The sequence below is a fragment of the Mustela erminea genome, chromosome 15, assembly GCF_009829155.1.
Source record: "Mustela erminea isolate mMusErm1 chromosome 15, mMusErm1.Pri, whole genome shotgun sequence".
Lineage (NCBI taxonomy): Eukaryota > Metazoa > Chordata > Mammalia > Carnivora > Mustelidae > Mustela > Mustela erminea.
Genome location: NC_045628.1, coordinates 36,741,390 through 37,318,105, shown reverse-complemented (window position 1 = coordinate 37,318,105; position 576,716 = coordinate 36,741,390). Strand labels below are relative to the sequence as shown.

At 35.0% G+C, this 576,716-nt stretch overlaps 1 protein-coding gene, 1 non-coding gene and 2 pseudogenes across 2 annotated transcripts; 1 reads left to right on the top strand and 3 right to left on the bottom strand.

The window, feature by feature from the left end:
- The first annotated feature begins 50,341 nt into the window (after positions 1-50,341).
- Positions 50,342-105,444, top strand: LOC116574064 (annotated as a pseudogene).
- A 10,316-nt stretch (positions 105,445-115,760) lies between these two features.
- Positions 115,761-117,996, bottom strand: LOC116574063 (annotated as a pseudogene).
- A 27,709-nt stretch (positions 117,997-145,705) lies between these two features.
- On the bottom strand, positions 145,706-542,381 carry KLHL1 (kelch like family member 1). The gene is given in 11 exon segments (XM_032315139.1): positions 145,706-146,567; positions 152,561-152,732; positions 172,576-172,788; positions 191,783-191,945; positions 234,701-234,925; positions 268,455-268,641; positions 307,062-307,274; positions 367,660-367,856; positions 393,580-393,716; positions 407,945-408,127; positions 541,103-542,381. Coding segments are annotated over 11 exon segments (2,250 nt in total). The 5' UTR covers positions 541,603-542,381; the 3' UTR covers positions 145,706-146,507.
- LOC116574620 lies at positions 346,706-346,808 on the bottom strand. The gene has a single exon (XR_004279399.1). It is a non-coding gene; the product is annotated as a U6 spliceosomal RNA (small nuclear RNA).
- Positions 542,382-576,716: the final 34,335 nt, after the last annotated feature.

The following is a 576,716-nucleotide window of genomic DNA, read 5'->3' as shown; positions in this document are numbered from 1 at the left end:
GCCATCTGCAAAAACATGGACGGAAACAGAGGGTATTGTTAAGTGAAATAAACCAGTCAGAAAGAGATAAAAACCATAAGATTTCACTCATATGTGGAATTTAAGAAACAAAACAGATGAACAAAGGGAAGGGGAAATAAAATAAGGTGAGAATAGAGAGTGAGGCAAACCATAAGAGATGCTGAACTCTAGGAAACAAACTGAAGGTTGCTATAGGGGAGGTGGAAGAGTAGAAGGGGTAATTAGGTGATGGGCTTTAAGGAGGGCATTTGATATAATAAGCACTGGGTGCTATATGCAGCTGTTGAATCACTAAATTCTACCCCTGAAACAAACAATACAGTATCTGGTTAACTAAATTGAATTTAAATAAAGAAATTTTAAAAAGAAACACAAATCTTAAGAAAATAAAAATAAAAATATCTGATGTAAAACAGTACAAAATTATGAGATTTTTTCTCTCAGCTGTAATGAAATTCCTCAGTGTACATTTCTAGGAAAAAGTGAATGGATAAATCTGCACTTCCTGTCAATATTTAAGATGTAACACTTAAAAAATCTTTTTAATGTAAAATCCAAATGAAGTCAATTTTCTATCTCGTGCTATTTTCCCAAAGAAATGTGAATTATATGGCTATCCATCTGGTTGTTCCTTCCCTCAAGATATCTGCAAAGTAAAAAATAAAACACTTTTGTCTTTCCAGAAATATGGCCTTGAAAGGGCTTTTGGTTATTTAAATTTTTAGACTCTTTGATTCCTCTAAATTCCTTCCTGGAAAATATTTTTCCACATTAATCTGCCCAGGAAAATCACCTTCTAGTTTGTGTCTCTATTCAAGTTATATTATATTTTGAAAGTCATCCCTGAAACAATACCTTCAAACATAAATTGTTCCTATCACCTTTTCTACCTTTAGTATATCCTTATACAGATTATACCATAGCATGTATAAAAGATTTTATTGCATCTCTTTATTTCTTCTTCTTATTATTATTATTTATTTATTATTTCTTTTATTTATCCCTTTATTTCTCATTAAGTTTCTTCAAAAGGAGTATCTATATCTCTAATAATTTATGCAGACTTCAAACATGTGGGAGACCTACAAGTCATTAAATAATATTTAGAGTTTGAGTCAAAGTACACACTGAAAGTAAACCAGACTGATCCCAATCTAGATTGGGCAAATCATCAGTGCACATAAATAGTTGATGGAATAAGAATAATACATCCCATATTTCCCAGGACAAAATGAACAATATTATACATGTAATCACTTTTACACTTTTATCCATGATTACATAATAAACCAGGGCATACCATAAGTAACCTGTAATTTGTGGAATATTGTTATCAACCTTCTCCATAGAACTGCCAATAATTATATAGCTAGATAGATGCAAATATACATACACACACACATATATTTATAGATACATGCACACACATATAATTACACATTAAATACACACATTAAAAATATATATCTATATTGGGGTGTATATAAATATTATATACTCATAAACAGAAATTATGGGAATCATTATATATGTGTATTACATACTCTATATTATAGAAGTGGTATACATGTGAGTCTTACGAGTATTTATATATTTTTGTGTGCATGTGTATTTGTATATAATTTTGTTATGAACCTCCTCACATTATACATGGAGTATGCACATTTAAGTTTATAAGATAATGACAAACAATTTTTCAAATGGTTCTACCAATTTATACTATCAATAATAAAATAAAAGACCGACTTTTGTTCCATACCTTTACTTTAAAAAAATTTATTTATTTATTTATTTATTTATTTATTTATTTATGAAAGAGCAAGTAAGCAAGCACTCCCAAGCGGAAGAAGTGTCAGGCTGAGGGAGAAGCAGCTGAGAAAGGAGCCCAATGGAGGACTTAATGGAGACCCTGGGATCATGACCTTAGCCAAAGGCAGACACTTAACTGACCGAGCCACCCAGGCACCCTTGTTCCACACTGTAAGAACCCTACCCAAAGAAGAGTGTAATCCTCTGTAAAACTGATTGGGAAACTGATCATCCAGTTCGATGGGTCCAATGGTCTAGGGTGATAGTGATGGAAGTATTTAAAAAGATCATTTTAGTCTCAGGTACAAGATGCCTTCTCCTATAATAATATAACATATAACACAACCCGAAACAATACAACATATCACGTACATTTTTATCTCTATCTCATTCTATATCTGCTTCTTAATTGTTTCAAAATGTAGATTATAGGAATATATACAAAATCATTACCTCTACACTCTAACACATGAGGTCTTGGCAAGGAAACTTTGAGAAACTGGCAAGAGGATTCATATTTTGGGACCAAAATAACTCCATGATGAGAACCAGCCTCTTGATGCAGCTGCCACAGCAGGTGTATGCAGGCAGGTGAATGTTTATCACAGGTGCAGGTTTGAGCAATACAAGCTGCATGGGTTGGGTGAACAGATTGTGCAGACCTCTGTGTCCAACAAACCTCAGCACTTGGCCACAGCTGGTTCTGCAGATATGGGAGTTAAACAAGGCAGCATTTTGATGATCAAAGAAAGAGTCTTTTATTTTTTTTTAAGATTTTATTTATTTATTTGACAGAGAGAGATCACAAGCAGGCAGAGAGGCAGGCAGAGAGAGAGAGGAGGAAGCAGGCTCCCTGCTGAGCAGAGAGCCCGATGTGGGGCTCGATCCCAGGACCCTGAGATTATGACCCGAACCGAAGGCAGCGGCTTAACCCACTGAGCCACCCAGGCGCCCCAGAGAAAGAGTCTTTAATGCAATACAAGGCTACCCTTGAAAATGACAGTTTCAAATTATGAGAATAAGTATTGGTGGGTTGAGCAATTTTTATTTATTTCGTTTTCTTTTTCAGCCAAGGCTGCAGTCTTGGGTTAAGACCACAAATGTGTTAAAGGTGGTACAGGTTACAAAAGATTCTTAGGTCACATTTTGGTGCCAGACATTGGTAAACAACACAAAATCACTTCCTTCAAATTCTACTTCTTTTCCTTGTATTTTAAATGTTTTTCTATGGGACAATTAATTATGTAATATATGGACCACAGAAATATACACGTATTATACATGTAAGTTATGGCACATGATAATTAAAAAAACACCTTTAAAGTCACTGCACACTTAAGAAAGAAACATTGCCAAATAAAAAAATTTTATGTGTACACTGTCTCAACCTCATCCCTTTGCCTAAATCTTGCATGTCATTTCTTTCTTTCAATATATCACAGTATGTGTGGATATGTAGATGCATATCTGATTAATAATCATTTTCCTTGTTTAACAGATTTATAAAATATCACACTGGAAATACCACTTTGTGACCTGTTTTACTAAGTTTTATCTGTAAAATTAACCCATGTTATCCTTACAAAGCTAATTAATTACTTTCAACTTTTATAATGTTCCATTTTGTGAATATGCACAATTTATTGATGCATTATTTTATTGATGGACATTATTTCTAGATTTTTTCTATTATGAATAATTTGGTTTATGACCATTCTTGAATATTTTTCTTCAAGTCCATGTTTAAGACTTTATGTGGGTATTATACCTAGAAATCAAGTTGCTTGATTAATACAGTTATTGGTGAGTACTGCATAATGTATACAATTGTTGAGTCACTATGCTGTGCAACTAAAACCAATACAACATTGTATGTCAACTATAATCCAATGATAATAATAGAAAATAATCCTTTTTGGTAGGGTCTTTGCCTGGTTGGGGATCAAGGTAATGCTGGCTTCATAGAAAGAGTCAGGAAGTTTTCCTTCTGCTTCAATTTTTTGAAACAGGTCAGGAGAATAGGTGTTTTTTCTTCTTTGAAAGTTTGGTAGAATTCCCCAGGGAATCCATCAGGTCCTGGGCTCTTGTTTTTTGGGAGGTTTTTGATCACCGCTTCAATCTTGTTACTAGATATTGGTCTATTCAGATTGTCAATATCTTCCTGATTCAATTTTGGGAGTTTATAGTTTTCCAGGAATACATCCATTTCATCTAGGTTGCTTAGCTTATTGGCTTATAACTATTGATAATAACTTCTGATGATTGTTTCTACTTCCTTGGTGTTCATTGTGATCTCTCCCATTTCATTCATAATTTTATGTATTTGAGCTTTCTCTCTTTTCTTTTGGATTAGTGTCACCAATGGTTTATCGATCTTATTGATTCTTTCAAAAAACCAGCTTCTAGTTTCATTGATACGTTCTACTGTATCTCTGGTTTCTACCTCATCGATCTCAGCTCTAATCTTCATTATCCCTTCTTATGTGTGGAGCTGGTTTGATTTGTTGTTAATTCTCCAGTTCTTTAAGGTGTAGAGACAGCTGCTGTGTTCTGGATTTTTCATTTTTTTTGAGGGAGGCTTGGATGGCTATGTATTTCCCACTTAGGACCGAATATGCTGTATCCCATAGGTTTGGGATCAAAGTATCTTCATTGTCATTGGATTCCATGAATTGTTTCAGTTCTTCCTTGATCTCCTGGTTGATCCAAGCATTCTTAAGCAAGGTGGTCTTTAGCTTCCAGGTGTTTAAGTTCCTTCTGAACTTTTCCATGTGATTGAGCTCCAGTTTCAAAACACTGTGATCTGAAAATGTGCAGGGAATAATCTCAGTCTTTTGGTATCAGTTGAGTCCTGATTTGTGACCCAGTATGTCTTCTATTCTTGAGAAGGTTCCATGTGCACTTGAGAAGAATGAGTATTCTGTTGTTTTAGGGTGGAATGTTCTGTATATATCTATGAGGTCCATCTGGTCCAATGTGTCATTCAATGCTCTTGTTTCTTTATTGATTTTCTGCTTCGAAGATCTGTCTGTTTCTGAGAGAGGCATGTTCAGATCTCCAACGATTAGTGTATTCGTATCAATATGACTCTTTATCTTGATTAACAGTTTTCTTATGTAATTGGCTGCTCCCATATTGGGGGCATAGATATTTACAATTGTTAGATCATCTTGGTGGATAGTCCCTTTAAGAATGATGTAGTGTCCTGCTGTAACTCTGACTACAGTCTTTAGTTTAAAATCTAATTTGTCTGATATGAGAATCGCTCCCCCAGCCTTTTTTGAGGCCCACTGGCATGAAAGATGCTTCTCCATCCCTTCACTTTCAGTCTGGGTGTATCTTTAGGTTCAAAAGATTATCCACCATGACCAGGTGGGATTCATCCCTGGGCTACAAGGATGGTTCAACATTCGCAAATCAATCAATGTGATAGAACAAATTAATAAGAGAAGAGAGAAGAACCACATGGTCCTCTCAATTGATGCAGAAAAAGCATTTGACAAAATCCACCTTCTGTTCTGATTAAAATGCTTCAAAGTATAGGGATAGAGGGAACATTCCTGAACTTCATCAAATCTATCTATGAAAGACCCACAGCAAATATCATCCTCAATGGGAAAAAGCTTGCGTCCTTCCCATTGAGATCAGGAACACGACAAGGATGCCCACTCTCACCACTCTTGTTCAACATAATATTAGAAGTCCTAGCAACAGCAATCAGACAACAAAGAGAAATACAAGGTATCCAAATTGGTAATGAAGAAGTCAAACTCTCTCTCTTTGCAGATGACATGATTCTTTATATAGAAAACCCAAAAGACTCCACCCCCAAACTACTAGAACTCATACAACAATTCAGCAACGTGGCAGGATACAAAGTCAATGTACAGAAATTAGTGGCTTTCTTGTACACTAACAATGAAAATACAGAAAGGGAAATTAGAGAATCAATTCCATTTACTATAGCACAAGAACCATAAGATACCTGGGAATAAACCTAACCAAAGAGGTAAAGGATCTGTACTCGAGTAACTATAGAACACTCATGAAAGAAATTGCAGAAGACACAAAAAGATGGAAGACCATTCCATGCTCTTGCATCAGAAGAATAAACATTGTTAAAATGTCCCTACTGCCTAGAGCAATCTATACTTTTAATGCTATTCTGCTCAAAATTCCACCGGTATTCTTCAAAGAGCTGGAGCAAATAATCCTCAAATTTGTATGGAATCAGAAGAGACCCCGAATCGCTAAGGAAATGTTGAAAAACAAAAATAAAACTGGGGGCATCATGTTACCTGATTTCAAGCTTCACTACAAAGCTGTGGTCACCAAGACAGCATGGTACCGGCATAAAAACAGACACATAGACCAGTGGAACAGAGAAGAGAGCCCAGATATGGACCCTCAACTCTATGGTCAATTAATCTTCGACAAAACAGGAAAAAACATACAGTGGAAAAAAGACAGTCTCTTCAATAAATGGTGCTGGGAAAACGGGGCAGCTATATGTAGAAGAATGAAACTCGACGATTCCCTTACAACGTACACAAAGATAAATTCAAAATGGATAAAAGACCTCAATGTGAGACAGGAATCCATCAGAATCCTAGAGGAGAACATAGGCAGTACTCTCTTCAATATTAGCCACAGCAACTTCTTTCAAGATATGTCTCCAAAGGTAAAGGAAACAAAAGTGAAAATGAACTTTTGGGACTTCATCAAAATCAAAAGCTTCTGCACAGCCAAGGAAACAGTCAAGAAAACAAAGAGGCAACCCACGGAATGGGAGAAGATATTTGCAAATGACAGTACAGACAAAAGGTTGATATCCCGGATCTATAAAGAACTCCTCAAACTCAACACACACAAAACAGACAATTATATCAAAAAATGGGCAGAAGATATGGACAGACACTTCTCCAATAAAGACATACAAATGGCTATCAGACACATGAAAAAATGTTCATCATCACTAGCCGTCAGGGAAATTCAAATTAAAACTACATTGGGATATCACCTTACACCAATTAGAATGGCCAAAATTAGCAAGACAGGAAACAACATGTGTTGGAGGGGATATGGAGAAAGGGGAACCCTCTTACACTGTTGGCGGGAATGCAGGTTGGTGCAGCCTCTTTGGAGAACAGTGTGGAGATTCCTCAAGAAATTAAAAATAGAGCTTCCCTATGACCCTGCAATTGCACTACTGGGTATTTACCCCAAAGATACAGATGTAGTGAAAAGAAGGGCCATCTGTACCTCAATGTTTATAGCAGCAATTGCCACGGTCGCCAAACTGTGGAAAGAACCAAGATGAACTTCAATGGACCAATGGATAAGGAAGATGTGGTCCATATACACTATGGAGTATTATGCCTCCATCAGAAAGGACGAATACCCAACTTTTGCAGCAACATGGATGGGACCGGAAGAGATTATGCTGAGTGAAATAAGTTAAGCAGAGAGAATCAATTATCATAGGGTTTCACTTATTTGTGGAGCATAACAAATAGCATGGAGGACATGGGGAGTTAGAGAGGAGAAGGGAGTTGGGGGAAATTGGAAGGGGAGGTGAACCATGAGAGACTATGGATTCTGAAAAACAATCTGAGGGTTTTGAAGGGGCGGGGGGTGGGAGGTCGGGGTACCAGGTGGTGGGTATTATAGAGGGCATGGATTGCATGGAGCACTGGGTGTGGTGCAAAAATAATGAATACTGTTATGCTGAACATAAAAAGTAAATAAATAAAAATAATAGAAAATAATCCTTAAAATTAAAAAAAAAATATGTTTGATTGAAGGGTGTGTGTGTGTTGGTATTTATAAGATAATGCCAAATTATTTTCCAAAGTGTTTGCAACAAATTACCCTCCACCAACATGTAAATTTTTTTGTTCCATAATCTCACTAATTTATATTATTAAGCTTTTCAACTATCACTACTCTCATTAGATGCAAAATCTAACATCATTGTTGTCTTAATTTGCATTGTATTGATTACTAAGGAAATTGAGAATTTTTTTAATACTTTAAGTCTAGAACTGAGTTTCCTTGTGTATGAAATGCTTATATTCTTTTCCCTTATTTTTATATTGGACCTTGTTAAATTTTGTTTGATTTTGTTTATCTAGTTGACTTTACTGTCATCAAAGACTATAAGAATTTTTTAAAGTGTAGTATTAATCTGTAAATTTTTCAATTTTATTTTGTTCTTTTACCAAGCAAAATGTTTTCATTTAATACAATCTAATTTTCAGTCTATTTTAATATTATAGTGATATTTTCTTTAATTATTTATTTTTAACGTTGTCATTATTTTTTGTCCTTAATCTGTCAAGAACTGATTTTTGTGAATGTGAATGGTAGTTATGGTAAGTAGCCAGATTGTTTTTTATTCACCATTTTCCACATGTATTGATCTTACATTTCCCTTACTTAGTGATTTTCAAAATAACTTCTGCTATATATCAAGTTCCACTAATTATGTGCTGCTTTGAAGCTCCTTGCTCTGGCTCATCAGATTCAATTTGTATTCTTGTTTGGCTTGTCTGTATATTGTTTTTTGCTAATTTATAAAGTCCTGTAAGTCACTAACTTTGTAACAAATATTGATAGCCAAAAATAAAAGTACTCTATTACTTCTTGTAAGGAATATATATCGAGATGATCTTTTTTTTTCTTTTTCTTTTTTAAATTTTTTTTAAAGACTTTTTTTTAAGATTTTATTTATTTATTCAACAGAGAGGGAGACCACAAGTAGGCAGAGAGGCAGGCAGTGGGCGGTGGGAAGCAGGCTCCCTGAGGTGCAAAGAGCCTGATGTGGGGCTGGATCCCAGGACCTTGAGATCATGACCTGAGCCGAAGGCAGAGGCTTAACCCACTGAGCCATGCAGGCACCCATGTATTGAGATTTTATTGAAGCATTTTGTTTTCTATGTAGCATAAGTTTATCAAGTTACTTGCAAAATCCCTTTGAAATTATGGTTGGAATGATATTGAAGTAATATTTAAAATATTTAATACTTAATATTTAGTAATATTTAAAATTTTGTTTCTAAAATAAACATGGAATTTTCTCAATTTTTTTAAAGTTTTGATAAATCACATATATATTTGCTGTCACTGGAAATAGTGTTTTATATTGATTAACTTTTCTCTGGCCACTGGATCACAAAAGTAAAACTGATTTTGGTTCATTGATACCTTATCTAACAATTTTTACAAAATCTCTTATTAACCATAATAAAGTATCTATAGATTATTTTGTTTTCTATGTAACAAATTTTATACAATGAGGATAATGACAGAGTTATAGGCTCAATATTTGTGTCTCCCTAAAATACATATGTTGAAGCCCCAACCAAGTCTAGCTATATTTGATGATGAAGCCTGAAAAAAAAAAATAAGATTAAAAGAGATCATAAAAGTCAGACCCAGATCTTAGGATTAGTGTGTTTATAAGAAGAGATACCAGAAGCCAATTTCAATCTCTCTCTCTCTCTTTCACCCTCCCTCCCTCCTTATCCCCACCTCTAGTATGTGCACATGCCAAGAAAGTTCATGTGAGGACAAAGCAAAAAAGTAGTCATTAGCAAACCAGGAAGAGATCCTCTCCAGAAACTGACACTACCAGACTTAATTTGGGACTTTTAGCATTCAGAACTATGAGAAAATGAATTTCTTTGTTTAAGCCCCTCAATATACTGTATTTTATTATGACTGTCCTAAAACACCAATGTAGTAGATTTATTCCTTTCTTTTACTTATTTAATCATTAATTGTCTTGTCTTTAGTCAGGGCACAACAGTATAATCTCACAACTGGCCATTACTTTCTTGTTAAGAGTGCTTTTAGAAAATCCTCACCAAAAAGAAAAAAAAAAAAAAATCCTTACCATTCTATAGACCAGATCCTAGGGGATAAAAATATCTTAGTCATCTAGTCTACTAATGTTGGAAAGATTTCTCTGTGTTCCATTAAATCAACCTTGTATATTGTGTGAAAATATATTTTGATTAATGTTACTGTTTTTATATGCTTTATCTGTCAATATTAAAGAGAGGTATACTGGAATATTTTAATGCCGTGGTATAGTAGTCATATTCTGTAATTTTATCAATTATTGCTTTATATAGTGTGAGGTTATTTTATCAGGTACATACAACTTTGTTTTCTTTCTTTCTTTCTTTCCTTCTTTCTGCCTTTTTCTTTCTTTCTTTGCAATTTCCTGATGAGCATCATAAGGACAGGAACAAGATAAAAATAATAAGATATTTCCCTTCCCACTCTCTCAGAGCATTTACTTTAGAGACTTTTAATTGAGCATTTACTTTAGAGACTTTTAATTCTAAGTACTTTTTCCTCTCTTTCAAATGTTTGTACATCTCTTTGAAGAAAAGATAGACCTTTTGTCATATGTAGGATCCAGAAATGTCTTTTGGAAACATCACTTTTTAAATGTAAACATAAAAGGAAACAGAACTCCTTTTTCTTATTTTCTGTTGGAGATCTGGAGCCTAATTCCAAGGGATGCTTTCCCCCAAACTGCAAAACTACTCCCTGTCATAGAGATACAACAGTAGTTTTTCCTTGGAAAAAAGGCAAGTAGTAAACACTGATGGTTGCCCAATTATCAGGTAAAGGTAAGATGAACTATGTGTGACAGAAAGTACTGTCAAGTCCTCTTACTTAGTGTTTATCTTGAGAACATGTCTATAATGGGTTGCGTTGATGTGGCTATATAAAGGGGTGAAATTTTTTTCTATCTGTGCAATATCTTTTTTGGATTACCTATAATGCGTAACATTGTGGTTTAATGCTTATCTGATAATAAGTGTTTTATTTCTGTACTGACTTTGTGGAGAGGATTTCTGGATTAGAAGAACATTTTGTTTTTAATTATATTTTCCTCAAAGTTTAAACCTGTAATATCATATAGTGACCCATTTCATAAATATTAATTCTTATTTTTTGAGCATTACTTTGTTTCATATTTCTATAGCTATGCTAGCTTCCTTTAAGTTACTGGCTTACCACTATGGCTTTTTTAAAAGATTTTATTTATTTATTTGTCAGCGAAAGAGAGCACGCAAGTAGAGGGAGCAGCAAATAGAGGGAGAAGCAAGCTCCCCACTGAGCAAGAAGCCCAATGCAGGACTCAAACCCAGGAACAGAGGATCATGACTTGAGCTGAAGGCATATGCTTAACCAACTGAGAGCCACCCAGGCATCTCTTATTGCTATGGCTTTTTTCCACTCCTGTTTTCAACTTACTCATGCGAATCTGGTTTTGCAGCTGGATTTTTAATCCAATCTGAAAAATCTTTATTTGGACTGGTGAGCTTAATCTATTCATATTTGCTTTCATTGCTGAGGTTTTAATTTTTTAATATTTAGTTTTGTTCTATTTTTTTCATTTTTATGCTTTATTTTAATCATTTTCTCTTTTTAGTAGATATTTTATTTTCTCTTCTTATAGCTTTCCTAATTCCTTCTTCTAGTTTCTCCTTTCAATGTTTACCTTTGAAATTCTACTATTTTGACTTTGGAATCTAGTGTTAATTAACTTTACTCTTTACTAATGTAAATATGTTAGAGAATTTTACTGCCAATCAACCTCTTGTTGATTTACATGCTAATTTTGTCTTGTGCTTTGGTCTGAAGATTTCTATTCCTTCAAATTATATATTATTATTAATTATATATTACTATCATCATATTTTTTATTTTTTTAATACAGATAATTCTTACTTTTCCCTCTTTTTTTCCTAATGTTTATGATCATCCTTCCTTCTAGTATTTCAGGTCTTTCTTCTGTGATATTTTCATCACTTTCTAAAGTGAACTTATGTTATTGATGAAACTTCAACCTTTGTTTTTGTGAAAATGGCTTCACATTCCCATTGTTCTCAAAAGATCCATATATGGTAGAAAAGTGACCAAGTAAAAATAAGATTAAAATATTAAAATATTCAACTGAACTCATCTGAAGAGAGCAGGAGGAAGTTAAAGAGCACCAAGAGGATAAAGATCTTTACCCATCATGGTCACTGATGAACCCCAATTTCCTAAAGGGTATTTGAACACACTATGTGCTCAGTAATTATTCAATGATATAATGCATTGTCATACAGAATTAGAAACTTTGAGTCATATTCCTTCACAAAAGAAAAAGAATGACTATAAGGAAACACAGGTACTATCATTAAAATAGCAAAGTTATACAAGAAAGAAAAATTCCAAAGCTGGGAAGGAATGTCTGGGAGAAAATTAAACAAAGTTATTGGTCTTCTTTAGGATTTGTGATAATCACTTCTGTAAACATAAATAATTACTTCAATACAGAAATCAGTGGCGATTATCTAATGAAAATAAATGTGGAGGTATGAGAGAAATTTTTATTTAAAAGCATTTATTAAGTTGAAGAAATTCCAGATCAATAAGCTCTCACAGCAGCCAATACCATACATAACTAAAATGTCTCAAGAACATGTTAGATATGAGACTGGCCTTAAACAGAATGCAAGTTTTCTTAGAGAATAGCTTGAGATAGATGCATGGTGCTTGATTTCCAAAAGAGAAAGGAAGTTTTCACAAGATGAGGCTCATAATCAATTCAAAACTTGGTGTCAAGGAAGGTTAAGGGTTAGTGTTAATTACATGGTTTTAAATATATTGGTTGAAGAAGGAAACAGCTTCAAGTCACGATGACTTAGGCCTATCAAAGTAAGTTTCTTAAGATAGGAAGTAGACATGGATATCTAAAATACCACTTTCAACACTTGGTGGTGGATAGCACCCTCTCTCCTCCTGACACTACAGTCATTTAACTGATGGAAGATCACACTACAATGTTAAGGTCTGAAAGAATCCTGTCCATTGTGATGATTAATTTTATGGGTCAACATGGTCCACAGAGCCCAGATAATATAGTCTAATTTTATTCTAGATGCTTCTGTGAGGGTGTTTTAGATAAGGTTAACAATAAGTCAGTGGAATAAGGTTTTAACGACTCAGCTATGGTTCCAGCTAGATGGCAATACCTTGCAGGACTGAGGCAAGATTCTCTAAGAGGTTATATCAGTGTCCAATATATGATGTTTTCTCAGATAGCCAGGATTTACAGATACAGGAATGAAAGGGTGGAGAAGGAAGTTGCATCACTCATTTTATGCCTACTGACCCAGTGGCAAATGTTTGCTCCCTGTCCCTGCAACCTTATACTCTGCTGACCTAGAGATGTAGTTCCAAAAGAAGGAGCACTTCTATGAGGAGACACAACAATGATTCCACTGAACTAGAAGTTAAAGCCCCACTTTTAACTTTTCGTGACTCTGAATCAAAAAGCAAAAAAGGAGTGATGCTATTGGCTGGAGTGAATGATCCTAATGACCAAAGATACTACTCCTCTACAACAGAAATAAAAACAAGAAGCATGTCTGAAATATAGGAGATACCCTGGAGCATCTCTTAGTATTACCATGCCCTGTGATAAGGTCAGTGGAAAACTATAGCAGTTCAATCCAAGCAAGTATACTAATAACCCAGACCCTTAAGGAATGAAGGTTTGGGTCATCTCAATAGGTAAAGAACCATGACCAGAAGAGGTGCTTGCTGAAGGCAATGGTCATGGAAGAAGATAATAATAAATACCAGCTATGATCACATGACCAATTGTAGAACTAAGGACTGTAACTGTTACATTTCTTTTTTACTTTGTTATATGTTTGTGTGATATTTATATATATGTGTGCGTGTGTGTGTTAGATATACATGTGTTGCGTGTGTGTGTGTGTGTTAGATATGTATGTGTTGCATATATATCTATCTTTGTTTTCTTCCCTCTCCTATGCTCATATCATGTAATCTTATAACATAAGATATATGGACTTTACATCATAGTATTTAAATTATGGGCTATCAAAAAGAGTAAACATCACTCAAGAACTTTTCATTCCCTTCTCGGCAAAGAATGTGTTTTTTTTTTCTTGTATGCAGGATAGCTGTATCATGTTTGGGGAAGTATGACATTGGTATTGTCTTTATTTGGAGAATAAATATGATTTAAAGAGAGGCATTTGGGTGGCAAGTGAACAGAGGATGCTAGGCTGTGGTGCCCAAATATATGTTGAAACATTATTCTGTAGAATCTCAGATGATGATTAACATTTAATGTGATAGAATTTGAGTGAAACAGATTGATCTGCATAATGCGAGGAAATGTCATGTAATCAGTTGGAATTCTGAGTATAACAAAAGACTGACCTCTCCTGAGAAAGATGTAATTCTGCCAGCAGATGGCCATTGGACTTGAACTGCAACATCAGCTCTTCTCCATGTCTTCAGCCTGACTGCCTCAGGTTTCAAACTACAGCATCAGCTCGGCCCTGGTCTCCTGCCTTCCAGTCCACCCTGAAGATATGGGACTTGCCAGCCTTCATAATTGCATGACTCAATTTTTTAAAACAGATCTATTTACTCACATACATATGCATACACACACGCACGCACGTGCAGAGAACACTAATCCATCTGTGGTAGCAGAGCACAGTCCAGTTTGCTTATACTGAATAAATCTCAAACTCCAGCACAAAATATTTTATGACTGTCAACTTTTTTTGTCATTGTTTTGCAAACACATTATTATTAACGATTGGGGGGCATTTATAAACCAGCAGGTCTTATGTCTGAGTGAAGAGACTGAGTTTAGAAAGAGAAAGAGAGGGAGACAATAAGAAAGAGAAAGAGAAAGAATCAGAACCAGAAAGACAGTGTTTAAAAAAAGTAAGCATACAAGCATACAAGAATGTGATACTAATAGCTTATAGCCTGGATCAGAGTACAAATTCAATAAATGTAGCCTCTATTATCATAACCATTATCAACTGCAATTGTTACTGAATACAGAAAAGAATCATACTGAAAGGAGAAAATTAGACACCCTGTGGCTATGTTGATTAAAAAATGCTCAACCCTGAGAAAGCTGAATTAAAGTTGCACCTTTCTTTCTTGCTTTATAATTCATCATAATGAATGTAGAAAAAAAAAGCTATTCTTTTAAAGTTTGATTTGATTATGCCTCCACTGATTATTATCCCAATACAGAAATAGACCAAAATTGAAATTCTTTCCACTTTGCATGCTATAAGCATGCACAGAAATTTGAAAATTAAAATCTATAAAATTAAAATGCTATAATTTTGATTTTAAACTTATTTTACTTCACAGGTATTCAAACTTGAGCAACCTTAAAAAATAACTAAGGGCCACTAATACCATATTATATTGTCTCAAAATTCTTTTATTTGTTTTCTTTCATCTATTGGTTTAAATTAAACTGAAGTATGCAAACAACAGTAACTCCAACAGTCCACCAGTTACTGTATATTTCTCAAAGCCAAGAAACTCTAGATAACGAGTTGTTCTCTTCACCAGCCTGGATTTGGCACAAAGATGACATCAGACATATAGAAAATCAAATCTACATTTCAGATGTTAATCCTACCTTATTAGAATTTACACTGACTATAAATCAATTAATCAATGTCAGACTTGTAGAACAGATATCTTAAAACATATGACCCAAATAATATGCCATCTCCAAGAGATTACAAAGATTTGAACAGGTTAAAAGTGAAAGGACAGGAAAAAAAATATCATGAAAACAGTAAACTAAAGAGAGTGGGACTGCTCAACTGTAGCTAATGCTGCTGTGCAGAAATGTGGAATGACAATAACCAAAACGACTAATTCGGAAAGAAAAATCAGAAATGTGTATTTTTATCTCATGTCTTTTAAAATCAAAATGTTGGCTCGCTTTTTTTACATTACGTAAGCCAAATAAAGTAACTGTAAGGCAAGGTATGACCCTTGGCTATTAATTTATGACCAACTTACGACTTTCAAAATCAAGTAACTTTTTATAATCCCCTGACCAAATGTAATGGAGAAACATTTAGGACACCAAACTCTCATAAAGTTACAGAGACAGAGGAAGGATGTGAAGCTTGCAGATGAGAAACAAGTAATTTAATTTCTCTATTATGTGAAGCTTGCAGACGTGAAATAAGTAATTTAATTTCTCTCTCCTGCTATTCTGCCATAGAGACTTAAAACTTAAAATTTTACTTCTTTATTTGTCACAACGTTTTTTAAGAAGCAACCTTTCATTGCTCCCTTAATAAAATGAGGAATTCACAATCTATTCACATTCTATCCATTAATGCATTCAGGATTTTTAGTTCCAGATTAGTACTATGACTTATATAAACCATACAGATCTTTTATACAATGTTGGGCCCCAAGAGGCTAAGATGGCGCCGGGTGGCCTTCTCTTCCGGATCGGGAACCCACATGGCCGACCACAAAGGCGCCAATGTGGCGGTTTCGGTTTCCCATCAGTTTCGTTTCCCGCGAGTCTCCACCCCCTGCAGGGCGTGTCTCTCCCAATTCCCGCCGACACGGCACATCCCCATTGGCCCCCACTTTGCTGACCTCACTTCCCTTCCCTCACCCCATATAAGCCGCTGCCCTGCTCAATAAAGCGAGATCCTGCTTCGACAGACCTCCCGAGCCCGGTGTCTTCTGTGGGTGCGTTCTGGGTTCGCGACACTCGCCATCCCGCTCAGCCCCAAGGAGAGGCCTCTGGCTGGCCCGGGCGCCTCCTCCCCTCGGCGGGGAGCCCAACAATACAACTTCACTTGAAAACTGCATTTCCAGGTCAGTGTCTAGCGTAAAATCAGAGTATGGATGGTTCTTAGCAATACATATAACCCACTTTTTAGTGGCACTTTCTAGACTGCAGTATGAACACGCCCTAAGAAATGTTCAGACCCTGGAAGGCATTCATCTAATGCAGGTTCTGAAGCAAAGGATTGGATCATTCTGCTGCCAGGTTCTCTGGGTATGGAAGTGCCTGAAGATAATTTTACTGTATTGTTTACTAGCACAGTATAAAAAAATAATAAATCACCAGCATTTTTTGGTCACTATAAACATACTGACCTCACTTCCTGTATGCTTCTTGACAAATAACTACTATACATAACATTACGGAATTGGCACTGTCCATTTCCCTCTATCCCCAGTCCATTTCCTTCTATTGTACCCTATGAATAGATGCAGAAAAATAAGACCTCAGTGGCAGGTGAAGAAAAATGGCTGTTTTAGGTCATACTCAGCAAAAGATTGAAGCTGCATTCGAAGGAGCCAATATTATAGGGAAAAAACAATGAATAACATATTCTTTCTATCTTCTTTATTGTCATTAATTCTTTTTCTCCCCACATGGCAGATTCCATAGGTTGTAAATGAATTTCTCAATCATCACAAGGCCTGCCATTTGTAATTTTTTTTTCTAAAATAACACCATCTTATGATTTATCTCAATGTTTATTTACTCTTTTTGTTTTTGTCTAACTCAATGGGTATTTCATTAAGAATTTTAGTGATATGCATTACTATTGCAACTACAAAGAATTTACATGAATTTTAATGCAGAGAAATCAGTAAATATAGAATAAGAAAAGTCAACCATAGGTTTGAGATGATAAAAATATAGTGACATTTCAGAAGAAATTATGACAGATACTGTAGTTGGCGAACTCAACAGAAAATGGTTTTTTTACCCTGCCTCCAAAAGAGAGGCTAGAAATCTTTTTTAAAATCCCTACAGTTTTTTTAAACCTCTTTGAGCCAAAAAGCGTTCATGTGACTCTCTTCTGAACTGTGAAATGAAGAGGAGGTCAACTGGTACTACTTTGATAGCTTTTCCTTCTTCCTTTTCTAGAATGCTGGTGGTAACTGGGAATAGAGTAGCACTGCCAAGGAAAATGTACCAAGAGATAGAAGGAGACCATTTCCTGTCATTAATTGAGGCAGAATTTTAGCTTATAGTTCTACCAGTAGATTTATTAATTTATTTATTTTTACACGAGATAAATCCTTTTTGCTTAAGCTACTGTAATCAAGTCTCTCTTGTGAAACACAAACTGTCACCGATACACAGTAAAAAAAATCCAGATCTTTAAGGACAGAATGATTATATATATGAAGGAAATGAAGTCTGTTTTCACTAAGTTCTAAGCCATACCCAATATTATTTTGAAAATGTCTACTAGACATATTACTATCATTTAGAAACTCACATATTATTCTAAAATAATATTCTAGTAATATTTCTGCATTTAACCCTTATTGCCTGTTATAGTGAGTTCTACTCACCCAAACTGCTAATAATCACTTACAACAATAAACAAAACTTGTCGGTTCTGGCTCTCAGTCCACTCACTGACATGTGTTCAATTTTTGGTGAGCAAATCATCTGTTCTGACAATTTTCACTAAAGCAGTGGCACCTCTCACTAAGTATACCCTTGCACGTTTGTAGACAAACACTCAGCTTTGAAAAGATTTGAGTAAACTTCTTTTAACCAGAAGTTTAAAAAGCTTTTACATTTTTGAATTGAGAAAACACCAAAAACTTTAAACTTACCCTGAAAAATGAATCTCTGGATAGGAAGAGGCTTCTAGTCCACATGACCTTGACCATAGATCCTGAATGTCTCATTGGAGATCTCTTATTCTGTGCCAACACTACTCCAACAATACAGAGAGAATCAGGCATTGATAAAAAACTTTCCCTTTCTTCTTCCTTGAAGAGTTGAAAAGAAGAGGAAATTTTACAAATTGACTTTACTAAAATTATTCTTTACTAAAATTATTTTACTAAAACTATTCTCTACTAAAGAATAATAATAATACTCATTACCAAGTGACTAATGTAAAGCATTCAAAATGCAGGTTTTTAAAAAACAGCTTGTGCACCACAGCTAACATATATTTCACTTAAGAGATCAAGTTAAAAAATTACAAATGTCTTAGCCTAGATCCTTCACTTCTTACCTCCCATCCTATCTTTAATACCTGTCACTCATAAAGAACTTAAACACTTAAAGTCTACCAAGAGAAACAGCCTTTATTACAATCTACCTAGGACATATTTATTCAATTCTAGTTCCTAGTCATAAGACATATGTTGTTTTTGGTGGAAAGATTGCATTATTTCAACATTTGGCAAGACAATTAGACCTATTAAAAAAAAAAAACTTAAACATTTTTCATTACAGAATGCAATTATAATACCATAGATTAATGAAACAAACATAATTTAGTAAATCAGAAATAAAACATTCAAACAAGTTATAATATCACTTGAGCCCAGAAGGGTAAGAACACTGCTTAGAAAGTCTTTGGACTTCCACCATTTTGCATAAGACTCATTCATTCATTCATCTTTTTAGCACAACACTGTCTTATTATATGAGCCAAAATGTGCAAACAGTAGGCCTTATGTTTCAAGGAAATAAAAATGGGAAAATAATTAACAAATTTTACATTGTAGGAATTCCCAATCTATCAAAAGGAGTAAAAATATAAACAAATAAGTAAATAAATCCAAGTAATATAGTAGGTTAGATGGATTTTTAAGGTAACCATAAGATATAGTAATAGCACTTTATAACATCTTCTGTCAGGATGGTAAAGGGGATCAGTATGTTGCATATAAAATTTGATATTGGATTTGTGTCTTAAAAATTGAATAAAAATGCACTGTGTCAGAATAAGAAGAGCATTTCAAGCAGAAAAACAACAAAACAATGCTCCTTCCACCCCCAACACTCTGCCACAGGTAAAAGGACCATCAGTACTAGATGAAGGGTGATTGTACCATTTTTAAATTAATGTTTTGACTTGAAAAGTCATCCTAATCTGAATGAAGCAAAATCCAATTTTTGGACAAGAATTAATTTCTATGAGACTAACATTCCATCTTTTAGATGTGTATTAACACCTATTTTTGAACATTTTTGAACATATTTTGAACATATTTTGGACAATTTTTGGCATTGCAATGGTTAAAGAATATCAAAGGAAGAGAATAATCTATAAGTTCTTGCAAGAGGTGGTAATTTCTTAAATAGAAAGAGGATACCAGTGTTGCATGATAATTTTCTCCAAGGGTAATCTCCATGGACACCTCAAATTTTATTTGTTCTGTATTCCCAGTGTTTAGGACAGAAAAGGGATCACATGATAGTTGCCCAATAATATGTGATGAATGAAAAAATGAATAAACAAGCAAGTAAATTTTCAGTCTTAGTCCTGGTAATTCATCTACAGATGTTATACCATAGTTCTTCTTCTATTTCAAATAGATTTTTAGAAATGCATTTGGAGCATAACTGAAAACTTACTAAATTTTATTAAGGTCATACTTGATACAAAGCAATATATCAGAGTAAACAGGGATCTAACTAATAAGGAGAAAGCTATGCAAATAACTCCAGAGGAGCTCCACTTATAACTGAGGAGTGGAATATGTACAAAACACAACTTAATAACTACTAGTGAAAATTCAGTATGTTTGAAACTAATACATTTGAGCAAAATAGGTAAATGTGAGAGATATGAAAGCTAGTGGCTGTATTACAGTAGTATTGAGCTATAACAAAATTTTTCCAAAGAATAAGATCTTCATTGAAAATTCAAAAGAAATCAATTTAAAGGAGAATTTTTGACTCTATGATGATGTAGGATAGTTCGTATCTTTGAAATATTTTTCTCTTGAACTGGAATCATTTGTGATGCAAAGATAAAATTGCAGAAGACTATACAAAGCTTTTTTAAAAATATCTTACTTATTCTTTTCCCCTTCTATACTATACTATACTATAACATTTTCGTAGCAGTTACTAAACAAGTGAAGATTAGACGGATGGATGGATGGATGGATATATAAATAGATGTATGAAAAGATTATTAATGCTTGCAATGTACATACTCTGTACACAAACTTCACAAATTCAGCTCTTCATTACCACTGTGAGAAATGATGAGCCACACATATATGCACAAATAATTCATTAGTTAAAAAATAGAGTCCATCATATAAAGAAATATATACAGGAAAAGATGGAGAATAAGAAAAAGTAAAAAAAAATTCTAAAAATACTTATAAATATTAAATAAAATAAAGCAATATTCTGAGTATTTATACAAAATGCTTAAAGAACAGAATTCAAGAAGGGAGTGAAAAAATAAGCCAAAGCTCATGTGAGAAAAGATTAACATGGCTGATTTGGTGTCTCAGTCCTGGCGTGACTCTACAGTCATTTGGAACCAAGACTGACTCTAGTTCAAACCCAAAATATGATTATCTTATGTACATATTCTTATATTACTTATGTTTCATATATCCAGAAAAACGGGGCATGCTGAACCATATATTCAGGACATATGAGGATGATTTTTATGTAAACATTAAGATTACCGACACACCTGCTTTCACCGTCAGGATCTTGAGCTTCTATTATCACAGCTGGTTGTGTAATAGAACATATCTGTATTACCAGTTATTCACAAAAACATTTGTACCCTGAGATTCAAATGGACTTCTTGTGCTGAGGCATTTTGCACTGTAGTTTGCTACAAGATAGAAGGATGCATCCAATGAGACTTGGTAGGATAATGACTTGGAAGCCTTTACCTGACCCTTGTAGATTCCCAGTGCATGCTTGTTTCATACTGATCTTGCGCTGTATCTTATGTAATAAATTTTAGTTACTACTGTAATATGCTACTGAGTTCTTTGAGTCATTTTAGTAAATCAATTAATTTGAAAGTCGTTTTGAGACACTAGAAACAACAAGTGATGTTGTGGCTAATAAGGAATGCATATGGTATAGCTGCTGACACAGATGTTGGGTCTTTAAAATTAGGGTTTGGAGTAGAATGCCATGCAGGAACAAAAGATGGATCCACATAAGTATTTGAAAAGAAAGCTCCTTTCAGGTTGCGAAAGATAACACAGACCTTCTAAAATATGAGCAATTCAAAATTACAAAATACGTAAGGAAGCAATCAACCATAATTTAGAATAATCAGATACAATAAAAGTGATTGAAACTCCAAGGTCTTAAGCTAAAAATATTATAATCTAAAAGAAAATGTTAAAAAATGGTGTATCTAAAATGATAAAAGCTTAAAGGATTAAAAATATAAAAAGAATGAGATAATATGAAAAAGTACAAGTAGATGTGAAATAGAACCAAGATTGTATTTCTATTACAGAAAAATGCAGACCTTTAGATGTAAAACTCCTTGGGCCAGTTAACTTAAAAATACATGCAGGGAAGGAGAGAGTTAACAAATTAGGAGACAAAACTGAGAATCTTATAAAATACAACCTGAAGAACTGAAAAAAATGGATAATAATTAAGAGAACTTAAATAATCTGAAAGATAAATGCATCAATATATGTACAAAAAAGTTTTAAGAATTAATAATAAAGAAGATGAAACAAAAGGAATATTGAAAATAATATTTTGATAAGAAATTTATAGAATTGGCAAAAGATATTAAATCAGAATGAAAGTCTAAATAAAATATATATTTTTTAAAATAATCAGGATGTAAAGCAAGTAGCAACACTACTGTCTTTGAGATCAAGACACATCCATATCTAGGGAAAGGTGAAAGGTCTGAGATTTTATTATACTTGAAAGATAAATTAGTTTTCAATTTCTTGAACAGTGGCAGAAGACACAGGACTCCTAGGTCGAAAACAAAGACCTTTACTGCTCACAGCAATAGCAATAGTGGAGTATCAGCATTTGTGTAAGTTGCCCAAGCCTCTTCACACAGGATGACAAGCAGTAGGCTTGGTTGCACCTGCTTGCGCAGCACTACATTACAGGAAAAGAACACTATGCGGTTGAAATCAAGAGATAAGGAAGTCAAAACCAAGGAGCTACAGAGACCAGAACTGCCCAAATGCAACCGCCTCCTGACATGCGTAAAACTGGAAAAGGGCACTTGAATAATACTGTAGTAAATTTTTTAAAGTAATCTCTATGCCTAACATGGGACTCAAACTCAACCCTAGATCAAGAGTCACAAGATCTACTGACTAAGCCAGCCAGGTATCCCAAATAATATAGTAGCAACTTTAATATTTTTTTCATCTTGTTCATTAGTAGAAAAAACAGATGAATAGGTAGATGATCTTGACCTGGATACATAAAAAATAAATCAATTTCTAGATATATTGTATTGAAACTACAAAATATCATAGAGAAAGAGAAAATCTTAGAATCTCCCGGAAATAAAAGATCAATTTCACAAAATGAATCAACAAGTTGGCTCAAAGTGGATATAGTTGTAGGAATAGAAGCCAACTATAAATGAAATAATATCTTCACTATGATAATATAAAATAAATATATTAACTTCTAATTATTCTTCACGATCAATAATTAAATATTGATAATTTAATAAAAAATTTAAAATCTTTTATGAAAGAAATATTTTAAAATGTTCTTCCTGGGTACCTGGAATCTGGGGTACCTGGGTAGCTCAGTTGGTTAAGCGACAGAGTCTTGATTTTGGTCTAGGTCATAACATCCACATCATGAGACTGGGCCCCACATCAGGATCCATGTTCAGTGCAGAATCTGCTTCTCTCTTTCCATCTGCTGCTCCCCCACCCTGCTCACACTCTCTCTCACTCTCAAACAAATAAATAAATAAATAATAAAATGTGCTTCCAAAAGAAACTCAATTAAAAGTACAGATGAGGGAGGAGTCAAGATGGCGGAGAAGTAGCAGGCTGAGACTACTTCAGCTAGCCGGAGATCAGCTAGATAGCTTATCTAAAGATTGCAAACACCTGAAAATCCATCGGCAGATCGAAGAGAAGAAGAAGAGCAATTCTGGAAACAGAAAAACAACCACTTTCTGAAAGGTAGGACCAGCGGAGAAGTGAATCCAAAGCGACGGGAAGATAGACCCCGGGGGGAGGGGCCGGCTCCCGGCAAGCGGAGGAGCAACCGCGCACAAAATCAGGACTTTTAAAAGTCTGTTCCGCTGAGGGACATCGCTCCAGAGGCTAAACCGAGGCGAAGCCCATGCGGGGTCAGCCTGGCCTCAGGTCCCGCAGGGTCACAGAAGGATCGGGGGTGTCTGAGTGTCGCAGAGCTTGCGGGTATTGGAAAGGGAAAGCCGGCTACAGAGACAGAGCCGACAGTAAGCTCACAGCTCGGTGTGACCTTGAACCGGTCGCAGGCTCGGTGAGCTCGGAGCCCGGCCAGAGGTCAGGCAGACGGGAGTGACTGGGCGCTGTTCTCTGAGGGCGCACTGAGGAGTGGGGCCCTGGGCTCTCGGCTCCTCCAGGCCGGAGACCAGGAGGCCGCCATTTGTATTCCCCGTCCTCCGGAACTCTATGGAAAGCGCTCAGGGAACAAAAGCTCCTGAAAGCAAACCCAAGCGATTACTCACCCTGGCCCCTGATAAGGGCGGTGCAATTCTGCCTGGGGCAAAGACACTTGAGAATCACTAAAACAGGACCCTCCCCCAGAAGATCAAAAGAAATCCAGCCGAGACCAAGTTCACCTACCAAGGAGTGCGGTTTCAATACCAAGGAGAGCAGCAGAATTCCAGAGGAGGAGAAAGCAAAGCACGGACCTCATGGCTTTTTCCCTGTGATTTTTTTTAGTCTTACAGTTAATTTAAATTTTTTTCTTTTTCATTTTTTGTTTTTTTTCTCGCCTTCTGCTTAAATTTATTTTTTAACTTTTACCTTTTTCTTTTTTAACGTTTTTTAACTAGTTTATCTAATATATATATTTTTTCTCTTTTATATTTTTCTTATTTGTTTTCTTTTTTTTTAATTCTTTTCTTTTCTTTTTTTTTTCTTTTTTCTTTTTTTTTTTCTTTCTTCCTTTTTGAACCTCTTTTTATCCCCTTTCTCCCCCCTCACGATTTGGGATCTCTTCTAATTTGGTTAAAGCATATTTTCCTGGGGTTGTTGCCACCCTTTTAGTATTTTACTTGCTCCTTCATATACTCTTATCTGGACAAAATGACAAGACGGAAAAAATTCAACACAAAAAAAAAGAACAAGAGGCAGTACCGAAGGCTAGGGACCTAATCAATACAGACATTGGTAATATGTCAGATCTAGAGTTCAGAATGACAATTCTCAAGGTTCTAGCCGGGCTCGAAAAAGGCATGGAAGATATTAGAGAAACCCTCTCGAGAGATATAAAAGCCCTTTCTGGAGAAATAAAATAACTAAAATCTAACCAAGTTGAAATCAAAAAAGCTATTAATGAGGTGCAATCAAAAATGGAGGCTCTCACTGCTAGGATAAATGAGGCAGAAGAAAGAATTAGTGATATAGAAGACCAAATGACAGAGAATAAAGAAGCTGAGCAAAAGAGGGACAAACAGCTACTGGACCACAAGGGGAGAATTCGAGAGATAAGTGACACCATAAGACAAAACAACATTAGAATAATTGGGATTCCAGAAGAAGAAGAAAGAGAGAGGGGAGCAGAAGGTATACTGGAGAGAATTATTGGGGGAGAATTTCCCCAATATGGCAAAGGGAACGAGCATCAAAATTCAGGAGGTTCAGAGAACGCCCCTCAAAATCAATAAGAATAGGCCCACACCCCGTCACCTAATAGTAAAATTTACAAGTCTCACTGACAAAGAGAAAATCCTGAAAGCAGCCCGGGAAAAGAAGTCTGTAACATACAATGGTAAAAATATTAGATTGGCAGCTGACTTATCCACAGAGACCTGGCAGGCCAGAAAGAGCTGGCATGATATTTTCAGAGCACTAAACGAGAAAAACATGCAGCCAAGAATACTATATCCAGCTAGGCTATCATTGAAAATAGAAGGAGAGATTAAAAGCTTCCAGGACAAACAAAAACTGAAAGAATTTGCAAACACCAAACCAGCTCTACAGGAAATATTGAAAGGGGTCCTCTAAGCAAAGAGAGAGCCTACAAGTGGTAGATCAGAAAGGAACAGAGACCATATACAGTAACAGCCACCTTACAGGCAATACAATGGCACTAAATTCATATCTCTCAATAGTTACCCTGAATGTTAATGGGCTAAATGCCCCTGTCAAAAGACACAGGGTATCAGAAGGGATAAAAAAACAAAACCCATCTATATGTTGCCTCCAAGAAACTCATTTTAAGCCCGAAGACACCTCCAGATTTAAAGTGAGGGGGTGGAAAAGAATTTACCATGCTAATGGACATCAGAAGAAAGCAGGAGTGGCAATCCTTATATCAGATCAATTAGATTTTAAGCCAAAGACTATAATAAGAGATGAGGAAGGACACTATATCATACTCAAAGGGTCTGTCCAACAAGAAGATCTAACAATTTTAAATATGTATGCCCCCAACGTGGGAGCAGCCAACTATATAAACCAATTAATAACAAAATCAAAGGAACACATCAACAATAATACAATAATAGTAGGGGACTTTAGCACTCACCTCACTGAAATGGACAGGTCATCCAAGCAAAAGATCAGCAAGGAAATAAAGGCCTTAAACGACACACTGGACCAGATGGACATCACAGATATATTCAGAACATTTCAACCCAAAGCAACAGAATACACATTCTTCTCTAGTGCACATGGAACATTCTCCAGAATAGATCACATCCTCGATCCTAAATCAGGACTCAACCGGTATCAAAAGATTGGGATCATTCCCTGCATATTTTCAGACCACAATGCTCTAACGCTAGAACTCAACCACAAAAGGAAGTTTGGAAAGAACCCAAATACATGGAGACTAAACAGCATCCTTGTAAAGAATGAATGGGTCAACTGGGAAATTAAAGAAGAATTGAAAAAAATCATGGAAATAAATGATAATGAAAATACAACGGTTCATAATCTGTGGGACACAACAAAGGCAGTCCTGAGAGGAAAATATATAGCGGTACAAACCTTTCTCAAGAAACAAGAAAGGTCTCAGGTACACAACCTAACCCTACACCTAAAGGAGCTGGAGAAAGAACAAGAAAGAAACCCTAAGCCCAGCAGGAGAAGAGAAATCATAAAGATCAGAGCAGAAATCAATGAAATAAAACCAAAAAAACAATAGAACAAATCAACGAAACTAGGAGCTGGTTCTTTGAAAGAATTAATAAAATTGATAAACCCCTGGCCCGACTTATCAAAAAGAAAAGAGAAAGGACCCAAATAAATAAAATCATGAATGAAAGAGGAGAGATCACAACTAACACCAAAGAAATACAAACTATTATAAGAACATACTATGAGCAACTCTACGACAATAAATTTGACAATCTGGAAGAAATGGATGCATTCCTAGAAACATATAAACTACCACAACTGAACCAGGAAGAAATAGAAAGCCTGAACAGACCCATAACCAGTAAGGAGATTGAAACAGTCATTAAAAATCTCCAAACAAACAAAAGCCCAGGGCCAGACGGCTTCCCGGGGGAATTCTACCAAACACTTAAAGAAGAACTAATTCCTATTCTTCTGAAACTGTTCCAAAAAATAGAAATGGAAGAAAAACTTCCAAACTCATTTTATGAGGCCAGCATCACCTTGATCCCTAAACCAGACAAGGATCCCATAAAAAAGAGAGCTATAGACCAATATCCTTGATGAACACAGATGCAAAAATACTCAACAAAATACTAGCCAATAGGATTCAACAGTACATTAAAAGGATTATTCACCACGACCAAGTGGGATTTATTCCAGGGCTACAAGGTTGGTTCAACATCCACAAATCAGTCAATGTGATACAACACATCAATAAAAGAAAGAACAAGAACCATATGATACTCTCAATAGATGCTGAAAAAGCATTTGACAAAGTACAGCATCCCTTCCTGATCAAAACTCTTCAAAGTGTAGGGATAGAGGGCGCATACCTCAATATCATCAAAGCCATCTATGAAAAACCCACCGCAAATATCATTCTCAATGGAGAAAAACTGAAAGCTTTTCCGCTAAGGTCAGGAACACGGCAGGGATGTCCATTATCACCACTGATATTCAACATAGTACTAGAGGTCCTAGCCTCAGCAATCAGACAACAAAAGGAAATTAAAGGCATCCAAATTGGCAAAGAAGAAGTCAAATTATCACTCTTCGCAGATGATATGATACTATATGTGGAAAACCCAAAAGACTCCACTCCAAAACTGCTAGAACTTATACAGGAATTCAGTAAAGTGTCAGGATATAAAATCAATGCACAGAAATCAGTTGCATTTCTCTACACCAACAGCAAGACAGAAGAAAGAGAAATTAAGGAGTCCATCCCATTTACAATTGCACCCAAAACCATAAGATACCTAGGAATAAACCTAACCAAAGAGGCACAGAATCTATACTCAGAAAACTATAAAGTACTCATGAAAGAAATTAAGGAAGACACAAAGAAATGGAAAAATGTTCCATGCTCCCGGATTGGAAGAATAAATATTGTGAAAATGTCTATGCTACCTAAAGCAATCTACACATTTAATGCAATTCCTATCAAAGTACCATCCATCTTTTTCAAAGAAATGGAACAAATAATTCTAAAATTTATATGGAACCAGAAAAGACCTCGAATAGCCAAAGGGATATTGAAAAAGAAAGCCAACGTTGGTGGCATCACAATTCCGGACTTCAAGCTCTATTACAAAGCTGTCATCATCAAGACAGCATGGTACTGGCACAAAAACAGACACATAGATCAATGGAACAGAATAGAGAGCCCAGTCAACTACAGTCAACTAATCTTCGACAAAGCAGGAAAGAATGTCCAATGGAAAAAAGACAGCCTCTTCAATAAATGGTGCTGGGAAAATTGGACAGCCACATGCAGAAAAATGAAATTGGACCATTTCCTTATACCACACACAAAAATAGACTCAAAATGGACGAAGGACCTCAATGTGAGAAAGGAATCCATCAAAATCCTTGAGGAGAACACAGGCAGCAACCTCTTCGACCTCAGCCGCAGCAACATCTTCCTAGGAACAACGCCAAAGGCAAGGGAAGCAAGGGCAAAAATGAACTATTGGGATTTCATCAAGATCAAAAGCTTTTGCACAGCAAAGGAAACAGTTAACAAAATCAAAAGACAACTGACAGAATGGGAGAAGATATGTGCAAACGACATATCAGATAAAGGACTAATGTCCAGAATCTATAAAGAACTTAGCAAACTCAACACCCAAAGAACAAATAATCCAATCAAGAAATGGGCAGAGGACATGAACAGACATTTCTGCAAAGAAGACATCCAGATGGCCAACAGACACATGAAAAAGAGCTCCATATCACTCGGCATCAGGGAAATACAAATCAAAACCACAATGAGATATCACTTCACACCAGTCAGAATGGCTAAAATCAACAAGTCAGGAAATGACAGATGCTGGCGAGGATGCGGAGAAACGGGAACCCTCCTACACTGTTGGTGGGAATGCAAGCTGGTGCAGCCACTCTGGAAAACAGTATGGAGGTTCCTCAAAGTGTTGAAAATAGAACTGCCCTATGACCCAGCAATTGCACTACTGGGTATTTACCCTAAAGATACAAACGTAGTGATCCAAAGGGGCACGTGCACCCGAATGTTTATAGCAGCAATGTCCACAATAGCCAAACTATGGAAAGAACCTAGATGTCCATCAACAGATGAATGGATCAAGAAGAGGTGGTATATATACACAATGGAATACTATGCAGCCATCAAAAGAAATGAAATCTTGCCATTTGCGACAACATGGATGGAACTAGAGCGTATCATGCTTAGCGAAATAAGTCAAGCGGAGAAAGACAACTATCATATGATCTCCCTGATATGAGGAAGTGGTGATGCAACATGGGGGCTTAAGTGGGTAGGAGAAGAATCAATGAAACAAGATGGGATTGGGAGGGAGACAAACCATAAGTGACTCTTAATCTCTCAAAACAAACTGAGGGTTGCTGGGGGGAGGGGGTTTGGGAGAAGGGGGTGGGATTATGGACATTGGGGAGGGTATGTGCTTTGATGAGTGCTGTGAAGTGTGTAAACCTGGTGATTCACAGACCTGTACCCCTAGGGATAAAAATATATGTTTATAAAAAATAAAAAATTTAAAAAAAAAAAAGAATTTTGTAAAGAAAAAAAAAAAGTACAGATGAGGCTGCAAGGAATAAGGACATCACATGGTTTTTCACTGGAAACATGTTACTTGTTTTAAAATGTTGTAATTTTTTTAAAAATTCTGAAATAGATTAACTTGATATTGTGGTGCAAAAATAATGAATACTGTTACACTGAAAAAAATAAAATTAAAAATTTAAAATAAAAAAATTAAAAAATTAAAAATGTATTATATCTTGAATCCATATAATTTAGTAATTGATAATGTGAGCTAAATGTTAGTCTTATACACAGAAAAAAATGGAATTTTACTCTGTTCATACCATGAAGCTCTCTACTTTCCAAAAGTCTTAAAGAGAATTATTGATTTATACCATCAGCTCTGTCAGTCACATAAAAAATTTTAGCATTTTTCCTCACTTTTAAGGGAAAAAACATTTATTTATTTATTTATTTATTTATTTGTTATTTATTTACAGAATAGATTGCAAAAATAGTTCCTTTTAAATATCTCTTAGACTCTATTTGGCCTAATGGTAGAAAAGGAAAAGAGAGTAATATAAAATACACACTCCTTTTTTATTGCAGGTGAAAATGTTCTATCAAACATTCAAATACCTATCCTTCTCTAACTTTTTCAAGAACTTGGAGAGAAAGGAAAGCTTCCAAGCTCCTTTTACAAGGCCAATATTGCCCTAGCATTAAAACCAGACAAGATCACCACAAAAAAAGAAAATTACAAGCCAATATCCCTGATGAGCATAGATGCAAAAGTCCTCAACAAAATATTAGCAAACTGAATTAAACAACACATTATAAGGATTATACACCATGATCAAGTGGGATTTATTCCAGGGATGCAAGGATGGTTCAACAATTCAAATCAATCAAAGTGATACACCACATTAACCAAATAAAAGATAAAAATCATATGATCATCTCCATAGATGCAGAAAAAAATAATCTGCCAAAGTTCAACATCTATTTATGATAAAATTTCTCAATAAAGTGCGTATAGAGAGAATGTATCTCAACATAATAAAGGCATTATATGACAAACCCAGAGCTAATATCATATTCAACAGTGTAAAGCTGAAAGCCTTTCCTCTAAGATCGGGAATAAAACAAAGATGACCATTACCTTTACTTTTACTCAATATAGTATTGAAAGTCCTAACAATAGCAATTAGGCAATAAAAGGAAACAAAAGCATAGAAATTAAAAATAAAGTAGAACTGTCAATATTTGCAGATGACAGAATACTTTATATAAAATGTCCTAAAGATTCTACCATAACACCATTATAACTGACAAATGAATTCAATAAAGGCACAGGATATAAAATTGATATCCAAAAATCTGCTGCATTTCAGTATACTAATAAGGAACTACCAAAAAGAGAAATCAAGGAAATAATCCCTCTATAATCACATCAAAAAGAATAAAATACTTAAAATAAATTTACCCAAGGAAGTGAAGACCTGTACATTAAAAACTATAAGACACTGATGAAAGAAATTGAAAAAGACACAAATAAATGGAAAATAAATATATGGGAAGACATCGCATGCTCACGGATTGGAAAGATTCATATTGTAAAATGTTCATACTGCCAAAATCAATCTATAGATTCAGTGCAAGCCCTATCAAAATTCCAATTACATTTTTCACTGACTATAGCAAATTATTCTAAAATTTATATGGAGACACAAAAGATTCCAAATAGCCAAAACAATCTTGAGAGAGAAGAATAAAGTCAGAGGCATCATACTCTCTGATTTCAAACTCTACTATAAACCTATAATAATCAAAACAGCATGATATCAGCATAATAACATATATCTTGATCAATTTAACAGAATAGAGAGCCTATAAATAAACCTACACATCTATGGTCAAGTAAATTACAACACAGGAGGCAAGAATATATAATAGGGAATAGATAGTCTCTTCAATGGATGTTGCCAGAAAAACTAGGCAGTTCTATGGAAAAGAATAAAAGTAGATTACCATCTTACACGATATACAAAAATCAACTCAAAATGGATTAAAGACTTGAATGAAAGAGCTAAAACCATAAAAATCCTAGAAGAGGGGCTCCTGGATGGATCAGTCAGTAAAGCACGTGACTCTTGATCTCAGGGTAATAAGTGTGAACTCCACATTGGGCCTAGAATTTACTTAAAAAAAAAAAAAATCCCAGAAGAAAAAATGGGTGGTCAGTTCCTTGACAGTAGTTTTAGCATTGTTATTCTGAATCTCACTCCAAAGGCAAGGGTAACAAAAGTGAAAATCAATAACTGGGACTACATCAAACCAAACACTCTGCAGACTGAGCAAAACACTCAAAAACACAAAAAGGCAACCTACTGAATGGGAGAGAAGATATCTGTATATCCAATAAGGGGTTAATATCCAAAACATAAAAAGAATTCACACAACTCAGTAATTAAAAAAAAAAAAATGATCCAATGAAAAATGAGCAGAGGATCTGAATGGACATTTTTGAAAAAAAGACACACACGAATGGCCAATAAGCACATGAAAAGATAATAATCATGAAGGAAATGCAAATCAAAACAACAATGAGATACAATCTTACACCTGTCAGAATGGCTATTATCAAAAATACAAGAAGTAACAAGTGTTGGCAAAGATGTGGAAAGAAAGGAGTCATTGTGCACTGATGTTGGGAATGTAAATTGGTGCAGCCACTATGACAAATAGTATGGTTGTTCCTAAAAAAAAAAAAAAGAAAGAAAGAAAGAAAGGAAAAAGGGCTACCATATGATCCAGGAATTCCAGTACTGGGTGTCTATCCAAATAAAATGAAAACACTAATTTGAAAAGATATATGAATGCCTATGTTCATTGTTACATTATTTATATTAGCCAAGCTTTGGAAACAATCTAATTGCCCATCAATAGATATATGCATAAAAAGGCTGTGTTATACTCACAAAGACATAAAAAAAGAATAAAATCTTGCTATTTGCAACAACATGGATGGACCTTAAGGAGATTATGCTAAGTGAAATAAGTCTGACAGAGAAAAATAAATACTGCATGATTTCACTCATTTGTGGAATCTAAAACACAAAACAAACCAAACAAAATCCAGACTTATAGATACAGAGAACAAATTAGTGATTGCCAGCATGGGGGGGGGGGGGGATGGAGGGGGGGATGGTTCAAGAGGATTAAGAAAAACAAACTTCTAGTTATAAAATAAATAAGTCATGGGGATGTAGTGTACAGCATGGGGAATATAGTCAATAACATTGTACTAACTTTGTAAGGCAACAGATGGTAACTAGACTCATGGTGATCATTTTGCAGTGTACACAGATGTGAAGTCACTATGTTGTACCTGAAACTACAATGGTATTATATGTCAATTATATCTTAATTTAAAACTAAATAAGTCAGTAAAAATAGAGGTGCTCTCCTCAAGTACTTTACATCCTGGTGGAGGAGACAAAGACAAAACATCACTGATTTCTACATAATGTATAATATATGTAAGAAGGCAGATATTCAGAGTGCTGAAAGAGCAGAAGATGAACATTTAAACCACCTAGATAATCTTAGAAAGCATTAAGAGCAGAAATGAGCCGAGACTGGAAGAAAAGGAACTATAAATGTTAAAGAAAAATGTGGAGCCGGCACTTCTGTCAAAAGAAACTATGAATAAAAGAATAGAACTATGAAATGATATATTATGTGAAGCACTTTGTATGAAGTTTGTGGTGTAAAAGAGCAAGAAATGAAGCAGGATCTATAAAAAGAGGCCAATTCATGGAAGGGCTTATGTATCATGCTTAAGGATTTAGATTTAATCTTTTAGGTGACAGGGAGCAATTGAAAAATTTAAGCAGGGAAGTGAATGACATGGACAAATTTTGATTTTAAAATAGATTCCATATTAAAGAGACTTATGTGAGTAAGCTAGCTCAGTCATTTATTAATGAGAGCTATTGAGAAGTGTGCTTAAATCTCTGAATTTCAGATTTCTCCTTGCTGATAGACTTAAATGAGATATATAATAAATCAAAAGATATATGAAATCAACAAATGCACATAATTGCAAGCTGCAGTCAGAATTCAGAAGTGTGAAAATGGCAGCTGCACATTCCACAAATGAGGAGATGTGCTACTCTAAGTGTCACAACAAATAATCAAGAGAATGTTCTCAGATTGAAATTTGACTGTAGGATGATAAAGCTAAAATAAGAATACTCAATGAAGAATTCCTTGTAGCAATGGTGGAAGACAAAGTCAGGAATACCATGCTTAGAGAAGAGAGAGAGAGAGAGAGAAATTAAACATGATAATAAGGATAATACAGCGATCACAGTTTGGGATATAAAGAAAAAACAGGTAAGATTCTTGTAAGTTCTAGGGCAAATATCTCAGCATTAAATAAATAAAAATACAAACACTTCTTTAATGAGGACTGTGGAGCTAAGGTCTTAGGAAATTAATCACTAATTGTAAAAATGGCAGAGATCCCTAAGGAGGGCTTTTTGTTTGTTTGTTTTTAAAGATTTTATTTATTTATTTGACGGAGAGAGCAAGAGAGCACAAGCAGGCAGAGCAGCAGAGGGAGAGGGAGAAGCAGGCTCCCCACTGAGCAGGGAACTCAATGGGGAACTCAATCCCAGAATCCTGGGATCATGACCTGAGCCACTCAGGCACCCCAACGAGGGTTTAAGAACAGAACAAGAACTGGAGAAGAAGCTGAAGAGAAAAAGAAACTTCCTTCTGCATGCCATAATTTGTTAATTCACTCATACCACACATATTTATAATATTCCAAACTGACACTACAATGGATTGTAATCACACATCATTTTTCTTCTGAAGTGCAAAATTAACTGAAGAAAAATCATTTAATAAGAACATAAAAACTGAGTTATATATGCAATGAAGATAAAAATAACAGATTTAATAACAGCAAAAAAAAATCCCTGGAATTAAAGAATTCCCTCAGAATGTGATATATTATTTGAAATATGATGAATACATAGGAAATATATAAATGCAAGTAGAGAGGCATTTTATAAAGAGGTTATTGCATGGGCTTAATCTTGTATTAGGAGAAACAAGATGAGTTGTCCAGCAGGGGATATGGATAGAACAGAAAAGGTAATTTAAAGAAATATAAAAATATTTAATCACCATCCTAAAAATGTAGTTGATAGAATGATTTGGACTATGAATTTGGAAAAAAATCTCCCAGCATGAGTTGCAAAAAGGAAAAGACAAAGGTCAAAAAGAAAGAAAAGACAAGAAGGAATCAAACCAGAATTTAAAATATATGACTAAGATAGACTAAAACAGGGAGGGGAAAAAAAAAAGGAAAAATAATTAATCAAGAGTGTCTCTTAACTGAAAGAAGACAGAGGTCTTTAATTTCAAATGGCACACAGGAGGTCAAGCAAGATGAACATAAACAATTCATTACTGAAAACTATTCTAGAAGTTCAAGTAGGAAAAAAATAGATGTGAAAGGATTTGAGATTTTGAAAGCAGGTTCTCTACACTGTAACAATAATTAAATTTCAATCAGACATCTCTCTGGATTTCCAGACCAAGTATAAATGTTTTTAAAATTCAGAAAGAACATAATTTTGACTAAAAGATGTTACCAAACTCTTAAGTCAGAAGATAAAATAAACGTATTCTCTAAAACATAAAGATCAGAGAATTGAATGTCCATGTAGCCATTCTAAGGTTTTTAATATCAGTTTTTAATATCAGTTAAAAGAAAAGTCAGTCTACCATGACTGAAAACTAAGTAAATACTTTATTTCACATAACTGCAAAGTCTAGATATTTCTAGATAAAATGGAGGATAAAGATAATACATCAGAAAAAAAATCATTGGAGAAAAAAATTAATTGGAAACAAAGTGGTCATTGTTCCATACTTCATATCCTGTTTGCAAGAACAGTATAAACTTTTTGCCCTGATAGTGGGAAGATTCCAAGATATTTTTCTAGAAAAAATTTCTAGGTGCATTACTCATACCCAATCTCTCCCCTGCTCAACCCCCACCCCCAACCCTGCCTCTTGGTTTCCGCCTTTAAAGGAGTCCCTTATTTAGTGCTATCCATGACCACATCTGAGAGGCAATTGGCAAGAATGCCTATTCTGGGTGCTGATTTTCTTCATCATCTCACTTCCTGCAGGGTTGATGTGAATGTATCTACATTTGTGTGTGAGTAGAGCAAGTGTGTGAATAGAAGATTGATTGCTAAGTAGAAGCTCAAACACCATCTCTTAATCCCAGACACTGGGAAAGCAACTCTCTTAAAGTCAGATATTGTGTTCAGCCATGTTTCCTGATTCTAGAGCTGGAACCTGGAGTTATCTGTTTCCTAGCAACAATTCTCAGTTATATGTTCACTTCCCTAGCCCTTAATTTAATGACCTCCACTGAGGCATCTGCTTTGGACAATTTGAGACAATGGTTCAGGATGGGGAGGCACAGTTAATCTGCACTTCTCCCTGCTATCTGCGCTTATACCATAAAAATAATTGTCTCCTGTGTCTGCCTGGTAGTATATAACAGGAGATTCATGGAAAGGGCCTGTGGGAATCAGGCTTCTCACATAACTCAATCTTATCGCCAATTTTGGTTCTGACTTCCTTAACTCTGCTAACACTAACAAGCTTTTTGTGAGTCAGTTTTTAACTCAGATCTATATCTTTATTACAGGATATTACCAAATCTATAAGAAGGGGAAAAATTAACAAACCACTCTGACATCCTGAATATCCCCTACCAAATCTCATAATGTACAATCAGGTTAAATACATGGCTTTCCTGCAAAATGTAATAAGCTTTTTGTCTTATGTGTTTGATAACTAGTAATAAGAACTGCAACTTCCCTTACTTGGGATTATTGTGATTCCCACTGCCTCTCACACTACTTCTTACTAGGCAATTTCAAGTTTGGAATATGATAAATTTCAGCAACAGTTTATGGTAAGTACTAACAGCTAATAACTGGTCTGAAATATGACAGTGGTAACTTTTTTACCCACCAAACTACGTATTTCTTAGACACATTGTTTGTAGTTGTTTTAATTTATTGTGCCTAACTACCATTTACTTCATGGTTGTTTCCTCTTTAATCACAAATTTAACTCAGCCTCCAATTATAGTTTTAGTAAAAGATGTTTTACTTTCTAATACAAATTTGTTATGAATATACAACAATGAACACTTTAGCTTTTCACTTCCATTTGCATTTTAACTTTGTCTAAGATAAAGGGCTGCAAAGACAATTTCCAGAGCAGGAAAATGAGAGAGAGATTGAGAGAGAAAAAAACACATATTTTGTTCCAGATATTTTTGTCCCAGGATAGCCAAAAATAAATCCATTGTTGGAGGAGATTATGCTGAGTAAAATAAGTCAAGCAGAGAGAGTCAATTATCATATGGTTTCACTTACTTGTGGAGCATAAGGAATAACATGGAGGACATGGGGAGATGGAAAGGAGAAGTGAGTGGGGGGAAATTGGAGGGAGAGATGAAGCATGAGGTCTCTGAGAAACAAACTGAGGGTTTTGGAGGGAAGGAGGGGAGGGGGGTTGGATAAGCCTGGTGGTGGGAATTATGGAGGGCATGTATTACATGGAGCACTGGATGTGGTACACAAACAATGACTTTGGAACAATGAAAAAATAAAATTAAATTTAAATTTTTTTTTTTTTAAATCCATTGATCAAAACACCCAGAAAATAAACTCTGTAGTCTCTTAATGAAACTCTTAATTTAAGTGCAAGAGACTGACATGATAATAGTGTCACTCTGTATTAAGACCCTGCTGAGTTCAGTTCCTTTTCCAAACTTTATGTCCAAATACTGCAGGGACTGCCTCCTCAGCACCTGCTGGTCCTGCCTCAACTGAAGAGTGAAGACACCTAACTGAAGTCCTCTAAGCTAAAATAGAACGGTATAAATTACTGAGAACACTGTCAACATTTCACTTTCCTAAACCAAGAGATAACTTAGTCTACAAATACAATGCCTATCACTGGAACAAAAAGTATCTTTTTTTTTTTTTTTAAGATGCTTCTGATGCTATTCAGTCCTATGTTAAGATCTCCAGATACTGCAGAAGGGTACATTCTTGTAATGGTTTCTAGATTAACTCTTGTAAACGTGCTTTCAAATGCTGCAGCTGACATTGAGGTCATTCAAGTTAGGTCTGTCAGAGACTCAAACTTGCCCATTTCCTTTAACCATGCTTTTCTCATTTTTTTTTTTTTTTAAGATTTTATTTATCAGAGAGAGAGGGCAAGAGAGCAAGCACAGGCAGACAGAATGGCAGGCAGAGGCAGAGGGAGAAGCAGGCTCCCTGCGGAGCAAAAAGCCCGATGCGGGACTCGATCCCAGGACGCTGGGATCATGACCTGAGCCGAAGGAAGCTGCTTAACCAACTGAGCCACCCAGGCGTCCCGCTTTTCTAATTTTTATATCAGTTTAAAATGACTGGTGTGATTATGGGTTTAAAGTGAGCACATATTCAAGTACTGCTTAATCTCTCTCCTTTATCTGTACCAAAGTTATTTTTATTTTAAAAATTTCAGAACATTTATAATAGAAGAAATTGCAAAATGTTTACAAATGAATAAAGAATGACAATTAAATATCAATACTATACCAGGGAAGCTAAGTTAAAATATAAAACCTAAATAATGGGGTGTCTGGGTTGGTTAAGCAGCTACTTTGGCTCAGGTCATGATCCTGGGTCCTGAGATCAAGCCCTGCATTAGGCTTCCTGCTCAGCGGGAAGTTGTCTTCTCCCTCTGCCTCCCCATGCATCCCTCAACTCATGCGCTCAAGCTCTGCCTCTTACTCACTTTCTCTCTCTCAAATAAACAAAATCTTAGAAAAATAAACCTAAAAACTAACAAAATAGAAAATGTATCAACCTTATGCTTAATATTCAATATATTAAAAACCATTTAAACTTGGCTTAAATTATTATGAATTCTGAATTATAGACAATCCCCTAGTAACTCATTAGTTACTGATTGACAGCACATATTCTTGGACCACCATAATTACTCAGTAATTATTTATTGAAATGAATTGACCCTGTAACCAAACCTACTTTCTCTATTTGCTAGTTATAAGATATGAATAAAATTTCTCCAGATCTTTTACTAGACCCCTGTTTGTAACAATATAATCTGAGTTTTGGCTATAAAATATAATTACTAAAAATGTGTACCAATTTCAAATCTGACCCATTTAAATCTTCCCATACTGTCATTCTTTCCCTTTCCATGGTGATTTTGAAGCCAAGTGTTGAGGATGTTGGAGCAAAACAGGAGAAGGACCCTGGGTCCCTGAATCTACATTTGGAGGAGAATAGGCTTCCAATCAGGACCATCTGCTTTAGACAGCTACATGAGTGAGTCATGTTGTTTTCATCATTTTAAGTCACTAACTATTTTAGATATTTACAGCATATATTGTCACCTTACCTAAGTCAGATCTTATAGAAAGAAAGAAAGAAAGAAAGAAAGAAAGAAAGAAAGAAAGAAAACGAAACGAAACCTTGTTCCTTTTTAAGAGAAGGAATTGGTGATATCACCCTTTAGAGACAAAAAACACTTCACTGTCAGCCCTTAGAAACATATGGCACTCTGTGAGTGTTGAAAGCTCCTATAGTTCTTTATATTCATTTTTACAAAATCCCTATCCTAAATACCCAAAAGGGTTCTGGGGTTCCTGGGTGGCTCAGTCAGTTAAGCGTTTGCCTTCAGCTCAGGTCATGACCCCAAGGTCCTAGAATCAAGCCCCAAGTCAGGCTCGCTGCTCAGTGGAGGGCCTGTTTCTCTCTCCCTCTGCTAATCCACCTGCTTGTACTCTTTCCCTCTCTTTCCCTGTGTCAAATAAGTGTATAAAACCTTTAAAAAAAAAAAATCCCTAAAAGGGTTCTTTTGGGTCTGAGGTATATATTAGTTTCCTATGGCTACTATAACAGTACCAGAAACTGGGTAGCTTAAAACAAGACATTATTCTCTCATAGATCTGAAGGCTAGAGATCCAGATAGCAGTCTCAGCTCCCCCTTAAATCTCAAGAATCCTTCCTGCCTCTTCTAGCTTCTGGTGGCTGATGGCAATCCTTGGTTTTCTGTGATTCTATGTCCAAACTTCCTCTTCTTATAAGGACAATAGTCGTATTGGACTCAGGGCTTACCCTAATTCATCGCAATCTCATCTAACTTGATCACGTTTGCAAAAACCTTATTTCCAAAGAAGGTTACTTTCTAAGGTTCCTAAGGGACATGAATTCTGAAGCATAGTGTGGGAGGGAATAAGAAATAGATTAGAGGGAGAGAGAGGTCCATTGTAGCATAAGTATGTGCATAACAGTCAGATTAATTTCCCTACATATATAGCATCATCAAAGCTATTTCCTAAAATCTGCAAATCTAAATGAAGGGTATACATTGAGACAGAGAGAGCACCAAGAGTGGCCAGAACTGCAGCTGACAATGACTTTATCACATTACACTTTTTGAAAAATTTTTCAGGGTCAAGATTGTAGTTCTCAACAAATTCATTCTGAGTCTGACTTTTAAATTATTATTCATATCAGATTGGATTTTTTGAACCTAATCTTGTATTTATTAACTCACAATATACTACCATTCCATAAGTTTATACTTTCATAAAATTATGTAATAACATCATTTATAAGTTCAAAATAAAAAGTAAATGACCAAAAATACACAATGCCATGAAAAATTTCATTTCAAGATGACTAAGCATAAAATTTAGAGTTGCTTATTAAACTTGAAAATGAGAGATCAAAATACATGCACATGTCACTTTCTCATTTTCCTAACATCCTCTTTCTTCTGTTCAATGAATAAATATGTACATCCTCCCTTTCGTCAATCTAATTCCAATAATTGACATGTTTTTGAGTGAACTAAAATTTAAAAAAAAAATGAAATCTGCCTGTGTCAAAAAAAAAGATACTATAAAGAAAGGATATTATAAATTTATTCTATAAATACTATGTCAATATACACTATGCCCCACATGTTGGGCTAGGCACCTGGCATATAATATAATAAATTGTCCAGTATCTCCAGATATTTAAAGGCTTTCTGTCTTCTTCCATGACTTGCCACACCCTATATACAGATGGGCCTTTGATTATACCTAAAACTTTCAACAAATAGAGCATGTCAGCTTTCCCAAGATACACATTTAAACCAGAATTTTACCCTAACATGCAAAGTGAAAGTCTTGAGCTTGCTTCATTTTCTACTTCAATTTTATGATACTTCATTAGCTTTTTCAGATAGTTATAATAGTAAATTGGATATAATTGGGTGTTTTGAAACCTAGGCCAGCATTAAAATGAAGACTAAATTATTCTGATTCTTTCTTCCTAAAAATATGTAAGTTAAACTCTCAAATTTGAGAGGGATCTTAATTCTATTTCTGATTTGTACAGATGGGTTTGCATGAATTATTGTCTGTAACAATTTTTCTTAACTTAAGTCAGAAACCAATCACAATTTAAAAAGGGATTATCAATTAAAACTAAATCCAGACTCAGGTAAGGAGAAAAGGCTATTGCAATAAGGGGGAAGCAGACTACGACAGTAGAGAAAAGTACTCTGAACTTTAAACATCTATAAATCTCTCAAAGGTCAGGCAGAAATGAATTTTATTTATAGAAATGAGTAAACAAGGCTAGAAAGAACTCTTGTGTGAATGTGGGGTAAACAGGTAGTGTGTTCAGGAATGTTTTTCTGAGAGGTGAGCTGATTCTCAGGAGGGACTCATAAAAGAGGGACCAAAGTTCAGTGGCCAAGCAAAAACTTACTAAATCTGGGTCAAATCAGATAGCATAGCTTAACTATTCATTTATGAGCCGAAGAATAGGAGTTTGGAGGGTCTATGTCTAGCCTTGTCAATACATAAGCAAGAAGGCTATCCATGAATATTTTATCTAAGTTACATGCTGGTAATTATTTGCAGTAGGGCATTTCCTAGAACACAAAGTGGGGAGGGGAAGAGGAAGGGTGTTTACAGAAGCACAAGGCTCAGGTAATATTCAACATTCTCAGAGGTAGTTAGGCCATATACTCTTAACCCTTATTCATCGGATGCATGAACTAAGTCATATATTTCAGAAAGTATACCGCATTCCATGTAACTAATGCAGAAGCAATTATTAAATAACATACGATTAAAAAATGGAAAACTTTATTAGTTTACTTTTACTTCTACATGTTGCAAACACAGAAACACAAGCATCTTGTCCATAAAATCAGCATGTAAATCGGGCAGTTAGGCATAATGCCTTCTTTAAGAAATAATACTCTTAATAGGAAATCTATTAAGTAAAAAGTCTTTCTTCTACCTTAAATTTTAGATTCTTTGTCAGTTGGTTAGAAATAATTTTATATGCTCTGTGATTAAAACTACTTCCCAAAAAGGGCATGAATTATAGCACATAAATGAGTTGCAATTTAATAGTTCTATTTAATCTTTTGAATCTCATATTACTTTTTCCATGAACATGATTTGCTGAAAAGGAGTCACTTACATCTTATGGGAAGGTTATATTTAATACACATTAACAAGTATTTAATATGTACTTTTTCTGCATGTTAAGAGGAAGAAATGTTATATTTTTTCTACAGTCTTAATATGACTCATATAACAGCTATCTTAATGAGAAGTTCATTAGAAATTGCACAAATTTTAATATATAACTTAACCATTGAAAAAAGAGATGGCAATTAAAGCTAAAGAAGAATTAACTCAGATTAAACTGGGGGCCAAGGAAGTACACAAAAGTAAGTGGAAGAGTGGTGATTTAGCTACTTACTACTCTGCCTTAGGAAAAATTCATGAAATGGGTATTTCATGATTATGATGTTTTTTTCCTATATACTCAGAGTTGTAAAAAGTATATGAGAAGCTATTTTCCTTACATACAAGATTAACTAGACCAAACATAAAAAAGATGCTTACTTCCTTATACTCTTGTATGTATAATAAAAGCTCACTGGAGATTTAATAGTAGTAAGAGTGAGAGAGGTGTTTTGCCAAATAAGGTTTGAGAAAGCTTGTGGGAATAAATCTACCTGTGTCATGGCTAAAAGAAAAGCCTCTACAAATTCTTCACCCTCTGGACATCTGGACCAACCAATGAAGAACTGTTGCAGTAACTATTTTCCCAGATGCACAGTATGTGGGAAGGAAAAAAAGTATTATAAATACAAGAGTCAACACTTTAAATAAAGATCACAAATAAAACAGCTGGAGCGGGGAGTAAAAAGAATAATTAGAACTGCATTGTCCATCTGGAAAAAGCCTACTATCCTTCTGGTCATAACTCAAGGCTCTCTGAAGTCTTCCTTAATGTCCCTAGCACTCCTTGTTTCTCCCTTGCACGTGCGTTTAATTTATATAGTGTTTACTAGTTCTCCTTTATCTAAGAGATGAAAAAGAATGGATGTAATGAAATAAGTAACTAAAAGGAAGATATGTAGAATATATTTTTTGAACATGGCAAATAAAATTAAATCTTGCCATATCATCCTGCTCTTATATTATTTAATAAATGGAGCTAATATTTGATCTATGTTTCTAGCATAAATCCTTATTTTTTGGCATAACTATGATAACATTCTAACCCAGTAATCTATATATTATTTTACATGGTATACACACCTGAAACTTAAGGCAATTGCTGCTATTCCTTTTTCCTTTGTGGTGTGCAGAAATGGTTAAATATTACCCTTCTGAAAAAAAAAAAAAAAAACTTTAAAAACTGAGCATTTCATGCGAAAGGGAAAAAAAAATTGAAAGCTCATATATCCTGAGCCAAAAGTAAACTACACCAGGTTTTGTGAGATCTCTGTGCCATATCTTGGCATATGCCCTTTCAGGCCAACAACATAAGAAATTAAGAAGCTTAATAATTTCAACCAGCTCACAAATAAAAGAGTCACTTCAGCAACTGCTTATATTTTCTACATTCCTTTTGGAGTGCCTGACTTAATTTAATATAGGGGATTCCTGATCAAGGTCAACCTGTAATAATAACCTCAGCTTTGAAAAGCCTGATATGGTTTACTGAACATACATACGATCTTGAATCTGGGTAGATTTCTAAACACGAAGTTGTGAATAAAAATTTTCATTAAATAATTATATAAAACAATTACTACCAGTAAAATGGGAAAAGAAGATTAAAACCCTAAATTTTAGGATCAAGTAAAAACAGAAATCAGGAACCACACATTCTCCTTGGGATCCCTGTGAAACAACTTTAGGCACATCTGTAATTGCAGTTTCTAGTTCATTTTGAGAAAAAAAATATTATTTTAACGATCTTGACCTTGGGATGACATGTTACTTGGTTGCTTTTCAGAAATCTGCAGCAAAACAATAGAGCTTGACTGTTCATTGGTGTTTTATTTACCCATTTTTACTTTACTTGATTTTTTAGATTTATTTATTTTAAATGAGAGTGTGTGTGTGTGTGTGAGTGAGTGTGGGGAGGGGCAAAGGGAGAGGGAGAGAGAGAATCTCAAGCAGATTCCCCACTGAGCACAGAGCCTGACAACGTGAGGCTCAATCCCAGCACCCATGAGCTCGTGACCTGAGTAGAAATCACGAGCCGGACACTAACCCGACTGAACCACCCAGGTGCTCCTATCCATATATACTTTAAGTACAGAAAACAAATGTGCAGAGTGTGTATTTATACATACTAAAAGTACATATGACATAGGAGTGAAATAATGGTATTTTACTAACAGAGTTTTAAATTGTAAGAAAGGTAAACATTTAGACAAAGATTTTCTTCAGTTTTGGAGCACTGATTATGCTTTTAAAACTTATTTTTTGTATTATCTGACCATCATTTGAAAGTATAAAGATATGCTAAAGAGCAATGAAACTTTCTATTAAGAATTCAAATGTTGCAGCACTTGGGTGGCTCAGTTGATTAAGCATCCGACTCTTGGTTTGGGTTAAGATCACGATCTCAAGGTCATGGGAGCACAGGCTCCAACCTCGAGAGGAAACAACTTGCCCCTCTCCCTCTGCTCCTCACCCACTTTCACTCTCTCTTGGGTATGCACACTCTCTCTCCCTCTAAAATAAATAAATAAACCTTTTTAAAAAAAATTCAAATGTTTTATTTGTGTTACAAAATCAAGTACCACTTTGAAAATGCAAGATGTTTTCCTGTAAAAATGCTTATGTCTATACATAACTAGAAAAAAAATACTGCCAAGAAAGTTTGTGTTTTTATATTTTTGGTATAAATTTAGATCTATCTGTAGCAACTGTATGTATTCTGCAATATAGACATGAGTTTGTATTTGAATAATCATTGCCTTAAAACACTTTACAGATTAAAATTTCTGTAACTTTTGTTACAACATTAGTCTGTGAAGTTGAAAGAGTTTCCCAGAAGACCAGATGTGTATTTAGGGTTTTATATCCACATAATTTGTATAAAATTTGGCTTAAAATATGTTTTTTTCATCTCCTTCTGAGGGAAAAAGCTTAAACATAATGTCCTCCACAAAAACATAATCTACTAAAACACTGTGGAGTTGCTTTGGAATTTCAATAATCTTTTGGAGCAACCAGACTTATTTAGCAATCTCTAACAGGAAGTTGCTTTCATTAATTATTTTAATTTGTCATATCCCATTCTTTGAATAGAAAGGTGGAAATGGATAATCAGTAGGAAGGAAAGAATAATTAGGGTGGTAGAATATTCCCACCTCAAAACCTGACGTTTAAGAAATAAACCTTTGCTGGGTAGAAAAAGATTTATCAGACAGGTCATAAAAAAGCACTGAAATAAAAAATTTAAACATTGAACTTTGTCAAAATTAAAATTTTCAGTTAATTAAAGAATACCATTAATAAATAAAGGGACAGGGGTGCCTGGGTGGCTCAGGAGGTTGAGTGTCCAACTCTTGGTTTCAGCTCAGGTCATGATATCAGGGTCAAGAGATCAAGCCCTGTGTCTGGCTCTGTGCACAGCCAGGAGTGTGCTTGAGATTCTGACTCTCCCTCTCCCTCTGCTCCTCTCCCTGCTTGATCATGTACATATTCTCTCTCTCTCTCTCTAAAATAAACAAATAAATCCTAAAAAAAAAAAAAAAAGAAAAAAGAAAGAAAGAGAGAAAGAAAGAAAAGAAGAGAAAAAGAAAAGAAAATGAAGAGACAAGACACAGTAAGGGGGGAAAAAAACCCAAAAATCTATTTGCCTTATATATATCTGAATATATATTCACCATAGATAAAAAGACTCTTAAAGTCTTTTATCTTAAAGATCAACTATGAAAATGAAAGCAAAAAATACAATAAATATGGGCAAAAATTTGGACTGAAGCTTCATAAAATCAATGAATGACTAATAAACACATGAAAAAGCTCTCAACATCTTTGAGCATCATAATAATGCAAACTGAAATTACAATGAGCTAGGATGCGGAAAGTTAAAAAGTGTACCAGAATGTTGGTAAAGCTGTTGAGCAACTAGAACTCTCACACACTGCTGGTAAGAATATTCTCCAATTATTTTGGAAAATTGTTTTTCATTTCTTAACAGTGTAACAAAATAACATACTGTTACTACATAAAAACATGGTGTGTATACTGTTTGTGTGTGTGTGTATGTGTGTGTGTGTGTGCATGTGTACACCTTATGGGCCAGAAAAGTCACTCTTAGACTATGTATCCAAGAACATTGAAAATACAGTTCTCAAAATCATTCATATGAGGATTTTTAGACCACACTAATTCATAATAGCCAAAAACTTGAAACACCCTTAACATTCCTTAACAAAGAAATGGATAACAACCTATATATTCAAACAATGCATTACTACTCAGCTATTAAAAATATAAACTATTGGTACTAAAAACAACATCGATAAAGCTTTAAAAAAATATTAACCTAAGGGGGGGTACCTGGGTGGCTCAGTTGGTTAAGTGTCAGACTCTTAATTTCAGCTCAGGTCATGATCTCAGGGTAGTGACATTCAGCCTCGCATCAGGCTCCATGTTCAATGGTGGGTCGGAGACTGCCTCAGATTCTTTCCCTGTCCTTCTGCCCCTCCCCCTGCTATGTCTTTCTCTCTCTCTCTCAAATAAATAAATCTTAAAAAAAAATGATACATATATGATGTTTTCATTTAACTTACCTAAGTTACCCATTTATTATTATAAAAGTAACAAGTAACCATAGTGAAACATTTTTTTGAAGTAAATAGTATACAGTGAAGTAAATTAACCTCTCTTCTGCCCACAAAGCTAATTCCATTCTTCTCTTTATCACTGATTACTAATGCAGAATAGAAAATACTAACGATTTTATTTTTACTAGAAAACTGAAGTATGTCACAATTGAATTTCTGAGTACTTGCATGCCTGTATTTTTTTTTTTCTATTCCTACATTTAAGTCTGGATTTAAAATTATTTCCCATGTGCATTAGAAGGAACAGATTCATTGTTCTCTAAAATATACATTATTGCTGGTTAGAAGGATGATAACAATTTGCCCCTTGCTTAGTAAAAGTAACCATATCACTTTCCCTCTTTGGGAGGAATACTTTCTCCTTTTAATTGAAAATTAAAACTGCCGCAAAAGTGATTAGCTTTGTTTCTTATTTATTTTGTACTTCCTGGATCCTTTCATTCTGAAGATTCCAGGTGCTCAGCTCCGGGGAAATTTAGGCTACTCGTTCCTTATTTACCTACTCCATTGTTTCTGGCACTTCCATGAGATGAAGCTGGAAATTCAGTAAGTATTCTCTTTGAGTTTTATATTTTCTTTTATATATATCCTTTAATAATAAAAATAGCTATAAAAGAATTTATACTTATTAAGTATTTACTAAATGCCAAGCACCTTAAATTCCTTTGATGAATTATTTCATTTAATCCAGCTAGCCATCTTTTAAGGTAAATATTATATTTAATCCCATTTCAGCAGATCAGAATCCAGAATATACTTAAGGTCAAGCTAGTTATCTAAGGTCACACAATTCAAAAAATTATAGTGACTGAAAGATGAAATAAATGGATTGTATGTCTAATTACTACTCTTCTTTCCTCTTCATATAAATGTACATATTCCCCAAACTTTATTTTCTAATTACCAAATTTAGTCATTACCCCATCTATTCTTAAGCAGCATTTCAATTAAAATACATTGCTCTATTTTTCTTTATTGATACATAATTTATATAAAGTAAAATGTAAAGCTCTTTAGTGCATGATTTGATAAGATATGATAAATGTGTATACCCAGGGGCGCCTGGGTGGCTCAGTGGGTTAAAGCCTCTGCCTTCGGCTCAGGTCATGATCCCAGGGTCCTGGGATCGAGCCCCGCATCGGGCTCCCTGCTCAGCGGGGAGCCTGCTTCCTCCTCTCTCTCTCTCTGCCTGCCTCTCTGCCTACTTGTGACCTCTGCCTGTCAAATAAATAAATAAATAATCTTAAAAAAAAAAATGTGTATACCCATGTAGCCAACAGCCCCTTCAAAATACAGAACATTTCTCTCACCCCAAAGATTTCTGTCATGCGTTTCCAGTCAACACCACCATCACCACCACAACCCCTCACCCACCAAAGGCAACAATTGTTCTAATTTCTCTCACCATAGATCACTTTTGTCTGGTCTTAATCTTTATATAAATAGTCATATGCTGCACACTCTTTCTCTGTCTGGCTTCCTTCAATCAGCTCTACTTCTGTGAGATTATTTCCCTTGGCTTCATGTATCAACAATTCATTTCTTTTTATTATTATGTAGTATTCACTTGTACAAATAGAAAATTTGTTTTATGCTCTTGTTGTGAGAACTCTGTTTTTGCCTATTATGAATAACGTTGCTAGGAAATTCTTAAACAATTCCTTTGTAGATCTATCCCTTCCTTTCTCTTTGGTGAATACCTTGGAGTAGAATTTCTGGGTCATATTGTAGGTAAAATTTTTACAATCTAAGAAATTGCCAAATTTCCAATTTCTTCTCCCCCACCCCTTTTTTTAAACAAGTGTAATATTTTCTAGTATCTGTCAAAAGATCCTTTACATGTGACCAGTAGCTCAGAGCCAGAGAAAACTACAGTCTTGGATAACAAAGCTAACTTCAGTATTATCCTGGTGAATGTTTAGCAACTGTTTTCTGGGACTAGGTGGTCTAAATAATCCCATCCTAGCCAATTTCAAGCTACCAACACAACATCAACCAACTCCCAAAATTCCTAAAAATTTCCCAATCAGTTCTCCCAATAGAAGTTAACTTCAGTCCCCACTTGTACCTATCAAGTTATCATAGGCAACAGGAAAAATAAAGGTAGACGACTCACTATGTAGCCTCACCCCTTCCCATATCTGTCTGTGGGTATGGAATAGATAAATAATAATGCTTATTTAGTGCTAACTACTATGGCAAGTAACAGGCTAAATGCTTCAGACCCACTACCTCTGTAAGTCATTTAACGCCTACAACAAAGCTAAGGACACTTTTTATTGATGAAGAAACCGAGGCATGGTTAAGGGAAATGCTTTCCTTAAGTCCTACACCTAATAACTCATAGAGCCATAGAGCTAGCATTTCAACCCAGGCATCCTAGCTGACCTTTGTTTTAATACAGCGTTGCCATTCTTCTAGAGACAACACAGGATTTTGTGTTGTCATTGAACTGCTTGTTCACTAAAACCCTGATTAACTGATACTTGATAGATACCTGATCATGTAAATTGTTGAATTACATTTTATACGGGCTTTACAAATCCGCCTAATATTTCCTTAGTGAAAAAAATTCAAGACATTGCAATTCTAGACAAGGACAAATCTGAAATCTAGAATCAAGCAATCATGGGGAAAGAATGGCTTTATATTGCATCCAGAACCAATTCAAGTTAAATTACCGTTATCTTAAGCCAGTTCTAAAAATGTTCTGGAAAACTGGGTAAAAGATGTATTTGCTTATTCATAAGATTCTACATATATAACAAATTGTTTCTGCTTTGAATTATATACGTGTGTGTATATATATACTTTTATATATCTATAAAACAACTTCACTATAGAATAAAAACTATGTCTCAAGTTCACCAAAGTTCAGCCCGTGGAAAAACCGGAAATGTCAGCGGTCCTCAGCAAAAACTGACCCCTGAACGTCCAAGGCCCCAGCAAGACTGACTTAAGCACGCTAGATAAAGCGGCAGGGGAGCCGTTAGTCTTGTCAAAAGCCTGTCTGCCCCCAAGGTACCCGTAGTTAGGAGAGAGCCTTCTGACCTGACTTGCTTTGAGCCAGGCGTCTTAGAAGTTTCCAGGCGGTCTGGGGCAGGCAAGGCTTCAAGAGGGACCGGAAGAAAGGATTTTAAAAGACGACTTAGGGCCTACGGTGGCCAAAGAGGGACACGCAGAGACGACTGCGGCGAGGCGAAGCGACTCACGCAGCCGATAGGCGGGCGTCAGAAGGTGTGGCTGCCGAGACGGTCCCTGGCCTCAGCAGACAGGCCGCGAAGGACCGCGGCTCCGGAGCTTATGCAGGTCGTTCCGGCTTGCAAGCCCATGATGTGCAGCTTCCCGGAGGAGAAGGACCTCAAAGCCGTCTATAAAAGATAGGCCAGCCTCTACTGCTGCGCCGTGGAGCGCGTGGACCATGAACTCGTCCCGCCGGAGCCGATGCGCCGAGGTGTGAAGCTGCTGGACTCCTACTTCCGCAGCGCATGCGAGATGGACTTCGGCTTTAACCTTGAGAAGGCCTGCTTCCTCCGGCATGAGATTTCCATGGGGGGATGAAATCCAGGACAGCTTCAGAGAGCGTGTGCTGAAGGCCATGAGGCAGGCTGACCTGCTGCAGGTGGAGGAGGAGCGCTCTTGCTGGAGATGGCTGGTGTCGCCGCCGCCCCGGCCTTTGGAGACCTGGGGAGCTGGAGGAGAGGCGGGATGTGAGTGGCTGCTTCTTTTTTTTTTTTTTTTTAATAAACATATATTTTTATCCCCAGGGGTACAGGTCTGTGAATCGCCAGGTTTACACACTTCACAGCACTCACCAAAGCACATACCCTCCCCAATGTCCATAACCCCACCCCCCTTCTCCCAAACCCCCTCCCCCCAGCAACCCTCAGTTTGTTTTGTGAGATTAAGAGTCACTTATGGTTTGTCTCCCTCCCAATCCCATCTTGTTTCATTGATTTTTCTCCTACCCACTTAAGCCCCCATGTTGCATCTCTTACATGTTTCTCCGAGGACCCGGCTGCCCCTGATCCGCTGCCTTACCTTCTCTTGCAGTGAGCTTTGGGCTCGTGACCCTCAAACATAACCTCCCAACACTGCCTGCTTCTGTTTCCCCTTTTCCCACTCAAGATTTTAAGAGCAAGGAGGCAAGAAATTATGGCCCAAACAGCTGCTGTTTGGTTTTCATTTCCTGCCTTTGCAGAACCAGTGTCATTCCAGACTTCATCCTCTCCTTGAAAGCTGTAAATATAGAAGTATGTGAGGTTGAAGGAAAAGGTCTGGAGGCTTTCTCCCTGCCCCAGATCTTGTCTCCACCTCTCCATCACCCAGTAGCTCGGGCATCATCTTACTGTGTAGTAAGAAGGAATTCCCTTTGCCGCGTCTGCCTCTCCCACTTACTTTTTGGCCACAGTGGGGCCTCTGTGTAGTGCCAGAGGCAGAACAATATGGTTACAATTTTTCTAAGCTTGCTCCTTTGTGGGGTTTTGGGGAGACTGGGCCCTGTCCCTCTTTCACTGCACGTTCTGGGTGAGGCAGGAGCTTTGGGGATGGAGTGGGAGAGTCTAACTTTGTTTCCTTCCCTCTGAAATAAAAGGAAAAAGTTCTTTGGGGAGGGGGGATAAAAAGTTATTCTGTAAAGAGTATCAGTGGGAGTGCCATCATGATTTCTCTGAATTCTTCTTAATAATCTAGATCTCCTAAAGCTGAAATCTGAGATTCTTTGTTTATCATTATACAGATGAAAGTGAATTTGAACTATGCAAAACTGTGCCTCTGTATTAAGTATTGCTTCACCATTTTACCCTCACTTTTCTACCTTCTTATACTTTCAGTAGCAGTCTCCAAATATTTTCTGAAATCTGAGCCTTGCATTTCTTACATGCAAAAACAGTACTTTCCTTTTTTTAATTTTTTTTAAGATTTTATTTATTTGACAGAGATCTCAAGTAGGCAGAGAAGCAGGCAGAGAGAGAGAAAGAAGCAAGCTCCCTGCTGAGCAGAGAGCCCGATGCGGGGCTTGATCCCAAGACCCTGGGATCATGACCTGAGCCAAAGACAGAGGCTTTAACCCACTGAGCCCCCCAAGTGCCCCTACTTTTCTTATTTTAAAGTCTAACTCCTGTCACAATATCAGCACATTGTAAGAAGTACAATATTAATTTTTTTTTATATTGGAGGAGACTTTCTTCCTCTCATTTAGAAGAAATGTGCCCTTCCTATCCAAAACTGGATTTACTGTATATCTAGTCTTTTTATTTGCTTTAATTTTTACTTTGTTAGGAGTATAATGTGGTTGTGGATGAATAAAATATGCAGTTTGATTGATTAGGATTTTAATCCTGGCTCTTCCACTTCTCATCTAACTTTAAACAAATTATTTAAATGCTTTTAACTTCACATTTCTCTATATAAAATGGGATATTGATACCCATTTCATAAGCTTGCTTTTGTGTTGTAACGTATACTTAAAATGATCAACACAATGCCAGGAACACAATATAAGTAACATAAGTTACATAACTAACATAAATTACACAAGTAACATGATTTATTAATTTTTACTTCCCAGTTCATTTTCCAAAATAAATTATTAAAATTATAGCTCATAATAAGTTATATCCTCAGTGTTCTCATAACGATAGTGCAGATATTTGCTTAGCTCTTATTTTATTTATGTAGTATGGCCTCTGAGTTCAGGACATAAATTGACTAATCAAAAAACTACTTTAAGCTAGAACATAGTGAACATTCAATGCCATATAGCCAGTTTTATATTCCTCATTTTTCCTCAATTTAAACTTCTTCTTAACTATAGTTACATTTTTGCAACCATGCCCCAACCTCATAATCTCCCATTTCCACCTCTAGCTTTTTTATTCTTCTGAACCCCCTTGATATTTTTCAAGCAGTGTCTCTCTACTCCATATACACATTCTTACTTCTATCCAGGGCTTTATGGTTATTTTTGAAGTAGTGCAATAAATGTCTACCTGGCATACCTGCTCCTAACTCACTGTCTCCTAATACATTATCCACACTAATGGCAAGTAATTTTTTTAAAAGATTTTATTTATTTATTTGACACAGAGAGATCACAGGTAGGCAGAGAGGCAGGCGGAGAGAGAGAGAATGGAGGAAACAGGCTCCCCGCCAAGCAGAGAGCCCGATGCGGGGCTCGATCCCAGGACCCCAAGATCATGACCTGAGCAAAAGGCAGAGGCTTTAACCCACTGAGCCACCCAGGTGCCCCGCAAATAATGTTTTTAAATTAACCAACCAAAAGTAAAATTTCTGTGCTGAATTTTTTTTTCTAATTTCTTTTATGAAACTCCAGATCTCTCCACATGAAGCAGAAACTCTTTTCCAATCTAAAATCTGTCTTTCTCTGTTGACCATGCTGTACTCCAGTGAGGGACTCTGGGTACCATGTTCTCCCAGTCTCCCTGCATTCATGTGTGCCCGTACAGTGCGCGGGACCCTGCTTCTCTGTTTCTCTCTTGCTGATGTCTACTAGGACTCCATAACTCAGCCCAGATGTTACTTCTCTAATGCTTCTCCCACAATGATCCTGATCTTCTGTGTGCCTTCACCTCTTGTGACAGTGGTATGTGTTGATCTGCTTACAATTTCTGCCCCCTAGATAGACTATAACTCCAAACTAGCATGTTGTCTGGTGCATACTAACACCAAAACTAATCCCTTGCCTTCTCTTCCTACCACTACAATCATGACTACTGATAGAATTTATCCATAAAATATGCTGAGAGGTTACTATGTGCCAGACATTGCTCTAATGTCTTTTTCTGCATGTATACCTCACTGCAAAGGCTATTTCAGGTAGTATAAATGTCCCCATTTGACATATCAGGAAAGGGAAACATGGAGACAAAAACAGTTGAAGTCATCTGCTCATGGTCACACAGCTAATAAATACATAGCAGACCTGAAAGTCAAGTTGGGGCAGTCTGGTTTCAGAGCTTCAGAACTCAGCCTCTTAACCACTATAAATTACAGCTCATAACTGCACCATTAACTTCTCTGGATAAATGCTTTTCTAAATTGTAAATGTAGTTGAAATAATCTAGATCTTTGAGACCACATTTTAGTTATATGAAGTATTATATTGTTTTAAGTTAAATTAGTTCCATAATAAATTAGATACAGGTTAAAAAAATGTCAAATAGAAGTTTGAACAATGGCAGAGTGAATGCTTTTGATGAAGACAACTGAAGTGTGTGGTTTTCATTTCCAAATACTAGCCCTAATACTTTAGAAAAGTAAATTAGTGATAAGAAAATGTACTACATTATAAGGGTAAAATAGGAAATTAATAGTGCTTATCTGAGGAGGATTGGGTGGGAAAAGCCTCACAGAGGAGCTCATAGTTAGCCTGTAAAGAAGCTACAAAAGAGAGAAGGCAAAGAACCCAATTCAAGTGGACTAAAGCCCATGAATAGAAAAATGGAGCCATGAAAACAGGAAAGACACTTGGTATGTTGAAAACACTAAAGGTTTCAAAAGGAGTGATGGATAGTCCTAGGAAAGTAGAAGAAGACAGTTTTGGGGGTAAATGATGAAGAGTATTTCTAAGGACTCTCCTAAGGAGGCTGCCCTATATTTTGCCAGGAAACAAAAGCCAAAGGGTTTTCACGCAGTTTTTCTTTTTTTCTTTTTCTTTTAAATAACTAGTTTACTATAAAAGCACAGATATTGCTAAAACGAAAATAAATGAATCTGAAATAACCATTTTTAACACCTTAGCATATAAGTATAGTAGGAGTCCAAAATCTCCAAAATCAGAGTCCAAAATCTCTAGTATGTTAAGAAACGTAACTTTATTTTCCAATAAGCCAAAATGACTTCTCTTATTATGCTCCATTCCACCAGAATGACAGGAATTTAATTACAGTCATTTGGATTTTAAACTCTTCTTGGAATCTCTCTCAAATTTTAGAAGATAATTAAGGGGAGGGGCAATTTGATCGTCTACCACTACTTTATAAAGACCTTCTCAGTCTCCAGTCAAGCCTGGAACTCTTGTACCATATCCTTTTATCTTCCTGAATTTCTACCTTTGGTCCTTACTAAGATTATAATTTAAAATGTAATTATGTAAATGTGCAGTATCTTCACTATCCCTATGGAATATAACCTCCCTGAAGTCTGGAGCAGAATCTGTCTGTCCATCACTCTGCTCTTGTACTTAGTGCCAGTCATGGAGAGTTTTAATTGTTGCATACATTTTAAAAGAATTAATAAATGAATTAAATAAAACCCCAGTGGTCAAACCTTAAGCAAATTCCAGATCAGTGGAAGATTATTTCAGGACAGAAATACATAATTACCATCTACTGACTTTGCATTTCAAAAACATTTGTTTGACCCATTTATTTGGTGAAATTTTATTGAAAAGATAGCTTTTCTTAGAAACTGTGTCTTATGCATAAATGACCAAGGCGAAAAATAACCTGAAGAAAAGTTATTGTCAGTCTCATTTGTATAACTGTACAAATAAATGAAGACAATCCAAGTGAGATGAAACAGAAGCTATTAATTCAGAGTTTGATGTAGCAAAGGACTCAGCCACTGTAACTTGGCAATGAGAAACTTCTTAGTAGAAAAAGAGATGACATCAGGTATGTTCTTATCAGATGTTGACAAGGGGAAGCTAGATGCAGGCTAATGAGAAGTTAGGCATCTGATGTGATTGGAGTGAGGAGCATAGTTGGCTTTCTTTGATTAGTCCTGAATTGGAATCATAGGGCAAAGATGGGGAAGCTGGCAGTCACTGACCAAGTTCTGACCATTTGGGGCTATTTGCTTGCAAGGTTGTGATTTACTTCGCGACTGGTTACTCTAGAGGTTGTGGGTCAGAGTTCTATTTTCATTTTACTGCCTGGCCCTTGTGCATTTGTATATTCAGTCTCTCATCGCTTATATTTTTAAGGCAGGGTTAGCTGATAATGGCATTCTAGTCACACTTCGTATTTTTTATATTTAGTCATGCACACATTTCTTTTTTTTTTTTTTTTAAGAGTTGATTTTTTTAGAAAGAGAGAACGTGCACACAGGCATGGCATGGCAGGAGGGGCAGAGGGGCAAGGAGAAGGAGAGAATCTCAAGTCAACTCCCTGCTCAGTGAAGCCTGGTCCAGGGCTCAATTTCAGAACCCTGAGATAATGACCTGAGCCAAAACCAAGTCCAGCCCTTACCTGACTGAACCACCCAGGTGCCCTGGAGTCATCAACCCATTTCAAAAACATTTATTAAGCACCTGTTGGGTGCCTGGGTGGCTCAGTTGGTTGAGCGACTGCCTTCAGCTCAGGTCATGATCCCAGAATCCTGGGATTAAGCCCCGAATCAGCCTCCCAGCTCCACTGGGGGTCTGCTTCTCCCTCTGACCTTCTCCTCTCTCGTGCTCTCTCTTACTGTCTCTCTCTCTCTCAAATAAATAAATAAAATCTTAAAAAAAAAAGCACCTATTTACTTTCAGTATCATTGCTAGAGAGAGAGGATATGGTGGTGAGCAATTCAGGCACCATAATACCATGCTTGCTTTCAGAGTCCTTACTAATCTGTGACACTGGTTCACACCAGCTTTGAAAGCATACTAGCTATTGTATTTAAAAATTTATGTTTAGTGCAAAACTGTTGCATCAACTAAGTTGGTTTCCATTGCAGGTAATTGAAAAATTCTTGTCAATAATGAAGATAATCGATAAGCTTATGTAACTGTAACAGTCCTGAATCATTGAAGGTTTCAAGCACGTTTTGACCAGGGCTGTGCTCCTGCTTTCCTGTACTTTTTTTGTTTTGTTTTGTTTTGTTTTGTTTTACTCTCCTACATCTGTCATTTTCACATTCAAGCTGTCCTCAATCATATGGGTTAATGGTTAATAGTTTCCTACCTCACATCTGTTCTATATACCATACAGAAAAAAATGAAATTTCTATTGTAACCAACTACACAAGAAAAGCCCATTAATTGGGTCCTAATTCTGTATTAGTTTTCTATTGCTGCTGCAACAAAATAACACACATGTTGCGGTTTAAAATAACACACATTTAGTCTCTTACAGTTCCAGAAGTTTGAAATCAGTTTCTTGGGGCTACTGTCAAGGTGTCTGCTAGACTGGCTCCTTCTAGAAGCTCAGAGAATACAATCTATCCCTTTGCCATATTCAATGTTTACTGGTGTCTTCCGGTGTTTGTTGTTTGTGTTCCATGATTTATGGTCCCTTTCTCTGTCTCCAATATGTACCACTCCAAATCTCTACTTCCATTATCACATAACCTTCTCCTTGCTTTCTGACTCCTTCTGAATCCTTCCAGTAAAAACCTATGTGATTACACTTAGGACCCAAGGGAAAAATTCAGGATCATCTCTATATCTCACATCCTTAATTTAATTACAAATACCAAATCCCTTTTGCTATATAGGGTAATGGTCACAGATTTGAGAGCTTGGGCCATGGACATCTATGGAATGTTATGATTCAGCCTACCACAGATTTCCAACTTTGCTTTGTGCTGAGATAGGCAAGGTGTAAATCAAATCACTAAGGCAAGGGGGCTGAGGTGATAAGAGCAAACTGGAAGGCTGGGAGCAGAGTCAACTCACCTTAGTTGTGTGGCTGCTCACAGTGGACAGTGTGGATACATGCTGGGAAGGCAACAAACACTTGTCCATTTCTGCCATTCTCTGTAAAACTAATAACAAAAGGAACATCCCTGAGTATGCATGGGTACCTAGGGTAGACCTCCAATGTAGAAAATTAAGGGGAAGCTGGGCACAGAACAAAATAAGAACAGAACGACCTCTAGGAAATACTCTATTTTATTTTCAAGGAAGAAATGTGTGATTTATGGTTGAATAACAGAACCAAGGAATTAAAAGTAGTAATGACCCAAGAACAGCAAAGCAACTGGAGGAGATAACAGGAGATAGGTAGGTTTAGAAATATTTTCATGAATAAGTGTGTGGGAAAGGGAATAATGTAAATGTTGGAAGAGAAGAGAAAACTTAATTAGCTATATGGTGTTGATATGTCAGTATTTACTGCTCAGAGAATCTTCGGCCAATCAATGTCCTGAACTAGAAGACCAAGATAAAATACTTCATCAAAGAGATGGGTTTTTAACATTTTTACCACATTTAACTCTGGCAGTCAGTGCTTCTTAGTAACAGCTGTGATACTTGATTTTTCAAAGACAAACCATGTTTTAAAAGTCTAAAATCTTCAAAGATATTATGAGAATTTCACTTTGATGTAAATTATAGTTTTGCCTCTCCCCACCTCTTAGAAAATGTAAGGGGCATGAAGGAAGAGTTTTGAAAGGCAACGAGAAATCAGTAAAACTGTGTGAATAGGAATAACACATTTTTAACTGCTGTGAAAACATATATGGAGAGGTTTACTTAAAAGAATGCTATAAATTCTTAATTTAAAGTAATTATTTCAAGCTAATTCAAAATAAGCTTTTTTACTTGTAGAAAAAAAACAAATTATATTTTTTCAGAAAATTTAATGTCAAAATAAAGTTGCTTTAATTTTCATTTAGACTCAGTACGAAGTGTTATCCTATAAACTAATGTACCCAATTCTCAAAAAACTACTAATTTTTCAAATTCATAAAGTAATTGTTTCCTCCTAAAAGTCCTTCATTGGTAGAAGGTTTTACCTTTATAAAAAGTTATTTTCTCAATCAAATTATAGTAAATTCCAGAGATCATCCCCTATGGAATCATTATTTTTTGTTTGGCATTTTAAGATGTCACTGTAGGGGCACCAGGGTGGCTCAGTGGCTTAAGCCTCTGCCTTCGACTTGGGTCATGGTTTCAGGGTCCTGGGATCAAGCCCCACATTGGGCTCTCTGCTTAGTGGGGAGCCTGCTTCCCCCTCTCTCTCTGCCTGCCTCTCTACCTACTTGTGATCTCTCTTTCTCTCTCTGTCAAATAAATAAATAAAATCTTTTAAAAAAATTAGAAATTAAAAAAAAAAAAATACAATGTCACTGTCATGTCCGAAACCAAACTCTGTACATCAGGAAGATGAGTTCATTGCAAGAGTTCTTACCTGCAAAACAGGAAACTCAAGGTTAATGGAGCAATGATTTCCAGGTTGCTCACAGACTGAAGTTTTTTTCTTTTTTTCTTTCTTTTCTTTTTTTTCAGCTGATTGGTTGCCTTGTGGCCTTCTTCCTTATTTGGATTAGGGTTGCTGAGTCAGGGGAACTGGGGAGCCCAAAGATGGTATAAACAAATGTGGCAGTTGGGGACTGGTTGACATCCTCTGCTGATTTCTGAGAACTATAAATTCCTGCAACTTCAGTAAGGTTGAGTTTCATTTTTCTTTAATGTACCTGCTTTGGCCAACTCCATTTTGTCCTTGACATAAGTGACCCCATTTTCATTCTGGTTCTATAGTCAAAAAGGATGAGAAGCATTTGTACAGGTCATTGTTTCTTAAAAAGGAGGTATTTAGAAACTAAGTCCCATGATGTATTCCAATAAAGTAGATTTCTATGAAATTTCAAGTGTACCATAATACTGTGATGTGTAACAAGAAATAAGTATATGGTCTCTGGCACAGAAACCCTAAAACTCTTGAAATTTTCTGTGATGAGAGCAATGTTGTGTTAACGAGGTCATTTTTGGAAACACTTTTTAAAGATGAGGGCCCTGTTGCATGTGGAGCCAAGGCTTCCTCCAGATTTCTATAGAGGGAAAAAGGGCAAGAGATAGAGTTCAACCACCAATGGCCCAAGATTTCATCCATCATACCTATATAATGGAACTTACATAAAAACCCAAAAAGGTGGGGTTTGGAAATTCTCCTGATTGACTAACAGGTGGATATTTGAGGAGGACTCAAGAGGGCATGGAAGCCTCACACCCTTTCCCCATACCTTGCCCTATGTCTCTCTTCCATCTGGCTGGCCCTGAATTATATAATTGGTCACCAATAAGGTCGGCAGCATAGGGAAAGGGCAAACCAGAAAACCAGGGAGGATAGTATACAAGAACGGTTTCATTTTGTGGATTGATATCATCAAGTTCTTGAGGAGCCTTCACTGAAAAAGGTTGAGTATAACTAATGTAGGAGCTGTATCTTTGGTTTTGAATGCTCCAGAATGAAAGAGCATGTTTGGGTTGACAACAGGGCCTACAGCTCACTATGGAACAATCAAAGATGGCTATATGCCAGCCTCACAAACTGGATAAGAGCCATTGTATGGTCTGTTTACCTTGAGAAGGGAGGCTGTCCATCTCCCCTGTAAATGCCATGCAGCATTCCCCAGATGTGGTAGCTGTTACGCTTCATATGCAGGCTACATGGGACTGGCTTTATAATGATAGGGATATTTACCCAATGAATATGCCAGTTACCTAGTCATAATAAATGCTGTGATTAAAGGGCCTTTCTTATGTGGGCACCCCGTATAACCAAGAGACTTGAATTTTCTCTCAGCTTCTCCTCCTGAGTATTATAGATACAATTAAATAAATTAGGTTTATTAACAAGAGAATGGGAAGAGACCTAGGTAAGAGTCAAAGGGCTCTTCCCAATTAGATAGAAATCTGTAAAAGATTATTTTAAGAAATAAGGTGGGTAAAGCAAATGTTGGCAGGAGCGAAACAAAGAAGAAACAGGAGGGGAGGAGTTACAGGTCTCATCCCAGCCGGGAGGAAATCTGTAGATGGTTATTAAGAAATGGGATGAGTAGGGGCGCCTGGGTGGCTCAGTTGGTTGGACGACTGCCTTCGGCTCAGGGTCATGATCCTGGAGTCCTGGGATCTAGTCCCACATCGGGCTCCCAGCTCCATGGGGAGTCTGCTTCTCCCTCTGACCTTCTCCTCGCTCATGCTCTCTCTCACTGTCTCTTTCTCAAATAAATAAATAAAATCTTAAAAAAAAAAAAAAGAAACAAATGGGATGAGTAAAATGGACATTGGAGTAAAACAAAGGTTACAATACAACACTGTCAAGGCTTTAGGGTGCCAAAGAGATCGCTTGTTGATCCTCCAACACGAAATAGCCCTAAAAACATCTATTCTCTTTACCCCAACTTGGAAAAATTTAAAAAGTTGTAATGTAGCTATTACTATGCAAAATTTGACCAGAGCACCTGGGTGGCTCAGTCAGTTAAGCATCTGCTTTGGGCTCAGGTCATGATCCCAGGGTCCTGAGATGGAGCCCTGAGTTGTCAGGGTTCCCTGCTCAACAGGGAGGCTACTTCTCTCTCTTCCTCTGCTGTTCCCCTCCGCATTCTTTTGCTCTCTCATTCTTACTCTCAAATCAATATATAGATAAATCTTTAAAAAAAAAAAAAAAAAGAGAGAGAGAAAAGAAAATAAAATTGACCAGCAATCACTTAGGACAATGATTAGGCTAATAAAGATAAAAAATTGACAAAAGGAAGAGGGTCTCTCTGCTTTACTCTTTGTTGGGGACCCAAAGCTTATTGCACAAGAGTAGGTAAATTGGGCAGGGGTAGAGAAGAGAAGTTACCAGGATTCCTGGTTTTTTCCATGAAATGTACCAACCCATTGGCAAAACCCTGATTTAGGCTACAACTGGATTGAGAGAATATAAAAATGTAATGGTTGATAAGATTGCGAAAATTGGAATGTTTGAATAAGCTTTATGTAAATAAGTTGTGTTGTCTTTACCTGAATGTTTTTTGAGAATGAATAATATGTCTTGCTGGGGAATACCTCCCCTGTCCAGTATTGTAAAACAAAAATCTGTGGATGAAGACTTAATAGAAGCTACAGTTAGGAAACAGAAGAGTTGATGTAAGAGTAAGAGTTGATGGAATTAAGATAGAAATATGTAGAATTGGTGTGTTTGAACAGGTTTTATTGGAAAGGGTTTTATGTGAAGTCTCTTTTACTTGATACATTGTAGAAATAGACATTGTATCTCACTGGGGAATGCTTCCCCTACCTAGTGCTGTAAAATAGAAAGCGTGTAAGTCTGCCCTTCAGGCAATGTTAATTGGACATATAAATGGGATCCAGTATGACTGCCTGAACCCACACAGTGTGGAAGACAAGCTGGAGTGCTGGTAGGTACAAATTCTCTGTGTGGTAGCCCTAAGTGGGACACAGATTGGGGCTTATGAGCATCGCCTAGAAACACTACTGGGGTTTTGGACTACAAGAATTTCCATTTGAGGGGCATTTACTACATTGTGATTGGATGTTATTCACTAAAGTTACCTCTAGGAAGCAGACAAAGTGATCTTAAAATCTGAAGTAGCTATAAATGTCTGGGTGATGCCCTAGACAAACACTTTAATGTAGTTGTCAGTGCCCCCAAAATTCCACAATAAAATTTAAATGGTTTGTACAGGATCATGGCATCTGGGCAATGCAAGGAAGAGGTACGTACAAGCAGGGAGTCTCTTTTCCTCTCAGACTGACTCTGGAAGTGCATGAGAGGCTCTTGGATTCTATTAACATAGTGTCCTATAAAGAGCTCTCAGCGGACCCACAAAGAAATGGCAGTTCCAAGGTGAATGGACTATACTCTTATGGAAGGCTACCACTCTGAGGGAAGAAGGTAAAAATAAATCAGCTGAGTGGTCTGAATTGCATGCTGCTTTCCTAACAGCGATGGAAGAATTGAACAGTTGTAGAATCTCCAAGGTATGGGTTTTTACTGACTCCCAGGCAGTGCTTGTGGCCTGGTCGTATGATTTCAGGAGGGCAATGGAAGCGTGGCCTATTAAAAGATGTCCTTATGGGACACACACAGCCTTATGAAAATCACTGGGAATTTGAGTAGCGTATTAAAGTGGACATGGTGATGCCCTTAGAGGAATCTTCTTTCCATTTCAGAAGATGATTGGAATTAAGCAAATATCCCTGAGTGCCCACTTAAGGTGGCCACCAGGGTCCATGAAATGAGTGAACTCAGTGATACAGTGGCAGTGCAGAGATGGGCTTGATCTAAACATAGCCCTCTTGTACCCTCTGAGGCAAAAAGAAAAAAAAAAAAAAAGTCCAATAAAAACTGTTTTGTCTGCCAAGAGAGGGAGACGCAGATGGCTATGTGGTAGATCCCCTGGTGGAAAAAGACCTTGATCGTAGCTGGCAAGTGAGACTGATGCCGGTAGCACTGTGAACTACAGATGGGTCCCGATAGGAATAGACACTGACTGTGCATTGGGCTACACCTACTCAGTGTGGGTGCAAATGCTGAGTATTATGAAAGAACCAGAACAAAAGATATTGCACCAGTTTGGACAGTGGACCATCATATCTGCAGACCAGGGAACACATTTTATAACCCATAACGGCCAACAATGGACGGAGAGAGAGCATCCTCACAGTAAGAGTTTTAACAGAGAATCGGTATGGCCAATTAAAAGAAGGTTGGCTAGGGTTGCCTGGCTCAGTGGGTTAAGCCACTGCCTTCAGCTCAAGATCTCAGGGTCCTGGGATGGAGTCCTGAATCAGGCTGTCTGCTCAGCAGGGAGCCTCCTTCCCCCACAGTCCCCTCCTCCCACCCCCTGTCTCTGCCTGCCTCTCTGCCTACTTGTGAGTTCTCTCTCTATCAAATAAATAAAATCTTTAAAAAAAAAAAAAAAAAACAGTAAGATTGGCTAGAACAGGGAGATAAAACCATGAAGGGCGGTCTTACGTACCTTCCCGTGCGTGTGCTCACATTCAGCGTGAACATAAGTGGGGCCAAAGGATTGTCCCCACTAGATAGATTTCTCTGTTTTTCTGGTGGGTCTTAGGAAGAGAGGGTAAGCAAGGAAGCTGGTGTTCTTTCTTTCCTGTGTCAACACATCTTCCCCCTGCCCCCCACTAGATGGAGTGGAGAAGAGCTGGATAACTACAGTTTTCACTCTTCTTTTTAGTGTTTCACTGTCTGTACTCCATGGTTGCTTTCCTCTTCATTAGCTTGTTGGGCAATAAACCTAGCTCAGTAGATTAGGGGAAGAACATGGATCACAGAAGTAATATTCTTTTCTCCAAATTTAGTATAGCATTTAGGTAACTACCTTCTGAGCTGGAAGGAGAGAATAAAAATTAATAATTGTTGTCTTCTACTACACTTCCTCTAGAATCTGTGTCACATAAAAGCCAAAGCCAGCACATTTAAAATAAGAGAGGCAGATACTATGGGTATTTTTGCTACTCTAATTTAGTTTCTAAACCAAATAACACTTTCTTAGGACATCTAAGCATTAGTGTTCTGTGAGAGTATCATTACTGGAGAAAAAAAAAAAAAAGCCATATAAAGAAAATGAAATAAAGCAACTCAATTAGGTTTTGGAATGGCTTTTAAACTCTATAGCAAGCATAGATCAGACCCATAAAGAGTGGGGAACACATAAATAAAAATGCATACAGAAAATAGGAAGACTTGAGTTCTCAGCAGCTTAGCCAATATATTTTGCTCCAAATGGACTTCTGCTTTGTGCATAGTAGGCAAAGGATCTCTTTAAAATATTATGGAGGTGTTTCACTTTTTTAAAAAATTAAGTGAATGTTGACCTAAGGATTTTTATTCTGGTTTTCCAGATGAATAGCTTCTTAACTCTTGCACCATATAACTGTAAAATCATGGTCTTCAGTGTTTTATAAAGCTGCTTTCAGATTTTTACTGTATATTCTATATATTCATTGAAACTTCAGCATTGCTAGGTATAATTTTAGCTATTTAGATAAATATTTACCCAAAAAAAGAAAAAAAATCTAAATACTAGAAAATTAGAATATGGGACCAAGGGGTATGGTTAACTATTCATGATAAAAATCCCTGAAGAAAGTATGATCAATTCCTACTTATATGAAAAAAGATAATAAATTTATACATCTAAAACCAGGATTTCTTTTTATATTAGAAAATTGGAGAATTCTGAGAAACTTCTCAGAGAATAAAATTTACAAGTCCCAAAGGCAAAGTCCAGAAATATTTCTTGAAGGTAAATCTCCAGCTAAGAAATCTTAACATTGGTAAATTGTTTCTAGACAGAGAAGATGGAATTGCATACCTGATCATTGAAGTAATCTGTTCAGATTCCTAACTTTCCACATCTTCATATCCATATCAAAAAGAGGAACTGGTCTAAAATCAACGTATTAATTGCAGCATCACACATAAATCTGAATATATTAGCACATACATAAGTGTGTGTATATACATACACACACATATAATCACAGCTATCCAGCTCACTCAGGCTTTATACTTTATGCTTGATTGCTTTTTTAAATTATTTTTAAATTATTCTTGTTAACGTATATTATTTACCCCAGGGGTACAGGTCTGTGAATTATTAGGCTTACACACTTCACAGCACTCACCATAGCACATGCCCTCCCCAATGTCCATAACCCAACCATCCTATCCCTACCCTCCCCCTCCCAGCAATCTCTCTGGTAGGAGGAATTTGAGAGGCAGGGCGGAGGGTCATGGGAGGTAGGGAAGGAAAAAATGAAACAAGATGGGTTTGAGAGGGAGACAAACTGTAAGAGATGCTTGATTGTTTTTTTAACTGATCTCTGTTGCATGATTTCTATATGCTATGGATTGAATTGTGTCTCCCCAAAAGATATGTGGAAGTCTTCATCCCTGATACCTGTGCATGTGACTTTATTTGGAGAAGTGATCTTTGTAGATGTAATTAAGATGCAAATTAAGATGAGGTCATATTAGAGTGTGTGTGCCTTTAATCTAATATGACCCCTAACCTCATAGGAGAGAAGAGACATGCAGGGAGAGTGCCATGTGGAGATCGAAGCAGGCAGTACAGTAATGAGTCTATAAGCCAAAGAATGACAAGGGTTTCCAGCTGTCACCAGAAGCTAGAGAAAAGGCAGGGAACAGCTTCTGCATCAGACTCCTCAGAAAAAAACAACCTTGCTGATCTCTTGATTTCAGACTTCTGTCTTCTAGAACTGTCAGACAATAAATTTCTGTTGTTTTAAACCACCAATTTTGTGGCACTTATTACAGCAGCCCCAGAAATAGTATGTGGCCCAAGACATGTGAAAATTCTAGAGAAATCCATGGCTACTGTTAATTCTAAAACAATTTAAAGGATGAGTTTATATATTATTTGATTCAGAGTTTAGGTATTACATTTTTAATATAATCTCAAAATGATTAAGGATTTTTCCTTTTTAACCAGTGGGAGGAATGTATTTTAAAATTTTTTTCCTCAAAAATAAAAACAAAACAAAAAAAAACACTTTTTTCCTCATGATGAGAATGTGAAGTAAATGATCCTAATAACCTTTAGAGCCAATAGGAGCTGTAATCCATAAGGGATTGACCAGAGATTTTTGAGGTCAGTAAAGTATGAGTCTGAGTCCCATGCTTCTCTTTTCCTTAACTCTGCTCACTTAGGCAATTTTTTTTTTTTTTGAGTTTCTAGTCCCTCATCTGACTCCTCACATTGTTGACAAGATAAGTTATATCAGGTTAGTAAGATTCCTATAAAAGTGTCACGATGTTATGATTTTTCTCTCCTTTTTTTTTTTTTTTTTTTTTTTTTTTTTTTGCGAAGAAAGGAAAGTAAGCAACTTTATCCTTAAGATGGTGGGGGAAAATCACAATTTATATTAATTGATTGGTATAATCACTCAGGGAAGAAATGATTCTTTATGCTCAGCAACACATTGTCTAACAACATAGATTCTTGCTCACACAGGAGATAGCCTTTAAATATTAGTGACCTCTCTGGTCCTTAGAGCTAATGTTTCATAAGCCTGTGCCCTTCTAAAGGAATGCCAATTATAGTAGAAATCACATTGTGTGGTGTTACTGCTTTACCTCACCTCACAGCCTTTACAGGGACACTAAGGTGGAAAGAGATCACTAAAACTCAATTCCCCTATCTTTGTAGCAATATTTCTAACCTTTGTCACAGAAATGGTTTGATTTTTTAATGCTCGTGTCTGCAATATTAAAACAGTTGAAAGTTTCCAGAACCGTTAAGTCTAACCAACCCTTCTTCACATCCTCCATAGCAAATCATATTACTTGAGTATCAAGGAACCACAGTGGGGAAAAAAAGAACAAAGATTGTTTTTACTTTTATAGCCTTTGCTTTCAAAATTCAATGGTAAATCAACAGTGAACATTTGGTTTGCCTGAGGCAAACATGAAATCAGCCTGCCTGTTTGGAGCGTATATTGTCTTTTGTTCTTATCTGATAACTCTTCAAAATAAGCACAAACTCTCCCGGTCTTGAAGACCCTCAGCACCAGTGTTAGTCCCCACTGAATTTATTCATTTCATCAAAATGATATGAAATTCGGCTGTCCAGTTTTGTATTCGTGAGGAATATAGGTAATATAGTTCAAAATAAAGCCACAAAGAAGAATTCATTTCAGCACAAAAATAATTTCCCCTATAGTTAATTCTGTTTTTATTCAGACAGAGAGACTTGCCTCCACAAGGCCATTTCTCTCCCTAGGAAGAAGAAATGTTTGGGAAGAAAACCATCTGACTCACAGATATATTTAAGCACACTAGCAAGAAAACTCTTTTTCAGGGTGATTTTCTTGCCAACAAACTCTTCCTGTCCTCCCAGTCAGACAGACCTATGTTCAATGCCAGGTTCAAGCCTTACCAGTGACAAAGGAATCTGTCAGGAAGGTGGAAGGCATCAGTGCTGATTTGAAAACACAGTAAGACAGTGGAAACAAGGGAAAGAGAACAGGGCATGGAGAAATTCAAATTGATAGGCCCAATTTAGCAGAGAGCTACATCATGAAGCACTACTTTGGTTTGTTAAAGAGATGCATAAGTCTTAGCTTAAAGCTATTTCCTAGTCTACTTCCTTCATTTTTCCTATACGTAAGACGTTTCTGAAGATTATTCATTTCTTGAGACATTGAATCTAATGTGGGCAAAAAAGGATTTGTAAGGGATAAAAACATACAAATGAAATTCAAAGTAGTCCCAAAGCAGCTAATGAAATGGCTTTGTCACTTTTAAATCAGGGCAAATAAATTTAAATGGTTGAAAAACAGAATATGAGTCAAGTTGTGAGGAGCCCAACCAGCCGCATGGAAAGGCTCATGTGCCACAAAACTGTTGCCAGGGCTCTAGCTCACCAACACCAGCCTTTTAACCATGTTTATTGAGCCATCTTTGGAAGCGGATCTTCCAGCCCCAGTCCAGACATTCTAGCTGATGCCACATAGAACAGAGACAAAATTCCTCATAAAGCTCTGATCAAATTACAGATATGTAAGCAAAAGGAATGGTTCTTCTCATGACAAACCAATAATTTGTGGAGTGGGTTGTTACACAATAACAATTAAAAAACAGTTTGTTAGGAGGTAGCCTAACTGGCTCTACTAGTCCTGTCATTAACTCCAACACCTCTCTGACCTGTTTATAAAGAAAAAGACTGGGGAAAACATAAAATAGAGAGAGCGCTCAACGTTGTAAATAAGTGACCCCAGTTCTCTGGATGTCAAGTAAAAGTGGGGGAAAGGTAGGAGGATAGACTTCCTTCCCTTTTCTGTTTCACTACTCAGCTCCTCTCCAGGTATTTACTGGAATTTGCTCTTAAATTACTTCCATGTAAATTAGTTGTCTTGAGAGAACCCTAACAAAGAGAACCTCAGTGATGCAGATCACCCTGGTTGCTTAGATATGTCTTAGTTATCAGTCCTTCTGCTTGTAAAGTAATGGATGTAGTGTCTTCTGAACTCTTTGGTGTCATCATATGTAACTAGTTTATTAAACAAGACAAATACACTGGGTGAGTTTGGACTTTGTTTCCTTTTTTATTTCTTCATTTAAAAAAAAAAATATATATACATATATATATATATATGTATACATATATATATATATATATATCCCCACTGAATAATATAGACTCTTGAGTCTCTAATGATTAGTAAATTCCTTAGTGTTAAGATTATATGACTCCTTCTATACACTTTCCATTATTGAGTTCCTTATAGCCTTGTAATTAAACTTCCAATTAATATTCAGTTCAAGTCTTACATCTTTCCTAGATGGTTGTTTCAGTCCCAGGAATTTGGAGTGAGAAGGAGGCAGGACTTAGTCTTTCATTCTGTCTTTTCTCTACAATGGAGATGAGTGTGTTGGAGCTATGCGTTTTCTGGTATTCTCTTCTCTCTCCTTCTGGGTCTTCCTCCTCTGATGTTGTGGGCTAGGAAGGAAAAAAGGCCATGACAGGAATCTTCTTAAAAACTAACCACATATCAATGGTAGAACAGCCCAGGTAGAGGTCTTACTTGGCCTGGTCCTTTAGTTGCTCATGACTATCTCTGAAATGGTATTCTGAAGAGACAGGGATCAATGTTTAGCCTCCTTTTCCACTTAAATTTTTAGAATACTACCTTTTTTTTTTTCCTGAAGAATCTGAAAGCTGTGGGAACATGGGAGAACATTTTTCTCATTCTTCTTTTCCTGGAAACACCATTCTATGAGTCCCTATTCATTGTGTTTGCAAACTTCTCTACTAAGCCTTCTGCTTTCAGAAATATTCAAAGATGTGGGCACAAATTTCTATATCTACATATGCTGCCAAACTCTAGTAAATAATGGCAAAATTATAGTTAGTTTTTCCTCCTCATATCCTATTTACAATATTATAAGACCATAATTTTTTATCTTAGAAAATGTGCAAATAAAAAATGGGAAATGAAAAAAAAATGAGAAATGTACTTCTTCTATGCTGAGTCAATTTTACTCTGCCCTTTCATAGTTCTTCAAAATTTTGGCAGGTCTACTTTCTTGAAACAAACAAAAAAAAAACTCCACAAAAAATAAGACTGTTACTGAGATGCCCCCAATATTTACTGCTTCATTGGTCCAATGGCAACAATATCTGTCATGCCATTTCTAGATTTCCCCTCACCCACATCCACAACCAACAGTTTTATTGTTCTCAGTTATTTGCATGGTGGGATTTGATCCCCCAAATGACCCTTTCCATGTCAGACCATAACTGTTATAAAATGCTCATTTACTTCTGACACTAGGCATGGGAACACCAATCGCATGGGTTTCAGACATTGTTTTCTTTTGCCATTTGGTCTTCTGGGATAAGGATTTCAAAGTGATTAGGTAGTAACCACAGTTTTAGTTTACTGTGTCCCCTGGGAGAAAAGTGCCTTTAGGGACCAGGGAGTTTAGTCAAGCAGAATCTGTATTTATGGAGAAAAGGAAGCAGAAATTCTACATGTGACTCATTGGTGATGATGATAAAAGGTTCCTTCTACTTCTAACCCTTAGATCTCAAACCCATATATTCCACATAATAGAATAAGTCAGCATATCCTGGCTATTGGGCCCTTGTATGTTTTTTTTTCATCTTGAAGAATACTATAAGGATGCCATTGATGGGGCATTAACTATGTCCATCAGGGTAGCTCTTTTCCTGATGATACAGAATAGGATGCTAAGATCTACTTTATATACTGTGAGATGGATTTAGAGCACTTAACATCTAAAATTTGAAATCTCCACTCCAACTAGGGGTCCTTAGTATGAATGACAGCTCAAAGTATATTCACCAATCCTTGAAATAATTGAGTATTCCTCTTTCTTCACTATACAGTTACTCTGGCGAATGACTATAGGTCTCTTTGAGATATATAGGAATAATTACTAGTATGTATTCATGCTGTAGCTTTAAATACTTATTTCTCAAAGAGCCCTGGCCTCAGCTTCTGTCAGAGAAACTTCTGTTTGAGGAATGTTGCAGGTCTGGAAATTAGATTCAGGTTTATAATTTGCATTGTAACAGTTGCCATCAGCCTTCTGGTCCCTCTTTTTTTTTTTTTTTTCCTTAGGTTTTATTTATTTAAGTAATCTCTACACCACACATAGGACTTGAACTCCCAATGTCCCAAGATCAGAAGTCACATGCTCTTCTGACTGAGCCAGCCAGACACCATCTATAAATTTATAAATAAATTTCTTCATTACAAAAGTTAAGAAATCACTGGCTGCTCATGGGCCTTTACCTTAAGAACACCATAGTCTGGGGACGCCTGGGCGGCTCAGTTGGTTAAGCAGCTGCCTTCGGCTCAGGTCATGATTCCAGCGCCCTGGGATCGAGTCCCACATCAGGCTCCTTGCTCGGCGGGGAGCCTGCTTCTCCCTCTGCCTCTACCTGCCATTCTGTCTGCCTGTGCTCGCTCTCTCCCCCTCTCTCTCTCTGATAAATAAATAAAATCTTAAAAAAAAAAAAAAAAAGAACACCATAGTCTGTCAGCCCTCCACAGATTCCTGGGAGTCACAAGTGTCATTTCAGCCTTTCTACCATTACCACAATTTCAGCTACTTGTCTCTGATGGTTAAGTGCTGAAACTTGACCTTCATTCTTTTGGAATTCTGTCTTCACTGACATTATATTATCCAGTTGAATAGCAGCCTTTCTACCATTAATCCCTAGCCTGCAAAGAATAGCTACCACTGGCTTCTCAACAATGCTGGTGCTGCCTCATTGCTTTAGGGAAGTTATCCTTAGAGATAATCCTTGGAAAGCAGAGCCAGCTTTTGGATTCTTTAATTTTATATAATCAATTTACTCTAGCTTGCTATGCTCTCAGCCTTCTGACCAAAAGGCAATTCTGGCATTTCTACCTAATTTCCGTTAATTACTTAGCTTTTTTTTTTTTTTTTATTTTTAAAGAACTCATCCATCAACATATTAAGGCTAGCTCTACATATCTTTGACAGATATAAATTATGAAATCATAGGAACCCTATTATTAATAAACTCAACTTTATTCATCCTTATGTTCAGCCCTCATTGATCTAGCACCATCCCAGTCATGATCTCTGGGTTTTAATAGCTAGGTTCTCCTACTTTTTTGATGAATAATCCCTTATCTCCTATAGCAGAAACAGTACTTCCTGCATTAATCCATAGCAAAACTTGGTCAGATGTATTAATCTAGAAACAATGAGATAAAATGGAGGAAGGTATTGTCATAACAGAAATCTATTTCGTGTGAGATCTTTGCATGGTTGTTAGGCAGGGTGTGAGAGCTCCCCCAAAAGTTATCCTTGAAACAAAGATTTAAGTGCAAGTTGTTTCCTTGAAACACTGTATGTGGGAAAAACAAATGAGATGGTATACCAGTTGACCAGTGTTCTTCCAAAATTCATGTCTACCTGGAACATGACCTTTGGAATTGGAGCCTTGCATATGTAATTAAGTGAGGTCATACTAGGTTAGGGCAGGGCCCCATATACAATAACTGGTGTCTTGTAAGGGAAAGGAAAGGGTGATTTGGAGGTAGAGACACAGAGAAGAGACAGAGAAGAAAGTCAGGTGATGATGGAAGCAAAGGTTCAAGTGATACAACTGTAAGACAAAGAACACTAGGGATTTTTGGCAACCACCAAGAATGAGGAAGAAGCAAAGAAAAATTCTTCCTCACAAAAGCATGGTTTTGTTTATGCATTGATTTTGGTTTTCCAGCCTAAGAAAATAAATTTCTGTTGTTTTAAGTCACTTAGTTTATTTGTTTTTTTTATAGCAGCTCTAGGAAATAATACAGGCTGGGAGAGGAAGGAAATCAAGAGAGGTTATGTTATCAAATTCCAAGCTGCTGTAACTTATTCCCACCTGGGAATTCTGAGCATCCATATAGAATACATTCCTCAGTTATTCCTTTTGAAAATGCTGGAATTGGGGTAATTCTCTAAGAATTCCCATTGGTTAAATGCTATTTTCCAGAGAGTTCTTCTGTTCCCCAACACTTCTGATGCATTAAGCACTCAGGCTCTGGTCAGTCCTTAAGCACAAGGACACAAAGACCAGCAGTTGGAACTAGAGCTTCTGTGCTTGGAAATGTTAAGGACCTATGGGAAATAAATCACTGACAATGTCTGCTAGATATATTCAAATAAGTACATGTTGTTCATTCACATTCAAATTATATGTATGACCATCCACCTATAGATCTTTCTCCAAATTTCCTAGAACTCCTGGGCTCAGCTGGTCTGTACTGAGTAATCTATTAGGCCAGCCCTTTGGCTACAGTTCCTTTTGTTATGATTCCTCTAGAAAACTAGGGTTCCACAATTCAGAAGAACCTTGCTCACCACTGTGCTGATTTTCTTACAGGCCTCCGTGGTCTTTCAATAAAACATAAGCCCAGACCTCCTGGGTTACTTCCAGACAGTCTTCTCCAGACAGATGGTGGCTATTTACTTTATACTTCTGTGAATTACCATATTGGCAAAGTGTTTTCTCTATGCCAGTGATTGTCTCAGTGACGTGTTCCAGAGCAGCCACATGTTGTACCAGAGCCACCCCTTTCTAACTTCCCTTTGGCCCTGGCACTAAACCTGGATTACCTGCCCAGGCTTCCTGTTTCCTCATTATCATTTCCATGATGGAGTCCCAAAATCTCTCAGTTGGGATAAGCCTTTTTCATCCCGCTTAATAACATTAAAAAGAGAAAGGATGTCTATTCCTTTACTCTTAGGAGATCCCTTGGCTTTGCACAAATTTGTCTATCCCTCCACAGTGACCTTCTACAGTTTCTTACCAAGGGGCTATTGGGAGGAATGATATTAATGACATAAATTTGGTTCTTATATAAACTCGAAATGTACTCATGATTCTTAAAAGCCAACTTGCTAATGAATGCTATTAATCACAAGAGGAATAAGAAGGCATGAGGAAATGAGTACGTTGCTTTCTTATTCACCAAAGCTATTAGAAAAACCAAGTGACATTTTTCCTATCAATAAAATACCAATTTTACAGGAAGTGGAATATTTTAAAAAATAATTATTTGTCCAGATGTTTCATATAAATGATTAATTTGCTAAAATATTTCTTTACACCAACATTGTGCTGAGTGTTGGGTGGCTAAAGACAAACAAATATAGCTCCTGTCATTAAAGAGCGTACAGTATGGAAGGGAAGACAGAAATACAGTTAGACAGCCAAGTAATAATAAAAGGTATAGCAAGTGCCATTAAGAAAGAAAGAAATTACAGTGGTTAAGACTAGAGAGTTAGAGAATCCAAACTACCTCTGGAGGAACAGTTCAGGGAGGAACTGTCAAAAGTTAAATTTATTCAGAGCCCTAATAGAATCTTTGGATAAAACAGCAGGAACGAGAGAGTTCTAGGAAGAAGGAAAATGCTGTACAAAGACTGTTACATGGCGGGGAGCTTGGGATAATATTGACTCTGAAAGCAGCCGGTGTGTCTCAAGCATTGTGCTAGAGATCAGGGTAGAGTGCTCTACAGGGTCCAGAAGATGCAGGGCCTTACAGGTAATAGTGAGAAATGTCAGTTTTTCCCAACTATATTAAGTTTTAAGCAGATTGATAACATGACATAATTTATGGAGGATTTAGGATTTATTTAGGAAAAACTCTCTGCTTTGGGCATAATCCCCTAAAGAAAGTATATAAGAAAGCAGAGGGCAGAGTTAGGAGTCCATGGCAGTTATCTAAGAGAGAAGCCAAACTTTTTAAATTAGGAAGTATCATTCATTGTTCCTGCTTATTTCTCTTCTGAATTCAACTTGATTTTTGCCTCAGTATACACAGCTTGATGCATTATGGCTGTGCAAGGCCAATGCAGTGATAGTAAGCCACATTTCACACTGATTAAGAAAGATGAGTAATTTTCTTCACTTCTGAATTCTGTACTGGAAGTTTGCTCTGTACTGGAAGTTTGCTCCAACATTGCAGGAAATGTGATTCAATGATTATTAGAACTGCAATTAGAACCACTGGCTTGGTGCTAAATGAACCTATACTTAAATTCTTAATCTAAAACCTTAGGTATTTTGTAAGATACAGGGAATGTATATAATACATGGCGATTTCTTTTTACAGGGCTCAGATTGATGTGAATAAATATAAATTAAATGTTAAAGGCTGTCATCAGAAGGGAAATTTTCCACTGAAACAAATACATCAAAGAACAAGAAGGCACTTAAATTTCTTGGCTTTTATTTTTTTTGTTTAGCCATGACTGACTGTAATTTTATTGTACCCTGGTAACTTTAAAAAATTTTTATTTTCAAAGTCATAAATTCATTTGATGAATAACTCTGTAATGACTTCATTTTGAGTTCATGGTAAACAGTTCAATATACAATGAATATCTTAACTCTTGATGTGCAAGTTTTGCCACTGGAAATATTCATTCCAAGGGAAATTAGCATAAGGTTTTGTAAATTTCACTTAATGAATCATATACTGATTTAACAAAGCTCTTTAGAACAACTGGCTTTCCTCTTTCAAAGCTGCAGAACACATTAGTTAAAACAACTTCAGTACCACATCATCTTGATCATAATTTGATAATGCCATACTTAAAGCTATATTGTCTATACATAGATATAATTTAAAGTATGTATCAGTGTATATAATTTGAATATGTAGTAGATAAAATGTGAAGGTTTATTTGGCTGTAAATGTACCTAACAATACACTTTTCTAGAATTCTCATCTTACATTCTCTCTTCTTTTCTGATAAAAATATGGAAGAATTTATTGATTTGTAAAGGATACCCTATTAGACTTTACTCCCAGAAACGAGAACTCAAAGATTTGAAAGTATTAAAACATTGGTCCAAGATATATTCATATGGGAGGTGAGAGAAAGTTGTGGGGGGACATACATATCGTTAGATAATACACACAAAGTTGTTTGTCCAACTGAAGCGTTAGAAGGAAGAGCAGTAAATTACAGGGAAATGTTGGATCCAGTAACAGAATGATATAGTGAGGTACAGATAAATCAGTCTGGCAGTTCTGAAACTATTTTTAGAAACATTAAATGCTCCATGAATCTTAATTTTCTAGACAGGCTGATACACAATGTAGACCCTTAAACTCAATCAAATAACCCTGACCTAAATGTGGAAGCATTTTCTTAGGCTCCCTATGTGGAATGTGTCTTTTCTCTTATGAAAACAGCCATTGAAGCAGACGTTAATAGTACCTAGAATCTAAGGTAACCTATAGCAAATGCCTGGGTCCTCTTCTCTGTTTATTGGGTTAGATTACTGGAAAATGCAATATAAAATAATAACTTCCCATTCTGAAAGTAGTCTAGATATTGTTAAAATCATTATGTTCCAGGTTGAAAAAAAGATACTTGAAATGAGTGTAGCTATCCATTTTGGATGACATCTAACACCTGGTCTTGCACCTGTTACTGGACTGGAACCTCTATGTGTTTGGAGAGTGAAGGGTGATCCTTGGTGAACCTGAACAGTAGACCCTGGCTTTAGGTGTTTGCACCTTTTTGCTGTCAGTTCATCTGAATCCCTTCGTTATAGATTTTGAGTTAACCAATATGTAATCCGTGTGGATAAATAGGAATGAAGAAACTGCTAGAGAGTCTTCTCGTGCTGGGCTGAAGAGTAGCCTTGTGTCAAAGGAAAAAAAAATCAATAGGACAGTAAAGTGATCAGTCTTTTTAAAAAATCTGTAATGAGCTTTATTTTCTGCCTCAATGAAGATAGTAAGGAATATATTCCCCAAAATAAGGAATGAGAAAGGGGACATCTCTGATAATTCTACAGAGAGTAAAAGACTACTAAGAAAATGTTATAAACAACTTAATGAACATACATTCAAAACAGATGAAATGGATAAATTTCTTGAAAGACATAAGCTAATAAAGCTCACTCAAAAAAGGAATATCTCTATGGTTATTAAACAAATTGAATTTGCACTTGAATATATTCTATCAAAAAATTTTAGACCAAGGTGGCTTCACTGCCAGACATTTCAGAAAGAAAGAATACCAATTTTATATAAACACTTCCAGATAATTTAATATAAAGGCATATTTCCAAAAACATTGTGTGAGGCTAGCAATGTTCTGGCAGAAAACCAGAAAAAAGGCAAGACAAAAATAATTTTATGAACACTGATGCAAAAATTCTCAACAGTTTTAGTAAAATCCAAAAATGTATCATGGCTAAATAGGGTTTATCTTAGAAATGAAAGGGGTTTACAATTTAAAAATTAAGCAATGTAATTCACTATATTAATGAGAATAAAAACGAAAAATGATATGATTATTTCAATAGATGCAGAAAAGGAATTTTACAAAATCTAACCTTTACTGACTACAAAGCTTTCAGCAAACTAGGCACAGAAAGGAACATAAACTGATAAAGGGCACCTAGGACAAGCCTATGGTTACAATCATACTTCCTGTTGAAAGTTGAATAACTTTCCCCTAAGGATTTTTTGTTGTTGTTGTTGTTTTGTTTTTTAAGATTTTATGTAATTATTTGAGAGAGAGAATGAGAGAAAGAATTAATAGTGGAGAGAGGCTGAGGGAGAAGCAGACTCCCCACTAAGCAGGAAGCCCTACTAAGGGCTGGATCCCAGGACCCTGCTTAGCCAGCAGAGCTGCCCAGGCTCCGCTCCCCTAAAGTTTAAAGGAGGTGAGAATATCTCCTCTCACTTTTTATTTTCTGAATTTCATTAGAGGGCACATGTCTTCTTACAATTATGTTGAGTTATAATTAAGACATAATTACACATATTTAAATAGGATATTTTTATAATTTTTCACATATACAACTTGGAATAATCACCTAATCAAGAAAATAAGGAAGTCTGTCACCCACAGAAGATTTTTTGTGTTCCTTTGTTACCCAAACCATCTGTGTGCAAACATGAAAGTACTTTCTATCATCATAGATTATGTCTTCTTGATGAATTGACCCCTTTATCATTGTAAAATGATTGCTTCAACCTGGTAATATTCTTTTCTCTGGAATACACTTTGTCTGATATTAATATGTCCACTCCAGCCATTTTCTCCTAATTAGTGTTAGCACAATAGTATATATTTTTCTTCCTTTTACTTTTAACTTGTTTGTAGTTTATTGTTGTTGCTTTTTTTTTAAGTTGGTTTCTTATTAGTAGCATTGAGCTGAGTTTCACTTTTTTTTTTTTTTTTTTTAAATTCAGTGTGATGATCTCTCACATTTAATTGGGATATTTAGAGCCCAATTTTATTTGGTTATTGGTACGGTTGGTTTAAATATACCATTTTGCTGTTATTTTGCTACTTGTCTTATGTGTTCTTTGTTCGCCTTTTCCTCTTATGCAGTCTTGTTTTAGATAGCTAAGAGAAAGTACATTTGATCACTTGGATGGCTCAGTCTGTTAAGCTGCTGCCTTCAGCTCAGGCCATGATCCCAGGATCTTGGGATCATTGAGCCCCTCTCCCTGCTCAGCAGGGAGCCTGCTTCTCCTTCTCCTCCTCACTTATGCTCTCTCTTACTATCTCTGTCTCTCTCAATTAAATAAATAAAATCTTCAAAAAATTATGTTTGCTCACATATTCACCCTTTTCAGTTCTTTCTACTCTGTTGTGTAGATACAGATTTCCATTTGACCTTATTCTCCTTCTGCATGAAAAAATTCACTTTTATAATAGTACAGGTCTATTGGTGATGAATATTTTGGCTTTTACACATCTATCTTCATTTCATTTTTGTTCTTCGAAGATATTTTTACTATATATAGATTTTTTTGGTTGGCAGTTTTTTTTTTATTTTGTATTTTAAAGTTGTTGCACCAATGCTTGACTTGCATTATATGGTTTCTGATGAGAAGTGATCATTCTTATATTTGTTTTTCTGTATATAAAATTTTTTTTCCTGTGACTTCATTAAAAATATATATTTAACACTGGTTATAGGAAATTAGATTATAGCTCAGTATAGTTTTTCTTCATGCTTTTTGTGCTTGGGGTTCATTGAGCTTCCTGGTTCTAAAGCTTTATGTTTTTCATCAAATTTGGAGAATGTTCAGCCATTATTTCTTCAAATATCTTTTTTGTTTCCTACTTTGATTCAGGGATTAAATTATATGTCTATGTGGCTGGCTAAAGTTATCCCCTATCTCATTTATGATCAGAATTTGTTTTTAGTCTTTTTTTTTTTTAACCTGTTTGTGTTTCATGTGGTGAGGATTTTGTTTCTGTTTGTTTGCTTTAATATTTTTGTTTATTTTAGAGAAAAGGAGTGCATAAGCTGGGGAGGGGCAGAGGGAGAAGGGAAGCAAACTCCCCGCTGAGTGTGGACCCTGATGTGATATAGGGCTCAGCCCCACAACCCCGAGATTATGACCTAAGCAGAAACCAAGAGTCAGACACCTAATTGATTGAGCCATCCAAGTGCCCCTCATATGGTTAGTTTCTATTGCTGTATTTTAAGTCAAAGATTTCCTTTAATAGAGTCTAATATATTGTTAATTCCTTTTTTTTTTAATCTTGACACAATTCATTTCACCTCCATAAGTTTGATTTGGGTCTTTTTAATTAATATTAATAACAATACTTGAATGTTCTCATGCTTTCTGGGGTGCCTGGGTGGCTCAGTTGGTTGAGTGTCTGCGTTTGGTTCGGATTCATGATCCCAGATTCCTGGGATCAAGCCCCATGTCAGGCCCCCTGCTCAGCAGAGAGTTTGCTTCTCCCTCTTCATCTGCCTCTTCCCCAGCTTATTCTCTGTCTCACTCTCTCAAATAAATAAGTGAAATCTTTAAAAATATATTTTATTTTCCTCCCCCTTTTTGAACATACCAAATATAGTTATAAAGTTCCCCCATTTTTGCACGACACATTCTAAAGATCTGCTATACAACATAGTATCTTCAGTTAGTAATATGGTATTGTACATTTAAAACATATTAAGAGAGATCTCAATTAGGTATTCTTACAAAGCTGAAAAAAGAGAGAGGAAGGAAGGAAGGAAATGGAAGGAAGGGAAGGAAGTCACAAAAGAAGACTAAGAAATTTTTGGAGGTGATGAATATGTTTAGTTACTTTGATTATAGTCATGGTGTCATGGGTGTATGCATCTGTCCAAACTTATCAAAATATATACATTAAACATATACAGTTTTTTGTATACCCAAAAATTTTAAAAATAAAAATTGAAAAAAAAAATCCTTGGGTGCCTGGGTGGCTCAGTTGGTTAGATGACTGCCTTTGACTCAGGTCATGATCCTGGAGTTCTGGGATTGAGTCCCACATCAGACTCCCTGCTTAGCAGGGAGTCTGCTTCTCCCTCTGAATTTCCCCCTTCTCATCCTCTTCTGTCATTCTCTCTCTCTCTCAAATAAATAAAATCTTTAAAAAGTATATCCTTGACCTTTGTTGTGTGAGACATCTTCATTATTTGGAAGGAGTTTTGCCTTTTACACTTCATTAGGCAGGGCATTACTTTCCAGCAATTTTGACCCACTATCAAATATTGTCCTTCTAAATACTCTACCCAATAACCGCTAAGATCCATATTTTACTGTTCTGTATTTTGGATGGTGGGAACAAAAATAATACTTAACCCTGTGTGGGCTCCAGGAACTGTTCAACTTGATCCTTTTCACGTATTCTTTCACAAGCTTCTGGCCATTTTCTCATGCATATTCTCTGATGCTTCTTAATGTTAAGACACAGGTCTGTGTGCAAATTTCTGAATTTTTTTTCTCTCTATAGAACTCCCTTTTCTCTGGAGCTCTTCTCTGTGAGTTATGGCTATTATGGTAGTCACTTGACTTTGGGCTCCATTCACTTTTTCTTTTCCTGTGCTGCAGACTGGAATCTCTCATTCTTCAGGAATCATTGTCCACTGCTGCCTTTTGTCTAAAACCACTGTTTCATATATTCTCTAGGTCTTTATTTGCTTAAGTAAAGAGGGTAACCCCTTCTTTGTTACTTCTTCATGGCTGAAAGCACAAGTTAGTACATATTTTTATATTTAGGGAAAATATAAACTCATTATCTTTCTGATATGAATGAAAATCCTTGGCTTAGTGTTTTCTTTCGGAAATATATGTCTTGGAGATGACAGTTCCAAGATTGCAATCCAGTGACTGCTATCCATTTCTTCTGATATATAGGGATGATTAACTTCAATACAAGGATTCACAATGTATTTTTAGGAAATGAAGAGTTCAGACCATCATTAAGAATACCATAATTTTTATGTATTCTATATAGGTATAGTGTGGATGAATGTGGTAAATATACTTGTCAACAGAATTCCTGAAATATTTGAAAAGCTCTTCTGTTTATTTTAAGTGACTAAGATTGGGAAAGAGAATATGTCAATATGTAGATAAATCTATTCAATGATTTTCTACTAATACTATTATAATGTTATGCATTTTTTTTAAAAGCATAAAAAATAGAGGAAGTTAACATGCATGAAAAAGTGCTTATGGGGGTGCCTGTGTGGCTAAGGCATTAAATATCTGCCTTTGGCTCAGGTCACAATCCCAGAGTCCTGGGATTGAGCCCAGCATCAGGTTCCCTGCTGAGCAGGAAGCGTTTTTCTCCCTCTCCCACTCCCCCTGTTTGTGTTCCCTCTCTCACTGTGTCTCTGTCAAATAAATAAATAAAATCTTTAAGAAAAAGAAAAGGCACTGATGAACCATAATGCCTTCATATCAATGACAGATAATGAAGTGAGGGGGAAAAAGGATATAATAAATGTTGAAATCAGCAAATTCATTATACATTTGATCTACATTCTGTGATCATGATCACTGAAAGCTGTGTACTTACTCCGTTGAATTTACTTTAGCTTGCAAGGGTCAGTGGAGTTGCAGTATTTGCTAATTTTAGCAGAAGAGAGCTCTGGAAAAAAGTCGACCAAGAAGTTAAAGAAAATATAAATAGAGGGAAGAATGTGGTTGTTTGATTCCAAGACTCTGATGGAAGTTATTTCTCATAGTTGTCTGAAATAGAATGAACACTTTCCCTTTTTACAAGTTGTTACAGTTCTTTGAAGTACAATTAACCCAGAACCAAAAAGTTAGAAATCATTTTAAATAACTTTTTTTAAGATTTATTTATTTATTTTAGAGACAGAGATCGGGGGTGGGGGCAGAGGGAGAGGGAGAGAATCAAGCAGACACCCTGCTAAGCACTGGACCTAATGGGGTTGTATCTCAGGACCCTAAGATCATGACTTGAGCCAAAGTCAAGAGTTAGAAACTCAACTCACTGAGCCACCCAGGTGCCCCTTAAGTAACTTTTATTACACATCTGTGGCTCTAGTATCTCTATATTTTAGAGTCAAAGAGACCCTGAACTATAATGGTTTTTACAATATAAAATTTAATGTCTCTCTCTCATTAGAATTTGGAATCACTGTTTCATTTTTGCACCTCAGAGACCCGGATGTCATTTAGATAATTACTTCACAGTCCCCTGTAATGTTGGGTTTTTTTTAATGGTTCAATCCATACCTGGATTCCGATCATTGGGAAGAAGGATGATTGCTTCCAGGAAACATGCCTTCTGTCTTAAGTTCTGATCTGTAATTAACATACTTCTGTCCAGTGATCAGAACTTAACCGGTGATGAGAAAGCTTAAAAATATCTAGTAAAAGGGGCACCTGGGTGGCTCAGTGGGTTAAAGCCTCTGCCTTCAGCTCGGGTCATGATCCCAAGGTCCTGGGATCGAGCCCCACATCTGGCTCTCTGCTCAGCGGGGAGCCTGCTTCCCCCTCTTTCTCTGCCTGCTTCTCTGCCTACTTGTGATCTCTCTCTCTCTCTCTCTCTGTCAAATAAATAAATAAAATATTAAAAAAAAAATCTAGTAAAATAGCATAGTCCCAGCCAAAATTTTATTATAATGGAGGGAAAGAAGGAATTTAGTTATATGATTAGAAGTTTCTACCACAATTCTCTATGTCATTAACTTCCAAATTCATATTTCTAGTTGTGAACTCACTTTTTACTGATCATCTTATTTATACTGTTTACTTATAATCTCCACGTTTGTTTTATAAATAAAAAATGATGATGCTCATTTAATTTGAATCCTTCAATACTCACTGACTTTCCTGTCTTTACTGATGAAAGCTTCAGCTCCACTTTCACCTTCCCCTTCTGTTGCTCAGAAGCCATTCTCTACCTAACTAACCATGTTCCAATAAGATCTAGTTGAGGAAACAGAAACCACCACACACTAGGTCTTTTAAAGAGTTACTTTTTAAAAATTTGTTTTCTTATGTGTATTTTGAAAGTAACCACAGATGTCTGTGAAATTTAGGCCAGATCATATCAGTCCTCTACAGAAACCTGAACTGTCTCCCAATTTTAGACAAAGAAAAGCCAGAGTCCTGATATACCCTAAAGGTACCTTCAGGACCAACTCTCTATAATCACTGTACATTTATTATTTATTTTCTTCACCTCACTTCACTCTGCTGTACCCACACTTATATTTTTCCTTATCCTTTGCTATTTCTCTAACACTCCTATTCCTGTCACCTGACAGTTTGGGCATTGGCTGTCTGCATCACAGAGAATGCTCCTAACCTAGACAAATGAGCATCTCTTTCATACTTCACCTTTCTGATAATATCTAAATTGATCTGATATTTTAAAGTCTAATTTGATTCCATATTATACTCTATAACATAAAATAAAATTTAATGACTTACCATATTTGTCTATTTCAGTTGATTGCCCATCACTAAAATGTAAGCTGCATGTAGGCAAGAAACTTCATTTTTCACTAATTTATCCTAGTACCAAGAACGATGTCACATGCTAATTCTCGGTAAATATTTATTGCAGTGAAAAATAAGTGAATTTCCTGTATAGAAGTTTCCGTATGTATTTTTAAATCAAAGAATTATTTCTGTTTGTCTTTCTAATGCAATCCTTAGATCCAAGACAAGCTTTAGTTTCTAAATCTGAATTTGAGTGAAAAACAAGCATCCACATCAGCTTCATTAATAATAGAATTTGTCCTCAAAGATTCTCAGAACAGTTTGCCTTTTCATATTATTTTGTCAACAAGAAATAGCAATTATGGAAATTTTAATATCCAAAGTTTTTTAATGAACCTTTATGGTGTACATTCCTTTTCTAGAAAGGAGAAGTTTTTCTTTTAAAAACATCTATCACTGTGGAAGCAAAATCAATTTTCATTGATAACTATGCAAGTAGGAGTCCATTTCAGTTTGTATGTCAATTTTTAATCATAACATTCTACTGACAGAACTTAAATCACTTAAAAACATTAATTTTCCTAACCTAAATAGAAATATCTCTAAAGATATTCATTCATCCATCTAACCTTCAGCAAACATCTGTTGAGCTAGTTTAATGCTATATTAGGTATTGGCCTAACCTATGAAGACATATCACTTTTAAAAAATGGGTCTTATATATTGGCTGATTGAATATAATAAATAAGAATTAATAAAATTTAAAAATTAATAAAATTTAAAATAATAAAATTAAAAAGGGGTCCTCTTGGGAAAAGAATTGAATAATGGCATTACTGAAGAATAATATTCTACAGGAACTCAAGATGACTAGGTATGAATGGTATGAAAGGGTGAAGTTCCTTTCTGCAACTGTAAAAATATGATGCTCTTCACCAAACAGAGATATCAAGGGTAGAGCAGGTTTCAGAGAAATGATGAAGTTTAGTTTTGGGGTGTTAACCTTGTGTTTCCTCTGAGGCATATGGGTAGATGATTTGTAATGGGAAAAATAGGCTCAGAGTTCAGGCAAGTGTTCTGTGGTAGAATCATGATGTTGAAGTTATTATCATACTAGGAGAAAATTAAATGATATAGGCAAGAATATGTAGAAAGAGAATAGCCACTGAGTCTGAAGAACACTTCAGTTTAAATTACAGACAGAAGCAAAAGACAGTAAAGGAGAGCAATCTTGCATGGTCAGAGAGTAGGAGTAGAATGAGGAAGTGCCTACACTTCCTCAAGTTCGCTAAAGATAAGTGCTATGGATCTCCTGGGTAGCACAGTCAGGTAAGCTTCAGACTCTTGGTTTAAGCTTTCAGGTCATCATCTCGGGGTCCTGAGATAGAGTCCCACATCAGGCTCCACACTGAGCACAGAGTTGCTTAAGATTCTCTCCACCTATTCTTCTGCCCCTTCCCACTGCTCTCTCTCCCTCAAATGAATAAATAAGCCTTTAAAAGAAAAAAAAAAAATCTCTTTCTCCTCCTTCTTCCACTCCCCACCACTCTATCTTTGTCTCTCTCTCAAATAAATAAATGTGTTTATCCATCTATGTAATATGATGATTGAAAAAAAAAGAAAGGATTCAATATATTATTACTGCATTTTTTTCTACTTCATGTGGCAGTATATTAAGTATCTTTTAATAACATTGAACTTTTTCAAATTTTGTCAAAAGTGGTATTTATCTGGATTTTGGATTATTCCTTGGGATATATTTTAATAAACAAAATAACACAGTCAAAAGGTATGAACAGTTTTAAGATTGTTGATATATATTTTCAAGGAGAATTCCAAAAAGTTTTCAGGTTATAGCTTCACTGTCTTTTAATGCAGAAAGGCATTATAAACATTGACTACTATCTTTTTGTTTCTTTTTAATTTAGCTAATTTGGAGCCTAAGCCAATTCTTTTTATTCCTGCTGTTGTAGTTTAATTTCTTGGACTTATTAACATGGTAGAACTTTATTTTTTATGTTACTATCTATAAGCATATTTCATCTCCTTTGGTTTGGGGAATATTCCTACCATGAAAAAGATTAAAGAATATAACATAGCTTTCATATTAAGAAAATATTCAGCTACATTTTTAGTTGAATAAATTCTTAGTTTCTCTATAGTAAACATTGATGTGGAAAAACACAAAATCTCTTACATAAATGTTATAAAATTTAAAAGTAAAAACAGAAATCCCTGACACATTTTAATATTTGTACAATTTTTAACATTATGCATTTACATTATATGAGAATACAATTAATACATTTCTTTATAGCTAAATATACATAACATATATGTACATATATGTCTATATATACATGTATGTGTGTGTGTATATATATACACACACACAGTTGTTTTGAGCAATTCAGTAAGCATTATGTGTAATAAGGCAATGATATCTCCTTGTTTATCACCTTTCTAAATGTAAATTACTAATGTAAATAGTACAATGCAAAATGTTACCAGAAAATCCAGTTGAAATTAAATCTTAATCATTTGATTAATTAATTGATTTTTGAATTAATTAATTGATTGATTTAATTGATTAATTAAACTTAATCATTTGATTTAATAATGTTCAATGGCTTTACGTTTGCCTCTTCTCCATGCTGCATCATGGTCATGTTTTCTGAATATACGATGGATGTATCATTGTTTCTATGTGTGCCAGACACCAGTGATTTCACCATAGTATACTGAACCTAATTCACTTACAGTGTGTATTCCATTCCATTAATTTTGGTGTTTTTATAAGGATTTTTTCCCATGTCAATATTATTTATGTAGTAATTCTTCTTTGAGTTGGAATATTCAACAAATAGTCACAACTATTACTTCACATATTTTCTGATACATTACCTAGCTACACCCAAAAATCAAGTCAAAGTAAATCACATTTTTAATTATATTACCAGGTTTTTTTAATAAAAATACATTGTTTTCTTTCCTTTTTACTTTTTTCTTTCTTTTTGGTATTGTTTTTGCTGTTGTTTTCATTTCCTGCCTTGCCATTTCAGATTCTACTCTAGGAAGGGTTCACTCAGTGAATCTAAATTCAAGCAATAAAAAAATGTACTCTCTACTTACTTCTATTTATTTGTCTGCCTTTGCATTCTCACACCTGATTTCCCAGAAGAAGCAAACTTAAGCAAAGCTAATTATGTACATGTCTTGAAAAAAATTTAAAAAGCCAGGCTGAAACTTCCAGTAATATGAAGTATATATGTATGAATGTAGGCATGTACAGATATATGTGTGCATGTGTGTCAACAGATAAATTAAGCAATAGATAGATTTTGCTTTTTACTATAAATTTACTTTTTGCAGTTCTGCTCATTCTCCTGATCCGTGTTTTGACTGTAATTTCTTTGTCATGGTTTACCATAAGTGTAGCTAAAATAGTTATACTAAAATCATAATTCAATTTTCAACAATGTAATCTAACTATAAGACCAACATCTTTGACCATTTATCTAGTAATTTGTGTCTTTAGTCACTCACAGAATGGGAAAGTACAAAAAGTAGTAGCATATATACTTCATAAGGGATGGTACCTTTTCTGTTTTTCTCACCACTGTATTTTCATGTGCATTTGTAATACCAAGCACAATAAGTATTTATTCAGTAAGCACCATGAATTATTATTCTCTGAATTGATGAATTATAATAAGAAATTTAACACCAAGAAAAAGAGAAAAAATAAAGAATGACAAAGTGTCCCATATTTCTGGGTCCTTACCTTCTTTCCTCTCCATCCTTTTAGTCTCGTCTCTGGCACCAAATTTCCAGCATGGCGATAGAAATGCTATATTATAAGCATTATGTTGAGCAGTATTAAATTTATTTTAGTAAAAAAATCATTTCTCATAACAGTTAACCTTTTAATTTCAAAATGATCTTCTTGGTTACCTCATCCTAATGTATGTAGTGTATCATTCATATTGTAGACATATTGTATCCCTTAAGGACCCTTTTACACTATCATAGGCAACATCCTTTTCCTGCAAAAACTCTGACCTGCTCTGCAATTCATCCCCAAACCTCATAGGAAACAATGTCTAACTCAAGCTGAAATACTTCAACTGCCCCCCCCAAAAAAACCTGTAGAGTTCCTTTTTTCCAGCATAGATTCTTTAACTAGGAAAATTCCTGGTAGGTATTTATTTATTTATGACATTTTCATTGTTAGTTTAGAGCACTTATAAAAGTAGAGCAGCTGTAGGATCTATATTATATCAATAATTGATAGTGCTATATGGACTCTGTGAAAGATTTTTGTCTGCAGATAGAAGCACCTGGGGAAAAGCAGCGCTGGATCAAAGTAAGGTCATTCGGATCTCTAACAAAGTAGCTAATAAAAGGGAGATGAGAGACTGGGGAAAGACTGATCTTGACTAGGCAGGTTTAAAAACCGAGAGTACTTCCATTCCAGTCAGAGATTGTTAATTTCTAAGTGATACCTTTAGAATATAGCTCTGAATATAACTCTGATTTTATCAGAAGTTTATTCTAGCTAAAAAAACATTTTCAGGACTATTTATTTCTGCATTTCAAAAATAAATTACCGTTGCATAATATGTTATGATATACATATGCCACAGTTTATCCAATTTCAAATTCTCTCAGTTTTTTGGGCATTGCCTTCCTTCTAGTTTGTTTTTTGATGTTATGCCTAATGCTGCAGTGAACAATTCTGCAGCACTTAGCACTACCGACTTAGCCATCCAGGTGTCCTAATTCTGTACATATCTACTAATGAACATGAGCAAGGTTTCTTTTCTTCCCCCCTACATAAGAATAAATTTGCTGGGACATAGGTTATATATATATTCAATTTTACAAGATCGTGTGTATAAGAACTATAGGGAGTAACATGGATGACTAGAGAAATACAATATTATGTGAAAAAAGAAAATTGTAAAATAACACGTAAAATCTTTTAGTTACAAAGCTTTACAAAAAAAACACAAAATAGCAGTATATTATTTTTAATACATATATGAGTTTAAAGTATTTAAAAATGCTTACAAAGAGGGTTCCCCTTTCTCCACACCCTCTCCCACACTTGTTGTTTCCTGTCCTGCTAATTTTGGCCATTCTAACCGGTGTATGGTGGTATCTCAATGTGGTTTTGATTTGAATTTCCCTGATGGCTATTGCAGAAAGTCTGTTCATGTCTTTTGCCCATTTTTTGACATGATTATCTGTTTTTTGGGTGCCGAGTTTGAGGAGTTCTTTATAGATCTTAGATATCAGCCCTTTGTCTGTAGTGTCATTTGCGAATATCTTCTCTCATTCCCTGGGTTGCCTCCATGTTTTGTTGACTGTTTCCTTTGCTGCCAGAAGTTTTTATCTTGATGAAGTCCCAAAAGTTCATTTTCACTTTTGTTTCCTTTCACTGTTGGTGGGAATGCAAGTTGGTGCAGCTAGTTTGGAAAACTGTGGTGATTCCTCAAAAAAATTAAAAATAGAGCTACCCTATGGTCCTGCAATTGCACTACTGGGTATTTTCCCCAAAGATACAGATCATAGTGAAAAAAAGGGCCATATGTACCCCAATTCCCATAGCAGCAATGGGCACATTTGCCAAACTGTGGAAAGAACTGTGAAAGAGCCCTTCAGCAGATGAATGGATAAAAAAAAATATGGTCCATATATACAATGGAATATTATGCCTCCATCAGAAAGGATGAATACCCAACTTGTATCAACATGGACAGGACTGGAGGAGATTATGTTGAGTGAAATAGGTCAAGCATAGAAAGTCAATTATCATATGGTTTCACATAAGTGGAACATAAGGAATAACATGGAGGATATTAGGAGAAGGAAAGGAAAAGTAAATTGGGGTAAATCAGAGGGGAAGACAAACCATAAGAGACTGTGGAGTCTGAGAAACAAACAGGGTTTTGAAGGGGGGTGGTGGGAGGTTGGGTGAGCTTGGTGGTGGGTATTAAGGAGGACACATATTGCCTGGACCACTGGGTGTGGTACATAAAAATGAATCTTGGAACACTGAAAAAAAAATAAAATTAAGATGTTAAAAAAAAAAGACGTGCTAAATAAATAAATAAATATGCTTATGAGGTATAAAAATAAAACTTCCATTAGTGGTGACATAGGGAGAGGCAGGGAAGAAATGGAGAGGTTATGCAGTAAAGATATAGGCAAGCTTCTATGGGTTGGTTAGGTGGTTGATCAGGAGTATTTCTTTCATTTTGCTTTATATCAAACATGTTATATTTACAAATACATGTATTACTTAAAAATTAAATAGATTTTTATGATTCTTCAATGATTTTTTTCTGAAATAATTTTATTTCACTATTAGTATATTGAGGACACCTATAAATGGTCCATCAGAGAAACTGATGTGTAGATGGATGTATAGAATAATGTTAACAGTAATATTTATGAAATGGCAAATTAATAAAACATGAAGAGCTGTAATGACCACAGGAGTTATTTATTTGATAATGATATGCAGAAAGTATTTTGTTGTCATTTCTTTTTTGGACAATGAAAGATCTGTTTTGATTATGGAAAGAAACAACCCATAAAGCCCTGTTACCATGTTGCTTTTGTGACTCCAGAGGAAGTAGAAGAGAATGCTCAAAAAGGAAAGATCTGTAAAGTTCTCCTCTCCAGGGAGATCTGGTGTGACAAACACAGATCCACCAGTGCTACTACAAGATAAGTCATAAGAATCTAGTTAGATATCAGTTTACTAGATGGGGTGGCCAGCAACTAGGGATAGGAATGCTGGACAAGGAGTTCAAATGCAATCTTTTTTTTTTTTTTTTAAGATTTTATTTATTTATTTGACAGAGAGATTACAAGTAGGCAGAGAGGCAGGCGTGGGGAGTGGTGGCGGGAAGCAGGCTCCCCACTGAGCAGAGAGCCCAATGCAGGGCTCGATCCCAGGACCCTGAGATCATGACCTGAGGTGAAGGCAGAGGCTTAACCCACTGAGACACCCCAGTGCCCCTCAAATGCAGTCTTTAAGGGAGCATCTTAAGAGTGTTTACTTTTTGTTATAGTGATTTATAAACACTAAAAAGTTTATGTGATGTAATGCCTGAATAATAATCTTTATTGTACTCAGATTTCACTGTATAAAACCAATGTTTATTGTCTCATTAAGTTTTGAATACTTCATGTACTAAATAAATCTTTGAGAGCTCCTTCTACCCTTGAGCTATAAATGAAATAATTAACTACATATTAATCGGGATCCCACATTTTCTGTTTTGTACATTAAGTATTCAGCAAGTGAATTCTTTTGTAATTCTTTTATATTATAAAAATTTTAAAAAAGGAAAGCCAAAACTTCACTAAGAGTCTTGGAGGTCTACAAATCTCCTCCTGCATTTACGCACAGATACAAACACACACATACAGACACATGCACAAGCAGCTCTGCCACTCAGAAGAATATAGTAATGGTAGGTTAGCTTATAGAAAAGATGAAAACTTAGTCTTCAGGCCTGGAAATTGCCGTATATCCTATTAAGATTTTTTTTTTCTCAGCATTTTTATTGTTCTGCTCTGATGGAAAAAAATGAGAATTACTGCCGAAGAGCAAAATTTACTGAGTTTTTATGATCCTCACTGTGTTGCCTGTTGTTTTAATATCTATAAAATTTCAGTATCTATCCACACAAATGTAAAAGTAGAAAAAGAACTAAGATCCTGTATATCTTAGTTCTTAGATGGGAGAGAATTGTTAGTTTTAAACAAACTCTATATTAAGAGCTCTATTAAGATATATAATAGAAACACAAATGCTTGAAGACTTCAGATACTATTGCCAAAACTATTTCATTACCTTTCGTTTCCTATGAATTGGACAAAGACTATGATAACTGAGCCTAGACAAGTTGTACTTTTTCTTCTATGTAACGTTAGAGTATGTTAAAATTAAAAAATAATTATCCTATTTTTTAAAGATTTATTTATTTATTTGAGAGAGAGAGAACCCATGCACCAGTGAGGAGGGGGAGGGACAGAGGGCTAGAAAGTATCCTCTAGTGGACCCCACTGCGTGTTGGGGAGCCTGACGTAGGGCTCACTCATGGGACATTGAGATCATGCCCTGAGCCTAAATCAATAGTCCACCCAGGTGCCCCAATTATATCCTATTTATATAGCATTTGACTTGTTCTTTTTTCCACTGGGTTAGGCACAATTTAATTCCAAATCTTAACCTCCTAAATCAGATCTTAGTGTAAACCTGAGTTTAAAACAGTTGCTTCGTTACCAATGAATGTGTGATACCTACATGCTGCAGTGGAGGAAAAGAATGTGGAAAACACCCTATTAGATGAATTTATGTATTTGTTTCATATACTGTACAAGCTTCTCCAAATATTTTATTAGATTTTTCATTTTCATAGATTTCATTTTCATAACACCAAAAGGTGTTAGCATAATGCATCCTTATTCTTTTCCAGAATTTTGAAGATGAAAATAGTGAACATTTGAATTAAAGCAAACTTTCACATTGAGGGATACATAGAACTTATTTTATGGGATTGTTTAAAGTCAAGAACAGCACAAGACACTAACAGTCTGCACATTATTTCAGAGTAATGGAATGTAATAATGTATAATGTTGTCCTCAATTTTCTTTTCTTCAGAACAGAACACAAATTTCATAGAAATTAGAGGAAATTTTTCCACTCTCTGCCCACATTTTCTCCCAGAGCATACCCTAGGGGACATCAAAGCAACTGTTATATTCACTCTGAGTTTCAGCCAGCTGAGGCTTGACAGGAATAATCTACTTGAAGTAATTTTATCTGCTAACATTTTATACTTATCACTGTCAAGTAGTTATTATCATTGGCATCTGGCAGAATTTCAGAGTCTATCATGTTGTCTAACACCTGCCAAGGTTTATGCATAAGACTCAGAAGTTTATTAAGAACTACTCAAATTAATTACTATTTCATTAATGATTTTACAATACTCATATATACTCATGCTCTAACAGCCACATATTTTTACACTTAAATTATTTCTCCATGAAATTTTTAAAAATCTAAACACCATTGTTGAATGGTTAACATATTTATTAGTCTAAAATCTATGTAACCAATTCAGGTTTCTGGTCTTCTTATATTTACTCTACTTCCAAAAGGGATAGAGGTGGTAAAAAGTCATTAAAAATGACACACAATACAAATTTAATTCATACATGTTGATATCTAAATATTTTATCAGTACCCTTTGTGGTATAAAATGTATTTTTAAGAAGTCAGGGTTGCTGGGTGGCCCAGTTGGTTAAGTATCTGACTCTATCTCTGCTCAGGTCTTCATCTCAGGGTCATAAGTTCAAGCCTAATGTTGGGCCCCACACTGGGCAGAGAGCCTACTTAAAACAAACAAAACAAATGAAGAGTGTAGCTAAAATATAATTTGTATTAGGTACCATTTATTTTTAACATTGTATCTCATATAACCATTAGTTTTATGTTTCCAGCTTTTCATTCTCCACTGAAACTGGAAATTCACCCTTCATTTCATCTCCCTCTCCATATGAAAAGTCAACATACACAGAGCAGAGTTTTTTTAGGATTGATGAAATATATATCTTCCTTAACTTTGGTGACTGTAGGGATTATTACAAGATTGTGGAAGCCTTGGATTTTGCCCTGGAAGCTAAAAGTATCCCTGTATGCTGCTGTTAGCCCTACTGATTATTATCTTTAACAATCAGGAATGTTTGCTTGCTTGATCGTAATTTTTACAATTTAAAATTTTTCCTTCAAAAAAAAATTTTTTTTGGGGCGCCTGAGTGGCTCAGTGGGTTAAGCCACTGCCTTCAGCTCAGGTCATGATCTTAGGGTCCTGGGATTGAGGCTGGCATCAGGCTCTCTGCTCAGCAGGGAGCCTGCTTCCCACCCACCCCCACCCCTGCCTGTCTCTCTACTTGTGATCTCGCTCTCTGTCAAATAAATAAATCTTAAAATTTTTTTAAAATTCATAACAATGAACAGAACATAGGTTATTTGGGATATTTTATGGCTCCATATAAATTTGAGGGTTATTTTCTCTATTTCTGTGGGAAAATGCTGTTGGGACTCTGATAGAGAGAGATGGCTTTAGGTAATCTGGACATTTTAACTATATTAGTTCTTCTAATCCATCAACATAGTATACCTTTCCATTTGTTTGTGTCTTCTTTATTTCTTTTACCAACGTCTTGTAGTTTCAATGTATAGACCTATCTTTTTTTTTTTTTTTAAGATTTTATTTATTTGACAGACAGAAATCTCAAGTAGGCAGAGAGGCAGGCAGAGAGAGAGGGAGAAGCCAGCTCCCTGCTGAGCAGAGAGCCTGAGGTGGGACTCCTCCCAGGCTCTGAGGTCATCACCTGAGCTGAAGGCAGAGGCTTAACCTTACACTGAGCCACCCAGGCGTCCCTCATTGTATAGATCTTTCATTTCCTTGTTTAAACTTATTCCTAAGTATTTTATTGTTTTTGATGCTACTAGGAAATAGTTTTCTTCATTTCTTTTTCAGGTATTCATTGTTAGTGTTTAGAAATGCAACTGATTCTGTTGATTTTTAAATCCTGCAGGTTTACTGAATTCCCTGATTATTTCTAACAGTTTTATGGTTGAATCATTATGGTTTTCTATATATATAAGATAATGTTATCTGCAAATAATAACAATTTTGCCTCTCATTTTCTAATGTGATGCCTTCTGTTTCTTTGTATTGCCTAATTCCTCTAGTTAAGACCTTAAGTACTATGTTGAATAAGAGTGGTGAGAATGGGCACCTTTGTCTTTGTCTTGTTCCTTATTTTAGAGGAAAAGCTTTAAGCATTTTCACTGTTCATATGATATTAGCTGTGAGTTTGTCTATAAGACCCCAAATAGCAAAATAATCACATGAAAAAAGAACAAAGCTGGGGGTATCACTCTTCCTGGTTTCAAACTGAACTACAAAACTGTAGTAATTAAGATAGTATTGTACTGGCATAAATATAGGCTCATACACCAATGGAACAGACTAGCAAGGTCAGAAATAACTCCCTGAATATACAGCTAATATTTGGTAAGGAGAATAGATAGTCTCTTCAACAAATAGTGTTGGGAAAACTGGATAACCACATGCAGAAATACGAAATTGACCACTATCTTATACCATTCAGAAAAGTTAACTCAAAATGAGTTACATTCTTTTTTTTTTTAAGATTTTATTTATTTATTTATTTATTTGGCAGACGGAGATCCCAAGTAGGCAGAGAGGCAGGCAGAGAGATAGAGGGGGAAAGCAGGCTCCCTGCTGACAACAGAGCCCAATGTGGGGCTTGATTGCAGGACCCTGGGATCATGCCCTGAGCTGAAGGCAGAGCCTTTAAGCCACTGAGCCACCCAGGTGCCCCAATGAGTTACATTCTTAAACCTAAGATCTGATACCATAAAACTCCTAGAAGTAACAGAAAAGAAACTCATTGACATTGATCTTGGTAATATATTTTTTTTTGGGGGGGAGGGACTATGACACCAAAAGCAGAGGCAACAAAAACAAAAAGTAACAAATAGGACTGTATCAAACTAAAAAACTTCTGCACAATGAAAGAAACCATCAACAAAATGAAAAGGCAACCTACAGAATGGGAGAAAATATTTACAACCATACCTCAGATAAAATATGTAAAGAGCTCATGCAACTTAATTAACAGAGAAACAACCCAATTAACAAATGGGCAGAGGATCCAAATAGATGTTTTTCCAAAGAAGACATCCTGGCCAACAAGTACATGAAAAGATGTACTTGATCTTCAGGGAAATGCAAATTAAAGTTACAGTGAGTTATCACTTCACATCTGTTAAATGATTATCAGAAAAAGGTAAGAGACAATAATTATTGGTGAGAATGTGGACAAAGGGAACACTTGTGCACTCTCATTGAGGATGTAAATTGGTTCCACCAATAGGGAAAACAGCATGGAAGTTCCTCCAAAAATTAAAAATAGTACTACCATGTGATCCAGCAATCCCACTTCTGGGTACATATCCAAAGGAAATGAAAGCAGCATATAAAAAAAAAAATTTGCCACCCATGTTTATTGTAGCATTATTTCCATTAGCCAAGATATGGAAACAACCCAAGTATATCATTGGATGAGTCGATAAAGAAGATGTAGTGTTTATACAATGGGGTATTATTCATCTATGGGAAAGAAGGAAATCCTGCAATTTGCAACAAGATGAGGGACCTTGAGAGCATTAAGCTAAGTGAGACGTCTACAGAGAAAGACAAGTACTATATCTTATCACTTAATATGTGGAATCTAAAAAAGCTGAACTCATAGGAAAGGAGAATGGTAATTACCAAGGCTGGGGATGGGGAAATTCAGGAGGTGCTTAAGGCTACAAACTTGCAACTAGAAGATAAAAAAAGTTCTGGAAATACACAGCATAGTGATTATAATCAACAATAATACATTATTTACTTCAAAGTCGCTAAGAGACTTGATCTTAATTGTTCCCACAACATAAAAGAAATGATAATTGTGTGACTCAATAGGGGTATTAGCTAATGTTATATTGGTGGTAATCATATTGTAATATATGTAACAAAACACACATTGTACACCTTGACATTACACAATATTACCTGTCAATTGTATCTTAATAATAATAAAACAAAAAAAAGAATGAAGAGAGTAAGAGTAACTTGAAAAGAAATTATTTGAACTCAAATAACTCATTAGATTCAGCTACTGGACTACAAGGGTTAACAGTGCAAACATTTAAAACCTTTGCATATCATAATGCTTTGATACTCCTTGATACATTAATTCTCTATACATTCATACATTTAAGAGATTTTAGTAAAATCACAGAATAAAGGGAAAACACAATCAAGACATCACCTTTCACATTTTCTGGACTTTTTAAACTAGTTGTCTAAATCAACTCTGTAAATGCTTTATGGAAACAACAAATTTAAATAATACAACATACATAAACCAAACTCACCTATATTATATAAGCTAAAAAAAAATAATAATAACATGGAGATAAAGCCAACAGTACATCTTTGTTTTGGATCACAGGAAAATGGAAAATACACATAGCTGTGCTTTAAAAATAAATCACATGAGCTTAACTTTAACATACACATACTTCTGTATAAGGTCAAAACAAATGTGATTATTTTGTAAGTTTTCATTTGGATTTCCCATACTTTAAAGCCATATTCACAATAAAACTACCTCCCTCTCTCCTCCTCTGTCTTTTGTTCTTTCTCTTTCCAAGGGGCATTAATCTGTCTACAACCAGAGATATATATATATATGTATCAGATATAATGGTTAAAATAGGATAACCATTAAATTACCATGTATATAGATACATAGCATTTTTCATATATAATGTATATTTCATATATATTTGAGTAATTTTTTTTTTAAGATTTTATTTATTTATCTGACAGAGAGAGATCACAAGTAGGCAGAGAGACAGGCAGAGAGAGAGGAGGAAGCAGGCTCCCTGCTGAGCAGAGAGCCCGATGCGGGGCTCGATCCCAGGACCCTGGGATCATGACCTGAGCCGAAGGCAGAGGCTTTAACCCACTGAGCCACCCAGGCGCCCCTATATTTGAGTAATTTGATGGTTTTGCAATTAAAGACCTGAGTGTCTGAAAGAAAAATACGTAAATAATATAGAAAGGCTTGAAGATATGGTCAGTGCTGCTGACATTTTTCTACAAATTATGTCTTCAAATTTTCATCTAATTTCTGAAACTGTTAATAACTAGGTTTCTAGTATGCATCTCCATTTATTTGAGAGTTGTCATAGTATTACTGGGTGTGTGTATATATATATATATGTATGTATATATATATATACACATATATATATGTATATGTGTGTATATATATATATATACACAAACACACACCCAGTAATACTATGACATGTATGTATATATATATATATATACACACACACACCCAGTAATACTATGACAACTCTCAAATAAATGGATATATATACATGTATATATATGTATATATATATATACATACATACATATACATATATATGTATATACATATATATGTATGTGTGGGTGTGTATATATACATATATATGTATATGTGTGTGTGTATATATATATACACACACACACCCAGTAATACTATGACAACTCTCAAATAAATGGAGATATATATATATATATATAATATATATATAATAGATGTTATATAGATGTTATATAACATCTATTCAGCAAGTGGCAGAAAAGAAATTTGAAACATCTGTTGCTGAGGTCTGAATGTTTATGTCCTCCAAAAGATTGTTGAAATCCTAAATCCCAATGTTGATGGTGAGGCCCTTGGGAAGTGATTTAATCATGAGGGTGGCTGCTTCATGAATGGGATTAGTGCTCTTATAAAAAAGATGTCAGGAGCCCCTTCGCCCCTTCCACCGTATGAGAATAAAATGAGAAGCCTCTGACCCAAAAGAGGGCTCTCACCTGTCTTGTTGGCACCCTTATGTTGAACTTCCAACCTCCAGAGGTGTGAGCAATACACATCTGCTGTTTATAAGCTGCCCAGGCTGGTATTTTGTTTTAGCAGTCCTAATAGAGTAAGACACCTTTGCTAAATCCAAACCTAAAGTTGCAAATACATGTCAGATAATTCTAACTTTGAATAGAAACACTTTTAAAAGAATATGTTCTTTATTTTGCATAAAAATACTGAAAGAATTAACAGTAATATGAAAGTGAAAATTCCAGAATTACTAAAGAAAAAGAAATGCTTGATGAATTTTAATTTGTTTTTGATATACTATAAAATTTTATGTAACTAATAAGGCTTTCTTGATTATACTAATGACATACCTTGCAATGCTTAAAATATTATGTTGAGGATAGAACCACCTTTAAAAAGACAATTATATTTTATATTTTTTTACTAACTTGTGAAAATTATCGCTGTATCTACTAGGATGAAGAAAATTTATTCATATATTCATTGCAAATAATTATTGGACATTTGAGATTAAGGTCAAAAGTATGTGTTCATATCATTTTATTTTCAAATGTTCCAAAGAGCACCCAGAATTTCAAAATGCTATGTTATGTATATATAAACCATTACATACATTACATTATTCTAAACTCTGAAAATTTTAATTTGTATACCTCATTCGTGAAGAGATAATATTGTTCGAAGGAGTCAGTATTTTCACAGTCATCAGAAACATTTTGAATGCTTTTATGAATTTGCCACTGTACTAGATTATACAAGACCACATTCAACAAGGTACATGTAGTCCCTGCCCTCCAGTTTCTTACTTTCCAACAATAGGCTAGTCAGACAAATACAGTATAGCGACTAGAAAATCAATTTATGTACTCTTACAACAATATAGCTCAGTCAAAACTCAGAAAATCAAGTGATACTGAAAAAAATAACAAAATACTTGAGCTCTAAATTATATATATATATTTTTAAAGATTCATTTATTTGAGAGAGAGAGAGAGAGAGAGAGAGAGGCTGTACACATGCATCCAAGCGGAGAGTGGGGCAAAGGAAGAGAATTTTCAAGCAGACTCTGTGCTGAGTGCAGAGCCAGACATGGGGCTCAGTCTCACGACCCATGAGATTATGACCTGAGCTAGAACCAAGTGTTGGTCTTCAACTGACTGAGTCACTCACACACGCATACTCTAGATAATATTTTGTCACTGCTTATTCATAGACAAATACTGATTTTGTCCCTACAGTATTTAAGACACAATTCTGGACTCTTGGGATATGCCAGTGAAGGACTCTGTCATAGGTTCCTTCCATGTGGAGTTTCCTTCTCTTCTCTAGTTAGGGAGAAGGAATAAAATAATAAACACATTAAATTTATAACTCATCAAACATTTTGAAACATAATAAATGCTATGAAACTAGAGTAAGAAAAGTATTTTAAGAGTACGATGGAGTGTAGCCAAGGGATGGGGCCAAAAAGATAATGATATTTGACTTTTACTATGAGTTTGAAAAGAGTGACATGTTTTCAGTTGTATTCTGAGAAAATGATAGAAAATAAGCCATTAGGGGACAAATGTGGAAGCCACATTTCCACTTAGGAAGCTGTTACTATAATCAGCTATAGAAATGGTTATGGCTTATTCCAGAATGCATTGGAATATTAAAAGACTTCTGGATTTATTCTGAAAGAGTTACCAAGGGGATTCCCAGATGTATTGAATGATAGCAGAGGGGAAAAAAGGAGAATTCAAAGAAAGCACTAAGTTTTTTGGCCTGAACCATTAGAGGGATGGGATGTCATCAACTGAAGTATGACAGGCTGAGTTTGCATTAGGTATTGGAAGAGAAGTTTGGGAGTTCGGTTATTGACCTATCAAGTTTTAAGACATCGATTAGCCATCTAATGAGAGGCACTGTGGAGAAAAGTTGATAATAACAGTGTAGAGGATTGAAGAAAAATATGAGTTGAAGATAAAAAAAGGGAAAGCTTTAAAATATACAGATCATATCTAAAGACAGAGACTAGTTTTATTTATCTGGACAATGAGCATGGATAGAAAAGATATCCTGGGCAGTATAATATCAATATGTGAAAAAGAAAAGAAGGAGCCCTCAAAAGATACTGCTTGGTGATGTTGATTTATATGTCAGAGATAGGTCCTCAACCACAATATAATGTTAAAACAGAATATGTATTATTTCATTCAATCCTGTCAAAACCTCTATTAATGAATTGTATAATTATCCCCATTTTTAAGTATAGAAATTTGTTGAAGAACACATAGTGATTCATTTACTATCTGGTATTACTGAGTTATTAACTATTACACAGTTTTATAGTTTGTATTGCTCTTGGACTGATTTCTTCTTTGAGAAGGGGGGGTGGGAGAGAGAGAGAGAGGAGTTTCTTTGCAAATTATACACTAATCAGGCATTTGTATGGATTTTTTCCATGAATAAATACACATATTTGTTGATTAAATAAACATCTCATTTGGGAATTTAAAAGGATAGCCAATAACTATTTGAATTAAATCTCAGAACTTCTAATCAGCATTTAGATCCCATTATGTGCTATTACTTATCTAGAATTCATTTTCATTATGTTTTCATTTGCAAATTCTTTATTAAATAATAGCTTCTGACTCCTGTCTTAGTGTTTTCTACATTCTCTTCTTATCTAGACCCCTTCTTGTTCTTGATGTTAAGTAATTTCCAGTACTCATCCTAAAGTATCAATTACATTAATTGTTTATTTCTATTCCTTGAGCTGTTTTGTACATGGTTGGTAGTGTATTAAAATAGATTCTAAGACAGACTAAGAAAGTAAACACATAGATAATCAAAAACTAGGAAAGTAGCAGTATATAACTGAGCCTATCAGTAAAAGGTAAAATAATGTGCATTTACCCTAAATAATAAAATAATTAGATAAAAATGAAATATTCAAAGAAAATTCTGCTGAAAAAATGAGTAAATAGAAGGTACAGAATGTAACATGTGTCTTCTGAAAAAAAGCAGCAATTAGTATTTGTGATCATGTGTATCTGTAAGTTTAACTCTTGACAATGCAGATTTGGTTGAAGTTTTATCTTCTCATGCAAAGAATGCAACATTACATATTTAATGCTCAATTTTATTTATTAATGACAATTGTGATCCAACATAGCAGTGTTTTGTGTATCATATATGTTATTAAAAGTGAATATATGACCCATATTTGCCACCAGTAATTTATTATCTAATTGAGATAACATAAGCATTTTCTGCACTCCAAGAATATAGTGAATCAAAAAATGTTAGTGCCTTTGCCCCTTCAATTGCATCATGTGTAATATGTGTTTTTGAGTTTATGAGGGGAGCACCTTGATGTTTTCCAATCTCACTCACTCAGTGCAGTAAGCAAAGGTAAACTGAAACCTCTTCTTTTTTAGCTATCTGTTAAAATGACTTATTATAAAGAAGCACTGAACAACTTTGCCTGGAAAGACTAATTCTACTTGTGAAGTATGAGACCTCCAAATGACCTAGGTGCTATATATATATATATATATATATATATATATATATATATATATATTTTATTTTTTTTTTCCCCCAGAAGATTATAAAACCAAAGAATCCTCTCCTGCTACTATCTGGTCTCAGAAAGTTGGTTCTATGTTTGTTTGCCCAACTGTGATAGTTTCATCCAAATTTTGGAATCCTGAGGGGCAACCCAATAGCATTCTTTCTAGACTGCCAATTAGGACAAACTGACATATTGACAGTGTTTTGCAGCCTCTATCTCCTCCTAAAATTTCCACCTATACCCCCTGGAATCTCAGCGCAAGCTAATCATGCCTTGTCCTTCATCAAAACAATTTAGGTTTAATAACAATGAATCTTATTATCTCTCTTCTCATGTGCTATCTGAATTGAGCTCACAATTATTTCAACTTTAATCTGTATTATATATTAATGACTTCAATATCCATATAGATGATCATACACAACTTTTCTCTTGAGATTTTGATCTTGATAATAACCACAAGCTCTTTATTTATACTTCTGTTTAGCTAGCCATTGCAAGAGGACCAAAGACCTTATATTCTCCAGAAATGGAATTCTAAAATATTATATTTTAAATGCTAAACTTGACTTATAATGACCATCCTTCATCTTTGTAATTCAAAGTGGCTTTTTGACATTATTGAGATCTATTTTATATCCACAATTATTTTTTTCTCTTTCTATCATGTCTTTCATAGCATTCTTTCTTCCCCAATTTGGCTTATTGAGCATAATTTTTTGGGGAAAAAAAAAGGATTACCACATAAAGACAGTATTCATGATAACCATTGTACTGTAAGTATATAAAAAATCTCAAATACATGCTAAAGAAAATTTAAATAAATAAATAATACTTAAAAGCAAGTTAAGTGAGTGTTGACGAGATGAGAAATGGGGATAAGAAATGAGTTTTTAAGACTATCAAAAAATATAACAACAACATTAAAATCTGCTTTCCAGGAAGTAATATGCAAGGCAGCATTGCAACAAGAGATAAATTGTGGAGTAAAAATAAATCATAAAGATCTAGGGATGAATTAGGTGTAAAGACTCTCAAAATGGAGAGCCAGATAGGCTAGTACACTCTAATTTTGTAATCCAAGTTCTTTTAGTTCTTGACTAATTAGCTCAGATATTTTTACTATGAATATTTGCTACTGGAAAAAGAGCAAATTCATGGTAGTTCTGGTTAAGTCCATGCTCAGTGAGCATTGTTGTATTTAGTAGAGTTTATTCTGGTCCAGAGTCATTGTTAACCAATCGTAGCACAATTGCTCACCCTTAAAATTAAGAAATTAATATGTGATTAATAAAGAATGTAATGATCATATTTATCATTAATTACCATATAAAATTTAAGCATTCAAAGGTAATACAGCCAATAACATTTTATGTTCATTTTCCTAAACCAGATTAGCATTCAGCAAACAAAAATTGGCATTGCTTTCAAGGCTAGGCATATACTGAAAAATATAATTCATTGTTTCATCTCAAAAAGATCACAGTTTATTTGTTTAGAAAACATTAAAGTGGGGCACCTGAGTGGCTCAGTCATTAGGTGTCTGCCTTTAGCTCAGGTCATGATCCTGAGGTCCTGGAATGCAGCCCTGCAGTTGGGCTCCCACTCCCTCTGCTTATGGTCCCTGTCTTGCTGTCTAGCTCTCTCTGTCAGATAAATTAAAAAAAAAAAAAAAATCTTAAAAAGGAAAAAGAAAGCATTAAAGTAATTTCAAGTAAGGTTTATTTGCATTCCTACACTGAAACCGAGAGGTAACCCAAAGAAACTTCCTTTAACACCAATTATAACACTTTATTAAAGCTTTAGAAATCCAGTAGTATAGGTCAGTTGTAAAGAACTGAGGGGAGGGAGGGAGGGAGGGAGACACGGAGACAGAGAGATATCAAAAGAGCAAAAGAAAGAATCCTAAAACATAATCATTAAAAAATCAGTTTCAGTACATTTTCCCTTGTTTTAGTAAAAGTTTCCTGAATTTCTTTGAGTAAAGCCTAAATGGATTTGATGAAATAAGTCCATTTAGTGGGGTGAATGTGTCACATGAACATAAAAATAATCATCATATTCTATCCCTTTGACCACAATAATTGATCAAGGATGAGCACATGACAGTCTGAACATGAGCCATCCATAAGCTTTTGTTCCTAACACTGGGGAAAAGTGTTAGGAACTTAAGTGTTAAAAACTGAAGCAATGTACATGACTCAACACAACACAAGACGGTGTCCAATGTCAATTAGTGAACAATGGAATGAAAATTTAAAAAAAAAAAAGAAAGAAAAAAAAGAAAAGAAAGAACATTAAAAAACAATTGAAAACATTTTTTTTTAAATTATGAAGCTAAATTTTGTAGGGTAAGTGGATAAGAGAAGAAAGACATAAAACACGAGGAACCTTGAAAATAGTACTGCATATTTTAAGAACTGCCAAAAAGTGATATTCATCTCTTATTATTTTTGCACATAAGTTACTAAGTAAATGATTGCATGGTAATGACTGTTAGCTGCCTCCATTGTCAATTATCTTTTTTCTTTCACAATAATAAAATTTTTTATTCAAAAAATTTCTTTTGTTCAAAAGAAAGACTACATTTCCCAGTGGCCTAGCAGCAAAGTTCTGGTCAATCTGATGAGGTGGAGTATTATGTGGGAACTTGTGGCAAACTGCTTGTCAAAGACAAATTATACGGAAGAAAATTAAACAGGCAAGGGAGATGTTATTCAAGACTGTTGCAATAAGGAAGAGAGAATGAACTCAACTCCACCACAACAAAAGGCAGGAGGGTTTTTAAACAATGGAGAAAGTAGTAGAAAGTAGTAGAGAACCAGACTTCCTTGGGGTCAGTTGACCTTTGGGATGTGTTGAGCACATTGAGTCATTCCTGAGTTTGCAAGTGTTTTTTCTCTGTGTTTAGATCATCTGTGTTTCCTAACTGGTGTTCATCAAAGTAAGGCTCCAGAAGTCCCATAGAAACTGAGAAATAGGAGCGCTATCTTTCTTGATCACATTTGAAAAGGATGGCTCCAGGTCCCTGAGAAAGACATTTCTAGATTGTAAAACTGGCTAGAGGCTGGGAGATTTACATACATTTCAAAGGAGCAGAGGAAGAATCTGCAATTAGAAGTTTCTAAAGTAATTGTTCTAACAAAAAAGAGATTAGGGATTTACAGTCAGGAAAACATCTGTTTAAATTTTAATCAAGCTGAAATTAACATTAAGGCAGTCTTGATTATTCTTTAACAAAACCAAAAATATATATGACCTTTGTCCTCTTTTAATTTCTTCTTCTATCCTGATGTCTGGAATGTAGATTATTCTTTGGACTAAGATGATAGGGGCTGCACTTTAGGGGTGCAGAGTAATGAAGAGATTCTGGGTCTGTGAGGAGTTTGTGAGGCAGAGTGCCCTATCAGCTCTGGACTGCACACTTCTAAATATTTTGTGTTTTAAACCATTGGGGGATTTTGTTCTCTGTTGCTCTCAACTGAACATAACATTGCTTATTGCTTGTTTGTTGAACTGTAGTTAATCCAAATGAGTTCCAGAATAGCTTCTCCAGCCTTCACCAACTGTATGTGTTCATGAAGGTCAGAGAACCAAGAACCCGAGTTGGGGTCTTGGGCCCAGCAATAACCGTAGAAGGAAGAGAAATAAGTTTGGACCCCAAAGTCAAAGGCACAAGCAAGGCTTTGTTGGAGCTATATCTGGAACTGAAGGGAGACGTAGCGTTAACAGAGTAGTTCGTTGGACCTCTGCAACACAGGGGAAGGCCCTGCTTATATAAAGTTCCTGCTCAAGTTCCCAAGCTGGCCCAATATGCTAATAAGGAAAGAAAAAAAAAATGTCTCCTCCTAATTGGTTGGACAAGCCACCTCCTGCCTGGTCAGAAGGTCCTCCTCCTGAATGAGTAATATTGGTAGGCAACTCAGGGAACTCACTAGTGCCTTGGAGCCGTGGTCATCAGGTTTGTGGAATTTGTTTTAAGCCTGGCTTGTATATATTGGGCTGAATCCTGGGTTTGCTCTGTCAGAGAATCAGCATAACAATAACAGCCAACAGAAAGTGCCCCAACTGCATGTTTTTCTTTTTCTTTTTCTTTCTTTTTTTTTTTTTTTTTAAGATTTTATTTATTTATTTGTCAGAGAGAGGCACAGCAAAAGAGGGAACACAAGCAGGAGGAGTGGGCGAGGGAGAAGCAGTCTTTTTGCTGAGCAGAGAGCCCAATGTGGAACTGGATTCCAGAGCCCTGGGATCATGACCTGAGCCACCTAGGCCTCCCAGCCCAAGTGCATGTTTTTCACTTGGGCTTGTTCCCATTGTCCCTAACTGTCAATAAGAGCTCCTTTTACCTCAATGTAAACATTTGTTTACTGTCTAGTGATGTCGGGGACCGCCTCCGGCCAGGAAAGTCCCTGCCATTACAAGACGGCACTTGGCTCACTGCCAGCAAAATACGCTGCAAGTAAACAACAAACTTTCTGGTGAAGCCCGCCTAAAGGAGGACATAGTCATTGGCTGTTTCAAATTTAATCAGCATAGTAACAAGACTCTCATTGGCTCTCCCTATTGCTTGGCCCCTTATTGGTCACCCTGCTATATATAAGCTAAGGAAGTTGACGAAATAAAAGGCGGATGAAGCATTAAATAAAGGGAATGAGGCATTAACACCGAACCAGGCTTCTTGTCGTCCTTGCGGGTCGAGAGCGACAGTCTTATTTATTATGTTTTATATGCAAGTGTTTCACTTTCTTGGCTTAATTCAAAGGTAGTCTCATTTTGTACATCCCTTAGAGGATAACACGGTAACTACCACATAATTTACCCTCAAGTAATACTTATTTGAAGAATTATATCTTAATAATATCTGTATTTAAAAATTATACAAAATTTCCATTGTATGGTTTTTGTGTGAATTTGGGAATATATCAGAGAACATGGAGATTTGTGAATATGTAATTGCCTTTGCAACATATTATTCTAAAAAGTGAAACCAACATATAGACTCTAGTCTGGGAGAATGGAGGACAGTATCTGTTGCTAATTATTTTGATTACTAAGTGATTTATAATAATATAAAAGTAAAAAGCAAAAAATATAAGAGAATTTTTCATACTTTAGAAATCTCTGAAATTTTTAGCTAAACTGTTTTGGCCCCCTTTCTTCAAATAAAACTTTAAGTAAATTCAGAATGCAGAGAACCCCAAGTTTAAAAATAATTGCCTTTCAAGCTCAAGCAAATAGAAAATTTTCTCATTTTTATTATAGGTATTTTACTGAGACCTTTAAAACGAAAATAAATAATGTCAAAGCTCAGTGAAGAAATGTGGTGCATAATAAATATTAAACAACAAGATAATAATGATAATGATTTTTTCATTGAGGACAGCTTTTAAATTTTTGATTCATACAGACTATTAACTTGAAACCTTAATAGAGTATTGATTACATAGAAGAGCTCTAAATAACAATAAAGAGATCCTTACAAATGAAAAAATCACAAGACAGTTTCTAATTAAAGTTGTAATTTATTATTATAAAATAAATGTTATAGCTATAATTTATGATCAGTATACCTGAATAACTAACTCTGATTGTGATCAATAAGTATTGACTAATAGAACTGAGTTGTTTGCAATTTTTTCCAGGCATGCAAATCAGGACACATTTGCAAACACCAGAAGTGTCTCTCTTTAAGCAGTGCATTCTGTTAGCAAAAGTAAAGTAAATATACAATAAAAAGACCAATTTAATCATTGGTTTTATTTTATATGGAATCAAATTAAATTAAATTTAAACTGTGATGTACATTTGCATATCCAAGAGTCAATTTGTGTATTCAAATAAGTTTTCGAGGAGTAGATTGGAGAAAATGTGTTTGAAAAGCGATGTCTCAAGATAGGATGCACATTTTAAACACAGTGTTGGTTGGGAATGAAAAAAACATCCATTTCCTATTGCTAGATAATGATCAAAGTTAACGATCAACTTTATGTTCAATCCTAGTATGGAATTTACTCCTAGTATGGAATTTTTTCAATTATAAGTGAGAGTGAAGACTGTTCTAATTATATACGTATCTCTGATTTTATCCACAAATATTTATTGAGCAATCCCTATGTGCTGAGCACTGCTGTGCTGTGTTTTGGATCCTGTGTTTATCAAAGAAAGAGCTCAGACCTGAATTAAAACTGGGAGAATAGTGGAGCCAGTGCCGTCTTTGGCCTCTCACAGATGAGATAGTAAAAATCAGGGCCACTGTGTGAACTTCATCTGTTATTTAACTTTGATATGTCTCTGTGTCCTCTTCTGCAACATGAGGATAATAGTAATTAATTTTCCAAGTTGTTGTAAGGGCTAAGTGAGATGATATGCAAAGTGCTGGAATATGTGAGAACTCAACAAATGGCAACTAATGATAATTGAATAATAATTGAGTAATAATTATAAGCCATTGTGAGCCTTGATAAATATATTATTGTGGTTGAGATTTCAAGTGACCGAAATATATCAAGACCCACTTTGGATGGTTCTTTTCTCATTTTAGTATAGAACATGAATGGTGCCTGGGTGGCTCAAATGGTTAAGCATCTGACCCTTGACCTCAGTCTAGGTTTTGATATGAGGGTTATGAGTTCAAGCCCTGCATTGGGCTTCACATCTACAGTGGAGCTTAATTTTTTTTTTTTTTTGTAAATATAGAAAATGAGCCACATCCAGCAGTTATTTAAAAAAAATGTATCTGTTATATTTCATGTGGGTTCATATTTTCGGATCAGATTCCGTTTGACAGCATAAAGGCACTGACACTGATAATCCAATGTAGACAGCCTCATATAAAGGCAGTCATCATATTTGATGGGCACCCTTGTTGCTTCCAGAGTGTATCACTGTATGAGCGTGGCTCTCCCATTAATCTGAATGATACTACAGAATAATGGTTTCACTTTTAATAATTTTTTTTTCAACAATGCCAACTACTGGAATTCTTAGGAGAAGAAGAGCTGTGTGGTAGTCTGTGGCTATACTACAGAGAATATCACTTTGCATTAAACTGTATTCTTTTAGGAAATAGTCTGAATCTTGCTACCTGTGCCTTAAAATTTTAGAACTTTCCGAGCATCACTTCTTTTAATTTACCATGATAGCCCCCAATATGAAATTGTATGATTTTCTAGTTCACTATTCAACTTGTCTGACTTCTCAAGTGATATTTATGATTATTGGCTTTTTATCTTCTAATTTTATCAATTGTATATGTTGAATGGCTCATTCCTTGAATAAGTATTCTCAGAGTGGCATCAAATAAAGTCTCAAGTTCTCTGCTAACAAAATATCCAGAACCACATTGCTCTACATCAGACAAGTGTTACCTATTATCCTATTAAATTCTGAAACAATATGTATATATTTTGTCAGCATTTTTCACAGACTACTACAGAGAACGTTATACCCATAAGATGTTCAATTAGAATGCAAAACCACTGAAGGTAGGAAGTTTTATCTGTTTTATTCCTTGCTATTTCCTAGTGCCTGGAACAGTGTCTGGGAGATCTGAAAAACAGTTTTGCTGAATGAATGATAAAAAAGGAAAATTACTGAGGAACTACTGAATACTCTATCCTATCTTAGAGATTTATCGTACATATTAGGATATTAAGGACAGCAGAATATCTTTATCAAATAAGACTGTTAATCTAGGGGTGCCTACGTGGCTCAGTCAGTTAAGTGGCTGACTCTTCATTTCAACTCTGGTCATGATCTCACGGTTCTGGGATTGAGCAACATTGGGCTCTGAGCTCAGTGAGGAGTCTGCTTAAGATTCTTTCCCCCTCTGCCTCTGTGACTCCCGTTGCTCACGTTTTTTCCTCTTGCTTTCTCTCTCAAATAAATAAATCTTAAAAAAAAAAAAAACTGTTAGTCTAAATGTTTATACTCAATATCCTACAGAAACCTTTCAACACCTGTAAAAATCAGTTGAAATACATGCTCCTGTGAATATATTTTGGAAAGCTAAATTATTCGCACAATTCAGTTTACATAAGTTCATCAAATTGGCTAAAGGATACTTTTAAAATATTATTAATATTGTTTTTTTTTCCTCATGTAGAATGTCAAATTTCAATCTTAATATAGACACATTCAATAGTGATATTTTCTCATCCTGACAAATCCACATTTTAGGTGGGTGAAATGATTTGCATCTCCCTCACTATTTTCCTGTCATCCTTACTTTTTAAACTGACAAGCTAGCCTGATTTTCTTCCTTTCTATACCAAATTAGTTACCCAGAATTAATTGCCTGTTTCCTTTTCAAGAAATGCTGTTTCTGTTTCTACAAAGAGATCAACGTTCATTTAAAATTCAGTTTGTTAAAGACTTCTCCTCTGCTTGGTATCTCAGAAGAGCTAGTAACAGGCACATGACTCTTTCTTCTGAAACACCATTTAAAGAGCAGGTCCTGCCCCTAGGTCCCATGCTGTTCTTTTTTCTGATTCCAGGGAACCTCACTGGAAATGTTACACACAAATTGACATTGACTGGCTACTCTGTTAGGCTTTATAATGGACTGACAAAGAGAAGCACGCTTTCTAATTCAACTGTTTCCATCTAGGAAAAACAGGCGACTCATTGATCCTATAGAGACAAAACATCAAGTACTCAGAAAATCCAATTCACTTAAAAAATTAGGCTGTATTTTTTTTTTTTTTTTGTCAGTCAAATCTTTATTTTAGTCTGAGAGAAGACCTAATACTGTCAACAACTTTGCAGGCACTTTAGTGAAAATATTTTGTACATTGACAAATTAAATAATGCTTCATTTTTCCTACTTTTTTTTCCACTTGATTTTTTTATTTAAAATTGTAATGAAATAATAAGCTAGAAGTACATATTTTACTTCAACCATTCACACAAAAGATTTCAAAGTCAATGAAGTTTACTTTTTAAAAAAAAAATATTTTAATCAATAATTTTCTTCTATGTCAAAAGTCCAAGTTCATTGGTTATGTGGGTTGCTGTATAAGTAGGATAATTATAAAACTTAAGTCTTGGATATAAACAGATTTAGCTGCTTACTAACTATATGATCTTGGTTAACATATTTACTTTTTAAGCTTTGTTTTGCTTACCAAAATGGGAATATTAAAATCTTTACTGGCCAAACAAATAGATGACGCTAATTTAACTTGAGTCTTTTTTTTTTTTTTAAATAAGATCTTATGATAAAACATCTATTCTATGGTTCATGTTCTATAAATTTTGGAATAAAATGGGTTTTTAAATTATAAATTATTACTAGCACAATTGATATAATAAATAACACCAACCAATTTATTTGTCTTTAGCGTTATATCATAATCCTTCATGAATCACTTAAGCATTATTTCTTTTTTTTAAAGGAGTAAAGTTTGGGGGCACATGGGTAGCTCAGTCAGTTAAGTATCAGGCTCTTGATTTGGCTAATGTTATGATCTTCCAGTTGTGGGATCCAGCTCTGTACTGGGCTCAGTGTTGGGTATGGGGCCTGCTTGGGATTCTCTCTCTCTCTCTCAGAGAGAGAGGAATTCTCTCCCTGCTCCCCACCCCTTCTCATGCTCTCTCTCTTTCTCTTTCTCCCTGAAGAAAAATAAATGAGTAAGGTTTTGATATTGGGAGACTTGATTATTTTGAGGAAAGATCAATATGAATTATATATCATACATAAGAGAAAAATATCTATATGTTGAAAGACACATTTAGTCTTATTGGACACTTACCACATCATAAGTGTTATTTCTACAAAATACGATGGGTGAAATACTAGCAAGAAAAGCAAGTTATACCAATATTTTCTATCACACAACACGTTATAATGTACATCTTCACTAATTGTACATCCATTTCTGCATCTTAGTATAGAAGCCAATGTATAGTCATGTCATTAAGGTAATTCACTGAAAAAGTTTTGGTTTTAACTCTCTTACCTCAATATCATCCTCATTTGAAAATTTAGGTAACTAAATTTCTTTTTACAATATCTACATATTGAACACACAATGTCAAAATGGTAGATGTAGGTAATTTTTCAGAATGAGAAATATATATATATATAGATATATCAACATTTAACTTTTAGAAACCTTGTTTTTGTGCTGTGTATTTTTAATTTAATGTCTTTCAGTTACTACAGTGTCACTGGTGACTAAACTACTGACAAAGTTGGATAACTTTTTGAAATATATTAAAATATTGGGTAATTATAATGATTAGAAGTTATAATTTCAGAAGAGTCTAATATTTTCACACATCTTGCTTCATATCTTTCATGAATTGTTTTTATGCTATAATTCATCCAAGGACAGTTATATATGTATATATATATACATAAACATATAGTTGTCAAGACTTTGAGACCTTTGGGAAATACATCTCTCTATGCAGTACACTAACAAAATGTTTGATATTTGCCTAGTGTGTCACTCAAAAGGGAGAGAATGCTACTGCTTTGTTCATCCATAGGAAAACTTCTAATTTTCCTTTGATAAAAGCTGAAAAGACTCAGCTAGGGATATTTTCTTTTCTCTGAAAATAATAATAATATTTTAATGTTAATTTTTATGTTTTAACATTAAAACATAAAACATTAAAGTTAAATTAAAATTCTCATAAAGCAGGGGCGCCTGGGTGGTTCAGTGGGTTAAAACCTCTGCCTTTGGCTCAGGTCATGGACCCAAGGTCCTGGGATCGAGTCCCACATCAGGCTCTCTGCTCAGCAGGGAGCCTGTTTCCTCCTCTCTCTCTCTGCCTGCCTCTCTGCCTACTTGTGATCTCTATCTGTCAAATAAATAAAATCTTTAAAAAAAATTATCATAAAACATCAAAATTTTAATGTTTAATTTTAATAAGAATAAAAAATTTTCCTTCTAAAAATAATACCGATATTTCTATGAATACTTTAAATTATATAATTATATTTTATAAGGTAAATATTTTTCTATTAAATATCTTTAATTACAAAGAGATATATAGTTACTTAGTTATATAATCAAAATGTATTTTTTCATTCAGTCAACCAGCATGAATGTGTGTATATATATATACAAGTTTATATACTCAAGTTATATATATGATAGTATTCCACACATAGGTCTGTATCTCTCTCTCTCTCTCTCTCTCTCTCTCTATATATATATATATATATATTTATATATAAATATATGACTATGTATTTATATATACATATATATCTATACACACATTTATATATAGGATTATATATATGTTTATATAAGTTTATACATATATATGTATACATACATACATATAGGTTTATCAAACATGAATTGTCCTGAGTATAAATATACAAAAATTATTGGGGAAATTATTTTTAGTAATTGTTTTCATTAATTATTATAATATAAACACATATGCATGTGTATGTTGGAGATAGATATATATGGATATATATTGACTATTTTTTTCTCTTCTATGTTATACTGGTAAAACAAATGGAGATTTATTTAAGTATCAAAATTATGCTATTTTATACAAACATAGAGTATATACTATATGTATTATTCAGTAGTTGAAACTTCATTTTGATATTTAAGCATCTGGGGAAAATCTATGGACATCTAGTAAAGAAGTGGGGCACCTGGGTGGCTCAGTCATTAAGCATCTGCCTTCAGCTCAGGTCATGATCCCAGAGTCCTGGGATTGAGCCCCACATCAGGCTTCCTGATTGGTGGGGAACCCGCTTCTCCCTTTCCCACTCCCCCTGCTTGTGTTCCCTCTCTCACTGTGTCTCTATCAAATAAATAAATAAAATCTTTAAAAAAGAAATACAATTAGTAATGAAATGATTGACCATGCAGACTCATTTAACTACCAACCACTATGATTTCTCTGTTTCAGTATATTGAATCTAGAATTTTCAAATCGTTTAATTTTCAGCTTAGAAAATATTTAACACTCTCTGCGGCCATTCAGGTGAGGTGTTATGCACTGTGCTGACATGAGGTTAATCTGGAGAGGACAAAGTTGGGATGAAAGCATTAATTTTACCTATGACTACACAACAGCATCCACCCCCAATTCAGACTACAAATTTGAACCTCTTCAAATCTAAGTGGTCAGAAAGCATCTTCAAAATTGTTTTTTAATTTAATTGCAATGTATCTTCAACTTCATGTTAATGACTCAACAATTATATCATACCAGTGTATTTTTGTATAGTGATGACTAATGTTCTTTGTCAAAACTTTGACTAAAACTTTGTTCTAATTTAACAATGAAGTTAGGAATTCAATAGCACAGCAATAATTGTTTGTTAAGAGCAATTCAAGAAAAAGGTCTTCATTGATTATAGAATGAACATGCACACACAAACACACACGGAGTTTTCTAACACTGTATAACAGGTTGTCAAAAATTTAGGGGCTTACAACAACACCCGCATACTATCTTACACTTTTTTTCTGAGTCAGGAGTTTGCGCAAATTAGCTGGATCCTCTTCTCAGATCTCACAAGGCTGAAATTAATGTATTGGGTGGGACTGAGATTGGCATCTGGGATTAGAGTCTTCCAAACTCATTTAGGTGATTAGAAGAATTCAGTTCCTTGTGTTTGTCTGACTGCAGCCCCCCCCCCCCCCCCCCCCCCCCGCTTTCCTGTTGGCTGCCAAATCTGGGCGGTTCCTAGCTCCCAGGTGGCACTCTCAGATCCTTGATATGTGCCTTCATCCATTGCTCTTACCTTAAGACTTCCCTAAATTCCGAAGGACAAGACCCTTTAAAGGGCATACTTGATTAATACAGGCCTACTTATGTAATCTCCCTTTTGATTAAGTCATATGATTAGTAAACTAATCAGAGGAGTCTTATCATATTCACAAACTATTCCTTTCCTCAAAAGGAGAGTAGTCTATAGAGCCCCACAGTAGAATTTAGGCTTCTTAAGGCTATCTCAGAATTCTGCCTATCATAATATATATGTGATATCATAAGTCATGAAATACTTACATAAGAAGTCTGCACTTAGTGTTTTACTTCACCATGGGCTGTACTTTGCTTGAATTCATACGCAAGATACATTTATATTGGCAGGTCTTTTTCTGTTTTGATAAACTTCAGCCATAGCTATCTTTTGAAAACGTATATTAAATTACCATACTCTTTCCCCCCTACAAACACCTCCATGGCTTTTTATTTATTATAGTAAATAAAGCCAGTTATCCCTAAACAAATGCAAAGTTCATATTATATACCACCACCTTCTTATACCAGGATCCCACCTGCCCTTATCCCTCTGCTCTGGGCTGTGAACAGGCTATGCTTCCTCCATGGGACATCACACATGCCATTCTTTCTCCTTGGAGTATCCTTCCTTCCTTCCTTGGTCCTCTAGGTAAATTACAATCATTCTTCATTAAGCAGCATCAGTGCCTCAGGGAAGCTTCTCTGATCTCTGTAACTGTCAAATTCTATTGGTGGCTCTTTTCATAGTTGCAGTTTTCTGTCTACTTGTGTGATTATACATTGTTTTTAGCTGGATTGTGACTGTGTTTATTTTATCATTAGAGATTAATAATACTTTAAATGAATGATAAAATAAATGAATGAACAGGTACCTGGGTAGGTCATTCAGTTAAGTATCCAACTCTTGGTGTTAGCTCAGGTCTTGATCTTGGAGTCATGCGCTCAAGCCCTGTACTGGGCTCTATGCTGGGCAAGGAGCCTACTTAAAATAAATAGGTCGGTAGGTAGATAGATAAATTAAAAAATATAAAAAATTAAGAAATCTTAGAGCCTCAAAAAATGTTCCTGGAAAGTTTTTAAGTTTATAATTTTCCCCTATAGTCAATATTATATTTATCAGAGATTATAGATTGGTTAGTTTTTGGAAAGTCAATTGAAAAGGTCAGAATTAAAATACTTTGCTCCATAAATACTATGTCATAAGATCTGTGTAGGTTTTATCTAAAAGAAGGACATGAAAATTTGAAAGCAGGGACAGGGAAAAGGGAGTGGAAGGCCAAGGATATATTAATGAGAACAAACTCTGTACAGCTAACTTCATTCATGACAAGTGGGTAGAAAGAACAAACCAGCCTTCTTCATTTTGCTCCTCAATGTTTGCTCTTGTATGAAGAGGTATGCATCACCTACTTCCTAAGGTAGTGTTTAATGGAGAACAAGAATACCTAGTAGCCCCTTAAGATCTTATTATATTTATCCCAGTAGTGAGAGAGATAGCACTACATTTTGAACTTTCAGGGGATTCTGTTCCTATAAGAGATACCTCAGTTGTCCTCTTTCCTCCTTCAGTCTGTGCTCTGAGAGGTGACAGAATGGGTGATGTTGGTGGAGAGGAGGGATTCAAACCAGCAAGTGTCTGCTGCTCTGCAAGAGCTTTTCATCATGAGCAGCCATACTCTGCTGATTCGTTGTTGTAATCCATTCCTCCATGCTACTTGGTGTTAGAGATCATGTTGCTACAAAAGTAGCCTTCATGTCACTTGCATGACTTACCTCTTGTTTGTTTCATTCCTGAAGTCCATCCCATTGCTCTTCTCTTGGCCTAGTGTTATTTTTCCAATGTGCCTTGATAGGTGAATTCCGCATTGTTGACACAGCAATTCGGGCCATGATGTCATTTCTTTGTATTGATGCCTCATTTGTTCTAAGCTGTTGCCCATCTCCCAGTACTGGGGACTCTTCTAAGAAGCTGGAGGTTCTGGGCCTCCTGAGTGTTTGAATAAGAACTACAGAGAGGCTTCAAGGGGTTAACGTAAGGACACTGGGCTTCATTCTCCAGATCTCCTCCCATGGAAGAGACCATCCACCACTGAGTATGAAGACATAACTTTCCTTGTTTGAATTCTGATTGTCTGCACCATTAGGTAAGGTCTTCTTTTCTCAATTTTGTTCCTTCTCAATCATTTCCATAATGAAGGAATTTGTAAAGCAGGATGAGTTTGAACAGTCCTCCTTAATACATCCTACAGGGGAGAGAATTCTGAGTTGATTTTCTGTATTTATGGTGCTATTTGAGCTGCCAGGCCCAAATATCTGTGCTGGAAAATTATTGGCCAGATTCACACTATCTGGGGAGGTTGGTACTCGAGATAGTCTAACAGACAAGTTTTCCTCTGGGAACTCAACCACTTCTTCCACTCTGAACATCAGTGGCACAGAGACATTAGCATTTACAGCAGGGCCTCTGATTTATCTATAAATATCCTACTCATGGATTCCCTTTCTGATGCCTGACTTTTTTTTGTTGCTGTTTATCAAAGGACAGTTCTTCATGGCATGTGTGAGTGATAGAAGGTGCTCACCCGTTATGACCATGCACTGCTAAACTCTTGCCTGGGTAGCAGTATTTTCTTCTCTAAGAAGAAGAATTTCTGCTGTAAGTGCATCAGTGATCTCTCGATGATCACCTAACAGTTGTTCCAGTTGCTGCCTTATCTCTACTTTATGCAGCTGGAGCTCACATTCTTTATGGTACCAAACCAGACAATAGAGGGAGCTCACCAGTGAGAGAGTGAAACCTGTAAGGCTGACTACTCTGTAGTCCCTCGACCTGACATTCTGTCCACCACTCACATCCTTCCATGTAGTGTTCCAGTTCACGTAGCACGTGTTTGAGGGCATCCAGCCTGGATTTATTGCTACTTGGTAAGTCTTTGGAGGTTGTACTAGCTGCTAAAGTGATTATCTTCTGCTTGATAAAAGCACGCAAGTCCAGTTTTCCTTTCACTTTAAGTGTAAATACACTTTTATTAAGTGTATTAAGTGAAAAACACTTGTCCCACAATATAGCTGGAGTCTAGAGTCTCAGTACATTCTTCAGATTGAAGCTTGGTGTGGATTCTCCTGGCAGTATTGGTAGTATTGAGAGCCAGCTTTTTATTTCCTTGATGGAGGGGGCAGATGATGGAGTTCCTGGAGGGGTGGTTATTTGTGACTGTGTCACAATTTTCTACTGATTTTCTGCTGAGTCCACAATTTATTAATTAACTCAGAATTATCTTCCTTTAGTTGGCAGAGAAACTTGTCTGCATTCCTATTTGACTGAAAGTTTATACTTACCAATTCATTCTCACTTTCTTCTAACCGGCTGGTAATAGTTCTTCTTCTTTATCTTCCACTTCATTAAGAGCCTGAGGCTCCAAGACAGTTTCATTAAGAATAGTCTCAGTGACGGGGTCTTGATTTACCACACGGAAACCTTGAGAAGAATTAGGAGCCATTGTTGTGTTCAGAAACCCTGAGCCTATGAGAATCTTACTTGATTCTAGTATAAACATAATGCCGGACAATAGTTCTTCCTGGATTTCTCTGGGTTGTTTTTTACTTTTTCTTTTGTCTTTTATATTTCAGGTCTTCTTAGGAAAGGAATTACAGAACATTTCACTCCTAGACACATTTCAGGATAGTAGAAATTGCCCTCATCTTCCTGAAGATTTGCTTACATTCTAGAGTCATAATAAACTTAGGCACACCATCCCGTGACGGACATCAGATTTGATTTCAGTGTAACAAACCAAGAGAGATTCCCCTCCTCAGATCACAACACCCTTTGACATTTTAGATTAAAATAAAGTATTTCTCTCCCATAGGGCTAAAGGGATGATATACCTGCTGTCCAATACTTCGTGTTATAATTTTGGAGCACCTCTCCTATAATATGAATCCACTGCATACCCAAATAATACCTGATTCTCACTGTGGACTATTGGCTGATCATTTGTGTTCCCCCCAAAATTCATTTGTTGAAATTCTAACATCAATGTGATTGTATTAGGAGGTGGAGCCTTTGGGGTGATTGGGTCATGAGGGTGGAACTTTCATTAATGGGATTAGTGTTCTATAAAGACACCTCAGAGAGCTCCCTCCCCACTTCGATCATGTAAAAACACAGCAAGAAGATAGATGTCTGTGAACCAGGAAGTGGGCACTCACCAGACAACAAATCTGCTGGTACCTTGATCTTAGACTTATCAGCCTCCAAACTGTGACACTGTGTGTTCCATTGAGGATTGGGGCTCAAAGGACTGGCACCAAGATTCCACCCAGGCTGGTGTTTTTGGTGTGAGTAGTGCATGGCCTGTGTCTCTGCAGTCTGGTACTTCTGTCAGGATATACATGAAATTCCATAGACTAACTTGTTTACTTGCAAGTCTGGTAAAGTCTTAGACCCTTTACACTTTCTGACATAACATATATTACATAAAATATTCTACACAAACAAATGTTAAGTACCTGTTTCTCAAAAAAAAAAAATAATAACATCGGTCTCAATAATATGCTTAGTATTTAGATTTTTTTTTTTTCCCTCAAGATCTTGGTGTCTGTGGTTTTTGGTTTATGATACTGTTCAAAAAACAACCAAGCATCAATTGCTATTTTAAAAAATCAACAAACTGTAAATTAAGAGTATGAACAGCAGTAAGGACAAGATGGCAGAGAACTAGGAGACCCTGTTTCAACCAGTCCCCTAAAGTAAACTAATTTTCTACCAGAACACTCTGCACACCCATGAAATCAGGATGTAGGATTATACACTTCTGGGTCTCTATGAGGGCAGAAGACACCAGTGGAAAGGTAAAGCAGAGTGGGAAAAATCAGACTGATATCAGAGGATAAACAGAAAGAGGTGGGGCCCACCAGAACTGGGCCATTGGAAAATAATACCCCAATATGAAAGTGCCCTGTGATTGGGGACCAGCATTAACTTGGATTCTGGTTAAAAGCACTCAAAAAAAGCAAATATCTTAAGGGGCAAATGGTGAAATTGGGTGGTCACAGGCATGGTCTTAAGCCCATGGACCCAGGACAGCCATCACCGGTGACCACCCGGGCCAGAGAGAGTGTGGCAAAGCCTGCAGGCGGTGGTCTCTGAGCCGCTGGCTTTCTGCTGCTTGTACCAGCACTAGGCTAGGTTCTCTAGAACCACAGCCTTTTGCACTTTGCATGCACTGTGTGACTGGGATCTGAATCATGCTCACCACCTTCCCCTGAAAGAGCTCCATCTGGATGCTAGCTGATGGTCTCAAGCCCAGGCTTGAAAATCTCAGTGGGCTATCTCTGGCTGGGATCTCTCAACACCAGGCAACAACCTGCAAAACCCTGAGGTCTGGACCCCAGACAGCAGTCCTGGCCAAGGCAGTCACTGGAAGTGGGCTCCCTGGACCAATATCGCTCATGGTTTTACTGGCATGGGAGTGCAGAGACAAGCGGGCACTTTGGACAAACCCTGGGATGGTGGCTGGGGATGTGCACTGCCTGTGGGAGTATTCATGACTCAGTGGAGTTTGCAAAGGGGGAATCTATGTGCTCTGGACCACCCAGAGGGGAGTAGACTGAGGCTTCTCTCTGAGATGGAAGTCTGGGTGCAGTTTGCTTTCCACTAAACCTCTGAAAAGCTGCAAAAAGAAACCAAAGAACAAAAACCTCCAGAGAACAAAAGCCTGAAAACTGGTTTCCACAGAACCCAGCCCCTTGATAGGGGGCAGGAGAACTCAACCCAAGCAAGACTGACTGAAAGTAATGCAGCAAGCCCTCCCCCAGAAAGCCAGCCAAAGTAACAAGAGGAAATCCACCACAGGGTCCCCATAAAACTGTAAAACCCCAATATCAGGGGGAAACCAGATATTAAGCTCCTGGTATTTACCTAAAACCTTATAAATACAACTTATATTTTTAATTCATTCTCACTATTCTTGTTTTTTTTTTTTAATTTTTTTAACCTACTTACCATTACAATGACAGGTTCCATACAACATATTCCATAATAACCCTTTAACTTGAACTTTTTAAATACATATACCTGTGCTTTTCTTTTGCTTTTCTATTTTTTTAATATACATATAGATATAAGCTTCAAGGTAATCCTCTTTCCCTAATCAGTACTACCCCTATATAGAAAGCAGTTTTAATTTCCTTTTATCTCTGGAGAGTTGAGTCCTTTAACAAAGATATCAAGATACACCCAGGAAGAATCAAAATAACCTTCCTCATCCACATCAAGGTTTTATAACCATCCTCCCATCCATTTCTTCTGTCAGTGTTTCTGTGTATTTGTTTTTGTTCTGGTATTATATAAATCTTATCCTTGGGGTTCATTTTGCCTTGGTTATTTTTTTTTTTAAATTTTTTCCTCATCATTTACTTACATTGGTCTTATTGTTTGTCCGTTTTTGTTTGTATAAAACTTACCTTTGGGGACCATTCTGGCTGGATCTTCTCTTTTTCTCTCTCTCTCTTTCTTTCTCTCTCTCTCTCTTTTTTTCTTTTCTTTTTTTTCCTTTCTTTTTGGTGATGATTTCTGATTGTTCAAAAGAGTTCCAGGGTGCACCTTGCCTGAATCATGGTTGATAAATTCAGCTACACATCCCTCAACTACCTCTCACCAAAATGACTAGGAGGAGGAACATCCAACAGAGAAAAAATCCAGGGACTGTGCCCTTTCCATCAGAACTATTGGATATAGACATAAACTGTATGTCAGAAAGGGAATTCAGAGTAACAATTATCCAGGCAATGACTAGGTTGGAGAAAACCTTAGGTGACAACATGGAATTGATTAGGGCAGAAGTGAAAGCCACCCAGGAAGAAGTATAAAATGCTATCAATGAGATCCAATCTAATCTAAATACTCTAAAAGCTAGGGTAATTGAGCAGAAGATAGAATTAGTGATCTAGAGGACAAACTGTTAGAGAAAAAGGATTAGGAAGAGTTATGGAAGAAATAGCTTGGAAACCATGAAAATAGAACTAAGGAAATAAATGACACCATGAAACATTCCAACATGAGAATTATCAGGATCCCTGAGGGGGAAGATAAAGAAAGAATTCTTTCTGAAATTCTCAATGAAAATTTTCCCAGTCTGGGGAATGGAACCAATGTTCGTGACCTAGAGGCAGAAAAAACACCCTGCAAGATCGAATCTAGAAAGACCTCAAGACACTTGATTGTGGCACTGATGAATCATAATTTTAGATAGGAGCTCCTGAGGGCAACTAGGGGGAAGACATTCCCTATGTACAGAGAAAGGCCAATCAGAATAACATCAGACCTGTCCACAGAAGCCAGAAAGAGCTGGCAAGACATGTTCAAGGCACTAAATGAAAAGAACATGCAGCCAAGAATACTTTATCCAGCAAGGCTGACATTTAAGGTGAGATAAAGAGCTTCCAAGACTGGCAAGGTTTAAAAAAGTATGTGACCACCAAACCAGCACTACAAGAAATATTAAGGGGGGATTCTATAAAAGAAGAAAGAACCCAAGAGTGACATAGATCAGAAATATACAGAAACAATATATAGAAACAAGGAATTCACGGGCAACATTTTGTCAATAAAAACATATCTTTCAATAATTACTCTTAATGTAAACGGCCTAAACAGTCCCATAAAATAACACAGGGTTGCAGATTGGATAAAACAACAGGACCTGTCCATATGCTGTCTACAAGAGACGCATTTGGAACCTAAAGATTCATCCAGACTGAAAGTGAAGGGATGGAGAAGCATCTTTCATGCCCGTGGGCCTCAAAAGAAAGCTGGGGTAGCCATTTTCCTCTCAGATGAATTAGATTTTAAACTAAAGACTGTAGGCAGAGATAAAAAAAAAAAGTACACTACATTATTCTTAAAGGATCTACCCACCAAGATCAAACAATTGTAAATATTTATGCCCCCAATACAGGAGCAGCCAACGCATAAGACAACTGTTAATGAAGATAAAGAGTCATATTGATATGAATACATTTATAGTAGGGGATCTTAACAAACCACTCTCAGTAATAGATCACCCAAGCAGAAAATCAATAAAGAAACAAGAGCATTGAATGACACATTGGACCAGATGGACTTCATAGAAATTTACAGAACATTCTACCCTGAAACAACAGAATACTCATTCTTCTCAAGCACACATGGAACTTTCTTCAGAATAGACCACATACTTGGTCACAAATCAGGGCTCAACCAATACCAAAAGACTGAGATTATTCCCTGCATATTCTCAGACCAAAATGCTTTGAAACTGGAACTCAGCCACAAGAAAAAGTATGGAAGGAATTCAAGCACTTGAAGCTAAAGACCACCCTGCTTAAGAATGTTTGGATCAACCATGAAATCAAAGAACTTAAACAATTCATGGAAACCAATGAGAAGGAAGACACATTGGCATAAAACCTATGGGATATGGTAAAGGTGGTCTTAAGGTGGAAATACATAGCCATCCAAGCCTCACTCAAAACAATTAAAAAATCCAGAATACATCAGTTCTCTTTAGACCTTAAAGAACCGGAGAATCAACAACAAATTAAGCCAGCTCCACACACAAGGAGGGAAATAAGATTAGAGCAGAGATCAATGAGATAGGAACTAGGGATACAGTAGAACACATCAACAAAACTAGAAGCTAGATTTTGAAAGAATCAATAAGATTGATAAACAGGCCAAACTATCCCAAAAGTCATAAATTAATATTATTATCAATAATCAATAAAATTATTAATTAGTAAATTCATAATTTTAAATAAAGCAATAAAGTTATAAAATTAATAAAATTATTAATAAATTAATAAAATTATGAATGAAAGGGAGAGATCACGACTAACACTAAGGAAATAGAAACAATCATCAGAAATCATTACCAACAGTTATATGCCAATAAGTTAAGCAAACTAGATGAAATGGATGCCTTCCTGGAAACCTATAAACTTCCAAAACTGAATTAGGAAGAAATTGACAATCTTAATAGACCAATATCTAGTAACGAGATTGAAGCAGTGATCAAAAACCTCCCAAAAAACAAGAACCCAGGAACTGATGGATTCCCTGGAGAATTCTTTAAACATTCAAAGAAGAAATAATACCTATTGTCCTGAAGCTGTTTCAAAAAATAAAGTAAAACTTCCAAACTCTTTTGATGAAACCAGCATTACCCTGATCCCCACACCAGGTAAAGACTCCCCCAGAAAGGAGAATTTCAGACCAATATCCCTGATGAATATGGATGCCAAGATTCTCAACAAGATCCTAGCTAATAGGATCTAACAGTACATTAAAATGATTATCCACCATTACCAGGTAGGAATTATCCATGGGAAGCAAGGGTGGTTCAACATTCACAAATCAATGTGACAGAACAAATCAGAAAGAGAAGAGAGAAAAAATACACGGACCTCTCAAATGATGCAGAAAAAGCATTTGACAAGAAACAGCATCCATTCCTGATTAAAACCCTTCAAAGTATAAGGATAGAGGGAACATTCCTCAACTTCATAAAATCTATGAAAAACCCACAGCGACTATCAGCCTCAATGGGGAAAAGCTGACTTTTGGGGAATGGGGAATGAACTTTTGGGACTTCATCAAGATCAAAAGGTTCTGCACAGCAAAAGAAACAGTCAACAAAACAAAAAAACCTTCCCTTTGAGATCAGGAAAACGACAAGGATGTCCATTCTCACCACTGTTGTTCAACATAGTACTAGAAGTCCTAGCAACAGCAATCAGACTATAAAAAGATATAAAAGGTATTCAAATTGGCAAAGAAGAAATCAAACTCTCTCTCTTCACAGATGATATCATACTTTATATAGGAAACCAAAAAAACTCCACCCCAAACTACTAGAACTACTAGAACTCCACCCCAAACTACTAGAACTCAGCAATTCAGTAATGTGGCAGGTTACAAAATCAATGTATAGAAATCAGTTGCTTTCTTATACACTAACAATGAAAATATAGAAAGGGAAATTAGAGAATTGATTCCATTTACTATAGCACCAAGAACCATAAGATAACTGGGAATAAACCTAATCAAAGAGGTAAAGGATCTGTACTCTAGAGGAACTACAGAATACTCATGAAAGAAATTGAAGAAGACACAAAAAGATGGAAGAACATTCCATGTTCATGGATTGGAAGAGTAAACATTGTTAAAATGCCTACACTGCCTAGAGCAATTTACTTTAAATCAAAATTACACTGGCATTTTTCAAAGTGCTCGAATAAACAATCCTAAAATTTGTATGGAACCAGAAGAGACCCCAAATTGCTAAGGAAATGTTGAAAAAAAAAAAACTGGGGGCATCACATTGCCTGATTTCAGGCTTTACTACAAAGCTGTGATCACCAAGACAGCATGGTACTGGCACAAAAACAGACACATACACCACGGGAACAGAGTAGAGAGCCCAGATATGAACCTTCAACTCTATGGTCAAATAATCTTTGACAAAGCAGGAAAAAAATACCCAGTGGAAAAAAGTCTCTTCAATTAATGGTGCGGAAAATTGGACAGCTATGTGTAGAAGAATGAAACTCGACCATTCTCTTACACCATGCACAAAGATAAACTCAAAGTGGATAAAAGACCTCAGCGTGAGGCAGGAATCTATCAAAATCCTAGCAGAGAACATAGGCAGTAACCTCTTCAACATTGGCCACAGCAACTTCTTTAAAGACATATCTCCAAAGACGAAACTGAAGTGAAAATGAACTTTTGGGACTTCATCAAGATCAAAAGCTTCTGCACAGCAAAAAAAAAAAAAGTCAACAAAACAAAAAGGGAACCCACAGAATGGGAGAAGATATTCGCAAATGACGCTACAGAAAAAAAGGGCCGATATCCAAGATCTATAAAAAACTTCTCAAACTCAACACTCAAAAAACAGATAATCATGTCAAAAAATGGGCAGGAAACATGAACAGACACTTCTCCAAGTAAGACATACAAATGGCTAACAGACACATGAAAAAATATACATCATCACTAGCCAACAGGGAGATTAAAATCAAAACCACATTGAGATACCACCTTACACCAGTTAGAATGGCCAAAATCAACAAGACAGTAAGCAACAAGTGCTGGAGAAGATGTGGAGGAAGGGGAATCCTCTTACACTGTTGGTGGGAATGCAAGTTGGTGGAGCCACTTTGGAAAACAGTGTGGAGATTCCTTAAGAAATTAAAAATAGATCTTCCCTATGATCCGGCAATTGCACTACTGTGTATTTACCCCACAGATCGAGAGGTAGTGAAAAGAAGGGTCATTTGTACTCCATTGTTCATAGCAGCAACGGCCACAGTTGCCAAACTGTGGAAAGAGGCAAGATGCCCTTCCTCAGATGAATGGATAACGAAGACATGGTCCACATATGCAATGAAATATTATGCCTTCATCAGAAAGGATGAATACCCAACTTTTGTATCAACATGTATGGGACTGGAGGAGATTATGCTGAGTGAATTAAGATAAGCAGAGAGAGTCAATTATCATATGGTTTCACTTACTTATGAAGCATAAGGAATACCATGGAGAACATTAGGAGAAGCAAAGGAAAAGTGAATTGCGGGAAATTGGAGGGGGAGATGAAGTATGAGAAACTGGACTCTGAGAAACAAACTGAGGGTTTTGGAGGGGATGGAGGTGGGCAGATAGGTGAGCCTGGTGGTGGGTATTAAGGAGGACACATATTGCATGGAGCACTGGGTGTGGTGCATCAACAATGAATTTTGGAACACTGAAAAGAAATTTAAATTAAATTTTTTAAAAAGCATAAACATATATATGTTTATGTATATTCTCTTTCATGTATATCAAAGAGCATAAGCATGTATATATACAATGACTTTGCCACATATTTGGGAAGCCCATAGTTGTCTCCAGTAGGTGGAGCATTCCTAACCACATCTGGTTAGGCATTGCCCCATTGGAAATGATTTTTGCTCAATAAGTCATAAAATGTTTAATATACCTCAGTGTATCTTTTAACCATACAAAACCATTCATCATATCCCTCAGTTAATAAAAAAGGTATTTTTGTTGTGGGTTTGATTGTCTCCATCATCTGTATATCAGTTCTAACTTTTTCTCATTTTGAATATATAACTTCCTCAGTAGGCAGGGGAACAGGTTTGCCATTCTAAGCAATAAATATTTCATTAAGGAGTGTCAAGATCTTTTTGAACAGGTAGAGGAAAACCTTATAAAACTCTACTTCCAAAACTGTTATTAATCTTCCACAAAGGGGCAGATGTCTGAGCATAAGAAGAATATCAAAATAATGATGCCTATTTAAGAAGTATTATTCTGTGTTTATAAAGCCAACAGGATATTATCACTTGAGACATTCAAGCAGAAATAGTACAACTATCATCATTTAAGATGATAGACCAGATAACTTCTAAGGTTTCTTTCTACTCCAAGAATGTACTTTGTAATTGTGAGAGATAATAATACTTTCTGTTGAATCCATTCTGAAATTGTGCACAACACTGATTTCAAAGTATGGTTCTCTTTCAGTTCTCCCAATCTCAATGAATGATACTGATATCCACTACGTTTCACTAGCTTAAAAAGCCAGGCATCACTCTTTTTACCTGCCCCCTGCAAATAGAATCCATCACTAAACCCTTTGATGGATGCTCCAATTTATTCACATGTATTTCCTCTTCATCATCACTAACCTCATGCAAGATATAATCATCTCTTACCTAAAATATTGAATTACATCTGTCTAAACTACAAACAGAACTCAAACCTTAAGATCACAATGTAACAAAATGCATATTTAAAGCACGTATGCTACTCTTAGGAAAATAAACATGATATAAATTCCCATTTCTTTTAGTACATACATACCTACCCATCTTATGCCCAATCCTCATAATGTAATCTAAATAATACCCTCTAATATATCCTAATCCAAGCCATCTATCTTTCTTTCTTTCTTTCTTTCTTTCTTTCTTTCTTTCTTTCTTTCTTTCTTTTTCTTTTTGTTCTTGTTCTGGGAACTGGGGAAAATAAGAAGTTTTGGGAGGGAAGCAAAAATTTTTATGTGACTTGTTACCAAAAGTCCAAAAGAAATCTAATCTTCATATATCTTAAAATTAACATGAGTCTTTTGTTCTCAGTGGCTCACTTACATTAGCAAATTACATTGATAACAACTTCAGGCAATTTCATAAATTTTATTAGGAAAAAAGTCTTCCAGATGTGTTTAAGCACTATCCTTTTCTTGAAAGGATATCCTTTTCTTGAAAGTTCATCCTGAAATACCAAAAGTGACCATGAAATTTGCCATGCCAGTACTTAATCCATCCCAGAAGTAATATGGGTTTGTCAGGTTAAAATGATAATAGTATATATCCTCCTTTGGTCTCCTTAGTAAATGACACTGTTGAGGATATGACCGTCCAGTGATGTCAAAGTCACTGAGGCTGTGAAATGAACTTTATCACTCATATCTAAGAGAAAGGGTCATTGAACTGTATTAAAATTAAATATGCATTTTATTTCCTGGAATAGACAGCATATGAGCAGAAACTGAGCTCCAGTAATTCCAATTTTGGGGAAAAAGTAGTTCTGTTCTATTTCAGAAAGTTTTGGAAGGCAAATAAACTTTAAATAGAATTTTTCTTAAAGTAATGAATCAAATGTGTTATTGCTGGGAACTCTGTTAAACACTAAATTGTACCTATGCGGTAAGCTTGAAGTAGATTTAGAGCTTGCAGTTTCTTTCCCATCCTGGATTTCTTTTAAGTTAGTCAAACTTTCCAGGATAAAGACTTCATCTCAAACACTTTATGTAGTTAAGTGTGTCCCTATAACTAAATCTTGGCTGATAAGTTAAAGACAGAGTGCTATCTGTATGTCAGGTACTTAGAATTCCAATAGCTCGCACAAGAGCTTTCTCATTAACTGTCTTTTCTTGGCTCCTGCTGCTTTTATTCAGATGTGGTGACAAAGTGATAAAGCCCCATATTCTCCAAATGGAAAACCAATAGAGCCCAAGTACATTGACAGTAGAATAGAAGAAGCTGGGTATCTGGGGACTCCATGATACAGAGCTACCATACCTGGTTTGCATACCTTCAGACTTTAAATAAAATAGAAATATCATCTCTGGTTTGTGACACTTTGATTTTGGTGCTTTCACTAAAATCTAATCCCAAAAGATACAGTGACTTTTCATGGGACTAAAGATGTTCAGGTCAATAACACATGCTACAAATTATTTGTTACAAGTCTTTAACAAGTTGAGTACAGATATAGAAAATAAACATTTAGAAAGTTCTAGAACAATTAGTATTGATGTGATGTTTTTTAATTGTATTTTACAAAAGTATTCTTCTGGATTAGACAAGAAAAAAATTAATAGGGATCTTTATCACAGTTAATTAGAGACTGCTTAGGCAATATTTATTATGTTTATATGTGTAAGCATATCTGTGTAATTATTATTTCCATCATGAATGAATATCTAATGGAGGACAGACTTTATCTGAAGAGCTGAAACTTGTTCAACAGGGGTGAAGTCATTCTGTGTCTGCTCTGTTTCTATTGGCTCTGAATAATAATCAGGAACCCACTCTAGCTACTCCTAGAATTGTATTTCCTGTGCCAAACATGTTCCAAAACCTAGCTAGAAGAGTTTCAAGTATCTGTGTGAATCCTGAGACTCTAATAGAAATAGTCAGAGTGTTTTGTGCTTTGGTCCTGGGATTGTCAAAGTTCATGATGTGAGTTTATAATTATAGGTCCAATTGTGAAGAAATATCTACCACTGAACAAGTTATATTTGACCAAGAAAAAGGTCAATAGAAATGGCAGTTCTTGAATAACCCAAAGGGACAGAGTTCAAGGTAAAATACTTTTCTGAAAGAAGTGATATGTAATAGCTGAAGGACAGAGAGAGGAGGGTGGGGGAAGTTAGGGACAGGAGGGAGGGAGAGAAAAGCAGGAATGAAAACTGTCATATTTTCTCTAGCTTCTATAGATGTATGGTGCTCGTTCTATTTCACACAAAAGTAGGGAAATGGTTGATATATTAAATTATTGTATCATACCATAGCAAAAAAGGAAATTAAATATAATAATCACCATTCATCTATAAAAAGTAATATCCCCCCTCCAAGCAGCCTTTAAAAATAAAAGAAAAGAAAAGCAGGTGAGGCATGGTTTACAGACAACAGAATGTTCTTATTCCTTGTCTCTGTGATTTTCCAGGCAACATGCAATTCATTTCAATTTTATTCATTTATTTATTATTCAGTTTTGGTTTTTTCTTATTTTCTATTGAAGATTGATTTATAAAGTCTATCAGATATACAACTTAATAGGTACTCCAGCCTCTGGTTTTAGTGCAACTATGAACAATATAGACCAAAATAAAAAAAAAAAAAAAGAGAGAGAAAGAGAGAGAAAGACAGCTTTATTATTACCTACTGCCACTTAAAGATAAACCATGGCTCAGTTATTAGGGAGAACTGGATGTCTTTTCCAATCAGATACGGAGAGAATGTAATTCTTGAGGGTAAATAAAATTTAAGTAAGAGGTATAAAAATAATTAAATTACAATTCTCAAGATAAGTAAAACAGTGATGTTTCTTAAATAAACAAAAACAGTAGTGAAATTTTGTCCTTGAAAGAGATGATAGATAGATAGATTTTAAGGATTTTATTTATTTATTTATTTGAGAGAGAGAAAGAGTAGAAGGTAGGGGCAGAGGGAGAAGGAGAAGCATACTCCCTGCCCAGCAAAGAATCCAATATCGATGAAATCCCATGACCCCAAAATCATGACTGAGCCGAAGGCAGTCACTTAACCAACCAAACCATCCAGAAACCATGTACTTGAGATATTTTTAAAAGGAGCAAAGAGAAATAAAATTTTATTAAAAATTAAATAAATAATTTAACTATAATTATTAAATATACCTAATACAGGTAATGACTAATCTTTATTACAGACTTACTTTCTTTCAGGTATTGTATTAAATGATATTAAAGAATTATAACCCCATTTCACAGACAGAAGTTTACTCCATTTTTATATGGCTCTCAAGTGGGGGTGCCTGGGTGGCTCAGTTGGTTAAGTGGCTGCCTTTGGCTCAACTCATGATCCCAGGGTCCTGGGATCAAGGCCCACATCAGGCTCCCTGCTCAGTGGGGAGCCTGCTCCTCCTTGCTTGTGTTCTCTCTCTCTCTAAGGTAAATAAATAAAATTGAAGGAAAAAATTTTATATGGCTCTCAAGTGAGTAAGCTTATGTCAGAATAGGGGAAAAAAAGGAAGGAAAATAAAGCAAAACTATATAGTAAATAGTAAATAATAAAATAATAATAAACCAACAACAATAGTAAGAAAAAATATTTTAAAGAACCAGAAATGAAAATGTAGAGAAGGAAGAGCTTTCCCTTGATCCTATAGGGTCCCTGGCTGGATCTGAAAATTAAACTGGTGAAGACAGAGAAAGAGGAGAAAAAGTAGACAAATTTATTTAATATGCAAGTTTTACATGACATGGGAGTCTTCCTAAGGAAATGAAAATCCGAAGAAACACTTCGACATATGTACTTTTATGCTAGGTTTCATGAAGAGTAAACAGCTGTGATGGAAAATGATAGGTTGAGGAGTATAATGAGTGTGATAGATTGAAGAGTATGAGACTGAACTTGGCAAGTACAGTCTGTTTATTGAGATTCTTCATCATGGTCTTCGTCTTCAAAGATAAGGATATTCCTTTCTTCTGGGTATGGGGAAGGCACCTCTCACTTGAGGGTTTTATGACTTGGTTCAGAAGGACAAGGGGCTGGGAGAGAAGGTCAGAGGGATCTTCCTTCCATCTGCCATTTTCTCAAATTCCTTCAGCTTAAAATATTCAATGTGGGAGGGTGCCATATTTTGGGGTAATGCATATTGTACCCCTTCAGAAGTTATATTTATGCTAGTGTTAGGTAAATATTGAATACTGGGAGATGTAACATTGGGATTTTTTTTTTTTTTAAACAAATACAGCTATGAAGTTGGCAGGCATAAACACTTCAGCCACACAGGCAATTACTACACCTTTTTAAAATAACGTTAGGAATCTGAGAGGGTTATCGGAGTTTCCTAATAAACATTATACAACTAATTTGTATTTTAACAAACTGAACTTATTAGTGACAGTCTGCTCCACTGTAAATACCAACATGGCAATTGTAACAGATCTTAAGCTTCCTATCACTTTTGAAGAGCACCCTAAGATACATTAGGATGACATCAGAAATAAAAAAGAATTTAGAAGACCTATGGTATGCAAAAAGAGAATATGTGGGAAAATAAAACAATATCTAGTCTGTCAACATTATAGCTGTTTCTTTTTCTTTTTTTAAGATTTTATTTATTTATTTGACAGAGAGAGAGATCACAAGTAGGCAGAGAGGCAGGGGAAAGCAGGCTCCCCACTGAGCAGGAAACCCAATGCCAGGCTCGATCCCAGGACCCTGAGATCATGACCTGAGCCAAAGACAGAGGCTTACCCCACTGTGCCATCCAGGTGCCCCATTATAGGTGTTTCTAAAAGACTGCTATTGAAGTTTAAAGTACAAGAGCCCATTTAATTTGGAGCAGTCATCTTGACTTTTTCATCTTTTTTTCCCTCTACTATATTAAAATAAGATATTTGAATAGAGGAAATCTTATTGTGAGTTCGGTATAGGAAGGAAGACTGTAAAGAATGAATTTAATTTGCTTGTTAATTCAGAATTAACAAGAAACTGTTAGAAATGGGCATTCAGTGATCAAATCTATGTGTTTAAATTTTGTGAATTAACTAAAGTATTTTAAAGACAATGCCCATCTTTGCAAAAAAAAAAAAAAAATCTATCAGACCTGTGGACTATACCTTATAGATCATATATAAGGTTTGATGCTTATGATCCTGTGTTCACCTACTGGTATACTAAGAGTTCTGGTTTTCTGCTACTGACTATAAAGGGATCACATCCCTGCCTCTGGACACTTAATTTACCTATTCCAGTTCACCTTTAATCCACTCTACTCAGGAGGCTTAGGATTATCTCCAAATTGTCCAACATTGAATATTAATACCGAATAAATAAGGGACTGACAATGTTGAATTTATCTGAATCCTGTCTTCCTGGAAAGCTTGTTGAGAAACCCTCCCCTCCCCTCCCATGTCCTGAGAAATGGCTAACTGCAAAGGTATGACTTTTCCGCATATTCCAAGAATTAAACACCTCCAGCCTTCAAGTAAGACTCACTGTCATCCTTCTTCATAACACCCTTGTTTCCATGACAATGAACCTTACTTTTTTACCTCCCTAGTCTTTTAAAATGTCTACATTAAAGAACATCCCTTCTATTACAACAGCCTGAATAAAATCATCAATGTAATTTGGTCTTTCATGAGACTAGTTTGATTGATAAAGTGAATAGAAAGTGGTAAACGGACATTAGGAAGAGTTTGAGTATGAGAGGAATAGATAATTTTTGTATATTTTATAAGTGTATTTTAATTTTTAACAATTTTATTTTTTCTCTTTAAATTAGAAAGTTTTCCCTTTTTTCCCTGACCCTGCTTCTAACAGGATTACTTTCATGACATATGAAATTACTCGATGAGCTAGTTATTTATTTTATATTTTTTAAAAGGCTTTTGGGGGTGCCTGGATGGCTCTGTGGGTTAAAGCTTCTACCTTCAGCTCAGGTCATGATCCCAGAGTCCGGGACTGGGCTCTCTGCTCAGCAGGGAGCCTGCTTCCCCCTCTCTCTCTTTCTGCCTGCCACTGCCTTCTTGATCTTGTCTCTGTCAAATGAATAAATAAAATCTTTAAAAAAAGGGGGGGGGGTTGGTTGCTTTTTTCTTTCTTTCTTTCTGATTCAGAGCTAGTGTTAATATTAACCTGGGTTTTGTTAATAAGTGTACATTTCTTAGAGAAAAGAACTTTATGAAAAATGTATTCATATAATTGCTTCTATTAAAATGGTTGTCAAGTAGTAAGCAGTCTTTTGATTTTCTCTGTAAACACTTACCATGCATAATTCAAGGGACCTTTTTCTTTTTCTTATTTAGAGAGGGAGAGAGAGATGGAGTGGCCATCAGGAGAGAAAGAATATTAAGCAGGCTCCATGCGTAGCATTGAGCCCAATAGGGAACTTGATCTCCCAATCCTGAGATCATGACCTGAGCCGAAATCCAGAAGTGGACGCTTCACAGACTAAGCCAGAAAAGGCCTCATGAGAGTGCTTAGCTCAATGCCTAAGTGGTTTAAATAATTTTCACAATCCTGTCAATATATCTACAGTGAGGAAGGTCAGCAACAAAGAAGTTAGGTAATTTGCCCTACTCACGTAACTAGAAAAAGACAGAGTCTAGACACAGACCATGTGATCCAAACCCATATAACCTCTTAACTAAGAATACTTCCAAAATGTTTAAGGAAACGTTTTGTATATTATCGAGTTTACTACAAATATAAGACAAAAAAGTATGTCTCTGAATTAAACTAGTAAAATGGAAGTTCCTTCAGTAATTTCTACAATTCGGATTCTTACCCATAATTTATAGTTCCAAAGAAAGAAAAGTCAAATGATAAATACATATAATGATTCTTTTTCTTAAATCATTTCTTCATGATTTCTTTTTCTTACACAGAGAAAAAGGCACCCTAAAATTTTCCAAATTAAAGCTACTTAGCATTGTGAACCTAGGAATTCAAGGAGATTAATCAGTTTGCATTTCCTAAGGATTCATCAGAAAACAGTGTGAGATTGATCTCTGAGCCTCTGAAGAAAAGACCAGCAGAAATACCCTCCTCCTACCTAGATTTAGCAGTGTTAGGTATGCGGGGGGACAAGTAGGAAGTGGTTAGGGAGAGAACAGAATTGCTTTCTACCTCGCACTTCAGGACTACTTCAGATCCCTCCTCCTGAATTTTCTATCCTTACAAATAAGAGTTTCTTAAGTAAATCTTTCTTCATCTCCCTGAGCAATATGATATTCCCTAATCAACTTCTTTTACATCTGGTACTTAAATCTATCATAGTACTTATTCAGAGTATTATTTGCTTATAAGTGCCCTTTTTTCTCACAGTGCTGGATATAAGGAACCATTTGTTGTTTGAAATTATGCCACCAATGCCATTTTGGATTCCTGGCATTGTAGAAGGTTTTTAGTGAATATTTGACAGATAAATAGATGGCATTATGAACATATTACTTTTAACTTACCTTCACCCTATAAATTAGAAAATCATTTATTCATTTTAACCTACATCTGTAATTTCCATATCCTTTTATACTTCAAGTTAATTGAAGAATTGAGATTTTTCTGAAAATTCTTAATTATTTTGATTGGTGTTCTGTTTAAATTAATAGTAGCATATATGGATAATAGCTTTAGTTCAGGGATGCCTGGGTGGCTTAGTGGGTTAAGTCTCTGCCTTCGGCTCAGGTCATGGTCTCCTGGTCCTGGGATCCAGCCCTGCTTGGGGCTCTCTGCTCAATGGGGAGCCTGCTTCCTCTTCTCCCTCTTTCTGCTTCTCTGCCTACTTGTGATCTCTCTCTCTCTCTTTCAAATAAATAAATCTTTAAAAAAATAGCTTTAGTCCAAAAAGTTTTTCAACCACTACAATAATGTATTTTATGACCATAGATCTGATTAATTCTGATTGTGAATGTAGATCTAGGGATATGATACATTTTTTAAAGAAATGTACTTCTATACCCTAAACCATTAGATAAGTAACAAATGCATGGAATATTAAACTAGGCATTAAAACATAAACATTTTGTTGACTGGTTAATCTGCTTCTCTGTTCCTACTTTTCCAGAGAGTAAGTAGATGCTCTTGATTTCTTAGGATTTAGAAAAGTTAATGTAGCGTATTATATGTTAAAATGAGCCACCTTTTTGACTCTGAAGACACCTTTACTTTCTTTTACTACACTCTTTGGTATTACTTTGCTAGTTCAGTTCAGTAGTTAAGCTTTTAGTCTCCATGGTTACTTTCGCAAATGTAATTTGGTGAGAAGATCAGAGTAAAAATCAATCAAGACACTGTTTGGACATGCAATTTAGCTATTCCTCCTAATGTGTACACTTGATGGCCAGTTTTCTACAGTCCTTTAGGAATTCTCTTAATTTTTTAATTGACATCAAACCAGCTTTAATGTAATTCCCCTTTTCAAACATCTGAATTAAAAATAAAGTCCCTGTAAGCATCTTCTATACCAGTTAAAATCTAAACATGCCATTTGTATCAGCCAATTATTATACATCATTTATATCTGGAAATAAAAGTGAGGAAAAGGAACAGGTTTTGGACATTTGAGGAAATATAAACATTTAAATATGCATTATTTTTAAAAGGACTTCAATATTTTGTGTTTGGGCATGAAGGATAAAGGATATGACAATTGTGAATGTCCATGCAGTCATATCTTAAGTTTCTGAATTATTACTAAGAGAAATAGACTTATTTAACTTTATGTTTAAATATCTTAACTAACAAAGGTGATTGGTTCAAAGATGGGGAAAATGTAGTAGAATAGAAATACATTTATGCTACACAAAAATATTGTCATTGTATGTTATTATCTATATAGAATAAGGACATTGTCCTTTTTTTACTTTAAGTGATCTAGAATCCATAAGTTAGGTAATTTGAGCCCATGTGAGCAAATACTTATTTTCTCCTAAGCATTATTAATAAAATGAATTTTTAAAGCTGTACTATGGAATTCTATTCTTAGTTCTATGATGGATAGAGTATAATTCTGAAGAAAATATTATTTTGAATATTGAGGGTATGACAAATTAATAATACATATGAAAGTATTTTATAAACGTGAACAATATTTTTGTTTTTGAGTGAGTGTGCTTTGTATTCGGAAAATACTATTAGAGGTTGTTTTCTTCATAGAATAAATATCAACTTTTAAAAATAATTATGTCAACAAACAATATTTTCCTTAAGTTTCTAAATTGAACTTTCAAAGCCTTGTAATTTAGTTATAAATCTACAAAATAGTAGCAATCCTTTTTAAGGGGGCCCTTGATTAATATGTGCTCATATAAATTTAAACATATTAAATTCCCTTTAATGATTAGCCCTATCTTTAGCTTATTTAAATTTCCTCCGACACTTTCATCTACACTCATAAATATAATAATGCTTGTGTTTTAAGTTTGTGAAGTATTTATCCTTAGAAAACTTTAAAAACATTGGTCATTTCTCATAAATGTATTACAGTAATAAATTCAATGATTTAATTTTTAAAATCCAAATGCTGTTTATAAACTTTGTCACATTTTCTTTTACCCTTCCACATAAAATTTAAAATCTAAAATCATTATTACTTCCTAAATCTTAATATTACTTACGAGGATGTTAAGTCAATTATGATGACTTTCTAACACATCAAAATCTATAAAAAACTATTAAATCAGTCAAACAAGGAGTCAGTCCATTAGACTGAGGTGGCCTAAATCAAAATATAAGCCTGTAAGTGGTTCTAGTTTATGAAATCAGAGTGCTAAGAACAACCACTCTCAAAGAGCCAACAAAGCTTTACGCTTTAGCCAATCAAGTAATTTCCTTCAGTTCTGTGCCTTTATGTAAGTCTTTCCCTTGACTCCTTTAGGTGGAATGCTTTTAACCACTTCTGGTTTGGCTCTGCCACGGTGGAATCTATTTTTGTTCAGTTAACTCTTAAAATGTTTAACATGCCTCAGTTTACCTTTTAACAGTACAAACCTTTAAATTTTACCTCTCGGTTTAATGCAAAAGGAACTGCGGCTGTGGGTTTGATTTTCTCCATCACCCATGTAAGAATCCCAAGTCCTGTTTTGAAAGTACATGTTCCTCAGTAGGCAGAAGAATAGGTCCACCCCTCTAAGCAAGCTGGGGCTTAGTTCCCAAGCAAACCAAAATTACCATCTCAAGAGAACTGAGGTCAGTAAGAATCAGTCTGATTGATTCTAAGCCAGAAATTTGGCTACAGAAAACCACGGCCTATTCTTTCCAGTATCGGTAAGACTGAAACAGATTATAAAATAATGGGTATAATACAAACATGTGATCTACTTTCTCTTGTATCTTCCTTTGTAAAAATTACACCTTCTCATAATTGGAACTCTCTGCTTAGCATATAGCCCATTTCACAGAGCTCACTACTGTTTCTCTGCTGGATTTGGGGAGTAATCCAATAAGTAGCACCCTTCCTCATCTAGTTTCTGAACCGGTTAAAAAATTAGACAAAGGGAAAGTAGATGAGAGCTAAAACATTACTGTTATTCCTGATAAAATTTATACTGGAGTTATGTGGATTAAATATGAGAGCTGAGCAGGATTGCTGACTCCCTACTCGACACCTTCATTGAGAAAACCAGAGAAGGATATAGAGTTTGCAGAGAAATTACTTACATTGCTATTTCTCAACCTTTCACAAGTCACATTAGATACTTTGTTAAAAAGTAGAATCCCATTTAGCAGCTCTGGACAGATCCCAAATTTAGCATTTCTAACAAGCTCTAGGTAATAGTAAAGTTGCTTCTTCAGGGACTATTAACTGATTAGTAAGGACCTAGACCAGGTGTCAGCAAACTTTTCCTGTAAAGGTGCAGAGACTAAATACTTTGTGGTTATATGGTCTCTCTTGCAACTAACTCTGCTGGGATAGTTAGAAAGAAGCCACTGTAAACAGTAGAGGAGGCACAGATGGGTTTCAATAACACTTAATTTATAGACACTGGAATTTGCGTTTTACATAATTTTCATGTGTCATGAAATATTATTCTCCTGATATATATTTTCTATCATTGGCCTGTGGCCCCTAGTTTACAGACCCCAACATAGATCACTGCCTCACCCTAACCTCAGGAGAAAAACAGAAAAAGGGCAAATCTGAAGTTAGACAGAAAAACAACTGGAGGAAAAATACACTAATATCTATTTTAAGGACAAATAACAAATGAAAATGGAGAGGTTTAATTTTCTCTGTTTAAAATGAGGGAAGAGATTTTTCCTTCCCTTCTCTTTCTCAAGAACATTTACTCTAGAAAACTTGTAATTCTGAGTATTCGCTCCTTTCTTTGAATTATATGTAAATAGTTTTAAAAACTAGGTCTTTGTCAAGTTTGTGACAACAGAACCCTTTCCTCAAGGACCTGATACAATCAGCAGGCAGGGATGCAGGAGCACGTGGCTGGGGACCAGGATCATCCAGCCAGTCACTGCTGACAGAATCCAAAGGCAGACAAAAGAGTGGTGGTGAAACAAGAAGGGAAGTTATTTCATTGAGGCCAGCACCAGGAAGACAGAGGACCAGTGTCTCCAAGACTGTCTCCAAAATGCTGAAAATACTTCCAGGTTTATATAAGGAAACTGTGAGGCAAAAGTGGGTGGAAACGTGCAGGTAGGCAGTGAAAGTCAAATTGCCTTTGTCTCGGAGTCAGTCACAGGCAGGGTCTTGCTGGCTTACGGCCAGCTTCTTTGAGAGGATAATCTCAGATCCCATCAGGGGATCCTTTGCCCTCAGTGTCTTAGTCTGAACCAAGAGACAAGCTGGAAAGAGGAGCCCAACTAGAAAGTTTGAGATCAAAATGGAGGCAGCTAAGCCCTCCTTCACTGAGGGCCATCTCTTTGAAATATAATCATCAAGGAAGAGAGCAGCTGTATCTCTACTTCCGAAAGGAAGATTGGAGCCTCACTTTGGTGGGGTCCTTGCTCCAAGTTGCAAAATAACTTGCTGTTGTAAAGTTTGAGAAGTATGCCCCCCTCCCCACCCCAGAGCTAATTAACACAGATGCTCATCCCAATCACCCAGTAAAGTTAGGATGAACCATGTATGAAAAATGGTTCTATCCAGTCTTCTTGCTTGTGAACTCTTTATCTTGAAAATATGTGGTAACTGAGACAAGGGAAGCAAAAGCAAAAATAAACTATTGGGACCTCATCAAAATAAAAAGCTTCTGCACAGCAAAGGAAATAATCAACAAAACTAAAAGGCAGTCTACAGAATGGGGGAAGATTATTTACAAATGGCATATGCAATAAAGGATTGGTATCCAAAATATATAAAGAACTTCTAAAACTCAACACCCAAAAAATAATTAGTCTGATTAAAAATGGACAGAACACATGAACAGATATTTCTCTAAAGACCTACAGATGGTTAACAGACACAGAAAAAGATGCCTGACATCACTCATCATCAAGGAAATACAAGTGAAAACTACAATGAGAGATCACCTCACACCTGTCAGAATGGCTGAAATCAACAACACAAGAAACAACAGGTGTTGGTGGAGATGTGGAGAAAAAGGAACACTCCTGCACTGTCTGTGGGAATAAAAATTGGTGTAGCCACTCTGACAAAGAATACAGAAATTCCTCAGAAATTTAAAAATAGAACTGCCTGGGGCATCTGGGTTGCTCAGTGGGTTAAAGCCTCTGCTTTCAGCTCAGGTCATGATCCTAGGGTCATGGGATGGAGTCCCACATTGGGCTCTCTGCTCAGCAGGGAGCCTGCTTCTCCTCTCTCTCTGCCTGCCTCTCTGCCTACTTGTGATCTCTGTCTGTCAAATAAATAAATAAATAATCTTTAAAAATAAAATAAAGATAGAACTGCCTTATGACTCAGCAATTGCACTACTCGGTATTTACCCAAAGAATACAAAAACACTAATTCAATTTTTTTTTTTTTTTAAGATTTTATTTATTTTTCAGAGACAGAGGGAGAGAGCGCGAGCGAGCACAGGCAGAGAGAGAGGCAGGCAGAGGCAGAGGGAGAAGCAGGCTCTAAAAACACTAATTCAAAGGGATGCATGCACCACTATGTTTATAGCAGCATTATTTACAATAACCAAGTTACAGAAGTAGACCAGTGTCCATTGATTGATGAATGAATAAAAAGATTGGTATGTACACATACACACACACACATACACACACACACACATAATGGAATACTACAGACATAAAATATAATGAAATCTTGTCATTTGCAATTACAAGGATGGAGCTAGAGAGTATAATGCTAAGCAAAATAAGTCAGATAGAGAAAGACAAGTATCATATGATTTCACTCATATGTAGAATTTAAGAAACAAAACAACCAAGAAAAGGTGGGGGGAGGAGAGAGAGAAAGAGAAAGAACAAGAAACAGTCTCTAAATTGTAGAAAACAAACTGTTGGTTACCAGAGGGGGAGGGAGTAGACCAGTACAGGAAGTGGGTGAGGGAATGTGTTAAATAGGGGGTGGGGTAATTAAGGGAGTACAGTTGTTTGATGGACACCAGGTGACATGGAAGTGTTGATCACTATAGTGTACACCTAGAACAAGTATAACATTGTATGTTAACTAACTGGAATAAAAAAAAATACTGTGGATGGATTAAAAAGCAATCACCTAAATATAAAAGTAAATGATTATAAGAAAAAAAGGAAAATATGTGGTAATGGATTGTGTTTGTTTGGCTACATATCAGAGTGTAGTATCTCTCTGTCTGTATAGTTGTAGGTTGCCTGGGATGGACCTCACATCCTGGTTTTGATGAAGTTCTAGAATATAGGTGAGGTTCGGTGGGGTAAGGTCCAGAGCCAATGACCAAGAAAGAATTCTTGAGACATCTTTGGTGCAAAATGGTGGTATATTAAAGCACTGCAACAGGACCAATGGGCAGGAAGAGCTGCTGCTCCCAGGGTTGTGAGGGGTGGCAGGTTATGTACCATGGGGGTTGGGGAAGTAAGGAAAAGGGAGGTTTCAGTAGAACTTTCATATGCTAATGAGGACCTATAAGACACCTGATACCAGAGGCCTTGCCATTGCCAAGGTCTTTTTGCCCTCTAGCAAGGTATTAACATTAAGATGGGTGGGAGATTCCTAAAGAATGTCACCTATGTCCCACACAAGAGTGGGAGTGGGGGGAGGTTGCAAGGTGTCAGCCTTTTGCTTTGTCATCAGCCAGCCATCTGTTCCCTCATCATTTTCATGATAATTCAGCAAGAAAAGAAGTTGTTTTTTTTTTTTTCCCCTCCTACTACCTTTGTGGGGAGGTTTTAGAATATTTTTGCTTGTTTAATTTATTTTTTGAACACTGTCATCTACCTACCATATCATTTAGAGGGGATACAGGTGGGATAAAAGACCAGGAATGTCTTGGGGGGAAAAAAGTATTTTTTCATGAAGTACGGAAGAAGCATTCTTTTAACATCATCCTTAACAATTCAGGCATCACATCCACAAAATAAAGTTAGATGCCCCTCACATGTTTCCCATAGTGTTCTGGAAGAGATTTTTTCAACATGTGACATGACCATGCATTTATTAGTTTGTCTTCTTTCATGTCTGAGCTACATGAGTGCAAGTAATGTCCACTGAGCACAGTACCTGCTGCATGTAGATTTTGATACTTGGTCATGGAAATAATAAGCGAATAAAATAAGCGATTTCATTTTCACATTGTGTTTTTCAGGTATTCTGAATACATAAATATTTTGGTGTGTTGTAGCTTGTGTTACTCTTCATTTATTTCCAAGGATAAGAAATTTAAATGTCAGTAAAGTTTCAATTACTAAAAGCCACAAATTGATCTAAAAGCAATGAATTAAAATTGTTCCAATTATATTCATGTATATAATATATAAATGCTTATGAGTTTCTGAATTCAAATCTGTATATATTAAGTATCTAATTACTGTGACTATCAAATTATAGAAACCTAGAACAAAAACAATACATAAGATTTATACAGTGACAAAACATTAATTTTCCATGAGATAACCATAGTCCATAAGATGATACAATTCTAGGGGTGCCTGGGTGGCTCAGTGGGTTAAGCCTCTGCCTTCAGCCCAGGTCATGATCTCAGGGTCCTGGGATGGAGCCCCACATCGGGTTCTCTCCTCACTGGGGAGCCTTTTCCCCCTCTCTCTCTGCCTGCCTCTCCGCCTACTTGTGATCTCTCTCTCTGTCAAATAGATAAATAAAATCTTAAAAAAAAAAAAAAAGATGATAAAATTCCAGGCCTTTTCAAATTATCTAGTAGGGTAGTAGTGGGATATTTATAGGAAGAAGTCCTGTTAAACCTTTAAAGGAAACAAATTAGTATATTTGCCTATAGGGGAGGAGAAATACTTTTTCCTTTACCCTTCTAGCCTTCTTGGCTCTGAGCTGAGACTCCCCTGGAATAAAAGAGATTAATGGGAGCAAAACAAACAGAAGTTTACTAACCTGTACACCTCCTGTGTACACAGAAGATACCCAAGAAAACCGACTAACTCTCCAAAGTGGCCTAAAGCACCACCTTAAATACCCTCCCCAGCAAAAGATAAAAGGAAATGTTGGGGGTGGGAGCCAGTTTGGGGAAGCTATCAAGAAAAGCATAGCAAACAAGGATAAGATTGTTAAACAGATTTAGGTTGTTGATGTCTTAAGAGTTTCTAGAGCTTTAGTCATCCTCCTTTTCCCGTTACAGTGATGGAAACATTTTTACAAGTGGAGATTTTCCATGTAAATGTAGAAGTCCCTTAGGAAAAGTTTTCTTACACTGTTTAAAGAGCTTTTCCCCTGTCTGCTGTTTCTTAAAAATTAACCAGCTCAAGATAATACTTGTGCCAAAGAGGGGTATTTTGGAGTGGCAAATTCTGTTCCCCTTCATGCCTAAAAGATTAATTTTAATTCTCATTTCCTTACTTATACTTAATTTTCATCTCTTTTGAAATACTAAAAACACTGTGTACAGGTTTAAGGAGTGACATGGATATGGTTAAAAGAATTCCCCAAAGCTGCAAAATCTTAAATTTTTAATAGAAACATTTTAATCTTCTAGATTAAGTCTGGATATAAGACCATAGATATTTAAATATTGTATTTTAGCCTATGTTTAAATGTTAATTTTTTTAGAACCACTATCACAGGTTTTAGCTGTTTGGTTGCAATTTTTTATTTTATACATAGACTGGCTGGTTTCTTCAAACCATACATAATATAATTAATAATTTAAATTCCTTATACTCTTTGGGTAGCCAATATTTTTGCACTAATGCTTCTATTCTTATTCAGTCTCTTGTTTCAGTATCCAGGAGAAGCTTACAAATATCACCTTTTATATTTTATTTTAACTGATTGATTGTGTTTTATTGACTTTTAATGTGCAACGTAAAATAAATCAGTACTGCAGTGTTTGGAGATTTGGATGTAATTGTATACTTTATAAATAATTTTGAACTGTATTTTATATTCCTATTCTTATTAATAGTCATCATTAAAATTGAAAGTATTTGCAGAATATTCTAAGACTTCAAAGTGGTATATATAAATATAAGTTGTCCTCATAGTGCTATTTATAAATAATATGTTATACTCCAAGGATATCAATGTAAGAAAAATACTGAACAGTATCTTGGAAAAATTAGCCTCCTTGATGCTATTTTCTCTACTTTCTTTATTTAAATATTCCTTATTAATTAAAGAGCCAAATAGTGAATTCTGTTTTTAGCAGAAATTTTGACAGAACCAAGTTTCAGGAAGCCTGGATTGGGGTCATGGCAGGTATATAGCAAGTGCTGGGACTTATTTAACGTGTGACCTTGGAAGACAGTTTCCTTTTCAGCAAATTGGCACAATGGTATCCATTCCCCCATCTCATATATGCTTAGAGTTCATTGTCCAGGGTGCTCTTCAGTGTCATCATTTGGACAATTGATGTATATACTCACTCTATGCAATATAAGTAGTAGTATAGGCTAATATGATCTACAGATAGAGTTGGCTGCATGCAGCAAATTCATTTCAGGTAAATTCCTTCGCAGAAAAGAGAATTGTAAAACAATCAATACATTTATTAGCAAATTTTAAATATGACCGCCACAAAACTTTACTGATTAAAAAATAGATGTACCTACATTATCTTCTCTGTTCTTTCGAGTTGCAAGATTAAGTTTTCTATTCCAGTTAGCTAATATTATATGTATGTTCTATGCATTGTGGGCAGAAGAAATTAAATATACTTAATACTGCTAAGCTGTACACTTAAAAATGGTTAAGATGGTGGTAAATTTTATGTTATACATTTTTACCTGTAATTTTTTAAATTCATTGGTACTTCTTCCTATCTTATACTTCTAGTGACATAATTTTTCTGACATAAAATGTGATTAACAAATTTGATCACATGTATATATTGGGAAAATTTAGATTTCCTAATATTTCCTTGATACAAACTATCAATATTTTCCTTGGTTATTAGATTTCAATCATTTTTCTCCACCCAACTAGTAAAAATCAGTTCCATGGTTTACATTGACTCAAAGAGGAATTTTCTTGTCTTTTCTAGCTCTTGCACAATTATAAGCACTCATTATGGGATGTGTGTTTTGTAAGCATTATTGCTAACTGCCTCAAATGAGTGACTACAGAAGAAAGCAATAATTAAAGAGTGAAATAAGTCAAGCAGAGAGAGTCAATTATCATATGGTTTCACTTATTTGTGGAGCATAACAAATAGCATGGAGGACATGGGGACTTAGAGTGGAGAAGGGAGTTGGGGGAAATTGGAAGGGGAGGTGAACCATGAGAGACTATGGACTCTGAAAAACAATCTGAGGGTTTTGAAGGGATGGGGGGTGGGAGGTTGGGGTACCAGGTGGTGGGTATTATAGAGGGCACAGATTGCATGGAGCACGGGGTGTGGTGCAAAAATAATGAATACTGTTATGCTGGAAATAAAAAAAAAAAAAAAAAAAAAAGACTGCATTCAGTGCCAGTGTAATATTTGGGAGGAAATACACATTTTGAGGGAGATATATCTCCTTGAATTTTTAGGAACAGTCAAACAATAAGAATGACCTATCTGCAGTACACCTCAGTACTCAGATTTGAATTAAAATTTATTGAAGAATGATACAGTGATAAAAGCAAATGTTCTATCATTTATTAATTATATTTAAAATTTACATGAATCTACTAAGGACATTATGTAATGTTTTCACTTTATGCTTTAAACAATTACAAACATTTGGCATAAAATAATGTGCATAACAATGTAACAAGTTTGAAGAGTGGGAAATGAGAATCTGAAGTCTGCCTTCCTTCTAATGATGATCATTAACACTCCCAATGAACGGATCATAGATTTCTCTTTCAAAATTCTAACATTATTTTTTTTAATGAACAAAATTCTAAGGGATTTTAACATGCAGTGGATATATATAACATTCAGAATAACTAGCTTCCATGCTTACACTGAACTCAACATAAGGCAAAAGCCCATAATTGTACTGATTCTTTGGCTCAGTGTGTTCAAAAAGCAAAGCAATGTGGTAAGCCTAATGAAAACAATCTTTAGTGTTTGCCAGCTTCAGACTGCTAATATGGTTGCAATAAAATTCAACCATCCTCTCTGATGAAATGTGCAGCTTTGATTAGCAGAGCAGTTTGTTTTCTGAATGCAAGAGACAGGCATGAATCTGTTTCTCTAATTGCCCTCATAGTTGAGAAAATGAGGAAGAAACGTGTTTGTTTTAATAAAACATCATTCTGCCTCCTAAAATGACCACATCTGATTAGGAAATAGTAAACCAATCAGATTCTGTCAGATAAAATATCATGTCTTCGACCTCTTTGATATTGCCACAAACTATAAAACAATTGAAGGAGTTGTAGTCATGAAATTATCCATGTCACAAATGGATCTCTCCTTTTAATTGCTCAAGAAAAACAAGCCTTTGGTAACTTTAGTTATTGTATGCTACAATACAAAACAAATTACCAATAACCATTCCTGAACTAACTAATAGACGGCCAGACGTTTTTCCCATAGCAGTTTGATGTTTATTTCGATTCCTATAATTCTCTTTGATCTTCTACCTCTTTTGACATCAGTAGGTAAATCTACAGAAATCCTTGTTCTTGAAGAATTTTCACCTCAGGAAGTTCTCATTCTTGCCTTCTGATATAAAAATAACCACTCCAGCAAATAAAATCTCTCCAAATAAAAATAAGTCAAGGTTGCTTGATGACTACCACACAGGCACCTGCTCTCCCAATATTCAAAGAAGCCATCTGTTGAAAAAGATGAAACACAATTTAAGACAAATTTTACTGTCATAGGAAAGCATACAGTCGTAATATATTTAAAACATTCATATGTGTGAAAATCATAAGTATATGTGCTTATATTTTCCCAATTTAGTCACAAGTAGTAAAATAAAAATGGAAGCATTGAAAATGGATTTTACAAAAGAGCAATAATTTGCATATTGAAACTGTTAAAACTTGCATTCATTTTTGGAATTTTTAATACATGTAGTAAAGTATTTAATGACTTTTAGTGACACAAAGGTGCTATAGAAAAGTTTCCAGCAAAGATTTATTTCTGGGCTTACATGGGCACATTTGTGATGATATTTCATCGTGGTATCTTGGAGTATATTTTGGATGAAACAGCTATTACACTTATTGAAATCATCTTGAATTTATTTCCCCAGATATTATACTGAAATGTGTTATTCATTCATTCTAAACAGAGCCATACAATGAAGTAACTTCAATATTTGTCATAAATAGACCATAATTGACAATTGCTGTAGTTCTTATTTAAAAAATTCCTCCGTATGATAATCTCTAAGATGAGAATTGATATTTTTTAGTAATTCGTGAATGTGAAATTGGCTAGAAATATATTAAAACAGTAATTTTTACAGTTTGTAACGAAAATTTATTCCATGAGGATAAGCCAAGATTTTAATAATTTGAGCATTCTGATGTGAATGATTTTTATAACAGTTTTCTAAGAATAATTTATGCACCTAAAATATCAGAGCAGGGTAGAAATTACAGGATATTATTCCAAGCTGTAAAGAAAGTGAATAAAATGTAAGAAATAAAACAGCCAAGAGCAAAATAACCTCAGATCACATACATTATCTTTTTGATTAAGAAAGGATATGGTCTCACTCTCTAAATATGAAAATTACCATATCATCTACAGTTCTTCTAAACATACTTACTGCTAACTGACATCCTTTTGCAGGGTAAAAAAAAAAAAAAAAACAGAAACTTCCCATATAATCTATTTTTACTCATTTGTGTTAAGAATAATTTTTATGGAGCACCGCATCACCTTTCTAATCCCATCATGTATTGTTATCTTTGTAGGACAGCTATGTGAACAGAATGTCAGGAGACAATATATAAATCAATGAGCCCAAACTGAAGTTTATGTGACTCCAAAATGTATACATTTTTCATCATCTCTCTTTTCATTTCCAATAATTTTTAAGTATTGTTTCACATCAGAGTCACTTAAAGATCTACAAAATATATGCGCTCAATGCCCACCACTATAGAAATGGGAGGAATATCAGGTAGTTGTATTTTTTAAAACATTCCCAAATACCCTCTGATGTTCATTCAATACTGAGAAATCCTATACACAGTTTCCAGACAAAGTATAGAATGAATAGCTTTACTTTATTTCTACATCTACATCTGTATCTCTAAATACGCATGTGTGTGTTTGTAAAAATGAATCTCTGTCCTTTTCCCCAAAAATGTGCTATTCTTCCTGTGTTTCTGGTGTCAGGTAATGACACACTCTCTATTCAGTTGCTCAAGACAGAAACCTGGATACATCCATGACCTTTAGTTTTGCCTCATTAACCTCACATTTGAATACTCATCAAGTCCTACAGTCTCTCTCCATCCAACATGATTATACCCATTCCAGTGGTCTTCAGCCTGGTTCACATTACAATTCTACCTTGAGTGTGAAGGGTTGCAGAGTATGCCACCCCATGATATGCAAATTTGGCATATTGATTATTTTGAATTCAATGTACTTCATAGATGTCTGGTACAGGAGGGACTCTCTGCCCCTTGGCCCCACTGAAAGCAGGAGATAAATCTGCAGTGTGAAAGGTAACTTCCCTGTACCCAGAGGGTAGAAGTCATCGTTATCACCAGAGATAGAGATTGAGGGCCAAAAAGCTGTATAAATAAAGCTTGTTACTACGTCAGCAATTCACTACCACAAGCTCAAATCCTTGGTTTGACAGTTTGTCACAAATTTATCATTTTGTCTAAAAGTTATAAAGCTTCCTGCTTTGCCCGCTTTTTGACTCTCCTATTTTTATGGGCTTCCCATACATACAAAACTACAGTTTTCTTCCGTTAATGTGTCTTATATCAGTTTAATTATTAGGCCAACCAAATAACCTAGAAGGGAGAAGGGAAACGTTTTCCAGCTCCACTGTGGATTGGTTAAAATATCCTCCTAACGGATTTCTCTGACTCTAATCTTGCTTGTTCCTAATGATTTTTCACATCCCATCAAGTACAATCATTTTAAAATGCAATTCTGATTATTTACTTTCCCTCCTTAAAAGCTTCACTAACTTCCACTCAGCCTTATAGTAAAGTCAAGATTCCATCACATGGCTTCAGGCCGTGCATCCCATAGACACTGTTGATGTCTCCAAACTCCTTTCTCACCTCTTTATTTTTTGCATGCTACGTGTTCTTCCTGCAGTTCTTTACAAATTCTGTTTCTTAAACCACTCCCCATATTTTCACCTGGTTAACAATTGCCCACCTGTCAGGCCTCATTCTACTTGTCATTCCTTGAGCAAATATTTCTCTACCCAACACAAAGTGCTAAGTATTTCCCTTACCACAGAAGTTATCACGTTATTTTGAGCATTTAATATATTCTACATAATCACATTTTAAATATTTAAGAAAGCTTTTCCTCTTCTTCCCCTTGTTCTAACTTAATCTTATTTAATACATATTTTTAAAAAATCTGCCATGCTGTCCCTCCAAAGTTATACCTTCAGCCTTAGAATGACACCCTAAAAATGTTGGCTACAGAACCAATTGGAAAAAAATAAAACAAACAAAACGGAGAATATAGATATTGCACCAGGCTCCCCTAGAACTTATTCTCAGTATTTTCTACAGTAGCCCCTCCTTGAAGGAGGACATGTTCCAAGACTCCTAGGGGATCCCTGAAACCATGGATCGTACCAAACCCATTATATACTGTTTTTCCCTATACATACATACATACCCTATGGTAAAGTTTAATTTACAAACCAAGTACCATAGGAGATTAACAATGATAGTTAATAATAACATAGAATATTTATAACAATATATTGTAATGAAAGTTTTGGGAATGCATTCTATCTTTCTCCAAATATCTTACTCTGCTGTACTAACCCTTTTTCTTGTGTGATGTGACATGAGAAATGCTCCCATAATGAGATGAAATGAGATGAATGATGTCAGCATTGGGACACAGCATTAGGCTACTACTGACCTCCTGACAGCACATCAGAAGGAGGGATACCTGCCTCCAGACTGTAGTAGACCACTGTCAACTGAAACCATGGAAAGCAAAACTGCCGATAAGAGGATATGACCGTATATACCTATTACGTGCAAATAAGCATAACCCATGCACAGCAGCGCAAACTGAGTTGCAAGAGTAATTCTCAGCTTCATTTAAGAAATATTCACATTTTTTTCTTACTCCATGCCAACAACGAGGCTAGTCTATGGGGAGATGATAGTAAATCACACACCACTGCAAGTGGATGCAGCCTGATAGGACTGTGACAATGGACTAAGAAAACACATGAAAGGGTGGTTTTACCCAGACCAGGGGGAATGGAATAAAGATCTTTTCTTATGTATTGAAGCAGACATATTTTTTTTTCCAAATAAAATAGAAAAAATAAACCCAGTGTTAAATGTCAAAGGCAAATTTATTTATAAAAATACATACACACTCATGGACACATGTATGCATGTGTTCTCAGTAAAACTGTCTAAGACATGAATCTGGCAATTGCTCCCAGATCTGGGAAGTCTTGCAGATATACATTCTTGGATATTTAATATAGTTTATTTATTCTAATGCTCGGTCATTTGGGGATGCCAGTGATAAATAGGATAACCTTTTGGTTTTGTCCGTTTATGGGGTAAATGGAGGGAAAGTGACAGGCATTATCTAGCTATATGGGATTTTTATTCCTAGGGACCTAGAATCCTGAAAATCTTCAAAGGCATTTTGTGTGGGTCTGCTGATGGACGCTACAAAATATAAATAATGAAAATATATGGATGTAAAATCATAAAATAATTTAAGAGCTTTAAAATTAATGTTTATAGTACTTAGACAAAGTTGTTATAAAACATTTTAAATACCACCTGATTATTTGAAAGATATTATATGATCCAAAAAAGGACAATAAAGTAAAATGAGGGAAAATGTTCAGGAAGTTTTTACCTATTATTACTACATACATTATTTTGATTTCAATTTTAGAAGAGTGATAAGCATAATGACTCATTATTATACATAATGAAGACCATATTCTGTCATTGATATGCCCATAAACTTCCTTTATTTAATGTTCATTTGTAAAAGTGATACATTTTAAATATATATCATTGAAATGGCACTTTTCATTAACAAATCAAGGATCATTAATCCATGCCATATTTCTCTGTCTATACTCAGGACCCAGAAAGATAAGAGGTTAAACATATCTTCTAAAATTTCAGTGTAATGATTACAATCTTCTTTTATATTTGCTGCTGCTCTTTGGATGATGAACGCATCTTCTCTTACAGTTAAAGTAAAACATAGAAAATCACATGATTTAGTTCTCCAAATGCTTTTCCTTATCTTGTTCATTCTTCCTTCATTTTTCCTTTTAGCCAAATTCATCTATTTACATTGAAACCAGAGAGATTTTTTTCTTAGAGAAAGGTAAGATTCATAAGGCAGGCACTTTTGTCTGGACATTAGGAATTTAGTTTTGTACTTCAAAGTCAGCCTATCTCAATATTGTGGTTGAACATACATCATCAAGCTACACAATCAAGGAACTACTGTGTCTTTAAAAGTCAATATATTTCAAAAGAAATATACTTCAATCAGTGTCCAAGTTCTAAAGATTAAACTTCAGTCAATTTCTGGGGACCAGCCTCCACCCCAATAGCAAATAGAACCGTTCATCCACTGAGGAATATTATGAGATGAGGTTCCTAATCTGCTTTAACTAAATAAGGCTTTGGAATCTCAGTGCACCCACTAATGGAAATGATTTGTTTGCTGGAATGGTATCTTGCTTTTAGGTTTCTGATAAAGGGGAGGAGTAATAGAAATATTGAGACACTTGGAAAAGAAAGGAGGAAAATAGGGAGAAATTGAATGTAGGGACACAAGTCTGAGAATATATCCCTTCCCTCCATTACAAGCAAGGTCACAGTAGCTACACAGAATAAGCTGTTTTCCATTATAATTAAGTTGTACTGCACTTAGTTTCCCCCAGCACCCATACATGCAACACAAATCTTCTAGTTGTGTGACCAGAACGGGAGCTGCCTAATTCTAAGCATGATCTCGAGTCTCTAACGACAGTATACTATATATCAAGAGATAACACCCCGCTTAAATATGTTACTCCATCTTCCCAGCCAAAGTGATTGGGAGTAAGCTCTTTCTACATGACAGATCATTTAGAGCTTTTTGCTGTTTTGTTTTTGCTTTCTGTTTATGGCTGTGAGGATTACTACTTGGAGATTCCAGCAGCTCCACTCCATGGAAAATTCTCTCTGTGATAGATGAAAAGGGAACCTGATAGGACCTAAAGATTGTCAAGCAAATATAGGAGGCAGAAAGTTGATTTCTGTAGCTTTCCATTTTATTCCAGTTATCTCTAAGACCAGATATTCTAAAGTTAGGTTTTTGTGAATCAATATCTTTGTTTTCTGTTTGTTTCAGCTAATTAAAATTCAGTTCCTGTCTGTTATTACTTGTAATAAAGTGGAAATCTCATCGAGACAGGAATGTCACCTTTTAATATGAATTTTATTAAAGTAGAGAATACATAAAAGTATACATAAATGTGGGTTAGTGAACTTTTTACAAAATGAACATGAAAATGAGCTAAATCAATCACTTTGGGTTCAAGGAAATTTAGAAGGAAGTAAATGAAGTAAGTTTTTGTACTTGAAGTAAATTATGCTGGCAACAGTCTTACCTGTGTCCACTCATTTGTTTGTGGATCATAGGATTCCATGGTGTTGAGGTATGTCTGCCCATCATAGCCACCAACAGCATATAATCTGTCACCAAGGAGACAGACTCCAACAGCATCTCTGGGCATACTCAAAGGAGCCACCATGGTCCATGTGTCTGTTTTGGGATCATATCTAAAAATGTAAGGATAATAGGACATAGCACATTCTAATCACATTCAGTTTTTACTATATGAATAGTTCTTTTTCAAAAGCACACCATGAGAAACAAAACTACCTTTTTTCTAGAAGCTCAGTCATTTGAGCACATGTTTAAGAGTTAATATCCACAATGTTGGGCGCCTGGGTGGCTCAGTGGGTTAAGCCGCTGCCTTCGGCTCAGGTCATGATCTCAGGGTCCTGGGATCGAGTCCCACATCGGGCTCTCTGCTCAGTAGGGAGCCTGCTTCCCTTCCTCTCTCCCTCTGCCTGCCTCTCTGTCTACTTGTGATCTCTGTCTGTCAAATAAATAAATAAATCTTAAAAAAAAAAAATATCCACAATGTCTGGCTTTCTAAATTTTAAGGTATTTTAAACATATACCTAGACTCTTAGGTGGATGCCCAGATACTTAATAAGAATAAACATCATGATTTCTTTCCACAAGGAAGGCTGATCTGTAAATATCTCTTTTCCACTGTAGGATGAGTTTCTGTAAAGCAAATATAAGCTAAGTGCTATGATAATGAAACACAAGTAATGGTTAAAAATCTGAGAGGATTATGGAATTCTCCACAATTGAAGTCCCCTTTAAGTCAGGTCTAAAGGTGTAGCTAAATTTGCTAGAAAGAAAAGGAGACCTTCATGCAAAAAAACCCTGATGTGTTAATAAGAATGCATGGCCAGTTTTGAGGGAAGCAGGCGTGCAGGATGGCTAAATTCAGGGATCAGAGAAGGAGCAGAGTGCCTGAAAGGGTGGTTTCTGATCAGCTTATGGTTCATGTGATAGGTAGGAAGGTGTTTTGTGTTCTAATAGAAAAACTTGGGAAAAATAATTACGATGTGAACAGAACTGTGCTTTAGTGGCATTATTTGGGATTCACTGTAAGGGAGAGATTGGTGTATCAAGAGATTGAAGCAGGGAGCCAAAATTATTATTACTGAACTTAAACCAAAAATAATTTAATTTCCAGAAAGTCTGACTACCATGCCTTACATATGGGTATTTTGTATTTTGAGTGGCAAAAAACAGAAAAGTACTTTCGTGAATGTACTTTATTTCAGCTAAGAATGAATGATTAAACCAATTCTTTGCCTTTAACCTGCACCTTCAAGGTCAGATACAGAAATGAAAAAGCTAGTAAGAGCCCCGCAGAGTAAATATAAAAAAAGACTGAGTGAAAGTTGTTTTTTTTTTTTAACAGACACAATAAATATATTTTTAGTTTGTTTTTCTACTCCAATCTTGTGTTTCACCAATTGAAACTTTCAAACCACAGACTCCTAAAACAAACAAACAAACACGAACAAGCAGAAAACAAAAACAAAAAGCCACCACATGTTTATTGAAAATAAAGAAGGTTGTTACAAAAGAAATGGCCAGGGAGGACCCCAAGGATCAGAAATTTATATTTCTCTATAGTCACATTATCCAAGGTGTTACATGCATTTACACAGAGCCGTGGGAGAGGTTGTGACAGCCAAGATAATCTATGTGAAATGAGAAATTGGTTGAATGCCTGTAAAATGGCTACCACGAACCATATGCTGTCTAGCAATTAAAAATGTAATTTTACATGCTATAGTTAATAAATGGAAAACATCTCGAACACAGGCACGTATAGAAACACACAAACACAGTCTATGCCATTAAAACTTTTATTTAAACTTACCATGAAGAAAAGACAACTTACCATGAACATTTTGAAATATAAAAGATTTTTTAAAATAAGGACAAAAGAAAGAAGAGGAGGAGGTAGAAGAGGCATCAGAAGAGGAGGAGAAGGAAAGAAGACACCTCAAGGAATCAAACAGGAGAATCCAGAGAGTGTAATGTTTTATAGGATAACTGACTGAATTCTCCAACAAGTCAATAGTGAAACAAGCAAGCAAAACCCCCAGTAATAATGAATAGATAATTAGCAAGAAGTCATTATTCTAAACGGATTGTGATTAAACAGAACAAAAAAATAAGTGGATCTTATTTGGATCCCAATTCAAATAGACCAACCTTTAAAGGATGTTTGAAAATTTTAATATACCCTGAGAATTACTGAAGTTCTTATTAGTTCTGATTATTGTTAGGTTAATAAAAGAAAAAAAAAAGTCCTGATCATTTTTGGTTGGTTGTTTCTGGGAGGAAATCAGAAATATTTTAAGGTAAAATGATACATTTCAGAACTTCTTTGAAATACTTCAAAAAAGAGAGAGAGAGGGAGAGAGAGAGAGAGAAGGGAAATGGGTAAACCATGAATGACACACTGGTGATCCTAGTTGAAGCTGGGTAATGAGTACAAGGAAGTTTATTCTATTGTTTACTTTTTTGTTTGTCAGAAAAGATCTGTGGTAAAAATAACTTTAACAGTAAGAATGTATCGTGCACTTTAATTTCAGGGCAAAGTAAACGTTCTTTACACTTCATTCATTCTTCAGTGAAATCCAGGCTGGCTTTTGTCACAATAACTTCACTTACATAGCTTTTTCTGAAGTCATATTTTATCCTGCATTTAATTGCTATCCGGTTCTATAGAGTTTTTTCAGCTATTGTCTGCAAAGCCAACTTTATCACTTTGCAGAAAGGTGGGGAACTGAGAAAATAGCCAACACTAGTGCAGGAAGCAATAATAAATGAATTTCTGAAGACTTAGGAAATTTCAGGTGAAACTCAAATATAGAACAATTCTCAAATACTCATATTCCGGGGGAAAATAAGAAAACACTAGTATGTTCTATATTTAGGTGCACATTTAGAGATCATATCTTACATTTAGAAATAGATATCTCTTTTTTATACATATTTTACGAAATTCCTGAAGAGAACTTTAAAAATTTAATGCATTCTGGAAAATCCAGATCTTTGAATTAGATGTGACTGTCTTCAAATCTAAGTAATATGTGTTTTCCTTATAATAACAAACTTTTAATTCATATCTGGAAATGGTGAAAATTTAAATTTAAATTTAAATGTGTATGTTGCAACCCAAAATATGAAACCAAAACAAAAACAATCTACCTCATCCCCACCCATACACACACTCTCTCCTAGATACTGAAGAAATAATTACAGAAATACAAAGTTAGCTACTAGTGGTTTTCCTTGTTTTCACATTAATGACTCTAAATTGATTTTTCTATATTCAGAACGCAATGGATTCACCTCTCAGTCTGGAGATATACAAAGTTGTTACTGACATAAATGAAATTAACAGCTTTTTTTTTTTTAACCTAAGGAGAAGATCCACAGATGTATAACCCTTTCCCAAACAATTAACAGTGAACTCTGTCATTGTCAGTTAAAATTTTTGATAAAACTTGGTCTTAAATATTATTTTTTTCTCTGGTTCTTTCTTTATTTAAAAGAACAAGGCACTGGGGGCAGTGGGGGAAGTAGAGTAGCTGTCTTTTTGTATTTAGACTGTCTGCTTCTCTGATGTCTCAACTTGGCCTTCCTGGGCAGAGGGTGAGCTGTGTATCAGAGACTCTATTAAGGTTTATAGCCCTTAGGCAAGAGAACCACCAATATGTAGTTGGCTAAAATTGGCTGTAAAATGGAAACTTGCTGAAGGCATATGAGAGTCACAGAATAAAACTTAGTGTCTCATTGAAAATCCCTATTGAAGTACCATTTTTGTGGTATCATTAATTTTTTACGCCTTTTTTTCCCATTATGTAAGGATAAATACTGATCTTAAAATATTTGAAGGGAAGCAGTTTTTAAGTATGCAGGCATTACTTTGGGAACAAATAGAATTCATACTCATTTTCCTAAATTTGTACCAGCAATATTCAGCCAGAAAGCAAATTGAACAACATAGAAGTGATTTGTAGCCAGGTTTGTTTGCTTGTAAAATAAAATAAAGAAAACAAAACAAAACAAAAAAACAGAGAAATAAGATGAGATCCATGCTGTGTAAATGGATAAACAGCTCTGAAAGAGTGGCTTTTAGAGTTCTAGTAAATAAATTATACAATCTGTGTTTGAATTTTCATAAATTACTTGAATTAAGCAAATAAGAATAACAGTAATGCTGGTCAGAAATAAATTTTGTTTTTCCTGTAAAGAAAACCAATATCTATGTATCGGGTCTCCTGAGATTATCAAAAGAGATATGCCTTGACTTCAAGACTGCTTACGTGATGGGAATGGAAAATAAATTAATTCTAACAAAATGAATTTTGAAAAACTTCAGAATAACTGTAAAACTATTCCTATAAACATCATTGTTCAGATATTTTCATATATGCATATCTAATGGGTATTTAGGAATAGAATTTCTGGGTCAAAGAGAATGCATATTTTGAAATGCAGTAAATACTACCTATTGGTATTACAGAATTTGGGCCAGTTTGCACTCCTGCCATGAGTGTAGTAAGAGTTTCAGTTGCTTTATATCTTCTCCAACATTTGGTATTAACTATTCTCATTTTAGTCTTTCTAGTAAGTCCTGGTATGACATTGTGATTTTAATTTTCATTTCTCGGATGCCTAATAACATCAGGCATTTTCCCCAATAGTCATCGTTTCAAGAGTTCTTGTTCAAATCTTATGCAAGATGTATTAGATTTATGTATTAGAAACAAAGCTTCTGTTGGTTATATACTTTGCAAATATTTTTCCCACTCTCTGGCATAAATTTTTACTCTTCATGCTATCTTTTGGGAAAGATTATTTATTTATTTTTATTTTTAAATTTTTTTGGGTAATTTTATTTTATTTTTTTCAGTGTTCCAAGAGTCATTGTTTATGCACCACACCCAGTGCTCTATGCAATATATGCTCTCCTTAATACCCACCACCAGGCTCCCCCAACCCCCTCCAAAAAAAAAACCCTCAGTTTGTTTCTCAGACTCCACAGTCTCTCATGGTTTGTCTCCCCCTCCAGTTTCCCCCAACTCATTTCTCCTCTCCATCTCCCAACATCCTCCGTTATTCCTTATCCTCCACAAGTAAGTGAAACCATATGATAATTGACTCTCTCTGCTTGACTTATTTCACTTAGCATAATCTCCTCCAGTCCTGTCCATGTTGATACAAAAGTTGGGTATTCATCCTTTCTGATGGAGGCATAATACTCCATAGTGTATATGGGCCACATCTTCCTTATCCATTTGTCCGTTGAAGGGCATCTTGGTTCTTTCCACAGTTTGGGGACCGTGGCCATTGCTGCTATAAACATTGGGATACAGATGGCCCTTCTTTTCACTACATCTGTATCTTTGGGGTAAATACCAAGTAGTGCAATTGCAGGATCATAGGGAAGCTCTATTTTTAATTTCTTAAGGAATCTCCACACTGTTTTCCAAAGTGACTCCACCAACTTACATTCCCACCAACAGTGTAAGAGGGTTCCCTTTTTCCACATCCTCTCCAACACTTGTTGTTTATGTCTTGTTAATTTTAGCCATTCTAACTGGTGTAAAATGGTATCTCAATGTGGTTTTGATTTGAATCTCCCTGATAGCTAATGATGATGAACATTTTTTCATGTGTCTATTAGTCATTTGTATATCTTCTTTGGAGAAGTGTCTGTTCATATCTTCTGCCTATTTTTTGACATGATTATCTGTTTTGTGTATGTTGAGTTTGAGGGGTTCTTTATAGATCTTGGGTATCAGCCCTTTGTCTGTAGTGTCATTTGCAAATATCTTCTTCTATTCCATGGGTTGTCTGTTTTGTTGAATGTTTCCTTTGCTGTGCAAAAGCTTTTGATCTTGATGAAGTCCAAAAGTTCAATTTAGCTTTTGTTTCCTTTGCCTTTGGAGACATATCTTGAAAGAAGTTGCTGTGGCTGATGTCAAATAGGTTACTGCCTCTTTTCTTCTCTAGGATTTTGATAGATTCCTGCCTCACATTGAGGTCTTTTATCCATTTTGAGTTTATATTTGTGTATGGTGTAAGAGAATGGTCACGTTTCATCCTTTACACATAGCTGTCCAATTTCCCCAGCACCATTAATTAAAGAGACTGTCTTTTTTCCTGCTTTGTCAAAGATTATTTGACCATAGAGTTGCAGGTCCATATCTGGGCTTTCTACTCTGTTCCACTGGTGTATGTGTCTGTTTTTGTGCCAGTACCATGCTGTCTCAGTGATCACAGCTTTGTAGTAAAGCTTGAAATCAGGCAATGTGATGCCCCCAGTTTTGTTTTTCTTTTTCAACATTTCCTTAGCAACTTGGGGTCTCTTCTGGTTCCATACAATTTTTAGGATTGTTTGTTCTGGCTCTTTGAAAAATGCTGTTATAATATTTATTTATTTTTATATTATTTTATTTTATTTATCTTTTTATTTTTTTTAAAGGCCATCTCCCCTGAACTTCTGTTTTTGTTTTTGTTTTGTTGTTGTTGTTGTTTTTAAGATTTTATTTATTCCTTTGACAGAGGGAGAGAGATCACAAGTAGGCAGAGAGGCACGCAGAGATAGAGGCAGAAGCAGACTCCCTGCTGAGCAGAAAGCCCGATGTGGGGCTTGATCCCAGGACCCTGGAATCATGACCTGAGCCAAAGGCAGAGGCTTTAACCCACTGAGCTACCCGGGCACCCTGGAATATTTATTTATTTTTAAAGTACTCTCTACATACAACATGGGGCTCGAACTCACAACCTTGAGACAAGAGTTGCATGCTCTGCCAACTGAGCCAGCCAGGCCCCCCTGAGGAAAGGCATTTTAATAGTAATATTTCTCTATCTGAATGATTCTTTCCAGATCCAGTTTAAGTAATCTTTCACATTCTTATAATTGTGAAGATAGCCCCCTCTTATATTCTAAAAGCTTTGTTTCATATTTACCTCTAAGATCCATCTTGAATTGATTTTTGGTGTGATAAGAGAGAAGAGCTAAAACTAATTTTTTTCCATATGAAATACACTTTTTTGCCTTTACCATAAATCAGGATTCCTTCTATGTGTGATCCTATTTCTGAACACCAATCTATTTTGTCTACTTGTTTATACTTGGCCAATGCCACAGTGCCTTAAAGTAACTTTACAATTGTTTGTAATATCTACTACTTCTTCAAAGTTTTCTTGGGATTTGAGGCCCTTTTCATTTTTATTTAAATTACAGGATCAACTTTTCAACTTTACATCCACAGTCCCCACTGGACAGAATTTTTTTTTTTTCAAAGATTTTATTAAGAGTGAGAGAGATAATGAGAGCGAGCATGAGAAGGGAGAAGATCGAAGGAAGAGGCAGACTCCCTGTGGAGCTAGGGGCCTGATGCCGGACTTGATCCTGGGACTGCAGGGTCATGACCTGAGCAGAAGGCAATTGCTTAACCAACTGAGCCACCCAGGTGTCCACTGGACAAGAATTTACAATTCAGTAGGGATTGCAGTGAACCCATAAATCACTTTAGAGTACAATTCATATTTTTATAATGTTTAGTCTTCTCTTCCATGAACATGGCATTCCCATTGATTTACTTAAGACTTTTTAAAGCTTTTCTCAAAGTTTTATTTTCTATTTAGAGGTAGTACATATATTTTGTGAGATTGATTGCCAGGTATTTTTTTTTCCTTTTTAATGACAACTTTTATACATTTTGTTATTATTGCTTGCATGTAGAAATATAATTAATTTCATATATTGACTGACTATATATAGCAACCTCATTAATTCACTTTTTAAATCAAATAGTTTCTAATTACACTGTGGTTAGATTATCATTGGATATTTATTATGTAACCTTGAATACTGACAGTTTTATTTATTCCTTTCTAATTATGAGTTTTCTTTCCCTTTATTGCTTTATCACTGGTTAGGTATTCTTTTAAAATGTTGAGTAAAAGTGGCATTAGCAGTCACTTTTTTCTCTAGTGAAAATCTCAAAACAACAGGTTTCAATATTTGGCTATCTTTCTATTAATTTCTCTTCCAAGTTTGGTGAGAGTTTTTTATTATGGTGGGTGTTAGATTTTATCATCTTTGCATTTATTTAGATGTTTATTTATTTTATGACTATATTGAATTACACTGATTAATTGTTCTATCCTAAACCAAACTTGTATTTCTGAAATAAACACAAAGTGGTTGAGATACTTTATCATTTTCATTTATATCTAGGTTTGATTTGTTAATACTTCTTTTGGATATTTGTATCTATGCTCATAAGTTTAACTGCTTCCTTTGTTTCTCTTGTTTTTTCCTGCATAATATATATATAAGGTTTTATTTTCCTATAAATTTGTTCATTTCATCTAAAATTCAAATAATGGCATATATACTCAGACATTCTCTTTTTATTGTTACATGATAGTGATGTCCACTTACATTTCTGATTTTTTTTTTTCGTTTTCCTTTAGGTAGGTAATTTTCTCTTTTTCCTTGACAACCTTGCATCTAGCTTATAAATTTTATTGCAATTATATTTAGAGAAACAAATTAGACTTCTTTTTAATCCTATTTCATGTTTGTCTTATATTTAATTAATATATTTCTATCATTATTTCACTTCTGTTTTGGTAGGTTTTTTGGTCTATTTTTTATAACTTGAGATTGAAACTTAAATCTTAGCATTTTAGCTCTTTTAAGTTGTTAAGTGCCTGTGCTTAAGTCTATAAATTTCTCTTTAAGAATTTCTTTAGAAATGCTGAAACTTCATACGCCATGTTACATGTCACATGAGTGGCTTGGTGACCTTTGATACATACAGTAGTATCTTAATCTGAGCTTTCCCAGTAATTCAAACAGTCTTGTGTAATTGCATGGCTCCTTAACAGTTTGCATTGTGCAGTATAAACAAAGTTTAAAGATGTACATTCCTACTAAAATCTTGAAAAGAATCTAGGAACATTGGGAGACATCTTTTAGCAACAGTATGAATCTGTATCTTTTTTTCTTTCCTATAGACTTGCAATGAGACTGGAAACACCAAGTTTAGTGTGAGCATTTAGTGTAGCTACATCCCACAAAATTTGATATGTATTTTTATTGCATTCAGTTCAAATTATTTTCTGATTTGAATCACATTTTGTTTCAAAGTATATCACCTAAATTTCAAACAGTTGGAGATGGGACACCTGGCTGGCTCACTTGGTAGACTAAGAAACTCTTGATCTTGGGGTGGTGAGTTCAAGCCCCACACTGGGCATAGAGCTTACCTTAAAACAAAACCACAAAGCAAACAGCTGAGCATGTAAAAATTTATCTTTTCTGTTATTTATTTCCAGTTTAATTCCATGTTGTTCAGAGAACATACCCTATGAGATTTCAAGCTTTTGAAAATTATTGGGGTTTATTTTATGACCCAGAACACAGTAAATTTTGCTAAATATTTCATGTCTTACTACAATTATTACTTATAAAGATAATCACTACATCACCACAATTATTTAGATATTTTTCAGAAAGTTGTATGTAATAAACTAGAACATGGAGAGAGAATATCTCCATTTGAAACAATCTAGTTCTAGGAATTCTTATAGAAGCGAGTCGGCTTAATAAAACATACATAGAAGGAAATCAATCATTTTCCTAATAACTTGCTTCAGGCATGGGCTCAGTGTTTGCCCCACCACAGATCTGCATGACTTATCTGCTTCTAGGGGCCTAACCAGAGAGGCCCTAGAAATTATTTATTCTTTACTGTGATGTGTAGGCACTGGTGGCTTTTGGTGCTTCTGTTTTCCACCTACCAAGGGTCCCATAATGGCAGTGCCTTTTAAGAAAGGGAGATGGGTGCAGTGCACACCTGCAGGACTGGTTCCCCTAAAGGCAGGGAAAGGAGTCAGCTTACATGACCTCAGTAACTGTCCCAAAGAAAAGAGTAAAAGGAGATGAGCATTTTATAATATTTGCCAAGTGATTTACTAAACAGATTAAAGAGTTAATTGAGGGTCACTTGGGTGGCTCAGGCATTAAGTGTCTGCCTTCAGCTCAGGTCATGATCCCAGGACGCTGGGATCAAGCCCCACATCAGGCTCCCTGCTCAGTGGGAAGCCTGCTTCTCCCTCTTTCACTCTCCCTGCTTGTGCTCCCTTTCTTGCTCTCTCTGTGTCAAATAAATAACTAAAATCTTTAAAAAGAAAGAAAAAAAAAAGGGCCATCTGGGTGGCTTAGTGGGTTAAGCCTCTGTCTTTAGCTCAGATCATGATCCCAGGGTCCTGGGATCCCATTTGGTTCTCTGCCCAGTGGGGAGCCTGCTTCCCCCTCTCCCTCTGCCTGCCTCTCTGCCTACTTGTGATCCCTCTCTCTCTCTGTGTCAAATAAATAAATAAAATCTTTAAAGAAAAAAGATTTAACTGATAACAAGTAAAGCTATAAGATGAAAATAAAATACATGTATGTGTGTGTGTGGTGTGTGTGTATGTGTGTGTGTATAAATGCTATAATATGAGAATAAAATATGTATGTTTATACTCATATATACATACATACATGAGTTCAGGATGGAAAACTACTTTTTTTTTCCTTTTAAAAAATATATTTAATATTCTCTTTCTTCATCGGAAAACTACTTTTAAAATGTAAGCACAGTTGTGCTCATTGTTACTTTAGGGGCCCTTGATATATCACACTTCTTAGTGTCATACCTTTGAGTATTACACTCTCACCTTGCTGTGACCAATATTGGCCAGTGTGACTTTAACAAGTGATGCAAGCAGAGGCATGATGGTTCATTGTATTGAATATTTGCCCTCTTGACCCCACTTCTCTTGGACTTTTTTGTCTTGGAATCCCAGCTACTATATGGTGGAAATTCCAGTGCAAGGGGAACCATGGTTCTCTGCCTGAAGCATCAGCTGAACTCTCAGATGAGAGGCAGCCCCAATCGTTAGCTCTTCCAGAAAAGGGTTTAAGCCTGTCCAGACCCAGGTGATATGGTAGCATCAGCCAATATTATGTGGAGGAGAAAAGTAGCCCAAACTCTACCCAGTCAACATATAATCATGAAAGATTTCAATCATAAAAGAAACAATGATAGTTATTTTAACCCACTAAGATTTTAGAATTGTTAGAAATAATATAAACAGTAACAATAATTTCATGAAGTTTATTATCTGCCTTAAAAGAAATATAAAAATATCTGCATTTAAAGAAAACATTGAAACATATTTATAAATCTGTATTAACCATATGATTTACATATGGTTAGTAACAACTATATCTAAAGTTTATAAAAATAAATTAAATACCTGTTTGAGTCTTGTTGATTCAAACCTGTGTCCAAAAAAGAAAAAAAAAAAAAAAAAAAAAGAAAGAAAGAAAGAAAGCCACAAGTCCTGGTAGAATTTAAGATCAGAAGCTACAATCTATCAAACCATGTACATTAATCCGTCCATTGATTTATTTAGACAGTGTGTTTAACTATTCATTATATGCTCTACTCCTGACATATAGAAACTGAATGTACCATTAGAAAAAGGAACAAAGAAATAGACTGATTTTTTTTCTGTAATTTAACCTTTACTAGTAAATATATTTTAAAACATTGAAAAATAATCAAATGTAGACATCTGTTTACACAAATGAAATTCAATGAGTTACTGATGAAATCACATTTTTTTAATGATATTTTTCTCCTGGTTTTATATGACATCAACAAACACTACTTCTACGTTAAAAAGAAAAGAAAACTTTATGGGGGTGCCTGGGTGATTAGTCAGTTAAGCATCCAACTCTTGATTTTGGCTCAGGTCCTGATCTCAGGGTCTTAGGATCAAGTGCAGTGTCAGGCTTCATGCTCTATGGGGAGTTTGCTTGAGATTCTTTCCCTCTCCCTTTCAGTCTGTCCCTCTCCCACTTCTGTGCATGTATGCACTCTCACTCTCTCTCTCTCTAATAAATAAATCTTCAGGAAAAAAAAAAGAAAAGAAAAGAAAAAGAAAACTTCAAAATGATTTAACTATCAGGCTGCAATCATCCAAGACAGGACTTCTTAGTTCAGATTCAGTCTCAATATAAAAATTTTTCTGATCAGTATAGATTCCTCTCACAGGATGTTCCACATATTCTGTAAGGACACGTCCCCTGTTTTGATTTAGTTGCGGCAGTTGCGTGAGTTAGGGTCACAAGACAAGTGAAATGGTTTTGAGTTGACTATCAATTTCAATCCTGTGATGGAGGGGGGAAAGTCGGCACACTGTTAGGGGGTAAAAAAAATCATTTTCAATATTGTTTGGGTGTTTGTGATTCTTACACTGATTATGAGCTTCATCTTCACTTTTAAGATAGATTTTTTAAATGTATTTATTGATATTCTCCCAATCTTCCTTAATACTTCTCTTAAATATATAATGGGAACAGAAACACTGGGAAAGAGGATGGGGTAACTAGATTTCTGCACCCCTTTCCAATATCCCTTGTGTATATATACAAAAATGTTTTATTTTTTTCTTTTTTTTTTAAAGATTTTATTTATTTATTTGACAGACAGAGATCACATGTAGGCAGAGAGGCAGGCAGAGAGAAAGGAGGAAGCAGGCTCCCCAATGGGCAGAGAGCCCGATGCGGGGCTCCATCCCAGGACCCTGAGATCATGACCTGAGCCGAAGACAGAGGCTTTAACCCACTGAGCCACCCAGGGGCCCCACAAAAATATTTTAAAAAGTTAATTTGATTTCAGTTTAGTTTAATTTCTCCATGAAAGCATGTGAAAAATCCTACTTTGACTTAGATCATACTTATTGCCTCCTGTCTTCAAGGTTGAGGAGAAGAGAAATAAATCGCTGACAGACTCAGGGAAAGCCATGATAAGCCGCACAGCTCTTAGACTCCTCAGATGCAGTTTCCTCAGCAGAGCTTCAAAAATTACTTAAATTATTGTCAATCAATAGAACATGGAGCATACCCAGGAGGCCAGGATACTAGTTAAAACTCATTTTAAAAAATAAATAGCTTTTAACCGTTCAGAAGTAAGGAATAATCAATTATATAGTCATTTCCTCCACTAATATAACACAAACTACTATCAGCCGTATGAGTCCAAATTATGTATTAAATAGCCTCTCACAACATGAAAGTGACTTCTGCAGTTTGACCAGCAGGGTTGAAATCCTTCCAGCTATACAGAACATAATGTTTCATCTACTCGAGCACATCTACCTTTCCAGAGACTTGTTCTTCTCCTTCCTGCAAAGCATGCAGAGGAATGGCCACGATGCCATCCTTCCAGGCAGGACAAGGACAGCAGATTATTCTGATAGTCCCACTCTCTGGTTGACCACTTCAGAGATACTCCATAAGCCTCCTAAGCCATTGAAGCAAATACCTAATCACACATCTAAATTAGTTTAGCTGCGGTGTTAGTTAATAGCTTTTGCGTCCACTTGTAAAGCAGGGCCCCTACATACAGAGGTTGCTGGGCTTTCCATCTCTTGTATATGTGTCTAAAAGAAATTTGAATATAATTTGCTATCAAAGAAATAGCAAAGATCCTATGTGCGCAAGAATAGAAAAATAACATTAACAGCAAACTAGTCAGTCTTTGCATGCTATACTCATTTGGCTACTGCTAACAGTAAGATCTTAGGGAGGAGAAGAAAGTATCTTACTAAAAAGTTCAGAAGGCCCTATCTAATGTTTTAACTTTAAACAGTTCAAGTAATTACTGTCTTGTAGAAAATTTAGGATCTCACATATATCAAAATAAGAGTGAATGTATTATTATGCTATATAAGGCCTAGGATAAGGGCCCATAATTTAAATAAAAAGTCTCTCCTTGGTCATCTGTTTTCACTATTTAGAATTGCTACAACTCTTGGTTTTTTCAAATCCAAAAAGAGGAACTAAGAAGAAAAATGAAAAAATCCAAAATTCTATTCTTACCTTATGTATTAATCTTCATGGTAACTTTAAAAAACTGTTTAGTTAAATTAATATTATTGCAGTATGTCTGGCAGCAAATCCTAACTTTTGTTAATTTTTATCAAGATCTAAAGAAGATAAAAATATTGAGCCATGGGTCACCTGGATGGCTCAGTGGGATAAAGCCTCTGCCTTCAGCTCAGATCATGATCCCAGGGTCCTGGGATTGAGCCCCACATTGGGCTCTCTGCTGGGCAGGGAGCCTGCATCCCCCTATCTCTCTTTGCCTGCCTCTCTGCCTACTTGTGATCTCTGTCTGTCAAATAAATAAAGAAAAATCTTAAACAAATATTGAACCATATCTTGACAAAAAATTAGAAATTTTTATTTTAGATGACTTTTTCTGTTATGACCAGTGTGTGAATTTTGGTAAACTTTGAACAAAAGTTTTATATTTAAGTAACATAAAAAAATTCAGGGTGCCTCGGTGGCTCAGTGGGTTAAGCCTCTTCCTTTGGCTTGGGTCGTGATCTCAGGGCCTTGGGATCGAGGCCCCTATTGGGCTCTCTGCTTGGCAGGGAGCCTGTTTCCCCCTCTCTCTCTGCCTGCTGCTCTGCCTACCTGTGATCTCTCTCCCTCTGTCAAATAAATAAATACAAAATCTAAAAAAAAAAAATTTTCACAGGTGGTTATTTGTTAATAGTGTTTGGATTAGATATAAAGATATAATTTTTAATTTATGTCTGAAAAGTTGCTTAATATTTTAGGCCTTGTCAAAAATTGTGCCTACCCAATAAATGCTTAAAATGTATGTATGTGAATCATTGACACTCCATCTATAATGATGGAAATGGGCATTCACATGCAAATAGAAAAATAAAAAAAAATCTGTCTTTTCATCAGTCCATTCACTCATCCATTCTTATTCTTCCATCCTTTCATGAATCCTTTTTTTCTTTCTTTCCTTTTCTTTCTATCTGTCCATCTCTCTGTTAATCTATATAACTTCCTATGTACAGTGTATCTCCAGATGCCTTCGCCTGTGAGAAATTTGAGATCTGTTTTTCTACCTGATTTACTAAGTGCTTGATGAGGACTTACTTTGCACCAAGAATTATGCCAACTGGAGGAGTAGAACTGTGAATAAACTAATCTAGATCATCACCAGCACATGAATCCTGACTGTCTTGAAAAATTTTAAATAATGTTTCATAATAATATTGATAATTGGTACAAAGAAAAACTCCATTGCACTTTCCGGTCAAATCTGCATTATGAAAAGATCTCTCTGACTACTATATGGAGAATAAATTGGAGGAAGCAAAAGTGGATATTACAAAAGCAGATTTAGAAGGCTCTTATTATCTGGATATCCCTCTCCTGCAGGCCTTATTACTGGGATGCAAATTTGAGGTCAAAGGTGGTCTTGATCTATTATTAGCCAGCAGTGGTACTGATGCCTTTGAACATATTTTCTCATCCATTGCCTGGTTATCTGTTTTATTTGTGAGCTTGAAGTTCTAATTATTTATCTGTCTCTTTTTTCCTAGTAAGTTTTAAGTTCGAGTTAGCATAGTGAAAAATATATGCAAAATAATATTTGTAGAGTAAGTAAAATAGATAAATGTTTTGTCTAATGGATTGCACCCTCTGGGCAATTCTGCTAGAACTTACTGCATCTTTTGGACACTGATTTTGTCCACTAAGATGCTCTTATTAGAGTGAGGCTTGGCTGCAAAACTACTATTCACCATTCCATCAACTATTCTAAACTCCTTAACTTTACTGAGGTCTTGCCATCTTTCCTGCTCTGATTTGAGGAGCCAGTATTTTTTGTGTTCAAGACAGCCTGACACTTTATAACTTTCGATGTCTTATATAACTGTACTTTAATAGCACTCTTATATAATACCTTTATGTTTCCATGAGAAATCATTGTCCTACAATGAAATTTGTTCTATCAATCTATAATAGATACCATTTTATACTACTTGTTATTCCTAATAGTTTGTTTTCCTATGGTTATATACTGAAAAATAGTCTTTACATTACATGTGTAAAATAATTCTACAGAGTACTATTATGTACCTTGATTTATTGATGATTTACATGTGAAATCATCAATATATAATGTATGTTACAGAAAGCTCAAAAATGCTATTAATCTGACACATAATGTGAGCTGGTATAAGAATCATGATAAGGCTGTGTGCTTTCTGCATTACTTAAGCTGCGCTTACTCACTACTCCTATAACTTAAAATAGCTATGCTTATTTAAGTCTAATTTTGCATCATAAATGTACTCCTAGACTGAATTATTTATGTCTCTGTTCACAAACAACATTGCAATACATTATACAGTATAGTTAAAAGGGAATAAATGAAATATCATTTCATTTGTAACATTTATATAAGATATATAGTAAAAATAGGAGCCACATCATATTAATCTTTCTTGCTATTTTTCCAAGAATGTAGCAGAGGAAAATGTGAATGGGCTGTCAGTCTATTAGCAGTATTTTTTAAATGAATTATTTCATGTTTGTGTATATAAAAGCATACATCTTACATTATTTGGACTCTGACCACTGTCCACACTATAACACCTGTGGTTCCTAATTTCACTGGACAAGAGAATGTTGAAGTGAAACTGTATTGAGTGTAATGCTTTCCTCCTGCGCTTAAATAGCTATATATCTACAGTCCATTTCACATAGTAGCAATAACATTAAATATGTTTTATTCAAGAAGTGGTTTAAGTTTGAACAGAGTCTGTTTACTAAAAGCTATCTCTTGCCAATGGCCTTATTCTCAGCAAAAACCATCACCTATCCTTAGGACAATAAAAAAGATAGAGCACCTTTCTGCCATTGACTGTACCACTTGTAAACATGAATATGACAGATGTGGTTTCTTAATGTTAAGAGGAAAATTGTTATGCTCATCACTGCAATCCGCTACATATCTCTTGTTCTTCTCCCATACAGAAGTTATCCTATCCTCATGGAGTTTTCTGTGGCCATGTAACTGGTTTGCCAAAGGATGAAGAAGAGAGAATTATATTACTGGCATGTGGAATCTTTAGGAATCTGTGAACAATGTATACATTTCCCTTTTGATACCAGCAGTGCTTATATTGTAGCTTATATGCCAATCTGAGTAACAGAGCAATGATATCATGGATCTGTCATGGACATGTAACATCAGTAAGAAAAAATTATGGTATTAAGTCACAGAGAATTTTGAAGTTATTTATTACAGTAGAATTATTTATTCTATCCCAACTGATAAAACAGTTGACCTGATTATTCCCTAGTCTCACTTCCCTATATATCAGCATGTATCTTTATGTAATAAGAAATATCATCCTAGGATTCACTAATTCTCTAATCCTTACTGCACACAATGTAATAGTTTTAAGTGATGTACAGCTCTTAGAGAGAATTTAGCTATAACTATGCCAGGAAGTGTTTGGGTTGTTGGACCAAGCCTAAAGCCAAGGTGACTTTCCACTCCAGACCTTTGTGAACTTGGGCATTTTTAGGAATAATTAAAAGAGAACCAGGATTACTGAAAATAGACTTGTAATAAGTCTGTCTTCTATTATGACACAAAACACTGTCCATAATTCACCTTTGAGAATTTGAAGGGAGTAATAGACCAAGATAGGATGAATAGAACAATGAAATATTTAATCTTTATAAAGAGAAATAACAAGTATTTATAAATAGATTACTTAAAACTGTTTTAAAGGATCTTTTAAAATCTTACTTTAAATTCTTGTGAAAAAACTAACAGGGTTTTAAATATTAGTTGAAGGAAAAAAGGAGGGACATAAGAAAGAGAGTAGGAAGGAGAAAGCATGGAAAAAATAAAACAAGAATGAAAGTAAGGCCAGAAATAAACCCAAAATTATATGGTCAGTTAATCTTTGACGAAGAGGCAAGAATGTGCATTGGGAAAAGGACTGTGTCTTCCACAACTGGTATTGAGAAAACCAGACAGCAACAAGCAAAAGAATGAAACTGGACCACTTTCTTACACCATACATAAAAATAAACTCAAGATGGATTAAGGACCTAAGTGTGAGACCTGAACCATAAAAAATCGTGGAAGAGAACATGGGCAATAATTGTTCTGACATTGATTGTAGCAACATTTTTCTAGTTATTACCCCTGAAGTGGAGGAAACAAAAGCAAAAATAAACTATTGGGACTACATAAAAATAAAAAGCTTCTGCATAGCAAAGAAAATCATCAACAAAACTAAAAGACCTAAACTTAGTGAATGGGAGAAAATGTTTGCAAATGACATATCTGATAAAGGGTTAGCATCCAAAATATATACAGACCTTATAATACTCAACATCAAAAAAAAAAAAAATTCCAATTAAAAAGTGGTAAGAAGGGGCGCCTGGGTGGCTCAGTGGATTAAGCCGCTGCCTTCGGCTCAGGTCATGATCTCAGTGTCCTGGGATCAAGCCCCGCATCGGGCTCTTTGCTCAGCGGGAGCCTGCTTCTCTCTCTCTCTCTGCCTGACTCTCCGCCTACTTGTGATCTCTCTCTCTGTCAAATAAATAAATAAAATCTTTAAAAAAAAATAAATAAAAAATAAAAAAATAAAAACTTTGTATTTAAAAAAAAAAAAGTGGTAAGAAGACATGAACAGACATTTCTCCAAAGAAGACCTACAAATGGACAACAAACATGAGAAGATGTTCTACATCACTCACTCATCCTTGGGAAAATATAAATCAAAACCACAGTGAGATATCACCTCATATATGAGATATCACCTATCAGAGTGGCTAAAATCAAACACAAGAAACAATAAATGTTGGCAAAGATGTGGAGAAAAACAGAACTACCATATGATCCAATAACCACACTAGTGGGTATTTACCCAAAGAATACAAGAACAAGCTTGTATTTGGAAGAACGTATGCATCCCTATGTTTATTGCAGCATTATTTACAGTAACTAAATTATGCAAGAAGATAAAGTGTCCATCAACAGATAAATGAATAAAGAAGATATGATACATAGATATGATATATATATGATATGATATATATGATATATACACACACACATATATAATGGAATATTATTCAGCCATAAAAAGAACAAAATTTTACCATTTGCAGTAACATGGATGGAGCTAGAAAGTATAACGCTAAACTAAGTAAGCCAATCAGAGAAAGATAACCATATGATTTCACTTATATGTGGAATTTAAGAAACAAAACAAAGGGGAAAAAGGAGGCAAATTAAAAAAAAAAGAAAAAACTCAACTATAGGGAACAGATAGATGGTTATCAGGGGGAGGCGAATGGGGAATGGGTGAAATAAGTGAAGAGGATTAAGAGTACACTTATCCTGGGGCGCCTCAGTGGCTCAGTTGGTTAAGCAGCCAACTCCTAATTTTGGCTCAAGTCATCAGCTCAAGGGTGAGAGATTGAGCTCCATGTTAGGCTCCATGCTGGTTGTGGAGCCTGCTTAAGAGTCTCTTTCTCCCTCTATCTCTCCTCCCTTTCTCTAAAAGAAAAAAAAAAAAAAAGACTATTTTTTTTTTTAAGATTTTTATTTATTATTTATCTGAGAGAGAGTGATCTAGATAGCACAAGCAGGGGAAACAGCAGAGGGAGAGGGAGAAGCAGGATCCCCGCTGAGTAGGGAGCCTGATGCAGGGCTGGATCCCAGGACCCTACGGATCATGACCTGAGACAAAGGCAAAGGCTTAAAAGATTGAGCCACCCAGGTGTCCTAAGAGTACACTTATCTTGATGAGCAGTGAGTAATATACAGAATTGTTGAATCACTGTATCATATACCTGAAACTAATATGACATTGCATGTTAACTATGCTGGAATTAAAATTAAAAAAAAAATAAGAAGAATGAAAGTGTAGCATGTGTGTGTATGAGGGCGGGGGAGTGGGATAAAGACACAGAAGAGATTTAAAAAGCAGAATTTACCCTTCTTAAATTATGCAGTTTTTATAATCAGTTGAATTAGGCATCAGTATAATTTACATTATTTCTCTCAGTATAACTGGGACATTGGATCTTACCTTTCTACATAATCTAGTAACCGGGAACAATGATTTGAAGCAGGAGCATCATGACCTCCTACCGCATAGAGAAACCCATCGCAGGTAGCCACTCCAACACCCCCTCTCCGCTTACACATTGGAGCGCACATGTTCCACTTATTTGTATGAGGGTCATAATATTCCATTGAACTCAAACAGGAACTTCCATCACGACCTCCAACTGAATATAACCTAAAAACACAATCAGAAAAATAGGATTTAATACTATAGTCTGAATGACAAAAATGTAGAAGTCTTTTAAAAATAAATTTTCTATCACTATATGAGTCTCACATGTGTGTTAATAAGATTAGATGTGGAATTTTTGCTTTATCAGTGGACATTACGATTAATATATTGGTAAATAAAAACTGAAACGTATAGTATTAAGTTGAAGTAAATGCATAGGAAGATATTATTATTTAGTATATAAAGCCATGCAGGTCTTAGATTTGCAAATACATGCTCTAATATAATTTAGTAACTAAAATATGATGTTTAAACTGATTTCAAATCCTAGAGACTTTTTTAAAAGCTGTTTATGTTTCTTTCTCTGAAAGCCTGCCATGATAAAATGTTTCTGACTGCCCAAGTGTGTGCTTTATGGTTGTAACGCCTCTTTGCTTGGTTACTCACAGTTATCTGCCAAATTTCAATCTTCAGTAAGTTGAAATTAATCAAGAGGAACATTTTATTTATTTATTTTCTAAAGATTTATTTATTTATTTATTTGACAGAGAGATCACAAGTAGGCAGAGAGGAAGGCAGAGAGAGACAGAGAAGCAGGTCCCTGCTGAGCAGAGAGCCCGATGTGGGACTCGATCCCAGGACCCTGAGATCATGATCTGAGACGAAGGCAGAGGCCTTAACCCACTGAGCCACCCAGGCGCCCCAAGAGGAACATTTTAAAGAACTTGTATTGGACAGTTTAACTTACAGAAGCACCCAGAAATGAAACAGAGAAGTTTTTGTCATCCTAAACACTTCATGAAATCTGAGCTTCATTTATTTCTGTGAAGATCTAACTCAGAAGAAGTATGCTATAATCATGAAGCATTATTAAAATTTAAAAGTTTTTTTGCAGAAATCTTACTTATTGAGCAAGTCTCTTCACACAAGGCATCTTGCACAGTTCCTGGTACATAATTTATATATAAGAAAAGTATCCTTCTTTCTTCTATCATTTTAAGGGAATTGTTGACTTCTTACATTTATAAAGTACAGTGTTGATTTATCTGAAGCCAGCATTGCTAATGGAGTATTTCTGTGCAATAATATATCCCATATTTTCTTTCCCCAAAATCGTTTAAAATGCTAATATACAAATATATAGCTAAATGTACATAGAAACTAATGATAATTAAGCCTATTGCTTACATTTTAGAAGTCAAATATTGAGCCTATTAGTATAGCCTTTTATTTGGAAATTAAATATTCCTGTAAAGTTCACAAGTTACAACATCAATGACTTCTTCAATATAATTATGTCTGTTACAAACCACTATTCAATAAATCTCTTTTTTCTGTGTGAACACTCCATTAATAAAATCCAGTAACACAGGGATTATACAAAAAAAATTTATATAATGCCTTGATAAAAATGACATAATATTTGACAATCCCTTTTGTAACATAAATGTTTGATGTATGGTAGCTCTTATTTTATAAATTACTTATGAAAGCCTAGGCTATGTTATCTGTAGGTTCTTTCATTTGGTACATGTCCCTTTTAATGTCTTTCTATATAGACTATATAGTATTATATAGGCTACAGAGGAACAATGCAGTTGCAACTATAGCAATTAACATAGTGATTAATATTAAGGCAGAATTACTTGACAAGAGTAAATGCACTGGATTTTTCCTCAAAAATGAGCTTCAAAAAACAAATGATAAAAATGTAATTTTTGTAAAATATAGTAGTGTCCTCTTGGACTGCTCTATGAATCCACTGTTAAAACTAAGAGATGTATCTTAATACTTGAAAGATTCTGAAAATTATGTACTCTACAAATAATATGGAATCAGCTAACATTATCTCTAATCCACTTATTCTGAAACATAAATTTGCTAAGTGACTAAGAATTATAATGAAAAAATGAATAATAACTATTACTATAATTATAGTTAAAGTTCTAAAAATAACCAAAAGATAGAAACAATATACACCCAAGCAGTTAGAATAAATGCTAGAATGTATGCATATAACTTCATGTACAATTATTTTCTCAGATCTCCCTTCATAAGCTGTTTAATCATGACTTCGGTTGATTCCCTGCTTTGCTTCACTACAATGACAAATTAGATGTTGAGAACCTGAGGAGCAGAGAAGAGTCTGATGCTAGATGTGAATGCACTGACAAGATAGGAAGTGGCAGCTGACAATTTCACAGCAAGAAAGGAAACGTGACATTTTAGAGTTGAAAGATGAGTGGAAATTTGTAAGATGAAGAAATGGGGGAAAGCATCACAAACAGGGAAGACATTATGTATAAAGACAAGAGGCAAGAAAGGTCATAGCAGGTGATAAATAAAGAGTGGCAGGTATGTCATACTGATGGAAGGGGGGTTATGGAAGAGGGGAAAGGAGAGATGCAGCTGGTAGATGAAAAGACTAGGCTGAGAACACAGGCATTGACGCCATGCTGCAGAGCTGCGATTTCATTCTGACGTGGTGGGAAAAGGACAGAGAAATAACATTCTTAGGAATCATCAGGTACATAGTTCAGTTTGCTGTGGATAGTATGAGATCGGTTAGATCCCTGATTTAACTGAACTCCTCTGAATTTTGGTGAGAAGGGCAAGAATCAGTCTTCCCCACTACTTTCCCTGACTTGTGTATTTATTCAACACTCAGATGAATTTTACCTCGAGTTTAGTGACCTGGTCTCGGTGTTTTGAGACCTACTTGCCATGTGCCCATCTAAATGAGTGTCACACATGTCATATTCTAGAAAATAAAATATAGCAATTTCAGGAAACAAATCCTGTACTAGTTAGGATATGGGTTCAAATGTATTTAAAAGGGCTACCATGAGACTCAGGCTGTCTTCACTTTAAAACATGTCATCTGTAGAATATGACCCTTTGTCAAGAATTGTGAGAAATCTGAATACTTTACTACTTAAAATCTAAGAAATTAGTCCATCATAGTTTTGTAGATGTTGGAGAAAGACAGGAGACTCCTAAGTCAGAGAACAATTACTATTATTCACAGCAAACTAAGCACCATGATCTTCAAGTTCACCTTGGTTCTTGTTGTCCACCCTCTACCTCAAAGCCCAATAGGACAATAGAGGCTCAAGTAAATATTGCACGTGCAGTGCGCCTTGGCCTTTCTCACATTTGAAGAACACTGAGTTGAAGAAATGCTAATTCTTTAAAGAAACCTGTCAACAAAGCTGCCCAAGTTTTGCTGTGAAGGGAGATGTTATCTTTATTATTCTGGTCAAAGGACAAATCTGTTCTCTGTCCCAAAGAAAGACACAGTCTCTACCTTCCTAGCTGTTTGATTTACAAATATCCTTGCAGGCAGTGTGAAAAAGTTGGCAGCACTTCTTACTTGGAAAATGTACATAAATGCTAAAATCCCATTGTAGAATTCTCCACAAACACTCTTGTCCTGAAGGCTGAAGGTAGCCCTACCTGTCACCACTACAGTTCAAACAACAGGACAAAGGAAAAGTGAAAGGAGTGCACTCTCTCCCTTTAAGAAATTTTTTTTTAAGATTCCACAAATTAATAAACAAAAAGCAGAAATCAAACCTATAAATACAAATAACGAACTAAGGGTTGTCAGAAGGAAAGGGGGTGGAGGCAAAATTTGTGAAGGGGAATGGGAGACACAAGCTTCCAATTATGGAATAAGTCATGAGAATAAAAGTTACAGCATAAGATATATAGTCAATGATACTGTAATTGCATTGTAATGTGACAGTAGCTGTACTTGTGGTGAGCATTAAATAACATAGAGAAATTAAATAATTACCTTTTATTCTGAAAACTAATCTAGCAATTTATATAAACTACACTCAAAATAAAATGAAGTAAATCATCTTTTAAAAAGTTGCATATCTAACTTTTGTTATACCACTGACCAAACTTAGTTAATGGCAACAAGTAATTGATAAGGTGCTACAATATGTTATTTTTATTTTAGGTGGCCATATGCTTAGTTAACCAGTGAGTATTTATAGTTCATAGAAAAAGGAGTGAATAAGTATTAGGAGACAATTAGAAGTTTCTGACACAGAACTAGGTCTTCTCTAGCCCTATTTTGCCACTGTGCATTCTACCTAGATACCTTTTTCCTGCATAGATTAGATACCTCTCATTCATCTCTCAATCAATTCAGGTATATCTCTACTAGAAAGTTTTTTTCTGGTCCCACTTTTTCTTTTTCTCAGAAAATCAACATTGTTTGTAATCTGTATCCTAGGTAAAGTTATTTAATATTTGTCATACCTTATCAATAGTGCATACTTTGGGATGACTGTAATCAAACTCAAGTCCCTCTGCCTGATGCCATGGCAAAGACCATAGCTGAAACATGGAGTATGCAGCAAGGAAAGGTTTATTCTAGAGGCAACCAAATGAGGAGACAGGAGGGTAAGCCTCAAGTCTGCCCTTCTAAGAAGTAGAGTAAGGGAAATTTAAAGGCAGATGAAAAAGATCTGGTTAAAAATTGTACCTTAGATTTGTCCCATTAACTCTTTATTTTCTAGTTTTAATCCCCACTGTCTTTTGGTCATTCCTCATTCTTGAGGGAATTGGGATGATGAACACTTTCTGCTGAAATGGAGGGAATATTGGGGTTAGAAGAACGGGACATTTAGTTCCAGGTTGAAACCCAACATTCTATATTACCAAAGGGTTTGTACTTTGGTTATCACTGTATTTTTTCTAGGACCTTAGGGGAAGTTTGCTATAACCAAGAAGCTTGTTGTACTTATTGATATCTTCAGACCACCTCTCCTAAATAGTAGTTTTAGGTCCATCAGAAGATTGCTGGAAAAAGCAGCATTCTTTTCAACGTTTTCTTTGCTGATTGAGTATAGCAAACCTATGGATTCTTGTCCTTTTAGTGTGATGAATCCATGGCTTAATTCCCTGTAGTTTCACTGAAGAAAGTAGGGTTAGTAGCACCTCATAGGGTCCTGTACAACAAGGTTGAAGCTGGTATTCTGGGTGCTTGCTCTTCCAGATCTTTAATAACCCCAAGTCTCCAAGATTCAGGAGGTGTAAGGGCACGTCTCTGAGGTACATCATCCTGCTATACTGAATGTAACTGATAGTATCCAGTTCCCTAATGGGGACTTCTAAGTAACGAATGAGTGTAGAAAGAGCCTTCCATATAACATTTCATAGAAACTTAATTCAAGCCTGCTTCTAGGGGCCACTCTTACCCAAGAAGCTTTTTCCTAAGTTCAGTTGCTTTCTTGGCATATCTTTGCCAAAAGTTCATTTTTTTTTTTTTTTCCCAGTTGGGTAGACTCTCCAGAAAATGTGTAATTTCCATTGAATACCCAAGGCATGGGACTCTGCCTGTGTGACTCTGCCACAAAGGCTGCTCCATTGTTGCTCTGAATTATTAACGGCAATCCAATTCTAGGAATAATTTTGCTTAAGACTGTTTTGACAGTTTAGGAGGCCTTTTTTGAAGGTCATGGTAAGGTTTCAAACCAGCTTGCATAGGGATCTACAAATATTAGCAAATACTAAAAATCACCTGTTGTTTATGGCATCATGATAAAATCTACCTGCCACCCTTCTCCAGGTTCAGTGCCTCTAAGCGTTAGGTCTGATTTAATGTTAAGACCTGTTTAACTATTAGGGCCTGCTTAGCCAGAGCGACTCCATATTGCCTAAGTAGCCATATTGTTGTTTACATCCACGGACTTCATTCTGGGGATAAACACCCCAGTAGTTCCTGGTATCGGTTCCAGGTATCGATTCCGGGAGTAAACGCCTTAACAATAGAAGCCACATACCTTGGGTCTGTGGTTATGCCCTATAAAACGAGCCTGTGAGATCGGGACAGGGTTGCTCTCTTTGGAGGCAGCCCTGGCTGGTCAGTCTGACTTCTAATGCTTGGCATAGAATAAAGCTTTGCATAACTTTCACCTTGTTTCAGTCTCGTTCCTTTGATAACGGACCCCGACATAACTTGTATACATTTTAGAGCTGGTGAAAGCCCAGTCTTAGGATTGTTCTTACTGCAGGGTCACGTTTTTGGAACAGTTCTCTGAAGACTGGGACCCGCAATATAATTCCAGATCCATTGAAGAATAGCATCATACTCATAATGGATGCTTTTGGTGAATATGGTTTATCATTTCTTCTGTGAGATGTTCTGGGATAAGGAATCAATGTATTTCCAGCTGGTTTTAATGCCAAAATGGTGTCCAAACCCCATTTCTTAGCTTTTCTGAGGTCCACCAAGGAAAACTGAGGTGGTTATTTAGTTACATCTATGTCTGGTACTAAAATCATTACAGAGAGCTTTGGGCTTTTTGTATTGACTGCCAGCTTGGCAGCTTGATCTGCCTAAATGTTCTGTTGGGCAATTGAACGGTATAATTTCTGGTGTCCTCAACAATGGACAACAGCTGATGGGTCACTTTTGCATTCAGATCTTCATTGTGTTTGATCCATAAAGCTGTTCCATCCATAAATATTTCAGTGTCTGGATTTTCCAATGGTAGATCCATCTAATTAGGATGGCTGGAATAAACTTACTCAGTTATCTGTGGGTCTCTGGTGATCTTTCTGAGTGGCTAGACAGCAATAGGCATGAAGATCATCTAACATGGGCCATGTGGAAATTTTTCTCTAAAGTTTACCTCAAGTTGTTAGGTTCAGTTTCCAGGGCTTCAGGAAAAATAGAGAAGTTTTAGTTCTTGGTGATTTCAAGTCAAGAGAATGGAGGAAAAAAATGGAAACATTGGTATGGAGAGTCTTGTCAGATATTTGAGAAAACCAGAAGAATTCAGGATCCAGTCATTTTTTAGGCAAACAACAAACACTCTAAGACAGCTAATCAGAGCTAGAATCTCATATCCACAAAGGCATGTTACTGAAACATAATTTCTCTCTAAAATAACCCTCATTTCCAAAGATAGTCAAATTAAAACTAATTTGTTTGTAAAATAAGCCCAATTTTAACAAATTTGGCTTCATTATTTACATAAGCACAATAAGAATAGTGATTGGCCATATAGGTTTTTTTTTTTTTTTCCTTTGTTTTGTTTTGTTTTCTTTTGTCTGCTTTACTGGAAATGCTCATAAGGAATTTCCTAATGAACTTATAACAGTCTCTCAAGGCTAAGAAGCCAAGCCAAATACTTGCCATCAGGCTTTACCCATAATACCTATATATTTAGGGGAATTCCTCTCTTCTATAAGTTCCCAAAATATCCTGAGGTTCCTGTATAAGCCAGGAAGTAGCCTTCTTTACTCTCCTGGTAAGGCTGCTCAGAGTCCTATAAACAAAGTACCAGGACAATTTTTCTAAGGGGCTTCATTGATTCCATAAAGTCAGCCTTAGCTCCTTAAAACTATCTGGTCATATCTGAGTCTATGAACATCTCCCTAAAACATGACTGATGTTAAAATAACCAGTATTTTCAATTGTGTCCTGTCATAAGGAGATCGGACTTATGAAATTACACAAATAAATACATTGTCATGAAAATATAAGAATACACACTGAGAATTTTTTTTTAATTTTGGAAGAATCATAGGAGGAAAAAGATAAACGTTTCATATTTATTTACAAAGAAATATTTTCCAAATATCTGTAGTCATAGATAGCCTTAAATCTGGAAGAGCAAACAGCAGAGAACCAGCAATGTTCTAAACAAGAGTCTCTTTGAATATAGATTTTCCATTAGTTCTAGAAATTCTTACTTTAGTTTTGTGATCTTAAAGGTAACAGAGACCTGTATTTGTCATTACATTGGAATTCTGTAACATACAACACTTTAATAGTTAAAATTGCAAGTGATAATAGTTATACCAGAATCTTTCAAAACCTTAGGGATTCTGTATAATTTCTAGAAGAGTTATAGCATTCAACCATAAAATAAAACTTAAGAAGGATTATCATCACTTGTTTGGCAGTGCTTCCCATGTAATTTGATGTCCCAAAAAAATAAGCTTATACAAAATACTTCATTTAGAAGTTGAATTTTGGGAAGTTTGTGAAATATCATGAGGTTTTAAAGCACGTGCTTAAATTAGATTACAGATCATCACAGAACTTAATGATGATCTATTTAGCCAAGGTGGCAGAAAGAGATTCTAAAGACAAATGCAGAGGGTTACATAGTTGTTAAAAACAAAAAGCAAAAAACTTAGCTCTTTTGATATTGAAAAGATTCAACTTTAAATAACCAATGGCTTAATAAAGACAGAAATATAGAAACATATTTTTTCTAGGCAGATTAAAGAAAAACCTTTGTTTACAGTTTAGACCAATAATCCAAGGAAACTCAATTTAATAGGAACACCAAATTCCAGTTTTATACTAGTGTATTTATGATATTAAAACTCCTTTATTCCATCAAGAGGAATTTGTTTTTTAAATGTATGCTGTCCCTTCTTTATTCCTTCCTGTCATCTCCCATGTTGATATATACTTATTGAGACAAGGATATCCAGGGCACTGCATGGATTTGAGTTCTTCCATAGATGCTCTGATGTGCTGACCAGAATCTCTGTCAGGAATGAAGGACTCTCAGTTGTAAGAATGCTGCCAATAGTCCTCAGCTCTCAGAGGCCATCAGGGATCGCCTGGACTGAAGACAGCTGCCTTGCCAAGGGCATACCCTCTGCGCAGGTGGTCACATCCTTGGACTGTTATTAAATCCCAGCCCTTTAGCCTGAATTTAGGAGCGTTCTGAAGGGTAATCCAACTTTTGGAGCTCCTTAGAGAACTAGTTAAGGCTTCTGTTGATACTATGTCACTGCTCAACTTCTGCCTCATCTTGCTCTCTTACACTTCCTTCTCTTCCCTAATAAACTGATTTACATAATCTTAGTCAGTCTGTACTGCATATAAAATTCCTTTCCAAAGAGTCCCTTCTCACAAACCTTCTACAGCTCTCCTTTTTATATTAGGACAGATTTTGTCCCAAGTTTACCATCTTTAAATAACCAGTCTCATTTCCCTTGCCTAAATGGCTATTTCCCTTAGCATTTCCAGTATTCAGTTACATTTATAAAAATTACTTACATCTGTTTATTCTTAGATTACTCATACAACTTCATGAGACATTAGACAAACCTCATTTTTTTTTCTTTTCTGACAGATTTTGCAATGGAGATAACATGAACTTACTTGACTTTCAGTAAACAGAGGCAGTAAAAATTTCATATGTAATGATAATTCTAAAGACATGTCCATTTTAATTAAAACAACCTTAATTTAGCTTTAATATTGAATGTCTTCCGAGATCATGTGAACTTGCAAAACAACAGTTTCAATCTTTGAGTTTTAGAATGCCCCATTTTTTAAAGTGCTTACCTTTGAATTGACTAAGTAGAGCTCTTTTACAAATTAATTTTAGAAAGGCCATCCAGAGATAGAGAAAATACCTCACATTTACGATATGCATGGAAACACATACAAGTATACAAACAAGATGCAAACAACGTGTTAAAGGTCCACTTTTCAATATCTCCCTTTTATCACACAAATCTAATTACAATTTATGGATCTATTCATTGGCCATTTTTCTCTGGAGTCTAATAAATATTGTGGCCAGCATTGAAAACAAAACAAAAAAAAAAGATTTTCTAGTTTTGGACAGAGAGCTGCATGAGGGAATCAAGAGGTCATTCCCCATTCTCCAGTGAGAACAAGGCTGTTTTTATCATAAGCCACAGCAGTAAATAAACCAAATGAAACCCAGCACCTCCGTGAGCACTGGTTCCTCCCTAAAAGTCAGAACTTCGCCTGCTGAACCAAATGGTTTCCTAGATAGCCTTTTCTTAAGCAACAAAAGGAGGCCAAGAGAACCAAAGCCCTGTATTTGGAGGCAACCAAATAAGTGAAAGAATCGAAGCCAAACTAAACAGGAGAAAGAAGTGAACTCACCTCTGGTTGCACGGGAAATACTCACCAAGGGATGTCTGTCCAAACTGAAACCCAAACCACATCCTTGCCACAGTAGAGATGGCACACCCCCACCCCTACCCCCACCCCAGGATGGTCCATAGCACAAAGGGTCTAGGCTGCTTTTGAGACTTAACACCAGACTCCTGTTAGTGGCTGGGGACTTACAAACCACAGCAAAGAGCTCCTGCCTGGCTTACCAAGATTGTAACTGAACCCAAGTTCTTCTGCCAGGTATGCAGTAGTCACCAAGACATGGCATATGCAGCAAAGCAAGGCTTTATTCTAGAGGCAGCCAAACAAGGAGACAGGAGGGCAAGTCTCAAAACTACCCTTCTGAAGGATGTTAAGGAAATTTAAAGGCAGAAAGTCTGGGTAAAATATTATAGCTGCTCTTAGTAATATGCAATTGAGAGGAGTTCTGTTAACCACTTGGTTACCAGTTTCCTGGCTATAGAAATTGCTTCGTAGACCATTGCCTCCATATTTGAAGTCTTTGGAATTAAATACAATTTTCACTCAATATATTGTTACTCCAAAAATATGTTCAGATATCCCTTGTGTAATAAAAATATAAGAATTCCACAACCCTAACTAGATAAAACCTTTGAAGCAATTCCCTGGATCCAGAACTCAGTTTGATTCTGTGTTTCTCAATTGACAGGAGAACTCTTTAGTCTGATTCCGAGGGCGTGCTGCTATCAGAATACTACAGCATCTGTCCTTCAGTGAACTTTTTCTTGAGAGGTTCTTGTTAGGGTATCTGACGGTACGGTGAGCAGAATTTTAGTAAGCTTAAGGGCCGTCTGGGTGGCTCAGTGGGTTAAGTATCTGTCTTTGGCTCAGGTCATGATCCCAGGGTCCTGGGCTCAAGCCCGGTGTCGGGCTCCCTGCTTCTCCCCCTGCCTGTGCTGTCTCTCTCTCACTTGCTCACTTTCTCTCTCTCAAATAAATAAATAAATAAAATCTAAGAAAAAATAATTTCAGTAAGCTTACCACCGGTTATATGACTGCTCTTGTTCCTGCTCGCTGTGAAATGTGGCAAATGCAGTCTGAGAGTTGCTGACATTGTAACATGGCTGGTAAGCAAGGTTGCGTGGGGAAATCTGATAGCAAATACGTACCTTTATTTATTAGAATGTGCTTATTCTTTCTAAAGAAACCTCTACTTGTAAACATGCATATTGAGTTAGGTCGTTTAACCACACTCCAAAACTTGGTCGAATTCACTAACCTAACACCTGGCAGAAATGGTCTCTACTACCTTCATCCCTCCATCCCCATGTTTTCTTGCCAGCTCCCACACTATACCTATTACAAGTCTGCATTTCCTTCCTTTGACGTTTCCAGTTTTCCTCTAATATAATGGAAGCTCTCTAAGGGAAGATTTGCTTTATCTTTTTTTTTAAATATATCACAGTGGCCAGTACATGTTTGTACATATTTAGTTTGTTTGTGGTTTTTTTTTTGTTTTTTTTTTTAAAGAATCAAGTATTGGTTTCCAATTCTTTAAAAACAGTGATTCATCTATGGACTCTCTCAAAGAAAAAGCATCTATGTTCTCCTGAAATAAATTTTTTTTAAAAGATTTTATGTATTTATTTGACAGACAGAGATCACAAGTAGGCAGAGAGGCAGGCAGAGAGAGAGAGGGAGAAGCAGGCTCCCTGCTGAGCAGAGAGCCTGATGGGGGCTCGATCCCACAACCCCAGGATCATGACCTGAGCCAAAGGCAGAGGCTTTAACCAACTGAGCCACCCAGGCACCCTCGGAATTAAAATTTTGACGAAAGGCAGAGAAAAGTATTAATCATGTGTCTTGGTGTCACAAAAGAAGGAAAGATTAATTTTAAATGGGTGAAGTTAAAAAAAAAATGGTTGATGGAATGGTACAGATTAAACTAGGCTTCAGATAGTGGAAAATAATATATAAAGAGTGTCATTTACATTTTATTTAGGTAAAAGAAAATCTTAATGTATTTTTAATACTTCCTGACATTATTGTTCTCAAGTGTAATAAAATGAATCCTTTTAGTATTGCCCTTTCCAGATGGCGTTTAATGCTCATAGAGAACCAGAGTTGTGTTAGGCTGAAGTTGTGTCACTTTGGAAAGATTTCAGAGGTATCCACAGATCAGGTGCAAATCTGAGGAGCAAATTTAAGTGGACAGTGAGCAATGCATAGCCACAATTTATTGGGAAAATAACAATGAAAAAGAAAAAGAAGTAGAGAGATCAGTCTGTGAAAGGAAACAATTGTTTAGACCATGTTACCGTGTTCCAGTGATCTGAGCGATTCAGTATGACTGGGACATAGGATGACTCTAAGGCAGTTGGGAAGAGCAGAGACTGGAGAAAGTCTCAATCCTAAAAGATACTGAATTCCAGACTGAGGAGAATCTGGCAGTGGCCATGCTCAATAGGGAGCCCAAATGAATTGTCTGCTGTTGCTCTGCATTCTAGTTCTGAGGCACGGTTTATCAAATAGCCCCGTTGAACTCTCTGGATACATTATATCCAGTCTACTAGTGTGAGGAGACTCCAATAATTTTATAGTTTCCTCAAAAAGTTATCAATTATTCTTTGGCCAGAGAGATCTTTATAAAATTAAAATGCAACCACATCACTGTCCTTTCTGACTTTTTTATAACATCTTTACCTTAGCTAAATTGTTGTATATTCCGGGGCCTTTCTATCCAGTCCTTGGGGCCACTGTCTCTCATGTTACAGTCAAACTTAACTTTTCCTCCTTTGCTTTTCACACTTGGAGACTTGACACAAATTGTTCCTTTTCAATACAGTGCTCCCCCACTTTCTGGAAATCTGTTAAATCAATCAAGTCCTATATGTTTATGTGTGTGTGTGTGTGTGTGTGTGTGTGTATATATGTATACACATATATACATATACGTATATGTATATACATACACACACACATATATATACATATACACATATATATACATATACACATACACACACACACACACACACACACACACACACCCGTATATATATCCCCTACCCCAGGAGAAAAATGATGAACTTCCAGAGTATATTACTAGTCCCAAGTGGGACGCAGCAAACACGCGTTTGTTTTTTTTTCCTTATGCATGACTCTAAGACAATACAATTTTAATACAAATTGCTTTTCATAAAAAGGTTATACAATTTGGGTTTCCATCTTTAAGAAAAAGAATATCAAAGTTTGAATAAAAAAAATAAGCTTTTTCTTGAAAGGCACCTTGCAAATGACAGGCCCTAAGGCTTAAATTACTGTGCCAGATATTGGGACATACTGGAGAAAACAACAGACATTGATTCCTCTTATGATTCTTCAAGCTGTATAAGCTTCAGGCTTCACAGAAATTGCAACTGCCCCGTGAGTATTATTAACATGAGGTTTTGAATGCATAAGCGGACTCAGTTTAGCCATGGTGAATCATGAAGCAAACCCTGCTGTTTTTGTCTGTTTTGCAGGTTCTCAAGAGTCTGTCACATACATTTATTAAAATTCAAGCCAATTTATGGATGTGCTTAGGCAGTATCAGTATCTGTTTTTTGAACTAACTCAGGAAATAAAGAGAAGCACACAGAATGACCTATTAGCTACAAAGTTTGAAAGAATCAAGCAGAAAGCAAAGAAAAAGCAAAAAGAATCACTAGTACAGAGAGCTGGGGATTCATTTATCAAGTAAGTCTGTTGGCTGTGCTGCCGTAAGATGACGTATCTACCACTTACCTTACTCTGTCTTATTGGGAGACTAAACCAAAATGTTTCATGAAATTGATACAATTTTTGCCCTTGAATTTATCAGAATAGACTCATTAATTTTAAGCCAAGAACCAATTTATTTTCTTTTTTTAAGATTTTACTTATTTATTGGAGAGAGAGAGAGCATGAGGGAGGGAAGAGGCAGAGGGAAAGGGAGAAACAGGCTCTCCACTGAGCAGAGAGCTTGAGGCAGGGCTTCCATCCCAGGACCTTGGGATCATGACCTGAGCCAAAGGCATACTCAATCCACTGAGCCACTCAGGTGACTCAGGCACCAATTTCTTATTTTTCTATAACAAATGGTGTCATAAAGAATCCAAACTTAAGAGGGCTGTTCACTGGCTTTTATTTGTCTTAATTGGGAGAATTATTCAAAACAATCTTTAGAGAGGCAACAGTCAGGTTACCATGACACATTAGTGAGATGTGAAAGCAAACAAGAGGAAAAAATCATGTCAGTAGAGATGAGAAAAAGACAAACAACTGTCAGAAGGTGATGTTGAAACAATTTTCTGCTACGGGTCTGAACGTGAAAGGTCACTTTCTAGTAATTATGTTTCTCTCTGAGTAAAACAGGAAAAGCAACTAGACATTAATAGATAGTCATCAAACCACAGAATTTTGAGGTCATTAAATCACACACAGGAGAAAAAAAGAGATATTCAAAAGAGAGCTATACTATTTTGATTTTAAAGGAAAAAGACTGTTTGAAACTTAAATCATTTAAAACGTTTTTATAGAATAGGCTTAAATTTGGAAAAAAATGTACTCAATTAAATTGTGACAATTTCGAGAATAAAAACTAAGATTAAATGCTATCCCACTGTGATATTGGTTATGAAGAATGGTATTAGAGTAAAAGAGGATTTCTTAAGATATTACATAACCTAGCTGACCAGAAAATACAAGGACAAGAAAAACAATCCAAATAATGAATTCCGTGGATAGCTAATTTAAAAACCAACTTGAAGGGTGCATTAGAAGAAAGTGGAAAGATAATTTAGTTATAATAACATGTGAAAATGTGTATAAAACTGTCCATTTAATATTTGATTTGCTAGATTTTTATCCCACCCTTTTCTGATTGAGTTTGGAGAAGATTTGTAACAAAATACACATATATTAAGATATTTCAAAGTAACGTATTAGGGAAAGTTCACAAAGCTATAATGTAAGGTAATTATTACGGATCTAGAATAAGATAAGCAATGTATTAAAACTTTAATAGAGAGAGGTGCATGTATGTTACAGAATACATAACAGAATAATACAGCAAATGAATAAGATAATAAAGGAGTAGATATTTGTCATCCCTGTTGAACAGATTTGCTCTATCAATGAGATATATATTTTCTAAAGAATACAAGGAATTAACCCATTAGCATCAAATATAAGTGGTAAGGAAAAGTCACTAATAAACAAATGGACTATTTCTCATAAATAAATATCAGGAAAAGCAAAAAGGCAAAAAAGACCTATGCTTTCTCGCACAGGAATTATGAACATTAGCATCCAAGAAAAATATTCATTTCATTATGGTAAGTTTTACTATTTGTGAATAGATTTGCTTGCAAGAAGGTTTTTAAAAAAAAATACTTAATGTTGAGTAATGTGAAATTTTACTATTTCCAAAATAAGTGCTTTTTAAGTAAAAATATTGTAATGCTTAAAGAAAAATAGTTCTTTTAAAAGAAAAGGTAAATATAGGAGAAAGTGATATATTTTTTAAAGATTTTATTTATTTATTTGACAGACAAGAGATCACAAGTAGGCAGAGAGGCAGGCAGAGAGAGAGAGGAGGAAGCAGGCTCCTCACTGAGCAGAAAGCCTGATGTGGGGCTTGATCCCAGGACGCTGGGATCATGACCTGAGCCGAAGGCAGAGGCTTTAACCCACTGAGCCACCCAGGCGCCCCGAGAAAATGATATTAATAATACATATTCTCTATTGTGTAAAATGACCATATTAACACAAATGAAAAAACATCTCCTATGACTGCTATTAAAAGATGTAACAGAGGGGCGGATTATATATAAATTATATAAATATATATTATATATATTTATATATGTTATATATATTTATATATATAAAATTCTGTTATACCTTTTAATAGCAATTAAATATTATATATTTATATACATATATTTTTGTAACAGAATTTTTAAGAATCTGTTGAGAGGAGTGGGGAATAGGAGTATCTAATTCACATAGAAACAATTGTAAGAAATTTCCTTTAGATAATTTTCAAATGAGATGGAAGGAGGAGCTAAGCTTCAATTTCCTCTTCTGACAAATTTCCATATAACTAGGAAGCTATTGAAGAGCACCTCTGACCACTTTTTACATAGCACTCTACCACTGTGCATTGAAGAGATGCATATAATTTTAACTCTTTTCACTCTCCTACACAATGGTTTTCCAAAGCATCAGTGATAGTAAGACTCTCGATTTTTCTTAACTGTACCCAAAAAGAATCCAACAGGAATGTGTTTAGATATTATTTGATATTGAAGACAATACTAGTAGAGAGAAAGTTTGATACATATAACTATGCTACAGAAATGTAGCTTACCAAAAAAAAGAAAAAAAGAAAGAAACTGAATTGACAGGTAGCAATTTGCTTTGCCTTTCCATAATTCGGCTCCATCTTTCCTTTCTCATCTAATATGAAACGTTAGTGGCTATGGATGTTAATTAAACTTCAAACAAAATATTTGACAGTAGGATTTTGAGAACAATTAAACATACTGACCATGAGAGAAATTAAGACTTAATGGATTGTCACAGGACAAATCACAAGGAGTACATAGAAAACAAAACAAAGAACAACAGAGCACAGGTAAGAAGAGTCTTTTCATAACATAAGATCATCTTACTATTTAAGCAATTGATACTTTTTAAAAAAATGTGTATTTTATGACTTGTGATTTCTAGGAAAACTACGTAAATTGTGTTCCAAAAACAATTTAAGAAAATATTACACTTCATGATACAAGAATTTTTAAAGATAAGATGATAAGACAGCACACTCAATTGATGTAGATGGATATGAAGTAGATAAGAAAGAAAGGTATCAGATAGGGTTATCAGATAAGGAAATTTAAAATACAAAAAACTTAAGTCTGCATTGGAGGTAATAAAGTCCATAAACAAAATGACAATGATTGAATTTGTGATATAGGAAAAAAAAAAAAATCCCAGGTTAAGTGGAAAAGAAAATTACTAGGGAGAAAAGGAATTTATGACTGTGGAACACACACAGAATCACCAACATGAACGCATACTAATGGGAAAGGGAACAATTTTTAAAAAATTCTCAATACATAAAAACTTTCCTAAGTAAATGAAAGACCTAGTTGAGTTTATTAAAATGAATCTCCAGGTATTAAGTTAAAGAAAAGTAGCCATCAGATTGTACCCTGGTAAGCATTTTCTTGAATTTCTTTTTCTTTTTTAAAGCATACATTTCAAAAAGCATACATTTTGAAATTTTTTAAAAGATTTTATTTATTTGACAGATTGAGAGAGAAAGAGAATACAAGCAGGGGGAGTGGCAGGCAGAGGGAGAGAGAGAAGAGACCCCCCACTGAGCAGGGACCCTGATGTGCGGCTGGATCCCAGGATCCTGGGATCATGACCTGAGTTGAAGGCAGACGCTTAACCGACTGAACCACCCAGGTGACCAACATTTTGAATTTAATGATGTATATTTCAGTTATTAAGCTGTCCGCACATTCTTTCACATTATCTCTTCTATGCTGTACTTTTCGATGTTGGGCCTGCAATTCTACAAACCATTTTTCTGATTTGTCACCTGGTTCCATTTTGGCAGTAATTCATGCAAAAAAGAAATGAAAAGACTATGGGCTAGGTCTCCCCTAGGAGAAGGGTCTTGCTCCTTTTTGGTTTTTTTCATGTTCCTAAGAGAATCACCTCATCCTTTCTTTTTGTATCCACTTGGTGGTTTTTAACACTTACAAAAATGAGCCTTATTGAAACCACTCAGCTGGCATTGAGATCATCCATCTGGCAGTTTTTCTTTGTCTGAGATACTGTTCCTACCAATCCTATATCATAAATGTATCAACTAAAGGAAATAACTCCCACCCCAAGTACTGAGAAACAAAAAGAACAAATTATAATAATTAAGATTTTGAAGTTTGGAGGAGTAACTTATGTTGTTGAAGCCCATACCTCTGCTACTGGGCCACTGTTTAGCAAGAGTTGGTTTCTGTGACATGAAAGAGGGACCCTAACACTAGAACCCTGAGGTCTCGGGAGAAGGGGCCAGTCTGCTGGTGCTGATGGTTTCTGAGAGGTCTCAATAAAACTGCCAAAATGGATGGTTTCAATGCCAACTGCAAATGCAAAGGGACTGAGGGGGTAGAACTTGCCATATTTGAGGCTGATGCGAAGAAGAAAGGAAAAAGTGGAGTGGGCGGGGGCAAGATCCAGTGGATCTCTTTTGGTGAAGATAAGCTCTCTATTTGGTTTGCAAAGAGAAGACCTTGAAGAGAAATGACCTTTGATCTGTATTTGTAAAACAATTGTTCTGACTGCTTTAGCAAATGGATGGTAGGAGAAAGAGAAGTAGGGAAACCAGAGTGGAAACATTGGCAGTTGTTCAGGACGGACGTGTTACTAACTTTGTTTAGGGGAGGAGGTTCTCATGGGAGTAAGACAGAGTGTATTTTGTCATCCCTATAGGATATGACGCAATGTCTGTCTGTCATACTGGAATAGAGACAGAGATGGCATCTAGTGGCTAGAAGCCCAGAATTCTGCTGAACATCCTGCCGTGCACAGGACAGAGCCTCATCTCCAGTAAAGAATTATTTGGCTCCAAATTTCAACAGTATTAAAATGAAAAATCCTTGATTTAGGATGATAGGAATGGAAATGGTGGAAAGTGGACACACTAGTATAATCACACAAAAAATACATACTAGGCACCAAACATTTAGTAGCATTTTGAATGCTCCTCAGATAATTTTACCATAAAGTATGTAAATATGCAGATCTCCAGTGGAAATAATTTTCATGAAATATATTCGATGCTGCTTTAACTGACAATTAATGGGAAGTTTTAGTTTCTCTTTTATATGGTGGGACAACCAGAAAAATACGCAGTCTTGATTTGTCAGTTATCCATGAAGACTGAATTAATGAAAAAAATGGCAATCTTAAAATATTTGAAGAGCTTTTTATTGAGTCAGCTTACTAAAATTTATTTTAAAAAGGATACTTACTCAAAGGATACTTACTCAGATAAAAGAAGAAAAATCTACTCACTTGCCATTCAATGCTGCCACACCAACTGTGCTTCGGGCAATGGACATACTGGCTACAAATGTCCATTGCTGACTCTGGGGGTCCCACCTCTCCACTGTATTCAGATAACTCCAGCCATCATGGCCTCCCACAGCATAAATAGGGCCTTCAAGTACTGTTACACCTAAAACAGGAGAAATGGAAACTGAATGGATTGACTGTTTCTCAGTGAGATTTAAAAAATCAGATTAATAGCAAAAACTGTGGTGCAATTCAGAGTAAGCTCTAGCCATCACCCAATAGCAGTGGGGTAGAAACTATTTACTATTAATCATACCATTTGTTAAAGTGACAAAAATTTAGAACCAAAAATTAATATGATCTAGATGCTTTATAAAAGAAAATGATTTTCCTTATTTATGTCTCTAAGAAGAAGTAAATTCTAAAAATCAGAGATGACACATATTGTGCCTCTACTTTTGAAGAGCATTTCTACACTCCAGCTTAAAGTAGTTTATTACTTTAAGCAATGTTACATTAAAGCAATGTAGTATTATCAATTTGAAATTCAGGGTAGGATTTTCTGTGTTTTGGCTTCTTAGTAACTTCATGATAAAGTTAACTAAAGGTTATGATGCATTTCATATTATAAACTGAGATCACTAAACATAGGTAATTAAATTAATATCGAGTCATCAATAGAAGCAGATTATACATGATTATACACACACACACACACTCATATATATTGATTTTCCAGTATACCCACTTCTTTACAGATTAATTTTCTTAAATGCTAACATTTGCTAAATATTTAAGTATCATGTTAATATTGGCTGAAATGATTTCATTATATATAGAGAAATTCTGATGAAATTTCCTCCCAAGTTCAAAGTCTGATTGTCAAGGGCTTTGAAGAGTCTGAGATTTTACCTTACTTGCCAGCTGCAGAGTTAGACTGCCATAAATTTATGGATATTGGTAGAAAACATGAGACTCTGGGTCAGAGGGGAAAGGTAATTCATTACTTGTACCACCTGCAATAGTATCATCTTTTTTTCTTTTTCCTTTTTTTTTTTTTTTTTTTCGCTTGCTCATCAAGCCCTGATTCCAATAGGGTGACCCAAAGAGGATGACCAAAACGACCCTAACATTTCCTCAGCTTGACCAAAATTTAGACAGGATTCTTCTTGCTTCTAGGGCCCCGACCTCATTTTCCTTAGAGCATTTATTTTAGAAAATGTGTAATTGCACGTTATTTCTCTGTCCTTTCTAGATGGAAATCTTTTAAAAATGCCTCCTACTCATGTTACAACCCAGGACTTTTTCCTCAAGGACCTGGGAATTATTTCTTTGAAATGTAAGCATCAAGAAAGATATTGAGAGCCTAACTTCAGTCGGTACCTTGGTTCAGGTTGTAAAACTTGTCATGAAGATAGAAAATTTGCCTTACCTTTGGATAAGGCCAATTAGCAAACACAGATTGTCTATGATCCCCTGTGCCTACCAGAGCTCTTAAGAAAAACTCCCATTTTGTTTTGGTGAGGTTGAGTTCAGCCGCAGTTCTGGCCTCTCTTCCATGTTGCAATAGCCTTGAATAGCCTTCCTGGCTTGTTAAATTTGTCTAATGCATTTTTTTGCTTGAAAAGGGTCAGTTGGAACTTGAACATGAAGTGGATTGTATTACGAGAAAGGAAATAATTTTCAATGAGCAATAAATGTACATGCCTATTACTACAGAAGGAGACATTATCTTCACACATTTAAGCATGCCTGCCTTTCACTTAGGAAAGAGGAACTCTATCATATTAACATCCTTTTGGGCAGTTGGTGCCTTGCTTGAAAGTTGTGCAAAAATGTTAGAGACCCATGGAGAATTGTCTTTCAACACAAACCTGAAAATAAATGACCCCGTGTTCATTCATCCATTTACTCATTCTGTTGAATGTCTGTCATGTGTCAGGAATTGTTCTTAGTACCACACGGGGCCAAAAACACAGAGGTTAATAAGGGAAACAAAATCCATTCTTGTGCTGAGTTTATATGTACTGGTCAACGAATACGTAACTAAAATAGACTAAGTACATTATTCACAGTAAGCAAGTCCTTCATACATATTTTATAAATTAATACAGGATACTGTATTAGAATATCAAATGGCTCAGATACATATATTTAACTTAGGGATGCTATTGTACACACACCAGTAATAGATATCCATGTGAAGTATAGGGTTCTGACTTAGTGATTGCCAAAATCGAAGGGTATAGACTTTGGATGTTGATTTTTCTCTAGATAGCTCAAAGTAAGAGATAGGGCTCAGAAAGGATGAAAAAGTGTTAAATATTTGGGGGCAATTTCCAAAGGATATGGATATATCTTATGGGCTTTTTGTAGACATATGTATAATCATTCACATGTCTCAATAATAATTAATTATATCAAGATAAACTTTAAACATCAATAAAGTTTTTAAAGATATATCTATCAGAAAGGGCCAGATGATTATCACAAATCTAATGAATTTGAATTTTATTCTAAGGACAGAGGGAAATCACTGGAGTGTTTATCTGTGAGGTATATGATCACCATGATTTTTATTTTGGTTGTGTTGTAGCAAATGAATTGGAGTCAGTTTAGGTGGCAGTAGAGAGATGATTAGGAGGAAATTGCAATTATCTAAAAAGGAGAAGATGGTGGCTTTAACTAGTAGGTTAAAGAGTAAATACAGAGAAGTAGAAATTTATTATAGTAGAGATTTATTATGGCACTGGAGATTTATTGCTAGAACATGCTAATGGATTGGATCTGAGTAATGAATAAAAAGGACAATTCACAGATAGATAAATTGATTGAAAAATTTGAGAACTATATTTTGAAGATACCATGTTTGAGGGGACTATCAGACATCTAAGTGGAGCATTTAAAAAGGCTGCTTAATATACATGTCAAGAGTTCAACTCAGTTCAAGTATACATGTTTAACTTTTGGACATACCAGCAATGACATGGCATTTAAAAGAATAGAATCAGATAAAGGTCAGTTAAGTAAATAGTATTACGAGAGAAGGTAACAGAGACCAGAATCTAGCCCTGAGCAGCTTCAATATCAATTAAAAGAAAAGAGGATGAAAGAGAGCACAAATGACCAGACAGGTGAAAGGAAAGCCAGAAACTTTCAGTATCTGAAAACTAAGAGTGGAGAGTATTTATAGGGGGAATGGGGTAATCATCCACTTGCATATTTCTGACCAAATACAAATAAATTTCTATTGGATTTGGAAAGATGGAGTTTATTGTTCACTTTCAAAATACGTTCTGGAGTATTACAAGTTGTAATATAACCTGATAACTACTTAATCAAATAGCCTACAAAACTCATTGATCTATGATTTTTTTTTTTTACTATTTGAGATTATTTGACTTTATGAACATGTTTCAGTCCTACAGTGTAACATATATAAAATGCCACAGATTTATGAACTCTGGATGCCTTACAATGTAATTTGCATATTTTTTGCCGATTTGATGGAGAGTAGACCAGAATAATTTCAAAATTGGAGTGATACATTCAATTTCTTCCTTATGTTTATTTGCCAAAAATATCTTACAGATTCAGTAAAGCAAGGTTAATAGTGTAAAAATATTTTTCTGTGCTTTGTTCTATAAAACTATTAAGCCTGCACTAAAAAAAATAGTAATTTAATTAAAATATTTTTTGAACATCTCAAGCTTTGTAATTGCATGATTACTTCTGATAAAGGATTTCAAAATGTCTTCTTAATGCTTTATATTACCAAATTGTACTTTTTCAAAATGCATAATTATTTATATATTTTACACTATAGGTATTGCACATATTATTCCCCTTAAGACTTCTGCTGTAAAATATTTTTATTAAAATTCTCCCATATAGGTTACCTGGCTGGCTCAATCAGTTAAGCATCTAAAAAAGTTAAATGCTTTTTTTTTTGTCTCAGGTCATGATCAAGGGTCTAGGATACAGCCTGGTATTAGGCTCTGTGCTCAGTGCGAAGTCTCCTTGTCCTTCTCCTTCTACCCCTCCCCCCATTCATAATCACTCTCTCTCTCTCTAAAAATAAATAAATGAGTATTTTAAGAATAAAATAAAAGAAAAATTTAATTTTACTCACATAATTTACCTCAAAATATTTATTTTACTACTTCTCTATCAATAAACCAGACACTTAATTTGTTCTCTTGAAAAAGAAATTGTTACTCTTCTCTACACCTATTAATATCATCCATTTAAAGTATTATTAAATTTATCTGAAGCTCTAAATTTTTCCAAATTAAAGATACCACATTTTAATTAAAAATTGTGATAACATAAAGCCAGTTCTTAATATTGCTTTATTATTGCATTTTTACCATTAATTACATAACTGGAAAAACATTCACTTAAAAAAAATGAGATTTCCTTTTGTCTATATAGAGAATATTTATTTTAAGTGAATAATAATACATTTAAATTTCTTTTGGTGTAATAATTGTGTCAAATAAATTACTATAATATTACTAATTATTATTGTTTTAATCTTCTTTTCTAAGATGTTTTTAAAAATCACCATCAAGGATATAGTAGCACCTAGTAAATACTTATAACTAACGATTAGGGTGATTTAATTCTAGTATTATCAAATAGTTTTACTTCAGAAACAATGAATCCTTAAATAATAGTTCATTTAGGGATTTTTGTTCTGTGCAAAAAATTAAATGAAAACAACATGCATAACTGGAAATGGAGAAATAGGGAAATAAAATTATAAATATTTTATATACATTACAAAATTTTCTCAGTGATATTAAATATAAATGCATATACATATTTATGTATATGTATGATATATGTATGTGTGGATATATATATAGTATTTGTGAGAATTTACCCAATATTATATATGCATATAATATAATATAAAGTATATACAAATGCTTTCTTATATAATTATGATGTAAAATACTAACAGGCTAATATATGATTTTTAAATGTTGATCATAGGCAGGGCAAAATGGACTATGTTGTATAGGGATATTTTTCATGCAATCCTACAAAATCCTGTAGGCTTAAGATACATTTTTATTTTTCCTTGATCTGCCAAGAAAACACACTTTGTACTGGTGTATTGTATCCATTCTTTCCTTAACTGAGACTGTGATTGTCAGTCTTGGCTGTCCACTGAAATAATCTGGAAACTTTTGAAAAAATACTAATGTCTGAATTAGAGAGATTCTTATATGATTGGGCTGAGAGGATGCCTAACCACAGAGACATTTCCAAGTTTTGTAGGGTGAAAACTTGACTGAATCCTCAGTCAAGATGGATAATGACTGCCACAGTATAAAATAAACTAGTACTAGAACCATTAGGCAGAAAGTTTCCAACCAGTAATCTGCCTACCTTATAAGTTGCTAGCATCTTTCATTCATGTTGTGTGGTGTGCTTGTGTGTTGGGGGTGAGGGGTTCATACAGAATCAAGGTTGTCATGGAAGTTTAGTAGTCGGCCAACATACTCCTACCAGTTCATTTCCTCACAGAGTGCACTGGGGCGGGGGGTGTAAATCAATGAAGCCTGCAAACAGGTGTTCCTTTAGTACCTGTCCATAGGATAAAAGGAATGCTTCTTTTCCAGAGTGAAAAAGTGATGACTGAGCTAAAACCCAGTGAAATATTAGGATTCATTTGGGGGTTAAGGAATTCTAGGCAGAAGGAACATTGGTATGCAGGCGTACCTGGTAGTAGGAGTATGTCTGAAGAGCTGTAAGAGGGCCTGTGTAGCAAGAAAACTGGAGAGTTAAGGGACAGGCAATGTGGTGTACTGTAAGCCTGAAGAGTTAAAGTACCACACAATGTGGGGCCCTATGCACCAATAAGAATTCTTTTTTTTTTTTTTTTAATCCTAAGAGCCATGTGAAACTACTGAATTTTTTTAAGCAGAGACATGATGAAACTGCATTTATGTTTCAAAAAATTCCCTATAAGATATGGTGTGGAGAAATGAGCATGGATGAGTCCACAATAATGTATGTGACAGATGAGAGTCTTATACTGATGTGGTAGCAGTTAATAAAAGAAAAAAAATGAAAGACTCAGGAAATATTTTCAAATGAAGATGTATTGATTGGATCCTTTTCCTAATATCAATTCTTCATCCATTCCATCAACACATTCTGTCTGTTCGGGGTGGGGTGGGGGGAGATAAAGAAAGAAAAAAGAAAAAGAAAGAAATGAAATGAAATGAAAATACATCCCAGTCATGTGATTTAGAAATGTTACTTAGCCTCTTGTACCTCAGTTTCCTGATTTGTACAATGTGATGTCACACACACAATGTCACATCACATTGGTATGAGATGTTACCTAACCCACAGGGTTGCTTCAAGGACTGAATGGAATAATACATGCAAAGCACTTAGAAAAGTATATGGCAAATAGTTAGCTTTATGTAAGCATTCAGTATGATGAAGAACATGGTAGCAATGTATCAAGACCCTAAGTCTTCTCATCAAATATTAGTCTATAATATCACAGTGGGGATGTGGAGAAGGCTTGTGAAGAAATCAGTTAAAGTCTTAAATAGACACTTCACAGCACTCGCTTTGGTGAGTGCTGTGAAGTGTGTAAACCTGGTGATTCACAGACCTGTACCCCTGGGGATAGAGTATTATGCCTCCATCAGAAAGGATGAATACCCAACTTTTGTAGCAACATGGACGGGACTGGAAGAGATTATGCTGAGTGAAATAAGTCAAGCAGAGAGAGTCAATTATCATATGGTTTCACTTATTTGTGGAGCATAACAAATAGCATGGAGGACATGGGGACTTAGAGTGGAGAAGGGAGTTGGGGGAAATTGGAAGGGGAGGTGAACCATGAGAGACTATGGACTCTGAAAAACAATCTGAGGGTTTTGAAGGGATGGTGGGTGGGAGGTTGGGGTACCAGGTGGTCGGTATTATAGAGGGCACGGATTGCATGGAGCACGGGGTGTGGTGCAAAAATAATGAACACTGTTATGCTGGAAAAAAAAAAAAAAGTCTTAAATAGACTCCACTATTCTACCTTGTTACTATTACTGAGAACTCCATCTATGTTTGTTTCCTTGTAGGCCGTTTAAAATACTGATTGAAAACCTTTCACAAAAAGTGCCCTCTCTAAATATTTTCTCAACAAATATATGTTTCCTCTTATGAAAATCATTGGGATGATTTCATGTAATACTTTGTCATTGTCTAAAGTAGCCATGTCGTACACATCCAAAAATAGGCAATCACAATAGATTTTAAAGAGCTATCCTTCTAAATGCCAGCTTCCCTTGTAGCGAGGCACTGTTGGCTTTTAAGGCAAAAATTAAAATTGAGGTAATACAGGAAAGTGTTATAGAGGCAGTAAGTTGTAACGGGGTGATTAGAGACGATATCACAGAAGATGAGGCAAGTGAACTGTGGTTTAAAGTTAGCTATAATTTTCACAAACACAGATGCAAGACATTGTAAGAGAAGGGAGTCACTTGAGCATAACACAGAAGTAAAAAGCAGGCTCTGAATGGCAACTTTAATCAGTTGTTAAGCCAACCATAAAAATGTGCCCACCTATAATTGACGATTGACCGCATCCACAGAGGCCACACTTCTTTCCAACCATTCTCAGACAGGGATTGTGCATGGTGAAGGTGCTAACACGGGCCCATTCCCGCAACACATGGGGCTCTCTGTATCAAAGATCTGCCTGTGGGAGTCTCTCTGGGACTGGCCAAACTGTTTTTGGAATAGGGTTGCAGTCTGAGGCTCTTTCGACCCAATTCCCATACTCCTTCCTCCCCTATTTCCTTCACAGAAGATAGGTCAAACATGATGGTCTGAAATCTGTTTCACCCTCTGGATTTTTCAAGGCTATTTTCTCCAATAAACCTCTTGAACGGCCAATCCCATGCATTATTGACATCTGATGCTTAGTGAACCCAAACTAATGCTGTTGTTAAAAGAAAAAAAGTTGTAGATAGAGTTGAAAAAAAAAAATGTGGGATGGGGGCAAGCAGGATATAGTAGGCAGTTTAAAAAGTATTTATTTTATGTGAGGCTCTGAGGAGGGCTTTTATACAGAAGAGTGGCATCATTAGAATTATATTCTAATTAGATTACTCTAACCCCAGTTTTTAGATCATTGTAGGGACTATGTGCAGAGACAAGTGATAATGCCATTAAAAATATCTTTCCCACTATCTAGATAAATGTAAGGAAGATGCCAATGTGTAAATATGGCCGTTGATACAAAACTAGAGAGATGGGACACACATCATGAAGGAAGTATTGAAAGAGCCAGGGGTAGATTTTATTGTTCAATACGGCAGACAAATCAAGAGCCATCCATTCGGCAAATAAGAATATTTGTTGAAATTTTTCACAACAGAATCTGAGAATTTAAGATATCCTATCCGACCCTTGGCAAAGAGACCATAAATTCAGTTGGTGATGGTAATATCTGAGCAATTGTCCAACTCAAATATTGCTCTCTACTGTATCACAGCCAGGGTCGACCGAAGCACACACAATACATTTTATTGTGTATGACAATATCAGCATCTTGAGGTTTCAAGCTCACTTTCCTTAATGATGTAGAAATACTAAAAAATAAATGTTCCGGGATGATACCCTTTAGCTGCTCTCCTTTAACGAATGATAGGATGATTAAAAAATAAATGAGACTCAATGTAATTTTCAGGACAACCAGTTTCTCCCAGGGTGCTTGTAACTATTCTCAAAGATATACAGTGACACACAGGATGTTAGTAATGAACATAAAAACAAATATGTGTAATCCAAATTACATAAAGTGCCAATATACTTCTTTCCTCATTTGTTTATAATTTGACAAGGGACAGGGACATACCCAGGCTTAACATACAGGCTTAACCTAACACCTGCCTGGTTATGTGTTAACACCTAACACATACTTAAAGTTCAAAACATTTTGGCAAATGAACGAATTCACAAATTTGGTGTACTATGAAAATTTCCACTGTTGTCTACTTTCTGAATGTTAATGTCTTGCATTCCCAAATGGACTGTAAACTCTCTAACAACAGGGTCTGTGTTTTATACATGTGCTCCCCAGAGCACCTAATATAACACTGCCAGTGTGCACCAGCAGCCTTTCATACTGCAGTCTTGTCTTCTTCACAGTGCCCCCCTGAAAAATCATGCTAACACCAACATGCTCAGGCGCTTTCTTGCTAATACACTTGTCTTATGGACTCTGCTGTTGCACAGACTCTCCATCGCCTGGCCTCATTCCACCAGTTCAGGCTTAATTTCATTGCATTCCCAAATCCCTTATCATTTGATGTATTATCATACCCATATGTTTCCCGAACTTTAACATTCTGTACCTCAGCTCGTCGGATGAAATTCTGTTCATTTCAGATCTAATGCAAATAGGAAGCGTTCTGTAAGATTTCCCATGTTTTTAGTAAGATTCTGTCCCTCCTTTACCCATGATTCTGCTAAACTTTATTTAAATCCTCGTTCTGAGACACAATATGTATACTAAATATCTTATAAATACATAATATCCAGATTATTTATGAAGTACCATTATATGCATTTCCTATTTTAATTATATTCTACTATTATGTACTTAAAATACTAAAAATATGATGGATACCAATTAGTAAAGATGTTGCTTTAACATAATCGTAATACTTTTCTATATTTGTATTGCTTTGAAGAGTAATGTAAAAGAAGAGCACTGTGGAAATAATTAATTTCCTAAATCATTTCATGCAATTCTTTCATTGGGATTATCTTTTCTCACTTTTATGTATAGCCTATTGATTATACCTCATTGATTATGTTTCAATAACTGATAAATAAAGTTGGGGAAATGACTCTGCTTTCATGTTAAATGACAATGAAGCGTGTTCGTAGAAGAAAGATCATACATTTTGAAGGTTGTTTGTATTAAGCTTAATCATTTATTAGCTCTGTGATTTTGTGAAAATCCTTTAACCTCTTTGACTCTCACTTTGTTAGTCTTTAAATTAGGGATATGAGCTCTTCTCTTTGGATTGTTCTAAGCAATAATTAGCATTTTATTTTAAACCTCATAATATATATGGCAAACATTTCAGAGCTGAGTTATTATTTTTGTATTTTGTACCTGTGTTTTAAATGTTGAAGTCTACTGTCAAAGTGATAGTCCTGGTAGAGAATATCAATTTTCAGGAGATTCTAGGTATAATGTGGAAGTATAAAAAACAAATCAAGGTGAAATATTTCACCAATGTTAACCTAAATATATTTGTATCTAAGTCAAGCCTTATTTGGAAGTTAATTTTGTAAAGGGAAATGTTTTTGGACTATGGTTACTTAACAAAATTCTCCTCTTTACTTCCAACTCTAAGTTTTTGCTTCTGGGAAGTAAATAGGTGATGAGATGCTCAGGCTACAGGGTAGAAGTAAGGCTGTAAGATTGTTGGGCTTCCACAATGTGGGCTGGATAAGTTTCTGGGAGACACACTAGAGTCCACTGGTAAGAATCATCAAAGAGCAAATCCAGCAAAAAAGTTGGCATCGTAGACATTGATCCCTAAAGAGAAGGCTGACATTTGTTTTAAATGACTTTTTGGATTTCCTTGACTTCGGCTTCCTAAGAAGCCAAAAATGTGTAGAACAGATGGCTTCAGTCTTCTGAAGTTGGGACAGTATGAAGACTGCAGAACAGGGACCCTCTGCCTGTCCAGAAGCCATTATAGAGAACTGATGGTTTCACTGCTTCTTCACAACAGACCCCATGAGGTTTGAGTGCAAGTTGCCTTTCTCACTGTCTGTAAGAATTCCATCAATTAGGGCACTCCAGTCACCTAAACCTGAGACACAATGACCTTATAAATAGTAGTTCTTAGATTAATCAAGGAAAAGTTAAAAAATATATATAAATATGTATTTTAAAGATACATAATATGTTGAAATCATAATTATATATTAATATATATTTATATATAACATATATTATCTATCTATATATGTATTTGCATAAGCTCTACCTAGAAGGGTTGTGGTAAAATTTGCTTGAGTTGAGGCCCAGCATCCATAATTTAAAAGCTGCCAAGATAATTTGAATATGTAGCCAGCACTGAGAATTGTTGCCACAAGGGAAAAAAGACACCAACTCTAGCCCAACTGTCAGAGAGGAAAACTAGACTAATCTATAAACCTTCTCATCTAAATAGAATTGCAGAAGAACTGCCAAATTGTTTAAAAGAAAGGAAACTCTAAGGGAATTCATTTGCAACCAGAAAAGAAAATTAATGGTGATTTTAAAAAGTGTTTTAATATATATATACTATATATTTATATATATATAAATAATATATATGTTATATATATGTATAATATATATGTTTAAAATATACTATTTTCTACTAAACAGTTATGGAAATGTATTTGGACAGAATGATATTGAGATCCAAATGAGTGGCCTTGAGAAATATTGAGGAAGAAATAGCTTAAGGCATAGAACAAATATATAAATAGATGGGGACCTGAAACAAAATAGACTAGAAAAAAAAAATCCAGAAGGATAAATATGTGAATAATAGCAGTCCCTTGAAATAAAAGGGGACATGTAAGTGTTATAATTTTGCATATGCTAGAAGAAAAATTTCCAGAACTGAAGAAAAAAATCTTGATACATAGATTGAAACATCCTTGAGTTCCAGATAGGATTAATGGGAACATAAAAATTCACACTTGGACATATCTTTGTAAAACTCCTGAGCTTCTAAATATTTTACTTTGTTGGAATTGGGTGAGGAATTACAGGAGCAATAGAGTATTTTATTTAGAAAAAGTTGTCTTGCTAAAAAATATTTGATCTAAAATATGGGAGTCAAATACTTCTGATTAAAAGAACATTTAATAATAAATTAACACCTCCAATTAACAAGAGTAGAGAGCATCTTCTAAATAACATCTTCTAAATCAATGGAAATACAGGATGGGTGAGAGGGAACATACTAAGACAAGAAGAAGGAGGAGGAGGCTGAGAGGGGCAGGAGGGGAAGCAAGAGGAGGAGAAGGAGAAGGAGAAAGGTCAGTCTTTGCCTTGATCTTAGCCTCAATACCAACCATGAAAGAACTTGTTTTTTGAAATAAAATACAATTGTGAAATAAAATAAAATTTTGAAATAAAAAAGAGACTTTCAGATTAGGCTAACAAAAATCAGTCACATGATATTTCCAATAAGCACATATATAAAGTGAGGAAAATGGAAAACAAATTGATTAGCAAAAAAAAGAAAAAAAAAGAAAGAATGGGCAAATGTGAACAAAAATTTGTATTAACATTAATTTCACACAAGGATACATGGGGAAATATGATATGGCTAAATTTATATACAACTTATACAGAATTGATTTCAAAGTTCCCACAAGAAACACCCTTTTGGATCAAAAGACATAGCTAAATTCATAATGTAAAATCTATTAGTAATGACAGAAATGAGAAAAAATACAATTATAGTGTGAGATTTAAATATGTATCTCTTAGTCTTAGAAGGATATAGTAAAAAATACAACAATGTTTGAAGAACTGAACAAATTAACTTGGTTTAATTGATTAGTATAAAGTATAGCTTATTTAAGTGGAAAATACACAACTTTCGGAGATAAAAAGTAAAATTTAATATATTTTCAAGTTAAAAAGCTAAACAGATTCCACTAGGGAGACATCATTAATAAAAATAAAATAGTTGGAATTAATGAAAGAGAAAACAAACCAACGTTAAGTATTATAGTTAGGTTCCAATGCTTTATCTTTGAACAGATTGCTCAAATATTTTGATATTTGTGTACCTGATTTTAAAAATTGGGATAGCAAAAATTACCTAGATTAGGCATGAGGAAGAAGACATTATCACAGATGCATTCATCACCCCCAATGGTATTGGTATTTGGAGATGAAGACTTTGGGAGATGATCAGAATAAGATGCTGCCGTGAGGGCGAGGTGGTTACGATGAGACTGGTGACTCTCAAGAAGAAAGGAGAGAACAGCTGTCTCTAAGTCATGGGGAGACAACAGCAAGAAGGCAGCCATCTTGCAAGCCAGGAAGAAGCGAGCTGGCAGCTGAACCCGACCATGCAGGCATGCTCACCTCAGACTCCCAATTTCTTAAACTGTGAGAAGTACATTTCTGTTTTTCTTTTTCTTTTTTCTTTCTTTCTTTTTTTTTTTTTTTTTAAGATTTATTTATTTGTTTATTTGACAGAGACCACAAGTAGGCAGAGAAGCAGGCAGAGAGAGAGGAGGAAGCAGGCTCCCTGCTGAGCAGAGAGCCTGATTCAGGGCTTGGTCCCAGGACCCTGAGATCATGACCTGAGCCGAAGGCAGAGGCTTTAACCCACTGAGCCACCCAGGCACCCCACATTTCTGTTTTTCAAACCTCCAAGAAAATGGTATTTTGTTTTGGCAGCCTGAGCTGACTGAGGTAGTATGGTGAAATTAAAGACTTAAAATTTAAATGATATACTTAAAGGAAGAGGCCGTTCTTTATGCACTGACATTTGCCCACATTAAGTCAGAAAAGAAAAGCTGCTAATCATACACGGTTTGATAGCACTTAATGCAAAAGATACAATTATATATATACACAAAATAGAATGAAGGAGTCACAAGGCATTCCCCCCTCTAAAACCTTAGGCATTTTGTTTCAGCTGTTCCATCACCAAGTTTACCTTGGTCTCTCAGGGAGTTTTAAGCTGGGGCTTCAGGACTTTTCCCTGCCTTGGACTTTGAATAGAAATTCCTTGTTGAAAAATAATCAACAGTTAACATTTACCTTGGACCTGGAGGATCTCCATCCTATTCTCCAAAAGGACCCTGAAGCACTTACGCAAATCGATCCACACCTTTCCCGCAAACAAGCTGTCACCAAGTGATGCAATAGTAACAATGTTAGTTTATATTAATTTTTTGAGAAATCAGCCGAACACTATTGCCATTTTGGTTATGTGTTTAGGTTGACAATTGACAATGGAAAATGTTGTTTCTCTGCTATATACCATTCATATGAAAGGGACAATGATATTAGTGTCAGGTTTTTCTCCGACTTTCAGAAAAGAAACAGGAAATAGAATAGGTATGCCTATATCTAGTTTTAGTTAGTTATTGCTACATTGATTAATGACAAAATTATTTTAAGAGGTAATTTTGGAAATGAAATCAAGTATGTTATCCATTATTCTGTTTGTTTTATGTTTCAGGCTTAAACTAGAGTTATTTGCTTGAAGCAGAAACTTTTCTAACTAATTCAAAATCTGGATTCTTTTCTCTTTAACATGTAGATAATTTTGTGTACCAGCAGGATAGTGAGGTAAAACACGTTATACATGATTTACACTCAAATTTTACACATTTACAAATTAAAACTGCTTCAGCAACCTGTCTTACACATTTTTAAGAAATATCAATCTACACTAATGTAATTACTGTCATTAATCTTTATGTTGAAGTCAATTTCACAGAATTTTAATAGATTAATCATTTACATACCAACAATACCTTTTTTTTTTTTAGATTTTTTTTTTTTTAATTTGACAGAGCGAGAGAGCATGAGAGTGGGGTGAGAGACAGAGGGAGAAGCAGATTCCTCACTGAACAGGGAGCCTGATGCAGGACTTGAGCCCCTGACTCTGGGATCATGCACTGAGCTGAAAACGGACGCTTAACCGACTGAGCCGCCCAGGTGCTCCATACTAATGATTTTAATGGGAGATTGGATTTATAAAATATCTTCTACATGTTCTTTCCTTTTGTTTTCTCCATCATTTAAATCTTTTTCAAATCTGACATATGTTGTAGTAACTAACTGCATTTACTACCCGTGGACCTATATTTTCCAATTGACTTCTGATGCTTCCCTAAGATTGAGACTAAACTTCCAGTAGCACAGACTATTCCTGTTCAAAAGCTTCAAAGATTTTCTGCTGTTGAGAAAAAAAAATTAAAGAGAAACTTCATCATGTAATATAACAGATTGATCAGTATCTGGCCTTCACCTTTTGTAATTGTATCTACCACTACTTATATCCATAAGTTTTTTTTTTTTTTTTTAAAGTGGACAAACTTGCCTTGTTGCTTTTTTTTTTTTTTTAAGATTTTATTTATTTATTTGACAGACAGAGATCACAAGTAGGCAGAGAGGCAGGCAGAGAGAGAGAGAGAGAGGGAGGCAGGCTCCCTGCTGAGCAGAGAGCCCAATGTGGGGCTCGATCCCAGAACCCTGGGATCATGACCTGAGCTGAAGGCAGAGGCTTTAACCCACTGAGCCACCCAAGTGCCCCTATCCATAAGTTTTTAAATCAGTGAAACCCAGTACTTGGTGTTTCATCTCTCTTTCGTGTGTCTTCTCTTTCATGATATTTTCTATATTTGTATTCTATACTGCAAAAGATCTTCCCCTACGGTAACATATCAGAATTCTACCCATCATTCAAATCTCTGCTCAAGTCTTCAGAGATAAAATTTTTTCTTACCAAGCAACAAAGAATACAACCTGGTTTAATAATTTTTTTAAAAAATGAAGTTGTATTTTTGTAGATTGTATTAAGGAAATGCAGTCTGTATCTCCTACGAAATTTCAGTCTTTGTAAAAGTAGGTTTTGTTCTGTTTGGATAAATTATTATATCTCACAAAGCCCCTGCAACCATGAGTTAAGCTTAGTGGACACAATAAATGGGTGTTCACCAAAGGCATGAGTGGATGAACCATGGACGAAAAAGAAAGAATGAAAAAATTGATTAATTAAGTGAACTGAAGCTCAGAATAACAAATTAATCTTCTTCATTGGTTTGAAATGCAGCATATGATGTTCCAGATTCCCTAGAAGTATGGAAAGGGTTGTGGAGTAGTTTGAAAGAAAATTAGAAGATAAAAGTATAAGAAATTTTCCTCTATGAAAAAATTATACTGATTCTTGCTCATATTTAATTGTTAAGGTAGAACATAATGTTGAATTAATATTAATTATTTAATAGATGTTCACAGAATAAATTTCCAAATTAATAAGTAAAAGCACTACAAAGAAGAATATAGGCTCTTAAATACAGAGAACAAACTCGTGGTTGCCAAAGGGGAGACTGATGGGGGTGGGGGATGGGCAAAATAGATAAAGGGGATTAAGAAGTACAAATTCCCCGTTATAAAACAAAAAAAAGGTCATGGAGATAAAAAGTACAGCATAGAGAATATAATCAACAATACTATAATAACAGATGGTGACAGATGGTGACTATATTTATTGTAGTAGTAAGCATTGAGTAATGTATAGAATTGTCAAATCAATATGTTCTACACCTAAAACTAATATAACATTGAATGTCAATTATACGTCAATAAAAAAGAAATTCAGTGTCTTATTTAAAACACTGTACTTACTATGAATAGTAAGATGAAACAATATTATTTTTAGAACTGAAAAATGTTTTTCTCCATGATTTTATATAAAGTAATATAACTTTAATTATCAGAGTAAAGGAGTAATTAATTTTTGCATTGTAAATCAAAAATTAATCAAGATATCAACTTTTCCAAGTCAACATATTTTGAGTTATACTTGAATCATGGGGTTTTTTCCTGAATTATTTTTATAGAAGTTTTTAAAAGCAGAGGATTACATAGTTTTCTTTTTTTTTTTTTTTAAACTTTCTACCAGAAAAGCAGATAAAAAACACCTGCATTAGTATCTTGGCTAAAACAAGTGTCTAAAGGTTTAAAGGTGAAATTTTATCAAGTATAAAGTCAAGACTAACGTATTCAGGTGATTTCCAGACATCAAACATTTCAGTGCTAAAAAACCTTTTCCATCTGACTCAGTCTTAGAGATTAATTTTTCCCAGAATTGAGCATAGTTTGTTTCTATTATACATTGACCTTCAGGTCATATAAAAGCCTCGTAATTATTAACAACTATGTGAAGATCCTATTTATACTTTGGTTAATTATTAAGTATTCCTTGATTGAACTGAGATATTCCTGAGTTTCTTGTAGGCTTATTGACTAAAAGAAAAAAAAAAATGTTTGAACTTCAGGCACATATAGAAACTGACCAGGTATATGGTTCTCATTATAACAGAGAACTGACTTTTTAAAAAGTTTTTATTAATAATTCTCTGTAACCTGTAACAGTATCTTAAATTCATTTTAAAGAGTTCTTTTTTATTCAATATTTTTTCAACATTTTACTTTCTTTAATCATGTTTCTTAACCTGTTTCTATAGTAGACTACCAGTTTTGAAAAAAAAAATTGCAAATACATTTACATCTAAAAGTTGGATAATCGAATGTACTTTATTTTAAAAAATGTTTTGTGTATGTGTGTTTGCTTTATTTTATTTCTAATATGAGTTAACAGTGTTTCAGGTGCTTGTGGACAGTTAAATAAAAATGAATTATGACATAGCCTTATTCTAAAAGCTAAGAGACTAAATGTGGAAAAATGCATAATTAAATAATCATGGTCTGCAGTCATGGGTGCTATAATACACCCACTATGTACCTGGAGCCATGAGAGAGGATAATAACTTCGCAAAGATGAGTAAAGGAAGACTTGACCTAAGAAATGGCATTAGACCGATCTGTTGAGGGATGAAAAAGAATTCTTTAGTCAAGGAAGAGAGGATCAGCCCAGGTAGAGAAAACAGTTTGTGCAAAGTAGCTTTGCACAAAGTAAAGCAGGTTTTTGAGTTTCCACCTTGGTATTTCATTTAGTGAGTGTGATAAATCTCCTGTTATGGTAGCAGAGGGTAGTAGGATTTAAGGCAGCATGAGGCAAATGCTAAATATTGGAGAGCAGTGAATGTCATGTTAAGGAGCTTGTTCTTTCTACACAAGTGAATAAACAATAAGATTCATATTTTTTTGTTTGTTTTGGTTTGGCTTTTGGTTTGTATTTTGGGAAGTTAACGTTGGAATTAGGGAGAATTAATTGAAAGGCAGACTAATATAGGTATTTCTCCTTCACAACAGAATGACATACAAGATCATTATCATCTTATTTATCCTAGACTAAGCTTATTTATTTATTTGACAGAGAGAGAGAGAGAGAGAGAGAGAGAGAGCAAGCACATAAGCAGGTATAGTAGCAGGTAGAGGGAGAGGGAGAAGCAGACTCCCTGATGCGTAAGGAGCCCGACGCAGGACTTGATCCTGGGACCCTGGGATGAGGACCTGAGCCAAAGGCAGTCACTTAACCAACTGAGCCCCCAAGCACCCTTAACTTTTTTATTTATATAAGTACATATGGCATAAGTAAATGTAAAGCCAGTATATAATCTTCAGGACATTTTGGGGAAGCTGCGATTAACTGATCTCACTGCTAGAATGTCTGGTCATCAAGACAGTGCTAATCAGCTGCACCAGATGCTTTCTGGCTCTAACCAACCTCTTCCTCTCTGCCCCATAAGTCTCCACATCAGAGTTCCTGCAATTAATCAACACTGTCTGCACATGGATCTTACTCTTCTACCTCTTCTACACCTTGAAGAGTCCTGTTCTGTTTGGTTATTCTAGCTTGTTCTGTGTCTCAGCTATTATTTGACATTGTGTGCTTTTAGCAACTTCCTCAGATAAAACAATTTTAAAAAGCAGGCTTTTTATCTTCTATATCTTATGACAACATTTTTAATTCATTATCTTCAAAATTGTTTAAAGCAATAAGAATCCACTGCCTGTTTCCTTTTTTTTTTTTTTAAGTTTTATTAATTTATTTGCCAGAGAGAGATTGAGAAGAGAGCACAAGCAGGGGAGTGGCAGGCAGAGGCAGAGGGAGAAGCAGGCCTCCCGCGGAGCAGGGAGCCTGCTGATGTGGGACTTGATCCCAGGACCATGGGACCAGACTAGAGCCAAAGGGAGACACTTAACCGACTGAGCCACTGAAGCATCCCTCATTCAATTCACTTTTAATGAACCACTCATCTCTACCTTTTCATCATAAATCTTTTAGGGGGGCACAGACAAGTTTCTATGCCTCCTATAAATTCCTAGATTTAAAAGCCACAGTTAGAGATCCCTTCTATAAACTTTTCCACTAACAGCCCTTGTCTATCATTTCACGCTTGCTTACACTGTATCAGCGACTGACCTTTGTTATCACAGATTGATGTTAGCTGCTTCTAGTCAAAACAGTTGTAAAAGTCTAAAATGAGAACCAGATATACTTTCTTTGCCAAAAGGGACCACTAGCGAAAGAATTTGGGTGCATAACTTGAGATCTCAGTGTTTCCTAAATGTTAACTTGAAGGATTATATGCTATAAAATTATTTTGAGTGGTATTCTCTTTAACAATGATAATGCTATGACATGTTTCTTTTATTCCTTAACCAAATGATTGCAATATAGAAACGTGTGAATCAAAATGTGTAGATACAATTTCAAGACAGCAAATTCCATTAAACTATTTTTATGATTTGTATCCCTGTCAGTCTTGCAAAACTTATAAACAAATGTTTAAATAAGGTAAAATAACTGCATTAAGGCTGGGATCCCAGGAATCCATCATTTTATTGTCCTGGATTTGTATAGTTCACAGCTGACACTAGGAAATGCTATTTTAAGAAGCAGCAGAGAAAAGCATGTTGATTTATTTACTATTCCCTATTCTGCTATACCTACATAGCTATATTCAATTAAAAGGAAACAAATGAAAATAAGCATAAACAAAATAAACAGTTGTAGAAGTTGAAAATAACTGCTCACAAGTCCCTGTGATGTCATTTCTTGTTGAATCGCCCCCACCCCCAGCTCTGGTTGCATACACATCATTCCATTAGGAAGTCTAAAGGATTTGCCCATTGCCTGAGAGTAACTGTTTGACACGGAAGTGTTTTCTAAGCTAGAGCCTTAGCAAAGTATTAATACAAAATATCTCTTAAAGCAGGGAGTTGGCTGTGAAAAGTTTTGAGTATCCTTATGTCAGTAAGTCAATTGCTTCAACTCTTTGAGCTTGTTTTCCAATCTATAAAATAGTGATAATGTAGTACTTAACCTCAAGGAGCTATTGTGAGAATTAAAAGGGAAATGTACTTAAAGTGCTTGGGAGGGATTTTAGCACTTAGATTTTTCTTTGTTTTTAAAAAAGTGACTTGGTTTAATGTGATTTTATGTACTGCCAGTCAAATATAAGGTCAAGGTCAAATCTCTGTCTAGGAAGGAATAAAGAAATTGTCTGGATTCACATGAGTCCAATTGATTCTTGCACCATTTTTCTTAAAATTTTCCCCCTTATTCTTCTTAATTATCAATTCTACCTATAATATTGACATTTTACACTTAGTATCTCTAATGTTTAGCAGCTATTGAGACTCAGCATCAAGATACTGCTTGAGGATGTTGAATGATCAATATGTTTTTGTTCATACTGGTTTATGGAATATGCAGCTAATTTATATTTGTCATGGTTGAAAGGAAAAATAAACCTCAACATTTATTTTGATTGTGTTATCTATAATTAACATGGTCTTAATGAAATATAAACATTTAATAATAGAGGTAAAATGATAAGCTGCATTTTAGGAAAAAAACTAATGGGACTATTGTTTAAAAAAAAATAAAAACCTAAAGAAAAAAAAAACAAATTATAGATTAGAGTGTTTGTCTCTTTATTAACAAATAGTGTGAGAATTTATACATTCAACATGAAATAATGTACTAGGAACAATTTAAAGTTGCTTTATTCATTAAAAAAATCCAGCAGTTTTAATTCCTCATTGTCTCTGTGTTAGAATATGTTAGCAGCTAGAGTACAATGTATTTCTCTCTCTCTCTCTTTTTTTTTTTTTACTTTAGCCTCTATTGAGAGACCCATTAATTAATATCTGAATTAATTATCCTTATGTAAAGTAGCAAGTGGGAAAGTAGCTGCTCAAAAAAGAGTGGTTTGTTAGCTTTTTTTTTTTTTAATTTTAATTTTTTTTTTTTTTTTTTTTTTTTTTTTTGGTTTGGTTTGTTAGCTTTTAAACCCTCTAATCAGAAGCTTAGATTCAGGTGTGGACTATTACATGACCATCATCTATTTTAATCTTCTAATGATTTACTTAAAGATATTTCATAGACCTTTTCTGTCCTTTGGTTAAGCTAGTAGCTTTTAAGATATGTGGGCTAAGGAGGGATATTTTATAAGCACTCTGCCCTCATATCAATAGTTTAAATGACTCAAGAATAAGGTTATAAGATTATAGTAGGTTGTTCAGTCACCCGGTCAATTTCAAGGACTTTTTCAATTATAGCCAAATATAAAGATTCTATTGCCTAATTTAAACCACAATTTTAGTTGTATTTCACTACAAAATACTGTCCTTTATTTAGCCTAAAATCAATTAGTGAGTCTAGGCTTGCTTCTTTCTGCTTCATTTGCAAATAAGTTTATATGTATCAGATTTGAACACTTTATTTTTCATTGACACAGACAGTAAGGCTGTGGGGAAAATAATTATATTCCACAACTACCTACAGCTACTGAAGGCTATGAATATCTTCCAAAGAAACTCTGACACTTGTATTTCAAAGTAAGAGTATTTTTATATGCATTTATATTATATATGTTACATACATTTACATATGTTTTATTATATATTTATTTATATGTTTATATTACATATTATAGTTATAAATATATATAAAATTAATTTGTATTTTCTCAGAGGCTCTCATTATTTTTTCCCATTAGCAAGCAGATATTTTATTCAACACAGTTTTTGTATCAAGGTAAATCTACTGTTACTTTTTAAATTTGAGAGCATAATAATAAATAGCTTTCTTATAGAAAAGTTTTGAAAACTTTAATAGTGTGATGTATCTATTATAATAATGTACACATTTTGTTTATAAGTGTAGTATTTTTTTAAGTAACCCCCAAAAGAAATTTTCCTAGACTCAAAGATCAACAAATACTAAATAAATGGGGGTTTTGTTACCTCACTAAGCCTGAAGCAATAAGAGAGCAGGGTCATTTTTTTTTAAGTTTAAAAAAAAAATTGTTTTTAAAAGGGTGAGGGGCAGGGGGAGAGGGAGAGGGAGAAGCTGACTCCCCACTGAAGACAGAGCCCTCTAAAGAGCTCCATCCTAAGACCCGGAGATCATGACCTAAGCCAATGTCAAACATTTAACCAACTGAAAAACCCAGGCTCCCGGAGAGTTGGGTAATTTTTGCTCACAGTTTTCTCTCTGGCACCCAGAGAAATTCTTGGCAATAACTATGTTGAATTAATAAAATTTAGTCTGAAATTTTCAATCTAATATAATAAAATATCAAGTTGATCTTAAATTATCTTTAAATGACTTATAAACTCACTATTTTTTAAAAAAATATTTATTTATTTTATATATAGAGAGAGATGATAAGTAGGCAGAGAGGCAGGCAGAGGAAGAGGGGGAAGCAGGCTCCCTGCTGAGCAGATAGCCCATGTAGGACTTGATCCCAGGACCTGAGATCATGACCTCAGCCGAAGGTCAGAGACTTAACCCACTGAGGCACCCAGGGACGCACAGACTCACTATTAATAGCTAATTATTTTCTAAAAACACAAGCGAGGTAAATAGTTCTATTGCAAAACAGCCTTCTTAAAAGAGTCAGAGCCAGAATTCCTCTTTTTAACATGCTTGGAGTCCTTCTAATAATTAGGTCTTTCAGACTAAAGATAAGGATTAATCATAATATACTATTTTTCATAAAAATATATAAACTCACAGATACATATATATCTGTAATATATATATATATGTATATATACATATATATATATATATATCGTTGTATATATATATATCGTTGTGGGAAGCATTAAAATGTCTAATTCAGGGGTGCCTGGGTGCTCAGTGGGTTAAAGCATCTGCCTTCAGCTCAGGTCATGATTTCAGGGTCCTGGGATGGAACCCCCGCATAGGACTCTCTGCTCAGCGGGGAGCCTGCTTCCTCTCTCTCTCTGCCTGCCTCTCTGCCTACTTGTGATCTCTGTCTGTCGAGTGAATAAATAAAATCTTAAAAAAGTCTAATTCAAAAAAGGCTTTAATGAGATTTTGACATGAGAATTCAAATATATAGTTACACAAATCTATGTATAAATATATAAATATTGTGATCTATTTCCACTTCTTAAAATTTAACATATTGTTGTTTTTGTATATTACCTTATAACAATATTAATGATTCTGCATTTTACCATCCTTTAAGAAAGTTAAATAGTACAGTCTGGCAAAATAATCAAAATGATTTGTGCTTTTTTTCTTCCCTCCTCCCAAGCATAAAATGTAGTGTGGGTTAATGTTGCATTGCTCATTCCTTTTATCCCAAGTTTAAAATGCAGTGTGAATCTAACTGGCTAAACAAAGAATAAATAGCCTATATCATTCTGTTTGATTATAATATATGAATGCTATAATATTTTCTTGTGTATTAGCTTCTTAGAACCTACTACTTGCAGAAATCATTTTACTGAGGACCCATGAACTCTCTTTCATTGTAGCAAGAGGATTATCATTGAAGCACCTTCTGAATTCTATTTGAACTCCTGCATTTAAAACTATTTTTTTAACTGAAATGACCATTAAATAAAAGTTGCTAAGATGTCATTTTTCATCTTTATTGTTTTTTGAGCAGAAGTTTCATGTCTTATGAAAATGTGAAATGTTTTTGGAAAGAACTTTTGTCTATATTAAATCTGAGAATCTAATGCCCTTATCAGGGCAAAGGAAAAAAATGCAATGCATTTTTATTTAAATCTTTTCCTGTGAGTGCTGAATGATGAAATCATTTAATGAAATTAATAGATAAATCACTATTAAAGGCAGGAGTAGCTTCTATGCATGGCATTGCTGACGCAATCAAGCTTAAGTATTTGGTGTCTTGGAATGTTTGTTACATTACACCAATGACATCTAAAGAGGCAGAGTGATGTGACATTGTTGCCCAATTGTCATAAGAGGTACGAGTGATTCAAAAGTTGGAATGTAAAGATTTGCATTATACATGACAAATAAAAATAAACATTACAGTGATACATAAACTATTAGTAACTCTCCGTATTGATACCTTCAACCTTATAGGGTACACATGTAATTAAAAATACTAGTTCACTTAAAAATATTTGGTTTCCTATATGCATTGGGTCAGGTGCTTGACCACAGACCACAAAAACCAAGAACAATGTCCTCTTGGGACTTACATTCTAGTGAGGTGATCTGAATAAAGATATGAAAAAGGTTGATTTGATTTCACCTAGAAATAAAAAACATTGTCTTTATTTTCATAAGAAGATATTTCTTGGGTAATTTCCATGCATTGTGTTTTTTTTCTGGATGCCTAAAGAATTATAGGACAAGGGCAGGTAGCACAGTTGGCTAAAGCGTCCAGCTCTTGATTTCAGATCAGCTCTGCTCTCAAGGTTGTGAGATCGAGCCCTGCCTCAGCCTCTGCACTCAACAATGGAGTCTGCTTGAATTTCTCTCTCCCTTTCCCTCCTCTCCTTCCCCTCCAACCTTCCTCCCCACTTGCTTGCTCTCTCTGAAATAAATAAACAAATAAATTTAAGAATTATAGGACATGGAGCACTGGGTGAGGTGCTTTGTTCTGTAGTTCTTTTTTTTAAATTTAATTTAATTTAGTTTTTTTCAGTGTTCCAAAATTCATTGTTTAATTTTGGAACACTGAAAAAAACTAAATTAAATTAAATTAAAAAAAAAGAACTACAGAACAAATGTTCATACTAGTCCATTAATAAAATGGCAAATAACATTTTTATAGCATCATAACATCAGCCATGACAAAAGTATTTATAAATAGTTTATCTCATAGCAGGTGTAAGTAATTCAGAAATTCCAAGATTTATATGAACAATCGTTCTAATGTTTTAGAACCATTTTATCAAATCAGCCACTCAAATAAACCTCATAAGCATGCATATCCATAGAATTTCAGTTGGATATTTACATATTCATTTTAAATATTTTACATCTTAGTAAATGTATAGCCAGGACGTATGTCACGATGCTTATAGTTTTTCTACTATATGAAAAAAGAAACCAATTTTTAAGAAAGTGAATATACTCTCGATTGTGATATGAATTTCTATGTAATATAATTCCATCAGTAATCCCCATAAAAAGAAAAACATATCAAATTACATAATGTATTGAGTCTACCAAATATGGTCTTACAGTAAATGCTTCAAACTGTGCTCACTGAGAAGGGATTTTCTATGAGCTGATGAAGCTGAAAATTCAGTGCCGCTCCCTAATCAGGTTCCTTATGGGGCCCTGGAAGGGGCCCTAAGGATGTGTTCAGATGACAGTTGCATTTCTCTTTCTTAAGGACAGTCTCATCATTAAGTCCCACCACACCTGGTTCTGCTCCAGGCTCACCATATTTATTCTATAAAATAAACTTGATATATTCTAGAAATAGTAATACACAAATAATCAGGATGAAGTAGATAATCTATGCAAAAAGCAAAGCAAAATAAAACACAAATCTCTGATGAATTCCAAACCAAGTTTTGCCACTAAGGAATCATATGAACTTCAGCAAGCTATCTAATCTCTTTGTCCTCCATTTTTTTTTATTTGTAAAATTAAGATTTTGCAGTACATATCTTCTTACATCCTCTCCAAGTTTAAGTACTTGTTAGTTCACATAATTTTTCGTTTCATTTGCTTTAGCATCTCATTACCACCTGCACATTGAAACCATTAGGGCTGAAAGAAATTTTCTGTTAATCATTATTTTAACATGCATCTTAAACGGAGCCTTAGATTTCCATGGTCATTCAGGCTGAAAACATCAATGAAAAAAGTTAAAATGTAGACTAAAATTATCTCCCCAGATAAATCTACAAAAGAAAAAGCAAGGAATAAAAGCAGTCAAAACCAGAAAGGAACCGAAGTTCTGAGCTTACTGTAGTTGATTTAATATTTTTCTTTCTCTATTAATAGCTCTTTCTGTGGGATTCACCTGAGCAACTAGATTTGCCTCAGGTTTTCTGAAAACTGAATCTCATTTGTTTTCTGTTTAATATGGAAAAGATATCCCATGAATGTATAACTTTATTTTTTGAAATTTGGGTTGAATTCAAAGATAAGGCCAGTTAGGGACAATAAATTACCTCAAAATAAATATCTTGTTATTCAGTTTCAAATTTCAATTGAAATATTATCATAGAATGGAATTATAGAGGTCCTATTATCTGTTCTCCCATATCTCTTGTACTGAAGATTAAACATGAAATAGGTCATTTGTTATATTTTAAAATATATTATTAAGATACTAAATATCAGGGGAACCTGGGTGGCTCAGTGGGTTAAGCCTCTGCCTTCAGCTCAGGTCATGATCTTGGGATCCTGGGATCAAGCCCCACATCCAGCTCTCTGCTCGGCGAGTAGCCTGCTTCCCCCTCCCTCTCTCTGCCTGCCTCTACCTACTTGTGATCTCTATCAATAAATTAATGGAGTCTTAAAAAAATAAAAGATACTAAATATCATTGAAACTAATTTGTTTTCTAATAACCTTATGATTTACTATCCAGATATTCTATGCTTTCTTTTCACTTTTGTCTTATTACAGATTTCACTTTGTTGGGGCACCTGTCTGGTCAGTTGGAAGTGCGTGCTACTCTTGATCTCAGGGTCATGAGTTCAAGCCCACATTGGGTGTAGAGACTAGTTTTAAAGTCTAATTAATTAATTAATTAATTAAATCTTTAAAACCTTAGATTTTGCTTTGTTGTATGAAATGTATTTTTCTTCTTCACTTTGCCTATTAATCCTTTATGGTTAAGTTTAGGAATTACCTCTCTTTATATACTTTTCCTCATTATCCATTCTGCCTTAACAGAGTATGATCATAACATTCACTTATTGTACTTAAAACACTTTATTTTTAATTGTCTGTTAACGTTTCTGGTCTTCCTCCTCATTTATAAGATCCTTGAGTAAAATATCTTATTTATTTTTTCATTCTAACATGAATATTCTAGCATGTGGAGGTATAGGTTTATTGCTAGTTGAAGTATGGAATGATTGAATCAATGAACATTCTTGCACAAACCATCCTCAGATTTAATTAGACTAATTCTTCTAGACTTATCTTTAACTTAATACCTCATATTACTATTAAAAAATGAAGATGATTCCCAAAATAGATAAAAAAGAGATGATATATTTGATTAAAACTACATATGAAAGAAGATAGCAAAATAAGCAAAGAAATATAAAATAGAGCCAAGTGTCAGATTGCTACAAAAATGGTATGCATATTTGTTACTTCTAGAGAGCAAATTTAATTCTAGACTTTATAACATTTAATACTCAAGGGAAAATCTAGTTAGTTACATCACTTATGATCTTTTGGGGATAAAATCTGACCAGTTGCTCAGGAAGAGAAAATTAATACTGTGACTCAGATCAAACAGTTAAATTTCTTAGGTTGTCTCATAAAGAGGAAACTCTTGGTATTCAGAATCAGATCTTAGTTTCCAGGGCCAGTGTTCTAGAAGATCGGTGGTTCTTTATCAAAGCACAGTATAGTAAAAAGAATTCTGCCTAGTCAGTCCACAAATCCTTAACACCATTGCAGAATTCAGTGTTCTGTACTTTTTAGTAAATACTACATTGACTAATATAATTCTTGGCTAAGAGAAGTGATATCCACTAATCTCAGAGGAGTATATTGAGGACAAGTGAAACATTTTGTAATACAAAATTTTGCTTCTGGAAATGAGTAATTAAGTAAAAAATTATTACACAACAAATGGCACACATTCTCTGTGGCTGAATGAATAAATTTTATCTGTAACTATGTGACTAGTGTGTAAAATATTGAAAGCAGATATTCGTTCATTCATCTCTTTTTTTGACCCAGCATCTGAGGGAATTTTTAGCACCAAAAGAATTTAATAAATCTTTATTTGAACAAGAACATAACTCAGTGGAAAGACATCAGGGAATATGTAACCTTAGAATTCAATAGGTAACAGGACCACAGAAGACTAAAAATATAATGAGGATTTTGCTGGTACTTAAAATTTATTAATCAGTATTAATTTATTAAATTAATTTAATAAATTAAATTAATTTATTAAACAGTATACATTCTGTTGAGAAAAGTCTTTAGTTTCCTGATGTTTCTTTTCTTTTTCCTTCTTTCCTTCCTTTTTAAAAATTTATTAATCAGTATTAATTTATTAAATTAATTTAATAAATTAAATTAATTTATTAAACAGTATACATTCTGTTGAGAAAAGTCTTTAGTTTCCTGATGTTTCTTTTCTTTTTCCTTCTTTCCTTCCTTTTTTTTCTTTCTTTGTTGCTAGGGTTACTAATGGTGTGTCTATGATATTTCTAAGAGGAACTGATAAAACTAGAGGAATAGGTATAAAAGTCCTAAAATATTATTAGAAATTTTACACACATGTATGTATCGATATTACATCTGCATAAATAATAATTTATGATTTTTCTGCTACTCAGTTAAAGTTTCAAAAGTAAATGGCAAAGTTATCAGCTCCTAAAACTTGTTTTTATGTCCCATATCCTATTCAGAAATTTCACTATCTTATCAATCTGACATTCATAAGTACTGAAAATTGTGGGTCTGTATATACATTTGTTTATATGTTTGAGTATGCATACAAGAGAATACATTATCAAAAGAACTAAATATTTTGTTTGTAATCCCGACTTACACCAATATATATATTTTTCACAATACCATTCTTTATATCTGGTGCCTAAAATTGAGTGGACACTTTTGAATTTTGTTTCCTTGTAAAAATCTGCAAAACTTTGAAGAGAATAGTTTTAAAGAAACGTAGGCCCTCCAGTCTTGTGAGAAATGCTATTTTTTAAGTAAAAAAGACATGAAGAGGACAAACATATACTGATATAATTTAAGAAACAAAGGTTGAGCTGAAGCAAGTATTCCTTTCAAGGCAATGAGAAGTGACAGCTTAAAATGACATTTTTCTAGTCTAACGGGTTATATCGCAAATAAATGCAAGGTTTTATTATGCTCTTGTTTTTTTTTTTCAGTCCACTCATTACTAGTTGTTATAAGCATAGTTTCCAAAAGCCAAGGGAAAAAAAAAAAACTGATAATAAATGTCACATTCAAATATTTCATACTGTTTGGAAAATATTCTTTAATATTTTAATTTTTAACATCACATTCTCCCATGCATTTTATGAAACCTGTTTTTTTGTTGTCATTGTTCTCCAGGCTGAGTGTTTCTAGATGCAGATAAGCAGTTCCCTCCATCCTCCTATGTGGCCCCAGGTTAGGGGCAGATCATCCTCATATTGCTTTAATAACCTCCCTCCAGTCAAGGAAAACAAGCCAGAAGTGGAAGCAGACTTCTTTGAAGCTACAAGAAGGAGGGCAGTTCAGTGACACATTAGGACTGCCCAAATCTTGACATTTGGGAAACAGTCCTATGTTTGCCTTTCACAAAGAGATCATCTCATGGCTTCTTTCTTCCATGAGGATGAGAATTCTTTGCATACAGAACGTTTATCCCATACGTTTTCTGAGTGAAGGGGATCTTTGAATCTTAACACTAGAACATTTGTTCTCCTAGAGACAGTCCTTTTCCAATGACAAGTCTGTGAGAATGGATCTTGAGGTTCAGGTCCTTATAGAGATTAGCAGAAACAATAATATCTGAAGATTTTTTTTTCCTCCCTTCATACCTGAGTAATAGTTTGACTTGACATAAGTGAGATGAAAAGTTCTGCCCTTTGGGGGTTTGAAGTATGCTTTCTTTATTATCTAGCATCTAAGATTGATATTGAAAAGCCTGAATCCAGTCTGATTATCCTTCCTTTGTAGTTGACTCGGGAGTCTCACTGCTATTTCATTGCTGGTCGTTCAGGGTTATTCTTGTTAGCTCAGGTTCACTTTTTCCCCTCTTTGGAAGATATTATAATCATCTCTTTATCCTTAATATTCTGAAGTTTGACTCAGATAGAATGAATTTGATCTTTCTCATTTTTCTGGTTGCTCTCTGAGCTACTCATTTTTGAGGCCATGTGCTGTCTTCAGAGAAACACTCACACAATTTCTTATTTTCTCTTCCACTTTCTTGTTACAGTTTTGAAACTACCAGGGGTAGAATATTATGCTTTCTTACTACTGGTTTTTATCTCATCTATTTTCCCATAATTTTAATATATTTCCTCTCGTTGACTTTGAGAGGACATTGCCTTATTTTTTTTCTATAACTTTTATTTGCACTTAATTTCAGCAAACATTTTAAATTTAAAGACACATTTCTTATATTTCCTTTTTTTCTCTCTCTTTTTATAATTATTTGTTTCAAGAGTTAATATTTTACGGTTTATATTAGAGGATACTAATGAATTTGTGTTCTCTTTATGTTTTATGCTCTTTTTTATTGAAAATGAACTATATTTGGTTTCTCAGAGAATGTTGCATGTACATATATCTTTACCCTTTTCTTATTTCTAAAATAGCCTAAGAATCTTGATAGTTTGTACATCTTAAAAATGAGGCAATAAGTTCCTACACGTGCCTACAAGAGTTCTGTTAGGAAGGCTAGATGGTAGACCACCCTATAAGAGGGTAATCCTGAAGTGCTAGAACACAGATTTTTTTTCTGATTTATTAGTTCCAAACTGTATCATTCCAATGGCATCAAAATCACTGATATGAAAATAATAATCGATTCAACCAGTATTTTCCCTTTTCCCACTCTTAACATAATCCTAAACATAAGAATATACATGAATACTAAAATAGCACAGAATATATCCATCCATTATTATCCATCTATCTATCCATCCATCCATCCATCTGTCATCTACCCATCATCTATCATTAATCTACCTACTTATGTATTTATGTTTGTCATCTATATCTAAATATATATCTATACATCTGTACTTCAAATCTAAAATATTTTGGTTGACTCATTCCTCCAAATCATCCTACAGGAATCTTCACAATTGATCAGTCATGTTAAACACCCAGACACTGAATTCATATTTTTGTGTAGATGTCTTATTTTGTACAGATAATGTGATAGGTGAATATTAATTGATAAGTGGAAGTGAAAATATAGTAAATAGAATATATTTACATATTTATTACTAACAAATAGAATATATATTACCACTTAACTTACATTGGTAACATCACATTGTATTAAAACAAATATTATTTTGGAGTCAAACAAGTTTAAACTAAAATCACAAATCTTTTTTGTAAGATAATCTTTAAAATGGCAAAAAGAATCATTGAATTATAGGGTGGCTGTATTTAATATGTTAATAAATGAATAGTAGACATTGACCTTTTTTCCTTCATTCCCCCCACATCCCTTTTATTTTGTGAATATTCACACATATAAATATTCATAGGAAGCAGGCTTTGTCTTCCACTATCAATGCCAACTAATTGAGTTACTTCTTTTTCTTGATTCTGAAAAACTGAACCCTGTACCTATAAACTAAGGTGCTCCTGACAGGGACTTTAAAACTAAAATGAAAAAAGCAAAGAAGGAAAGTAATACTTTTGTTTTGTTCCGTTTTTGCATTGGCAAAGATTGCAGTAACATCTAGTTTCATGGGTAATGTGACTCAGCTACTTTGCAGATCTAGAATAGTTAGAATCAGGTGCCAGCTGGGGCATCCAGTGTCTTTTATGGAAACATCTTTAGCTTCATCAGACTTTCACAAGGATGTAATTTTGGTCTTGGATTGATAACCAAGTTTCTCTTGGTTTTAGCCAGGTTCCAGATTTTACCTGAGCATGTGCACAGCCCTGAACATGCACTTGACCTTCAATCAGTTTTCTAAAATAAGCGTTACATTTCACTAGACTCCTTTTGCTCACCGATCAACCCTTTTCTGTTTATTGTACCCAGTAAAAACAATTCCTACATAGTTACATCAGCAGGAATGGTAGACACCTTTGGCTGGTTATACCTTCACATATTTGCATTCCTAACGAAGGCACCTTTATTCCCGGGGCTCTTTGTCTTAGCTCTTAGGAGAGTGTCTTCTTCAGGCACCTCTGCCAAAGTCTTCTTATGGGGGAGGAGGAGGAAAACTTGCTTTTGCTGGGGGTCAGTGTGCATGTTGGACATATTCCTTTAACACTTTAATAGGCAGTTTACAACTCTGCCTTGTTAGGAGCTCAACTAAGCTGTGAGAGAGATTGCTGAGTGTAAGGGGCCACAAGTAGGATAAACTCGAAGATATGCACACCTGGCACATCATAAATGGTCAAACACCAAATCTTGAAAATAGCAAAAGAGTAGCAACTTATCACATACAGGGGATTCTCATTACAATTAACAAGACTATCCTCATCAGATGCCAAGGAGGCCAGAAGATAGTGGAATGGCATATTCAAAGAAAAAGGCTGCTAAAAATTTTATAATCTTGAAAAATAAAGGAGAAATTATATCATAATCCAGGTTATATATAAATGATATCATAAATACAGATCAAAAAATTAACAAATTAAGGGAATTTATTGCCAGCAAACCTGCCCTACAGGAAATACTAAAGGAGTCCTTCAGGTCAAAATGCAAACATTTTTAGACAGTAACACAAATCCACATGAAGAAGAAAGACTACTAGTAAGGTAAATATTTTTTAAAAATATAAATGTATTTTTTGTTTACAACTTTATTTTCTCCTGCTGTATTTAAAAGATAACAACAATAATTTTAAAACTGTGTTGATGAATATATAATGTATAAACATGTAGTTTATATCACAATAATATTAAATATATAGAAATTAGACACAGTCTAAATAATCAATGGATCAAAGAAATTTTAAAGAAAGAAAGAAAATTTTAAAAATTAATAAGAATACTTTGAGAGGAATGAAAACAAAGATGCAAAGCACCAAAACTTAATGGAGTGCACCGAAAGCATGGAAATGTGTAGCTGTAAAAAATTAAGGAGATCTCAGATCAATAATCTACTTTTAACATTAAGAAATAAAAAAAAAAAAAACAAACAAAATGCAAACAGAAAGAAGGAAATATAAACCAAAAATAGGAAGAAAACAAATAGAGAGTAGTAGAACAATTAAAAAAAAAATGTCAGCTGGGTCTTTGAAAATATCAATACAATTGACAAATCTTTAAGTAGCTTGAACAAGAGAAGAAGAGCCAAGTGTCAAATACTAAAATCAGAAATAAAATAGGGAACATTAGTTCCTACCTTACAGAAACTAAACGGATTATAAGAGGATACTAGAAAGAATTGTATGTCAACAATTTAGATAATGTAAAGAAATGGGCAAATTCCTAGAAAGCCACCAACCAGAGACTGTCTCAAAAAGAAATAGAAAATATGAACATATCATTAGAGTAAAGGGATTGATTTGTAATTCAAAAACTTGGTTATACTGATGAATTCCACTAAATGTTTCAAGAACAGTAATCATTCACAAACTATTCCATAAAATAGAAGATAAATGAACATTTCCCAACTAATTTAATGAAAGAAGCATTACCTTGATGCTCAAGTCAGACAAAGATATCATAAGAAAACTACAGACCAGTATTCTTTATGAATATAGATGAAAAATCTTTTACCAAACACTAGCCAAGTAAATACAGCAACATATGAAAAGGATTATAAACTATGACCAAGTGAGATATTTTTGAAAAAAATAAGGTTGATTAACATCTGAAAATCAATCAGTGTACCACACTCTATTATTAGAATAAAGGGGAGGGGCGCCTGGGTGGCTCAGTGGGTTAAAGCCTCTGCCTTCGGCTCAGGTCATGATCTCAGGGTCCTGGGATCGAGCCCCACATCTGGTTCTCTGCTCAGTGGGGAGCCTGCTTCCTCTTCTCTCTCTCTCTGCCTGCCTCTCTGCCTACTTGTGATCTCTGTCTGTCAAATAAATAAATAAAATATTTTAAAAAAAGAATAAAAGTGAAAAAATCACATGGTCATTCTAATAGATACAGGAAAAGCATTTGACAAAATCCAGTATCTTTTATGATAAAACATTCAACTGACTAGGAATATAAGGGACTTTTCTTAACCTGATAAAGAGCATACGCACACACACACACACACACACACACACACACACGATGGATAACATCATGTTTAATGGTGAATGACTGAAACCTCATCCCCTTAGTTTAAGAACAAGGCAAAAATGTCCCCTCTTGCTATTTCCTATCAATACTGTGCTGGAGAGTCCAGCTATAGCCAATAGGGAGAAAAGGGAACCCTCTTACACTGTTGGTTGGAATACAAGTTGGTGCAGCCACTTTGGAAAACAGTGTGGAGATTCCTTAAGAAATTAAAAATAGAGGGCGCCTGGGTGGCTCAGTGGGTTAAGCCGCTGCCTTCGGCTCGGGTCATGATCTCAGGGTCCTGGGATCGAGTCCCACATCGGGCTCTCTGCTCAGCAGGGGTCCTGCTTCCCTTCCTCTCTCTCTGTGATCTCTTCCCTTCCTCTCTCCTACTTGTGATCTCTCTCTGTCAAATAAATAAATAAAATCTTAAAAAAAAAAAAAAAAAAAAAAAAAAAAAAAAAAAAAATAAATTAAAAATAGAGCTTCCCTATGACACTGCAATTGCACTACTGGGTATTTACCCCAAAGATACAGATGTAATGAAAAGAAGGGCCATCTGTACCCAATATTAATAGCAGCAGTGGCCACAGTTGCCACTATGGAAAGAACCAAGATGCCCTTCAGCAGATGAACAGATAAGGAAGATGTAGTCCATATACACTATGGAGTATTATGCTTCCATCAGAAAGGATGAATACCCAACTTTTGTAGCAACATGGACGGGACTGGAAGAGATTATGCTGAGTGAAATAAGTCAAGCAGAGAGAGTCAATTATCCTATGATTTCATTTATTTGTGGAGCATAAGAAATAATACGGAGGACATGGGGAGATGGAGGAGAAAGGAGTTGGGGGAAATTGGAGGGGGAGATGAACCATGAGAGACTGTGGACTCTGAAAAACAATCTGAGGGTTTTGAAGGGGTGGTGGGTGGGAGGTTGGGTGAGCCTGGTGGTGGATATTAAGGAAAGCATGTATTGCATGGAGCACTGAGTGTGATGCATAAACAATGAATTCTGGAACGCTGAAAAGAAATTTAAAAAAAATTTTTTTAAAGGACCATATGACTTTTAAAAAGGAAGTAAAAGTATTTCTCTTTGCAAATAACATGACTATATGTATATAATCATATATATATTAGATATTATTAGATGATACATGTATAATACATATATTTTGTATGTTGTATATTTTATATATATATATATATATATATAAAATTCTAAGAAGCTCATAAGAATACTACTAATAAAAATGTTCAGAGAATTTTCAAGATACATGTTCAATGTGCAAGTATAAATTGTGCCCATATACTAGTAATGAAATATCTGAAAATGAACATAGGGAAACAATTGCACTTATAATAACATCAAAAATAATAAGCTATTTAGTAATAAATTTAGCAAAAAGTACAAATAGACTTACATAAACAGAATGATATCCAATGTCCATTGATTGGAAAACTTAGTATTGTTAAGGTGGCAATGCTTACAAACTGATCTACAGATTTAATGCAATCAGTATCTGAATCGCTTACGTGAGAAACTGATTCTAAAATCTGTATGAAATGCAAGAGAATCCAAATAGCCAAAAAAATCTTGAAAAAGAACGACAAAGTCAGAGATCTCATACTACCCACTCTCAAAATTTCAATCACTAGAAAGTGGCAGCAATAAAGACAGTGTGGCACTGGCATAAGGACAGAAATAGAGATCAATGGAATAGATTTGAGGTTCTGTAAATAAATCCTCACATTTAAGGTCAATTGATTTTTGACAAGGGTACCAAGATAATTCAATGGGTCATATGATAATTCTATTTTTAATTATTTGAGGAACCACCATACTGTTTTCCAGAGTGACTCTAACACTTTGCACTCCCACCAACAATGCATGAGGGTTCCTTTTTCTCCACATCCTGACCAACACCTGATGTTTCTTGTGTGGTTGATAATAGTCCTCCTGGTAGGTGTGAGGTGATATCTCATTGTGGTTGATTTGCATTTCCCTGATGATGAGTGATGTTGAACATCTTTTTCTATGTCTGTTAGCCCTCTGTGTGTCTTCTTCTGAGAAATATCTGTTCATGTCTTCTGCCCATTTTCAAAGTGGATTATTTTGGGTTTTGGTGTTGAGTTGTATGTGTTCTTTATATATTTTGGATATTAAACCTTATTGGATATATCATTTGCAAATATCTTCCCCCCACTTAGTTGTCTTTTTGTTTTGTAGATGGTTTCCTTTAAACAAATACTGTATTGTTTCATTCATTTGTGGAATTTAAGAGATGAAACAAATGAACAAGGACAAGAAAAAGAGACAAACAAAAAAACAATCTCTTATATATAGAGAACAAACTGGTGGTTGCCCAGAGGGGAGATGGGTAAGGGGATGGGGGAAATAGAAGAAGAATATACTTATCATGATGAGCACTGAGTAAAGTATGGAATTGTTGAACCACTATATTGTACACCTGAAACTAATATAACATTGTATGTTAATTTTACTTGAATTAAAAACATAAATAAATATAAAATTAAATTTAAAAAAAAGACAATTCAGTGGGAAAGAAAGCTTGTGTTTTATACTATTTCTAACAAATGGTTCTGGGACAACATGCAAAAGAATGAAGTCAAACTGCTTCTATACATCATTTACAAAAACTAAAAATGAGTTATATTCCTACATGTAAGAATTAAAAACACAATATTTGAGGGTTTTTTTTTTTTTAGATTTTATTTATTTATTTGGCACAGAGAGAGAGATCGCAAGTAGGCAGAATGGCAGGCAGAGGGAGAGGGGGAAGCAGGGTCTCTGCTGAGCAGAGAACCCAATGTGGGGCTCCATCCCAGGACCATGAGATCATGACCTGAGGCTAAGGCAAAAGCTTAACCCACTGAGCCACCCAGATGTCCCCCAAACACAATACTTCTAAAAGAAAACATTAGCATACATTTTCATGACCATAGATTTGAAAATAGCTTCTTGGATATGTCACCAAAAATATTAAAAATAAAAGAAAAAAATTAAGTTGGATTTCACCAAGTTAGTAATTTTGTGCTTCAAAGAACACTATTAAGACAGAATAGAATGTATAGGATGGGAATAGAAAATGGCACAACCATTCTGAAAACCAATTTGCACTTCCCCTAAAAGTAAAATACAGAGTTGCTATATGACTCAACAGTTCTACTCCTATATATAGACCTAAGAGAAGTGAAAATACACAGTATAGAAAAAAATCTATGCATGAATGGTCACAACCGTTTTATTTTATTCATAATAGACCAAAAGTGGAAACCATCCAATTTTTTTTGTTTAAGATATATAAACATAATGTATGTAGTAAATTCTAACAATGAAATTATCATCCATAAAAGGAATGAAGAACTGATATACACTACAACATGAATGAACCTTGAAACTGTGCAATCGATGTAAAAGTAGCCATAAACAAAAGGCAACAAATTGTATGAGTTCATTTATATGAAATGCCCAGAATAGGCAAATCCATAGAGACAAAAAGTAGATTAATTATTGCTAGAGGCTAGAAGAATGGGACAATGAAGAACAAGTGCTATTGGGTGGAGAATTTCTTTTTACAATAACACAAATATTTTGGGATTGGAGAGGGTGATAGCTGCACAACTATGAATGTACTCAAAGGCACTCAATTCTATACTCTAAACCTTAACTTTAGGGGCATGTGGGTGGCTCAGTCAGTTAAATGGCTGCCTTCAGCTCAGATTGTGATCCCAGGGGTTGGGATGGAGCCTTGCATTTGGCTCCCTGCTCAGCGGGAGCTAGTTTCTCCCTCTGCCTTTCCCCCTTGATCTTGCTCTCTCTTCCTCTCTCTCTTCCTGTCAAATAAATAAAATCTTTCAATAAAAATAAAATAAAGCTTGTCTTTATGGTGTGTGAATTTTGCCTCAATTGACAACTAAATCAACTAAACACAAAAACAAGTAAAGCAACTTCTACCATATATTTAATATACAACATGGTGCCTAGCATATAGAAAATCCATAATAAAACATAGCTCTTACTCTTTATCAATTTCTCTTGAAAAGACATAATTGCAAACAACGTATAGCAGTAATGTTTTACTCAGAGTTTTTTTTTTTTAATTTTATTTTTTATTTGACAGAGAGAGACACAGTGAGAGAGGGAGGAATATAAGCAGGGGGAGTGGGAAGGGAGAAGTAGGCTTCTTGCTGAGCAGGTAGCCCAATGTGGGGTTCGATCCCAGGACCCTGGGATCATGACTGGAACTGAAGGCAGACATCTAAAGACTGAACAACTCAGGCACCCCTTATTCAGTTTTATATAATATAAAATGTGGTGGAGAAAAAGCATGATATCTAGAATTATGTGCTTCAAAGACATAAATGTCAAAATAAAACCTCTTAGCATATTGAGAGAACTGTGGTCTTAATTAGTTTAATTCTCTAGGCAGAAGCATTGCTCCCTTGACATCCAGACTTGATATGCATATAATTTTTCTATGCTATTTTATTCAGCAAAAAGAGATTTCTTCATTTATTGATAGCTAACTTTTTATTGATAGAAATAAATTTATTGATAGCTAACTATTTATTGATGGAAAATTTTTGGTCATATAATCATCTTTAACAACCAAAGAACTCATGTTCTCAAAAAATAATGCAAGTTTTGTTTTTCTCCAAAAATAATGCAAGTTTTGTTTTTCCTATATAAATCAAGGGAGGAAAAAAGCTATCTAGGTCAAAAGTCTTGAATTTTTATTTTATGTATATTTTTTTAAATTTTACTTTAGTCTTTACTTCTAGTCACTTGAAAGTTTAATATGGAATTACATAGTCAAATAGGTATACCACAGAGTAGGTACTGATTAACTCTACAGCAAATAAGATGGGACATTCTTACTTCTTCTGAACAAAAAAAAAAAAAAAAAAAAAAAAAAAAACTAGCACAGAAGGCTGTTGATCTACACTCAGACCCAATCCTGGGGATTGCATGAAAGTGAGAGCTACGGTGTTTTTGAAAAGCAGACATCAGGACTGTGAAAAATAATTAGAGAAACAAAACAACAGCTGTGACTTACTAGTGAGACAAAAATTCATGGCACTTCCCTGGGGGAATATCTTGGAGGGAAAATTTGATCTGTGCTCTTTTGATGTAGCTAAAAGAAGAGCTACTGCATCTTATACACTGCATGACAGTGATAGAGTAGCACCTATGAAGAGCTTGAAATAATTGGCTGGATGATGTCAGGAAGTCCTCAGAGCCCAGCCTAGATGAGGAACTGCTAAGAGCTCTTGCTGGTTCAGAATTTTCTCTTCCTATCCATGCTCCCAATCCTATAGTTAGGGCATTACAGATGAAGAAAGGCTCAGCATATTTGTGTGCAAATGAAAGTAATAGATGTGTCTCAGAGGGTTATGTGATAGGAATAACAGCAGATAGGTTGACCAGAGTCAGTTTGCAGGCTCAGGGCTCCACACCCTGGCATAATTCTCCCATCCACTCCTGAATGTTTTGGGAAGACACAAAGAATGGCATATGCTTTAGCCAAAATATCTGATATATTCATATCACTTAAAAGTTACAGTTGAAAATAGAGTTAAATATTACATATTTCAGTGGGTTCAACTACTATTAAATAGAATTTAAAGAGAAGGACAATGAAAAGGCAGAAGAAAAAAATAGGTCTGAGGAAGAAGAAGAAGAAAAGGGAGAAGAGGAGAAACAGAAGGAGGAGACAAAGGACTAACAGGAGAAAGAGAAGAGTAAAAGAGAGAGAGCTTATAGAAGGAAGATGATCACATATAAATAAAAAATTAATTAAAGTGGCAGATAGGAATTTGAAATAGGCATAATAAATAGTCTCACAGAGATAAGGAAGGATATTAATGTCATGGAGAAGAAAGCAATTATAGTGAATTATCAAATAGGAATAATGAATATGTAAAAAAAAAGTCAATAAAGATCAAGACATCAATACATGGGAGAGGTACCATAATGCACACAAATTAGGAACAATTTGGAGCACTAAATTATAAAATTGGTCATCAGGAAGGGAAAAAGGGAAACATATAAAATTAAACTTGAAAGATATGATGGATTAAATAAGAAATACCAATATCAGTGTAATGGCAGTCCTTGGAAGAAAGAAGCTAAATCAAAGCTTGATATGTTATATTGAAGGAACAAGAATATTAGGCCAAGGAGTTTCACTGCATTTTAGTATGATACAGAATGATGAACTTCCTGAGATTCAACTGATGATAAGGAATGTGATTAATCTTAAAGAAAACATTCAGCTTCATCAGAGAACACATGTTTCTTGTGTGGTTATCAATCTGGCTTCAACTGATTGGATTTTGGGTTGGCATCCAAGTTGAAGGTAGTTTTCTGTGTACTGGGCATTGCTAGCAATCTATGAGGCACATTGAGATGAGAATTGTGTCCAGACATGATGTCTATCACTAACTCAACAAGGTCAGATCTTGAAGAGTATTGTAGAGAGTTTTAAAAAATCTGACAGGAAGCAATAACCACTTGGAAGTAAAACAGAGAGGAAACCAGTGGCATGAGATATGGAGGAGACGTGATCCACTTGATAATGGAAGTGAAGCAGAACAAAAAACACAAAACAAGAGAGGCTGAGGCATGAAAATACTGACTACAGTTGCTTTGGGTCACTAAAACTTATGAGAAATGCTGCATTACATTTCAGACATTTGTGATAGTTATTAAATTCATATGATTTGTTATGCAGCCTTACTTCCACACGGACCTTTAAATATATATATATATATATATATATTTTAAAGATTATATTTGTTTTGTCAGAGAGAGAGAGAGAGAGAGCGAGAGTGAGCACAGGCAGACAGAGTGGCAGGCAGAGTCAGAGGGAGAAGCAGGCTCCCCGCGGAGCAAGGAGCCCGATGTGGGACTCGATCCCAGGACGCCGGGATCATGACCTGAGCCGAAGGCAGCTGCTTAACCAACTGAGCCAACCAGGTGCCCCCCACACGGACCTTTAAAACAAACTCTTTAGCACATAAGACAAACTAAAAAACAATATCCAAGGTTACTACTTTGCCCCGCCTTGATACCAAAAAGACCAGAATCTGTATGATAGTATTTTGAGGCAAAACCATCATCTTACAGGCTTTAAGCACTTGAAATTAACACCACATAAGATGTATTCTTGGTGAAACATTTTGAGGTATGTTCTCTTGGCATGCAAATAACCTGCATAATTGAACTTCAATATAACTTAGTAGAAAAGAATTGAATTGTCTAAAACAAAAAGGGAGAAGACATTAAATTCCAAAAATTCCAATCCAGAGTGCTTATTTTCTGTATTTCAATCCAATAGAAATAGATAATTAGATAGTGAGATAATAAAAACAACACATAGAGCTTTCACATGGATATAAAAACAAATATCCTCCGATATATTTGAAAAAAATCGTATAAGAAAACTTTCATACTCATGAATATTATCTGGAAAGAATCGTATGCCTGTTCACATTTTCCATATTATGATTGGGTTCCATGTGGTTTAAATAAATTATATGGTTTTAATTTAAAGTACAGAATTTTAAAACTTGAAATGGTCTCACATGACTATTACTATTCCTTAATTTAATAATGACTCATGTGAAGAAAAGGGAAGTAAACTAGAAGATCAGAAAGGTAAGTTGCTCTAGGTCAGAGCTCTTTTACTTATTTTTTTTTTTAATTTTGCATAGATCAATGGTAGAGTAGATAAGAATGGGAAACACAGTGCTGAAGACCTCAAAGTTGAGCTATCATTAATATGTTTTTTTAAATGATCTATAATTTTCCTTGCCAATGAATGTCTTAATCAGTGGATTTTCAATTAAACCCTGATACCTCTCTAATGTGTATATTCTAAATATACGAAAGATACTTATTGGACTCCCTGACATATTTCAGGTCTTCAAGAAAACCAATTTGCCCTTCTCTTTATTACCCCCATGATACAAAATACAAATTCAGAAACTGTTAGTCATTATTACATTCCTCTTTTTCAAAAATATGTATAGGACTTTACAATTTACACAGTGATTTCATATTCCTTATCATCACTAGATTTTTATCTATTTAATAACTTTGAATTGGTGGCAAATCAGGAAACTGAGGGCTCTTAGTTAAGTGCTGCCCTCAAATCATGTCAATATGGTATTTTCAAGATGCACACCCAGATCTTCTGAATCCCAGTATGGTTCTCCCCATCACCAGGTTATTCCATACTATAAATCAGTTGAATCCTGTATTATTGACTGCTGGTGCCAAATAGATGTTACCCTTTCTCTAAACCTTTCTCCAATTGAGTTTTCAAGGTGGAATTAATTACATGCAAAAGTGTGGGTAGGCTTGTCTATCCAGCAATATGCGGGTGAGCTATCTCAATTTTAACTTTTTCTCAATGCACTTTAACTATTTCTACCTCTGGGTTTCATTACTTTTGCCTCTCCTTGATAGTTCTACCTCTTTTTTTTTTTTCCCCCTTATTCAACTTTACATAGTGTATGAATGTCAGATTGTGAAAATTTTGATGATAGCTTGAGATTTACTTATTCTGGTATCTTCAACATCTTTCTCTATAGTTTAACACACACTGATCAACACAGTGAAATGTCATAAACTTAAAAATGCTCCAAATAAGCCCATGATTTACCTAAAGTTAATGATAATTAATGATGGTAATGCTATATTTTAACATACATTTTCACTATCAATAAATGTTCTAAAAATGATATCAATAAAGTAAGAGATCTTACCTAGACCATGTCTATGTGTTGACATTGGTGGTAAGACAGTCCAGGTCTTGGTTTTGGGATTGTAACATTCAACAGTGTTCAATGTCTTTAAGCCATCTCGACCTCCAATTACAAAGAGTTTGTCATCAATCACAGCCACACCAAACTGCAATCTCCTGCCGTTCATCATCCCTGCCTGGATCCACAAATTTGTCCTGAGGTCATATTTCTCTATGGTTGTAGCTCCTGATAAAACACAAAATCAAATAGTCACCATTTACTACTAATTCACCATATAACCTCCCAAGGCAATGTACAAATTAAGATGTGAAAACATTCTTGTCACAATTATTTTTCTTAGAGAAAATGTGGCAGAAAACCAAAGGGAATAGTAATTTACATTATTTTCTCTTCTTGGCAAGCACTAATGATCAAAATAGACACATCTATAATTTGTTTGAATTACATGATTGTCTCATGGTAAACTATTGATTCAATAGAATAATTGTTGGTCATGCCACAGTTCTGTCCATAGATTTTACAATTTCTTTCTATCACTGTTTGCCATTAAAAAATATATTAGTATAATTTCTATATTATTCCTGTATAATTTCTGAAAGTGAAGATAAATGAATAAATTCTTTATGTTTCTTTTAAAATTTACTTTATGACTTAAAATAACAAAACCTTTTGTTTTATTTTATTTTAAAGATTTTATTTATTTATTTGAGAGAGAGCATGCACAAGCAGGGGGAGGGGCCATAGGAGAGGGTGAAAGAGGTTCCCTACTGAGCAGGGACACCCAGTGTGTGGCTTGATCCCAGGACCCTGAAATCATGAGCTGAGCCACAGGCAGATGCTTAACTGAATGAGCCACCCAGGTGCTCCAAAATAAGAAAACATTTAAAAGTCAATTTAAAGTTATGTAAACAAATGTCAGCTTTGCTTTTTAAAGTCTTTTTTTTTTTGCATCTGGGGAATAGCTTAATAGAATCTAGAAGCATACAATGATTTTCTATCCTTATCAAACATGTTATAATCTCTAAATAAAATAGCTTATCTTTCATAAAAGATTTTTATACATAAATTTGAGAAATGAAATAAATCTGATAATATAGAAATTGAAAGAAGAAATAAGTTAACTTGCTGATTAGATATGTTTTCATGGATTCATTTACACATTTCAATTAAAAATGTCTGCCCTAAACAAATTCACAAATGTTTATATGACAAGATATAGCTAACGAACTAATCATGCTGTTCAGTGTTTGGTCTTAATGTTCAGATTTATGTTCACCAAAGTTTTTAGATTTCCTTACAAAGGGAGTCAACATACTTGTGTACTTTCACTTATTCACTAAGGATCTCTTTTACTTGTAATATAATAAAAGTTTACAAACTAGGGAAAGCATTCATCAGGGGGACTCATTTACTGTTTAGAGAGTAACAAATATAAACAGCATGGTAGGAGAAGTTTTGCTAATTGAAGTAAAAATGACACAATATATACTCCCTTTTTATTCAAAGTAACAAAGAAGTAATAATTTAGATATTAGGTTAGATGCATTAAATCTGTTTTTAATCATATTAAAAGTGAGCTAATTTCCAAATAACTAAATATGAAAATTATTAAATTATTATTATTGGAATAAAAATAAATTGTAATGTTCATAAAAGCTATTTATACTATTTAGTTACATAGGAAAAATTATTTAAATAAGTGTTTATTTTATGCCTAAGTGTATTTACTGTATTTTATATTTAATGTTTTATTCAATGATGAACAAATCAAAATTCCAAGGTGAACTAATTTGTTGAATAATTTCAAAGTCATCTGAATTCTCAAAGCTTGATAGCATTGGGATTTCATGAATGCCTAACTAAAAATTAAGTTATATGGAAGTACCTCTCTCTTATGACTAATCTTGACAAGTGATAGTAGAGGAAATAGTATAACCTAATCCTAATGAGCCCAGTTTCATGAGACCCATATTTTGGAGGTATAGGTAGGGAAGAAAGTATGTATCTGTACAACTGCACTTTTCATAATGTCCCAAACCTTGGTCAAAATCTTTGCAGATAATTTGAGGTCTATTTATCCTTCTAAGAGAAAATAGTTGGTAATGTGTGAAATTAATGGCTTCTAAGCAACCAAAAGTGTTATTCAAAAGGGAAATGAATATTTGATCTGAGTTTCAAAATCATATCCAAACAAGCTAGATACGACTTAAATCCCAACATACAGCAGGATTTTTTAGTTTTATAGTGTTTTCCCTCTAACTGAGTCTTCAAAGGTAAGCTACTCACTTTATCCTAAAGTTGTTACGTCAGAAATAGAATATACCCTTGTCTTCATTTTTCAGATTACTGTTTTAATTCCCTATGGTTGCTATGAAAAATTACCTCAAACTTAGTAGGTTAAAAAATGCACTCATTTATTATCTTATAGCTCTGGAGGTCAGAAGTTAAAAATAGGTCCTACTGTGCTAAAATCAAGGAGTTCACAGGGGCTTTAGGGAAGATGTGAATTTCCTTTCTTGACTTCCACAGGTTATCTGTATTCCTTATGACCTTTTCTTCCATCTTCAAAGCCAGCAACATTGCATCTCAGACATTGATTCTTATGGTTACATTGGGCTCACCCATATATAATCTGAGTTAATGCAGACTATTCCTATTTAATGTAGAATAGTCTGCTTAAAGTCAGCTAATTAGATTTAGCTAAAAGTATAGAATATAAAGCAATTTGTAAAATTTCCTAACTAAATGAAGTTACATAATTCAAAGATAAATCTCATTCTTGGCATATATAATAATATGAAATAAAATGACAGCTATTTTTGAGACTATATTTATGGTATTAAACTACATATATTTCTGTATTTTTTTGGGGGGGGATTGGGTTTTTTTTTAAATTTTTTATTTTTTATAAACATATATTTTTATCCCCAGGGGTACAGGTCTGTGAATCACCAGGTTTACACACTTCACAGCACTCACCAAGGCACATACGCTCCCCAATGTCCATAATCCCACCCCCTTCTCCCAAACCCCCTCCCCCCAGCAACCCTCAGTTTGTTTTGTGAGATTAAGAGTCACTTATGGTTTCTCTCCCTCCCAATCCCAACTTGTTTCATTTATTCTTCTCCTACCCACTTAAGCCCCCATGTTGCATCACCACTTCCTCATATCAGGGAGATCATATGATAGTTGTCTTTCTCTGCTTGACTTATTTCGCTAAGCATGATACGCTCTAGTTCCATCCATGGCAAGATTTCATTTCTTTTGATGGCTGCATAGTATTCCATTGTGTATATATACCACCTCTTCTTGATCCATTCATCTGTTGATGGACATCTAGGTTCTTTCCATAGTTTGGCTATTGTGGACATTGCTGCTATAAACATTCGGGTGCACGTGCCCCTTTGGATCACTACGTTTGTATCTTTAGGGTAAATACCCAGTAGTGCAATTGCTGGGTCATAGGGCAGTTCTATTTTCAACATTTTGAGGAACCTCCATACTGTTTTCCAGAGTGGCTGCACCAGCTTGCATTCCCACCAACAGTGTAGGAGGGTTCCCGTTTCTCCGCATCCTCGCCAGCATCTGTCATTTCCTGACTTGTTGATTTTAGCCATTCTGACTGGTGTGAGGTGATATCTCATTGTGGTTTTGATTTGTATTCCCTGATGCCGAGTGATATGGAGCTCTTTTTCATGTGTCTGTTGGCCATCTGGATGTCTTCTTTGCAGAAATGTCTGTTCATGTCCTCTGCCCATTTCTTGATTGGATTATTTGTTCTCTGGGTGTTGAGTTTGCTAAGTTCTTTATAGATTCTGGACACTAGTCCTTTATCTGATATGTCGTTTGCAAATATCTTTTCCCAGTCTGTCAGTTGTCTTTTGATTTTGTTAACTGTTTCCTTTGCTGTGCAAAAGCTTTTGATCTTGATGAAATCCCAATAGTTCATTTTTGCCCTTGCTTCCCTTGCCTTTGGCGTTGTTCCTAGGAAGACGTTGCTGGGGCTGAGGTAGAAGAGGTTGCTGCCTGTGTTCTCCTCAAGGATTTTGATGGATTCCTTTCGCACATTGAGGTCCTTCATCCATTTTGAGTCTATTTTTGTGTGTGGTGTAAGGAAATGGTCCAATTTCATTTTTCTGCATGTGGCTGTCCAATTTTCCCAGCACCATTTATTGAAGAGGCTGTCTTTTTTCCATTGGACATTCTTTCCTGCTTTGTCGAAGATTAATTGACTGTAGAGTTGAGGGTCTATTTCTGGGCTCTCTATTCTGTTCCATTGATCTATGTGTCTGTTTTTGTGCCAGTACCATGCTGTCTTGATGATGACAGCTTTGTAATAGAGCTTGAAATCCGGAATTGTGATGCCACCAACGTTGGCTTTCTTTTTCAATATCCCTTTGGCTATCCGAGGTCTTTTCTGGTTCCATATAGATTTTAGAATTATTTGTTCCATTTCTTTGAAAAAGATGGATGGTACTTTGATAGGAATTGCATTAAATGTGTAGATTGCTTTAGGTAGCATAGACATTTTCACAATATTTATTCTTCCAATCCAGGAGCATGGAACATTTTTCCATTTCTTTGTGTCTTCCTCAATTTCTTTCATGAGTACTTTATAGTTTTCTGAGTATAGATTCTGTGTCTCTTTGGTTAGGTTTATTCCTAGGTATCTTATGGTTTTGGGCGCAATTGTAAATGGGATGGACTCCTTAATTTCTCTTTCTTCTGTCTTGATGTTGGTGTAGAGAAATGCAACTGATTTCTGTGCATTGATTTTATATCCTGACACTTTACTGAATTCCTGTATAAGTTCTAGCAGTTTTGGAGTGGAGTCTTTTGGGTTTTCCACATATAGTATCATATCATCTGCGAAGAGTGATAATTTTACTTCTTCTTTGCCGATTTGGATGCCTTTAATTTCTTTTGTTGTCTGATTGCTGAGACTAGGACCTCTAGTACTATGTTGAATAGCAGTGGTGATAATGGACATCCCTGCCGTGTTCCTGACCTTCGTGGAAAAGCTTTCAGTTTTTCTCCATTGAGAATAATATTTGCAGTGGGTTTTTCATAGATGGCTTTGATGATATTGAGGTATGTGCCCTCTATCCCTACACTTTGAAGAGTTTTGATCAGGAAGGGATGCTGTATTTTGTCAAATGCTTTTTCAGCATCTATTGAGAGTATCATATGGTTCTTGTTCTTTCTTTTATTGATGTGTTGCATCACATTGACTGATTTGCGGATGTTGAACCAACCTTGCAGCCCTGGAATAAATCCCACTTGGTCGTGGTGAATAATCCTTTTAATGTACTGTTGAATCCTATTGGCTAGTATTTTGTTGAGTATTTTCGCATCTGTATTCATCAAGGATATTGGTCTATAGCTCTCTTTTTTGATGGGATCCTTGTCTGGTTTTGGGATCAAGGTGATGCTGGCCTCATAAAATGAGTTTGCAAGTTTTCCTTCCATTTCTATTTTTTGGAACAGTTTCAGGAGAACAGGAATTAGTTCTTCTTTAAATGTTTGGTAGAATTCCCCCGGGAAGCCGTCTGGCCCTGGGCTTTTGTTTGTTTGGAGATTTTTAATGACTGTTTCAATCTCCTTACTGGTTATGGGTCTGTTCAGGCTTTCTATTTCTTCCTGGTTCAGTTGTGGTAGTTTATATGTTTCTAGGAATGCATCCATTTCTTCCAGATTGTCAAATTTATTGGCGTAGAGTTGCTCATAGTATGTGCTTATAATAGTTTGTATTTCTTTGGTGTTAGCTGTGATCTCTCCTCTTTCATTCATGATTTTATTTATTTGGGTCCGTTCTCTTTTCTTTTTGATAAGTCTGGCCAAGGGTTTATCAATTTTATTAATTCTTTCAAAGAACCAGCTCCTAGTTTCGTTGATTTGTTCTATTGTTTTTTTGGTTTCTATTTCATTGATTTCTGCTCTGATCTTTATGATTTCTTTTCTCCTGCTGGGCTTAGGGTTTCTTTCTTGTTCTTTCTCCAGCTCCTTTAGGTGTAGGGTTAGGTTGTGTACCTGAGACCTTTCTTGTTTCTTGAGAAAGGCTTGTACCGCTATATATTTTCCTCTCAGGACTGCCTTTGTTGTGTCCCACAGATTTTGAACCATTGTATTTTCATTATCATTTGTTTCCATGATTTTTTTCAATTCTTCTTTAATTTCCTGGTTGACCCATTCATTCTTTAGAAGGATGCTGGTTAGTCTCCATGTATTTGGGTTCTTTTCAAACTTCCTTTTGTGGTTGAGTTCTAGCTTTAGAGCATTGTGGTCTGAAAATATGCAGGGAATGATCCCAATCTTTTGATACCGGTTGAGTCCTGATTTAGGACCAAGGATGTGGTCTATTCTGGAGAATGTTCCATGTTCACTAGAGAAGAATGTGTATTCTGTTGCTTTGGGATGAAATGTTCTGAATATATCTGTGATGTCCGTCTGGTCCAGTGTGTTGTTTAAGGCCTTTATTTCCTTGCTGATCTTTTGCTTGGATGATCTGTCCATTTCAGTGCGGGGAGTGTACAATAATAGTCCCCTACTATTATTGTATTATTGTTGATGTGTTTCTTTGATTTTGTTATTAATTGGTTTATATAGTTGGCTGCTCCCACGTTGGGGGCAAAGATATTTAAAATTGTTAAATCTTCTTGTTGGACAGACCCTTTGAGTATGATATAGTGTCCTTCCTCATCTCTTATTATAGTCTTTGGCTTAAAATCTAATTGATCTGATATAAGGATTGCCACTCCTGCTTCTTCTGATGTCCATTAGCATGGTAAATTCTTTTCCACCCCCTCACTTTAAATCTGGAGGTGTCTTCGGGCTTAAAAGGAGTTTCTTGGAGGCAACATATAGATGGGTTTTGTTTTTTTATCCCTTCTGATACCCTGTGTCTTTTGACAGGGGCATTTAGCCCATTAACATTCAGGGTAACTATTGAGAGATATGAATTTAGTGCCATTGTATTGCCTGTAAGGTGACTGTTACTGTCTATGGTCTCTGTTCCTTTATGATCTACCACTTGTAGGCTCTCTCTTTGCTTAGAGGACCCCTTTCAATATTTCCTGTAGAGCTGGTTTGGTGTTTGCAAATTCTTTCAGTTTTTGTTTGTCCTGGAAGCTTTTAATCTCTCCTTCTATTTTCAATGATAGCCTAGCTGGATATAGTAATCTTGGCTGCATGTTTTTCTCGTTTAGTGCTCTGAAAATATCATGCCAGCTTTTTCTGGCCTGCCAGGTCTCTGTGGATAAGTCAGCTGCCAATCTAATATTTTTACCATCATACGTTACAGACTTCTTTTCCCGGGCTGCTTTCAGGATTTTCTCTTTGTCACTGAGACTTGTAAATTTTACTATTAGGTGACGGGGTGTGGGTCTATTCTTATTGATTTTGAGGGGCATTCTCTGAACCTCCTGAATTTTGTTGCTCATTCCCTTTGCCATATTGGGGAAATTCTCCCCAATAATTCTCTCCAGTATACCTTCTGGTCCCCTCTCTCTTTCTTCTTCTTCTGGAATCCCAATTATTCTAATGTTGTTTCGTCTTATGGTGTCATTTATCTCTCGAATTCTCCCCTCGTGGTCCAGTAGCTGTTTGTCCCTCTTTTGCTCAGCTTCTTTATTCTCTGTCATTTGGTCTTCTATATCACTAATTCTTTCTTCTGCCTCATTTATCCTAGCAGTGAGAGCCTCCATTTTTGATTGCATCTCATTAATAGCTTTTTTGATTTCAACTTGGTTAGATTTTAGTTCTTTTATTTCTCCAGAAAGGGCTTTTATATCTCTCGAGAGGGTTTCTCTAATGTCTTCCATGCCTTTATCAAGCCCGTCTAGAACCTTGAGAATTGTCATTCTGAACTCTAGATCTGACATATTACCAATGTCTGTATTGATTAGGTCCCTAGCCTTCGGTACTGCCTCTTGTTCTTTTTTTTGTGTTGAATTTTTCCGTCTTGTCATTTTGTCCAGATAAGAGTATATGAAGGAGCAAGTAAAATACTAAAAGGGTGTCAACAACCCCAGGAAAATATTCTTTAACCAAATTAGAGGAGATCCCAAATCGTGAGGGGGGAGAAAGGGGATAAAAAGAGGTTCAAAAAGGAAGAAAGAAAAAAAAAAGAAAAAAGTAAAAAAGAAGAAAAGAAAAGAATTAAAAAAAAGAAAACAAATAAAAAAATATAAAAAAGAAAAAATATATATATTAGATAAACTAGTTAAAAAACGCTAAAAAAAGAAAAAGGTAAAAGTTAAAAAAAAATTTTTACCAGAAGGCGAGAAAAAAAACAAAAAATGAAAAAGAAAAAAATGAAATTAACTGCAAGACTAAAAAAAAAATCACAGGGAAAAAGCCATGAGTTCCGTGCTTTGCTTTCTCCTCCTCTGGAATTCTGCTGCTCTCCTTGGTATTGAAACCGCACTCCTTGGTAAGTGAACTTGGTCTTGGCTGGATTTCTTGTTGATCTTCTGGGGGAGGGGCCTGTTGTAGTGATTCTCAAGTGTCTTTGCCCCAGGCGGAATTGCACCGTCCTTCCAGGGGTCGGGGTGAGTAATCTGCTTGGGTTTGCTTTCAGGAGCTTTTGTTCCCTGCGCGCTTTCCGTAGAGTTCCGGAGGACGGGAATACAAATGGCGGCCTCCTGGTCTCCGGCCAGGAGGAGCCGAGAGTCCAGGGCCGCACTCCTCAGTGCGCCCTCAGAGAACAGCGCCCAGTTACTCCTGTCGGCCTGACCTCCGGCCGCGCTCCGAGCTCAGTGAGCCTGCGACCGGTTCAAGGTAACACCAAGCTGTGAGCTTACTGTCGGTTCTGTCTCTGTAGCCGGCTTTCCCGTTCCAATACCCGCAAGCTCTGCGACACTCAGACACCCCCGATCCTTCTGTGACCCTGCGGGACCTGAGGCCACGCTGACCTCGCGTGGGCTTCGCCCCGGTTTAGCCTCTGGAGTGATGTCCCTCAGCAGAACAGACTTTTAAAAGTCCTGATTTTGTGCTCCGTTGCTCCGCCGCTTGCCGGGAGCCGGTCCCTCCCCCCGGGGTCTATCTTCCCGTCGCTTTGGATTCACTTCTCCACCAGTCCTACCTTTCAGAAAGTGGTTGTTTTTCTGTTTCCAGAATTGCTGTTCTTCTTCTCTTCGATCTGCCGATGGATTTTCAGATGTTTGCAATCTTTAGATAAGCTATCTAGCTGATCTCCGGCTAGCTGAAGTAGTCTCAGCCTGCTACTTCTCCGCCATCTTGACTCCTCCCCCCTATTTCTGTATATTTTTTTAGATACTTTATAATTTACTTAACATATACTCTGTATTAGGTAAGGGCAAGGTGCCTGGCCTTTAAAATAATATAAAGTTTTGATGTTGCTTTATTTGAAATAACTCCTGAAATATCATTTTCTGCAAAAAGTAGTCATAACATCAAGGGAAGTAATGACACATATTATTTAGGATTACTAACATATTATGCATGTCTTATTGAAATATGGTTGTTAAGTCCATATTGAGTAAAGGGTTTTGAGTAGACTTAAAAATAAGATAGTAACATTAAGATAGTATTTAGTGAGTACTTCTTATGGTCTAAGAGATTTACATGTATTAGTACATTTAATTTTTTTAATTTAATTTTATTTTTTCAGTGTTCCAAGATTCATTGTTTATGCATCACACCCTGTGCTCCATGCAATACAGGAGCCCTTCTTAATACCCACCACCAGGTTCACTCATCTCCCGTGCTCCAAAACCCTTAGTTTGTTTCTTGGAGTCCACAGTCTCTCATGGTTCATTTCTCCCTCTGATTTACCCCAATTCACTTTTCCTTTCCTTCTCCTAATGTCCTCCAAGTTATTCCTTATGCTCCACAAGTAAGTGAAACCATATGAGAAGTATATTTAATTTTTATTAAAAACTGATGATATAGGTATTATTATTATTATGCCAAATTTATAGAAAAGATGAATCAGCAAAAGCTTTAGTAAAGTGCTCAGTGTGTCTCATAATAATGAGTGGACCCACAGTATTAACCTGGCTCTAGAACCCACTCTGATAAACACATCTTTTTACCACTTGACCTGGTTACAGGACAAATTAATTGCACTTAATATATGCTGAAGGAAGAGTTTTATAAACGCCTTTTCCTGAGATTGAATGACCTATTTCCCAGAACCTGGGAATGTGATAAGAAATCACTCCATTGGATTGTTATGCTGTCACAGTTCATCTTAATCTAGGAAGATAACCTGGTCACATGAACCCTTGAAAATGCGAGATATTTCTCTGGCTAGTTGCAGAAAGGGAAGTCAAAGAGATTTGAAGCATGAGCAGGACTTCAGCAGCTGGTTTGAAGATGGAAGGAATAGAGGTAACCTCTAGGTGACCAGAGTTTCCCTCACATGACAGCCAGCAAGGAAGAAGTGCCTCAGTTCTACCACAGGAAACAAATTCTGTCAGCAATCTGAATGAGCTTGGAAAATGGCCTCCAGCACTGGATGAGAGCACAATCTAACCAATACTTTGATTTTAGCCTTTTGAGACCTTGAGCATATGATCTAGACATGCCATCCTAGATTTATGATTTACAGGACATGAGCTAAACGATGAGGGTTGTTTTAAACTACTGTTTGTGGTAATTTGTTACAGCAGCAATAAAGTATACTTTGTTTTAATTTGAATTTTTAAAAATTTATTAAGTATTTGTTTTCCAAATTAAATAAACATAACATTGTATTAGATATAATGTAAATACAAAAGTATTTTCCTCATGAAAAAACAAACAGCAGGCTCCTGTCTCAAAATATCAAACTAAGAAAAAGTGCTCAAGATATTATCTGGGTCTCTTTAGAGTTGTTCATTATACAGTCATATGTGATTAAATTGGGAACAACAGGAATTAATATTTGTACCTTCCACTTTGGCATGACTGATAGCAGGACTTATTCCAAAGTCTATATATAATTCAAATACCTTGAGCACAGCACAGAATAAAATGATAATAGTTCTCTAAACTGACAAATAATGTCACAAAAAAGCTCCTAGAAAGAAGATAAAGCTGCTTTATTCAACTCAACAGAAAGGCCCTCAGGTCTTCTCAGAAAACCTTTGTACTATAATTCTAATGCCATATTAATAAGCTCAGTTACCCGACTCACAAGAATTTTTACAAACCTCAAATGAGAGTGAGCTGGAGCAATTGAAAGCAGCAAAAACTGACAGTGAGGGAGAAACCAGAACAAATTATGTTGTTTTAACTGAAATAGAACACTCATTCACAGCTATTAAACAAAAAACACATTTTTTTTTTCACCTAAAGCCTTTGGTACCAACACTGATAGTGATCTTGATGCCATCAAATCATTCAGAAAAGGTTAAATTATGTCTGATGTATTCTTTTTAAGGAAGCAATAAATATGGAGAAGCATATTGGAAAAATTTTCAAGCAAAGAGTTTTTTTTTTTTTTTAGGATACTTCAATATAAAACTTCAAGCTTTAAAGAAAATAGTAGTATAAGGAATGACTTATTTCTTGAATTTTTCATGGAATAAGCTTTTCATTGACTTTCATGTGTCGAGATGCTTATGAAAAATATAGCTTTGGGATAACATTCTTACACATATAAAAGATATCACTGCAGGGAAAATAATTTTAAAAGGCAAATAGGTCATTCCTTTTTAGGTAGTTTGTTATGTTTTATAAGGATGGGATTGTAAACATTTCCTAATCATCAAAATAATTTCATATGTGCCAAATAAACCAACAAAATTCCTCATTTGTTCCTTTTTAATTTATTATAAGCCTTTTATGAGTGGTGATAGACTGATACATAGCTATGAATAGAGATAAAAATGTAAATATTTTTCATTAAGCTTAATGCTAGATTTTGAGGTAGATATATAAATTTCAAAAATCTAGCATTATGTTTAATTTAAACTAATTTCAATCAGTTCAAGAATTCCAAAGGATGCCAACTGTTTTATTCATAGCCAAGAGAAACAAAAGTATGGAACATAATTTTTATTCTTTGTATTTTATGTAATAATCATAATAATCACCTTAATAACTAAAAATTATCACCATTAAAATCTTAGAAAAAAATTAAGATTTTTAGAAGTTGGCAAGTCAGATAAGCAAAATGCAAAAATCAGTGTAATTTCTTTAGAAAAAATTATATTCACCTAGATTGTGTAAAGAACCTATTTAAAATAACACCACTAAAAGTGAGTTATCTAAAAATCAGCCAGACAGATTCCAGACTTAAAGAAAAGAATTAAAACTTTATTGAAAGATGTTAATTTGTAGCAAGACAGGAAACAACATGTGTTGGAGAGGATGTAGAAAAAGGGGAACCCTCTTACACTGTTGGTGGGAATGCAAGTTGGTGCAGCCACTTTAGAGAACAGTGTGGAGATTTCTCAAGGAATTAAAAATAGAGCTTCCCTATGACCCTGCAATTGCACTACTTGGTATTTACCCCAAAGATACAGATGTAGTGAAAAGAAGGGCCATCTGTATCCCAATGTTTATAGCAGCAATGGCCACAGTCCCCAAACTGTGGAAAGAACCAAGATGCCCTTCAACGGACAAATGGATAAGGAAGATGTGGCCCATATACACTATGGAGTATTATGCCTCCATCAGAAAGGATGAATACCCAACTTTTGTAGCAACATGGACGGGACTGGAAGAGATTATGCTGAGTGAAATAAGTCAAGCAGAGAGAGTCAATTACCATATGGTTTCACTTATTTGTGGAGCATAACAAATAGCATGGAGGACAAGGGGAGATGGAGAGGAGAAAGGAGTTGAGGGAAATTGGAAGAGGAGGTGAACCATGAAAGACTATTGACTCTGAAAAACAATCTGAGGGTTTTGAAGGGGCGGGGGGGGGGGGTCAGAGGTTGGGGCACCAGGTGGTGGATATTAGGGAGGGCATGGATTGCATGGAGCACTGGGTGTGGTGCAAAAATAATGAATACTATTACACTGAAAAGAAATAAAAAAAAATTAAAAAAAAAGAAAGATGTTAATATGAATCAGTAGAAAGAATCATACTAATTTAAACAGATGGCTTGTTTGCAAAAATGTGAATTATTATCTTCTATGATCACAATATGATATTTGTACAAGGTATTTATGAACTTTTGCTTGTATCACTGCAAATTCAAATGTAAATATTAAAAATAAAGATTTTATTTATTTATTTGAAAAAGAGAGAGCATGATGAGAGGGTCGAGAAGTCAGAGGGAGCAGCAGACTCCCCGTTGAGCAGGGATCCTGATGCGGGACTTGAGGATCATGACCTGAGCCAAAGGCAGTTACTTAACCAACTGAGCCATCCAGGTGCAGCTAGTGATTTTTTTCAAAAAGTGCTTTATGACAAAGGAAAAAAGCTGTATTCATGAATTGGAAGTGAAAGCCAGAAATAACTCTAATGCACTTGATATTTATAATATAATAAAAAAATCTGTCTTAATCAATGGAAAACATTTTATTATTTAAAAAGGTTTTAAAGGGGCACCTGGGTGACTCAGTTAAAGCCTCTCCTCTCAGCTCAGGTCATGATCCCAGGGTCCTGGGATTGGGCTCTGCATTGGGCTCTCTGCTAGGTGGGGAGCCTGCTTCCCCCTCTCTTTCTCTGCCTGCCTCTCTACATACTTATGATATATCTGTCAAATAAATAAATAAAGTCTTTAAAAAAAATAAAAAGGTTTTTAAGATAATTAGTTATCCTTTATAGAAAAATAAACAAACTTGGACTCCTGCCTTACTCTTCATACAGGAATGCACTTGGGATGAACCAGTGACTAAAGCCCAGGACACAAAGCCACAGAACCCACCAAATGGTTCTTTTCTCAAGATTCCACACACATTAACAGAGACAGGGAGATTTTAAGCAAATTGTCCTGGATTACACTTTAATAAAACCTTAAATAACCCAGATGATAAAAAAGCAGATGATGAGCACTGGGTGTAATACACAACTAATGAATCATTGAATACTACATCAAAAACTAATGATGCACTATATGTTGGCTAATTAAACATAATAATAAAAAAATAATTAAAAAAATAGGTGATTTATTTTTACTTCTATGTGGACTTCAGATCAAATGTCCATGAGGTAAAACCCTATGACCCAGAAGTTAAAAAGTATGTATTAATGTATATATATATATGATTACCAATCATCTGAATAAAAAAATAGTTACATCAAAAACGAAAAAAAAAAAGAAACAAAACAAAACAAAAAGACTGAGAACATTAACAAAAACTTTTTATGAATCTAGCAAAGGATGAATTTCCTTGATAAATAAAAAGGCTTTAGAGATTAAGAAGTAAATTAGACACATTAAAATAGTGATATGATAGGGCGCCTGGGTGGCTTAGTGGGTTAAGCCGCTGCCTTCGGCTCAGGTCATGATCTCAGGGTCCTGGGATTGAGTTCCGCATTGGGCTTTCTGCTTAGCAGAGAGCCTGCTTCCCTCTCTCTTTCTGCCTGCTTCTCTGTCTACTCATGATCTCTCTCTGTTGAATAAATAAATAAAATCTTAAAAAAAAATAGTGATATGATAATGATATTAGCAGGTGATTAATGGGAAAGTGATATGAGTAACATATAAATATCAGAAGATTTAGTTAAGCTTTCTAATAAATAACCTTATTAGATTTATAGCAGATTTAGAAAATGAATAATTTTGACATTGACATCAAAACCGTCTGGTTGACATTAAATTGATGCAGAGTGTGTGAGTGTGTGTGTGTTCTGAGTGTGTATAATAAAATATATTGTAAATTTAGGAAACGGGGAGAGTTGAATTTTTATTTGTAACTTCCTACTTTAAATATTTTTTCATAAATATGTCTTAGCTCTGTAACTGAAATATTCTTTTTTTATTTTTATTTTTTTTAAAGATTTTAAAATCTTTAAACAGATTTTAAAATCTCTAAAATCTTTGACAGAGAGAGAGAGCACAAGTAGGCAGAGAGGCAGGCAAAGAGAGGGGAAGCAGGCTCCCCGCTGAGCAGAGAGCAGAAAGCCTCAAGTGGAGCTTGATCCCAGGACCCTGACACCATGACAGAAGGCAGAGGTTCAACCCACTGAGTTTCCCAGGTGCCCCTAATTTCTTTTTAAAAGAAGATTTTGATGAGGGTGCCTGGGTGGGTCGGTTCATTGAGCAACTGCTTCCTGCTCAGGTCATGATCCTGGGGTCCAGGGGTCGAGTCCCACATCAGGGGTGCCTGCTCAGTGGTAAGCCTACCTCTCCCTCTGACCCTCCATTCTTTGTGCTTTCTCTCTCTTGTTCTTTCTCTCAAATAAATAAATAAAATCTTAAAAAATAAAATGAAAGCAGCTTTTGCTGTTGCTAACAATGACATAGGAAAGAGACTTAAAAAGATAATCCACAATTGTAGTTATTATTTCTATCACTATTACTTAGCTATCTTTTTACAGCACAGAGCTCATATATTAAAATAACCTTATAGCAAAAGAACATATATATAAAGCATTATTACAAGTATAGTTTTTTCATTTTTTAATAAATACTCATTAAACATAAACTCATTTGTTTAACATTTTCAAATTGAATATTTATTTTCACAACTAACATTTGCCAAAATGAACCAAACCCTTGCTATTTAGATTATCAAGTACCCCATGACATAATTAATACTTCTGATATAATATCTATAAGAATTTTTCTAACCTTTGTTGAAAATGTGGGTATCAATGAATGAAAGGAAAAATGAATGTCATGACAATTGGATTCTAGTCTATTATCAACTGTATAATAAAAATACCAGTCACTGAAATGCCTTTTCATAAGTATAGTAAAATAACATGAGGTTTTCTTGATTTCCACCTAAACTATGCACCCTTGGGAAATGTATTTTTGCCTTTTACGTAAATGAGTACCCACTTTAAAAAGACGTATTAATTGAAGACTCTCTGTGTTCTCCTAATATTTGCTCATTTAAAGTAAAGCCTTATATTAGTACCACATTAAGTGAAAGTGTAGCAACTTCTACTTATCTTTAAATCTCTTACTTCTCAAAATAAGTAAATAAGTAAATAAATAAATAATCTCTCACTTTTCACTCTCTGTAAATCTCTATCATAGAAGTAACTTAAAGTAGCCCTGAGGAGCCCTTCTTTGCCAGGAAAGAGCCACACATTGGAGAATTAAGATTTGGTTTGTATGAAACATCTGTACAAACACACACAAACTTACTGCCCTTGGATCTGCAAAAGGAGACTACATTTAGAAGACAGATGTATTTATTATCATTTGCTATATATTCACAGGAAAAGTGATAAAAAAAGAATGTACTGAGTGCCCCAGAATTTATGGGTATGTTTATGGTAGGCATTTTACCATAACACCCTAATTTATTATTCAATCCACATTCAGAGAAAGATCTGTAAATGTACAGTGATGTGGCTCAAGTTCTATGACTACTAAAAGGAGAAATAAAGTTATAATCAGACTGAATTTTGAAGAATTTGATTTACAATTTTAATCCTGGTTTATCCTCAGAGGAGAGACCAAAAAAGTTACAACCAAGAAACCAGAAGAACATAACATATTAAACACTAAGCTTTCTTTCTGAGTATGGGGCTCTCAAAGGAGACTTTACTGACAAGTGATTCACTTTTCACCAGAAAGAGCCTTCTTTCACTTTTCAATAAAGAACACGGCTTCCACACACTCTTAATTCTAGAGAACAAACAGATGGTCATCAGGGCAGGGGGGAAGTGAGGAGATGGGGGTTAAACAGGTTATGGACATTATGGAGTGCTCTTGTGGTGGGCAAAGTGTTGAATCGCTATACTGTGCAGCTGAAGCTAATATAACACTATGTTAACGAACTGGAATTAAAATAGAAATGTAACAAAAAAAAAAAAAAAAAAAAAAAAAAAAAAAAAAAAAAAGAGCAGTACTTCCAGGGCTGAAAGTCCTTGTCCATAGGCTCCTTGAGAATGATACAAACAACCAGAATTTAACCTAACACATAAGCATCTCTGAATTTAAAGAATGTTAAGGAAGCTGATGCCTTGACTTTACTTTGTTCTTTCCCCAAGACCCTCGGGCAAGTATGGTTCTCCCCTTAAATATCTGCTAGCAGCCCACTAAGTAGACACCTGTGCCAGAAGACAATTCTTTGTATCTGAAAAACAAACTAGGCTGAGGCTAACATGACGTTATCCATAGTTTTGAGTTGTTTCTATAATTTTGTGCAGACTGATGACCTTGAACTAGTAAACCTCTAATGGTATACTTCAGGTTCAAAGAAAACGTACCGAAGTAGAACCAAAGTGACTGAATGAAGTTACTGAGGCAGAGATTAAGTAGGGCTGTACTCAGAGGACAAAAATGAAAGAATAAGCTTTCTCCCATTTTATGGCTTTTCTTCAGAAAAAGTCATACAGTATTTTAAAGTTACTTCACCCACCTAACTGCAAATGCTCAGGTTTCTCTGACACAGAATTATAAGTGAATCATTGATGATTACTATTGAGTTAAATGCTTTAAAAATTATCCAGTTGTAGAATTGCAGTATTTAAAAGCTGTTCATTTTAAAGCTCTTGATAGTGAAGCTTGTCCATCTCAAGCCAAGGAAGTAAAAATCAGGTCAAGATAGTTAATTCCACCAATTCCATTTTCTTTTTTTCCTTTTTAATAATGCTTATAATGATGCAGTGTGATGAGACAAATTCAGTATAAAATAACGTGGTCAAGTTCTTTGAATAATTTTATTCAATAATTTTATTCAAGTCCTTTGGATAAAAAAGACAAATATCAGGAGCTTATCCCTAAAGTTAGATAGTTTAATTTTTAAAAAAATATATGAAAATCCAAGGAACACATTAAATATTTAAATGCCATAATAATATGTGCTCTATAATCAAATGATTCAATGAAAAATCTTAAGGAAATTAAGGTTTTTATTTTATAGTTAAGAATTAATGCTTTTTCCTCCTTTAATGTTTTTTTAAATCAACATTCTTCTTATTAGTTTCATTAAGAAAATTTTCTTTCCGTTCACATGAAAGATGTAAGGAGGGCTGTCTGATCGATCAGACACCTGGCTGTTAATGAAAATCAATAATTGACATGGGGCTGCAGCTAGGCCGTCAACGAGGAGGCAATGAAAACATGTTGAAATAAAAGACTATACACTCAGTGCATCGTGATCTAAGAGAAGAATCACTGCTCCTGTGATCTTGCCACCTGTGTATTTGCTTACCTTTAGTCTCCATTTATCATTCACAGCTGTCATGCGTGAGATGATAAACAGAATATATAATACTTCAATTTTATTATTATTTTCTCTCTTTTACCTCCAAAGCATATCCATTTGGAAAATTCTCAGCTTTTAACTTTCTGCTCACTCTTTTTTTTTTTTTTTTAAAGATTTTATTTATTTCACAGACAGAGATCACAAGTGGGCAGAGAGGCACGCAGAGAGGGAGGGAAAGCAGGCTCCCAGCTGAGCAAGGAGCCCAATGTGGGACTCGATCCCAGGACCCTGGGATCATGACCTGAACCGAAGGCAGATGCTAAACCAACTGAGCCACCCAGGCACCCCTCTGCTCACTCTTTCTTTGGAACTAAAATAATTGACCCTTGAACAACACTGGGTTGAACTCTGTGGGTCCACCTACAGGTGGATTTTCCTTTTTATTTGACACAGTACAGGACTGCAATTGTATTTTCTCTCTCATGATTTTCTTTTTTTTTTTTTTGAATATATATATATATATTTTTAAATATTTTATTTATTTATTTGACAGACAGAGATCACAAGTAGGCAGAGAGGCAGGCAGAGAGAGAGAGAGAGGAGGAAGCAGGCTCTCTGCTGAACAGAGAGCCCGATGTGGGGCTCGATCCCAGGACCCTGGGATCATGACCGGAGCCGAAGGCAGAGGCTTTAACCCACTGAGCCACCCAGGCGCCCCTCTCATGATTTTCTTAATAACATTCTCTTTTCTCCAGCTTACTTTATTATAAGAATACAGAATATAATGCACATACAAAATTCATGTAAATTGACTGTTTATGTTATTGGTAAGGCTTCTGGTCAACACTGGGCTATTAGTAATTCAGTTTTGGGGAAGTCAAGAGTTATCTATGAATTTTCAACTGTGCAGGGGTCAGTGCCCCAACTCCGCCATCTTTCCAGGGTCAGCTGTAGTCTCTTATACATGGCTTCCTCTAAGCCAGAGGGACCTCTGCTCACCAGCTATGTTCTTGTAAATAGAAAAGCACACTGTGATTGCTTTGTGTCAAGAAGAGAGCAGTGCCTATCAAAAATCTTAATTCCCCTTCAGCCAAAACTAAAGAGGACTGCTACTTCATAGACTAATGCCTATAAGAACAACCTTGCAGTGGCCATCAACCTCACACCCCAACATTTAAGTCCTATTTCTCTGTATCAAGCAGCATGATTCTACAATCTCTCTTCAAATACAGTCTTTGCTTTGCATGGTTCTGATATGCATGAATTTTAGTTACCATGGTTTAGTTAAATAACACTAATCCCCCAACAGATTTCAGATACCACAATATGTTAATAGTGAGTAATTACGTAAAACACAAACTTTGCTTCTAGCTCTTTAGTGCACAAATCACTACTTAAATAACAGATATATATCAGGATCAGTGACCAATCACGTCTCTTATCTCCAAGTTTGCCAAGTGATTGTTCATTGCATTTCTGTTATCGAGTTCATGCACAGGCTGTTGTGTCACCTTTTTGTCTCCTAGTGATAAACTCACGGTCATTTAAAAGGGGGGAAAAAAGGATAATTGAAGAGAGAATTGCCTAAGAAAGATGTGAGTGGAACATAAAGTGAAATTACAGTAGAATCACAGACTTTCATATCCTGTTGGTTGTGGATTGCCTCTGGAGCTCTATCCCCATCCTATACTTTTTTCAGTACTGGTCTGCCTGTGCAAGGGCCAGGCAATCTGAGCTTGGTCTCAATACCACAAAGAACTCTCTTAGGTAGATAAGCAGGGAGACAAGGAGGTCACCTGTGGTGGAACCTTGTAAACATGCACAGAAACTGTCCATTCGACCTGCCAATACCTTAAAGGTGGGTCAAGGGAATGTGGCATTTGGCACTACAAGTTTCCTACAGATACTGTAGAGAGGTTTATTTTCTTCTGTAGGTGGGGTTGGAAAGCTTTTTCTATAAAGGGCCAGACAGTAAAAAATGTAGTCGGTGGGTCTCCTTATGGGTCTCTTTGTTGTAACCATATGGCTATTATAGAATGAAAGCAGCTATAAACAATCGGCAAACAAATGAGAGAGGCTCAATAAAACTTTATAGCTACTGAAATATGAATTTCACAAAATGCAAATATTCACTAAATGCATCACTAAATATTATTCTTCTTTACAATGCTTATTATGTAAACACCAAAGCCATACAAAACAGATAGAGGGCTAAATTTGGCCTGTGGGCCTTAGTTTTTGCCAACCTTTGCTCTTAGAATGCCAATATGATAGAAATATTTGGAGAAAATGGCACTTGGCAAATGTTTGTTGGTTATAATAAATCAAATAAATCTTCATTTTTTTAAAGGAAAAAAACAAATTACCATATAGTAATGTGTGTGTCAGATCTAACTCATTAGAGTAGCCTCCCTCAGCCAATCATCATAAAATGGCAACATGGTCCTTCAGCCTATACTCCTTATCCTGCTTTCTTCACTTTATATTTCTCCATAACTAGTCATCATATGAATGATTTCATACTAACATGTATGCTTGTTTATTGCCTCCTGAACATAATTTGAGGTACAACAGGCCAGAGACCTTTACTGTTTAGTTTACCAGCACTAAAAACAGTGATTAGAAGTTAATATGAAGGGCGCCTGGGTGGCTCAGTGGGTTAAGCCGCTGCCTTTGGCTCAGGTCATGATCTCAGGGTCCTGGGATCGAGTCCCGCATCGGGCTCTCTGCTCAGCAGGGAGCCTGCTTCCTCCTCTCTCTCTCTGCCTGCCTCTCCATCTACTTGTGCTCTCTCTCTGTCAAATAAATAAATAAAATCTTTAAAAAAAAAGTTAATATGAATACTTGTAGCAGAATTAGATAATTCAAAAAGAGTGAGTTGGTCATCTGAGAACCTAGGAAATGCTGAAGAACCAGCTATAGAAGGGAGACAATTACAGTCTAATTTCATATTTAATACTTTCCAATAATTGAGGCAAAGATTAAAAAAAAACAAATCTGTTTTTTCCTAATGTAGGAGAAAAAGCAATATTAGCAGAATTATCAGAAAAATCACATATTCTTTCCAAAATGTAAACACCTATATAAAAATTATAATTAGACCGCCTAATATATGAAACTGTTATTTATTCATGTCCATGCTCCAGAGGTAGACATTGGCAATGATTGCCTATAGAGATTCTTATAAACAAGAAACTTAAAGGGAAATTGGAATTATGTACAACAAAAATATCTTTAACTGGAATCTTATGACAATAGATCAAGTAAAGCTTAAAAATAGTATAAAATCTGAAAATAATTCATGTGTATAATTGCTATAAAATATACTTAATTTTACTATCCTTATAGTAAAGAATAAATCAGTTTTTAAACTCTTATCTGGATAAAGATTAAATTAATACTGACATTCAAGTTTTGATTCAAAAGCATAGCTATATGCTTTTATAAGTGAATTCATGTTTTTCATATAAACTTCCTTTTAAAAGAAGCTTAGTCTAGAAGTCAGAAGCTTACTACTATGATGTTACTTAGTTAACTACTTAGGGTTGGGTTTGTTCCATGAACCATAAATGCCTCAACACCAATGGTTTAATTATGAACAAAAATTTACCGTCAATGAATAAATATAACACTTCAAAATACTACTCCCACCATCACTTGTTGAATCAATTGTTTTTTGCATGTGTTCCTGTTGATATTTCTCACAGTGTCTCATAAATATGTAAAATAATTCTCACTCTCTATATGTAGGGACACCAATATTTGGAATACTTACTTATCTTATTAAAGATCATAAAGCTCACACAGCTCTGTTTCAGTTTTACCAAAATTAGTAAATGTCATGTACCAAAAGGTATTTGGAGTTGTTGGTGAGGAGTGGGCCTTGAAGTCTGTAGGTAAGCCGCAAGTGTTAAAATAATTAAAATTGGTTTTTTTGAAAACCCCTTACATTTCTAGTAAATGTACATTAATATAGGCTCCCATGAATATGTGCACATGCATATGTGCAGTATGTACTTACAAATATATATAATTATATTTTCAAAAGTTTAATACTAGTATGGAAACTTATTTTTGGTTTGGTATTTTGTTTTTGATAAAAAATGGAATATTAAATTTTTTGTTTATAATTTTCTTTAATAGTTAAAAAAAGTAGTTAATTAGCTGTACAACTATACTCCCACATGACACAGATACTGGGGATTTCTGAGGTATCAACATTCACTTTTCCCATCTCATGCTTACTCGATAGAAATTGAAATTGACAATACCCTCATCATTGAAATTATTATCTCCCTCTCTCAGCAGGTATGGTTGGATTCCTTGAGTAATATGTATAGTTAATATGACTCCATTGTAATAGCGTCAATTAAATGTGCCTATCCCCTTTGGTGTTTATTCATGCATTTTACTCTTGCTATTAAATCACCTCTTGGTGGATATATCATTATGTGTATAGATCATTATCTACAAATGTGCATTTGTATGTCTAAACCACATTAATGCTTTATGGTCTTAAAAGAGTTCCTCAAAATCATACATCAAGACTACCTGAGTACAAAACAGAACTAACATAAACTTCTTCAAAAGCTTTGACCTTAAGTAAAATTACATCCTGTAATTCTGGTATATCAAGTAATCTTTCATATTCATAAAAAAATGTCAAAAAGCCCAGGTTGCACATGTGAAATGTTATTATTAGTAGAAGACAAACCATGAAAAAGCAAATAGGTTTCGGCATAATGGAAACAGCACTTTTTGTGATTTATTTAGTCACATATTTATGTAGTTTATGAAAACAGCACTTTTTGTGATTTATTTAGTCACATATTTATGTAGTTTTCAAGAAGGAAACATTTTCAGAGATGTTTTACACAGATTTTTTTGCAAATCTTGAGTCATAATATCAGTTTATGTATCTCAAACGTAAATGTGCAGTGGCTGCAAAAATATTGTACATGGTTGTTGACAGCAGCCTTATTTGTAATAGCTATCACTGAGAAGATCCCAGATGCTCATCAGTAGGAAAATGGATAAACAGTTATTATTAAATAATTAAAAAGAAAGAACTATTGGTATATCCAACCTCCTGGATGAATCATCAAAATATTATCTGTTTCATAGAAACCTTAAAGAGTATGAAATGTGTGATTCCATTCATATGAAGTTCAAGAATAGGCCAAACTAATTTAAGGTGAAAAAAATTTTAAGGAGTGGTTCTTTCTGGAGATGTAGAAGCTGGGGCCTAATTAAAAGGGGTATGAGGGAACTGTCTGGGGGTAATGGTAATGTTCTAAATCTTGTTAGGGGTTTGAATTATATAGATACATATATTTGGCAAAACCCATTGAAGGATACACAAGATTTATGCATTTTAGTATGTTAATTTTACCTAAAAGTTCTAAAATATATTGAAATCTAGTTAATACTGAGTATGCCAGTGTTTTTAGGATAAAGTGTATCTATGTCTACAACTACTTTGATGGATGAGCTTACAATTAACTATAAAATTGGCTGAGTATATAGATGCTCACTTTATGATTCTTTTAACTTTTATGTGCTCAAAAATTTTATAAAATTTGGGGAAAAATAAAATAATTAAAAACATGTTTTCAATGTAGCTGGATTGGTGTAATAAAAATGGTAAGCACGAAATTCTGCGACATTTCAAAAGATGGACAATATGCAGCTAAGGGGTGGGCAGATAGTGAAGTAGGGTTAGACAAATGCAGGAAGGGGTGATGAAAGAGTAAGACACTGAAACAAAAGGCAATGTTTATGTATGGACCATACTGCAACTAGTGTAAAGCTTCAACACTGAGGAAATGAGTTGTGAAATTTGATAAAGATTAGAGGTATTCTATCAAGACATTTTTGATGGAGATAAAATAGGAAAAACCTGTTGGTTAAATCTGAAATGGTAGACAGTGAAGGATAAATACACTGATAAGGAATGGGCTCTACCTGGAGGATGGGGACTAATGGAGATTTTTATTTTTATTTTTATTTTTTATCATCATCATCATCATCATCATCATCATCATCATTTTGCATTTTAGTGATTATGCTAGAAGTCAGGATTAATTGATTTGCCCGTAGTGAGCTGGAGAGAGACCGGAAGTAGGAATATCTTTATGTAGCTCATTTATACGTTGTAAGAAAAAAAAACTTCATTTGAGAAGCACATGTGTTACCCCAGATCTGCAAGCATAAGGCGATAAAGCTTCAACCAATGTAGTGGAAATGCTGATGTAAATCAGACAGGCTCTGATAACTGATTAGCTATGGAAGGCAGAGCAATTCTGATGACAGACGTTTGAAGCCACATTAGATGGAAATATTGCTGACAGGGTGTATTCTAGACAGGATATTAATGATTTTTTTTTATAGTAGGAAATATAATCACCTTGTCTGAATCATAGAGCTTTTGTTTAATAATTATACCATGTGTTACAAAGTCACAGAAAAGTAGGAATTTTACTTTTCATATCTGGAAGTTGCTCTATTCACATGGATAACTTATTCTTTGAAGAAATAATATAGACCTAAAAGTTAAATAAAAAAGAATAATTTGAAACACTTATAATAAGAAATTTTTATTTTAAAAACAATATACGAAGGGCACCTGGGTGGCTCAGTTAGTTAAGTGCCTGCCTTCTGCTTAGGTCATGATCTCAGGGTTCAGGGATCAAGTCCTGCATCAGGCTTTCTGCTCAGTGGAGAGCCTGCTTCTCCCTCTCCCTCTATTGCTCCCCCTGCTTGTGAGCTCTCTCTCTCTCTGTCAAATAAATAAATCTTAATCACAATATATGAAATGTGAACCTTATAGATTTATTTTCATGTACATAGGTTTTCTGGAGATAAAGCAAATGCATGTTTTTGTTGTTTAAAAATACAAGTTTAATAGTTCTCCATACCTATCCTTAGAATAAAATTTAAAATACAGTCAGAATTCTTATGAAACATCTGTATTACATTTTGAAGATATGTTATTGAAATGTAAAGCTTATGAGAAATTGATCAAATAGAGAATTTTAAATTAAGGGGAAATAGTTAAAATATTTATAATTCTTTGTGCATCAAAACTAATTTACAAAACATGAAAGAGAAATAAATAGAGAATATTTTATATTTTCAATTGCACGCTTTCTTATATTCCTAATGTGTTCTCCAGAGAACTAGTCCTAACATTCAGTAAAATCCTAATGAAAAATCACATACTAAGAATTAAAAGTATGTCAGGCTTTTATACTGGCATTTAAAAAAGTCACTTTCAGCACAACTCATCATTAATAGGTTAAATGTGGGCAAAAGGTAGAAGACATAACACAGATTTCAGAATTACACAGATCTCTGCATTTAAATTCTACCTAAACATACTTAGTGAAAGGTAGAAATTAAAAATGTTTCTGAACTTTTGTTAAAATCAAATGATCAGGAATATATTGTCAACATGTTTGTTGTACAAAGTAAGTGAAATTTATATATGGTGGTTCTTAGAATTAGGTATTGAAAATACATCATTGATGAAGTGATTTTATCATTCCTAAATGTTCAGTTACTGGAGACAGAAATTCATAATACTGTCTTCTGTTTCAAGATTGCAATAGCAATCTTCTACTTATAGTCTGTTTTTCAGATCCTCAAATGATTATGAATAAAGGAGAATACAAAGATTATATTGATCAATGTTACACTTACAACTTAATGCTTCATATGTATGTACGTATGAGATTTGATCATTTTGGATATCTATTAAGATCAGTTAAATAAGTTGTAATTTAAATATGGCAAATATTTGCTGAAAGCACACTAGAAGTAACAATGTACCTGAAGTTAGAAATGTAAAGTTCTGGGAGTACCTGGATGGCTTAGTCCATTAAGCATCAGACCCTTGATTTTGGCTCAGGTCATGATATCAAGTAGTGAGATCAAGCCCCTTGTTGGGTTCCATGCTGTGTGCGGAACCTGCTTAATATTCTCTCTATCTCCTTCTGCCCCTACACACCTCTCCCCACTCTCTAAAAACAAACAAACAAACAAACAAACAAACAAAACAAAACAAAACAAAAAAAAAAAAACACCAGAAATTCCTTTCTCCAGTTTGCTTATAAATCAGGAAAGGGAGTTAATATATTAGAACAGATAAACTCATGAATTTAAATTTAAACTTGTAGCTCTGAATATTTGCTAATGATCCTTCAGAACCAAGACATGTATCAATATCTAATTAAGCTCTGGTATGAATTTTAGTTACATTTTCTATCAGAAGAATGTGGGGGGATTTAATCAAATTATTAGTGAGTCACCATCTACATTGTATCAGAGCTCTTCTAATTTATTACAGGATCTAACTTAATACTTCGAGTTCGAATTATAATCTCTATTTTAGAGATTTTAAAGTTATATTTCAGTAGTATTGCCAAATTTGTGAATACTCAAGAATTATTTAACCACGGATATGTTGATGATCAACTTTATAAATACGTGAAAAGGAGGAAAAAGTCAGGTTGCCAATAGTTGAATTCTAAATAAAATATATTCCATAAAGGATAGGACATAAAACAAGTGAAATAATCTATGGAGAAAAAATCTAAATTGAAAACAGAAAGGTGCCTTCTCTTTATTGGAGAACAGAAGACATGCTATTGTGCCCTCTAATTATAACACCAATACAACCTGGGCAAATTACAACAATAACATAAATTTTTTTTTTTTTTTTTGCATTTCTGGATTTAAATGAGAGTGAGAAAAAACTAAAAGGGCACAACCAAGTAGCTGAAAGAACAGTGAAGTAAAACCTGGGAGAGAGCTAACGGAGTACAGAAGTCAGCACTTCCCTGGGGCAGATGTCTATGCTTGTGAAAGGATCAACGTCACTTGCCTGGGACCTAAAATGAAGCAGAAGGTAACCAGAGACTTTACATGAAGTCTGGAGCTTTGAAGAGGGCTGACTTGCCCCATGTCAGTGGTGCCCCTGGTTCTTGGCTGAAGCTAACTCATCCTCACTAGACAAAAGCATCCCCAAATTAGGTCCCCCACAGGTCCCCAAAGCAGATGAAATTAACCATTACTTCAAAATAATATTAACCAACAAAAAAGAACCAAACTAACAAAAATGAGACTTCTCAGAAACAACAGACAACAGGGTTAGACACTCAAACTTTAGATGTTGAAATTACTCATTATAGGATATAAGTTAAATATGTAAAACATTTAAGTAACTAATCAGTGAAAATAAAACATAAGATGAGAATATAAAAAATTATTTTATAAGTCTCAAGCAAAAGAGAGAACTTTCAGAAATGGGAATTGTTGAAATTACAAATCCACAGGAGCCTCTAGTTTTAACTACGATGTTGATTCACAAGCCCCTTGAGTCTGAGGGCCATGGCAATACTCATGGGTTCAGGATTCTTGGGAATCTCCTGGAGTGGGAAGACCCTAATTGCAGTTCTAGACAACCAAGGCCCTTACAATCTTAGACTCAAAAAAGAGCATGACAGAGCATTGTTGCTTGTTTTCTCTGTGCATTTGCTGAGCCCGAAGACATACCTGAAATCCAGGCAGAAGAGGAAGCTGAATGCTAAAAATGAGTTAGAGCTCATCCTTCTGAAAATAAAAGGGTATTTAGGGCCCACCATGGAAGAATGGCTTTTAAATACAGACTGGAAAGAAACCAGGAATAAAGCAGCTCTCACAAATATTACATCATAGTCTCAAATCATCAAATCCTGAATTGGAGGAAGGGTTTTCCTTTTACTCAGGAGTGTCTGCCAAAAGGAACGTAAATTCTCTTTGAGAGACAACTTAATGTTATCCAAAATCTACATATATTTTAATATACAAGAGGAGTCATTCCTCCAGAAATTCCTAAGCAATGCTGTATTACTTGTTAGATACCTATAGCAAATTTGTAAAATATTAGCATTCTTCTTCTTAAAGAAAATTAAAGTTTCACACCGTAAACTGGATTTTCTACTATATAGTAAAGGCAATTAGCTCAAAATACTGAAATAAAATTTATAATAATTAGAAAAGAGGAACTAATATGTCCTTCTATATCATTCTACAAATGATTTTATACATAAAAATTCAGTATACAAAAACTCACTTTCACTATTAAGAGGGTTATAAATGAAGTGGCAAGAAATGGTAATTTTCATTGTATAATTTTTTCTACTATTGTTATGTTTGAAAATTTTTACAAGTTTTTTTTAAGGCAGAGAACTGGTTGAGAAGACACTTAAACTGGTACTACTCTATAATTTAGTGGTACTATAAATTCTTATAAACTTTCTGGAAAGATATTAGCTCATATGTCACAACAGCTTTACCTTCCCACCCAATAATTTTTCATTTTGTAATCTTTATAAAGAACACTCAAAGGTTAGGAAGAACTCCTGATGCATGCGGATGCTGATGATGGCATTAGTTACAGAAAAAAAGCATTGAATTCCACCAACAGTTTAATACTAAGCTTAAGCTCAAAAAAACTGTGGGATTTCCATGTGAATAAGAATTAGTAAGATTCTTGATATGATGTATTTTAAAATGTTAATAAAATATAAATTTACACATATAAATAATGAGTAAAAGCAATAAGAATAACAATTTTAAGAAGGTTAATAAATTCACATATACTTATATGTTATACCTATCTAGAGAATCACAGAAATTTTATGAAGACAAATGTTAATAGGTATGTCTCTATATAAATGTAGATATATAGTTAGGGCTGTACACACTCACATACATGTACATTGAAATTTGAGAAAAGAAATATATCACTCTGTTAACAATGATTGTACTTAAGTTATAAGCGGATTTTTCTTATCTATACTATTATATATTTATCAGATTTTCAGTTCATGCTTTAGTAGAATGAAGTTATCTCCAAGAAAGTACTGTTTGGATCAAAACAAAACCAAACTATTCCTTTTTCTAAGGAATTGTCTAATAAACAGTCAATATCAGAACATGAATCCAATAACAATATTTTGATGCAAATATTTTCTATTAATCACTACCACCAAATTTTATTTCATAGTTTACATGAAGCACACATAAGTGTTAAGTCAATCTAAGCACTTGAAAGTGATCAGTTTTACCTTTATTTTTTTTAATTTTTATTTTTTAAAGATTTTATTTATTTGTTAGAGAGAGAGAGAGAGAGACAGAGTGCAAGCACAGGCAGACAGAGTGGCAGGCTAGAGGCAGAAGGAGAAGCAGGCTCCCTGCAGAGCAAGGAGCTGATGTGGGACTCGATCCCAGGACGCTCGGATCATGACCTGAGCCGAAGGCAGCCGCTAAACGAACCGAGCCACCCAGGCATCCCTAGTTTTACCTTTAAATCAACCTTCTAAAATATTTATGATTAGTGTGATTTGTAACAAAAGTCTTACCAAAAAAACAACAAATTGATCAGTATAGTGTACTGCATTGATTTAAATCCACATTTGATTTCAGATGACAACATTTAAAGAAAATCGTTCTCCTTATAAAAACAGCTTGCATATATTGCTTCTTAAAAATCATATTTAGTTTTCTGTCTCCTCATTTCTCAATTTATAGTAGAACAAATACTAATTCTTATAATAATGTGTTTTTTTAAAAAAGATTTTATTTATTTACTTGACGGAGATCACAAGTAGGCAGAGAGGCAGGCAGAGAGAGAGGGGGAAGCAGGCTCCCTGCTGAGCAGAGAGCCGGATGTGGGGCTCGATTCCAGAACCCTGAAATTATGACCTGAGCCGAAGGCAGAGGCTTAACCCACTAAGCCACCCATCTCTATACTAGAGATTTTAAGTGAAACCCCTGGATTTGAATGGGCATCGCTCTGATTTCAAAGACTGCTCTCTCCACTAGGAACATCATCAGCCTTCTAAAACCTCTGTAGTTTCAAGTCAGAATTGATCCTGTAAAGTCTCTCACTGAAGCCCACTGTGTCTCTCCTCCATTAACCACCAGGCTTTCATTTCCCTACTGGCCATGATTCAGCCATAAGGGATTTCTTTCCTTTTTTTTTTTTTTTTTTCTTTTGAAGATGTCACTTTTCTCAATTAGAAACCTTCACATTTGATATACCTAGAGTCTGGAATTTACCACCAAGACCATCCTTCCATTCCAACTTTCCTAGATTAGACCAGGTTTGCTCCAAGGACATTATACTCATTCTACTTGCCATTCCCTTCTTGTAACATTCATTTGGTAAATATTTTGTTTATTATTTGTTTTCCCAGATTAACTTGGTAGCTCTGCAAGGTACGGGTTATATTCATAATGTTCACCATGGTACACAGGTTCTTAATGCAGAACCTGGCACAAAATAGATGTGCAAAAGATTCGCATCAGCACTGAATGCCTATAAATATGATTATAAGAAGGGAGAGAGGAGAGGCCAGTGCTCTGAATTTTCATGTCTGTGGAAGATTGTGTCTATAGTTTATCTACCTCATTTGATATCATCTGAATCTCAGTAATTATCTAGCTAAAGAGGAATTCCAACAAAATGTTTATACAGCCCTTTATAAGGCACAATATGAATATGTCAATAATTGAAAAAAACAACAAGTGTTATGTATTGTATTCATTTTCAAATTAATCATGCCAAGTAAGTTTCAATTTTTTGCTGTTTTTCTTTGGGTTATTCTCTTTCTCTCTCTCTCTCTTTTTCACATTTTATTCCCTTTTCCTCATTACCTTCTAAGAAAACACAATTTTAAGATAAAATCTTAATGCCTATTTAAAGATAAAAGCTAATAAGGTGTAGAAAGCACTATTAAAGCAGTAAAAGCATGATCCAAATAGGAGGGATTACTGTGAAAATGTTCTGTTTGCTCTTTAAATCCCTTGAAACATTGGGCTTTTATAAATTTTTGCTTCATTAGGAAAAATGGGTTCTCTGAGGTTTGGTATTAAGTATTAGATTTTTAGCTAAGTTTATGGGATAGTAATATCTCATTCCCATAGGACTAAGGATATGGTGAAATTTCTTAAATGTTCCTTCAAATAATTTTTTCCATTGTATTGCTGATTTAAATTGGAATATCTGTTCAGACCTCCTATATTATCACATTCTTTTAAGCCTCTAACTTATTGAATATGTGCAACAATAAATAAATTGTTGGTATTACTCAAATCTAGAGTGAGACTTGGAATCCCTAAGATAAAAAAAAATACTGCATTGAGAAATTCAAATGCTGGCAACAGGTTAACCCAGTAGACTCCCTAGTCTCATATTCTTTTGTGCTACAACAATTCGAAGTCACCAGATTTAAAAATTCAAATTTAGTCATGTTCTTTGGTTCTCTAATGGCATAGTAATTTTGTCCATTTTAATTTATGCTTATTATTCACTACTAATTAAAGGCAAGCCAGATTCAATAAATGTTCTTCCTCTACCTTCTCTTTCTCATCCTCTTCCTACCCCTCCTACTCCTTTCCCCTTTTTCTTCTCTTCTTGCCTTTCTTTTTTTTTCTTTAGAAAAAAAAATATTATGTGCAGATTTACAAGTGGAATTGATCTTGTATGGGCATTCTTCCTGTAGAATAGTTTCTTTCAAAATGAGTTTCATTCATTTGACTTTAAAATTTGGTAACTATTATTAAACCACTACCATTTATAAAACCTGAGACTTGTGTATGTTTATTGAAAGCCGTGGAAATCAGGGTATTTATTTTTACAGATACAATGAACATATTATAAGGTTAAAATAAAGTTTGCATTCTTCTGCTATAAGAGATGACTATGTCATGTGGTGTATGTCATTTGATATTTATTACTGTCATAAGGACAACGCGAGTATAGGTTACTAGATTTGTTTTCTTAGCTTGAAAAATTTCTTCAGAATTTTAGTATAAGTTCTAATGATTTTTATCAGATTTGTATCTGATATTTTCTATTTCACCGCTTTAAAAAAAGGGATTTGAACCACACTTTTTGAAAATGTCTGACATGTTCTTTTATGTAATGACATATATTACAGGATCAGCAAAAAAAGGAGGGAGAGAAGGAGGGAAAGAGAGATGAAGTCATTTCCCCACTTCCTAAAGCAACAAATTATTTACTCCCTTTAACTGACAGTTTTGTATATACATAATATACAACATAGATATCATATGTACAAAATATATGTAAATGGAAATAGAAATTCTCTAGTGCTCATTTAATGCGATGATTACTAAAAATCAATGTCCCAGTAAACAGAAAGTAAACTTCTCAAAAAATTAGATTAGTGAAAACCACGTAATGGCCACAAAATATATTCATGACAGACAAAAATATGGAATTATATGTCTTTCCCGATTAATACTTAAAGTGTTTTGTTTTCTTTTAGCTGCTATATTGGGATTTCACTTAACAATGGTGAAGTAAGTTTAGTTGCTTCCTTTTTTTAATTTTTATTTTTTTAGATTTTATTTATTTATTTGAGAGAGAGACACACAGAGTATGGGAGGGGCAGAGGGAGAGAGACAAGCAGACTCCACTGAGCATAGACGTGAAGGTGGGGCTTACTTAAATAACTGAGCCCCCCAGGCATCCCTTGTTGTTTCCTTCTATTTCTTTAATAACAAAGTTCTTCAATAGAGATCAAACATGTATGTATAGTCTCTTGTTGTCAACTATGTATATTGTGGATTAGGGCACCTGGGTGGCTCAGTCAGTTAAGAGTCTGCCTTTGGCTCAGGGTCCTGGGTTGGACCCCACTTCCAATCTAGCTCCCTGCTCAGCAGACAGTCTCTCTTTGTCCCTGTCCCACTCCACCCTCCACCTGCCCCCAGCTCATGCTCTCTCTCTCTCTCTCAAAAAAAAAAAAAACAAATATATATATATATATATATATATATATTCATATATAGCAGATAATTATATCACTTACCAGACACAAATGTATGGCAGTTGTATTTGTCTTGTGTATCACATAAGACAAGCTGAAGACAAATATTCATGGAATATTTTCCACAAACTATAGAAAAGTAAGAATGAAACCTTCAAATGTATGTGTTCAACTTTTAAATGAATCATTCCCTTCCTTCTGAAGGGCCTAATTGGTAATCACCCTTAAGTTTCTAAAGTATAACTGCCACTCTGTATAGCTATTTATTTGTTGGGCTTACATATGAGATTCTAAATGCCTCAGAAGAAACTCTGTTCTTCATGATATTGCTCTCAGCCAGCATGTGACTAGCACATTACATTTTCTTTGCTTGGAATTGAAATACAGTTGTCAATATATCCAACACATTATTTGGCCTGTGTTTTGTAAGTGCTTTAAATCCCCTTTTCATTTCATATGAAGTCTGGCCCATAATGCACAAGAGATAAAGGGTTTAAAGATGAATAGACAGAAGCAGCAAACACAGACTGAAAATAAGAGGTGTTATTTGGATTTTTCCCTTAATATTAAATCTTAATGTAGAAAACATGTGAGTTTTGTTGGTATTATACAGATTACAGTATTAAGATCATGCCATGGTATGATACAGGGTGTATATTATATAGAGATGAAGAATTGTATACCTTTGTTGTTATCCATTCCTCCTACTGCATACAGAGTTCCAACAGTAGATTTTCTAGGTTTAGTTCTTGGACTTTGCATTAAAGTTCTTCTTTCTGGCAATAGATGATACTTCATTGCTTCCAGAATCAACTTCTGACATTCCAAATCATTCTTAAATAATGCATGGTTTTCTAGGTCAGCCAGTATCTGTGAATAATACATAATCACTGTCAATAATGTTTTTATAGAAATGAGTATATGACATCAGTAGTTAAAATTAGAAGCTTAATGCCTATGATATTACCCATATATTGAGAGGGATGAAGAATGTAATAACAACTAATTACACTGATAAATAAAAATAAATGAGTATAACAGAAGACCTTTCATGAGAAGCAGAATGGATTTTATTTTCTATTCAATACTATTTATTGTCATTTTATGACACAGAGTTTAAAGGAACTTCCAGAAATCATTTTTTCTATTTTCCTTTTCCTCTTATGAAACCTGTTTATAAATTGTATATAGTTGGCTATGTTGGCCATAAACCTGTCCAGCAAAGGAAATTAAAAAAAAAAAACCTTTAACAAATTCATGGTAACAACCTTCGTAAATTTCATTTATTTATTTTAAGGTATTCCAGGTATAATTTAAACCCTTTTTAAATTAAAAAATCAATAAAAATGAAAACAATTATTCTTATCTCTTTAAGGATGCAAACAGATGGAAAGTAGTATAGTAGACAAGGTAAAGTTTCCAATAGTGAAATTAAGAACTTTTATACCAAAAATCCAGCACCTGAGGGAGGAATAGAGTGAGATCAGCTGTTTGAAGCTCTAGTATGTGTCTCTTTTGCTACACCAGGGTTTCATCCCCCCAGATTCTTTTGTGTACATGTCTTTGAGCACATACAAAACATCTTTTCTTTTCCTCCTCTTCTGTTTCTCTTTAGACTCTCTTTTTTTCTGGATTCTTTCAGGATCACTTTCTTCCTTAATGAATGAATATTTCATTTCAAGTGACAGTTAAATCTGTCACATAAATTTAGAAAATTAAGAAGCTGAAAATTTAATATTAATACACTGACCTTTTCATCCACATTGATAAGAAACTTTACCACATCTGGACACAAATATGTATTGAATGAATAAGTTAATATATGATAGCAGCATATAACTAAATAATTAGATTTCACATTTTAACCTTAATTAAGTAAATTTATTCAGCCAATTTGATGCATACATTGTTGGAGTCGACAAGAACATAAAAACACATAAAATAATGAATGTAACATGTGAGAAAGAACAATACCTTTGAGGCTGAATAGGAATGTAATGTATTAGAGCTACCAAAATACTTTGAAATATAGAAAGGAAGATGTTCAACTAAATTCTTGGCTTCGTTGCATTTTTTACATACTGAAATCTTAGTTCCCTTCTTACCCACGTTCATTCTAAACACTAAACAAGAAAAAGAATTTTTTTTTTAATGGTAAGGAGTAGGATAGGAGACATCTAATGGACTTTTTTTTTTTTTTAAGGACTACTATTTTACTCTTTTAGTAACTTTAAATAAATAAATAAATAATAACTGTCAAAGAGAATATCTATTTCCAATAAGATCCTAGTGATCTTTATAAAGTAAAAGGAAAAAAAAAGTATTTTAATATGACTTTTGGTCATCTGAGTATTAAAGTATATTTGTTCTACATATAAACCTTTTCCTCTCCTTAAAAGGAAAACAATTAGGTTTTCTGGTGATAAATGTATATATGGCTGAACTTGGCTCCCATCATTTTTCTCTTCTTCTCTCCCTTTTCCACCTTTTTGGAGAAACTTGGGATTAGTTGATCATAAGAAACTATTCTTTTATTAGCAGCACACTCTAGGAGTATCTTATCCAGATAAACAGTTAAATACAAAATGAAAGGGGTAAAAGAGAAAAAAAAATTGGAAAAAAAAAAGAAAAAATTCAAAAGATATGTGCTTCATTTCTGTATTTTTTTTTTCTTGGAAAACTATAACTCATAATGAGTTCAAATGGAAGTTTGTGTTAAGGTTTAGGCTTTAGATATATAGATTCATGGCATAGATGTAAATATTTTAAAAGTTTGACCTATGGGTACATAGTGTCACTTACATTAAAAGGAGTTCATACAGTAGTCATAATATGTAGATGACTCTTTGAACTAATTAGAGTGGATTTGTTTTAACTTAAAAATACCTCTATGCCTTCTTTTATATTTTTTCACCATGTTAAAAATAAGGTTAGTATAATATTTAAATAAATACAAGATTGGGTTAATTTTTATATTTTAAAGTTTAAAAAATTTGCACATTAGTTGTATGGGTTTGAAATTATTATTTTTAATAAACAGTTTAGGATTACCAAAATATAAAATTGTTTAGTAAGTTGTATCTTTTATAAAGGTTCAGTCTTGTGAATTCTTGTAGTCCTGTATATCAAAAAGGTCATTGATGTTGCCTTACATTATAGTTTTTATTTCTTCAGAAAACCTTAAGACAATAGACTAATATTAAATTAATTTTAAAAGATTAGTTTTTAAATACAGTTTTGATTTCTAAGAAAAGTCACATTAGTCACTGAAGTATTTCTAACTTTTCCTGGTTCCTTATTTTATATATATATATAAAATGGACATAGATTAAAGAATGTGCAACATGATAAAGCCAACCTTAAAAACATAATTGTATTACTCATTGAATGGCTAAATATCTATATGTTTCTAAATGCATAATGCAGAGATAAATAAGGATTCTTTCAAATTTCATTAAAAATAGGTAATTGTAAAATAAAATTTAAGGAATTTTGCCAAAATACAGTATCAGAGGACAGTCAACCTTATTTACATTATTGTTTATAATCTTATATATTAATAAATATATTAATAATTATATTAATAATAAGTATTTTTATTTATAATACTTTCAAATAGTACTTTTTAAAGGGAAATTAATTGCTCAATGTTCATAGATGTATGCATAGTGAAAATATTATAAATTATTTCAAAGTATGACAAGGAAGATATACAAAATAAAAGTAAAATTTATAATTGAATTCTATAAAATAACCAAGCTATTCTGTACTTAAATATTTTTTCCTTTAAGTAACATAACACAGTATAAAGCATCTAAATTTTAGCATACCCATAATCATTTGAGAGTTTTTAAATTTTATTTTTTAATCTTGAAAGAAATTAAATTTTTCATAATTGCTTTTACTTATTTTTATGTATTTTCAAATTATTATTATTGCTTATAGATAGTATGACTGTGTCTATATTTCATCTCCTCTGACAACACTTTTTAGCATTACCATTACAGCCCAAATAAAGACACAAATTCAGAAAAATAAAATGGTTAAGCTATCTTTTAAATTTGAACTATCATTAGATTTCCTGCAGAAATATAAGATTCACACAATTATTGCTCTTCCTTATCAAAGGAAAATACTTTTTTTATATTCTTCAATTTTAATGAAATCTAAGCTATTGTGACAGCTCCTTTGCTACTCAAATTTGGAAAATATATCAATAGGTTTCAAAAATTATATACTACTTAGAAACATATTCATGCTTACACATAAGAATTTATACAACAGTTGTCTGCAAATTAGATTTTTTATCTAGGATACTACCAACCAATACCCCTCCAATCAATAATAATCATAATATAATTTATTTTACAATTAAAAAAATTCATGGATGGTTCATAATGTCTTCACTTTTAGTATGTTCTTATACTTAGAATAATCATTGACTATATCATAAATTGTGTATTAAACCTCAAGGAAAGATACTAATCTCTCCCAATAATAATATTCAAAATATTTTGATAACCAGAAGATATATCAGAAATCAAAATATTGGGATGCCTGGGTGGCTCAGTGGGTTAAAGCCTCTGCCTTCAGCTCAGGTCATGATCCCGGGGTCCTGGGATGGAGCCCTGCATTGGGAATTTCTGCTCAGTGGGGAGCCTGCTTCCCTTCCTCTCTCTGCCTGCTTGTGATCTCTGTCTGTCAAATGAATAAATGAGTAAATATTGAAAAAAAAAAAAAAAGAAATCAAAATGTCCTGAGACTCAATAAGAAGGACAGCATAGGGTTTATTAACAACATTACATAAAATTCTAACGGGTTGATCTATGTCAGTGAGGCAGTCACTTTGCAAATATGTCCTGACTCCCTATCTCACCTTGGCAGGTTTTCCTTGGGACTAAATAATGATCTGCAAGTTAAAGGGTAAACCTTTAGAATAGAACATGGTCAAGAAACGTGTATGATATTCAGAATTGACTAATATGAAAATAAGAATTATTTATCCATTTATACCTAGAATTCTCAATAATAACTTTGTTAGAGCGCATTCCAGTTGCCAGCAATGTCATGAATTTTGATTAGATATGTTCTTTGCAATTTTGTGTGTAAAAACATTGCTATTGTCTTTTTGCATACTCTTTGTAAAGTTCCATTGGCTTTATTTCTAACTACACTTTGGGGGAATAAAAAAGAAATTCAATTATTAAAACACTATTTCTTAAAAGTGGCCATTACATTTGTCATTAAAATGCCAATAATTTGGTTGATGATGTCTTGAGAAATTCAACCACGTGCCTAAAATAGCCACACTTACAAACATGAAAATATTGATAGATGATTTAATCCCATATAGTTACACATAGATACTCATCAAACTGCAGTTTTCCAAGAATATTTATATGAATTTACTTCAAATCCTTGCAATACATTAGAAATTATGACTCTAAAAAAGTATTGCTTCATGAAAATGGAATGCATTATTCAAGTATCTAGAGTTTGCATTGTTTTCCCAACCTTCCAATAAGATAATAGAATAAATTGTCATGTAATTCAGAAAATAAATTGTCTCCTATCTTTATATTTTTCCTTAATATGTCAAAGAAGATACTCTGTTGGTTAGAATCTTTGTCATGATTCTCTGCACTAACTTGCATGTATAGATACTTCTCTAACATTGTAAATAACTTTCTTATATCACAAGCAAAGAAAATCAAATGCATGAATTTGTTTGAGCTGCATGACCTACTCTTATTGCATAAAGGGTGTAGTATTCTAATTTTATAGCAAAAATCAAAATATTTATATTATAATAATTTGCATTACAGACTTTTTTTTCTGGGTGATTTCTATCTTATTTTATTTTTTTAATTTAATGTAATTTAATTTTTTTTCAGTGTTCCAAGATTCATTGCTTATGCACCACACCCAATGCTCTATGCAGTATGTGCCCTCCTTAATATCCACCACCAGGCTCACCGAACCCCCCACACCCCCACTCTCCTCCCCTAAGTTTGTTTCTCAGAGTCTACAGTCTATCCTGGTTCATCTCCCCCTCCGATTTCCCCCAACTCACTTCTCCTGTCCACCTCCCAATGTCCTCCGTGTTATTCCTTATGCTCCACAAGTAAATGAAACCATGTGATAATTGAATCTCTCTGCTTGACTTATTTCACTCAGCATAATCTCCTCCAGTCCTGTCCATCCTGATACAAAAGTTGGATATTCATCCTTTCTGACGGAGGCATAATATTCCATTGTATATAAGGACCATTTCTTCTTTATCCATTCATCTGTTGAACGGCATCTTGGCTCTTTCCACAGTTTGGTGACTGTGGCCATTGCTGCTATGAACATTGGGGTATAGATGGCCCTTCTTTTCATTACATCTGTATCATTGGGGTAAATACCCAGTAGAGCAACTGCAGGGTCATGGGGTAGATCTATTTTTAATTTCTTAAAGAATCTCCACAGACTTTAAAAAATATCACAAAATAGTTCTGTTTAGGAGGTAGAAATTATAGCGTTATACTCCTGTCATGTTAATGACTGGAAACAAGAAAAATATCTATGTTGTAAGATGTTTCTTAAGGAATAGTAATACTGCATGAATGGAGACGTAATTTGAAAGGCAAGGTGACTAACAGGACCTGTACAAAGCATAGCAAACACATCTGTACCTTTCCTCTGGTCAGGGAGTTCATTGGAAAATGGAGTGCAATAATGGAAAAACACCTAAAGTAAGAAAAATTTAGACTTACTGTGGACCAAAGGAAGTATTAACTCTTCTAACACTATATCCTTGGGCTATCAAGGTTATGAAAACAGTCTCACATTCATAGCAGTGTGACAAAATTTCATACACCACACATTATTTCATAATATTTCAAACTTTTGTTTTGCTACTGGGTGTTGTGCTAAAAAAATCTACTCACAGAATCTGAATCCATAAAACAAAATTGATTCCTATTAGAAGTGACAGTCCTTAAAGAACAAGTGACAGTTTCATACATAGTCTTTCAAGTTCTCTGCTTGACAGAATGAATAGGACGAATGATAAAATATTATCATATGCCATAAGCTGCAAGAAAAATGATTTTCTACTTCAATATCTTATAATTGGGTCTGAGACAATAAATTTTCAGGTATTTTTATTAAACGGTTTCTCAGAAGAGAAACAGTGATTTAATGAGCACTCGCAGTGCTACCTAAGCCCAGAGCCTGTTGAATTGTCGGTATACTGTGCCAGTGAATGGAGAGAGTTAAGTTATCAGAGAACTCTGTAGCAGCGTAATAAATGAGGAGCTCCCAGGTAGAGTTGGTCTGCATTGCAAGGCAAGATATAAACTGCCTCATGCCTAGAGAGGTTTTCTGTATATTTCCTCTCTCTCTCTGATAGATTTTCAGAGAATAGATGGAAGAAACGGGACAACTCCTTTGACAACTAAGAATATAAGTTAGTTGGTGCACCAATGCTAACAACACCTTGACGGCAGCAGTTTGAGTATATGCGAGGACTGGAACAGCCTAACCTTCCACAAGAGGAACGAACTCAGCTCTAGCCAGGATATCAATCTGCAGCCTGAAAGAAATCCATTGACACGAGTAGATAGGTCCTTAAAGTACATTTAAAATCCCATTTATATCCATTGAAAGGAATTTTGGCAAAGGATAGCATCATGACATATTAAGAGACAGAAATATCTTCTCATCCTTTCTATTGGCACAATCACTGTTCTGACTAAACTCCTTGAACATATTATTTATATTTTTAAATAAATGAGAAAGCAGATACAGTGTAGCTTTTCAAGTCTCCTCCTGTACTGTCATTTCAAAATGAAAATACAAATTACTGACATGTTCATGCTACCGTCAGATACATTTGAATAATTCCTGCTCAGATATTTGAGGAACAAAAAGAAAGCACCTGCAAAATAAAGATGAGGTTCATTAATTTTATTCTGAATACAGAATATTTTGAATTCTGAATATCTGATTCCTTGAGATGAAAAATATTTGGCTGAACTGACAGTACAAATAAAGAAGAATAATAACACAATCACAATGAGTAGAGATCATAAAATTAACTAAAATGATGGTAGTTATTAGTGACAAATGAGATGGGGTTTAATGCTGCTAATTTATAATTAACTTTTAGTTATTTAACATAAATTGGCTATTCTTTTTTTTTTAAAGATTTTATTTATTTATTTAATAGAGAGAGATCACAAGTAGATGGAGAGGCAGGCAGAGAGAGAGAGAGAAATGGAAGCAGGCTCCCTGCTGAGCAGAGAGCCCGACGCGGGACTCGATCCCAGGACCCTGAGATCATGACCTGAGCCGAAGGCAGCAGCTTAACCCACTGAGCCACCCAGGCACCCATAAATTGGCTATTCTAAAGGTAGTTTGAAAGCTCAAAATTTCTAAAACTGAAATAAGTGATTACATGCCCTGTATGAACATCATCTTCCCCCAGAAAAATTTCATTGCATCCTAGGCAGGTTCTGGACCTTGTACACATTCAATCATTCATTCATTCACTTAGCAAATATGTAGTCAGCACCTATTTTGTGCCAGGTGTTCTAATAGCTCCCAGATACCTGCGATCTCTCTCACCACTAATCAGTCCTACTCAAGCATATCCTCCCCCCACCTCTTAGAACACTTGTGTTAATTTACCCATGTCTAGCTATGTTCTAAAGCTTGCATTAGTTTAGTATTGCTTCCAGGACATTATATCATATCTTCAGACTAGCAGGCCAAAAATACAACCCATTTTAGCTATTCAGTCACTCTCCAAGATACCTCATGTATCTTTTTCTGTATTTCATCTTTTAGCTTTTCAGACCTCTTTCCTCTGGTCCTAAAGGATCCTGCCCTTTTTCAAAGTAATATTAGTAATGCTTTTTCCCTCTGGGGCTTCTATCAAAATATGACCTAATCTTCAGAGTCCAGTGTACATTCTATTACTTCCATGAGGATTTCCCTCATGTGCAGGCCACAATCGACACAATTTGCTTTTCTCGGTCGTGTCAGACTTTAATGAGTTGACATCTGTGTGGTTACTTAAGGGCTTCATATGCATGCTAGTCATAAATTTGTAGGAAACCAGAAAAAAATATCTGCCACCCCTTGTTGAATTCCACTAACAAGTTTACAGGCTCCTAGGAACTGCTCGATAACTATTTAAGTGATCAATCACTTACTCTAATTAGAGTATCTATTAATTTATTTTAAACAACACATCTAGTATTCAGGCTTAAAAGTATATAATGTATAGGCAGAAATATATTCAATATCACATCTCAAATTACATGCATAAATTAATCATCTTCATACATATTTATGGTCGTTCAAAAACATCTTTGCTTAACAACCAACAAAACATCTATGTTTCTAAATAATTTATCCCAGATTCAGCTGATGGCATGCTTATTTCCAGTCATAGTCAATAGCAAAACTCTATTACACAAATAATTCGGGCTCTTGGACATTACTGTAAGGTGATTTGACTCGTAACCAAGAAGTATTTGATTTCCAACCAAGAAGCACTGAGCTTGGATGTTGCGCTGGCAATTGAAACTAGACACTTAAATCCGAACTTATTTTTAGCATTGCCATTCTTCTTCTTATATTGACTTATGCCTTCTGATTTTTGTTGATGGATTACAGTATTTCTTTACCTGTACTTCTGTTTTAAGCTACTTCTATTTAGATTCAAAATGTTGGAAAATACAGTGTGAGAATATAAGAATATATTTTTTAAAGGTTTTATTTATTTATCTGACAGAGATCACAAGAAGGCAGAGAGGCAAGCAGAGAGAGAGAGAGAGAGGAGGAAGCAGGCTCCCTGCTGAGCAGAGAGCCTGACGCGAGTCTCGATCCCAGGACCCTGGGAAATTGACCTGAGCTGAAGGCAAAGGCTTAACACATTAAGCCACCCAGGTACCCCTACAGTGTGTGAATAAGTAAATATTCTTAAAATGTGTCTTTCTTACTGAGACCCCTTGATAATTCACTCAAGACTTAATCCACTGATAATTCTACTTAGAAAAGTTTATGTTCTTAGTCAAGCCCATTCCAAAGAGTCATCAGATATTATTATTATAATACTGCCTAAGATACTTCCATTCACTATTCCCTTCTCCTTCCAAAAGCCACTTTGCCAGAAGATATTAACTCTTTTCTGAATTTTTTAGAAAGATCAAACATTTTTTTTTGAAGATTTTATTTATTTATTTGACACAGAGAGACAACGGAAGAGGGAACACAAGCAGGGGGAGTGTGAGAGGGAGAAGCAGGACTTAGACTTGATCTGTAATTTCCTTAATTCATTATTTAGTATTCTATTGCTTATACTTAGTAATTACCAGGAGAAAAATATACTGTTTTTATCTTGTTTTTATGGTTTGATAGGTGGCTGTCTCATTCTTAAATATTAACTGTATTTACTTGAATTTTAAAGGTAAAATCTCTCTTTTTAAAATTCTGTTATTTGTCATCCTATTTTTTAAGAAGGTAGTTGATGACACAATGTCCCCTGACTAACCATAGTTAACAAGCACAAAGCACTAAGTGTAAAGGTCATTCTAAAGTATACTTCCATTGAGAGGGATAAATCTGCAAGTGGCCTACACACAATATCCAAAAGAAGTAAATGTCTTAAGCCTATAAAGAGCATCTGGTGTTACCAGAAAGATTGAAAATTTTTCTGCTTCTCTCTGTTCTGTCTCAGAGTAGTTAATGCTGATGGTAAGAAGCAAATGATGCTTCTGGAAGTTCTTTGACACATATCTGCAGGAAAGCAATCAAAGGGACCACATTTAGTTTACTCTGCAAAACTAGATCTCCTGATTTCTATTATAATAACGTGCACAGTATTAAATTTTTATTTTGCTTTAGCACTGTCTCAATTTTCTTAAATAAAAAACTTTCCATTTCTCTCACACTAATTATAAGGTATGAGTCAGTATTTCACTTCCCTTCTTCCACTAAAAGAAGATGGAGAAAGAATTTTAATCACTGCGTATTTGCAGATTTCCAGCTTTCTTTAGATTTACTCTGATCAAAGTCCAACATACCTCTTTTGATCATCATCAGTGCGATACGTTCCTGTGAAAACATCAGGGTGGATGCATCTTGCAAGTCAATAAGGGATTAAAATAATTCTCCCAAGTAAAGCTAATTCCACTGGGCATACACTCTGCCTGTGGAGTTTCTAAAATTTAGGTATGAAATGAGTTGTTCAAACATTTTATTGAACAAACTTCAAGGATAAGGGAAAATATAAACATGAATATTAATATTAAGGGTATTAAAATAATTGAAATGTGTCAAACCCCATGTCAGACCCTTTGGAGTATGCAAAAAATAATGTTTCTATTCCTAAACTTTGATAATTCACAATATAATTTATATTATAATGGAGTAATATATAATATAATTTATAATGTAATGGAGCATATGGTTATGATTTTCTAGTACTCACAGCTAAGCAAACGTATATAATGTTGTGCTGAGAAGCTTGTTATATCTGTATCCAACATCCCAGTTTTCAGTTAGTTGACTTTTTCAAAACAGGAATCATTAAACCATTCACTCTTCTTCTTTTCCTTACATATAACCCTCCTAGACTTGCATAGCAGTTGAAAGTCATTTCATGAAGCAGCATTAATCAGTTAATGTGTAGATGTACAGGAAGATAACTGTTTAAAGTGGTATTCACCATATTCAGCAATTCCACTTCTGGGTCCTTATCCAAAGAAAACAAAAACTAACTTGAGGGAGTATCTGCACCCTCATAGTCATTGCAGCATTAACATTACTTATAATACTGGAGACATGGAAACAATCTAAGTGTCCATTGAGAGATGAATGGATAAAGAGGATGTTATATGTATATATGTAGGAATATATTCATATCTATGAAAGAAGGAAACCCTGCCATTTGTGACGACATAGATGGACCTTGAGCCCATTATGCTAAGTGAAATGAGTCACAAAGACAAAGATGAATACTTTATGATTTCACTAATATGTGGGGTCTTAAACACACACACATAAAAAACCAACCAAACAAAAACCAAACTCATAGATACAGAGGACAGATAAGTGGTTGCCAGAGGTGGGGGAAGGTGGTGGGAGAAATGGGTGAAGGTAGTCAAAAGGTACAAGAAACATGGACAAAGTACTCTAGGAAATAAGAAGATATGCTTAACCATGTGCTACATATTAAAGAAATACGTACAACAGGGTGCCTTCTTTAAACCAAATCAATAAAATAAGTGCCTATTTGCCAGGCATGGAAAATAATAAAGGCTATTTCAAGAAAAAAGGTCATAGGTACAGAGGAATGAAAGGAAGTCAAGTAGAATCCAAACTAATGACATTTATTCAAAATACACTGTTCAGGGAGAGTCTATTCTTAATAAAATATTTCTCTCTTATCCCTGTATTTATTTCAATCTCCATTCATCCATCCATCCATCCAAACTTCCATCCTTATATATGAAGTCCGCCTTCTAATCATATATCTCTAATGTTCTTATGAATCATCTTTTTCCTTCATTCAACATGTCAAATCCACTGGACATACCTGTAGTATGTAACCTTCAAGATATGTCTAGAATATATTTACTCTTACAACCCTGGGACAAGCTAACATCCTCACCTGGACAATTATAAAACCTCCTGACTAGTATATGTGCTGGTAGTCTGCCCTTTTAGTGCTGGTTATTTTCATTTGCTTCCTTGTCATTCAGTTTGCACTATTCTCTGTCTAGTTCCATTCCTTATGAAGCTGAACCTTCTGGAACAGCATCACCTGCTTCCCTTGCTGATTTGCTTTTGGCTAGCTCCAGCCAATGGGACTTATAACCAGAAAGTCAGGTGGTGAAAATGAATATAAGTATATTTCTTCCCTACTCTCTGCATGATGTGGCTGTAGTGGTGTCTGTTTATGACTACAGCTCAAGTAGGGCAGCCACTCTGCCATAGCTCTGATCTTTCGGAACTATGTACTAAGATTTCCTCCATCATCACCTTGGTTCAGGTTCCCTGAGTCCTCAACATCCTTTGTTCATTTCCTGAACACTGGCCACACCTCTGTAAGTAGTGCCTTCATTAACATCTCTTCATATGAATCATTTTGGGTAAATTTGATCTCCTGCTGGGATCTTAGCTACTGCACTATTATATAGTTTATTTTTCAGACACCAGCTAGAATACTCCTTTTAAAATAGAATTACTCTCTACTTTTGAATACATTTGAATATTTGCATAATAAAAAAGAAAAAAAAAAACAGAGTGCATGTTTTCTCTGCTCAAAATCCTGTAGTGGCTTTCCGTAGTTAGCATAAAAACTAAACTCCCTATGAGCATCTAAGCCTTACATTATCTATCCCCTGAACACTTCTGACTTCATCGTCCACACCCCTGCCACCCTGCCCAAAGAACTCTACTTTGGCTTCTTTGCAGTTCCTTCTTCCTGGAACACTCTTTTGCCTCATATCTATTTGATTTTTCCCTCATTTCTTCTGTTTCTGCTCACAGTCACTTTTTCATAAAGGACTTCCATGGACAGCCTACCTAAGTTGGTAACCCACAAACACTCTCTCACCTTGACTTATTTTCTTAAATTCATAATTATTTTCACCATCTGAGTTATAATGAGTGGATGGTATTTTTTGATGCCTGTTGCTTCCCTCACCCTATCCTCCCCTTCCTGCTAAAATGTGAGCTGCGTTAGAGTAAAGAATGGTCTATTTGATGCAATGCTAAACACAAAGAGCATACTCCCGGCATATAGGTGGCTCTTAGAAAGTCTTTATGAAATGAGTGAGTGAGTGAGTGAATTAATAAATGAAGAGATTTCTAGACTAATTTTCACCTAATGACTGATTCTGGTATTAATAGTAGCATTTTGAATTTTTATTGTTTTCCCTGTTGTATGTATGTGTGATTTGCCTTTTAATCAATATCTATAAAGTGAACTTAGGTTTTAAAAAATTCATTCTGGAGGCATTATGAAGAATGGATATAGGTGGAGAAAGAGGTCGCTACAGTTGGATGATTACCATTGAGTCCATTGCAAAAAAAAGAAATAATGATAAGTTCAAATCTAAAGGTGTTAATAATATACATGGAAAGAAGAGGTTTAGAACATTTTAAAACATCACATTTATAAAAAAAAAAAGAAAAAGAAAAAAGCTTGGTGGCACATGGAATAAGACAATAGCTGTCAATAAGGACATTATTTAAAGAGATAACACATATCTAGTCATTGCTTCTGGAGATTACATCAGGACAAGATGCCATTCCAGTTTTCTAAAAAAGTGACCAATCAGATGAAATGGGCATTTACCATTCAAATTGATCTTTATATTTCAAGCAGGACTCGTTTATCTTATTTAAGCCCAATTTATATATATATATATATATATATATATATATATATATATATATATATAAGCATATACAGGAAATAATGAACATTACCATGAATATTAGCATGAGGTGAAATGTAATGGTCAAGATAAAATCCCATCTTTTATTTTTATAATAGATGAATGTTATGAGTGACTGCTCACTGTAACCAGGTTTTAGGTGTTCCTTATAATTAAATATTCATTACTCTCTAAATCTTACCATATACTTGCCATCTCTTATTCTAGCTTCCTTTTGAAAAGAGTACAACAGTTATGCTGATTTGTAGCAAATTGGGAAGTTGTTTAATGGTTTGGAAAACCCCCACAGCTGACTGAATTGAGAATAACACACTCATTATTATTTATGACTCTATTTCCAGGTCTTTATAGGTCAGCTTATTGAATTCACTGAATATGCTGCTTTTCCAGCTCAGCAAAGCCAATTTTGCAGGCTACTTAATGGTAGATAGACTCATAGCAATGGAAGAGAGCCTATTTCTTTAAGTATAAACACATCTAGAGTGCCTTTAATTTAGGATAATTTACTCTAAATGAAAATCTATTGTTTATTAACCTTTTTCATGAAGAGTTCCAAAACTTTAAAAAATAATAACCCAGAACCATGCTTCCCTAATGTGTTCTGTAGATCATTCTTTCCATGAGACTTTAAGAGTCATTACTTGAAATAAGTTTTTCTTCAGAAAAGCCATGAATTTAAGTGAGTTTTTTTATTAAGAGATTATTATAACAATCTGTATTACAAAATTTAAAAGGAGGGGTTATAGCAAATGGGTTTATTTTACTTTTTTTTTTTTTTTTAGATTTGATTTATTTGACATAGAGAGTGAGAGAGAGCACAATCAGGGGGAGCAGGCAGGTAGAGGGAGAGGATGCTAAACCAGCTGAGCCACCCAGGTGCCCTGCAAGATGGGTTCATAAACTTCTTTTTTAACATGATACACTTTGGGATGAATACTTTTAAATACTATTTGCCCATGGTTAAAGTGTTAGAAAATGCTAGTTTACAGCAAATCTATTTCAGAGACCAAATGTAGATCTAATGAGAAAGCCTAATAATTCAAACACAGAGCATGTTTTGCTTTTGTTTTAGTAATTTATAATTTTAACATCAAAATTTGCCCCTTTATTCCATGGGAAACGTGGGATATTTTGGCTTAAAGAGCACATATTTTATCCTTATACTCTGTCTCTCTTCAAAAATAAATAAATCTTAAAAAAGATAGTCTATCAAATAATTTTTTTGGATAATTTTTAAATGAAATAATATTTTATACATTTTTTAGGAAAATGACATAAACCTTTAAATACAGAGTTACTGGTCATGAATTCCATAGTACAATGCATGAAAATTTAAAAATAGATAATGAAGGTATTTCCTTTTAATCTTTCTTCTCTTCTATTTCTAATTTCTGGTTGTCACTGATGAAATCTCCACCACCCACAATCCTGATTTGCTTAAGCTAATTATTGCAGCTCTTTGTCTTACAATGAACATGAGAAATATGTATGTAAATGATACCAGAAAAGAATAGAATAATAGAATATGACTCACATTATATATATGTAAGGAAGGGAAAAGGGAAAGAGAGAATCTCAAACAGGATCCAGCTCAGCTTAGCTCAGAGCCTGACTTGGGGCTGCATCTTACCACCCTGGGAACATGACCTGAGCCCAAATCAACTCTGATGCTTAACCCACTGAGCCACCCATGAGCCCCTATAATATATATATTTTTAAAAGATATTTTTCAGTTGACATAATTCTTACTTTTTAATGTTCTTCAAAATAAAAGTATACTTTTTGCTTTAAATTTAGTAATTAAATTTGATCTTTAAACATCTATTTATTAGGGGGAGGAGTCAAGATGGCAGAGAAGTAGCAGGCTGAGACTACTTCAGCTAGCAGGAGATCAGCTATATAGCTTATCTAAAGAGTGCAAACATCTGCAAATCCATTGGCAGATCGAAGAGAAGAACAGTAATTCTAGAAACAGAAAAACAACCACTTTCTGAAAGGTAGGACTGGCGGAGAAGTGAATCCAAAGCAACGGGAAGATAGACCCCGTCTATCTAGGGGGAGGGGCCGGCTCCCAGCAAGCAGTGGAGAAATGGAGCACAAAATCAGGACTTTTAAAAGTCTTTTCCACTGAGGGACATCGCTCCAGAGGCTAAACCGGGACGAAGCCCACCCGGGGTCAGCGTGGCCTCAGGTCCCGCAGGGTCACAGAAGGATCTGGGGTGTCTGAGTGTCGCAGAGCTTGCGGGTACTGGAACGGGAAAGCCGGCTACAGAGACAGAGCCGACAGTAAGCTCACAGCTTGGGGTTACCTTGAACAAGCCACAGGCTCGGTGAGCTCAGAGTGCGGCCAGAGATCAGGCAGACGGGAGTAACTGGCCCCTGTTCTCTGAGGGCACACTGAGGAGTGGGGCCCCGGGCTCTTGGCTCCTCCGGGCCAGAGACCAGGAGGCCGCCATTTGTATTCCCATCCTCCGGAATTCTACGGAAAGCGCTCAGGGAACAAAAGCTCCTGAAAGCAAACCCGAGTGGATTACTCAGCCCGGCCACTGGTAAGGGGCAAAGACACTTGAGACACTTGAGAATCACTACACCAGGCCCCTCCCCCAGAAGATCAACAAGAAATCGAGCCAAGACCAAGTTCACCTACCAAGGAGTGCGGTTTCAATACCAAGGAGAGCAGCAGAATTCCAGAGGAGGAGAAAGCAAAGCACGGAACTCATGGCTTTCTCCCTGTGATTTTTCAGTCTTGCAGTTAATTTAATTTTTTTTCTTTTTCATTTTTTTTCTCTTCTTCTGCTAAAGTTTTTTTAACTTTTACCTTTTTCTTTTTTAACGTTTTTTAACTAGTTTATCTAATATATATATATATATATATATATATTTTATACTTTCCTTTATTCATTTTTTTTAATTCTTTTTTTATTCTTTCTTTCTTTTTGAACCTCTTTTTATCCCCTTTCTCCCCTCTCATGATTTGGGATCTCTTCTGATTTGGGTAAAGCATATTTTCCTGGGGTTGGTGCCACCCTTTTAGTATTTTACTTGCTCCTTCATATACTCTTATCTGGACAAAATGACAAGGCAGAAAAATTCACCGCAAAAAAAAGAACAAGAGGCAGTACCGAAGGCTAGGGACCTAATCAATACAGACAGGCATTGGTAATATGTCAGATCTAGAGTTCAGAATGACAATTCTCAAGGTTCTAGCCAGGCTCGAAAAAGGCATGGAAAATATTAGAGAAACCCTCTCGGGAGATATAAAAGCCCTTTCTGGAGAAATAAAAGAACTAAAATCTAACCAAGTTGAAATAAAAAAAGCTATTAATGAGGTGCAATCAAAAATGGAGGCTCTCACTGCTAGGATAAATGAGGCAGAAGAAAGAATTAGTGATATAGAAGACAAATGACAGTGAATAAAGAAGCTGAGCAAAAGAGGGACAAACAGCTACTGGACCACAAGGGGAGAATTCGAGAGATAAGTGATACCATAAGACGAAACAACATTAGAATAATTGGGATTCCAGAAGAAGAAGAAAGAGAGAGGGGACCAGAAGGTATACTGGAGAGAATTATTGGGGAGAATTTCCCCAATATGGCAAAGGGAATGAGCATCAAAATTCAGGAGGTTCAGAGAACGCCCCTCAAAATCAGTAAGAATAGGCCCACACCCCATCACCTAATAGTAAAATTTACAAGTCTTAGTGACAAAGAGAAAATCCTGAAAGCAGCCCGGGAAAAGAAGTCTGTAATGTACAATGGTAAAAACATTAGATTGGCAGCTGACTTATCCACAGAGACCTGGCAGGCCAGAAAAAGCTGGCATGATATTTTCAGAGCACTAAACGAGAAAAACATGCAGCCAAGAATACTATATCCAGCTAGGCTATCATTGAAAATAGAAGGAGAGATTAAAAGCTTCCAGGACAAACAAAAACTGAAAGAATTTGCAAACACCAAACCAGCTCTACAGGAAATATTGAAAGGGGTCCTCTAAGCAAAGAGAGAGCCTACAAGTGGTATATCAGTAAGGAACAGAGACCATATACAGTAACAGTCACCTTAAAGGCAATACAAAGGCACTAAATTCATATCTCTCAATAGTTACCCTGAATGTTAATGGGCTAAATGCCCCTGTCAAAGACACAGGGTATCAGAATGGATAAAAAAAAAAAAACCCATCTATATGTTGCCTCCAAGAAACTCATTTTAAGCCCGAAGACACCTCCAGATTTAAAGAGAGGGGGTGGAAAAGAATTTACCATGCTAATGGACATCAGAAGAAAGCAGGAGTGGCAATCCTTATATCAGATCAATTAGATTTTAAGCCAAAGACTATAATAAGAGATGAGGAAGGACACTATATCATACTCAAAGGGTCTGTCCAACAAGAAGATCTAACAATTTTAAATATCTATGCCCACAACGTGGGACCAGCCAACTATGTAAACCAATTAATAACAAAATCAAAGAAACACATCAACAATAATACAATAATAGTAGGGGACTTTAAAACTCCCCTCACTGAAATGGACAAATCATCCAAGCAAAAGATCAACAAGGACATAAAGGCCTTAAACGACACACTGGGCCAGTTGGACATTACAGATATATTCAGAACATTTCATCCCAAAGCAACAGAATACACATTCTTCTCTAGTTCAGATGGAACATTCTCCAGAATAGATCACATCCTCGATCCTAAATCAGGACTCAACCGGTATCAAAAGATTGGGATCATTCCCTGCATATTTTCAGACCACAATGCTCTAAAGCTAAAACTCAACCACAAGAGGAAGTTTGGAAAGAACCCAAATACATGGAGACTAAACAGCATCCTTCTAAAGAATGAATGGGTCAACCAGGAAATTAAAGAAGAATTGAAAAAAATCATGGAAACAAATGATAATGAAAATACAACGGTTCAAAATCTGTGGGACACAACAAAGGCAGTCCTGAGAGGAAAATATATAGCGGTACAAGCCCTTCTCAAGAAAGAAGAAAGGTCTCAGGTACACAACCTAACCCTACACCTAAAGGAGCTGGAGAAAGAACAAGAAAGAAACCCTAAGCCCAGAAATAGAAAGCCTAAACAGACCCATAACCAGTAAGGAGATTGAAACAGTCATTAAAAATCTCCAAACAAACAAAAGCCCAGGGCCAGACGGCTTCCCGGGGGAATTCTACCAAACATTTAAAGAAGAACTAATTCCTGTTCTCCTGAAACTGTTCCAAAAAATAGAAATGGAAGGAAAACTTCCAAACTCATTTTATGAGGCCAGCATCACCTTGATCCCAAAACCAGGCAAGGATCCCATCAAAAAAGAGAGTTATAGACCAATATCCTTGATGAACACAGATGCGAAAATTCTCACCAAAATACTTGCCAAGAGGATTCAACAGTACATTAAAAGGATTATTCACCATGACCAAGTGGGATTTATTCCAGGGCTGCAAGGTTGGTTCAACATCCGCAAATCAGTCAATGTGATTCAACACATCAATAAAAGAAAGAACAAGAACCATATGATACTCTCAATAGATGCTCTAAAAGCATTTGACAAAGTACAGCATCCCTTCCTGATCAAAACTCTTCAAAGTGTAGGGATAGAGGGCACATACCTCAATATCATCAAAGCCATCTATGAAAAACCCACCGCAAATATCATTCTCAATGGAAAAAAACTGAAAGCTTTTCCGCTAAGGTCAGGAACATGGCAGGGATGTCCATTATCACCACTGCTATTCAACATAGTACTAGAAGTCCTAGCCTCAACAATAAGACAACAAAAGGAAATTAAAGGCATCCAAATTGGCAAAGAAGAAGTCAAATTATCACTCTTCGCAGAGGATATGATACTATATGTGGAAAACCCAAAAGACTCCACTCCAAAACTGCTAGAACTTGTACAGGAATTCAGTAAAGTGTCAGGATATAAAATCAATGCACAGAAATCAGTTGCATTTCTCTACAACAGCAACAAGTCAGAAGAAAGAGAAATGAAGGAGTCAATCCCATTTATAATTGCACCCCAAACCATAAGATACCTAGGAATAAACCTAACTAAAGAGGCACAGAATCTATACTCAGAAAACTATAAAGTACTCATGAAAGAAATTGAGGAAGACACAAAGGAATGGAAAAATGTTCCATGCTCCTGGATTGGAAGAATAAATATTGTGAAAATGTCTATGCTACCTAAAGCAATCTACACATTTAATGCAATTCCTATCAAAGTACCATCCATCTTTTTCAAAGAAATGGAACAAATAATTCTAAAATTTATATGGAACCAGAAAAGACCTCGAATAGCCAAAGGGATATTGAAAAAGAAAGCCAAAGTTAGTGGCATCATAATCCGGACTTCAAGCTCTATTACAAAGCTGTCATCATCAAGACAGCATGGTACTGTCACAAAAACAGACACATAGATCAATGGAACAGAATAGAGAGCCCAGAAATAGACCCTCAACTCTATGGTCAACTAATCTTTGACAAAGCAGGAAAGAATGTCCAATGGAAAAAAGACAGCCTCTTCAATAAATGTGTTGGAAAAATTGGACAGCCACATGCAGAAAAATGAAATTGGACGATTTCCTTACACCACACACAAAAATAGACTCAAAATGGATGAAGGACCTCAATGTGCGAAAGGAATCCATCAAAATCCTTGAGGAGAACACAGGCAGCAACCTCTTCGACCTCAGCCGCAGCCACATCTTCCTAGGAACATCACCAAAGGCAAGGGAAGCAAGGGCAAAAATGAACTATTGGGATTTCATCAAGATCAAAAGCTTTTGCACAGCAAAGGAAACAGTTAACAAAATCAAAAGACAACTGACAGACTGGGAGAAGATATTTGCAAACGACATATCAGATAAAGGACTAGTGTCCAGAATCTATAAAGAACTTATCAAACTCAACACCCAAAGAACAAATAATCCAATCAAGAAATGGGCAGAGGACATGAACAGACATTTCTACATAGAAGAGACCCAGATGGCCAACAGACACATGAAAAAGTACTCCATATCATTCGGGATCAGGGAAATACAAATCAAAACCACAATGAGATATCACCTCACACCAGTCAGAATGGTTAAAATCAACAAGTCAGGAAATGACAGATGCTGGTGAGGATGCGGAGAAAGGGAACCCTCCTACACTGTTGGTGGGAATGCAAGCTGATGCAACCACTCTGGAAAACAGCATGGAGGTTCCTCAAAATGTTGAAAATAGAACTGCCCTATGACCCAGCAACTGCACTACTGGGTATTTACCCTAAAGATACAAACATAGTGATCTGAAGGGGCACGTGCACCTGAATGTTTATAGCAGAAATGTCCACAATAGCCAAACTATGGAAAGAACCTAGCTGTCCATCAACAGATGAATGGATCAAGAAGATGTGGTATATATACACAATGGAATGCTATGCAGCCATCAAAAGAAATGAAATCTTGCCATTTGTGACAACATGGATGGAACTAGAGCGTATCATGCTTAGCGAAATAAGTCAAGCAGAGAAAGACAACTATCATATGATCTCCCTGATATGAGGAAGTAGTGATGCAACATGGGGGCTTAAGTGGGTAGAAGAATAAATGAAACCAGATGGGATTGGGAGGGAGACAAACCATAAGTGACTCTTAATCTCACAAAACAAACTGAGGGTTGCTGGGGGGAGGGGGGTTGGGAGAAGGGGGGTGGGGTTATGGACATTGGGGAGGGTATGTGCTTTGGTGAGTGCAGTGAAGTGTGTAAACCTTGCGATTCACAGACCTGTACCCCTGGGGATAAAAATATATGTTTATAAAAAATAAAAAAGAAAAATGAAAAACAAACATCTATTTATTAAATAATTATTCCATGCCCGATAGAGTTACTTTAGTGGAGAAACAGGTCCTCAGAAGCATACTTGAAATAATTTGTTTGTTTATTTATTTATTTATGTTTTTTAAAGATTTTTTTTTAAAGATTTTATTTATTTATTTGAGAGAGAGAGACAGTGAGAGAGAGCATGAGTGAGGAGAAGGTCAGAGGGAGAAGCAGACTCCCCATGCAGCTGGGAGCCCGATGTGGGACTCGATCCCGGGACTCCGGGATCATGACCTGAGCCGAAGGCAGTCGTCCAATCAACTGAGCCACCCAGGCATCCCAGATTTTTTTTCTTTTTAAAGTAACCTCTACAGACAAAGTGGTGCTAGAGCCTATGACCCTTATATCAAGAGTCACACATTCTGTTAACTGAGCCAACTAGGTGCTCCATACCTGAAATATAACTATATGTTACTAATTTGTTCAGGAAAAATTTTTCTTTGGATTACAATGAAATTAGGCTTTGTGGTAAATTATCTAACTTTCCACCTGAGATATAATATGAAAAATTGAAATGTTCAGAGTCTCCATTGTCTTTTCTACTTTAGGTGTCATGATGACAGTTAACCACTCACCAGGTGCTACAGGTTCAGATGTAAGAGTGAAGATATGTTTTGTTTGTCTGTTTGATAACTTACTCTCATAGGTGGGAAAAAAATCTGTTTTGAGAGTTAGAATTCCTAAATTCTATTGTATATGCATCAGTGAGTTTTTAAATTTAAAATATTATCTAAGATAGTTTGCTTTAATTCTCAGAGCCTCAGTTTCTTCCTGCAAAATATTAGGGAGCTAGTTTTGAAGGTCTTTTCTGCAATAAAAATGTGACAGTAAGGTAGATACGCATTTTAGTAGGGTGTCAGGTGATCATTCACATATTTCCCTTGGTGATTATGGAAAAATAAATTCTAAGCTGCTGAATTGGCCTGATAAGGAAGCCAACAGTGATTTGAAAATCTGTAATAAACATAACTTCAAATTAACAAAGTTTATAAATACCACACTAGTGATTTGAATTTGGTGAGTGGTTAACTGTCATCATGACACCTAAAGTAGAAAAGACAATGGAGACTCTGAACATTTCAATTTTTCATATTATATCTCAGGTGGAAAGTTAGATAATTTATCACAAAGCCTAATATCATTGTAATTCAAAGAAAAAATTTTCCTGAATAACATAAATTATTGTTTGGATTAAAAGAAAAAGTAATATGCCCACTCAATGAATTCTATTTGATGAAGTTTAATTATAGAAGACTAAGAATTTCTGATAATAACAAACTCAGAATTATTTTCTTTAACTTAAAATTGAACACATAGAAAGTAAAAATTTTCTTCAGTTTATCAGGAGTACTGAATTGGAATATTTGATGTATTTGTGGGAAATACTTAATTAGCATGTACTCCATTTTCTTAATAAAATATGAACTTGCATGAGACTTAGCACCAATAACATTATTCTAAGATAATTTACCTTTATATTTAAGAAAAAAACTCCAATAAATTTGAGTAGTTATGCAAAATAACATGCAAGTATTTATCATTTTTTACTATTAGCAGTGTACTATTATTCTTTTGAATATTATAAAGTAATGACTTTTATACCTACAGGTATTTGCCATTTAATTAGAAAGGAAATCAATGCATTTGTCTGATTCTCTGGATAGTCATTAACGTTAAATTGTTCTTCTCTGGGAGGTAGTTTTTCCATTTTCAGAGTCATTATAATAATAAACTTTTATTTATTTGATACTCCTAGAAATTAAAGTTATAGTAGTTGTCATTTTAATACACGTGTGATAAAATTCAATTCGCTTGTGATTCCTTCACATAGCTTATAGTTGGCTTGCTTTCCTCTTAGGAATGATTTAAATTATACAAGTTTGCAAAGTAATTTGAAAACAGTTTATCTATTTTTTAAGTCATAAGATTTTTGTCATTTAAACGTCCTGAATGATGATTACTAGGGAAGAAAATGACTACAATGGAAGGAATCTATGTTTCACTAAAGACCATTTATTTGGTGAGCAAAAAGTTCAAGTTTTTTTTGTTGTCTACTGAATGAAGTTCCTTGAGAGGTTTAAGACATTGTCAAAATTATTTTTTTCAGATGGGGAAGCATACATATCTTAATTCGCTATAGAATTATTTATGTCAATTATTTATTGAGTAGGCATCAGTTCTTAGGAAATGAAAACCCATTTTCATTCATGCAATGTTATTGACAGAAAGAATATTTCCATTTTCTTGTCCTGATATGAAAACTGAGGCCCAGTGAAATTAAACAAACTTTCCATGATCAAACACTGAATTAATATCAGAATAAAAAATAGGACCCCAATAAACACTCATTTATACCATTGCATCTGCTCACCTACCAAGATCTGTACACGCGTTTTTGCTTTTCACCTGTTCTTATAGATAATTTTTCAATCCTCTTTTCTAAAGCCAATCTATCCATTTGTTCATGAAATCCTACCCTACTCTAGCACATTCAAAGAAAATATTCCAAAAGTTCTTCCCTGTCTTATATCATCAAATTGCTTCTCTTCGGAATCACAACTGTGAGTATGTAAACATGCTTGATCTCTCCCCTCCCCCACCCCAGTTTGGTGTTTATCAATTTATTTTTGTTTTGTTTTGGTTATCAGTTTATTGATCCCCAGCTCCAAAACTATCTTTTTCAACTATTTTGTGAAAATGGATGTTAAAATGGCCCTTCAAATATTTTTTTTTTCTTTGCCAGCTAACACTATGATGGACTTTGTCAGTAGAGGACACTGGAGAGACCTTAGGGTGAGAGATTTTGCTCCCTGGTTTGAGTGTGCCTATTTACCAGATTCCTGCAATGAATGGTTTGCCCCATGTTTGCCTCTTGCAGAGCATGGTGGCCAGGAGAACTTAAAAGATTCTGCCAGAAGGTCCCTCAGGTGGGTGATATTGTAGGAGGATATCTCTTTTGGGACACCTGGAGGGTAGATTTCTAAAGGGCAGTTTTCTAGAAATTTTTGCCACAGCTGCCACACAGTGATTTCACTGCCATCCAGTCAGCCATGGCTGCATCCTTTTTAAGGAGTTCTGGATCTCAGGTGGGGTGTGTCCTTGGGTGCTCTAACTCAGCCTTAAGATAGTAAGCAGTTGCTCCTTATACAGGCATACTTTACTTTATTATACTTTGTGTATATTGCGTTTGTTATAAATTAAAGATTTAGGACTTCACTGGAGGAAGTAACTGAGGATATGGGAGAAACAGAAAGAGAACTAGAATTAGAAATAGAGAATGAAGATGTGACTGTATTTCTGAAACCTCAGGATAAAATTTGAATGGGTGATGTGTTGCTTCTTACAAATGAGCAAAGAAAGTGATTTATTGAGATGAAATCTACTGGTGAATACTGTTAAAACAAAGAATTTAGAATATTAATTTATGAACTTCATTGATGAAGCAGTAGCAGGGTTTGTGAGGGTTGACTGTAATGTTGAAGAAAGTTCTACTGTTGGTAAAATGCTATCAGACAGCATTGCAGCATTGCTTGCTACAAAGAAATTATTAGTGAAAACAAAAGTCAGTCAATACAATAAACTTCATTGCTGTCTTTTTTGAGAAATTGCCATAGCCCCCCCCAGCCTTCAACAACTACCACAGTGATCAGTCAGCAGCCATCAACATAGAAGCAAGACACTCCACCATCAAAAAGATCTTGAGTCACTGTAAGTTCAGATGAAGGTTAGCATTTTTTAGCAATAAAGTATTTTTAAATTAAGGTACATACTTTTGGGGGCACCTGGGTAGCTCAGTGGGTTAAAGCCTCTTCCTTTGGCTCCAGTCATGATCCCAGGGTCCTGGGATTGAGTCCCACATCAGGTTCTCTGCTCAGCAGGGAGCCTGCTTCCCCCTCTCTCTCTCTGCCTGTCTTTCTGCCTACTCGTGATCTCTGTCTGTCGAATAAATAAATAAAATCTTTAAAAAAAGGTACATACTTTTTTTTAAAGACATAATGTTATTGCACACTTAGTGGACTACAGTGCAAAGTAAACAACTTTTATATGCACTGGGAAATCAAAAAATTTACTGTACTTACTTTATTAGTTGATCTTTACCTTATTGAGATGGTCTGGAACAAAAACCACAATATTTTTGAGGTATGCCTTGGAAACCTGCTATTTCTATATTTTTTGGAGTTTTTTTTAACTTCATACTTTCTAATTATTTCTTACTCCAAAACCTTCTTATAGTTATTGATTCTTTATACAAACTTTCCATTTTTAAAATTTCACTTGTGTTTTTGTTTCTCTTCATTGGCTTCTGGCTGATAAACCCAGTCACCTACTGGCAATTTTTTTGTTGTTGTTGTTGTTGTTCAGTTTTTCAGTTTTAAAGATTCTATGTATTTAAATTCCATTCTCCCCATATTTGCTTAGCTCTATTCTACAGACACTTATTTTATCAAAGTTAGCAATGACTTTCTTATTCTTAAGTTCAAAAGTCAATTATCGGGCATCATTCTATTTGACCTCTCAGCAGCATTTGATACAGCTGATCAGTAAGTCCTCTCTGATGGTTTACTCCCTGAACTCTCTGTACAGCAAGCTCTCTTGGCTTTTATTCTGTTGGGCTGTGTCTTGATTTCAGTTCTAGGTTCTTTCTTTTTATCTCTAATTTGATAAGGTTTCAATGCCCAGAACATCATTCTTCTTCATTCTCTTTCTGTATTTGTGTATACTGACTTCTTTGGTGATACCATATCACATCATGGCTTTAAATTATATCTATATGCCAACAGTTTCCTAATTTATATCTCCTGCCATACCTCCATGACACCTGAATGATGCATTCAACTGCCCACCCAACCTCTCCACTTAAAGACGTCAAAGAAATCTTTAAGTCAATGTTCCATAGTATCCTTCCTCAACTGGGACTCAAGCCAAAAAACCTGGAATCATCTCTGATTCCTCTCTTATCTCGTATTTCCCATCTAATTGACTGTACTTTAAAATATAATTAAAATGGAAACACTTCTCAGTGTCTTTATTGTTACTACCATATTACTGTTATTTGATTTCTCAAATATCTCACCTCTGCTACTGCTATCATCTTCTAACTGATTTCCATTTTCTACTCTTGTTACCCTGCAGTATACTCTCAACACAGCAACTAGAGATTCCATTTAATTGTGTACATCAGATCAAGCTCTCCTCTGCTCAAAACTCTGCAATGGCTTCCATTACACTCCGAGGAAGTACCAAATTCATTAAAATTGCTTACAAGCCATTCAATGGTTTATATCCTCACCTTCTCTAAATTTTTCCAACAACTTACCCCCTGGATCACTCTGCTTCACCCACACAGGCTTCCCTACTTTTCCTCAAAGAATAACAAGGAAAAATATTTTATAAAAATAGCAGTGTTGATAAGGGATGTAGGAACTTACATATTTGATCTATATCCTAAGTAAATAATATATCAAAATAACTTTATAATTGGATCAAGATAAATTTCCTCTACTATAGCTTTACCTATGAGATGTGCCCAAAGATTAAGAGTATTCTGCAGTCTAAAGATCCTACTTTAATCTCTAGATTTCATCTCTATAAACTTCAGTTACTAAAATATTAAAGTAGCTTTATGAGTTAATTGAGTTCCCTAAATCCTAAATTAAAATCACTGGAAATGGTTCAATGATTTAAGTAGCTTTTGCTTCATTACAAACATTCCACAATTTTTGTTGGTTCTCTTACAAATTATTATATCCTTTAATTTTATCATTGTTATATAAAATAGGCATGAATAAAAAATGAAATTCTTCTTTAATGTTTAATTGAGAAAAATAATTGTTTCTGCACTGTGTGGCCTCTTGGTAAATGTTATGTATATTATTTAATATGTGCAAAAATGCTTATGAACTAACTTAAGTTCAGGGTTTTTTTTTTCATGAAATGGACTTTGTTTTCTTATTTATTATGCTACCAGTGAAAATGGAACATTTTTTTCTTGTAGCTAAGTTATTTTTTAAACATTTCATTGAATTAGAGGAATTCTGATGAATTTATGTTCTATGAATATACCTAGTAAAACAAAGAGATGAGACAGTATATCCTGTTTACTTTGCCTTTCCATTGTCCATTCGATAAGGAATTTTAGTAAAGTCCAAATCAATGTGCTCTTTATTACTGTGTTCCTAGTAACCACTGTTAGCTCCATCATACCACACTATTGTAGGTTTCTCTCTCATTCCAGGTAAATCATATATCAGCAGGTGGTAAAATGAAGCTCAAATTCCTAAGACCTAGAATAAACCTTTCATTTGTTGATTTGACAAGCACTTTTTGAGTATCAATTATACCAAGAACTTTGTGGACAAGGACTTCAAGTCTGGTTTTCTGAAAATATAAAGAAATAGAAACAGACTAAAACCAAACAAGAAAATAGTAGGTGAATGTTAAGAACAGGACCTATTGGATGTGGCATATGATTAAGTAGAAAGAATAAGCCATGCCATGATAAAGGTGAACATATTCTAGACAGTAGAGGACCAGAGAAAGCATATGGTGGACAGTTCATCCGAGCAGGTAGGAATGTGTTATCAATGGCATTCTACAGAATCGTCAAGGTATAATAATACTAAAAGCAGACTGACCTTTAGCCATTTTATTATTGTCTTTAATTATCTATAAACAATGCCTCCCTTCCATTGCTTATACCTGAGAAGGCTATTCCTGTCACCACCATCCTCTTCCACTGGCAGGCCACTGATTCTAGTGCCCAGAACTGGCTAGTTCAAATATGCTATAGAAGAAATAAACCTAACTTGTGCAAGAAACAGAAAGAATATCACCGCACCTAGAGAATACTAAGTGCTGGGAGGCGATTAGGTCAGGGAATTAGTCATCAATTTCTGATACACACCTTGTAGGACAGGGATATAGGATTTTTTCTTAGGGTATAAATCTTAAGTTTGAAATTAATTCATTCATACTTCAAAAGTTCCATCTCCTTGCTAGTTAGAAATTATTGCTATAATTAAACATAAAACTTAATATAACAGGTAGGAGGCTATTCCAATAGTGCAGAAGAGAGATGGTGGTGGTTTTTTTTTTTTTTAAGATTTTATTTATTTATTTGACAGATCACAAGTAGGCAGAGAGGTAGGCAAAGAGAGAGGGGGAAGCTGGCTCCCTGCTGAGCAGAGAGCCTGATGTGGGGCTCGATCCAGGACCCTGGGATCATGAACTGATCTGAAGGCAGAGGCTTTAACCCACTGAGCCACCCAGGTGCCCCAGGTGGTGGGTCATTTTAGGATGGGACTGTAGAAAGGCTGAGAAAAAGAAAGAAAGGGGGAAAAAAAAAGAACAGATTTAAGGTCTAGTTTAGAATACAGCAAAAAGAACTTCCTCAGAAATTGAATATTAAATACAGTGCAATGTAGAGAATTAAAAGTGATTTTAGAATTTAGGTATGAACAACTAGATGGTTCATCATGTTATTTATGAAGAATGGGGGTTATGGAGGAAGTCTTGGGACTTTGAAATCTTTCATTTTGACCATGTGAAGTTTTGAATGACCATTGGATATCTAATTAGAGGTGTCAAACTGTTAACTGGGTATGTGTATCTATCTCTCAAGAAGAGGTTAGCTAAAGCTATAAATTTAGAAGTTATAATTGGCTATATAGTATTTAAAAGTATAGAAGAATGTTATTCTTTATGGAGAAAATATGGTGTCATAGGGCACTGCAATATATATCCAAGTAGAAAAAATTAGTAATGGCAATTGAGTAAGAGGGGCCAGATCAATTTTGTCAATTTCCTTACTTGGGAAGCCAAGTAAGATGCAAACAAATGAGGTGGGTAAAGATGGGAAGATGTGACAGCATGGAGGTTTTGGGTGATTTTGAAGAGTTCCAAGGACTGATTACAGTGGACTGAAGAGAGTGATGATTATTATTAAATATATTTATTAACTGTAAATAATAGCTACATGTTTTGCTAGAAATGGAAACAGAATTGGAACGGTTGGTAGGAATATGAGTTTTGTTTTACTATGTTTGGAACAATAAATCTTTGCAAGTTAATTAGAATGATCCAATATGGAACAAATTGGTAATATAATACATAGAAGGGTCACCAATGTAGAGAAATTCCAGTGGCAAGACTGATGGGATACAAACCACAAGCAGTGGGCTCAGCCCTTGACAAAAGCAGAGATACTACAGCACTGTGGCAAAAAGTAAAGGCTTTCAGATTAGGTTCCAACTTCTCTGCTCTCTTTACCGAAGACAGTAATGTTTTTGTATGTATGTATGTATGAGTTTGTGCTTGTGTGTGTCATTTTTCACATTATACCTCACTGACAAAAACTACTGAAGTAAAAAGCTTTTATATTTTCATAATGTAACTTGAACTGTGAATGTCATCATAATTTAAGTGATCATGAAACTAAATTGTATTAAAGAAAAATCTGTAAGATTTTAGAAACATGTACTATCTGTGCATTTCTGTTTTAAAGACGCTGTTTCTCAAGTTTTTTTTTTAGAGAAGAATAACATTATTCCACACTTTTAAAAGCTATTATAGTCTAGTTTTGTGAAGAAGGCTGTTTCTTTGATGATGCCTGGTGTCAACATTAATTAATCAGACAGCAAGCAGATCAGAGAGGAAGAAAAAGGACAAAAACAAATTAAAAAGTAACAAAGACCACTAATAGACTGTGTTAATGTTTGATTAATATTTGCCTTACTCAGTTGTAAGAGTTGAAAGTTTTTTTTGTTTATTTTTCTTTTGTAAAAATAAGATATATAATATACTAAATAGTGAACATTAGTACTGACAAACATGGAAAATAGTAGGATTTACCGATGCTTGCCGATATTTTGAGAAGTAAAACCAAACAAAACATAAATTACTCAGGAGTATAATCTACTCTGTAGATTTTACAGTGTGATTTATGAATGCTCTTCTTATATTGATTTGTTCTCTGTCGTTTTGGTTGCTTTTCATTAGTGTTTTTAGTTGTGACTATAGTTTTTATGGACAGAAGAGTCTATGTCACCGGTATCTGATCAACTATCACATTTTCAATGCAGTAAAAAATGTTGATAACCTCTCTCTTCTCGTGTTGCTGTTATTACATAAAGAATCTTTTGGGGTGCCTGGGTGGCTCAATGGGTTAAGCTCTGCCTTCGGCTCAGGTCATTATCTCGGGGTCCTGGGATCGAGTCCTGCATCGGGCTTTCTACTCGGAAGGGAGCCTGCTTCCTCCTCTCTCTCTCTCTGCCTACTTGTGATCTCTCTCTCGGTCAAATAAATAAACAAAATCTTAAAAAAAAAAAAGAATATTTTGGGATAAATTACAGCTTTGCATAAAAATAATTTATGCTTCAAACTAGAGGTAGTATCTGTTCCCTTAAGTTACAATATTGAGTTTCCTTGTTGTTTTATTCTTTTTTATTATTAAACTATATGCCTCTAAGCTTAGGAAATAATTTGTTATTCAATTGCAAATTTTTTCCTTTTACATTTTGATACAGATAATAAATGTTTATGCACATAAACACACACACTGTTACATATTTCTTTTAAGAGTCAGTAGGCATTCTGGTTTGCAAGATCTGAGAAATCTTTATCCTTGTCATCTCAAAAGAGATAATACCAATTTCAAGATAGGAAGCAAAGTTTATTTGTATATTTCTAACATTCTAAATAATCTCTATGATAAAACTGTATTTTCCTAAAGACCTTTTGGCTTGACTAGATATAGAATTGCATTCCCTTGTTTTTTTGAATAGCATGCTTCAACTTTCCAAACCAATCATTAGAAAAGAACCTACCAAATGTTAGATGGTCATGTGTCCTTTTAAAATATGTGTATAATAAATATATATTTATGTACATATTACAAGGATACATCTTGTAAAACCAGTTAAAACCATTGAAAATGATAGTTACATAATGTTTATTTATGTTTATATGTTTACATGTTTATTACATCTTTGTAAGAGAAAATAGAGAAAAATGAGTATATCAAATTGGTTAACTTACTTGTGTGTGTGTGTGTGTGTGTGTGTGTGTGTGTGTGTTTATATAATCACTCATTCTCTAAAATGAAATTTCCATATTTTTTTCCAGTTCTGTTGAAATTTTTAAACCTCTGGGTATTCAAGAAAAAACACAGAAACTATTATGAAAAATCCTATTCCTCACTTATTTAAAAAGATAATAAAAGTCATTCACTATTTCTTAGACTATAACTCAATTATATATTTCTTTCATTTTGCCTTTTCCTCTGGTCTTTTCTGCAGAAAAGCCAACTGAATTTATTTCATCATTAGCTGTTATATTTCAATACAAGATAAAATAGACATTTCACTTCTGAGTCATTTTATGTCTCTTCTTTTATTCTTTTCTGAAGCTCATTTTGTCTACCACTTGTCTCATCTGAAATCCATACTGTCCACCAAAATTTATATCCTCATATTTTTCTGCACCAAATTCCCATGATGCATACATTATAATAACATACATCATTATATAAATAATATATGATATAATAAAAAATATATAAATAATAATATATTATATATAATATACATATTATATACAATATATATTTTATCTATAATTTATATATAATATATAATTTATTTAATATAAATAATATATAAATAATAAAATATATAAATAGTAAATAATAAAGAGTATCAGAATGGATTTTTTTTCTTGTAAACTTAAGAAATAACTAAACACAGATACACATGATGGGTCTAGTAATGAAAAAAAAACCAGATATGAGAATGCAGATTATAATAAATGATTAACTGAAATCCACTTAAGTCAAGTTGGTCAACTGGCCGTGAGTATAAGACTGTTACTGTAATCTAGATTTATTCTTTGACAATAATTACTTTTTTAACATGTTTTCTTTGTTGATGAAATCTCCATCATTGTATTTATTTTTACTTTTTTTAAGCTCTGGAAATTGTTCTATGCATTTACTAAATAGAAACTAGAAGCTCACAGCTGTAAAACTACTTACAGTTATTTAGTTTAACTCTATCCTAGAAGAATTGTTTTTCTTTTATTGTTTTAAGCATCTCTAAATCTCATCGTTTTTACTCTTGTTCTGGTCAGTACTTGTTAGGTTTTGCTTGACAACATTATAAGCAGCTCACAAAAGGTCTTCCAGATACTGTTCTGTCACTTAACCCGAAACCCATCGTTTACTCCTACAGGAATTATCTTACAAAAACACAAGCCAAATTCTCTCAAGTGTCCTTCAAAAATTAGCGTATGTACTCTTTCCTTTTGAAAATAAATGCTTAGCTCACTAGAAAAATGAAGACTCTTCTCCTTTTAAATATTGTTAGTACTTTAAAATATAATATCACATTTTATATAACTATTAAATATTAAGGATATAAACACGTAAACATTATGTAAAGAAAGAGAGAGGGAGAGTGAGTGCATGCACACAAGCAATATATATTAGGGTCAAACCTATATATAATGGCTCCAGGATTAAGAAAAAAGTGTTTCCTGATCCTCATAATAGCTTTTCTTAAGGAATAGAAGATGCTTAGCCACTTTGAAAGTTCACATAAAAAGCTGGAAAATCTTAGATTTGATTAAACTCTTTTTTAGCTCTGGTGGGACATTGAGTTAAATCTGAAGAAGATACTGCTCTCATTGCCCTTCAGTGGAATAAGAACCACATTAATGTCAGATACATCAAGAGCGCAATCTGAGCACTACAACTTAATAGGAAGATGGCTACTGTGCTGATTCTCAATTTATTCATTTGTCCAATGAAAATAATAGTATTTACTACATAAGGATAATATAGAAATTAAATGAAATAAAGTATGCTTGGTATCTAAAGAAAGAAATAAAAAATTATTTCCTATTGCCCTATTCTTACTATGTCATTTTTTTTTTTACTGGAAGTTTCAAAATCTGGGTAGAAATATGTGGAAAATGCTTATAATAACATGTAATTCATTAGTACTAGTTAAGAAAGTGATAGCCGCTCTTATATACAGAATATTTTATGAAAAGAAAATGTATTTTACTCTTTCTTCCCTGCATGTCTAATTTGAAAGTACAAAGTTATTTTTTTTTAAAGATTTTATTTATTTATTTGACAGAGAGAAATCACAAGTAGTCGGAGAGGCAGGCAGAGAGAGAGAGGGAAGCAGGCTCCCTGCTGAGCAGAGAGCCCGATGCGGGACTCGATCCCAGGACCCTGAGATCATGACCTGAGCCGAAGGCAGCAGCTTAACCCACTGAGCTACCCAGGCGCCCCCAAAGTTATGTTTTTAATGCCCCTAAATTGAGAATAGACATATGCTGTACTTATGACTATTACATGCTGTAATAAGAACTAGCAAAAGAGTCTTTTGCTAGTTAGTTACACCAAAAAATTATATCTTATTTTCCTGAAGTTAATGAATATTGTTTCACTAAGTAAGATGAAGCAGCTGAGTCAATAAGAATTAAAACTCCATTTGTAATGTGTAGCCTAGTAACAAGTTAATAGGATGTACATGTCTGTTGTGATGGAATAGCATAGATGGATGTAGTGGTAAAAGCATCTCCCATTTTTTGGTGACAGAAGAGTAGGGGAAGAGTGTATGAAGGAAAGGCATAGCATGAAAAGATTGAACACTGGTCACATTCTTGGCCTCTTCAGTTATGTCTCTTAGCATTCATTCAAGATTTTTTTTTTTTTTTCCCCATGATGATTTTTGACTACTGGTTTAGCTTAAAGCTCCCCACTTTTCTTTTTGTTTAAATTCAATTAACCAATACATAATACATCATTAGCTTTTGGTATAGTGTTCAGTGATTCATTAGTTGCTTATAATAGCCAGTGTTCATCACATCACATGCCCTCCTTAATTCCCATCACCCAGTGACCACATTTCCCCACCCACCTCCCTTTCCACAATCCTCGGTTTGTTTCCTGGAGTCAAGAGTCTCTCATGATTTATCTCCCGCACTGATTTCTTCCCATTCAGTTTTCCCTCCCTTCCCCTATGAGTCTTTGAGCTATTTCTCACAATTCACATATGAGTGAAACCGTATGATAATTGTCTTTCTCTGACTGACTTATTTCACTTAGCATAATACCCTCCACTTCCATCCATGTTGACATAAATGGTAGATAGTCATCCTTTCTGATGGCTAATACTCCATTGTATATACAGACCATGTTTTCTTTATCCATTCATCTGTTGAAGGACATCTGAGCTCCCCCCACAGCTGGCTATCATTGACATTGCTGTATGAACATTGGGGTGCATGTGTCCCTTCTTTTTACTACATCTGTATCTTTGGGGTAAATACCTAGTAGTCCAGTCACTAGGTTGTAGGGTAGCTCTATTTTTATCTTCTTGAGGAACATTCACATTGTTTTCAAGAGCAGCCATACCAGCTTACATTCCCACCAACAGTGTAAGAGGGTTCCCCTTTCTTCACGTCCTTATCATCATTCATTTTTTCCTGTCTTGTCAATTTTAGCCATTCTAATTGGTGTAAGGTGGTATCTCATTGTGGTTTTGATTTGTATTTCCCTGATGGTTAGTGATGTGGAGTGTTTTTCATGTGTCTGTTGGCCATTTGTATGTCTTTTCTTGGGAAGTGTCTATTCAAGTCTGCCCATTTCTTTCTTTTTTTTTTTTAATTTATTTTCAGCATCACAGTATTCATTATTTTTTTCACCACACCCAGTGCTCCATGCAATCCGTGCCTTCTATACTACCCACCACCTGTTACCCCATTTCTTAACTGGAATATCTGTTATTGTGTGTTGAGTCTGATAAGTCCTTTATAGATCTTGAATAGCAGCCCTTTATCTGTTTGTCATTTGTCATTTGCAAGTATCTTCTCCCATTCTGTAGGTTTCCTCTTAGTTTTATTGACTGTTTCCTTTGCCATGAGAAGATTTTTATCTTGATGAAGTCACAATAGTTCATTTCTTCTTATGTTTCCCTTGCCTTTAGAGATGTGTCCTGCAAGAAGTTGCTGAGGCCAAGGTTGAAGAGGTTACTGCCTGTGTTGTCCTCTAGGATTTTGATGGATTCCTGTCTCACATTGAGGTCTTTCATCCATTTTGAATTTATCTTTATGTATGGTGTAGGAGAATGGTCCAGTTTCAGTCTTCTGCATATGGCTGTCCAATTTTCCCAGCACCATTTATTGAAGAGACCATCTTTCTTTCCATTGGATAGACTTTCCTGCTTTGTCAAAGTTTAGTTGATCATAGAGTTGAGGGTCCATTTCTGAAGTCTCTGTTCTTTTCCATTGGACTATGTGTCTGTTTTTGTGCTAGTACCATACTATCTTGATGATCATAGCTTTGTAATATAGCTTGAAGTCAGGCATTGTGACTTCCCCTGGCTTTTTGGGATCTTTTCTGGTTCCATACAAATTTTAGGATTGTTTGTTCCAACTCTGAAAAATGTTGATGTTATTTTGATAGGGATTGCATTGAATAGGTAGATTTCTTTAGGCACTATACACATTGCGTTTATTTTTTATTTATTTTATTTTTTAAAAACTTATTTACTTATTTATTTGACAGACAGAGACACAGCGAGAGAGGGAACACAAGCAGAGGGAGTGAGAGAGGTAGAAGCAGCCCTCTTCGCTGAACAGGAAGCCCAATTCAGGGCTTGATCCCAGGACCCTAGGATCATGACCTGAGCTGAAGGCAGATGCCCAACAACTGAGCCACCCAGGTGCCCAGAATACATATTTTTAACAATGTTTATTCTTCCAATCCATGAGCATGGAATGTTTTTCCAACTCTTTGTGTCTTCTTCAATTTTTCATAAGTGTTCTGTTGTTTCTAGAGTACAGATCCTTTACCTCTTTGATTAGGTTTATTCCTAGGTATCTTATGGTTTTTGGTGCAATTGTGAATGGGATTGATTCCTTAATTTCTCTTTCTTCAGTCATGTTGTTAGTGCATTGTTAGTGTACAGAAATGCAACTGACTTCTGTGCATTGATTTTCTATACTGCCACATTGCTGAATTGTTGCATGAGTTCTAGAAATTGTGGGGTGAAGTCCTAGCCTCAGCAATCAGACAACAAAAAGAAATAAAAGGCATTCAATTTGTCAAAGAAGTCAAACTCTTACTCTCTGCAGATGACATAGTACTTTCTGTGGAAAACCCAAAAGCTCCCCACGTTTCAACAAAGAGTTGGAGTGGGTAGGCAGTAGTCTAAGGTACCAATTGCCACAGCATCTATGAGTGGTTAATGGCTTTCTACCTGTTATTAGCTAATAGTGTTCACTGGCCATTTCTATCCTGGGAGAAAATCCCCAGGATAGAAAATCCCCAGGATATCCTTACTCTCTAAGGATACCTGGCATTAAAACCTGGGATGGAAGATTTGGAAAAATTCAGGGCTTAGATTCACAATTTATTCTTTGTTTCATTACCTAAATGCATTTCTCCTCCTTTTTAAGATCCTAGTGTTAAGATAAGCTCATATAATTTGCTTAAGCAGGAGTTCCATAAAATTTTCTCCTCTGTTTTTACTGCTTTATTCATTTCAGCAGCCAAGTGAAACAGAATTATTCCTTTATTTATAAAACTTCATTTGTTTTCCCAATTTTGGTAGTTTTTTTTTTTTTTTTTTTACTTTCCAATCTTAATATATGACCATAATTTTCACTTCACTTATTAACGTGCCCTTGTCTGTCATTCTTTCCCAATGTCATAATTCTCTATCTAACACTCTTAGTAATATATGGATTAGTGAAAGTGTTGATGGAAGTATGGAGCCAAATGATGAATCAGGTGAATACTAGAGGTCCCTCACATCCCCCAGACAAAGTGTATATACAATTTTACCTACCATTTCTGAGGTAGGAATAGCCTTCAGGCTTATTTCTAGATGATCTTAGAAGGCAGAAACCCCAGATTAACATTGCTGTGCATAGACAATTTTGCAACATCACAACTTACAGACATAATGAATCAGAGAAAAATAGTTACTCTTATTCTTACAAGCTGAATGAACTTCTTACCAGTTCACCAGTCCTACATAATTCATCAGTAAAATGAGGTGGTTGGTACACTTGGTGTCTGGATTCTCTTTAGCTTCAGTTATTAAAGATTCCATAATTCCAACTGCTAAATGCTTTAACTCCATAACTGTGTATGATTCAGTAATATGTCTTATCTGTTTATTGAGGGTTGAAATCCTATGTATTGAGTGTTAAAATGTAACCCAAGGATGTGTTTTCATCAGAGAATGATTGTATTATTGCATCATAAGATATAAAGGTAGAAATGGAGGGATAGATAGATAAACAGATTATGATAGATAGATAAATGATAGATAGATAGATGATAAATCCATTGATTTCCAAAATGGGGAAGCAGGGAATTAATTATAATGTTTTAAAAATCTTCTAGATACTGTAATGAGATTAAGTACTTAACATGTATTGTCTCATCTGATCCTCACAAAAGTTTTGTGTGGTAGTACAATTTCATTTTATGGTTAGAGAAATTCAGTGGCATTCGCATAGTCATATGAGCATGAGTCAATATATGGCAGAGATGAGCTTCAGACCCATCACCCATCATTTTCCATCACCAAATTTTCCTAAAAAGAGTATTGGATTAGAAGAAAAACCAAAAATGTGAAAAGGAAAAATAAATGGCTTATGATACCACTTTTTTATAAAGAATTAAACAATTATAAGAAAATGGTAATGGAGAGGCATAAAACTTAGGGACTTTCTACTTTCAAGTCAGTGTGCCTGTGCATGTGTGTATACCATAATATGTATCAATTGAACGTTACTATTTTACCAAATGCTTTATGGGTATTATTATTTTTATTTTAAATTATTGTTAGTTTTATTTACATTTGATGTTACTTTTAATATAGGATTTTTCAATACAGAGTAGCTGTTAACACAGCATCCCATGCAATTACCTGTGGTGGAAGCAGTGGCAGTCTTATAAAGGCAAGAAGCATACTCAAGTCATTGCATCGCCTCTGCATATCATACTTGACCCACATCATTAATGCATGGAAGATAGTTTCTTCATCAGGAACATTTACATCATCGCTGGCCAGGAGTTTATGGAGCTCCTCAGCTGGAAGCAGTAAAAACTCTTGATTTCTCATAACTTCCATTATGTTTTCCTGCAGGGAGAAAACATCTTGGCATAAATTTGGCTTCACTTTGATTTAGCTGGGAAAGCATCTCAGAAAGAAATGAGAAAAGTCGTCAATAACCTTTGTTCTCATTAGAACATAATCCTTGAGACTTAATCCTTCAGAAACCAGAAGCTGTTAAAATGAAAGCATTGTAATTGTAATTGAAGTGTAAATGTATCAGAGACAGCACAGATCTTGTAATAACTGGAGGATTATAACGTTGAGCTTTATGATGCAGGCAGAATGTACTCAGTGATTAAATGTTCAAGTTTCAAGTGGACTGCTACGTAAGATTTGGTGACTGTGAAGAGAATAGAATTCCAAAATTTTTAAAGCTAGACTACGTATACATGAATCCTACAAGAAAGTAGGAACGAAATTACATAGGGAGTAAGTAACACTATAAGATGCATCATTGTTTATTTAGAAGGGAAAAAAACAGAACAGATAGACCTTAGAAGTCCCAAAAGCATATATGTTCCACCCTTTTATTACCTCTCATACGTCCCTCCTCTCATGACAGTTTCTCTGGCTTAATTTAGATCCCCACTTATTTTCTTCCAGATTGCTGCCATAACCTTCTAATTACTCTGCCTGACTCTATTCTTAGCCTGTTTACTATATTCTCTATAATCATGCTGAAATGATAGTTCTACAACATAAATTTCAGCGCATTCCTCTGAAGTTTTTGCTTGGTTTCGTTTGGTCTCCTTTTGTCTTTTGGTTCAGATCTCTTGGTTAAGTACACTAATTCATCATGATCTGACCTCTTCCTTAGTTGAAGACCACAGTTCTTAACTTTTCTTGTGTTCTTGTCACCATTACTTTTTCAGTTTGCCATCCTGTTTAACATGTCCCCCCTCACTCATCTGTTGCTTAAAATAACTTAAAAAAAAAAAAGATTTTATTTATGTATTTGACAGAGAGGGAGACAGGGAGAGAGGGAACACAAGCGGTGGGGAGGTGGGCACTGCTGGTGAGAGAGGGAGAAGCAGGTTTCCCGCTGAGCAGGGAGCCCAATGTGGGGCTCAATTCCAGGACCATGGGATCATGACCCCAGCCAAAGGAAGACACTTAACAACTGAGCCACCCAGGTGCCCCCAAAATGACTTTTATGCACTTTGTTTTCCTAATTTCTGCCATTTTCCAAGATTCAATTCAAAAGCTACTTGTTACAGATGGAACTCGAGCCCTGTTTACTCATTTTGGATCTGGCTACCCCACCCACCATGTGTGCACAGTGCATGGTACTTAGTATCTCTGAGACAGCAGTTACCAAACTGTGGCCTCATCTTCAGCACCCTTAGGGGTGTTATCACCAACTTTAAGCTTCTTGAGACAAATTCACCTTGACAATTAACCTTGCATATCTAGATCCTGGCACATAGCAGGTGAACAGTACGTATTTATTGAATAGATGTGTTGGTGATCTTTGAGGAGAAAAAAATAATTGGAAATAGTACACAACAGTGAAGCACTTTTCAAACACAATTTTAAAACGACTTGTCAAAGACCTTCTCAAAGACCTTCTTACATGCTAGCAGAGAGGCTTTGGTGGCAGATATTGTGCCTCTAAGTGGTTAGAGAAGACAGTGATCTGACTGGCTGCCTCTTTTGTTCCACCTCCTCCCAGGTCTCAATTCCAAGGAAGACAGAGGTAAGGTTTCTCAGATCATAGTTTTAAAGGCACAGTTGTGGTAGAAATCCCAATACAGGCCTATTGTAGGAAAAAAACCTGAAACAGATGGGACTAGATTTCTTTCCCAGAAGGCATGATGACTACGCTACTAAGCTAACCCTGGGTAGAAGATTCAGCCAGTGGCTGTTAATCTCTATGTCAGAGCAGATCCAAACCTATTTTCTAAAAGAGACCTAACCCACTCTTTGAGTATATCCCTGGAACTGAACCCAAGGCTTGAGGTGCTTTCAGCTGTCACAAAAGAATGTCTACTTTTACTTTTGTTCTGGTCCTTTGTTCTATTTAATTACATTTGATTGACATCATAGAATAGCTGATTTCCTGGAAATTTTTATCCCCTGTGTTTCCTCTGTGCCTAATACAAGTACTATGCAAATTATAGCTGTCCAATATCTATTTAGTGAATTAACCGATTGAGTGTTCTGAGATGTGGAGCCACCAAGTTTGTCTAAAGGACTCTAGTAAGACAAAGATGTTTCTCAAGAATCTTTGAAAGATTTCTTTCCTATCCGGTTTTCCAGTTACTGAAAAATCTATGCCTCTATTAAAGCGCACACAGAATTGAAGAGCTAAAGCATAGTATGGGGTACCATAAAAAAAATCAGGTCTATGAAACTCTTAGTGGTGTCTATCAGAGATATTGTTTAAGGCATATTTCATTATATTTTACAGTTGCCTCTTTATGATGACCCTTGGGAGAAATTTCTTGCAGGTTTTAGTAGCAAGAATAATTGCACTTCTCCTGAGTAAATTGGTTTGCATTTATCATGGATATTGTAAATTATGAAATTGATCAGATTTCTCTTTTTTTTTGGCCTCTAGAAAACTTAACATTAAATTGAAATCTATCTGTTAGGAAGGCTATAGTCTTTTATAGTTTGATTTCTTTTTCAGAAACCTCCAATAATAGTTTCATTTAATATCACTACAGCAGATTATATATTTTTCCTTTATTCCTGCATCTGATTTAGGATGTATTCTTATAATTTTATATCTTTGCTAGCCATACTACATTTTTGGGAATAAGTCACATGGTTTGGAAAAATGGCTATAAATAAACTGGACATTAGGAGCTAATATCAGATATTACTGAATCTCTCATACTGTTTCATATATTATGCTGTTTATTATTTTTTCTGTATGTACTTTAGAGTTCTAAAGTTCTCTTTGCTCTTTTTTGTTTTCTCCATCAGTTCTCCTTTTCATGATACCCTGCCTAACATTTTTCCATTTTCTGCAACCTAGCTTCTGGAAATTGTTTTAATTTCATTATGTTTGATTCACTAAAGAAAAAATATAAATTCACATGAGTTTCCTTAACCCTGATTGTGCACCTCAGAGAACTCTTTGTGTGAGAACAAGTAGGGAGAGGCATCAAAATTCCTTGGCCTATTACCTTTTGTACAATAACTTTACTTTAAATTTATTCAATAACTCATTCTATATAGATTTCCCGAACACCTAACATATGGGCCTGGATAATTGTAGTGAGGAGAACAAAATGGATTTGCATCAAAAGCTTACCATACATAGGACACCTATAAAATGTGCAGTGCTTAGAAAATGACTTGTCAAGTCTAGAAAAGACAGTTTTTCAAATGGACCTAGAATATTAGGTAGGAGAGTAAATTAGAAAACAGGAAATGGAAAGATACAGTATTACAACTAGGGAAAAGCATATAAGCAAAGACATAATAACAGGTAATATAGTATAAAGTGCCATATTTGGTATGTCAGTTTGATTAAGAATGAGCACAGAAAAATTGTGAGAAATAATATTGACAGGGTGATTTAGACCATATAATGGAATAAATTTATTCTAAAACTTTGACAGTCTTTCCATTAAATGGGAATATATCTATACATATATCTTTTATACATAGATTGAAATATTTATTACAAAGGAAAATTTTAGCAACGAATTTAAGTTGCCACTACCTAAGACACAGACAATCTTTATTAATTACAACAAGATTCAATTCTACTATCTATTTTTTCTACTTCATAATACTTTAAATAATTCTGCTATCTAAAAAATTTTACAATTGTATTGTTGTCTTCCTCTTATCTTATTATTGGTAATATATCAATAATTTGAAATTCCAATAGAAGCTCATTTTTCTATGTCATTTTGAAAATTAGCTAACAGAGGGAGGAGTCAAGATGGCGGAGAAGTAGCAGGCTGAGATTGCTTCAGCTAGCCGGAGATCAGCTAGATAGCTTATCTAAAAGATTGCAAACACCTGAAAATCCATCGGCAGATCGAAGAGAAGAAGAACAGCAATTCTGGAAACAGAAAAACAACCACTTTCTGAAAGGTAGGACCGGCGGAGAAGTGAATCCAAAGCGACGGGAAGATAGACCCCGGGGGGAGGGGCTGGCTCCCAGCAAGCGACGGAGCAACGGTGCACAAAATCAGGACTTTTAAAAGTCTGTTCCGCTGAGGGACATTGCTCCAGAGGCTAAACCGGGGCGAAGCCCACGCGGGTTCAGCGTGGCCTCAGGTCCCGCAGGGTCACAGAAGGATCGGGGGTGTCTGAGTGTCGCAGACCTTGCGGGTATTGGAACGGGAAAGCCGGCTACAGAGACAGAGCCGACAGTAAGCTCACAGCTCGGTGTTACCTTGAACCGGTCGCAGGCTCAGTGAGCTCGGAGCGTGGCTGGAGGTCAGGCAGACGGGAGTAACTGGGCGCTGTTCTCTGAGGGCGCACTGAGGAGTGGGGCCCTGGGCTCTCGGCTCCTCCGGGCCAGAGACCAGGAGGCCGCCATTTGTATTCCCGTTCTCCGGAACTCTACGGAAAGCGCTCAGGGAACAAAAGCTCCTGAAAGCAAACCCGAGCGGATTACTCACCCCGGCCCCTGGTAAGGGCGGTGTAATTCCGCCTGGGGCAAAGACACTTGAGAATCACTACAACAGGCCCCTCCCCCAGAAGATCAACAAGAAATCCAGCCGAGACCAAGTTCACCTACCAAGGAGTGTGGTTTCAATACCAAGGAGAGCAGCAGAATTCCAGAGGAGGAGAAAGCCAAGCACGGAACTCATGACTTTTTCCCTGTGATTTTTTTTTTAGTCTTGCAGTTAATTTGATTTTTTTTCTTTTTCATTTTTTGTTTTTTTTTTTTTTCTCTCGCCTTCGGGTAATTTTTTTTTTTTTTAACTGTTACCTTTTTCTTTTTTTAACAATTTTTTACTAGTTTATCTAATATATATATTTTTCCTTTTTTACATTTTTCTTAGGTGTTTTCTTTTTTTTAATTCTTTTCTTTTCTTTTTTTTTTTCTCTTTTTCTTTTTTCTTTTTTTTTTTCTTTCTTCCTTTTTGAACCTCTTTTTATCCCCTTTCTCCCCCCTCACGATTTTGGATCTCTTCTAATTTGGTTAAAGCATATTTTCCTAGGGTTGTTGCCACCCTTTTAGTATTTTACTTGCCCCTTCATATACTCTTATCAGGACAAAATGACAAGACGGAAAAATTCAACACAAAAAAAAGAACAAGAGGCAGTACCGAAGGCTAGGGACCTAATCAATACAGACATTGGTAATATATCAGATCTAGAGTTCAGAATGACAATTCTCAAGGTTCTAGCCGGGCTCGAAAAAGGCATGGAAGATATTAGAGAAACCCTCTCGAGAGATATAAAAGCCCTTTCTGTAGAAATAAAAGAACTAAAATCTAACCAAGTTGAAATAAAAAAAGCTATTAATGAGGTGCAATCAAAAATGGAGGCTCTCACTGCTAGGATAAATGAGGCAGAAGAAAGAATTAGTGATATAGAAGACCAAATGACAGAGAATAAAGAAGCTGAGCAAAAGAGGGACAAACAGCTACTGGACCACGAGGGGAGAATTCGAGAGATGAGTGACACCATAAGACGAAACAACATTAGAATAATTGGGATTCCAGAAGAAGAAGAAAGAGAGAGGGGAGCAGAAGGTATACTGGAGAGAATTATTGGGGAGAATTTCCCCAATATGGCAAAGGGAACGAGCATCAAAATTCAGGAGGTTCAGAGAACGCCCCTCAAAATCAGTAAGAATAGGTCCACACCCCGTCACCTAATAGTAAAATTTACAAGTCTCAGTGACAAAGAGAAAATCCTGAAAGCAGCCCGGGAAAAGAAGTCTGTAACATACAATGGTAAAAATATTAGATTGGCAGCTGACTTATCCACAGAGACCTGGCAGGCCAGAAAGAGCTGGCAAATATTTTCAGAGCACTAAACGAGAAAAACATGCAGCCAAGAATACTATATCCAGCTAGGCTATCATTTAAAATAGAAGGAGAGATTAAAAGCTTCCAGGACAAACAACAACTGAAAGAATTTTCAAACACCAAACCAGCTCTACAGGAAATATTGAAAGGGGTCCTCTAAGCAAAGAGAGAGCCTACAAGTGGTAGATCAGAAAGGAACAGAGACCATATACAGTAACAGTCACCTTAAAGGCAATACAATGGCACTAAATTCATATCTCTCAATAGTTACCCTGAATGTTAATGGGCTAAATGCCCCTGTCAAAAGACACAGGGTATCAGAATGGATAAAAAAACAAAACCCATTTATATGTTGTCTCCAAGAAACTCATTTTAAACCCGAAGACACCTCCAGATTTAAAGTGAGGGGGGTGGAAAAGAATTTACCATGCTAATGGACATCAGAAGAAGCAGGAGTGGCAATCCTTATATCAGATCAATTAGATTTTAAGCCAAAGACTATAATAAGAGATGAGGAAGGACACTATATCATACTCAAAGGGTCTGTCCAACAAGAAGATATAACAATTTTAAATATCTATGCCCCCAACGTGGGAGCAGCCAACTATATAAACCAATTAATAACAAAATCAAAGAAACACATCAACAATAATACAATAATAGTAGGGGACTTTAACACTCCCCTCACTGAAATGGACAGATCATCCAAGCAAAAGATCAGCAAGGAAATAAAGGCCTTAAACGACACACTGGACCAGATGGACATCACAGATATATTCAGAACATTTCATCCCAAAGCAACAGAATACACATTCTTCTCTAGTGCACATGGAACATTCTCCAGAATAGATCACATCCTTGGTCCTAAATCAGGACTCAACCGGTATCAAAAGATTGGGATCATTCCCTGCATATTTTCAGACCACAATGCTCTAAAGCTAGAACTCAACCACAAAAGGAAGTTTGGAAAGAACCCAAATACATGGAGACTAAACAGCATCCTTCTAAAGAATGAATGGGTCAACCGGGAAATTAAAGAAGAATTGAAAAAAATCATGGAAACAAATGATAATGAAAATACAACGGTTCAAAATCTGTGGGACACAACAAAGGCAGTCCTGAGAGGAAAATATATAGTGGTACAAACCTTTCTCAAGAAACAAGAAAGGTCTCAGGTACACAACCTAACCCTACACCTAAAGGAGCTGGAAAAAGAACAAGAAAGAAATCCTAAGCCCAGCAGGAGAAGAGAAATCATAAAGATCAGAGCAGAAATCAATGAAATAGAAACCAAAAAAACAATAGAACAAATCAACGAAACTAGGAGCTGGTTCTTTGAAAGAATTAATAAAATTGATAAACCCCTGGCCCGACTTATCAAAAAGAAAAGAGAAAGGACCCAAATAAATAAAATCATGAATGAAAGAGGAGAGATCACAACTAACACCAAAGAAATACAAACTATTATAAGAACATACTATGAGCAACTCTACGCCAATAAATTTGACAATCTGGAAGAAATGGATGCATTCCTAGAAACATATAAACTACCACAACTGAACCAGGAAGAAATAGAAAGCCTGAACAGACCCATAACCAGTAAGGAGATTGAAACAGTCATTAAAAATCTCCAAACAAACAAAAGCCCAGGGCCAGATGGCTTCCCGGGGGAATTCTACCAAACATTTAAAGAAGAACTAATTCCTATTTTCCTGAAACTGTTCCAAAAAATAGAAATGGAAGGAAAACTTCCAAACTCATTTTATGAGGCCAGCATCACCTTGATCCCAAAACCAGACAAGGATCCCACCAAAAAAGAGAGCTATAGACCGATATCCTTGATGAACACAGATGCGAAAATACTCAACAAAATACTAGCCAATAGGATTCAACAGTACATTAAAAAGATTATTCACCACGACCAAGTGGGATTTATTCCAGGGCTACAAGGTTGGTTCAACATCCGCAAATCAGTCAATGTGATACAACACATCAATAAAAGAAAGAACAAGAACCATATGATACTCTCAATAGATGCTGAAAAAGCATTTGACAAAGTACAGCATCCCTTCCTGATCAAAACTCTTCAAAGTGTAGGGATAGAGGGCACATACCTCAATATCATCAAAGCCATCTATGAAAAACCCACCGCAAATATCATTCTCAATGGAGAAAAACTGAAAGCTTTTCCGCTAAGGTCAGGAACACGGCAGGGATGTCCATTATCACCACTGCTATTCAACATAGTACTAGAGGTCCTAGCCTCAGCAATCAGACAACAAAAGGAAATTAAAGGCATCCAAATCGGCAAAGAAGAAGTCAAATTATCACTCTTCGCAGATGATATGATACTATATGTGGAAAACCCAAAAGACTCCACTCCAAAACTGCTAGAACTTATACAGGAATTCAGTAAAGTGTCAGGATATAAAATCAATGCACAGAAATCAGTTGCATTTCTCTACACCAACAGCAAGACAGAAGAAAGAGAAATTAAGGAGTCAATCCCATTTACAATTGCACCCAAAACCATAAGATACCTAGGAATAAACCTAACCAAAGAGACACAGAATCTATACTCAGAAAACTATAAAGTACTCATGAAAGAAATTGAGGAAGACACAAAGAAATGGAAAAATGTTCCATGCTCCTGGATTGGAAGAATAAATATTGTGAAAATGTCTATGCTACCTAAAGCAATCTACACATTTAATGCAATTCCTATCAAAGTACCATCCATCTTTTTCAAAGAAATGGAACAAATAATTCTAAAATTTATATGGAACCAGAAAAGACCTCGAATAGCCAAAGGGATATTGAAAAAGAAAGTCAACGTTGGTGGCATCACAATTCCGGATTTCAAGCTCTATTACAAAGCTGTCGTCATCAAGACAGCATGGTACTGGCACAAAAACAGACACATAGATCAATGGAACAGAATAGAGAGCCCAGAAATAGACCCTAAACTCTACAGTCAACTAATCTTCGACAAAGCAGGAAAGAATGTCCAATGGAAAAAAGACAGCCTCTTCAATAAATGGTGCTGGGAAAATTGGACAGCCACATGCAGAAAAATGAAATTGGACCATTTCCTTACACCACACACAAAAATAGACTCAAAATGGATGAAGGACCTCAATGTGCGAAAGGAATCCATCAAAATCCTTGAGGAGAACACAGGCAGCAACCTCTTTGACCTCTGCCACAGCAGCATCTTCCTAGGAACAATGCAAAAGGCAAGGGAAGCAAGGGCAAAAATGAACTATTGGGATTTCATCAAGATCCAAAGCTTTTGCACAGCAAAGGAAACAGTTAACAAAATCAAAAGACAACTGACAGACTGGGAGAAGATATTTGCAAACGACATATCAGATAAAGGACTAGTGTCCAGAATCTATAAAGAACTTAGCAAACTCAACACCCAAAGAACAAATAATCCAATCAAGAAATGGGCAGAGGACATGAACAGACATTTCTGCAAAGAAGACATCCAGATGGCCAACAGACACATGAAAAAGAGCTCCATATCACTCGGCATCAGGGAAATACAAATCAAAACCACAATGAGATATCACCTCACACCAGTCAGAATGGCTAAAATCAACAAGTCAGGAAATGACAGATGCTGGCGAGGATGCGGAGAAAGGGGAACCCTCCTACACTGTTGGTGGGAATGCAAGCTGGTGCAGCCACTCTGGAAAACAGCATGGAGGTTCCTCAAAATGTTGAAAATAGAACTGCCCTATGACCCAGCAATTGCACTATTGGGTATTTACCCTAAGGATACAAACGTAGTGATCCAAAGGGGCACATGCACCCGAATGTTTATAGCAGCAATGTCCACAATAGCCAAACTATGGAAAGAACCTAGATGTCCATCAACAGATGAATGGATAAAGAAGATGTGGTATATATACACAATGGAATACTATGCAGCCATCAAAAGAAATGAAATCTTGCCATTTGCGACAACATGGATGGAACTAGAGCGTATCATGCTTAGCGAAATAAGTCAAGCAGAGAAAGACAACTATCATATGATCTCCCTGATATGAGGAAGTGGTGATGCAACATGGGGGCTTAAGTGGGTAGGAGAAGAATAAATGAAACAAGATGGGATTGGGAGGGAGACAAACTATAAGTGACTCTTAATCTCACAAAACAAACTGAGGGTTGCTGGGGGGGGGGGTTGGGAGAAGGGGGTGGGATTATGGACATTGGGGAGGGTATGTGCTTTGGTGAGTGCTGTGAAGTGTGTAAACCTGGTGATTCACAGACCTGTACCCCTGGGGAAAAAAAAATATATGTTTATAAAAAATAAAAAATTAATAAAAAAAAATTAGCTAACAATTAGTGGTCATATTGGCCAAGCAGGATATAAGTGAATCCTTTCAATGATCAGATTTTAGTTATTGATTTAATTTAAAATGTGGATATTAAATTATAGTAAAATATTTCATTAATGTTCAAATAACTTCAACATAAGCTTTACAGTGTTTAATTCATTAATAGTTACTACAAATACCATGCATTATATATACCATTATGGTTGAAACAAAGAAACTACTTTGCTATGAATGTCTACTGAATTAAAATCTGTTTCACTATCTTGCACTTTGTGACCAGAGGTCAGTTAGAAGAACCTCCAACAAGAAGGAGAAGGAGAAAGAGAAGGAGGAGGAGAACCTCCTCATCACTGCTTTCAATATTATGTTGGGAATGTTAATTCTTTGCCAGACTACCACAGAATCTCTGGCTTGATTCCAAATCACCAGAGGCTATGATATTCATTTAATTCCCCCTTTAAAGTTATTGGTTAGAAAGATATATTCTTAGGAGGCTCATACTATCAAATAAATGGAAAACTAAAAGGTAATCCTGAGAATTGCCATACATCCTCTGGTTGAAGCTCATTTTATAAGTATGAAAATGTAAAGTTTGGGTTTAAAGTCTGAATTATAAAACTATAATTCCTTGCATCCTTTGCAAGGAAATTTTTTTGAGAATTTATGGTATATGCCTGATTCTACTATTGTCAAGGACAAGACTGAAAAATGTGTACCTTAACTTTTGAAGCAGAAGTCACATCATGTACCAGATTGAGTAGTGTCTCCCAAAACTTCACTTCCACTTGGAACTTCATAATGTGACCTTATTTGGAAACAGGATCATTGCAGATGTAATTAGTTAAACTCAGTTAAGGCCATTCTGGATTAGAGTGGGCCCTAATCTAATTACTGGTGTGCTAAAAGACAGAAACAGGGACACTATGATGAGAACACCATGTGAAGACAGAGGTGACAGAGGGAAGAAGTCCTTGTGAAAATAAAGATAAAACTCATGGTGCCACCAGCCAAGGAATGATGAGGATTGTTAAGAACCACCAGAAGTTGGAAAAGGCAAGGAAGGTTTCTTCCCTAGAACCATCAGAGAGAGTGTGGCTCTGCTCACATCTTGATTTCAGAATTTTAGACTCTAGAACTATAAGAGAATAAATTTCTGTTGTTTTAAACTACCTTAGTTTTTAATACTTTGTTATTGCAGCCCCAGAAAAATAATAAGTATCATAAGAGAAATTAAAAAAAAGATAGTTATGTTAAAAACTCTAATATAAGCCTAAGAAAGTATGATAATTAGTCCCTATGTCTTATTTTTTCTAAAGATCTTATTTACTTATTTGAGAGAGAGAGACAGAGACAGAGATATGGAGAGAGAGCACAAGCTAGAAGGAGAGGGAGAAGCAAGTTCCCTGCTGAGCTGGGAGCCCAACATGGAGCTCTATTCCAGGATTATGGGATCATGACCTGAGTTTAAGTTAGATGCTTAACTGACTGAGTCACCCAGGCACTCATAGTCCCAATCTTTTAAATTATAATTTCTAAGCTCTTTATTTTAGAGAATGATGCCTTTAAGAAATATTACATTTCCAATTATCCAAAGGAGTCTTGGGCTACTGTTAAGATCTAGATTGACTGATCAATGATATACATATATATAATCTATCATCTATATTCCTATGACTTTAGAATTTAAATTTTTTAAAAGTGTAGGGTGGGAAGAGATACCTCTTCCAGTTATCAAGCGCTTCTTGTATCAGCTACTTTAAAGTTGCTATATTGATATATTGGTGTCAAGACTAACCTTTTCCCAGGCTTTTGATTATTTGCCTTGTTTGAATTTTTAATTTTTTAAAGGATTTTATTTATTTATTTTCCAGAGAGAGAGAAAGATAACATGTAGGCAGAGAGGCAAGCAGAGAAAGGGGGAGGGAGAAGCAGGCTTCCCACTGAGCAGAGAGCCTGATGTGGGGCTTGATCCAAGACCCTGAGATCAGGGTCATGACCTGAGCTGAAGGCAGAGGCTTAACCCACTGAGCCACCCAGGTGCCCCTGAATTTTTAATTTTTAATACCTGTGTTAAAGTTGCTGCCTGAACTCTTGAATACTACTTTAGAGTTCAAAAGGAACAGAGACTCATTAGGAGAGAGTCACATCTTGTTATTTTATAGATGAAAATGTAGAGGTGGGGGGAGCTCATACATAGTCAAAGTAAGTCTGGGATGAGGAATTCAGTCTCTTGTCCTATTACATTACCTAGACTATTTCCTTTGGTTAGGTTCCCCTTCTTGTTCTCCTTTGTTCATCTAGTTTAGATTTACTGTCTTACTTTGATCTATGCCACATGTATGCACCCTGATTCTTAAGTGTTCCCCTGAACCTGTTTCCACCTCTTTCTTGGTATATCTGAGTTCCATGATGTTGCATGGTGATTATGGAGAATCAACATATTACTACTGACTTGGAGAGTTGGTCAGGATTTAGATCCCAACCCTGCTACCCACTGGTGGTGTGATGAAGAAGTTGGATTCTTTGTAAATGGGATAAAAATAGTATCCACTGTAAAGCACTGTTGTGAGGATTAAGTGTGAAGATTAAATTAAATTCACTGTTCTTAAAGGATTGGACATTCAGCAAGTGTGACAGAGGCAATACTACTCTGCCTCTGAGCCTACCCTTTACTTAGCCTCCTATTGTTAGATGTGTTGTCTACATTCACATTGCTCTGCCTTCCCTATTTTCTTTACTGATCATTTAGTCAACAAAACTTCATCGAGTATTTTTTTCACTACCCAGTATGTTCATAATACTAAAAAACACTGCGACTGAAAAAGAAAGTTCTGACTCCTAAGAAACATACTTTCTAATGAGAAGGAAATTACAATGTTATAAGAGAAATATACACATTTTATTAGAAGGAGAGAAAAAAATGGGGGATTTAATGAAGTCAAAGGAATAAGAATGAAAGGGGAATAAAGGAGGCCCAGGGGGAGTTTGAATTAGGATATATACAGCTTTCCTCTCTGGAATAGCAATTCCCCAAACAAAGAAATATTTCTCATGGATTCATAGTCCACAGAGCACCAAAGAAATGTTGCTGGCGTATGGTATAATTCTCATATCATTGGATACCAGGTTTAAAAACGAGAATTGCTATGGCCTCATATAATCTCAAATTGGAAACAATCTTTGAGGTTACTTAGTTTAATGTATGCTCCATATCCTTTTCTGTATATTTTCAATGACGGGAGTATTTTCAATGATGGGAGACCCATAGCCTTGTCAGAAAATTGCCTCATTTTGAAGTAAAATCTGCCTTAAAATTTTCTTACATTAACTCCAATTTTTAATTCTGTTGATCAGCTATTCAAATATTGAAGATTTTATTTTTTCTGTCTTCTCTTGTGCCTTTTAAAAGTTAAAGAACTATCATTCTTTAATCTCTCTAAATGATCTTAATCTTCAAAACCAGAAAATGATGCTACAGTAAAAGATAAAATTTTTGCTGAATTTCCCCTGAAATACATGGATTATTTTCTTTTTCCTTCAACAATGAGAACAAATAAAACAAAAATAAAAAACATTCTTACAGACTCTGTTGTTTATTTACATACAACTTTTTAACTTTTTCCAAGGACATTTTCCAAATAAATGCAGGAAAAAATTTTAAGCAATCACTGTATAAAAATCTAATTTCAATCATATATGGTTTATATAGGTGTGTATATATGCACACATATATAATTACTACTATTTAGTTAATAAAATGAGGAAAAAATGTTCAAAGAGCTATCAATGTATATAACAGTATTTTTCTTGTCAGTTTTGTCAGTGCTTAGGAAATGACTATGGAATATAATTTTTTACTTATTTGAATTATATATCAGAGCCTTTCTTAATAACAGTATATGTTAATGGCCACATATATTTTGTTTTATATATATATATATATATATATATATAATTTTGAGTTTTCTTTAGCTATAGGAAAATGACCGACATCCAAATCTGCCAGACTTAAGTGAGCAGTTACCAATTTCATTACTAAGTCTTTTCCATTTATTAAGTGTGGTTACTTCAGTGGTATCAACTTTTTCCCCCCAAAATATTAGAGTATCAATGTTAAAATGAAACATTGTATAACAATTCCAAAAATGTGTCCAGTATCATAAATTATTTCTATGGTCATCTTTCAAAATTATCATATGGAACAAAAACTAATTTTGTTATTTTAAGTTCCTTAGAAAATATGAGTCTGTGACTCATACATTTTGACATCATCTTTTCTGACAAAATGTTGCTAAAGGGGTAAGATAACTTAGAAATTATAGTGGGAAGAGCAGTAATTCTTCAGTAAGAAGGACTGGAGAAAGATCCCATTCTAATACTCTCTGGTCAGGGTTTCCCAGACAAAGGCATTTAATTATTCCAAAATATCATCTCCTCACTTTGAAAGTGGGTTTTGTAATAACACCTACTCTGTAAACCTTTCTGATTTGCTTTTGAGCACATTGAACTTAGAAGGAAATAATCCCTAAGTTTACGATGTTATGCAAACTAAACAATTATTTCCACTGGATTTTTCAACACTTTTAATAATTTGGTCTACTTTTGATACTGGAAATATACTGTTCAAAAACATAAATATACAATATATCTTATCTGCTAATACATAGAAGAGGGAAAAGGGGAGCACGTACAAATCATTTATAAACTTGATTACCAAAAAAACAGTCCAGTCAGCTAAACAGTTCTACTTCCATTTTTTGGGTTTAATAGACAAGTAACTAACCATTCCCAAACCTATTGCTTTGCACACTGTGTAATACTATGCATGCATAAATTATTAGAGTAGTAGTATTGATTTTTATAATTTAATATTAGGCAAATTTACTCCTTGATAGAGTCCAAACCTACCTGATCCCCGCCCCCCCAACTTCTTCATAAATTGCTCTACATCAGTATTTGCCTAGTTTCTTTTCAGTGTCTTATAGATACCATAGAGAATAGCAGCAGACAGAAAAGTTAGGAGGAATGTGAAAATCTCTGCACAGTCTTTATGAGAGGCACATATTTGTGCCAGCCCAGGGAGAAATGGTATCATTGCCAATTAAATCAGGAGGCAACAGCATACTTAAGACTTCAGAACTGTTTCTTTTCACTGCAGCCAAGTGTCCAGGACACCTACCTGATCACATAAACTTTTTCTTAAAGGAATTACAATGCCTCATAAAAACATAAAAATAATGATCCTCTACAACTTTGCAAGAAAACAGAATTTTAACACGAGATAATAAATAAATATTCTGTTTTCCTTGCAAGGACATCTTTCAGAAAATTGACTAAAAGAATCTTATTTGGTGCATAAAATGTATATGGTAGTGCTCATTCTGTGCTTACAGAAAATTGAAAGAAAGCTTATCCCTTATCATAACAGAAAATAAATTTTTTCAAGACCAAAAAGTATTGTTTTGTCAACCTGTATTTATACAATCTTTTGTTCTTATGTTTATAAGCATAAATGATTCATCAGGAAAACCTGTTATATGCATAATCTAAAATAGCCAGAAAGTTGGGGCAAAAAGTATGTGCAGAAGAAAAGGAAAGAGTGAGTATGGAAGTTGCTTATATAACCACATTGATTAGTTTGCAGTTAAAAGCAGAACTAGCATTCTGCAACAAAGAATACATTGCAATTTTGCGATCTTAAGGTCTAAATGGTCTCTAGAAGCATGTACATTTTTAATTATAATTTTGCTTTCATTTATTGCTTAATAAAAGGATTTAAACTATTTTCCTCCTGGGGTGGACTAATTTACTAGCTGCTTACAACCAACGTTAAAAATTACAGCGCAGTATATTCTCTTATATTTAACCTATTTTAAAATTTTTAAACAGCAAACATAATTGTAATTGTTGTCCAAAAAAGTCAAGTAAAAATGAAAAGCAAGCTATAAAAATTCTCCCATGAAAACTGTAAAATGGAAATGAATGAAAGAGTATATATTATGTAAAATAACTGGAATCAAGAGGATAATCCCCTTAGTAGTTATATAAATGTATAATAAATTTTCCTCCAGTTTGCCAAATAATTTAGTGCATGCCATTTTCTCTCTGAAAATAAAGGAACCATTAGCTACATTACATGTATGTTTAAATACAATGCATTAAATATGAAAGTTGGTGCCAAACATAATTCCATGGAATATTGTTATATTTTATAAATAAAATGCAGTAAAAAGAGTCAAGAACTGCCATGAATCCCAGATAATGAGTGAGTGGCCAACATAAATAAATTTTCTTCATTCCTACATTCACCACCCTGAAATTTAGTGGAATCCCATAAAAACTACTAGAACATCAGTGATAATATGGATAGATGGTAATTCAACCAAAAGCACTGTACATAGTTCCAAACTTGTAGTATGACCAATCATGTTGCAAACATTTTTAAATTTGTGATAACAGGAAAGTTACAGAAAAGATGTAAATTTACCATTATGTATTAAGATCCTTAGGGTATATCAAGTGGATAAAATCATGTGGTCTTTTTTCTCTCTCTCTCTGCCTGCCTCTCTGCCTACTTGTGATCTCTGTCTGTCAAATAAATAAATAAAATCTTTAAAAAAAAAAAAAAAAAAAAAAAAAAAAGGGGCGCCTGGGTGGCTCAGTGGTTTGGGCTGCTGCCTTCGGCTCGGGTCATGATCTCAGGGTCCTGGGATCGAGCCCCGCATCGGGCTCTCTGCTCCGCAGGAAGCCTGCTTCCCTCTTTCTCTCTCTCTCTCTCTGCCTGCCTCTCTGCCTACTTGTGATCTCTGTCTGTCAAATAAATAAATAAAATCTTTAAAAAAAAAAAAAAAATCATGTGGTCTTTTATCTAAAAATGCTTGATAGAAAACTATATAACTTTTTATATAAATCGTATTACATATATATATATATAATTTTAACAAGACATTTTAATGTAGTCTTTGTCGAAGAAGGGCACGTGGGATCTTGTGGGATCATGTGTGGAGAACTTAACACTAAGAACTTAACACCCTCCTAAGGGCCTACCTGATCCCACTCCCACCAAGCCCCTTACCTCACTTTTCCCCTTCCTCTTGTCTTGGGATGATATTATAAGACCTATTCGAGAGTAGCCATAGGATTAAGAGTTGTATTTAAGGCTTGTGTCCTACTACCTGGCAACTAGAGGGAACCAAAACAAAATAAAGACACTAAATAATAAGTAAAAAACTAATGGTCAGGGTGAAGGAACGTAGGAATGAAGAAAATTTATTTATGTTGGCCAGTCACTCATTATCTGGGATTCAGTATACTGGCTAAGAGTTGATTTTAATAGGATTATGCCCTACTATATATGAGCTGGTGATGTTAGAACTTTATTAGCGTATTATTGAGGAAGACAACAGAAGTCAGAGGAGGTGGAAATATTTAAATGTATTATTTAGGGGCACCTGTGTAGCTCAGTCGGTTAAGTGTCTCCCTTCGGCTCAGGTCATGATCCCAGGGCCCGGGGATTGAGTCCTGCTTTGGACTTCTTGCTCATCAGGGAGCCTGCTTCTCCCTCTCCTTCTGCTGCTCCCACATGCTTGTTCTCTTTCTCTCATAAAAATAAATAAATAGATACTTTTAAAATATAAAATAAAGGGGATTATTTTAAAGAGCTAAATATCCCTTCACTTTATGCTTCTTGGAAGGGCCTGAAAACTGATGCTGAAGGGGGCACCATTTTATTAAGAAGCCAGAGTTAGAAGGGCTATCTTCTTCCTGGAGTTTAATATCACTGGAAATATTGATATTCCAGAATGGAAGAGTCAAGATGGGAGCAGTTAATCATCAGAAGCAAGATGCATATAACAAAAATAAAGAGCAGGGTGCTCTGTCTGTCATATAGATTTCCTAGATCCCTGAGAATCTATGGAATTGATCTTTAGGTATGTTGGGGTTAGAGTGACGGGCTTTTCCTCAGGGTATTGCTTCCTTTGAAGAGGAAGAAAACGTGATAGCTGGGGATAAGATACTGGATATTAGCTACTGAAATGACTAATTCTAGTCCGTACAATCTCTAGATCAATATAGGTTCACAGAGTCAGAATCTACTAACTTCAGAATGCGAGCCCTTGAGAAGTATACCACCACTATATACAATAAATTTCCCTCTGATCCTTTCCCCGTGGATCTGCAGCCTTTGCTAGGATTGATGAGCACTGAGAAAGGGAAACTAGATACCTTTGAGGACTGTTTGATAAGAGGTTTGTGGTGACATTGAAATGTCATAATGGCTTTTGGGGTATAGTGGGGCCTATAGAAGCTGCATGAAAATGAAGTTTTGTCTCACTGTGGGTACAATGGTTCTGTAGACCTTCTCTGTGATTATCTGCTGAGATATAAATGCGTAATTAAGATATGCTAACATCTGGCAGAGCTCTCTCATTAATTCCCTGATGTGTTAGAACAGTGGTTCTCGAGTTATTGAATGTATCAGAATCTCCTGGAGGCAGGCCCGGCTACATGATTTGTGAGGCACAATGCAAAGTGAATGCAGAGCCTCTTTTTAAAGGAGCATGAAAAAAATGCTATTAAAGATACATACAAAGCTTTTTCTTTTTTTCTACCCTCTCACTTTTTATTTGTCTTTGGTGCTTTTTATTTGCTATTTGCTTTTTAGTTGCTAAAAAAAATAAAATTTTAAACTACTAGCATGAATTTTACTATCCCATCTTTACATTGAACAATGTTAGTTTTAAATGCCATTAGCAGAGAACTGAAGTCATATGCAGAATCACGAAAATTACAAGATTTGTACTTTGTCCCTCATCTCTGGAGAGTGTTAGGAGTTGGCCTGAAGAATTTCAGGAATTGGAAGGAAGAAATAAACAGAAACTAAACTCAGGAAGGATTGGAAAGAGGAAGAGTGCATCCCCTCAGGCATGGAGCCTGACCTAGGTCGTGCTCTCAGGTATGGGACAACACTCCTAGTTGCCCAGGGGCATTATTATCTGGCTACCGACTGGAAAAAAGCTTTCTTCACAATTCTCATTATCAAGAAAGAACAAAAAAAGTTTCTCTCTATACCACAAAGGTGGCAGTACATTGTTATAATCACAGAACTCTGGTTATAACTATTTTCTGCCATAATAGGGTCTACAAAAGCCTTGACTATCCTGACATTCCACAGAGCATTACAGGTAGCCGCCCTGTTGATATCATCATACTAATCTGATTCAGTGATTAGGAAGTGGCAAATATTTTTGATGACCTAGCAAGACTCCTGTATGCCAGAAGGCAAGGGCTAAATCCCATGAGTTTACAAGGATCTGCTGCATCTGTGGACTTTTCAATAATCTTATAGTCTGGAGTATAGCAGGAGAACTTCTCTAGATAGCAAGTCATTGTCCTTCATATATCGAACCAGTGAAAATGAGGCAAAGCATTTATTAGGTTCCTCTGAATTTTTTAAAGGTCATGTGAATATGATTCAAGTCTATGTGTTGGTTGGCTATATGTTTTCTTTTTTTAAAAAACTTATTTTTAAAAATTTCTTTCAGTGTTCCAGAATTTATTGTTTATGCACTACACCCAGTGCTCCATACAATACGTGCACTCCACAATACCCACCATCAGGCTCACCCAACCCCCTACACCCATCTCCTCCCAAACTCTCAGTTTCTCAGAGTCCACAGTCTCTCATGGTTCATCTCTCCCTCAAATTTCCCCCAACTCACTTCTCCTCTCCATCTCCCCATATCCTCCATGTTATTCCTTATGCTCCACAAATAAGTGAAACCATATGATAATTGAGACTCTGCTTAACTTATTTCATTCAGCATAATTTCTTCTAGTCCCGTCCATGTTGATACAAAAGTTGGGTATTCATCCTTTCTGAGGGAGACATAATATTTCATTGTATATATGGACCATACCTTCTTTACCCATTCATCCACTGAAGGGCGTCTTGGTTCTTTCCAAGACGACTGTGGCCATTGCTGCTATGAACATTGGTACAGATGGCCCTTCTTTTCACTACATCTGTATCTTTGGGGTAAATACCCCGTAGTGCAATTGCAGGGTCATAGGGTAGCTATTTTTAATTTCTTAAGGAATCTCCACACTGTTTTCCAAAGTGGCTGCACCAACTTGCATTCCCACCAACAGTGTAAGAGGGTTCCCCTTTTGCGACATCCTCTCAAACACATATTGTTTACTCTCTTGTTAATTTTGTTCATTCTAACTGGTGAAAGGTGGTATCTCAATATGGTTTTTGTTAGAACTTCCCTGATGGCTAGTGATGATGAACATTTTTTCATGTGTCTGCTAGCCATTTGTATGTCTTCTTTGGAGAAGTGTCTGTTCATGTCTTCTGCCCATTTTTTTGACATGATTATCTGTTTTGTGTGTGTTGAGTTTGAGGAGCTCTTTATAGATTTTGGATATCAGCTCTTTGTCTGTACTGTCATTTGCGAATATCTTTTCCCATTCCATGGGTTGCCTCTTTGTTTTGTTGACTGTTTCCTTTGCTGTGCAGATCTTGATGAAGTCCCAAAAGTTCATTTTAGCTTTTGTTTCCAAAGGCAAAGGAAACAAACAAAGCCAAAAATGGCTATATGTTTCTAATGGAGCTAGAGTATGCAAATCCCAGTTACTGTGTAAGCTTCTCTCCATTTGTACCATCTGACTTGACATTCAGTTAGTTCTGGAAGTAGCCATGGTCAATAAGAATGTTGGGAAGAGAGTCTGTCAAGTTCCAGTGATAAAATCATAGTTCCAACTTCTAAAGTTCTGTAGCAAGACTACCCAGTACAATCAAGAATTGTTCTCTTTTTGAAAAAAAAAAAAAAAAAAGTCTTGGAACACTATTAGGGTCAAGTGATGACCAAGCATTTAACCAAGGAACATTCAAGGATTATAAAAATTGTTTTGGTGTTATTAAATTTACTGGGTGGTAATGAGAAGTAATCATAGAAACCATCCATTGGTGAGTGCAATTTTCCAAAGGAAGCATTGCACTTAAACCAGGCATGAGTAAGGTCTAAAAATCTCTAGCAAGTGCGTGCCTATTCCTCAGTTCACATGGATGGCCTCAGGGGTAACTTATAATAAATTTATGGAAAAGGAAAGAATTCAGTCCTAGTTTAGGAAAGGTTGGCATGGAATACCAGTGCTAGCCAGGATAGCGATGAAAGGAAATGTTTTCATAGGCAAAGCTGTGGAAAGTAAACTTAGGTGCCTACTTTGTATGAGGAGAGAAAGATGGTCTAAAGTCATACATGGACTTCTGAGCACTGATACATAGTGCTGATACTGATACTGATACATACTGATACATAGTGCTGACACTGATACTGATACATACTGACAGTCTGTTGAGAAGCCTGAAAGGAAAAAATCAGTGGCAAGGAGAAGTGGGACAACTTACATCAGTAAGTCCCCTGGAGTGATTATAAAGTAAGAATCTTTTGTGAATGCTTGACAGACAGCATCCATTACAGAGGAGGCGCTCAATGTAATTTATGCCATGCACATGAGTTATGTTCTTTCCTTAGCTATCTTAGTATTACAATGGGCCCAAAAAAGATGACCATGATAGCAAAGATAGAAATTATACACAGGTCTGAAAACACGAGCTCTCCTTCAACAAAGCTGATCTAGTTATATCATTGCTAATTCCTAATATGGCACAATCCTTTAAAGACTAGCCAGTGGGAAAGTGCATTATAGATCCACTTCTACGTTGCAGGAAGCAGACATTCATATTTTCTGGAATTCATACATATTCTGGACATAGGTTTACATCTTTGGATCCTCAGCACCATCCTATGTCTTGGAGAATTCCTGATCCAATTATATAGTATGACTGACAAAATTATGACTGACAAAGTTTCCTTAGAAAAAGGAACCTATTTTACAGAACAGGCGATACAACCATGGCCTCCTGAACATGAGATTCATTGGTCTTACCACATGCCCCCTAAACATCTGGCATGAAGAATGGTAGAAGAGCATGTCCAAGATTTGAATGAAGCACCAGCTTTGGACATAACATCACACACGGTTGGGACATGGTACTCCAAGATATAGTATATGCATTAAATCAATGCTGATATTTAATTCTGCATCCCCAGTTGTTAGAATTAATGGGTTAAGAGGATAAAAAAAGATTTGAGATTAGTCTCACCGTTACCCCCAGTACCTCACTTGTGAATGTGTATTTCGCTTCTCTATAACTTTAGGTTTATTAGGCAAGAGATCCTGGGTCCTAGTGGAGGGGCACCTCTGCCCTCTGAGTAGACATGGTAAGAGTCTCCCTGAACTGACGTGTGGGATTACTGACTGGCTGAGTAGAGCTGGTTAACACAATTTTGAAGAAAGAGAGAGAAATAATGCACAGTGAGACAAAATTTGACTTCTGAAAACAGAGTATGTATTGGCAGATAATTTTTCCCCATTTATCCCCTTGATGGGCAGATCTGAGCCACAGTGGGGTTCCACCTGGTCTGTTTGGAAGACATTTCTCATTACTAAACTACCAGTTGTGCTTGGTAAGCTGTGAACAGCTCACAAATGTACTAACTGGTATTTGCTTTCTCTCCTTCCTAGCCTCCTTTCCCTTTTCTCCTCAATTTTGCAACCCTGAGGTTGTATATCCCAATAAAACCTTGACCCATTCATTTTGTTTGGATTTTGTTTGGATTCTGTTTTCTAAGGAGAACAAAGATCCTTCCTCTTTGAAATGAAGTAATTAAGCAGTAATCTAAATATCACCATAAACACAACCCAGAAACTCACAGAATGTTTACGTTTGTCAGACAGTTACAGAAACCCAAGTTCAGCTGCCAATTGCTGGAAAGGCCAATACTCAGGAGATAGGTTTTGATTGGAAAGGAATATGAAATTTATTCAGGAGGCTGGCCACCTGGGGAGAAGGCAGTTTCTTGGCCAAAGGCCAACTCTCAGGTTTCTGCTTGGCCCAGAGATTTTTAAAGGCCTTTAATCAGGTAAAGGAGTGCAGTGGTCTGTGACATTTCTTTTCTTTTTTCTTTTTTTAAAGATTTTTTATTTACTTATTTGGCAGAGAGAGAAATCACAGGTAGGTAGAGAAGCAGGCTCACTGCTTAACAGAGAGCTGAGGCAGGCCTAGATCCTAGGACTCTGAGATCATGACCTGAGCCTAAGGCAGAGGCTTAACCCACTGAGCCACCCAGACGTTCCAATGGTTTGTGATATTTTTTGATTATGTGTAGACTCAGTGATGTCAGCTACAGGGTTATTTCAGTGTTTGGAGGTTGTGCAAGTAGTTCCTAGTTCCTTGGTGACTGGGGCAGGGGTGGGGGTGGTTATGCAAAAAGATCTGTTCCTTGGTACCCAGTTGTTGTGCAAGAGAGCTCTGTTCTTTCTGCAAAGAGGGGCAAGGTGTACAGATATGCAAAGGAAAGTCAGTAAAGTCATTCATGTGACCTTAAAAAAGAAAAACATTTTGCTAAAAGATTGCTGGGCCAATCAGCAAGCTAAGGGGGCTTCCAGCAGACTTGCTGGCCTCTGTGGCCTGGGAGCATTCTGGTCCTTTATTCCCCAAGGCCAGTGATCTGTAAATCTCAAAGAAAGTAAATTAGTTCTGTTACAGATCAAGGGCCTTAAGTCAGCCAGTAAGAAGTATGTAAGACCAGCTGCAGTGCTGTTTCAAGACACTGTGTATGCAAACAGGTGACTAGAATGGAAATAACACTTGCAGAGTATTATTATATAGGGAAACTGCTTAAAATATTTTATATTATAATGTTTTTGGTCTTGTATTTGAATGCCTAATTGTGAAGACAGAAATAAATGAAAAAATGCACCATTTGAGAATTGTCAGGGGCAATACAAATAATATTAATGTACCTAATATTTATTTTACTGTGACAGGCACTTTACTCCTATATCTTATTTGGTATTCTTTCTTTGCATAAGTAATGAGGCTCATAGAGATTAAGAGACTTATCCAAAGACACATACCTAGATTAGTGGTTAATTTAAACCTAGAATCAGGTATCTTTAAACCATTCCCCTTTGTACTTTACTTTGTTTGGGATGGGATTATATTATCAAGGACTAGGGTAGATAGATAAATTCCCATGAATGAGCTGGCTAATAAATAAAACATGTAATGGAAAGTTATAGAAAAGTTACAAAAATTTGAAAGGCAGAAATGTGTATGATATGCTTGGGGGACAATGACAGTCTTTGTCAAGGATAAACAGATGACATATTTGAGGAGAGCAAATGAACAACGTAGAGTGAGCAGAGTAGAATTAGGTGTAAGAGGCTGAATGCCGGCCTAAATCTGGACACAGTTTGCTGTGTGTTTGCCAAATACATCAATGCTACTTTTGGCAGAAACAAAGATGTTGAAGAAAGACTTCACATCTGTTAAAAATACAAAAGGTTTTTATAAGACGCATTGCTTTTGAAGTAACAAGGCATAATATATGGGAACTACTTAACAGGAAGCTGGAAATAGGAGTTCATGAAAAGGGAAGTTTGGGGCAGAAAGGACCTGGTGTCATAGTTTGGCCAACATGGCTTATTTAAGGAAAAGGGAAGGAAAAGAGAGATTCATGAAACAGGGAAAGGGGGACACCTGGATGGATTAGTCAGTTTAAGCAGCGGCCTTCAGCTCAGGTCATGATCTCAAGGTCCTGGGATGGAGTCCCTCACTGAGCTCTCTGCCTAGCAGGGGGCCTGCTTTTCCACTGCCTGTTCTCTCCCTGTCCTCTCTCTCTCTCTCTCTCTGACAAATAAATAAATAAAATCTTAAAAAAAAAAAACAGAGAAAGGAAGCAAAATAAAATTTCAATGACAGTTGAATTAACACAACTGAAAAATATTGAAAGTTGAAGGAGAGTACAAACAGAACAAACCTGAGGTGTCAAGGTAGATCAGTTGGTTAAGTGTCTGCCTATGGCTCCAGTCATGATTATTGGGTCCTGGGATTGAGCTTAGTGTCCAGCTCCCTGCTTAAGCAGAGAGTTGCTTCTCGTTCTCCCTCTGCCCCTCCCCCCTGCTCATGCTCTTTCTTGCTCTTGCCCTATCTCAAATAAATAAAATCTTAAGAAAAAAAGAAAGAAAACAGAACAAAATCCATAGATTTGCCATTAGTGTCCTTAAAGAGCACTTTCCAGCAAAGCAGTGGGTGTAGAAGCTTCATGGTAAGAATTTAAAGGCCTGATAGTGGGGCACCTGGGTGGCTCAATGGGTTAAAGCCTCTGCCTTTGGCTCAGGTTATGATCCCAGGGTCCTGGGATCGAGTCCTGCATTGGGCTCTCTGCTCAGTGGGGAGCCTGCTTCCCCTTGTCTCTCTGCCTGCTGCTCTGCCTACTTGTGATCTCTCTCTCTGTGTCAAATAAATAATCTTAAAAAAAAAAAAAGAATTTAAAGGTCTGATAGTGAATTTAGTGCTAGCAGAAACAGCATTATTTGGAGAGAACTACAGCTCTAGAAAGAGAGAATTCAATACCTTGGTTTTACAATACACATTTTTTTTTTTTTAAGATAAGACTCATCTACTTGACTAAATCCTTGATAAATATCTCAAACCTTGGACAACTTGGTGTTTAACATTTTTGTTTGTTTGTTTGTTTTAGAATAAATACTTGTTTGAACCTCTTACAATGTAGGGAGAAGTAACTGCTGAAGAGAAACTGAATACAATCATAAGAAAAGACCTCAAATAAGAGTAAGAAGAAAACAGAAGTAAAGGAGATCACCAAAAAAAAAAAAAAAGTAAAAGAAAAAGAAAAGAATGAAAAATCATGTAAGTGTGATAATAATGATTTTAATCAAAACTTCAAAAAGCAAACTTGTCAATATTAAAATGAATCTTTGGGAGCGCCTGGGTGGTTCAGTTGGTTGCACATCCGGCTCCTGATTTTGGCTAGGGTCATGGTCTTAGGGTTGTGGGATTGGACTCATAGAGGGTTCCGCACTCGAAACTGCACTGTTTGTCCCTTTCCCTACCCGCAATTGTGCACACACATTCTCTCTTTCTCTCTAATAAATATAAATAAATAAATAAATGAATAAGTAAGTAAGTAAATAAAATGAATTTTTGGTTGTTAGTTCTGAGATTTTATTACTGGACACCTATAGAATTCCAAAAAATGGAGAGTAAATAAAAATGGAAAGTACACTGACCAACAGAGCAATGAAATGGAAAGAGCACCTATGATCCAAAAACACAGTATTAAAGGAAATACAGATTAAAATATTCAACTGAACCCTGGTGGGCTTGTATCAAAGATCATGATATTATTTCTTACAATTTTCACGCATATATAAAGGAATGCTTACTACTTTCTCTGATAGCACCAGCATCGTATGGAAGTGCTGAATCACTATATTGTACTCCTGAAACTAACAGTACACTGTATGTTAACTAACTGGAATTTAAATAAAAACTTGAAAAAAAATTAGAGAGCTTACTACATGCCCTATATATTTAAAAAGACATGCTGGAAATTATCAGGAAATACCATGTTTTATTTAGTTTTTATAAAAGAAATGTAACTCTGCTATGGTCTCATATTGATATGTAAAACAGAAAGAATTTTTTTATATTTAAGGTGAATACTAGAAAAAAAGACTCTAAAAGATTTATGAAAATAATTTTGTATGCATTATTTCATGAGAAAAATTCATTAAGGTTAGAGGTTGAAACTTTGCTGAAGTTGAGAGATATGAAAGTAGAAGAATCCCTTACAAAGTTATCTTGTTTAAATTTTATGAGTCTCGACCAGGGTATTATTAGGGAGAGCTGAAATGATCATTATGAAGATTCTCACCTTGAGAGTAATAGAATTTGAATATTAGAAGAAATATACATATATTTCAGCTAGATTCCTATTGTGCAAACCTTTCTTTGATATCCTGGTAAGCCTCCAAAGTTCTTCATCCCTCCAATCAAAAGGAATTTGTAGCAGTTGAAGGAGCTGACACCGACTATTACAAAAATCTCTAAACTGATTTCAGATCATTTTCCATGCATCTTATTCCTAAAGGTCCTGGTACCATCTGAGGACAGTACTCCATAGGATAATTAAGTGACTCACAGTTTACACATATTATTCTCACAATGGCTCTAAAAAGTAGAAACCTCTTTGACTTTCCATGTTTGCCTTTTGGGGACACCCAAGCAAGGAGAGTAAAATATTCTAAATTTACACAGCTTGTAGTTGAGAAGGGCTTCACAGGTTTTCATTCTGGCTCCAACATTCATACTTAACCACTACTAAGTCATGTTGTCTCTCAGTATGGCTTAAATAAAATGCTGCTGAACTACTTTGAATTTGTATCGATTATCATAATACAATTTCTTTAATTTGGGGAGGAAATTTACCACCAATAGTTCATATTTAACCTGTTTTCTGTAATAGCTCCTGTAGCTATCGTACAATTTCTGTCATAGTGGAATGTCTTACTAAAACAACTAGAAAAAAAGAAAACTGACTATCTCATGGTTATTCAGAAAAAGAAATTGAGAGAGCAGTTAAAATTACTTTTCTTCCATTCTTCCTATGTTGGGTAAATTCAATTTGTTTCTTACCTCTAACCCACATAAAACACATTAAAAATAATTATCTGGATTGGTTCAGTTTCAGGTTTGTATAATGTTCATGAGAAGTCTTCAAGCAAAAATCTTGTCTAATGCCACAAAATGTGAATATAATCTAGAGGCTGATTTTTCAAGTGTGGTATGCAGATCATGTGTTTACTTTTAGTAACAATGCTGATACTACGGCAGTGCTGTTTGAGTTTCATAAATTTTAATCACTATCCTTTAATTTTTAACTCAGTTTTTAGAATTGTCTGTCGGGGGGATGCCTGGGTGGCTCAGTGGGTTAAACGGCCTCCTTCAGCTCAGGTCATGATCCCAGCGTCCGGGGATCGAGTCCCACATCAGGCTCCTTGCTCGGCGGGGAGTCTGCTTGTCCCTGCTTCTCCCTCTGCCTCTGTCTACCACTTTGTCTGCCTGTGCTCATGCTCGCTCACTCTCTCTAACAAATAAATAAATAAAATCTTTAAAAATAAAATAAAATAAATTTGCCTGTGGGGGAGAGCACCATGCACTGTAATGTAGGGATGATCTTTCTTCTGTTTATTTTCTAAATTGGTCAAATGCTAGAGCTGGTTGGATATCAATTGTAGTTATTAATATTGAAAATTGAATACGGTGACTTCTTTCTATCATTTATCTAAAAGCACTTATTGATGATTCACTCTGTGACAGGACTTTCTGTTAAAAAGTAATGAGCCCTTGATTTCAATTGGCTTAGACCACACCAAAAAAAGTCTCGGATTCCTGCCGATTAACTCTATGTCATTTGAGATGGTTGCAACTATGATGAACGTGGTATTTTATACTTCCTATTTTTAAGATATTGAATATATTATTTAATACTCAAGTTGGTGAGATGGATAGTGATTACTCCCTTTAATAGGTGAGAAAAGTGAGTCATAATAAGATTTCTGGCCTTAAACAGTTTCTAAAGTGCTTATACTAAAAATCTGTGGGGCACCTGGGTGACTCAGTGGGTTAAGCCTCTGCCTTCAGCACAGGTCATGATCTCAGGGTCCTGGGATTGATCCCCTGCATCGGGGTCTCTGCTCAGTGGGGAGCCTGCTTCCTCCTCTCTCTCTGCCTGACTCTCTGTCTACTTGTGATCTCTGTGTGAAATAAATAAATAAAATCTTAAAAAACAATCTGGGGCTTCTGGGTGGCTCAGTCAGTTCAGCTCCAGCTCAGTTTCAGTTCAGGTCATGAAACCAGAGTCATGGGATCAAGCTCCATATGGGGCTCAGCACTCTATTTGGAGTCTGCTTGAGATTCTCTGTCTACCCTTCCTCCCAATCTGCTCTCCTCCTGTGCTGGCGATCTCTCTCTCTCTCAAATAAATAACTTAAATAAGTAGATAGATAGATAGATAGATAGATAGAATCTTTAACAACAACGACAAAAAATCCAGGCAGTGTGGTTTTGCAAAGTCCATGTTCTTAATCAAATGCTAGCTAGCTCCTTGCCAAAATAATCACTGATAAATGGTTGGGAGTGGAACACTGGAATAAGTTAAATCAAAGTTTTACAAATATACACTATCACAGCAACCCAAAGATCATTTAACATTATTGCCACACTAATTAATTGATGTCCCCAGATTAACCCTGTGTACCAAAGTCTCCCAAGGAACTAAAATAACTGGCATAAGAATCTTGATCAGCAAACTCTTCTCACATGGTGAATTTTTAATAGGTAAATACACTCCGTGTTTTCTTTCTTCCTTAACATCCCATGAGAACTGCCACTTATTAAACAGTCACCAGGGTTCCACAGGACTCACCTAATGAGTATTTGACAAGACTGGACATTTTAATTACAGAAATGAGGCTATTTCTGTGACTCAGGATTCCTGGGGGGAACTTTTATTAACTAAAAATCATCAGAAAATCCATAGTGCCTGTTTTGATTTTATTTAGTGGGTCAAGGAATAGGGGACTTGCAAAATGTATTGACAGGGATATTTGTGAGAAAAATCTTCATGTTCTTATTGCCCCTTCAAGACCAAATTGATCAATGTATGATCAATTTAATTAAGCAAATTAATATGCAGGAAAATAGGGCTACAATGAAACATTTAAAATTAATCATCTTATAGTGATGATATTTTGAGTGGTTTATTTTAATTTTTTTTATTTTTTGCTTAGTTTTAGAATTTCTAAACTTTCTGGAATTAGTATTTTTTAATAATGAAAAAAAATTATAATTTTCCAACTATAATATTCTGGCCTTTATTTTATCTTGAATAAAAAGTACTTTTAAATATGGTTTTGTTCTTATTCATTCATTCTCTTTGGTACTGAAATTGAATAAACAAAGGAGGTAAAATTTCTTTTTCTCTCTTTTTTTTAAGATTTTATTTATTTGACACAGAGAGAGAGAGAGAGAGATCACAAGTAGGCATAGAGGCAGGCAAAGAGAGAGGGGAAGCAGGCTCCCTACTCAACAGAGAGCCCAATGTGGGGCTCAATCCCAGGACCCTGAGATCAAGACCTAGGCCGAAGGCAGAGGCTCAACCCACTGAGCCACCCAGGTGCCCCAAAGAGGTAAAATTTCTATCCTGATTATCATACGTAATACTTTCTTCAGTTGTAATGAAAATTCACTTGATAGTAGTTGTTACATATACTTTGGACATCTTGCTCCATCTTTTCAAGTCTACCTAAAATAATATAACTCATGATGGATTAAAAAAATATATATATATATGTGTATATATATATACACATATATATATATATATTTCACTTAGATTTTAGTTTTATTAGCAAGCTAAGTTGGTAAGAATATTACCATATTGCCACATTTTTAAATCATCTGTCCCCAAAAGAAATGGGTTTATTGTTCTGATCTAAACATTTATTTTCACATTCATAATATTACCAATGATATTTGTTTATCTATTTATTTTTAAAGATTTTACTTATTTATTTGACACAGAGAGAGAGCACAAACAGGGGGAGTGGCAGGTAGAAGGAGAGGGAGAAGCCGGCTTCCCACTCAGCAGGGAGCTTACTGGTGGGGGGGTTCCATCCCAGGATGCTGGGATCATGACCTAAGTCGAAGGCAGACACTTAACCAACTGAGCCACCCAGGTGCCCCTACTACTGGTGATTTTTAAACTTTCCCTTAAATCTCAGAAGTATAAATTATTTTTGCAAACTCTAGCATGTATTTCTTCATAAAGCTTTGATGTAATCTTTGCCTCATTAAGCAAACAAAAAAACCAAATAGAACAGTTGACTGGTTGGCAGTGTAGGCCCATTGATGGCTAACATTTATAGACACAGATCAATAACACAATTTTGAATATTTACCTGACTACTCTTCTTTTTTAAAAAAATTTGACCTTTTAAAGTCTTAAATAAGTGTGTCATTTTACATAGATTCATGAAGACTCCCAAAACTACAAGTGAGTCCACTTTACTGGCAATTAAAATACCATAGAAGTGTTGACAGTGGGGTTGTAAGTTTTCAAAATGGCAAACAGTTATGATGATGTTCTGAACAGAAGATATTTCCCTTATTTCTTCTATTTACATCATAATTGTATTCTTCAAAAAATAAAAACCTGGAAATATTTAATTCATATAAAATGCTAAAAATATTTTGTGTTTATATGTAAATTTTACTCTTACTTTCAAATATTTCTGAATAGTTGATTCACTTACATTAATGCTTGACTAGACATTTAAAAGTTATGGGTGAAATGGACAAGTCTTCATTGTGCACAATGTTGCAATAAAGTTGCAATGTAGATAATACAGATTCTCTGAAGAAAATTGGAATTAACCAAAAACATGCTAATTTGATGAAATAGAGACTGTTAAAGAGTGTCCAGGGATCTTGAAAGGAGTTAGAGCTTTATACTGCAGAGAATGGAAAACCAATTCATAGAATTCTTAGCTTTATACATAGGAAGATTATATTAGCAGGATGCAAGATAGATCATAATAAAGCAAAATGGAGATGGGGAAAATTTTGTGAAGTGAGGTCTTAGTTTGAGTTGTGGTCTGTGAATAATTATTGAAGCCATAGGCCATGGAAGTACTGAATGAATATAGATAATTAGGAGAAGATAAAAAGAACAGAACTCTAGGAGTGAAGGGCAGGGGATGGTGAGAGTAGCCAAGGAAAAATATTGGGAAACATTTTCAGAGAGTCATGAGAAGAAGTTGCAGATTAAACTGTAATTATCAATTATTAGTATTGTCATTTAAGTCTGAACATGGTGGGGAAATGGTGTATGAGAAGAGATGGCATTAGAATTTGTTCCTTGGGAAGTTACCTTTTTTTCTGTGATCTGATTCAACATTTCAGTCAAATGTATAAACCAGGAAGTATAAAAATTATATAGTTAATTTATTCCCTAAATTTAGTATGGGAAGAATTTGAAAAAAAAAATGTGAAAAACTTTCACTAAAATAAAAAAAATCTTTGTGACAAATAAAATGAAATATATAATATATACAATTTATGAGTTATTGTATCTTTTCAACAAGTATAACTTGTTTAATTACACAAGGGCCAAAAGAAATGAATATTCATTACACTAGCTGATTTAGGGGATGTTGGTTTCTATTATCTTTGTTTCCATTGGCAAATAAAGGCTGAAGAATATAATAAGTGAATTCCTATTTATCAATGTTTCTTCCAAATCGAGCAGATAATATAGAGTTGATGACAGTATTTTGCCTATCATTTTACAGTGTTAAAATAGATATTTGTCCCTTTTTAGACTAGGTTTCCTTTCTACATTCAAAATATCACTTAAAATAATCTTAAATATTAATGTATTTACATGATACATATAGCTAAAAGTACTCATTCTATTTAAGGTAAATCCTGGCTCCTAAGTATGGCTTCAACTGAATTATGACAACTAATTATTTACTTTCATTATATATAAGTAGTAGTATATAATAGTATAATAAAATAATATATTAAAAGGCGGAATAGCTCATTGGATGTTCAAAACAGAGAGAGAGAGAAGGAAAAGAAAAGAAAGGAGGACTAAAACTGCAAGTTCAATGCTTACTGATCATATTTTACCCCAGAGAAAATCTTAACTGCCTTTAATTTATGGCAGAATTTATGCAGAATAAGCACACCTTGAGATGCACAGAGAATTTATTCAAAATGGATCTATGTCCACATAAATAATGTTTCTGGAGTGAATAAATAATCCAGTTGTAAAATATCTTGTCTAATATTATTCCAAAGAATTTTCTTTCAAAATTACAGTTTAAGGAAGGTTAATAGCAAATACCTCCAGTAAAGAAAAGGAAGGTTACAAAATATACACAAAATGACACCATTATTAAAACAGAACATATTCAGACTTTGTAGTCATTATTGTTGGAGAGAGTTTTAAAAAAAGAACAAAAACACATCTTATCTTGAAATCCAGATGTTTTCTCACTACAGTCAAAATATTTTCCAAATAGTTTACCAAATATCATTTATATAGATCATAAAAATGTTCCTATTCATTACACGAATGACAGTGGGTGACTTGGAAATAATTTTAGCATTTTTTAGTGGAATAAAAGTCTCTATATTTTAATGCACAACTATATAATGAGGATAAAATATAGAATTTCATTATAAAACCCTCTGAGTTTGTGAAAGCCATTTTATAAAGCTAGTAAGAACAATGCATTAAATCCAGAAATTATCAGTAATTAATGTTACTACATTCTTTCTATCTATTGTTATTCTTCCTTTCTTTTCTTTTATTTTCTTTCCTTTTCCCCAAGCTTCTTATGAGGCTTTAAATCAACTATGAAATCTTTCGTAAGTTCTTTAGTCAAGAGTCCCCTCCTTTATGGTCTCCAAATAGTATGGCCAATCCCACTGCACTAAAAACTTTCCTCCTAGAAAAAATATTGTCATATTTAACATTGCCTACCATCTCTAACAAAGATGCCTGGAAGCTCTTAAAGTACATTTACTGGATGGCCTTGGCCTCCGAAATTTTTTCATAAATTTCCAGTGTTTGCAAACCACATAGTAAATGGCCAATATACCACAAAGAATTTAATACTAAGTTAAAACATATATTAAACATCTCTCAGAGGGTAATGTGGTGGTAGAGTAGGAAGACCTCATCCACAACACAACTAGGAAACTATCAAATCATCCAAAACACTTCAGAAATTGACTTGAATCCTGGAAAAACAAACTCCACAATTAAAGGTAGAAAAGAGGCCACAATGAAGAAGGTAAAAAATGCAAGTTTAGAAGAGAAATGGATAGTGGCTGCTGTGGTGGGGAGGGAGCCTAGGTTGTGGAAAAGGGTGAGATTAAAATTAGCACATGGAGGGGAGCTAATGGGGAAAACAAATCCCCATAGCAGTTGTGTTGGAAAGAAAGAGGAGCCAAATTTCATGAGTTCTTGCAACTGTGGGGCTTAAAGTCTAGAGGTCTAAAGGTCAGCGGGCTTGGCTCAGGTAGAGCCCAGACAGAGGTATTGGGGCTGCTTCTGGATAGAAGGCAGAGCAAAGAGTCTGCAGACATATAGCATGGAAACAGTGATCTAAAGAGGGCCTAGGGCGCACAATAGGGATGTTGTTTGCTTATCTTGAAATATGTCCCAGAAAAGCAGCATTCACAGACTCCTCTGCGAGCAAAGAGCAATTGGCAGTTGCCATTTCCTCCCCTGATGCCCAGCATAAATTCAGCACCACCTCAAGGAACCTAACTTGCCTACATCAAGCCCTCCACATGCCCTGGAAGAATTGCCCTTCCTAGTCATAACTCAGTCCCAGCAAGGCAGGGACTCCTCCACCTGAGGACCAGGCCAAATCTCTACTCCTACTATGTCTTCCAACCAGAGTTTTGTAGGGCCTTGGTTCTGGAAGCAGCAGTGACAGGTCTCATTTCACAAGCAGACCAGAGCACACATAGTTAAAATGTGCCATATTCAGGTAAGGGACCAAACACTGCCCACAACAGGAAAAGTGAGACAGATAAAGTAGACAGAACACAGTAGCAGAGCACAAACAGCATACAGTGGAGACACTCCCTGAAGTATCAGGCTCTGGGGAACAGGGGACATTATACTTCAGGCTACTATAGGACCTCTTTTTCATAAGGCCACTACTCTCAAGAACAGGAGACATACTTCCCTAACACACCGAAGCAGGCACAAAGACTTAGATAAAATGGAAAGACAGAGAATTTGTTCCAAAGGAAACAACAGAACAAAGCTCTTGCCAGATATTTAAGTGAAACAGATATAAGTAACATCCATGATAGAGAATTTAAAGTAATGATGATAAGATATTTACTGGACTTGAGAAAAGAGTGGAAGGCATGAGTGAAATCATTAACACAGAGATAAGTAATAACAGCAGAGATAATGCGCTCAATAAACAAAATGAGAAACAAGATTGATAGAATGAATAATAGACTGGAAGAAGCAGAGGAACAAAATAATGATCTAGAAGACAGAGCAACAGAAAGTAATCAAGCTAGACAAAGAAGAGACAAAAGAATTATGCAAAATGAGAATAGCCTTAGAGAAATCAGGGACTCCATCAAATGTAATAACATTCACATTATAGAACTCTAGGAAAAAGAAGAGAGAAAATGGGGCAGAAAATTTGTTTGAAAAGGTAATAGCTGAGAATATCCCTAATCTGGGGAAAGATACAGACATCCTTCCCCAGATTAGACCCAGGAGGCCCAGAGAACCTCCAACAGAATCAACAAAAGCAGATCCACACCAAGACATATTATAATTAAAAAGGCAAAATATAATGATAAAGAAAGAAAACTTAAAAGCACTGAGAGAAGACAGTTACCTAGAAGGGAAACCCCCATAAGGCTACCAGGAGGTTTTTAGCAGAAACTTTCAAAGCCAGAAGAGAGTGCCAGGGTATATTCAAATTGCTGAATGGGAAAAATCTGCAGTTACATACTCTATCTAGCAATAGAAGGAGATATAAAGAGTTTCCCAGACCAACAGAAACTAAAGGAGTTCATGACCACTAAAGCAGCTCTGCAAGAAGTATTAAAAGGGGACTCAATGGAAAGGAAAGACCAAAGGTGACAGTATGAAGGTAGAAAACACAAAGCTGTGAAGAAATGAATATTTTTGTAAAATATCAGACAAGGAACTCCCAAAATAAAAGGATGTAAAATATGACACCATATACCTAAAATGTGAGGAGAAGGAGAATAAACAATGATTTCAAACCTAAGTGACCATCAACTTAATATAGATCGCTATATGCAGAACATATTATATACAAACCTAATGCTAACCACAAATCAAAACCTGCCAATAAATATGCAAAAACTAAAGAGAAAGGAATCCAAATATATCACTGAAGAAAACCAGCAAAACACAAAAGAGAGAAAGACAAGAAAGGATCAAAGAAAATATTCAAAAACTACCCAAAAACAGGTAATAAAATGGCAATAAAAATGTATCTAGCAATAATTACTGTGAATGTAAGTGGACTATATACTCCAATCAAAAGACCTAGGGTGAGCAACATGGACGGGACTGGGAGAGAGTATGCTGAGTGAAATAAGTCAAGCAGAGAGAGTCAATTATCATATGGTTTCACTATTTGTGGAGCATAACAAATAGCATGGAGGGCATGGGGAGTTAGAGAGGAGAAGGGAGTTGGGGGAAATTAGAAGGGGAGGTGAACCATGAGAGACTATGGACTCCAAAAAACAATCTGAGTGTTTTGAAGGGGCGGGGGGGTAGGAGGTTGGGGTACCAGGTGGTGGGTATTATAGAGGGCACGGATTGCATGGAGCATTGGGTGTGGTGCAAAAACAATGAATACTGTTATGCTGAAAATAAAAAATAAATTAAAAAAAAATACCTAGGGTGACAGAATGGATCAAAAACAAAAAACAGGACCCATCTACATTCTGCCTGTAAGAGACTCATCTTAGATCTACTGACATCTGTAGATTGGAGGTCAGAGGATGGAGAAACATCTATCACGCGAATGGACATCAAAAGAAAGCTGAAGTAGTAATACTTACATAAGGCAAAATGGACTTTAAAACAGATACTGTAATAAGAGACAAAGGAGAACATTATATAATAATAAAATGGATAATCCAATAAGAAGATAAAATAATTGTAAATATTTATGTGCCCAACTCAAATATAAAACAAACATAAAAAAACTAAAGTTAAACAAACATAAAAGAACTATAGTTAATAACAAACATGAAGAAACTACAAAGTTTGGAGGGTAATTAATTTTGTCATTCTCTCTCCTTCCCTTTCTGTGTAAGCATCTATTCACTCACACACCTACACTCAGGCATACAAATACATGTATATACACAAACACAAATAGACACAAAACCATTTTTCTGCTATCTATTGTTTTCTGCAAACTTTTTTTTTTTAATTTTTCCTTTGGTATGACATTATGTCTCGGATATCTTTTTATGGCATTAAATTATCCTTCTGTCACATTGTGGTAGCATAGCACTATATTTTACTTCACATGTGAGGCTTGTAGATAGTTTACGTAGTCATTTCAGTGATGTGCTTTACTAACATATCTGAAGTGTACTTTATTGTCTATACATCTGTGTATCTCTATAGCACTGATTCCTAAAATTGGGATTGATTTTTGTGGGGTACCCCACACTTGCTGTATTGATCAGTATGTATGACTAAATTGCTTCCAGAACTTACATTCCTAACAACAATGCTTGAAATACTATATTTAACTTCACCTTCCCAATGACTGCTATTAGACTTAAATTTTATTGATTTATTTGTGATAACCTCGTAGGAGGAAAGTGAAATAGCATATTTGCTCTAATTTTTGTTTATTTAAGAGGTTTTTTAAGATTTTATTTATTTATTTTACAGACAGAGATCACAAGTAGGCAGAGACACAGGCAGAGAGGAGGCAGAGAGGAGGAAGCAGGCCCCCTGCCAAGCAGAGAGCCTGATGTGGGGCTCGATCCCAGGACCCTGAGATCATGACCTGAGCCGAAGGCAGAGGATTAACCCACTGAGCCACCCAGGCGCCCCTAATTTTTGTTTATTTAATTGGCACTAAATTTTAGTACAATGGTTTCCTTGGTTTTTATGTTTTGCCACATTTTTTAATTCATTGACTAATTTTAAAAAATAACTTGTGAATCTGTTTCATGTTATTACATGTAATCTTTTTTTTTTTTAAAGATTTTATTTATTTATTTGACAGAGAGAGATCACAAGTAGATGGAGAGGCAGGCAGAGAGAGAGAGAGAGGGAAGCAGGCTCCCTGCTGAGCAGAGAGCCCGATACGGGACTCGATCCCAGGACCCTGAGATCATGACCTGAGCCGAAGGCAGCGGCTTAACCCACTGAGCCACCCAGGCGCCCCAACATGTAATCTTTTTTAATTAAAATTTTTAAATATTTTCTCCCAAAATGCTATTTGCATTTTGTCTCATTACAGCATGAACTTTTATATACATTGTTTATTTTTGACTTCCCATAAAATTGAATGTTGCATGAGAAAGAAACAAAGTAAATGATTTTTTTTATTTATTTGTTTACTTTTCTTCCTTTGCTAGCACTTCACAAAAGATTTATATAGTCACTTGATGTTAGTTAATTGCAGATGTTCTGGATAACTGGACTCCTTTCATGAAACCACAAACCTAATACAGTTTAGAGTCAACCACAATAATACAATATAATTAAAGGTCGGGCTCAACTGGACTTAGTGTCTAATCTCTTCTGGTGCTTTTTGCCTCTCTAACATTTCCAAAATCCTCCTTCCTAAGAATCGAAAGGCAGCCACATCCTAAAGAGATTACTGTGGTGGCCTACAGCAATTTTCCCTTCTAGGGTTCCCTCCCGCCAATCGATTAACTACATTCTCGTCTCTCTCATCTCTGTAAGACACAGTTTGTAGAATTATCAGACCTAAAATCTTTTAAGGTCACTGTTCAATTATAGGGGCAATATTCATGTTATTTATTATGATAACAGAATCCCTTCAGAGATAATCGTCTACTAGTTTTCTAGCTCTTAACTCAATATTATTTCTCACATACTCCATAATCAAGCATACAAGCTATTTACAATTCTGAGCAATATTTTGTACCTCTATGAACTTTTGGAAATACAACTTCTGTGTCTTCGTAGTATGTATCTGAACTATAAAACTGGAAGAAATGGCCACTTGTCTTGCACCATCATGGGCTAAGTTGGCATTTTGCCCGAGGGGTAGCAAGTATCTGAGGTTTGGCTAGTCTGTATTTCAGTGTTACACTCAATGAAAAGAGCTCTAAAAAAAGAAAGAAAAGAAAAAAGAAAGAAAAGAAAAGAGTTCTGGAAATTTTACTCCTTTTTCTATATAAGTAGAATATTCTTTCAAAGCATCTACATATCTTATATGCAATATTTATGTCTTTCATTATTTGTATGGTTTGTGCTTGTTGCAGATGAGGATGATGATGATGATGATGGTGGTGGTGATGATAATTACTATCAAATGGAAACATTTTTATCTGGTATCTGGGACTGATTTATGTCCAGAACAGATGTTGCCAATTTTCCATAACTGATTCCTTTTTTTTTTTTTTTTAAATATGGAACCCTTCACAAATTCACATGCCATCCTTGCACAGGGGTCAAGTTAATCTTCTCTGTATCACTCCAATTTTAGTATGTGTGCTGTCCAAGCAAGTAATGATTCTTCTTTTTTTTACCTGACATAGATTGAATTCTAACTATGAACTTTAAACTGATTGCATAGGTTGTTGATTTGTCATTTTTTGTTCAGTGGTCAAGTTGCTTGAGTAGAAAAGATAAATAAGACAGATGGCAGGAAAATGCATACTGGGTACATTAGTGACACCAATTTTCTCTGCAAATAGATGGACTCTCCCATCACACAGCCAAGGCCAGCTCTGCAGGAGTAAGTTCAGGGAAATATCCTGAGACTTCAACCCATCTGGGTAAGCAAACCGAGGAAGCCTGAAGCAATATTCAGAGACCACTGTCCAAAACAATGTACTCAGATATTTCTGTTCTCTATTTGGCCCTGCCTCATCTTCAAGTTTAGGTTAAAATTGGCCCCCACCCCCCAAAAAAGGTTGAATATGTTTCTTTCAGTTCTGCTTCTTCCATTACTTTAACTACTTAGCTGATGGAAAAAAATGGGGTGCCCTCATTTTTTTGATGGCCTAATGATGTCCTTTCACACCTCCAAAGTAGAATTCACTTTCTCACACAATCTGCCTGCTGGTATAATGATATAAACTAAAGATGATATATGTCAAATTGGTGCCTTCTTTTACATTGGGCCTAATTTTTACTTGATTTGGCAGGTTTTTTTTTTTAGCATTTACATTATTGAGTTATTATAATTCACTAGCTCAAATGCAGATGAATTTTCCTCTTTATTCTATGTTTTTTTTTTTTTCATTCATTTTGGAGAGTTTTGTGAAAGGAGATATGAAAACAGTGCTTACTCTCTTTACTAGAATTCCCACTCATTTAAAACATATGCAAGCTTGTCTATCTCTAAACACTGGAAGACAATAAGTGAATCCTTGATTAACCCCATTGTAACAGAAAGTTAAGAAAGTAAATAAATGTTTAAAGATGTAAATCATTAGTCCATTTGTAGTTTACAGTATTATTTAAGATATTCAGGCAGAACACAATGAAATGGCATAATGAAAGTGACATTCTTAAAGTAATGTCACCATGAAGGATTAGGCAACATTACTTCACACATATAAGAAAGTAAAAAGGGGGTAAAAAATTTTCTGCAAAAATATCTTTTGGTTGAAAAAATTTAAGAACCTCATGAGTAATCTAGTAAGGCATAAATGGATTTTCTTGGGTATTTGTATTTGTTTTGACATATTCTTAGAAAATACTAGATTTTACATAAATTTCTGACTGTCTTGAGTATACAGATATGCCCCTTTATACCAAACATAATCACAGAACAGAGTAACAGTGAATGAAAAAAAAAATCTCGTCCACTGAATTTTTCATTCACTAATGTTCTTAGGGGGGAAAAGATGGAGGTCAGCAAACATAACTGTTTGTTCACATATTATCTCTGACACAAAACCCCTCACAAACATAAATTCTCCTCTGTATGCACTCATAAAGTAAAGGTTCCACATGAAATAAACAGGAACATTAAATATACAAATACATAAGCAGTCATAAATGTTAACCCCATCCCATTTTAGCATATTCATAAGTCTATTTCTGCATAACAATTAACGCCTAATGCTGTTTCAGCACCAACTTGGCTAATAATGAGACTTCAGTATGTGAAAATGTAAATGATTTTACTGACCAAGTAACAGGGGACATATATTTCTTTTCCATAAGAAAATCTAGCCAGTAAAAAACTAGAGCAGGGTTGCGATGACAATATTTTTCTTTGGAATAAATTAGAAACCTCTTTCTTCAGTAAAAAGAAACATTATCAAACACCTTACTAGAAATCTGATAAAATAAAGTTACACTGCAGGTCAAGTCACTCTCATTGTCAGCAACATGATTTATAAAGCATGTGTCTTGTAGGACATCTACTGATGCGTATATAATCCTATAATCCCCATTCATCAATGTGAGTGCAATAATAGGGTTCTCTTCAGCAGATCTCAGTCTTGCACAGCAATATCTTAGGTGTTTCAAATGAGCATTGGCTACATAAATGTTGTTGTATATGGACTGAGAGTTGGTATAGTTGAATTAATCCAGGTTTATAGTTATTTCTGAAGCTATTTCATAGTATTCCAAATCTATGCAACAGATCTCAAAGTTCTGTCCCCCCTATTTGATGAAACTTGGTCATTTCAAAATCAGTGTGAGGACTGCCTCCAAACCTAACCCTGTTCTTATTTTTTCCTTTTCTCAAATATTGTGTGGGATTTTAATCCCCTTTTTCTCTCATTCATGAATTTATTCTATGATTTGTTCACTTGCCTTATCATTCAATCAAAACAATAAAATTTTTTTCAAGTTGTAGGTGATGATTTTACTGACCAAGGTGAGGTAGACCAGTAACTTCTAACTTTTAGAAAAACTAATGTCTCATGGAGATGAGGAATAAATAATACACATAAAGTATAATAAGTTCTACAATAGATAAAAGGACAAGATTACATGAAAGCATAGAAAAAGTGTTCAGGTGGCTAGGAGATATGCAAGTGAACATTTAATTTAAGTTATATTTTAGGGTTGAAAATTACATTGTAATTTTGATAACATATAGAAGGAAAAGGAAAAGGCTTCTTTTTTTTTTTTTTTTGAAGATTTTATTTATTCATTTGACAGACAGAGATCACAAGTAGGCAAAGAGACAGGCAGAGAGAGAGGAAGGGAAGCAGGCTCCCTGCAGAGCAGAGAGCCCTATGCAGGGCTTGATCCCAGGACCCTGAGATCATGGCCTGAGGTGAAGGCAGATGCTTTAACCCACCAAGCCACGCAGGCACCCCAGAAAAAGGCTTAAGTGGATGGAGAATAGTGTGTGAGGATACAGAGGGATGAAATATCACGGAATGGTGTGGAGCTATAAGTATTGAATATTGCAGGGTAGCAGAGGTCCAGGGAAATCTGGTAACATAACTGGAAAAGTAGGTAGGTACCAGATTACAAAATCACTGTATGCTAACAGTTTATACTTATTACTGGGGAAACACTAAAGAATGTCCAGCTGCCAATAGATTTAATCACATTTGGATTTAAGGAAATTAATATGTGCAGGGGGAGGGGCAAAGAAAGAGGGAGAATGAGACTCTCCTCTGAGCAGGGAGCCAGATGCAGGGCTCCATCCCAGGACCCAGAAATCATGACCTCAGCTGAAGGCAGATTCTTAACCAACTGAGCCACCCTGGTGCCCTGTTGTCAGGCTTTATAAAAATTGTATTGTCATATTTTTCAATGGAGAAAAAATAGAACTTTATTATTTACTTTTCTTAAGTTAGGTGGCTAATAAACATTACTAAACAATATATATTTAGGGATACAGGCATGTATAGTAAATTAGTTATAAATACATGTGTTTAAAACACGAAATTCTTACTATCCTCCAAGAATAATGTTTACCACTGAGGGAATAACAGGTAGAAAGTATTTCATGGAGTGCACAGGTAGAATTGTAGTTAAGAAGTTTGATTTTTTAAGTTAGATACCATGATAATAGAAAGTTAATTAAGTATTATCCTGGTAACATTAATATATATTCTAAGATTCAAAATTTATAAAACAAACTGCTTAAAATGAATGAACACTTACAAACAAAATATTTGAAAATAATACAAATGAATTTCAAATATTACATTATAAAATATTTTCAAATGAATTAGATGTGGAGAAAAAGAAATAGAAGCTAATTCAACATCTCAGGTAAGAACAGATGAGAGATTTAACAGAGGAACCCTAGGCAAAAGAAAAGAAGTCAGGTTCAGTCAATGGTAAGAGAGAAAGGAAAACAGGAGTGAAGGCTGCCCCCAAATTCAAGGTTAGAGGCACTCTGAAGAAGAAAGTGTTCATTAGGGTCTAACACTGCAGAAAATTGGAACAGAAAAGTACAACTGGATTTTCAAACTGTGGGGGTCATTGGTCAATTTGGTCATATCTTTTCTATGCCTTAGTGCAGACTGAATCCATACAGCAATGGGGGTTCAAGATTTCTACTTTGGAGTTGCTTAGGGATGGTATTCTGGTTTGGAGAGCAGGTGCTAGGGTTCTTATGTTGGTATTGTGATTATAAGAAAATTTGAAATTTTTAAGTATCAACTAGAGATCAAAAAGTTATATTGTTAAGATGCTTTTATTTACACTTACATTACTTTTCAAAATGTCAATATTTGAACAATCATCATCGTCATTATTGATATTATATTGCTCTTTGAGGTCATTTTAGGAAGTGTTGATGGGAACGGAGATGATCTTTTGGCACTAAAATAGTTGAGGAGGAATCAGGATATAAGAAGGAGAATTAGTGAGAGGCAATATAGGGCAATGGTTATAGTTATAGACTTATAAGCTAATTCCCCTAATCTGAATTCTGCTTCCATATAATCGTGAACGAGTATAGTTCAGTGAGTTAATGAACTTTTCTTTGCCTCAATTTCTTTGACTGTAAAGATACTACCCATCTCATAGCATTGTTAGGATTAGAGTAGTTAATATATAATAAGAATATTTTTTGATTTATAGTAATCTATTCTAATTAGTAATACTATTTTGGTATAATTGTGAAGAAATTAAAATTGCTTGTCCTTTCTGCTTGCTAGGTAGCTAAGAAATATTATGCAACACTTGTAAATAAGATACATGGATGATTGTATATCATCTTAATGTCATATTGGTACATGAAAGTCACCATTGAAGAATTATTTAATTTTCCAGGAGAATATATGTTCATTTGATTCACCATTTCTATTGATTACAGCTTAAGCTCTGTGAAATTACATATTAACTTGAAGAATAATGATAGTTGCAAATAATTTCTGCCTGTGGAAAAGAGAAACAATAATGTTTAAAGTTTAATGCCTTGTAGGACATTAATTGGCTTTGTCTTTAACTTTGCAAGTTTGTTTCAGCATTCTAATTCTGAGTGACTTTGGTCTCTTTATACTAGTTTACCACCCTCCTGATACTCCCATTCATAGGAAAAATTATATAGCATGTGCTTAATATATATTTGTGTGACTCATGATTTGCTCTCATGATTTTTTGCTTGTATTAGCATTATGTTTTAACGTTAGAAAGTGTTTGTTTATAATACACTTTTACCTACTTTCCCATCTTGTACAGTAATAGTAGTAGTAGTAGTAAGCCAGTATAAAATAAGGTTCAATAAGAAATTTAGTGATGTTAAAAGGAGGCAATCCTCATCTGGATATGGAAATATGATTAAAATATTTAGGGACCTCATTTCTTACATCTTAGGAACAGTCAAACTGTCCAAATTACTCAGGTAACCATTGCTTCTATATTTTGTTCCAAAATATAAAGGCCTGGGGCACTGAACATGCCCTAAAGCTTTAGCATCTTTCTATAACCTGCTCTGCTCTTTGTCTTTTGAAACATACAGGGGTCCCATTTCTTTCTGTCTAGATCAAAAGAAACCTTATCACTATGAATTTGTTTAGTACGGGCATGCAGCAAGTCTTCTTTCTTTCTCCAGATAAGTTATTTTTGAATGATGATACCAGATGAAACCCAGATCAAACAAGCCTACTAAATTCCTTTCTGGATTAGACTGTCTATGTTCTATTAGACAGTATGCCTTGAGTTATGGGTGTATAGTGGAGAGAAAGAATGAGGAACAGGTAGATAGAAGATAAACAAATGTTCCTTAATTCCCAAGTACCCTGAAAAACCCTCAAAGTGTAATTTCCAATCAAACTTGATAGTCCATCATTATTTAAAGGACTCAGTGCCAACTAAGCTGAGTCATCTCCTTCTCATAATTAATTATTACAGGAAATTTAAGATTATACTGCAGAGTGGATGGTGATGGAGAAGTGAAGAGAGAGAAAAACATTTTGTTTAAATTGTATCCGTGCAAAACCAAGAAGACAATTTACAAAAGAAGGTATTTAACAGAAAAAAAATCTAATAATAATAATAATAATAATAATAATAATAGAGGATGGCTGAGATCAAGAAGTGGAAGAATTAGATAGTTGGGAACAACACCTGCTCTTCTAAGATTAAAAGTAAACGTAGTGTGTTGATAAAAATATAATGATGCCTTTCATTAGCCTTGCTCTTTATGCTTCTTAAAATACTTTACATATATGGTCCATGTTTGACGTTGATGGCATTATCCCACATTATTTTACTTAAGCTAAGGCCAAAACATGTACCTTCTCCAGTCGTGTTTTTAAAAATCACTTTTGAAAAGTTACCTTCTTCTTTGGATAATATATTATTTTCAATAAAGCAATTCAATCATTGTAATCTTATAAGTAAAACCCAAAGCAGTAATATATAGTGGTTAATATTTGTGCTTTAATATTAAAATTCAGTATCTACAATTCACTAGCTAGGTGGCTTTTGTGGCAAGACGTTTAATCTTCTATCTTTGTTTTCTCATCTATAAAATGAGGACAATAGTTTTACCTATCTCACGGGGGTGTTTTTCACATAAAAGTTTTATGCTAAGCCCAGAGAAAGTCTTCAATATATGAAGAACTTTTATAGCTCAACAATAAAAAACAAATTAAAAATTAAAAATGGGCAAAAGAGCAGAGGAGATATTTCTCCAAAGAAGATATAAAAATATCCACTAAGCACATGAAAAGATGCTGAATTTAATTAAGATTAGGGACATACAAATCAAAACCAGAATATATTACTTCACATGCATGAGGTGGCTATAATCAAGAAAAAAGTCAATAAAAAAATATTTGCAAGGATATAGAGAGATTCAAACCTTAGACACTGGTATGGAATGTGAAATGGTGCAGCTACATTGAAAAACAATCTGGTAGGTCTTCAGAATCTTTAACTTAGAATTACTATGTAACAATTTCATTCCTGGTTACATAGCCAGGGGGAAAAAAAAGAGAGAGAGAGAGGGAGAGAGGGAGAGAGAGAGAAAGAGAGAGAGAGAGAAAGAGAGAGAGAGAGAAGAAGAAGAAGAAGAGGAAGAAGAAGGAGAAGGAGAGGAGAAGAAGAAAATATTATGTCCACACAAAAACTTGTATATAAATGTTCATAGCAGGATTATTCACAATGGTCCCAAAGTGTAAATAACTTAAATGCCCAACAGCTCATGAATAGATACATAAAATGGGGTTCTAACCATGTGACATAACATTATTTGGTAATAAAACGAAATGAAGTACTAACACATACTACAACAGGAATGAATCTTAAAAACGGTATACCAAGCAAAAGAAAGCCAATCTCAAAAAGCCTACATACTGCATGATTTCAATGGGGGAGGGTGATTATTTATAGATACCAAGTTTCTTTATAAAGTGATGGAAATGTTTGAAAATGATTATGGTGATGGAGGTACAATTCTGTGAATATAGTAAAAAGCACTGAGTTGTACACTTTTTTTTTGTTTTGTTTTTTGTTTTTTTTGAGTTGTACACTTTAAATTGGTGAATTGTATGGTTGTTGAATTATTACCTCAATAATGTTTTTATAAAACATAAAATATTTGGAGGCAGGAAAATGTTTACTCATTCTTGCATTATTACTTGTTGATCCCCTACTGTTACCAGATAATGTTCTACTTGTAGTGACACTAAGGTTTTATTACTTAATGACAAAATGGCACTTATCCACCTTACCTAGAAATGCATTTACATTTCATGGAATTTCAGATTTAACAAGATATTTGGAAAATCATAAGGCTGCAAGGGACCACATGGGACCAGTATGATTTCAAATAAACCACATCATCTTACAGTTAATGAGACAGATCTCAAGTGAATTGTTCAAAGACACACAGTTTTATTAAACAGTTAAAAAGCTGAATCTTAAAATTTTCAGTGCAATTTTATTCTTTTTAAAAAAACTTTTATTTTTTTATTAACATATAATGTATTATCAGCCCCAGGGGTACAGGCCTGTGAATTGCCAGGTTTACACTTCACAGCCCTCCCATAGCACATACCTTCTGCAATTTTATTCTTAAATGTTACCCTCTGTTTTGTTCAAGAAGGGTTGAAATCTCACACACCTTCAACAATTAGGATATAGTTGGGAAAAAACTAGTTAAAAAATGAGATTGTTGGCTAAAATCAAAGCAGCACTGGTGGGAATATATTCTGGACAAAATATAAAAAAAAACAAATAAATAAATGAGAGAATGCAGTCTAGATTCTTATCCCATGTTTTAAAGAGAAACAAGAGAAATTATTTAGTTTCTTTCTTTAAAATTTATTTATTATAGGGGGGCCTGGGTGACTCAGTCACTAAGCATCTGCCTTCTGCTCAGGTTATGATCCCAGGATAGGGACCTGGAATACAGACCCGCATCTAGCTCCCTGCTGGGTGGGAAGCCTGCTTCTCCTTCACCTATTCCCCCTGCTTGTGTTACCTCTCTTGCTGGGTCTCTCTCTGTCAAAAAAAAAAAAAAAAAAAAAAAAGACTAATTTATTTATTATGTAGAGAGTCTGAGAAGTGGGAGGAGGGGAGGGAGACAGGGGAAAGAGAGAGAATCCCACAGTAGCTTCCCTGATAATTTTGAAGCCCAAAATGGGGCTCGATTCCAGGACCTTAAGATAATGACCTGAGCTGAAATCAGCCAGCCACTTAACCAACTGAGCCACCCAGATGTCCCAAGAAATTATCTAGTTTAGTATATCTATCTAACTGGAATTACTTTTGCAATATCTTTGTCAAGATTTGGACCATTTTTTTCCTTAAATCTGTGATGTTCTGTGCTTTCATAAATTAATTTAAAAATGAGCTTTAAGGAAAAAAATGAGCTTCAAAGAATGTAAAAAATTCTAAGATATTATTAATTAAAATTTTAGGTTACAACATTTAATGTTAATATATGTTAATATCATATTTGTATAAAATTTTATTATTAGTCATAGTGCAGATTAAAACAATAATAGCAACAGAAAATAATATTTGGAGGGCATTATGTACCTTTCAAAATCTAATTTTGATATACATTATATTGGCTTTTAAAAATAAGGTAAAGCATACTGTAGATTATGATAAAATTTTTTTTCTTTGGCCAATATAATAAAGCTATTTTGATATTGGAGAATACCATTGAATGAAGAGTTGATGGTTGTCTTATGTTATTCTGTTCACCCAAGCTGATTCATGGAGTTGGTAAGTTTTCATCTGTTGATCTATTGGAAAATTCCTTTTATTTTGGCCTGGAACCTGAGGCTCCATTGATTCCTATTTCTGCTGTCCAGGCTGCTAAAAGATATATTTATGAAGAAAAGTTTATAGATCTTGATTTTGTTTATCTTAAGTTATGTTTATTACCAAGTTTTATTTGTACTAAGCTAGAATATATCACTCATAATTCTGGCTTCTTGAAATAAAGTGAAGCAATAATCCTCGGGGCATTTTATGACTTCAAAAGTAAAAGAAAAGAATGTCAATTTACTATGATGAATTTCAAGTAAGGTCCTCCAACTGTTCACGTCTGATTTAAATGACCTAGTAAAATAATATTCTTTCTTAAGTCAAAGATGTTTCCGTTGGCTGACAACTAACCCAACACAAATCACGAAAGGCTTCTTACCTATGGAAGCGCGCCATTCAAACACACACGGCAGCATAATTTACTTAAAAACCAAGCTTTAGAGTCTTTGAGAAAAGTTGGGATTTCAAGTTTTCAGTATTTAATAATATTCTTCCCCATAATCCTTCTGAATAATCAAGAAAAATGCACTTGCCAACGAGGAGAAAAGTGTATTACTGTATCCTACAGTGGTATCCATCAGAAATACGACAAAACAAACTTTACTAATGAAGATGATATCCTAATTGTTGTCTATATTTTATTTATGCTTTTTCTAGCTTTGTGTCAATTTATATAAGTTTAAAATGTAAAAGTTAATATGATAATGATGATCATAATATAAGTATGCATGTATATGATCTGTGGAAAAGGTAGATTTTTAAAACAATGTAAACTAGGGTTATAGAGTTTACTACTAAAAAAATTAACCTTTCTCTGGATTAATATATGCAGTCAGTGTTCATATAGATGTCTATTTGTGCATTTAAATTTATGCATATATGTCTTAATCAGCAACTCTATATAATAAAACCTAATTTTAACTTCATTAATTTTCTTCTAGTTCAATTGCAATATATTTATTTGAAAAGCATCTTCTACCTTTTATGTTATTCTCTGTATCCTCATCATTTAGTTATCCTCATTTATTCCTATCCATTACCAGAAGAAAAAATAGAAACACTACTTTATAATTGATAATCAGCTTATTTTCCTTTCAAATAAAAAACTGGAGAAGAAACTGAATTCCATCTCTATATATTTGGAAATCTCTTCAGGTTCTTTTAGCTTTAGATCCAACTAAAATGCAAATTGTCTTTAACAATTGCTTAGAATAGTATAATATCTAGTTGGAAACTTTATTCAGTCTTCAGTAAATCTGCTTAGATTTGGTATTGATGAAATAGTTCATTTTGCTTTGTAAGTCTACTCTTCATTATTTTGAAGAAAACCTTTTCACTGATTGTAAACTATATAATTCTAATATCATTAAAATATTTTTTATGTTGCTCAAATAAATATCACCTTACATAGAAAGAGCAAAGAATAGTTATAGTGGTTTTGGGGATAAAGCCCACCCACTAAAGTGTATTGTTTATTGAATTTACTTAGCAAAGTCAGGATTTGAATCCCATTCTTCAGACTTTTCTGATTTCTGCTTATTATTATCCAGCGACTTTTAATTATGATGTGCTGTTTTATATAATCTGCAATCATATATTAAAATAGGATACATTTGCCCTATTAATTTTTTGTATGTGCCATTGTATTGTATGTATTTTTCATATTTATTCCCTGTTAGTATAGTAACCTTCAGTAAAAACCAATTTCACTTTATTTATTTATTTATTTATTTATTTATTTATTTATTATTTCTTGAGAGATTGTGAGCAAGGGGGAGGAGCATGTGGAGAGGGGGAGAGAGAGAATCTTAAGCGGACTTCAGACTCAGGGCATGGCATGATGCAGAACTCAGTCTTATGAACCTGAGACCATGACCTGAGCTGAAATCAAGACTTAAATGCTTAACCAACTGAGCCACCCAGGTGCCCCAAAACTGATTTTAAATAATAACTTTCATCTGAAATAGTCAAAAATATTAGCATGCCTGGGTGGCTCAGTCGGTTGAACATCAGACTCTTGGTTTTAACTCGGGTCATGATCTCAAGGTCGTGAGATGGAGCTCCAAGTGGGGATCTCGGTGGGGGATCTACTTGAGTATTCTCTCTCTACCTCTCCTTCAGCATGCCCCCTTGCTTGCATGCTCTTGCTTTTAAAAATAAAAAAAGAAGTACTAAAAATATTTAATATAGGTCTTGATTATGAAATGAATCCACTAAAAACTTAAAAATATATACACATCATATATGGGATATATGTTACTTGCTGAAAAGTTTTGAAATAACTGATTTTAAAAAAAGCTAAAGAACATTAAAGATCAGGGATGCATTCTGTATGTATGTATGTATTTACAAATATATTTTAATAAAGATGTATGAAAAGTAAAATTGGGAACAATATAAATATTTTTAATTACTGCAGAATATAGATAATATATTTCACTACAAATTATTAATATTCATTAGATTTCATTTAAGCAGATAAAATTTATAATAGCATTTTTAAATTAAATTAAATTTTTTGTGTGTGTTCCACAATTCATTGTTTATGCACCTCACCCAGTGCTCCATGCAATACATGCCCTCCTTAATACCCCAAATTATTAATGCTTGAAATTGTTTTTTCACTTATATGTTCTTTCAAATATCATATTCATGTACCTAAAATGAGAAAGGTGTGGAGTACCTGGTTGGCTCAGTTGGTAGAGCATGCAAGTCTTGATCTTGGGGCTGCAATTTCAAGCCCCATGTTGGATATAGATATTGCTTAAAAATAAAATCTTCAAAAAATAAAAATAAATAAAATGAGAAAGGTGTTATATATTAAGAACTAAGAATACAGAAGTGAACAAGTAAGATGTAGTTTATTACCTTGTGGAACATGTAATCTAGTTCTGTACATAGTATTTTTTGAGGATTTATTTATTTATATTTGTGTGTGAAAGAGAGAGAGAAGCAGGGGGAGCAGCAGTGGGAGAGGGAGAAGTAGGTTTCTGTGGAGGAGGGGCAGAAGCTTCACTGACTGAACCACCCCGACACCCCAAGCTCTGTGCATAGTATTACATATTTAGAGTAACTTGGAGTCTGGGGGGAGATGCCTGGTAATCTATAAAAAGTTTTTTTTCCTTAAATTTTGTCTGTACAGTACATTTCTAAAAGCATTCTTTTAAGGAAATGATCTGCCCCATCTCAACTATGTCCTACCTACAAAGGGCAGACTGAGTTTCCCTTCAAGCAAAGATGGATGTATCATGTTTCTCATGAACTACAATCCATCTCTCTACGTTTATCCCTCTTAAAAAAAATTACTTTTAGTGATCTTTAAGCACAAGTGTAGTTTTTAACTGAACACTGACAATAAAAAAATATCTAAAAGAGAAGCAAAAAAAATTAGTTTCATTATATGTGATTCATTACACCTCATCAGAAAATATAAATATAAATATTCCACTTTATTTCATGACATGCAAATTATTTTTTTGAAGATTTTATTTATTTACATGAGAGAGAGAGAAAGAGAGCACAAGCAGGGAGTGGAGCAGAGGGAGAGAGAGAAGCAGGCTCCCTGCTGCCCGGGGAGCCCCGCGCAGTGATTAATCCAAGGGACGCAGAGATCATGACCTGAATGGAAGTCGGACTCTTCACCTACTGAGCCACACAGATACCCCTAGAGGTGCAAATTCTTATAATAAAGTGAAACTTTCATAGCATAAATAATCAGAATTTTTTTTTCACTTGATCAAAAACATGTTACTGATTTCATTTGTTGAAGAACTTATGCTTTGCAAACTGAAAAGGGCATTGTAGCCCAAAATTTCTGGCTTTCCTTTCTCCTGACATCACATAAGAAGCCCTTTCAAGATTATTTTAATAATATAGTAATATTACTTGTTACAGAAGGGAATTCTATAGTTAAGTGATTGAAATAATTAAACACTTGGGGACTACTCACAAATTACATGAAAATCTTTTATATCCTATAGGATATTTTGTAACAATAATTCCTTCTTGATACTTCATTACTTCTGTTGCTATAGCATCAACTCAGGACAACAGTAGCTATACAAACATTTATATCTGTTGGACAGTAAAGAAAACCCAATACATTTTTAATAGATCCCACGTGTGTGTGTGGGGGGGTGGGGGTGTGTGTGTGGAGGTGTGTGTGTGTGTTGTGCTTTTATACAGCTATGTGCTACATCTTTGTTTTAGAAATAGCTCTGTAGGAGAAATGAAAATAAAATTAAAATATGCAAATGACACCATCTTTAAATGAATAAAATACTTTTCAAGTAGATGAATATTATCATTATCTTCAACATCATCAACATCAAGAAAGTGGAAGGACAAGTTTCTTAAAATAGAATGATCTTCAGTTTGGCTATAAAAACCTAAAAAGGAAACATATTTGAAGAGCATCTGAATAGAAGAAATGAACTGTATCTAAAGTGACCCTTAAAAGCTTATAATTTTCATGGCATACTCTGTGATTATGTTTAATTAGTCTTTGAAATTGTCATAAATGTATATTTAAATTGTAGTTATTTTATGAGCCCTAACAATTACAAAGTTCTGTGTAGTCAAACTGCAATCACATGAGTGAATAATTATGTGTTATAATATTACTATTTATTATACATCTCTATCAGTTTATTCAGTGAATTGTGAATATCCTGTTTGCACAATGACACAAAACACAAAAGTCAGTTTTTCAAAAAGTCCACTCAAATCGACTTCATCTTAACCAGTAGACTAGAATTGTACCAAAGACTGTGAGTTAGCAGATGACTTCCTGTAAAGAGATGTAAGCTTAATTTAGGGATAGAGGAAGTAAAGAAAAACAATAGGAAGCTCCTTTCTAGGGAAGCTTCCACATGCTTCCTTACTGCTTGTGATCATCTAGCTCTGATGGCAGTCATCATCCAAGCCCCTCATTGTATTGAACCTTCATTACTTCAATTTACAAAGAAATGCTGAAAGTCAAACTTTGCCTTTTTTAAACTTGACAATTGTATATTTACTTAAACTCTACTCAGACCAGCTATGTATATAAGATAATGAAAAGTAGTAACGTGAAGTAATGAGTAATAATAAAACAAGATAACATTCAACACAAATTTTATTACTAATTTATCACATAATTGTCCTGAGAAAACTAACAATGATAGTTTTTTGCTTTAATGACTTAGAAACACAAAGCAATTTAAAATTAAGTTCCATGTATTTTCCCAATGCAAACTCTAATTTATGGGTTATTGGAAGGGTTATTGGTAAAGATAAAAAGAGCAGGCTGCTAGCTAGGAACTGTAAGAAATGCCAGATATTCCAAAATCACGAACAGAAAGCACTGCTTTCATTACAGCATTCTCTAGTATGGCTCTAATGGCTCTGAAAGATCAGTGAATGACATACAGGAATTTTAGAGTACCATGCTGACAGGGCAGCTACTCTCACACTGACTCGGGGAGGCTTTATGTTCCAGTTCTGAGACTTCCACCTTTCAAGGCTATTGATTGAATATGGTAGCCTCTTGCTAAGTCCCACTGCCACGCCTCTGCCTCTAGCATAAACATGGTAAGATGCTACATGCCAGGCTGGTAACACTGGGATGAAAGGGAGAGGGCACTGAACAGGGAAATGAAAACCAAACAAAAACAAAAACTGAGGAACAGAATATTCATGAAGTTCTGGGCTCTTACCTACGTTTTAGATTTCTAAAGCCCATTTGTCTGAACTAATCCATGTTTTGAGGTGTTCTGGACATCAGAAATCTGATTTGATATAATGCATAAAATATAATCACTGTGTAATCATTAACATATTAAATAGAATATCTAACTTGTAGTAAGACAGCCCTAGGCTTAAATCCCCACTCTACCATGTTCTTGATATTATTCTTCAGTAAATTATTGAACATCCCTGAATCTTAGTTTTATCATTTTTGGAATGGGTATTACACATACCTTGCAGGGGTTTTGAAAGGATTAAATTAAGTATGTGTAACACCTGGAAGAATGCCTGATACATACTATATACACTTGTATACTGTCAGCACCAGTAGTGAAAAGCATTGCTATCAAACACAATGGCAGAAGTTAGTCACCTCAGTTTCTCCTTTTCTTTCTCACACAGCCAACATACATATAGGTCTCTAGTAAAGTGCCAACCTTTATTCTTGGTCTCTTCTTGTCCCTCCTCATGGCAGTCCGACAACTAGTCTTTCAATTAAATCTTGGCTTTTACTTGCTCAAAATCTTTCAATGATATACTTTAATATTCAATATCAAAATCTGAATCCTTAACAAATTCTCATTAACTTTGGAAAATTGACTCTACCTAAATTTCCAGCCTTATCATCCACCTCTCTTCCTTTCTGCCCCACCAACCCATCACACTTGAATTTCCTTAAACAGAATAAGCTCCTTGCCACCTCAGGTCATCGGCTCATCAAGAATGTTCTATGAATGTTCTTCCCCTGTTGAATTCTGCCTAATCCTTTATAACTCAGTATAAGGCTGTTTTAACTCTTCCCCAGCATCTTACTGTCCTTTCTAATAGTTACCATATAAATACATATATGTGATATTTATGTATATATATAATTGTCATTTATAGTAATAATTTATTTGCATTCAACATATTCATCTTTATTCTAAGGGCAATCTATGTCTGTTTTAGTCATCCTTATATCTCCAGGGCCACCTACTATAGTTCCTGATACAGGGTATTCAATAGTCACTCACTCTTTCACTCAACAATAAATGCTATGCACTTAAGGTAAAAAGTTAAAAAAAAAGTTACCAAGAAGCTACCATAGTAATGGTAGAGAAGAAAGCAACAAAACAATGACAAAATAAAAAAAATATAAAGCCAGACACTCATAAGTACTTTAGAGGATATGAAATGGTGTAAGGGTAAAGAGGGTTTTGAAGGCAGTGACACATTATATAGACTATTCAGAAATGAGGAGTGCCTGAATGGCTCAGGGCATTAAGCATCTTACTCTTGATTTTGGCTGAGGTCATGATCTTAGGGTCATAAGGTCAAGGCCTTCACTGGGCTCTGTGCTCAGCAAGGAGTCTGCTGAGATTCTCTCTCTGCCTCTCTCTCATCTGCCTCTCTCCCTATGCTCTCTCTCTCTCCCCCTCCCTCTCTGTCTCTAAAACAAATAAATAAATCTTTATTCAGAGTTGAGCACTTTGTGGAAGTGATATTTGAGCAGACATCTGAATGAAGCAGAGGATTAAAGGATATAAGTGTTTGGCAGGGGAGTGTTTCTAGCAGAGGGAAGAAAGAGCAAACACAAAGGTCGTCAGGTGAGATGCTTATTGTAGTCAAAAAGCAGTACGATAGGTGTGGCTAGAACTGTGTGACTAGGGAAAATAATGGTCAGAAATGGACTGAAAAGAAAGGAAAACCATGTGTGGTCTTCTTGAGTCACTGAATTCATGAGTGCTGAGAGTCACAATCCTGAAAGACTATCCGAAGGAAATATGTTATTATATTACAATGTACTAGGTACTTTGTCAGGGCAAAATACATTTCCACAAAAAATACTTACTCTGTCAGAAAGGATTCTGTAATGGAGTTGTGAAGACCAATCACAAAGTTATAAATAGGTAATTATTTGTATAAGGAAATTTATGATGATATCACATAATCCTAAATAAAGGAATACTAAGATTTCAAAGGAGAGAAAGAATGCTATGAAAAGTTTTAAGACATTTTGTAGGCATGGAAGAATGAAAACTGGAAACTGAGGGTTATTTCGAATTAGATCCCAGAGATTCCAGGCAAGAGAAATATGAGTAAAGTATAAGTGAAAGGAATTCACAGCATGTTTAGGAGGGGTGAAGTCAATTCCATTTATTTTTGAGGGAAAACGCCCAGGGGGTGGTTTAGGAGTTAGGCATAGAGGACTATGCATATCCAAATTTGGAGTGTGAATCTGCTTTTTTGAGGTAAGTGTTGGATTAGGAAAACAAGCCACTCTATGTTCAATGTAAGAAAGGTTGTAGATAGTGAATTGACGGGTGGTACAAGTGAAGGTCAGGAAATTTATGTTAATGGTCTCGACCTTCAGTTCTATGTAAATTGTTCTCAAAAGCACTCAGCGAAGGCACTCTATTCCTCAAGAATCTCCAGAAGGTCGCGGTCTCCAGCAGTGAAGTACACCTCTTTCAAAGGCTTACAAAGAAGGTATTTCAATTTTCCATTTGTCCATTTTCCTGCTCTCAACAGAAGTTGTACCTGGCCTCTCCCACCTCCCAACCCCTACACGGATGCTTGTTATAGGTAAACTCTAACCTAGAACCAAATGGAGAGAGTATTTCTGGAAAATGCAGTTCTAGGAATTTCCTCAAAAGGCCAGATGACCTTGGAGGGAAGTGGCAGTGATGATTAGTGGAAATAGACAACCCAGCAGAGAAAGAAAGATCAGGTGACTAAAGTAGACTTCTGGACTTTCCACTCATCCTCACAAAAAGCAAATCAACCTTAATATTATTCTTTCATATAACATTTAATTTGAACAGATTACTACTAAGATGAAAAACAGAATGAAACATTTATACAACCCCGTTTTAGAAATGTCTATTCTAACAAATATGCAAAATGGCTATTTTCATCTCATAATATTATTCAGCTATGGGCATCCAAATGTCTCACAGCATCCCTTCATATGATATGATTATAAAATATTTACTATTGTCATCATTCTTATGTTTTTATTTGTCACTCTCCAATGCTTTTAAAATATGATGTCAAAAATTAAGCACAGATCTCATAATGAACTCTGACTAATAATAGAGGGGGACTATTTCCTTCAATTATTTTGTTTCTGTCTTCATATTCATGAAGCCAAAGTCCAAATTAATGTTTCAGAATTAGTTTCACACTTCTGCCTAATACTGAGCTTGCATTCAAAATTTTCCAGTATTTTGCACATGAACCACTGCCAAATAGGGTCACCTTCCTAAATAGATTTTGGAATCATCCACACAAAATCAATAGCTGAAGCCAAATAACTGGGTGAAATTTCCAAAGGAAAGTTAGCAAAGGATATAAATAGTAAAGGTAGGTCGCCAGCAAGGCAAGACCTGACCATTCAAGGTCAAGTGCATATCTAAATAATTTTAGCAAGGAAATTTAAAAATTAGATTAAAAATGTTACTTATAAAAAAAACAAATAAATAATAAGAGCCAATAAAGAATTTAGTCCCAGATGTACCAGGAAGCCTGGGATGATTGTTATATTAAAGCAGTTAAAAAGAAAAAAAAAAAAAAACCTGATAATAGGTTTGTTCTCAAAGCGTAGATTGAATAGATTAGATGAGGACACAGGTGTGATTAAACAAGGATCAGAAGCAAAGATGTGGTGAGAAATTATAATACCAGATGCAAAACACTCATTTTAAAGTGTTAGAATTGAGAGAAAATAGTCAAGTGGGAAGATAACTGGTCAGTAAATTTTCTTCACTAAAATGGTGACCCATGAGCATCTGGAAAATATTGAAGTTTCATGTTTCCAAAAGAATGTGAAATCATTTAAATTTCAACAGACATGACAAAACACATAATCTATTCATACTCTCAAAAATAAATTAAAATAGAGTTGTTTAGAATATTGAGTGTATTAACTAGAATTCTTTATATTTTGGTTTTAAATATACTTTACTACAGAATATACATTTTAAAATGTTTAAAGAAAAACTATTGCTATTACTGTGTGATAAATTACAGTCCAGTCCAAGCAGCTGCAAGAAAAACATCTTTATTACTAAATTAATAATTTCAAACTAGACCAGAAGGGACCATTATCCCTCTGGATATGGAGGCATATTGTTCTTTGACTTAGCTAAGCCAGGAACTCCTAATTGCAATTAAATGTGCATAATTAAATGACTGCAGTTGGACTTTGATATTTTGGTTGATGAAGTATTTGTTTACATTGATTTTATATGGTTCATTTAATTTCAGTAGCAGTACTATGCCCTGTCATGGAATATTTCAAAAGAAAAAAATGACAGTAGAATTACAAAGCATGTATCTACCTCTTTTTTATTGGTATATTTTTATTTAATTTACTAATCAGCTTAAAAGATTAAAGAAGAAAAGATAATATTGAAATTCTGTATAAGAATAACAATTAGAAGATTTATATGGCTGAAAATCATTAGTGACTTGAAAAGATGTAAAATCTTAAAATAAGAGCTTTTTAATAAGTAGCAAGTATAAAACTTAATGAGATTTATCTTATATAAATTCTTGCCGTGAGTTGGAAAGGGAAAGTTTTATATTTTACAATTGGTTGTTTCAATAATAACAATCAAATAATTAATAATGTTATTAAAAAAATAAGAAAAATGGGTAACATTTTATATAGGGTTTACTATATGTCAGAAACTAATTCAGTGTTTTTATAATGATTATTTCTAGGGTATAAAATATTGTATGAATTGTTATTACTCATTATTCTACTCTAGAAAAAAGATAACATGAAAAAAATCCTACACCACAAAATTCACACATTTAAAGTATGCTATTCAAATGATTTTTGGTATCTCTATAAAGCTGTTAAAATACTTATTTATATGTAGAAAAAATCAAAGAGACAAATATAAACAGGTTTAAATTATTTTTGGAGTATTTACTGAGTGCATTCACTCCATTTAAGCCTGTCATTAAAATGGTACAAGAAGTCAGTTATTAAAAAAAAAAAAATGTAGATCATTTGGTTTATATATATAAATATTTTCACTTACTGTAGAAGTTTCCAGAAATTCTAAAATCAAATATTTACTCTACCAATAAAATAATTTATAATATATACTGTAAGTATGATTTTTTCTTCCACAAATCATATAGGCAAAGCTATACCAAATATAATGTGCTATGATGAAAATGTATCGGTGAGCCCGGGCTGCTATAACAAAATACTACTGCCTGGGTAGCTTAAGGAACAGAAATTTCTTTTCCATATTCAGGAGATTGGGAAATCTAGGATGAAGGGGTAGACTGATTGGGGTCCCTGGTGAAGGCTCTCTTGCTGGCTTGCAGATCGCCACCTTCTCACTGTGTCCTCACAAGGTGGAGAGAGATACACAAACTCTCTGGTGTCTCTCTGTATAAGGGCACTAATCTCATCGTGAGGAACCCACCCTCAAGACCTCGTCTAAACCTAATTGCAACCAAAAGCCCCCATCTCCACATACTAATACATTGTGGGTGAAACTTCAACACTGAATTTTGGTCGATAGAACTTATTCCATAGTAAAAAGTTTGTAAGATAAAACAGGGAAAAGAAGGTTTTTTTGTGGAACAGACTGATAACTCTTTACTAGAAGAAAAGGAAAAAAAAAGGCAGCTGTGGAAGTAGATATAAAAAGAGAGATTTGTTGGGAGCAATAAGAAGGATTCATTTAATAAGTTCTAAATCTAAAACAGTCTATAATTGCTTATGGCTTTGCTTACAATTTATAGTCAATGCAGATATAAAGTCCATACGAACAGGCTTTTTTTTTTTTAACTTTGCTATTATAAAATACTATGTACCACATTGTGCCCCATAATAGAAATGTGCCAAGCTTGTAGAACTCATTTTAAACAGAAAGAAGTCATTCGATGCAATGGCAGTCATTGTTTTAACCTCTGATAATACAAGCTCTGCCTCTATGATTAAAATATTAAATCTCCTTACCATTGTGTAGCTGTGGGCTACTTCATTAACTCAATGCAACCCTTGAGCATCTGCGAAGGCTCGGATCCCCAAACAGTTGGATGGGTGCAACAGCTTCATGAGGAAATGGCAGCACACTTCCACTACTTGAGGAAGCTGAAGAAGGCACGCTGCAGCAAGAAGGTTTTCAATGGTGTCTTCCTTTAATTCCAAGCAACCTAAACAGTAAGCGAAGAGAATTACGAAACTCTGTTTAAACCATGTACCAAAAAAACCCAATAAAAAACAAAAACAGTGAGTGCTGTGAAGTGTGTAAACCTGGTGATTCACAGACCTGTACCCCTGGGGATAAAAATAAATGTTTATAAAAAATAAAAAATTAAAAACAAAAAAACAAAAAAACAAAAAACAAAAAACAAACAAACAAAAAAAACCAAAACAAAACAGCAGCAACAACAACAACAACAACAAAACAACAACATGTACCACTGTATTATTAAAACATTAGGTCAATCTGCTAGAAATGACCTGAACCTAGACCCATAACCAAGATAAATATAACTTACTAAAGGCCACAAACTGTTTTAAGCATCTTGCATTTCTTACTTTATGTAATGTTCAAAATCACCTAGTATGTATGAAATATCTATGTCCACTTCAGTAGGAACTATGATTGTACTTTTTGTTGTGAATTAAGGAAAATAAAAGAGTAACAAGTAAGTTTCACAAAGCATGTTTACAAGCTTCGGAGAGCAAAGGTTCATGAAGTTTCTGACAATACATTCATGCCTATATTAATACAAAACACCTATGTGTGGATAATGAATAAATGTATGAAGATACTTATATATACATATATAATACATGTATTGTAGATTGCTAATATTGTATTTAACTCATTGTACCCATGATTATAATTTCTTGTAATTTTTCTTTTTTTTTCTTTCTTTCTTAATTCTCAGTTAACTTAAAAAAAGAGTTCTTTTAGTGCTTCCTCTTTTATCTAACTACTGGAATAATTTATTAATGAAAGGGCTATTTCTGTATGTTTGTAAAACATTCTTGTGAAGACTTCTGGGATTAACTATTTGGGGTTAGGTTTTATTTAGCCATTCAACACATCTTTAATAGGTTTATTCACCACTCAGACTTTGTATGTGTCACTCAGTATTGAGTATTTCTAATTCATATAGATGGCTTTTTTCATCTTAGTTTTTTGTGGTACAGACTGCTACTCTTCACTAGAAATAGCTTTACTGGTTTTCCTGGACACAGGGTCAGGCCATATGTTAACATCATGATATAGGTCTGTGGGACTATGAGTAGAGGGATGTGTGTTACTACCACACCAAGGCATCTGTGACATGAGTGTCCTTCATCCAAGCTCTCTTTCTCTTCTACAGCAAAGACTACATAAACCACTGGTGGGTGGTCGCATGCACAAAGAGCAAGGAACCTCGGTACCTGAGCTCTAAACCAAGAGCTACTAGTTTCAAATAATGATACTCAATACTTAAGCTACTAATACTTAAATAATAAACTCCAATACTCAAATATATTTTTACTTTTATTGTTTTATTGGTTTTATTGATTTTTGCAGTCCAATTTACTCTAAATTGTACAGTTTTAATTTTATTTTAGTGTGTATATACAATTATTGGAAATTTTCATACCATGGATTTTTTATTTTTGCCTTCTGTTATCCTTATTTTGTTAAATTAACCTATTTTTCAGTGGATTGTTTAATCATTTCAGAGAATCAACTTTTTTGAGTCTTATTAATGCATAATATAGAGTAATAGTAATGGACAGATTTTTAGAAAATTTATTTTGTTAATTTGCTCATAAATTATTGACTTTGCTAAATATGAAAATTCTGGAAAAGTATTGCCTATTTTTATGGAAATGGTTCTTTCTCCTTACCTTTGCTTCTTCATTTCTCTTAGAGACCATTATCAAGTGCTATGTATTGGATCAAATCATTCCCTTCTCCATATCTATAATTTCTTTATGCATTCTCTCTCCAGTATATTTTATATTTTGTTTAAAGTTGATATGTTAAATTTTAGAAATATTTTATTTTTACTTCTAGAAGTTCTCTCCATAAGAATTATTTGTGTTGAAATTTATAATATTTTCATATTTACCTATAAACTCATAGATTTTTTTTTTTGCTTTATCTTATGTACTTTTTAACCTTGACTTACTAAAATTTTAAATAAGTTTTAATAGTAAAAGTTCTACCAATGGGAATTATTCATTTTACAGAATTTTTAATTAATTCATAAACATCAATTTTTATTCCTGAGTTTTAATAATGTCATTCTTTTTCTTTGATCATGGATTCATTTTATTTCTACTCTTCTGTCTTTATGTAACTTTACCACATTTAGTTTTTTTTTTTTTAAGATTTTCTTTATTTATTTGAGAGAGAAAGAGAGAGAGAATATGAGCAGAGAGAGGGAGATTAGCGGGGAACCTGACCTGGGGCTCAATCCCAGGATACTGGGATCATGACCTGAGTGCAAGGCAGATGGTTAACTGACTGAACCACTGAAGTGCCCCCACCACATTGTTTTATTATTACCCCAAAATAAGTATCTGTGTTCTCCACTTAATAGCAAAATTTTGAGAACTTTGGATATCTTTCTGAGATAATAGTGTTTTATTTTCCTACACTACAGTCTCTAATATTCAATAATGGTCATCAGTCTCTATATAAAAGGGATATTTTAATTCATTGGTGTATTTGGAAGACAGGCTACACAAATTTGCAAATCAAATGTAAAAGTATAGGAAAAATAATTAATCAACTTCCATTATTAATATGTTATCACCTAATTGAAATTTAAGAGTGTATCCTTGCAAGTTGGAAGGTATTTATAACTTTAAAATGTTACTACATTTTTTTTTTATTTCTACCTTTTTCATCAGTAGTATTTCTATAGCATGTTAGAAAAGTTGTCTCCTTTCAAAAATTCTTCTTTCAAGGACAGAATATTTATGAAGAAAGAACTTTATAAATAGAATGCCTTTATTTTTTTTTCCATGCCAAAGTTTTTATTCTGGATTTTTTTAACCTACAGTAACTTGCAAGAACAGTTCCATAAATACCCATTTAGTCTTTTACCTAATTTCACCAAGTGTTATCATTTTGCCGTATTTTTCTGCACATGTGTGTTTACACTATAGCTGCTGAATTATTCTATTATTCCAACCATTATATTTCACCACTAATTCTTCAGCATGTGCCTCTAAGAACAAAAGTGTTCTCCTACATAGCTGCTATGTAATTTTTACACTTAAAAAACTAATATAATAGTATTTGCTATGATGTAAAATCTCCCCAAATGTCCAAATAATGTGCTTTATAGGTTTTATTTTTAAATTCAGGATCTAATCAAGATTCACATTATAGGGACGCCTGGGTGGCTCAGTTGGTTAAGCAGCTGCCTTGGGCTCAGGTCATGATCCCAGCGTCCTGGGATGGAGTCCCACATGGGGCTCCTTGCTCGGCAGGGAGCCTGCTTCTCCCTCTTCCTCTGCCTGCCACTCTGTCTGCCTGTGCTCGCTCTCTCTCCCTCTCTCTCTCTGATAAATAAATAAAATCTTAAAAAAAAAAAAAGATTCACATTATATTTGCTTCTTATGTCCCTTTGGTCTCCTTTAATTTATAACCATTTTCCAGCCATTTTGTCATTCATGACATTTATATTAGTGAAGAATCCAGATTAGTCATTTTGTAGAATTCCCCAGGTTGGATTAGTCATATTTCTTCCCTATGATTACATTTAGCTGGGACCTTTTTTGACAGGTACACCATATAGGAGATATGGTACCATTTTCAGTGGCTTATACAGGGAGGTTCATGATGTGAGTAGATCTCATGGTTAATGGTGTTAAGTTTGGCACCCTATTTAAGGCAATGTCTACTAGACTTCTTCATTTTAAAGATTTTTTTTTTCCTTTATAATTAGTAATCTGTTGGGTGGGGGATAACTTTGCTTTCAAACATGACATTTCACCTAAAACTTAATATGTTTAATAGTTAAAGTGTATATATTTATTTATAAGTGTCACTTGATAGAATAAGACAGCAAAGGAAACTAAAGCATGCTTCCAAGTGTAGGTAGGGATTTAATGAAGAAAAAAGCAGGTAAAGTGGAAACAATAAATTAAAAGGAACAGTGTAGTAGAACAAAATTAAATACTTTTTTTATTATATACTAATTTCCACTTAAATTGGCTACCTAAAGTTTAGTTTTAATATAAAAGCAGGACATTATCAATAATAAAAGTTAAAATAGTTACTTTTGAGCTTACAAGATTTTGAAAAATGCACAAAGATCCTATTATTCGGTTATTATTAACTAGTAGAACATTGAATAACATAGGTCAACTCAGCAGAGGAGACATTTGCCAGTGCAATTCTTGGAGGTGTTTATATTTCACATTATCATTCAATAATAATGTCAAATAAAATATTCATCTGAAGTTGAAAGATTCACACAAGCTTGGATGATTTTAAGATAAATTATGTCAGTGCAGTTATTGATCTATATTTTAAGGTTTATGAATATTATAGTAGGCACCAGAATGAAGTATTCTACAGGTTACAGAAACCTGTATTTTATAGATTTTAAATGATTTATGAAATGTGTACCTAAACTTATAAGAATAAAAATATGAAATATAAAGGAGATAACATGAACACATTAAAATTTGTTATTTATAATTGATCATATGCATAACAACTTTTGAAAATATTTATATCTTTTAAAATACTGTCATGATTTCAAACCCTCAGAGGAATTTTACCTAAAACTTCCAGTAAGACTGCCAAGAAGATGGTTACATGCTTCCTAGCATGGGTCTTGTGAAAATCAGATAAAATAGATAAATACAGATGGTATAGCTTTTATAGATTCCATTTTATTTTGATTTCAGGACATTGGGAGAATAACTTCCTTTAATTTTAACTAGTTGTCCACTCTAAGTGGAGAAGGGAGTTGGGGGGAAATTGGAAGGGGAGGTGAACCATGAGAGACTATGGACTCTGAAAAACAATCTGAGGTTTTGAAGGGACGGGGGATGGGAGGTTGGGGTACCAGGTGGTGGGTATTATAGAGGGCACGGATTGCATGGAGCATGGGGTGTGGTGCAAAAATAATGAATACTGTTATGCTGAGAAATAAAGAAAAAAAAAAAAAAGAAACACCTTAAACCATAAAAAAAAAAATAAAAAATAAAAAAATTTTAACTAGTTGTTTTCTGTTTTTAAGATGTATGTATGTATGTATGTATTTATGTATTTATTTATTTATTTGAAAGAGAGAGCATGAGCAGGGGGGAGGGGCAGACGGAGACGGGAGAAACAGGCTCCCTGCTCAGCTGGGAGCCTGATACCTGATGCGGGACTGGATCCCAGGACTCTGGGACCATGACCTGCGCTTAAAGCAGATGCTTAAGTGACTGAGCCACCCAGGTGCCCCAATAAACTAATTGTTTTCGATAGCAAATTATGCAGAAAAAAAAATTAACACAGTAGCCCTGACCTTCTATTTTTGAAAAGGCCTGCTTGTAAGATTTGCCCTTGACTGGTGTCTAAAAACTTAGATTTCAAAGAGGTTCCCACCATTAACTAATACAAATTGTTCATTCTACCTAAAGTGTTTGTGTAAACAATATGGCCTATGCTAAACACCTGCTTTCCTTCTGGGATTCTTGAATTTTGGCACATGCTAAACAGACGCTTCCTATGTGATCAGACCTCCATAAAAACCCAGGACATTGAGTCTCTAATGAATCTCCCTGGTTGGCAATAATTCACATGCTTTGTCACATCTCATTGAAGAGGACATGAAGTGTGCCCAGTGTGATTGCACTTGGAATGGAGCTTTTGGAGGTTTGTGCCTTGTTTCTCTGGGGCTTCACCCATTTCCCTTCCCTGACTCTGCACTGAATCCTTTTGCCATAATAAATCATAACCGTTGGTATGACTATGTGCTGAGTCCTGTGAGCCATCCTACTAAATCACTGAACTTGGGGAGATAGTTTTGAGATATCCCACCACAGCATTCTAATTAGAATTGCTGGAGTAGTAGGTGAAGTTGGAGATACACTGTGCCTATGGGCTGGAAAATGTAACATTGTTAACATTTCAGTTCACCCCAAATTAACCAAATAATAATAGATTTATTATAATCATATTCAAAATCCCAGCAGACATTTTGTAGAAATTACAGAAATGATTCTAAAATTCATGTGCAAATGCCATGGCCTAGAATAACCAAAACAATTTTGAAAAAGAATAAAGTAATAATGCTACCAGATTTTAAGACTTATTACAAAGCTATAATAATTTAAACTGGGACTTGTCTGAATATATGCACAATGGAAAAAATAGACTCCAGAATTAGAACCTCCCATATGTTAATAACTAGTTTTTGCAAAGGCACTAGACAATTTAAATGAGAAAGGATGGTCTGGAAAAATGGTGCTGGTACAATCAGATACCCACAGGCAGAAACTTGTATTTTAATCCATACCCCACACATTTTATGAAGTTTACTCAGAAATGGTAATTCAGTGAAGAAACTTAAACCTCTTTAAATACTGATAGTGGAGCAATTGGCTTTCTGAACGCAAACTGTTTAATTTGGACCCTGCCTCACACCTTATACAAAAAGTAATAGTAAACTTTAATGCAAAGTGTAAAACTATAAAATATCTGGAGGTAATCAGTGTGACCTTGGGTTTTACAATGAGTTTCTAGATATCTACTCATCTCATTATTGTAATCTATGTTTATATAGGAGATTGATTTTATTTGAAAGTGTGATGACTAATACATTAACAATAGCAGATTATGTAGTTCTAATTAATTCAGCAAGTGAAAAAACGATTCATTTTTAAAAAAACTAAACATAGTTCTTTAAAAAACTATTCATTTTTATAATTACAGATGTACACTATGTATAATCACACTGCACAATAGTATCCATCCACAGAGCATCCCATAAAGCATAGTATATTCATAAATCAAATAGAATACAACATCAATCATCTAGTGTTCAATGCACCAGATCTACATTATCAATATGGATTAATCCAACAACAATGAAGTTTAGGGAAAAAAGAGACTTGTACAAATATACATGGAGTAATTGTCATATATATATATATGAAATATATATAATTTTCATATATATATGAAAATTACTCCATATACACACACACACACACACACACACATAGTGACAGAGCAATTTTGTGTAGGTAGAAATATGTATGGTAATAATAAATCCCAAAATCAGTGTAGTGATCATATCTCTTCATAAGGGAGAAATGCATCCATCATGACAGAGTTTTGATTTTACTCATATTTTATTTCTTAGGTGAGAAGAAAGATGCCCAGCTTCCCATTAAAATATGATCAGTAACTTTTATCAGTTTGAAATGTTGTATAGTAAATATGGCAAATCATATGTTCCTTCACATGTAGCATTACACATGATTACTATTTGGACAGGTAAGCATGATCGAAGATTAATATCCTTGTCGGTCCGAACCTGAGTCAAGTTCTGGAAAGCAGACTTAGATGCCCTTCCAGAGGAATATATTTGTGTTCAAATTGAGGGCAGTGGGTACACAAGAGGACTTTCATGTAAGATAGAGCAGGCAGGATAAAAGGCGTGTATGGCCATAAATCATGCCTTTCTTTATACATTTGTCCTTCAGAAATACTCTTATATACTACGGCCATGGGAAATACCATGGAGAAAGGAAAAGTGGAAAACATGAGGAAAACAGGGTCATGAGAGGCATGCCCCCTGTTGTGTGTGAGCTCTATTTGAGACCATCATGTCATTAAGCCAGGGCAAGCCTGTTTCATCAACCTGACTCCTTGTTGGTAGATAGTTATATTGTTGACAGACAACTGAGCACCAACACATGATTGAGATTTGTTCTAAAATAGCAGAAAAAATTCTCAGCCAAGTCCAGCCCACTGATAAGCCACAACCTCTAAACAAAAAATCATTGTTGTTTTAGGACATTAGCCTTGGGGCAAAAATTTTGGGGACAAGCAACTGTTATCCACAGAAGCTAACTTATAGAATACAAAACAATAAATATGATGGGCTAATGGGAGAAAAAAATGACTCAGGATGGATCATAGTTCTAAATGTAAAAATATAAAAACTAAAACTATTAATCTTCTATAAGAAAATAGAAAAAAATTTTGTGACCTTAAGTTAAAGATTTCCTAAAGAAGACATCAAAAACATAATCCATAAGAAAAAGATTGTTAAATTAGACTTCATAAAAATCACTGCAAAGGACAATATTAAAGGGACAAAAAGATAAACCACAGACCAGGAAAAAAAAAATGTTTGCAAAATCATGTCTGATAAAGTACTTGCATTCAGAATACATAAAGAAGTCTCAAACTCAATATCAAGAAAAAAAAATGTAATGGGCAAATGATCTAAACAGATGGTCCATAAAAGAAGATACATGGATGAAAAGTGCTCAACATTATTAATGTTCAGGTGGATGGAAAACTAAAAGCACAATGAAATACCACTACACCTGCATTAGCACTGCTGGTGGGAAATGTGAAATTGTATATCCATTTTGGGAAACAGTTTTGCAATTTCACCTCTCAAATGACACAGCCATTTCATTCCTAAGAATTAACTCAAGAAAAATAAAACAATATGTTGAATATAAAGCCTTTGTATATGAATGTTTATAGTAGATTAATTTTGTAATAGTCAAACACTGGAAACAACCCAAATGTTCATTAACAAGTGAATAGATGAACAAACTCTAGTACAGTAATTCCCTTTATCTGTGGGGGATATTTTCCAAGACCTCCAGGGGATGCCTGAAACCATGGATAGTACTTAACCCTCTACACACTGTTTTTTTCCTGTACATACATAACTATGATAAAGTTTAATGTATAAACTAGGTACAGTAAGAGATTAACAAAATAACCAATAACGCAATAGAACAGTTATAACCATATACTGTAATAAAGATGGTGTGAATGTGGTCTTGTTGGGTACATTATCAAAGGAACGAGACTGAGACAAGGTTACACAAAGCCTTATTTTATGCCAAGCATTAGACGTTAGACTGACCGGCCAGGGAAATGAGGCTGAGACAAAGTGAAAATTACGTAAAGCTTTATTCTATGCCAAGCATTAGAAGTCAGACTGACCCGCCAGGGCCACCTCCAAAGATAGCGATGACCCTGGGTCTTACAGGCTAGTTTTTATAGGGCACAATCGCAGACATCTGCATATGTGGCTTTGGCTGATTGGATGTCTCCTACCTGTGTGTTTTAGTAACGGTTACCTGAAACCGATACTAGTAACTATTGAGGTGTTTATTAAACAACAAAATGTCTACCTAGGCAACATGGAGTCACTAGCTAAGTAGGCCCATGCAGGCCCTAGGGGGTTAACATGTTTTAACATGGAATCAACCCCAACAGTCTCTCTCTTAAAATAACTTATTTTGCTGTACACACCGTTCTTTTACTGATGATGTAAGATAATAAATGCCTGTGTGATGAGATGAAGTGAGGTGAATGAGGCAGGTTTGTGACCTAACATGACCTTATTGCTGGCCTTCTGACATCATGTCAGAAGGGGGATCATCTGGCTTGGATAGCTGAAACTGTTGAAAACAAAACTGGAAATAACGAGGGCTACAATGAAATACTACCTATACAAAGGAAAGAACTGTTGATATATGCAACATTATGGTTATGTATGCTGAGTGCAGAATATTTAGGCTGAGTGAAACAAATCAAACCTAAAAAAAAAAAACCCTAAATAAATAAATAAACCTTATGACGCAGCTTAATTAAAATTCTTAAACCTTTACACTATTATGGCATAAATCAGGTCATCAGTACCTGAGTATGGAGTAAAAGCAAGGAGGATAAACGAGATGGATCAGAAAGTGGGTGATGAATATATTCATTACTCTGAGTATGGCAAGGATTTTATGAGTGTATACATATGTCAAAAAGTCAAAGTGTACACCTTATATATATATGCAGTTTATTGTATATCAATTATTCATCAATAAAGCTTTTAAAAATAATACTTAAATGTCAGTAAAGATGAGTTGGGTGGACTAGTACCTTTATTTTCCAAAGGCTTTAATTAAAACTTTACTAGCAAAATCACAAAGATAGTACATTATAATTTAAAGAAATTGTGTGCTTTTTTTTTTTTTACAATTAACAATATATAAAACATATTATAGTTATGGCAAGTTCATATATGCTATGAAATTTCATATATGCCCTATATTTCAAATGCTACCGCTTAAAATGCCTGACAACATATTGTCAAAATAATCTTATAAATGTAAACCTAACATATAAAATGGTTTGTGGGTATGTGTGCATGCTAGTACATTTATCTTTCCAGATCAACTCTTGAAAAGTGATTCAGAGATGTTAGATCTGGGTAATAAGCCAGAGGATATGTAAGTTATTTGTCTGTAAAAACAAAGGGTCCAAGTTCAAATACTGAATCTAGCATTATACATCATAATAACTTAGATCATATTTTAGCAGGCACTTCCTCCTGGAAAAGGAGAAAATTTTTGAATTTTCACAGGTTATCTATAGACTAATTTTTTCAAGTTACCTATGGTAACTCTGGATGCAAATCTGGAAGATACAAGCATTGTGTGTTTCAGAGTTAAAATACTCTATTTTTTTCAACTTGGAATATATTCAATAAAAAGACCCTTCGTAAAAAGTCAGAAGGCATATTAGTGAATGTTGAGCTTGAGTTCATACAAACTGAGATTCGTCATGCATGATATTTTTCTATATATATATATATATATATATATATATATATATATATAATTTTTTCTATGTATATAGAACCTGGCTATTTCTCTGACAGTCTTTTATGGTAAAAAGGCAAAAATCTACCAAACATTTGATTTAAAATTGAACCTAAAAAGAAAACATGAATACTCTTAAAGAAAAAAATATTTCTACACATTCATTCAAAGTTAACTTTTAAGGCATAATATTCACAAATGTTAGATGTATGAACAGGGTAAGTCTACATATTTTTACTTTAGAAAATTAGCTTAAACATATGAGATACCTACATGAAACTTCAGATAGCTAAGGAGACTGTGACTAGAATAACTGAAAGCCCTGAGAAAATTTTCTTAAATAATAAGGAAATAGCTATACCCTCTTTTGACAAGGCAGAAGATAGTTGTCTCCAGAAAAAAAAAAAAAAATTGAAAGACTCAACACATCATCAGAAAGCAACCATCTTCTCAAATGCCTTATCGTTTCCCTCATAGTTGCCATAGTTTCAAGCTTCGCATTCAGACAGGAAAACATCACTGAAAGAGAAACTATTCCTTCCTCCATGTCTCTCTTGAATCAGTGAAGAAATCTTTACTAAAGTTTACTAAAGAAATATTTTTTCTATTTTGCTTTGACAAAAGCTGTATCACATGACCATGCCTCACTCAATAACTACCAATGGGCTAAAACCCCAATAATTGATTTGACCCTATATGAATTAGATTGATAGAATTAGATAGAATTAGACTCAACTTTGGGAATCGAAAGGGAATGCCTTTTGAATATGGTACTTCCAAGTACATGCTACATGTATGTACAGTCCCACTGTAAGTAAATGCTAATGCTACTGAGTATTCCAAATATGTATCAGTAGACTTAAAGTGATTTTCTAGAAGCTATGCTTAAATTTACACTGTATTGAAATGAAAATAGGATGGGGAGGAAAAAGTGAAGATAATAGAAGAATGTGAATTTATGTTGTAATTTTAATGGAAAAGTGGTATCCTATTACCAACTGTGCTGTATAACCATATTTTACTATTAAAATCACATTTAAAAAATGCATTTTACTAGATAATTATAAAAATTGCCTATAAAATCCATAAAGTAAATCAAATTATCTATCTATATATCTATCTATCCATCTATCATCTATTTATCTCTACCTTCAATGGAAAGAAAGAGAAATAATATCATTACCCCACTAGAATTGAAATAATATTAAAAATTAATATTTAAGTATATAGAATTTTTTAAAATAAACTTCTTTAAAAAATATTTTAGATTTGTAGAAAACTTGAATAGATAGTACTGAGGCTTCTTGTATATATATATATGTATATATATATATAAAACCCATTTCCCTAGTTATTAACATTTTACATTAGTATGATACAAATGTTAAATTAATGAACATATTATTATTAATTAAATCCATACTTTACTCTCATTTACTTATTTATTTTTTTTATCTATTCCCCTTTTTCTGTTTCAGGATCTCATGCAGGATACTATATTTCATTTAGTCTTTGTCTTCTTAGGGTCCTCTTCATTGGATAATTTCTCAGACTTTTCTTGTTTTTGATGACTGACAGTTCTGAGGAGTTATGATTAAGTATTTTGTTTTTGTTTTTTTAAGAGTTTATTTATTTAACAGGCAGAGATCACAAGTAGGCAGAGAGGCAGGCAGAGAGAGAGGGGGAAGCAGGCTCCCTGTTGAGGAGAGAGCCAGATTCGGGGCTCCATCCCAAGACCCTGAGATCATGACCTGAGGCAAAGGCAGAGGCTTAACCACTGAGCCACCCAGGCACCCCTGGTTAAGTATTTTGTAGGATATCCCTCAATTGAGATTCATCTAATTATGATTACACTGGAATATGGCTTTTGGTCTCATCACATCATATCAAGAGTACATACTCATGTGAGAAACAAAAGCAGAAGAAAAATTATTAAATTTCCTTACTACCTACAGCCCATTGACAAGTCCTTGAAATAGGCAGAGTGACATTTCTCTAGGGACTCAGATGACTTGATGTTGACAGATTGCTTAGGGCAAAAGGCAATCCTAGCCAGACCTCTCATCCCTACCCTAGGATCCTATAGTCTACTTTAACATATACAATTTTTTTGGAAACTTCAGTTATCTCTACTCCCAAGATACATGTTGGCAATCATCCCTGAACCATATGGCCCACCGATATACATCTGAAGGGTCTGGTGACTAAGGTTTTATTAGATGGTAATAAATGACCCTTTCCTAACAATAGCTAGCCCCTTCAAGGTTCTGAAAACCTTGCTTCTGAAATTGCTTTGAGACTTATGCTATCCCTAACCCCAGCCCAACTTGAAAGTATGTAATGGGCCACTCCTCATGACCCCAGGCAGCTCTTTCTGCCCACAGGTTCTGTCCCCGAGCTTTAATAAAATCACCTTTTTGCACCTAAGATGTCTCAAGAATTCTTTCTTGGTCATCGGCTTCCAAAACTAACATCTTTCCTGCATCACATACACTCAACATGCTTATCATTGTTGATGTTAACTTTGATTACTAGAGGCGGCTTTTAGGCAACCAACTTGAAAAATGAAAATTGAGTTAGTTTAAGGGTCCACAGTGACCTCAGGTTGAATACAGGCAGGCCTATTAGGTAACCACCTCAAAACATCTATAAGCCCTACATGAACAATGAGTAACTTATACCCAGACACAGATACCAAAAAGGAAATTTCCGTATGTTCCCATACCTCTTCACCTTTCCTTTTTTAACTACAATCCCAACCACTGCCTCCAGGCAGAAAGTTGCTTCCTTGCAATTCTGCCTGCTGCTCCCTTACAGTATATTCAGTAAACTTCTTCTTTAAAAAAAAGAAGAAATTATTATTATTTAGTAAATGTCTATCTCTTTTGTTCTGTGTTGAGTGAATTCTTTCACCACCTGTGCCTCTGGCCTCCACACAATCAGGTCACCCAACAGTAGAGGTAGTGTTTGTCAGGTTTTTCCACTGTAAAATGATCCTTTTGTCTCCGTTTCCTTACTATGATTTCTGGGAGGAGGACGCTATGCATAACGACACTTAACGAATGGGCCATTATGCTCTATTTCCTTGAGGGAAAATTAATTACATAAATGATGTGAAGTTCTTCATAAGAGACTTGTATTTTCCCCGTTATTTCTTTACTTAATAATTTATTTATAGCAACAAATTCCTGCATTTTTTGAGTGTTTTGAAAAAGGCAGGAGAGTTAAGAAAGTTTTGGTTTGCATCATTTCATTATTTTTAGGAGGCTTACATGTCTTTTTAACAGTTACCAAAAGAAAGTGATTTTTACTGCACTTTGGACTTTTGCTATCATTAAATTATTCCTTATTCTAATTTGCACCACATTATTGACTTCCTTGTCCCTCTCTCCACCTCTCATCTGGTAGAAAATCCTGGTTGCAAACTAGCTTTAGAAAACAGAATGACAGGCTATGCCTGGAAAATCCTATCAACTTACAGCTTATTAATAAACAATGTCTTTTATGGATTCCAGCTATAAGAAAAGCATGCTTTATGTTTTTCAAGCACTAAATATATCTCAGAGTTTAAGGGCTCACTTTTAGAAAAGTCAGGGAAATACCTATGCAAGGGCCAGTGAAAAGGTAGTTGTGATCATAAAACCCATGATTTTTCTAATTCTACCTGCACACCTTTTTCTTTAAAAAGCCCAGTGGGTAGCAGGTTGGAACTAAAAATTTCAGTAGTTCTCATTTACCTAAATTGTTTTAAATCTAGTATTCTCACATATCTATCATTTGGAAAAGAACAAGAAATAGTCTTGACTTTTTCTGAATAATCCCTTGACCCACATCCATACATAGGCATTCAATTTACTTGACTTTAACCATCAAGTGGACCCCTTATTTTCAGTATATCATAGCTTATAACTCTGTCCTTAATAAACTACATAGACTTTTTTCTACTTGCTATACTTGCACTACTTGCTATAGTGTTTAGTGTAATCCAGGCTACCACTCAATACTCAAGGAAATTTTGATTGTGAGGGGAAAAAAATAAGCATCAACTCATAGTTACACAAGTTATCCAAACTTCTACTGTAAGTAACATAATTGGTCAACCGATGAATCAAACATACTACACATATGCTCATTTGGCCATTACAGAATTTAATATTTTAGGATATCTTTAGGTGAAACACATTCTTTTGAGTTCAGCATCAGTAACAACAATCGCTCTCTCTAAGAGAGAAGGAGAGAGAGAGTGGAGGTGGGGATGGGTGGAGAGGCAAAGACACACAGAGAATCTTAAGCAGGCTTCACCCACCATGCAGACCCCAACCTCATGACCCTGAGATCATGACCTGAGTCAAAATCAAGAGTCTGGCACTTAACTGACTGAGCCATCCAGGTGCCCCAGTATTAATCTCTTTAAATTAAAAGTACCTTCAACTCAACTGAGATTTATCCCTGGATTTTAATATCTTCCTGTTTGATGTATGAAATGATTAGTAATCTCTGTGTCGGGGCAGTATCATTTGAACCCGAATCAGCCAACAGAAGAAACAGTTTTATAATTCATTACTATATCCACTTTTGGCATATTAGTGAAGGTGTCTGAAGTACATAATACAGAGTTTTATAAATATCCAAATATTCAAAAATATTCTTCTCAGATTTCACTATTAGAAACCTATGTATGTTGAGGAAAATCCTTGTTTTTATTTATAACTGATTATGCTTCTTTCTCTACCTTGGTGCCTGAGAAGCTAAAACAAATTAGTATGTAATTTTTATGACTACAAACAGAATCTTAAGACTCTTAAGACTCTTAGGGTATAAATCATACCAGGGGTGTTGTTGATTTGCATATGAATGCTTATTTCAGGTCTTTTTTCTTTGAATTTCAAAGCTTTATACATACATCACAGATTCTGAGGCACAAAATTAAGACCAAATCAGTCTTGTGGCTTCTGTAAATGACTTTTTAGATTTGCTCTTCCTTTATTTTTCTACTTCAGTGGGTAAAACAGAGGGGAGATTGAAAGGTAAGTATAAGAAAATACACCTTCTCACTGGACAGATGTTACAGTAACATTATGGAAAAGAATGTTCTTATAGAACTAGGTTGAATTGAAGTTATCTACAAAGTTGCTCCGTCTTAGGATGCTTAAAGATTTTATGCACTAACTTGGCTGGCTGTGATGTGGAAATAAAGGCTACAGTTTTGATATGTTATCATCTGGCAATCTGCCCAGATCAAGAGTTCTAGCATTCTACCTGCATAGGAGGCCATATTCCCAATTTCCTCTGTTCTGCCAGGCTTCTGAGTTGCCAGATGTTTTTATGTTTGTTTGTTTAACAGATAATTTTCTTTGGAGCAGTATCCTGGCTTTCAAAATATGCTTAATATGTTATCTTATTCCTTTTCTGCCATCATTTAGATCATTTTCAGAGATTAACCACTTTCATTTTCTGATTATAAGCATTCATATTTTTCTTGAAATCCTCACATCTAACAGCACCTAATCATAATCAGTATTTCTTAGCCTCAAAATAGTTACAAAGTGTTATTGGAGGAATATATAGTTAACTCTCTAATACATGTCAAAAAACTACCCTATACATTATTGACGACTTATTTCCCTCCTGAATGTATTTTACTTTGGAGCCATTTTGAGCCAGTTTGTGACATGGCAAATTTAAAAATACATATGAAAAATGAGGCTTGTGCTTGAGGTCCTACATATATTTTCTTCAACTTGATAAGTAAAATAATAATTTGTCAAAAAATTTTAAAATGCCCTATTAAAATACCCATTTATCAGAAAGTCCACTATATGGTCCAGGAAAACACATGAAAATAATTAATGACATATAATTCAAAGTATTGTTTACATTTTGACATGAATGAATCAGAAATAAACATGTTATATGTTAAAGTGATTTTGATAATTCTTCTCACAAGACTGAACTTCCATTACTAGTCTACATTTTTTATAGATATTTTATTCTGCAGTACCTCACCCCCCACTCCCCACTGTGCACACACATGCACACACACACACACACACACACACATGTTCCTAAACAACATCTCCAGAGAAGAAGAAAAGACCTGGCAGACACAGGCATCAGACTTGCACGAATGTCATTTAGTGGAATATTTTCTCTGGCAAAGGAGTTCAAGAGGACTACAACAGGGCTATAATGTGTCTAAGAAAGCTCAAGCACACAATCTAAATGAGTCAAGAGATCAAGGTATTCCCTTCTGATGTGTTTTCAGCATACCATTCACTTCTGGCTGAAATGTTTTCCCTGTTGGGTAACCCTTAGTGTCCTTTATGGGAGATAGACAAAGCATTTAAAAACAAAATTCTTAAGAGTTCTTTTTATGAATTTCATGTCTCCACATGAAGGGGAAGTCTCGCCTGAATGAAGGTGGTAACCAGACAAAATGATGATTCCTGGAAGTCTTTAAAGGGGGTGACTGGAGTTGTTTTATTTGCTTGTTTTTGCTTGTTTATTGTTTTTAGTTGTTTTTTTCCACCACATACTTCTGCAGAAAGAATCCCCACTATCCAATTTCAAATGCAAAGTATTGAGACTAATCAAAACACAACTCAAGTATATTTTTAAAGATATGTATTGTTCAGAAACCTATGTGGGGTTGTTGCTGCAGTGTTCCCAACTGCATGAAAGTTATGAGAAGTAATACAGATGTGTGTAAAACATCCTGAAAATGTTACATGTTAAACATGTAGGGTTTTTTAATCATTCTTCTTATTTACATAATAATAACAAAACAAAATCAGACTTACATTTGCAAAGTTATGAAATTGTGAATGTCCCAGCCTTAGGATGATCAGTGGTATACTGCTAGGATCAATCACAATTCTCCATTTGTAGCATCTACATACTTTCTTCAGTTTATTCATGATTTTGTGGAAAAGGAAATTAATTGTAAGAAGAAATTATATTTGATGGCAGTTGGTACTAGGAAATTGGAACTAATAAAATGTAAAGCAATAAAATGGAAGTAGTAACATAACTACATATAGGCAGCATTCCCTCTCTTGTTAATCAGACGGAACATTGAATACCTTCAGATCTAGCAGAAAAGACATTGGAATGTCTGTGGGAAAACTGGACCATGCTCCCACGTCCATGGAATTTTGTTGTCCTCTATAGCAAGGTATTTTCATTTTTGTAACTGACAGTAAGAGTTGACTACTTGCTCATCTCATCTTGTTACTGTGTGGAATGAGATAAGATATGCTAAAATAATGAAGACAATAGGTGATAAAAATAATTAAAATATATAAGGCAGTAAAATTGGATAGGTGGTTTAAAAATCACTAAAAATGTATACCAAATTATATATAGATGAGAGTGCATACTATAATACTAACACATATAATAAATCAGATTTAAAATTAATAACGGTCGACAAAGTGATGATTCACTCCCCAGTTTTATCTCCAGTTTCATTTTTTATATGGATTCTACAAAGGATTTGATGGAACTTATAAAAACACCCATTACAAATAATCATCACAATTGAGTGTTTATAACATTCTAAGCAGTATGCTAAACCCACATAATTTTATTAGCTCATTTACTTAGACATTATTATTTTCCTTTCTTAGAGTTGAGTAATATGAAGACTCTATAAAGTTAAGTAAGTTGACCAAGACCTCTAAGTAAAACTGGGGGAGCACAAAGGATATAGTTAAAATACTTGAGAAGTAAGAAGTAAGTACATGCCAATTAAAATAAATGCCCAACAATCTGAACGAATACTGGGCTGAATCATCTCAGTGAGTTTTGGTTGAATGTTAGTCCTGGTGAAGGCCAAGAAAAACCCCACAGGTCTCTGATGTTGAATTCTACATACTACCCCGCAAGTACAACAGGAACAAGTGTGCAGATATTTTGGGATTAGAGTGAAGGTGAAGTGACCCCGAAAAATATAGTCAAAAAGAGATTAATGCAAAAAATACACAGCGTGTATTCTGCACACATGCATGGTGACACAGGAGTCAGTGCCTGCCTTCCTAGGATCCAAAGCAAAACGTAGGACAAAAAGGACATGTAAACAGTTTCTCTATACAATTCCTAGTACCCAAAGGAAAAATGTCATCAATTATAAGATTGTGAGTAACAATAAAATAAAATCCAAGCAGATTTTTTAAGAAAACAAAGTTGATTATAAGATGAGATCTGGGAGATTTTCCTTACTTGGGGACCCAGAAAGTAAATGTGAATTACAGAGCAGAAGAGACATAACTTTTCCACTATCGCTAGTAAATATTAAGTTTCATATGCCAATTTCTTTCTCAATCTGTCTATGAAATTCCATAGCATGAAGCCAAGATGCAGTTTAGTAACAACAAAATGTTATAAAATATTCAGAAAATGTACATGATTTTTATTATCAATTTTGATACAAAAATTTCTCCAAATTAGCTTGTATCATTCATCACACACACACACACACACACACACACACACACACACACACACACACAAGCAAATAAAGGTTCTTGGGATAATGAAAAGGCAGAAATAGGATGATAATATATAACTGATTTATTTTTATTATTTTTACTTTTTTTCTTCCTGAATAGATTATGTCAGCATCCTATGGAAATTACTAAATCACTATTTTAAATTAATGGATAAAATAATAATAGATAAAGCCAGTCTTTAAAGTCACAGTTTCTTAAATTGAGAACAGAAATTTTCCAACCAGTGAAAGTTCTAACTTTAAAACTAATATTCTGCTAATGTGCTTGCATAATTCATGCCACTTGAATTAAACCAGTAATAAAAATGAAACAATAATTTACGGTTAATTACAATAAAAAATTCTGAGGGGAGTTTAGAATATTCAGTCCAGGCTGACTATATTGATGTATGCTTTTTTAATATCAAAGCAGAACATTAAACATCTCGTCTCCTGTGTGTGTGTATTTATTTTGTTCAAATGTTTGGCAGTAAGCAGAAGCTATCTTAACATTTGTTAGCATGTACTAAGATTTTAATTAACTTCAGTGGCACATAAACCTTTCTTTTTTTAATAAGGAAGTTAACTCTTCAGTATGATTAAATGTTTGCCATTTGGCAGTTTAATTTTCTACCTCTCTTCTTAATACCACTGCTAGATGGACAGCTTCCTTTATTTAAACTGTGTCCTTATCAGTTCTTTACAGGACCTGACACTTTGCTAGTAACCCTGCAGTCCCATCTCCCACATTTGTTAGAACTCTATTTCCTTACGCATCAATGAACACAGTATATTTTCAAGTATGTCTGGATAGTAGGGACTATATAAAAGAGAAACCAGAAGGAAATTTCAATCAACCTGAAAGAACGCTAAAATATAGTGAACTCCAGAGCATCCTTTTCAAATATATTAAATTTCCTCTTTTATTTTCACTATAGGATCATCAGTTTTGGGCCAGAATGCAAATATTGAAATATGTATAAATATTATACATGTAAAATATATGTGTATGTGTGTGTGTGGTATGTGTATGTATATCTACATATATGTATTCATTTAAATACACACACACAACCAATGTAATGGCCTTCAAAATTTGCTTTATACCATTCTGTAATGAAGAAATATTAGACTGTCTATCAAATATATGTTTATATGAAAAGAAGACAGCAAAAGCTAGTTATTTTATACCCTAAACTCGAAAGTCCCATAAAGACAGAAAATGTGTGTAATTAAGTAAATTGTCTTCCAAAGACTATCGGGCACAGCACATAGTAGGCATCTAGTAACACTTGAAAGTTGTTCAGTGCATTTACAGGACAAGGACTATTAGGCATTAATGTGCTTAAGTTGATAGGTACTATTGCCTTGTGCAGGGAACTAGCAGTACGACTGGGAAGAAGCATGATCCAAAGCTGCAGTAAGCCACTGTACAGTAATGTGGTTGTCAATTTAAGCTACCCAAACTATTTTGGTCACAAGCTGCTCCAAGGAACTCCAGCATAACTGATAACTTTACAAAAGGACATTGATTCAGTAGAGCAAATGCCATTAAATGTGTGTTCTGATGTTTCATTTTAGTATTAGATTCAGTGTCTTACTATTGATCTTTGTCAGGTTACTTTATTTCACTGATGGACTGCCTGAAGATCTTCAGAGGTTCTTAAAGCTGGAAAAAAATCTGTCCCCTCACATTAATTCAAAAGAGACCAACAAAGTTCTGGTTTGTCTTAGATGATTTTTCAATGCTTATTTGAAATACCAAATATGCACTTCTTACAAAAGACAGTTTTGGTGCCTCTGCTTTGCCTCACATACTTAGCCATGAAAAAAATGTTCATCTATAAAATTTATAATGTAAGGGATGGAATTTCTATAGTTCTATACATCTCTAAGTTTCTATATAATATGAAAGTAGAATGAGATAAACTATAAACATATATATATATATTTTTAAAGATTTTTATTTATTTGTTAGAGAGAGAGAGAGATACAGAGCGCAAGCACAGGCAGACAGAGTGGCAGGCTAGAGGCAGAGGGAGAAGCAGGCTCCCTGCCAAGCAAGGAGCCCGATGTGGGACTCGATCCCTGGACGCTGGGATCATGACCTGAGCCGAAGGCAGCTGCTTAACCAACTGAGCCACCCAGGCGTCCCAACATATATATTTTTTAAATTTTCTTCTTTGATTCTGTGCTTGTAAATATGTTCTGTAGAATCACTCCAGAACAGCCTTGACTCCATGGTTCAAATCACAGGCTTTATTACAGATTCAACAATTACTATCTCAGGTTTCTTTTCTAGATGAGTAAAATTACAGAACAGAAGCTCCATTACATGTAGGAAAATACCCAAAAAGCTGTTTTTAAGTATTTGCGCTATACTAACTGAGAAAGTCATAAAGTGAAAAGTGGTACACAGATCTTACTGCTTTTGAAAACAGAAGTAAAGAGCTTTTTCACTATGCCCTGTTCTAATAATTTCATTCATTATCAAATTTGTTTAAAAGTTTATGTTATATTAACCTGTATCCATCCAGTCTTAATTTGTATTTTATCTTCTAGTCCCTAGTGTGACTCTTTTCATGCAGTATGTTTAAATATTGTTAGCTGAATTATGGTTTCATTTTGAAAACTGATACACAATATTGTAATTATGTATCTTTTGGATTATAACTAAGAATTCAAACTTTAAATGTAAGTCACCAGTTATAAAAGGAGATGATTTTATGACAGACACTATTGATTTTGCCCTTTTTGCTCTCTATGAATAGTTAAGATCATACTCAGATTTCTTGGTTGAAAACCATTAAAAAAATCCAATAGAAAGTTTTAAAAAGAAATTTTGAAACCATTTAAACAGCTAAGTAAGAACTTAGGAAATTGATATGAACCTCATATTAGATATACAATTATTTCTAACATTAGTGTAAATTTTCATTTCTTTTCCCTTCCTGAACTATGACAATGTGTGAAAAAAAATGACCTAAAGAAGCTAATTTTGATACTGTAATAATTAGACATCATTTTTATTGCTGTATTTTAATCCTTTATGCCACTAGACCTGTTTAATTTTGTCAACATGAAAACCTTACTGTTTTTTTATCCTATTTTATATAGTGCTAGTATTAACTTTTTTATTGTTAAATGTTTCCTTTAAAAATATTCATATTACCCTTGAGCTATTACCATCACCACAGTCACCTCCTTTGTACCTAGGTCCGTCTTCTTAGTTACCGGAAAAATAAATCTGTAACTACTTGCCTTCATTCTTACTGAAGCTCTATCAGGCCCCTGGTCCCACTTTATCCAAATTTGCTAGAGTAGGACAAAAGAGCGGTAGACGGGGAGGATGTCTCCCATGACTTACCATGTGCAAATTTTACTACCTGAAATTCTTTAAGGGATAATTCCTCATTCCTCAAATCAAAGATTATTAAACCTTATAATCACTGAAGCTTATCTTAGTCAAGAATTTATTGCAAGCTACTTTACGCTTTCATTCCCCCCCCTTAATTTCTACATTAATGAATAAATTAGCTACATATGGTTCTTTCAAACCTTCCAGACTTTCCAGATCTCATGGAAATTTTAATCTGTTTAAATTATTTTAAAGCAATCTTATGGATCTCTACTGAATACTTTACTTCTACAGCTAATAGTTAACTATCAATGCTTTACAGAGTTGATCTTCCTTAATTTCTCCAAAGCCTCTCAAACCTCAAAATTTAAGAAAATATTATCAAATAGCTGACCTTTTAAGTGTCTTTACTGCTCATTCATTTTTTCCCTCTTCTGTGATGCATTCTTTTTAACCTACTACCAAGAAAAGTCTCAGAGACTAGCTAGCACACCACCTAAACGGACACATATACAGATTCATCCTATTATTACCTTTCTGTCATTGCTCACTACATCTCTTCTATTGCTGTAATTTGTTAAAAAAAAAATCTATGAAAAGATAAGGTATTTTATCTTATGCCCCAAATTCTCCCAGTATTAGCTTGTAAATTATTTGCTCATCTATCTCTATAAACCAACAATCAGAAATTTATCAATGACCAGGGAGCTATGGATATTGCATCAAAGACCAAAGGAGCAGTGGCAACTGAAAGGCTACTTTATATCTTTTCTGCCTTCCATAAAGCTGAGCAAATCTGGGTCATTACATTCAGCAGGGAGCTTTGAAACACCTTCCAACTTTGTTCTGCATGATGATGAGTGTCTTTTGACCTAGTTTTGAATAAGAGAAATGCAAGATTGCCAGGCCATGGAGACTGTAAGGATTGGATTTATGCCTTTTTGTTCCTAGAAAGATCCCTAAAATGTAAGTTTCATGATTCTTCCCTTTCAAGGAAACAGTGTGGTTATGTTTATTCTCTTTGTTGGGAGGCCAAAGATCCTTTATGTTACTATTTCGGGTTGTATGTAGATTGAAATTGACTAAGATGGTTTTAATGGCCTTCAGCTTGACTGAGCTTTAAACAGGCTACTTTCCGAACTTCAGATCTTTGGTCTCCCTTTTCTCAGAGAATTTACTTCAGAGAGCTTGTACTTGTTAAGTTCTTTCTCTACCCCTCAGAGATGTAAGTAAATTTTAAAGCCTTTTACCAGTTTTACAACCCTGGAATCTTGTTCTTAAGGCCCCAGAAGCATTATCTTTGAAATGTCAGCTTCAAGGATGATAGTAGTACCCCTATCTTTCAGTTTTTGTGGGAAATAGATGTATAATTTGAGTGAATGTCTTGCTCTGAGTTGTAAAACTACATTATGTCCCAAAGATAGGAAAATGTTTACTTTTCCTTTAAGTAAAGCCAAACAGTAAACACAGATGGTCTGTGTACTCTCATCCTAACACTTAAAAACCTCTCCCTCCCTTTGTTGCAGCAGAATTAAAGACTGAACTTTGTTTTTCTCTCCTTTTGCAACAGCCTTGAATACATACTTGTCCACTCGCTTACCTTTGTCCAGTGCAGTATTTGCTTGGGCAAAATATAATTTAAAAATAATTGTGGTCGGGTGCAGAGTAGCTCAGTCAGTTAAGTGCCCAACTCTTGATTTTGGCTTAGGTCATGACCTCAGGGTTGTGAGATGCAGCTCTGTATGGCTCTATGCTCAGTCCACTTGAAGTTCTTTCTCCCTCTCCCCCTGCCCTTCCACCCTGCATGGGAACTCACTCTGTGTGTGCATGTGCTCGCACTCTCTCTCTCTCTCTCTCTCTTTCTCTTCAAAATAAATAAATAAATCTATTTAAAAATGAAAATAAATAAAAAGAACTGAGGCTGGAAAATGTGTGTCTGTCCATCACATTGCTACTTTGAGATAAAGCACCCAGAGCATGAGCATTTTTCTTTTCAAAGAGTCTTCATTTACTGATTAAGTGTTCTAGTAGCAAACTCCCCTCTATGAGAAGCCAAATCCTCCTTCAGGAAGACAGATTCCCACTAGTCCCACAGCGTTTTGGTCCTAGCAGCTGATCTTCGCAATGCCAACCTCTTGTTTCCCATAACCAAATACGCTACAAAAACACAGCTCCTTAAACTAGGGTCCTGCTGCTTTGATCATCAAGCCCTAGCCTACAGTTTTTCTTGTTTCATAGCATGATTCAGAGTTCATGCAAAATAAGCCACATGCCATTTCAAATTATATATATACATATATATATATGTATATATACAACTTCAGTTCATACTATCTACCTTGGCTTGTATCACAATACCTTATTATAATGACTCCCCTTATCACAATAACCTTGAAAATTATTAAAATGTTTTAAATGAATATGAGCCCTGATAATGCTTCGAACAGCAGGTTTTACACCTTCTAACTCTTCAGGTGTCACATTATATCAATATTTATTCCCTCATCTAATTCTTCTCTGCTCAGACTATGAGCTTCTGGAAGATGAAGACATCTTATTCATTAGTTTATTCCCCAGAGATACAGCTGATACTTGCACACTGAGAAACGTTCAACAAATGTTTGGTAAATTGGCAAACTTATTTGAATATACTAAATATAACATAATGCAAAGGCCATTAGAAAATGTCCACATAGTAGATCAGGAAGAAAAAAACCTCAAAATGTAGTCATTTCCATAACTCTAAGTATCTTCATTGTCCTTTTCAGCTAAGTTTGTCAATTCCACCTTAAATGTTCTGTGAAGATTTTAATATTAAAATAATAAATTTTAAGGAGAAAAGAGTTATTTCAACCCATACTTTCCAAAAAGAAAGAAAATGATAATATATTTCTCTTCCTGATGCTCTCATGATGGACATTTAAAAAATTATTATTTAATAATTAATAACCTCTTTGCTCCACTCCCAAGCTCACTCTATTGACTATTTATTTTTATAAGCTTATTAAGACCTTTGTAGATGGGAATAGGGTACATGTATACATATATACATCTGTGAGTCCATGACAAATGAAAAGGTAGTCTGATTTCTCCCTGATAACCTTTTAACTGAAAAAGAGAAAGATACAAACTAAGCACATTTTAACCTTTAAATTCTCAAATTCTCAAATTCACAAGACATCAACATGAAGCTATAATTCTTTTACTGTACCTGTATATGCAAACTGCACAAGGTCCCAGAGGGCATTGGGGTCTATGCCTTCCATCTTGATCTCCTCTTGCTTGGCCTCACAAACATCACTGGTAAACATGGCAGCAAAATAGTCGGAGACTGAGCTCAGAACAAGCCTGAAAGAATCATAGGGTCCAGTTTAGGTCATGAATGTAAAGCAGCAGATGCTAAGTGTCAATAAGAATGTAGTACAGGGCACCTGCGTGGTTCAGTCAGTTAAGCATCTGACTTTTGGTTTCAGCTCAGCTCATGACCTCTGGGTCCTGAGATGGAGCCCTGCATCAGGCTCCACACTCAGTGTACAGTCTTCTTAAGATTCTCTCTGCCCCTCCCACCCCGCTCACTCTTTCTCTCTAAAATAAATAAATAAATCTTTTAAAAAATGCAGTACAAAGGTACTCTATCTACCTACCTACCATCTATGTATCTTTGTAGCTATCTATCATCTATCAATCTATTTATTGCTTTATAGATTTTACTTTTCAAAACTGAGTTGGGAAATTTTGTACCACCTTTGATCACAGAGCATCCTTCTATCATTTTAAATACACCCCCCCCATTTAGTTTTCTTCTCTCATTTTCAGTACACATTCTTTCTGTCATATTTAGTTTTCCATCCTTTTGGATGAGAATCCAATTATTTCTGTCTATATACTCATTTTTTAACCACACTATCTACTAAAGACTCTGATTATTTCCCACTGAATTAATGGTGCTTCTATATTGAGAATTTGAGTCCTGAATGTAAACTTATCTATCTCTGAGATTTCTATTGTTTTTGCTTATTTGCCTGCTCTTGTGACAATATAATATTCTTTTCAATGATATGATTCTAAATATGTCTTTATAACCATATGAGACAAGTCCTCCATCTTATTTTTATCTATTAGTGAAGTTTTATTCTTTAAATCTTTAAGTTTGTTAAGTTCTTTGAATAAGTTAAATGGAATTTTAATTAAAAATGTACAGAATTTCTGATTTTGGTGATTTTGGGTATAATTTATAATATAAAGTCATCCAGCACAGAAGTATAAAATATCTCTCCATGTATTCATTATATCCTGTCTGCTTTCTATTCAAATTTTAAAGTTTTCCCTAAAATTGCCTTATATATTCTTGGTTGATTTTTTTCATACTTTAAAGTGTTGTTGGCATTATGTGTAGTAACTTTTTAAAAAATTCTTCTTGTGTTGGTTTTTGTTGGTTTAAAATTCATTAGTTGAATCTTTCATAAATATATCTTTTATCTGGCACATTTACTGAATTATCTTACTAGTTCTTTTGACTCTGCTATTTTTCTTTCTGGGTAGATGTTTATATCACTTGCAAATAATCCCATTTTACATTATTCTTGTTTGTTTTCTATAACTTTTTTTCTGTTGATTTTCTTAAAACCTCATCCAGGGCCTCTAGTCTTCCAGTGGTGTGTTGAAAAGTCACTGTGCCAGGGGGAGAAAATTTCTGTTTTTCTCTGTCTTCAAAGGCACAAATCTAAAGATTCTCCTTTTAGTAAGATACTTGCTGAGTGTATTACTATGTAAATTTACCATGTCAGAAAGTCCCCTTCAGTTTCTAGCTTTATTAACCACTGTTAAAATATATGGGTGTTAAAATTCACAAAAGGCCTTTTATCTTAATCAAAATTATCTTTAGGATTTTCTATTTATAGTCACAAGAGAGATAAATCTATAATTTTCTCTTGTAGTAATTTCTGATCAGACTTTTGCGTTAATATTACATAGCCTCATAAAATGAGGAGGCAACTTCAACTCTTTTTAATTTTGGATAATGATTTATAGAAGAAAGCAATTAATTTTTCCCTTAAGTTGTTGTATAACTTACCTGAAAAAAATATCTTGATTTGACTATTTTGAGAAAAGGTGACATGATCTCATTTTTATTACTTAATAAACTACAAGGATTATTCTTGTGCTCTATGTCTTCATTATCCACTCTTACATTTCACATTTTTAAAGATTTACAGATTTTATCTTGGTTCTAAAATTTATTGGTGTATAGTAATGTATATAACATTACATGTGGCTTTAATTCTACATATATATTCTCTGTTCATTTGGGTGAATTTTTTTATTGTCTTTTTAAAAAAAATCTCACTCATTAACATTTTAACTACATCCTTTTTGCATATTGATGAAAGTTTTTGTTTGTTTTTTTTAAATTAGTTGTTCTTGAGTAGGGATCCAAATTTTTTTTTTTCTGTAAAAAGGCCGATATTACACATTTTAGGCACTGAGGGTCATATATATAGTCCATCACACAGTTCTTTTTCAAAAAATAATTTTCAGTTGATTAAAATTAGAAAAATAACTTTTAGCTCATGATCTATGCAAAATAAGCTACATACCGATTTCACCCCTGAACAGAAGTTTGCTGACTTTGTCCAGAGATTATAATATTGATCTTTAACTAATAGCAGTATCATCAAATAAAATTATACTACCATGAATATTATAAGAGCCTTACAACAGCATAATTCTGTTTACCCAATCCCGGTCAACCAAGAATTTCTTAAAAGAAGATCATATATGTAAAAGTAAAAATTTATTTTATATTTATCCCCTTCTTCACTTTTTCTGGGGCGCTATTCATTTCTGAAGAAGTATACTTCTATCTAGTATCAATAACCTTAAACTGGAAGAAATTTTTTAGTATTGTACTGCAGGTGTGATAATAATAAATTCTCCCAATTTTCATTTACCTATAAAGGTCTTTATTTAGCTGCATTGGAAATATCTTAAAAACTTATTTTCACTTGATATAGAATTCTAGCTTTGGGGACTAGGTAAATAACATTCTATTATGAACTAGACTCCAATGTTTCTAATAGAAAATCAGCTGTTTTAGTATAATTGTTTTCCTGATTTACTATGTCCTTTATATCTAACTGTTGTTACTTTTTTCCCCTCTTTATCTAAGAATTTAACAATTTGATATGCCTAGGTGTGGTTACTTCATATTTATCCTGATTATGGTCTTCTAAGCTTTCTAGAGCCATGAATGGACATTTTTTGATTGAATTCCAAATTTAGACTTCACGTTCTCTTTCTAGGACTCTAATTACATATATGTTTCAGTAACTGACAGTGCTCACAGGTTGTTCAGTCTTAGTTCATCTTCTCTCAATTTTTCTTCTACTCTGTGTTTTACTGTAGATGAATTTTAGTGACTTGAATTTTTCCAAATATTTCCAATATTCCCACTGCTTTATTCATTATATTTATTTTTTCCTGTAGATATTTTAAATTACTTTTCATAGTTGCTTTAGCCCTTTACTGATAATTTTAACACCTGGATCATCTCTAGGTTGTTTCCACTTACTGATTTTACTCTTGACAACGAATTACATTCTTCTGTTTTTCCCACTGTATTGCAATTTTCAGTTGTATAATGGCCTTTAAAAAAAAAAAGTTGAGACTAAGAAAGGAATGCCATTCTCCTCTTTGCTTATTTATATTTCTTCTCTTGTTTATGCCACAGGTTTCTAATAGCTTTAAAGAAAAGATATAAATATTTCACTTTTTGATGATTTTTTGTCATTTTAAGGGGAGTGAAGATTTTTTATGTACTTTTTCCTAGGTGGAGGGGTGCCTAGGTGGCTCAGTGTGTTGGGTGTCCAACTTGATTTCAGCTCAGGTACTGATTTTGGGTCATGGGATCAGTCATACTCCAGTCTGCATGCTCAGTGCTGAGTCTGCGTCTCCCTCTCCCTTCCACCCACCCCATGCATACACTTTCACTCACTCTAAAATGAATAAATAAATAAATAAATCTATCTTTAAATCCTAAGTGGAAATATAAATTTCAAAAACATTGAGTAAAAGTTTTGACAATATATTCTGATTCCAAAAAATAAGAACTGTAAAAAAAAAAAAAAATGCATTGTGGTTAAGAGGTATCTTTTTCAGAGTTGTTTAAATTATAAATTCTGAAACTTCTTTCTGCATAGAATAGATTAAATTAGTACATTCTTAAAGACAATCAGAAAAGGTTACTCATTGATGGAAAATGGTGTTACAAATATGTAAATGGAGACTAAAATAAATCCTATGACTCTGGACTAAAATCAGACATATAAGTGTAAAATTACAGTTCTAAATTTAAAAGCAAAATAGATTCGGCTTGGGTCATGATCTTAGGGTCCTGGGATCAAGCCCCACATCCGGCTCTCTGCTCAGCGGGGAGCCTGCTTCCCTCTCTCTCTCTGCCTGCCTCTCTGCCGGCTTGTGATCTCTCTCTGTCAAATAAATAAATAAAATCTTAAAAAAAAATTAAAAAATTAAAAAATAGAAATACTGTTGGTGCATGTGTATGTACATTAAGGAATCTTTGGGGAAAAAATAGACTACAGGGCTGAAATATGGAAAGCACAAGATGAGCCTAGAACATCTTCTGTTCTTGAAAGCGAGGAAATGTTACAAAGTGATAGGGGATATGTCAAAAGAACCAAATGTGATGTTTACATCTGTAAGCTAAACAACAGTAAACTGTGGACCCACTTTGTTGTTGTTGTTGCTTTAAGATTTAAATTTATTCATTTTAGACAGCAAAAGAGAGCGTATGGGGTGAGGGGAAAGGAGAAGGAGATAGTGTCTCAAGCAGACTCCACACTGAGTGCAGAGCCTGATTTAGGGTATGATCTCACAACCCTGAGATCAGGACCTGAGCTGAACCAAGAATCAGATGCCTAGCCAACTATATCACCCAGGTGCCACAGATGCACTTCTTTCTAAGAACATTGTAAGGGAAAAGAAAGGAATAAAGGTCAACACAGGGCATTTTTATCTAAAAGCTTTCATAGTTTTCAAATCTGGAGATATTGTTTTTCAATTACTTATTTTGTAATAATCTTATTTCTATATAGGTAATCTATAGATTTCTAAGATTTCTACCTATATAGATTTCTATATAGGTAATCTTATTTCTATATAGATGAAGGGCATAGCAAAAGTTAACTTCAACAAAGAGAAACATTCCTTCTTAAAAAAAAAAAAAAGAAACATTTCTTCTTTTAACTGAAAAAAAAATCCTTCAATATATACTTTATGTATGTAAAGAGTACTTTATGGGATCCATGATTTTAGCTACCCTATTAATATTAATGCCTAGGGTGAAAACATGTTGAAAATACTTAAAGTTATCAATTGGTTACACATTTAATTGAGCCATTAGTAACTAAACCTGTTATATCTTTATATTCTCAAAATCTAACAAAATTTTGCAGCCCCAGGTGTCTTCAAATATTTACTACATACCAATTAGATAAATCAGTGTCAAATCAGTTTTATCAAAAGAACTAAATATGATATTATATGCTATGAAAATAAGCTGTCATAAACCAGAGATATATATATTATTCATAGAGCACAACAAGTATACTGATATAAAGTTAACCAGTTTAATCTTACAGACAGAGAGTCTTTATTCATAACAGGGACACATCCACATAGAGAAAAATATGTGACTTGTAGAATTAAATCTTAATTACATGAAATTTTTTCAATCAAGTATAACATGTTATATTCGTTCATTACTAACAGAAGTGCAAACAAGTTAATACTGCATTTAGATTAAGTGACACATGAGATGGAAATTAGATTTTGGAGGAAGGATTTAATGCATAACAAGAAGAAGTATCTTTATATGTATGTATATAAATTCTATTAATGCAAGGAAAGCAAGAGCCGAAAATGCATAAATATGTGAATCATGCAGCCATTCTGGAAAATCTCTCCTTGAGGTCATCACAAATTTATTTTCTGTCAAATCTATTCGACTTTTCTAGCTGTACTCCAATTTATTGGCAGTGTTTGACATTGTTGACCTCCTCCTCTTCTTTAAATCCCCTTTTTAGCTAAGGCAGTGCAGACTCTCTTATCTCAGCTTACCTCTGATTCATTGACTTCTCTCTCTACTCTTATTTCTTGACTCTTTCATTACCCTAGGTTTTTTCTCAGACCTCTAAATTTTTGCTTTAACACTCATTGTTTCAGAATCATCCTGGAGCATAGTCTTAATTATTACCATTATGGTGGTTTTAAATCTTGCCATGTATCTTGAACGCCTATAGAAACTGCTCACCAGATAGCCCAGTAGTATTTCAGGATGCTCTAAACTAAATTCCGAGTCTTCCCTGTGAGATTATTTTTTCATTTTAACCTCTCTGTTACTAAATGGTGCACCACCAACATATTGAACTTTTAGAGTAGATATTAAGAAGTCACTATTTATGTCGCCTTCTCTTTCATTGTCTATATCAAATATGACACAAAATCCATCTTTTCTTTTGTACTGGAATTTGTGTTTACCGTGGTCAGACCCCCTTTATGAGGCACAACTAGGTCCCTAGTGCTCGTGATATCATCTAACTGTTCCCATCTATCCCTTCTCTAGAATCACACTTGGCCCAATAGGAGCTACCTCCCTGGGAGTTTATGTGTTCTGCTCCTCTTAGCTCATCTCTGACCTGCACAACCTCCTCCTACTGTCACCTGTGAGTGGGCCCAATGACAATGGATAATAAATGCAGAGTGCATTCACAGATGACAGTAGGTAGTAGTACTACCTCTTACTAACTTGGGTGAATGTCTTAATTTTTCTATATCTCCAGTTTTTACTCTGTAAGAAAAAGGTGAGGAAAACAAGAATTCCCTTCTCTCCTAGGACACAATTGCTAAGTATATTCAAAGACTGTCCAGCAGGGCCTGCACATAACCAACATAGTGAATGTTAACTAGCATTAGGACCATTATTATTATTATTGACTTAATTATGATATTCTCTTCTTAATTATGATACTCATATAGAAACCTACATGAACTTCTAATTATGCACATGATTTCACATCCAAGTTTCTCTACTGGTTTTCAAAATCTGTCATAATCATTTTGTCCCAATTTTTTTGGCTTAATTTTCCAGGATTTCCAATACAAATGACTCCACTTTAAGTAAGCCAGTACCTCAGAAGTTTCACAAATTCTTTACTCTCTATTTTTCTATATTATTTTCACTATCTGAAATAGCACATGTGGAATGGTGTTATGTTTTATAATCTTTTTGCATCACCAACAAGGAGTAGACTAAGACATACATATTTAATGTGCATTTGTTTTATGCAAGGAAAGATGCTTCATGTACTGCTGAATACCAGTGGTAGGTATAAAGGAGGACATTAAAATGATACTTTAATGATGGGAAAACAAGTGAAACAAAAGTTTTTCAGCTTCTCTTATCTCTCCCTCTCCCAGTTTTATTGAGATATTAACACATATCATTTATTTAAGGTATAAAATGTGATGATTTGATGCACATATATGTTGAAAATGATTATCACAATGTATTTATAATTGTATCCTTTTGGTGAATTGATTCCTTTATCATTATATAATGACCACCTTTGTTTCTTGTTACCATTATGCCTTAAAGTCTATCTTGTCTGATAAAAGTATTACTACCCTTGGTATCTTTTTGTTTCCATTTCCTTGGAATATTTTTCTCCATTCTTTCCTTTTGGAGACTATGTGTGCTCTGAAAGCCTAAGTGAGTGTCTTGTAAGCAGCATAGAGTTGGGTCTTATTTTATAATCCATTCATTCACACTATACCTTTTGATTGGATAATTTAATCCAGTTATATTTAGAATAATTATTGATAGGTAAGTGTGTCCAATGCCACCTAATTGTTTTCTGGCTGTTTTGCAGTTCCCTCACAAAACAACCTATAAATATAAATATAAATATAAATATAAAAGTCTATTTTAAGCTGATAGCAACTTAATCTCAATCACATACAAAAACTACTTTTTTTTTACTCCACACATATTTTGTTTGATGTCACAATTTACCTCTTTGTATACTGTACATCCATTAACTCATGCAATAATTATCTTTAAAATTTTTGTCTTTTTTTTTTTGTCTTCTAATCTCTGTATTAGAGTTACATGATTAACACATTATGACATTACAGTTTTAAATATTTTTTTTTTAGATTTTATTTATTTGACAGACAGAGATCACAAATAGGCAGAGAGGCAGGCAGAGGGAAAGCAGGCTCCCTTCTGAGCAGAGAGCCCTATGTGGGGCTCGATCCCAGAACCCTGGGATCATGACCTGAGCCGAAGGCAGAGGCTTTAACCCACTGAGCCACCCAGCGCCCCTTAAATATTTTGAATTTGACTGTATATTTGGCTTTACAAGTATGGTTTATACTTTCAAGGTTTCATGTTACTAATTCAAGTCCATTCATTTCAGCTTGAAGAACAACTTTCAGCATTTCTTCTAAGGCATGTCTAGTGGTGACATATTTTCTTAGCTCATGATCCTTGCAGCTTTGCATTATTGTCCATGCATTCAAGGAAGTAGGTGGCTCTTCCAGTCTTTACAGACTGACTTTGGCAGGCAAAGTCCTTCACCAGTCCGCCCATCTGAAGATTCTGGGTGGGTCAACTGGTGGTACAAGCTTCCTGTTATAGTCTTTGGATGGTGAGATCTGGTTTTAGGGTCAGCGGGTGGGTGGGCCTGGTACTTTGGTATACATGTGACTAGCCTGGTGCTTGAGTCTTCAGGGGTACCTGGATCTTGGATCACTGGGATGGGTCTGGCACTTGAGTCTGAAGTGACTGGCTTGGGACCTGGACTACATAGGTGGATGTGGGTCTCAGGTACCAGGGTTGAGTTTGGCATCTGTGTCCTTAAAGCCTGATTTGGTCCCGGGATGGTTTGGGAGCCTGCTTTAATCAGAGTCAAGCTGGAAGCTAGGGATACTAGGGATACTGTGTTTACCTTAGTGTCAGAGCAAGCATGGAGTTTGGGGCCTCTGGAGTCAGCCTGTAACCTGGGACCTTGGGAGCTGGCCTGAAGGTTCTTTTATCCGGGCCAGGTTTGCTGTTGGGACAAGTAGAGGCAGCCTCAAATCTAGGTCCTCAAGGGCCAGCATGACACTGGGGTGTGCTAGGGACCATGTGTACATGGAAGTTGGCTTGGTGCTTTGGTGGGTCAAAAGCCTGGATCTCTGGTAGTCAGCCTGGCTGGGCCTAGCAGGAGTCTGGGTTCCTAAGAACTTGCCTGTAGCTGGGTTCCAAGCAAGTGATTGGGAACCTGGGGCCACCAGGAGACCTAGCCATGAAAGAAGGCTGACATTGGGATATGCTGTGAGCCTGAGTTCATGGAAGCCCTCTGGAAGCTGGGTACCATGGGTACTGCCTGGAACTGTGACTATTACATGGGGCCACTGAAGCCAGAAGGCACTGAGAACTTTTTTTTTTTTTTTTTTTTTAATCCTGAAGTTTTTCAGAGCCTTATTAACTATAAAGCTGATTTAAAAAAAAAAAAAATTTTTTTTTTTTTTTTGACAGAGAGAACATAAGCAGGGGGTGGCAGGCAGATGGAGAGGGAGAAGCAGGCTCTCCCACAGAGCATGGAGCCCAATGTGGGGCTCGATCCCAAGACCCTATCATCATGACTGAACCTAAGGCAGCTGCTTAACCAACTAAGCCACCAAGTCACCCTATCAGGCTGACTGAGAGATTTAGGTGGATGTTGGATTTAATAAAATAGAAGAGATTTCTGTCATCACAGAAAATCTATGTAAATAAACTTTCCATCAGTACAGATATAGTACTACTTGTCTACTTCTGAATATTAATATCAAAATTACTTATGAAAGTAATTTTTTTACTGCATTTAATATGTTTTAACTGTTTATTTTAAAATAGGTTTTATTTATTTATTTGAGAAAGAGAGAGAGAGAGAGTGCACAAGTAGGCAAAGGGGCAGAGGGAGAGGGAGAAGCAAACTCTGCTGAACAGGGAGCCTGATGTGGGGCTTGATCCCAAGACCCTGAGATCATGACCTGAGCTGAAGGCAGACACAACTGACTGAGCCACTCATGTTCCCCTAAGTGTTTCTAAATATATCATTTCAATTGCCACTTTTAGCTTCAACTATTTTCATGAAACTAATGCTCAGTAAAAAGTACTAAAATCATATATATGTATCATATATGTACACATATCTATATATATGTGTATTTTTATGCACATAAAATTATAAATAATACTATTTCCAACTCAGAAGATGTTAGCTGTTTAAGATTTTCTCGTTTACTTCTGTAATGCACTTACTCCTAATAATGGCTAGAGAGGGAAAAGACTTTCACAGACTAAATGGTATTTCATTCTATACCTGTGCATTTTAACGAAGTAGGCCCTGAAAACCCTTTAATTCTCCTAGCATTGAAAATTTGGCGGTCCAGGGATGCCTGGGTGGCTCAGTGGGTTAAAGTAGTCTGCCTTCAGCTCAGGTCATAATCACAGGGTCCTGGGATCAAGTCCTGCATCCAGCTCCTTGTTCTGCCTGCTGCTCCCCTGCATGTGCTCTCTCTCTGACAAATGAATAAATAAATAAATAAAATCTTAAAAAAGAAGAAATGAAAAGAAAATTGCCTGTCCAATGATTAAAATTGATCCTGTCAGTCTAATTTTTAGCATCTGACATCCCTGATTACAGGCAGACTACCTAACAAAAATTCCCTATATTTAGTACTCAGGGATTTATATTCAGTTTTTTTGGTACACTTGTTGCTGATCAATTATTCTGGGCCATTTATGGGAAGTTTATATTTATTTTACAATTTCTCTGAAAACATAAAGCACAGACAAATTCAGAATTTTGATTATTTTCCATGACAAAAATGTATTAACATGTCATCTCTCCATAACATATTACTAGCTTTTTAGAACTAACTTACTTAAATATATGCTTAGCAGTAATTGAATGTATCTATATAAACATTACATTTCATAAATACATTGATAGTTATGACTTATATCAGGTTAAAAACATATATAAAATATAACCAGAACAAAAACAAAGGGTTTTATGGAGAGCCCTTTAATAGTCATAATCTATTAACTTAAGTAGGGATTGATTTGAAAGGTTTGAATGATGAGATAATAATAAGAAATTAAATATACATTACTTTATGAATGAATATTTAGTGAGTGCTTATAAGATTAGCTTTCAGTGTCTTTCCTAAAGGAGCAGTAGATCTTAATGTAAATTGCTTCTTTTTTTCATTATTTGAAATTATTATAATAGCCCCATGTTCCAGTGCTAATGATTGTAACATCATATATATTTTGCCCAAAGGCAATACTCATCTGTGCTAATCAAAATATAACAAAATAAGTAAAATCCATTTGTTTGTTACTGGTGCTAAGATGATTATTTATTTATAGCAAAGAACTGATTTTGCATAAATTATTAGCATTTTACTGTGCAAAAGTGTAAATAAGGACATACAATGTAACTGTGATTACTAAAAACAGCACTTGCCTTTTCCCCATGCCCCATAAATATTTTCCCACATATTAGTTAATGTATGTTTAACTTAGAATCATAAGTACATAAATTACTTATAAAATAGTACTAAAGTCTTAAGTCATGATGTAAAGAAAATATAAATTCTTATTTGCATGAATTTAGCAGATAGCCTTAGGCTAAAATTTTTCTTATCACATTTAAGGAAAGTATAGATGTTGACAATAATTACTCGCTGTAATGTCTGCTAACTACATAAAATATTTAAACGTTCAAATTTATATGTGTAAAAGTAACAATTACCCAGACATTTTAGGATAATCTAAAGTAACAAGCAAGTTTATTTCTTAGTCATCTTGATTATTATAAAATAACTTGTATAATTAAGTTATTTAGAAAATAATATTAAAAATCTAGATAAAAAGAATAACAAAGAAAACAATGTAGAATATAATTAACATGAGAGAATTGTTCAGTATACTGATTAAAAATACTTCAAATGAGAAATATTAAATTACTACCAATATAAGGCTATAAAATAAGATTATGTAAATTACATGAAACACTGCTCTTTTAAAATATTAATGAGCATTTGATGTGCTAATATACTTTTGAGTTGATTGAGTCCCTCTGTCTTTTTACACACACACACACACACACACACACACACACACGCACACATAATTATTTAACCAATTTATAAGTTAAATGAGGTAAATTTATTTACACTCTCAAATTAAGAATATCTTTTACAATAGAATTTTTAACTAGATGCTATTAAGATGAGATTTCAGGATAATTTGCATATTTGCCACAAATATTACAACATTGAATATCTCAATAATAATGACTATTTGTTAATGGCTTTCTGCCGATAATAATGCACTGTCATAGAAATATTTGAAAATGCAGGTGGATAGTATATTATTAGAATTGTTGCCATAGTTAACTGATGTTTTGAACCCTACTAGACCTACATTAGTTTTTCAATGTTAAATGTTCCCTCCTATGCATTTCTTGTGTATCAAATTCACTTTCACATTTTAATATTGCTATCATAACAGAAATATAGCTTAATTCTTCAGGAATGTTTTTAATAGTTAGCACTTAGATGTACATACACTATCTAAATAATAAAATTTAAATTAAAAAAACATATAGGAAAGAGGAGTACACTGAAAATATTTTTTATATGTTGATAACTTACACTTTCTACCAATTCACTAGCATTAATAATAATAACATACATCAGGGTAGTCTAAGGCTATTTGCCTATATATTCAACTATTTAAAATAATAAAATAATAAGTATCAAAATTAAATTATTTTCTCAATTGTAATTTCAAAATAAAAAATAGAAAAACAAGTAAAAAATCAAATTTAATGAATTTTCATAAGTGAAGTAGTCAGAAATTAATGCACAAAATAATTGGATGTTTAGTTCTTGTAACCTAGAATTATAAATCATAAATACATAAGGGATGTTTAAAAGCATATTATTTTTCAAATATATTGGACCATAAGAATCATATTAGTATGTTATAAATTTTTTTAAATTAATAAATGCAAAATAAAGATGTCAACATGAAATACTTTTTTTAACTTATTTATTGAAGAGAGAGAGAAAACACAGGAGAAGGGTATGGGGCAGAGGGAGAAGGAGACTCCCTGCTGAGCAGGGAGCCTGTCAAAGGGCTGGATGCAGGGACTCCAGAATCAGGACCTGAGCCAAAGGCAGGCTTAGCCACTGAGCCACCCAGGCGCCCCAACATGAAATACTTTAAATTTCCTAGTTGAAACAAATCATATATACCCAAGAAAACCAAATTTTTTTTAATTGTGGCAGAAACATATATCTCATTTCAGATCTTAAGTACATTCTCCTAGGTTAAAATGGATTTCCACTTAGTGTTTATCAAGACTAGGTAGAGGAAGTTTCATTTTTGAGGTATTTATATTTGCTTTATTTATGAAAAGAGATTACTTAAAATGGCACTGTAATTCTTCCCACAAAAGAAATAAGGAGTAAAAGAAAAATAATTCAAGCTCCCTTAAAAATATAGATTCTCAACTACTATAAATAAATGTAGCTATGATCATTTGACAAAACTTAGTAGGATACATTTGTGATTTAGAATTCTGCCAATTTACCTGTATGCTTCATTATTCTTTGCATTTAAATAATAGCATTATGAAAAATGGCATGTGTTAATAGATGGAATAGCAAGTTGTTCTTGATGTTCTTATTGGAAAATCTTAACTTTGATTCTCAGTGATTTTTTGATCATCTAATCTCTGAGCCTGACAACATTTGATAGCATAACAGTCACTTAATGAATAAACACATGGGAACACACAGACAAAATATTTTTATAATAAAGTATCATGCATATCATATTTATTATATGATAGATTACCTGGAAATTCAAAACAAAATATCAAAGTCAAAATATTTCAAATTGCATTTGAACCCCCTTCTTTCTTCTATGAATCAAAGGCCTGAAATATTGAGTCCTTTAACATAGGGATCAGCAAATTATGGCCTATAGACCAAATCTGGCCTGCTGCCTATTGCATAACCCACAAGCTAAGAACAGATGTTACATTTCTAATGGTGGGAAAAATTAAAGGATGAATATATTCCATGACATGTGAAAAGTATATGAAATTCAAATCCCAGTACCCATTTTGGGGTGTCTATGTGGCTCAGTTGTTAAGTGTCTGCCTTGGGCTCAGGTCATGGTCCCAGGATCCTGGGATTGAGCCCTGCACCTGACTCCCTGCTTAGCAGGGACACTGCTACTCCCTCTCCCACTCTCCTGGCTTGTATTCCCTCTCTTGCTGCCTCTTTCTGTGTCATATAAATAAAAATCTTTTAAAAATGTAAAGTTTTATCGTGCCACAAAGAATGGATTATTAATTCTCTAATCATAGAAGGTTTTACACTCTATATACCAGACCATCACTTCTAAACATATCCATTTATCCAATAAAGACAGGTTACTGTACCTGTGTGCAGGTATTTTTCGGTTCCCGACAATCAGGATAACATCACAGAGTTGTTGTTGTTTCAAGTAACTTTCCATTTTTCTGAAGGTTTGCTCAGCATGGTGAACAGCCTGATAGAATTCTTCAGAGCTACTGGAGTCCATATCACTTTGAGGGGTCAATGAGTGGCTAGTTGCTGTCAGCCTACAAATCACACACAAAAAAGATGGTGTTTATAAAGTGCTAGGAATTGTCCAAAACAATACAGAATTTTAGAATTTTATGGGGAAAATCAGTGCATGTCTTCTTAGGTTAACCATTATTAATGTAAGTCAGAAAAATCTATTTTGGGTGAAATAATTTGCTCTAGGAAGCAACAAATGAATTATTAATTATCTTTTTTTCTAGTTTAAAAATGATTTAAAAGATGGGTTATCTATATTTAGTAGGATATTAAGTTTAAAAACCTGAGAAAGTAACAGAAATAGTAAATTACTAACATGCCTCTTCTAAAATTGATTACTAATAAAAAGTTAATTTAATCCATTTGAAATTGAGGTGGATCATCTAATTATACTATTCTAAATTACGATTCCTGTGAGGTTATATAAATGTTCCTTTACAGAAGTAGGTGATTTTCATGATAAGAAATTATGAGACATGGTTTGTAAAAAAGATTGGCAACAAATTAAAAAGTAAATTATTGAGTTTCATATTCCATACCCAACTAATTTAAAAAATATGTAAAACATAGGAGCTCAGTACTAACAAATATTTTAACCATATATATGAATGTATATGCGATAAATTTTAAAATTTTGAAACATTCATGATACTTAAGTTTGGCTATTAAATCCATTACTATCATAGACTGTTTCACAATGAAGGCTTTAAAATACCATACTGTATATTAAGGAGAAGACTCTAAATATATGCATGATAGGCCAGAAGAATGAATCAAGTATTCTGATGCCATGCTAATTAAATCCTTATAACTTTAAAAATTAAAATGAATTAGATATATAACAATAATAGTGAAGTAGCTTATTTTAAGACAGAAAGTATGGAGAATTACTCTTCTAATCACAGGGCAGTAACTTGTAGCTGACTAAGCCCTTCACTGAGAACACCAGGAAAAAATGTTACATATGCTATCAAAATAACTAAATGAATTTAATAATAGCTACTAAGACAACCAGGACTTGAAAGACCAAGATCTTAGAATAAAGAAAAAATCATGGAAGTCAGCTCAAAATTCTACACTGCTTCTTCTTTCCCTCTAAAGGTATTTACTAATTATAAGCAGCGCAAGGTGAGAATCTGAGAAACTCAGCTTAATGCCACAGTCAATAGTATCATGGGGTTTGGATGAAAAGATAGATATTGGAATTATGGGCTCCAAAGGTAGCCAGAACTTGAGAGAAAATGAGGGGCCATAAAGGAGGAAAGTTTGGGAAGGCTGTCATTGTGCACTTTCCCCAGAGATATTTGTGATTCTTAAGCACCACCAGGCAAGCAGAAAATGGTTTATTGGAGATTGAAAAGTTAAATAGAACTTGAAAGATAAAAATTTGAATTCAAGGACCAGGAAAGATGACTGGCCCTCGTAAATACACAGGCTCTCAGCTGAACTCCCTTAAGGGTTCTATCCTAAGAGTCAAGGGAAATGGAAATTGACAGATAAAATAAAGATAGAAACTTAGATCTGAATCAATGAAGTCTCTGAGTGCATTAATGTGATCTAATCTAAATGTCAGCAAACAGTCAAAATAAACCCCTTTAGAAAAAGATAACCTCATAGAAACTCTGATTTCTTGTGTATGTATGTAGTGCTTGACATTAAGGTAAAAAATAAAAGCAGGTCTATAAATAAACTAGACCTAGGGAGAAAAACAAGACAATAGAAACAGGCTCCAAGGTCCTACAGATGTATCTCTGAATAGAAAGATCACAATTAGTTATGGATGTGAAAATAACCATCATTACTATATTTTAATATAGTACTTTAATAACAAAATATTTAAAAATAAAATATATTTCTTTAAAAAATAAAAATAAATATTTTAATATTTAATTAAATATATTTATATTTTATATTAAATATATTCTATATTTTTACATTAAATATATTTGATTAATATTAATATATTTAAAGTATTATTTATTAGAACTTAATAATAAAATATTTTATGTTTTAATATAGATGACAAACTGGAAAATATCAAGAACATTAAGTGATATAAAAAAATCAAGTGCACATATAATAATTGACCTCAAGATTTTGATAGAGGAACTGAACTTGCAGAATGCATGCAGGTGAGGAAAACATAAGCTGAAAAATAAATAGAAAATATTGAAACTGAAATGTTGAGATAAAAAGATAAACAGTTTCTGAAGCAAATGAAACATGGTAAGAAATTACAATATTCATATAATTGTAGTCTTAAAAACAGGGAAAGGCATGATAGGGCAAAAGCCATCTGAAGACATAATGGCCAAGAGTTTTCAAAAATGTGTTAAAGACATCAAGACAAAAATTAAAGATTCACTATCCATCAACAGTAAAACAAGTTCTTAAAAGTTCCCAGTTAAAAAGAACCAATAGCATGGAGGACAAGGGGTGTTAGAGAGGAGAAGGGAGTTGGGGTAAATTGGAAGGGGAGGTGAATCATGAGACTATGGACTCTGAAAAACAACCTGAGGGGTTTGAAGTGGTGGGGGGGGTGGGAGGTTGGGGTACCAGGTGGTGGGTATTATAGAGGGCACGGATTGCATGGAACACTAGGTGTGGTGAAAAAATAATGAATACTGTTTTTCTGAAAATAAATTAATTAATAATAAAAAAAACCCAAAACCCTTCCTCCAACTCATTTAATGAAGCAAATATACCATGGGAACAAAACTTGGAAAGGATGTTACAAGGAAAGAAAATTAATGGCCATTCTCTCTTCTAAACATACTTGCAAAAATCCTAAGCAAAACACTATCAACTAAAGATAAACTGTATGTAAAAAATAAATGTATATATGGGGCTTCTAGGGGGCTCAGTTGGTTAGGTGTCGGATTCTTGATTTTGGTTTAGGTCATGATCTTAGGGTCATGAGATTGAGGCCTGCATTGGGCTCCACACTAGGTGTGGAGTCTGTTTAAGATTATTTCTCCTTCCCTCTGCCTCTTCTGCTCCCCTAGTTCTCTTTAAAAAAAAAGAAAAGAAAAGAAAAGAAAAAAGTATATAAAAAAGAAGTATATCAAATGTACAGTGTATAATGAATCATAAGTAAGTTGTACTTAATTAAGGAACACATTTCAATCATATAACCACCTAATTCATTCATATAGCAACCATATTTAATGGAAACCTTCCTTTCTTGAGACTGAAAATGAAATTTGTTAGTACTATCTCTCTTCAACATTTTTCTAGAGGGTCTTTACCATGTAATGTAAAAAGGAAAGAAGAAATAAAGCCCATTAGAGTTAGACCAGCAAGTACATATATAATTGCTATTATTTCCAGAAGATATGTTTGTGCACATAGAAAATCCAAAAGAACTGCAGACAAGTTTACAAATCTAAATCCACTAAAATTATGTGTGTTCTCTGTTACCTACAATATTTGTCTATCCAATATGGTTATTTCCATCAGACTTTACCCATTTCCTTTAAATATTTAAAACTAATAGAAATTTTGCTGTACCACATGTTTGCCTTTCACAAGTTTGCACATTACAACTCCAGAATACAGTCATTTCCCAGAGTACATTTTAGGAATTCGGACTCAGGTATACGTGGCAAGAACATCCTTCTACACATTGACAAACACATTGAATAGAAAAGTCACAAAATTCCCTGTAGGATGGACTTTTAAATCTAGAATGAATTTTTCATTATTGGGTTAGAGGAAGTTATGGAGAATAAAGTCAGGAGCACAGGTTACCAAGTAGATCAAAACTGCCCCACTGATATCCTGATATTTCTGGTCTGGTACAAGACTGCATGAATAGTGTCCTGACATCAAGATACTAGAAACAGTCCTGCAGAATGACCCCAGATAGGCTTAAAGGGGGTTGGGGATAAAGACTACATTCAGATCCTTATTTTAATTTCCTACAAGTCAAATAACATACTTAGGGCAGAAAGTTTTATACCTCACTAAGATTTTCATAGCCTGGGATATGTTATCAGGAAAAGAATTTAGTGTAATAGTTTATCATCAAGTCACTCAAGTTGGGTTGGACATGATATTAGAGGAAATAGTGAAAGACATATAGTAATATATTTTTAGAATTTAGTGAGACCACAGACAGCAAATCAAACAGGGCATAGAATTTGACAAGATTTATTTAGAGATAATTATTCTCAAGGTAGAACCTTTTTTTCCATAATCAAGGTATACTAACAAATCTTGACTATAATACAGAGGTGGGCCTCTTCTAAAGACCTTGAAAGTAATCTAAAAGGATAAATCAAGAGAACAGAGAGCTAGAAACTAGGATCCAAACTATTTTTTTTTCCAGAATTGTTATTCACGCCTAGCTTTTCCCTTAAAAGTGCTAATTCTTTGAATTTCTCCCTATTAGATCTGAAAACTAGTTATTTTTTTCTTGAAGTTTGTTTTTTCTGTCAGAAAAATTGGTTAAGTTGGTTTGACTTGATTTTCTTCCTATAAAGTCATTGTCATAGTGCTTTCACATTTTCTCATAAATCATTTCCTGAAACCAGGCTTGAGTAGAACTCTTTGACCTTGAACTTTGACTCAGGATTTAATAAAGGGTTTCCATGTCAGAATACTTAGAATTCTTTTTTTCTTCAAGATTTTATTATTACTTGAGAGAGAGCACAAGCAGGGGAAGCAGCAGAGGGAAAGGGAAAAGCAGACTCTCCGCTGAGCAGGGAGCCTGGAGTGGGTCTTTATCCTAGGACCCTGGTAACTTCCCACTAAGTGCAGAGCCCTGGTTGGCAGGGGTGGCGGGGGGGGGGGGTGGAGGGCTTGATCCTAGGACCTTGAGATTATGTTTGAGAGCTGGAAGCAAGAGGTGGACACTTAAGTGACTGAGCCACCCAGGCATGCCTTATTGTTATATCTTTAATGTCACTATGTAAGAGTAGAACTAAAATGAAAAAAATAAATTTGCAAGCAGTTTTCTTTTTTCTCTTGAATAAGTTAGCTTTTGTTTTGAGGGAATAATCAAAAAAACTTTCTATAATACCAGATAAAGAAATTACCGATACATAATTCTTGGGCAAGACCTGAACGTAGTGAAAGATGCTGTTATTTAAGTGAAAAATAACTATTTGTTTTTGCCATACAATTTAGTGTACACTGCAGACTTCTCTTCATATTAAATTTCCATTAGCAAAATATTTATTGTAACTTGTAAAAATATTTCTGGTCAAAATTTTTCTATTTTATTCCTTCCTTTTGCTTAAATATTTTATATGAAGCACATGTCATTTCAATTTTAAATCCATACAGCCATTTTTACAAATTATTATGTAAAAAATTTCAAAGATCAAGAAATAAGCAAACATTCTCAGATAAGAAAACACATTATTGCATACCTATTTAAACTTGAAACTTCTACATCTAAAGTTAATATTTCATAATTTAAAACAAAAAAGAAAGAAAAGAAAAGGGAAACATTTTAAAATAAATAAGTAAATTTAAAGAATCAACTTTGCATTATTAGAACACTAGCAAATGAAACATCATCATCATATATCGGCATGGCAGAGTAAACTGGTGTTCAGAATGAATGTCTAGTTATACAAACACACTAATTTCAAATCCTTTAATAACCCCCGAGAGAGGTTTAGATCCAGGAAATATTAGAAGGGATAGAGTTCAAGCACCAGGTGCTACTACTTAGAAACAAGAAAAATGAATATAGTCATTAAAGTCGCTTCTGGGTACAATTTTGTCTTAAAAATTGGAATTTTAAGTATGGCTTTTTATCAGAAGTATTGAAACACACATACACACACACTGGTAAGACAAAATAATTAAAAAAAAAGAAGAATTCATGAATTAGAGAAAAACTATATATATTCTAGGCTCCATCAGTTACTGCACTTTGAATCTCAATTAATTTACCTATAAAATAGAGTATCATTAAAACCTATTTATAGAATGTTTGTGGAAAGAACTAAAATATGTATTTGAAAGCCCTAAATATATTTCCAATAAAATACCAGACATAAAAAATGAAATCAATAGGGGTGGCTGGGTAGCTCAGTCATTAAGCATCTGCCTTCGACTCAGGTCATGATCCCTGGGTCATGGGATCAAGTCCCACATCCAGCTCCCTCCTTGCTGGGAGGTCTCCTTCTACCTCTCTCACTCCCCCTGCTTGTGTTCCTGCCCTCACTGTGACTCTCTCTGTCAAATAAATAAATAAAATCTTAAAAAAAGAAAAGTAACCAACAATATTTTTAAAATAAAAAGAGTACTTTTTTGAATTAGATGTGTATCAGTATGGTGCAATATGTTGCTTGAAAAATTAAATCTACCTTTAATAATAAATAATCATGTAAAACATAAATAATAATTTGTTGTTTTCCTCTTCTAAACTTTAAAATGTATAATCTATAGATATACCTATTTAAATTAAAAGTATTTTTAAATATTTGAAATTTAAAAAAAATTGAAATATCTGAAATATTTTCAAGGACTTTAAATTCAAAATAAAGAAAATTATGGGGAAGCCAGGGTGGCTCAGTGGGTTAAGCCTCTGCCTTCAGCTCAGGTCATGATCCCAGGGTTCTCAGATCCAGCCCCGCATCAGGCTCTCTGCTCAGCAGGAAGCCTGCTTCCTTCTCTGTCTCTGCCTGCCTCTCTGCCTACTTGTGATGTCTGTCTGTGAAATAAATAAATAAAATCTTTAAAGGGACGCCTGGGTGGCGCAGTAGGTTGGATGACTGCCTTCGGCTCAGGTCATGATCCCGGAGTCCCGGGATCAAGTCCCGCATCGGGCTCCCAACTCACAGGGAGTCTGCTTCTCTCTCTGACCTTCTCCTCGCTCATGTTCTCTCTCACTGTCTCTCTCTCAAATAAATAAATAAAATCTTTAAAAATAAAATAAAATCTTTAAAAAAATAAAATTATGATTGAGGACATGATGGAAACAGTTGACAAATAAATTATATTTAGAATCTGAAAGTTCTCAACAAGAAAAAATGCCAAATCTGGGAAGAGAAGCAACTACTCAGAGGGAATGGGAAATGCTATAAAATCTGAAAGTGTTTCTAATATGAAATGCAGTTGGAAATTGATATATGAATGATTAATTAATGCAAATTCTGCTCTGAGAAGATGTACCACAGAACAAAAGACTTATAATAATCTGTGAACTTGGATAGTAAATACCTGAGAAGCACCTGTAGAGAAAGATTCAAAGGATATCAGATTAAGGCAAAATAAATGCTGTATTTCTACTCAATCAGGATTCAGAGAAGTGGCTCTAATAGCTATTGAGCTAATGGAAGCCTGAATTAAAAGGGATCCTAGAATCTGTAATGCCAACATTTCCTAGTCATATTGTAGAAGAATTAAAAATGCTTATGTATATGGGCATGATAGAGCAGATCTATCATAGCCAACCTGTGTAACTATAATTGGTAGATGGCCTAGGGAACATTCTTTTTACCATCATGAAATTTATTGTCAAGGAAAAGAACAGCATACCTTTGAAGCTCCCTGGTAAGTACTATAGGTGCTGATGACACAATTGAATTGAGCTCTCCAATGTCAATGGCATTATTGTACTAGATGATAAAGCTTTAGTATTAAAGACAATGTGAACTCTACTGTCACCAAAGACTACTGTCAGTGTCCAATCAAACCTGCCATCAGTTTCAGTAAATAAAGTTTTATTGGGATATAGACACACCCATTTGTTTATGTACTATTCATGGTTGCTTTCTTGCCACAACATGGAAGTCCAGTAGTTGTGAGAAAGACCATATGCTCTCCAAAGCCAAAAATATTTACTATCTGATCCTTTGTTTAAAAAAAAAAAAAAAGAAAGAAAGAAAAAAGAAAAAAGAAAAGAAAATTGCTGGTCTTTAGTATGATCATAGAAATGGAATGGTGATTGGTAGATTTTAGTTACTGATAATATATATTGCTGGAAAATAAACTTTATCATGAAGTGCCTGCATGAAATGGATAGTCCACTAAGTTATTACTTAGTCTTTTTTTTTTTAAGATTTTTATTTATTTATTTGACAGACAGAGATCACAAGTAGGCAGAGAGGCAGGCAGAGAGAGAGGAGGAAGCAGGCACCCCACTGAGCAGAGAGCCCGATGCGAGGCTCGATCCCAGAACCCTGGGATCATGACCTGAGCTGAAGGCAGCGGCTTTAACCCACTGAGCCACCCAGGCGCCCCTATTACTTAGTCTTTTTAATGAGAAAAAGTATAGGTCTTTTGTGTAGCAATCTGAATTGAGTCATCATGGTGGGACTTTATACTTTCTCTTTATGCTATTTTATCTAAATTAGCTCAGAGATTCAGAGTTTCTTCATGGATTAAAAGACTTTGAAGAGTGAACGCTGAAAAACTGCCACATTTCTGTAATGGGAATATTTATCCCTGTTTTCCCCAGACATCAGGTCCTAGCCACTATAAAATTTAAAATACCCAAACATTTTAGTAGTAATTAAATATTATCCCTAAATTAAAGCAAGTGACTTGCAAATTTAAACTGCCACCACATCCACAAGATAGGGAGGAAGCCCATGAAAGCTAAGCAACAGAGCTGGTATTTGCTGGAGTCCATACTCTGGTGCACTCAGTGGGCTGATGGATTCAACCTGCAGTTATTTTCCTGGTCTCAGAATGCACAGTTGGAAAAAAATGCATTCAGAAACTGTCACAATTCTTTTATAGGTTTCCTGACTCACAAATGTGTCAACTGAACTACCACCACACATCTACAATAGTAGTAAATTCAAAGCTATACTGTATTCATAAGGAATTTGCAGGTATCAGCGCACATTAAAAAATGTAAAATATGAAAGGGGCACCTGAGTGGCTCAATGGATTAATCTCTGGACTCTTGATTTCAGCTCAGGTCATGATCTCAGGGCCTTGGGATCAAGCCCAGTGTTGAGCTCAGCCCTCAGCAGAGGAGCCTCTTTCTCTTTTTCTCCCTCTACCTCTCTCTCCCTCTCCCCCTGTTAGCAAGCTCTCTCTATATATATCAAATAAATAAATCTTAAAAAAATTAAAACATGAAAGAGTAGAGATTCTATTATAGTCCACCTTAATTTGTTCATTTGGTAGGTACAAATTCCAGATGGATCTTGAATAATGACTAGATTATCACAAACATAATGAGGGAGTGATGATAATTATAGAATATATTCCAGATGTGATATTTTTAGAAAGAAAAATCAACACAACCCTGGCAGTTAGTATGCAGCTGTCAACCTGACAGAACACTTTTTCTTTCAATCATCATTATTAAGAAAATAAGAATTTATTTAATTTCTAATGGGAGCATCATTTCAATGTCTTACCACAGGGAAATGACAACTATTCTTCTCCTTACAATGTGTAAGAACTTTTATCACCATGATATCCATAAAACATTACACGTTTCCATGACATCTGCGACGTTATGGTCATTGGATCTGGTGGGGAGGAAATAGCAGGTATGCTAGATGTCTTCCTTGCCAGGAAGTGCGAGAAAAATCTTGCAGAATTTAAAGTGTCTATCACATTGGTGAAAGTTCTAGGGGTATAGAAGTTTGAATATGTTAAAAAACTGCCTTTAAAGTGAAAGACCTTAAGTGATTTACCTTATGACACCTGCCACTAAGAAAAAGACACAAGGTTTGATGGGCTTTTTTGTTGGAGACATAGAGTGCAATATTTAGGTATTCTATACCCCTCAGTTTGCCAGTAAACTCGTGAATCTACCAGCTCTGACCAAGGCCCAAAGCAAGAGAGCTCTCTCCTGTAGGATTGAACTGTTGAACAATCAGTTCTGCTCCTGGAGCCTAATGATCCAGAAGAATAAACATTAGGAGAAGTGTCTATGGCTGCCAGGTATGTTAAAGGAGCCCTGGGGCCTATTAGAGAATTATCATCCAGGAAAGACTTCATGAACAAAATCATAGTTCTTCCAATAAACATTCTCAATTTGAGAATCATCTCCTGGTTTACCACTGGGTCTTAGGAAAGACTGGATCCTGGCCAGGAGGCAACTGTGAACTGACTAGCCCATTATGGTTTACGAAATCATTGAAAAGAATGTGCGCACTAGCATTCTATCTTCATATGGAAATGTTATATATGAGAATGGGCCTTAGCAGCTCCAGAAGTAAATTGCATGAATATGTGGCTATACTCCCTGGAATCTATTTCTGCTCTATTAACACTTCTACTTCAACCAGTACCTAGGGCCTTATATTAGTTATCTCTTGATTGTAACTAATGACCACAAAAGTAACAGCTTTAAACAATCCTGTTCATGTGTGTCAGGAGTCAAGACATGGTTTTGGACCTCCAATCAGGATATCAGAAGGCTACAGTAAAGGTGTTGGCCAGGATGAGCTATTGACTTGAGGCTCAACTGGGGAAGAATCTGCATTCAAGTTCACTCAGGGTGTTAGCAAAATTCATTTACTTGTATCTGTAGAACTAAGGACCAGGCTTCTTGCTGACTGACTTTCTTTCTTTCTTCTTTCTTTTTTTAATAATTTATTTATTTATTTGAAAAAGAGAGACACACAGAGAGAGGGAAGACGAACAGTGGGAGTGGGTGTGGGAGAGGGAGAAGTAGGCTTCCCGCAGAGCAGGGAGCCCCCAGTGCGGGGCAGAATCCCAGGACCCTGGTATCATGACCTGAGCTAAAGGCAGAAGCTTAATGACTGAGCCACCCAGGCACCCTACTTGCTGACTTTCTTCTAGATGATGCTTTTCCTAGAGGTCATTTTTAGGTCTTGGAGGGCACCTGCAACTCTTAACGGCCACCCACAATTTCTAGCAGCCATCTATAATTCTCTTCCACACATGTCTCCTCACTAGGGCTGCTTTCTTCATCAAGTCAGCCCAGAGGATCTCTAGAGAGAATCTTAATGCAAGACGGCATTTTACATAACATAACATAATCATAAGAGAAATATTGCATAATTTTGCCATATTCTATCACGAAGACTCAAGTCTAAGGTCCTTCTTGTACTCAAGCAGAGAGAGTCATTTAAGACTATGAATTCCAGAAAGTAGGGATCATTTTTCATGAATACCACAGACCTTGCAAAGAGACCATGATCCATTATCAGGGATGGCGAAATTATGATCTGCTTTATAGATGGGCCTGATTTAAGTGGTCTTTTAAAAAATTATCACTCTGGGGCACCTGGGTTAAGCCTCTGCCTTTGGCTCAGGTCATGATCTCAGGGTTTCGGGATCGAGCTCTGCATCGGGCTCTCTGCTCAGCAGGGAGCCTGCTTCCTCCTCTCTCTCTGCCTGCCTGTCTGCCTACTTGTGATCTCTGTCTGTCAAATAAATAAATAAAATCTTTTAAAGAAAATTATCACTCTGATAATACATGGACTTCTTGCTTACAATTACTAACAGTGAACACTAAAGTTTTGGCAATCTATTTTCAAGTGTAAATTTTCTCCTGACCAGCTTTAGGCTCCCCGTGACACTGGGTAGGTAAGAGGGAGGCAAGAGGGTTATCAATAGGGAGGCAAAAGGTTACTCTGTCAGTAGGGTGATTAGTCCCAATTACTAAGGAAAGAAATTGTGCTGGTTGTAAAATGTGGTTAATGAGAAATATGTCTGGAAACCTGAAGACTGACTGCAATGCCACTTAGCAATCCTATATCCAGTGTTAAAGATCAGTTTTGGCACTCCATTCAATATAGGAGGAGCAGTAAGGACTCAGCACCTTCAGGAACAAAGTTTAGCTTACTCCACCAGGTAAATAATGTTGATAAAATTGGTATTGTCAGAGGACAAGATGTATATGAAACTGTTGGGGAAGTAAAGAAGTTGGGATTAATAACCTAGGTCACTCATCAGCCACAAAATTCACCTTCTTTCATTTTCCTTGTATGGATATCATGATAATATGGTATGATATATTAAAGATTTGGTAAGATATTGATTCCTCCTGAAGAGATTAATATTTTATCATTAATAAATTAGAAAACAAATTCTGTTTCTGTTTCCATTAAACATCAAAACATAAAATAAGCTAAATGCAAAATTACTGATCAGTGTTATTTGTGATGGCATGAAGTCCACAAGAGAAACTTCTTTTAGAAAAATAAAATGAAACAATTTTTTTTTTTAAAAAAGGAAACAGTTAAAACTTTAGTCATCACTTAACATGCCTTAAATATGTAGGATTTAGAAAAAGATGTTCCTAAAATACAAAAGTTATTGTTGGTATTTTAACCTACAATTTATTCTTTTTCTAAGTGATAAAGGTTTCCAAATAAAAAAATTTCCTTCAGTTATCATGCTTCTGACTATATTTAGGATGATAATATAATAAACTTAAAATTGTGACATAACATAACATGATAATAACAGCTAACCTCTATTAAGGACATATAACGTGGCAGGTGCTCTTCTACTTGATCTCATATTCGATCTACAACTGCTTCGTGCCCATGTTACACGTTTGAAAACTAATGCCAGGAGAACTTAAATAACTTTTATAAGGAATTAGATGTGAAAGTCTGCAAAAACTCTATGACAGACTCACTCTGAAAGTATTACTATAAGGTAAACTCAAGCAAAATTTTAAACAACCTAGATTATAAAATAGATAAGAAATAATCATCAAAATGCCAATAAAAATGCATAATTAGAACAATATAGCTGAATCATAATGTACATTTTTAAAACTTTTTTAATTTAAAAAATTCTGAAAGAGAGAGCATGGACTGGGGGGTAAGGACAGAGGGAGAGAGAGAGAGAGGGAGAGAGAGAGAATGAATCTTAAGGAGGCTCCATGCTCAGTGCAGAGCCTGACCATGGCTCAACTTCACAAGCCTGAGATCATGACCTGAGCCAAAAATCAAGAGTTGGACACTTAACTAAGCCACTGAGGTGCCCCTCATGTACATTTTAAAATAAAGAGCACCCAATATTATCCCTTGGGAGTCTTAGAAATTGAATTTGGGTGGTAAAAGAAAAATTAGGCTAAAACTACTATCTTATCTTACACGTTGAAAGGAAAAGTTAAAAATGGTGGTGAAATGCTAAAATCACTAAAATGGATATAGTATGTACAACATTCTAACAAATAAAGGACTTAGCTCTCTTTCATCCCATTTAAAAAATAAAGTAAATTTGATCAATACACACATCTCCTGAGGTGTCAAAAACATAATATCTTAAGAGTAAGGACCACACAACAGAATAAGAGCTACTCTACACCACCCCCAACAAAGCATAAAATCATTAAGTGATATCAAAACAGACTACTAGTCAAGTGACAGCTTGACAAACAAAATTCAACACTTTTTAAAAGAAGACAAATATTTCCACATTAATGAATACTTCAGTCTACAACCCCAAAAATCACAGTGCACTCAAAGTAGGATAAATACTAAATAAACCCCAAACCAATGACAAAAGGATAGGTTACTTAACAAATGACCTTGGGACAACTTGCTTTCCATTAAAAATAACTTAGGTTACTACATGATATCATAAACTTCAGATATGTTAAAATGCTAAGTATACATGGCAAATCTATTAACATTTGGAAGAAAAATTAGTGGAGGGGGCAGACTGCTGTATGATTTGAGTGGGGTGCATTCTTATTCAAGTCATAAATTCCATATTTCTTAAAGGAAAAAGGACAACAGAAGTATTTTAATTATCTTTATGAGAAAAATATCATAAACATTTAAGTACTAGACACACACTCTAAGAAACTATTTAGCTTATATAACAAACAAGGGATTAATACCTGGATTTTCAAAGCACTTTTTAAAAAAAATAATTAAAAAAAGATAAACAAAAATAGACAAAACATATTTTCATTTGATTTAAAAGAGAAACAAAGCATAAATGGAAAATAATTATATTAAAATAAGATGAAACTGAAATAGTAATTATGAACATACAAATTATGTATAAATATTTTTGTCCACAATACTGGAAACATTTAAAAGTACTGACAAGTAATATGCAAGCTTTGTCTGGAAGCATGATAAGAATATTTCTTTTTTTAAAGATTTTATTTATTTGACACACAGAAAAAAATCACAAGTAGCAGAGAGGCAGGCAGAGGGAGAGGGGGAAGCAGGCTTCCTGCTGAGCAGAGAGCCCCATGTGGGCCTCAATCCCAGGATCCTGAGATTATGACCTGAGCCAAAGGCAGAGGCATAAACCACTGAGCCACCCAGGTGCCTGATAAGAATATTTTTTAATGACTAAGGGGACTAATAAAATTTCAAGGGAAAAAATAAGAGTCAGAGAAAAGTGGATGCAATGTTCAGATATGAGGAAGCAATTAAAGACACCGAGATGCCTACAGAGGTATATTGAGAGTAAAGGCTGAAAATGCTTTGAATGAAATATTAAAGAGATTAGAATTTATCTTTTAAGCTGCATTTAATGAGGTGTATTTCATGTAATACTTTTATCACGGGATCTAAATAGAGATGATCATTTTGAAAAATGCCACATTTATTGCCTCACTTAAGAGATTCCTGTTACACATGAAGATAACAAAGGATATAGAAAGAAATAAAATGAACTTAATTTTATTTAGCTTTGTTTTCCCAAATAAATTTATCATTATTAATTATATTAATTAATAATTAAGTATTAAAACAATGCATACTGTTTTATTACATTTGTTTATTTCTCAAGGAGGAGAGTGACACAAGAGGAAAATCCCTATTAATATCTCATGGAACTTGTGCACCACAGAATACTTTGGAAAAAGACATTTGTTTGTTTAAAGATTTTATTTATTTATTTATTTACTTACTTACTTTCTTACTTATTTATTTGACAGACAGAGATCACAAGTAAGCAGAGAGGCAGACAGAGAGAGAGGATGAAGCAGGTTCCCCACTGAGCAGAGAGACTGATGTGGGGCTCGATCCCAGGACCCTGGGATCACAACTCGAGCCGAAGGCAAGGGTTTTAACCCACTGAGCCACCCAGGCACCCCAAGGAAAAAGCCGTTTTAAGCATTTAACCATTTAAAAATGGTAGAGTGAAATAACTAAATACATGGATTATAAGAAGGAAAGATTACAGACAAAATATGTATTGGGAGACTATTGTAGTAATCAAGAGAGATGATACAGACCTGGACCAGATAAGACCAAATATAGGAAGTGTTAAGAGAATGGACATAGTTTCAGGAGATAGAATAGAGGTAAAATCAACAAAACCTGAAGGTCAATACATGATTAACCCATCTTTAGGCAATCATATACAATAGCTCTTTTACATGATTACTAGTTTATTCATACTGATTATACTTAGGGTCAACTAATGGCCAATACATGGTGTATGTGAGAGTTTCACATGATTATTCTAAGTAGAAATTTATTATCCAATGATTGATTAATTGGAATGAGATGCCAGCAGTGAGAGGCTGGAAATAGAGCTAAGCTTTGGAAGTGGAGAAACTATCAACTACTGTATAGAGCTAAGTAGGTAGGAAACTATAGGATCAGATAATAAATACTCACAGAGAGATGACAACAAAAATGAACAACATAAGAACATTGGACTAATAATCCAGGAGCTAATCCATGCAATGCTAAGGCATCCAAAATTACGTTGCTTTTAGTTTTGTCCTGACTTTTTCTTTGGTCATAGAAAAGCTCATTGAGGGCTATGTCTTGGCTATCTAGTAATTGTGTTCTCATTTGAAGTATTACAAATGATTGCCTTTTATCCCACCATCCCCATTAACCAGTTCACTTTTCCTTCTTCATATTATTCTCTTTCCTGGTGACTTAATGCAATTAATAACTTTAAAATTCTCAATCTATTCCTGTATCACATTTCTTTCTGCACCAAAACCTTACATGACATTCAAAAATTATCTCGTGTTTTTCTTTTTAATTTTTATTTATTTGATAGATCACAAGTAGGCAGAGAGGCAGGCAGAGAGAGATGGGAAGCAGGCTCCCCCCTGAGCAGAGAACCCGATGAGGGGCTTGATCCCAAGATACTGAGATCATGACCTGAGCTGAAGATAGAGGCTTCAACCCACTGAGCCACCCAGACGCTTATGGTTTTTAAAGGCCAAATGTCTTAGCATTAAATGTGCTTTGGTTAAAATGTTATTGTTTCCCCACTTTTTTACCCTCAACTAATTTAATTATATAAAATAAAACGTTATGCTGGGAAAACAAAACCAAAGTTACTGTACTAGCAAAAAGAACCCACTATCTAAAAACAAAACAAAACAAAAGAAAAGAACCACTAAATTGGTATAATCACTTAGATAATTATACTTACAATTAAAATTTGCTACAAGTACACTTTATTACTTTTGTAGAGATATATGTACCTCCATAAAGTTGCCAACTATTTTCAATTAAGTAGGAAAATCCAGTTAACTCAATGTCTTATTTAGAAAATAATTTCCTGTTGTGCAGGTTTTTAGAGTGATAATGTGATTGCAAAAGCCCTTTAAATTAAGAGGCATAGCTATGCCTTTATATACCTGCAATATATCTTCTTTAACAAGTTGCACAACTAATCAGATGCATAAATGATTAGTTTATGCATTATTAGATGCATAAATGCACAATTTAAAGCTCTCTGTATATTTACCATGTTTTTTAAGAAAATAAATTCAGAAACATTATTTTTACACACAAATTTACTGAGTAACCAAAGCTAGAAATTCATTTGAGCTCCTTTTTTTTCCAGGAATGACAAAGAAAACATTGTCTATGTTATTTTATGAAAAAATGTACATGCTTATTCCAGAATAATTCAAAGTGCTAATGTACATACAAAGAAATATACAGTTGGCATTTGAACAACATTGGACTAAGGAGGCAGACCACCACTACCCATCCCTGTCAGCATGCAGTAGAAAATAGGGTGCATATAACTTTCAACTTCACAAAAACTTAACTGCTAATAGCCTACTATTTGCCAGAAGCCTTAATGGTAACATAACCATTTAACATATACTTTGCATCTCACATGTATTACGTCTTGTAGTCTTATAGTAATGTAATCTAGATAAAAGAAAATGTTATTAAGAAAATCATAAGGAAGAGAAGAGTTAGTACTATACTGTATTTATAAAATATGTAAATACAGACTTGTGCAGTTCATGCCCATGTTGTTCAAGAGTCAATTTTAATTGTAAAAAAAGATGTGTTTTAAAACAAGTAAATAAGCATACACTCATCATATATATCAATTTAAACTAGGTAGTTACTTAACAGACTTAGAGAAAAAACAAAATTTATTTCCAAAATAAACAACCAAAATATTTTGCTCAATTCAAAGAGAATTTGAGAATTAGAGAATTTTCATAATCAATAGTTTAAAAAACCCAAAGATTGTTTAACTAGAGTTACAATTTATTAACTTAATAATTAAATTTACTAAATAAATTTATTAATTTAACATGTTTCTTTAAAATATTCTTAAAAACAATTCTTTTTAGGTATGTTTATTACATCATGTATAGCAAAACAAAAACAATTTATATGTTTTAGTGACTAAAACAATATATTTTGCTTATTTTAACTTGATTAAAGTATTTTACATTTTACATTAAAAAAACAGATACCTGAAACTAACAACAAAAATCATACAAAAGAATAGTTAAACAATTGCACCCAAAACCATAAGATACCTAGGAATAAACCTAACCAAAGAGGCACAGAATCTATACTCAGAAAACTATAAAGTACTCATGAAAGAAATTGAGGAAGACACAAAGAAATGGAAAAATGTTCCATGCTCCTGGATTGGAAGAATAAATATTGTGAAAATGTCTATGCTACCTAAAGCAACCTACACATTTAATGCAATTCCTATCAAAGTACCATCCATCTTTTTCAAAGACATGGAACAAATAATTCTAAAATTTATATGGAACCAGAAAAGACCTCGAATAGCCAAAGGGATATTGAAAAAGAAAGCCAAAGTTGGTGGCATCACAATTCCGGATTTCAAGCTCTATTACAAAGCTGTCATCATCAAGACAGCATGGTACTGGCACAAAAACAGACACATAGATCAATGGAACAGAATAGAGAGCCCAGAAATAGACCCTCAACTCTACAGTCAACTAATCTTCGACAAAGCAGAAAAGACTGTCCAATGGAAAAAAGACAGCCTCTTCAATAAATGGTGCTGGGAAAATTGGACAGCCACATGCAGAAAAATGAAATTGGACCATTTCCTTACACCACACACAAAAATAGACTCAAAATGGATGAAGGACCTCAATGTGCGTAAGGAATCCATCAAAATCCTTGAGGAGAACACAGGCAGCAACCTCTTCGACCTCAGCCGCAGCAACATCTTCCTAGGAACAACGCCAAAGGCAAGGGAAGCAAGGGCAAAAATGAACTATTGGGATTTCATCAAGATCAAAAGCTTTTGCACAGCAAAGGAAACAGTTAACAAAATCAAAAGACAACTGACAGAATGGGAGAAGATATTTGCAAACGACATATCAGATAAAGGACTAGTGTCCAGAATCTATAAAGAACTTAGCAAACTCAACACCCAAAGAACAAATAATCCAATCAAGAAATGGGCAGAGGACATGAACAGACATTTCTGCAAAGACATCCAGATGGCCAACAGACACATGAAAAAGTGCTCCATATCACTCGGCATCAGGGAAATACAAATCAAAACCACAATGAGATATCACCTCACGCCAGTCAGAATGGCTAAAATCAATAAGTCAGGAAATGACAGATGCTGGCGAAGATGCGGAGAAAGGGGAGCCCTCCTACACTGTTGGTGGGAATGCAAGCTAGGTGCAGCCACTCTGGAAAACAGTATGGAGGTTCCTCAAAATGTTGAAAATAGAACTGCCCTATGACCCAGCAATTGCACTACTGGGTATTTACTCTAAAGATACAAACGTAGTGATCCAAAGGGGCATGTGCACCTGAATGTTTATAGCAGCAATGTCCACAATAGCCAAACTATGGAAAGAACCTAGCTGTCCATCAACAGATGAATGGATCAAGAAGATGTGGTATATATACACAATGGAATACTATGCAGCCATCAAAAGAAATGAAATCTTGCCATTTGCGACAACATGGATGGAACTAGAGCGTATCATGCTTAGCGAAATAAGTCAAGCAGAGAAAGACAACTATCATATGATCTCCCTGATGTGAGGAAGTGGTGATGCAACATGGGGGCTTAAGTGGGTAGAAGAAGAATCAATGAAACAAGATGGAATTGGGAGGGAGACAAACCATAAGTGACTCTTACTCTCACAAACCAAACTGAGGGTTGCTAGGGGGAGGGGGTTTGGGAGAAGGGGGTGGGATTATGGACATTGGGGAGGGTATGTGCTTTGGTGAGTGCTGTGAAATGTGTAAACCTGGTGATTCACAGACCTGTACCCCTGGGGATAAAAATATATGTTTATAAAAAATAAAAAATTTTAAAAAAAAAGAATAGTTAAAGGGACATTGCCTTATTGGTATCGGAAAATACTCTTAAGACATTCTAATTAGATCAATATAGTACTGATATAGGTTAGTTAAAAATAAAGAAGCCCTTAAGTATAAGCCATAATAGCTAATATATTAGAAAATTGGGTAGGGGTGCCTTGCTGCCTCAGTCACATAAGCATCTGCCTTTGGCTCAGGTCATGATCCCAGAGTCCTGGGATTGAGCCCTCAGTCATGTTCTCTGCTCAAAAGTGAATCTGCTTCTCCCTCTCCCTTTGCTCCTCCCCACCCAACTCTATCTTGTATTCTCTCTCTCTCAAATAAGTAAATAAAATCTTTTAAAAGAAAGAAAACTGGGAAACGGAAAGATTATGTATTAAATTTCTTAAAGACGGCAAATCACTGAAAGACATAAAGAAAAGTATGCATCTTACATTTTATATGGTAATAGGTTTTTTTTTTAACTTGGTAATAGAACTTTATGAGTTAAAGAAAAGAAGCACACGAGAAAATTGAGAAAAGTACATCAACAATTTAGGTTTTGGGAAATTTTCTTCAGCTGAAAACACGAAGAGGAAGAGAATTGCTATGCATTGATAGATCCTGGGCAAGATTTTAAGCAATTGTAGAACATTAACTGGACTGTTTTCAAAACAAAAATTGATGTTGCTGCCTTTAAGAACAGCATGAATTAAAGAAACTGAAAGAAATTGTAATATTTCACAATTATATAAAAAAAGATAGAAAAAGCAGTTCAAAGAATTGTGGCAGGTGTATGTTAACCATTGTTTCTTTGACGTGTACATTATAGTTATATTTGAAAGTTAAAACAGCAAGTTTAAAATCAAACGTTCTATGTTGAAAATTTTTATGAAGATAATTGTGAAAGAATTCTCATATACCCCACACCCAGTTCTCTGTATTGTTAATAACTCATTATTATGCTACATTAATTATAATTAATGAGCCAATAGTGATGCATTATTCTAAAGTCCATACTTTATTAGTTTTTACCTAATGTCTTTTTCTGTCCCAGGATCCTATTCAGAATACCACATCACATTAAGTCAGTATGTGTCTTCAGTCTCCTGTTGGTCATGACAGAGTTTTAGACTTTTCCTGTTTTTAACAACCTTAACAGTTTTGAGGAGTACTTCTCAGGTATTTTGTAAGATACCCTAATTGGAATCAGATTGATTCTTTGCTCATGGACAGACTGGGATTATCAGATTTGGGGAGAAGATCACAGAGGTAAAGTAACATATATAAAGAATATATACTGATGATATGACATTACTATTGATGTCAACTTGGGCCATCTGACTGAGGTACCATTTGTCAGATTACTTGATTGTAAAGTTACTTTTTATTTCTCCCGGATGGTTTAATTTTTATTTTGGTTAGCAATTGCACTTATATTCACAAATCTAGGTATATACCAAAATTAAAACTACCATTTTGATACAAAATCTCTTTTTCTTCTTGTTGGAGAAAGGGGAAGCAAGGCATGACTATTTCCTTTATTATCCCTTTAGCTTTACAAATGTCCTCTGGAAGTGGATCTCTTTACTTCCAGCCTTCAGGTCACTATTGTGAATAAGGCACTATTCTGTTTATATGCCTGTTTACCCCCTTCAATAGCTCAAATGAAGCAAATGAATTTAAATGTGCAAAACCTTAGGAGAATGGGATTGCTCCATAGTTCTTCTCTCAAGAATTAGTTTAATATATCCAAATTTTATTTTAAAAAGAAGAGAGGTTGTAAAGACTTTGGGATAGTAGGACTTTTAGTAAGCTAAGTTGCATTCCTCAAAAAATTAAAAAATAGAGCTATCCTATGACCCAGCAATTGTACTACTGGGTATTTAGCCTAAAGATACAGATGTAGTGAAAAGAAGGACCATCTTTTACCCCAGTGTTCACAGCAGCAATGTCCACAATAGCCAAACTGTGGAAAGAGCCAAGATGCCCTTTAACAGATGAATGGATAAAGAAGATGTGGTCCATATATATAATGGAATATTACTCAGCCATCAGAAAGGATAATACCCAACTTTTGCATCAACATAGACAGAACTGGAGGAGATTATGCTGAGTGAAATAAGTCAAGCAAAGAAAGTCAATTATCATATTGTTTCATTTCCTTGTGGAGCATAAGAAATAACATGGAGGACATTAGGAGAAGGAAAGGAAAAGTGAAAGGGGGGAAATGGGAGGAGGAGATAAACCATGAGAGATTGTGGACTCTGAGAAAAAACTGAGGGTTTTAGAAGGGAGGGGATTGGCAGGATAGGTGAGCCTGGTGATGGGTATTAAAGAGGGCATGTATTGCATGGAGTACCAGGTGTTATACATAAACAATGAACCTGGAAACGCTACATCAAAGACTAATGATTTATTGTATGGTGACTAACATAACACAATAAAAAATTTTAAAAAATGAAGGATATAATTTCACAATCCAACTTTTAAGCATATCCACTTAGAGACATTCTTTAGTCTTTGAGAATGTGTCTCACTTCAATTTATCTTCTTTATCTTTGTTATAATGCTTCTAAGCATTTATCCCAAGACACTATTCTTTAAACTCCTTGACCTCCACTCACCAATTCATAACCTTGGCAATTTTTCTAGAATCTTTCCTCTTCCTTTTAAGGGCAAGGAGAAAGATATTTGTTTGCTTTTCCTCCTTTAGCCTCCAACTATGTGAAAGAAATAACTAACTTAGGATCAGAAGAAAGACCAATAAATAAATAAATAAATAAATAAATAGTAATAAACTTAAAATGCAAAATAATAATAATAATAATCCCATGAGATCCCTATTTTTTTTGTACTTCAGTCCAAGTCCTTTCTTCTCTTCCCAGAGTCAGGGAGGAACAGTAGGGTCAATAATGATAAGACACATGATGAGACTTAGACTTGCTAAATTTGAAGGAAGGGTGCTGGAGTAAGAAAAACAAGAGAGACAGGGATTTCAGGAGGAGGAAGTTCTTAAAACAAGGGTTCTTTAGGGGCCATTGTGAATAAAGGGAAGAACAAGAAGAAAGGAGAGGTACTCATGGCACTGTCATCCAGCCTATCAAACAAACCTCCATGGACTGACGACCTAAGGTGACAGTAAGTGTTAAGTTAAAAAACAAACAAAAAATAATGGTCATAGGATTATCAGACCTACTCATCCAACATGTATGGTTTAGATTCACTACTACAGACTTTGAAGAGAATTGGTTTAATCACTTTTCAAGATTGTATGCACATATTCAGTTCAGTGTCCAGAAAAAATAATTGATATAGGGAGAGAAAGAGTCCCTTTCCCTGGTCAATGGCAGGCAATTGGGGATTGTTTAGGGTGAGCTAAGGGGCAGAGAGAGCACCTACTTGAAAATACCACTGTACATTGACAGAAGATAAGACTAACAACAGAGGAGAGTTTCAAACTTCAAAGGGTTACATGGCAAAGAGTCCTACTGTATTCATTAAATCAAAGTGCTCATTGAAAGTGATGAATGTTTCATGATAGTGTCCCTTGATTACTTGCAAAGACAACACGACATTCTTCACGCTGGCTGATATATATATATATGTATGTATATATCTATATATCTATATATAGACATAGATATCAGTGTGAACAATGGGGGTGAGGGGCCAAGGGAGAGAATCTCAAGCAGACTCCCTGTTGAGAGCAGAGCCCCTTAAGGGGGAGAAGTGTGAGAGGGCAGCTCAATGTCAGAACCCTGAGATCTTGATCTGAGCCAAAATCAAGAGTCAGTAGCTTAACTGAGTGGGCCACCCAGGTTTCCCAGCATTATACATTTTGCTGGTAAATATTCCCTCAATGACTAAATGTATTTTTCTTGGTTAAAAATGAGTTCATCCCTGAGAATGGCAAAAAAATTTCAAGGAATTTTAAAAATAAATATTTGTTATAAGCACTAGTTATAAAATAAATATCTTAGATTTATTTGATATAATGGACTGGATCAGTTAATATGCAGTTAAAATAAATATTTTCATCTTATTTAGTGAGTGTTTATCTTATTTGAAGAAAACTTGAGGACCAAAATGGAAAACTGTTGACATGGATAAAGATTAATTTTAAGTACATAACAGGAAATTATTGTTGGCAGTTAATCCTAAAGCAGCTTTGATTTCATGGCTATAATAAATTTTACTTTCATTTACTTAATAGGCATAAATATTCCTTCAAGCATTATGTATAATCATCTTCAAGATGTACATTATTTTCCATTAGACTTTAAATGCAATTTTAACCTGGATAAATAAGAATTTATTTATGTACTAACATTCTTCAAGGTTAAACATTAAATCAAATTAAATCACTTATATACACATTAATAACTTCTTAAATGGCTCCCTCCACTCACTCTTGTGAATTATCAAGATTTATTGGTCTCCACTGAATTTTTTATATCAAAATTCCGTGGAGAAGCAAAGATGAATGTGGACAATTTCCAGTCTTAAATGTAATTCTAATTGTGCAACTTCAAATATCCATACAGCTATCTGCCACTAGGTACTAGGGCCAATATATTGCTTACATTAAAAGTTAGAAAAACAGAACAATATTTTGAGATAAAAACATGATATTTGAGAGTGAGCCTTAACAAAAATTATACCCAAAGTAAGTAAGAATTAAACTTTCAGAGACCTATATATTTTTTTAAATGTATAAATGTATAAAGTTCAATAATAGATATCTATACAGAGTCTTGTGGAAATATCTAAGCTGTGGTCCATAATGCCTTGGGGATTCAAGATAATCTTCAAGAAAATGGTGAGCCTTGAACTAAGGTTCAAAAGTTGTGCAAGTGTGTATGACAGAAGGGATACGAATAAAGGCTATTGCAGATAGAGGTAGCATAAGCAGCAACAGGGACACATTAATATCATGAAGTTTTGAAAGAGAAATTGTAATTTATTGACATAGAAAACAACAAGTGCTAAGATCTGAGAGGAAAGCAGAGTTCAGATCATGAAAAAAATTGCTTACCTTTACTGCCATTCTGTGGATGAAGTGGAGTCATTGGAGGATTTAATGCTCTCTCAATCTTCATTTAAAAACCAAACTAAATAGAGTCTCTGCCCCACTCCTGCTGAGGATAGAGCCCACCTATGAAACCTTGTGTAAGCTAAAATGACAGCAAAGAGTATCTCCCTGCTTTCATTTTTTACAAGGAAAGCCATTACTCTACTAATGTGGGTATTTTCTATAAGTGAAGTGGTGTTAACTCAAACTTTTGGAAAGAGGAGGATATCTGTCTCTAAGAATTCCAACATTGAATGAAGTTCATATTGAGGATCCTGCAATAATTTACATGAATGTGTTTCTTTTTAATTAGAATAAAAATAAAAAATTGTCACAAAAAAAGGTGTGTGAATAATACTAAGTTACTTCCATGAAAGATTTGTTAGAAGAAAAGTATTTTTCATGATCATAAAATCTAGAACTATAAGCAATAATTGCTGATCATTTAAATTTCTTAATTAGAATTATATGAACAATCATTAAGAGGTTTCCAAGTTAATCTTACATATGCACAAATTTCTCTTCTCTTTTAAAGATAACTCTTTTTTAAAAAAGATTTATTTATTTATTTATCTGACAGACAGAGATTACAAGTAGGCAGAGAGGCAGACAGAGAGAGAGGAAGGGAAGCAGGCTCCTTGCTAAACAGAGAGCCTGATGTAGGGCTTGATTCCAGGACCCTGAGACCATGACCTGAGCCAAAGGCAGAGGCTTTAACCCACTGAGCCACCCAGGTGTCCCTAAAGATAACTTATTTATTATTGCCATTATTACTTCTACTGTTGACATTTTTATTCCATCATTATATTCATTGTTGACAATATTTCTTTTTTTTTTAAGATTTTATTTATTTATTTGACAGAGAGAGATCACAGTAGGAAAGAGGAAGGGAAGAGATCACAGAGAGAGGAAGGGAAGCAGGCCCCCTGCTGAGCAGAGAGCCCGATGGGGACTCGATCCCAGGACCCTGAGATCATGACCTGAGCCGAAGGCAGCGGCTTAACCCACTGAGCCACCCAGGCGCCCCTATTTCTTTTTGTTTTTAAAATCAAAATACATTACCACTACATTTGATTATACTTAATAAAAATTGATGGCATATGGATGATAACCATAACAGCTATGAAGCTATTACAACGTAGGTTTTAAGAAAACAACCTGATTGCAATTATGAATCCAGTTTTTCTCTTCCTTTTTGTTTTTTTCAAATTCTTAAATACTAGTCAGTTAACATATAGTGTGATATTATTTTCAGGAATAGAATTTAGTGACTCATTACTTTCGTTTAACACCCAGTGTTCATCACAACAGTGCTATCCTTGCATCACCCATTGAATGAAATCATATGGTATTTGTCTTTCTATGCCTGACTTCTCTTTGCATGTAATACACTCTAGCTTCATTCACTTTATCACAAATGGCAAGATTTTATTCCTTTTGGTGGCTGAGTATACACACACACACACACACACACACACACACACACACACAAACCCTCAGTTTGTTTCTTGGAGGCCATTCTCTCATGGTTTGTCTCCTCCTCCCATTTCCCCCCTTTCACTTTTCTTTTCCTTCTCCTAATGTTCTCCATGTTATTCCTTATGATCCACAAGGAAGTGAAACAATATAATTGACTTTCTCTGCTTGACTTATTTCACTCAGCATAATCTCCTCCAGTCCCATCCATGTTGATACAAAAGTTGGGTATTCATCCTTTCAGATGGCTGAGTAATATTCCATTATATATATGGACCACATCTTCTTTATCCATTCCTCTGCTGAAGGGCATCTTGGCTCTTTCCACAGTTTGGCTATTGTGGACATTGCTACTCTGAACACTGGGGTAAAAGATGGTCCTTCTTTTCACTATGGTTGGCTATGGTTGATAATGCTGCTAAAAACACCAAAGTACTTGTACCCCTCTAGATCTGTAATTTTGTATCCTTTTGGTAAGTACCTAGTAGTACAATTGCTGGATCATAGAGTAGTTCTATGTATGTATGTATGTATGTATGTATGTATGTATGTAATTCTATAGGTTCTATTTTTAACCTTCTGGGGAACCACTATACTGTTTTCCAGTGTCAGCACCAGTTTGCTTTTCCACCAAAAGGGCAAAACACTTCCCTCTTCTCCACGTCCTTGCTAAGCCCTGTTATTTCTTGCATTATTGATTTTAGCCATTTATGACTAGTGTGTGGAGAAATATCATCATGATTTTGATTTCTATTTCCCTGATGATGAATGATGTTAAGTATCTTTTCCAGTGTTTGCTTAGATTTCAAAGATAGTAAGGGAAAGGCTGCTGGTGATGTAATCTGAAAATAATTTGAGAAATTATCAGCAACACCCAGTGATAATAATTAGAATGGAAAAATTATATTTAAATATTGAAATAAATCAAGCACATGCATTTGATTTTGAAAAATATGTACTTCTAAGATTCATAATAAAATTATAGAAGTTAGACTTCATTATAAGTTTTTCCAAAAATTCTATTCTGCTCAAAAATAAATTTTCCCAAAAATCATTCACACAAATAAGCACATATACCTTTATATATTTATGTGTAGATATATTCATTATTTAAGTGAATCTTACATTTTGAGTGTCTGACATACATATGGAAAATATCTACTTTAAAAACAGTATAGCCTAGAATAGATAATGATGGCACTTGGGCTGATGTACTTTTCACTATTATAAAGAGCAATACCAAAATAGGTATTTGCATTTTTTAATAATACAGCTAGGGTGGTTATAGGATCTACCTTTACTGAAATCTTTTTAATTTGTTGGTAGGCCATTAAATAGCAAAGAGTCTCAACTTGCCTACTTTCTAACTTCACATATTAAGATATTTTAAAGAAGCAAATATTCACAGGTTATAACCATTCACTGAAACACAGAACAAGAAAACAAATACAAACAGATACAGAGGTTCACACTCACAATGAGGATTTTGAGACTGTGGAAAGACTTTTGGTTTGCTTTTTAAAATTTATTTTTCTACTACTATATATACTGCAACATCTCATTTGCTCATTCAGCTGCTTCTTACATACTATAAGTATGTATTTCTAGCCATAAAAAAGGAAGTCTGTACCCCAAACATGTGGCAATTCAAAAGATGAGCTGCAAAAGTGAAAAGTATGATAGATGAAAAATAAATAAAATTTGAAAACAAGCAGGTGTGACATCCCACTCACAGAGTGTATTTTCAAGTATTGAGCAGGAGTTGGAAGGTGTAACATCCTGGCCCCATCACTGGTCTCTATTCTATAAGTTTCTCTCAGTGAAAGGATATTGTATAGGGTAATTACATAGGGTAATTTTGTAGACTGAGATACATATTTTTTGTGCTATCTGACCCCTAAATATAGATTAGGTAAATAATCTGGTGTTGAACACAGACCCACAAAAACAAAAAGAGCTAAACACTTTTTCTGAAAGAAAATCAGATGGCTTTAGACTAATTGAGAAAAAGCCAGCTCATCTCCAGGGTGATGCTTTCCTAAGAGGTATTGAAACATATTTGAAAGGATACAGTACTTATTGTTTCCATCACTAATTAAGTTTCAAACTTACCCCTACACAAGTTGCAACTTTCTTCACTAATTCACTAAAACAAAATTTTAACAAACCACAGAAATGTTACCTTTTGTAATAAGATATGATGTCTAGCTTCTACATTGCCTATCACATTTTCCCATCTTATATAATTTAATAAATAGCATTGTCTAGAAGTCAAAACTCATTTTTACTACAAAAGCTTTTCTTTACTTATATTATCCTGGTAATAAATATATGATGATCCTGGTAATAAATATGGCATAATAAAACAATTGGTATTTTTGTTAGATGGAAATACTATCCAAAATTGGATAAGTACTTTTCTCAACAATATGCTCATACCTAAACTTTATGTAGTATTTATGATTTCATGTTGAAAATGAATGTAATTTGGCATTAACAGATAATGGTGTATTCTGACGTGGTGGCCTTTGTTCTGTTTTCCTGAGTATCTTAGTAGACTCTTCTTCTAAGAGTTGTAGCTTTAACCTTTCCAATTTCCAAATATTTGGAAGTATTTATTTTATATTTATTTATATTATTTTATATTTATTTATATTTATATAAGTATTTGTTTATTATTTTATTTTATAGTATAGTATCATTTTCTGAAGTGTCTATTACACAACCATATTCAAAAATTTTTGCATTGAAAATCAGGCTGAAAATATAATTATATTTATATGTTTCATTTTGAATATTTATTCAAAAGTAAATATTTTGGGGCTTCTATAACTCATAGAAGGAATCTTCATTCTCTTAAGAATAAAGGTTATGGAAAAACTTCTAGTTGATTAATTTAGTTAAGGACATGCACATGTGTCTCAGGTAGCTTTCATGTCTCTAGTACTATCATTTCAGAGTTATAAAGATCTTTATCATCCTGCAGATACATAATTGTGTGCATATCTATTTATTGTGTCTGGGGATTTGGCCTCCTAGTTTGGATACATTCATGTGCACCTGACAGTGCACTCAAGTAAGCACTTAAGTAACCATATGATATATACATTAAAAGTCTACTGGGGACAGCAAAATTGGCCATTTATCTCAATATATCCTCTATATTTTCCATGGGTTTCTCACCCATAATTATGTGATTCTCATTTTAGATTCACAGTTTTTCTTCTGAAACTACTTTTCTCTTTCCTCTTACCAGATGCTGCTAAAAACAATTGATTGCTTATCTTTTTTTAGTGACTTGAAGACAAAACTCTATCAAGCATTTGAATTGTGTTGAATATATACAACAAAAGTGATATCAAGTTAATTATTCATCAGTATGAATGTGCCATTTTGATGTAATCAAATTAATTAGTTTTCATTGATTTAGAAAATTGTGTACTTACAATAGAAAACAACCCACTAAGTGGATCAATACTATAATAATCCTTCTCACAATACAATGTACTTCATTCTCCCTCCTAGATTTTAAACTTGCCATTAATGTTCAGGATTATAGCATCCTTTATCTAAAATAAACAAACAGAAAACAAAAAAGGATAAGATTATAACATTCACTGTATTTCTTAAATTTAGTGTATTTTGAAAAATCATATTTATTTAAACCATGCATGTGAATTATTACATACTGAGGAAAAAATTTAAAACTATGCACAAGTCACAGTTTCTGCCATTAAGAAGCTTTATGGGAAGACAGACAAATAAATCAAGGGCAACAGGGTCACAGTGCTTTGAATGAGGAATACACAATGTGCAGTGAGATCAGAAAGTGGAATTTAATTCGATTCAATCTCTGGAACTGAGGATTGGGGAGTATCTACCAAGACTTTGTAGAGGGGAAAAGTGAATTTCAAGAAATCCTGAAGAGTTGCATGGGTAAAGAGTGGGGGATTGATATAGGCTTCTCAACAAGAAGAGCATGTTTAAAGGCTCAAAAAATTACATGAAGTATTGGGGGAACTAGAAGTAATTCACTATGACTTTAAAAAGTGGGTTTTCTAATAGAAAGGAGGGAAGAAGTACTCAGAATATTGAAATAAGGTCCTAAATTCTACTACCTTTGAGTAACTTGATGGTGGGCTGCTTCACATACTTGAGTAGTGAGACAAAATTGGAGAAAAGTAACTGAGGTTGAAATATGGACTCTCCTTCTTACAGACTGTGTAAATGTGGTCAAGTAAAACCTCTCTTCATGTAAGCTTCAATTTTCTCTTCTGTAACATGAGATCAATATGTATATTACATTGTTGTTTATTCATCAGTATATACACTCATTTACTCAACAGATACCTATTAAGAGCTATTACATTTTAAGCCTTACTCTGAAATCTAGGGTCATAGCAGTAAACAAGAGAGGCAAATTTCCTTTTCTCACATACCTTACCTTTGAGTTGAAAGGCAGACTAGCCAGGGTGGGGAAAATGTTAAGTAGTAGAATAAAACTGGAAAAGAGGAAATTACCACTTTCTGATAATGTGACAAGTTACAAGTAACCTAAGGAAATTAGTAAATAAATAGGGAATGTATATATTTAGGGAGACTGCTTCCCCAGAAGAGAGAAAAAAAAATATATGTCAGAGAATTTCCAATGGTTTAGAAATAGTAAGGGAGCCAGTGTATCTGGTGTGGAAGAACAAGGGAAAATGTACAAGATAGCAAGAAACTTGATTCTTGAAGGCCTTGTGGGACTAGGTAAGAGCTTTGCATTTTATTCTGTGTAAAATGAAAAACTATTAAAAGATTATGCTTTAGAAGAATTACTAGCTTCTGTGTGTAGAATAGATTATTTGGACAAAGGTGAAATCAGGGAGAACAATTAGAAGCCTATTGCAAGAGACGACTATAAGTAATGAAGGTGGTTTGAACACAGACAGTAGCAAAGAAGTGAGAAGATGTGTTTGGGATATTTTCCAAAGGTACCGTTGAGGGAATGTGTGGTTGGATTAGGTATGAAGTAATAAAAGATGAGGTAAAAAGGGGAATATAGAATTATTTAAAGGCCTCTGGTGTCAGCAACTTGGAGATGATTTTGACATACTGAGATGGAGAAGAGGAATGAAATGTGAATATAGAAAAATATAGAAGAACTCAGGGGCAAGTGAAGACTGGTCAGTTAGCCTTTTGGACATATATTCTTGAGTTCAGGGACAAGTTAAGAATCTGAATAATAAATTTGGTTGCCTAATATATATATATTTTTTAAAGATTTGATTTGTTGGGGTCCCTGAGTGGCTCAGTTGGTCTCCCTTTGGCTCAGCTCATGATCCCAGGATCCTGGGATCAAGTTCCGCATTAGGCTTTCTGTTTCTCATTCTCCCTCTGCCTGCTTCTCTGCCTGCTTCTGCTCTTTCGCGCTCTCTCTCTCACTCTCTCTCTCTGTCAAACAAATAAATAAATAATCTTTAAAAAAAATTTATTTATTTGAAAGAGAGAGAGCACAAGTGGGAAGGAGGCGGGGAGAGAATCTGAAGCAGAATTTGTGCTCAGTGCAGAGCCTGATACTGGGTTTGATCCTACAACCATGAGATCATGACCCAGGCTAAAATCAAAGAGTCTGACACGTCACTGATTGAGCTACCCAAGTGCCCCTTGCTACTTTATTTTTTAATTGGAAGTATTTAAATCATGCCACTGGGTCAGATCACATATTTGTGACATGTAGTAAAGGTAAAATGACCAAGAACAGAGTCCTGAGAACAACCAGTAAATGAAACTAAGGAGAATTTTCTAGTGAGAAATAGAGCAAATCAAGAGGTATTGGTGTCTCGAAGGACAGATAGAGAAAGTATGTGGGGGTAAGTGGTTTAATAATAGATCTATTAGGATAAATATGGGGAGACTGCTATAGAATCTGGCAATATATTGGATTATATTCATTAAACAAACAAATAGAAAAACTCCAGGCAAACTCCTAATGGTGAGTTCTAGTCAAACTTTTTTTGTCATTTTCTCTTTTATTTTCTGTCACTGACTTCCTAAGGACATGGGCATGGACAAAATCCTGTATTTTCAAGTGGTAAAAGTTATGACTTCTCAAATAGTTCTAAATTCTTCTTTTTATGTTGGCTTTTTCAATGTTTCTTATCACCATAACATTTATTTTATTAATTAAGATATATTCTTTTGAGCAATGTCTGACTGCTCTACTTGTCTATCTAAGGTCTGTCATAATGCCTTCACTGGCTAATATAGGCTCCATAATGTAATACCAAACAACAATAAGAACAGCAACAACAACAATTGTAATGGAATTGTAAGAAGAGTTGCAAAGGAGACCTTACAAAAGAAAAGGAAGGCTTCTGGGTTTTTTATACTTGGCCTACAGAAAAATTCAAAGTTAAAGACAGAAATAAGTCAAATTGTAGACTTTATAATATCATTACTTTCCTGCAATTTAAACAATTTTGTGGGCCAAAATATTGGAAATTTTATTTTGGAAATACAAAGATTCTTCACTTTCTGTTAATTTTCCACATTCTAACAGTTATTTCCTTTTCAGAAATTAGAATAACTATCTTACTTCCCTCTAGGGTCCAGCCAAAATATAGCACTCATGAAATTAAAATCAAGAAGTTTTCTAATCCCAAAGTTATTTCTATTTTTTTAATTGGATGTATTCTTTGAAGAAAATGCGGAGGAATAACTAGAAAATAAAGAGGTTCATTTTTGTTTCTGTCTCTCTGAATTGATAATTTGGTTGTGTATTTATTATAAGGTATCATTTTTGATATGCATAGAAAGTGAATATAATCCAAATGCTACCTAGAATACAGCTTAGAGTTAATTTTCTAAGAGTTAATTTTGTATAACTATTACAAAATTAAACTAAGAGTTAATTTTGTATAACTCTTATAATTTTGTATAACTCTTATAAGTCAAATTTGGAGTGCCAAATAATTTACTTATTATTTTTGTTCAATTAGTTGAAATAATATCTTGGATGCCACTTACATGCAATGGAACCAGATGATTTATAAAATACTCTTGTCTGTTGAGAGTCAAATGTTTTTCTTAGCTTCTAATACACATATCTCAAGGAAACCACTGAACTGGACAATGCACTTTGAAATCATGTTCTTTGCTTTTCCATTCAGATAAGTAATAATTGATTGTTCTCTTAGCTGTGCCATCTTTAACTACACTCCTTGCAGAATGAATTCACGTTTGTTTTTTGGATAACGACAAGAAAAAAGAAGACAGGATACCACTGCCGACTAAAACTTTGAATCATGTCTGACATACAGCACTACTAAGGTACATCTTACATATTCTGTATTCATTTATTTTCAGAACTAATGCAGATCTTACATGTTTATTAAACAGTATCTTGATTGATTCAAACTGCCAGCATTCTTTTGGACTGTGTCATATACAAGCCTGCAGTATTTTCCAGCTTGCAATCACATAAATTTGAGGAGTGTGTTTTCTAACTTTTGGCAAAGTAACAGATGTAACTATTGAATAATTAAACTCATAGAAAGAACAGTGGCAAACTTCCCATCATTTTATTCTTCACCAGTTGTTTTTTTTTTTTTTTTATAGAATTGTTCAACTAAGAACAAATCATCTTTCTAAGATTTTTTTTTTTTTTTAAAGATTTTATTTATTTATTTGACAGAGAGAGATCACAAGTAGACAGAGAGGCAGGCAGAGAGAGAGAGAGAAGCAGGCTCCCTGCTGAGCAGAGAGCCCGATGTGGGACTCGATCCCAGGACCCTGAGATCATGACCTGAGCCGAAGGCAGCGGCTTAACCCACTGAGCCACCCAGGCGCCCCAACAAATCATCTTTCATATGCCCCTACTGCTTTATTTTATCTGCTGGGAGAAAATCAAATACCTTCCTGAAGTAAAACTATCCTCTGTTGGGGTCTGTGGGTGGCTCAGTGGGTTAAGCCTCTGTGTTTGGCTCAGGTCATGATCTCCGGGTTCTGGGATTGAGCCTGCATCATGCTTTCTGATCAGCAGGGAGCTTGCTTCCCCCCCCTCTCTACCTGCCTCTCTGCCTACTTATGATGTCTCTCTCTCTCTCTGTCAAATAAATAAATAAAATCTTTAAAAAAATATCTTTTGTCCATGACATTTGTCCAAATTAATCTAGCAAATCATGAATAATGATCACTGATCTCTCTTTTAGGGTTTACAAAATCTGAAAATTCTCTAGTACAAACCATTAATATCAGGTTCATTGGACTATAATCTAAAAACCTCCTTTCCCCCTTTTTTTTGGAAAGCAGCCCAAAAAGGTTACTTTCCTCTAACCTTATGGATTCATTCTGGATTGCCATTGTGTTCAAAAAATATGGAGAGAGTCTTCATTATAGTATATGTAGACTGGATATGAAGCTTATTTTGATTTTGAGTAGTTATTTACACTCTTTCTTTCTTTGCTGATATTTTATTTGCTTTAGCCGATATCTTTTCTGCCCTTTCCATTTTGAAGAACATCTCTTTTGACAGAGAAGAAATAAAGAAAGAAAGAAAGGAAGGAAGGAAGGAAGGAAGGAAGGAAGAAAGAAAGAAAGAAAGAAAGAAAGAGAATTCAGGAGTTAGGTCTTCTCTATCAGCCATCAACATTGGCTACTGGTTCCAAGACCCGAATTCATCCCTATTTTGAGAGTTTTGCTCTGAACATCACTGTCTGATGTTATTTTTATGGGTGTATATCCCCGGTTGAGACACAGGACCAGATAGATAATGTCAGATAAATATTTGCAGGTAAGAAAATTCACTTCTCAGAAAAGTTCAGGCTTAGAATTCATGTTTTCCTCTTGAAAGTATTTATTACTCTATTCAGGTAATTTTTAATTAAGTTATGTAGTTTTTTATAATTCATTTTGTTTCTCCAAAACATTCTCCAAAGGCTGTTTATGTTTTTCTAGGCATAGACAGCAATTATTTGTATTGTTAGTGGGAATGCAAACTGGTGCAGCCACTCTGGAAAACAGTATAGAGGTTCCTCAAAAAATTAAAAATAGAACTACCCCATGATTCAGTAATTCCCCTACTACATATTTACCCAAACAATTCAGAAATATTACAAAGCTATACAAGCACCCCAGAGCATTACTTACAATAGCCAAATTATTTATTATTTATAGTAGCATTATTCACAGTAGTCAAATTATGGAAACAGTCCAAGTGTCCCTTGACTGATGAATGAATAAGGATGTGAGATATCTGTATATCTCACATCACATATATAAATAATGGAATATTACTCAGCCATTAAAAATAATGAAATTTTGTCATGTTTGCAATGCCATGGATAGAGCTAGAGAGTATTATGATAATCAAAATAAGTCAGTTACAGAAAGAAAAATACCACACGATTTCACTCATATGTGGACTTTAAGAAACAAAACAAATAAGCAAAGGAGAACAAAGAGAGGGAGGCAAACCAAGAAACAGACTGTTAACTAGAGAACAAACTGATGGTTACAAAAGGAGAAGGGATGGGGGATGGATGAAATAGGTGGTGAGAACTGATGAGTACAGCTGTCTTGATGAGCACTGGGTGTTGTATGGAGCTGTTGGATCACTGTATTGTACATCTGAAACTAGCATTACACTGTATGTTAACTAACTGGAATTTAAATAAAAACTTTGAAAAATAGTAAGAATTTAAAAAAAAATAAAAATATTAGGAAATGAAGAACAAGTATACCAAATTCTACTGCCCTCTTATGTTGAAAGAACATGAAGAAAAATTCACATTATGAAAAATAAATGTAGTCAAGGACATTATGGAAGACACAATATCATTTCAAAATACAACACTGAAGGCAACTCTAGATTTTAAAATTATATTTGAAAAATTCTCACGAAAAGACAAAAAAGGAAATGGTAGAACCCATCAGCAAATGCCAGTTGTGATTATGTATTACATTGGTACTTTGCCTTACACTAGAGGAGTTTTTCATGAGTCTTATAAGTTGTCTGGACAGTAAGAAAAGTTTCAGTCTTCTCCCACAGATTTCTTTCCTTGTGGGCAACTTAGAGAAAATGCCAAATGGTGATATAACAGTAGTGGAGTATTTTTATATTAATTTTCTAATTTCTAATTTTTTTAATTTTTCTACATTAATTTTATCAGAGTGAAAGTTACCTCATGAAGTTGAAGCACTGCTCTGTGTATTTTAATAGGCTATAACTGCTTTTCATCATTGTTGCTGTTGTTTATTTATTTCTAATAGCTTGGCTTTATTCTGAGTTGGTGCATTAAATGACTCATGATACTTATAGAGTTTCCTAATAGGGATTCAGTATGATATTTGCATTTAAACTATTATAAAATATTTGAAAGCTGTTAAAAAGACAAATTTCTAGGATATATTCTGTTATTCTGCTAGGGTAGAAGCTTATCATATCACAGATGCCTATGATTCAGTTTAAGCTATAATACAGAAAAATTCCATACCCATAAAATACAGGTTTTTGGTATAAGACAAAATCCAGATTTAATAAAGCAAGTTATTTTATCACTACTTTTTATAAATAAGCAGTGATTTAAGATGAATTTATGGTATATACTCTAATTTTTATAATTAAAAAAAATTCACACAATTATTTGCATAATACTTTGCATTTACATGGTGGCTAATACAAGGAGTGCTGGGAAACACATTCAAGGAGAAAATAATATATTCAAACTCATGTTGTTTCTAGGGACTTATATCCCAAGAAATAGAATACTAATAAAAATATCAATACAGAATATAAAATAATAACTGTATCTTCATTTTTCAGGTGCTTACATAGATTAATGCATTTGAATGAGAAAAAGAAAATATTTTTTTCCTGAAGAACTGAGACAAAAAATGAGCTGAAATGGATTTGATATTTCCAATGTTCCTATCAATTTAGTGCTTAAATAATTGGATATATTCCAGTTTCATAATAACCAAAATTAATAAACTTTGTAAGGAAAACATAAAATGAATTCTGAGGCTAAAATGAGTGCACAACTTTATCAAAAATCAATCATTTTATGTGGCTATAAAATTCATTGTTTTTATTTGAAGAATGTCAGAATACTCTGCTGCAGTCCATAATAAGAATTCCAATAGCATTTATCATGTGATAGAAAGTAAAGGAGAAAAGTATAGAAATCTTACTTTGACTGTGACAGCTAAGAAAATCATCACTGAGTCTGTCAAATTGAAAGCTAGTGAAGAAGATAAGGAAGCACAAAATAAAGTCTGGGTGTTTTTCATACTTCTCATACTATCATCCATGCATATATAATGAGAATCTCTAAGATTCAGAATGTTATTCCAATTGCTATGGGACCTTTATATAATATCAATGTGAAGCATTGTGAAGTCTTATAAAAATGGAGTGTATGAATGATGATAATGATAATGTTAGATGTTTATGAATTTTCACTGAGCTTCTGGGGCTGAAATATAAGAGAGCTAAAACAAATGAAGAAACAGAAACAGTCAAAACACATTTGCTTTGGTGAGAAAAAATGTGCTGGTAAACAGGGTGTGTTAGTTCATTTTCCCCTTTAATTGGAGTAGGTTTCTAGAAGGCTGTATTGTTTCACAGAATATTGTGTTGCAGTATTACAATCCATATTGTATTATGAAAGAAATAAGGCAAGATAAAAATTATAACAAAAACTTTAAAGTAGTTTATATTAATGAGAAATGATTCATAAACATGTTCAGAATTCATCATTAAACTGGAAGTAGTAGAGTATGTATATGTCATCTTTGTGTGGTAGACCCTATGTTTTTAATACTTTTTATTTTAGAGAGGAATAAAAATAATGTACAGGAAGGTTCAATGATGTCTTGCATGCTTTTTTGAAAATATCAGTTTCAGAACTCAAACCTTTTCTAAAAGAATGCACTGACCTTTGTGTACAAGGAAGAACACACTCGATAATGGAAGTGTCCTCTCTGTCCTCTAAAGATTTTCTACCACTTCACCCCAGAAAATTCTCCAGTAGGCCTCTGTGGTTAACTTAGCCATCTATGACAACAAAAAACACACACAGATATGCACACATGCTCACACACACAAACACACACAATTATGACTACAAAATCCTGGTGTTAAAAAAGCAAAGGAAACAGAATTGATGGCCTGGAAATAAAAAGCAAATACAAATGTAAAACATAATGTAGGGCTCAAGTGTAATGTTGTGACTGAATCTTAGATGCTTTCTGGAAAAAGGAAAGAGATATCTATAACAAGTTAGGAGTGGGGGTGAAATCACAACGTATTTTATGTGAAAAGGAAAAAAAAGTTTAAAATTTATCTTGTAATCTATAGGTGAACATTTTAAGGGGAGCTAGAAGAGCAACTAACCCTGATATTGCATACATTAGACAGGATTTTTATTATGTTACTGTAGTTATTATAAAAGGCTTATGATATAGGTATTATGGTTATCCCCATTTTATAGATTTAATAGATCTGTATATTGATCTATTTATAGGTTAAATAGATCTATAGATTTATAGAAGTTGAAAAATGGAGACAAAGTATTATCCATTGTCATACAGCTATGAAGTGCCAGAGCTGAGAATTGAACACAGAAAATAGGGATTTAGAGATTGCCCCCTTTCCCGCCCCGCTGCTTATTCCTCAAGTCTAATTAACTAGCTGTTATAACAGTACAACCAAAAGTAATGAGGACCTCATCTATTCAAATTGAGAGGTGAAATCTATTGGGATTAGTGTTTGATTGCAGAGAGTGATGGAGATATTTTCTAGTAAAACTTTCACTATTTGCTGATGACATGAAACTTTATATAGAAAACCTGAAAGCCTTCATCAAAAATTCCTAGAACTGATACACAAATTCAGTAAAGCCACAGGATACAAAATTAGTGCACAGCAATCTTTTGCATTTCTATACACCAAAATGAAGCTGCAGAAAGAGAAATTAAGGAACCAATCCCATTTCAGCTATACTAAAAGCCATAAGATACCTAGGGACAAGCCTAACCAAAGAGGTAAGATTCCTATACTCTGAAAACTATGAAAACTGATGAAAAAAATTGAAGATGACACAAAGAAATGGAAAGACATTCTGTGCTCATGGTTTGGAAGAGCAAACATTTTTAAAATATCTCTACTATCCAAAGCAATCTACACATTTAACACAATCCCTATCAAAATACAATAACATTTATCACAGAGCTAGAACAAACAATCCTAAAATTGATATGGAACCACAAAAGAACCCAAGTAGCTAAAGTATTCTTGAAAAAGAAGAGCAAAGCTGAAGGCATCACAATTCTGGAATGCAAGTTATATTACATGGCAGTAGAGATAAAAAATAGTGTGGTACTGAAATCAAAACAGACACATAGATCACTGGAACAGAATAGAATAGAATAGAATAGAAAACCATGAAATGAACCCACAGCTATATGGCAAATTAATCTTCAACAAAGCAGGAAAGAATATTCAATGGGAAAAAGATGATTTCTTCAACAAATGATATTGAGAAAGCAGAACAGCAACATGCAAAGAATGAAACTGGACTTTCTCACACCACACAGAAAAACAAATTCTAAATGGATTAAAGATCTAAATATGAAGCAGGAAATCATTAAAATCATAGAAGAGAACACAGGCAGTACCTCTGACATTGGACTTGGCAATTTGTTTCTAGATAGAGCTTCTGAGGCAAGGGAAACAAAAGCAAAAATAAATTACTGAGACTTCATTAAAGTGAAAAAGCTTCTGCATAGTAAAGGAAACAATCAACAAACTAAAAGCCAACCTATGGAATGGGAGAAGATATTTGCAAATGATATATCTGATAAAGGGTTAGTATCTAAAATAAAGAACTTAAAAAATTCAACACCCTCAAAATGAAAAATCCAATTAAAAATGGGCAGAAGAGGGGTGCATGGGTGGCTCAGTAGGTTAAGCTTCTGCCTTTGGCTCAGGCCATAATTTCTCTCTCTGTCAAATAAATAGATAAAATCTTTAAAAAAAAAAAAAAGATGGGCAGAAGACATGAGTAGACATTTCTCCAAGGAGGACATAAAATGGCCAAGAGACACATGCAAAGATGCTCAACATCACTCATCATCAGGCAAATACAAACCAAAACTACAATGAAATATTACCTCACACTGGTCAGAATGGCCAACATCAAGAACACAAGAAATAACAGGGGTTAGTGAGGATGTAGATAAAGGGGAACACTCTTGCACTATTTCTGAGAATGCAAACCAGTCTAGTCACTGTGGAAATCAGTATGGTGATTCCTCAAAAAATTAAAAATACAACGACACCTAGGATCCAGCAGTTGAACTACTAAGTATTTACCCAAAGAATACAGAAATATTAATTCAGAGGGATACATGCACCCCAATGTTGATAGCAGCATTATCACACTACTCAAATTACTGAGTGATTTTGAAGTTTAGAGTTTAGGTGACTTGTGGGATGACTGTGTCATTACTGAGACTGGGAGCAAAGAAAAGGAGTAGGTTGGAAATAAAACACTTAGTTCAGTTGCATTATTGGACATACATGTAATTAATCCAAACAGAATAAAGGGTCCTAAGATTTAAAGAGATGCCTGGGTAGGAAAAGATACTTGAAACTCAATAGTACTTAGGTATAAGCTGAAACCAATGGTTCGAATGAGGTCACTTCAGGACATTTGGTACAGTGAGAAAAATAAAAGGACTTTAATTACACCAATATTAAATAAATAAAAATAGTACTGGAGCCAAAAAGACAGGAGATAAATGGAAGAGATTAGTGCCACTAAAGCAAACAGGTGAGAGGATTTAAAAAAAAAAAAAAAAAAAAAGGAGCCATAATGGCACCAGTATGCAAGAAGGTATGATTTCTCCAGAATGGTTCACTAGCTACAATGGTCTAAAGATGTATCCCAGTTTTCTTCTGACCTTCTTCCTCCATCTCTTTCACATTAGTCCTTCAAGGCTCACAGAATCACCCTTCTTTAAAAAGACTTTTATAATCCCCTTGTCCTTGCCCTTAAAATGTAAGTTAAGCATATTTCTCAGAATGCAGCATCATGGTTGTAGATTTATCACACTTACCTGTGTTCTCATCTTTGGCTAATTTGACTGTCTCGCTCTATATCCTGAGACAACCTGGAGTGCAGGAGCTGTACCTTTTCTCTCTAAATCGTAGCACACAGCTCATCAAGTTGCAGAAAGTCACTCAACACAAGTCTGCTGACTTTATTAATGGTAGTTATTTTTTATATATGCAATACCATATTTCCAGTACATCAACAAAGTATTAGTTTACATGCTTTATTTTTATATTGCATTATTGTTTTACCCTGACAATGGATTAAACCAATTCATCTCTCTCTCTCTGGATCTACATATATTAGTAGACTTTTTTTTAACAGTTTCAGGTTCACAGCAAAATTGAGCAGAAGGTACAAAGATTTCCCATATACTCCCTGTCCCACACATGCATAGCCTACTATCAACACGCCCCACTAATGTCATAATTAATGGACGGACCTATGATGACACATCATTAGCCTCCCAAGTCCACTGTTTACATTAAGGTTCACTCTGGGTGCTGTTCATTCAATCAGTTTGAACAAATGTATAACATATATCCACCATCATAGTAATCTGTGGAGTAGTTTCAATGACCTAAAGATCCTTTGCACTCTACCTATTCATCCCTCCCTCTCCCCAACTTTTGGCAATCACTGATCTTTCTACTCTTCCCATAGTTTTGCCTTTTCCAGAACGGATATACTTGGAATCATACAGTATGTAGCCTTTTCCGAGTGGCTTCTTTCCCTTCGTAATGTTCATTTATGTTTCCTCCATGTCTTTTCAAGTCTTGATAGTTCATTTCTTCTAGTGCTGAATGACAGTCCATGGTCTGCACGTGCCATGAGTTTATTTATCTATTCATCTACTGAAGAGTAGCACCTACTAAGAACATCTCAGTTATTTCCTACTCCTGGAAATTATGAATAAAGACACTGTAAAACATCCATGTACATATTTTTGAGTGGAAAAACATTTTTTAAAACTCCTTTGGGTGAGTACCAATGAGCACAACTGCTGGATCAGATACTAAGAGTATGTTTAGTTTTATAAGATGCTAACAAACTATCTTCAATAGCTGTATCATTTTGCATTCTTATCAAAGATGAATCAGAGTTTCTGTTGTTACCTATCCTCAGAGGCATTTCGTACTGTCAGTTTTCCAGATTTTAGCCATTTTACTAGGTGTACAGTGGCATCTCATTGTTTGGATTTGCATCTCTCTAATAAAAATTTAAGGTGAAGAATCTTTTCATACGCTTATTTGCCATTATAAATTCTCTTTGGTGAGGTATCTGTTAAGGTCCCTGTCCTATTTTATAATTGAGTTGTTTGGTTTCTTATTGTTGTATTTTAAAAGTTCTTTGTATATTTTAGATAAGAATCTTTTATCAGATAAGCTACTTGCAAATGTTTTCTCCCAGTATGTGGCTTGTCTTTTCAATCTCTTTTTCTTTTTTTTTTTTTTAAAGATTTTATTTATTTATCAGAGAAAGAGAGGGGGAAAGAGCGAGCACAGGCAGACAGAATGGCAGGCAGAGGCAGAAGCAGGCTCCCTGCTGAGCAAGGAGCCTGATGTGGGACTCCATCCCAGGACGCTGGGATTATGACCTGAGCCGAAGGCAGCTGCTTAACCAACTGAGTCACCCAGGTGTCCCTTCAATCTCTTTTAAGTCTTTAGAAGAACAGGAATGTTCTGTTTGGATATTTTTTGAGTTTTTATTTAAATTCTATTTGGTTAAAATACAGTGTGATATTAGTTTCAGCTGTACAATATAGTGATTCAACACTTCCATACAACACTGGGTACTCATCACAAGTGCACTCTTTAATCCCCATCACTGATTTAATTCATACTCCATCCATCTCCCCTCTGGTAACCATTAGTTTGATCTCTAGAGTTAAGAGTCTGTTTCTTGGTTTGCCCCCCCTCCTTTTTTTTCCCCTTTGCTCATTTGTTTTGTTTTTAAAATTTATTAAATGAGTGAAAGCATATGGTATTTGTCTTTGAAGGACTTACTTTGCTTAGCATAATACTCTCTAGCTCCATCCACATCATTGCAAATGGCAAGACTTCATGCTTTTCTATGACAAAGTAATATCCCATTGTGTATGTATATGTCACATCTTCTGGTGTAGCCACTCTGGAAAACAGTATGGACTTTCCTCAAAAAGTTAAAAAGAGAACTACTCTGTGATCCAGGACCTGCACTACTCTTTTTATTCAAAGAATACAAAAATGCTGTTTCAAAGGGATACATGCACCCCAATGTTTAGCAGCATTATCTACACTAGCTAAATTATGAAACAGTCCAAGTGTCCATCAACTGATGAATGTATAAAGAATGTTTAATTTCAATGAATTCCAGCTTATCAATTCTTTCCTTCATGGATGATGCCTTTGGTGCTCTGTCTCTAAAAAGTCATTTCCATTTACAAGATCTCCTAGATTTTCTTCTAAGTTCCCTCCCCCCCCACCAAGGAGTTTTGCAGTTTTGCATTTTACATTTAAGTTTGTTATTCATTTCGAGTTAATTTTTGTGAAAGGTGTAAGGTTGTGTCTGATTAAATTTTTGACATGTAGCTATCTCATTGTTTCATCACTTGTTGAAAAGACTATCTTTTCTGCATGTATTGTCTCTATTCCTTTCTCAAGCTGACTATATCTAAGTAGGTCTATTTCTGGACTCTCTATTCTGTTTCATTGATCTGATTTCCATTTTTTTTTCCTTGTCACCACTGTGACTAATGACACTGACCTATTTATTGGAATGGGGTCAGAGTTTTATAAACAGAATGCATCAAAATATTCTGTGTCATTGTCTTTATTATACTCTATTGCTTAAGTTAAGAAATGATAAGTAATATATCTGTAATAAAATATGGTGAACAAATAGGCATATTATGAAAATATTCATATAAAGAACAGATAAAAGTGTGTTTATTTAGATTCATCCCAATATTACTATTTACATAACTTTAAGATTTAATACTGCTAATGAGTATAAGCAAAAATCCTTGATTTTTTAATGTATGCAAATTAGTGGTCTACTCTATGAGGTTAGGTGAATTTAACAAAACACAGAGCTAGTTGTTTTATATGCTACCATATGAAATGGACAGATGTGAAGTTATTCTCTAAGCATATGTTGAAGCTTAAGCCTTTTTATGCCTTAATTTCATGCTTTCCTTGATGCATAGTTTATAAAGTAAGCAATCTGGCAAACTGTAACTGTATTAAGAGTTCTCAAGTAAGATAAAATCTGTACTGAGTAAAACTACATCACAAAGCCCAGAACTACAACATGGTCTATTTATATTGAAGTTTGGATTATATTTTCCAGATGGATAATATATCTATGTCCTCTTAAGGAGTCCCTCTGTTTAAGGAGAGTTCTTCATTGTTTTTGTTCACATTCCTTTGCTCACTATACCTTTCAAATGTTAGAAAAATATATGTTCTTTCATATATTTCTGAGGGGTTACCTATAACATTTATACTAACTTTTTACTTAGAAAATGTTCAAACCTATCAGACTTATCCTATTAAGAAGTCAAAAGAATGTTTTACTCAGATACCCTTCACCAGATTTAGTGTTAAAATTTTTTCCCATGTGATTTAATGCTCTAAAGCTCTCCATACACATATGTGCTTATATGCCTTCCTCCCCAACATATATATATACTTGCTGTTCCCTGAAACACTTGATATCCTCAGTATATCAAACTATTTCACTCCCAAATGCTTCAGTATGAATTTCTAAATAATAAAGACATTTTGCAGTATAAACTCATTACAATTTTCATCACCTAGAAAATTAGCAATAATCCCATAACATCATCTCAGTTTATATCAGTTTTTCCCTAATTGTCCTAAATATCTTTTATTTTTTATTATTTTTAAATTTAGGATCTAACCAACTTCACAGATTGCATTTGTTTGTTGTATCTGTTTGAACACCTTTAACCTAGAGCCACTTTACATCCTCCAAACTTTCATTTCTTATTTCTTCCATGACATTAACTTTGTTACAACAACCAGGGCAATTCTCCATAGAAAATCTCACATTATTATTTTAATCACTTTCTTATTGTTTTAAGTTGTCTTGTTTGTGTACCTTTTGTATCTCTAGTAATTGGAAATTTATCTGAAAGTTAAACATTTGTGGCAAGAGTAGGTCATGCTTTCCATTGATCAGATGCCATAATATGTCAAGTTGTCTTTTCTTTGTTTTACTAAATTTGATAACCTGCTTCGGGGGTGATTACCAGATACCTCCATTATAGAAGTACTTATTTTTCTTTTGTAATTAGCCTCCTCACACATTTTATTTTGATGTCAGAAATGTTTGTCATAAGATCAATTTGTTGCCAAGTGGATATGACCTAGAATTTTTAGACATTATTGATATGTTTCATAATGCTTAATTTTATGTGTCAACATGACTGGCCACAGAATGCTAAGATAAAACATTATTTCTGAGTGTCTGTGAGGGTGTTTCTGGATGAGATTAGCATTTGAATTGGTAGACACAGGAAGGTAGGCTGCATCGCTCCCCATCACCAGCAATGTGGGTGGGCATCATCTAATCAGATGAGGGTTTGAATGGAGTAATGGCAAAGGAAGGAAGAATGTGTCCCTTTCTCCTGCCTCACTCCTGAGCTGGGACATTTCTTTTCATCTTTTCCCACCTTTACACAGGTATTTACACCACTGGCTTCTCTGGTTCTCAGGCCTTTGGACTTGGTCTGAAATATATCACCAGTTCTCCTGGGTTTCCAGTGTACAAATGGCAGATCATAAGACTTCTCAGCTTCCAAACTCACATGAGCAAATTCCTCATAAAAAATGTGTGTATGAGTTGTGTGTGTACACATTTTATATGTATACGTGTGTGTGTGTGTGTGTATGTGTGTGTATCCTGTGTCTCCAGAGAACCTTGGCTAATATGGGCTTTAAATACATATTTTTTTCAAAACCTTGTACCAGTAACTTTAGTTCATTTAATTTATGGAAAATATTTCTTATTAAACTGAACTGGCAAATAACCCAGCTAAATGAGAGTTAATATTAACTACAGAAGTATGACAACATTGTAATGTGAAAAAACATGATTATTTATATTCCCATGATAGCCATATGATTTCTAAATTCATGGATAGACAGGGATATGAAAAGTGAGGAAAGGGAGAGAGAGAGAAACAGGGAGGCTTGCCATGATGTTTTCACGAAGAGGAGATAAAGAGTATCTTTGTCTTTTTTCTTACTGAAGTCTTTTCTCTGCTTTTCAGGGGAACTTCCTTAACAAAAATATATTCTACAATTGTTTCTTTATGTAGTGTCCAGGAATTTTTAGCACTCAATGATCCATTTCAAGATTTGGATTGGGAGAAAACTTTCTTTTTTCCGTCCTTTCCTCCTTTTCTTTTTTCCTCCCTTCAATCCTGCCTTCCTCTCTTTCTCTCTCTCTTCCTTTTTTCTCTCTTCCTTCCGTCCGTCCTTCCTTCTTTCCTCCCTTCCTTCCTTCCTTCCCTCCTTTCTTCCTTTCTTTCTTCAACTTAGGAGAATGATAATTATGAAAGGGAGCTGGAAAGAAGAATTTGCACAGCACAGATGCATTCTTACATAAATCAAATTAGGAAGGGGTATTTATGAAAGTTGAGGATATGCAAATCGATTTCCTTGACTACAGTCCAATCCTTATAGCTCTGAAAGGTACGTATACTCCAGTGTTGAAATCTCTGGTCTAAAAATAATCACATTTTTAAAGCTAGTAGTTCATGAGTTTCTAATATGGGTCAGGCTCCTTAAATATTTTATTTATAAGCTTTGCAAGAGTCCAATGAAGAAAGTATTATATTTCTAATGTAAAATGTGAGATTTGCATACACATGAATTTCATGTGACCCTGCAGGAATTTAACCAGGTCAGGAGACTACAAAAGCTCCATCTTTCCATTTTTCAAAGTTGCTGCTCACCCGTAAACTGTAGTCAAGTCCTTTTGACTAATTTTCCAAAATGAGGTCCAGAATTTTATACAATTGTAAACAAGGGGTTTCCATGGATATTTTAAAGTTAATCTGTGAGTTTGATGTGTTAATGAGGATCAAGGTCTTTATTTAAATAAGTATAGATTGTATCTCTAAATGGTTATCTTCTTTAGTTAATTGTGAGGTGGGATTATTTTATGAGTCAATATAGGTGCTCAGTTTGAGATTTCATTTCTTTATTTATCCTTAAGAATTTTGGTACATGCTATGTGTGGGGTTTAGTATTCTGTTCCTTATTCATGCTCTTACTACTGAACAGAGCATCTGGACAAGAACATGCATGAAATATTTAAGTAGTAGGTTTTGGGGTCATATTACTTGAAAAAGCAGCCCATCCTAGAGTCAGAAGATCCAAGTCTTGTATGTATATAAGTTAAGAAAAGCTAAATAAGAAAGATGGCCTTTAGGTTTAGGACATCACCCCGATTTGCAAACATGTCACCTTCCCAAACTAATTTTATGATTTTTTTTTCATTTTTTCCAATTGAAAGAATTTTGGGGCACTCAGTTGCCTTACATATGTAAACTTACTCTGATCATCTTTATGCTAGCCTTACACTGCCTACTCTGCTCAAATAACAGAGACAGAACACTCTCAGTGGAAGCTCTAAAGCTAATAAAGCACAGGTCCCAGAAGCACTGACTCAGGTGAAATGTTTTGAAGGTTCAGGAAAGGCAGCGCAGGCCCTGTCTCCTCACATCAGCCTTCCTCTGGAGGTCATGCAAAATGCCTTGCTCACTGCAGGAACATCCTGCAGTTAAAAGAGAGGAGGAAATCCTTTTGGCTGCTAGGTTTTTTTAAAGTTAAAAGAGCTCCTTTGTTAAAGCATAACAGAATCAGTGGTAAATAAACAATCTAGATAAATGAATATTTGATAGCACCAAAGGAAGTTACACATAAAAATTGAAAATAGTCAACAAATAACTGATTTTCCAACATATCATGAGAGAAATGTATAACTGAAACTAAAAACAAAAGGCCTTGTATGATATAAAATTGATAGAATTGTGTGGATGGTTCTTAAGACATAAACATTTGAACAGCAAATAGTATTGTGCAGACTTCAATAGAGAAGATAAGACATTTTTCAGAAATTTGGTTTTAAGGGATGAGAAATATACTGTGTGTGTGTGGGTGAGAGAGAGAGAGAGAGAGAAGGAGACACTATTTGAGTTGTATCTTTGTATCATGAGAATAAAGTTGGCAGTTTATAGTAACTGTAATGAAGAAATATTCTCAAATACAAGAGTGACTTTGAAAGAGAAAATGGAGAAAGAGAACCACACAGTATAGGATGTTTATATTTAAAAAGACTATTCTAGCATTTTTGCCTGTTTTTAAAAATGTAACATTTTTAAAAGGTAGAAAAATAACATTACTTCTCATTTACAAACTTTATATTTCTGAATGCTGATCTGGAAAGACAGAAACAAAGTAAGAAAGCACAGATCTACAGTGAATGCTTTTGTACAAAACAATGCCTAAGGAGAATGATAGTAGCCTAAATCCCTTTTAGAATCAGTTCAAAGTAAATTCTGCTCTTTTTCCTTCTCTTATGGCTCCCAACAAAGCCCACATTTCTTCAGGACAGAACTTTGCAGTCACAAAACCAAGACAAGATATGAATACAAATATAAGTTCCCTACTGTAGCGGTCCAAAGTGATCACATTTCATAGAGCAGGAAAGGCAAAAACTGTACCAAAAACAATATTGCAATTCTACCATGACAGTTACTGTCCTCTCAAATGTCCTTGGATGTCACCTAACAGGGGACACTTTCAAAACACACAGTATAAAAAGTTTCTCTATCACTGCAACCGCTGACTAAAGATAACCCTAAATATTTGGAATAGGTTTCAGAGCCAAGTGGTGGACAGTGAAGAATCTGTTTTCAGAGATCAGTCAGGAATCTGTTTCAGGGAATAAAGTGGCCGTGTTATGCACTGGCAAAATATTTGGTAAACCTACTGTATAGAATATATGAGAGGCAGAACGTATACATAATGAAGTTATGGCTCCGGCTAAAGAAATTCCTAGAAGAAAGTAAAACAAATTGTATTTTATGAACCACATTGAATAAGGTACTATGGGGAATAGATGAGGTCAGAGAGAAAAGTGCCTACAAAAACATATATTTTTCCTCTTTCCCTTAGGCGTGGTCTAAGACACTGCAAAAGACTAAATGAGATCTAACATATTGGTTCCCAAATATCAGCTGTGGACAGGTTGCCAACCTCTGCAATCTTTGCAAATTGGTGTTGGATGATCAGTCAAGATCCTGAGCTAGAAATGAGCTGGCTCCTCTGAATACCAATTTACCTAATCGCTGTCCTTTTTCTTTTTCTTTATCTTTCTTTTTTTTTTTCTTTTTTTCTTTTGTTGGCCAGAAAGAAAGTCCTAAGAAGTGATTAGTTTGGATGTGGTAGTTTCCCCAGTTGTGCTGCAGTGATGATATACTATCCTATAGGAAATGAAAAATAGGCAATGAAAAAATAAAAATAATAATTCATTACCATCTAGAATGGATTAATAAAATATAAGCATGAAAATAATAAGAAGGAAAAAGATACGTAAAACAGAGTCAAAATATGGCAGGATTTGAAAGGATGGAAAGATATGGCATAGAGAAGAAAGAGGACAAGATTTAGAATATGTAAGAGTAGGGTTTGATACCTGAATATATATAGACTTGGGCATATCTATTTAACCGGTATGAATTTCAGGATCAAAGTTGGTAAAATATGGATACTATGTTTCCCTTAAAGGTTTATCATGGACATTTTAAGATATATCAATATGTCTAAGGCAAAACACACGAATACTGCTATGATTATGAAGTATTGGAGTGGAACAGGAAGGTAAGAGAAGGTTGAAGGGAGAAAGTAATAACTACCATGAATACTTTTGAAATGTATCTGATTCCCAAAGCTTCAAAGCTTGGGTAGGGTAGGCAGTTCTTTTATTACCAGAGGAGAGATTTGAAAACAATGTGCTTAAATATCAACCAGGAGATTCCAGTAATAAACTACATCTTATTTCATGGAAAAACTTGGTAGAAAATACAATGACAGGGCAACTGGAGTAAAAGATTGTAGAGCACAACAATTTCATAAACGTGGAACAAGTATAATGTTCTACAATGTTTGTGTGTGTCTTTGCCAAGCAAGCTTATATTTTATTCTCATATATTACTTTGGCAAAACAAAACAAAACAAAACAAAAATTTAAAGTTCCAAGACCATTAAGTACTTGAAAGTATTCATTTTAAAAATGTATAGTTTCCAAAAGTTCTTCAAAAGATTAAATGGGTTTTTATGCATTTATATATATATATATATTAAATATGTGTATGAAAAATATTTATCTGTTGATTTGAATTCTGTTCAAAATAATGACTAAAATATATTGCATCATAAATATAATGACTAAAATTTTAGATTTTTTCAGATAACTAGAATATTTTTATGATCATTAAATACTTTTCAACTATTTCATACAATAATACTTTTCAACTTCCTTAAATATCATTTGAAGCTTTTCATTTTTGAGCATAGATTCCCTTCACAATCCAGTGAGGTTGCTTTCTGACTTAGTATTTCATCTGAATCTACAAACATAATTTGGTAAGCTGATATGTATTAAAATGTGCACTTAGATATATTTTAATTACCTTTATTTTTCCTCAAATATTTCCCTTCTGAACTGCTCATTTCCTTTTTTTTTTCTTTTCCTTTTTTTTTTTTTTAATGTATTCCTTGAATAGCTTTGTGTTTCACTGACATGTGTTGGAAGAAAAAATTTTACTTTCTTTTATCTAAGTAAAGCCTGGTTTATTTTTCTCTCAACTACTCTTAAACCCCATAATCAGGGCAGCCCTTAAGACTCTAATAAGTGTTCTTGATGAAAATCCAAACGTGAATCCTTAAAAGAGGCTAAACAAATGCCTTGGGTATACTCTTTCTTTACTCAGATGCAACCTACAACTGAGCACTTCCCTAAAATAGAGAGAAAAAGTGACAGTGTTTCAGTTATTTAAGTATTAAGAAATACTTCAAGTGATATAATACATGCAGCCTTAAATGTTTAAAAAAAATCTTTCCAGAACTTACATATCATTAATTTTTAAATCATGCACAATATTACTGTTCTGCTCTGAAAGTCTGTGATTATACACAGATTCTAAATGAATTGTTGTTGCTATTTTATTGAATGTTTGAATAAATGCTTTACTACAAAATCTTTCACATGTAAGAGACTAAGGATTGAATACAGAAACTAAGGATTTGAATACAGAAAGTATTAACTATCAACTTTGATTAAAGAAACCAAACTCTTCTCCATGCTGAAATGGATTCTTCAGGTCAGAAGAGTAAGAAAAAAAGAATATGAACCTGGGATCTTCATCTGTCTGCTGAGCAGGGTCTCAGCATTAGTATGATATGGGTTTGCCTTAAGTTTGTGGAACAGTTGTCATGACAACTGCATTTCTATGCATCACTGCTTGTACAGGATCAGGAGAAGGACTGAGAAAAAAAGTTCCCTTGTTAGAATCAGAAAACATCAGGAAGTAAAATTCTGCAGTCATCTTTTCCAGGAAAAAAAAAAAAAAGTGTGGGTGCATATGTTTGTCTTTGTGTGTGTATCTGTTTGTGTATGTGTGTCTGTGTTTTTGGGAAAGGCAACTAGCATTCATTTAGGAAATTATAAGCCATATTTATTTTTTTTCTTGAGACACATACAAGTATTTGAATTTCATTAAGCAACTACATATAGTTTAGAATAAGATCAATATATTTTACACCTTAACTGACTTGTGAAATTGAATCAGATTATAAAAGTAGCCAAAAACTAAAATATACTGATCAATATTTCTATGTGTATTTTAAAATAAATGTTATAAGAAAGTCATAAAATTATAATGAAGAGGTTTTTTCTTCATAAAATTTATTATGCCATTTAATTCAAGTGCTGTGTATAGTTATAAACACTAATATTTAGTGGTATTTATAGAATAATGAAGCATACTCTTTAAAATGGCATAGTGACTAAATGAAATAATTTGACATTTAACATTACTCATTAAATAAAAAAAATAAAAATCACTTTTATCAATAGGTCTTCAAAGAAAATCAGTCTTGGGAAATATTAAGGGAAGAGTCTTCTGTTTACTAGCAGGACTGTTTATAGAGATTTAGAGACCCAGGCTGAACCACTGTTTCACTCTAAAACAAGGGGAAGATTTAGAAATTAGGGAAATGAAGCTGGTAGAGTTTGGGGAAAGTAGAAAGCAGGAGTATGTGAGCCTGAGTTTGATGAGAAAAGGGCAAAATCTTTTTTTTTTTAAAGATTTTATTTATTTATTTGACAGACTGATCACAAGTAGGCAGAGAGGCAGGCAGAGAGAGAGAGGAGGAAAGAGGCTCCCTGCTGAGCAGAGAGCCTGATGCAAGGCTCGATCCCCAGACCCTGGGATCATGACCTGAGCTGAAGGCAGAGGCTTTAACCCACTGAGCCACCCAGGTGCCCCAGGGCAAAATCTTTGATATTAAATCTTCATTTTGGGGGAATCAAATGAGGTGATGAGAACTTGATCAGGACTGATATGGAATTAAGTATGGTATACTGCTAAAGGAATGGATGTGTCTAACATATTAATTAGGAGCCCTTTTAGTCTATAGTTACAAATACATAAAAAAATAGATCAAAAGGAAAGATCGATAAGGACACCTGGGTGGATCAAGTTAAGTGTCTGACTTTGGCTCAGATCATTATCTAGGGGTCCTGGGATTGAGCCCTGCATGAGGCTCCCTGCTCAGCAGTGAGTCTACTTCTCCCTCTCCCTTTCCCTTTGGCCCTCCCCCTCACTTGTGCACACTGCTCTCTCCCTCTCTCTCAAATAAATAAATAAAATCTTTAAAAAAAATAAAGACTGAGAAAGTATTTAACTTTATAATGCAAGTGCTTTAGCAACTATAGCAATGGAATATCATTTACTAATGCTTCAAAACAAATATTTCAATGATAAAGATCAATGTATTGAATAATTCCAGTGATTACAAAGGATTTTACATTTGGAAATAATAGTTATGTTTTTAAAATAGTTACAACAGTTATGTATTTTGTTTTCATAATTTTATTTTATCTGAGAATAATGTACTGAACTAACTAAATATCAGTTTTATATAGGTAGATATAGGAATTTTGTGAAGATGATTTTGTCACTAGATATATCCTAGACTTATTTAACTTTCATCATATGAGCACCTTGAAGATGCAATTACAGTGTTTTGGATTTTACCATTTCTGTTGACAATTTAGAGTTAGTGTTGCAATTCTGTAGGGAAAATCTGGTTGAGTTTAGGGTCTTTGTTCTGCCATATAACTATGTTTTGTTTCAATGTGAGTTTCTCATTATTTATATTCTTTGTAATTATAGTCTAAAATCTAAGAATATGTCTTTTATTATTTTTAAATAATTCTCTACCTTCATATGTTTGTATCACTTCCTTATTTTCTTTCTGATATTCCAATTATATATGTTAGAACTCCCCCTGTGGGGGGGGGGGCATTCTCTCTCTATCCTCAGTATTTCTTAGCTTTTCTTTAGCATTTATCAACTTTCTCTGTCTTCCTAAGCTCTGTTTCATGTAGGAGGTTCATAACTATTTCCAGTTCATGAATTTTCCCTCCAGTACTAAATGCTTTAACAGATTAATTTGGTTTCTTAAATTCAGTTAGTATTGGAAAGATGGACCCAATATCATTGGGTCCCAGGGGTTCAGCTATGTAGTTATCAAACCATTCTGAACACCTACAAACTCAACAGGTGATTTGAAGAGAAGAAGAGCAGCAATTCTAGGAACAAAAAAGTGACTACTCTCTGCAAGGTAGGATGTGTGGAGAAGTAAATCAGAGGCAATATCTTCCTGTAGAAGATAAGCCACGGGGGGAGGGGCTGGCTTCTCCTAAGTGAGAACAGCAGAGCACAAAATCAGAACTTTTAGAACTCTGCTCCATGGATGGATGTTGCTCCAGAGGCTAAGTAGGGGTTGGGGGGGGGCATGGAGCCCTCACTGGGACAATGTGGTCTCAGGACCCATCAGGTCACAAAAAGACCAGGGCTGTCTGAGTGTGGCAGAACTCCCAGGTTTCAGAGTGGGGAACCCAGATGCAGAGAAAGTGCCAAGGAGTGGGGTTCTCAGCTCAGGGTTACCTAAAACCATGATCCAAGGTTGAGCTGCTACTCTTCGAGCAGGGATGACACAAATGACAGATCCAGGGAGACTGCCTCCTTCCTCTGGGAGGAGCAGCATGGGAGCACACTGTAGGAATCTTCTGGGTTTGGAGAATCCAAACAGAACCATACACCGGAGATAGAAATGCTTGGTCACAGTTTGGGTGAGAACAGAGTGTGGCCATAGACCAGGGAGATGGGAGTGAGTGACTGCTTTTCTCTGAGGGTGCACTGAGGAAGGGCCCTGAGCTCTCAGCTCCTACAGGGCTAGAGATTTGGAGGCTGCCATTTTTATTCCCATCCTCCAAAGCTGTACGGAAAGCCTTCAGGGAACAAAAGCTACCAAGAGCAAACCTGAGCAGATTACTTAACCTGCACTTGGCAAGGGTGGTGCAATTTTGCCTCAGGCAAAGACATTTGAGACTCATGGCAACAGGCCCCTCACCCCCCAAATTAGCAAGGACATGAAGCCAAGACCAAGTTCATTGATAGTGAGAACTGTGGAACTCCAGAGCTAGGGAAAAACAACACATAGGATTCATGATTTCCACCCCCCCCCATGATTCTTTAGTCTTTCAAAGTTACATTTTTTAAATTTTATTTTTTCTTACTCTATTTTAAAAACTTTTCCTCTTTCCTATTTTAATGGTTTTTAACTATTTTATCTTATCAATACCTTCTTTAAAATATTTTTAAGTTTTCATTGTTATAGTCATATTCTATATGTATTTAACCTTATTTTTTGTATACATATTTTGTTTTAAATTGTGGGATACAGTTTCTTCTAACAGATCAAAATATACTCTAAATCTAGCATATGACTTTGTTCTAGTCTTCAGCCTGATCACATTCTTTCTTCTTTTTTTCTTTTTTTTAACCAACTTCTTATCAATTTTTTTAGAATCTTTTGTAATTTTCATCATAACAGTCATATTCTATCCCTTCATCATGTTTGTACTTAATTTTGTATATATATGTTTTTCTTTCTTTAAAATTTTTTGGATACAGTTTCTTCTAACAGACCAAAATACACACCTGTTTTGTATGTGTGTGTGTGTTTGTGTGTGTAATTTTTTTCCCTCCTTTATTCTCCCCCAGTTTCAGGTCTCTTCCAATTTGGTTAGGGTATATTTTTCTGGGGTTGTTGATACACTTTTAGTATTTTGTTCTCTCATTCATCTATTCTTACCATGATAAAATGACAAATGACAAGGTGGAAAAACTCACCTCCAGAAAAAGAACAAGAGACAGTATCAATGGCTAGGGACCCAACCAATACAGACACTGGTAATATGTCAGAATTAGATTTCAGAATAACAATTATCAAGGTGCTAGCTGGGCTCAAAAAAAGCATGGAAGAGACTAAAGAATCCCTTTCTGAAGAAATAAAATCCCTTTCTGGAGAAATAAAAGAACTAAAATCTAACCAAGTTGGGAGAAAAAAAAAACTATTAATGAGGTGCAATAAAAAATGGAGGCTCTTACTGCTAGGATAAATAAGGCAGAAGAGGGAATTCATGATACAGAAGATCAATGATGGAGAATAAAGAAGCTGAGAAAAAGAGATATAAACAACTATTGGACCACAAGTGGAGATTTCGAGAGATAAGTGAAACCATAAGATGAAACAATATTAAAATAATAGGGATCCCAGAAGAAGAAGAAGAAGAAAGAGAAAGAGGGGCAGAAGGTATATTGGAGCAAATTAAAGCAGAGAATATCCCTAATTTGGCAAAGAGAACAAGTATCCAAAATCCAGGAGGCACAGAGAATTGCCCTTAAAATCAATAAAAATAGGCCAACACCCTGTCATCTATTAGTAAAACTTATAAGTCTTAGTGACAAAGAGAAAATCCTGAAAGCAGCTTGGGACAAGAGGTCTGTAAATGGTCATACAATGGTAGAAATATTAGATTGGCAGCAGACCTATCCACAGAGACCTGGCAAGTCAGAAAGGACTGGCATGATATATTCAGAGCACTAAACAGGAAAAATATGCAGCCAAGAATACTATATCCAGCTAGACTGTCACTGAAAATAGTGGGAGAGATAAAAAGCCTCCAGGACAAAGACAAAAGAATTTTCAAATACCAAATCAGCCCTATAGGAAATATTGAAAGGGATCCTCTAAGCAAAGAGAGAGCCTAAAAGTAACAGGCCAGAAAGGAAGACACACAGTATAAGGTAACAGTCACCTTACAGGCAATACAATGGCACTAAATTCATATCTTTCAAAAGTTACCCTGAATGTAAATGGGCTAAGTGCCCACAATCAAAAGACTCAGGGTATCAGACTGGATAAAAAAACCAAGACCCACCAATATGCTGTCTGCAACAAACTCATTTTATTTTTTTTTAATTTTTTTTAAAGATTTTATTTATTTATTTGACAGAGAGAGATCACAAGTAGGCAGAGAGGCAGGCAGAGAGAGAGGGGGAAGCAGGCTCCCTGCAGAGCAAAGAGCCTGATGTGGGGCTCGATCCCAGGATCCTGAGATCATGACCTGAGCTGAAGGCAGAGGCTTAACCCACTGAGCCACCCAGGTGCCCCTGCAACAAACTCATTTTAGACCCAAAGACACCTCCAGATTTAAAGTGAGGGGATGAAAAACAATTTACCATGTTAATGGACATTAAAAAAAAAAAAAAAAAAAAAAGGCTGGGGTGGCAATCCTTATATCAGATAAATTAGATTTTAGCCAGAGACTGTAATAAGAGATGAGGAAGGGCATTATATCATACTTAAAGTGTCTGTCCAATAAGAATGTCTAACACTTTTAAATATCTATGCCCCTAACATGAGAGCAGCCAATTATAGAAACCAATTAATAACAAAATCAAAGAAACACATTGACAATAATACAATAATAGTAGGGGACTTTAACTGCAATGGGCAGATCATGTAGGCAGAAGATCAACAAGGAAATAAAGGCTTTAAATAGCACACTGGATCAGACGGACAACACAGATATATTCAGAACATTCCATCCCAAAGCAACAGAATACACATTCTTCTCTATTGCACATGGAACATTCTCCAGAAGAGATCACATCCTGGATCACAAAGAGGTTTCAACCAGTACCAAAAGATTGGGATCATTCCCTTAATATTTTCAGACCACAATGCTCTGAAGCTAGAACTCAAATACAAGAGGAAAGTTAGAAAGAACTCAAATACATGGAGGCTAAAGAGTGTTCTTCTAAAGAATGAATGGATCAACCAGGAAATTAAAGAAGAATTTAAAAAAATAATGGAAACAAATGAAAATGAAAACACAACTGTTTACAATCTTTGGGACACAGAAAAGGTGGTCCTGAGAGGAAAGTCTATAGCAATACAAGCTTTCTCAAGAAAAAAGAGGGGTCCAAGTACAAACCTAATCCTACACCTAAAGGAGTAGGAGAAAGAACAGCAAAGAAAGCTTAAACCCAGCAGGAGAAAAGAAATAACAAAGATCAGATCAGAAATTAATGAAATAGAAACCAAAAGAATAGGAGAACAGATCAAGGAAACTAGGAGCTGGTTCTTTGAAAGAATTAATAAGATTGATAAACCCCTGGCCAGATTTATAAAAAAGATAAGAGAAAGGACCCAAATTAATAAAATCATGAATGAAAGAGGGGAGGTCACAACCAACACCAAAGTAATACAATCATTTATAATAACACATTATGAACAACTATACCCCAGCAAACTTGACAATCTGGAAGAAATGGGTGGATTCCTAGAGACATATAAACTACCAAAACTAAACCAGGAAGAAATGGAAATCTGAACCAGGAAGAAATAGAAACGTTATCATAACTAGTAAGAAGATTGAAGCACTAATCAAAAATCTCTGAAAAAATAAGAGTTTAGTACAAGAAGGCTTCTTCAGTTAATTCCACCAAACATTTAAAGAAGAATTCATACCTATTCTCCTGAAACTGTTTCAAAAAATAGAAATGGAAGGATAACTTCCAAACTCATTCTATGAGGCCTGAATTACTCTGGTCCCAAAACCAGACAAAGACCCCCTCAAAAAGGAAAATTGCAGACCAATATCCTTGAACACAGATGCAAAAATTCTCACCAAAATACTAGCCAATAGGATCCAACAGTACATTAAAAGGATTATTCACCACGACCAAGTGGGATTTATTCCTGGGCTCGAAAGTTGGTTCAACATCCGCAAATCAATCAATGTAATACAATACATTAATAAAAGAAAGAATAAGCACCATGTGATTCTCTCAATAGATGCTGAAAATGCATTTGACAAAGTACAGCATCCCTTCCTGATCAAAACTCTTCACAGTATAGAGATACAGGGTAAATACCTCAATATCATAAAAGCCATCTATGAAAAACCCACAGTGAGTATCAGTCTCAATGGGGAAAACCTCAGAGCTTTTCCTCTAAGGTCAGGAACACGGCAGGGATGTCCGCTATCACCACTGCTATTCAACATAGTACTAGAAGTCCTAGCCTCAGCAATCAGAAAACAAAAAGAAATAAAAGGCATCCGAATTAGCAAAGAAGAAGTTAAACTTACTCTTTGCAGATGATATGATACTTTATGTGGAACATCCAAAGGCCTCCACTCTAATACTGCTAGAACTCATACAGGAATTCAGTAAAGTGTCACGATATAAAATCAAGGCACAGAAATCAGTTGCATTTCTATACACCAACAGCAAGACAGAAGAAAGAGAAATTAAGGAGTTGATCCCATTTATAATCGCACCCAAAACCATAAGATAGGAAAGAGGCCTAATCAAAGAGGCAAAGAATCTGTACTCAGAATACTATAAAATATTCATGAAAGAAGTTGAGGAAGAGACAAAGAAATGGAAAAATATCCTATGCTCATGGATTGGAAGAACCATTAATGTAAAAATGTCTATGCTACCGAAAGAAATCTACACATTTAATGCAATCCCTATCAAATTACCATCAACTTTTTTCAAGTAAATGCAACAAATAATTCTAAAATTTATATAGAACCAGCAAAGACCCCGAATAGCCAGAGGGATGTTGAAAAAGAAAGCCAGAGTTGGCAGCGTTACAATTCCAGACTTCAAGCTCTATAACAAAGCTGTAATCATCAAGACAGTATGGTACTGGCACAAAAACAGACACATAGATTAATGGAACAGAATAAAAAACTCAAAAATAGACCGTTAACACTATGGTCAATTAATCTTTGACAAAGCAGGAAAGAATGTCCAATGGAAAAAAGATAGTCCCTTCAATAAATGGTGTTGGAAAAATTGGATAGCCACATGCAGAAGAATGAATCTGGACCATTTCCTTACATTACACACAAAAATAGACTCAAAATGGATGAAAGACCTCGATGTGAGACAGGAATCCATCAGAATCCTTGAGAACAGAAGCAGCAATCTCTTCGACCTCAGCTGCACCGAATTCTTCCTAGAAATATTGCCAAAGGCAAGGGAAGCAAAGGCAAAAATAAACTATTGGCACTTCATTAAGATCAAAAGCTTTTACACAGCAAAGGAAATAGTCAATAAAACCAAAAGACAACTGACAGAACGGGAGAAGATATTTGCAAATGACATATCGGATAAAGGGCTAATACCCAAAATCTATAAAGAACTTAGCAGACTCAACAGCCAAAGAACAAATAATCCAATCAAGAAATGGGCAGAAGACATGAACAGACATTTCTTCAAAAAAGACATCCAAATAGCCAACAGACACATGAAAAAGTGCTCAACATTACTAGGCATCAGGGAAATACAAATCAAAACCACAATGAGTTACCACCTCACACCAGTCAGAATGGCTAAAATTAACATCAGGAAATGACAAATGTTGGCAAGGATGCAGAGAAAGGGGAATCCTCCTACACTGTTGGTGGGAATGCAAGCTGGTGCAGCCACTCTGGAAAACAGTATGGAGGTTAATCAAAAAGTTGAAAATAGTGCTATCCTATCACCCATCAATTGCAATGATGTGGATGCAACCAGAAGGTATTATGCTAAGTGAAATAAGTCAATCAGAGAAAGATAATGATCATATGCTTTCTCTGATATGATGAATTTGAGAGGCAGAGTGGGGGGTCATGGTGGGTAGGGAGAGAAAAAATGAAACAAGATCAGATCAGGAGGGAGACAAACCCTAAGAGATTCTTAATCTCAGGAAACAAACTGAGGGTTGCTGGGGGATGGTGTAAGAGGGATGGGGTGGCTGGGTTATGGACATTGGGGAGGGTATGTGCTGTGGTGAGTGCTGTGAATTGTGTAAGACTGATAATTCACAGACCTGTACCCCTGAAGCAAATAATGCATTATATGTTAATTTAAAAAAATCAATTAGTAGTTTTTCTATTTTTTTGTGGTCAATATGTTTGACTTTTGTTTTTTTGTTTTGTTTTGTTTTGTTTTTGTTTTTTTTGGATGGGCTTTTCATTATATTTTTATATAATTCCTTTTTTATTTCTATAGATATTTTGTATGTACATTTTATATATTTCATCCTGATCACTTTAATAATTGTTACCTGTGAGTTTAATTTTACTGTATTTTTATTTTATTTCAGAGAGCTATCTTGTGCTACATATTTATTGTCACATCTATCTTTCTCTGACTTTTCACTATACCCCTGACAAACATTAATCTGTTTTCTCTCTTTATAACTACACCATTTTGAGAACATTACATAAATTTAACCATACAGTAAATAACAGTTGTTTTTGTTGTTCTCACCATTATGCTTCAGCCATGCTGTGTGTCTATCAACAGTTTCTTCCTTTTTATTGCTGAGTAGTGTTTTATGGTATGGATAGTCCACAGTCTGTGTAACCATTCATCTGGGTGTTTTGTTTTGTTTGTTTAGTTTTAATTTATTTTTTTCTCTCTTTTCAGTGTTCCAGAATTCATTGTTTATGTACCACACCCAGTGCTCCATGCAATGCATGCCCTCCTTAATACCCACCACCAGGCTCACCCAATGCTCCACACCCTTCCCCTCCAAAACCCTCAGTTTGTTTCTCAAAGTCCAAAGTCTCTCATGGTTCATCTCCCTCTCCAATTTCCCCCAACTCCCTTCTCCTCTCCATCTCCCCATGTCCTCCATGTTATTCTTTATGCTCCACAAATAAGCGAAACCGTATGATAATTGAGTCATTTCTCAATGACCTGACTTCTTTCACTCAGCATAATCTCTTCCAGTCTTGTTCATGTTGATACAAAAGTTGGTATTCATCCTTTCTGAGGGAGTTATAATACTCCATTGTATATATGGACCATACCTTTGTTATCCATTTCTTTCAAAGGGCATTTTAGTTCTTTTCACAGTTTGATGACTGCAGCCGTTGCGGCTATAAACATTGGGGTACATATGGCCCTTCTTTTCATTACATCTGTATCTTTGGGTTAAATACCCAGTAGTACAATTGCAGGGTCATAGGGAGGCTCTATTTTTAATTTCTTAAGGAACCTCCACACTGTTTTCCAAAGTGGCTGCACCAACTTGCATTCCTACCAACAACATAAGAGGGTTCCCATTTTCCACACCCTCTCCAACACATGTTGTTTACTGTCTTGTTAATTTTGACCATTTGCATGTCTTCTTTGGAGAAGTCTGTTTATGTCTTCCGCCCATTTTTTGATGTGATTATCTGTTTTGTGTGTGTTGAGTTTGAGGAACTCTTTATAGATTGGATATCAGCCCTTTGTCTGTACTGTCATCTGCGAATATCTTCTCACCACTCATCTGTTGAAAGATATCTGGACTCTTTTCTGTTTGGGGTCATAATGTTGCATGTACATGATAATGAAATATCATGTACAGATTTTTGTACAGAAATAAATATTCATATTTTTCTAAAGTAAATGCCCAATAGTATAATTTCTGGGTCATATCCAATGTGTGTGTGTGTGTTTTAAAGAAACTGCAAAATTATTTTCCACAATGGTTGTACCACTTTACATTCCTAACAGCAATAATAAGAGATGTCCAGTTTTTCTACATCCTTACTAGTATTTGATACTATCGTTGTATTTATATTGCTTGTTTTAATAGAAATGTATCTCATATCTCATCATAGTCTTAATTTCAATTTCCCTAATTGGTTGTGATATTGAACATCTTCTCAAGTGACTGGCTCTCATGTGAAATATTAGTTCATGTCCTTTGCATATTTTCTAATTGCATTTCTTTCTTTCTTTCTTTCTTTTTCTTTTCAGTGTAACAGGATTCATTGTTTATGCACCACACCCAGTGCTCCACGCAATATGTGCCCTCCATAATACCCCATAATCTCCCACCCCCTGCCCCTTCAAACCCCTCTGATTGTTTTTTAGAGTCCATAGTCTCTCATGGTTCATCTCCCCTTCCAATTTCCCTCAATTCCCTTGTCCTCTCCATCTCCCTATGTCCTCTATTTTATTTGTTATGCTCCACAAATAAGTGAAACCATATGATAATTGACTCTCTCTGATTGACTTATTTCACTCAGCATAATCTCTTCCAGTCCCATACATGTTGATACAAAAGTTGGGTATTCATCCTTTCTGACAGAGGCATAATACTCCATAGTGTATATGGACCACATCTTCCTTATCCATTCATCCACTGAAGGGCATCTTGGTTCTTTCCATGGTTTTCTAATTGGATTGTTTGAGGATTCTTTTTTTTTTTTTTTTTTTTGGTGGTTGAGTTTTAAGAATTGTTTATATATTCTAGATATTTGTCTTTTGGCAGATATGTGGTTAGTAAAGATTTTATTCCATATGTAGCTCATTTTATTTTTATTTTTTTTTAAATAGGGTCTTTCAAAGAGTGAGTGTTTTTAATTTAATTTTATTTATGTATTATATTTTTTCTCTCTGATTTTCATTTCTCTATTTTCTTCTTACTGTTTTCCCTTAAGTTTCCTGAACATTTTTTAAATTACAATTTGATTTATCTTTAGTATCTTTTAGTGTATCTTTTTTTATAACATTTTTAGTGGTTGCTGTTAAGTATTCCATTACACACAAATAACAGTAAATTTTATGTGTCAACATTTTGCCAGTTGCATTGAAGTGTTAAAACCTTACCTCCCCCATACTCCTTTGCTTTCCTCTATTTATCTACACATATTGGTAACCACATTAGACAGTGTTATAATTTCTGCTTTCACCATTAATTATAATTAAGAAAACTCAAGAAGCAATGTATGTTGTGTTTACCAATAATTTTATTCTTTTCTTTCTTCCTGACCTTTAAAAATTTCTTCTTTTATCATTTCTTTGATATTTAAAGAACATCTTTAGGCACTTTTTACATTAGTTTATCTTCAAAGGTTTTATTTATTTGACAGAAAAAGAGATGGTGAGAGAGGAAACACATGCAGGGGGAGTGGGAGAGGGGGAAGCAGGCTTCTAGCTGAGCAGGGAGCTTGATGCAGGACTCAGTGCGGGAGCCATGGACAGAGCCAAAGGCAGACACTTAACAACTGATCTCCCCAGGGACACCCTAAAGTCACTTTTTTAGAGTAGGTTTACTGATGACAAATTCATTTGCTTTCCTTCATCTGAGAATGTCTTGGTTTCCCCTTCATTTCTGAATGATGTTTTCATTCAACATAGAATTCTATGTTGACAGCTCTTTTCTTTTAGTACTTGAAAACTATTGTGCCAGTTTGTTCTGACCTCTGATTTCTGATGAGCAATTTACTGTCATCCGAATTGTTTTCCCCTTATAGGCAATCCTTTGTTTCTCTATGGCTGCTTTCAAGAATTTGTATTTGTTTTTAGTTTTCAGAAATTTTATTATGATGTGTCAAGATATGGAATGTTTGTGGTTTATTCTCATTTGAATTCATTCACCTTCTGGACTCTGTAGAAACATGCTTGGTATTGTCATTTTTAAATTTTGTTTTGTGTATCAAATTTAGAGTTTTCAGCCATTACTTACATGAATAATCTTTAAGTGTCATCTCTTCCTCCCCTTATGGAACTCAAATGACACAAAGATTTGATTATAGTAGTCCACAGGTCCCTGAGGCTATGTTCATTTTTTTTTTCCAATCTCTTTTCATTCTGTTGTTCAAATTAGGCAATTTCTACTGATCTATTAAGTTAAAGAATTCATTTTTCTGACATTTGCTTTTGAACCAATCAATTGAGTTTTATTTTCATTGTTGTATTTTTTTTTTAGTTCTGTAATTTTCATGTGATTCTTTGTCATATTTTCTGTGCATTTTTCTGAAACAATTTCTCAAGTTTGTATCAACTACTGTATAAAGTATGTTTATAATAGTACTTGAAATATTTTTATGTTGGCTGCCTTAAATCCTAGTGAAATAATTTAACACCTGTGTTATTTCAGTGTTGGCTTTTGTTACTCTGTTTGAGACCCATTAGCAGTATAATGAGTGATTGTTAATTTTAACTGGGCATTTTGGATTTTATATTGTAATACTCTGGATCTTGTTTAAATCTTGTGCTTTAGCAAATCTTCTCTGGCACTGCTCTGCTGGGTGAAGGGGGGTACCACCACAGTATTTCCATCCTGAGATTTAAGTCTAAGTTCTCCTGTCTGTGGACAGGGTAATGGAAAAGTAGGGGGTGTAAGGTGTTCTTTTTTACTTTGGGATAGAGATAAAGTGAGAGGTCAGGCTCTCCATTAGGTCTCTGTGATACTACTCTGACTGGGTAGGGTAGGGACAAGTTACTATTACTTCCCACATGGTTTTCACTGGTACCATAGAGTGGTGGCCTTAATAATAATGAGGGATGAGTACTCTCTACTAGTACTTCTCTGACCCCATCCTAGTGGGGGGAGGGGGGAAGAAGTGTCTTATTATCCCTTAGTGAGCTAGAAATCCAGACTCCCCATATGGTCTTCACTGATGGGGTAAAGGAGAGACACTGAGAAGGGGTCTTGTTATTACCATGTGTCGGGGAGGGCAGGAAGCACCAGATATCCCACTTCGCTTTCCCTGAGACCACAATGATGAGACCTCCTTATCTCCTAACAACGGTGGGTACCTAGTTTCCTCACTCAGCATTTGTTGGTGGGAATGAAGATGAAGCTATAGATTTCTCCTCATGTTTCTGGCTGTAATAGATTATTGATTACCTAAAATTTTCTGGTTTGGAACTTTTTGTTTTGCTAGGCTGCTCATTCCTAGTATTTGGTTAGAGAGAACAGATTTTCTCGGGACTTTTTTCTCTGCCTATTTGTATTTCCAGGTTGCTGACTTCTCCATTATTCAATCTGAGGTATATAAAGCAGGAATAAAAACTGGAGAATTCACCACTGTGTCATTTCTTGCTCCCCAGGTACTTTACCAGTCTGCCTTCTTTTTACATTCTACCTTCTTATGTGTCATTTCTTGGCTCCCCAGGTACTTTACCAGTCTGTCTTCTTTTTATATTCTACCTTCTTATGTGTTATTTACTGACATATATTTATTCAAATAGATATCTACTATATGTCTATATACATGTGTGTGTTACTTATATATACATGTGTTACTTATATGTGTGTGATATGTGTATTATTTACCTATTTATACATATAATGTACATTCATATATATTTTTACATGCGTACTTATATACATACATATCTGAATATATATATGTGTGAGTGCGTGAGTATGTGTGTGTGTGTGTCATGGTTTTAGCTTACTTATCAAGAGGAATAGGGAAGAGTCCATCTATTCCATCTTCCCAGAAGCAAATCTGTCAGTTTTAAATAGTCAGCATACAGAAGTCACAGAACTGAACTGGACTCCAGGGCTCTATTTCCAGTTTTGATTATGACCCACTGAGTAACCTTGGGAAAGTCATTTAACCTTCTGTGATGGAGTTTTGTTGGTATAAAAAGGAAACACTTAACTCTTATGGGTGTTATATGCATTAATTCATATTTGAAGTCATTCTTAGGGTCTTTACACACATACAGCACAACTTGTTATTTGAACTGTAGCACCAAAGTTAACACACAACACAAAGAATGCAGCCTTGATTCATATAACCATCATCCAAATCATCCAAAAGGCTGTGAGTTCTTTCTCTAAGATGATCTTTCCAAGAGGAAAATAGCGCTACTTTTCAAAATTATTAAGTCAACCATACTGCAGTCAGGAGCAAGGGAATCTATGACAAATCCAATAAATCAAGCCAATTTTTCTTTTTATCTTGATCTTTAAAGTTTTACTTTTTGTTAGTACAATTCCTCAATTGCAAGCATTCTCCTAACTGTTTAGAAAACATAGTCTAGAAATATTTTTCCTATTGTGTTCTAAAAACAAAACCATTCTTAATTATTCACATATTTATATGAAATTTACCATCTGTTAATTAAATTGCAAAAAGTGAGAGATACAGAGATAAGTGTCTTACACTTGGCAAGAAGCAGAATAGGGAAAGAGCTAATAAATGAATATAACAATTTGAACTCCATAAAAAAAAGAACACAAAACACAACAAATTCCCTTCTGACATCTAAAGTTCAGTGCAATATATGTTTAAATGTTAAAACATTGCTGGGTTTACTCTTATAAGTGCCTGTGTAACATAAAGGAAAAAAAAAATTTAACTGACAAATGGGCATCCCCATAACATCCATCTCCTTAACTGGCAAAATCAAATGTTTCACATTAGTTCTTTCGAGTCAGGGAACACCTCCCTAACTCTACTTATTAATAAGAACAAGAGTTAATGTTTAGTTTCCAGATTAGCAGAGAGACTTTCCTCTCCCAATTTTGTCAAAACTTTTAATCACATTTAAACCCTATGCCTGAAAACTTTCTCATTCCAGTAAAAGCTATCTTTCCTTTAATCAAACACTCAACTGACCTTTTTAAGGAAATACTTTTTAGTTAAGCCATTATTTTATATTTTCTTTTTCTGTTCCTTTCTTTAAAAGGAAAAGAGGGCATAATGTTGAATTCTTTTTAGTACAGGGCAAACTCACTATAGAAAGAAGATTCAATTAGGCCAAGAAGCCAGCAGAGTGAAACATTCTACCAAGAGGATAGAGCTGGTATAAAGACATGCAAAGAACTGAGAACGTTTCTTGTGTTTGTCACTGGGGCTTGCGTATGAGATAAAAGGTCACAAAGAGTAAGATGGTAAATACGGTAAGGAGGACCACAGTGGCAGACATCGTTAGAGAGTTTTACATTAAAGATCACATTTATTTCCCACAAAGTCTCCGGAAAGTATGGATAATTGTCCCCATTTTACAAATGAAAAACATTCTGCTCAGATAAAATAACACACTAAGATCCCATCAGCACAGGGTGATGGGTTCTAGGCCTGCGCCCAGCTTCATCTGACTTCACAGCTTATGTGTTCGTAGATTACCACGCCAAGCACGGAAGGTACAATCCTGGATTCTCTTCCCATCTCATCCAAAGTATTAAGGCAGTTATTGTTCTAAGGATTTACATCTTTGCTTTATAGTTTTAAACTTAGGGTACATTGATCGGTTTTAATAAACTTCTTTACCAATATTTATCCTGTGTTAGAGATTATGAATAGTGCCGTCAATAAGATGCCTATTCCCTTGTGAAGCCTGCACTGAGTCACCCTAATGCATCCTAACATATATGTAATAGTACTGATGTGAACCAGTGCAAATTACAGGAATAGCTGAGTCTGGAATGTTTACACAACACTATTTTTTTTTCATAAAAACACTATGTCATAGATATAATACATAAAAAAATATAAAAATTTAGCTTGGACAGTTTGATTTTAAAAGATTAAAAACAAGATCACAAACTTTTGGTTAATTTTCGGAAAGAGATTATATTCCAAATTAGAAATCAGTTCATTGTGCAAAAATATCCATATTACCCCAATTAGCTTAAAAAGGAAATTAGTTTATTGATATACATAACAATCATATAGGAATAATTTGCTTCCGTATAGTAATTATTATGAAGGCCACGTTCTTTAGAGACACATTACTTCACCCATTCACTATTTCTCAATAATCATATAGGGAAATCATTCATTAAGTATAAAACTCTGGTCTTATTGAAAAGGAAGATTCTTCTAACCTCTAAGCAGTAGTATGTGTGTCACATTCTAGGGATTTCCATTTAGTAAAACAAATATAAAATTTTTTTAAAAAATATAGCTAAACATGTGAATTGAAACATTGTATTAGGAAAAAAATATTTTATTTTTAGGATTTTATTTATTTATTTGACAGAGAGAGAGATCACAAGTAGGCAAAGCAGCAGGCAGAGGGCAGGGCTGGGTGGGGGAAGCAGGTTGAGCAGAGAGCCCTTTGTGGGGTTTGATTCCAGGACCCTGAGATCATGACTGCAGCCAAAGGGAGAGGCTTAACCCACTGAGTCACTCACGCACTCCAAAACTTAAATTCTTAACTTCAAAATGTAGCTTTCCTTCTTCCATGGATGCTTGTAACTATATCTTATTTTTCTGGCTACTTCTGGATTTCGAGGCATAAACAGAACAATATTCAAAGATAGCATAGATAAAGTGCCTCATTTAAAGCCAGAGGCTGGTCTTGGTGCTTTCAGTGGTCAGATTTAAAACCTTGGATGTGGCTCTTTGTATCTCTGGACCTTAGATCCTTTATATCATAATGGAAATGTTCAAATAAATTATTGATGAGATCACTTCAAAGTCTGAAACAACAAGATTTCATTTCATTTTGGGGGAAGACTCCAGCTCTTTATCACTGGCATACATCACCCCACAACTTGGCACGCTATCTCAAGGAAAATCTTAGAAAAAGAAACATGACACTATTACACAAATTATGTTTTCCAAGAATATAATTCAAATATATGTTCCCTAGAGCTTCACTAAGCCAAACTGGCTTGACAAGAAATGGACATTCTGAGAAGTCAGAACTTGATGGTGAGTGATTATCCACTTACCAAAAATGTTGATGATACTTAGAATGTATAACTACCAAAATTTTGTGTATATTTTGGAATATAATTTAAGATTCAGTTTTGCTTTTGTGATTAGCTCTAGCTTTACCTTTAAGCATATCTGAGGAAAAGACAGATTGGTCCAAGGTAAGTGAGGAGGTTATTAAATAACTTTATCTAGTAGGGCAGTCTACTAGAAAGATTCTGAAACCTAAGGAAAAAATTAAAAAATGGTAAGTGAGGAGGTTATTAAATAACTTTATCTGGTAGGGCAGTCTACTAGAAAGATTCTGAAACCTAAGGAAAAAATTAAAAAAGGGGCCAATACAGGAAAAATTAAGCCAGTTAAAATGGTAAGGTTACAAGAGTCATTTTATCCACTTTTATTTTGCTTTAATATGGTCTCCATTATTGGTGTAAGTATACTTCCTCTTAAAGAAAAATTCATTTGTCACAGCTCAGATGCACAAATTGGATGCAATATCTTAGTACTGATAATACATGTTTCATTAGCAATTTATAGTTTAGAAAGTCCTTTCTTTTTTTTTAAATGTTATTTATTTTTTGACAGAGAGAGAGAGATCACAAGTAGGCAGAGAGGCAGGCAGAGAGAGGGGAAGCAGGCTCCACACCGAGCAGAGAGCTCGATGAGGGACTCAATCCCAGGATCCTGAAACCATGACCCGAGGCTTAACCCACTGAGCCACCCAGGTGCCCCTAGAAAGTCCTTTCTTATTCATTACTTAATATTATATCTCCTGTGACTTTTTTTTTTTTCCAAAAGGGGTCTATTACACCCTGTTTTAACGATACAGAAAATTGAGGCCAAGCGGGTTTAGATGAGTATTCATCATGGAGCTTCTACGTGACAATAGAACCCAACTTTTAATTTTTTTTTTTTTTTGGTCCCTAAATCCAGTTATATTATTTATTTATTTTTTAAAAAGATTTTTATTTATTTATTTGTCACAGAGATAGAGAAAGTACGGGCAGGCAGAGTGGCAGGCAGAAGCAGAGGGAGAAGCAGGCTCCCCGCAGAGCAAGGAGCACGATATGGGACTGGATCCCAGGATGCTGGGATCATGACCTGAACTAAAGGCAGCCACTTAATGGACTGAGCCACCGAGGCATCCCACCAATTCTTTTATTTTTTCTCTAAATCAAATTGAAGAAATATCGTTAGTTCTTGATAAAGGACATTTTTCCTTTTTAAAATTTTCTACTTACATTTTAAAATACTTCATCTAACAACTTCTCAGAGTTCCAGCAATCACTACTTGACCTTGATCTGAATTACTAATAAAAACATCAATGAGCCCCTAAATCCTCACACAAATGACCTGCAGCTATTTCGCTTGTGCTCCCACCATCTGCAGAGAATGTAATCATCATTGCCATAAACATCAGCATGGATAATCTATGACATGGCAAAAAGTGACACCACACAAAGCTCTGTCAGCTTTTTATAGTTTACTTGTACTCGATTTTATGATTTACGGTGTGCTTTTAAGTACAAAACAATGTGAGTACAGAACTTAAAAGTGAGAAAGAAAGTGTTTTTGTCCTCATTTTATATTGAGGAAAATGAAGCCCACATAAATGATGTGGTGTCCCCAGGACATGGAGTTAGGAATACAAATTTAGTACTGTTCAAATTTGTTTTGGCTTACCCTGACAAAAAACCAAATTACCCTACTTGCTGTCCTTTAACAGAACATTAGTACTGACAATAAGCCGTTACTTAAAATTGCAAAACATTAAAATGGGAGGAAAACATGAAGAATGAGTCAGACTAAAAGATAATTTATTTAGAAGTGATAATTTAACAAATATTTTTTCCATAATGTGAAATATAAAATAAAAACTGTAAACAGTCAATTTACTGCTTTAACGTTTTACTGTGAAAACACTGCCTATAATTGATCATTTAAATTGATTAGGTGAAACTATAAAAAAGAAATAACAACTAATGTTATCACTTTAATATTAGTAATAAAATCTATCCAAAATTTGAAAGTCAATTTTGATGCTCTGTATGTCATCAAAAGGAGCCATTTGATGGAAACTGACTTGTGTTACATGAAATATTCACACATCATTCTGGACCCTTCTTCTTAAGAAACCTTTCCATAAAAGTCTTCTTCAGAAGCCAGCATCTACCTCTGTATGAAACTTTTATCTAGAGAGTTAAAATTTTATAAGGTTCAGGACTGTAAAATATTAAAATAAAGGTTGAAGTTCTGATATGTTCACTCAGAGAAAGTGAGCTGAGGCTTTTCTTTTTTCTTTTTTTAAATTCTTACTCTTTTCTCTATGAAGAGCATAAGAACTAAAAATACAGTGCACTTCAGAAATTCCCTAAAGGGCAGTGGTGATTGACTGATTCCCCTTTTCATGTGTCATAACTGGGGTACTGCGACTCAAGTTAAAATAAATATTAATCTGGCCAGTTACTATGCTGATTCGAATTATTTTTTTTTATATCTAGGTTTAATTATGGTGATGCAAGCTCCACTTCTCTAGCCTATGAAACAATGTAAAAAATATTTTTAATTATGGTAAAAGACAAATTTTAACTTGGTAGCTGTTAACAATCAAGCCCTAAATATAACATTTTTATGAGAGCATTTCACAATAGTCTTTAACGTATTATCATCAATATCTGTGTGGCATTTTACTATTTTGAAAGTTTTTATATGCACCAACAAATTTTGTGATAATAATTATCATCCCTAAAAAAGGTGAACAACATATTTTCCATAGCTAGCTGTAGCAGATGAGTGAGTCATTGTCTAATGTCATACTTTTAAAAGAATTTTAGGTAGAAATCAATACTGGAGAATATGAAGAAGTTAGTCACATTACCAAGCCAAGTTTATTTGGAATATAACATATGTCACTGGGAAAGACAGATATGTTTAGATCACAGATTTCTATCAAAATAGATATGGGGAATGGGGAGTTAGGGTGGTTTATAAAATCATCAATAATATATTTTCCCATGTAAGAATTTGGGATCTGATAAGTTATTCTTACTGTTGCCTAACTATGTCATATATAGATTTCATAGCATTTTATTTAATCCTAATTAACAATACTGCTTTTCCTAAAACCAAAATGTCACAAGATGACCATTTGAAGACATTTCTTCTGCCCCTACTTAGCAAGTGAAAATGAATTTACTGATAGTTGCCTTCAGCTCATCAGACTTTACTTTTGATTACAGAAAATATTAGTGTTATCCTAGAGCTCTTACTATATGATATTCTTAGCCATTACTATTTACTTTGAGCAAACCAATGCAGCAGGTAGTTGATATTCACCAGAAAGAACTCCAATGGATGTTCCCTATTAAGGGGCAAGTTTTTTATGAAGACATTCCATGAATCAAATTTAACTAAAAAAAAAAAAAAAAAAAGGATAATTCCAGCATTGAGATTGTCTAAAGGAGGTAGTGAATTACACATTAATTGAATTGTTTAAATTTATGGTAATGGGGCACATGACAAACATGTTAAAAGAGTTTCCTGGACTAGATGAGTGGATGCCTCACTGATTTTAGGGACCTTTCCCACCTATGATTTATGATTCTGTCTGCCCTTGTTGACATTATGGACTCTGCCAATATGTCCTATTAACTTTTCATAGATAATGGTAAATCACTAAGGAAGTCTACATCTGATTCATTGATTCATTGATTGATTATGGGCTCCAAAATAAAAATCCTAACTTAAAGAAATGGAAATAAAAATTATTTTTCCACTTTTGCTTTTACAAAGTTATTTTTATTTGTCAAACTCTATTAAGCTATACTTTTATAGATTAACTTCTATTCTTATATGTGACAAATATTTCCAATATTTCAGACACCTAGATTTCATATTCTTTATCATTGATCTCTGCTTTCTTAGCAGTTGTAGTGGGCACTGATTTTGAATTCAGTTCATACTGGAATCCAAATTTCCAATAACTGGCAAAAATTCCGATGCACTGAAAATGTGTTTGCTCAAACAGCAGTGAAATTCAAAGTTAATGAATCCATAATAAAATAAGAGTTATGTCTCTTTTTAATGTAGTATATTTGGTGTCACTAGTATAAGGCTATAATGCCTTTAACCATGGAACATAAAGGCAAAAAAAATCAATATTCTTACCTATGAGAACTTGAGAGAAAGTTAAGGCACAATCCTGAAGAACATTTATTTTTCACACTTCTTCAGTATTTCTGAGGAGTGTTTTTGAGTAGCTGTATTCTAAAAGAGGAGACCTCTTTTGTGATAGCAGCTAAACTGTAAGGAAAATCCTCAATATCCATATCTTTTATCTTCCAAATTTAGAATGCACTATCAAACTGAGGTTTTCCTGTATTTGAAGCTATTACTTAAAATTTGAATTTAATAAAATGTTTTTGCTAAACATGGTAAAGGTCTTAGACATACCATAACACATTTTAATATTAGTTATTCTGCAGTGTATTTTGAGTGCCAAGATTTAGCAATATTAACTACTCAAAGTGATTTATTATTAAAGACCTAACAACAGTTCTTTTTAACTTACCTTTAGAAATGAAAACAAAATCTAACTTGGATTTTTGTTTGTTTCCACTGAAATAGGCTCTCCTCCTTTCTTTCCCACATATATTAAATTCGGTGCAAAATCATGGGTGGGAGCTGAGGGAGGAATCAAGTGCTAAGTGCTGTTCTTGAATATCGAGAAATAAAAATATGAATTACACATGTTACTTGATCTGCATGAAAATAGGCTGAAGTGGGCAAAATAAATAAGTACCTGATTAACAGAAACATATATAAGGCAAAAATGATTATTACAATAAATATACTAAATGAGGGGCACCTGGGTGGCTTAGTGGGTTAAAGCCTCTGCCTTTGGCTCAGGTCATGATCCCAGGGTCCTGGGATTGAGCCCCGCATTGGGCTCTCTGCTCATCGGGGAGCCTGCTTCCCCCTCTCTCTCTGCCTGCCTCTCTGCCTACTGTGCTCTCTGTCTGTCAAATAAATAAATAAAATCTTTTATATATATATATATATATATATATATACACACACTAAATGAACTGTTATGAGCAGACAAAGAAATAGACTATTAACTTTGAGAAGAAGATAGAAAATTATATGTAAATGGTGAAATTTGGTTGTAGTTTTGAAGAAAGAAAAAAAATATAGCATTTTTAAAAAGTATGATATGAAATCAAAAGTTTAAAGAGTATAGTAGGTTCTATGAATAAAACATAGAAAGAGATATTTAACTACAAGACTTTTCTAGGATATTTAACTACAAGAGTTTTCCAGAATGGCAGAGCCTTAAATATCCAATGGATAATATAGGAAGTGAAAGAGAGATGAGTGCATTCTGTGCAGTGCCAAGAATTTTATTCTTTATGGTATAAGCCATGGGAGACACTGAGACCTTTGTGAAAAGTGAAAACAAGATACATTTTTAAAGATAAATTTAATTCAGAGGATTTTGTCAAGGTAGATAGGTTAAATACAGGAAATTAATTATGAGACAGTTGTGAAAGTCTACTTAAAACAGAAGCAAAGGAGAAAAGAAAAAAAAGAGTGGCGACATATTTGAGAGATAAAAAGGATTGAGGGCTGACTTAGTATGGGAGACAAAAGAGAAAAACCGAAGAAAGATGCTTTCAAGGTTTCTATTCTGAAATACAGAATATCTGGAGAAATGAACAGGTTCTGAATAGGATCAAATGGAAAAGAGCTTTCACTGACATTTATTTACTCTGTGCCACGTGCTGTGTTAGGTACTCTATACACTTCATCCCATTTGCTTTCCATGAGGAAGTAATAAAACAGACATCGTCTTCATCTTTCACTGAAGAACAAGCATGTCAGGAAAAGCCAACTGCATATCATGGCATAATTTTAACTGGTAAAAGTGTAATTTTACAAATTAAGTAAACCCATGTTTGTTTTGAAGTTTTGTTTCATGTATGTGTACAGTAAGTACTATTTTGTGTCTGGAATTTTCTTAAAGTTATATATGAAAGATTCACTGGGTTGTGTGTAGCTGTGAATCAATTCTTATTGCTTTAAAATAGTCTAGTGTATGAAGATGCACACTTTATCCATTTCATTGCTTTTGTTTGTTTGTTAGAGAGAGAGAGAACTCATGCCTGTGTAAGAGCAGGGGTGGTGAGGGGCAGAGGAAGAAGGCAGAGACTCTTGGCTCAGCAAGGAGCTAGATGTGGGGCTCACCTCAGGACCCTGAGATCAAGACCAGATCAAGACCAATCAAGAGCTGGACACTTAATCAACTGAGCTACCCAGATACCCCCTTTCCATTCCATTAAGAACAGATATGAGGTTGTTTCCAGTTTGAGTCATTAAAAATAATGTTGTTATGAACTTCTTTCACTTATGTCTGAGTTCACATATGTGATTATTTTGAAGGTGTCCATCTTTTCAAGCAGAACTGGTGGTCCATCAAGTGTGTGTGCGCTCATCTTTAGCACACACTGCCAAACGGTCTTCATACTCGTAGACAAATTTACACTCACGCCAGTGGTTGTACTGCATCGTGAAAATACTGGATATTAAATATTCCTTTTTTTAAAAAAAAGTTTACCCATTTTAATGAGTACTTAGTTATACTTCATCACGTTTTGATTTTATTGCATTGATAACCATTTGGATGTCACCCTTTGAAAAGTGGCCTGTTTAAGTTTGTTATTTTCGAAAAGTTGGTTCTTTATATCAACCTTGTCTGTTAGAAGTCCTATATATATATTTTTGGAACTATATATCATGAACATCTACTCTGTGGCTTGCCTTTTCATTCTCATAATGGTGTGCTCTGATGAACAGAAGTTTTGAATTCCAATATAAAGTCCAATTTATTAATCTTTCTGCTTTGTGAATATTTGATTTTCACAATGTAAGAAGGTGTTTTTTCATATTTTGTCTATATGTTTTATTGTTCTATTCTTTATATTTTGTTTATGATAAATGTATTATTGATTTTTTATATAGTGTGAAAGATATCAAAATATTAAACTTCTTTTCAGATACACAGTTGACCCAGCATTGCTTATTAAAAACACCATATTTCTGCCCTGCATTGCAATGATGACCAGCTATCCTAGCACCAATAACACAATATTTTTATTTCCTTTAGCTTTATAATAAGTTTTGGTATTTTGAAGAGTAACTCTTTAAGATTGCTTAAGCTGCTTTTGATCATTAAAAATTTCTTAAAATTATAGTCAATCTTAACAACCTCTATCAAAAAGAAATGGAATTCTAATTGGGATATAACTTAATCTATACATAATTTGGGACTAGTATTTTTATACTTTTGAATCTTTCCACTCTTGAATATGCTAAATCTGTCTAATCACTTAGTTTAAAAAATTCATCTTAGTAATATTCACAGTTTTCATTGTAGAATTTTTGTATATGTTTCATTATATTTATTATTTGTAATGTGATTAAATTTTTCAAGTTCTTGTAAAAATCCTCTTCCACACATTTGGTTTAGACAGCTCATTCTAATTTAGAGGTGGTAAAGTGACTTTATATAGTGATCTTGCACCTAACAATTTCACCAAAGTCATTCAAAAATTTATCTGCAGATTAAGTTTTTTAGGGAAGGAAGTTATTTGATTTTGGTCATTTGATTCTGATTTTTTTGGGATGCCTGATTCTTTTTATTTGAGACAAGATATTATATATGAAATGTTACAGAGATTCTTCATATTATCTTCCTCTAAGGTGATTACATTTTCTTTTGGTAAGATGATAAAGTATGGACAGATCATCTTTTGATAGGTAAGGAAAGTCAAATTCTAATTTGTAGCTACCCCTGGGATATAGCCCACTTGGGGATCACAACAAGACACCTGGAGAGTTTTTCTTAGTCCCTCCTTTTTGGCAGGCCTGAATTCCAGTTTTTGTCTGAGACAAAACAGTTACATGAGAATCTTATATTTTTGTTTAGTGTTTAGCTCTAATAGCCATTTACTTCTTGGTTTGTTGGCATCCCTTCCAAAACTTCAGCCGTGTATTAACCAGCAGCTGCCTTAAGAGGACAAGATGTGGACAGGATATTAGGCTCACTCCCCTTTGTTTCCCTATATCTGGGAACTTTGACCCTCAAGTCTTTGTTGACTTGGTAGCCCAAAGTCATTTTTCTCACTGCATAGTGAGGCTGCAACAATCTCCAATTCATGGCTTTTTGCATAGTATCCATTACATGCCCTGTGCATTGGCAAAGGATTTGAGGATAAAATGTAGCTGCAAACGTAGGGCTCATCTCAATTCCATTCCTTATACTCCAGGATGTTGCATCCCCAAATCCTTGCTGTCTTGGTTTCTGGTTTTGTTTGTGTGCTTGTTTACTTGTAATACACATTTTTTCATTCTCAGCTGGAGGTGTATCTGATTCCAACTTCTGTGACATAGTGACACCGAGGCATATATCTTGCATTCTTCAACACATAATAAATTTGAAGGGCAGCAGAAAATCCATATAGAACTAACTTGAACTCAGGTGAAATTTTGAAGTATACATGAACATTTTAAATTTGAGATTTATTCACCCAAATTTGCCAGTTTATTATTAACCACTCAACTGATAGAGATGTGAAGGCAGAATGTGTGTTTTTAAAGTATATCTCTGTTACATGTAACCTAAGTAAATTATTTAGGGTACATAAACATATTGAACTAGAAATCTAGATCAAAATTTCCAAATATAAGATACACAACTTTTTCTTTTCTTCTATTCTAGGTAAAACTGCACTGGTTGACTTTTAATCAGTTCAAGATAACAATGGATACTTTCTAAATTTGGTATAAATAAGTTAATTGATGAATAAGTAAATATCCATCCATGCCTATTTTATATCTTAACCTTCTTTGTTGAATTTATTATTATTTTTAATGTTTTAGACTTGCCTTTGTGGACAAGCATACTATTTTTTTTTTCAGTTTCAATAGTTTCATTCCAATATAAATTTATGTAACAGAATTCTCTTCTGGTTATATGGACACAGTTAAAGTTTGTTACAAAAGAAAAAGAACTTAAAAAACTAAATGTATTTGACTTTTTAGTCATCAATTTTTCTCCTGTTCAGAGATGTGTGTGTGTGTTTTACCTCTGATCTTCTTTTTACCTTAAATTAATAAAGAATTTTACTTTCTCTTCTAAAGTTCCTTTTTATCATTTTAGCTTTCCAAGTCACATCATGCTTGCTTCCTGGAGATACATAGTACTGTTAAATTTGGCTACAGGTTCTGATCTTTCCTAATGGCAATTAAGTTTTCTCTGAACACAACTCAGTTTTAAGTCATCAATGATTCCAAAACTTTGCCTAAAACTAAGCCTCCAGGCCCCTTTCTGATTGCCTCTCTTTAAGTAGACTGTTTTAGGTGGGATATATAAGGTCCTTGGGAGGTACAAGTATTTTCTATATTCCAATAAATTTTTCCAGGAGTTATAGTTGTGGGATTTTTTGTTTTGTTTTGTTTTGTCTTTCTGTCCCCCAGGCAGCCACTCCATAGACAGCATTAATAAGTGTATAATTTTTACCTCTAAGTAGGATAAATTTTAAGATCATTTTAAAAACCACCACCACTGCTTTTACTGATTTTAACATGTAATACATTTACTAAACCTTCACTGGTATCATCACATGGCTTCTGATTTGATCATTATAACTAATGAAATGTTATATACAATGTTCATATCATCACTTTTACTCGTACTTTCATTTCCCCAGGTCATTTTGTCATAAAAATTAATCTCTTGGTGGGGTGCCTGGGTAGCTCAGCAGGTTAAGCCTCTGACTCTTGATTTTGGTCTAAGTCATGATCTTAGGGTCATGACATTGAGCCCCTTATTGGGTTCCATGCTCAGCAGGGAGTTTGCTTGGAGATTCTCTCCTACCTCCCCCACACACATGCATGACCTCTCTCTAAAATAAATAAATAAATCTGAATTAAAAACGTATCTATCGGTAAAACTTAAGTAAAAAAATATAAATGAGAAATAAAAAGGAAATGCAAATTCACAATCTACCAACCATGATGATAATTCTCAAATTCCACCCACTTTCCACCACACTTTATCAGAACCTTCAATGAAAATAAAATTGAAATTTGGCTTTGTAAAATTCCTGGTTTTATATAATGTTATAATTTCACCTTTTTACTTCGAAGAAATCCAAAAGAGAAAGAGGAAAACTACTGAGATAATTTTGAATTCATTCTAGTTTTTAAAAAAATGGAAATACTTAGTACTGTGTTGCTAATAACACATCTTTCAAAACTAGCTCACAACTGACTGTGTTGCATGAGTGCCTTGCTTTGCTGTATGTGAGATGCGATGCCTTGGAAAATAAATTTTGCAAATACCAATACTTTTGACTTAGATTATATTTGTAGGCGGGCCTATGCAACTGGATGTTTTTTTTTTTTTTCTTCCTAGGGTCTGAGTCATTCTTAAACTCAGCAGGGTTAACTCAAAACAACCCGAAACACCAAAACTGTGAAATTCTGGTTTTTTTCAAAAAAATATTCATCAAAATACTGAAGTAATAACATGGTTATAAAAATTAGTTATCCTGAAAACTGACTGACTATCAAACTTAAGAGGACTAATTAAAGGTCATGAGACACACAGAACAAAGCAACAGTGTTTTATGGGGACTAGTTAACCAGCATATAAAGAGAAGGGACAAAGCAACGATATTTATTTTGGCCATTTGGCACCAAATTTTTGCTAGTTTTCTTGGACAAAAAGAAGGTAGTGCTTGCCCTCAAATTCAATATCTGTTCGGAGCATAGTATCAGCAAAAACCATACAATTTTTTTTAATGGCTCATGTCATAAATATAAACAAGAACAAAGTAATCAAGAAAAGTGTTTGTGACAAAAACAGACACATAGATCAATGGAACAGAATAGAGAGCCCAGAAATAGACCCTCAACTCTACAGTCAACTAATCTTCGACAAAGCAGGAAAGAATGTCCAATGGAAAAAAGACAGCCTCTTCAGTAAATGGTGCTGGGAAAATTGGACAGCCACATGCAGAAAAATGAAATTGGACCATTTCCTTACACCACATACAAAAATAGACTCAAAATGGATGAAGAACCTCAATGTGCGAAAGGAATCCATCAAAATCCTTGAGGAGAACACAGGCAGCAACCTCTTCGACCTCAGCCGCAGCAACATCTTCCTAGGAACAACGCCAAAGGCAAGGGAAGCAAGGGCAAAAATGAACTATTGGGATTTCATCAAGATCAAAAGCTTTTGCACAGCAAAGGAAACAGTTAACAAAATCAGAAGACAACTGACAGAATGGGAGAAGATATTTGCAAACGACATATCAGATAAAGGACTAGTGTCCAAAATCTATAAAGAACTTAGCAAACTCAACACCCAAAGAACAAATAATCCAATCAAGAAATGGGCAGAGGACATGAACAGACATTTCTGCAAAGAAGACATCCAGATGGCCAACAGACACATGAAAAAGTGCTCCATATCACTCGGCATCAGGGAAATACAAATCAAAACCACAATGAGATATCACCTCACGCCAGTCAGAATGGCTAAAATCAACAAGTCAGGAAATGACAGATGCTGGCGAGGATGCGGAGAAAGGGGAACCCTCCTACACTGTTGGTGGGAATGCAAGCTGGTGCAGCCACTCTGGAAAACAGCATGGAGGTTCCTCAAAATGTTGAAAATAGAACTGCCCTATGACCCAGCAATTGCACTATTGGGTATTTACCCTAAAGATATAAACGTAGTGATCCAAAGGGGCACATGCACCCGAATGTTTATAGCAGCAATGTCCACAATAGCCAAACTATGGAAAGAACCTAGATGTCCATCAACAGATGAATGGATCAAGAAGATGTGGTATATATACACAATGGAATACTATGCAGCCATTAAAAGAAATGAAATCTTGCCATTTGCGACAACATGGATGGAACTAGAGCATATCATGCTTAGTGAAATAAGTCAAGCAGAGAAAGACAACTATCATATGATCTCCCTGATATGAGGAAGTGGTGATGCAACATGGGGGCTTAAGTGGGTAGGAGAAGAATCAATGAAACAAGATGGCATTGGGAGGGAGACAAACCATAAGTGACTCTTAATCTCACAAAACAAACTGAGGGTTGCTGGGGGGAGGGGGTTTGGGAGAAGGGGGTGGGATTATGGACATTGGGGAGGGTATGTGCTTTGGTGAGTGCTGTGAAGTGTGTAAACCTGGTGATTCACAGACCTGTACCCCTGGGGATAAAAATATATGTTTATAAAAAATTAAAAATTTAAAAAAAAATTTTTCAAATCTAAAAAAAAAAAGAAAAAGAAAAAAAAAAGAAAAGTGTTTGTGCGCTCACCTCACCAGACCTTTGGAAAATTAAGGGTGATCTGAGATGGTCAGCCTCATTAGAATTAATTATTCTGAGTTAAATATTCAGATGTGAACATTAAATACAAGGGAATGCCATAGTATGTTCACCGTTAACATGTACAAGGCTGTTCTAACTTGTCATTCAGAAGCTGCTGCGTAGCTTCCACTCACACATCTGCTGTGATAGCTCTCACTAGGGTTGTAATGTTTCATGTTTTCAATTGTTTGATTAGTATTCACTTAATGTAAGCTTCACAAGGTAAGTAACATTGCCTACCAATGTATCTCTAATGACTAACAGTGTCTGGTACAGTGAATATATCTTGGATAAATGAGGAGTTATAATATACTGCTAACTTGGCCACCTGTCCATGTTCATGCATAACAGACTCCTGCAGCTAACTTTGACTTAGGTCTAAAGCTGGGAGAGGGAAACGGAGTCCTAAACACTGTTTCCTCAACATTGTTACCTGCAGCTTGCAGCTCTTAAGGTCTACTGTTTATTTACTTTCTTTTAATTAATCTTGAGATATAATTTTAATGCATTAAAATGCACACATATAAAGTATACAGTTTGCCCAATTTTGACTAATGTGTACACGTGTGAAACTATCCCTTCTGAATTACATTTTATTTCCCTAATCCAGAAAAGCTTTGTTGTATTCCTTGACAGTCAAATACCCACTCAAACCCTTCGATCAGGCAAAGACATCTAATTTCTATCACCATAAATAAATTTGGCCTTCATAGTAAATAAATTTGGTTCATAGTACTTCATATGAATAGGGTTATATAGTATGTACTCTTTATATCTAACTTTCTTTTGGTCAGCATGTTCTTGAGATTCAACTTTTAAAAAATTGCTCAGTAGTGTTTCATTTTATTAATATATTACAATTTAAAATATATGTATTTATTTTCTTGTTAGATTATTTCCAGATTTGGGCTATTTTGAATAAAGTTCTTGCCTTCTTGATTCTTGTCTCTACTTCTTGGACTTCTGACCACCAAATTATCAAACCTATGGTATCCCTGGTGTTTCTGAATCTCTGAAACATGTTTTATATGTGCCTATATGCACACAGAGTAGGGTAAATAGTTCATAATTTCCCTTCTCAAAGACAGAACAAAAATGAACAGTTTTGACCCCATTTGCTTCTTTGTTCTAAAGCACATCACAGATTGGCTTGAGGCCATGTTTACTGAACTGTTCAATTGTCAGTTCCTGGCCCAACTTCAATTCCCCCCACATTCGTTCTTCCTTCTGAACCAGAGTCACTCCTTAACACAAGTATGAGAGGAAAGAAGGAAGCATATCAGGGAAGGGAAGGAGGAAATAAACATTGACTGCTACCTTCTTTGTTGCTTCACTTCTGATATTTCTTTAAAATTATGATAAATAAAAAATTTAAAAAAATTAAAATTATGATAAACTGGGTCACCTGGGTGGCTCAGTGGGTTAGGGCTCTGCCTTCAGCTCAGGTCATGATCTCAGGGTCCTGGGATTGAGCCCCGCATCGGGCTCTCTGCTCGGCGGGGAGCCTGTTCCCCCCATCTCCCTCTCTGCCTGCCTCTCTGCCTACTTGTGATCTCTCTCTGTCAAATAAATAAATAAAGTCTGTTAAAAAAAAAAAAACAACTTAAAATTACCATAAACTTATTTAATATTGTTTGAAAACATACCCAAAGTCTGAGATAGGCTTTTCTACAACCAACAAAACACCACATGTTTTCTACCTTTAGGAGATTTTATATTCTAGCAATATGGATATTATTAAATAAAACATAGCTGTTATTTAATAACAGGAAAAGTCCATTTGGAAAAGATGAACCATGTTTCAAAAGAATGGAGAGGGTAATTCTGACAACCATACAGGTCATGATTAACTGATAGTGACTTGATACTACAATGCTCTTTATAGACTAAAGCCATCAGGAACAGTGATATTTGAATACAGATCTACCAGCATTTCTTCTTTCAGTGATTCCTTTGTGTTTATAGCAATATTCTTAACTATGGGTGCATATAGAGGTAAAGGATAAATTAAATACTACCCAAGTGACTAAAATCTGGTGGTATTTTTATGCAAAATTTCATGTCCTTGAGTGATTCAGGCCAGGGCACCTCACTTACAGGAAATGGTCTTAGCAACACCATCAGCTCCAGCTTCAAGGTTAAATCTCTCTAGACTATGGCTATGCTAGTGAATCCTCCCTACACCTTGAGCCATAGTAGGGAAAGGACAGTACATTGGGAAGGGGTGGGAAGCAGATAATTAAGAATGGAAGGCTGAAAGACCCAGAGCTTGCCTGTTCTTATAACAATCGGTAACAAGAAAGCAGTCATTCTTTTATTTAATTTTATTGTTCACTAACATGGGAAAAGAAATACACCTGCATCATTAATTATTATTTAAAATAGAATGTTAATAATGGAAAGTTTTAGGGAACATAACATTTCCCCCTGGATTTTGTTCTTTAAATCTCTGCATTTGGGGGGAAATAAAGTGTGCAATTATAGTCAGAACTTCACAGATTCACTTTAAAGCCAGAAGCAGTGCCTTTGTTCAATGACACCTGAGCATCCGTTGACGTAAGGGCTTAGCAGGTGGATCAGACAGATGGTAGTCAGAATTCCCAGGTTTACCACTAACATTCATTGCTTCATCAAAACCAAGATAAAGCAAAAAATATTTAAAAGAGAAGGCTAAGCATATATCAACTCTTATTATGGAGACTAGTAAGCTAAATTTTGCATTCCACAGTGATTATCTGGGGGAAATTAAAGCATTAACTAAAGACATTGATAAATATTTCTATCAATTTGCTCAGACAAAAATGTTTTTTAAACTACAGACTATAGCATAATTATTCAAAATAAACAGTAATTAACTGAACTAAATCAAGCAACACAAGGGTTTGCAAATTTGCCCTGTGGTTTACCAGCTGTGCTTTTTACTGTCTGCACTGTGAATTTACACTCAAGCTTTGAGTTCTCAAGAGGTGGTAGAATTTGAAGCACGTTTTAGAAACATATTAAGTACAGATAAAATTACTAATTCAGTCAGTCTAAGTCATCTGACAATGAAAGATTTATTGGAAAAAATCTTTGTGAAGCAAGTTTGCTAAGCTTTTATTCGGCACCTACTGTATGCCAGGAACTGTGAGAAGTCTGAGGATATAGATTTAAAGAAGATATTTAGGGTGTGCAAGAATAAAACATAGAGACATGATACAAAATTCTGAAGAATAATTAAACTCCAGCTTACTGACTTAGTAAATCAAGAAAATGAGCTGAATTCTTCCTTAAGGGGACATTAAAAACAGGTTTAGGAATCAGAAATGCCATATATTACCTCTGTTTTGGCCTCAGATCCATGATTCTTCCTGGGTCATGAGAAAGGTTTATCCCAGAGCCTGATAATGAAAAGGATGTTTTATTTTATCTGCTTCTCTTTGTCATTAGGGACAGTACTCGCAAGGCATGTTGCAAGAGTCTTTGGCACTGTCAGGGCTGAAATTATATAAGATAATTTGCATGGCACAGTATGGCCTGGGTAAATTCTTGGATTCCTATTTGTAACCACAATATGTTTATGCTATACTTCTGCTGAAGTGGAAAGATTGCATTTTAACAGAATGAAAAACAATCATTTTATATGACAACTCTTAAATACTAATCTATCTATTCACCTCCCTAGGCACGTTTCCCCTTGTTCAGAGTCTCACATTTCCTTTATGACTCCCAAAGCATAGCTTTCAGCATCCAATTTACAAAGTCATATTTAATGAACACTTTCTAGGCACTAACCAGAGCATTGGGGATAAAGAAAGAATAAAACCCCATTTCTGTCCCATGGTTCTCACATTCTAGTTTTCATAAGATTCAGTTTTATAATCAAGTTCAACTGGATGAAACTGTCATGGCATGACCATCCAAACGGTGTCTAAACAAATGTTCAGAATGTACCTAAAAAACATACTAATCCAACCTGGGGAAATGTGTCTCAGCATTTTCACCTTATACGTTTAAAAAAAAAAAAAAAAAAAAGGCAATATGTAAAACATACCCCGTAGTCCGTGTTTATTCTATGTAATGCATTGAACTAATAGCATTATCTGTTTTACTTCTTCCAAAACACCCTGTGACAGAAGTATCATTTTTTTCCCTCTTCCTATATTTATCTCAATTTCCTTTCCATTTTATTCAGAGAATGTTAGGTTTATGAGAAGGTGAGAGACTTGTCAAATGTTACATAGCCACTAAGTGGTTACCCAGGGTCTGAACTCTGTCTGGGGAGAGCCAGTGAGGAACAAGTGGTAAACTGTCATCCAGATCACCTGCTTCCCAAGTTGTGGTCCAACATGAGCAGATCATTCAAGTAGAATTTCTTCCTACAGAATAGAAAGAGGACAGGCAATAACAGAGAGGGGAGTTGGGATGACAGGTTCCTACACAAAATCTTCTTAGGGAGGTCCTTGGTGCCACACTTCTTGGAAACAGGCTGAAATCCCCAAGCAATGGCACTTTCCAAGAACTGTGGAATCCAGAATTTCCTTGGGAGCCGTACAAGAGCAACCATCCTTCCTCATTATCTCTACCATAACCATTGCTAACCTCAGGTAATCCCACCCACCACTGGAGCAGAATTTTACCCCAAATGAAAAGGAGGTACAGAAGAAATAGGAGAAGGTACAGTTGCTACCCCCCAAAACTCTGGTAAGAAGGAAGACTCCGGAAACAGGCCTGCACAGTAACTAATCCAGACTAGCCCAGACATTACCAACAATGTCAGATACATAGATCATCATTCCCAGCCACCTTTATGGAGGAGTGTGTGGCACATTCAATTATTCTGTTAACTCTGAAGGCTATTCTTAATGTAAATAAAAATATTTGGGTTTGTTTTCCTAGGGATAAGTCAGTGTACATGCACACACCCAATTATCATATGAAAACCAAGCTAATTTTAAATCAATTTTAATTTAACTTTTCTGATATATGGATCCAGCTTTATTTTTTTTCCAAATGGCTTTTACATGTTACCTTTTTCTCTTCTAAATTTTTTTCAGGTTTATTATGGTATAAACACAAAATTATAAGATGTTTGAGCTATATGTTGTGATAATTTGGTTTATGTATACACTCTGAAACAATTCTCCTAATCTAGTTAATTAACACATCCATAATCTCACATATTTATATTTTTTGCTTTTTGTAAGAACATTTAAGGTCGACTTTCTTTGCAAATATCAATTATATAATATAGTTTTATCAACTATAGTCACCATGGTTTGCATTAGATACTAAGATCTTATTCATTTTACAGCTGGAAGTTTCTACTCTTTTACCAATCTCTCCCCATTTTCCTCACCTGCCAGTCTGTAACAACCACTTTTCAATTCTCTGTTTCTGTGCGTTTGACTTTTTTTTAGATTCTTCATATAAGCAACACCATTCAGTGTTTGTCCGTCTGTCTGGCTTATGTCACTAAATATTCATTTTAAATAATTCCACTGATATTTTGTTACTTATGATTTCTGAGAACTGCATATATTCCTAATTATTTTTTACTTAATATTAATTACTTCAATTCATTTTAGAATTTGTTTTAAAACTAGCAGAAACATGTGTCAACTCTTCTAAACTTAACACAATGCATAAAATAAGAAGTTTTTTATATGCTTTATATTTATAAATTCAGTATCTGTCACAGAGTTATACTTTCAACAGAATGTGCTGTTCCTTTGCAAACTTTTCATTGACCATGAGAAACCATATGTTATTCACTCAAGTTTTGACCATTAGAACTATCAAATAGTATATGTGAAAATAATATTTTTCATTTTACTTACAGTGACATGATTCAGCAAATTATTATGATTTTAAAGTCATTAAGGTCTTCTAGAATAAGATATATTGTATTGGGTGTAGCTGATTGTTTTTCAATTCTTTATCTTTTTTACAGTGGCACACATTTAAGTTTTGGACCTCAAGTTAAGTTTCACAAATGTCCCCTCACCTACAAGGAAATTCCAATACTGTATTCAGGGTCATTATGTGCACTGGTTATGTATATGATCTAGTCTTTTAAAATGTACCTATTTTGTGAGTGGAAATAGAGATGTGTGAGCTCATCTAAGAAATAACTAAAGAGCTTATGGCTTTATGTAAATTCTGATAGAGAAATTTGTTAATAAATTCATGTAAATAATTGAAAGATTGATTTGTTTGCTAATGCTATCATTTTTTCCACCTTCACATAAAAATAACTAACATTCAGTTAAAAATATTAGGGTATTTACCCCAAATATACAGATGTAGTGAAAAGAAGGGCCACATAAACCCTAATGTTCATAGTAGCAAAGCTCACAATAGCCAAATGTGGATAGAGACAAGATGCTGCCCATCAATAGGCAAATGGATAAAAAAGATGTGGTCCATATATACAATGGAATATTACTCAGTCATCAGAAAGGAAGAATACCCAACTTTTGCATCAACATGGATGGGAGTGGGGGAGACTATGCTAAGGGAAATAAGTCAAGAAAAGAAAGTCAATTATCAGTTTCATTTATTTGTGGAACATAAGAAATAGCATGGAGACATTAGGAGAAGGAAGGGAAAAGTGAAGGGGAGAAATCAGGTGGGGAGATGAACCATGAGACACAATGAACTCTGAGAAACAAACTGAGAAACTGAGAAAAATCCCCTCTTGCTTCCAGCAGGGCAAGGGGAAAAAAAGTAATTCTTTAGAAATGCCTAAAGAGTTCTCTGTTTCCCTTAACAAGGCCTGATCATAAGGGAAACTATTAAACTATTGTATCAGTATCAAACCTATTGGGATTTTATTGAAACTTAACCCAGTGAAAAACTCACTTCGGGCTCACTAAAAGCCCAAGAACTAATCATAGGACTTCCACAACCCCACACTCTACCACTACATCAATAATATTCCAGTAAAGTAAAAGGAGCTTATAGCTAAAAGAAATGCAAGTCTTAGATTCTTTTTAAAGAGTCTCTAGGGATACACAATGAAAACAAGGGAGACAAAAATAAGAGCACCAGAGGAAATTTTAACCTCTGATACCACAGCTTTAGTAAACATAGCCTAACATGTAGCCAGACAACCATAAAACCTCAATTCCTTTTACCTGATACATCATATACAACTTTTAACAACAACAAAAAAAACTATAAGTCATGTTTAAAAAGACAAAAAAAAATACAGTCCAAAGAAACAGATCAAGCATCAGATCCAGACTCAGATATGGCAGAAATTTTGAAATTACCAAACTGGCAATTTAAAATAACTATGCTGACTGTAATGGGAACAGTAATGTGCTACATATATCATGCCAAAGATTCTATTGGGAAAAGTAGACAACATGCACGAATGGATAGGTAATATAAGCAAAATGATGGAAACTCAAAGAAAAAAAAAAAAAAAAAGGAAATCCTAGAATTCAAAAACATTGTAACAGAAATGAAGAATGCATTTGGTGGACTGACGAAAAGACCAGGCATAGTTAGTGAAATAATTGGTGAGGTTAAAGATAGGATAATAGTAACTTTCAAAACTGAAATGCAAAGAGAAAAAAAAAAAAAACTATGAACCATAATATCCAAGAACTTTAGGACAATTACAAAAAGGGTAGCATACCAGAAGGAAATGAATTAGCAAAAAGAACAGAAGAAATAGTTAAATTAATAATGGCTGAGAATTTTTCAAAACTAATGATGGACACCAAGCGACAGATCCAGAAAGCTCAGAGAACATTAAGTAGGATAAATACCAAAAAATCTGTATCTAAGCATATTGTATTTAAACTGCAGAAAATGAAAGACAAAAAATTTTGAAGGAAACCAGAAGGAAGGTGGAAACAAGATGCTCATAGTGAAGCAAGATAAGAGTTATATCAAACTCTCTTTAGAAACTTCTCTTCTATGTAAGGAAGAAAGAGCAAGTAAAATGTTTAAAAGATTGAAAGAAAAACAAAATAAAAATCCCCACAAAATTTTGTTTCCAGTGAAATTATTCTTCAAACATGAAGGATAAATAAAGATAATCTCAGAGAAACAAAAATAGAATTTATCATCAGTGAGTCTGCCTTATGAGAAATGTTAAAAGAAGTTATACTAGGAGAAGGAAAATGTTATAGTTCAGAAACTTGCATTTACATAAAAAAGGAAAAATAGTGGAGAAGGAATAAGTGAAGGTAATATATAAAATTTAGTCTTCTCTTATTTTTAATTGATTTAGTAATTTGTTCAAAATAAAAACAATAGTGTATTTGGTGGTTAATAAACTTGTGAGTAAATGAAATAAATGGTAGGATGTTATAAGTAAACAGAGGGAAGAATTGGGCAATCTCTCTGATAAGGTGCCTGCAGTATCTGTGAAGCTGTAATGCTATTTGGAATGGTATTTATATTACTCATAATTATGTATTTCAAACTCTAAAGCAACCACTAATTGTTTTTTAAAGAAGTATAGTTGATAATCTAAGGGAGGAGAAAATTGAAATCTCATAAAATTCTTTTATAAAGATTTTATTTATTCATTTGACAGACAGAGATCACAAGCAAGCAGAGAGGCAGGCCAAGAGAAGTGCGGGGGAAGCAGGCTCCCCGCTGAGCAGACAGCCTAATGCGGGGCTTGATCCCAGGACCCTGGGACCATGACCTGAGCTGAAGGCAGAGGCTTTAACCCACTGAGCCATCCAGGCGCCCCTCATATAAAATTCTTAATTAAAACTAAAGAAGTAGAAAAAGTAGAAAACAAAAGAAAAGCAAAGAACAATGACAACATATAGAAGACATTTAATATAGTAGATACAAATAGTAAGAAATGCATCTATTAATTATTTTAAATGTGAATGGTCTAAATAAAACAAAAAAAAGACAGAGAATCTGATAGTAGTGGAAAAAAAACTCAAACAAACGAAAGACACATCTATATATTATCTACAAGAAATCTACTTTAAATATAAAGATATAAATAAATTATAAATAAAAGGATGGAAAAAGTGATTCCGTGCTGACATTACTCAAAAGAAAACTTGGTTTAGTTTCAGACAGAGCATAATTCAGAGCAATAAAAATTATAAGGATCAGCATTACATAAGATAAAAGGGTCAATTATCCAAGATAACATAACTATCCTTAATATCTATGTGCCTATAACACAGTGTCAAAATATGTGAGGCAACTGAACTGCAAAGAGAAATAGATGAATCCACTACTATACTAGGACAGTTCAGCACTCCCCTATCAGTGGTCGACAGGTACAACAGGCAGAAAATCAGTAAGGATGTAATTGAACTGAACAGGGCCATCAATCAACTGGATTTAATTGACATTTATAGAATACTTCATCAAACAACAGCAGAATATACATTCTTCTCCAGTTCACATTCACAAGATAGATGACATTCTGAACCATAAAACTCACCTTAACAAATTTAAAAGAATAGACATACAAAGTATGCTCTCAGACCAAAGTGGAATTAAACTAGAAATCAATAACCTAAAGATAACTAGAAAAAAATCCCAAAATATTAGGAGATTTTGAGACTTCACAATAAAATACAGATCAATTAGAAGTTTTCAAGAAAAATCTAAAAACATTTTTAACTAAGTGAAAATGAAAACACAACCTATCAATGTATGTGGGATATATCAAAACCACTAGAGTGAAACTTAACATTGAAAGCATATACTTGAAGAGAAGATCTAAAATCAATAGTCTATATTTCTACCTTTGGAAGCTAGGAAAATAAAAGAAAATTAAATCCAAAGTAAGCAGAAGAATAAAGCAGAAATAATAAAAATCAGAATAGAAATCAATATAATTGAAATTAAGGAAACAATAGAGAATTTCAAAGAAATCAAAATCTCATTCTTAGAAAAGATCAATAAGATTGATAAACGCCTACCGGGCTAACTAACAAAAAAAGAGAGACAACACAAATTACTAATATCAAAAAAGAAGGCTCTAGTACCGAATCCATGGACATTTACATAATTAGGGAATATTATGAACAACTGTATGCTCACAAGTCTGGTAATTTAGATGAAATGGATCAATTTGTTGAAAGACACAATCTGCCAGAACTCACAGAAGCAGAGAAACAGATAATCTGAATAGCCTTTAAGAAACTGAATCAAATAAATAACAACCCAAAACAGAAAGCACGATGACCAGATGTTTTCACTAATGAATTCTATCAATCATTTAAAGAATAAATGATGCAGGCTTCCTGAAATCTGTTCCAGATATAGAAGCAGGAGCCATATTTTGTAACTTATACTGTGAGGCATTCCACTAAAACGAAGCCCAAAGACTGTAAGGGGAACCATAAACTGGTATAGCTCCTGAATATGCAAAAATCCCCAATATTAACAAGTAAAATAGAGCAAAGTATACAGATAATTATTACCATTACCAAGTGGAATTTATACCAGTTATGCAAGGCTGGATCAACATTCAGAAATCAATTAATGGGGGTGGCTGGGTGGCTCAGTGGGTTAAGCCTCTGCCTTCCACTCAGGCCATGATCTCAGGGTCCTTGGATGCAGCCCCTCATCGGGCTCTCTGCTCAGCAGGGAGCCTGCCTCCCCTTTTCTCTCTGCTGGCTGCTCTGCCTACTTGTGATCTCTCTCTGGCAGCTTAAAAAAAAAGAAATCAATTAATGGAATACATCAAATCAACAACCTGAAAAAGAAAAATCATATGATCATATCAAATAGATGCAGAAAAAGCATTTGACAAAGTATAACAACCATTTACAATAACGGCTTTCAGCAAACTAGGAAAAAAGAACAACCCCAACTTGATAAAGTACATTTACAAAAAAACTGCAGCTATCATCATAGCAATAATGGTGAAAAACTAGATGCTTTCCCCCAAAGATCAAGAACAAGGAAAGGATGCTGCTTTTCTTAAGCAACCTCATACTAGAAGTTCTACTTAACACAATAAAAAAAGAAATAAAACAAAAGGCATACATATTGAAAAGGAATAAATAAATCTGTCTCATTTTGCAGGATTGTCTATGTAGAAAATCCCCTTTCCAAATCAACAAAACACACAACTCCTGTAGCTACTAAGCAGTATGATAATATACAGCAAAGGTGCATGATACACTACATGGTTAACAAAGTTAATTGCTTTCCCATATACCAGTAATGAACAACTGGAATTTGAAATTTAAAACACAAATCTATTTACAGTAACATACAAAAATAAAATGCTTGGATAAAATCTAACAAAATATATATGAGGGAAACTATAAAACTGATAAAATAAATTGAAGCTCTGAATAAAAGGAGAATGTATCTACTTTCATGGATAGGAAGACTCAGCATCATTAAAACGTCAGTTCTTCCCAATTTGATCTATAGATTCCATGTACTTCCAATCAGAATCTCAGCAAGTTACTTTGTGGAAATTGACTAACTATATAGAAAGGCAGAAGACCCAGAATAGCCAATGCAATATTGAGGAAGAACAAAGTTGGACTAACACTGCTTACTTCAAGATTTGCTATAGTGTAGTGTTGGAGAAAGAACAGACATATAGATCAAAGAAGCAGAATAAAGAATGCAGAAATACAACCACACAAATTTAATCAATGAGTCTTTTACAAAGGTGCAGAAGCAATCCAATGAAGAAAAGATAGTCTTTTTAAAAGTGGTGGAAGAACTGGACAGTCACATGCCAAAAAAAAAAAAAGTATCAAAAATGTATCTAGATATTGACTTTACACTTGCACAAAAATTAACCAAAATAGATCATACATCTGAAGTAAAATATGAAACTATAAATCTTCCAGAAGATAACAGAGAAAAAAAATCTATGTGACTTTAGGATTGGCAATGCATTTTTAGACACAACACTAAAAGCCTGATCCAGGAAAGAAAAACATTGAGAAGTTGGACTTCATTAAAATTAAACACTTACGCTCTGCAAAAGATTTTCTTAAGAGAATGAAAATATAAACGAAATACTGGGAGAAAATATTTGCAAAATACATATCTAACAAAACAACTATATCCAAAATACACAAGAGCTCTCAAAAATCAACAATAGGGAAAAAAGAATTTAAAAAATAAGCAAAAGGCTTGAACAGACACCACACACACACACACACACACACACACACACACACACACAAATACAGATCCAAATAAGCATAGAAAAAGTTGTTCAATATCATATGTCATTAGGGAACTGCAATTCAAATAACAATGATATAACACTATACAGCTGTAAGAATTGCTAAAATCCAAAATACTTACAATGCTGAATGCTGGTGAAGATATGGAGCAAAAGGTATTATCATTCATTGTTTGCAGGAGGGCAAAATGGTGAAACCATTTTGGAAGACAATTCAACAATTTCTTTTTTTTTCTTTTAAAGATTTTATTTACTTAGTTAGGAGAGAGACAGAGTGAGACAGCATGAGAGGGGAGGTCAGAGGGAGAAGCAGAAAGCAGAAGCTGAAAGCCTGATGTGGGACTCAATCCCAGGACTCCAGGATTATGACCTGAGCTGAAGACAGTTGCTTAACTGACTGAGCCACCCAGTTGTCCCTGACAATTCAGCAATTTCTTAAAAAGCTAAATATACTCTTACCGTATGATACAGAAATTGTGCTCATAGATATTTACTCAAATGTACTGAAAACTTATGTTTACAGAAAAGCCTGCCTGCAAATGTTTACAGCAGCTTTATTTGTAATTGCCAAAAACTGGAGGCAACCAAGATGTCCTTCAAAAGATGACTGCGTAAACAAGCAGTGGTATACCTAATCCATAAAATAAAATTCAGTGATTAAAAAATGAGCTATTAAGTCACAAAAAGACATGGAAAAACCTTAGATGCATACTACTTAGTGAACAAAACCAATCTGAAAATGCTGCATATCGTATGATTCCAGTTATATGACATTGTAGAAAAGGTAAAACTGTTCAGACTGTAAAAAAAAAAAAAAAAAGAAAAGAAAAAATTAACAGTAAGTCTTGGTGAGGGGAATGAGTATGTGGAGTATGGGATTTTTAGGGCAGTGAAACTATTTTGTACCATACAAGAATGGTTTGGTACATGACTTCATGCTTTTGGCAAAATTCATAGGCCCATACGACACAAAGAGTATATACCCCAATATAAACCATGGACTTTAGTTAAAAATAATGTATCAATATTGATTCATCAGTTGTACCAAATGAACCACATGTATGCAAGATGTTAATGATAGGTGAAACTTGGTTGGGGGGGCAGTGAAAATTTTATGGGAACTATATTTTTTGCTCAATTTTCCCATAAACTTAAACCACTCTAAAATAGATTCTATTATTTTAAAATTGATATCGGGCTATAAATATTAGGAATTAGTTGATAAGCACAGAAAGTTATGGAAAAATAATGTCTTCTCCAATGAGATAGAAGCCATGCAAAATCTCTCTGCATATGCTCTGTGCCCTTTCTGTGATATTTACTGTGTTAGGTTTTGCATGTGTGTGTGTGTGTTTTCAAAGACCTTCTTCTCATTAAATAAAAGGTCAAGTAGAATTCAGTCCATATTTATTATTCTTTTAAAAAATCCTGTACTGGAAAATATCCTATTAACCTGTTCTTTACAGGTGCCCTTCCAGAGGGCATTCTTTACCTAGCAGAGTCTCCGCATCTGTTCTGCTTGGTCTAAGCAGAGATAGGGAGGATTTACTGGCATGGCTCAGCTCTCTCTCTGTGCCTGGCATTCTCTAATGAAGGGAATTAACTCACTCTGGGCAAAAGAGAAAAAGATATATTGCAGGAGATTCTTGGACCACTTAAGCACCAGCCAACAATCTTCTTACTACAACATCCACAGTGAGGAAAGTAGATTCAATTTCATCTGCTTATATTTAAAAGGTCATATTAAATAGGCTCCTCATGCACACACAAAAAGAGTATTTGGGATTAGCAAATTAATGATGTTCAAAGAGTTATTTAAATACTCCATTAGGTTTTTAATGACAAATTTAATCATAGAAAACTTCCATTTGTGTAACTTTGAAATTTTTCTTCAAATTATTCATAAATATGCAATAAAAAAAAACAAAAATTTTTTTTTACAAACTCACAGTTATTGGAAGGCCAGGGAGCTTAGTGAAGGATATTGGCTTTGCAGTCAGACAAACAATTTTCTAGAATTCAGGAAACTGCTAATGAGATCTGGGACCTTGTAAAGGTCAATTAACATTTGAGAGCTTTAGTCTCCTTGCCTTCTCTTCTATAAAATAAGAATGTGATTCCAGCTAATGGAGATCACTGCCAGCTTGACTGTTCTTTTAATATCACCACTCTGTTCGGTGCACTGGTATAAACATATTTTTATTATTAGAAATGCATTTATAACTAGAATTCTTTCACCAAAAATAAAATATGGAAGTATGCAAATAAGGAACTTAATATGGTTGATTAAATATTTATAAAAAACATGAAATGAAAGCATTTATGTTGCAATGAATCAATTTAAACAACCAATGCTCTTAAAATGATCTATCTCAAAATACACACATTGGTTTTCTCATTAGCTCAAATTATCAGTTCTTCCATTTGACAAGCTGTACAGTTTGATGGCCAGCAGAGGAATGGAACAGTTTTAAGATATTCAACCCAAGTAATTAAAGACACAATGTTCCAGAGTCTTTGACAGAAATACAAGCTAGACAATTATCAAGCATGTCATACATATGACAGTTGACATAGACTCTCTAAGACTTCCTGGAATGTAGACTTGGATCAAGGCAGGGTCAGTAATTTCAGCAAATTTGTTCCTATCAGTGATAGCCAGACCAGCTTGACCCTGACAGTCACATACAAGCTTTTCTTTCTTCTCCTTCCTTCTTTTTTATTTTATTTTATTTTTCATTTTTTTTAAAGATTTTATTTATTTATTTGACAGAGAGATCACAAGTAGGCAGAGAGGCAGGCAGAGAGAGAGAGGAGGAAGCAGGCTCCCTGCTGAGCAGAGAACCCGATGCAGGACTCGATCCCAGGACCCTGAGATCATGACCTGAGCCGAAGGCAGAGGCTTAACCCACTGAGCCACCCAGGCGCCCTTCTCCTTTCTTCTTTCCTTCCTTCCTCCCTCCCTCCCTTCCTTCCTTTTTCGTTCTTTCTTTTAAGATTTTACTTTTGTAAAATTTAAATTAAATTAATTAACATGTAATGTATTATTGGTTCCAGAGGTACAGGTCCATGATCCATCAGTCTTATCCAATACCCAGTGCTTATTACATCACATGCCCTGCTTAATGTCCATCACCCAGTTACCCCATCTCCCCACTCCCCTCCCCAGCAGCAGCCCTCAGTTTGGTTCCTGTGATAAGCTTCTTAACAATTCCTATTCCCAGAGTCCATACCACATTTACCAAACCCAAATCTGCAAGGATGGGGTTAATCAAAAATTACTGCTCAGAGACTCCCAGGTAATTTCCCCTGTACATTAAAGTCTCTAGTCTGTGGCATAGATGCCATGGTAGATACCTAGTAAAGTATCAGGGTGCACAATTTTCTAACTCTGTTCATGAGGCTTATGGAACCTGTGTTATTCACTTTGTTTCATCATGTCTAAAAAAAAATATTTCTGTTTGGTAATGTCCCATCTAATCCAAAATAGGGTGTCTTCTGGGGCACCTGGATGGCTCAGTGAGGTAAGGCCTCTGCCTTCAGCTCAGGTCATGATCTCAGGGTCCTGGGATAGAGCCCCGCATCAGGCTCCCTGCTCAGTGGTAAGCCTGCTTCACCCCCTCTCTCTGCCTGCCTCTCTGCCTACTTGTGATTTCTGTCAAATAAATAAATAAAATCTTTAAAAAAAAAATAGGGTGTCTTCTATCCTAGTTTCATCTGTACAAGAACAGAGTAATATATTTTAGGACTACTCACATACGTTATAGTCTCAACATTTTCAAAGGTGGAATAATAGTAATAATACAAACATTTATGTAATGGTTATAATGTGCTGGATGTTGTTCTAAGTGGTTTTAAGAAGATCGACTCTTTACAACAACCTAACAAAGTAGGTAATACTACCCTCATTTTGCAAATGAGGAATAGAGGCTTAGAGAGACTAATTTCACCATGGTCACACCTTTAGGTAAGTGTTAGACCTGTTATTTGAACTCAGGGTACTATATGGTACTATAATAAATAAATATATATATATATGCGGAAAGAAAAGAGAAAATCAAGCTGGAAAATATGATCATCTTAAAACATAAAGAACACTTGTGATTTTCATAGGCCTCTATCCTTACATTTGAATTAAAGTGTGTCCATATGTATGTGTACATAACAAAAATAAATAAGATGGTTGAACATTAAAAAACTGAACTGTTTTTTAACAGGGAAAGAGAGAATCTTAAGCAGGGTCCACGCCCAGTGCAGAGCCTGATGTAGGGTTCAGTCTTACTACACTAAGATCCCGCCCTGCCTAAGCCGAAATCAAGAGCCTGATGCTTAACCCACTGAGCCACCCAGGTACCCAATTTATTTTACTCTTTTAGAATGGTTTTAGAATAATCCCACAGCAGATCGCCAGGGTAGGTTTCTACCAGGACACGACTGTGTATCCGATAATTCTTGATTCAATCACTGGGCGGTTACTGCCACTAATAAGGCATGGTGTTCCTTAGTCAGCATGCCGCCTGGTGTAAGAATTTGGCAGAGTCTGAAAGGATGCTTGTTGGCTTGGGTCTCAGACTGCCTTTGTGTGTCTGCTAGTCTGAGTGCTGTCTGATTGGACCAGGGAATGAATCTGAGGTGCGTGCCAACGTGGCTTGGCTCTAATTTCAGACACCTGTCAACATTTGGCGAGGGCTCAGGGAGTGCAGCCGTTAAGTGACCACGGGATCATTTATACTTCCCAAAAGAAAACCATAAATGCAGAAAGAGGTACGATAATTGGAGGAAAGAGCTTTAAAATTAAATCATTTACAGTATATTTTTAAAACAAAGTCATTCTGTATCCACCAGATAAACCTAGAGGTTAATGTTGCCTCTTCACTTTGCTGTATCTCCTCTTCTCAATCTGGCTCACATTAGTTTTACAAATATGCTGGCAGACTGATATATTGGTCAACCACAGTCATGTTACAGTTCGGTTTTTTAATGTTCAACCATCTTATTTATTTTTGTTATGTACACATACATATGGACACACTTTACTTCAAATGTAAGGATAGAGGCCTATGAAAATCACAAGTGTTCTTTATGTTTTAGGATGATCATATTTTCCAGCTTGATTTTCTCTTTTCTTTCCACTCAGTAGCGTCTTATGAACTTCCCTCTAATTAATCAATATAGTATAATGTTGATTCAATATTTAATGTCTGAATACTATTTCATGGTGTCATTTGTACTTTTGACTATCTTTCATATTCTTTACCAAACTGCTAATATACCAAAGCAACAAAAATATTTTGAGAGGATAAATTAAAACTGTGTTTATCATTTTTTAAGTTTTTATTTAAATTCCAATTATTTGACATATAGTGAATTAAAACTGTGTTTCCTACTAGGGGCAACAGAGTCCCCCCAAGGACACTGAGCAATATCCAGAGACATTTTAGGCAGTCACACTGGGATATTCTAAATATCCTACAACGCATAGGACAGACCCCACCATGATGATCTTGTCAGATCAACTGAATCAAGGTGAGAATGTCTCAGTTAAAGAATATCTGCACTGTTAAAAATTTTTAAAGATTTATTTATTTATTTATTTATTTATTTATTTATTTATTTATACAGGAGAGAGAGTCTGGGGCAGGGGCTGCTGAGAGAGAATCCGCAAGTCGACTCGCCGCTGAGCCCTGAGCCTGACCTGGGGCTTGATCCCAGCAACCTGAGGTCATGGTCTGAGCCAAAATCAAGAGTCAGACTCTTAACTGACTGAGCCATCCAGGCATCCCTGTAACTGTGAATATTTAAGCTGTCTTCAGAAAGTTCCTGCAATGTTGTAACTTCAAAATTCTGCCAAAAACATTAAAGAGTACTTTTTGTTACCTGTTTAAAATTTCTAATCCTAATACATGTGTCAGTTCTTTTAAGTTTTTTTTTTGCCAGGTTGATGGGTATGAATGAGATCTCTTGTTTTCATAAATTATTACCAAATTTGAATAAAATTATTGTATTTGATCACTATTTTAATTTCCCTATTATTATATGCCCATATATTACATGTTCATTTTCCTTCAGTCATCAGCATCTAAAGTGACTTTTACAGATCATTGTTTTAAGTTGACTTTTAGTTGGATATTTTTGGTCATTAAAGGTTTTATATTTCATTTAGTTAAATATTCTATCTTTTTACTTTTGGATTTTGTGCCTAAATATTATATCACCCACTTGTAATTTTCTTTCTTGTGACATTTATATATACCAGTGTAACTCATACTCCAGTATAAAATATAGACCATTTTTATTATCCAAAGTATTTCCTTGAAAATAATTTCTTCCCACTCTTGTGGCTTATATATTCATTTCCTAATAGTATCTTTTGATTAGCAGACATTTTAACTTTTGATTAAATCCAATTTATCACTTTTCTTCTTCTTCCATGTTTAATGCTTTTTATTCCTGTATAAAATATATTTGCCTCCATTCATGTTATAAAAATATTTTATACACTGTCTCCTAGAAGATTTATGGTTCTAGCTTTTACAGGCAGGTCTGTGATCCATGTGAAATTAAATTCTGTGTAGGGAGCACAGTAGAAGTTGAGGTTTGGTTTTTGCCCAATACAAATTTTTGGTTATTTTAAGCACACTTTGTTAAAACAAAACAAAACAAAACAAAAAAAGCTTTTCTTTCCTCCTTGAATTGACTCAGAGATTTGATTGGATATTGAATGAACATAAATGTGTGAGGTGTATGTCTTGATTCTTTATCCTATTTGATCCATTTGCTCTATTTTGTACCTTATACTATCCCCATTACTATAGTTTTATATTAAACTTTGAAATCAGGAAGTGTAGGCCCTGAAGGTATTATTTTCAAAATTGTTATGGTTATTCTATATCATTTACATTTTCCACAGAGATTTTAAAATCAGCTTATCAATTTTGTCAACAAAAGTATCTGGCTTTTGAATTCCAATTGCATTTCAAGTCTATAGATAAGTTTTAGTAGAAAGGACATACTGACAGTAGTAGGTCTTCCAATCTATAAAAAGGGTATGTCTCTTGATTTCTTTAGATCTTATTGAACTTCTCTCAAAAATATTTTGTATGGGGTGCCTGGGTAGCTCTGTGAAATAAAGCCTCTGCCTTCAGCTCGGGTCATGATTCCAGGGTCCTGGGATCGAGCCCCACATCAGGTTCTCTGCTCAGCAAGGAACCTACTTCCTCCTCTCTCTCTGCCTGCCTCTCTGCCTACTTGTGATCCCTATCTGTCAAATAAATAAAATATTAAAAAAAAATTTTGTATGTTTCATTGTGGATGACTTGCACATCTTTTATTGGATGTATTCCTAAGTGTTTGATGATTTTTTTTTTAATTTTTTATTTTTTATAAACATATATTTTTATCCCCAGGGGTACAGGTCTGTGGATCACCAGGTTTACACACTTCACAGCACTCACCAAAGCACATACCCTCCCCAATGTCCATAATCCCACCCCCTTCTCCCAACCTCCCTCCCCCCAGCAACCCTCAGTTTGTTTTGTGAGATTAAGAGTCACTTATGGTTTGTCTCCCTCCCAATTCCATCTTGTGTCATTGATTATTCTTCTACCCACTTAAGCCCCCATGCTGCATCACCACTTCCTCATATCAGAGAGATCATATGGTAGTTGTCTTTCTCTGCTTGACTTATTTCGCTAAACATGATATGCTCTAGTTCCATCCATGTTGTCTCAAATGGCAAGATTTCATTTCTTCTGATGGCTGCATAGTATTCCATTGTGTATATATACCACATCTTCTTGATCCATTCATCTGTTGATGGACATCTAGGTTCTTTCCATAGTTTGGCTATTGTGGACATTGCTGCTATAAACATTCGGGTGCATGTGCCCCTTTGGATCACTACGTTTGTATCTTTAGGGTAAATACCCAGTAGTGCAATTGCTGGGTCATAGGGCAGTTCTATTTTCAACATTTTGAGGAACCTCCATGCTGTTTTCCAGAGTGGCTGCACCAGCTTGCATTCCCACCAACAAACTCTTCAAAGTGTAGGGATAGAGGGCACATACCTCAATATCATCAAAGCCATCTATGAAAAACCCACCGCAAATATCATTCTCAATGGAGAAAAACTGAAAGCTTTTCCGCTAAGGTCAGGAACACGGCAGGGATGTCCATTATCACCACTGCTATTCAGCATAGTACTAGAGGTCCTAGCCTCAGCAATCAGACAATAAAAGGAAATTAAAGGCATCCAAATCAGCAAAGAAGAAGTCAAATTATCTCTCTTTGCAGATGATATGATACTATATGTGGAAAACCCAAAAGACTCCACTCCAAAACTGCTAGAACTTATACAGGAATTCAGTAAAGTGTCAGGATATAAAATCAATGCACAGAAATCAGTTGCATTTCTCTACACCAACAACAAGACAGAAGAAAGAGAAATTAAGGAGTCAATCCCATTTACAATTGCACCCAAAACCATAAGATACCTAGGAATATACCTAACCAAAGAGGCACAGAACCTATACTCAGAAAACTATAAAGTGCTCATGAAAGAAATTGAGGAAGACACAAAGAAATGGAAAAATGTTCCATGCTCCTGGATTGGAAGAATAAATATTGTGAAAATGTCTATGCTACCTAAAGCAATCTACACATTTAATGCAATTCCTATCAAAGTACCATCCATCTTTTTCAAATAAATGGAACAAATAATTCTAAAATTTATATGGAAACAGCTTGATTATTTTTGATGCCATTGTAAATTACACTGTTTTTAAATTTCAGTTTCAGATTGCTCCTGGTACACAGAAATTCAACTGCTTTAAATTAATTTTGTTCAACCATTATTTGTTCATTTGTTAAGTGTTTAACTATTTTGAAAGATCATTGTCTCTTTTAATATTATTCTTAGGGATGTTATATGTCTATATTCTTTTAATTCAATGTCTATATTCTTTTAAAATTTATAATATTTATAATATTTATAAAATTATAAATATTCTTCATTTTCCAAAAATATTATAAAGTAAATATCATTTAAAAATTAGGTAAAAATCCTGAAGAATTTTACCTACAATCCTTTAAAATTCACATAAGAGGCAACAAAAAAGTAAGGGAGGTTTAGAACAACAAATATATCCCTGTTTGCTCAGGGATATCTCAGAGTTAAAACTGAAAGTTCCACATCCTGGGGAACACTTCACTTCTGGGTAACTGGCACAGTTGGTATATTCATTTTCTATTGCCATATAACACATCACCACAAATTACCAGTTTAAAACTATACACATTTATTACCTCCTGGTTTTCTTAGGTCAAGATGGAGGACTCACAAGGCTGCAATCAAAGTGTAATCTGGTCTGATTTTTCATGTGGAGGCTCGAGTGGTTAAGAATCTGCTTCCAAGCTTATTCTGCTGATTAATCAAATTCTGTTCCTTGCTGCTTAGTATCTATCAGCAGATCCATGACATGTGGATCTCTCCATAGGTCCCTCGTAACATGGCATCAGACTTCCTCTAAGCCAACAAGGAAAGAGAATCTATACTGTATATGCTGCAGTGTAGTTGTATCTATATCTCTACCTATCTATATCATCTATGTCTATATTTCTATCTATCTATATCTACAACTATCTATATCTATATCTATCATCCTATTTCCTTTGAAATATAATGTAAGCTAATCATGGGAGTTAAATACCAAGATTTTTGCCATAGTCTGTTAGTTAGAAGCTGGTTACATTGCACTCAAGCAAAGGGATTATACAGGATGTGGACTTGACAGCCATTTCCTAAGGTCTATTTGTGACAATCCACCCTCTGACCCCCAATGATGCATGCTCCTTCTACATGCAAAATGCATTTACTTCTCTCTCAAGAGCCTCCACCTGTTACAGTGTCAACTCAAAGGCTCCAAAATCCCATCATTTAAATCAGGCCCATGTGCAGATGAGACTCCTGTATGTTGTTCACTTAGTACGGCTACTACTTCAGTATTCTTCATTTGTAGATCTGTGAAAGTAGAGACAAAGTATCTACCCTAAACAGTCCCTATATATGACAGTAGAACAAACACAGGATAACAGCTATACACATTCCTGCTCAAAAAGGGAGGAAATGGGAGTACTGAGGAGCACTGCTTCATGGCACTGCTATAATCTATCTCCTGAATCCTGGCTGCTTGATGATATTACATTCTGTCTTGCCTTGAACTTTGTGACCAGAACTATTTCTTGACATCTTAGCTATGCTCATATTCTTATGCTAATTGTGGATGCTCTCCTTAAGCACGTGGGTGATAGTGGTTTTGTTATTGAGGTATAGTGCGCAGGTCCTCTATCACAATACCTCCAAAGACCAAATGAAATGGACTGGTACTGAAGGCTTAGATCATTTAAATAATGCAGACTCTTACCTTCAGGTAGATAATGGAATAGGGAGGGAAAAAAATCTAAATATTTCTAGGTATTATAAGTTATCAAAAAATACTCTTTGAAGGAGCAGCAATGTATTTTTTTTTTCAACTTTTTCTCTTAGGGTCCTGAAAAATCTGCCCCATTGTAAAAAAGAAAAAAAAATTCATAAAAACGTTGGGCATAGGAAATGTTTGTGTGGAGGTGTTACTTAATTCATTAGATTTTAAAATAATTTTTTATTTCCAAATTTAAGTTTGTATTTGACATCAGTCGGCTTTGACAGAGTATTTTATGATTCTATTTTCTTGTGGTATTTTGAACCAATTATATCATACTCAAACAGCTTTTCCACAAATGGATTGATTCAGACTTGAAGGGGGTGTTAAATGGTGGAGTATGAAGGCAAAGATATAAAAGCTATGTGACAATTAGAACTGCAGTTCATACTATGGATTGGTATATATATTTTATCAAGATATTTTAACTAACTAAGGTTAGTTAATATGCTTGAATAATTAAATAATAAGAATTTCTATAATAACATTATTTGAGGATAATATGCATATCTGATTGTGGAATTACACATTTTACTAAAACATGGTAAGAGGCTATGTTTAATTTTACCAATCATAGGAACTAATTTTGTTTTAAATTACCAGTAGTTCTTTCTAACATGAGAAAATTGGATTCTTTAACCAGGATATTATGTAGAAATGAGCCCTCTTATATGAGGCAGAGAGGTCATCTTAGAGATTCTAGAAATTTGTCTAAGATTTATGTTAAAGAAATACAATGCAATCCTCTAAAATTTTTTGATATAAGACAATATGGACTCACTCATTGCTGACTGGATGGAATTTGGGAAAACAGGTCTGCTTGGAATAATGGCAAAAGTTCACCTGGTAACATTATTAGACTCATGTAGACTAAAATAGAAAACTCACATTCTTACATGTCAGAAAGCTGTTGGGTAGATTGTGTTTAAAAAGGTTTAGAATTAAGCTGTGAGACACCATATTTCAGTTATCCATCTAAAGCAGAAGGAGCCATTTTACTGTAAGTGTACTTTGATTTCTTTGGGAGAAAACTGGAGACTGCCATTTTTACATGGTAACTTGAATGTTTTCCTTAGATACTTAAGTGAGTTTAGGAGACATCCTTTTGATCTCCATCATTCCTTCCTCTGCAAAACTCTTTTCTAAATGCCTATCTGGTTTTCTTCTCATACCACCCCAATATACAAAATAATTATTCCTGTTTCTCAACTCACTTAAATGCTGAGCTAGCCAAGAGAACTAATCGCAAGAGAAGTGGGAAAGGAGTTGAATAAATCTCTGTCCTATACCTAGTTTCCAATGCTACCAAAACTAGTCTTTCCTTTCTGCATATACCTAGACATCGTACTTTGAATGACTCTGAGATAGTGTTGATGTATGCAATCTTAAGAGAGATCAAAAGCCTAATTACTGTTCCAAATAATAAGTATTGTTTCAGTCATTGATCTCTTCAACATAGTATCAGTTATAGGATCTAAGTGAAATCTGGAATAGTCCTGAGATGTTGGGACTCTTTATGAGAGAGCATGCTATACTTTCAAAATAAAAATTTTACAATGATTGGCAGAAGTTTCGAGAGGAAGGTTAAAGATGTTTAAGACACAGGAAAGGGAAAGCCTTGCTCTACTTATATTCTCAGGATCACCAAGAACTGATGAAATAATTGTGGGACTCAGTGAAAAATGCAAGTGTAGGAAAACATTCAACATTATTAGGAGTTTCAAGAAAGAGAGAGTAGAACATTAAACCAAATTTAGGACCCTCCTAAGCATGGGCCCTGAGACACTGGCAGATTGCATGTCCATGAAATTTGTGCTGTCTCGAATATGGCTAGGTTGTTTTTTGTTTTTTTGGTTTTTTTTTAAAGATTTTATTTATTTATTTGACAGAGAGAAATCACAAGTAGATGGAGAGGCAGGCAGAGAGAGAGAAAGAGAGGGAAGCAGACTCCCTGCTGAGCAGAGAGCCCGATGCGGGACTCGATCCCAGGACCCTGAGATCATGACCTAAGCTGAAGGCAGCGGCTTAACCCACTGAGCCAACCAGGTGACCCTGGCTAGGTTTTTCTTGAGACATTGTACCAATTTGTAATTTTCTTTCTATGTCATTTCTCTCTTTTTTCTTTTTGTTGCCAGCGGTAGTATCCCTTAAAAATACATTACTATTTTGTGATTATTTTAGGATAGGCTCGAAGGTGAGTAATTACAACATGGCTTGCTATCTCTTATTATAAGTTAAGGATGAGTGAAATCTTCTAATCAAAAGACAGTAGCAAGATTGGGAGGGAACAGTAATCAATTAAATGCTCCTGGAAGGATGGGAAGAGTTTGATCTAAATTCCATAGGTCACAAAAGACCAATAGGGACTTGGAACTGGATTAGATCCTGTTTCACATGCTGTGTAAAATGGGTCCCTATTCCAATGCCATGTAAGTTATTGGGGGGAAAATTTTCTTTTGTAATCGTCAAATTAGAATTTTAATGGCATTCCCAATAATATGACTCAATTCTAGTATAATTCACATACACTACTAGGCTTTTGAGAATTTTCAAACAATATCCTAAGGAGAAAACTCAAAGTGACTTTTCAGAACAACTCCATTTGAGTACCTGACCAGGGTTTGTACTTAACAGGAAAAACTCTCCAATTGTTAAAGTTCTGAAACATATTTGCTGTGGTAAAATAGACTTAAAAACAAAACAAAACAAAACAAACAAACAAAAATAGAAACAAACAAACAAAAATAGAAGCAAACCTCAAAGCAGTGGAAAAGTTCTTTGCTCTGTATATTATAACTTGACCACACATTCTAGGTTGGAGAGGGATATGATTAGGGAATTATCAATATACAGTCTCTTTTGAAGGAAATGGAATAAAAATGGGAATCAGTTGTCGGATTATCTAGTCTGAGTGAGGACAAAACTTAATTTGAAATATTAAGGCAACAATTAGCTAAATGAGAATGCTCTAGTTGTAATTACTAGCTTCAGGACAAAATGATATTCTGAGGAATATACCTAGAGTTAGAATTAAAGCATGCTGCTGCTATAAAGATTTTGAAATGTTGTCCTGATACTGTATTTCAGAAATCAGAGAAACTTTCAGAGAATTACTTTAAAGAGTGGGCAGTGTTTGACTGTTGTTTGCCTTGTTTTCAGATTTCTTTTTATTTCTTTATTTTCCTTCTAGTACCCCACGGACCACTGTGGAGACGTTGTCAGGTTAGTATGTAATACTGGTTGAAAGGTTACATGCTTTATTTAGCAAGTTCTATATAAAAATGCTCTAGCAAATTTCACATGGCAATAATAAAGCCTATAAAAGCTCTGGTCTGACGGGGGAAAGTGACATAATGCCAACATTTTCAATCTAGCTTCATTAACTCTGGGTATATGGACCACACTCCCAACATTGCCAGCTCAACCGTTATGGGGCAATGTGTTGGTCTCCATGTGCTCTCAGATACTCTGCCATAATTCACTCAACAAATCTGCATGTGAGGTGGTAAGGCAGAGTTGGAACCTCATGTAATTCAACAAGACACAGGCCTAAGATTAGCAGGCTAATGTTTCCTTTGAATCGAGACTCCATAAGTTTGCTTTGCATGATTTGAATGTGTGCTTTTTAAAATACAAAATTTCATTAGAATTATAGGTAGTACTCTTTTAACACTACACTTATACATTATACTTATATGTAATTTATGGGCACCTGGGTGGCTCAGTCTTAAGCATCTGCCTTAGGCTCAGGTCATAATCCTAGGATCCTGGGATTGAGTCCCGCATCGGGCTCCCTGCTCAACAGGAGGCCTGCTTCTCCCTCTCCCACTCCCCTTGCTTTTGTTCCCTCTCTCCCTGTGTCTCACTCTGTCAAATAAATAAATAACATCTTAAAAAAAAGAAATTATTGAATTTTATGAGGTAGACAGGCTTAATTCTCTCTCAATATTGGAAAAAAATTAAGTAAAATTTGAGATTAAAAAAATTGGGGAGAATAACATTGTGAAAATGTAGACATAGGTTGCTCCTCACTTCACTCCCCCTCACAAGACTGACTAGCAACTATCCAGATAAGACATTATTGTAAAAATTCCAGAATCTGGGGTTGAAGCCATAGACACTTCCTGGGCCACAGACAATTTGCAAAGGACCTCACTAGTTTCACTTTGACCACATCTCTCCTGTCCCAGTCCAGCATAGCACCTCAACAAGAGGCCACCCCAGGGTTTCTCCTGGGAAAAGTGAGGCCCATGTGGACACCCAGGTCTCAGTGCTCAGGGATCATGAGTGGAAATCTGTGTGAGCTCAGTCACTTGGGAATCAGATAGAGAGAGAGAAGAGGATGGGGCTTATAGCAAAGAGTGCTCAGATCTTGGTGGACTGAGCTCCTGCTTAACAGCAGCACCCAAACAAAAATCCTATCCAGTGGTTCTGCCCATCTGCAGAGCTAAGCTGGTGATTCCATCTGGCCAGGGAGCTCAGTTGGCCATTCTGACTGTTTAAGTTCCCAGCCAACAGCCTATACTGTCCATGAAGCCCATTCTATGTCCCCACTGGACAGGGAAGCACTTTAAAAGCTCAACCTAACTACTAAATATACTATTTAGTATTACTAAATATAGCAAGGGTAGGAAAACAAATCTGCAGCCCCACCCAACTGCTAAGCATGGCCTCTAGTCCCACTCCACCAGGAAGCCTGGTCATAGAATCCAGCCAGTCATAGAATCCATCCTACAGACCTGTCTGCTCTGGCTAGGAACCAAGGCAGCAGCCCTCCTGGATGTTTAGCATATCTCCTGGTTCTGCATAGCCAGGGAGCCTGAACAGTAAAGTTGGGCAGCCTGTGAAGCCCACACTGTGGCCCTGGGGTGTACACAGCCAGTGGCACTATCTGGTCAAGGAGTACAGCCTGATGTCCCACCTAACCAGGAGCAATTATGGAGTCCCGCCTGGAGCCCTGTGCACCACAGAGTCTCACTAGTAGCACTGCCCTGCCAGAGAACACAGTATGTGAGCCCACCTACCCAGAGATGATCACAGAGTCCAGCTAGTGACCCCACCTGACCACAGAGCATATCAGGAGTCCTGCCCAACCAGGGAGATTACCCAGAAGCCCCACTCAAATATAAGCCTAACCAGCAGGCTAACCCAGTCATGGAGCTCAGTCAGTGACCACTACCCCCTCACTCACCACCCCCCCACTACAAACCTCAGGAGGTGGGCAGAGGCCTCACCCAATTAAGAAACTTAATAGTAAGCCCTGCCTGCCTGTGGGCAATATCTGCCAATCTATCTAATATCTCAAGCTGAGCAGACTGGTGAAGGCTTTCCTTCAAAAGTGACCTGAAAAGTGTGTAAGAGGAGATCACTTACTCAAACGCAGATGCCAACACAAGGATACAAGGATCACAAAAAATCAGGTGAACACAACTCCACCAAGGAAACTAATAAAGTTCCAGTAACTTGTCCTAAAGAAGTGGAGATCTGTGAACTGACAAATAATTCAGATTAATCCTTTTACAGGAGATTAGTAAACTAGAAGAACGCATAGACAACTAAATGAAATTGGGAAAACAATGCCTGAGTAAAATGAGAAATTCAACAAAGATATAGAAACCATCAAAAAATCAAAGAAAAGGGAACACTCCCAAACTCATTTTACAAGGCCATCATTTCCTTGAGAGTGTAGTGAAAATTGAATATAAAGAATAAGAAGAAAATATTTCACAGCAATTCATTAGTATATTAGGATATTTTGACACCCTTATTTATCTGGTGTATTATATATAGTTTTAACTGCTCAATCATCTCTCACATTGTTTTTAAGGGACCATGTATCGTCCATGTGAATAAATGACCAATAGATGGCAACATTACTCTTTTTGAACACCTCCAATAGGCATTTACCAAAATTTGGCGCTCATTATATGCATCATGCCCAAAGTTTTATAAATGAACTTTTTTGCAACCTTTCCTTAGCTTATTAATTACAAAATAGCAATAAAGTTCAGTGTAACACATCAAGAACATAGAAAACCATCTGATAATCTTTAGGTAAGAAATGTATAAATGCGTTGTTTGACTCAACTATACTATTCTCTGATCTTACAAAGGAATTTACACATATAAATATGCATGTGGTGATTTTTTGGTTTTAATTTTAACTATACTGTAGTCATATTTCACGCATTATTTTTACACACATATCTCAAATTGCTCTATGCATCGAACACTAGCATTATCTAAGACGTTTTACATTTGATTATATTTTTCCTACCTCTACAGATTTACAGGATATATTTTATATCATATGTTTTATATGATTTTTTACATGATGAATATAAAGTGATTTTTTTTGTAATTCTATTGATGAATAAGCATGGAGCATGGCTGTTCCTTAATGTCTAATGTTTTTATTTCTGAAAGATATGTTCTCAAAATTTGTGTTCCTGAATTTAAAGCCTTTTATATTCTTTTATACTATTAGCTATTGTCCCATTGCTCTCTCCACACCCCTACACTATAGTAAATTATTCCTACCAGCAATGAAATATTTCCTAATTATCTCTAACCCTATATATTATAACTACATAAATTTAAGCCATTTACTTAATGGAAATGTGAGTATCATGATATAATTTCTGTTTTAGTTATGTTTGCTATTTAAGAGAAATTAACCTTTTCCATCACAAAACTTTCATAATTATTTTAAGGAATCCTACATTTGTAATTTCAAGTGTGTCATCCTTTCTTCCAATTTTTAACTACCACAGTTTTTCTCTCTCTGAAGAAAGTAAAGTCAAAAACAATTGCCAATTTACTTTTATATCTCCAGTTAAATTTACTACAAATTTAAATAAAATATAATACTTTTTATTTTATTTATTTTTAATATAATACTTTTTAAAAGGAAAGTTGTACTTAACCTCATAGTATAATTGTGATCAATAAGAAATAAGAAGAGAGTTTCCTGAGATATTGGCAATCCCTGATTTTTCAGAATTGAATATACTATTTTGATGTCCATGTATACAGTGATGATATTGCATTGGCTCACATTGGTATGCTTATCGTTGACTCGCTCCTGGACCAATGCAATTCTTCAACCTAGAGTACAACTGGATAAAGCTGAATGAAATATAAAGCTACTCATAAACTAATTTTTTCTAAAAAAATTAATGTAGGAATCAACTTTATTAATATGTAAAACTCAACATGAGAGATTACAGGCATGTGTGTGAACATGGAAAAACTATTTTGAAGTAGAGCTAAGGATACATACTTTTAAGTACCCTGAGGCTCAGGCTTTTGACACTAATTTCTTGCTTCCAATAGCCTTCCATTCAAGTATAATAGTATGTTGGCTATTTTAGAAGTATTGTATTGTTTGGGGAAGTTACTTATCACCTCAAATGAGTATAATCAGAATTGAATATAGTATTCAATTTTAGAAAGTATTCTGTGAGTTTTGTAATTACATATGACCATTTATAAGTTTTATTTGGTGAAACTCTGAAGATGAAGATGTAGCTGTTTAAGCTGTAAGTGATTTTCCATTTCTTGGCTTTCCAAAATGCATCTTATCCCTAGCATTGTGTAAAAGAGGTCACTTTACAGATTATTTCAACTTTTTATATTCTTTTTTTAAAGATTAATTTATTTTAGAGAGGGAAAGAAAGCACAAGCAGGAGTGGCAGAGGGAGAGGGAAAGAGATTTCCAAGCAGTTAAATGCAGAGCTAGACAAGGGCTTGATCTCAAGTTCCTGAGATCACCATCTGACCTGAAACCCATTCGCTTACTAACTACACCACCCAGGCACTCCCAACATTTTATATTCTGTGGTCACATTCCAATTCAAGGCCAGCTTCATGTATGTGGACGTGCATAGTCATACAGAGATGTATGTTCAGAAAGGCCCTTGATTTTATGCTTTATCATCTTGGTCTTTAAATTCCTCGTAATTTTTCACAATTGATAATTGTTTAATTATTAATAATTAATATTTTAATTTTTCTTTGGGCCCCACAGATGACACAATGTGTCCTGGGACTGATCATAATGACAGCACCCAACCCCACTCTCTTACCCATGAAAAAAATCTCTCAAATGCTTGATGAGACAGGTAACCTGTCATAACTTCTCTCAAAGTACCTAAAGAATAGACTCACATCCACCAATATTTCATCATGGGTATATATGGAACAATATCCAATTAATCTCACTAATGCTCCTAACCCTTACCATCCTTGACCATTGCATCCTTGACCTAACCCTTACTCATTCTGTTCTTTCATAGCCTTATACACATAAAGATGTGAATTTTGTCTCAGCTAATTTTTTGAGATTTTCAGCCTGAAACTTGCACTACTCCTTTCAAAAGTGCTTTTATACATTGCTTTACTTCCCTTGCAACTCTCTAATTTGTAGGCTATTCATAGTCCTCACATTTATGGCACCTGGAGGTAGAGTCTGGCAATGTGTAGCATTTTATTTGCGCACCCATGGGCCTTTTGTCCTCAAGCAACAAAGCCCTTGCTCTTTTGAAGACTCAAGTGACTTGTTTGTATTAATAGACCTCATATTTCTGGTTTTGTGTCTTCTAATCACTGAAAACTTTGAAACCCCTCAAATCCAACTATATTCCTGAGTATATCCAATCATCTATAGAAGACTTCTCAAACAATATAGCCCCTTCTGCCAGTTCCTTGAATTCCACACCTTTAACTCATTCTCACAGCCACATAGTCAAATAGCTGTCACTATCCAGGTCTATTCTTCATGTGAAATCTTAAGTCTCTACCTATTCCCTAACAACATTTTCCTAAATTTTAATTTCTCCATATTGTTTTTTACCCCAATACAACTACTGAAGCAAAAATCAAAGTATATACGTCAACACCTTAACTGAACTCCGGTTCCTCTCTTCCCTCCAGACTCCTACATGGTCCACTTTGTGGCACAACAAGAAAGTCCATTCATTTTCTAGTCCAGAATTGTAGATATTCTTCTCTCTCTCTCTCACACACACACACAATGAAACCTCAACGAATTGGCAATGGTGGCATTTTATTTTCTAAATGCTTTCTTTCCTTTTGTCCCCTTTCTTAGTAGTGATTCCTCACCAGGACTGTTGTTTGATCCTTTGAACGGGACTCTCCAGTTCCATCTTTCCCCATCTTTTCTCTAGTCCATTTCACATACTGTAACGGGGAAATTTTCTGAAGTTTGAATCTCATCAGCTGGATTCATCCACAGTCACCATACACAAAATCCAAAGTTTTTAACATGATGTTGAAAGCCCCTTGTTGTCTGACTATGATCTGTCGCCCCAGTCAGATCCCTTAACGTTTTACGTTAAGTGAATAGTGAATAGCCATGCTTATTCACTTGCTAGTTGTCCTTCTAATTAGCAATTGCACATGTTGATGCTGGTCTGAATTTTATTAAGAGCTTTTTGAAACCCTCCTTTTCTGTATGTTAAAAAGTCCTTTTAATATATAGTTAGTATAGCACAAGTTAAATCTCTAAATTACTCATCTGTTAATGTTTATTACTAGTTTTTTTTTTTTTAAACTCTGGAAAAAGAGAGAGTTTTCTATGCTTCTTCCTATCTCAGAAAGCTGGCGTATTGTCTGGAAATGAATAACTGATTTAAAATGTGTTTTGTTAAGTGAAGGAACATTTAGTGTTTTCCTTGGGGTACATCTGGCTTAGAATATACCTTGAGTGTTCAAAATAGAGCTTACTTCATGTCTTAAGTCGTTAAAGTGCAGCCTAATTCATGCTGCTATACTAGGAGTCAAGCTGAATCAACTGTAGGTAAAGATCCACTATTTTCTTTTATGGTGGCAAGGCTAGAGGACTTTAGATATGATGTATTTCTTGCCCTTTCCTGTCATATTCTAATGATGAAATAAAATAAAAGCAATTTAAGTGGCAATGGTGACATTTTCCTAAACAGGCAGAGTTGACTCCAAAACTAAGGTTTTCTGGGGTGCCTGGGTGGCTCAGTGGGTTAAGCCGCTGATTTCAGCTCAGGTCATGATCTCAGAGTTCTAGAATCGAGTCCCACATAGGGCTCTCTGCTCAGCAGGGAGCCTGCTTCCTCCTGTCTCTCTCTGCCTGCCTCTCTGCCTACATGTAATCTCTCTCTGTCAAATAAATAAGTAAAATCTTAAAAAAAAAATAAAACTAAGGTTTTCTAATGCCAAATCCAGTCTTCTTTCTATTGTAGCATGCAACTGTGGAGGCTGATATATTTGATGGCAAACAATATTAACTTATAGTAATACATGTATGCAAAATTATCAATATTTATAGACCATACATATTTTCAGTTGTGATATTATAAAAACAAAAGATTTTTCTGGAGTCTATTGAAGAAGAAAAATTAAAATATTTACCATACTTAGAAAAAATTTTGTATGAGGCAAAGACAGAACCTAAGAGTGAGAACAGATACAAAGGCATCTTTAACTAGTCAAGATTTCAAACAGGTGTATCAATCTGGGGAAAGAAAAAAATTCCATTCAGAAAATATTTTTAAATTGTGTCTTTGAAAGGCTCTAATACAAATTTAATTTTACAATTGAAAAAGTATTTGGTAAGAAATCTATTTAAAAGTCACCGTCTATTGTTAGGGAGAATAATTACATGTAAAAATTTTATATCTATTAGGACAACAAAAGGAGTGAAAAAGAAGCCCCTTTTTTCTCTGTGGAAAAATAGTTTATGGTACTTTCAAGTCATCTGGTTAAAAACAAAGAGGAGTCAGAAAAGAGGACATAGCTTATTCTTTTCTGTATCAAGGTAAAGCTCATGGGCAGTATTACAGCTGCTCAAGTTCTGTCAAAGGAGATGCTTCTGTTGCCTCAAGAAAACGTCCCTTGGTGGTCATATGGCAAGACCTTCTGAACTTTCTTTGCAGAAATACTTACTCTAAAACTATTTAGCCTTCTTTTCTTTCTCAGCTGCTGCCATGAGGAAGGCAGCAAAAAATTCAGTGTGAATATTTCATTATTAATTTCTGCAAGGTGTCAGTGGATAACTTCTTAGGCCATAAATCAAACTCAAGAGGTATTTGACTCCAATAAATGATTCAAAGCAAGTTAGAATCAAATTTCTATTCAAAGTATGAATTATCAATAAATGAATAAGTTTATCTTGCTTATAATAGATAAATTTAAGGACAAAATATACCACACAGTGAGCTTTTTGGCTCATAATATTTTCTCATTTAACCATGGTGTTTGAGGATTCGTTGTTTATTTTTTTAATAGCATAATGTATTTCATAATAAGGCTATTACCAGAATTATTTATATATTCCCCATTAATCTACTTATGTGATGTTATCTTGATACCACATTGTCTTAATTATTGTAGTTTCATAACAAGTCTGGAAACCAGGAAGTGTTAGTCTTCAAATTTGTTCATTCTTCTCAAAGTTGTTTTGTTTATTCTATAGCCTTTAAATTTTCAATGGATTTTAGAATAAGTCCCTCACTTTGAACCAAAATAATGCAGAGATTTTCTCAGAGGATGTGTATAATCTATAGATGAACTGGGAAAGAATTGATATCTAAATAATAGTAACTTTTTCAAATCCATGAATATAGTGTATCTGTCCATTATTTAGGTCTTTGAGTTCTATCAGAGTAGCTTTATTGTTTCTAGTGTGTAAGTCTTTCAGAGCTTTTGGTCGTATTTATTATTAAGTATTTCAGACTTTATTGATGTTAATATGAAATTTATTATTTTTATATTTTAAGTTTCCATTCTTCTTTGATATTGTATAGAAATATCATTGATTTTTGTATGCTCATTCTATATCCTGCTTCCTTAAAAAAAGCCATTATTTGCTTTGTAGATTCCATAAATTTTTTCTTTTTTTTTTTTAAAGATTTTATTTATTTATTTGATAGAGCGAGATCACAAGTAGGCAGAGAGGCAGGCAGAGAGAGAGAGGAGGAAGCAGGCTCCCTGTTGAGCAGAGAACCTGATGTGGGACTCGATCCCAGGACCCTGAGACCATGACCTAAAATGAAGGCAGTGGGTTAACCCACTGAGCCACACAGGTGCCCCATTTCTTTCGTATATTCTTTGTTCCAGGTTATATTTTATCTATTATGAATATATTCATGTCAGCTTCCTTTTGATTAGTTTTAGCATGCTATATCTTTTCTACTCTTTTCCTTTTAACAAATATCTGTGTTTATATTAAAAGTGTATTTCTTGCTAGCAGAATAAACTTAGATATGGCTTTTATACAACCTGATAATCTCTGCCTTTTAAGTAGGGATGCATAGAGTAATTCCTTTTAATGTAATTACTGATACAGTTAGGTTGAACACTATAATCATGCTGTATAATTGTGCTGTGTGTTTTCTATTGGTCCCATCTTTGTTCTCATTTCCTCTTTTTATTGAATTAATTAAATAATTTTTATGAGAACACTTTATTTTCTTTGTTGGATTACTAGCTGCTTTTCATTGTTTTGTTATTTAGTTGTTGCTTTGGGATTTATAATATACTTCTGAGACCACCTTCAAATGATATACCATTTCACACCAGTATAATAATCTTGTAGTACTGCGCTTTCATTATAGTAGTTTTATTTGTTTGTTTCACCATCATATATCTTTCAAATGTTCCAGATTTAAATAATTAAAAAATAATTTTTTAAATAATTAAAAAATAATCTTAGTTCTTTACCCATGTAGTTATTATTTCTGGTGGTTTCCATTCCTTGCACCAGCTAGTGCCCTGTCTTTCTGCAATCTGTGCTCTGTCATTTATATATATATATATATATATTTATCTCAGGCGTTATACTTTGTTTTGGTCTAACAGTTTGACACTGATCTCTTCCTGTCTATCATGACCCTATTTAACTACATGAATATACAGAATATGGTTTAACTGCATTAAATACCTTTTCTGCTACAGTTTTGAGTCAGTTTTGATTGCTTTTGCTCCTCATTATGGTCCACGGTTTCCTACTTTTTTGTTGACTAGTTATCTTCAGTTGGATGTCAGACATTGCAAAATTTACCTTGTTTTGTGTGAAATGCTTCTAAATACTTGAATTATTCTTCAACTTTGTTCCAAGGTTCAGTTGATATTATTTGAAAACAGTTTGATAATTTTAGATCTTGCTGTTAAGATTTGTTAAGTGAAACCATGGCACTATTTATTCTAGGGCTAGTCACTTCCTATTACTAGTGTAATAACCCTCCAAATACTGTATCTAATTCCATGAATCATGCCATTCTGATTGTTAGGAACAGGTGTTATTCTCTCTAATTCTGGTATAGTTCTTTCCCGAGACTTGGGTTTTTTCATAAATACATATCTGTCATTATTCTACTGAATACTGATCTGCTGAATATTCATTGGACGCCTCCACAGATTTTGGAGTTTTCTTGTCTTGTGAGATCTCCCTACCTTGGGCTCTTTGGACACAGCTCCATCTCTTCAATGCAGAGTAGTTATCACATTTTTCCTGGTTTCTCCTGGCCTATATCAGTAACTGGAATCTTTTTCAGGGCAGTAAGCTGGAACAATTACAGGGTCTTTTCATTTGCTTTTCACATCTCAAGAATCACTCTCTTTCAGTACCTGAAGTCCAGCATCTTGAAAAATGTTTTGTATATCCTCTTCCTTCCTTCCCCCCCTTTTTTACCCTTTCTTTCTTCATTTGTCTTCTTTCTTTTCCTTCCTTCTTTCATTCTTTGTTGCTGTTTCAGGTAAGAGGGTAGGTCCAGTCCATGTTATTCTGTCTCAGCCAGAGGCAAGTGTTCCAGCTCTTTCATGATAACTTTAATAAAATGATTAGAATATTTTTTGGTCTAGGATTTTTTGGCCTTAATTGCTTTTCCAAAGTCTGTAAATTATATACAGATGATAGGGCCATATTTCCCAGCTATTAACATTTTACTGATCTATCCAAAACCAGAATCATAAACTAATTATAATACAAAAATTTAATGCCTTTTAAGAAAAAAAATACACAAATAAGAGTTTAATACACAAATAAGTGTGTATTTAATCCACTGAGCCACCCAGGCGCCCCATAAGTGTGTATATAAAAATACACAAATAGGGGAGGAGTCAAGATGGCCGAGAAGTAGCAGGCTGAGACTGCTTCAGCTAGCCGGAGATCAGCTAGATAGCTTATCTAAAGATTGCGAACACCTGAAAATCCATCGGCAGATCGAAGAGAAGAAGAACAGCAATTCTGGAAACAGAAAAACAACCACTTTCTGAAAGGTAGGACTGGCGGAGAAGTGAATCCAAAACGACGTGAAGATAGACCCCGGGGGGAGGGGCCGGCTCCCGGCAAGTGACGGAGCAACGGAGCACAAAATCAGGACTTTTAAAAGTCTGTTCCGCTGAGGGACATCGCTCCAGAGGCTAAACCGGGGAGAAGCCCACACGGGGTCAGCATGGCGCAGGTCCCGCAGGGTCACAGAAGGATCTGGGGTGTCTGAGTGTCGCAGAGCTTGCGGGTATTGGAACGGGAAAGCCGGCTACAGAGACAGAGCCGACAGTAAGCTCGCAGCTCGGTGTTACCTTGAACCGGTCGCAGGCTCGGTGAGCTCGGAGCGCGGCCGGAGGTCAGGCAGACGGGAGTAACTGGGCGCTGTTCTCTGAGGGCGCACTGAGGAGTGGGGCCCTGGACGCTCGGCTCCTCCGGGCCGGAGACCAGGAGGCCGCCATTTGTATTCCTGTCCTCCGGAACTCTACGGAAAGCGCTCAGGGAACAAAAGCTCCTGAAAGCAAACCCGAGCGGATTACTCACCCCAGCCCCTGATAAGGGCGGTGCAATTCCGCCTGGGGCAAAGACACTTGAGAATCACTACAACAGGCCCCTCCCCCAGAAGATCATCAAGAAATCCAGCCGAGACCAAGTTCACCTACCGAGGAGTGTGGTTTCAATACCAAGGAGAGCAGCAGAATTCCAGAGGAGGAGAAAGCAAAGCACGGAACTCATGGCTTTTTCCCTGTGATTTTTTTTAGTCTTGCAGTTAATTTAATTTTTTTCTTTTTCATTTTTTGTTTTTTTTCTCGCCTTCTGGTAAAATTTTTTTTTAACTTTTACCTTTTTCTTTTTTAATGTTTTTTAACCAGTGTATCTAATATATATTTTTTCTTTTTTATATTTTTCTTATTTTTTTTTTTTTAATTATTTTCTTTTTTTTTTTTGTTCCTTTTTGAACCTCTTTTTATCCCCTTTCTCCCCCCTCACGATTTGGGATCTCTTCTAATTTTGTTAAAGCATATTTTCCTGGGGTTGTTGCCACCCTTTTAGTATTTTACTTGCTCCTTCATATACTCTTATCTGGATAAAATGACAAGAAGGAAAAATTCAACACAAAAAAAAGAACAAGAAGCAGTACCTAAGGCTAGGGACCTAATTAATACAGACATTGGTAATATGTCAGATCTAGAGTTCAGAATGACAATTCTCAAGGTTCTAGCCGGGCTCGAAAAAGGCATGGAAGATATTACAGAAACCCTCTCGAGAGATATAAAAGCCCTTTCTGGAGAAATAAAAGAACTAAAATCTAACCAAGTTGAAATCAAAAAAGCTATTAATGAGGTGCAATCAAAAATGGAGGCTCTCACTGCTAGGATAAGTGAGGCAGAAGAAAGATTTAGTGATATAGAAGACCAAATGACAGAGAATAAAGAAGCTGAGCAAAAGAGGGACAAACAGCTACTGGACCACGAAGGGAGAATTCGAGAGATAAGTGACACCATAAGACGAAACAACATTAGAATAATTGGGATTCCAGAAGAAGAAGAAAGAGAGAGGGGAGCACAAGGTATACTGGAGAGAATTATTGGGGAGAATTTCCCCAATATGGCAAAGGGAACGAGCATCAAAATTCAGGAGGTTCAGAGAACGCCCCTCAAAATCAATAAGAATAGGCCCACACACCGTCACCTAATAGTAAAATTTACAAGTCTCAGTGACAAAGAGAAAATCCTGAAAGCAGCCCGGGAAAAGAAGTCTGTAACATACAATGGTAAAAATATTAGATTGGCAGCTGACTTATCCACAGAGACCTGGCAGGCCAGAAAGAGGTGGCATGATATTTTCAGAGCACTAAACGAGAAAAACATGCAGCCAAGAATACTATATCCAGCCAGGCTATCACTGAAAATAGAAGGAGAGATTAAAAGCTTCCAGGAAAAACAAAAACTGAAAGAATTAGCCAACACCAAACCAGCTCTAAAAGGGGTCCTCTGAGCAAAGAGAGAGCCTACAAGTGGTAGATCAGAAAGGAACAGAGACCATATACAGTAAGAGTCACCTTAAAGGCAATACAATGGCACTAAATTCATATCTCTCAATAGTTACCCTGAATGTTAATGGGCTAAATGCCCCTGTCAAAAGACACAGGGTATCAGAATGGATAAAAAAACAAAACCCATCTATATGTTGCCTCCAAGAAACTCATTTTAAGCCCGAAGACACCTCCAGATTTAAAGTGAGGGGGTGGAAAAGAATTTACCATGCTAATGGACATCAGAAGAAAGCAGGAGTGGCAATCCTTATATCAGATCAATTAGATTTTAAGCCAAAGACTATAATAAGAGATGAGGAAGGACACTATATCATACTCAAAGGGTCTGTCCAACAAGAAGATCTAACAATTTTAAATATCTATGCCCCCAACGTGGGAGCAGCCAACTATATAAACCAATTAATAACAAAATCAAAGAAACACATCAACAATAATACAATAATAGTAGGGGACTTTAACACTCCCCTCACTGAAATGGACAGATCATCCAAGCAAAAGATCAGCAAGGAAATAAAGGCCTTAAACGACACACTGAACCAGATGGACATCACAGATATATTCAGAACATTTCATCGCAAAGCAACAGAATACACATTCTTCTCTAGAGCACATGGAACATTCTCCAGAATAGATCACATCCTCGGTCCTAAATCAGGACTCAACCGGTATCAAAAGATTGGGATCATTCCCTGCATATTTTCAGACCACAATGCTCTAAAGCTAGAACTCAACCACAAAAGGAAGTTTGAAAAGAACCCAAATACATGGAGACTAAACAGCATCCTTCTAAAGAATGAATGGGTCGGGGCGCCTGGGTGGCTCAGTGGGTTAAGCCGCTGCCTTCGGCTCAGGTCATGATCTCGGGGTCCTGGGATCGAGTCCCGCATCGGGCTCTCTGCTCAGCAGGGAGCCTGCTTCCCTCTTCCCTCTATCTCCCTCTCTGCCTGCCTCTCCATCTGCTTGTGATATCTCTCTGTCAAATAAATAAATAAAATCTTTAAAAAAAAAAAAAAAGAATGAATGGGTCAACTGGGAAATTAAAGAAGAATTGAAAAAATCATGGAAACAAATGATAATGAAAATACAACGGTTCAAAATCTGTGGGACACAACAAAGGCAGTCCTGAGAGGAAAATATATAGCGGTTCAAGCCTTTCTCAAGAAACAAGAAAGGTCTCAGGTACACAACCTAACCCTACACCTAAAGGAGCTGGAGAAAGAATAAGAAAGAAACCCTAAGCCCAGCAGGAGAAGAGAAATCATAAAGATGAGAGCAGAAATCAATGAAATAGAAACCAAAAAAACAATAGAACAAATCAATGAAACTAGGAGCTGGTTCTTTGAAAGAATTAATAAAATTGATAAAACCCTGGCCCGACTTCTCAAAAAGAAAAGAGAAAGGACCCAAATAAATAAAATCATGAATGAAAGAGGAGAGATCACAACTAACACCAAAGAAATACAAACTATAAGAACATACTATGAGCAACTCTACGCCAATAAATTCGACAATCTGGAAGAAATGGATGCATTCCTAGAAACATATAAACTACCACAACTGAACCAGGAAGAAATAGAATGCCTGAACAGAACCATAACCAGTAAGGAGATTGAAACAGTCATTAAAAATCTCCAAACACACAAAAGCCCAGGGCCAGACGGCTTCCCGGGGGAATTCTACCAAACATTTAAAGAAGAACTAATTCCTATTCTCCTGAAACTGTTCCAAAAAATAGAAATGGAAGGAAAACTTCCAAACTCATTTTATGAGGCCAGCATCACCTTGATCCCAAAACCAGACAAGGATCCCATCAAAAAAGAGAGCTATAGACCAATATCCTTGATGAACACAGATGCGAAAATACTCAACAAAATACTAGCCAATAGGATTCAACAGTACATTAAAAGGATTATTCACCACGACCAAGTAGGATTTATTCCAGGGCTGCAAGGTTGGTTCAACATCCGCAAATCAGTCAATGTCATACAACACATCAATAAAAGAAAGAACAAGAACCATATGATACTCTCAATAGATGCTGAAAAAGTATTTGACAAAGTACAGCATCCCTTCCTGATCAAAACTCTTCAAAGTGTAGGGATAGAGGGCACATACCTCAATATCATCAAAGCCATCTATGAAAAACCCACCGCAAATATCATTCTCAATGGAGAAAAACTGAAAGCTTTTCCGCTAAGGTCAGGAACACGGCAGGGATGTCCATTATCACCACTGCTATTCAGCATAGTACTAGAGGTCCTAGCCTCAGCAATCAGACAACAAAAGGAAATTAAAGGCATCCAAATCGGCAAAGAAGAAGTCAAATTATCACTCTTCGCAGATGATATGATACTATATGTGGAAAACCCAAAAGACTCCACTCCAAAACTGCTAGAACTTATACAGGAATTCAGTAAAGTGTCAGGATATAAAATCAATGCACAGAAATCAGTTGCATTTCTCTACACCAACAGCAAGACAGAAGAAAGAGAAATTAAGGAGTCCATCCCATTTACAATTGCACCCAAAACCATAAGATACCTAGGAATAAACCTAACCAAAGAGGCACAGAATCTATACTCAGAAAACTATAAAGTACCATGAAAGAAATTGAGGAAGACACAAAGAAATGGAAAAATGTTCCATGCTCCTGGATTGGAAGAATAAATATTGTGAAAATGTCTATGCTACCTAAAGCATTCTACACATTTAATGCAATTCCTATCTAAGTACCATCCATCATTTTCAAAGAAATGGAACAAAAATTCTAAAATTTATATAGAACCAGAAAAGACCTCGAATAGCCAAAGGGATATTGAAAAAGAAAGCCAACGTTGGTGGCATCACAATTCCGGACTTCAAGCTCTATTACAAAGCTGTCATCATCAAGACAGCATGGTACTGGCACAAAAACAGACACATAGATCAATGGAACAGAATAGAGAGCCCAGAAATAGACCCTCAACTCTACAGTCAACTAATCTTCGACAAAGCAGGAAAGAATGTCCAATGGAAAAAAGACAGCCTCTTCAATAAATGGTGCTGGGAAAATTGGACAGCCACATGCAGAAAAATGAAATTGGACCATTTCCTTACACCACACACAAAAATAGACTCAAAATGGATGAAGGACCTCAATGTGCGAAAGGAATCCATCAAAATCCTTGAGGAGAACACAGGCAGCAACCTCTTCGACCTCAGCCGCAGCAACATCTTCCTAGGAACAACGCCAAAGGCAAGGGAAGCAAGGGCAAAAATGAACTATTGGGATTTCATCAAGATCAAAAGCTTTTGCACAGCAAAGGAAACAGTTAACAAAATCAAAAGACAACTGACAGACTGGGAGAAGATATTTGCAAACGACATATCAGATAAAGGACTAGTGTCCAGAATCTATAAAGAACTTAGCAAACTCAACACCCAAAGAACAAATAATCCAATCAAGAAATGGGCAGAGGACATGAACAGACATTTCTGCAAAGAAGACATCCAGATGGCCAACAGACACATGAAAAAGTGCTCCATATCACTGGGCATCAGGGAAATACAAATCAAAACCACAATGAGATATCACCTCACGCCAGTCAGAATGGCTAAAATCAACAAGTCAGGAAATGACAGATGCTGGCGAGGATGCGGAGAAAGGGGAACCCTCCTACACTGTTGGTGGGAATGCAAGCTGGTGCAGCCACTCTGGAAAACAGCATGGAGGTTCCTCAAAATGTTGAAAATAGAACTGCCCTATGACCCAGCAATTGCACTATTGGGTATTTACCCTAAAGATACAAACGTAGTGATCCTAAGGGGCACGTGCACCCGAATGTTTATAGCAGCAATGTCCACAATAGCCAAACTATGGAAAGAACCTAGATGTCCATCAACAGATGAATGGATCAAGAAGATGTGGTATATATACACAATGGAATACTATGCAGCCATCAAAAGAAATGAAATCTTGCCATTTGCGACAACATGGATGGAACTAGAGCATATCATGCTTAGCGAAATAAGTCAAGCAGAGAAAGACAACTATCATATGATCTCCCTGATAGGAGGAAGTGGTGATGCAACATGGGGGCTTAAGTGGGTAGGAGAAGAATCAATGAAACAAGATGGGATTGGGAGGGAGACAAATCATAAGTGACTCTTAATCTCACAAAACAAACTGAGGGTTGCTGGGGGGAGGGGGTTTGGGAGAAGGGGGTGGGATTATGGACACTGGGGAGGGTATGTGCTTTCGTGAGTGCTGTGAAGTGTGTAAACCTGGTGATTCACAGACCTGTACCCCTGGGGATAAAAACATATGTTTATAAAAAATAAAAAATTAAAAAAAAATACACAAATAACTGTTTAAATCATCAGGGGATCACCAAGTGCCAAATATCTAGGTATTAATTTGTACAAACTTTTCTACTAAAATTACATACGAGTATATCAAATGTAAGATAACTGAAAAAGTGGGAATTGTTTTGAAATTTTATTACAAATGACATAAACAACTCCAAATTTATTTTCAAAATAGTAGAGTTGATGGTTGAATCTCAGAGTTAGAAATTCAGGATGTTTGGTATTCATAAATTTAATAATAATAGATTTTAAAAATATTTTTCCTTCCAAAAGCTATTTTTCCATTTTCTCTGGAGCTCTGATACCTTCAAATATTAACCTAAAGAAACATCTTAGATATTGTAGTAATATTAGAATCTACTAAAGAAACAAAACAAATTGTATACTTTATTGTTGATACAAAGAGGTTTATGGCATTCATCTCTTGAAAAACTATGAAATTGTTGAATTCTTCCTTTCCCAATTCTCTGATATCATAATTTAAGATGTTCCACCAAAATTCAGTCAAGAAAGAAAGTGTTGATTTACATGAGCAAATACCAATGAATACCACTAAGGAAAAAGGTGCCTGGATAACCTACCAGGACACAGTGTCACAAACAATTATGATAAGTTCTCAAACTGGAAGATTTCCTATGAGAATCAGTTATCTGAATTACACTAAGGCCACCAAACGAATGGGAAAGGCCAGATTTAGAGATAACATCAACTGATTCTACTTTATTATTATTGGAAACTTTCAGATCATTTTCAAAAAGCAACATTTCTGTGACATGATCTTCGTCAAAATGATCCACCTCATAGGCTTTGCGTTCAAAACAGATTTTTCTTGGGATCCTAAATTATAGCACACATGCTCTCTGGTCAGGAAAAACTATGTTAAGCTTTCATAAGCATCAATCTGTTTTCAAATTCTGGCCAGAAAAGTCAGCAAAGTACTCAGCCTCAAACTCATATACAGCAACAGCTTTTTGTTGTTATTTTCCTATTTTTGACTTACAAAATCTTCAGATCTTTAATTCTGCTCAGATTTCATGTGTCTGTATCAGAAATTTTCTTCAAAGTTTAGGTAATATTACTTTAAATGTAGAAAGGTAATTAATTATTATTTGGTCCAAACTAGTATGTAAATTCTAGAGCATTTGTTTTACAACTACTACAAAAATATCTGCAGTTATTTTAGATGGTAAAATAAAATCAGTAGAGTCTTGTTACTTAGAGACTCTGTTTAAAATGCTGCACATTTTCATGTCCAGAAACTTGAAACTCTAAAATACACTTCAGATCTCAGTTTTTGGTAAATTTCATAAGAGTTCCTGGTCAAAAACAATGAAATTTGACTTAGAAACACCATCATATAATTAGTCATCAGAAGCATGTTATCCCCCAAATACACAAATTATCTTTTGAGCCTTAGAAAAAAATAAGCCCACATAACAAATATCTGATCAATATTATATTCCACATAAACCACATGCTCATTTTGACTGGACAGGGATTATTTTTAGATTTTTAAAAAATCTTGTTATTTTTAGATTATTTAAACTTGTACCTTAAAGAGGTTAATAATGTAGTCTACAAAGCAGTCAGTAGAAATTCACTAATGAAAAGAAGAAAATCGTTCTTCAATTAGCATGGATTTTTTGTTTGTTATTATTAAAAGTTGCATTTGTCTCATTCTGCACTTACATTCACATCTTTCTCTTAGATGGCTCTGGACTTTGGGGTACGTATAAATCCAAGCAAGTGGTCTCATTTCTTTCTCCCTTATGATCTCCTTAGTTTTCTGAAGCAAACTTGCTTATAGGGGAGGGCACCTGGAAATTGTGGGCTTCTTTAGAAAATAGTTCATAATACTAATAAAGCCATCCTAAAATAAGTAAAAGAAACTCTCCCCAAATAAGGTATCATCTGTTGCTAGTTCCGGTTTAAAAAGTAGTAGACTCTAATATTCAGCCTGAGATGAATAAGCCAAGAAGACATAAAATTGAGTAAAATCATTCCATACTCTTGTCCACTAAAAACTGGGTTTATAGGGAAAATATGAACATGATTTCATTTTAGTGTTCCACAGAAGCATAGAGATAGTCTCTAACCATTTTTAAATTTTCTTTTCCTTTTTGACTGAGGCAAGGCTGATTCCTTTTCATTCCCAACAAATACATGGCTCAGTTTCTCACCAGTGTCCATGACATTTTAATGATTTATGTATGTCTTCTTCTGGTGACAACTTTCTTTATCAGTTTTTTGATTTTCAGAAGCAGATTTTCTTTTTTCTTTCTTTCTTTTTTTTTTTTTAAAGATTTATTTATTTATTTGAGAGAGAGAGAGCACACACATACATGAGTAGGGAGGGAGGCAGAGAGAATCTTAAAGCAGACTCCCCACTGAGCATGGAGTCTCACATGGACCTCAATCACAGGAAGCATGAGATCATGGCCCAAGCTAAAATCAAGAGTTAGACGCTTTACTGACTGAGCCACCCGGGCACCCCAGAAGCAGATTTTCTGTCATAAAGCTCTCTTTCAGATTCCAAAATTAAATTAGTTTTCCATAAGTTATTTCCTCATAGTATTTAATTGTAAAGTAAAATACATGGAATGATCCATACTTCACGAAAAAATTCAGTGTCTTCTAACAGGCTAAAAAAGTCCACTTTCAGTCTTATCAGACATTGTCCATCACTATTATTTTAAGAAGTCTATTTAAAGATTCAAACACAGCCTCATTACAACTAGAATAAGAAAACTGCTTCAGCATAACCTTAGCTATAGCCTCTTTTCTTCTGCTCTGTTTGTTTGTTTAAGCAGAGGAAAAGGAGAATTGGCAAAGTCGTCTTGAACATGATGTCTGGATTTAGATAGGAAGGATCAAAAGTGCAGCTGTACTGCGTAGAAGCCTGTGATTTTGGGGGCACCTGGGTGGCTCAGGGGGTTAAAGCCTCTGCCTTTGGCTCAGGTCAAGATCCCAGGGTCTTGGGATGAAGCCCTGAATCAAGCTCTCTGCTCAGCAGGGAGCCTGCTTCCCCTTCTCTCTCTCTGCCTGCCTCTCTGCCTACTTGTGATCTCTGTCAAATAAATTAATAAAATCTTAAAAAAAAAAAAAAGAAGCCTGTGATTCTGGAAAAATTAATTACCTGTCTATATCTCAGTCTTCTCATCTATGCAATCATTATACCTAAGGGATATATAATTGTGCCAGAATAAAAGGACAGTTCTGAATACTAAGTTGTACAGTATAAATATTCAACATGCTATCTGGCAAATAGGAAGTTCTTACTCAATGTCACTCATTATGATTTTGACAAATATTTACTTACTTAACAGTATTTATTGAGTAACTACTTGCTCTGTTATAGGGACAAAATGATGAGGAAAATAGATATACTCTGTCCCCTGGGCAATTTTTGCTAGAGACAAACAATAAAAACAACATAGATATTAATATATGGTTACAAGGAGAAATTGAAGAAAAAGTAGAGAGCAGTTACTCTAAGACCTTAAAATAAACAGATGTAATAAATTTAAAAATTTTTAAATTAATTTGTCTAGGGGATCAATGAATGCCTCTTTGAGAAAGGTACAAAGCTCTTACTTAAGACATCTAAATGATAAATAAGAATGAACTCAGAAAAGGGTGTATTGAGGGAAGGAGACTATACAAGGGTACAAAATAAGTTTGTAAGGCCCAAAGCTAGAGGAAAATGTTAAGGGAGGACACTGAGTCTGGAAGACAGAGGGTGTTGGGGAGGCTGGTGAGTGAAAGACCTAGATAATAGACAAAGGACAAATCAACCAGAACCTACCTGTGCACAATATGGATTGTGGTCAGACTGGGATGGAAATGCTTTTTTTTTTTAAGGAAAAATAGAAAAGGACATCCAGAGATGTGGTAAAGTATTTCATATTTTTATTCTATAATTTTCACTCACTCCACTATGGAGACTGGATTAGAGGTGGCAAAATTAATGAGGGAAAATGATGCAGATAGCAGTGATAGAAGTTCAGTTGAAAGGGAACATATCATAGAATTATGTACAGACAATGGAGAGATGGAGGGATACTGGACAGAAAGAGGAGGGAACTTTTTTTTTTTTTTAAGATTTATTTTACTTACTTAAGAGACTGACAAAGTGGGGAGGGGCAGACAGAGATGGAGAGAGAGAAAATCCCCACAGACTCCCTGCTGATCCTGGAGCCCAACATGGGGCTCAATCCCAGGATCCTGAGATCATGACCTGAGTGAAAATCAAGCATTAGACGCTTAATCCACTGGACCAACCAGGCACTCCGAGGAGGGAAATTTTTTAAATGAAAGTATCAAGGCTTGATGGAATATTGAAAACGATGGGGAAAAGGATGTTGACAAATATGATCCTGGATTTTTGACTTGCACAACCTAATGCATGGAGAGCTATTCTCTGAGATAAAGAAGGAAACTGAGCATGAGAGGGGGGAGATTATGAGCTCAGTTTTGTACATGTTGTATTTATATTGTGTCTGCAATATCCACACAGTATATTGTGTCAAGCAGAGAGGTAGGTGTGTAAGACCAGAGGTTGAGGGAGGGGAGGGTAGGAGGGGCGGCCCAGATTTTGAGATGCAAATTTAGAAATACAGTTTATGGACAGCAACTGAAACCTTGGAATTTGCTGACTGCATTGTGTGAAAACTAAGAAAACTAACCAAAACAATGAACAGTTGAACATGGCATCTCCTCTTCCACCTACCTTACTACAAACTGCAAGAATATATAAATATTTCCCTCTGGTTCTTAGTTCATTACCTATAGAATTTTGGATTAGAATTATCCACACCACAAATGCATGATAATCTGAATAGCTAGGAAATTACACACTTTCCAACAAAAGTTCAGAACTAAGTAGAGAAAATAAATGACTTAATAACATGGGTCAGGAGCGTATTACTATATGTTAGAATTCTTAACAGTATAATGGTCAAGGTATTAGAATACTGAGATCTGTTTACGTATGCCTAGTAGGGTGGGATAAGATAAAGACTGGGTTTAGACAATCAATTAGTTTACCAGTGTCTTCTTGCTACCTTTATGCTTAAACTCCATTAGAGTTTGACCTTTCCAGAATTTCTAAGATTATGGGTAATTTTCCCCTGAGCATCCTCCAGCAGCTTTTGAACAATAAGTAAAACCAACCAAGCCACTTATACTTGTCTAAAACAATATTCCTAACTAGCATGGGACCAGATGAATAAAAAGAAGATCAGAAAATGAAGAGAAAAGAAAGGGGCCAACTCTTATTTTAGACAAGAAGATTAATTTTGCATATAAGTCAGAACTCATAAAACAAAATGCTAAATATCAAATGTGACATCACAGTAGGGTGATATAATAATGACCCATGTAATTAAAATTATCATGCAGGGTTTATATAATTTATGCACACATTGATCATTATAAACACTATGTAGATTCCCTGCATGTGATGTGATAGACACAAAAGTAAATCCACACTACTGACTATTATACATGATATTCTTCATTCAGTACTTAACTTTGAAAATGCTGTCTCTTCTGAAAGGTCAACCCTATTCTTACCACATATTAAAATTTATACATATATAATCATAATATATATGTAATATCTATATATAGTGACTATCAAGTTTAGTAGCATGGTTTTGATCCATCATGAGCATAGAACCAATGCTTTATGAAGGTTTAGGAACTCATGAAATCCACATTATCAGTGCTGATTTGTCCATTGAGAACTTTAAATTTATCTAAAGGATTTAAGTCTTAATAAGAATTTTAAAATTAAATAAGACCTGATTTTCAGTATTTTATATGTAAGAACTCATAGGACACCCTCATTCCAACAGTAAAGATGGTTTTGGTGGTACTTTCTTATTTTCAGAATTCTTTTCACTTATGACTCTTTGTAAATTAAATCACTGGTACACATTCAAAAGTGAGGGATCAGAAGTTACATTTGATGGGTGTTTTGTCCCTAATTGAGCTATTATTAGTTATTAGTTTTACTTTTTTATTTATTGTAATTTAGCAAAGCAATATTGCATTAGCATTTTCAAATTCTTCAACTCACATGAAAATCTTCAGAAATTACTCATGACAAATATATCTCATTTACTTAAATGTATTTGCTATAAAAGAAATTTTTAAAAAATTATCAAACATTAATATTTCAGATTACATATTGTAAGCTGATTTGAAGACTTTACAAAATTGAAAAAAATGATTTTTATGAACTGTTTGAGTCACAAAAATTTTAGTTTCAATATAGTAATTAGTATATATTTAACTTAAACTTACTTCTTTTAAATATATAAGCTGAATTGCTAAGTGCTTATTTCTGAAAACTGGAAAAAAAAAGAGGTTTTATATTTTCTACATTAAAAGAGGTAAAGGTCAACATATTTTATTGAAATAAGGTCTAAAACTATAATATATAATGAATACATAAATAAAATTACTTTATGGTATTAATGGTACCTAAAGTTGTAACCATTTTGGTAAAATATCTTAATTGAATAATAGATAAACTTTTATTTAGGTCTGCTGTACATGGAAAAAAACTTCATCATACTTGAAAATTTTAAGCTAAACTTCTCCTTCTTTAATAGTTACATTAGGGGCGCCTGGGTCGCTCAGTGGGTTAAAGCCTCTGCCTTTGGCTCAGGTCATGATCCCAGGGTCCTGCGATCGAGTCCCGCATTGGGCTCTCTGCTCACCAGGGAGCCTGCTTCCCTTCCTCTCTCTCTATCTGCCTGCCTCTCTGCCTACTTGTGACCTCTGTCTGTCAAATAAATAAATAAAAATCTAAAAAAAAATAGTTTTACATTATATGAAATGTCTTCGTATATTAGATTATGTTCAAGGCTCCTGAAATTCAAATTCAAATCCATATAATCCACGTAATTGAATATTTTAAGGACAATTTTTTATGTCTTTCACTTCACATTTGTCAACATAATTAAAGAGCACCTGTAGTATTATTTTGCTCTCTGCATTCCTTTTGTGACTTAATGAACTTTATAAGAAGCTGATTCAACCAACCAGAAGTTTAAAAAGTTGTTTCTGCTTCTAATTTGTTATTGAGAGGTAACCGAATTCTATTAACATATCCATTATCATTTTCCTCTGGTTCCTATGTTTCTTCAGTAATGTATTCTGATATCATACGAATTTAAATGCAAATCTTTTCATATCCTCACTATCTGCCAAAAGTAGTAATGATCTAGTGCAGAATAATGAGTCAATTCTCTAAAAATGTAAAACTCAGAAGTTTTATGTGTCTGAAGGTTTTCTGTAAGTCTTGAAAGTAGAACCCTACTCAAAGGATGTAACGGTAGAAATACACAAAATACAAATGTTCACCTGGTACCTAAAGATACACAATCCCACATTTAGCCAACATGCAGAGGGGCTCAGCAACAGTTTAATTCTAAGACTTCAAACAAGGCAAAAGTGAACATGAAATAGGATAAAAAAGGGAAGTTAGGAGAGAATAACGACACTCTGTATCAGGGAAGAAAAAAAGAGAAACTATTGCTGTCCAGTGGCCTCATTTGTCCAATTCCTCAGTCCTGGAATATAGATTCAAGACACAGGGATTCTGAATAACACACTAAGTCAGTTTCTAGGCCCATTCAAGAGATCCTTCTGGATGGTGTTGAAAGCAAGTTTCCACCTTGCATCAGATCACTGGAAGACCGATGTGATATAATGACAAAAGATGACAGAAGAATACCATCATCTCAGACATATGAGAACCTCTCCACTTAGAGATTTACCCAAATGAATATATATTCAATTTGTGATTACAACTCTGAAAACTTGCAAAAAGAAAAAAAAAATAGATGAATAAGCCAGTAAAAATGAATTAGCAAACTTCTAGTGAGATTACAACTTGGGTAATAAAAACCAAGCTGTCCTCTCTCAATCAGAATTTTCAAACTGAAAAATTTTAAGCTTAGTAACTACCAAAGCACACCGCGGGGGGCGGGGGGGGGGCGAGTGGAAATTGGGAGATGCTAGATGCCCCATGGGGACTGACTGTACCTGTGTCCACATCCTTCACCTGTTGCCTGGCTTGAGTTGGCCGGCTCCACTTTGAGCTCTTGCAGGACCAGCCCTTTATCGTGTGGTCCAGGAAAGTCCATGCCTGGCACCTCCTCCTCCTCTAGAGACTCCACGTAGAAGAGAGTCCTGGCTGGCTGTTGGGTGCCTTGCCCGGGCGCCCCTTGCTGCAGCCTTGTGGCCACTGGCAGCAAGGTGCCATTCAGTGGGTTAAAGGAAGAGGAGGAAGAGGACGGGGAGGACGACGAAGAAGAGGAGGAAGAGGAAGGCTTCTTCCAGAAAGTGCTCACGCTGCTCTTCTCTTGGCTTTTGAGCAGGCGGCTCTGGCTGGGTCCCCAGTGCTCGAAGCTGCCGCTGCCGTCCTGTTGCAGGCAACCGCCCCCCGCCGGGCCGCCGGGGGCCGGCGACGGGTGACTGAAGAGTTTCCAGCGGAGTCGCAGGATGTGCTTCACATCGAAGTCTTTCCGCCCAGAGCCTGACATGCTTGACGCAAGAAGGCAGAGAGATCTCGCCGGGCGCGGTAGTAGACGGGCCAGCTGGTGGGGGAGGCCAGCAGAGCCGGGGGTCGGGAAGGAGGAGGAGGAGGAGGACTGCTCCCTCCGCACCCCCGGAGCACACGCTGCGAGGCGGGATGCGCGCCCTGCTAGGCAACCACCAGAGCGCGGACAGCACAGCCGCGCGGCTCAGCGGCGGTCAGGTCCGGAAGGACCCGCGCGTGGGGAGCCCACCGGCCGTGAACAGAGGCAGGAGCCGAACGCAGAGGGCAGAGATTCCTCGATCCGCGCGCGGGTGCCCCGTGGTTACGGCAGGGAGGGACGACCCGGGTGATGGAGGTGCGCGAAGATGGGAGGTCTGCGCGCTCCGAAGCCCGGGAGGCGGCGGCAGCTGGATACACCTCCCTGGGATGCACCCGTGACAGAGCCTCTGTCGGGAAGGGTCGGCTCTCCTGTCCTTGCAGCTCAGAGTTCAGTGCCTGGAGAGCGCAGAGAGAGAAAGAGCCCCAAGTCGCGAAGAAGCGCACCCCTTAGTCTTCTCCGGTGCACCTGCGCCCCTGTCCCTGGCCTCTCTGAGGATGCTCTGAGAGCTCGTCTTGTTTCTTTGAGAAAGTCAGATGGCTTCTGCAAGGCGAGAAGGGGTGGTTTTATATAGTCAGTCTATAAAAGAGAAGAACAGATATTCCAGAAAATATAGGGAGGCAGAAGGAAAAGCCCGCCCGTGAAGCTGTCAAGGTCCTCACAGTACAATTTTCTCTCTGCCTCAGCGCCTCCTCCTCCCTTGCAAGTGACGCAGATGTGCACTGGGGCCTATACGGAGAGATGGAGGGAGGGAGGGAAGGCTTCAATCTTCTTTATGCAAGTGAGTCTGCCGCTCTTATTGTCCCCTTGCTAGGTCCTGTCACCTTTTTTCATCCCCTTTCCTCACTACATTACAGTATAGCAATAAAAGTAAAGCAAACAGGCATTATGTTTTAGCATTAGTAAACACCAAACATGAATCATGGCAGCGTAAACTTAATAGGCTGCCATCGGTTTGCAGGTTGCAGGTTAATGGCTTGAATTATTTAATAAACCGCATCCTTTAACCTTTCGCCTTAGTTTCCCTGTAGTGAGACACAGAAGAAACAGTGATGCTGGCGTCAAAGTGTGATAATGCCACCATTCTGACACTTACATTGTGATTCTGCCATTAATACACTCGGGCAGCGCTTCACCCTGGGGGCCAGAGGCACACAGTAGAAATTGGAAGATGGGCATCTGAGCACAGGGGATGACTTTTGCAAAATCAGTGCATTTGGTGTGTAGCCTTAGAATGAAAGCTGTTGTCGGTGTAAGCCAAGCAGTGGAATAAAATGATAAAGAGAATTTTAAGGTATAACCTTCCAGTGCATAAATCATGATACTGAATGCATAGAAGAGTTTAGGCAATGAACAAATGTATCCAACGGCTACGACTGTCCTGCCAAAATCTCCTGTTTGAAGAGAGGAAGATGTGTTTTGCTTTATACCTATATTTAGAATGATGAGGATTATGATGGCCTTCTAACTATGACTACTCAGAAATTTTCATCTTTTCCATTAATGAGCCACTAAAATAGAGCCCAGTCACCTTTGCTGAAAGAAAAAGGGGGTCGGAGAAGCAGCAAGGTCCCCAAGTCCAACAGGAATGTGATTCTTGTCCATTCATGAAATTCACAGCTTCAGCATATATGTGTTCATATCAAATCAAATATTAAAGGGCAGTTCTATTACTGTTCTGTTACCCTGTTGTTGAGCAATAAACTTAAATAGAAACCAAAGCTAAATATGAGATTCTTCTTAGACAAAGTTGGACATTTAATAAAACAAGAAATTAAGCACACGTTTCCCCCCCCCCCCTTTCAAGGGAAGAAAAATCACTGTTGTGCATTTTAAATATTGATTTATGCCACAACAGCTGGGCTGCAATCCCCAGTGCCTTGATTTTTCTTTCAGTATTCAGTGTTTAAAAAAAAAAAGAAAGAAGGAAGGAAGGAAAGAAAAAGAAAAAAGCCCTTTAAAGCAAACAACGGTGACAGATCATTTTTATCCAAGAACTGAGTCAAGTATTTCCCTAAGGGAAGGAAACAGTGTATGAAATTACACATCACAAACAGGACAGAGAAAACTTTCTGTGAGGGCTAATGTAGGAATTTCAGATGCACATAATTAAATGATTTCTATAGAAATTGGTGCTTCACAGATTTTCTAACTTGATATAATTTTAAATTTAATTAATATAACAAAATAACAGAAATAATATACATTTTTATATGTATATATTCTTTTTTAAAAAGATTTTATTTATTTATTTGACAGAGATCACAAGTAGGCAGAGAGGCAGGCAGAGAGAGAGGGGGAAGCAGGCTCCCTGCTGAGAAGAGAGCCTGATGCAGGGCTCGATCCCAGGACCCTAAGATCATGACCGAGCCCCTGAGATCATGACCTGAGCTGAAGGCAGAGGCTTAACCCACTGAGCCACTCAGGCACCCCTGTATATATTCTCCATTAATTAATATTTGTAACCATTCAAAAACCGTAATATAAAATTCATTTTTTTTGGTATTCTGAAATTCCATTTTGTATTACCCTTTTACTCTGCAATACTGATATTACTATAGAGCTTAAAAGTTATCTATTTAAAGGTCAGTAATTTATATGATCCAAAAGCGATCATAATATCATAATTTTGAGTTTTGTTATAAAGGAAACTGAATTAAAATATTAAAGCATATTTAGCAAATGATGTCTAATATAGTTTGTCAGGTAGTGATATTTAGTACTTTTTCTTAGTCTTTGGTAGTCTTATAGTACTATTTTGTGATCTGAAAACACTGTTGCAAGCTATTATTTAAAATACCACTTTCCTATATTTATCAATCTGTATACAATAATCACTCTTGCTGAGGAACATGTTTAAACATAATTCATTTAATTTTCCAAGTAAAATATACAGCACTTAGAAAATAGAGTATGCCTGAAATAATATGAAATGACTGAAGAAAATGCTTGATTATATTCTTAAAATTTAGTATTTATTTATTATTTTTTATTATTATACTATTGGTAAGAAAGAAGGAGGGAAGGAGGAAGAAAAAAATGAAGTAACAAAGGAAGGAGAAATGAAAGGAAAAGATAGAGGAAGAAAGAAAAAAGAAGGAAGGAAGGAAGAAAAGAAAGAAGGAAAGGAAAAGAAAAGAAAGAAAAAGAAAGAGAAAGAAAACAAAGAAGAAAGGGAGAGGAAGAAAAAAAGGAAGCAGGAAGAAAAGAAGAGAAAGAAGGAAAGAAAAGAATCAATTTTCTAAGACATCATGACTTGGCTTTACATATTAGAAAAAAAAATTCCTTGAAAAATTATGGTTTTTGAAATGCAGCACTCATTAATTTATTTATCCACTATTCAAAAGTTTTTAAAAATTAACTGAACACTTACTACATACTGGGTCCGATGACAAGTATTAGCATATATGTAAGAATCAGGTTCCTTGCAAGTGGCTGGAAGAGCTAACAAAAAAGATTTGTTTAGCCAGTCATAATAAATAATTGACTTGTAAGTCAATTAAATTAAGGGTTAAGATAACCAAGTTTATAAGGAAGAGGACACTGACATAATAAAGATCACTTTTTAAAAGAATCTTAATAATCACATTACATTTTTTTAAAGACTAAATCAATTCAATTATTCTCATCCTATTTAATTAACCTGAACTGTAATTTTAGTCATCAGAATCTTTCAAATGAGTGTTCATATTATGGCCATAATTCCCTGACACAACCTTAGCAAAAAACATCAATCAGTATACTAAACATCTGGAGGGTGCTCAAGCATTTATAACTATACACATGTACAAAACTCTTTACATAGTTATTAAATCCAACATGGATATTAAATATGCCACAGTGAAAGTTCCTATAACTCAAACATTTAAACAATAAGCAAAATTGGATTTAGACACAAGCATTTTCTGAGTGGAGGACTTTTCCCTTTTAGTAATTGTTTTCTAACAGAATTAGAGGTGTGCTTATCCAGGAAAAGTAAATTCTGATTCTCGTCCTTTTGACAACCCCTCTAGAATGTCAAATAAGTCACCTCTACATTGTAGCACTCAACGAAAGCATTTAAATGATTAATTATCATCCAATTGAATGATCATGCCTTATGATGGTGCCTGTGTTTTTATTTTTGTTTATCTTTGTTTTATTTTAATAACATATTATGCACATTACTAGAAAATATCACTTAAAACAAGTGTATATCATTCAAAATGAGTGTACAGCATTGTGAATATGGAAATTAAATGAAGATCTTTTTCTAATGACATTTTCTTTCCGAAAATGAATGAAACACAATAGCATATACATTAATATTTAGTAATCTTATGTACAATAGCAAGGACTCCCACTGTTCCTTAAAACAAACATAACCTGTTCAAAGTCTATTAATCTTCATTACAGTGTAAGTATAGTTTGGTTAAGTAGCAATTGAGTGACTCCTTAATAAACATCCTTTGTAGGTGTTAATTGAGCCTCAGGGGCCATTTTAATACACTCTACCTCTTTGGTTTATTTGAACTTTTGATTTGAATCAAGCAATAAATGTATATACTTGAGAAATTCTCATATGTAAATCGCTGAGTTAATTGCATGAATGTAGGAATACAAAATGGCACTAAAATAATGCACTCATATTTATGATGACTCAGGTTTTTGTTAAGTATCTTTTCATTTCCCGAAATCATATGCAGAATGTCCAGGTGGTTTGGGAAAATTCATTATTTTGACTTTTGTACTAGGTCCTGTTTGGTTAATCACACTGCTCAGGGCAATATGATACAATTAAGGGAAGCCTTATGTCTTTAATGAAAATATTTCCACAAGTATATAAATATAGATTTTTATATGAGCATATTTAATCTAGATATTGATATATTTAATATATAATTATTTTTCAAGAGTAATTTTTTAATTTGATTTTATTTATTTGAGAGAGAGCAAGCACACGAGTTGTGGGGAGGGGTAGAGAGCGAGGGAGAAGCAGGCCTCTTGCTGAGCACGGAGCCAGAACCAGGACTCAATCCCAATTCCAGGACCTTGAGATCCTAACCTGAGTTAAAGCATATGCTTAATTGACTGAGCCACCCAGGCGCCCCCTGAAGAATATTTTCTACTGTAGAAAACATTTGGGGGAATTATATTACTTATTTTGTACAATATAGCAATCTTTTAAAGAGAAAACTGCTTAATACTTTATATTTTCCCAAGTGTTATGATTTCCATGGTATAAAGTAATTTCATTACTTTACCTATTTTATTTAAATTTTCCAGGATCATTTTGAGATAATGTGTGCTCCTTGAAATTTTAACCATTACTATCAAAATAAAATAGTAAGATTGTAATGTATAAAATACAGATTTGGAAGTTTTAAGAAAATGTATATGACGTCTATATAAACATGGATAAAAATAACTGAAATTTAAAATATTAGTCTCAATATGGTTTCTTTTTTTCCTGCTTAGGAGATCTGAAGATACCCTCTTCTTTTAAACCTACCTAAATGGAACTTAGTGGATCATATTATGGTCGCATGTCTCATTTGGACACATGCCAGTTTTCTACACTTTCATCTTTCTTTCCATCTCGAGATGCATCTGCCAAACTTTAGACCTGGTTTCATTTCATCTGCACTATTATCAGATCTTTTAAAAATCTGCTGGGGATGGGGGAGAAAGCTGGCTTAGGAAGTTAGGACCCCATTTTCCCAAATATATATATATATATATATGTATATATATATATATAAAATATATAATATATATATTATGATATAATATGATATATCATATTATATATGATATAATATATAATTCTGATTAGGGATATAACATAAATTATACATAGTTTATCAATGCTCTTTTTTCCAGATGTTCATGTGTAAGTAATATGTGAACTTATAATAGCTGAGAACATTTTATACACACTGCTTTAGAAATAGTACTGTGATTTTTATTTCAAGTAAATTATATATTCACAGATCTTCAAGGAGTTTATTCTGAGAAATCAAATTCCTTTTGAATGTTGTTACTATAAGTAAATAAGCCTCTAATTTCTAATTTGCATATCAGAACTGAAGGTATTTAATATTTTTTCATGACTCTTACTACCAGTCAAATTATTGTTCAGTCCACAGTCTAAAAGAATATTACTTCTCTGTCTTGGGAAAAGCTAACCAAGGGATCCTTTGTCCTTGACACCATCTTCTGCACCTACAGTGACCTCTCTCTTGCTGTATTTCTCTAGTTCTCTAGGTAACCATCATGAAAGATGGAAACTGTCACTTTTTTGAGGGGGGAAAGGAGAGGAAATGTGACATGTATGGAATATAGGCACACTGAATCTGAAAACTATTAGGATAAATAAATCTGAAGATCATAATACTACATAGAGTTTCTGTGATTATAGTTTACTTAAATTTTAATGTATAATTCTAGGACAAATTATAAAAGAAGATGAGAGTGGGAAAATAAAAGATGAATTCACAGATTATATTAGATTCTTTAAATCTATTCATACTACATAGACTCTCAGATTAAATATAGAATATTTTCTCCAATAGTTAGATTAGGTATAGAATTTTTAATGTTATTATTTTCTTCTTAAATAATCAACTGGGAAACTCAGATGAGGGTTATAATTTTGCAGCATCCCACTATATGCCAGCTAGCTATTTAATTTAATCCTTCCAAAAGTCTTATTAGGTACATATTATAAAAGACACTTAATATAGGAAAAATAAATTTAAAACCACTTGTTACAGATATCTCCTTTTTTGTTATCTATCTTAGATAAACTTCCACAGCTATATTTTTTCTCCTATTATGTACAAGAATAAAGTTTTTTAAAAAATACTCTCATCATGGGTTGGTGGTCTCTATATCCTTTCCTGAATTATATGGTTCAAAGTTTAGAGGCTGGTAACTAGTAATAAATTTGCCCTCCTCTAATAGAAGGGAAACTTTTAGCAGTCTCAAAAGTGAGCTTTCTAATATTACGGTAGTGTGTATTTGTGTGTGTGTGTGTGTGTGTGTGTGTGTCTAGACTTGAAATCAAATTAATGATTTTTTTTCTTTAGAGCAGTAATTTTTGAAAAAATGGAGATTATCTTTCAAGGTTAGGATAGTGCTAGAGGGAAAAGAATAATGTCCTATTTAATACTAAATTAGCCGTGCCTAACACATTGGCCATCATGACATGGGAAATGAATAAACACTTTTGAATTAATAATAATGACCAGTTCAGTGCAGGGGATGACACATTATAATGAAGGAGAGAGCAACAAATATATATTTAAACAAAAGCAACATAAAAAACTGTGTCTGTTGTTATTTAGTATAAGGGCAAATGGAATTATAAAACAGTGGTTTCTAGACTATTTTAGTACTTTCATTTTTATTACTAAAGGGGACTCTAAAATACTAAAAATAGCATATATTCTGGATACACATTTTAAGAAAAAGGCAATGACATGTGCAACATATTTAAAAATATTTTTCATTGTATTTGTTAAAATTTAGTTTTAAAGTCTTCACATTTAAATTCATAAATTTTAGTTACTTTAAAAATAAAAGTTCCAGTAAATAAATAAATAATATTCCATCCATCCATCATCCATCTATCCCTTTATCCTTTTATATACTCATACATACATACATACATACATATACATACCTGTTTCTATCTATATGTTGTTGTTTTACTGAGCACCTATTATGTGCCAAGCCTTGTTCGAAGTGAGAATTAGGTGTCAAAAAAAAAAAGAAAGAAAAAGGAAAAAGGTAAACCAAATCCATGTCTACTTTGAGCTTACATTTTTGAAATGAGGGATAGAAATTAACATTTAACAAGTAAATGAGTATATCAGATGATAAAGACATCTAAGGAGATAAAGATCAGGAAGGCAGGGAATTTCGAAGGGAAGGGAGTTGATATTTAAGTAGTCTGCATGGCCAAGTTCCAGTGATAAGGTGGCACTTCAGCCGGGTCCAGAAGGAAATGGAAGTGTACACTGTTCAAGTATATGGGATATTGTCCCAGGCAGAAGGAACAGAAAAGCAAAGGTCCCAAGTTATTATCAATTTTGGAATATTTCAGGGGCCAGACAGCCTGGAGCTGGGTCAGTAAAGGGGGCCAGAGCTGGTGAGCTCAGGGAGGCAGTAGCACCAGGTTCCCCATTAAAGCTTATAGGTCAGTCCAGGAAGAGTTCATTTTCATTCAAATAAGATGGGAAGTCATTGGAGGACGTGAAACACTGGTGTGATGACATCTGACATATATTCTAAGAATGTCTGGGCAACGTGTTAAGAATAAACAAACAGAAGAAAGCAGGGTAAAAAAAAAAACAAACCCTAGGAGGCTGTGGCAGTAGAGTAGGTAAGAGATGGTGTGGTGGGGGGGTGGAAGGTTGGGGTACCAGGTGGTGGGTATTATAGAGGGCACAGATTGCATGGAGCACTGGGTGTGTTAAAAAAATAATGAATACTGTTTTTCTGAAAATAAGTAAATTGAAAAAATTAAAAAAAAAAAAAAAGAGAGAGAGATGATGTAAGCTTGCACCAGTAGTATGGCTAAGTGGAGCATTCCTAGGGAGAGATCACAAGTAGGCAGAGAGGCAGGCAGAGAGAGAGGGGGAATCAGGCTCCCTGCTGAGCAGAGAGTCTGATGTGGGGCTAGATTCCAGGACCCTGAGATCATGACCTGAGCAGAAGGCAGAGGCTTTAACCCACTGAGTCACCTAGCTGCCCCTTCCTTGGTGTTTTGACAAGCTACTTATACTTGAAACTCAATTATTTATATATTTAATTAACCTCATCTTGATGTAGGCAGAGTTTTGGAAATAAAGCTTTTAGTTGTTGGTCTTGCAATTGTCGCAAACATTTTTTATAAAAAATAGAACTTACTATACATTTGAGTATTTAAAATATACGATTTCTGATTAATCACAGCCCTGCTCTTCTGGTGACCTAGGAGCTTTGCAAGCGAATGACAAAAACTGACAACTGGGGGCGCCTGGGTGGCTCAGGTCATGATCTCCCGGTCCTGGGATCCAGCCCCTCGTCAGGCTCTCTGCTCAGAGGAGAACCTGCTTCCTCCTCTCTCTCTGCCTGCCTCTCTGCCTACTTGTGATCTCTGTCTGTCAAATAAATAAATAAAATCTTTAAAAAAATTGACAATTGATCTTTTATATAGTTTTATTGCAGGAATGGCCAGGATTCATAAATGCTCTTATATAAGATATATTCTAAAATCATTTCAAGTTGGAGAAATATATTAAAAAATCCTTGTTTCAGTTGATAAAACACTTAAGTTAATTTTACTTTCTCATGTGAGTGGGAAGGGTAATGAGAAGTTAATGAATAAATAAAATAATTTAGAGATTAAAAAAACTATTATTGGCATTGAACTGTGAGGAATTAAGAAAAGTCCTGGTGCACTAAATAAATTTCTGATAATGTAGGTGAAATTATAATTTTACTAAGGAAATTAGAAGATATTTTGCCAGTTATGAAACTTGTCCTTTAATATTTATTGAATCGGGTACATGGGATTTACATATATTAGCCAGATTTGATGCATTATGAGACATCATTTTGTTTTTATTTGTAGAAAAATTCTAGTCAAATGAAGAATGTATGTGTGCTAGTCAAACTGCTGGTTTTGCATAGGGATGTTAACCCTACTTCATCAAACAATTTTTAAAAACTTAATTTGCTTTGCAGAAACAAATTTTCAATAAATGAATGTCCCTTCACTTACCAAAACTGCCTGCATGAATAGAATAGACTACTAGAACAATTTACCTTGCAATTCACATTTCCTCTTTCTAGATTTTGCCTGAGGAGTCGAAGATTGACACTTACATCCAAAAGAACAAGCTTACCAGAAGACTCATTCATTATCTCTGATCTACTGCTACAAATCTATACTTCTGTATAAGCACTGAAAATCCAGACTATGGATTTCTGACACTCACAAAAATGTCTAGCCAAGCAGACTAATTGAAACCACAGGATATTTCAATCAATCAATCAATTAGTATTGAGAATTGGCTGTGTACTTAGCCCTGTGCAGTGAAGGGTATAAGAACTTATCTTAGAAAACATGAACAGGAGGAAAGATTTTAGGAAGGAAGATTTTAAATTATGACTATCCCACAACATAAGATGTTTTAAACATTTTTCAAATTCTTATAGGTACACACAGGTTTTGCCGCTACTTTTTCACAATTATTTCACATGCCTGTTTTCCAAACATGCGAAAAGAAAGCATAGAGAAGCCAAGTTAGCAATCACACAATTACCCAGACTCCTAGTAAGCCATGCCTGAGTCTATTCCTTTGGTTAACGAGAGAGACTTTTATAGGTTATAGAGAGTTGTAAAATTTTAATTTTCATATGCAACATAACTCCTAAAGTTGCCCACTTCCTTTGCATTAGATTGTGCGAACCCCTTTTAAAATGTCTTTTCCTTTCCTATGGGTAGTGTTTTCTTCCATAGAAAAAAGCAGTTATTGCAGTGTGAATTAATCATTTCCTATTCAAACACATAGCACATGCATATTTGTGTGTGTGTATATGCCTGCGTGAAAACACAGGGGGTACGAAAGGGATTCAAGTCGTAAAGAAAAATATAGCCAATGACATTAAAGTGAAAATGAACAGTTGGACATTTATTTTTTTTTGACAGAGAGCGGTTAAATTATGGGGTAAACAACATTTATTAGAAGTTAAAACATAGTGTCATAACTTTAAGTGGAGCCAACTTACAGAAGTCGCTGAATTCCACACAGATGCAATTTTTTACATTGTTGTTATTTTGTTAGTGCTATTGATGGTGGGGCATTTTGGGGGGTGTCACTGACACATACAACCTCTAATCTTTCAATATAGTATTCGAACAGAAGACAAAGAAGAAGGAAATTTCAATGACATAATAATTTCAATGATGTCACAATTATAATAAATAAAGGAACTCAACAGTAAGAAAAGACCTACTCATGATCTTCAATAAAACAAGCAATTTAACTAATATGTCATTTAGTTAGACCAAGACTGTCCAATATTGAAATAATTTAATTTCTAATAATAACTTAGACTGTTAGGTAGAAATGATTAGATATTTGACTTAGTGTTATTTAATTACTGGAATCTATTCAATTATGGAACAAATGTTTATTAAGCACTTGCTATGTGCCTGTAAAGTGCATTGTGAAGGGGGTTTCTCATTGTCCACACAGAGCTTATACTTTATTTGTGGAGAAGAAGTATAAACAACTAAATGAACTAAAACCAAAACTAAACATTTTAAGTGTTATGAGGTGATCAACATGGCGAGATACCAAATGGCATTTCACAGAAATTCTTAAACAAGTGTTCCCCACAAATTTGACATTAGAACCCACCCCAAAAGGGATATTGTGGGAAGAAGAGAAAAGATATACATAGTACATGGATGAAGAGACAGAAAAGAGACAGAATGCAGAAATAGAGGAAAACTGATATATGGGCAGGGGAAAAAGCAAATGAGAGAGAGAATGGTTGCTGGAAGTCACTTCAGCAGCAAAATGCAGTGGGTCTTGGAGGAACTTAAAGGCCACCGTCAGTGAGTATGCGTGAGGAAGAGAGGTCAAGGGATGATGAAATTCATAGTATAGAGTTTCAACTTGAATTGTACCTATAGTGGAAAGTTATTGAAGGCTTTTAAGCAGGGAGATAATGTATAATTTAAGATTTTTTTAATTACCTTGATTAGATTAGAAAAATGCAAAAATCAAAAGAACAAGATAGATCACTGAGGAATATTTTCTTCCCCAACAGAAAGACTCAATAATGTCCACAAGGATCATTCAGTAATAAATTTTGGGAATAAAAAAAACTGCGCAGTATTAAACTTGCTTTCATGGAGTAGTGCCATCTTAATTTAATTCAGGAATTTTGTCATCTTACAAAATGATGTAATGACAGTGCTGGGTTTTGTATTTTTTTAAAACACTTTCACATGTTTTCTCACTTTATAACCACCATGCTGGTTTTCAAGAAGAAAACACGGCCCTACATTCTGACAGTGAAGCTGAGATCTGATGGACGAAGGAAAGCAAACCACAGAGAAAGCGAGAAGATAAAGAAACATTAGATGCAAACATCCTGGGTGTTTGGGTGAGGAGACTGCTTAGCATCTTAACTGAATTGAAGGGATATTGTGGGAAGAAGCAGTTTTGAAACACAGGAGAGGTTCGTAGCACTTTTTTAGATTATTAACCTAAAGGTTAAAACTATGATGTAACCTGTACAAATTTGTATTGGTCTTTAGCATTTTCAGAATTCAGATATAGATCTTTTGAAAATGCCATAGCACACTAATCCCTTCCTGCAAATATTGAGGTGAAATATTCATAACGAACAAACCCAAGTAAATCTACAGATGTTGAACTTACGTTTTCAGTGTAGAGGGTCTGTTGGCATATACTCCAGAAACTGTATCTGGGTGATCTCTATAATTCTTCTCTTTCACCAGTCTAGTTCCAAGTACTTTGAAGATTAACTCACTCTTATTGTCCTCTGCTCATCTAGTATTCTGCATTTCATCTGCAATTTGCACTCCCTGAGCACTAAGTTTGTGATATTTCAAACATTAAGTATAATTAATCCATTTTATCCTATGATTTAACTTCAGAAAGATACACAGTTCTGAATAAAACATGATTGTAAATACACAAGAATTCCCCAAAATTAACTTAATAAAACATTGAATGTTGTCCATTATCTACTTTCTATCTACTTTCTTTTGTATGATCTACATAAATATTAGCTTGGAGCAAAAAAAAAAAAAAAATTCATAAAAAGTAGAAACTCTCCATAAATCAAAAATGGCATTTTTTAAAAATGTGTAGAATGAAAAACAAAATATCTGCACATTTTTGTAAAACTGTGATATGTATGATTTGGGATTTTTTCAAAATAGTATATTGAAAAGAATCAATTTGCAGAAAGTAGAAACAGATAACAAATAACAAGAGAAGACCTCAAGAGGAGAGATATATTGATGCATCTTCAATATTCACTATATGAGAGGAGCACGATCAAAAAAGTAAAGTGACACAGATAGAGCTTACTCTTGGAGCAACCAGACTTGGTTTTGAATTCAGACTGGCACTTATTAATTGCATCAACCTGACATTGTTTGAAAACCTCTCAGAGACTCTGTTTCCTAATCTAGAAAATGATTTGGAGGAAAATAAATTAAATTATATCTTTTATCACAAGTCCCAGCATATAGAAGATACTCAACAAATATTAATCTCTGTCTTTCCATACCCTTTTTCTCAGTTGAGGTGTTCACCATAAATGCACTACTCTTTAATATATAAAGTATGAAACTCTTAGTTAATAAGTAAATTAAGAAAATCAGATATTATAGATGGAAAATACCATTGTTTAAATATTAAGGTAATGTATTGATGTCCATAAGTTATAAGGAAAAAATGGATATTTTGAAGTTGACTTTAAAGAATAATCATGCACTTAACAACAGGTGATTACATTATTTAATGGTGAAGTGTGATAAGGTTTGTGTTATCAAAAATTTTGTTCATTGATCATACTTACCAGAGTGAATCTTGAAAGTGATTGTGAAGAATGTGCAAAGTTTCATTTACTATTGAAAATATTACCAAATTTTAATAGTACCCATATTCACCTTATATGACTTGCACCAAGGGATCACTTTGAGGTTAGTGGCCAGAAGGTAAAGGCTCAAACACTGTCACTCTCCCCGACTAGAGGAGCTCTAAAGATGCCACTGACAGGTAATAGTCCCATAGTCAGTCTGAGGGACACAAATGGCAATCATCTGGGTAACAAAGATTCCAAATATATTGTGCTTAAACAATAAGAATTCATCACTAAATAATGGGGAACACATCTCAAAAGGAGAAACCTCAGGAGAAAGCAGTTATTAGCACATAGAAAATCATTCTCATAATAAATATTTAAGTCAGTGCCTGAGGTTTTCACCAAGGATCCCATTTTGTTGAATTCTTGTGTTTATTTAAGATCACAATATTTAAAGAATATATAATTTTGCTTATGTGCAATTTGCAGTCAAATTGCTGAAATGTCATCTGAGTATGTTAAAGAGCAGAGGTAGGCATTTTGAAAATAAGATTTTCTTTGATAAAATACAAACAGAATTGAATTTACTTCATTAATTTAGTTTGTAAGAAATATATTTAGAGACACAATGTTAAATCCAGTGAAAAGCCTTTGTTGTTGAATTTCGTATGTCATTTTTGTTCCTATTCTTTCCTTAGCACTTAAAAAAGATATAAATAATGTATTTTTCCTGTATAATTTTCTGCTTTTGTACATTAGCAAGAAACCATCATTTCCCAAAGAAGCATTGGTGGGGGGTCTCTGCTCTTTCCTTTCCAAGACCTTAAATAATTTATAATGTTTTCTGTTTCATACTAGTGTCAAACCCCATTCTAGATGCTTTAGTGGAGTTTACATCCTAGTGGGAAAAGACAAACAAGCAAATAAATAAGTCAACAATGTCATGGGGATTTAATTATTATGTAGAAAAATGAAGTAAGTGGCGAACCAGAGGAAGCTGGGGGAGCTGCAACAATTATTTTAGATAATATGGTTAGAGAAAGTCTCTGATCAAATGACATTTGAGAAGAGGCCTGAATAAAGAGGTCGGAGGGTGGGAGGGAGGCTCGCAGTTACCAGGGCAATAGTCATCAGGGCAGAAAAAAGGCAAGTAAAAACCCTCCGAGGCATGTGCTTGGCATGTGAGAGCAACAATAAATAGGGTAGAAGAATAAATAAGTGGATGACTCAATAAACTATTATCCCTACTGATAAAAAATCTCCGCAACATTCTGTCTTCTAGGGGTTGTGTTTGTTTTGTTTTGTTTTTGCTTTTGTTTGTTTTTGTTCTAATTCCCCTCTACCTTAGAATCTGCCTTTCCCCAAGCCTCACCCATCTCATTCAGTCTTTTTTTCTTTCTCTTCTACCATTGTTGGGCTCAGTTGTATCACTGCCTTCTACCTTCCTCCACTAATGGGGTCTAGCTGTTACACAAAGTTCTCTTAAGTTCTTGTACTATGCCTTTAGCATGCACTGGGATTGCTAATAAAAGAAGTTTAGATGTTTATAGGCGCACACATATTTTTTGCTTGCAAAGCTGATAATCTATTTCATTTCACTTAAAATTGTTTTGAATTTCTTATTTATCTCCTCTGGGATGTTAAATTCTTGGAAAATGTACCTAAATAGAGTTTTTGGTGTTCTTTGTTTTTTGGTTTCTTTTTGCATTCATTTCATTTCAATTCCGTAGTGTGTTCAGAAGATATGAGTTTTTCTTCAGCACAATGTTGTATTTTTTTCATATATATCTAATTCCCTCCTCTTAGAATGTCAATTAGTCAGTTATAAATTATGGGTGTTTCATTCACAGCTCAACTTTTAGAACATATACTGCCCAATTACCCTATTTTTTTTTTTCAAATTATCTAACTCATTAAATTGTTCCCTATCTTTGTATCCTCTGCTTCCCTGTCAACTGAAAGCATACGCAAAAATAGGGAGACTGGTATAATAAAGTCTCATGTACCCATCACATGAATTTCATTTTCCTATTCATGGATTTTTTTCATCTCTACTTACATTTATATTATTCACCTACTTTCCTGTGCATTATTTTTTTTAAAAGATTTTATTTATTTATTTTACACAGAGAGAGAGAAAGAGAGAGAGTGAGATCACCAGTAGGCAGAGAGGCAGGCAGAGAGAGAGAGGGAAGCAGGCTCCTCGCCGAGCAAAGAGCCCAATGCGGGGCTCGATCCCAGGACCCTGAGATCATGACCTGAGCAGAAGGCAGAGGCTTAACCCACTGAGCCACCCAGGTGCCCCTCCTGTGCATTATTTTGAAAGAAATCTCAGACATTACATTATTTCATGTACAAATATATATAAATATATATCTAAAGAAAAATATATTTTTTAAATGTAAGAAGTGAATACACCTGAAGCTATAAAACTCTTAAAAGAAAACATAATCAGTAAACTCCTTGACAGTGGTGTTGGCAATGACTTTTTTTTTAAAGGTTTATTTCTTGAGGTGGGAGGAGAAGGAAAGAGAATCCAGGCAGATTCCGTACTCAGTGCAGAGCCCTGTGTGGGGCTTGAGCTCACAAGCCAGAGATCAGAACCATGAGACCGTGTCCGTGATATCACCACCTGAGCCAAAATGGCCTGACACCAAATGTAAAAACAAACAAGTGGAACTAATAAACTAAAATGTTTCTGCACAGCAAAGGAAACTATCAACAAATTTAAAGGCAACACATTGAATGGGAGAAAATGTTTGCAAATCTATGTCTGAAAAAGAGTTAATTTCTAAAATATATAAAGAATTCATACAACTTAAGAGCAAAAACCCCAAACAATCCGATTTAAAAGTGGACAGATCTGAATAGACATTATTTCAAAGAAGACATACAGATGGCCAACAAGTATATGAAAAGATGCTCAACATCACTAATCATCAGGGAAATGCAAATTAAAACCATAATGAGATATCACCTCACACCTGTTAGAATGGTTATTATGAAAAAGACAAGAAATAATAAGTGTTGGTGAGAATGTGAAAATAAAAGGAACCCTTGGGAGCCTGGGTGGCTCAGTGGTTAAGCCTCTGCCTTTGGCTCAGGTCATGATATTGGGGTCCTGGGATGGAGCCTCGCTTGGCAGGGAGCCTGCTTCCCCCTCCCTCTCTGCCTGCCTTTCTGCCTACTTGTGATCTCTGTCTGTCAAATAAATGAATAAAATCTTTTTAAAAAAAAAGGAACCCTCATACAGTGTTGGTAGGAATGTAAATTGCTATAGCCACTATGGAAGACAATATGGAGTTTCTTGAAAAATTAAAAATAGAACTATCATATGATCCAGTGCTTCTCAATATTTAACCAAACAAAAAGAAAACACTAACTCAAAAAGATATATGCCCCCTGATGTTCAATGCAGCATTCTTTACAATAACTAAGATAAGGGAAAAAACCTGTGGCCATTGATGGATGAGTAGATAAAGAAATTGTGGTATATATTTACAATGGAATATTATTCAGCTACAAAGAAGAATGAAATCTTGCCATTTATGACAATATGGATGGAACTTGGAAACGTTAGGAACTGAAATAAGTAAGACAGAGAAATACAAACATCATAAGATCTCACTCAAATGTGGAATCTAAATGAAAAAAAAAGCAAAAAAATAAACAAAAAACAAAAAACAGCACAAGCTCATAGATAAAATGGATTGGTGGTTGCCAGAGACAGGATGTTGGGGGATGGGCAAAATGAGTGAAGGGAGTCAAAACGTACAAAATTCCAGTTGTAAAATAACTAAGTCCTGGGACTGTAATGTAACAACTATATTAATAATATTGTATTGCATATTTTAAAGTGGCTAGGAGAATAAATCCTAAAAGTTCTCATCACAGGAAAAAGTTATAACTATGTGTGGTGATGGGTATAAACTAAACCTATTATGGTGATCACTTCACGATTTATACAAATATCAAATCATTATGTCATACACTTGAAACTAGTATAATACTATCTGTCAATTATATTTCAGTAAAAAAATAAACTGAATACCATTATCAAGCAAAAAAAATAAATAATAGTATCACATATTCAATGAGTATTCAAATCAACCAGGGTTGCCAGTTGAGTTGAATTTTTTTTTTAATTGAATTGGCACTTAAGTAAGATTCATACCATTTCAAGTTCTAAATATAGATGCCCATATTTTATATTCCTAAGATCTATTTTTTTAAAAGATTTTATTTATTTATTTGACACACACAGAGAGAAATCACATGTAGGCAGAGAGGCAGGCAGAGAGAGAGGAGGAAGCAGGCTCTCCGCTGAGCAGAGAGCCCGATGCGGGACTCGATCCCAGGACCCTGAGATCATGACCTGAGCCGAAGGCAGAGGCTTAACCCACTGAGCCACCCAGGCACCCCCTAAGAACCACATTTTTTAAGATTTGGATTTAATTATCTTGGTTTACTACTTTTTATGATCTTGTATCCTTAAAAATTGCTTGAGATTTTGTCTTTTAGCTGATTTTAATTTTTCTGAAATGTTTGGTGGTGTTTGGTTGTATGCTCAGATACCAAATGATATTTCATTGGTGTAAGAATCCCTGTTTGTCTCCCTTGTCAACCAGTTGCAGAAACTGGTTCCAGAAATACCTCCAAAGATGTGGGGTAGCGTGGCATATGCTGATTTTTATGGTGTGCAGATGACTTCTGAATTTCAGGGATCTACATTCTTCTTAGACATTACTCATTATTGGAATACTTGCCCTACCTCATTTACTCCCAAACCCCACTCTTGAGAAGGAGTGTGGGGGTGAATGGAGACAAGGTACAAATATGGCTACTTTAGCTGAGGACATGTGGTGTAAAGAGAAGAGGAAGGGGGCAAATCTTCTGGTTCTATTAGTGCAAGTTCATGATTAGTAAACCTGATAATTACATGAAGGACCTCTCTGGATTTATGCTTGAAGCATACCTAGAAGTCCTCCTCCCCACCAATAAAAACCCCACAATTAAACACTTCTACCAAGTGTTAAGATCTGGTTGTCTCTGGTCATTGTAAGCTCATCCTCTTTCTGCCTTTTGAGCATTTCTCAAAGTTTATTTCTTGTTTATGATACTTTATAAGCACAGTAATACATATGCATACAAAAATACAAAGATACATGTTATATAGATATATCTATGTGTCTATACATCTATATCTTCATAGATAATTTTCTTATAGCATAAAAGAAATGCTCTATACATGTGTTCTTTCTGATTCATGGTAGGAGAAAATATAGACAGAGCACTCAAATCTGATCTATTGATTCAATTCATTATATGTATTTCTAACCTTACATTAACATATGCTAATTAATATATACAATCTCTTTTTATTTATATCATTTATCTACCTACTTACCTATTGAGCAAATTTAAGATTGAAAACTGAAATTAGAAAAAAAATCCAACTCATATAATTTGATGATTTATCTTCTCCTTTATGTCATCTAACTCTTTCCATCAATTATATATGCCTCAACTTTCAAAATAGTTATGACCTAAGGGGACAAAAATTATTCAAGGTAGGAGATCTATATCCTATTAAGTATGTCATTTAAGTGAGAGTATTACCAGCTGTTCTTTAATCAATGAGGTCAAGAGCAAACTCTTCTTATGAATATTTCCAATCATGGTAAAATGTTGATAATGTCCTTTAATCCAGTCTTAATTATTAAATATCATGGACAAGACTATGGGGAATTACCCATGTAAATAGTCATAATAAATTAGCTTTGTATTCTAGAAATAAACTAATAGATGTATATGAATGTTAAAATTTATGAGCATGATTTCTATTATATTCATTTCACACAAGGAATTTTTAAAAGTATTGGGAATATTGGTATTAGAAAACAGATGAAAAAGAGAAATACCTATGTCATCTCCCCCAACCCAGACAGGCACTGGAGGTCTCTCATGTGAAAATAAATAGGACCTTTACTTTGCCTCACAGAGCAATTTAAAATTTTGTGGAGGAATTTAAAGAGTACACTTTTTAAGCCATTAATAAGAATAACTTATTAAAAAGAAATACTGCCAAATAATGAAACATTTTTTTATGAAGTAGTGAGTTTGGGTTTTCAGTTATCCAACCAGAGGCTAAATTGTTACATGTTTATACCATTGTAGATAGAATTCTTGATTTAGGAGGATGTGTGGTACTGGGGTGAACTAGTTGTCCCTGACACCCTTTCCTACATTAAGATACTTTGATTGTATTTTATCAAATTAGATATAAATTAGGCTAGAGGCAAGTTAGTATTGAAGAATGTTTATAAAAGGTTAACATTAATTGAGAAATTGCCTTTTATCGTATTTTTGCTTGTATCATTTTACAAATTTAGACATTTAAAGCTTGATCTACCTGGCGGCTTTTTCTTTCATTTCAGAGATCCATTAATTGCTTTGTTGCCCATTCTAATGGTTAGTAAGTAAAAAATGGGCATCTGAAATAGCACAGTTGGGGTCCACTTTACCGAGATTCTTTTTAGCTGTTGGGTAGCTAAATGATGTTCATACCCACTGTTCTCTCTGAACATTAGTGCTCCATAACTGTCTTCTACAGTTTAATTCATTTGCTTCCTTCCCTTGACTCTATCGAAGGAAAAAAACAAAAAACAAAAACAAAAACACAAAAAAACAAAAACTCGAAAGCTGTGTTTATACTAAGGAAGAGAGGGTAGGAGGTGGTGGTAGGGAGAATAAACACCTTACTTTAGAAGTAACATTAAGATTTATGGGCCCATTTAATCTGTATTGACCTGAATATAAATATAAAAAAAGCAAGAATCACAGTAGTAAATTTCAAAGATTTAGACCTATTGATTCAGATAGAAATTCATAACTCAAAGAGCTAACATTTATTCACTATAACAAGTGTTACCAAGTGGCATAGTTTTCCTTGTAAAAATTCACTCTGGTAAATATTGTTTCTATATTCTAATATTGAAATTCTTTTTCCCAATGCCCTAAAAATCTTTTGTCCATTTGTTTCTTTCAGATATCGAGGGCATTTGTGTATGGAATACTGCCTTAAAATGATAGATATGGCCCCAAAAAAGAGTTCTTAGGCCTGTCTGGATTACTTTCTTTCCCCAATCAGTGCATTATGTTTCAGAAAGTCTAATACATTAAATATGCCAATATAATGGTCATTTATCACAGTTATTAATTTAAAACATATTGGTGATTTTCAAAATAAAGTTTTACTTGAAGGATCCGTGTATTGTTAATAGTGTTAAAATGTTATCATATTTGGATTATAAATTGTTAGAGTAAAAAAAACCCCAAAATCAGTGTTTGTAATTTAGTCTGTGTGTATAACTGTATGTGTGTGCAGTACAGATTCACGAATATAGGAAATGTGCAAATGTTTCTCTTTTGGATACACTCAAGTTTTTCCTTCTAATACTGTTTCCTCTGTAGATATATACGCAAGATGAATATCCCTTTTAGTCAATGTATCTAAAATAAGATAATGGAATAAATTTAACTGATAGACTTAATGTTTTCAAATTCCTTTACCTGAGAAAATCTATATTCATATGTGGTCTTTTACATGATAAGCGAATACATTAAATGTGTCTATGTGTGTTGGATATTTAAAATACATTTAGAATTTTTTTAATTCAAATTAGTTAACATATAGTATAGTACTGATTTCAGGAGTAAAACTTAGTGATTCATCATTTACCTGTAACACCCAATCTCATCCCAACAAGTACCCTCCCTAATGTCCTTTAAACATATCATAGTACGCCTTCCCTAATGCCCGTTAAGCACAAATCTATTAAGCACATCCCTCCACACTCCTTCCCTCCAGCAACTCTGTTTATTCTCTATAGTTAAGAGTCTCTTATGGTGCCTCTCTCTCTGTTTTAATTATTTTATTTTTCCTTCCCTTCTCCTGTGTTCATCTGTTTTGTTTCTTAAATTCCAATATATCAGTGATCATATGGTATTTGTCTTTCTCCAACTTATTTCGTTTAGCATAATACCCTTTAGTTCTATCATTGTTGCAAATGGCAAGATATCATTCTTTCTGATGGCTGAGTAACTTTCTATTGTATATATATATATATCACATCTTCTTTATCCATTCATCAGTTGATGGACACTTGGGCTCTTTCTGTATTTGGCTATTTTAGATATTGCTGGTATAAACACTGGGGTGCATGTGCCCCTTCAAATCAGCATTTTTGTATCCTTTGGATAAATATCTAGTAGTGCAGTTGCTGGATAGTAGGGCAGTTCTATTTGTAACTTCTGAGGAACCTCTACCCTGTGTCCTGAACAGCTGCACCAATCTGCATTCCCACCAGCATCGCAAGTGTTCCCCTTTCTCTGCATCCTTGCCAACATCTACTGTTTCCTGAGTTGTTAATCTTAGCCATTCTAACAGGTGTGAGTGGTATCTCATTGTGGTTTTGATTTGTAGTTCCCTGATGATGAGTGATGTTGAGCATTTTATTCACATGTCTGTCAAACATTTGTATGTCTTCTTCAGAAAAATGTCTGTCATGTCTTCTGCTCATTTCCTAACCAGATCATTTATTTGTTGGGTGTTGATCTCGATGAGTTCTTTATGGATTCCTGATACTAGTCCTTTATCTGATTTGCCATTTGCAACTATCTTCTCCCATTCTAAAGGTGACCTTTTTTTTTTTTTAATTGTTTCCTTCCCTGTGCGCAGTTTTTTTTTTTTTCTTTCCTAGATGAGATCCCAATAGTTCATTTTTGCTTTTGTTTCCCTTACCTCCAGAAATGTGTCTAGTAAGAAGTTGCTGTGACCAAAGTCAAAGAGGTTTCTGTCTGTTTTCTCCTCTAGGATTTTGACACTTTCCTATCTCACACTTAGGTCTTTCATCCCTTTTGAATTTATTTTTGTGTATGTCATAAGAAAGTGGCCCAGTTTATTCTTCTTCATGTGGCTGTCCAATTTTCCCAATAACATTTGTTGAAGAGATTCTTTTCCACTGGATATTCTTTCCTTCTCTGTCGAAGATTACTTGACCATTTAGTTGTGGGTTCATTCCTGGGTTTTCTATTCTGTTCCATTGAACTATGTGTGTGTTTTTGTGCCAGTACCATACTGTTTTGATTATTACAGTTTTGTAATAAAGCGTGAAATCTGGGATTGTGAAACCTCCTACTTTGCTTTTTTTTTTTCCAACATTACTTTGGCTATTCAGTGTCTTTTCTAGTTCTGTCCAAATTTTGGGATTGTTCTAGTTCCGTGAAAAATGCTGATGTTATTTTGATCAGGATTGCACTGAAATGTGTAGATTACTTTGTGTAGTTTAGCTATTTTAACAATATTTGTTCTTCCAATCCATGAGCATGGCATGTTTTTGCATTTCTTTGTGTCTTCTTCCATTTCTTTCATACGTGTTCTATAGTTTTCAGTGTACAGATCTTTCACCTCTTTGACTAGGTATATCCCTAGCTATCTTATAGTTTTGGATGCAATTGTAAATGGGATTTATTTCTTGGTTTCTCTTTCTGCTATTTCATTTTTGCTCTACAGAAATGCAACAGATTTATGTACATTTATTTTACATCCAGTGACTTTGCTGAATTCATGTATCAATTCTTGCAAGATTTTAGTGGAGTCTTTCAGGTTTTCTACATAAAGTATCATGTCACCTGTGAGGTATAAATGTTTGACTTCTTCCTTGACGATTTGGATGCCTTTTATTTCTTTTTGTTGTCTGACTGCTTAGGCTAGGACTTTCAGTACTATGTTGAACAACAGTGGTGAGAGTGCACACCCTGTCATATTTCTGACCTTAGGGGAAAAGCTTTCAGAATGTCCCCATTGGGGATGATATTAGCTGTGGGTCTTTCATATATGGCCTTTGTGACGTTGAGATATGTTCCTTCTATCCCTACTTTCTTGAGGGTTTTTATTAAGAAAGATGCTGTATTTTGTCAAATGCTTTTTCTGCATCTATTTAGAGGATCTAGAATATTCTTAATACCAGACTTACTTGAGCAATATATTCAGACTGGCAAAATATTTTCTATGTGTCTCCTTATGTCTTTCCCTGAATTTTCTCTCTCCTTCAATCATGGTAGCTTTGTATAATGACAAAATTCTTAGCAGAGTATATATATAAAATTTGAAATGTTGAGAAGAGAGTGGAGCAGAATCAAGAAGGGAACAAAGTATGAACATCAAGATGTGCTCACAAATAATGGCAATGTGCATGGTCAGTGCCTACTGGACACACACACACACACACACACACACACACACACACAAGACAACAACAAGAAGATGATGACAAAGACTACTACACTGGATCGTTTACATATTAGTTGACTCATGTTCACAATGGTGTTGGAGCAAAGAACATTAAACTAGCCAGCACTTAATTGCAACATATGAACCATGGATTTTCTCCCCCATCTACTTGAAAATATCTAAACATTACTAAGTACTCAGATGCCATCTTGTGAAGAGAATGATATTCTTGGAGAGGAAAAGATGTAACCAGACACAGATGCCAAGATACTAAACATATTTCATTTTTTTATTACATGTAGATATAATTCCATTATGAACTCCCACATTTTCTAGCTTTGGATCTTTGCATACTGTGTAGGGCAGATATAGTCAAGAATAAATAGTTCTCTGCTTAACTTTGACTTTCATATTAGAATTTATTTTGCGTGTGTGGTGAAATGTTAATCTTGAAATCCAGGCATTATAGATAGCAGCAAAGGCCTTCTAATTCCAAAAGTTTATATTTACATTCCAGGAATAAAGCTTGGGGAGTATAAAGTATACTTGGAGGAACAAAATACAAATTTCATTCTGATAAAGCCTTTTGCAGGAAGGATGTATGATATGGCAATGCATGATATAATGTAGGCAAAATCCTTTCTTAGAAGAAACAGGATAGACTATTTAGATACTGAGAGTTGGTGTGAATTGGGGGAGAGAGATGGGCAAGTGATGTAAAGAAACAAAAACGTAGGAGTACTGAAAAAGTGTTCTGGCTTCCTATTTACAATCTAAACCTCAGGGAGATCAGGAGGAAAATCATCTAGATAGATCTGAGATAATCCAAGACTACTGACAAATGTTTTATTTCCCCATAGTACAGACTTCAGTCTTGGGACCTCAGTGACTAGGCTAAGTGAAGGACAACTTGTTGAAGGCATAGAGAAGACAGTAAAGCACACAAATGATCCTCCCTCAACCAGAGAGTGTGTATCCAGATCTCTCATTTCAAATGCAGAGGGACTACAGGAAGAAAATACATACTTGACAGAGAGGAAATAGCACTTATTGGGATTTGAACATTGAATTGACTGAATATCCCAAGGATAATTTAGAAGTGACACCAACGTACACTGAACAAATATTCATTGGCAATTTTTATCTTATCCCTAATTCATATCATTTCTTGCTCCCCCTAATATCTGTATAGGAGTATGCATAAGCATGAAACAGGAATGGTGTTCTAAGGAAAGGCAATACACAGTATAGGAAATAGTTAAATGGTCTTTTTCACATTTATATCTTAGTGTATGCATGCTACACATCTTAGATATTTGTCAAATCCATTTATTTCTCTCCATTTCCAAATCTCTGGTCCAAGCTGCAAATATCTCTTACCTGAAATAATACTACACTTGTCTCCTGAATTATTTCTCTGAAGCAATTCTTCCCTTTCTAAATTGTAGGTGGGGCTCTATTCACAAACTGCAAGTATAACTATATTATTTATCTCTCTTAGTACATGGAACAGAATCCCTGACATGGTCTGCAGCTTCCTGCTTCTTCTGGCCCCTACTTTTTTTCTTTACACATTTTCTTGAAAGCTCTCTACACCCTGGAATTAATCTTGCTTTTAGTTTCTGTTTTTGTTTCTCCCAAGGGCTTTGGACTGTCTCTTTCCTCCACATAAAGCACTTTCCACCACTCACTTACTGGCTCAGTTAATTCTTACTCAGCGTTAGAAGCTCAGTGAAAGACATCACTTTCTCATGAAAACATTTTCTGATCAACCCAGGCTAGCTCACATCCCCTTCCGATGCTTTCACATCTCCCCCTGTGTTTCATTCATAACACTTTTGCAGTGTGTAATTATACACCTGTAACATCCTTTTTTTTTTTTTTAATTTCCCATCTCTCCTACGATCTGTAAACTTAGTGCAAGCTTGAACTTGTCTGTTTGTTTCATTACACTATACCTAACTCCAAGCAGAGAGTATTAAACATAACAGGCCCCCAGAATATCCATAAAATCATTGTGTAAATGCATAAGTGAACACATGAATAAAGATACACTAGTCTAAACATGTTTCTATGACATACATATATAGGAGTTTCTAACCAAAAGATGGAGAACAATAACTGGCCATGCCAGAAATGATGTCTGGTAATACTTTTGCTTTTTAGATATTTAAATATCATTTATGGTAATAAACATGCAAATTAGGTCGCTTTCACAATGCATTGAAACTACTTCAGGACATAATTATTAACCACAAGTTTTCTTTTCCAATTTTTTTTGAGATTTTATTTATTTATTTGAGAGAGAGAGAATGAGAGTGAGCGAGCATGAGAGGGGGAAGGTCAGAGGGAGAAGCAGATCCCCTGCTGAGCAGGGAGCCTGATGTGGGACTTGATCCCAAGACTCCAGGATCATGACCTAGTTGAAAGCAGTCAATCAACCAACTGAGCCACCCAGGCACCCTTCTTTACATTCTTTAAAATGATTTTATTTATTTATTTGGAGAGAGAGAGAGAGAGAGAGAGAGAGAGCGCGCATGAGTGGGAGGAGGGGCAGAGGAAGAGGGAGAAGCAGATTCCCCACTGAGCAAGAGCCCAACAACGTAGGGCTCCATCTCAGGACTCTGGGATCACAACCTGAGCTAAAGACAGACACTTAATCGACTGAACCTCCTAGGTGTCCCTCTTTTCATTTTAAAAATTATTGTTAATTAGGATAAAGAATGTACACTAACTTTTGACAAAAAGTTAGCTGTATTAATATAGCAAAAACCCTAAAGTGTGGAATTGAGAGAGTTTTATGTCTTTTATTTTAGATACTATGCAAAACAATTTAATGCTGTACATTTGAGAGTAAAATCTTATATGTGCATGTTAGTCAAAGTAGTCTATCTGCATCTCACTAGCTCAACAATAAGTTTATTTCTTATGTGTGCAAATTCAACGTTAAGATTCATGGAGGCTATCTCCTAAATGTGATTCAGTGATCAAAATGAATTCCATTGTATGGAAATCATGTATTTAAATGTGGTCTCTAAAATCTTCACAGCCAGGGGCACTTGGATGGCTCACTGGGTTAAGATCCTAACTCTTGATTCTGGCTTAGGTCATGATCTCAGGTTTGTGAGATTGAGCCCTGTATCAGGCTCTAGCTTTTTGTGGGGTATGTTTGAGATTCTCTCTCTGCCTCTCCCCCTGCACTTCCCCTTGTACACACACACTCTCTCTCTAAAATAAATAAATAAAATCTAAATAAAATAAAATAAAATCTCCACAGCCAGCCCTGGGGTTGGTAGTCAATCCTTTTATCATTTCCTAAACCAGTGCTCAGTCACCTAGCTGGACCTCAGTTCAAAAGAGCAGGGAAAACAGTTTGGGGATGTTTCAGAAATAGGAGACAAGAATACATATTTCAGGGGTGCCTGGGTGGCTCAGTGGGTTAAAGCCTCTGCCTTCAGCTCAGGTCATGATCCCAGCGTCCTGGCATCAAGGTCTCTGCTCAGCAGGGAGCCTACTTCCCTTCCTTTCTCTCTGCCTGCCTCTATGCCTACTTGCGATCTTGGTCTGTCAAATAAATAAACAAAATCTTTAAAAAAAAAAAAAGAATATATATTGCAAAATCATAAGTTGGGTTTTTGAAGGGAGGAATATATTTTACAAAATCTTAAGTAATGAATGGGAAATTGTTATGGTTAAATTGAGTTTCTCAGAAGGATATGTTGGTCATAAGGTTTTTATCCTTTCTCTTGTAAATGTGATGTATCGTATTGATTGATTTGTTAATATGGAACTACCTTTGCATCCTGGGAATAAATCCCCACTTAATCTTGGCGAATGATCTTTTTAATGCACTGTTGAATATGTGATGTTGCTTATATGTGGAACCTAAAAAACAAAACAAACACAAGCCAAACACACACAAAACAGACTCTTAAATACACAGAATGAACTGGTGGTTGCTGGAGCAGAGATGGGTGGGGAGAATGGGGGGGGATGGGCAAGATAGGTAAAGGAGATCAAGAGGTACAAACTTCTAGTTACCCAATAAATAAGTCACAGAGATAAAAAGTATAGCATAGGGAATATAATCAATAATATTGTAATAATGGCATTGAGTAACATATAGAATTGTCAAAGCAGTATGTTATACTTCAAAAACTAACATAATATTGACAACTATACTTCAGAAAAAATAAGAATAATAATTATCATTATTATGATAATAATATAATAATAATAATAATGATAATTATTATTCTTATTATTTCTATTGTAAGTTGAAGTCCTAACCTCCAGTACTCATCAATGTGAAAATTTAGGGAATAGGGTGTTTGCAGATAAAAATCAAGTTAAGTGATGAGCCCTATTCCAATATGACTGGTGTCCTTATAAGAGAAACACACACACACACACACACACACGGGGAAGAGAAGGCCATGTAAAGATAGAGACACACAAGAGAGAAGAAAGATGGTCTGTGAAAATGGAGACAGAGGCTGAAGTGATCCTGCTACAGGCCAAGGAATGCTTAACGCCATCAGACAGAAGCTGGAAGAGGCAAGGAAGAATCATCACGTGGAGGCTTAGGAAAAAGTATGGCTTTGCTAATGCCTGTATTCTGGACTTCCAGCCTCCATAACCATGAAATAATAAATATATCTTGTTCTCTGCCCCCCAGTTTGTGGTACTTCCTTATGGCAGCCCTGGAGAACTAAAAAGAAATAAAATAAAAACAAAAAAAATTGTTAAATAGAAGCATGGAAAAAACATGTTCTTTCAAAGGAAAAACAAATTGGGATATTTTACCCATTGGAATCAGGATAAATCTAGTGTTTTGTTTTGTTTTGGTTTTGCTGCTTTAGATATTTGCAGAATGGCAACGACAACATTTTTCTTTTGTCTGACATTAATGAAAAGAAAGAAGGAACTAAATGCCAGAATTATTGCCATCTGGGGACATAAGTCTCATGTATTAGTAACAAAGTCTCATGTATTAGAATGAAGCAAGAGATGAGTCATTTGTGGCTGTTGGTCACCCATATTATCTAACTATATATTCTGAAAACTATGGGCTATGCAGTTAGACATCAAAGAAAAAATTAAGAATTCCGAGAGCTCTAGAGGGTAGGAATTCCTCTACGGTCATCTAGTTTATCCTTTTTGTTAGAACAACTTTACAGGTTATATCACAGAAAATATAAATTCGTCTCTAGAAGCATTTCCTTCTCTCATGGGTGTTGTACTATTAAGACTTTTTTTACTACTTATTTTTCTATCCAGATATTTAATGCAAGACAAAATTGAATCAATAGCTGAAAAGCAAAACAAAACAAATGAAACTACTACTAGAGTGTGGATGACTCACAAATACAGCATTTCAGACAAAAACAGTCTTCTGAGATCTAGATAAAGAGTTTAAATTCATTACATCTGTAACATCCAAGAATTAACCCATTATTTCTTTACTCTTTTACTTAATAATTAATATTTATTTCACCCATTTGCCTGAGATAAACTTCATAATCATTCCAGTTTTTTCTTTCCCCTAATCTCTTCATATTCAGGGAGTAATCAGGACCGCTGGCAGGAGAGTTCCTTTATAGCCCTATACCTTCCACCTGTAGATTCCTATTATCAGGGAGTGATAAAGTTTCAGTTTTCTTAAACAACACTTATTTGGGGGTATTTCTTTTACTTACCAAAGACTTCAATTCTAGTCAATATTTCAAAGTATACTTAAAACAAGGCATATTATTCAATTAAAGATAGCAAAATAGAATTATTTAAATTTACAACAATGTAAAAATATAAATTTCTTGTGAGAACAATGGAACTGTTTAAAAAATCAGAACCACAGGACTATTTGACTAGAAGAGAAGGATGTTGTTCTACATCACTATGAGAATTCCAATGTTCATAATGATGTTAGCTAAAAGCAGGATTCTATGTGAGATCTGATCATTGTCAAAAAAGGTCTAATAGATAAGTGAGAACTGCTAATCTGCACATCTATAATCAATCATGAAAAGTTCCTTATATCTTGAAGGTGTCATAAAGACTTGGAGTTCTTGAAAAGGAAAAAGACTATGAGTTGTTACGAATTTAAAATACTCAGAACAGGGGCACCTGGGTGTCTGAGTCAGGTAAGCATCTGACTCTTGATTTCAGCCCAGGTCATGATCTTTGGATGGGGAGCTGGAGCCCTGTGTGGGGCTTCACACTTGGCATGGAGCCTGCTTAAGATTCTCTCCCTCCGCCCCTCCCCTGCTCATTCTCTCTCTCCCTCTCATTCTCTTTTGATTAACAAATAAAATTTAAAATAAAGTAAAACTTTGTAAAGTAAAACATTGCCCACATTATTAATAAATATTAGTGTAAAACTAACATTTAGTAGTCACTAGGTGATTTAAAAAAAATCTGATTAAAAAAAATTCTTGAAATCTCTCCTAATGCATTTAAAATGTTTAGGAGCTTCACTTTAAGTATATAACACTTCTTATGTGTATCTCCAAGGTTAAGCACCACAATCATCACTATATTTTCCATGCAAAGCAGCAGTGTGTCTATATAAATAGCTCTAAATGGTTCAGTTTATTGCAGTATATTATTTCTATTCCATATTATTTGTTATGAAGACATTGACATATTTTAAAAGATTTTCTTCATACATATGGTTCTTCTAGTTTGACAAAGCTAAATTTATCCTATAATTTATCCTGTATTTGATGGACTGGAAAGGTTAGCAGAATAGAGATAATCAGAATTTGTCTGTTTGCAACAAATTTTTCTGAATTTGTGTTATTCTGGATAATTTACATCTCCTGAACAAATCTCTAATTCTAAAATGAAAATGTAAATGATATTGCTTTTTTGGTTCCAAGATTGCTAATATTCACTATTTGTTTTGAAGCAGGTTTAATGGAGACCCTGAGAATTAGCTCAAAGCTGTGACATTTGCAATTAAATATTATAAAATAACTACCTTAACTTTTACAATGTCTTTCCCTGTAAAACTACACATTTTTCAAGACTGTTGAAATCTTCCACCTTGATCTAACAATCCAATTAATTTAACTAGTTTATTTGTTGTGCTTTAAATTGATGTTTCAGATTGGATGGTTCTGATCCAGAATCTGTAATCAGATCCAGTTCACTTTCTTACCAAGTCATTAAACCTAAATTTAAAATTTTAAAATTGTTTTCATTATATTAGTGAGATCCTTTTTCATTTCAAGCTTAAAAATCTATAATTTTAAAAGATAATTGTGCTTTTTGGGGCTTATTTTGTTTTCTTTTTAAGCCTAGTCATATAAGCCTATCTAATAATATTCTTATGTTCAGAAAATACCTATTGATTGTCCCAGACATAGTTCTAGGTGCTAGTTTCATCAAGAAACATGACACAAATATTTGGCATATTTTTTTCACAATCAACAATAATAGTACATAAATATTTATCTATTTAAAAATTAATCACTAATTTGATTTCAAGAGTAGGAGAAAGAGGAGAGGAATGTATCATATTTTATTCTAATATCAGTTTATACTTTGTATACTTATACACCTTCTGTACTCCAAATACTTATCTTATAGAAGTAACATTTTAAAATTTTATTGAAAACAACCTAAGAATTTGAATTACTTTTTAAAAGATTTTACTTATTCATTTAGTTTAGAGAAAAAGAGAGAGAGAGGGAGAACATGAGTGAGGGGCGGGGCAAAGGGAGAAAATCTCAAGCCAACTTACTCTCCAGCAGAGAGCTGATCCCAACAGGGGACTCCATCCTAAGACCCTGAGATCATGATCTGGGCCAAAACCAAGAGTCAGACACTCAACTGACAAAGCCACCCAGATGTCCCTTGAAGTCTTATTAACTGCATATAATTGGTACCAAACAGTTATAGTGGAAGATTCAGTTATGTAAGTTTTGAAAAGACTAATGGGGAGATACATACCTAATTCAGGATCTGCCACAATACCTTCCTCACTCTCTTTCTAAGGAATGATATTCATGAGATCACTGATTAATTTTGCTAGCTACATTTTTTTTTAAATGCAGTATGAGCTACATACCTGGTATTTTTGAAATGTCTATATTAAATTATGTCTTGAACTGTAGGAAGCACCTATTATGTTTTGTAAACCATAACCAGGTCTTGGCCCCAAACTTATATTGTGATCTGTTGCTTTATGTTGTGATTTCTGAGAGACTCCAGTGTCTCTGTTTATGATACTCTTTTCTAGTCCCCCATTTGTCCCCACATTCACATTGCTTTCTCTGACTCCCAGTTTCCACTGAGAGATTCACCTTGTCAGCTGCTACCCTACTCCCATTATCTTAGCTTGACCCTGGAACTTCATTTTAAACAATCTTGCCTCACTACTACCAGTAATTAGTAGCGATGTTTCTGCTATTATTATTAATTTTATATACTTCCTTACCCCATTTACCTTTACTTACTAATTCAGTTTAAGCACTGATTTTTCAATAAATTCTTACAAAAATATCAGGTCAGGTTTTTTGTTCTCTCATGTGTATTCTCAGGTCTCATTAGCCTTCCTCAGACAGATCATCTATGAAACAAAATTGCATCCATCCACCAATGCACTCACAATTTTTTTAGTATATTAACCAATATGAATTATACATTACTCATTTTATCCCCAATGGAAGGAGCTTAATATAACTTATTTAAAAGATTGAATGCTTTTTTCCTTTCTTTTTAAAGGTTGCTTCTTCTTGCTTTATTGAAAATGGTATACAGTTGGGTACCTGGGTGGCTCAGTCAGTTAAGCATCCAACTCTTGATTTTAACTCGGCTCATGATCTCAAGGTTGTGAGACTGAGCCCTGCATTGGGCTCCAATCAATCATGGCATGGAGTCTTTTTAAGACTCCCTCTCTCCTTTTCCCTCTGCCCCTCTCCCTGCTAACACTTTCTCTCTTTTACAGAAAAAAAAAATGTATAGAATTATTGATAGTCAATGAATTCCTTACTCTATTTTCAAAATTTGGGATATTTTTTGTAGACATATTATAGATTATTATCTCCCCATACAAAGAAAAACATACTCTCATTTTAAACTTGGCACTTAGTAATTAGAACTGCAGCACTTTATGACAAATGCTCTGATTAAAAACAAACCCCAAAAAACCCGAAAAACAAACAAACAAAAAAAACAAAAAACAAACGCTCTGATTGAAACAAGAGATACTTGAAATGAGTGGAATACAAAGAAATGAAGTAAAGTCAGTCTATCTTTGGTTATAAATAACAGAAATATATGTTCATTGGTATAAGGGAAAAAAATCCAATAATTTATTCAATGAATATGTGAACTGAAGGACAGGTAGAACTTCCAGGCTTGATGGACTAGAATTGGAAATCTAATTTCCATGGTAATTTCCAACCCTCCCTCTCTCACCACATACTCCTCTTTCAGTACTGCTTCATTCATCTTTCTTTCTGCAGATTAGCTTTCTTTGCTTTTTCTAGGCATTAGTGGAAAATGTCTCCATACCATTTTCCTAATACCACCTAATATCTAGTCCTGTTTTAATAATCCTAATTTTACATTATCGGAGGTAAAGAACAACAACAAAAAAGCTCAGTGTCTTATCTCACTCTACGAACTCGTTCTCCAACCCCCCCACTTCCCTGGGCCTGGGTTTCTATCTTGGATCAAATTAACTACGGACAGTAGAGGCAAGGCTATTGACTATGAACAGGATCATAGGTGGCCACTTCCTTTTTTGTGAGATTATTTATTAAAGTAGATAAAGCCTCAGAACTAAAAACATGTTTGCCGAAATTCTCAGTCTTGTCAAAGATGAGTCACTTAATGGTGGTAAAATGTTATATAATTAAATAAATGCATTATACTGGATACTACAAAACTATTTTTAATTAATATATTTAGTGATGAGTTCAGAGACTTAGTAAGTTTCCTTATACATGACATCTTCTTGCTGTAGGTCCTCAAGGCTGCCCTAGATTTTATGGTACCTCTGTGTGAGTGAGAAAAAGCTGATCTTTCCTCAATGCTCTTTTCTCTTAACTGTTGATAGATAATTAACAGATGTAATAAACTGATTTTTATTAGTTAAGACATGATCTCCTGGAAATATGTTTTAATAAGTATAAAATCCATGATATGTTGTAAACAGTACCACCTTGCATGCTGAACAGTGTGCAACTTACCCAATGATATGTGGCCACTTACAGATTCTTACCATATATTTTACACTTGAATAGTGTTTGGTGTAATTCAAGTATTTATAACTGCAAAATGTTTTAATATTTCAAATATGTTTTTGAAACAAGATTATTTTTTAACTGTCTGGAACTTGTTTTTTGCAGAATACAACAAGAATGTAGTGTTCCCTAACATGAAGAAAACTTGTAATGCCTGAACCAATTTTGGAAAAAAAAAATATGTAATAGGCATAATTTAAGTCTGTTGACTTTACCATATTATCATTCCCTGATCCTTTCCTGCCCCAAACAGAAAAGTGGTTACAGTATTTTCATTCACCAAAAGTAACTCTTATTATGTTCTAAGGATTACTCTAGATGCTAGAAATATAGTACTAAAAATTATAGGTGAACCCTGCTTTCTCATGCAGGTTACAAAGTAAAGGAAAAGAGAAAGACAACAAATAAATTTTTAAAATTTGAAATAATTTCATGGGGTCCTAAATGTAAAGATAATTACATAAGGTATTAGGATACATAATGCCAAAAGATTTTAATTTGGATTGAGCAGTTCAAAAGTTGACAGTCAGGAGGTAATCTTTAGGCTTGAGACTAAGAGACATTGAACTTAAAAACTCCTATGGAAAATACATTGTTTTTATGGGAAATAGTGGTTGTTAAACATTACTTATACTATCGACAAATCGCATGTTTCAGAGAGATAGCACAGTGGAAACTATCAGCATGATTGAGTCCTCTGGATGTACTTTAGCATGATTGAGTCCTCTGGATGTACTTTAGCATCTATACAGTATACGTATTTGTTTGTGCCTGTCGGGTATGCATATGTGTGTGAGAGAGAAATCTGAACAAAATGTTGTGATAAATTCATTTAGAACTTGGGATTGTGCGTCTATTGGGCTTTG